Genomic DNA, 576,716 nt, shown 5'->3' with positions numbered 1-576,716 from the left:
TCTAACCTCTCATTTAAATACAGATGCATACAAGGACACTCCAAATTAATCTCTTCTTTACTAAAGGAGGCGCTTTACTTGCACAAGAAGTCAGAGAAAAAAAGCTGACTGTAGGACGTACAGCAAGGACACCAAGAAGGAAGAAAAATTGATTTTTCGTCTTCACGTCTTCTTCTTTACCGGCTACACTGTCCTGTCATCTCTCTCTCTCTCTCTCTCTTTCTGTTTTTCCTTCTTTTAACAGTCAGTATCTGTACATTTTGACATCTAGAAGTGTTTTTAAAAGAGAATAAGACATTGATGCTGAAGACGGTGAGCAAAAGGAAGAAAATAAGATACATTCAAAAGAATCAAGGATGTACACACAGGGTCGAGAGAGCAATTAGCCAATCAAGCGTGCCACCATGATCTCTTCAAAAGGCCTGCAGTGGCCAATCATAAACCAGTATTTTATCCATGCCCAGCCAGCGTTCATCAGGCACTCGATAAAGCGGTTTCCCCAAGAGCATCCACTGTTAACAGGATGGGTTTTCAGCATGAGCAGCCCTCCATGAAATGCACATTACCCATAAGCCCATTGTATCATGCACTGTTCTTAACAACCGGAGACTGAGTTAAAAGAGGAATTCTCAAAAGATATGTCTCGACAAGGCAAAAAGCTATGTAGAATCTGGTGCCAGCAGGAAATGTAAAGTTTTTGTATGCAGGATTTGGCATGACATTACTAAGAAGTGAAAAACTACTCTTCTTTTTTCAATTTTTGAAGACTGTTGCTTACCCATACAAAATTCCCTTTCTATGATGCTAGGTTGCCGGGGCGTTGCTATACAGTTGCTAGGGTATTCTGAATGTTTCTTAGTGTAGTTGCTAAGGTATTTTTTGGAATGCAATTGGAATCCATCCTGAGGTCAATATTATATTTTGGTTCATAAACTTGAGTCAGGTTCCACCTTCAATGAAAGTGTATAGGATCAATCAGCAAACACAACGTATATGTGCAGCCCATTAGAAAATGCTTTGAGTAATCAGATGCTGCAATCTGTGTGGAAGGCCTAAACATACTGTATAGAGACTCTTTGCCATAGTGAATCTTTTTCCTTCTAATTAGAACTTCCACACATACCATGACCTTCTTACATAACTGACCCTCTCCTTATCACAAGCATGCAGCCAATTCCCATTATGCAACAGCCTCTCAAAACACTCTCACTCACTCTACTCTCCAGAAGTCAGATTGTGCTGTTTCAACCTCCCTGCTTTGCCATCATCAGCGAAATCCTTCAAGAGAAGTTCAAGCATAAAACCGGCTTCTCTCAAGCTCTGGAATCTTACAGCATCAGAGATACACACATCCACCCTGATGACCAGTAGCTTCAAAGAATCTTTCCCATAAGGCTCTGCAGTAAAATAAAACTGCACCCCGATGCCAAACAACTTTATAAATGCATCACACATCAAAACTCAAAATTTCTATCAGAACGTATAGATTCAAAGACTCCAACACGCTGTGTTTTAACTAGACATAAAAAAATAACACAATCTGTCACATAGGTAAAAAGTCTATTTGTAGCATTAACTTACGATATTACAGGTCTTGCGTTTACATTTTTTTATGGGATTTGTAAGTTCTACAGTGGAAAAAAGGTTTTACTGACGTCACATGCATTGCACTATCACTGCAAATGTAAGATAAACATTACATTTTGGACCAGTCGTGTACAATGATAAGGAACAAAAAAATGTAGTCCTAAATTCAAACTATTTTATATATTTCTCTTTCACATACAAGAGTCAAACTGTCTTGGTATTAAATAAAAACGCAATTGCAGGTTGTTCTTCACTTCGCTATTTTTTATTTGCATCAGTGGCTGGCTGATTACGCAACAGAATAAGCAACAGAGTTATTGTGGCCGTCTGAGTTGGAAAGGCGGCGATGTCGGCAGTTGCTATCTCTCCCGCTCACCTGGTTCAACTTATCTTCCCCAGTACACGGCACTAGACACTTTCAGGGCCGGATCAAAGACCTGCGCTTCTAAGCACTGAGCTCAGCTGTTATAGCCGAGTGTGGAGGATGGCGTTAGTGGGGCAGGAGATGCTGAAAGTGTTGTCATCTGGGTAGAGTGTGGGAGGAGAAAAACAAGTGCCTAGAAGAGCAGTGGGCGATATACCGGTTGAAATGATAAACTGTTAAGAATTTGTCAGCTGGTATAAATTTGTAAGTATTGTTTCTATCACCAGCGAGCAAACCACTGCTGCATGGTAGGAGGTATAGGAATAAAAAAAAAAAAGCAGCAATAATAATAAAAACAATAAATGTGTAAACAATTTAAAAAAGATATAACAACTTTTTAAAAATAATAAAAAAGATATTATTAAAAAAAATAATATTGTATATATTAATAAATTTAATTTTAATAAATGCATTTTATAATAGCAATGATGTGAATGATTTTTAAAAGAAATAATTATTTTGAATGATTTGATACATATTCTTTATAATATTGAATTTTTTCTTTATAATATTTTTAAAAAGATTTTATCAAATATATATCTTTTAGCTGAAACCAGGTCAAATTTATTTATTTTTAGTTTTTTTATATATATAATATTTTGTATTATTAGGGTTTAGTCCAGCTAATGCTCGAGATTATTGTACTCATTTTTTCAATGAGTAGCTCCTCTTGCTCTCTCAGAACTGAGCAGTAAAAGGATATTTTTAAAGAAAAAACAAACAAACTGCCATAAACTTATTTGTGCACATGCTGCAACCTGCCATGCACCTGTGATATTTTCACTAGTAGTAAGAAGCAGGGACACACACACACACACACACACACACACACACACACACACACACACACACACACACACACACAGTTCTGGCAGCAGCTGGCCCTCAGGACAAGCCAGCTGCATTAGCATGACCCCCTGCTGTGGCACCATCACTCTTATTTCTTCTCAAACCTTTAGTCTTAAAACACAGGAGTCCCTCCACTTTAAAATCATTTCCTCGCTTTCTACTTCAACTGCTTCTTTTTATCATGTTCTTCTAGTCCCTTTACCCACCATTCAGTCTCTGGTAACAGACAAAGTGGCATCACGTTCTACAGGGGCAAAATTGTTTGTCTCCAATAATCTTAGAACATAAAATATTATGAAGGCATGGTCGGTTTCTGTTCCTCACCCTTTCACCAGGGTCATCTAAACAGCGTTTTTGCATCGCCAAACATTTTACCACTTACAGACTGAGAAGGCATTTCGTCATCCTGAAAATTGCATTTGGTACATTAGAGGTCTCGGGGTTGACGTCTGACCGGAGTATTAAGCATACGCTAGGAGAAGAGTGTGTGATGTATGCATTCATTATGGCCATTATGGACTGGATCCATAGCTTCCATTCCACCTGCTCCATTACACACTCGGCTAATCTCTGTGGAATCTTTTTTGGGCTTGGTACAAGAGCAACTCTGCTTTCCATGCCGTTCTCAAAGAGTTCAATCAGGGGTTGTACTGAAAAATTTTGGTCGAGACCCATCACAAGTGAATTATTTTTGTGCAACTGCCGATAATCAAATAATCGAATGGCAGATATTGTAAATCTACACTTATTTGTTTCATTAAAGTTGAAGTGCGTAAATCTAGTCAAAGTTGTTATTTCTGACCAAGTTGGGTTGCTCAAACAAACAAATTATTATGTTTATTAACTTTACAAAAAAAGGTAAAAGATAAAAAAATAAAACAACACTAATAATACAATAAAATAAAACCATAATAATAATGATAATATATTAAATGAAATGAAATGAAAAATCAAATGAAATGAAATTAAAAATTAAATCCTAATCTAGAGCATATAGTTAACTAAAACTAAAAAGATTAATTAAAGGGGACGTATCATGAAAATCTGACTTTTTCCATGTTTAAGTGCTATAATCAGGTCCCTAGTGCATCTACCAACCCAGAAAATGTGAAAAGTAACAACCCAGTAGCTTTGTTTTAGTAAGCCTTTCTGTGCAAGAATGTCAAAAAATAGCTAAGCCGATCTGATTTCGCTGCCCTTCTGACGTAGGAAAAGGATCTTTTTTTTTTTATATTACCAACCCTTAATCTGCACGTTTCCACCCACGGTGATGCCATTTGGTTTTCACAAGCGACAACAGTGTAACCAGTTACACAGACGAGCACAGAACACTATTTGACCAAACATGTCACAGCTGTCAGACCTCAGGGAACTGTGTCAACTTGTGTAAAAGTTAAACATGACGGTACATGCAAGTCGATGAGATGAATCAATGTAACTCCACAACAACTACATAAATGTTTCCACTAACCATTCAGAAACGTTTAAAAGTTGCAACCTCTTCCTGAGTCTCTCCTGCACTTCGTCGCTACTGGTTATTTCTGAGATTTTGAATGAGTGAGATTATTTGCGTGTTTTGTTATTGTAAACTCGTGTAAAGGATCGGTCCTCTTCTGAACTGGAGCGGGGAGCAGCAGCTCATTTGCATTTAAAGTGACACACACAAAAAAGGAGTGTTTTTGCTCACACCAAAAAAGGGGCAAATTTGACAAGCTATAATAAATGATTCTGGGCGATATTTTGAGCTGAAATTTCACAGACACATTCTGGGGACACCATGAGATTTATATTACATATTGTGAAAAGGGGCATAATATATCACCTTTAATAAATATATAAATCTCAATGAATTATAATAATAATTGATATCAGAACAATTAAACCCGCAGCATGAAAAACTGATAACTGCTTATTTCCTTTCAATCTTGGTATTTTTAAAAAGCATATCGTTTGAATAAAAAAAAAAAACTTCACATTATCGGTTTCCAATGACCAACGTGGGTAAATAAAAATCAAACTACTCTAATATTCAGCAATAATTTGGTGAGTTCCTTATTAATAAGCTTCCTCTAATGCAGGGGTGCCCAATCCTGCTCCCGCCGATCGACTGTCCTGCACAGTTCATCTCCAACCCTAATCAAACACGCCTGAAGCAACCAATTAAGGTCTTTAGGATCGCTTGAAAATGAAAGGCAGGTGTGTTTGATGAGGGTTGGAGATGAACTGTGCAGGACAGTCGTTCGGCAGGAGCAGGATTGGGCACACCTGCTCTAATGCATGTACACAGATACAAGCACACAGTAAACGTCTCACAAAAACAACACCCATATATCTCTAATCAGCTTGAAGAATCAGAAAATGCTGTTCTGTGAATGTTATCGGCAGTGTTCTGGTCCAGTTTCCTGATCTTGGGAGTGGGCTCCTGTTACTATTGCAAAAATAATCTAAGCGCCCTTTGTTTGGAGAGAGAAAGGGCCCAGAAATGTACAGTGTTATGAGAGAAAATGCACATTAGGACCATGAAAAACAGCCACACACGCACACACACACACACACACACACACACACACACACACACACACGCGCCATCTTGACTGAAACCTGGTCATGGGGCAACAACACCACCGACAGCGATCGAGATCTAATCTGTTTCTTCAGAGCGCTGTTCTGTAAGCATGAGGAAGAGTGTTATGATTAGTGCTCGAGATAACAAATTCCTGCTCCTTGGCATTCGCACAGTTCACAGGGTAATACAGTCACATGAGGTTACGTAACTGTCGAAGGGAAGAACTTCCAGTGGCCTTTCCATTCCAGACTGTGTGGAAAACGGATCTTCACACAATAGAGTGCAGAGATCCTTTCCTGCAATAAGTCATTCCGCGCTCTTAGGCTAATTGCTAAGTGTATGTTCAAAGAAATGGCGGGATGCGATAAGTCGAGTGACGACTGATGTCACGTCTCCATAAAAGACTACAAATGCTAAACTCTTTTCGTTCAACCCCAAACAGTGGCAGAATTAGGGCTAATAGTCAGGTCTTTGTTTCTCGAAGAACTTGTTATTGGCTGTGAAATTTAACAAGAAGCATTTTGCCTCCACTGTGTTTTGATAGATTTTCTTTCTCTTTAGCCTAGCATTGTGTTAGCATTACAGTATATTGTGTTCTAAGATTAAATATCATTGAAAGATGTCTCTTATGCTCTAAACTGAATGTTCAGTTCAGAAAGTGTAGTTACAGCATCTGCCAGTAGAGGCTAAATGCTGAACATAAGCCAAAACAATGTAATAATTAAAGAGAATATTTTACTATGAGAGTCAGATGGACACTGTTCCTGAATCGATTCCTTCAGGTTTTCAGAACATCCTGTCCTACTTGCTGAATGTTCTCAAAAGTTCTAGATGTTTTTCTTTTAGTCAATTTTTTCCTCCTTGAGGATCTGCAGAGTGACAGCTAAACTACAGACTCTTCGGCTCCCTGCAGCCATTAACATAATGTTCTGTAGCTATAATCAAAGTGCCAAAAAAGTGAGGCTTGATTCATCATCAAGATTTGTATTGGCGTGTAGAGGATGATGATTTGGTTCACTTAATAGTAGATGTGTCTTACTTATGTGAGGTTTTAAACCCTTACTGACCCAAGAACCCCCACCCTGACTCTCAGCTGACTTATGGACACCCAATATATAAAACAAATCTCAGTAAAATTACATAATAACTTGCTTAACAGTTCATTACTGTACCAAAATATATAAATGTAAATAGTTTACATTCAACTAATTTCTCATTTTAAGAAAAGATCAAAGCTACATCCAGCATTCTAATGCTGTGCATCTGGACAAAAACACATACATAAAGTGGATAAAATTCAGCTATAATAAATGCAAAATAATGATTCAATAGGGCAAAAATAATGCTGTGATTATTTATGAAAGTCATCAGACCCAGTACATCAAAACCAAGAAAATTGTGCTGTTATTTTTTTATTCTTTTTTTTTTTTTTTTTTTTAGCAATTCTGGGTGTGCAATAATCAAACCCCATGACGTTTGGCAAAAAGTTTCTCAGGTAGCGATTTTTCTTTATTTCTGGCATGGGACGTTCTTCGACAAAAAAGGTGGCGCCAGTCTTGGCTTTTACTGAATGCTATCGATGTGACAATATTCACATGGCGTGTGAAAGAGTGAGAGAGAGAGAGCAAAAAAGTGAGAAAAGGATCTGTCTGTGGCACCTTTGAGGTATTGACAGAGCAGTGAGACGGGGCGTCAGGAAGAATCCCATAGAGCAAGTGTTGCTCTGTCTCTCTGTCTCCTATTCAGTAAAAAAATCGATGGTACAGAGGAACACATACCCAAAGAGGCAGGTGCAAAGCTATGAGTGGTAAATGAAATGTCACAGAAGCAGACATAGCACCTGTGGAGAAGACTAAGGTCGCAAATGCTTCTAGCTCCATTTCACGCATCATCATGGATTCAACATCAGAATTCGAAGCAACAAGGCTGTTCTCAGCGTGTCTATGGACATTAGTGTAAACTGTTTTCTATGGTCAGTTTGTTATTTCAGTCAAAGACTGTCATGACGGTGCAACCATCTTAAGAGATTACTTTGAGTGACATGACACTTATTTGCAATTTCATGTGCGTTTGTATTCTTTAAATCAAAATAACGTCCGCTCCCTCTTGCAGCAATATTTCTTCTCTTCTCCAATTACATGTTTCTCAACCTGTCACTCATATGAAATCACAGCAATAGCAAACCACAACCATCCGATTAAATCCCCATGGACAAAATCAGGTCCTGCCCCATATATTTTATATTGTCCAAGAAGCCGTTTCACTGATAAATATGCAATTCATACACAGAATGAGTTTTACGGAAGGTTATTTTAGGTTGTAAATATGTCATGTGGTGCAAGGAGATTTTTTTTAAAAGAAAACATTAAGAAGTTTGGCATAATCTTTTATAATTTCTTAGAAACATTCCTCCACTAAACCAAAGTCATAATGTGGTGCGACCAAAAAAATAAAATAAATAATAATAATAATAATAAAAAAATCATGATATATGTAGAAAATGCTTTTTTTACCTTGAAAAATATATTTACTTTTTTTTCAAACCCATAAGTAAGCAAAATGAATTCAAGGAGTACATTTCTAAGAACTTGACACATGATTTCAATTAGATTTTTCTTTTCTTTATACAGTACACTCTAATTTGCCTTTGAATCATTTGCATACAATTTATTTCTGGTAAAGATTTATAACACTTACATTAGTGCAGTGCTCGGAAGGCAGTGTCACTAAAATAGTTTACAGTGTGGCACTGGCAAGCATGTGCTTTTATTATTGTAGGTTTATGCATGTCTTAAACCATTCTGGTAAATGCATTCATGATCAATAAAATCCTTATGGAAATCCTTGTAAAACAGAAACATTCCCATAATGCCTTGGCAAAATTACAAAAGTTAATTTGTGCTGAACAGACATCTTAATTAACTGTGCTGGCTTTGCTTTAGAAGACAAAGGAGGTCACTCTGCCTGTCCTCTCTCAGCTAGCCTCTTGTCTAAGCGTTTGCCTGTGTATTTCACTGAGATGTGGCCCAGCTATTTGCATGTGCTTGCAGATTTGGTAAAAATTGCTTTGGACCTTAAACAAGGATGAGAATATATCTAGCAAAATAATTGAACTTGTGGTCTTATGGCCTATACGACTTGTTACTCCGCAGGGACATAAGCGAATCGTGCTGAAAGAGAGAACAGATAGATAGAATATCCAATAATATTTAAGCTCTGCATCAAAGCTAAACACAGAGAATGGGAAAGAAATAAAAGCAAAGAGAAAATAGACAGTGACGACCACTCAATATAAAAACGTATAAAAACTGAATCTATCCCTCATCTATTTAAATATTTATTCCCTGACAAAATAATTATCCTGACCTCTCGAGAGACAGCACAGCTGAAAGGGATGATAAATCTGATTATTCTGACTTCAAAAATACTGAGGGGCTTCGTTGCATGCTTGTTTTGTTCAAAGGAATTGCAGACCTGGAAAAGGAGATGGAGAAAGTGAGCAAGTGTGAAAGAGGATGTAGGGTGCAAGGGTGTGTGCGAATGTCCAGAGAGAATCGTTCAAATTGTGAGGCGGAAATCCAGACGAGTTTAACTGTCTACTCCTCCATTTCCTCTTACTATTTAGGGCAATAACGTTCCGCCAGGCTACCCTGAGGCCCATGAATATTGCATCAGCCCATGGTTTACTGTAACTCCTCAAACATCTCTGTTTCACCAGACGTCCAATGGGCTCATCAATAGAGACGAAAGTGTCAACCGTTCTGACCCCCGTGGGAATGTGTTATAAGAACCAGTGAGAGGAATGGACACTTTCTCTTAGGATGGTGTTTCACCCTGAGGCATTACCCTTTATGCATCAGAGATATTAAACAAGACTGTTGGGGCTTCTGAACAGGGAACGGTTGACCTTTTGTGATACTTCAACTATGTGTTACCTAAAGTGTAATGAAGTAATGTAGTTGTTTAGGGCAATGAGAAGGTTTGTGTGTGTGGCATTTGTAGTTGGTTTGATCATCGGGGGAACTATCTATCAGGGGTCAGCAACTGTTACTGGACAGTGATGGATTTCCACCAGCTCAGAGTCAAGAGGACTAGAGAAGCTGGACAAAAACATCACCATCACAGCCATCCATCAAGAAATTGGTAGCAAAGAGTCAAAATGAGCTATACATCAAAGTCAGCTGCAGAAGAGCCTATCCAGCACTATAGCTCCTCCCTCCGGAACCAGGTTTTATTAGTGCAACCACAGAGCAAAAATGGCCCCAGGACAAAGACTTGAGGCACGCCAAACTTTTCTGATCTTTCTGTATCGTATCCCACTCTGACCTTTAGTTTAATCCTAAACAACACAGAACCTTGTACTGCCTTCACATGGAGCTGAGAGTCATCCATATTTAGACTGGCATTAGCATTACACAAATAAATGCACTGTGCATGATAATTAAACCACACAATAGGTCTCTCATTAATGACGGCTATGCTAAGCCTTGTTCTTCCCTAAAAAAAAGGCTGTTGCACATGTGCTTCAGTGGGTTAGTAGCTTACAGTAAGACTGAGCTGGCATGCACAATGCGTAGTGAGGCATGAGTAAGAGAACATTTGCTAATAGTACAACAGCTTAACTGACCTTAACTTATCCGACCATATAAGCGGAAAACCTCCAAGTAAATTCATGCCTGGCTGATTAAAAATGAGTGAATATATTGTTATTATCTAAAGATTATGATCTTAATATCGTGCTATTTCAGGATTTATGCATTACAATTTTTTTTAATGTTTTACAGTAATACATCATTAATACGATATGCTTTATGCCACAGTTATTGCTACTACTGTGGATTAATAGCAGTTAGTCTGGGAAATATTTCTCACATTGTTTGATTTTTTTTTTTCCCCTGTATGACAGTAGCAAGTACAATACTAAAAATGGTTCCCATGGTGATTTTCCACATTAATAATTTTGGGTGTAAAACAACGCAGGTGTTTTGTCACAATATTAAAGCTAATTTCATTTGATCATCAGGAGCAGAGGAGGAATTGTGAGCGGTAACTCTCGTCTAGCCTACCACAATGTGCTGTACAAATGAAATCTCCTTGGGACTGATTCAGACTTAACCACACACAAATGTATAATTGGGCTCAGGCATTTGCATTTGAATTGTGCCATGTTTGGAAATGAGGAAAGGAATGAAACTGCAGAGACGGACAGAGAGAGAGAGAGAGTGGGAGAAAGAGTTGTGTGCTCTGATTAAAATGGAGCAATGTGTGGAAGAAAGGCGGGGATGTTGGAGGAAGCAAGCAGAGGTTTAATTGGCTGATGACCTGTCCTACAGTGAAATACCAGAGGGATCTATCTGATCCATCTCTTCCTGTCACTCTCCACAATGTTCTTATATAGCTAAACAGGTTATTTACATTTTTCTTATAGTGTTGATACACCCTTGGGCTTTTCACAATTGATGGTTTTCCTTCTTTAGTGGGACAAAAAAAAAACTGAAATTCTGAAGAATGTTCATGCTGCTCTTTTCCATGTAATTACATTTCCATGCAAATTAATGGAGACTCAAGCTTTCCAGATTGAAAAAGAATGCAATGTCACAGGTGTGCTTTTGTAGTGGAACCCTCTGAGTAAAATGCACACGGATGGCTCAATTTCCCTGGCACCAGTGACAGGAAGTTTCCCAGAATGCCGAGTGGGGCAGCTGTTAAAAGTGTCATCGGAGAGTGCGTCCCGTGGTTGGTCACCTGTCCTGTCACATTCACTCATTCTTTCCATTAATCAAAGCGTACACACCCTGCTGTCTGTGCAATTCCTGTCACTTAGCCCAGGATAATGGTGTCATGAATAACCCACGATTGTTTCCCCCCTGTTTTTCTCCTCCTTCACTCTCACAATCTTTATTCACACTCTCATACTATGTCTCTCTGGCTCCACAGACATTGACAAACTTCCTGTCACCTTTTCCTTTCAGAGGGAAAGAGGGAGGTAATAATATAGAAAGATGGAGTGGGTTTAAGAAGAGGCAAGAGAACAAGATAGCAAGAAAGACAAGTAGAGTGACAATGCCTGTCAGGAGTTGCTACCTCTAGGTCTTTACAATTAGAGGGAAAAAAAGGAGGTCACTACAAAGATGCAACAATTGAATTCTGGATGTTTGTTGGATCACATGACTTTGTTGGTTGGACCACAACTAATTTCTAAGAATTAGTAACTACTAATGATGTCCAGTTCTTGAATGAATGATTCTTTTGAGCTGGTTCTCAGGAAGTTACCGGCCGAGTAGGTTCACTAATCGTACTGAATCAAACTTTAGTTCAGGGTTAATGACGCAAGACGAACAGTCACTTTTCTTTCTATATTCTTTAGACATGTAGAGCATATCTGCGTTTGTGCTTCAATGCCATGTCTGCTGTAGGTGCGAAACTTTTAGAAAACTTATCCAAGATGTAGGCTACTTAAAGGGTTAGTTCACCCAAAAATCACCCAACCCCGTAAGACTTTCGTTCATCTTCAGAACACAAATTAAGATATTTTTGATGAAATCTGAGAGCTGTCTCACTACTCCATAGGCTTCTATGTTATTGAAACTTGCCGGCCCAGAAAAGTTAGTAAAGACAATGTTTAAAATAGTCCAAGTGACTACAGTGGCTCAAACATAAGTTTATCAAGCGACGAGAATACTTTTTGTGTGCAAAAAACAACAAAAATAACGACTTGAAACTATTCATTTTCTTCAATGTGGGCAACAGAAACTATGTTTCTTCTATTCTGGTGAGTTCACATAGTGTAACAGCGCAGCGCTTGTGTTGTACGTCATACGCATCACACACATGACCAGCGTCGGCCAATAGTGAGAAACTGTACTGACGTACAACACAGAAGCGCTGTGCTGTTACACTACGTGGTTGTCAGGTCGTTTATCCATTGTTACATTTTTGTTAGATCTTTATTGTGGGATCATTTGTAGAGGGGTGGATGCCATTTCATTTAAGATTCCATGTTTTATCCTGTGTTTAAATAGAGAGGGAGTAAGGGAAAAGTTTAAGTCTTTGATTTCTCTTTTACTTTTGAAGATAGGTAAGTTATTTTCAAATACCCTCAGGAAGAATGTCTTTTCTTTATTGTTTTGGCCGTTTCCCCTCCTGAAGTCTTATTTCATTATATCCCACTGATTATTTAAATAAAACATGTTATATCTTTTTACTAATCTGGTGTTGCTGTGTTTTATACCTGGAGATGGATATTTTTGTTACCCTCTTTTCCTTCCCCTAGACCTTAGAAAAGGGGTTTGTAACACACTGTATGTATATATATATATACATACTGTACAGTGCTGTGAAAAAGTATTTGCTCCCTTTGTGATTTTTTTGTGTGCATATTTGTCACACTTAAATAATTCAGATCACCAAACAAATTTTAATATTACACATAGATAACCTGAGTAAAATAGTTAAATATAATAGTTAAAATAATGATTTCATTTATTAAGGGAAAAAAGCTGTCCAAACCTGCATGGCCCTATGTGAAAAAGTAATTGTCCCCATGGGATGGCATCCATGGGAGAGTTCCAAGGTGAAAGCCACTGCTGACCAAAAAGAACACAAAGGCTTGTCTCACAATTGCCCAAAAACATATTGATTATCCCCAAGACCTTTAGGCAAATATTCTGTGGACTGATGAGACAAAAGTTGCACTTTTTGGAAGGCATGTGTCCTGTTACATTTGGTGTAAAACTAACACAGCATTTCATTAAAAAAACATCATACCAACAGTCAAACATGGTGATGGTAGTGTCATGACCTGGGGCTGCTTTGCTGGAACCATGAATGCTGCGCTGTACCAGAAAATTCTGAAGGAAAATGTCTGTCCATCAATTCATCACCTCAAGCTCACTTGGGTTATGCAGCAGGACAATGATCCGAAACACACGAGCAAGTAAACCTCTAAATGGCTCAAATAAAACATAATTAATGGTTTGGAGTGGCCTAGTCAAAATCCGTTTGAGCTGCTGTGGCATGACCTTAAACAGGCCGTTCATACTCGAAAACTTTCCAATGTGGCTGAATTAAAACAATTCTGCAAAGAAGGGTGGGCCAAAATTCCTCCACAGCAATGTAAATGTCTCATTGCCAGTTATAGCAAACACTTGACTGCAGTTATTAGGTTTAGGGGGCTATTACTTTTTCACATTGGGCCAGGCAGGTTTAGGCAGCTTTTTTCCCTTAATAAATGAAATCATCATTTAAAAACAGCATTTTGTATTTACTCTGGGTTTTTGTGTAATATTAAAATGAGTTTGATGATCGGAATCATTTAAGTGTGACAAATATGCAAAAAAAAAAAAAAAAAACACATTCAGGAAGGGGGCAAATACTTTTTCACAGGACTGTATGTACTTTACAATAAGACAAAAGCAAAATAAAGGACAAACGATCCAGTTAGTGAAAACATAGATTTAATCAGCACAAGGACATGGGAACACAAGACACTCTGGGAATCCAGGCAAAGGAAGACCCTGCGTTAATAAAACAAGCTCCCCTTAAAAAAAAAAACAATCTTCACCCCTTGCTCACTCGTTCTTCGTCTCAACACCTGAGGGACACTGTCCCTTTGCACCTTCCACACATCTCCAGCTCATTGTAGTCAGAGAGAGCCACTTTAATAGATTTCCAAAACACGTTTCAGATGACAAAGCCCCAGCTGCGGTGAAAGCACAGGTACACAATACACAACCCAGCGATTGATGGAGCCCCATTCAGCGATTTGACAAACTGATTATCTCTCTGGAGCTTAAGCGCAGATCGATTAAACCGATTTTAAAAAGGAGGAAAGAAAGGATGAGTAAGAGAAATGAAAGTGAGAGAGAAACTTTCCATTGCCTTTAGGTCTTGAATCATGTTTAATTTTAGATGAAGAGAACCTTCCTTTAAGGATTAAACATAGTCAGAGTGCTGATTACATAAATCATGTAACTGCACAGAGAGAGCACCACATGAATATAAAGTCATGGTGGGGGCTCAATGTGGAAACATCCTTCTGTCCAAATGTGCTATTTGGATGATCAAAAATGCTGCAAATCCAACACCACTTCCTAAAAATGGCCCAGAGTGAACCATTTTACTCATTCAAATGTAACCAGTGGTACCACAGGTGTTTTATTTGTGAAGGGACTATCTATCAAGTGGGTGGGCTAGAACAGTCCGGAGTCAATTTTACTGAGATGGCCTGGTGCTCAATGCCACTGCCTGCCCGGCAGATGCAGAGAATGGATCTCAGTGGAGGCCAGGCCAGCTTTTTGGGCCCAACTGGGTTTGAAATGGATTCAGGACACATTCTCATCTGGACTAAAAGGTTAAACAGCATACTTTGCCCAAAACAGCTTTTTACCACTTTATCAAAGAGAGTTGGTTCTGAGGAAGATATGTTCTTCAATGCTGACACAAGATGTTGGTTCTTGGGTCAATGAAAAACAAGTGCCCACAATAAAAGTATAAAAATATCATTTAAAAATCTATTTTAAAAATGTCATGTTCTTAGAAATGCACTCTTTGTATTCATGAAGGTTACATTTTAATTTAATGACTTAAAATCACATGTGGTGTAACCATTAAGTAGCAGTTCCCCCTGTGAAATAGTGAAATTTCACAGGAGGAAAAAGTCCACTGTCATTAGTGTAGTGATGCACAAAGCACTGCTCACACAGAAGTTCATTTTGCAAGTTACTGCAAAATTCCCGATCACACAGATTTCTATTGAAATGACTGGATGTCACCTACAAAATTTCAATAAAAGCTTTGCATAATAAGATTTTTTTTGTTGTTGTTGTTGTTGCATTTTTGAGTAAAAAAAAAATATAGATACAGACAAATAAGCATCCTGTCATTGACCCATATACACTCCAAAATGGCACATGAAAACAAAAACTGTAGTTGCTGCTTTAAATACCAGTGGGTGGTTCCTGTCCGGAAATCATGCCGATAGTTGTAACTATGAGAGACTAGGTCACCTGTAAAATATCTGGCCACAAATAAATGACAAAAATAAATAGAGATTTATTGATTTCAATTGAAGGACTGTTTAGAACGTCAATATCTCAAACTTCTTGCTGAGAGCCTCTTATGAAAACGCTCTTATTGACTTTTGTAGCCCAGATGTAGAAAACAGTCCCCTGTGAATGTAGGGTGGAGTAATCACCCTATTTCTCCATTTGCTTTGAGTGACCTTTTATGAAATCAATATTCTTTCCCACATAGACCTATAAATGTCCACTATAACAGGAACACAAAGAAGAGGCCCTCCTGCTGACTTTGGACTACAACTTTTATTTCCTGGCATTAGCTTAATTAATTTCTAAAGCTCTTCACAGATCAAATGGGCTGCAGTTCTAAAATAACAAGCCCAATGTCTCTAGTGTAGATGTGGACCTCGGAGGACTTGACCTCTGCTAGTTCAGGGCCAGTTAAGTCCCATCTAGTGTCTCAGGCGCCGCTTAAATGAGACTGGGGACTCTGCTACCGGCCCCAAGATTCACAATTAAAATCCTGCCATAGAGTGTAGGACAGACAGGCTAAAGAAACTCAATTCAAGAAGTTATGGATGGAGGTCGTTGAAGTAGAAAGAAATGTGATGAAAAACTGACACACTGCAGTTTTTCAGTTTGGGAGTTTTTAGAGATCTCACACACATGCATACATACATAAAAATTAGCTTTAAGGCATGCGCCACCGCATAACGCAGATATAACCATCTTTCACTCAGGAAGCAAAACCTAATAAAAGCTTGCCTGCCGTTCACAGTTTGTTCTTTTTTTATACAGCAGATATCAGACATGCAAACAGCAACAGGAACCAGACAGGAAGAAGAAAATAACATTGCAATTTTGCAGCAACAACATATTGTAAGACTAAATGTATTGTTCAAGACCATTAGTATCAGGAATGAAAAGAGTGTAGGAAAGAAAAACGCAGAGATTCAATGCACAAGGGAGCTCCAATGAAATATGTGAGAAATACAGAAGAGAGAAGAAAAAGTGAGGAAGGAAGAAGTTGAGATGTCACCCCGTTCAAGCTCAGAAACAATTATTCCCCTCTATGCAGTCACAATAACTCTCCCTGGACCTCCACTCAAAGTGTGGGGGAACTGAAGGAGTTGCTTTATGAAATCCACTAGAGACGATCACGAAAATATTCAACTCTGGGCTGCTTCCACAACAAGTCTCCGGAGAGCAGGCATGGGACTTTCTGTAGTCCTTTGGGAGGAGGAGGGGTCTGATAACCTCAGCAAGCAACAATTACGATGGGACTGATCAATGGCACAAGGGTATTAAAGGACAGAACACTGTATAGTCAAACATGATCAGTGGTATTCCAGTGGGAACCTAGAGTGTGTGCATCGCATATACATACAGCATACTGTCAAAGCCAGACAATGGAGAGCTATCAGCTTCATGTATTGTTCTTAAAGTCAACATAAATTCAAAATCTTGATGTGCATGATTCATTGGTGTATATTATTCCAATTAATCGTAATAACTTGCTCCATTTTCCATCTGAAGTCATCAGATGAAATATCTAGTTTCACTCAAAAATGTCATTGCAACTATGAAACTAAAAAACACTTTCAAAGTCCATTTCCACCTCAGCATTTACATAAAAAAGTGATTGTGACTTTGTTTCTCATGAATGCAACATTGTGAGATATGAAGTTATAATTACGAGAAATAAAGTCGCAATTGTGAGATATAAACTGACTCTATCTTGCAACTGCAACTTTATTTTTCATAATTGCAACTTTATATCGCAACAATTGCAGCGTTATTTCTCACAATATGACTTTTTGAATTTTTTTTTTTATCTTTTTATTCATGAGGCAGTAATGCACTTCTATGTATTACAGAAACAAAATGGTTTCCAAATGCTGTTGCACAATAACATTTCAGTGTTTCTCAAAGCATCAAACTCTATAGAGTGCTGCAGTGATGATGTATTTTTGCAGGCCAAAATTCAGAAATTTAGCATTTTAGCAATTCTGATTCCATCGTCCTGAAGTCAATGGATTTTCTTTAAATGCTTGAAATAAGGTCTGTGCTGCTAACACACGCTCAAATTATTTTCACGTTTTATTTTAGAACATAAAAAACATGTTTGTGATTTTTTTAAAAGCTTTTACTTGTCTTGAAAAAGGTGGTTGCAAACAAATGGCTAAATGGGACTTCAGAGGTTGTCTGGGAAATTTAAGCAGCTTTTTTAAACATCCTTTAGAAAAAAAAAACATTACTTGTGTACATCTTGAGACAAAACAATAGCAGTGACATATTTTAAGATAAGTCAGTGCAAGTTTCTTTCAGCTAAAACAGCTCAAACATGCCTTTTAGTCTGGGACTAGTTTTATGCCTTGTCTGTGAAACCAGGGGATAAAGTTTTACTGGACACAGAGCTTGTTTTCTGCAACAATCTAAAAGCCAATGGAAAAATCCTATTGGGTTTTTGTCAAGGGAACCAGGGTGATGCCAACTTCTGGGCGGGCTAACAACAATATGTCACCACTGCAGGGCTCTATGAAGAGAAGTGTTAAGAAACAGCATTACGCAGGTTGAACATTGTAACACAGCACTAAAAGTTCAAACAACCTTAACTTTAATCCCATTTGCCACTGACCTTGATCCCTAAACAATTACCAGAGAATTTGCATTCCATATCAGTGGGAGTAGGAGGTTCCAGAATGAAAATTTAAAAAAAAGAGACTGAGACTGTACATTACGAATGCACACAATCCCCCAGTTTCACAGACAAGGCTTAAATCTAGTCCCAGTCTAAAATGCATATTTGAGCTGTTTTAGCTGAAACCAACTTGCACTGTTTTAAAATGCACACCAATTATATATATATATATATTTTTTTTTTCCTAAGGCACACTTATAAAAGCTACTTAAATATCCTAATTGAACTAAGGCCTAATCCTGGCTTAATCTAAGCCCTTTTTGTGAAACCAGGCCTAGATATTCTATGCAATATAATAAATAGTAAAATCACTCTTCTGTGATTTCATCTGCACGTTTGTCATGTGAAGGTCAAAGTGTTGCATGAAATCCAAATGTGAATCACATCAAAGGGCAATTATACTGGGGTGAAGTGGAATAACACACAGTATGAGATGCACCCAAATGTAAGAAATGAAAGAGAAATGGGATATGGTGTGGGAAGCGGTGGAGGAAGGGGTCACCACAACAGTGTTCCTGGGAGCCAGGAGCTCTTCAGGTGATTTATGGGCCTGCAGGGCTACTGTAGGCTGGGCTGATTTTCCCAAAGGCACATCTACCGGAGCCAAAATTACAGCCTTTTCCACTTTCCATTCCTTCTCCTTCCTTCAGTCAACATATGAACACTGGGGACGGCCAAATTATTCTCCCACTCTCTTGGTTCATTTTCAGCCCCTGTGTCCACTCACTCACAGTCTTGCTCTCTTCAGCTGAACAACGAGGCCAACCCCCCCACCCCCCCCCCCCCCCCCATCTTCATTTTCTCAATCTGTTCTCACTCTCACTCAATCTGAAGTAGTCTTAATAAGACAGTGCTCTTTCCGAGACGAGAGTTACTGACCTTCCCGGCCTTCCCGTTTAATTGAAAGACCTGCATTGCTCCGAGTAGCTGCCATTCACATTGTCTCCCCCCTGAGCCGTAACTCTCCTCCAATACCTGCAGTCCACTTCTGCCTCATAAAGTCACAGATGGTTTCTTTATTTGTCAGGACTTTATTTTTCATTTGTTGAGTCTTATTATTCCCCAGACGGATCGATGAGGCATGAATCTTACTCCAGAGGAGCTAAATATATATATATATATATGTGCCGTAAGGTATAATATCTTCTCACAGATTATAAAGATCCACAATGAAACTAACAATCTGATGAGAAATGCAGCCAAAATCGCTCATGGAGATATTGGTAGGAGCTCCGCAGAGAAATGGCCTTTAAAATCTACTTTCCTCTTCATTCAGTGGTCTATAAACTACATCTGGCCTTGGGCGATATTAATTAGGTTACTGTTATTAAGCAGTTGGAGGAGAAGGAGAGAGTACAAAGACAATATTTCTTGGAGTAATTATATTTTGTATAGTGGACTAGAGAGTGGGTCAGATGATTGAAGTTCACGTGTTCATAAAGTATGTACTTGAGTTCGGATTAGGGAAGAGGAACATACTTCCTAACAAAAGATCAGACCATCTTTATCAGGGTTTTTCCAACTGTTTGGCTACCCATATTCTTCAAAATATCTTCTTTTGTGTTCAGCAGAAGAAGAAAAAAAATTCATACAGATTTGGAACAACTTCAGGGTGAGAAAACGATGACAGAATGTTCATTTTGTGGGTGAATTATCCCTTTTAATTCATATGTTTAGCTCATTTTATAATGCAGTGTGATTCAAACATCTGTGTAAAACATTTTACCATACTTTAATATACCATACCATTACCATACATAATTCCACAGATTTTTCCTCAAAACCAGCGCAAAAACGATTAAAAATAACATAGCAAACCATTCACAGAGAAATGGGAAAATGGACCTCCGCTGGTTGGAGTTTAGCTGGAACTGTCTTCACTCAGAGCAAGTGGTGTTGTAATGCCCTGCAGACCCCATGGTGCCGCCCATGGCGCCTTTGATCCGCATCGCCATCCGTCCACCACCAATTACTGACATTTTTTACATCCCATTTGCATACATTAGCAAATGGTGCGCATATTCACGAGATGCAGATGAACCCTGCTGACGGGCTCCAGGGGCGTTGCCTCCTGTCGAACGTATTGCAATTTAATACTCGTTTACGAGTAGGAGCTGAAGCCACACACAAAGACTGGAGGGTAAAGTGGGGTAGTTGTAATGAAAAAGCCTGCCTTTACAGGAGATTTGGGGAGCAAATGATGCGTCTTTTCTTTCTTGTGTACGAGGGGCTCTTTAACACAGGTAATTAGACCACAGTTAGATTAAGCCACACAATGGAGCAGAAAGAAGAGAAGTGCAATAGGTTTACCCTTGCTGCATTCCACTCCTTTACTATACTGACAGAAATCAATAGACACTCATGTAATGCACTTCACAGCAGATAAAGGGTGGACAATAAAAAAGTGAAAGGAGGAGAAGACAGGGCGGAAAAGGAGAGAGAGAAAACAGGAGAACGAGCTAGAGCCATTTTGAAACCCATTAATCTCTTTGGAGCCATGGTGCAGTGGTGAGCGCAATGAGCTAGAGCTTTGGTGCTCACGTGAGTAATGCAGGTTTGAATCTGAACTGCAATATGACCTAATTTTTATAGGTGACTTTCTGCATATACTCAAACACACTTTGTGGACCCAGCAACAACATTTCTGGATGTCCCTCCCTGACGGTAGAATAGTGTGTGTTGAGGATCAGAAGGGTCCGTGCTGAGTTGAGCGCTGGGAAGAGCTGTTGTCGAGAGCCAGGATCAGGAGCACAATGTGGGATTTACGGTGGAACAGAGAAAGAGCAGCTCGCAGGAGTCATCCTCCACCCCAGGGCTGCTTTACACTTAATGTAACTCACTCTCCATTCACACAACCACACTAATCCTGTTCCCAGCATAAACCTGTTAACACCACATCAACATACACACACGCGTGCACACTCGATCGTTCTCTGAAAGCATCTCGCTGCCTCGAAACAGTCCCAGCTCAAGGATAGAGGCAGAGAGGATGAGATGTGAGAGAAAAATTCAAATTAAATAAAGTCAACAGGTCTTGTTCTCCAAGGCACCATAAAGAGCTGATGCTAAGAGTTGTGTTTCACACTAGTCTTGAAATGCTGCCATCTTCCCAAATGCAAAGTGTAGGACAGGCTAGCTCAGTAGGAAATATAGACCACCCATAGTCCTTTCGCACCAATTTTTTTTTTTTATGAGACAAAGAGCTTTTGATTTTAGAATCACTGCAACAAAATGAACTGTGTTGTCATGTATTTATATCATGATACAGTTAGCAAAAATACACGAACAAGAGTGATGGTTTTCCGAACATCAGCACAACTGCAAATGTGATCGATTTTATACAACAGTTCAACAGAAGTTAATATTGTGAGTTACATTTTAGACTATTATCTGTTATAATATTGTCTGCCTTTGCCCTATTGTTCATCAATGAAAATCGTTCCAAACAAAGCCATAGCAGAACATTGTGTGTCTTTGAGCAACACAAAAAATTTCATTACTGAATTTAAAAAAAAAAAAAGGTGTATTTTTGTCTTTGGCTGTTCACTGTAAAACATATTTTTCAAAGATCATTGGCCGAAATGAAACAAAGATTATGTATTTGTATTTAAAAGATTATGAGTATGTTTTTATTCAATATTACTTTATTTTACAATAAGGTTCATTAGTTAAAGTTACACTGTGTGATATTTTCCCCCATCTAGCGGTGAAATTGTATATGACTACCCAGTGAATATTAGTTTCTGTTCCTTTCAATTTCGAGGGCGTTTAAACTCCTACGGTGGCCGTATTATTCCAAGATTAACATGGCTTCCAGTTCGACTTCGTCCAATTGCGCCTTTAAAACTATCACCTGTGATCTGTCGCAGCACAGATTTATGTTACAAGGTAAACAATACTTTTTCACCATTGACGTGAGAAAAAGTAACGCAAGTTATACTAGAGGTCGTTCTGGCGTTATGCACAACCATGCCATGGTTAGACAAGCAACTATAAAACTTTGAATTTACACAAATAGGCTGAATTACCTGTCGAGAAGAAAGCAGACAACTTCGGCGTCCGTTTTAAAATCTTTGCTCCTCATGAGCTCTTTCCATCTGGGAAAAGTTACTCCAGTATTGACTTTGGTCTTGCTGATTTGCCTGTCGCGCTGACGTTTTAATTCTCTCTTTCGCTTCCTTGGCGACTCTGCTACATGTCCTCGAAAATAGGCGTGATCCTCCATCTTCAGCAATCTTTCAAATCTACCGGCAGTCTCCCCCATTGCATTCGTCTCTGTGTCACTGAGTGTAAAGCGCGAAAGGCGAAGCTTGAATTTACAGGTATGTCCCTCTTTGGCTAATGTAGTTTCAAGATGGAGGGGCAACATGGCGACCGGCATTCGAACCCCTCACCCGTATGGACTTTCAATGGCAGATTATAAACTTACGAGAATACTTTATTACTTGAAAGAAGTAAATATACATTAATGAGCACATATATTTTTGAATGAACTAAGTGTTTTTTGCTAAGAATCAACTAAAAAAATTACACAGTGTAGCTTTAACATTAGTTAACTACCTTAGTTAACATGAACTAAGAATGAACAATACATCTTCAGCATTTATTAATCTTACTTAATATTAATTTCAACATTTACTAATACGTTATTAAAATCAAAGGTTGCATTTGTTAACATTAGTTAATGCACTGTGAACGAACATGAACAAACAATGAACAGCTGTATTTGTATTAACTAACATTAACAAAGATGAATAAATACTGTAACAAATGCATTGCTCATTGTTAGTTCATGCTAGTCAAAACATTAACTAATGTTAAAGCAGAACTCGGCAACTCTAGCGAACTCTAGTCACTTCTTCGCTGATTTTCCCTTTTGTTGTCGCATGTTTTCCCCACGAGCTCCCCCTACAGCTGTGGGGCGTATATTTCACAACACGGTCGTAAAAAACTCACTTGCGGCGGCCTCCTCCCCCTCTCTACCGCTGCTCATGTGCGTTTGTTTTGATCGGAGCAAGCCAACTGTATCGTGTGGAGCTATGTCTACCGAGGTGGGTAATCTGGTAATACATCATACATGCGTGTGTGTTTATGTCGAATTGCCGTAAAGCAATTCGTGTTTCGCGAGACTTCCAATTTCTATCTTGCCGGGACGGTAGTCCCCAAGTTGCAAGGTTGGTTTTCCGCCTGGGAACGCTGGGGGGAGCGGTGAAAGTCACCAATATCACCAGAACAGGTTGTTTAACCATCCAAATGATTTCTAGACAGTTTTATTAAGTTAAAAAAGTTACCAAGTTCTGCTTTAACTAATGAACCTTATTGTAAAGTGTTACCGGTAATGCAAAAAAAACAAACATGCTTTGCTATGGTCAACCCTGCTATATTTTTACGTATTCCAAACCAAGAAATTTGAAAAAACTCCATAATCTGCAAAGTGGACCACACATCATGCCAAAAGTGACCGTCTCTTTTAGAGTTTGTGTTAGCATCCTCAATCCCCATAGTTCTGTGGAAGGAGAGTGCAGTCAGAAAAGAAGTACAGTTATTCTGATAGAACGTCTCTGTCTTGTGCTCAAGTTGAAATAAATGCAGAATAACCAATGCGGAGTGCTCTGATTAGATCATTTATACTTCCAGCTGCTCCATGAGCCGATCAATAGCCTCGGTATTCGGCAAGAGAGATTGAACAATAATTTCCCCTCGGATTTTCAATTATAGACTGCTAAACATCTGCAATAAAGCAGCCGGTTCCGGGCGGGGGAGCGATCCATCACAGGACACTCACAGGAGAGATGGGAAAGAGAGATAATACTGGCACCGAACTCGTCACAGAAAAGCATTGCCCCGCCAGCTGTCTTGCAGCGAAAGCACGTCTCTCTGTCAATTTAAAATATTCATCTGTTTCTGATCACCTCTCCCCTTATCTCGATCACCCCCCCCCCCCTTCTCACTAGATACAGTTCTGCGGTGTCTATCCATCTTCTTTTGTAGTATCGGGCCATCTTGTTTCTTCCGTTCTCAACTGCATTGCTGGCTTCCATATTTCTGCCTCCATGTTACTAATTTCCCTCTCCCTTCCTCATTTTGCCGTTTTTTTAATTCCCAACACTCTTTCCCCGTTTAGTAAACTCCAGAGCTTCACAGCTCGTCTGCAGGGCACATATTAAACACGCTCGGAGCTAATAAGTCTGCAGAATGTGTGTTCTGTGGGAAAAGTAATCAGCCTGCCATCTACACAGGAGGCCTTGGTTGTGTTTTTTGGGAAACTGACAATGTGTGCTTTAGAGTTCTTTTCACTGCCTAAATGTTTCTCACGACCTGGTTTTAATTGCGCTGGCCATTTCGATGAAGTGTTGTGTAATAATGGGGCTACACAACACTGAGCGTTTAATGATCAATGGATGCTGTGCTTGACTATGCACTGTGTGAGAGAGGGATTATCACTAACCTTGTGTTTGACATGGGATTTTTTTTTTTACTTTTGCCAATTTACATTCTTGGTTTTATGTTTGCATTGCAATGTAGAAAATGTATTTGGATAATTGAAAAAAAAAAAAAACTTCTATAGTGTAAATATAATGCAACTTTTACTTTTCAGCCCACAGCTCTCAGTTTTTGGCCTTTTGTAGTAAAATGCTTGGTCCATAGGCTATACTAGTATTTTTAGCATATAATCACAGTACTTTACAATCTCCCCATAAACATAGAAGTACATTATTGTAAATGTCCTATCCACTGCAGTAAAACATCGGGTTTAGAGATGCTGTCCATAGAATTTATCTTATCTTATTATTTGCCACAAATCTGCCACAAAAAAAAGATACTCAAAAGAAATCAAGCGTAGCGTCAGTTCTGGCAGGTCACGTTAGTCAAGCTCGCATCAGCTGACTCTCAGCTAATCCACATCTACCTATAGGAATACGACGCCTATCACTGTATTCATATATAAGCTCCTTCAGTATTATCAGCAGCTATCACGTTTCTCAGGAGCGAATTACCCTCCTCCCTCCCCAGCTTCTCCTCTCGCCCAGTCAGGAATTGCCATTCTGATTCCCCTTGAATCAGAATTAATTCTCGAATTATGTTGTACTTTAAAATCTAGAATTAATGATATCTGCAATACATTCATGCTGGTTCTGTTCTGTTTACCCCAAGGGGGGTTATTGCTGCTCTCCCTGCTCTTATCCATGCTAGGATGCATGGATGCGCAGGGAGATCTCACCCAGAACAAAACCATACTGCCAATCCAAACTGTATGCTAATTGTCAATCGTATTTGACGATAGTGGTCCTGACAGAACAGAGAAATATCTTTAAAAGACAGTAACAATTCAGTCACATGGCCTGTACTAAACTTTGAAAGAATAGACACCTCTTCTGTTACAATACACTGAAAAGAACATAGAGCCACTGAAATGTTAGACAAAGTAAAATCAAAATTGCTTTCTTGTTCTTTGCATTTTTGCTGTTTATGTCTTACTTCGCATGATAAATCAGAGTTATTAGATAGATCGACAGACAGATAGACAGATAGATAGACAGATAGATAGATAGATAGATAGATAGATAGATAGATAGATAGATAGATAGTCCATTACAATGATTCCACAATAAACCACTGTAATCACTAAAGTCCATGTGTTTAAATGGGTCATATCTGACTGGTCCACCAACTGAGCCCTGAAAGGCTGTCCATTTGGTCCTGAGCGTGTCAGTATAGTTTCTAGAAACCGACCAGAGCCTCCATCTGAACCGTAGCCCTCAGGTCGGGCTGAATTTGAGTGTGATCAGGGTGCAGCAAATCCTAATTCCTTCATGGATTTGCCGGGTGAGATTACGCTAATTTGATCCACATGTTCAGTGCTAGTGTGCGCATGAGAGATAATCCCAAATCCGCTGTGCACAAATGGGTCATTAACAGAGCCAAACATCTGCTAAATGAAACTACCTGTGTGCGGCTGTGCGTGTGATAAATGTGTGTGAGAAGCTGCAAAGTGAGTTAGCATTAGCTGAGAAGTGTGTTAGCATTAGCCTAGCATGCTTATGTGCACACGAGAATAAAAATGACTAAATGCTGCCAGAGTAAAAGTGTGTTTATATGTGTGTGGTCTGTGTCCCAAACACATCCACACCCATTTATTTCCAGCTCTGGCGTCTCCCTCGAGTCAGGCCCATCTGAGGCACATTGATTAATTAAAGGTGAGTGATTTCTCATCTTTAAGAGCTTTAATTACACCGGGGAGATCGTGCAAGGACAGGAGGGTCGCAGCCACATTGCTGCAGTTCATCATGCCGCCTTGGGGCCGACGTCAAGCACCCCCTCCACCCTCCGGCCTACACTACGCACATGTACCTCCACACAAACATGCTGTTTATGCTATTCATCAGCAGTTAAAGCATCATCCGTTCCTGCCACTGCACACTCTCGAGAGAGAGATCGGAGAGAGTTTTCCTCTGTGCTAATCTTGACCTACCCTGTGACATCAAAATGAATGTTTTGTGGCTCTAGTCTTTACTGGTCAATTACAGGTAAATTACCATTCATTACCAAAACTTACCGATCATGTGTGAACAGGACTTTTTCAAAAATACAGGTAAATCGGTTCTGGCAATTTACCAGTATAAAGAGAATTAGCAGTAAATTACCGGTATGATGCTGTGTGAACAAAGATGACGATTACCGGTATAATCACGTACGAAGTCCGAACGCACTTACGTAAGAAGTCTGCTTTGGGCCAATAATAAAGTTCTTATGGAGATGACATGATAAATCTGCGCTGTTTACAGTAAGTTCCACTGCTTTTCAATAGTTTTTCTATGTAAATATGCACTATGGTCTCACAGCTGCCTTCTTTTTCATTCATCAGCGCTGCGGCTCTGCAGTTAGATGCTACTATGCACGTCTCATGTTTTTAACTCTTTCCCCGCTGGCGTTTATTTAAAAAGTTGCCAGCCAGCGCCAGCCTTTTTGAACATTTTCACTAAATTTTCATGGCCCCCTCAAATTTTGAACATGCAATATATTAAAAGAAATAACAGACCCTCTGCTTTTAAAAAATAAATAAATAAATGTTTTATTCTAGCTTAATGCATTATTTTTTTATAAACACTTGAATGTGGGTATGTTTCATAAAAAAAGTAACAATTTGAGCAAAAAGCTGAGAAAATCGCATTTTTGTTAAAGACTACATCCAGATGGGATTCAGAACGATGATCAAAATATAGATGGAGTAGATCGAGTCCATCAACACCCCTAATGCTTGCACAGTCCTGTAGTTCGTCCTGGGTCGACATTTCATTAGGCAGTTTTGATTTATATGCTGTTTATTGTTGATGATTGCGTTATTTTACATATGCATCTGCTTACATATTGCTTGATTCTACTTCTTCTTCCCCTGTGTTTTGATCCGGAGATTCTGTACTCTTTCAGAAGATGTGTAATAGCGCCTCCTACCATATAACAGTGAAAACACTGAAAGCCGGAAATTTCCGTTAATGGTGGGGAAAGAGTTAAGAGCAAAAACGTTTTCTGTGTGATCATCCCCTTATGTGATCATGTCCCGCAGAAGTCCCTCAAAAATGTTGTCAAATTGAACAGATAGAAAACGATAGAAAGTGCTTCTTCCCATTACCAATGACTGACATCACAGAATTTACCAGTATTTTGGCGCTGATGTGTGAATGGTCTCTTAAAGGTTGTAGCAGCGATTTCAGACCCAAACATAAATGATCACATTCATCTAATCTTTCCTAACGATCCGCTAGCTGCCCGCCCCAAAAGCAGGCTGTCAAAAAACGCGTCTCTGTAGGCAGCCTAGGCTCTGATCTGCACACAAAAACAATTGGTTTCACCAACCACTCAAAACCAAAATAAATAGTGTTCCAACCAATCACCGACAACCAGTGCAACGCGTGCAGCCAGGAACAACAACCAACAACCAACGCGTGCAGCCATGCACGAGCGCAAAACCTCACAACACCCACCCCCTGTCGGTGAATGGTTGGAACACTATTTATTTTGGTTTTGAGTGGTTGGTGAGCGCAGTTGTTTTTGTGTGCAGATCTCAGAGCCTAGGCTGCCTACAGAGACGCGTTTTTTTTGACGGCCTGCTTATGGGGCGGGCAGCTAGCGGATCGTTAGGAAAGATTAGATGAATGTGATCATTTATGTTTGGGCCTTTTTTGGGCCTGAAATCGCTGATACAACCTTTAACAGTAAAAAGACAGAACACCGTTGCTTGTGTGAAAAGCATATTTGAGAAATTTACCAGAAAGTCATTCTGGTAATTGTACAGTGATTTCCTGGGATTACTGTGTGGAAAGGGCTAATGTCTGTTAGCTTTGGAGCTAACCTACATGTTAGTGTACTCCTAAACATTGGCTAAACTCACTTTTACCAGATGTTACGTATACAACAATCTTTCCTTTCTGCGACAACAGAGCTAAAATATTGACGACTCATCTTGCACTACACATATTTTTGTCCAATCAAATGCTGTCTAGAATGAGCATGTCCCTCCCTCAGTAACACTGGCAACCAACTAGGGAGTAGCAAATCATGGTCCCTAGCTGTGATATAACTAAATCCTAAGAAACTTCCTGTTTCATAGATACTGAGCACCTTAGGAAACATGGTAATGGACAAAAAAATATGCAAAAATTTTGCATGAGCGTATATACTTTAGGAGCAGACACAAATTTTCTCAGGGGAGCGCAAAAGTTTTGCCAGTGAATGCAAAAGTTAACGCAAAAGTTGAATTGAAATATAGTTTTTCCTCCCATCTATATTTTCCCCATCACCATGTCCCTTAAGGGGCTCCATACATAGGAAATACTTCAATGGATGGAAGAAAACTATTGGGTCAAGAAGTTGTTTGTTTATAGCTATTTAATTTTACTGCATGTTTCAAATTACAATTAATTTATTTTACTGCTGTCAAAATGTTTTATAATCTTGAGCTACATTAATAGAATATACAGTAATATAATATAATATAATATAATAGAATAGAATAGAATTTGCTTCTACACACTTAAATCTGATATTACAGATCTAGTTTTCAATATTTCTCATTAATCATGTACAACTCAAAAGTGGCAACAAAGAAAAATGCCAGTGGAATTTGGTTATTGTTTGGAATGTTCCAGAATAAAAGCACTAAAAGAACGAGGCGAAAGAGAGAATGAGAAAGTTATGGTAGTCGTATAAAAATGTCCTGCGACAGTGGGTCGGGGGGAGATTGAGAGAGCTGATAATGAAGTGCTTGTGTTGTGCGGAGGTGAGTGGATTCAGATCTGCTCCAGCTCGGCCCGGGATCCCAGCTGTCAGTTGCCACGGTGACAAGACCACCAGCCCGCTCTCGCTGACAGTGACACCACGGGCCACCGAAGGGCCAGCTGGGCTCGTGTCGATCTGACAGGAGCTCTGCTATCCTGACAGACCCTGACAGCCTGCACTCTCTCTCACTCTGCTTTTCTCTTTCTCTCATCCCTGCTTTCTCTCACTCTTTCGCTCAGCTTGGAGGGATGATACAGCGTTTTTTTTTTTTCCATCTTTCGCACTATGTGCCCACACCTCTATTTTAATGGGCAGTGTAGCGGCTCTCCTCTATATTCCAGGCACTTTTCTCCTCACGCAAACACATGAAATCAGAGTTGTCAAGAGTTGGACGACTCTCCCATGAGACTGCAAAGCCAGACTTCTCCTAATGATTGCTAATGTTTGTTTTCCACAGTTTGCCTACTTAACTCAGGCTGCCAATAAAGCTCATTTGAAAATAAAAGGGTGAATCTCACAAAAAAAACAAGACCAGGTCCTATTTCATGTCAGTTTCAAAGGAGGAAAAAAGAAGAAATTTTGCACAGATGGATGGAGGTGCGTGAAAGCAGTAAATTACCAGCCCGATCAGCAGTAAATTATCAGTCCGAGGAAGGGGGGTATTAACATGCCTAAGACTTTTGCACAGTACTGTATATATATATGTGTGTGTATATTTGACTTATAATAACTTTATTCCATGATTTGGGAAAAAAAGTATATATTACCATTATGTGTAAATGTTTCACAATAAATAATATATGATATAATGATATAATATGTATACACTATAATATGTATGTAATATGTCACTATAGATGAAAACAAAGATTAAACAAATCTATTACATATTGAATTCCTCACCAGTTCATTGAGAAAATTGCGGGGGGAAACACTGTGTCAGAGCACACACGATGCTGCACTACTGTTCAGGGGTGTTTTTTCAAGCTAAAGACAGATTCTCTTCAAAGACGCCTTGAAGGCAGAGAAAATCCAGGCGTCGGACTCCTTTTCATCAATCACCTCCTTCAAAGCCTGGAATAACAACACCTGTCGATACAATATTTAGTTACGTGATCACAAACCTCTAATTTATTTACATCCATAATATATTTACTTTTTCATCCGACGGCGTAATAAATTGCAGGTGGCCGACGCAGTGATTCGATGATTTAGAGCTCAATTCGAGAACCAGAATTGGTTTCCGGCAAGCTAATACATCAGAGGAAGGAATTAAAAGGTGTGGCGGCTGAGCGCTGAACCTGGCTGCCCGTGTACTAGCGTTACCAGCGCAACGGCACATCACTCATGCCAACCGGCCACCCAGGGCACAGATGGATGGAGGTGCGTGAAAGCAGTAAATTACCAGTCCGATCATTAGATGATACTGAAGATGAAGCCGGGAAGCCCGGTAAAGTTCTGAAAGGGCAAATATAATAAATAAATCAACAGAAAGCATGACCTTGGCCTCTTCCCATGAGATATTCTCCTCTATGAGATGTTTTATTAATGCATTTACTATGTGTTTTGGCTGTAAAATTGAACGTAGACTTGTTAGATGAGGCAGTCGTATCGTGCAGTGAACATGAGGCTACGTTCTCCTCTTTGTGTTCTGAGACACACATTCACGGTTGTTGATGTCCGGGCCCGTGTGACTGATGGTTCTCGTGGCTCTCATCATGGCTGTCATTGGCCTCTAGGCAGGGTGATAAATTCTGGCCAGTGGTGGGGCAGCAGAGAGCAGGTCGGACTGATCGTTCGCAATCAGCGGCTCAGCGTGGAGCTCCAGTCAGAACAAATGGCTCTGACGCGCTCTCGACCTCCGGGTCACCCTGTCTAATGAACTTCCCACCGTACACTGAGAGGTCGCAGCCTCAGGTGTGAAGGTCATGATCCATGGATCTTTTCTATGACAGGTGAATGTAACGTTGGACAGACTGTCACACTGCGGCACCCAAAGGGAGCAATCACAACCTTTACTAACGCCAGGACTGGCTGATAGTTGCTGCAACGGTTCAAGATGAACAAAAACTCTTTTATTTCTTGGGTTGGCAACCCATCCTAATCTCTGTTTTGTAATCATTTTTGAGAGAAACATTATTTTGTGAGGAAATACTGGAAATTTGGTTGAGAAAAGTCAAGTAGCAAAATGGTCAAGTATAATTAACTTTAATTTGAAGGGAAAATAGTCAAAAATAAAAGAGTGGACATTAATTTGAGAGACACTAAAAACACTTTATTATAATTGTTCAAATAAATATGATGATTGAAAAAAGTCTATTCATTAGATAGAATGATGAATAGATCATCTTTTTCTTTTTTTAAATAATGTGAAAAATCAAGTGTTGTATTTATCATGAAATATATGATATGTGGTGCTGTGAAATGCTGTAAAATGTCTCAATTTGTTTTTTTGAATCAGCTTCATATGCTTGGAGTTCAAATGGTGTTATTTATGACTACAGATTTAAAATTGGTATTGTTCAACATTTTAAGGCAGTAACATCATGACCTTTACTGGGAACACAAAAGGCAAATCCAGATGGACAAAATAAAGCCCGGTCCTAAATCTGTTCTCATTGAATATCCTATTTCACTCCAACAAATGACACATCATGGAAATAAAATGTTTAGTGATTGTCAATTCACGTTGACTTAAGACTTAGCAGTAATTCTGCGTTTATGTCGTAATTACAGTAATTACCATAGTTACTAGATGACAACCTACTCTGAGCTGTTCACATCCTTGGACTTGGAATTATGCGTTTTCATGGCAACCATAAATGGAAAAATGAAGTAATCTGAGTACAAGTAACAGTCGTTATGCAAAATGTATTATTAATGAACATATACTTTATTTAGCAGGACATTCAATGGTTACTCAACTCAGTACTAGCAGATTTCTGAGAAATGCTGTTGAAAATTGAAATCAACACCCAAACAATTGTGTGACTATTTGCTAGATGTCTGCTCTGTGTATGTGTTGTGCTTGTACATAGTCCAAGCTGTGTAAATAGGAGAAAAAACAATCAGACCAAGCACCAAAACACTCTTGTAGTTCTAGTACACACACTGTATACACTCATGATGGGGGGAGGAGAGAGAGTGAGCAAGCCGGACATTTCTAGAATGACTATAGAAAGAGAGATGCCTGAGATATTACCAAAGGAGGACATGTCAGAGGAATATCACTGGAAAAAGAAGGGTTACGATCAGGCTAGGGATGGCGAAAACTAAAAAATTTCTTGACCGACCACCGAGCCTCATTAGCCGGTTGAAACCGGTTAACCGATTAGTTTAAAATATGCTACGCTATTTGAAATAACAGCCATTTCGAGCCACGCCTGCAATTTCGCAACTCTGTCGCATCTCTCTGCCACTCTGCCTCCCGCTCACGTCACTTTTTTAAAATCCCCTACAGCGCGAAACATGAGTCCCGCAAACGCGGCGCCGAGGAGCTTGTATGTAATCGGAGGACAAATGGCTCCTTAGTTTCGATATGGTTTGGGTACAAGGTGATCGCGTTGAAAATAAAGGCGTTTGTCTAGCGTTAGAAGCTCATTTGAAACATTGGCTCATTTAAGAAAATGACAGCTCCGAAGAGACGCCGCTTTAGTTTGAGGTAGTGCTAACAATAATAAAGAAAGATGATGATCATCATCACCTTACATCATAGATGATGTGCTACTACTGTATTAAAGCACTGTATCACACAAGTTGCAACTTACATCTGTGTCATTCTTTTTGGTGAAATGGTCCCACACACCCAACTTTTCTTTGCACGCTTCATCCTGTCGTCTGCCCTGGCTCTAACCTCGAGTGTTTTAGCCTGTAGCCTTTACTTTTCGCAAATCTTGTGAGCGCACGAACCCAAACGCTGTGACCTCGCGGCAAATGTTTTTATTGGTTTATTAAGTACAAACAGGCGAGTTATGAAAAATTGAGTGTGAGGGATTTGTTCACTTCACACAAAAAGATCTTGGAATGAGATGGCTAACTGTAGTAACGTTTAGTCCACTGTCTATAATAGCCTAATTTAGAGATCACTTTTTTTTTTTTTACCGACTTCCCACAACTTTGATCGGTTAACGTTGATACGGTCAACCATCGGTCAAACGGTCATCGGTTAACATCCCTAGATCAGGCAAGAGCTTTAAGCATTAATATTATAAAAGCTTTCTAGTGATGGAAAGACCTCAGAGAGTGGGAAGGCCTGAAAACGGATGCAATGGTTGCTTTGTTTCTTCTCAATACATGAGTGACATTGCTGTTTCACAGAACCAAGATATGCCATTGTAGTTGAAGCTGATTCATCCATACTTGCCCTGCTCCAAGCAGGACTCTAACCAGCGTCTCTGCCATGGCAGGCAAGCGCTTTAACAAGGACACTAAAGTTGGCAGTCTGTAGCGTTAGTCCCTAGTGTGCCTCTTGAGATCAGGGGAGTGAGGTTTAACAGCATAGCTCTCACTAGCTGGCTTCAGTTAAGATCCCTGCACAATGAGAAATTTTCGTATGCGTTTTTTCGTATTCGTCATTCGGTGGCTCTGAATTGTCAAAACACCTCTCAAAATGCTTGCTACGGATGGAAAAACCGCAGAAAATCAAACCCGATCAGACGAAAGTTTCACAGGCAGTGTGTAAATGTGATTGACACAACGTCGTATTTATTTTTTAACATGCGAAAATATTGGACTCCGTGTGCAAGGACCTTTACACTTGCGCCAGCTGTTAGTCATTGCCTGTGTTGCATAGTGTATTCTTTATTGTGGGGGCGAAGCAATGAAGGGAGGGGTGTGTTTGTTTGGATATCGATTTCAAATATCAAGTGTTTCTCTGAAAAAACTTTGTCTTTCATTTATTTTCAAATTATTCTTTATGAATTCTATTGTGAAATAAATGCTTAACTATGTTTTACTGCTAAGGCACCAACATTTTGAGTGTTTTCACATAGTGTTGCAGCAGTCAAGTCGTACCTCACAGAAAATTATGAGTTTACAAGTTGTAATTATGACAGGGCATAAACGTACCTTATAACTAGTCAGATTGAATTATATGTTGACTTCCTTATATGTTGATATGTTGAAAAATCATCCTTTTTGCCACTTCTTACTCAATGATTTTATAGAAATTATTGGGACAAAAGAGGCATTATCGGATCTCCCACATGAACACCACAGGTCCATATTAGAGCATTTGCACCAACCCTTCTGTGACACACACACACACACAGTTTGGGCATTTTAATTCTTTAAAGAAAGGGTACCGTACATACAATGTAATGCCACTGTGCCTTCAAATCATAATAAAATACAAGGACATTAATGGACTACCTGTCTGAAAGGAGAAGTGAGGTGAAAGGTAGAGTGGAGCTAAAGACAGACCCTGATGTGAGAGGGCAAACAAGCACCGAAGGCTTCTTTGTTGCTGAAATATGTTGCAATTAAAATAATGGAGTGTGGTTCACACGCTCACCCTGTTATTCTCCAAAACTCATTCACTCACACAGACACATGCGAAGAAATCAAGGGCATTGTGCACTGGCGTCGAGCTGTGGTGTTCTCCTTGATGATGGCACTGCTTAGCTCCTCAGTGGAACTATTAAATTCCCTACCTACAAACACACACACACACACATTCATAGAGGAGACTACAGGGCAGCCACACAAGACACAATAATTGCTACCGAAAATAGATTTGAAGAGTTTTATCAGATTCCAGCAGGGATGCGGAAAGGACATTTTATCAGTCATCGTAGAAGCCTTGTGGCCTATTCCGAATGGCGTTCTGACAAAGACATTAAAAACCCTGTTAGCATGAAACGCTACACCGGAGGTTTTCAATTATCTAAAAAAGGCATTATTATTTGTAGTGTTTTCTAAGATAAGCATTATCATTATCACTGCTTATATTTAGGGGTTAAACAATTAAGCAATTGCGCTGAATCATATAAAGGGACCAGAATATTACATTTCAATGTAAATGTATCAAAGTCAACGTGAAATCCTCTTCGAAACTAGTTCTACTATATTTGAATGTGTTTCAGAGTAAATAAAATAAATAAATAATAGTGAGGAAAAAATAAAAATGTATGTATATTTTTAATAACACAAACTGATAAATCTTTCAGATGACAAAGGATAATATACAATCAATTACTGTAAGTAAATCAATTTAGAGGGTAACTTAAAAAAGAAACGTCAAAATCTAGTTTCTACTATTGAAAAATATTTGAGAACTTTTCCACCTTCTTTAACTAATCAATATTAATAGATCAATATTAATAGAAAATAATAGATCAATATTAAAACATGCATTCTTGTAAAAAGTTCTTGTTCTGAAATCTTTGGTAAATCTTTCCCCAGTTGCAGACGAGTAATTACTTGCCAACCTCATTGGATTTTTTAAACAAACAAAGTTTTGTATGAATCAAGCATTTAGATTAATAACGCTCACAAGAAGCTGAGAGAGAGAGAGAGATGGATGGATGGCGGAGAGATGAATGCTGGGTCTTTATCACTCAGGGCCGGCGTCTCTGTTTACTCCGCTGTCTTTTCCTTCCCACGCCACATCCCTCACCCCTGATGTACAACAATACAAGGAAATATTTAGCCGCGAAGATCTCAGCGAAAATTAATTAATATTTCATGCATGATTGAGCCTTTTAATATTTCAAGAGCAATTAATAAAGCCGCATTTCACTCGGCTCCCAGAGAAAATAGCTAGTTGAATGTCAGTCGTAGATGAATTTGCGTGCATTTCTGCAAAATGCTTTAATGTCGCCACTGGCTCTCGTCCTTGCTTGTACAGTATGGATATCTTCTTGTCCTTAAATACTTATCTAACCTCAGCTGCTCGACTTTGTATGTACCTAGAAACTGTCTGCTACATTTTCAAATTGCATTACTCAGAAGAATCGGTCACAAGATTCATGAAAAAAAGGTAGAGCTGAACTGAAGGGTAATGTTTCATTGCAAATGAAAATGACATGAATGTGAATGCAGCCGTTTCTCTATCTCACATCCGGAAAGCCGCTGAAAGAGACCTATATGAGACACAATGTTTGTGGTTTCTCATTTTCTTTACCACTTTTCCAAAACCATTACTTTTTTTACACCAGCATGGTGAGGTGCTAGAGCTGGTGCCAAATCTGGCCCCAATCCACACCTTTCCAGCAAAGTAAAGATGGTCCTGAGCAACAAAAACCTGCCTCCAGTCAGTTGTGTTATCATTTGGCTCTCATGCAAGGTGAAACGCTGGCTGGATCTGAGAGACATTCTGAGAATGTGATGAAAAACAACATTTTGGAAGAAAATAGCTGAACTTTTTGTTATGCTGAGGCTCATTTGACAACTAGCATTTTATGCATTCTAAATACACAGGCTAATATTTTCAAACTTTTTGCATAATCTGACAAAATTCCAGCTTTAAATCACGCATAACAAAAGTAGACTTAGTAGTAGAAGGTTTTCTTCACACATCAAATCTCATATTTAATCTCAAGCTCAATGTCGTTTCCATGGATAAACTTGTTACACTAACATTTAGACAGAAAAAAAAAAGTATTTGGACAAAGGCTTCAGGTTTATGGTGGAAATGATGCTTGAGACTGAGGGTGAGGGACAGTTGTATGAAATTTGAAAAAAAAGTATACATGTTATATCATATAACAGTTTCTATTTTCATATAAATGCTATTTTTAAAGTTCTCAAAGAAGAAGAAGATATTTTGAATCAAATCAATTCCATTTTGGTGAGCAAAACTTCTTTAAAAACATTAAAACAATCTTAATATTGACCCCAAATTTTCTAACATTTGCATATAATTTTAAATGTAAAGCATTTATATTTGTATAAAGAATTTTCATAGTTTAAGATTGAAAATCTGAGTAAAACAATAATCATCTATACAAAAGTAGCAAAATAAATTATTGCAGCATATAAAAGAGGTCCATTTTAATGATCTTTATATAACAAAAAGAAAGATGAAAAAAAAAAATAACCCATAAAATGACTGAAAATTGAAGAAACAACCAGGTACAAGTGTTTCTCCACACACACAAACACACACACACAAACACACACACACACGAGTTAGAATATGTCATGGTGTGGTACATATCCTGTGAGAGAATCAAGTTCTCTATCTATGTGTGTGCGCGCGTGCGTGTGTGTGTGTGTGTGTGTCCAGGAGGGCATGGCAAACAGAAACAAGCTCTTCTCTTATGTGAGTCATTACCTCTCCCAGCCAGAGCTCATTTTCCACATGGCCGTGGTGTCAAATGCCTTCAAGCCATTCACCAAACTGGTTTTATCTCTATCTTTCTCCTCATGCATCTCAAGACAGAAGCACAAGACCTCCATGATTCAGATTCTTCAAATTTCTACAGAAGAAATTTCAATGAAATGAATTAATGCCAATGAAATGAAGAAGGGCAGCAGGGGAGCGCAGCGCACACGACGCAGTCCACTGTCAGTGCTCATGAGAGGACAAGGACGATCGAAAAGTCCTCACGTGTGGCCGCAGTAGCAATTCATCACAGGATTCTGCCGAGAACTCCCAGGAACATTCTTCAAGGGCCATCTCGTGTGGAACCCTGAGCACCCATAATGCCCTGAAGAGATGACTGTACATGCACGGAGCCTGCTGGTGAATAATGGATATGTGCAAATACACACTCACAAACTCCCATGAGTGCTGTTCATCTAAACAACAACAACATGACCTGAGGGATGCAGGGTGGTTTTGTGCTCCATCAGACAATATTCAAAGAGATGCAAACGAATACATAAAAACAGCAGAATAAATAAATAAATAAATATATAAAAATATATGATTTCTGAAGGACCAAGTGATACATGACGACTGAAGCAATGGCTGCTGAAAATTACAGCTTTGCCATCAAATAAATAAGTTACCTTTTAAAATATATTCAGATAGAAAAAAAATGTCATCGTAAAAGTATTTTTGATCAAATAAATGTAGCCTTGGTGATCATAAGACACTTCTTTCATTAAAAAATATGAATTATTCCAAACTTACTGTACATTACTGGACCAGTACTGTACATGTTAACGTTTAAATAACTAATGCAATGTGTCAAAATAGGCCAGGCAAATATGTTGAGTGATTTTATCATGTAATTGAATGTCATACTTATTGTACTCTTACACTCCCAATAATCAATAAATAAATCGCATATTTACAAATAATAGATAGTTTTCTGAACATTCTGGGGGAAAAAAAAGCAAAACAAAAGTTATCAATTTGATATACATATTTGTGGCATCAACACAGAAGCAGCTGCTTCACATTATATAACACTTATCATTTTATATAATGTGATTCATAAATGTTATATGCAATATACATAAAGTCTGAAATAGTGAATCCAGCATTTCTACCTGTTGACACACGCGCCTCACCGTGTGGTAATATCGCATAAACGCTTATGAAAAATTGCCCCTTGTACTCATGCTTTAAATAAACTTTAATCAATTCGAGCTAATCCATTTGCTTGTTTTATAGTAGAGGAGAATATTGCTTGTCCACCCCCACCCGAGACCCGACACACAGCAGCTCAGCGACGAACATGCCGGTCCATTCAGTATTCATTGAGGGACACACACCTCTCCCACAAACACTCGTGAGAGCCGTTTACTCTCATTAAAGTCGACTTCTTAATCCTCAGCTAAAGAGGCGGAGTGCAAGCTTCTGATAAATTCTGTGAACCATCTCGTTCTCTTTCCCTCCCTCTATTTTTAGCTCTTTTTTATCGGTCCTTTTCTTCATCCCGCTCATTCATCTTTGTTTCCGTCTCCGAGTCATTAAACTGCTCCTCAGCTAACAGTATTTAAAGAAATAACTCGCCCACACTAAATACACTTAACACCTTTGTTCCGCTGGCTTGAGCTGGATTCCATTACTTTGGAAGTTCAAACATGTTCTTGAAAGAAGTGAAATTCTGTGATGTGGCATGTTTATTGGTGGGCAGGTTTTGTAGTAATTGCAAGTAGTGATGGGTGCTTTCGAAACATGCTTAGTGAAGCTTCGGAACCTTTGTGAATCATTTGTTTCGAACCAGTGATTCGGAGTGCGTATCACGCTGACAAAGTCATGTGATTTCAGTAAGCGAGGCTTCGTAACATCATAACTGTTTCGAAACGTTTCCAAATTTCAATGGTTCGTCACTAGGGGATGATGATCTCTGTGAACCGCTGTGAACCCATGAACCAGTGTCTATATGTTTTTTACTTGATCTTGGATCAGTTTTATTAAGTTGAAGACATTTTTAATACCATGTTTAAAAATTAAATTGAAGAGTTAATAGTCTCTTGTTGGCCTGAGTAACCAAGCTCCTACAATTCAGTAAAATAATACATATTAAACAGACACTTCATATTTATTGATATTAGATGACTTGTTAATTGCATTTAATAGATTGCACTTTAATAAAACATTTGTTATTGGTTTGTAAAAGGTGCTTTTATGCATGTTTTGGCTGAGCTTTGGTTGCATTTACTCTCCTCTGACCAGCATGCATCACCAATGTGTGACGTTTCGAGCCATTGATTGATAAATCTGAACATAGTGTTTACATGTACACTAAATAAATGATCAGGTTGGTGTGCGCGTTTATATGTCACAAGCTTCAAATCGGATTTAATATTTTCACATGTGCGCAGTTTCCTGATATTGGCACATACTAACCATCCACCTACCATTGCTTCTTTTCTTTGTTTTAAAAAGCAGACTTTCTATTTATCTATTTTAGGTCCTAATTAGGAGACTATGAGCACATGAAGCTTTGTGCCGTGCTAATTATATTTATCAAGCAGTAAAAACACCCTTTCCCGAGTCCAAAACAAGGCGCCGGATGACATCGTCCTGCTGCATTTCACAGACGATAAGTGGAAGGAGAAATTTTAGATTGACATGACAGTCATTTATGACACAATATTCAACAACAGCAGCTCATTCAAGGCGTCACACCTCATTACACCATCTGTACGTTATTGCACATGTGCAGAACTTTCGGTTTTAATTCTGATCAAGTGTTTACATGTCCTATCACACAGATTAGAAATGGTTTAAACTTACCCCTTACAATTGGCCATGTGACTTTTTGGTTCCCCTTTATTTTGATAGTCCACTTTAGACATTCTACTAACTACAAGTAATTGTGCAACTACATGTCAACTAACTCTCATTAGAGTATTAGTAGACTGTAGTAGACTGTAGTAACACGGTTCATGTTAGTAGAATATGTTGACTTATAGTTGCCAAGTTACTTATAGTCAGTAGAATATCTGTTAGGGGACCAACAAAATAAAGTGTTAGCAAATATTAAGTTGACAGTCTATAATGACAGTTAGTTGACATGTAGCTGCAAAGTTACTTATAGTTAGTAGAATGTCTAAAGTGGACAATGAAAATAAAGTGTTACCGACTTTTTTATTCCGACTGTGCTACTAGTCAGATTACAAATGGATTATTAGGGTCCATGTAAACGCAGCTACTAAATCATTTTGATTCAAAGTTAATTCAATCGATTGAAAGTAAAAAAAAAAAAAAAAAGTTTTCTCTCATCAATAATTGCAAGAGAGAATCCCTTGAACTACTGTTCTCGCCGTGAACGAATACAGGAATTACTGATTAAATTTGTTCAATCAAGCCAAGACAAGATTATAAATGGTATAAGACCACATAAACCACAGGAGATGATCGCATGTTTTTTTTTTTTTTTTGGTAAAAACGTGATCATTTGTTTAACTTTGGAGATTTCTTCAAATGAAACTCAAATAGCTTGGCTAATATGACGTCCTCACCAGGCTGAAGTCGTGCATAGGCCACAGGAGATGAGCCTCAGCTCTGTAAATACTACAACATTTCCCCTTCACCGCTCTCCTTTTCTCTCCCTCTCTCGATCCGTCTTTCTGCTCTCTCCTGAATACTAACACAGCCCTGGGTCTGTTTGCCAAGCACTGACAGAAACAGCAACATGTCGGTGTGTTTCACCAGTCAGGTGTGTGCGTGTAGTGAAGGAGGAGGGTTTGATATTTACATTCTGGATATATCAGCCACTCTGCACTTCCAAACACACAGAGCTGGCCTTTAAAACCCAGACGTGGATTCATAACGAAAGACAATGGTGGAAGAGATGGGAGGAAAGGGGGATAGTAAAACAACCAGAACAAACAAATGAGTTGCCAAGCAGTTACACAAATCAGAGAGTGAGTAACAGATTTATCTTTTTTTTTTTTTCAGAATAAGGGAGACATAATGTATGCAAGTATGCATTATGCAAATGCAGATGTGATGTGGGGCCAATGTAGTTATCACTCTTATGTTCCTCTAACAGTAATCCTCCATCCTCAAGGGGGCGATAGAGTTACCTTCAAATGTGTGCATTTAAACCTTAAATAATATAGGGTAATAAAGGTAATAATTTAGAAGATTACATTCTATGTTCTGTTAGCGCAACTTGTGGCAATGCTGAGAACATTTATTTGTGTTTCAAATACAAAAAGTGATATGTTTCAGAACACAAAAGCACGCAAACATTATCTGATGTTTCAGAATGCAAAGATGTTCAAACTTGAGTAGCTAGATGTGTTTCTGTTCACGTATACCGTTCAAAAGTATGGGGTTGTAAAGATTTACATTTTTAAAAAATACGTTACTGAGGCTGCATTTATTTGATCAAAATACAGAAATATTGCGAAATATTATTACAAATAACACTTTTTATAATTTATACTTAATTATAATCCAAACTTTTTTGTTTCAGTATATTTTAAACCTGTGATGGCAAAGCTGAATTTGTATCATCATCAATCCAGGCTTCAGCCACATGATCCTTCAGAAATCATTCTACTATGCTGATTTTTGTGCTCAAGAAACATCATTTTAAATGCTAAAGTACCTCAGTAGAGTATATTTCGCCCTGTGATGAGATTTAAAGCTGACATGGATGATCCAGCATCCCACACGAGCAAACTCTGCTCACAGTTTGACCTGAATGCTTCATCTGAATCGGTCACTTGCCTCCTCCTCCACACACACACATACAGTGCACCTTGGGACGGAGCTTAGATGAAATGTGCCTCTGGGTCAGGGTTCTACAATGGGAGGATAACTCAAACTGCACCATGTCATAATCCATTACAGGACTGTTATTGGCTGTGCCGTAAATTGCACAATAACAGCAGGTCCATCGAGTGACGTGCGGCAGCGTTAGCGCAGGCCTGTGATGGACTCTCCAGTATGCCCTGCCGGCTCATTTTATTAAAGCAGATCTTCTAATGGATCTCATGTTACTCACTGTTGCCATATTCAACAGATCAGCACATTCAAACCAAACCTGGTTATTGATTAATATATAAAACCACATCACCCCTCCAACTCATCTCTCGCTTTCTGTAGCAGTTGCTTTCACTTCTAGAATCCCTTTATAAAAGTATCCCAAAATAAACAGTTACCGAGTAATTTTTAAAACGGGTGCCTTTTCTATTTTTGGAAGTATTTCCTTGCGGTTACGGTTGTATGCATACTTTGTTAATGCCCTTGTGGAAGGATCCTTCTCAAAGAGATTCAGTAGCTCACTTTTGTTTGGAATAACCCTCAGTAGCGTCCTCGTCCCACAGTGCCCTTGATGGGCACAAAACACAATCGAAATTCACCCAGAGAGAAATAAAAGTTATTAGAAAATAAGCCAATGTTAGCAACGTTAGTATAGCATGCAAGACTTGGCACCGTTGAATGAGAGTGAGAAGAAACTCAAAAAATATGATATAAATATAATGACCTTGTTTTGAAAGTTTGAAAGTCATAGCATGTGAAAGACACAGACGAATGAGAGCAAGGAACCAAGTTTTTTTGGTTCCTTTTTAGGGAGAGAGAGAAACAGACAGGAAATATGCTGTGCAAAGGTTAGCATACATAGCAAAGTATGACAGAACGACTACGGTTGAATGGGAGCAAAAAAACTCTTTGTGAGATCTTGTTTCCTGTTGAAGAAAAAAGAGAGAATTAAAGAAAACTGAGTGCGAGGGAGAGTGTTTCTCATTAGCATGCTCAGTCAGGTACGGCTCTGGTCTGGCTAGCTCAGAGCACATCCAGCTGTAGTGGGGTCTGCCAGCTCCCTCTGCCTGCAGACCCACCCATAATTACCCGCTTTAAGAAGAGGGAAAACGAGGGCATTATGAATTCTTCCCTCCGCCTCTCATCAATGCGTCTGTCGTCATCTAATTAGCGGTCTAACTGATGAAAAATACCCCTGTCAAAATAACTCAAAGAATGACAAAAGTTAACACAGCACGCCATTTACTGCGGCACAGTCTCAAAGCACAAAAGCTGTCAGAGAAGAAAGTTCATTGAAAAAAAAAAAGAAAGATCAGACAAACAATGGATTAGGTTTTTGGGAGAGTCTCTATTTACATTTAGTTTACTCGGCACCAGATAGCGGAGAATCAAGAGAGGTAGAGAGATTGGAAGTCAGTTGTAAAATGACAAACAATCCCTTTCTTCTCAATAACAAATCAAATCAATCAGAATTTCTCAGATTTAATTTAATTTATATAAAAATTTAATTCATATAAAAGGTACGAAATTCCTGTAATACGCTCCCTGCGTCTGAATATCCCTACTTTCCAACTGTATGGTAGGAGATAAACAGTATGTGAAAAGAGTAGTGATCTGATGAACGCTTAACTATACCATGAGGACACAGATGAGGAGTTGTTACATGACGATTACAACATGGCAGATGTAGTACATCCGGATTTTATTCATACAACACACATCTACACTCACCTAAAGGATTATTAGGAACACCTGTTCAATTTCTCATTAATGCAATTATCTAATCAACCAATCACATGGCAGTTGCTTCAATGCATTTAGGGGTGTGGTCCTGGTCAAGACAATCTCCTGAACTCCAAACTGAATGTCAGAATGGGAAAGAAAGGTGATTTAAGCAATTTTGAGCGTGGCATGGTTGTTGGTGCCAGACGGGCCGGTCTGAGTATTTCACTATCTGCTCAGTTACTGGGATTTTCACGCACAACCATTTCTAGGGTTTACAAAGAATGGTGTGAAAAGGTAAAAACATCCAGTATGCGGCAGTCCTGTGGGCGAAAATGCCTTGTTGATGCTAGAGGTCAGAGGAGAATGGGCCGACTGATTCAAGCTGATAGAAGAGCAACTTTGACTGAAATAACCACTCGTTACAACCGAGGTATGCAGCAAAGCATTTGTGAAGCCACAACACGCACAACCTTGAGGCGGATGGGCTACAACAGCAGAAGACCCCACCGGGTACCACTCATCTCCACTACAAATAGGAAAAAGATGCTACAATTTGCACGAGCTCACCAAAATTGGACAGTTGAAGACTGGAAAAATGTTGCCTGGTCTGATGAGTCTCGATTTCTGTTGAGACATTCAGATGGTAGAGTCAGAATTTGGCGTAAACAGAATGAGAACATGGATCCATCATGCCTTGTTACCACTGTGCAGGCTGGTGGTGGTGGTGTAATGGTGTGGGGGATGTTTTCTTGGCACACTTTAGGCCCCTTAGTGCCAATTGGGCATTGTTTAAATGCCACGGCCTACCTGAGCATTGTTTCTGACCATGTCCATCCCTTTATGACCACCATGTACCCATCCTCTGATGGCTACTTCCAGCAGGATAATGCACCATGTCACAAAGCTCGAATCATTTCAAATTGGTTTCTTGAACATGACAATGAGTTCACTGTACTAAAATGGCCCCCACAGTCACCAGATCTCAACCCAATAGAGCATCTTTGGGATGTGGTGGAACGGGAGCTTCGTGCCCTGGATGTGCATCCCACAAATCTCCATCAACTGCAAGATGCTATCCTATCAATATGGGCCAACATTTCTAAAGAATGCTTTCAGCACCTTGTTGAATCAATGCCACGTAGAATTAAGGCAGTTCTGAAGGCGAAAGGGGGTCAAACACCGTATTAGTATGGTGTTCCTAATAATCCTTTAGGTGAGTGTATACTATAAAGAACTTGTTTTTTTTTTTTTTTTATGTATGTGAAGTAAGTTCTTATTCTAATCTAGTACAAACCCAGACAGTATGCGTTGTCAGACACAGCTTTTATGCTTTAAAATTGCATTGACACCTATTGACGTTTCCAGTTGACCTATCCTATTTACAGACATATTGGTCCCACATGATTCACATAATTTATTGTGACAAAAATGTACAACAATACGTGTGTATCAAGATGGAAGTGAGTAGTATTCGGCAGGTCATGTGATCTCAACACGGCCCGCCGCATGTACAAAAACTTGACTTTTATCAAAAACACTATTAGTTTCTTTAAAAGTAGCATTTATATTGCGGGAGATAAGTATCACACCTTTAAATGTGAACTATGTAGTACACTTTTAATTATGAGTTTCTTTAATTGTAATATTTTATAGTGGGAGTTACTTGTGTAGTACTCATTTAAATGTGTTACAGTACAAACTGCATACTGCATTCACACATACACCACAGGAAGTACTTTGTCTGTCTGATTAAGTGTAAATAGCAAACATGAGGGTCGACCTGCTGTGCTCTGCACAACATCTGGAGCAGGTCAACATCTGTGTCCAGGTTGCCAACATTGCTAAACAAAAGCTGGCAGCGTTGAGCTCAGAGCTAATAGAGAATGATGGGAAGGGGGTAGATGATGATGATGAAGGCCTGCGGAGAGGTGAACAGAAGATCTGGGAGACTAACAAGATGCACTGTCTGTTAACAAACAATCGTTCAAAATCGTTCGGTCACACGGAAAAATAAGATAATTTGAAGTATAGGCAATTTCAACTGTTTTTGTCCATAATAAAAGTGAAAAACATTGACTTTCATTGTAAATATATATATATATATATATTTTTTTTTTTTTTTGTTCCGTTGAATAATGAAAATCATTTAGGTTCGGAAGGACATGAAGGTGAGTGAATAACAGAATTTTCATTTTTGCAAAAACAGCTACTTTAAGAGAAAATTTACAGCTAGAAATATCTATGCACTTAACTTATGCAAGCAAATCATGAGATGTGAAAGCATTGACCAATTGATGGCCTTTTTAACAATCAGAAGCGGCACAGCAGAGGTACCATATCAAATTCCATCTTCATACCGCCTTCTATAGAGTTTCGTAGCTGTAAGCTGTTCATTCAAAGGTGGCATCTGGGGATGAAATTACCTTATGTGGGTTGTCATGAAAAGAAAGGAGCAGTACATTTTCCGTCCTTTAAATTAAAACCTATTAATGGAAGCACTGCTGATAACACAAAGGCTTTAAAATTAATATCCATCGAATAGACAGAGGTTAGCAAGCAGAGATCATAACACTACTGCAGCCCTGCATTAAACATTTGATAAGTGTCTGTCAAGAACGGTCATACAGAAAATGTATTTTGGGGTCTGGCACACGCTTCCTGGAAGACGATATTGATCTTCTTACAATGTTTTTGATACCATGCTTAGCCAGAGAGCAGCTTCTCCAAGTTCATTAATCATTCAGAGATGCTTGTTTTGTTTACAATCCAAATCTAGCACATTTTTGTGAGAGGCTTTTCAATTTAGATGCCTTAAAGATAATAGTGCTTCACTGCCAACATGCGACTGCTTAAGTGCTTTAAATTACAATGCGTAATGCATCTCGAAACAGAACTTGCATGGTTTTTGGACTGGATTTCAACATCGCTCACCACTGCGCTATTTAAACATCAAATAAATGTAAATCTGCCGGTTTGTGGGTATGTTTAACAGCACATTATTGATGTTGAGATGATTACACAATACTTCACCATGAGAGTGTTTGGCAATGCATAATCAATAAAAGCTTTATAAATGATACAATTTTAAAGAGATATGGTGACTTTCACTGCATTTTTGTCATAGATGCCAGAAAAACAATGACAATCCTTTGCCAAAGCTCCGTCCACAAAGAAACTCCATTGGACCACAATAACAGTGAAGATATGCCTTGAGCTGTTCTGTTAACACCAATTCCACATTGAAATATGCGAAAAACTAAAGATATTTAAGTGTAATCTGCCCGAGCTAAATTTGGCCCAGTGGGCCCTGTAGCCCACAGAAGTCGTGAGACATGTTGTTAGGGCTTTTGTTTGATCAAGCATAATTTCCAGGGCTCTTTAGGGAGCAATAAATAAACTGATAATGGAGCTTGATGCAAAAACGGCAAGGGCTTTGTAACTGGGCAAACCGAGAATGATGAGTAACCGGAGGGTACGAGCACGGCAGCTTTACAAGGCGCGAACAGAGTAAAGCCACTCGACAGGACGACGAGCCGCTCTCAGAGTGAGGATCATCTGCCGAGTTCATTAAATCTGCCTGCAGGACAAAGTCATCTCGGCTCGTCAACAACATTCTGCTCACAAGAAGCGATAGGTGTTCAGCGACCAAAGGAATTCAGGGCAGTACGTGCTTGAAAACATGAACGCACAACCACCAGAAAACATGTGTGGAGATATAAATACATACGGGTGAGTGTAAACATGCACTTTACGATATCTTGCCATGCAATCACAGTTTTTAAGGCTTAACACTCTAGGACCCTTGATGTGCGTAAGAAACCCATGGGCAGATTTGACTCAAGAACACATGCTGACTCTGTCTTGCATTGATTTGCGTTTATAAAAAAATAAAAAAACATTGCCATTAGCAAAACAGGGATTTGTAAGATCGTCTGAACTAGGGATATCAAAAATGCCAGTACTTCTGTACCAAGTCGATATGAGAAAAAAAATTGTGATACTGGTATTATCAAGAATACAGACTCAAGCCAGCACCAATGAATACATTTTGGTATTGTGACAGCCCTGGTCTGAACTAATTTGTGAGTGACATAGAGTGTCTATGATAAAGAATTTCTTTTAAAAAAAAAACTAAACTTTCATATGGTTTTGGGGAAAAGAAACATCTTTAAGAAATGTTTTTTTTTTTGTATACACATAATCATTATTTAAAAAATGTTTTTAAATACATTTACCGTTGTAAAAAGTTATCTTTTTACAAATATTCTGAATTAATAATTTTTAAATATCATTAGGCCTACATCACAAGTCACACCACATGACATTTTAAACTAGCCTTGCATTGTCATTAAAAAGGCAAAATTATCAAACATTTTGAGAGACTTGCCAACCTTGACAGACTCTCTCCCCCCCCAAAAAATATTTTAATTAAGAAATTGAAAACATTCTCATCATAGAAGAGGTGTATTCAAGTCACCATATGTATGAAATTCTTTTTCATTTGTTTTCTGAATAAATCAATTGATAGGAACAAAAAATGAGTGGCATGTCATTGACTCAAATGCCACTGTAGGAGGTTTTCGGTTCTCTTCGGTAATATTTTTAATTGTTGTCTATTTCTGAATTATCTAGTTTCCTCATAATGTGGCATCATGTTCTCTTCTTTTCACCAGGTTACAGATTAAAATTTACTTGCTAATTAGAATGTACTAATTGCCTGTACTTGTGACTATTGCCTGACTAAAAATAGCATGCGCTCTCTCCCTTTCTCCGCACACAGGCTGATGCCAGACAAATCTCACGACACAGCGGGCAAACTACACAGCATCTCTGGGTGATGCCACAGATGCCCCAGTGACCCACCCCATCAAACCCCTGACCGAAGCGCACAGAGCATCTCCTGTCTCTGAACAGCAGGGGTTGATGGGAAAGCTTTTAACATAGTTCATTGTTTAGTTTAACATAGTTTAACCAACAGTTCTGGACTAAGCAAGAAGGGTATATCGTAAGACTCCTGTAACAAAAAAATTCATAGCAATTATGAAAAGTAAATCAATTAAAAAGATAATTAATTAAAAAACTAAAAAAGAACTATTGCTACTATTTTTCAGTAGCACGACCGAAGCTTAGTGTAGCTTTTCCAGTAACAAGCTAATTTTTCCAAGAATTGGTGGTACAGTGCAAGATTCTCACTGTTTTTGTTTTTAAGAAAGTTCCTCTTTTTAAATGGTTGCTTGTAGTGTTGCCAAATATTTTTAGTAACTACATGTAATTACACACGTTTTCAAAAGGGTGGCTTGACTAGTTGAACTACTTTACATCACGAGTAGCTTACAGCTTAGCAAGCTACAGTACTACATTTGCTTCCCTGAGTCCCTGACACTGGCACACAATGCCAACATAGACATCCAAACGTGTGCACTAGAGAATGATGACAAATGTCAGCCTGCAGGAAATATTTAAATGTAAGACTGTATAATTATCACTTGAAATAGATGTATAAAAACACTAAAACATCAAGATCCTTTGACTGAAGGCGTCTTTGATGTGATAATATATGCATACACACACACACACATAGAGGTTGTGACTTCTTACACTACAATCTCAGCTCTTTTCAGTAGAGAACTGAATAGAGTATATAAGCATACACATACCGCCTAATACAAAAAGACTTTACTAGCAACACTACTCTGGCCCTGAAAGCATTGACTATTCACAATGAATTGCTCATCTGAAAGATGCTTCAGCACCTTAGTGGGACGTTAAATGGTGGATGTTAGCAAAAAATACAATAAAGACCACAAGATCACAAAAGTGCAGGTATCCAAGTGTTCATCTGTGCAAGGGGCCACCCGTCACGCTGGCAAACAACAGAAACCCACGGCAGGGAAAAGGGGAAGCATTTAAAATAAAATAAATATCATTGGTTGCCGCGGGCTTGGTGGCACAGTTAAAGATTAATGCTATTCTTCTTCAAATATTGCTCAGAGGGACAACATGAGTCCCTTTCTCAACAGCAAAGCATTCATGAAAGCAAAAGCCAGGGGAGACCCTAAGGCGAGGCCTCTGGGGGTGAGGTGGACAGCTCTGGATGAAAGACCAGCTGTCTATCAGAGGACGTTTATGTGTTTTGGTGGTAACAGAACACAATGACTGTCACAAAAGAGACATTTAAATGTTACTCTTTCAGAAGTGTCTCTGTGTATGAGTGAATGTAGTTTGCTCACCTGAGTAGGCCCAGTAGGACTCTTCGGCCGCTCTGCGGTGCCTGTCACCAATTGGCCGGTCATGATGCTCAGCTTTCTCCCACTCAGCCATTGCTGTAACAGAAAAATAATGAGAAAGTGTTTAGGGTAAGTGCTTTGATAATGTGAGCTGTGTGGCTTTGAATCTATTGGCTGATTAATAGAAGTCTTAACTTTCTGTCAGTTCCAAAATCTCCTAAGAGAAGTTCAATTCTTTTATCTTTAACCATGCGTGCTAAATATTGCGTAAATCTTTTTTATTTCGGTGTATATCTGTATCCCAATAATAATTAAATTGTATTACCCTACACCCCACTCTCTAGTTAACTGTATTGAAATCAGTCATTTGAAAATCCATATCGGTTGACTATAAGAGCCCTAGTGAGAACACAAGCATACACAAATCATGAGGGTCAAACTACAGTTTAAAACCTGAGGCACACAAACAAATCACAAGACTCAACCTCATACACTCACACACACAAAAGCAGTAACACACCAGCCTGCGATCTCTGGCTGAACCAAGTCATTAAATCCTGTATAAACCAATCTGGCTCAAAAAACTCTACTCCATTAGAGAGAAAAACAGCCCCCCCACACAGCGGTATTTACAGCCTGTCTGCTCTGGGATCAGTTTTCCCTCCCTCATTAAACATGTATGAGGGGCTAAATAAATAAACAAGGCCTGATTGGCCGGTGAGTGGAAGGCTAAAGCGCTAAGTACAGAGGCAAAGAGGCTGCGGACAAGGCGCTGGCAGCCAGAGACGGTGAGCTGTTTCACTGCTCCGTCAGAGACACCAAGGCAACTGTGTCCCACAGGTAGGCCGAACTAATCTAGACTCAACCCAACAGGAGTTCTAGACCCCTTCACCTACTTGCTCAGGGCTCTAAGGCTCATATTAGCTGTGAAATTACAACACCAGAGGATTGGGGTGCTTACAGGAATCCAAACCTCTTGGTCATCAAGGATGCCAGAGATATGGCTGTGTTGAATGAGAATTTATTCTGACTGGGTACAGTGGCTGGAGGGGTTAGGAGGCATGGCACACATCCCAGCACCCTGTGGCCTCTGTGTGAGTTTATCAGAGGCGATCTCAACCCCTCGGCTCCTGGCTGTGGGATGTCGGGGATGCACTGGAAGGTGAAGAGACGACGTGAGATCAGCCTCACAGCTGTCGTCCACGTCCAAACTCTAAAAACTCACTATGGCAGGACTTGGGGCTGACTGCCATTTTAAATCTAGACTGACACAAAAAATGAGTTACTAGAAGAGAAGGAAGAGAATAGCTGAAGAAAGCACTAAAATGACTAAGAAAGGACTAAAATCACAGAAAGATGTTAACGAGAAACGGGCCATGGGTTTTTTTGTTTTTTTTTGCAAGCCTGCCGATGTGCTGACCACACTACGGTAACAAGGACACACTGCCTAAAAGCCATCACTCAAAACATAATGCAATTTACAAGGCCCCTCTCTCTCTCTCTCTCCAAGCATGCTGGGTAAGTATATTCTGATATGAACAATGGGTGACTTTTTGTTTCAATGACAAACTGCCTTCTGCTCCTCGCTGCTCTAATTCTTCAGGATAGCAGCTTGGGCATGGCAGTGAATGCCAATGAGAGGGTATGCAATGGCCTCTCTATGAATTACATTATTGATTGCCGATATTCTTTGAACAGAAAATGTAATTATGCAATGCGGCATGCCAGGCTTAGTCGCTATCCTCCCGATATGTCACTCACGCTCCTAGTCTCTTTCCCTCAATCATTCCCTACCTCCCTTTGTCCCTGTCCATTCATCAATGAAGCTCTCCCCCTCTCTCCAGCACTCCAAAACTTACTTCCTGGGAGTAACTCTCTCGGAGAGACTTGGGATGCCCCTTTAGCTGCTCTGAGGAGACTACATCAGTAGCAGAGTCGACCTCTTTGAGACAAGTGCCTTCTTGGTTTATGTCTTTCAGAGATCTCTTCCAAGTGTGTCTACCTTGCCAGTTCTGGCTATTTACTCACTTGGTTCAAGGAGAGCTTTCCCGTCAGCTCTTACATCATTACACAAACACCTGTGACTACACATCGTTGTACCCTAGGGCCTCTTTCTCAACTCCAGATGTCTTCAACAATGGAGCATGAATGCTTTAAACAACCAAATAATTGGGCAAGAGCACCTTGTCCAATTGCGGCTCAAGACTTAAACAAATAGAAGCACAGTGTTCCTACCTAACAGAGCCGCTATGGGAAAAGTTGTCAGGGCTCTGTGACACATAAGGGGCTACCTGGAAACAGATAGCCTAGAGAGACATTCTAGGGAAGCAAAATGGAGAGTTTAAAGAATGGATGGAAAAAGATCATTCAAGTTGGACAAACATTACCCAATATCAAGAACTTAGGGCTAGGTTATCATGTCTCTTCCACCGAACCCAAAGAAGATGTAATGTGTTTCATAATTATTTTCCCTTAGCACAGGCCTGGCTCACCATTGGGCTGACTGGTTACTGTTCTTTTTACGGTTCTGTACTGATTCAGGCTCATGATTGTAACATGGTTACAGTTTATTTTTCTATTGTGGTGCTGCAAAATCAGAATTAGAATGTACATGACCAATTGTGAGTCACAGCAGTTTTAACAGCATGGTTCTCCTGTACTGTAACGATTAGCTAACTGTGCTGAGAATTACATTAATGAGTGGTTTGTAATCATTCTGCACTGAAACTTACTCTAAAGGAAATGCTACTGGTCCTGTTATTCATTCATTAATTCAAAAAAGAATAAATCTATAAAAATAAACGTGATTTTGGTCAAATTTTACAGCAATTTCATCTTGACAGTATGACGTTGAAACACACACACACACACAGATGAAGGCACTTACAAGAAAAGGAAAATGTCTAATGAAGTGCACACAATGACAAGTATTACAGAGCTAGGTCTCACCATTTTGATTGCTTTATTTCCTTGGTATATGGGGCAAGCTAAAAACAAGATTGACACCCTCTGCCACTGCATGGGGTACTGATGCAGAGAAAAGGCCATCTCTTGCCCTTCTTTAAAAGCGTGAGGGGAGAACCGAGGAAAGAGAAACTAACTAAGATTATCAAGAGATACCAAGAATGACCAACCACCCCTGGAACAACTCACAGCCAGATTACCACGTATTTCGACACAAACACACACACACACATGCACTGCACACGCGGACGCGGACGCGGACACACACACACACACACACACACACACACACACACACACACACACACACACACACACACACACACACACACACACACACACACACACACACACACACACACACACACACACACACAGAGATCTACACACAGCATCCCCTATCCTCCAGACCCTGTCGAAATCAATCAGCATCAATTCAGCCCAATATGCACAAAGAGCCTGTATACACATAGACGCAACACACGATCAAGAGAATGCATGAGACTGGGCAAACATCACACACACACACCAAAAGAATGTCATATTGTTCAAAAACAAGCAACATCGGCTTTAAGCACAATCTTTCAAAATCTAGAATCAACTGCGAGTCAATGCCAGTGTACTCTTGCCTTCTGTGATCAAATCTCCGGCGCCAGGGGTTCCATCTAGCCCGGCTCTTCTAAATGAATTCTGACGTAATTGATTTACATCCCTCTATTAGAGCTGCAGAGTTTTATGAGGAAGATATTGGGAGTTGACATTTTTGTCAGGCTGTCTCCACAGAAACAATGATAGAATGAGGAGAGTTATGAGGGCTTCATTTTCAGACACGGATTCCGGAACTCTCAATGAGAGAAGTCTCGGAGGAGCCATGCAATGTCTTCTAACTGCCACTCTGAGATTGCTTTTGTGGAGGATGGGCCAAATCATTGCTTAATGAAAGTATGTGTCAAAAAAAGTTTATTTTGAATGAAACCGAAGGAGGTCTCTATGCTAACTACAATCAGTGCTCAACAAAGATTTGTACAGATTATTATACTATATTGTGAAATTTGGAGAATGAAACGAAAGAAATTGTTACCATTGACATGCTGTTTGTAAATTCATTTAGGCAAGACAGTGTTAGCAGACTGAACGATCACACACACAAATCCTTGGCAAACTGACTAGATCATGAAAAATGTTAATAAATTCCCAGCTTTGTACCAAACCAGTCTTTTTTTAGTAAAAGTCCATCATTCTCACACGCCATGCTAGCATTTAAGCTAATGCTGTCATCCCCTGTGGAACAAAGGCTTCTGACAAAAATTTCTGCTGACCCTGAAATCCACTCAGTATTTTCAGAGATACACAAAAACAGCTGTGCTCTGCCTAATTGGTAAGTGTATACAAGAAAAGAATCAGATATTTATTGGAATATCGTTTCCACTGAGCGTTACAGGAGAGTACATTACAGTACGATTTGGGACAGTAAACCCTGATCTGGCCTGCGTTTCCACTGCCAATAGCACCCTTACTTGGTAGGCGTGGTGTAGCGATCAACGTCATTCTCGCGTGAAGAAGAAAGCGGTCCCAAAAAAGTGGTGCGGTTCAAGATTTTGGTACCATTCACAACTTCTGACAATCGAAACGGAAATAATTGCGTACCGTTCTGTGCTCTACCGCAACGCTCGGTTAAAAAAAAACAAGCTATAAGTTTACACTTACAAGGAGTTTGACTCTGAGAATTTGAAATTCATACTTAAGTGTTGGTTAAGTGGCCAACCAAACTTTCTGGCGCAACTGTGTGTAAAATGAACAATAGGAAAAACATAGAACTGCATAAAGTAGTATGTAGGTATTTAGTGTGCAATATTCTAGATTCAGTAGATTCAGTAGTGCTGTTATTCAGTTATTAATGTTCAGTTATCAATGGTAACTTCAGCCTGAGGGTAAAATCTGTTCTCATGCTTAATTCTTTCAATTAGATAGTTTTGAATTTTAAGTTTGCACTGACTTCATTGAAATGCACATCAGGCATTCACATTCATGCACTTGACCTTGATTTTGCTTTTGTCTTTTTGGACAGGAGGGGTCAGCATGCGTATGTGTGTCCTAATGGACTCATTAATATTCTCCTCCGGTCTCTCCTGAAGGGCATTCACCCTGTGGGCACATCCAGGACATATACCACTGTCCAATGTGACGATGCACATGCTTTTACACACTTGGAGCAACATCTGTCGCCTAAATCTGCTCAGAAATGTGAGAGGGCAGCAAATACAGCGAGAACACACTAGGAGAGATGGAAGAAACAGAGATTAGGGCAAGTTTTGAGTATCAGAAAAACAAAATGGCTTCAATCCCTTTACCTATAAAACCATGCTGCACTTCTCAGGTCAAGCAGAATAAGCCTGTATACAACAAAGTACCTATCATGCCTGTACCATGGTATTTTATTAACGTGACAATGGTGCATGGCTCAATGTTCAAAAAACCATGTACCTGTCAGTAGAACTATCAGAACTGACTCAAAATGATGTACAGTATAGACTTAATATCTCAGTCAATATTAATTCTCTTGTGACTTAATCCAAATATTTGGCTTCATTTTGATGCAAATTACAATGATGAAAAATCGATAATGTGCAACCTCTGGCACAGAGAAATCTCCTTTTAGTAAAATTAATTTAAAAGCACTGTACATTTTGAGTGGAATAAATTCAATATTTGAGACAGGCTCTGAAACAGCTCTCTTTAAAGTAACTTACTTTACTTTCAGTATAGTACCAGCTGACTGCAGGAATCTCTATTACCCCTTTTATCCAAAATGGTTTGACTCTCAAAACACCTCACGGTTTCTCCGGCTTGAGAGCCGTACAATTACGTAACTGACTGTGTCACTCCAAAACTTGACATGTTGTCACACATTTCAGTATGTTCTAGGCCAGTGGTTCTCAACCTGGGGGCCTCAATTTGAGACCATTTTTTTTTTTTTTTTTTTTTTAAATATGATAAAACAACTAGCCTAAAAAACAACTATTTAAGTGTGGGTTTTTTTTTGGGGGGGGGGGGGGGGGCAATGAGTTTGACTCTAATAGTTACTCCCAAGATAAACATACAAGACAAGATGTACAATATAGAGAAAACAAGAGGAAAATACTGTGCAGACCCTTACAAAAATGTGTACAAGGATGGTATCAGATAGCAATACCATGGTAACTTTGATATATAATAGAATACCGAATAGTCGGGGGTGGGAACGAATTGAAGTAAAACATGGTGAGAACCACTGTTTTAGACAGCTTTGTTCATTGTAATGGAAGGGATTCCATGCTGTTACTTCAATCTAGTAAGGGTTGCTGCTAAAACTCAAAGTGTTTGGGACAAAATCTATATGTGGACCACCCTTCCCTGGCCCAATTAGTTCCACAGAGGACCTTACTAAAGACCTGCATCACTGTGTTTGGGACAACCAGCCACTGATGTTAGTGATTCCTGGTTTAGAAAACAAGATATTCAAAGGGCCGGCGCCCTTTTTTCTGTTTTTTTTCTCGGGCCAGATAGGGCTCCAGCACCATCACAATGTCGGTTCAAAAGGAGTGCTATGTGCTTTTATCTCTGTTGAGACAGATGGAGAATAGAAAGGAGGGCAAGAAAGTGAAATGAAGAACAGGTCTTTTTATTTCTCTTCAAGAGAGGCTTGAAGGTCAAGGCACATGAGAAGAAATATCCGTAACAGATGCCACATAGCAAGGCCAACAGCCGACAGCGGACAGCTGCTTCAGCCTGCCGGGGTTCGACTCCCACAGCTGTGAAGAGAGGTGACACGTTTGCATCGAGTGTACAAAACTCTCCTGTGTCTTGTAAGCATTTCAATATCAATGCCTGTAGACTCGGCAAGCGATGGTAAGGGAGTTTGCGTCGCGTCCATGCTGCGATTAAAAACATGCCACACTGTGAATCTAACAGGACAAAGGCTTTGAGGTCTCGAGACATCAGCCTTTGTAGCGTTTGTTATGTCTACATCAGGGTCCTGTGGCTAAGCAGCAATCTTAATGACTTCAAGGACAAGACAGGAGGTCTCTTGTTTATGGAGCACTGAGTCCAAAAGAGCGAGAGAGAAGGAGACTGAGAGAAATGGACTGTTATTAAATCGGAAGGCGCCTAAGCAGCTGACAAGCAGTGTGTGACTGTGTGTGTGTGTGTGTGTGTGTGTGTGTGTGTGTGTGTGTGTGTGTGTGTCAAATAGGGAATGAGAAAGGGGGAGAGACTTTGAGAGGGAGAAAGAAAAATGGTGCTGGCAGCGCCAGGCGACACTGTTAGACATAATAACATAATTTGAAGTAATGATGGTTGCCCTTTAAGACAGTCCACGGGGAGAGAAAGAGAGATGAACTAGACTGTCTTTGGTCTCCAAAAGCAGCATCCAGCTACGTTGAACATTACAAAAGCCATTTATAACAAAAGCAAACGGAGTAATGTCACTTCTTGACCAATTAGGTTAAAAACGTGACATGAATGATTGGTCAACACATTGGAAGCATGCAGTCCCACTGAACATTGATTACTGAGGCATTAAAAAGTAAGCCTATAATACCTGGAGAAAGTCAGCCGTTAGATACATCTCAAATGGAGGTTGACCCTCTCAGGAAGAATCCAACATTTTTGGCAAATCAGAGTCGGGATCTAACTGATGCAATCAGGAACAAGCTATACTCGCTGAAAACAAAGGCCTCTAGCTACATTTTTGCAGAACTCCAAAAACGTACCTATACAACTCACTTAAGTTTTCAGGTAAAATGACCACTAGTGGCAGTAAAACACCAACAACTTTTATACCTTTTCTAATTATGATTACAGGGGCAGGTTATCAATTTTCGCACAGTTCCTTGCACTAATGTTATAACCTCAAAACACTTTTACAATAGAGCATGATTTATAAATGATTTTTGACATGTTGGCAGATGCATCAAATAATCAGCTCCTTACAGTATGTATGTATGGCTTTTCTAACGTAGAAAATGCGCTCAATAGCTCTCCTGATATATCATTGCATTTGCAATGTGGAGTGGTCGGGTAAAAGTCCTGTAAAAACCATGTCATGTTAAAAGCTCAAAAACTTGAGCAAGCTAAAATGCAATGGTTACAGTACTTCAGCAATTATTTTTGAGGATGTTAGAACACATCTCATTTGTTTTCGACCAGTCAAGTCTTCAACATACACAATCCTGATTAAGTTGACTGACTGATCAAAAAAAAAAAAAAAAAAAAACCTGTACCAGAGCACAATTCAGATGTGGACACCTATTGTAATTATTAGGGTATATTTTGTGCCTTATTCCGTGAGTGGCTGTCTTTGTTGTCATAGCTAATCCAACTTAACATCCACACAAATGCATTTTTTTTAAAAACATATGCTAGTTCAAACACTACATCTCATTGCCTCCTATAAATAGAAAACATATGCAAAATAAAAGGCCAGAACCTATTTAATTGATATATGGAGGTCAAGATAAGCATGTGTGTGAATCACAAGTTGTATACAAGCAGGAAAGGAGGTGCTTAATCATTTTTGCACCTGTTTGTGATTAGCAAACCCTCGCACTCATGGTGGGGCGTTAAGAATGCTAAAGATGCCAGAGGAGTGAACTGCAAGAGCCTCGATTAGACAGCAGTCAGTCACCGTGAGGAGAGAGAATGAGAAAACTGCTTCCCGTGGCTGTGACTGGGAGGAGACGCTGGCGCCGCTCCAGTGGACGTGTGTTTGTGTGCGAAGTGTGTGGAAAAGGGGGCGCCTCAGGGCAGGACGTTCGGGCATGGAATTCGGGCCCACAGGAAACAAGAGAGAAAAAGACAAGACCTCGAAATAGCACTCTACTTCCCCTCACTTCTATTTGCATACAAAAGCTAGAACTGGCCATGGAGTTCAGTCCCTTGAGGTTCCTACCGAATGCCAGGAACGCTCTCGGTACCTCTCTCTCTCTCTTTTTCTCTCTCTCTCTCTTTCTCTCTCTTTCGTAGTTTGCCCAGAACTCCTTGGAGTCTATCAGGCACTGCATTATGCTTTCTGCTGGCTTCATTAGTCCTGCATGCTGCACCGGAGAATTTCATTACATACACACGCAGCCAAAGTTCACAAAAAAACAACAGTCCCTGGGCTACATGACTTTCCTTTGTGATCTGATTACCCAGAGAGAGTGAGAAAGATAGTGGTTGGGAATATAAGAATTGTTGTGGGCCAAAAAAAAAAAAAAAAAAACCCCACACCCAATGAGAATTGCATTGTCGGTTGAAACATAAAGCATACCGCGAACAACGCTTTCACAGAAGGGCTGGATCCCGACCAGGCCGCCATGTGTTCTGAGAAACTGCTACTGTTCTTTGCCCTCTGCAATATGCTTCACAGATCTTCCGTATGAATAAATCAGGACAGTAGATACCACACTTCCTGCGTCAAATTCTCATTCATGTCATTTATCTCAGTTGGGATCTTTCTCCATGTCTCATTTACATTTTTTTTTTAAACAATTAGTCATCACCAACCGGTTTGGTTTGACAAAGATGAGTCTAATTCTGCCATAGACATGTCTCCGCTGACAGAGGTGTGATGTTCTTGGGTGCAATTGTGTTTTTAAACGTGTGAATATTTCATATTCGAGTTTAAAGTAGAAATTATTGTGCTAATCTCAAAAAACATTGACAAACACATGTTTTACAGTTCCCGTTTTGTGCGTAGGTGACTGCATGTGTTTCGTAACCTCATCTGGAAAAAGAAAAGGCAATGTGTTTAGCCTCAGCTTGTTGCGATGACACCACACACGCATCCGCCATCCGGCTAATGATTTTGAATCGATACAGAGACCCGTGGTGCTCCTTCATGCAAAAGCGGTCAACTCGCAGGTCACAGCTAATCTATTACTGCTCAAACACCAATACGGCCTTGGACACAGAAAATGTCAGCGCAACCAAATAATGTGTACCAACTCTGCAATATTGCAGAGCAAATCCTGAAGAAGCAAATATTGTCTGGAGTAAGCTGTCCAAAATGAGAATTTCTCAAATCTATCCTTATGTCGTTGTTTATTGGCTAATATACTCCTCCCAACTTTCTACAAGTCACTGTATCAAGAGCTTAGGTTTGGCAAACACACCTAGACACTGGAGACTCAATTTAAGAGCGCAGACGAGATTAATATGGCTACACATCTGAAATTATTGTTTGTAGTGTGGAAGACGAGAGCGAAGACTGTGAATGGGGAGGCTGGTCGACGTCAAGATTTCCACAGTGTAATCTCACCATGGTTGGATGCGGCAAAGTGTTGGACATGAAATTTGTGAACGTGGAAATTCGATTAACACCCACATGAGGTGATGAGACCCCTATTTTATAAACACACACACACACACACACACAGAGCCACACACTGCTCAGCGCTGGCCCAATGCAAACTACGAGCTCTTCCCCCCTGCCAGTGGCTAATGACAGACCCACTGCTTCATGGCAGGAAAACCATCTGGTGGCTGCAAAGCTTTTAAACCGAACAAAACACTGCCAACCAGAACAAACTGTGTGATCGACCATGACTACACACAAATACACAATTGTACACATCATTCGTGTCATCTGGTTGTCATGGATGGGGTGTGTTCACACAACTTTGCTTTAGGCTGCTTTGCGAACTTGCAATTTGTTTTTATAATTTTATGTGCACGTGTGTGTATGCGGACACACATTCAATATAATAAATCCAGGGAATGCGGTATGTGGCACAGAGGCCCTGCGGATTGCAGCCTCAGTAGATTACGCACCTACATTCATCACACACACTTTCTGAATCATGCTTATTTAGCTGTGTGGAACTGCTTCATAATCACTCAATGTGACACTTCCAAATATAACATTCACTACACTTTCACTTTATGCTGAAATTGGCAGAGATGGGAAAGAGAGGAGACATCTTCCTGTGTGTCCTATCACGATAAAGGTAAATACAGGGGAAGACAACAGACATGAACTGTATGACAAGACTTTAGTCTCTTATGCTCACCAAGGCTAAATTTGGGGGGGACAAACAAACAGGAAAAGCGGTAATATTGTGAAATTATTCCAACAATTTTCTATTTTAATATATTTGAATTTTGAAAAATACAATTTATTTCAGTGATGGGACCATAACTCCAGTCTTCAGTGTCACATGGTCCTACAGAAATAATTCTAATATTTCTGCTCAAGAATTTATTATTATTTTTATATATGTTAAAAACAGTTTTTCCACTTTTTTTCAGGTTTCCTTAATGAATAGACAGTTCAAAAGAACAGCATTTTTTTTAAACAAACCTTTTGTAACATTTTAAATTGCTGATCAATTTTGAAGTATTCATTCAAAACACAAAAAAAAAAAAAAAAAAAAATGAAATGACCTCTTGTGTAATGTATCTTGAAATATTTAGTCAACGAGCAACAGTATTCACAACTTTTACTATAAATTTCTCTCAAATAAGTTACAGTACATTATAGGCTATTCCACAAGAAAAAAAAAAAAGAAAGAAAATTATGCAAACAAACAATGTGAACAGATTAATTGTACACAAAAGAGACCATAGATGTGTATGAAGACAGTTATGATTTCATGTTGACATAATATTTTAACAGAATTAAAAACACACTTTGTTCCCTAAAGAGCAAAAAAGCTTTTATCCAACCACATCTGTTTCACAAAGTTTGAGCTTTACACTATCAGCCACCCTGTGGATTATGATTGCGAAGAAAATGAGGCCAATTAGTGAGTCAGATTTCCAGGTTTTCATCAAAATGGTCTTCAGCAGTACCTGCAGTTTCTCATTCTGCAAGTTAAATTGCATCTTGGCTAAAAGGAGTAAAGCTAAAAGGGGACATTCCATGAAATCCCTCAATTTATTTGAAAGTCTATCCATCTATCCAAAAATGGAGAACAACATGCAGATCTCAAAATCCGATGAATTTCAGATGAAGCAAATGTGTATAGGGCAGATTTTAAATTTTGAATTTGCCTAAACACCACAGTGATGAACAAACACACGCCTCGCATATTGTGTAGCTTAGCATAGAATAGCGCAGCTCTAAACGCCGCGACCTGGCTGCAACGCCGGCTCCACGCAGGCAAAAATAAATTCCCTCAATTAGACATTTGTAAGTAAAATGCCTGGTGTTAGTGACTCAAAGCAATTTCCGATAAGACGCTGGTGTGCTGAAGTGAATCCAACTAATAAATGAGGAGAACTGGTGAAACGTATTTTCAGCTGATAAAACATACCTATGAAATGTATTTCTCATTGGACTACCAAATCGAATTATACACCTATGAAATGGGGGTGGAGGCGGCAAAGCTCGGAAAGCATCAGTGGTAAAGCTCTCGATTCGGCATCCCATTAAAAATACACTTAAGCCACTTTGGAAGGAAGGAGAAAGGAGGTGAAAGCAATCCCTGTTCTTAACTCTCTCGCTCTCGGCTAATGAGTATGTTTTCATATGTGGCACTTCATGTTCTTCTGTGCATATGCAATAACAGTGGCATTTGAAGTGACAAATTTGAACTGATTAAAGAGTATAAACATTGCAGAGCTGTAAAGAGGGTGGTGTGTGTTTGAATGCATTTGATTTTGTTTGTGTGTGTGTGTGTGTGTGTGTGTGTGCGTGTGTGTGCGTGCGTGCGCGCATCCGTGTATGTACCTGGTATTCCCTATGTTAAGGGGACCAAATGTCCCCACAAGGATAGTAATGCCAGTACATTTTTACCTTATGGGGACATTTTTTGAACCTCATGAGGAAAGCAGCTTATAAATCATATAAGTGTTCTGAAAATATAGGATATATAGTGTTCTAGAATATACAGTTTGTTCAGTATAAAAAATTATTACGTCTATGGGAAGTCCCCACAAAATATGGAAACCAGTGCGTATGTGTTTGTATGTGTGTGTGTTAGAGGTCTGCAAGCCCATTCGGGCCAGGCTCGGGCCTTTTTTTTTTTTTTTTTACAGATCGGGCTCGGGTTGGACTTGGGCTTATTTAGCTTCTCTCCTTTCATTGTGCCCATAATATACGTGCAGAGCACACGTCACATAGTGTGTATGAAATATTGTTATATTTATTATATTGTAAATATTATACATCGCCTAAGCAACACAAACGCAATACGCATACGCACTTGTCACTCACGTGCATTAACAGGTGACAGTTGACCATGCAGAGGATCAGGGAGAAGTTGGATTTTTTATTTTTATTAATATTATTTAACATTAGCCATTTGGCGAAGAGTTCTTCATTTTTGAATATTTTTTTGAACATTGTTCCTCAGTTACTTAAAAGCAAAGAACTGTGGTTTATTTACTTATTTTTGCGGTTTGATCCCGTAGCGCTATATTCTCTACTGCATGCTTATGCTTCTCTCTAATGGACAGTCTGTTCAATATTTGTGGGAATGATTGGGCATGATGTTTCAGGCCTATAATAAAAGTTTACCTTTTAGTAGCGTTTGACGTGCGTGTGTTTGCGTGTAGCAGAGACAGCGCGCATCAAAGAGCGCGCGTCAGAGAGAGCTTAAAGTGATATTGATGTTGGACTCGGGTCGGGTCGGGTTCGGGCTGAAAAATTACAGCCGTTGTCAGGCTGGGGCCAGGTAGGGCTTGAACACCACGGGCCAGGGCCGGGTTAGGGCTGGAGTTTGTGTGTGTGTGTGTGTGTATGTGTGTGTGTGTGTGTGTGTGTGTGTGTGAGGGTGTGAGTTTATGCAGAGAGGGAGGGAGAAGGACTGACTTTTTTCTCCTCATGCTCTGCTCTCTAAAATTCAATTTGAAATTGTGAGACGACAGCAGAGCTCATGGCAACATGCAAAAACTATGCTTCCCTGAAACATCAAAGACAGGAAGTGATGTATTAAAGAGAGACGGAGAGAACTGGGAGGATGGGTGACAGTTTGGAAATGATGCTACTGTATGTGTGTGCAAAAGCACTGTGGTACAGTGATGATATCAGAATACCATTCTTCTTTGAGATATAGCATGGTACTGATTACACTTATTACCATATTAATTTCCATTAATAAGAAATAAAATTAAAAGAGACAAAGAAAATAAAATTTTTGTACATCAAGCCAAAAAAGATTTGGAAACTAAAGTCATACTTTAAAATACGTTCATGCCTTGTGCATTCATGCATTATATAACAAAAGTGGCAAAACATTTGACAAAAGATACTGCAGTGTTTCCCATTCATGAACTAGACTGTGGCGACCCGCCATGGTCGAATCTGTCCCACCACAGTATCATAATGAACTGAAAATATCTTAAAACATTTTGGCCACCACTGGCCAAATGATACGCAAACTACATTTCTCGGCTGGATAAATTACACCAGCATCTCGCTAATAAAGTTTTGATGGATGAGGATTGCAATCAATGTAAAGACAACTGCAATGACGTACAGAAATCATAGGCTACAATAAGCACGCGTGAGTCCGTTATTACTTTGTATGTGCGCTCTTGACGCACTGATTGCACATTGTTTTTATGCACAGACACGTTGTTTCCACACACATTCAGGATAATGGATCCGTGTACAGTAGTAGGTGTAAGGTCAAGGTAAGGTTTTTTGCATCTCCACGTGGTCTTGTTTGGTATCGCAACTTGACTTGTCTAAAATGTAATAAGCTATTTGCTGTTGCACTATAGCTTTCTGAAAGTTTTTTCTGTAATGCTTTTTTAAGTTTGGTGTGCATACATTTATGAATTATATGGACTCATTACATGAATTTGATATTTTGTCATCTAATGTATTTTAAGGCATCATTAATTGTGATCCAAGTGTTCAAAAGTGTCGAAATAATTTTTTGACCCGTGTTCATCAAACTGTACTTTATTGTTGATGTAGGAAATGGTATACTTGCCGTTGCAATTTCGTTTATTATATGTGATTTTATTTTGCTTACCACTAAGATACATAAACTTATCAACTTATTCTGTTGATTCAGCTTTTCATTTCAAGCCTACATTTTCAGTCTATTCATCTATATTCATTCTTTCATTTTAAGTGGCCCAGCAACGCCCTAAAAATCTTTTGATTTATGTGGGTCCTCCATTTTAGCTCCACTAAATGACAGGGAGAAGTAGAGACATCTCATTTCAATTCAAATAGACTGACGCACAACCATATTTCATTCAAGCTGTACACACATCCTTGAGAAAGCTATTAGACAACGGAAAAAAGAGAGGAATGATGAATTTACTGCCCTGATGGAGGGTGCCCTGTATTCTCTTTCCATCACCGATGACCAAACAGAGTAAAAAGGCCTAATGGACCTTTCCAATAAACCAGCATTCAAATAGCCAGAGCATGCTGACTCTATTTATGGTAAGCAAAGATATTACTTTATAATGGGGTGGGTGCAATCTGAAAGTTAAATTCAAGCTGGAATCGATTGTAAGAAGTTGAATTGGCATTGTGTAAATGATATACTTTACCATGGTGCTTTCATTCAACAGCATCAGAGCAGCAAAAACATTTCAGAGAAATCAATAGAAGGCTAGTCATCACAGATTAAGCTCAGTATAGTTTCATTTCTCCCTGTGGAACAAGAAAAGGCAGCTTACATGTTCCAGTGACCAAGGTGCAACCTCATAAACAAAATATGGATTGCAATCCACAGCTGCGGTCTAATATAAAACAATAAATATCTATTAGAAAGAAAACATCAGATTGAGAAAACCACTAGGCCTAATCTTGACAGAAAACAAGACGATGTGGTTCATTAAAGTCATCTTGGGTGAGTTGTTTCTCTGTTCAAATAAATAATAAGAACAATCTATAGGGAAAACCTTTTAATGTGTTTAATTTCACTGAAAGTACTGTATATTAATCCCTTATATTAATCATTTCTATGTGGTTTCTTGCTATCCCAATTACAAAATTTCACCTAAATTGTCTATGGCTGCATTCACACTGCAGGTAAAAGTGGACCAAATCAGTTTTTGTGTTTATATGTATGTTATTGTTCTATTCCGCATGTGGGTCAATTCAAGACCATAACCACCAGTTCACACTTGAATCTGGGCTTGTAGTGTGAACGTAGCCTAGGATCTTCAGGTCCCTAGGTATAGCTTGAGTGATTCACCAGGTGAAAACATCGAATCCAATTATGTCGCAAAGTAATAGCACAAGTAGCAATAGTAATAGTAACAAGCCACATTACTTGATCATTCATGTCGATGAATGCGATCATTCTTGAGTTATGGGCTAGTTCAAATACTTAAACTCAAATATGTGCACTAATAATTATTTAGAATTGCATTTCCTAAATCAAACTCGAACCTGCATCACCTATATGAGCACCAGGGTTCAATGTCAAGCATTTGCACAGTGTGCAGTGATTTTGCTTATCCTGCCCCCACTGCACCTTCAGTCTTGTTATCTGGGTTCAGTGTAGCTCTAAGGTCATTTGAAGTATTTCCCGCTCCAAGCATCGCTTTCAGGGCGCCCGCTAACTGCACCTACCGAGTCACACGGGACGCCCAATTTATGGCAGCACACGGTGTACGCACATCACCGCGTTCTGTCTGCCTCTAGAACAGAACAGCAATGCATTGGCCTCGGAGTCCCTCAAACCCTCTCTATGTCAATTACCAGAGAGAGCAGGGTTAGATGTGAGGGGGGAGATGTATAAAGGAAAGAAGTGAGAGATGGAGGTGAAGAAGTGCTGGAGGGGTGCTGAACAATCATGAAACCTTTACCAGAAATAACAACAAAGCAAAAGATGCATGAGATGAATGGAGAGGAAAGGAAAATAGAGAGGTGGAGATGAATGAAGGAAGAGGAAGGAGGAAGGGGAAATTAAAAAAAAGTAGTTAAGTGAACGGAGGATAAAGAGGGGAGGGGAAAACAGATGAGAGGAATATTGCTCTAATGAAGTGAACCCCTGCGGTGCTTATTAAGTTTGTTAGCTAAATACAGCATAGGTAAACAAAACATGACTGAAACCTCCATCACTGTGTTCAAGAGAGCTCCAGTTCAAGGTCGCAACACATTTGTAGCAGAAATATTCATTTTTAACCAGAGTCGGCAATTTGAAGGGATGTGCAGTTGGTGATGCAACACATCTGAGCAGAGTTTGCAGGCAACACAATGTGGCGACTTTTAATGAGAGTAAAAACAGTGTTCAGTCTCCCGACACAGTTGGAAACGGCAGTCCAGTAGAAATGCAACCAACACTTTCTTTACCTCTCCTACAGTCTTTTCCTGGCATTCAATCCTCTATCTATTAACCTTGTGTTCATCCGGACCACCAACCTGACAATTTCAACCACCTATCCATTCTCATCCCACAATCCTCTAGTTCTCAAGGCACCCTCTGGTATTTCTTTCTTGATCTCTTCCAATCTGAATTCTCCATCCCTTACATCCACATGCCTCCTACCCAGTCTGATCTCCAGAGAAGCCCAGGGCTCCCGACCCACCTGAGCGCAGTTTTGAAGACACACATGGCGATCTGCGTTCAGAAAGCACAGCTGCAGGCGGTCCTGTTGAGCTCCACCACTGACAACGACTAACAAGTAGAGCAGATCACAAACAGCACAGGGACTTATTACAGCAAACTGGCTGGAGCATCAATGCAAGTCTCTCAGCATGGGACTCTGGGTATTTCTAGCTTTTTTTCCTCTCTCACACTCTCAGCCATATGCATTCCATCTTTATCCACTTATACAGTTACGTAGCGATGTTAGACAAGTCTCTAAATATTCTTTTTCAGCTCTTCACAACAAAGGTCAAACTCTTGTCCTACTTTGCTCAGATAAGCTAAGCATTAGAAGCATCTTTCTAGTCTTAATTCTTAAAGCATTGTTTGAAATTCTAAATTCTAGAAACTATTGTTTGAGCACGTTCACCCAGTTAGCACGCATCACGATGTCCACGTAAATCGCCTGTGGAACATAGCGTTTTATTTAAAGCTTCATATTTGTATTAAACTCGTACGTGAAACACAAGCAGAACATAAGTCTGTGCAAATATGTTGTAACAAAACAATTTTCCGTTTAAAACCAAAGGCCTAGTTGGGTAAATTGGTACATCGATTTGAATTTGAGCAGAACAAAGTTCTGTGTAAATTGTAAAATTATTTTCATATAAAGTGGTGCCTAAACACAAGCAAAATGAATTTGTGTAAACTGTAATGTATGTAAAATGGTTATAAAAATACGATTGTAACATCTAGGTCTATTATTCTTAACACAAAAAAATAAATAAATAAATAAAAACACTTTGTAGTTTCATTGCATATGATTTTTCTGCATGATATAGCCTATGTGATGGTAACACACTCCCTGCGTTTTCCTGTTAGCTGAATGTGTAATGGTCTGAATTATAAAGTATAAAGCTGAATGTGTAATGGTCTAAGCATGAAGTAGTTTTCAATAGCTTTTCAACAGCCACGGTGCATTTGCTGATTCGGCCCACATACAGTATTTCAGAGGAGTATCCAACCATTTATTGGGACACTCTTTTGATGTACTAACAAAGTCCACAAAACATGTTTTTAGACAAGGTACAGTCTTTAAAAGTACTTTGAATGAACTTTTGATAACATGGTAATTTATCAACTTCTGTAGTATCTGCAAGCTTCTTACTTTGACACCATTTCTACATGCAGCTAATATAACACTTAGCCTTTAAAATGAATAAAAACTCAACTGATTTGCCTCTGATTTGCCCTTTATCTCAACAAGCTGGGCATGAAGCCATTATTTTGTCTTGTTTTTCTCAATAGCTGTAATTAAATTAAACACAGATACGCTACCTTGAACAGATATCATTTTGAGTCAGCTTATTGGACCATCAAGGTTTAATAGACACCCGTCTACCTTTCCTTTAGGTTGCTTTCCTTTTTAACTAAACACATATTTTTGTAGCAGAACAGAATGGAGGTTCACGGTGTTTCAAGGGTAAAGGGGAGGTGAGCAAAAGTTGGTGAATGGGCTTTTTTCTGGAGGTCCATGAAAATTGTTCATACATTTTTAAGGCATAATGTCATTTTTGTGTGAGTTTTACAAACTCAAATAGCTCACAACTATTCTCGGCCTTTCACACCATGACACTATGTTTCCACTTAAAGTTGAGTACCTTTAAGTAATTACCTTTCCGTAATTAGAGCAATAAAAGGCAATTTTGCAGCCAAAGTGCTTAATAAAGTCAATGTAGATTTGTAAAGCATTTTAGCTCCTTTATGTGAAACATGATATTCAACAAGAAAAATGCCAACTTGATTCTTCTATCCCTCAGGAATTGACTGGATTGTGTAAAGTTGCCGTTATTTACCAGAATGGAGCAAATCCAATTTCAATTTGCTAAAACAGTGACTAAATGGCTATTTGGTAATTGTTAACATTATCCAAAAGCATGCAAGGCCTAAGTGACATGACAAAAATCTAATGATTTCCACCAATGAATCCTTCAGTTAAAGACAAGGAACGTGCATTAAATGTATTACCTTTCTTCAACTGTTGTTATTTTTACCTCTGAAACAAATGTCAGTCTTGATAGAGAGAGTAGAGTCATGATTTGAATACAAAACAGAAATATTGTCTTCCAAACACCCTGACAGAAACCTGTCGTAATCTAATTTACCTCATTCCAATCCACAGTTTGAGAATTTGGCTTTTTTTTTTCAATTTATACCTTAAACTGCACTGCCACCGAGACAACAGCAATAACAACAACAACAAACAATTTACCACAAGGCTTTGGCAAAGCCTGACTTTTGACCCTGCAGAAAATAAGCTCTATCCATCAAACACAGTCGTCTTTCCTGAGGTAGGTTAATAGAATCTAGTGAATAAAGATATGTTTGCACCTGGTTATAGCAACTGAAAACAGTGCCGCAACCATGACAGATCCCTCTCAACTCCAGGTTAAATGAATAATTTGCATGTTGCTGTTCAATGTCTTGGGGTAGATTAGGGAGCATTTTCTGTATACTTTCTGAAAACCCATTTCAATAAATATTTTATATTGCAAATCTACAGGAAGCTTCCATTAAAAGAATGTTCAAATGAACATTCATCAACACACATCAGATATGGTAAATAGAAGCTCAAGCATGCTTGCATGACGTTTGAGAACCAATGAGGTTCATTCTCGTGTTACGCAGGACGTTTGAGCTTCAGCAAGAACCAGTGAGTTTTGTTCTCGCACATCACGCAAGTACAGTTAAGCTTCTGTTGACCAATTTTTTTGTGTGCATAAAAGCCTAAATTCAATCTGTTCATCATATAAAGTGATTCTGTCTCTTCAAAAAAAATTGAACTAAACCGCTAAATTCATATCGATTAGTATTACGATCTCTTTCTGAACTTTTTGAAGCGTCAAAGTGGAAGTTGCGTAGAATGTCAGTGGAGGGACAGAAATCTCTCAGATTTGATTCAAAATATCTTTGTTTGTGAACCTAATGAAAGTTTTACGGGTTTGGGATGACATAAGGTTAAGTAAATGATGACAGACTTTTCGTTTTTGGGTGAACTATCCCTTTAATACATCATAGGCACACTTTGCAACACGCAAAGGGTGTTCGAAAAGGTAGTTAAGAAGCATAATTCTTTTGAGATACCTTCTTTTGGCCCAAATCTAAGACAGAACTCAACATATCCTCTGAGGCACCCATCCAAGAATGCATTGCTAAGAGCTCGGTGGTACAATTCATCCTTTTCCCCAAATGTTGTTGTTGCATCATTAGATTAGCAACATGCTAACCTCAAACTCTACTGGAATCGACTGCGAACTGCTGCCTATGTAGAGCACTCCAGATCAGTCACTCATGAGGTTCCATTTCAATTAATTTGCTGCCTTAGCAGGATGCTGCCTATGTAGGCAATGTAGAGGCGGTGTACCCCACGTAAACACACACTTCTCAATCAAGACTGAGCCAATTTCAATAACAAGAAGTCTGGAGATTTCAATTATCCCATGAGGTGTTTCAACGAAATTAATTTAATTGAATAAACATTACAGCAGAAGTGCTCTATGTAATCTATTATTCACATTTATATGCAAATCAGCAAAAATAAAGAGGCACCTAGTGACAAATTCTGGCATTGTGCAAACGGTGTGTTCTGAGAGGGCGGAGAGAGACACAAATCCACATGAACAAAAGGCACACTCCTATCAATCCCACAGTGCTGTATTTAACATTTCCGACTGAGATCGGCTAAATGGGAATGCTGTAATAATGGACTAAAATGGAAGCAGAAAGACTGAGCTGATCCCAGAACTGCCAGGCAGGGTTTTTTTGACAGCTGGCGTCTGGTGGAAAGACTTGGAAAAACAAAAGCACACAAACAATGACAAGCAATCAGTTCTCGACACCTTGCCCCTGGCATAAACCTTCATGTATTACAGGGAAGAAGAAAAAACACGACAGCGGCGTAGAAAAAGAGTGATAGTCATTGGATACGTCTAGCTTTGCTTTCTTCCATTTTTCTGTGGGCATGAGACATGTTGGAGGACACTTGACACATCTGCGTCCTTGCGAGAGCAGGTCAGCACAAGGCTACGTACATAAACGTACACGCAGTCTGAAATGACCGACCCTGTGATCCAAGGTGCGAGACTGGCCACAATAAACCAGTGTGTGTTTGTACGTCTGTTTGTCTGTTTCGAAAATAAGCCCATTTATTTTTAGCTGCACTTTAGTTCCATCGGTTCGAAACGCCGCATTCTAACACATCAAATCTCAGATGCAGGGAGTCTTGCAGGGAAAGGATGCAGCTTATTTTTAGATTTTAGCAGTCATCCTAGAAAATGTGCCTGAGGAAATAAACCTAATTTAATACCCACATGCACACGTACTTGTTTGCAGAAACATGTTATGTTCAGGTGATGGAAAAACAAATCATTACATGCTTCACTCTGTGAGAAAAATGTTGTGCTCAATTTTTTTTTTTTTAAATGGCCCGATGTTCCCACATTTCCTTGACTATATTTATCTTTGTTTTATTTTTTTACTTTTATTTTTTTCATTAGGTCAAGTATGTATTCGTTTTGTTATCGCATTACGAGAGGGCAAACTCCCGCCATGTGGCAAGTGCTCTTAAATGAAGACAATTTCATTTAATGACAGACCACCTCTAGAACATCTCACCGACAGCCAATCAGAGCGCGGTAATGAAGGAAGCCTGATGCAACTTGATTTGCATAATGGCAGAGAGGCTTGTGGGTATTGATTACGGTTACATAGCGGCTCCAAAAATCAATTAAATTAATTGAGCAAACAACCGGAGATTATGCAGATTGAATGAAAAGAGGGGAACAGGCAGAAAAAAGAATAAAAAGAGGAAAGCAGCAGCTGTTTTGGTGGAGTAATGGAGCAGAACAAGGAAGGACTGATTAGGAGAGGACGCAAATATCTCTCCTGCAACAGCCCTCCATCTTCCCACCGTTCATTTCCGTCATTTCAGTCCTCCAATTTCAACGTTTTTGGGCATATATACGCAGATTTGTCAATGTAGGGCTGGGCGTATGATGTGTATAACGTGCCACAGTAGATGCGTGTGAGAACCAGTACAGAGTTTACAGATTTAAATAATAGAAATAAAAAATATTTTTTTAATACTATTTAAATGAAAGTATTATGACATTAATTTAAATAAAAGATGTACTGTTATTATACGGTATATTTTATAAAATATAATTCATTAAAAAAATGTATTGTAATTAATAAAAACAACTAAACTTTTAAGGCTTTTGTTTTTAACTCAAGTTGCATGCTTGCATCATATTTTAAATTAATAAAAAGAAGAAATTATTGAGATGAACACTGTACCTTCACTGGATTACCCAAAATAGGCATTACCGCATGAAATGCTTTTTCTTTTTTTTTTTATTTCCAGCAATGATTACAATATTGTGTCATATAATGTTACCGTGATATAAAATGAATCAATAACATGATAAGATTTTGATTGTACTGCCCACCCCTCCTACAACATGAGGTAATTCAAACCCTTATTTTACAGTAATAGCGGGTATACTTCAAGGTGACCTCCAGCTGGCCCGTGACAAAACAAACACTTTGTAAAGATGTGATGGCATGTGATACGGAAGGAGGAAAAGGGAATGAGAGATGGAGAAATCTGTCCTGCGGTGAGACCGGAGGGTGGCAGCTCCTCTTTGACATGTGTTGGGAAACTGGCACAGCGGGAACAAGCCTCAAGTGCACAGAGGAGGGCGAGAGGGCACAGAGGCAAGAGAAAGAGAGAAAGGGAGGTACGCCAGATGGCATCCGAGAACTTTCTCAAACACTTTTTCTTGCCAAGGGGAGTGGGCTTCAGTTGTGAAAGGTGCCACAGGGCACACACCATGTCCGCTGCAACACAGGAGTCACAACCCAAGCCAGGCGTTGCTGGAAGTCCACAGGAGTGTGAGAGTGTGTGTGAGAAACACACCATATGGAAGCGTGCACCTGCAGGTCATTATTACTACAGCCTGGATAACATGCATGATCAAGAGGAGCAGCACACCTGCACTCGGCCACGACCTGAATGTCACACCAGTGCTTCCTACAGAATTTAGTTTTTTTTTTTTTTCCTAACTACAAACATATTTTAAAGCACACTATCATTTAAAAGCTCGGACACAACTCATTTTATTTATTTATATAGCACATTTAATAGCAATGTTGTTGCCCAAAGTGCTTCACAGTTAACCAAAAACAGTAAGACATTCATGTATAAAGGCATATATGAAGGTAAGACCACACACTCTTAGACATACCCCCTCACATAACAGTATAGTGAGGTCAGTGTAGAAAGAATTAAAATTGTGAAAACTAAAAGAGAGTAAATTATATCTACAACGTACAATGCACTTAACTAAAAGCTAGGTTAAAAAGATACGTTTTTAATTGAGACTTAAACATTTCTATTGTCTGGGCTAGCCGGATATGAGAGGGAAGACTGTTCCATCATTTTAGAATAATAGTAGTCTTAAAAAAGACCAAATAACACAAAAAGAAAGGCGGGAGTGGGATGTAGTAGGCTAGGCAAAATCTTCTTTGTTAGCTTCCTCACAGTAGCTACCCTTTGTCTAGATGAAATAAAAAATAAAAATATCCCCCACCCCCACCAAATGCAAACAGGACATTGCATTACAAAATAATACATAAGCTAATCTAATATTATATTGTATTATAGTGTAAGCCGCGTAACATGTTGGTTCTTTCAATAGTATCCATGTGGCAAAAGTGATGCAGAGTGACGAAATAAGTGGGGAGGGTCTCTACGACATCCGGACTACAAGTCATTTTAAAATACCAATGTAAACAAAACTTTGTTGTAAATTAATCTGCACCTTTAACTACATGCCATTTTATAGACATCCATGTAATCCATGTTACACTTACTGTAACACTCACTAACAGTTCAGATAGGTTATGGCAAATTATTTGACTGATTCAAATTAATAACTTATGAGGTTGTACTGTAAATAATTTTTTTACCAATTCATTAAAAGAATTGTGAGTCATCAGTTCATGAATCCAAACCACATCATTGCATTGTCAGCAAAAACAACGTAAGCGAAATATACATTGTCTATTAACTATGCTTCATTCTGGAAACACATGGACCACAAATATCTGTAAATTATCAGAAGTTTCAGGAATGAAACACCTTATATTTGTATTGTGCTGTACATCACTGTTCACCACAGTAAGTTCTTACTGTTTATCTTACGATGTTTTAGAGTGACAGAAAGCCTCTTGTTGAAGAATGTTTGTGTGTGTGTGTGTGAGAGAAAGAGAGCAGGAGATGACAGAAGGCGGGGAAAGACACCGAGCGGAACAGAGGACAACATTAGAGCAATAAAGCGCTGGAGTCATGGTCAGGGTTAAGGGCGGAGAGAGGAACAGAGAGAGTGAAAAAGGAAGAGGTGGTTTAACAAGGCAGCATGTCGCATTAGCGGCTTCATGCAGGACCATAAAACACAAGAGCCAAAGACAATCCTACTGTTTACAACCAAAGATACACTCACAACACACACACACAAACACACAATATACTGTATACACAATGCACTGTCGTGAATATTAACAGCTGTAGGTTCCACATACAATTCTAAAATCTATAATGAGTATGCCAATTAGAAGGGTGAACCAGAAAAATAGTTTGTAGCATAATTTGTGCTAAACAAGCTACATTTATGAAACCACTGTTGTCAAATATCATTGCTGATTTTACATAACACAATCTTGACAGTTTTATCAACTAGCTAAACTGGAATACCTAGAAAATAGAAGAAAACATGAACTCAAAATTGACCATATTTACTTTGTTAGCACACATTAGTCTTGTGGTGAACAATTAATCTGTGTGAATTAATCCACTGAACAAAATGTTGTTTGTCTTTGTAATCTTTACTCAAAATCATGAAATTTGGATTGCCGTTCCTTCAGCGATGACGTCAGTATGACGGCTTGGCCAGAACACCCCCTCCTCTTCAACCACCAGTCTGCTAGGCTACAGTTGAAAGATGGCATGAAGGTGCACTATAATCAAGCCCTGCCGCAGTTTCACTCAGAAATACATCACAATACTGAAGTAAAGCCGGTCGTAACTGAGTCATGCTGACTTAAAGAAGTCAACAAGAAAGAAAGAAAGAAAGAAAGAAAGAAAGAAACCGATAACTAGAACGACAACAACTTAATATTGACGTCAGCATCAAGGAACGATAAAATTTTGTTTATTACTATTACCTATGTCGTCTGCCGCTTTAAATGCTCAAGCTCTTTAAAGTAGGGTGGATTCTAAATGGCTTTTTTGGGGAGATTTGTTTTTATCTTTCATCAGCAGGGAAAAAAAATCACTCTGAAAAAGGTGTGTTATTTACATTAATTGTGTAGTGGACATCCCTATTTTCAAAGTATTAGAATGATTATTAAAACTTTATAGTTATGGTTACCATTATAGTGATCATCCTTGGTGTGAATGGGCCTTTAAAGAGACTACCAATGGCAGCCATCTTGTTCTGAGTGCGTATAACTTGAACGTAGTAAAGGTTAAAAAACAAAACCTAAAGCAAGTTTAATGGTCTAAGTATAAGTTAGCAAGTTTAATGGTCTCCTAGCCTGGTCAATCTGATCTGTTGGCTCTTTTAGAAAGGTTTTGGACAAAGCCCTGGAGGTGTCAAAAGACTTTTGCTGAAATAACCATGAATTTCTCGGTCCAGGTAGCACGGAGAACAAGTAAACATTGTTCATTTTATGGATACAAATTGGTATCGGACGATAATCACCTTATGACTCCATCGTGAGACCCTAAATTTGCCCGATCTCATGAACCGATCGTAATTTGAAGAGGTAAACCCGTAAAAAGTGTAAAAAGTTAGATGAGGCTTTTGCGCAATGTTCTGTTTTGTAGCTTTGCGAAACATTAGTAAACCATCACAATTTTATTTAGAGCAGTCTCCATTTTAAAGTTTAACCATTGGAAAGTGTTTTACATCTGGAGCCCGCTTAGATTGAGAGGTCTTGATTTACCGTGCACCATAGAAGTACACAACTGAAACAGCGCTGGAAGATCACTGAAAAACCAAACTTGATTTTATGACCTGTCATATAATAGTCATCATGTCAAGCATGAGTATTAACACAATGAAAGTGCATGACTTTTTTTCTGGTGTTAATCAAAATCTATTTTCTTCAAAATTTAAGACCATGTACATGTATTTTAGTAGAGTTACTAAAAGTAAGCCATTACTTTTAAGTATGCCACTTGAAATCATGTGAAATCATTTAAAAATGCCCTCAGGGTGTAAGGTTAAAAGTGAGAGCCAACAGAGAGCTTACATATTACTTATAAAGCTTGAATGATCGTGTAGTCGTCGATATTGGCTGCAAGAATCCTAATCGGAGTATCCCTAGTTCATTAACATACATTGTAATGCCACAAAGCTGGTTAAAAATTGGTGAAGTTACACTTAAAGTAAAAAACTCAAACTCACTAAAATACCTCAAAGATATAAACTCATAAACTTCAGAGACTTCCTCCGATTCATTCACTGTAGCAAGCAGAATGATAAGAACCAGTGCACTCCAGAAATTGCATAAAGTCAAATAATCATATTGCAGCTTGCGGTTTTGATCTAACTCTTGCCATAATTGTACACAATTTGCATCAGATTGTCTGTAAACAATATGAGAGCACGTCATCTGAGGCTGAGACCAGGTCTAAACGTTCTAAGTGGGTTTCAACATGCTGATATGGAGAAGAATGGACAGTTTGTCAGTATGATCCCAGTGTTTGATCTGAGGCATCATATAGCCCTCCAAACAGGAAACAAATAGAAATTCACACATCGACATGACAGGTATATATTATTTATATTAATTTGTGTTCTCTCTTCTCATCTTCTATCTATCCACTATCGCCACGTCTGGCTGAACACCTCAAATGAGCTGAACAAACAGCATGGTCAGTTGGTTAACCTTCCCTGAGGAACTGGCAGCTCACACACAGCTTTCCTCGTTCCCCGGCTCCATGAATTCAGGGAGAAAAGGTAGGGTGGATGGAGAAGAGGAAGGCAAGGACGAAAAAATCTATAGTGGTACCTATTTGCTAAGTGATACAATCTTTGCTCACTTCCCCTTGAAATGAGGTGCTTCTGGGAAAGGATCTCATTTTCCCTCAGCCAATCAGTTTGTGAGCATACGGGTAATGCGTGGGATCTCTGCGGGACAGACATACGCCTACAATGAACACACACACACTGGTCTGGATTCACGTCATAAATCTACGAGGACACCTGGCAATATAGGATGTAAGCCCGGAATTAAATGCAATTGGCTTAGGGAAGTTCAGCTTTGGTAGAGCCATTGAGTGACAGCCGCATAACCTTACAGTGTCTGACCGTCGATTCTGGCTAAGGCTGATATGAGATTTGATGGGTTAAAATGAAATATCCTCTCACTCGACCACAGGGGAAGAACTTATGATGGTTTGGTCTAGATCGCTGAGACCTGGAAAAAAAATTGCTGACATGAGCTCTTATACTAGCAAACACATAATTTTGCCATAATAATTAGGTCAACTATGTTGGTGTTAATAAAAAAAAAAAAAAAAAAAATATATATATATAATATATATATATATATATATATATATATATATATATATATATATATATATATATGCTCAGAATTAATCATACCCCTGGTAAATATGATCAAAAATGGCTGTAAAAAATAAATCTGCATCGTTTATCCTTTTGATCTTTCATTCAAAAAATTGGCAAAATCCTAACCTTTCATTGAAGTAAAAGAATTGAAAGTGGGGGGAAATCACATTATGAAATAAATGTTTTTCTCCAAAACACGTTGGCCACAATTATTGATACCCTTTTATTAAATACCTTTTTGCAATCTCCTTTTGCCAAGATAACAGCTCTGAGTCTTCTCCTATAATGCCTGATGAGTTTGGAGAATAACTGACAAGAGATTAGAAACCATTCCTCCATACAGAATCTCTCCAGATCCTTCAGATTCCCAGATCCATGTTGGCTCTTCTTCTCTTCAGTTCACTCCACTCATCAGGTCAGGGAACTGGGACAGTCATGGCAGAAGCTTCATTTTGTGCTCCCTAACACATTTTTGTGTTGATTTTGATGTTTGTTTTGGACCGTTGTCCTGATGGAAGATCCAACCACAGCCCATTATAAGATTTCTAGCAGAAGGCGTCAGGTTTTGATTTTTTATCTGTTGATATTTGATAGAATCCACGATGCCATGTATCTGAATAAGAAGTCCAGGACCTCCAGCAGAAAAATATCCCCACAGCATTAAAGATCCAATGGTATATTAAATTGTACACATGGGGTACTTTTTATCCTTGTGTGCACCAAACCCATCTAGCGTGTTTGCTGCCAAAAAGCTCTTTTTTTAGTCTCATCTGACCACAGAACCCTGTGCCGTCTGAAGTTCCAGTCGTGTCTGACAACTGAATATGCTGGAGTTTGTTTTTGGATGAGCGAGGAGCATTTTTCTTGAAAACCTCCCAAACAACATGTGGTTGTGTAAGGGTTGTTTGATTTTTTTTTAATAGGCTTTCTGACCCCAAGACTCAACTAATCTCTGCAATTCTCCATATGTGATTATTGAAGAGTCTTTGGCCACTCAAACTTTAATCCTCACCGTACATTAAGACAATATAGACACATGTCCTCTTCCTGGCAGATTTGTAACATCTTTAGTTGATTGGAACTTCTTAATTATTGCCCTGATGGTCAAAATGGGGATTTTTCTTATAGCCACTCTCTATTTTGTGATGCTCAACAATCTTTTGATGCACATCAGAACTATATTCTTTGGTTTTACTCATTGTGATGGATGATTAAGGGAATTTGGCCTTTGTGTTTCCTCATATTTAAACTCCTGTGAAACAAGAAGTCATAGCTGGACAATTTCATGTTCCTAGTCACCCTGGTGTACTAAAAAAAGGTAAAAATTAATGGGAATATACTTCAGAGATATTTTATTCATAAAAAATTCTAGGGGTATGAATAATTGTGGCCAACGTGTTTTGGAGAAAAACATTTATTTCATAATGTGATTTCCCCCCCACTTTCAATTCTTTTACTTCAATGAAAGGTTACATTTTTGCAAATTTTTTTGAATTAAAGGATTTAAAAAAAAAAAAAAATTGAACAAAAGGATAAACGATGCAGATTTATTTTTTACAGCCATTTTTGATCATATTTACCAGGGGTATGATTAATTCTGAGCACGACTATATATATATATATATATATATATATATATATATATATATATATATATATATATATATATATATATATATATATATATTTCAATATAGTTTCTAAATTAAGCTTTATTCTAATTACAATAGACTACTGTATAATAGGGAAAGTTTGATTTATATTAATGAATTACTTTCAATGAATTGGTTTGCTTCATCATTCAGACATGTTGACAGAAGTAGCCTACTTATGTACCACTATAATTGTATGTAGTTAATAACTGATTTTTATTACTATGCATTATGATATTTATACTATTTTTGTAATAATTAAAAAAAGATTTCACTCCGTTCATTTGTGAAAAACTTATTTAGCTGATGCAAAACATTTCTGATTGGAATGAAAAACTATTTTAAGTCATTTGAGAGTAAATATATTATACAGATATCTTCTCCATATCAAAAATCTTAACAATAATAATAATATACTGTTGTATAAGATGGTGTGTGTGTGTATATATACAGTAAATATATATATATATATATATATATATATATATATATATATATATATATATAATTTATTTTTCACTACATTGTCCAACCATAGAATAAATTACAATACGAGGAATGATTTTGGATTTTAGCAGATTTTTTTAATAGGTAAATGTGTTCAATAGAGAGGTCACTGATGCTGAGGACTCTCGTAAAAGCCGATGAGAGCAAATCGTTGGCCCGCAGATGTCGATATGCTAAATACAAGCTGCCGCTGGCCTTTGCTCTGAACTGATAACCTGAGCAGAGCCGCTTCAAAGCCCCTTCAAATAACCTTCTTCTCAAAGCAAAGGAACAACCCACTTGTCTTCAGAGCAGTGCAATAAATTCATGTGAAGTGTAACTAACATTCACACACACACACACACACACACACACACACACACACACACACACACACACACACACACACACACACACACACACCCCTCACTCATGTGAAGAAAAGAAAGAATCAGTCCAGCCAGTCAAATTTCACAGTCAAACCTCTGCTCAAATGTCACATTATCTCATCTAGAGGATCAGAACACAGCAGAAAGTTAGAGACAGAGAAAAGTGTGTCAAAAATTCAGGAAAGGAAGAAAGAAAAAATTAGGAAAACAGTGAAAACCTTCGGTGAAAAGAATCAATAATTTACAGTGCAAAATGAAGCTTACATACTGCAAAAATGAGGAAAATCAATGAGAGATTCATAAACACACTCGCACATCTTTGGTGGTGTATTGATATTAATTTCACATGATGAAATACAAAAGAAATGTGAATCAGCAAAGGTAATTTTATAGTCTGAGTTGACATTTTCACACATTCACATATCAGTTTCCATTTAGTTCAGCAGCACAGGTTAAACAGCACTGGGATGACCAGAAAGCTAAAATCCCCCCAGGGACCCTCATCTAACACATCAACTCCCAAATCCCTCTGCAGTCCACTGACAAATACTGTACCAGCACTACACACACACACTTTCTCTCGGTCCCTCGCTAGACTCCGAATCCCTCAGAGATGAACCTGGAATCTGTGTCCTTCAGGGATCCACATCAAGTAGGCCTAGCACAAATTAAAAGTGCTCCGGGGAAAAAGTTCACCTGCCGCCCTGTCAGCCATTACATTAGCCTTGAATAAAGCACCTTATGAATCACATTCCATAGTCTGACCAATAAACAAAAAACTCTCCAGACAAGCTGAATTGGAGACATTTATAAACATAATGTATGGCTTCCAGCTTTCTACCTCCAAAACATGAGACCGCTGGTGAGAATGTCACAGCAGTTGATATGCAGTTCAGTCAGACGCTAGCCTAACTAAAGTCATTAGCACAACCCCCACAAGTTGTTCAGAAGGTCTTTAAAGGTTTTATTTTGTGATTATGACTAGCTACCTGTATATTACCCTGCTTATTACACATCTAACTTATCAAATATTTAAGCAATATCACACGAGCTTGAGTGAAGTTGTTCCCTTCCCATGCCGAATTAACCCTTGTGTTATGTTGGAATTCTGTGCACTCCCCTTATGGTTCGGGTCAAATTGACCCTAATTGGATTCAATACAATTCCTGAAAAATCACACAATGAAAAACAACAAAGATTCAGGTACAAACCGTAAACTTTTAATATCAACATTTGTCAAATATTCCAAAAAATATATATCTGAAGATATGATTTAATGAAAATGTTTTTTTACCATTTTTTAAAACTGTTTTGTTTTGACAAAATTTGAATATACATTATATTTATATATATTTGCATATACATTTTTTTTTAACTTTTTTTTTTTTTTTTTTTTTTTTTTGCTTAGAACATCATAACTGAACAATTAATCAATTAATCTGAGCTCATTTTTCCTGCTGTCTATGTTGAAGTCTCAAGATATTTCAGATATCTTGAATATATAAATGAGAGCTTATTTTACTATCTGTGTCTGTCAAAGATTTTCATTTGTAATTTGCAATTAATTCTGAACACCATGATTTAGCTTTTTCAAGTGTGTTTGGTTTGGGTTAGAGCACTTTTAGATACACTTACACTTTAGAACTGGAGTTGATGCCCTGACATACATAAAATAAATGTTTTTATTTTGTGTCTGTACAGTTGCTTTTTAATAGCTGCCTATGATGTTCAAATTGACCTGCGAACATCACAAACGTAATAGTAATTTTGTTTGTATATGTCAAAAAAAAAAAAAAAAAGCATGTTGAAACTTTGCATGCATGTTCATGATGATAAATGTGAAAAAGTCACAAAATATCAAGAAAAAAAACAGGTTAACCAGTATTTCCAACAACTAGAAAATCTAAACGGGTCAAATTGACCCGCAACATAACACAAGGGTTAACGTTACAGCTGTGTTGATGCAAAGAAAAACAGTACGATTGGAGTTCACTAAAGGAGTTAAAACTGAATAACTTACATTTTAGACAAAACATTGCCAGTTAGTTCGTTTGTTGTTGCTCCGCCAGCAAAATATTTCCAAGCAAAGCAGCAGGAAAACCCTAGTATTAGAATCGTTATTGAATTAAGTTTTTTGAACGAATCGGTTGAAAAAAAACCCGACTCAGTGACTCTCTCACTTAAGACACTTGTCGCCACCTACTGGCGTACCGATGTAACCTGCAGAAAGAGTAATTTATTTTAAGATTTATTTATGTATTTGTATATTTATTTAAATATTATTAATACAATTTCAAATAATTGTTTTCTATTCTAATATACAGTATCTTAAACTTCAATTTATAATATAGTCTTGTGTCACACAATCTTTCTGAAATTATTTTAAAATGCTCTCTCTCTCTCTCTCTCTCTCTCTCTCTCTCTCTCTCTCTCTCTCTCTCTCTCTCTCTCTCTCTCTCTGTGTGTGTGTATACATTATAGCCTACATTTTTTTGTCAGGATTCTGATCAATATAGTTCAAAGAACAGCATTTATTAGATTTTTGTTGTTGTTGTTGTATTAATGTAAGTCGTACTGTCACGTTTGACCGATGTAATGCATTCTTGCTAAATACAAGTAGGCTATTAATTTCTTATTTAAAAAAAAAAAAAAAAAATCGTCCCAAACCTTTTGTGTATGTGAGCAGAAACATACCAATAAACGTGAAAGACATGAAATTAAAAACAGAAAATCAGTTAAACTTGTTTATTGGTCATTGACCTAAAACATCTGTAAGAAAATGTGCCTTGATTGTTCATTCAAAATCAATATAAAATAAATCAGCAGCACACGCAAACTGGATCCACATTAGATGCTATGCAGATTTATTTTACCTTGAGCTTTTCACTCAGTGTACACGTCACACATTTAAACGATTTCACTGCAGTGCAGAGGCGGTATAAACGCATTTATGCTCTGAATTGCAACTCAAATGCAAGAGTTAAATTTTGGGCAAAATGTTGATTCTTGTGCACAGCCGAAAACAAGGATAGCTAACCTATATATAGTGATGACTGTGACAATGCATTTTACTCAGCACTCATTTTGGTACTATAATTAGTTCAGTTACCTGTTAATAATATGTTTTAAGAGCAGTTTACTATTACAGTTTAAACCATAATTGCCCAATAAATGTTTTTAGGATGTATCCAGTCATTTTGTAACATATAGCCTGTAAACACACAGACACAGGTAGGGAGACCGTGAATTGACACCATTGACTGATGTGCTGAGAACATTTAGAAATTCTACTCACATTGTCTGGACTAAGCCAGCATTAGCAACTTTCTCCAGATTCCACAGATGTGAAGGCCGAGGGCGGCTGACTCCTCGACCTCAATCACTGTTGACCCCCTAACCTTGGTCTCCATGACACCAGCATCCCCCCACAGCACCCAGATTTGACTGCAACTGAAGACTAGATGCCGTTTCCTTCACCTCCTAGAACACTAACTCCTCTGTCTCTGTTTTCCTCTTCACATTATTCTAACAGACTCCCTTAAGAGCAATCCAATCAAAGAGCTCATGGCTGTAGATACATCAGCCAACGCGCTCGGTGAGAAAACCACATGCACATTAGCATTAAAACTTAGCGAAGCATGAACAGAAATTCTGAGTCAAAAGACAATGCTGGTAATAAGATAGTCACTATTTTTAAAGCCCCGCTGATTTTTTTTAAACTGAGGTATAACATTTGAAATGATGTTATATTCAAACATTCACTTGGTTTCATTCAAATTTAAATACCTCTGCTAAACATTTCCATAACGTCTTATTGGTTTGTTTTGAAAGCCAAACGTTTTGAAAGTTTTGTTATACAAACCCCAACTGCCGGGTGTGTAATGCAAATGTCTGGGTGGGGTGTGTGTGTGTGGGGGGTGGGGGGGTGGGGGGGTGTCTCGCTTCAATCCGTGGACTAGAAAAGCAACCCGAAGCAACAGTGTAAAAGTAGCCCAATTCCACAGGGAAACTGCGGACTTGGCAACATTGGTCTGAAGGTAACCCTGGTACAACAAGCCTAACACAAAGAAACCAACAACACCATCATGTAGCTATTGCATGATAATTAAGAAGAGTTAATTTTGTATCAGAAATAATGTTCAATTAAAACATTATATTCATATAGGAATTTATTTAATTAAAAAAATATATTTTTAATGGGATATAAAAAAATATTATGAAATAAAATGTGTGTTGGTTGTGGGTGGTTTCCAAGGTGTTTCTATGCAGTTGCTAAGCTGTTTGAGGGGGGTTTTATCATGTTTGTATGTGGTTGCTAGGTTGTTAATAAATAAACTTGACTTGACTTGACTTGTTATGTGGTTGAGTAATTGCTATGCGGTTGCTATGTTAAGGTTGCTAATGTGTTCTGGGTGGTTGCTGTGCAGTTTTTACGGTGTTTTAAGGCGTTTTTAGCTGTTGTAATGTGGTTGATAGGGTGCTCTAAATGGTTTCCATCTTGTTTGTACAGTATGTGGTTGCTAGGGTGTTCTGGGTGGTTGCTATGCGGTTGTTAAGGTGTTAGTACTGTATGTGGTTGCTAGGGTGTTCTGAGTGGTTGCTATGCAGTTGTTGGTTGTTTTGAGGGGTTTTCAGCAGTTAGTATGTGGTAGCTAGGGTGTTCTGAGTGGTTGCTATGCGGTAGTTGGGTGTTTGGAGGGGGTTTCAGCCATAGTATGTTGTTGCTATGGTGTTCTGATTTGATGTCATATATGACTGCAAATGTGTTTGGAGGGATTTTCAGCAACTTGTACAGTATGTGGTTGCTACGGTGTTCCGGATGGTTGCTATATAGTTGCTAAGGCGTTCTGAAGGGTTTTCAGGGTTTTCAAGGGTTTTCGCACAAGTCCTGAAAAGTGAAGCTAAAACATTTCGATCGCCCCCTGGTGGCTGGCTGCAGTATAGGTCATAAACCCGGCCTCTCCATTGAATCGAATGGGATGTGAGCCAAACTAAAAAAAATAAAAAATAGGTAGTTCTTATCACGCATGTCAACTGTTAATTTTCCCAATGGTTTTAGTTAGTTATTTTGATGCTATAAAAACTTGGTGTAACGTCATGATTGACAGCTGTGCTTGTGACTCTAAGAACGACGCAATCGGCAACGACCATTACTGTGATATTTTGGCTTCATTTTTCTACAGTGAAACGAAGCAGAGACGCGCTGTCCATCTTTTTTTTTTTTTTTTCAGTGTATGTTCTGAAACAGCAAGCTCAAATCCAACAGGACTTGCACTTACATTGAGGCTTTTGACAGGATATAAATCCCCCAGTTGCTCAAATTACTGCACAAATGTGGAATAATGAAACCCTCGGTAGAACCTTTTTATTTTTAAAACATTACTGGCGCTGAGCTGAAAACATTGGTTTAACAGCTGGGGTTTTTAAAACAGAACAGCGAGTTGATTATAGGTTAGTTTAACCTTATTTCATAGTTTAACATTTAGGTTGTTTTCAAACAATGCCAGTGCAACACTGAGTCACAGAAAATATTCCAGCTCATTTTGACCCAGTGCCACTCAATATTAATGTCACAACGAGTCACAGTAATACTGTCCCCCTCATTCTCATCTTTTATGTCTTTTTTCCCCCTCTCTCACCATCTCCGTAACCCAAAGCTCGCTCTATCTATTGAGGCCTACCAGCAATGAAGGCGAAAACTCCAGGCCATGGCATTTTGAGGCCATTTAGACAAGCTACTGTGGAATGACTAATTGGTTAAACAAGATTTTCTCTCTGATTTTCTCTCTGGTAGAAGTCTCCCTCTTTTTATCTCTCTCTCTCTCTCTCCCTCTTTTTATCTCTCTCTCTCTCTCTCTCTCTTTTTGTAGAATTGGAACAGAATCTGAGTTGTTTACTTAAGAAGTTTAGTATTTGTACTATCCCAACAGGATTTCATATTTTACTGGTAGCTAAAATTGTGTCAGCTGGCTTAAGTATGTAAATATCCGTTTCCTTGTTCGGAGTGTGTGAAGTCGGGGTCCATCTGTGTTTACTGACTGCCCTTCTGTTCCGTGGCCTTTGCTTCTGTCGGCATGAGGTCACTTCCTCCGGATAGTTCCACACATTTGTCACTTCTAAGATTTTGATGGCCTTTAAAGTAAACATGAAATCAAAACTGACCCTGTTTACTTTCTTAAAGGGATAGTTCACGCAAAAATGAAAAGTATATCATCATTTACTTACTCTCATATCTTTCCAAACCTGTATGTGTTTCTTTCTTCTGTGGAATAAAAAAGCAAGATATTTATATTTTTGAATTTTAGGGTCCAAACTAAACTGGACCTCAATTGATTTCATTGTATGGACAAAAGAGTTTAGAACAATGTGAGGGTGAGTAAATAAAATACTTTTTATTTTTGGGTGACTATACCTTTAAGAACAAGGTAAATTTTGATTTCTGATGATTTTTTTTTTTTTTTTTTTTGGGATGAATATTCTCTTATTCTCAGAATATGTGTCACATTGCTTAAGTTAAACTGGTTGCAAACATTTATCTTAGAATGATTAATAAGAAACATGGAATAATAATCAGTAGCTCTGAAAACAAACAGGGGGATCTAAAGGTCAGGATCTGTGAGTAAATTATGCAAAAAAACCAACAAAACAAAAAAACACACACGCACAAAACCTGATGCTTTCATGCAGGTAGAAAACGTAAACGAACGAAAACTTAAAAAACGTAGAAGAAGTGATCTAGCTACATTCAGAAAGACCTCAAAGCATTGAGCAACCTGTAAACGAGTGGAAAACATGGAGGCTAAAAGGACTAGCGAGTATCAAAAGCTAACATCTAGCAAATGCATTTTCTCAGGAATGTCTATTCTCCTGCCAGTCCTTAACAGCAAACGCCCCTCAACACACACACACACACACTCTTATCGGCTCCGTTGACTCACACTTCATCTCCCTCCTCGCTCCATCCACTTCTAAAGTAGCTTTGAAGTTATTTTGGAATCAATACTTCATGGAAGCCAGTGAACGACTATCAGGATACAGAAGGGAACAGTGAACTAGATTTAAGGAGCCGTTTAGTAAAGAGGGCCAGGCTGACCCTGTCAGAAAGCCAAAGTTACGCTCTCAGGCAGAGGCAGAGACCGACACAGAGCTGGAACAGATGAGATTCCACCAACATGCAGATGCTAGTTTGAACCCAATGACAAACTGCCTTGATTCTGCTTATCAAGGTGTCATTTCTATTACCAACAAACCAGCTAAATTGCTCTAAATATCATATTAAGAACATTCAAAGAGAAATTTTTAAAAGAACTAATTTCTCTTGCCAAAGCCCTTTCATAGTATGTTGTTATTTGTTTCAAACTAACTATGCTAGCTATGCTAACAAACTAACCATGCTATGCAATGAAATGTTCATTATAAATCCATGATGGCTTTTGTCAGCAATTTCTCTCAAAATATCAGAACTCTGCCATAAAAAACACCCAGTTTAGACCAGATTGGACCAGTTTCTATTCCAACATTTCCAAGATAGTCTTAACTGTCTTTAAATGTGCAACATGTAACGTTAAATATGTAATGAAATACACACACATACACACCAGTCACTTTTATTAGGTACACCAGTTCAACTGCTTGTTAACGAAAATATCTAATCAGCCAATCATATGGCAGCAATTCAATGAATTTAGGCATGTAGACATGGTCAAGATGATCTACTGAAGCTCAAACTGAGCATCAGAATGAGGGAGAAAGGTGATTTAAGTGACTCTGAACGTGGCATGGTTGTTGGTGCCAGACGGGCTGAGTGTTTCAGAAACTGTTGATCTACTGGGATTTTCACACAAAACCATCTCTAGGGTTAACAGAGAACGATCCGTGTAACAAAGTTAGTAATTCAGGGTTAGTAATCCTCGCGCCATTCTCTCACGGCTCTCGGCCTTGCCTTGCTTGCTATAGCAGCAGTTCTGTGGGCAAAAAAACCTTGTTGACGCCAGAGGTCAGAGGAGAATGGCCAGACTGGTTCGAACAGATTGAAAGGCAACAGTAAGTCAAATAACCATTTGTTACAACCAAGGTCTGCAGAAGAGCATCTCTGATCACACAAACATCGAACCTTAAAGCAGACAGGCTACAGCAGCAGAAGAAGACCACACAGAGTGCCACTGCTGTCAGCTAAGAACTGAGCCTACAATTCACACAGGCTCACCAAAACCGGACAACAGAAGATTGGAAAAGCGTTGATTGGTCAGATGGGTCTCGATTTCTGCTGTGACATTCAGTTGGTAAAGTCAGAATTTGCTGTAAACAGCATCCATCCTGCCTTATATCAACGGGTCAGGCTTCTGCTGGTTGTGTAATGCTGTGGAGAATATTTTCTTGGCCCTTCAGTCCCAATTGAGCATCGTTAAAACATCACAGCCTACCTGAGTATTGTTGGTGACCATGTCCATCCCTTTATGACCACATCATCTGATGGCTATTTGGGCAATTCCACGCAAAACTGTCACATCCATAACGCCAACTAAATACAATGGCATTGTGCTGGCGTTATGGATGTGACAGTTTTGCGTGGAATTGCCCATTTCCAGCAGAATAACTCACAAAGCTCAAATCATCTCAAACTGGTTTCTTGAACATGGAAATTAGTTTCCATTGTATTCATTACAAAGACAATGTGCACCAATGAATTGACAGTGAATGTCCTTACACACAGTCTTACACCAACTATGCTTTAAAAACCCACATCAGTCTTTTTTTAAAAAATTTTTTAGGTAAAGGTCAAAAAGCAAAAACTAATCGCCACACATAGATTTTCGCTCTTTATGTTAATTTCTGGCTGCTTATTCAATATGCACATTTTATGTTCACGTTTTGAAGCTAAAACCTGAGAAAAACACAGAAAATTTCAACATATTGCATAAACTCAGTTTTCTGGTGTTGACCTTAATATGAGAGTCCCAGTAAAGGATCGATATGGCATCAGGGTTTCATTTAACAACAGGACACAAAGTCTTGCAGCTATTTCTCTGATCAGCTCATTTGCCATAGGAAATCTAAAGGCTTGTCAGTCATCATAGAAGCTGCTCTTGAGAAGATCACACGCTCTCACGGCACTCGTGGATTCTCATGCATGAGTGTGCGTGTGTGAGCACGTGTCTGATGAATGCTAATTTAACAGATTACAACAGTGGTACGAGTGACTCGTGGTGATAAAGGAGGTGACCTACTATTAATGTTCTCCACCCATTCTATTTAATCCAATTGAATGTCTTTCTGCACGCTTCTTTGTTCGGGCTCAACCTGCCACTCAAATGATCATTGTATTCCCGTTCACTTTTTCACTCAACAGTGCCTTACGTAAATCTAGCATGGATGCAGCGGCTATTCAGCGTACCGACAAAGAGCTGTATTGTCTTATTGTGTGTCTCTCAAAGTTTAGCATTTAAAGGCAAATAAACAGATAAACCGATCTTGAAAGTGAGATAAACACCCAATTCCAACCAGCAAGACAGCAACTAAATGAACCTTCTTTTAGCTTCTCTTGGAAGGAAAGCAACACACATTCTTTAAAGAGACAGCCGTGTAATCAAAAATTAGGCCTAAAGGGGTTCATTAGACAACTTGGTATGCATAAATACATGGGTTAGATGTCTGTGAAAGAAAATTTTTTTGTGTATTATCGTTTTATATGTGTGTACTATGAAAGCCTGTTTGTGACTCTGAAAAAGTAAAATAAATTGAAAATAAAAGTCACACTGCAAGATATAAAGCCATATAAAGCCTTCCTGCCAGAAATAGACACAATGTGAGGTGTAAGTCACAATTGCGAGGGGAAGAAAATTGGAAATTGTGAGATATCAAGAAACAAACAAAAAAGTCTCATAATGTGATTTTAAGTCAAATTGTAAAAAATAATGACTTTTTTTGGGGTGGGGGGGTTGTACATTGATACAATCTCTCAATGTAACATGTTCATGCTGATTCCTACTTTTAATATGTGTGATTCCATACTGCATATTTGAGCAATCTCATCCTTTCACTCAATCCCTCCCTTGCTCTTTCCCATCTCATCCATTTATTCAGAAAAAAACCTCATCGCATGGCGGTTCTTAAGCTCCACACCCGCACACAGGAAGTCCACTTCCTTTGCCAACGTACACAGTTGCAAAGCGCTTCTGCCTCTCTCCTCAGATCTAATGAGAGCTTTTTACAGCTGCCAATGGCCAAACATTTTTTATTTGTGCCAACAGGAAACACAAACTCAAGCCGACCAGATGATAAGGTAGCCCCATCCAAACTAAGCCAGTAAGCTGCATTTCATTTCAAAATGTGATCTATACCGTCTTATGCCCAACCTGAGGTAAATCCGCCCAGTGATACACCATTTAACTCCATCTCTCATTTCCTCCAGAGATCTATCTGAGATGAGCAGGCAATGTGGCTTAAGGACTCATATCTGCTCAACTTTCAGCGTCTTCACTGGCCCCGCGAGCGCTTTGTGGTTGACCGTCCCGCTCGACGGCCGGCAGGAAGAGATAATGAAAATCAGAGATAAAGGCGATAAGACTGAAATGGCGGCAGTCGTTTTTGAACGGAGAGCTCAATCCAGCCCAAACAAGCAGATTAGGAATGACATTTGTCTGCTTGGATTGATAACTACATCTATGCCAGTGAGGCTTACAGAAAGGGGCCGGACAGATTATGTCAACATCCAAAGGCATATCATGTCGGTGGAGAAAAGGATCGACAGAGCATGTCTATCCAATAACCCATCCAAAACCAGAATAGAACGTGGAATTGAATTGAAGCGATAGCATTTCGAGAAATCCAGGTGAGTACCTGCATTTCACAGGTGTGTACAGTGGAGCGTGACTCATATCTCAGAGATGCTAAAAATAGACAGCCTATGCATTTACTCTGGCTCAGATGCTGTGACGGCGAATGGGGTTTCATGTCACAACAACATATGTTGTATGTTTTCTTTTCTTCTTTTTTTACAAATGCTATGGTACATGTCCAAAACAGGTATCAGCATGAAATATGTCCAACACCGTTTCAGGGGAACTCGTGGTAATAATTTGTACGTGATTTGTACAATTGTAAGATACTTGTACAACAATTGAGTTGTAGAAAAGTTTTGACTATTTCCTAATTCCTCTTATCATGGTTTTGGGGTTTAAGCTCAGATTTAGGTTAGATTTTTTTTCATATTTCTTATGATTTTGACACTGCATACAAATTATTATGACTTATTATGAGGTGATATGTCCAATAAATGTACTACTTCATAGTACTATTTGGCACCTTGAAAGATTTTTCAGTTTCAGGTGCATCAAAGTGGTAGTTGTGTAGCTGTCAATGGAGGGACAAAAATCTCAGATTTAATAAAAAAATCTTCATTTGTGTTCCGAAGATGAACGAAAGTCTTTGGAACGACATGAGGGTGAGTAAATGATGACAGAATTTTCCTTGAAGCACTTCTTTTTCACAAGGTATGTCAGAATATGTTGAAGCAAAGATAAAGTTTTCTTAGCTTTCACCTTTGCAAATCCATACGTTTTTCCTTTACATACTTGTGAAGCACTATTCCAATTAAAATCACCCCTGTTGGAAAATATAAGCTGGTCCAAGTAGCATGTTCTGACTGGTGATGACCAACCAGTTATAAACCAGATAGCAACACAACAGTTCCACAACACAGATATCAGCTTAAGCTGGATGTACCAGCAGGGAATGGATCCACAGCATTCTCAGACTCAGCGTAAACCATAGTCTAATGCTTTGCATCTATTGAAATATTTAAGGCTTCAAAAAAAAAACGTATTGCTTGGAATTTAAAACTCAGAAAAAAAGGGTTGCTGATCTTGTGACAGCAGACCTGGGGTAAAAATGAAAGGAGTATGTAACATCAATACAAAATGACAACAAAAATAGTCCAACAATGACAACACAACCCCTCTAGCACACTACAGGGGGAAACAACAACAACAACAACAGCAGCGGTACACTATTGAGCAACTCAACCTCTCCTTTAAAGCCCTACTGAGAGTTGCATGCAGTGATCGATGGAAAAACAACAAGAAGAAGAAATCTGGCAGGCCAATATAGCCAGATGATCCTGTATTTCTGATGACCTCAGGATGGACAGCGGCCAGCCCATGTGCCACTGCTAACACAGGCATGAACAGATGAGGTGACTTTTCCAACTCTTCATCCCGGTCACAGAAAGCAATTCGATCCCAGGGGCCCAGCCTGAGTTTTCTCACTTTCATGAGAGCAGGGGTGAGAAATGAACAAAAGATTTATTTCAACACGTTAAGCTGACCCAAGCCTGTGAGTTCGGGATGAAATCACCGCATTTCCTTTTTATTCCTACTATAATCTACTTTTAGATGACACTACAACTTTTTGCCACATAGCGACAGCATTTTTTCATATTTTTGATGTCCACTTCTAGTTAGTTCCAGGATGTGACGGCAATATGACCGCAGAACACGATGATTGCATGCAATATTATTATAGTTATTATTAATCTATATTAATCTAAGATATACTAGGTCAACCGAAAAACTCAAGCAAAACAGAACATACATAGGACTATTATATTATATTAAATTGTTTTATAATTATATACCAATTATTACTAGCATAACAATTTGTAAAACATGGCCACGTGGTCAATGTCATTTTTTATTTGATTAGAGACCTACAATCAGTGCAGATTTTTTTTCCCATTTGTTTGCATTTTATTCGAAATCCCACATTTTTGTTTAGTTACGGATTATGATTATATTCTGACTCCTCAATGTGTAGGAGTCCCGTATGGATCTTATTACATTCTGTTCAGCAGGAAATAATAACAAGCAGCAGAATGTTAAAAACACACTCACATGAAAAATAAATGTGCCGAGATGATTGGAGATGAAGGAAAAGTGCAAGCGCACACACTTGACAAAAATTCCCCCTCACCATATATAATTCTGTTCTCTGCACTCTGTATGTTTTCCCTGTTCCGTATTCCCAGGTAATAGGGTCAGAGAATCTCATTGCGGCTGGAGCTGCAGACTTCTATATTATCATTTGGCTGCCAGCACAGCCTCTGAGCACAAATGTAATGATATTTTGTTACCCACCATCTGCCACACGGGCCAAAACACTTCCTCTGCAATACAATACCCCTCTCGGAGCAAGGCCGCGAGAGCTACGCCACGTACCGTACACGGCCACGTATGACAGGCAATACTCCCACCACTCCCAACACACAACACAGACAGCTGCCTTGATAAGGTCACATAATCTGACAAATAGCTAGCATAACGCTAGCTAAGCTAAACAAATATTCAATTAGTTTTGGTTTATGCTAACAATGTATCTGCACTTCCAGGCAAGAATAGTGAAATGTGCCCATGACTACACAAGAGGAGTGGAAGAGAAAGTGTGTAGACAGTGTGTGAAAGAATGCTTGTGGCAAGGACCAAGCCTGCATGACCACTAAATGCCCAAAATCGGGAGAACTGTCGCTATTGGTTTCCGTTAATTTCTGCTAATAGGCCCCGCAGTCATCCGCTAGCCGGAACTTTGGCCGCGTATAATGTTAATTAGATTTTCTTTTTGGACCGTTCGCAGAGCGCTTGTCAACATCCTGTCACATCCTCGAAAATTCTCATAGTGACACAGCCTAAAAGCCATTTCTTTTATTTTTTTTATTTTTTTTGGCTGGGCACCAAAGCACCGCTAGGCACCAAGCATCTGGCAGATAAAATAATTTAATCTAAAACTAAAGAAGAAACAAAAGGGACGTTCAGTAAGAAATGTCCGACAGGAAAAAAAACTCGTTATTCTGTTGGCCTGATCCAATCAGACAAATGTGAAAAATTCTCCTTGCTTTTTGCTAAAGGCTAGTTTTATTTAGCGATTAGTCATTCCCTGATCACATTCCAGAGCCTATCAATGATTAACAAAATGTTGACGCATAATGAGTGGATTTGCCTTGGGGTCAGAACTTTAAATAATTCAAACCATCAGGGTAAATACATAAACATTACTGATGCATTTATTCATAAAAAAATCCAGGAATAAATGTAAATCAAGTGGTCTCATCCTAAAAAGACAGCGGTGTTTTCTTTAAAAATTGATCTGCAGTCACTCACGAACATTCCTCAAGGAAATGAGAGCTGGTACATTGATTCTGCCCTAGATCGCCTAAGACTCTGAATCAAACACGTTTTGGTGTCCAGAGGCGTTTGTTTTGACAAAAACATATTTCAGCAACTTAAAATAATGTGCAGTCATAAATTCACGCCGTGAAGTATTCAGCCATTTAGATATGAAAAATCTTTTTTTAGTTAATATTATGAGAATAAATTTAATTTATGCAATTTTTTGTACATTCCACTTATGGTAAATGAAATGTATATTGGCATTATATTGGCTAGGGTTGTCAAAATAAGTTTAACAATTTCTGTAGCAAAGTTTTGACCGTAATCAAAACTTATATGCTGTTGAACAGTGCTTTGTTTAAGAAATAATAATAATAATAATAAGTTTTTATTTTAATATAAGTGTATACAGAACTATATACATATGAACAGATTTATATTAATATAATTTCTTCCAATTAATTAGTCAATTTAAAAAACAAAAGTTTATTAATTCAATATAATATAAACACTATAAGCAACAATATAACTGTCATGGAACAGAAGATTGCAGACACAGGTAAGATCCAAACGGAGATTATTGAGACACATGGGATGTGAACAGGTGAGTAACAGGGAAGCAGATCGATGTGGTGATACTGGCAGGGAAATGACTCTTCTTATCTGTTTCAGGTGGAGATGACAGGTGAGTGGAAGACTCGACAGTTCGAGACAGGATTGCAAAGGCTAGTATCCACAGGTTAGGCATCAGGTTAGCATTCAGGGATGAACACCAAGACCAGACAACCCATGTGTGTTTGTTGCTGGCTTTTATGGAGGAACTGATGAGGCTGACAGCAGACAGGTGTGGTGATTGTATAGTGTGCACAGTTTTTAGCCAGAGAGGATTATGGGAAATGTAGCTGAGGTGACTGGTCTAGTGCATGAGGATTGTGACAATAATAGAAGTATTAGAGGAAGAGGAAAACTGTGCTGCTGCTGCCAGATCTCGATCACGAAAGTCACATTGTATTTGATACAAAACTAAATAGACTAAATCAAGTGGAAAAAAGTGATAACTGAAACCATTTTCATAGTAGTTTGTTTTCTCCATAAGGAAATTTATTGTTAACGAAAACTTATAAATGTTAAAGATTGATCTACTGTAAGTAAACCTATCTGAGGCTATTAATCGAAGTCTATGCGTTTGTTAAAGTCATTAGTTTGCATTATTTCAATTTATTTTATTTTTTTATTATAGGCTACTTGCATTGATTCTAATTATATTTTATTTATAATAGGCTTCTCATATTGATTATTTTATGCTTATTTTTAACTCAATAAAAAAACACTTCTGACATACATTTAAATTGACGCCTGCCGTAGTGTTTCTTATTTGCCGTCTCTGATTTAGATGCGTGTCCTCAGCGGATGCCCCGTACCGTTTAAAGGTGAAGTCATTTCTGTGACATTAGTGCAACCTAGCGGAATTACAAAAATACAGTTTATTTTGGAACTTTCGCGCCTCACGCCTCACTCAAATCAAAACTGCTTTTACAGGTGCTTGTGAAGGCATCAACAGGTAAATGTAGGCTACTTTTAATTAAACGTGAAATATATTCATTTATTATATATAAAACTTTAGCTGTGTTGCTATGTGTCATGAGTAAGCAACTAAGCAGCTAACGCGAACGCGAAACCCAACTAACGTATCTGGACCAGGTGCATTTTTGACATAAAGCGCACCCAGCGTACCCGGTTAAAAAAGTCACTGCTCGCCACTGATAGATGATGCTTTCTAGATATTGCATCAGCCATTAAAAACACGGCCATTAAAAACCCAGTTGACTACCATAAAAAAGCCCATGCAAATGACAGTAATGATTGTTTAAGACCTCGATGGAACCTTGAGTCACTGATGGTGATTTAAGACGCTTGTTCCACGTGCCCTAAATGTTGGGGTGTGGGATATTTTAAAGCGAAATGTGTGTGCGTAGATGTGTGTTGAGGTGGTTATCATCTTCTTTATTCTCCTCTCCTATCCTGACTGTCTCCTCATCTTCTCTCTGTCACGCCTGGCCACTCTCCATTCCATTTCCGCAATGGCTCATCCATCGCCACCTCCGGTGAGTGGCGAGCGGAGCCCGGGGTGATTAACGCAAGAAAGATGGCAGGACTGGCAGCGTAAATCCAAAGAGGTTTCAGGAGGAACACCGCCGCTTGTCTCCACATGAGGAATGGAGAACCGACTGGGCCAAAACCCTTCCTGGAAGTGTCCTATCCCGCCCTACTCGGGCGGAATACAGAGAAAGGAATTCATGAAAAAGTACCGAAAATCCACAGCGCTCCCAGGGGCATGAGAGTAGAAGCCCATCTGTCGGACATCTGGTCGGAGGAGCTCTTGTGAAAAAGAAATGTGCTTCATTTTATTGAATGTGTACTTGAAGTGTACTTCAAATCTTAAAAGTATATATATATATATATTTTATTTTTTTATTTTATTTTTTTAAATTGTCCTTGCAGATATTATAATATTAATGAAATAGAAGGCCACTTAAGTGTATTTAAAGAGAGTCCACTAACATGAATACACTTTTAAAATGTGCACTTGCTTTTGTCAAAATTAAGGTACATTTTAAGTGCATTTTAAATCACAAAAGATTATTATAACACTGAAGTACACAAAATTGAGTATTAAGTGTTGTCTGACATTCACATATAATTTTATCTGTAGTGTTAATATATTTTAAAGTATTAAATTGCAACATCATCATACAAATGTGCAATTTCAAATATATTTAAATACATTACGTTTTAAAAGAAATAACATTAAAGTGTTAAAGTTTTAGTTTACCATAAATGCTTCTCGGTACATTCAACAAACCATATTTTGAAAGACAACAGAAGTAATTATGAAATTACACACAGTATAAAGGTGTACTTAAGTCCTTCAAGTGGCAAAAAGTTCAGCTATGTAATTGCATTTAATACAAATTTAAACTATAATACATTTTCATTTAACATGCAATAAAATGTCCAAAAATATTACATATTACAAGTATATTCTTTTAAAGTATGTATTATTTCTGTAATGAGTACTTAAAGGGAGTGAAAACACAAGGGAGTGAAAGACCTTCAGTGTACCTGTCGGTACATTTTAGACCTATAGTTACTGTATTGTTCAACCCCCCAAAAAATCACTTCATCTCCCAAATATTGTTCCCATATGACTTTTTTCTTCTGTAGAACACAAAAGGAGAAATTCTAAAGACTGTTTTCTGTTGAATTACGTTAAATTGAGGACTAAAGCTTTCATGCTTCAAAAAAAGAGGCAAAGCAATGCAGAAGCATCATAAAAGCAGTCCATAAGTCTTACACACTAAATTCCAAGTCTTCTGAAGTCACACAACAGCTCTGAGACAGACTGACACAAGTCAGAAGTCACATAGACTACTTTAATGATATTTTATGGTGCTTTTGTGTCCTTTGAAGCTTGAAAGCTTTGGTCCCTGTTCATTGTAACCACATGGAATAGAGCATGGAAAACAAAATGTCTCCTTTCGTGTTCCACTGAAGAAAAGTCTGGAATGACACGAGAGAGTGTATGTGATGTGGAATATTCCCTAACACACAAGCAACAATGTAGCTTCATTCGCTGAGACCCAGCACATGAGGTTACAAGAGGTCAAAGACAGCCAATCCAATCAGTAGTCACAGCGCTAACCCATCAGCACTAGTCAAGGTAGAGTGAACCATCAAAGACACAACCCAGCCAGAAAAGGCAATCACAGTTGTCAAGCGGCAAAGAAATGAAAAAGTAGCCTATTTCTACTTTTGGGTTTGATTTCATGCTTGTACGTTGCCACTCGGCTGCTGTTTGAGCTTAACGTCAGGCACATTTGCCGTTCTTTGCAATGCTGGTTGTTTTTAATATGGAAAGAAAGAAAAGTGGAAGACAGTGGTGACATTGCCTCTCAGTAGGACGTCAGATGATGACAATTCTCCTTTCTCATCTGAATTTGCATGTTCGTCAAAGCTATCATTGTATGATCATGGTGATTACATTGCTAATTAGCATATTTAAAATAAAGCAGTAAGCCTTCAAAATCCTCTCCAAAGCCATAAACCATTTCCATTTCTTTATGTTTTCAGTTAGCCTTTGGTTAGCAATATATCAGATTAGCATAGTGCTAACTGATTACGAAAATACTTTTTGTTTTGTAGACTACACACAACGTTTCTGACACTGGTGTTCATGGGAATGAATACTCAATGAATAAACTAACAAATATATTTTCATAAAATGTCTGATATTAAATTACCACTGATTTTACACAATGTTTACAATTTAAGTAGGTTGGAATAGCCAAATCGATAATCTCACAATGGCGAAAAAGCCTACTGGCCAATTAAATGGCTTGAGACAGTATAATGTGTAGTCTAAAGCTAAACTGTAAACATATCAACTCTGAATGCTAGAATTTAACTGAAGAATTTTAAAATCAGCTGCTTTACAATGACTGCAAAAAAAAAAAAAAAAATCGTATCCAAAGATATTTCAGAGGTGTAACTGTTTGCTTCATAAAAATATAAAAAGGTTGTTAAAGGTGATTGCCATTTGTGCAATTTACATTTGCGACATTAGCACACCCACTAGTGTGACGTTTGGGCGGGGCTATCTTCTAGGCTGACCAATGACAGATGGGGGTCGTGTTCAGGACACTGGGAATTTAATGACACACTTCACAGATGTGTGATGCACAAAAAGCAACATTAGCATTATCATCCTAGTATCATAGCAAAGAACATACTCAGAAACTTCAGAGACCCACTGATTTGGAATCAGAGTAAGTACAGAAACCTAAAGGTCTGTGTGGCACACTAATGTCAGGATATTCCAAGAGAGTTCCAGGAAGAGAAAGGTCATAAGGGAACATGCGTGTGTATAATGTACTCGTCTAATTCACTATATGCACACTGATTGACTGTTACGAGTGGAATAAATCAGAACGGACAGACACTAATCACAAGCCATTTTCCGAGCACACTCGATACAGGTCTGACTGATGAAAGCACAGATATCTGGAGTGGCAGAAAGACAGCGGGAGACTTGTAATTTGAAAAGAGAGGAGGGAGAGAGTAAAAAAAAAAGCATTGTACTTTAAACAGCTTCCCTAGAAGTAAGACAAATTGGGCAGCGTGGTGCAGTCCGTAGGCTGCGTCTCGCCCGCTCTCTCTCTCTCTCTCTCTCTCTCTCTCTCGGTGGAAGAGGCTAGCGTCCTCCCAAGCATTAAAGTGGAAAAACCAACTACACTGCAAAAATTTAATGAGAAGACTCACAACTCCGGCCTAACACTGGCTCACTGACACAACGCTCCTTGGCATGTGGTTATTTTCCCCTTCTCGTCTTTTCTTTCCTCTTTTCACCATGGAGGCAGAGGAAATATCAAGGGGCTGTAACCGGCCTGGCCCTCTCAGTCGTGGTCTAATGCAACACTAATGCATTGTGTCTGTGAAAATGGCCATTGTGAATACGTGACCATGCTTCCCAGAAACGCCAGGGCATTACCTCATTTATATGTCCACTGAGAGGCCGCACGCGTCCACGCACAAACAAATTATTTGCTGCCGCAATTTCCGAGGCTCTTGTGATATATAGAGGGTGTCTAATAGTTTGCCTCACTCCTTTTCTGCTGTTTTTGTTCCTCTTTTTCAAAGGGGGAGAAATAGTGTGGGGAGAATTAGAAGTACCAAATGGAATGAACTGGCCTACAAAACCATTAGGCTACAATTCTCTGACTGACAAACACCCATAACATGGACAACATCACCCTAAAGGCTGTATCATTACACGCCAGGCCTGAACTGCAGCCCACAACCTCCATATTAAGGTTATTTCTCTATTGCGAGCAGGCCTGTCCATGACAGCCAGCCCATCAAGGGCTCTGGGCAGAGATTGGCCTTTTACACTGATCCACATTGGATTACGCAGCCTAAATCCCAGCCATTACCTTTCAAGAGCGAACCAAAAAACTGATATCAGATTTAAGGGGGACAGTTCTTCATACGGGCCACTTGGGATAAGGTAAAGAATTGGATTTCACCAAAGTGAAGCTAAAGGGATAGTTCATCCAAAAAAATAAAATTTGGTCTTCATGTACTCCCCGTTCAAACATGGAAATTGTGAATAATGTCTATACAATGAAAGTAAATGACATTGACTGTCATTGTATAGAAAGAAGAAGAAAAAGTTTATGTTATGTTCAACAGACAGTCATACAAATTTGGAACAACATGAGAATGGGTAATTGACGACAGCATTTTCATTTCAATGCTTTTAACAAAGAAGTGTCATTGGCGATCATTTTATTGGACAACACATTTTGATGGTCCACTTTAGACATTCTACTAATTATAAGTAACTTTGCAACTACATATCAAGCAACTTTCATTAGAGTATTAGAAGAATGTCTGTAATGCTCACCAACAGACATTCTACTGACTGTAAGTAACTTTGCAAGAACGTCAACTTATTCTACTGACCCGAACCCTAACCTAACAGTCTACTAACACAGGCTACTAATACTCTAATGAGGGTAAGTTGACATGTAGTTGAAAAGTTATAGTTTTAAAGTGGACCATCAAAATAAAGTGTACCCTTTTATTATCTTGACATATTTGATTTCAAGTTATATTGAAAAAAAAAAAAGGCTTCATAGCTTCCTTCAAGAGCAGTTGAAAGGAAAAAAAATAATTTAAGGAGTATTGTGTGGGCCGGTGATACAGTGATAAATTAAGTCTATCACTTAGCACTAGCGCTTAGCACGCCACAAAAGCCTTGATCAATCAGCTTGACAAACTGCAGAATTAATGCTGCGTATAATCAACAGTAAAAGGCTAAGTCCGCATTGCGTAAACTAGCATTTTAAACTAGAAACATAAATAACAGAACTCACGCAAAATACTCCCCCTAGTGGCCAATGCATGAAAGTCTGTGTGAAAACGAATGTTAAGGTGTTGCATCTCGGTTGCACTATAAGATCTGTTTGGCTGTTAATATTGCAGCGCCCGCTGCGGCTCATCAAATTGTAATTAATTTCTCTCTCATTAATCCATCCATCACTTGTTCAATACAAAGAAACATAAACATGCTCCATTGTTTGGTTTCAGACAGATTCATTTAACATCATCTTTGACGACATCCTTGTTGGTCTTTACACATGATCACGTGTTTCAGCCTGGTTGAGAGGAAGAACTGGCATTTAAATTGGAGAGGGCCAGCAGCCGTTATACGTTATTAATGGAGAGACTTTTACGTTTGTTGCTCCATACTCTGCTAATTATGACCTTAGAGAGGGGGACGGGGGTAAGCAGGAGAATAAGGCGCTGGAGGGGGCTGGGTTATGTGGAAGGAGAATTAGCGCTTAAGTCTCCCAGTGGCTCAAAGGTTTCTTTCGTCTGCTGGCAAACTCTTTCAACCCCTGTTACCGTGCCAAATGAAAATCTTTTTCAGAACCTCCAGTCTGGGAGAGAGTCAGAACTAGAGAAAGAGAGAGAAATAAAAGAGTGGCAAAAGCAAACATGAAGAAAATCTGAGAGAAAGTGAAGCCAAAGTACATGGATTTGGTCTCCTGCCTACAACTACTACAACTTTCAATGAGGCGAATCATTATTACTATACCAAATTTGTATCAGGCTAAAGTTTCAAAAAATGGTGCACAACATGAGCAGAGAGTTGGTGCTGTGTATGGCGATGATGTCGCAAACAGTCGGTGCTGCAGATTTCGGGCTTTCCAAAGACCATTTAACAAAGCTGCAAACAACAGAACAAACAACGAACAAAACCAATGCAACCAACATGGCTGTACAAAGTCAATATTTATCTAACGGTACAGGAGCCCAGCAACAACAGCAACAAAAAATGATCACAAATGAACATTTTAGCCAAATTTATCTTTGTTCAACTCCATTCTCTAAGTATTTAAAATACTTGCATGATTTTAGAACGTTTACAAGAAAAACAAGAAGAAAAAAAAAGGAAGAAGGCAAAACTTAAGTGCAGTTTGACATGGTGTAACCAGTCCTACTCAACCCACTCCGAACGGGATTCGAACGTGGGAGGCGGGCGCGCTAACAAGAACGCTAAAGACCACAGTAAAGTAATAAACTAATCAAGTTTGTTTATTTCACTGTTAAAGTTGTCACTGACAGAGGTTCTGAAACGTATTTTAAACATAGGTAAAAATGTCTCGCAGAAAGATCAGAATGTTGAATGCACCGTGTATGTGCACAAGTATAACACTTTTTTTTTTGTCTCCATAGCAATGACATTATCTGATAAAATAGCATTATATGACTTAAATTATTTTCATGCTGGGTTCGTTATCTGCAGTTTTCTGCCTGTAAGACAGGATCTACCAGCATGCTTCATGAATGTCCACTTCATTTAGTGGTTGGCACACACTGTGAGCTGTGGTTGCCAGTGGAGATGAGGAGAAAATGTACCAGCACGAGCAAGGACACACACACGCTCTCTCTCACACACACAAACACGTCTGCCTTCACCAAGACTATTGAGGAAAAATGGAGATGAGTCCTTCACTGAAGAGCACTATACTCCTTGAGAACCATTCATGACATCTAACACAACAAAAAGGAGGGAGAGAAAAAAACAGTGTGAGTTAATGTAAAAAAAGCTTTTTAGAATAACAGTGTCTGTTAAGCGCAAGTAGAAAGGAGAAGCAATTAAACTGGCTTAAACACTTTATAAGAGTAATACAAAAAAAAACAACAAAAAAAAAACACACACACATTAAATGCAAGAAGTCAGGAATAAACACTTACTGTACAAACCAAACCATCCACAACCAAAATGTCATTTAAATGTCAATAAATTGTAATGTATTCCCGTGATGCAAAGCTAAATTTTCAGCATGCATCGCACCAGTCTTCAGCGTCACATGATCCTTCAGAAATCATTCAAATATGCTGATTTAAGACATTTCTTAATATTATCATCAATGTTGAAACCAGTTTTTATATGGTTTTATACTTTTTTTTTTCAGGATTCTGTGATACTACAAATTTCAAAAGAATAGCATTTGTGTGAAATAGAAATCTTTTGAAACATTATAAATGACTTCACTGTAACTTTTAATCAATTTAATGCATCCTTGCTGAATAAAAGTATTAATTTGAACATAAATAAAAAGATAAATAAACAAACTGTTTTTTATGCAAAAGAAACAATGGAATTAGTTAAAAGAAAAACTATCAATTGAAATAAACATTACTATTAAAAGAATGAATCAATTTCCATGTTTTAAATTGGAAATATGTTTGGTGTGAGGCTTATGTTTGAACACAGAGAAAGTTGAGAAAGCGTCCGAGTTAAGAGTTCTTATTCCCTTCCATGTTGCTGGTTCCAACCACAACCTGTGCCTTTGGTACAGATGCGGTGCACATTCAGCACACACGCTAACAAACGCTGGGACAACGACCCTGCGGCAGCCTGACATCACCCCACACGTTAAACCGTCCGCACGGCCCTATCTTTTAATCAATCTATTAGGGGAGCCGGGCGACGATGACAGGCTCCGTGACTGATAAAGTGACCTGGAGAACATTACAGCAGCTTTGGTCACCCAGCCGGACAGATAACGGCCCGAGCGGAGAGAGATGATGATGATGATGATAATGTTGTTACAGGGGGCCGCTGGAGCATCCAGTCCGGCCCAGCTATCTCACTCCCGAGACTCTACCCCCATCTTAAGTGCCCGTCATTTCCAAACGGACATTTAGCAAATTATCCTTTTCTATTAGACAGAGAAATGGCTCCTCGCTCACATAAAAGGAAATCAGAAAGGCAGGAAGTCTGATACCTCTTAAGAGATTTGAATTATCATTGTGCTCTCCAGTGCGTGGCATGCTATTCGTCATGCGACAGAAATAACCGTCTAGAAATCCTCTCCTCACTTTTGCCGGCGGTTTCTACATCTTTTGGGTGAATCCTTTGAATCATTTCCCGCCGTAGATAGGAGGTCGGAAAAGTATCGCCAAAAAACAAAACAAAGATCAATTCTATTGCTTCCCTTTGATTTATACGGCGTAGACTCGGGAATGACAAGTCAAACGATTTTTGCTTGCTAGTTTCCTAGTTGTGCTTTATAGCTTTAAATTATTAGGTGCTAGGATTTTCTCTTCAGTGATAGTCATCCATCGGCTCCGACGGCTAGATCAACCGTCTGTAAAGAGATGAGCGTTGCCTGGGGCCAACAGACGCCCCGTTGAGAAATCCTCTCGCTTCCGCTCTGCTCCGTCAGCAAACTGGCCATTACTGGAGACTCAAGTGTGCAGACACTTGTTTCCCACTGGCATGACAGAAATAAATAAAGTTGCAGCGTTCCCCTTTTTCTAGCACATCGCTGTATGTCACTGTAGCAGCGGCGGCAGATACAGAGCTCGCTTGTCTTTCCGCAGCACTGGTTCAGCTAAAAACAGGTCTATCAGACACAGACATGAACAAATGTCACTGAGGTTAAAAGACCCATGTCTAGAAAAAGCAGAGAGGGCAGGGAAGAATGACGGCAAACAAACGGAACACATTAAAGTGGTCTTTTCTTCTACGGTAACTTCATTTCTACCCCCCTTCCGACTCGAGAATTGGAAGTGTGCACCTTTCTCTCGGTGAAATCAACTCTGATAGACGGAGACAGTAAGATAGACAGAAACACATACTGCGACAGACACACGAGAGAGAGAGAGAGAGAGAGAGAGAGAGAGAGAGAGAGAGAGGCGCAAACAGAAAAACAGACGGAAAAGATTGCCAATAATGTCCACAACCTTGAGTCAGGCATTCGCCCTTTGGTGACAATGTGTTATTCATGGAGCGTTCATCACGGGCCTGATGAAATCTCTCGGCTGTTTGAGATGCAGAAACTTAGACAATTTATCTCACTGTCAGCGCTCAAGTGCTCACCCTTATGTCCACTGAGTCCCTGAGCGCCCGGCTCTTGTAGTTTTGGATCACATAGAAAGTGCGATGAAAACTATGGCGAAAGAAAAGCCTAGAAAAACTGATACCGTATCTGAAGTGCAGTGTCCAGAGAAACCGTAAAAGCTTGCCGTTAATATTAGCTTATTCCTGCGACAGTGATTGACTACCAACAAAGTAACATTTGATTATGTATGTAAAGCAATGGCCATTTGATAACACAAAACCACCAAGCTCCCCAGAAGTAGGTCAGCTATTGTGGAAATTTACGTTTTGATATGTATTAGCATTTTATGTACCAAGATATCAGATTAGATGGAAAGATGAGAGATAAACACAATGTGTTCTGTCTTTTAATGAGATTTCTGAACACATGGTTTGCACGCACGAATACACAAAAATGCAACACACAGCGCAGATGCAATCTGCAAACCATGTTATCTTTCATTCGTATGGAGCTGTAAAGCTCTAAAGATTTCTTGTTTATGAATAAGGCTTTCTCGTCACTTGTTTCACATGTGTTTGCCTGGGTAGAGTTAGGTAAAGGAGCACAGACAGTCCTTGCACTTGGTCTGCTTCCATAAGGTTTCATTCTAAGACCTGAGAATGTCTACTCTCTAGAATTATACATTAGACTTGACGCCTCCAGCGTTACATAAAAACTCATGCAAATATGCAGAGCTTATCAGTCTCCTCCTGGTTACAGATGACTGGTGAATCTCAGACTGGCTGCTGCCCATCATCACAGCAAACCTGAAGAGCCTGAGAGATCCTCATCTATTACTCACACACACTCAACGACCCAGGTCATCTTAAACAAGATGCCATCAAATATATATGTATATATATATATATATTTAAACCCGGACGAGCCCCCGGAAATCATATTCTTATGACGTTTTCCAAGACGCACTGTTAGTTACTGTGGGAATTCATATTTAATGCTTCATCCCTACTTGCCTGATGATTCAGATCATCACATTTGATGTATCAATAAATAGCAACAACAAATAAATAATAACCTTTTTTTTCTAAACTGATCCCAAAATTATGCTGCTTAGCATTACTGAGCGGCATCAGAACAACCAATAATGATACCTGTTTTTGACACAATAATAGTTTAAAAATCATTAGCTTGCAACCAAAGAAACAATGCACATTATGAATAACAAAATATTCACAATTTATAATTGTTTAGGCTATTTATTATATATTCATATATAATATTAAATAGTAAACCTGCTTCATGATCAGAAATGTGTTTGCATTTTTGTTTTGGACAATATTTAACTGAAGTTTAAAATGCTATATGCGTTGCTAAATTGGAAAAGTTAGGAAATGCAAACAATAAATTAAAAAGTAAGTATTTTGTCTGAAAACAATTTAGTTTTTTGCTGAACACTTTGTAGCTGGTTGTTATTCTTAAGAGACCCATTCAATTAGACCCGATTTTAAAAAAACAATAACTGATAAAGTAGAAAAGTGTCAATATCTATAAGAAATATTGGTCAAACCGATAATCGGTCTATTTGTAATATAATATGCACATAAAAAATGCTCTTTTTTTCAAGAGAAAGTGCGTAAATCACGTTAAAAGTCGTCAAGGAATGAAATGCTGCTAAGTTATGCTTAAACTAAAGATGGCTCAAGTGTGCATTATAATTCAAACTGCTTAAATCAAATATGTTATAATACCTGCTGAAAGACATCGGCTAATGTCTTTTCCTAGAACGGATTTGAGTGTACTGTTTAGAGATAACGGGTCCGCGCGCTTATAAATAACAGTAACGGATCATTTGTGGATATTGAAATATCAATAGACGTCATTATGTACGTTACAATGCCGTGTTAGATCGTCCCAATTCCGTGACTTAGGCTACAGCAGAAAAAAAAAATCACAAATACTAAAGCCTCGCGTTCGTTTGGTTTTGTGCTTATGTTTTTTTTTTTCTCCCTCAACCTTACGCAGCCAATGTATTGGTCTTACTCGTATAATAATAAATGGAGCGATTTGAAAACAATTCTCATCCACCTCGAATCCAACTTACCGGGATGAGAATGTGCCCACCGGAGCAGGAGCGAGGAGAAAAGCAGAGGCGGGATCCACCAGCAGCAGCAGCGCGGTCGCAGTAGCCTCCGCATGTCACACTGTATACATGGAGATCTGGAATAAGGCAACTGTTGACAGAGTTATCCTCCTGCTGAACGACAAAACTCCCACAAACAAGCGATGCGAACGCACTGGACACGGTTCAATGTATTTCGGCCGCCTCTTTTTAGTGAGTCCCTTTGGAGAGATTTTTTCTTTTGAAGTTCGACCAAGCCAAAGGAAACAGTTTTTCTTTTCTTTTCTCTTTCTCTCTTTCAGATGGCTGAGCTTGTAGTCCAGAAGAGAAACATGTCAAGGGGACTGTGGATTAAGAGAGAGATGTTAGAGGAGCGGTAGTCCATGCATCACGCTGAAAACAGAGAGAAAAGAGTTGGAGCGGCTCTGGAAGCTTTCCATTCCGCCATCCAGGAAGTAGCGCATGAGCTGAAGTCTGGCAGAGACTTTAAAACAGGCTTGGAAGAGAGAGAGAGAGAGAGAGAGAGAGAGAGAGAGAGAGAGAGAGAGAGAGAGAGAGAGAGAGAGAGAGAGAGAGAGATCCGCCGGATCCTAGCGCCGAGCGCGTAACGGACGCGCTGTCAGACTGTGTGTGATGGACGCACAAAGGCGCTCTCCTTCTCTCTCTCCTTTATCAGGGATAAAACCAAACACTCCAGATAACATCAGTAATAAAATGACTGCATGCAAGCTCTGCATCTGAAATTATCAGCAGAATCTTCTACATGGAGAAGAGTGGATGGTTGTATGATTCAAAATGCATATTTCACAACTATGAAGTAAAAGACGTGGGTACATATTTAAAAATTAGAATCACCATATAAAAATTCCATGACTTTCATGCGCGCGCGCACACACACACTCGGTTTCGCTATCTTTGTGGGGACTCTGCATAATTATTTTATACTGTACAAACTGTATATTCTATCTCCCCACCCTAAACCTACCCATCACAGAAAACGTTCTGCATTTATACCTTTTCAAATAACCATCATTTATTATGTTTATTACATGATCCATTCCCCGCAATGTAGGTGATCTCAGGTTTTAATATCCTTGTGGGGACATTTGGTCCTCACAATGTAGGTTAAACAAAAGATAAATGAATCAGTAATACTGATAGAGGAGGACGTGACATTAAAAGGCTTCTTTTTAAACTGAAGTGTGCTGTCCGTGTAGAACAGAATAGATTTGTATTGGCAAGGAAAGATTGCTCCTCTGAAGAACTCGACTTGGCAGTTCTTGACATTGGACAGACATTATATAAGAACAATAAGAAAGAAGCTCTCAGCCTGCAACTACTTAATTACAAATATATAGATGAGACATTCACTTTGATCATACTCTTTAGATATTCTGTATAAGCACATGGTAAAAATATTATTTTATTTAAAAAATATATTATTGTCTAAACAAAGAGTGAAATAACATAACCATTAAGCAAGGTCTTGTACCACTCAGATGAACAATCAATAAAATAATAAATAAATAAAATAAAATAAAATAAAATAAAATAAAATAAAATAAAATAAAATAAAATAAAAATGACTGGAACAGAGGATTAATGTCCTATTGAAGTCCCTCTGCTATGCTATTTTATAAGTTCCTATTTCTGTTTTAGATATCTCCTACAACAGGTTTACATGCATACGAGTTAAAAAACAAAAAACAAAAAAACATTGCATTGCAGCATCACCGAATTTCTCAAAGGGTCTGAAAGCAGTTAATTCGAAGATTCAGTCACTCTAAACCCCTTGTGAGCCTACTCTGCTCTGATTGGTCAGACGGCTCTGTCTGTTGTGACTGGTCTACTCTGCTCTGATTGGTCAGACGGCTCTGTCTGTTGTAACTTGTCTACTCTGCTCTGATTGGTCAGACGGCTCAGTCTGTTGTGATTGGTCTACTCTGCTCTGATTGGTCAGACGGCTCTGTCTGTTGTAACTTGTCTACTCTGCTCTGATTGGTCAGACGGCTCAGTCTGTTGTAACTTGCCTACTCTGCTCTGATTGGTCAGACGGCTCTGTCTGTTGTGACTGGTCTACTCTGCTCTGATTGGTCAGACGGCTCAGTCTGTTGTGACTGGTCTACTCTGCTCTGATTGGTCAGACGGTTCAGTCTGTTGTGATTGGTCTACTCTGCTCTGATTGGTCAGATGGCTCTGTCTGTTGTAACTTGCCTACTCTGCTCTGATTGGTCAGACGGCTCAGTCTGTTGTGACTGGTCTACTCTGCTCTGATTGGTCAGACGGTTCAGTCTGTTGTGATTGGTATACTCTGCTCTGATTGGTCAGATGGCTCAGTCTGTTGTAACTGGTCTACTCTGCTCTGATTGGTCAGACGGCTCAGTCTGTTGTGATTGGTCTACTCTGCTCTGATTGGTCAGACGGCTCAGTCTGTTGTGATTTGTCTACTCTGCTCTGATTGGTCAGACGGCTAAGTCTGTTGTGACTGGTCTACTCTGCTCTGATTGGTCAGACGGCTCAGTCTGTTGTGACTGGTCTACTCTGCTCTGATTGGTCAGACGGCTCAGTCTGTTGAGACTGGTCTACTCTGCTCTGATTGGTCAGACGGTTCTGTCTGTTGTGATTGGTATACTCTGCTCTGATTGGTCAGACGGCTCAGTCTGTTGTAACTAGTCTACTCTGCTCTGATTGGTCAGACGGCTCAGTCTGTTGTGATTGGTCTACTCTGCTCTGATTGGTCAGATGGCTCAGTCTGTTGTGACTGGTCTACTCTGCTCTGATTGGTCAGATGGCTCAGTCTGTTGTGACTGGTCTACTCTGCTCTGATTGGTCAGATGGCTCAGTCTGTTGTAACTGGTCTACTCTGCTCTGATTGGTCAGACAGATCAGTCTGTTGTGATTGATCTACTCTGCTCTGATTGGTCAGACAGATCAGTCTGTTGTGATTGGTCTACTCTGCTCTGCTTGGTCAGACGGTTCAGTCTGTTGTGACTGGTCTACTCTGCTCTGATTGGTCAGACAGATCAGTCTGTTGTGATTGGTCTACTCTGCTCTGATTGGTCAGATGGCTCTGTCTGTTGTGACTGGTCTACTCTGCTCTGATTGGTCAGACGGCTCAGTCTGTTGTAACTGGTCTACTCTGCTCTGATTGGTCAGACAGATTAGTCTGTTGTGACTGGTCTACTCTACTCTGGTTGGTCAGACGGCTCAGTCTGTTGTGACTGGTCTACTCTGCTCTGATTGGTCAGATGGCTCTGTCTGTTGTAACTGGTCTACTCTGCTCTGATTGGTCAGACAGATCAGTCTGTTATGATTGGTCTACTCTGCTCTGATTGGTCAGACAGATCAGTCTGTTGTGATTGGTCTACTCTGCTCTGCTTGGTCAGACGGTTCAGTCTGTTGTGACTGGTCTACTCTGCTCTGATTGGTCAGACAGATCAGTCTGTTGTGATTGGTCCACTCTGCTCTGCTTGGTCAGATGGCTCTGTCTGTTGTGATTGGTCTACTCTGCTCTGATTGGTCAGACGGCTCAGTCTGTTGTAACTGGTCTACTCTGCTCTGATTGGTCAGACAGATCAGTCTGTTGTGATTGGTCTACTCTGCTCTGATTGGTCAGATGGCTCTGTCTGTTGTAACTGGTCTACTCTGCTCTGATTGGTCAGATGGCTCAGTCTGTTGTAACTGGTCTACTCTGCTCTGATTGGTCAGATGGCTCTGTCTGTTGTGATTGGTCTACTCTGCTCTGATTGGTCAGACGGCTCAGTCTGTTGTAACTGGTCTACTCTGCTCTGATTGGTCAGACAGATCAGTCTGTTGTGATTGGTCTACTCTGCTCTGATTGGTCAGACAGATCAGTCTGTTGTGATTGGTCTACTCTGCTCTGCTTGGTCAGACGGTTCAGTCTGTTGTGACTGGTCTACTCTGCTCTGATTGGTCAGACAGATCAGTCTGTTGTGATGGGTCTACTCTGCTCTGCTTGGTCAGATGGCTCTGTCTGTTGTGATTGGTCTACTCTGCTCTGCTTGGTCAGACGGTTCAGTCTGTTGTAACCAAGGGGCAACATTCTAATCTGAAAAATGAAGCCTACCCGGAAGTGCGAAAAACTGCAATACATCGAAAATCCGCTAGGGGCAGGTCCCAAAAGGGAGCAAATGTCCATAGACCCCATGTTAAAATGTCCGTTTTCACAGCATAAATTCATGTTTTTACAGGTTGGTCCCATGGACTTTTATTGTATTTTTCGATAGGTTCCGAGTGCCTGACAACTGTGAGGGGGGTGAATTTTTTTCTAACTCGTTAGTTTAGATAGTATTTAGATATAAAATGTATGCCAAATAAGGGCGTGGTTAACTTTGATTGACAGCTTGATTGACAGCTGATAACGAGCATAGGCTGCGCCAAGGAGAATGACAACATAAGAAGCGCCATTTTTTAATATACAGTTGAAATATAATACTACTGTTTTTGTATCATGAAATGTAGTTTTAAGAGTTTTTCAGGTGAGAATGTAGTTGTTTAAAGCTCAAATCTGTGGTTTATTTATAAAGATTTATGAAAATTTGATCCAGGTTGTGAGATGCAGGCGATCACCGGGCGCTCGGCGCTCATGTACCCCGCCCGGAACAGCCTTTCCTCGGCTAGTCGTTCTGACGTTTGCCGCTGACTCTGGCGTCTCTGTAGTGGTTAAACATGAGATATAATTCGTCTTGTGTATATCTAACGGGCGATCTTTGGTCTTGTGAATCTATAATTTGTTCCCTGGCCAATCGTTTTGGCTGAGGGCTAAGTGAAGTTTCATAACTTTATAAGCTTAACTTTACCGTTGTATGGTTAGACTAGAGCCCTGTCTTTGTATGTTTGACTGAATTGTTTGCTATATTTGTATAGCTTCTTGTACCTTTTACTTATACTTTTATAATGGCTAATATTGATAAAACTGAAATTTAACAAAAAGAGACTGGGTTGAGTTTTGTCATTTTAAATTTTAATACAACGAAGATGATCTGTAATGTTGTTTACTGCAACATCTGTTGTTTAGTACAAATGCACATATTGCCTGGACCATATTAAAATGTTTAATATTTGTATATTATATTTAAACGAAAAGAGGCAGGGTTGTTTTATATTTCGTTTTGTTATAAATAGGCTAACGTTATATGCAGTGAATATAATCAATACGCGTTGCCTGAACCACATTTGTGTGGCTATAATGTTTAAGATTTCTTTAAATGAAAACAAAAAGAGGCAGTGTGGTGTTTTATAACTTATTTCGTTTTATTGTTGCCTAAAATATACATACAGAGATAACCGGATTAGCAGAGTGAGCTGAGTGACGCGCGCTGTTCTATTTGCAGAATAACCGGACTCGCGTCCTTTACCCATATATGGATTGGCCAGAAGGTGGGCGGGGTTAGGATTTCCCAAGATTTTCCAAGATGGCGCCGTCCATACCCCCCATAAACGGCTTCAAAACCGTTCTTCAGAAAGTCTATGGGTGACGTCACAGACGCCTTGTCCATATTTTTTACAGTCTATGGTTGTTACTGGTCTACTCTGCTCTGATTGGTCAGACGGTTCAGTCTGTTGTGACTGGTCTACTCTGCTCTGATTGGTCAGACGGTTCAGTCTGTTGTGACTGGTCTACTCTGCTCTGATTGGTCAGCTGGCTCAGTCTGTTGTTACTGGTCTACTCTGCTCTGATTGATCAGATGGCTCAGTCTGTTGTGATTTGTCTACTCTGCTCTGCTTGGTCAGACGGTTCAGTCTGTTGTGACTGGTCTACTCTGATCTGATTGGTCAGATGGCTCTATCTGTTGTGATTTGTCTACTCTGCTCTGCTTGGTCAGACGGTTCAGTATATTGTGACTGGTCTACTCTGCACTGATTGGTCAGACGGCTCTGTCTGTTGTGACTTGTCTACTCTGCTTAGGGCTGCATGATTAATCGAAATTAAATCAGTAGTAAATGCTGCTCCATCTGAAAGTCAGAGGGTGCTCTCGAGCAGAAACTCCAAATATTCCCCGCAGAAGTATGATAACGCACGTAGTTCCAGGAAATCCCTATGGGCATCATACTATTGCTGTAGCTGAATAAACAGAAGATTGAATGGCTTTGATTGATTAAACATGACTAATAAACATATGACAATATATGGTTTATCTGAGTTCTTCAAGCCTCTTTGGGTATATTCATGATAATAAAGTATATTTATACTTCAATGCTAATCTTCATAGCCTTTTTCACTGTATAGGATACTATGAAATAGTATGTTGTGTGCCTTATTCTGCGTAAGAAGCCACATCATCTCACAGAAGGATGTTTTTAAGCACTCAACTGACGTTATGAAGTCAGTTTGGAGTAAAAACGTTATTAAATGTATCTTTTTGTAGTTTTTTGGACAAGAGGTTCATAAATGCTTCTCAAGTTTTGAAAGATGTTTGACACGTGTTACTTTTTCAAATGCACATTATAAGCGACTCAAACTGGCAGTGCTTTCAGATGGAGCAGCGTTTACTACTGATAACAGAGCCGTACATCACTGACAAGCTGCGCATATAAAATAATCGCAGCCTTTGTGATTTCATAAATTATGTCAAAATCACTAATATATCACATTATCATGTGAACAGAATGTTTGTATTGAGCATAATTTCCAGTCATGCTGTCAAAGTTCAACAAAGCTGTAATTTTGTCCAATTATATAAAAAGCGTGGAAATATTTCACAAAACAAAGGAAATAAATAAATGACTTTCGTCACCTTTACAAAATTGTACTATAGCACTTCAAACATACTAGTTCGTAACTATTTTACATTTTTGCGCATCGGTGACAAATCATATAATATCATACAATCTTATTTGTATGTTTATCTGCTGACACCCCATGGTTAAGTTTAGGGGGTTGAGCTTCATGCTTATGTTTTTCTTTCTAAACATTGTATGAATTTATATGAAATTAGCACCTCGTAAAATAGTAACATTTTCTTGTGAGACTGGGTTGGCACTTCACATAGGCTACTGTAGGTATTTTGCTTCTTAACTGTTAAAAATGATTATTTACTATTAAATTAGGGATTTTCTTTGCCAAGTCAGAAAATCATTAGATGGATTTATTTCCATATTAAGAAAGAATGTCAGTTCAGCATCTGTTATTATTATCATTTTTATAGCTTGGCTTCCAGGAATCCACATAAACTCTGACATATAAGTTGCTCTCGGAGCCACTTGAATTAATATATTAACGTAAAGAATAAAGCTGCAAGTTAATGGCTGCCGGTGGGAGGGCAGTTTTATGATAAGTCATTCTGTCATATCCAGATGTTGCCCCATTTGTCCAACATCTGCATGACAGCAAATCAATATCCCCCTCGATACAAAGCGAGTAACAGATACACCCTAAATATGCCATTCATGTAATTTTTCACTGTAGTCTGGCTCTTAATGTCATATGCGGTATAACAATAACTCCTTCCTTTGCTTTACTGGAAATTTATTACAAATCTATAAAAGGCCTCATAAACTTTGCAGCTGCCAGCACACTATCTTTGACTCTTTGTAGATTAGTACAAAATGTCTTAGTGGCTAAGTTTAACTAAGTGTTTAATTAATGGTCATATAATGTTCCTATAGGGAGCTGTCCATTCTAATTAAGTTAACTGATCAATTTCTGTACAATAATCAATCGGTTCACTGCAAATGGGACATCTAATGAATTCTAGGATATTAGAAGTAGCCTATAGCCTATAAGTCTAAGCTTTATGCTCTTAGCATCAATACCTTAGACCTAAGTTGTAACACCATCGTTTTTAACCGATCAGAAATGAGATACAGAGTGAATCACTATCATATGAGCACCTAAGTTGACATTAGATTTTTTTTCTTTATAGGTAGGTGAATATATATATATATATATATATATATATATATATATATATATATATATATATATATATATATATATATATATATATAGGATAAAATGGATGATTTGTAATAATGCTTAGGGATGTTAAATTACCTGCCAAAAAAGCTGAGTTACATAGCATTATATGAGTCCTATACCTGCTCATTATGTTTTGATGTGAGATATGGCCATGCATCTGATGATATTTTTATTGTTCCATTCCACTTTATACACAATAATTCGTGAAATATAACAGTTTGATATATATATTTTTTTATATTACAGCAGGACTGAAATTATGTAAAAGAACGTAAAAATAGAACTATAACGCTTTACATGGCACACCGTGAATGTGTATGACAGCATCTACAAATACTGGGAAATGTAGTTTTGTGGCGCTTTTGGACAGCGCGGCCGCGGCTGCTTAAAAACTACGCTTCCCACAATCCCCCACACAGTCAGCGTCTGCATCATCGACACGGAAGGTGAGTACAAGTGTTCGGTGTGGACGCTGTGAGATGTCATTTCGGTGGTGTGATCACGGTCTCTTTAAATTCGTGCTTAATAACACGCATGTTGTGTTTATGTAAATGTATTGTGTTGATAGATGGTTTGTGTCACTCATTATGTCCGCACGTCGGGCGAATGTAAACATATTGCTCTTTATTTTGTGACAGCGTCATGCAAATCAGCCGCATCCGAATGTGATGCTTGGAAAGTAGGCTATGTCCTGCACATTATTAAAATAATCACATACATTCAGACATGTTAAGGCAAGAGTGAAAACCTGGGTCAAATGCTGAAATGTCATAATAAATTATGGCCTTGCTTAAACCTGTAGAAAAGCATAATGTAGAAACACCCCAGCAACTTATTTACTTTTGTGTGTGTGTGTGTGTGTGTGTTTCGTTGGTCCCGTTATTCAAGCAATACCACAACAGCCTATTATGTTAATAATACATATGCTAATACAGTATGTTCCGTATATTAATACAGTAACAAATAAATTACACTTTAGTTTATATGGATATATTTTAAATATATAGATTTACCCTATGTAGTTACCTTGATTTTGCTAATTAGGACATGCTTTTTTCCATTCAACCAAACAGATTTCAAGGTTATTGTGTTTAGTTTTTTCCCACACTTTTTAACCAGTGAATTTCCATGGTCCCCCTAGCCTCCCATCCAGTAATGCGAATTCTGGATGATTAAAATCATTCAAATTCAATCTAATCCACTAATGAATCATTTAGGGGCTGTTTACACAGCACCGTTTTTAACTAAAAACTGAAAATATTTGATGCGTTTTGTTCGTTCATTTACACCACAACAGCGTTTTGGGGGCCTGAAAATGCAAACTTTTAAAAACGTGTTTCAAAGTGCAGGTTTTTGAAAACCATAACGTTATAGTCTCTGTGAAAGTACAAAAACGCAAATTTGTGAAAACGGTGACGTCATGCTCATCCGTATAACGTGTGAGTCTATAGGAACGTAGTGTTTCTTTACAAAGTGACATCGCCAACTACTGGCCTGGCAGCAGAATACAGCGTTTTTAGTTGTTTTCGTGGAACCGTGTGAACGGGGATCGTTTTGACAATGTTATCATCAGTAGCTGAAAAATGCGAAGGGAAAAGCGTTTCCGTTTTTAATACATTGTTAACTTATCCTAAGACTGTGAGTCAAGCAATCACCACAAATGCCTATTATGTTGTATCTAAGATATTTCCAAATGAACATGATCTGATAAACCTGTTGCACTCCTCCAGTCCTTCTGTGTCTGACTACAGTAATCAATTAAGAACGCTTCAGTTTATATTCATATTTTAAATATATAGGTTTATATATACTTGCCTTGATTTCCCCGATGAATCATTTAGCCTGATTTGTGAATAATTTTGACCAATTAATGTACAAGAATAAAAACTTCTCACTCACCAATTAGAGACACTGTTGATTGTCAGCAAGTTTGACTCTGCATGAGGAATAATTAGATGAGATTCATGAGAAAACTGATTAATTGAGGACATTTCCATGAATTTTAAGATTTTATTAATCATTCTCATTCAAATTGCAATAACTTTGCCAGGTTAAAAAAAACATACAGTAATTCCTGACTCATGAATATTATCAGGTTTTAAATCAGGTGATGTAGCATTCATCTGCTAGTCGTTGAGTGTTTATGCGAACGGTTGGCAGATGTTTTGAATCGTGATATATTGTGATGCGTGTTGTGTCATGAGGTAGGCCTAGTTAATGTTACCCAGTCCTACTTTATATGCAAAAAAAATCACCTTATTTTGAGTGTAATTTTCTGGTAAATAGTGGCCAAAAGTTGAGTGTATAAAGGTGTGAGAGTGGGAGCAGAAGGTGGAACCGGGTGTCCAGCTGCATTTTTCATTAGAGTAACTTGATTAAATGTATTTTAATTACCTCTATCTCAGCGGTGCGGTTGAGAGACGTCACATGGCTCTTTCTTTTTAATGTCTGCCATCTGTCTAGATGCCCTGAGAATATAAAGAGAAAAATGAGAAATCTCCCCAAAATCTCTCCCTCTCACCTCATCTAACACTCTCATGCCCATTCGAGTAGTTCCTCCAGAAACCGTTTTTCCAGTGTCAAGTTTTCTTGCCACAATATGAGCGGATCCAATTTATATCTTGACATCGATGGAAAAATCCAGCTATTTTTAATGCTGTGGTATCTGTGGCCTTCTTACTTAATGGCTAAACTGAAACCTTTAGAGATCCTTTTCAGCTGAAGATCAGTCTCCAAGTCTAGCTCATGCCAATGCAAATGAATAGATTAAGTGAATAATGTGGTGAAATGCGGCCTCTGTGCTCTTTGACTCCCTCTCGGAAGCTGTACGTGGAGATTTGCAGACAGATATGTATAATGCAGGAGAGCTGGCATCAATTATGCACCTTTCATTCATGCCACAGCAATACCTAATTGATTTGATTCTGTTTGCTTCATGTATAATTGAATAGGCACAGATCCTGTGTGTGGCTTTCAGCCATTGGATGTTCGTGATGGCAAGGCCATGCGTTATGCAGCATGAGTTGGGACAGATCTCTTGTTCATCATGAATGTATTAGGTCTGTTTAACCCTAGCTGTAAAGTGGTCATTAATGAAGGAATACATTATAATATCGAGATACAATATTTCAATCATGACAACTCTCAGAATAGATTTAAACAGCATTTATTGATAAGAATGGAATGTACATAGGCTTAGACCTACGCTGCTACTGCATGAGTGAAGGCTACTGTCGAGACATGCACATAAATACAGCGAATAGAATGCGAACTGCTGCAAGGAAAGTAGGGAGAAGCCCCTAGCAGATTCTTGAATCAAGCTTAAAACAAAACAAACACTTTTTTCAGAATGTCTGCTATATGTGTGCACACCAAAAGCAAAGCGAATATTCGCATCGCGTTACTCGCTCTAGATTACTCGCGGGATTACTTTTTTCGCTTCACTTGCGTGAATAAAAAACATTGCGCGTTAACGCACATCAACAACAACAACTTTTCTTTCTGCCATTTTTTTCTGATCAACCATGTTGGAGAGAACTGCTATTGCTGTTGTGGCAAGGAACCAAATACAGCATAAAGTCCAACTTCCTCACTTACTTTTCTCCAAGCTATCTCCTTTTTTGTCCGGTCTCTGTATGAATAAGTAGTTTCGGAGTGCTAAATTAATGCTCTCCTCCATTTTCTGATACAACTGGACGTGTCAATAAGCTCTTCACTGATTGGCTTGCGCGATAATGCGCCATGCAAATTTCAACTTGCCTGGAAGACGCGATTGAGGCGAATATTGTGTGTTCGAACTTCGCAGCAATCGCGCTGCCCAATTCGCGTCATTTGCGTCGCCCCCCGCTATTGCGCGTCTGTTCGCGTCTTTGCATTGACTTTGTATGTAATAGGCTACTCGCGCAAATAATTAAATTTGCTTTTAGTGTGCACACACCATTAGTGTTTGTCTGTAAAATTACAATATAGGCTACTGTGTGAAAATGGTGTGATGAAGCCACATTTGAAAAATATATGAATTTCATTGCACTATTATCTAATGTAAACGAATAATGTTAGAGATTTTCTCAGATCTTGCTTCACTTTTCTGTGCCATTATTTACAATTTTTTTATATTTAATAGTGTGTTGGGCTAAAAAAATCTGATACTCCCAGAAATGTAATGATATTTAAGAAGTAATGACATTTGAAATGAAACAACAACAACAAAAACTTAAATATGTAAAAAAAAAAAAAAAAAAATACACATTTAAAAACTCTTGTATTCAAGGTATAAGGAAATATCATTACTTTTAATTTGGTTACACCATATGATATTTTTTAGTCGTTATATATATATATATATATATATATATATATATATATATATATATATATATATATATATATATATATATATAATATAACACCTTTCTTTAAAATGTTTTTCAAAAACATTTGAAACCAACATGAGTACAAATAATACATTTTCTAGGAACTTATGGATTTTCGTGGACTTTCTTGCCATTGTTACTCCCCTAACTTGCTGTTTTTGCCACTGACTGTTCACAGAAGTGCACCAAAACATTTTCTTTCTTCTGTTTGCAGCGTTCCCTAAAGTCGCTGTCTTTCAGCCGCGTGTGCCCTTGATTTCATCTGATAGGGGGTCTTCTATTCCATGACCTTTAAAGGTGAAAGGCCCTGCTCAGTCACTCTTTCCCTCTCGGTGGGAGATGCGAGTGCTTTTAGGAAAGCAAAAAGAAGAGTGTTTATTATCCGATGACAGAACATACACACCCTTGAAGGTCTGATTCTGTCACCGTGTTCTCGTCAGGGTGGCTTGGGGGTCAAGAGCACTAGTCTGGATCAGAATGGCTAAGAGGTCAAAGGTCGGCCTTTCAGAGCAGCAGGGGAGGGCTGCCAGAACACATGCTGGAATATTAACTCGTCTCTGCTTCAAACTTTCCATAGATTTACATGAAGGCGCAGGACTTGGGGCCTATTTCTGCATTCCAGGTTCAGAGAGAGAGAGAGAGAGAGAGTGTGTGTGTGTGTGTGTGTGTGTGTGTGTGTGTGTGTGTGGGGTGGGGTGGGGGGGTTGAGGGGTAGAGGAGGGAGGGGATTGGGGGGGGGGGGGGGGATGGCAGAAGGAAAGATGGTGAATGCAGAACTTCATATTACTAATGAGTTTAGCCTCTTCTCCATAAAGTATCCAGTCATCTGGAACTGTTTTTTTATTCATTAGTTGTGTTTAGTATGGCAAGAATCATTATTAATATTGCTCTTAATTAGGGATTGGGATTTGGGTTAGACATTTGAAGTAGTAACATTACGCACACTATTCATGAAACCACATTTGGAGGTGGTCTGGGAGGGATTTTGACCACATTTAAAGAAAGAATGAATGCAAATGTGCTTTTGTTATCCGCTTTCAACTATGTGTTTAATATTAAACAAGGTTCTGCTGCAAATAGTCATTTATGTCACTTTGACGGTCATTAAAACATTGTGCAGCGAGTTGCTGCTTTTTCTTTTTATTCTGCTCTCGCCATGTTAAAAAGACAATAGATGCCTGGCTCTTGTGATCCGTTGATGTGATTTAATCAGCGATATTTGATTATTTAACATTCCACATATTTATTCATTCCACTGGATTCCACTTTTTCTCTTCATTTGTCTTCCTGAAGAGTGCTTTTTACTTTTTCTCCTCTTTTCCTCACTTTTCCTTATAATCTATTAACCCTGTTTGAGGGGTTTGTAACCAAATAAAACATGGTAACAATTTACAACAATGTTTTAGAACTAACAATAAAAAATATTTATTAATCTTAGTTGATGTTTACCAACCTTTACTAATACTTCATTAATGGACCTAAGACATAACTAAAAATGAACAGTTAACAAATATGAATAAATACTGAAACAAATGTGATGCTCGTTGTTAGTTCATGTTAGTCAATGCATTAACTAACGTTAACTAATGAGACTTGTTGTAAAGTGTTACCGCAAACAGTAGAAATGGAATAAAGCAATGTTGTAAAAAATGTGGTTAATGTCAGAAATGTTTGAGCTTCCTCAACTTTTCGTCTAAAGGGGTCATCAGGTGCAAAATTCACTTTTATATGGTGTTTGCATATAAATGTGTCTTTGCAGTGTGTGGACACAACCACCATACAATGAAAAAAATCCATACACTCAAAAAGTCTAAACACTCTCAATAATCAATTTTCAGAGCAATATGATGTTGTATTGCTCATGCTCCACCCACGACCACTGACGGACTGTCCCGTATTAGCATATTTCTGGCCTCAGCCATTTGTATACTGCCAAAGCAGGACTCTATGGCTGTTTCTCAATTCCAAGAACGCAGAGAACGGACTTGTGTTCTCGTGGAGACCGGTCTTGCCAAGCTTCCTTGGAAGAACGAACTCGGAACCGGCCGCAATGACTTCTGGGACACCAGGCGAGTACTAGCTCAAGTCTGCATTCGATGCATCCTCGGTATCAAGAACACATCCGGGTTCTTTCATGCGTCCTCTGTACTTGCGTTCTTGAGAATTGGGTCTGAACTTCGACGGTTATGATGACGTAAAACGAGAACACAAGGATGCAAGATCGCTGAAGAACGCATATTGAGAAACACCCTATGTGTCTTGTGTCGACACCCCCTCTGGAAGGGGGGGGGGGGGGGGAGCGGTTGCTCATTATCATTTAAAGAGACATGCCCCGAAATGGGTCGCTGTGAACAGAGCTGTTTTTGAGGAGGTAAAAATGGAGTTGTTTTACACAACCATTGAGGAATTTTAACCGAAGTATGTTACAGACTTTACATGAAGACCCTAAAAAATCATACCAACTTGTGGAAAATGGGCATCCGATGACCCCTTTAATATGTAAATGGTAGAGTAACAGGAATTTGGGAAAAAAGAGAATCACAATTTTTTTTTTTGGTCTCCCACGATTTTGAACAGACAACGAAACAAAATAACATAATATACTAGAGGTTCTGACAAAATGTTTATTGTTGCAGTCTCTTTAACATTTTTTTATTAAAGCTACACAAAGTTGATTTTTAGCAAAAAACACTTTGTTCTTTCAAAATTATACATTATCATTAATGTGTAATCACTTCACCAACTAATTAAGTATTCTCGTAAGTGTATAATCTGCAATTTAGAATACATACAAGCGAGTCGCTCGAATGGCGGAAGCCATGTTGCGCCTCCATCTTGAAAATACATTAGACAAAGAGGGAGATACCTGGAAATTCAAGCTTCGCCTTTCGCGTTTTTACTCTCAGTGGCAACGTGACGAATGCGAGGGGGAGATTACTCGTGATTTTAAATAATACGGTCACCGTAGGAGTTAAAACGCCCTCGGAATGGGAGGCGCTAGAAAGTAATATTCAGTTGGTAGTCATATACAATTTTACTGCTAGATGGGAGAAAATCCTACACAGTGTAGCTTTAATTAGAATTATTTTGAACTAAAAATCAGTTTGAATGAATGATTCAATGACTCACTCAAAGACACTACTTTACTGGAAGAATCAGCATTTTTGAACGAATTTCTTGAATGAATGATTAATTCATTTTTTTAGTAGTCACTTGTTGCCACCTACTGGTGTAACGATGTAATTGATACAATTTTTATTTGACATGTCAAGTTTATTTCAATAGGTGACTTACTCTCTTACTCAATCTTCTAACAATTGATTGTGCAGCTCTAGTAAGTGGTGATTTGTAAATGTGACCAAAATGAGGACATTTGCTTATAATGGATAGAAAATATTCAGATGCTGTTGTCTCAGGACACAAAAAGCATGTTATGGACCATAGGTTAGGGGTCTCCCCAGTAACTGTAAAGCAACTTTCTGGCAACATGGTGGCAAGTTGTACAGGGGCAAGCGCCACATTTTCCTTAGTAAAAAGCTTTTTATTTATTAGTGTTTCTTTTTCTTGAACTATTAACTACAAACTTAAAGTGAATCACTCACACTTAACAAACCCTCATTTAATAACCCCTTACAATAATAAACGGTGGAATATTATTAATAATCAGAAATGAATTGCATTTTTTTCCTACCTGACAAAGCATTTGTCTTGTGCTAATTAGTTTCCTGAAGCAAAGGCTGAAATGCCAGTTATCAGAGTGATGCAAATTCGTTGCTTGAAATAAAATGAACTTAAACTGAAAAAAAAAAACAAAAAAAAAAACATTTCTTATTTTCATTTAGTTTAACTTGTACTAAAATAACTAAAACTGAACAAAAAATGAATAAACACTATATTGTAAGGGATCATCTAGATTTGTTTGATTAGGGTGGGGTTGTTACGTACGTATTTTAGTTCTGTGTCCTAGTTTTCAGTTCGTTTCTATGGTTTTTCATTGTTTGATTAATTTGCACACCTGTTATTAGTTTCATTGATTGGTTTGTTCTATTTAAGCTGCATGCTTCTTTCAGTTCATGGTCCGTTCTCATCATTATTGTGTTTGGTTGTTTTGTTCCTGTTTTCCGTGTGTTTTGGTTTGACTTTTATGAATAAATCTACGGTGGCCGAGAGAGCTCAACGCGCTGCTGAAGAAAACACATGCAAATAGAAAAACACCCGCAAATTAAGAAAACACCTTCATCAGTTTCACAACACATGTGTGTTCCAAATACTCACAACACAACACTCCCAATACAAAACCACGCTACAAATAAGACGGACCACAATGGAAATGTTGCCAGTGGACCCCAATAAGTGACAAACCCGGCTGGGACGTGTTTTTTTTTTTTTTTAATGTACGGTATAAAAATGGATATTCATTTTGAGATTTACTAAAGATTAACGGTGTTATTAATGACAGCAAAATCAACCTAAATGAAAAAATAGGCAGAAATAAACATGCACAATTAAATATACAATTTATTCAAACATTTTTTTTACAAGTAATCTTCAACGGTCGATATTGTATAACTTAGCCTATATGGTAGACATATTGTGCATTCCTAGATTTTTTATTTATTTTTTATATATAAAACGTGAGTTTATTAATAAAGTGCACTGACGTGAGCCTAAATACATCAGGAACATGTATGAAGTAAATAGGTCAGATCTGATTTCATGTTGTTTCCTTTAATGTACCATAGTGTGCTGATACTCACTATCTGTCAATAGCTCTTTGTGTTCATTGTTGTGATGCCAATCCCAGCATGAGGCTAAGTGGATGGTGGTGACAGTGGCAAAGCTACAAAGAACCAGCTCCATCTTTGTTGAAGTGTTCCTGTAGATCTCCTTTAATCCAGCTAAATACAAAGAGCTCCCTTTCCAAATCATGTCAACACATGGACAACTCCAGTTTCCTTAAGTCAACAGCAGATATATGTGTTCCTGGGTGTATGTTGAGAGAGAGAGAACAGCAGATGAATAGCATTGTCAATCTGATGGTCATGGTGAAAAGGATTACAGAGTCTTGAGGGACTAGTGGACTACTGGAAAATGATGGAAGTCCACAATCTTTGGTTGTCCTCCTGCCAGAGGACATGGAAGAATCAGCTAATCCTTTAAACCGGACACAACTCCAGTGTATTGTTATACAATGTCTGAAATATTGTTATCTCCAGATGTGAGACAACCGGGTTATATTTCTAGCGCAGTGACTTCCTGACCTCTTCCATTGTATCTCTTCATTGTATCATTTTTGTGTTGTCCCTTGAGTTGAGCCTGATCTTTGGGTTTCATCAGAATTTTTCATTATTGTAGACATGTTATATGACTCTGGGGGCTGGGCAGTTTTGTGCCACATTTATTCATTGGTTAGTCGGCATCCTCGCATAACTATTTTAGTCACTTGAAATGATTGCAGATATGACCTTGGTTAGGGAACATAGATGAGATTTAGATTCTTAATGTTGATGAGTTATGGGCTAATAGGAAAAAAAAAAAGTTGCAGGAAAATATATAAACACATGAATTTCTGCATGACTCAATGTAAAAAAAAACAAAAAAAAAAACAAAAAAAAAACAAATTGGCCCCATGATTAAGGTAGAAATCGTTAACACTTTACAACCAGGTTGTTAGCATTAGTTAACTAGTTAACATGAACTAACAATTAAAAATTGTTTCTTATTTTCTGTTGATTTCATTATCCATCAATCTTCCTAGCATTATTCCTGCTAATTTTCAGGGTCCGCTTCACTCACACATTTGATTTGGCACAGGTTTTATGCCGGATGCCCTTCCTGACACAACCTAGCACTGAGAGTGCTGGGACACATTCACACTCCTACGACAATTTGGCATATCCAATCCACCTAACCTGGTCCCTGGTTCAAGCCCCGGTTCTGAGCCAAAATTCTTTTCTGTGTGGAGTTTGCATATATATATGATGATACACACACACACACACACACACAATGTATATATATATATATATATATATATATATATATATATATATATATATATATATATATATATATATATTTGTGTGTATATATATATATATATATATATATATATATATATATATATATATATATATATCTTCATTATTGGTAATAAATTAGATTAAATTTATATATTTTAATAAAAGTGTAAGTTGCAAGTTGCTGCAATTTGGGGAAGATGCTGTGCTTTTTTTCATACATCATAAATGTCTTGCGCCTCAAAGCATGCAAAAAGCAATAAACGCTGTTACGTTATCTTGGGTTCGGATGGCTGGTGTTTGTGAACGCAACCATGTGAGACAGACCTGAGAAGTAATAATACCAAATAATTCTGATGACTGACTTTGGCTCAGGGATTTCAGAATTACTAAACCAACATTTGAGATGCTATACAATGAAATTGGTCAATGGTTAGTCCATTTATTCAATCACATCCACTGTTGAGACAAATTATTATTTATTTATTTATTTTTGCTCATCAAGCGATTTATTCTGTAAATTGTAGTATCGGATAAAAATTTGTCCGCCTCAATGCATTGGTCAATGTTTGATCTGACCTTCAAACACAGTTTGCTTAAACAAATAACAAACAAACAACAATGCAGTAGCTGTTCTTGTTGAATACAATGTGTAAATTATTCATAGTGCAGGATGGAAAAAGTATGTGAAGTATTTCATTACTGGTTGACCCTCCTTTGGCAGCAATGACTTCCTCAAAGGTTTCCTGTAATAGAGGATCAGATCTGAACATCAGTCAGGAGGGGTTTTGCACCACAAGTTCAGCAATATTTTAGGACTGTCTGGTGTGAACCACCATTGTGAAATCATGCTAAAGTATCTCATTTAGATTGAGGTCAGAACTGGTCACTTCCAGAAGGTGTATTTTCTTCTGGTAAAGCCATTCTGTATGATGTTCTCCTGTGCTTTGGGTCAGTGTTCACCCAACTTCTGTTGAACTTCAGAGATAACGTACTCGGTTACTTATGTAACCTCCGTTCCCTGAGATATGGGAACGAGTACTGCGACGCTAGATGCTGTTGTGGGGAAAACGACTTTTTCTCCGAATTCTGAAACCTTTTTAATCGCGCAGTGAAACTGCACAGCCATTGGTTCATGCAGAGTAATACAACCAATGGCGAGACAGCGGAGCTGCACGAGCCTATGGCAGAGATGGGTGTGGCATCTGGCTATAAAAGCAGGTGATTTGGCATAGGATACTCAGATTAAATTCGACTGAAGCGACGAACTGAGAGTCGTGCAGCAATATAGCACGGCCTGAAACGCAGTACTCGTTCCCGTATTTCTGGGAACCGAGGTTACGTAAGTAACCAAGTACGTTACCTTTCGATACTTTAAGGCCTATTTATACTTCTGCGTCGAACTGCCACCGTAGCTACGTCGTAGGCTGCGTGTAGCGCGCGTACCCTACGGCGTACCCTGACGTGCACCTCTCCAAAAATGTAACAACGCGTCAATTCTACGCGGACTCAAGCGCTGTGATTGGTCTGCCAGAGCCCCTCCCTCGGGGTTTCACATGCTCCCTAGGTGCGTCAACGCGGCCAACGACGCAGAAGTATAAATTAAAACCAACACGTTGCCTACGGCGTATAGGCTCCGGCGTAGGTCCGACGCAGAAGTATAATGAGGCCTTTACTCTTACTGGGTCGCTAGACTCTGTTATGGGGAACCAAAACAATCACGCCGTGTTATGGCTGCAGAACAACTAGAATGATATACTTGGCCTTAAGCCCTAGCAGAGCCTAGAGGAACCAAGACATAATAGGGAATACTCATTTCGTAAGGGGCTCAGACGTACGTAAACCAGGAAGAACTCATAGAGGTAGATCCTGCCTTAGACAATCGTTCCAGGAAATCTGTATGGCCTAGTTACTAGAAGGGCCGAGAGCTGGTTAGGTAAGAGAAGGCAATAGCCTGTTACCAGTGGCCCAGACCGTGATCGGAGCCATGAAGGTATTATAGCAATAGGCAATAGACACAGAGTTACTGTATAGTAGGGGGGAAACTTCATAGTGGTTTGGGCACGGCTGAGGCCAAATCCACTAGACAGAAAGGACTTGTGCCTGCAGAGCAGGGACTTCTAAATTGTAGAACCTGGTAAATGTGGACAGCGAGGACCAGCCGGCCGCTGCACAAATATCACCAATGGAGACACCACTGGACCAGGCCCAGGACGAGGCCATGCCTCTAGTGGAATGAGCTCTTACTCCGATGGGGCATCGTAGGCCCGTCGAGGAGTAGGCTAGTGTAATTGCGTCCACTATCCATCTGGATATCCTCTGCTTCATGACCGGATGCCCTTTGATGCGGCCTCTGAAGCATACAAAAAGCTGTTCCGTGTGTCAAAAAGAGGTGGAATGCTTTATGTATATTCTCAAAGCCCTGACAGGGCAAAGTAAATGCAGCTCTCATTCATCCGCGGAGGGAGGAAGTGCTGAGAGGGAAATAACCTGTGCTCTGAACGGAGTAGAGAGCACCGTATGTATATAACCATGCTTTGGTTTGAGGACGACTTTGCAGTTGTTTGGCCGAAATTCCAAGCATGAGGCACTCACAGAGAGTGCCTGTATGTCACCCACACGCTTGACCGATGCTAGTGCTAGCAGAAGTATGGTCTTTACTGTCAGTGGTCGCAGGTCGACTTACTGGAGTGGCTCAAAGGGAGGGCTCCTGAGAGCCCTTAGCACTGTAGACAAGTCCCATGTAGGGACGGTGAGGGGGCGGGGCGGGTTCAGCCTCCTGGACCCCTTCATGAAACAAACCACAAGGTTGTTTCTGCCCACAGTTTGGCCAGCCACAGGGGCGTGGAATGCTGCTGTGGCTGCCATATAAACCTTGAGCGTGGAGGGAGTGTGTCCCTTATCCAGCATCTCCTGCAGGAAAGAGATAATCAGAGATATGTCGCAAGAGAGGGGGTTTGTGCTCCGGGCTGTGCACCAGGCGGAGAACACAGACCATTTAAGGGCATAGAGGCGTTGTGTAGACGGGGCTCTAGCCTCAGAAATGGTGTTTAACACTAGAACTACCAAGGCAGTAATTTTGACTGTTTTAAAATTTTGCAATGTAATAAGTTTGTTGAAATAAAACCTATGTAACTATAGGACCCTGACTTTTCCTAAATGTGTCTATATTTTATTCTATCATTGTTATTTTATCAAAATTACAAGACACAAAAGAGTTTTGAGTATTTCTACCTTGAATGGCCATAACAGTCACACTGACCGAATGCATTTGCATACGAGCGTATGACCGTATGCATACAATTTTTCATTTGCTCACTAAAACAAATATTGGTTTCTAAATCAGTTAGTTTTCTCGCAGTTTATTATATTTTCATATTCTTTTCCTGTGACGGTCAGAATGACAGTTTTGCCCAGTTTGGGGCATATGCGTTTCATATGTGCCCATAAAGGTTTTACCTATGCATTGAAATGCATATTGGCGATGTTTTTGTAAGTTATTGTATTCTAATATCCAAGGATGAATACATTTGTTTTCATTTTACAAAGAAAATAATAGAAAATGTATCACTTTCGACTTTGTATCTGTACAATAGCTGTTCTGTTGTTGTCGATTAACTAGGGTAAGTGTACCCATTAAGCCCACCAAAATCTAAGTCTAGGTTTTTTTTCATATAATTGACATAGTTTATAAGAAAAATAATTTGTTAAAATGCAAGATTAATCTCTCATTTGAGATTGTATTAATTAGTTGGTGTACATTTTAGAATATAAAATTAAGATAATTTAGGAATAAAGTCAGAAGTCTGGCATGGGCTTAATTGGTACTTTGGCACCATTTAAGCCCGCAAGTGTTCCAAATAAGCCCACATCATCATTGATTCACAAAATATAAAAAATGTATTGATTTTAAAGAAGTAAAACATCAATATATTTATTCAGTGACAGGGAAGTATTAAAAAAAGTAATTTTGCTAATGTTTGATTACAGCCCTGGGTGGGATGGGTAGGTGTTAGTGGCCGGGGGTCTGGAGCCTTAAGTCGGCTTGGCTGGAGTTGTAGCTGGAGTCAAGTTGGAAGTTTGACCGGGTGTATCTGGGGAGCCAAGCCGAGTTGGGGCTCCATTCTCTGGGCTTAGGGGGGCCTCCTAGTGGGCCCCCCACACCGGGAGTCTGGAGCCTTAAGCCGGCTTGGCTCCCGAGTTATGACTGGTCAAAGGTGGAAGTTTAACCGGGTGTATCTGGGGAAGGAAGCTGAGTTGGGGCCAGGGTTTCGGGGGGTCCCCTAGTTGGCCCCCCACACCATGAATATGCAGCCTTAGGTCGGCTTGACTCTGGAGTTATGCCCTGTCAAAGTTCCACAGGAAGTGACCATATCTCGGGAAGAAAGCCGAGTTAGGGCTCAATAACTCAGCATAGGGGGCCCACTGGGTGACCCTTCCATGCCCAGAGTCCGGAGCCCCAACTCGGCTTGGGTCCCGAGTTTAGCCCGGACAAAGTTGGACAGTAAGTGGCGGTATCTCGGAGCCGGACCGTCCCAGGGGCTCAGGACTGTGGGGAATGTAGGGTCCCTCTGGGAGCTCTCCATGTCCAGAATCTCAATTCTTAACTCAGCTTGGCTCCCGAATTATGCCTGGTTATACATAAAGGACTTTAGGACAAAACGGGCTCTATCTCATTTGAATGAATGTGTGTAATTTGTGTGTAAGTAAGGTAAGGTTAAAAGGTTAGTAAGGTAAAAGCACACAAAGACATGTTATCATTAAACATTTCAGAAAATGTATCAAAGTTTGCAAATAGAGGCATTCCTCATTGAAACACATAAGGTGGGCTTAAATGGTTCCACAGTGAGTAATGGTGAAAAAAGACAATGTTTTCCTTTAAAAATGTAAGATATGTTTACAAATACATGCATGGAGCTTAAATATACTGTTGACTAAGTATCATAGTAATTTTCATTGTGCCCACATTGAGAAATGTTAAGTTTTTTTCATTCAAGGTTAGCTTGTGATGGCTATAGTTTGCATGCGTTTTGTGGTGCCGTACCATTTAAGCCCATCTTAAAAAAAAGTTAATTTATAAAAATAATCTTCTCTATAAAACAATTTAGGGTGTAGTTATTTGTAAATTAATGTAAAATGAATCACAAAACATTTATTGTTTGCAGTTCACATGCTTAATTCTTAGGCAGTCTATCTTTCTTTAAGGCTAATGGTTTGACCTAGAAATTAACGCAAGCTAATAAAACTCATCTTTCCATTTAAAGGAAAATTATATAAAATGATAAAATACTATTTGTTTATACACAAAAAACAAAACATTTATCTCTTATTTGACATAATATCAATGTAGTTACCAAAGAAATGGCTGAAAATTCCAGAAATGTGTTGATTTCTGAAGGGTCCCAAAACACCAAAGTTTTGGGGTGGCTTTGTGTGAGGTCCCCTGAGACAGCATGCACATTGGTGGGGCTAACTCAACATTGCCAAATGTGATTGGTATGCAATAAAAAATGCCAGGGAAGTAACAAATCACTGGATTGATTAAAATAATAAGCAGCATAAAATATTATTTTCTCTTTTTTTAATTTGACTTCAGAGTTGAAAGTGGGCTTAAAGTCCAACTGAAATCAATATTGACCCTATTTACTTTGTTAGCGCATATTACTAGTCTTGTGGTGAAAAATGAATCCGTGCAAATTAATACAGTACACAGAAAAAAATTGTTTGCTGTCGTAATCTTTAATCAAAGTCTGAAAAGTTACTTCCGGTCTGGAATGGCATTCCTTCTCTGATGATGTAGGTTTGACGGCTTGGGTTGGGAAATGCTTAACCACTCCCCTCAAACCGTTAGTCTGCTATGAGCAGAGATGGAGAGGAGGAGCGCGAGAGTAAAACCCTGCCCTCTGTTCAATATTCCTTTTCACTGGGAAATATGTCACAACACTGGAGAAAAGTCGTTTGCAACTTCCGGTTCATGGGGACTTTAAAGGGTACATGGGCTTAATGGGTACACTTACCCTAATACATTTTCACATACATTAGAATTAAAATGTAGTGTTCTGATGTTTATTATTACCTATCCTAACATTACAGATCCATTTCTTCTTAGATTTGATATAGCTTATTGAAATTATTTGCAAATGAGTATGAGCTGTCAGAATGACTGCTATGGCCATTATAGTAGTTATAGAATTCCGGTAGTTCTAGTGTTAAGACTCTCTCGGGGAGGTCCATAGGCTCCCATCGAGAGGCCAAAGGTGCAGTGCCCACAACTCGGGTTGGGGGTGCCAAATCGTCCTGTTCGTCTGAGAGAGGAGGTCCCGTCTCAGAGGGATGGGCCACGGGGCTGCTGTGAGCAGCTGCGTCAGTTCTGAGAACCAAGGTTGGTTCCTCCAGAGGGGGGCCACAAAGAGGACTACATGTTTGTATTCCCTGATTCGTCTGATGACCTGAGGGATCAGTGCGATCGGGGGAAAAACGTATAAGAGAAGGCTGGGCCAGTCGTGGGCCAGCGCATCCCTGCTCTTTGAGAAATAAGTTGGGCAGTAAGAGTTGTTTTCTGAGGCGAAGAGGTCGACCTCTGCCCTCCCGAAGATCCACTCCTCTGAGGGGACGTTGCTTCGAGACAGCATGTCTGCTCCTTGGTTCAGTTTGCCCGGCACGTGCACTGCTCTGCTCTGTTTCTGAAACTGTTTCACCAGTTTGAACAGAAGTTTCGAGGTGAGCCTGCCCTGGCGATTTATGTAAGATACCACTGTCATGCTGTCCGATCAGACCAAGACGTCTTTCAGGTCCAGAGAGAAGAACCAGTCCCCTGGGCATATTTACGAGAGGATCTGCTTCAAAGTTATCATCCTGGCTGTCCATTTCATAAGGGCTCGATTCATTAAAATGGGTCTGAGACCGCCATCTTTCTTGGGGACGAGGAAGTAACGGCTGTAAAAGCCTTACTCGCTCAGTGCTGGCGGATACCGTTTTTACGGCTCCTTTCGCCAGTAAATTCATCACCTCGTTGTGGAGGACAAGAGCTTCGTTGCTCTTTACCGAGGTGAGAACCTCACCGCTGAGACGCGGGGTTCTGCGAGCGAATTGTAGAGAGTAACCTCGTTTTATTATCCCCAAAACCCATTCTGACACTCCGGGGATGTTTCTATTAGTTTGAGCGACAGACCGCTGTGAGGCCTGGGGCTCATGGTAAGTTAAAGAGGAAAAGAGCTCTCTTTTTGAGTAGGTTTGTGTTTTATTTTGTTTTCTATAACAGCGATTTTTTGCATGGGAAAGTGAAACTGAATAGGCCCAGAGGCTGCAACAAACACACTGCCTCCTGCACCGAGAACTGAACTGGGTGCTAGGGGGCATAAATGAGGCTTTTTGGAGGGTAACATAGCCTCCTCCTCTTCCTTCCTGGCAGATCAGGATGACTTCTGAGGTGCTGGGTCCAGCGTTATCTTAGGCCGGGGTCCCTGGCGCTTTGGGAAGGGCTGGTGTTTTGCAGAACATGAGCGCTGCCGAGGGCGCAGGCTTTACAGCATGCTGAGTCGGCGCAGTCCTGGGGCGACTCTGAGCATTATGGGAGCTTGAACGCTTGGGCAGGAAGTGTCGCATAGCCTGGGACGACTTCTGTCTTCAACTACCGAGCCCGACCAATCCTCGGCATCAGAGGCCGCCAACATCATGCTGTCGTCATGAAGATCCTCGTCGGATCCTCCGAACGAGACCATACCACTCGCGCTGGCAGAGGGGCGTTGGTCTGGGTGGGAAAACAGCACAGGTGAAAATTCTCTATGTGGAGAGAACGAGGCACGCGGGACGTGAGCAGAGCAGCTCGCGAGCAGTGGGCGGGATCGGCGAAGAGCTGATGCCGGCACGCTGATTCGGCTGGATCCGCTGCTTTGCTGGTCAACGGCGAGAAGGCTTGAATCCTCAGAGTATCAGCGAAGAGAAGTGTCGTCGCTGAAGGAGAATTGATCTGAGTATCCTATGCCAGATCACCTGCTTTTATAGCCAGATGCCACGCCCATATTGGCGCGCTCTGGCGGGCTTCTCTGCCATAGACTCGTGCAGCTCCGCTGCCTCGCCATTGGTTTGTTTTATTACTCTGCACGAACCAATGGCCGTGCAGTTTCACTGCTTGATTAAAAAGGCTTCAGAATTCTGATAAAAAAGGAGTTTTCCCCACAACAGCGTCTAGCGACGCAGTACGAATAAAGTATCGAAAGGGAACCTTACATCCTTACATTGAAGGACATCCTTCAAAATGTCCGATATACTTGGGAATGAATTTTTGTATCGATGATACCTAATTTTCCAGCCCTTAAACCAAACACTGGAACATCCAGGTGCTGACAGATATGTAAGCATGTTCTAGAGTTCTTAGTTGAGACTCCAGGATTCTTCTGTTCATTGAGCATTTTATAATTTGTCTTTTTGTCAATTAATGAAGACTTTGTCTTTGAGATACTTTCGTTACCATTCCAACATTATGAAAGTCATTAATTCTTAGATGTCTAGAGACTTTTTATCGCAGCGTTGTTCATATTAGGCAATGCTTGTAGGCTATTGGAATTAAAATTGAAATGTATTATTATAATAATTATTTTACACACTGTATACTAAATAATACTAGGTTAAAAATATCACATTTTAATTCAATGTTAAAATCTATATTTTCTAGATGAGCCAAATAATGAAAAAGAACCAAATTGCTTACCACAGCTATGCAGACGACACACAGCTCTACTTAGCCCTATCGCCTAACGATTACAGCCCCATTGACTCACTGTGTCAATGCATTGATGAAGTCAACAGTTGGATGTGTCAAATTGTCAAAACTTTCTTCAGTTAAACAAAGACAAAACTGAAGTCATTGCGTTTGGAAACAAAGATGAAGTTCTCAAGGTGAACGCATACCTTCACTCTAGGGGTCGAACAACTAAAAATCAAGTCAGGAATCTTGGTGTGACACTAGAGTCAGAACTTAGTTTCAGTAGTCATGTCAAAGCAATAACTAAATCAGCATACATTCATCTGAAAAACATTGCAATAATTAGATGCTTTGTTTCCAGACAAGACTTAGAGAAACTTGTGCATGCTTTCATCACCAGCAGGGTGGATTATTGTAATGGACTCCTCACTGGCCTTCCCAAAAAGACCATAAGACAGTTGCAGCTCATACAGAACGCTGCCACTAGGATTCTGAGCAGAACCAGAAAATATGAACACATCACACCAGTCCTCAGGTCTTTACACTGGCTCCCAGTTAGATTTAGGATTGATTTTAAAGTATTATTACTGGTATATAAATCATTAAATAGCCTAGGACCTCAATACATTGCAGATATGCTCACTGAATATAAACCCAACAGAACACTCAGATCATTAGGATCATATCAGCTAGAAATACCAAGGGTTCACTCTAAGCATGGCGAGTCCGCTTTTAGCTATTATGCCAGCCGCAGCTGGAACCAGCTTCCAGAGGAGATCAGACGTGCTCCTACAGTAGTCACATTCAAATCCAGACTCAAAACACTTCTGTTTAGCTATGCATTTACTGAATGAGCACTGTGTCACTGTTCGTCCGACTGTTTTTACTGTACTGTACTGTATTTTATTTTATTTTTCTAAACTGTTTTAATTATTCTTATTTCTTTTTATTATTTTAATTTCTTCTATGTAAAGCACTTTGAATTGCCATTGTGTATGAAATGTGCTATATAAATAAACTTGCCTTGCCTTGCCTTGCCTAGATATGTCTATCAGTGCACGCTGTTTCTGAACTCACTGAAATGTCTTGAGTTTTCTTCGGGGAACAAACAAGTCACAATATTCCTCATTTCAATATGTCCTGCCCAAGGCATACGCAAAACAAAGGGCAAAGGCCTGGTTGAGTTGCCTTAGTTCTGTGTAGAATATTGCGGTAATGGTAAGGGGTGTGACCTTTCTGAAACCTGCTCGAAGAGATTGACCAATCACAACACACTGGTCCAGCTGACCAATCAGAGCACATCATGCTTTATGGAGGGAGGGCTTCATAGAGACAGGAACTAAACAGGGGTCTGTTTCTCGAACAATGATGTAACTCGCTGCTTAACTACCATAGTACGATGCATCATTAAAGAAATCAACTAGCTAGTCATGACTGTTTCCTAAAACTGTATTGTCGGAAATTTGTCGTTCAACCAAGTTGGTAATGATGTCACACAGGTGGTGGAGTAATAATTTATTTTAATGAATCTGTTTGAGATTGAATTAATGCTAGATTTTTTGCTATAAATTACGGACATGGCATCTGAGAACTATTTCTCATTTGCCTCAGTTATTTTGTTTTATTTCCAGATTCAATCATAGGCTCATTCTTACGTAATAGAGCTTGTGCACATGCACACTCAAAAACAGTGCTTTAAATCTCTTGATAAACTAAAAAGATATAAATTACATTTGTATATATTCGAAATAAAAGATATAGATTGTACTAAATGTCAGTTTGCTTATTTTGCTCAAGATAAGGATTTATTAAGTCCACATGTCATGTAAACACGAAACTATGCTTCTAACCACAGGTTGAGAGCTGTGGTTCCAACCACACAACTTTGTAATGCTGTTTGCGAATGTTCGTTGGAACGATGGTTTCGGGAAACACAGACTTGTTGAACTATGCTGATAACAACAGAACTTGCGACTTTAGTTGGCTAACGATGCCTTCGGGTAACGCACCCCTGAATGTTACTGGCAGACTTGGGAAGAGAGGTGCTGCAACAAAAATAATGTTTTTTGAACATTCAAGCATGAAAACCTATTCTAGTATACCCCAAAAAACAATATCAAGACTTTGTACAAAGGCATAATATGGACTTTTAATATAGACTTTTACAGTTGCGTGTCTGTTGACATATTGAAATAAGAACTTGTAACGCTATTCCTCCAATCAGAATTTAGATTTGAAGCTGCTATATAATTTTTTTGGAACACTTTAGTTTAGGGTCCGATTATCACTATTAACTAGTTGCTCATTAGCATGCATATTACTAGGATATTGGCTGTTTATTAATACATATTAATTCCATATTAAACTACTCAATAATATTAATAAGCAGTAATTAGGAGTTTGAGGCAAGTCGTAGTTATTAGTGAGAATTGGACCCTAATCTAAAGTGTGACCAATAATTTTTTTTGTACTTAAGCTTTCCATTTCTCTATACAGTTCGTCCATATACAGTACAGAATAGTAGCAGGCTGCTGCATTGTCATATTTGTGCATTATTCCTTGCAGCTGGTTCCAGTTTCATGCCACACTGAGCAATGACAGGAAGTACTGTATCAGCCCCAGTAAATGCCACTTTACTTTATCACATCAAGACTGCGTAACCGCAGGCAATAAATGCAGTGCCTCCGTAATTACATTTCCTTAACATGAATTCATCACTTAATAATGGAAAAACATACTAATTATATTGATGATATATTAATTGAAATGTAATGCAAATATGATCTGACCAAATTAGGACATACGGTTGAGTAAATATGGTTGCTCTTAGCTTTCTGCCTGAGCGATTGAATAACTCTTTTGGAGGGAACGTGGGCAGGGATTATGTTGTGCTGAGTGTTGATGCTGATGGGACGGGACTGCTCTCCCCATTAGAAGACCAATATTCCCCCCGCCCCCAGAGGTGGACAAAGTACACAACTTCCTTACTTGAGTGAAAGTACAGATACTACTGGTCAAATATTACTCTGTTACAAGTAAAAGTTGTAAAGACAGATTTTTACTTAAGTAAAAGTACAGAAGTTCTTATTTTTAAAAGTACTTGAGTATCAAAAGTAAAAAGTAAATGTCAATGCATTGTTTTATTATTGTTGCATTGTTGTATGTAATACTTACAGTACCTTATGCCTCTGAATCTATGCCTGCCTACCCTCATATCAATATCAAATTTATTTCTAGAACACAGTTCCAGTAGTGGGATTGAATGTGAGACTGAATAAATGCACTCAATAATGTCCACAATGGTTTCGGACACCCAAATGGCTGTTCCCTCAAATAGTTCCCTATTTAAAGTTTTTTGGCTTTTAGTATGAATATGATAGCCTTACTGTTTTCTATAAGCTAGTGTGCTCCAAAACAATGACAAAATTGGCATTAAGAAGACCAAACCTTTCTACTCAAGGACCTTGACAGAATTGTAGTGGAGTAAAAATTACGATATTTGTATTTCAGTAAGTTCAAGTAAAAAGTTTCCAGAAAAAATAATACTCAAGTAAAGTACAGATACTCAAAAAGTGTACTTAAGTACAGTACTCAAGTAAATGTACTTTGTTTCTGTCCACCTCTGCCCCATGTGCAGCTCCTGTCAGCTGCTAATATGTGTAGCTGTTTTGAAGTTTAGACAAGTTTGTGGTGCATTTTTATTATTTGACCACACTGTAAAAGATTTTTTATGAAGTTGTAAGTAACAATTTTTTTTAAGTTTAGAGTGTGATTTATATATGCAGACCTAGGATCTGGAAACCAATGTAAAATCTCATGGTACTTAGTCTCTAGGTAGTAAAATTGGAAAAAAAATAAGATGATGGATTTGGATAATTGGGATGGTTCGATAATACTTTTATGTCCGATCCTGATAATAACAATACTGCAATCTTGAGTATCTGCCAATATCATTGTCAATCCGATACAGTAGAGTTTTTTTCTTGATAATTTCAGAATATCTATACTTCACTAACTACACATTACCAAAGTCCCTTTAAGACAAGTCATTTTACTCTGCGGCCATCTTTGAAACGCCTCTCGGGCATGCAAGTGCAGTTCCTATCTCTTTGAATGGGGAAACATCAAATTCTCCTCAACTGTTCGCCAAGCTTACAATTAAATTTCATATTTGAAATCACCAATGAAATCTGACAACTCTAAATGCTTGAATCGTGACAGAAAACAACATTTTTCAGGCTTATCTTATCCCGCCATATAGTTAGTGCTGAACTTTTCCCAATTCAAAACAATACGAGTGACGCATCTTGTGCTATTCTATAGTCTTTGACATTACTTAATTTACTCAGAAACACACACACACACACACACGCACACACGTAGATCCGTGGCCAAAAGTATTGGCAGTGAGATACATTTTGTTTGTGAGAGTATTGCATCTGTCCAACAATTTACTGAGCAATTTACAGAGTTTTAAATTGTAATTACCGTGTGAATGATGAGCTTTATTTAGTTCTCTACTCCAGTGATCTCATTCAATAGCGACAACAAAACCATTCAGAATCACCAATAAACTCCAGCAAAATACAGCCATTATAAACAAAACCCAGACCATTATGTTCAGACTATGCATAATAATAGGAACATTGGAACATCGCGGTTTTACCGTGCTCACTGTCGTAACTGAACGCAACACGCTCTTTGAAAATGAAAAGTGATATCTGACATTTTTTAATTTAACAACTTAATATACTGTCTGTTCCTCAAATAAAGCAATTTAATGGCTTCAGATTCCTTGAAATATAATGCACAAAACCTCCAGTGTTGTTTTTTTTTTTTTTTTTTTTTTGAGCTAACAACCATGGCCATGGTTAATGCACACTATTCGGCTTAGACCGACTGATACCTGATCCGACAAAAAGGTTTGTATCGGACCAATACCAGTACGGAGTATCGGATCAGCGCATCCCTATTGGATAATAGTGTAGAACCTTATATATTTGGTTTCAGTCTATATGGATATTGTCATCTTTTTGATATTTGAAATTGAACTGAGGCATGGTTGTTTTAATAATTAACTTTGCACATTTTAAGACTCCCTTTAGAGTTGCCGTTTTATATCTAGATGGTATTTGGATATTTACTTGGATTGCATTTACGGTTCCACTTTATTTCGATAGTCCACTTTAGACATTCTACGAACTATAAGTAACTTTGCATGTACATGTCAACTTATTCTACTAGCCCCAACACTAACCCTTACAGTCTAATACTCTAATGAGAGTTAGTTGACATGTAGCTGCAAAGTTACTTCTAGTTCGTAGCATGTCTAAAGTGGACAATCAAAATAAAATGTCACCACATTTACTCCTTTATTCCAGTGCTTCTCAGTCTATCAGATGAAGGTCTGATTTCTCTTAACTGTGCAAAATGTATATTTCCATTTATGTATTACATAAGAGGTTGCATAATTCATAATTACATAATTCAACATGCTTTCCAACATTTATTGTCCTTTCTTTATAAACCCCTCAATAAATGATGTTAATAAGGTTTAGAAATGAATAAAATGATTCTTTCAATTGTAATCCACTGGAAAAATAAATGGATAAATAATGGATTTTATTTTAATAAATTGGGCAAACAAATCACAAGAACACAGTGTCTGTTTGCTGTTCACGTTGTGAGATCAAGACTCCACAACACAATGAATGAAAGACTCAGTCCGTCAAAGCGGATTAAAGTATATAGTTGTTAGTTGTTTGCGTAACCTCATTACGTTATGCAGATTATGTAAAACACGTTTACATCAGAATCTGTCTCAGATCACCAGAAAAATGCCAGGCTAATTGTGCCAATTACAAGTTGATTCTCATCTTTGAATGTAGCTATGGTCTTGAATGTTTTTTGGTATTTTGTGCTCTTCCTCTTAGTCTGTTTGTTACTTTGGGTATTAGGAAGATTCTAACCAGACTTCTCGTAAACAGAGTTTTAAAATGACATGAGAGAGATTTAATGACATCCTGGCATCATGGGAAACCTTGTGGAGGAGTTCCCTCGATGTAATGTTATTAATGTTTATTAATTATTTGATAAATATTTATCTACACATGCCATTCTGAGGGTGCTGCAGTTTCCTCTTTATGGCAATCCATTCTTTGAGTTAAAAACTTTCATGGTTTGTTTGGCCATGTTTGGTTCTGTTTGTAGAATATACTGTATAATACAGTACATTACTACCAGTCTGAAAAGTGTAATTTTGACATAATCGAGTGCAGAATCTTTGACCAGGAATCTAGCCCCAGTATGGGCCAAGAAGTAATTTGTAAAAAATCTGTTAATGTACTTTTAATAATAATAATAATAATAATCATTTTTAATAATCATTTTTAATAATAATAAAATATTTTAACAAAAGTGCTTCCTTCACTGCATATTTTTAATATATACACTGTCTTAATAAAAGCACAACAATAATATGGGCCCTTTCATCATTTATAATCTACCGTGAGCCAAAAACAAGCTTATGAAAAATACAACAACCTTTTCATAACGTGTTGCATGCATGGATGTAAGGCTTTTTCTTTTTTAAATCTGTTTTAAAAAAATCTGTTTTATTGTCCAATGCTCGAAAGATGGCATGTAAAGAAACAAAATTGCAATGCTACCATTTGTTTAGCAAATTATAAAGATCAAACAGATACGTTTCATTTGTTTTGTAGCATGCCATGCACTTCGATCTCTGTTAAATCATGTTGAAAGTCTTTTTTAAGGGGAATTCTGTTGTTCTAAACTGGGAATTTAGACTTTCTGATTGAAATGAAATGAAGGCATTACGGAATAGTTCACTTTAGTGTCGTGCCAAAGGGATTTCATTTAAATGCATTTCATTGTGCAGATTAGGTCTTAAGAATAGTTAAATGCTTAACCCATAGTTTTACTAAGAATAATGTTCAAAATCCTTGAACTGAAAAATTCTTTATCTGTCAGATACTCTATCGTCTTTAATAACCGTAGCGGAGGCTGACTGCGTGGTAGCCAAAATCTCCTCACTTCTTTAAGCTCAGAGTTATTCATGAAACCTTTTCTGTCATCCACTAAGTCCTCTCAATAGAACACAACTCATCTTATTCTGGCTGAAGTCTGATCAAGGTCAGTCGTCATCTTGTTGGAATGTTTTTGTTCTAATCCTTTCTTTTTAAGTTAGCCTCAACTGCACTGCTTTTTCACAAGCTTCTGATATGTGTGGTTGTGCCATTTATGAGGTCATCACTTTCTCTGTTCAATTTTATCTCAGTCTCTTATTCTCTGCTCAAATAAGCGACAGCTCTTAGTACATCCGAAAGCTTACGGTAGATAATGTATCTTGAAGCAGTGAAAGTATCAAATCTGAATTATGATTTAACCAACCAGTGGCCTGTGAGATTGCTGTCTTGAGTAAGCTCTTACTTTTTGTGGATATTAAATTTTTTTGTCATTTAAAGGGGACATATCATGCTAAATGCACTTTTTTAGCCCTTAAATGCATTTTGTTGTATATTTGGAGTGTTTAGAAGTACAGAAAATATGAAATTATTCTCTTCAGGTGCTTCGTTGATATCTTTATATTCTGTTTTGGTCATATTTTTCAACCTGTTCCGATTTTTCTGTTATCTATGACGTTTTGTGAACTATCACGTCACAGTATTTGCAGCGGAACTGCCAAATAAGGACATTGACTTCCGGCCCAACACTTCGAGCGATCCGCCATTATTATTTCTCGCTGCAATTTTGTAGTCCAAGCTAAAGGATGCAGAAGTTACGAGAGGGTAAGTTAAAATGATCGGTTGTTGGATGTAGTAACCCACACGCTTCATTACACCGTCTAATGTAGATGAACTGCCGCGCTTGTGGCGCATGTTTAACTGAAAGAACGAGCAGAGAGAGAGAGACCCGGTCTCGCGCGCGCTCGCACTCTCTCTCGGAGCCCGGCGACAGTGTAAACAAGACATCACCGTCTCCAAACTAGACGCTGTCTTGCTCTCTCTCCCTCGCACATATTAATCAAAATAAATCGACACGGTGGTAAAAGGTCGGAAGACCAAAGTTTCATGTATAAATACAGTAACACACCATTGCGATACATCCATATGAAGACGTTGTTCTGCAGGTTCGTCGTCTTCATTTTCATTTCGCTCCAGCTCCAACTCTGGCTCGAACATGTAAGGCTGGCTGGACAAGTCTTCCGTTGTTGACATTTTGTTAATAACGTGTGAATAAAAAGTTTCTGTGCCGCTAGATAATCCTATCTCTGCTATCAGACTACAAAAATGGCCGAACGGGGTGGAGTTGAACCTCTGCAACCTGGGGAGGGGGCGGGGTATGAAGTGTCTCAATTGTATTTAAAGAGACCGCACCAAAACGACTTGATCTCAGAAGCACCTCAGAAAAGGGGTAAAAAAGGGGCCCGTGGAGCTATAATAATGAGGAATTCAGACCCAAGCATTGCAGTTCCGCTTTATATAGACCACAAATGTATGATTTATATGTAAAAAGGAACAATTTAGAAGCATGATATGTCTCCTTTAAAGGGGACTAAGTTTTTATTTTATTTTTCCTTACCCCTTTCCTTTAGTGTGTATTAGCTTATAGCTTTTCATGCATGCTGTAAACAATCTGCAAAGTTACAATGCACAAAGTCCATGTCAAAGGAATATGATCTCTCCAACAGAAAAAAACCTGCCTTAAATGCCTCATTTGTAGTCCTGCCATTGTTTCCGTAACGTGGCTACATCACCATGTAACACATTTGCATAATGCTTCAAACAAAGGTAGTTCTAAAGCCTGGAAGAGTTTATCACTATGTCTAGAAAAAGCTGTTTTTGTTACTCTGAGGGCAAAGCATCATTACATGGTCTTCCAAAGGAAGATTGAAGAATCAATGGCTCAAATTTATATTTAACACTATTCCTCGGCAGGACATATTGTTGCGTTCTCACCTTTTTTTTTTCCTTTTCTCAAATGACTTCTTTCTAAACTGTGGAGAACAGTACAGGTCAGTGTGCTAACTGAGAAACGACACAGTTGACATCACATCTGAAATGTTAGAGAGGTATAAATTATACAATTGTGAAACGTTGTGCTTCACTTCGGGTCGATCTGCTTGGTCTTACTGACTGTGTCTTGACTTGCCAGTTATGGTAAGGGGCATTACATCTCAGACACACGTTTTAAGCGGTTGACCAATCACAATAGACTGGGCCGGCTGACCAATAAGAGTAGATTGGGCTTTTTAGAAGGCTGTTTTTTTTAAAACAAACAAATTTGAACAGTAAGGGCCAGATTTACAAACAGCTTGCGCTGGGTGTATGATAGGGCTCGTGGTGTTCCCAGGCAAAAAAATCTCGTTACGTTATTTTATCACTAAATATTGGATTCAATCTTTTTGTATACTTGTTTTCTTTCAGTTAAGACAGGTTTTGTATTTATTTTTGAGAATAAAGTTAATTTCTGTGAAAAAGAAAGCCTATAATACTCAAAATAGTTTGTTTGTGCACTTGAATGTGTGTGTGTGTGTGTGTGTGTGTGTGTGTATGTGCGCAGATGCACAAGTATGCATGTTTCCACACATGTGCAGGTCCGAAGCCTTTATTTTTGCAAGCCCACATGAACACACTCCTGAACACTATTGTTTCTCTGATTTTCGACTGCCCCTTTAATTTTCAATGGACAGTCATTTTTGACCAATATAAGCTCAGATCAATGAGGCCTACGACCAATCAGTTTAAAAAATAAATACAAAACCTGTCCTAATTTAAAGAAAATAAGTTGACAAAAAGATTGAATCCAATATTTGGTGATAAAATAGATTTTTTTTCATTCTTTCATTTTCATTTTTGACAGGGAACATCACAAATGTGACTGTGCCATTTTGTGCAAAATAAAAGCATTTCAAAACAAATTTCCTGGTTAAACGTTAAAGCACACTAGTGTGATGAAAAATGATTCCCCCCCATATTTTATGGAAAATGTACAAAATTATCCACAAATAATGCTTTTTTTCACTCACAAAAAAGAGGTATGTAAGCTCAGATAAATAAGGCCTACGATCGACAAATCCCCTAAAGAAATATTAAACCTATCCTAATAGATTTCTAAGCAATTTTTTGTAGTCCGGCCATTTTTGACCAGGAACACCTCAAGTGTTACAATGTGTTTTTTTTTTTTTTTAAATAAAAAGTATCAGCTTATTTGGGGAAGTTGTTAAACTCTGGGTGAGTAAAGTCAGTAAATTTTAGTCCAATGCAATTATATCAAATATATGCAAAAATAACATTAACTAGCATTTTCGGGTACTGGAAAATCCTCTCCGGGTCAAAATGACCCGAACACAACATAAGAGCTGTAACCGAATTATAAATTCAAGGATGTTTCAAAATTATTTTAAGTCAAAACTTACTTGAACTCAACTTCTATCAAATCAAGGGAAGACGCTTTCCTCACAGTGTCACATCATATATTGATGATACTTGATGCCATTTTCTTTGCATCCCCAATTAGGCATGTTTTTTTTTTTTTACTTTGTGTTTAATGTACGTACATTTTAAAGCTCTTGGTTTTGGGAACTTTTTGATGCAGTTCAGTGTCCTCAAGCTAAATCAGGGCTAAATTAAAACCTTGTCAGCAAAGGAAAGAAATCAGAGCTGGGTTGTTTTTAGTTTAGTTTCTCCGGCACAGGAGCGGAGGTTACATGCATTTATTTTTTGAAGTTTAATAGCCTGTAGGCTTGGACTCCAAGATTACAAATACTCACAGCAGAATCAATAGTCCTCTACTATAGGGTGTTCGAAATTCTTACACAATAACATGTGTTCTTTTTTAAGAAGTAACCTTCAAAGAGCTCTTCAGCTGTTAGTGAAATCTGAGCACCTTATATTTTTCAGGTTCTTTTAAAGTTCTTTGCTCTTAAAGGAATAGTTTACCTAAAAAAATCTGATGATTTTTCTGTGGAACACATAAGACATTTGTTTGAAGAATTTCTAAGCTGCTCTTTTCTTTTACAATGAAAGTGAATGGTCACCAGGGGCTGTCAAGCTTCAAAAAATGACAAATCATTATTAAAATGGACCATATGACTTGTTTGTTACTTGTTTGTCTTCTGAAGTCATACAATAACATTATACGATAATCTGTCATTTTTGGATGACCATTCATTTCTGGTCACCATTCACTTGTGTTATACGGAAAGAGCAGAGTGAACATCATGCCTTCACTGAAAGTTTTCTAGTCTATGACATTAGTTTTTTTAGAAAGTGAAAACGGTAGTCTCGTCATTTCCACTAATGTGACAGATTTTTTTCCCCGCTTCTACAGAGAGTGAGTTATATATTGAGATTTCCACCACTGCTGTCTCTCCTGAACCTTGTTTTCCTCTCTGCGTGTCCTCTTTCCGTCAGTTTAATCAACGCTTTTAATTACTGACACTTTCAGTCGCCTTGTTCGTTCGGTTGTCACCTTCGGGAGATCCTGCCATGGAGGGAAAAAAAGGAGACCAAAAAAAGGACCGTTTCTTCCCGCGGGTGTTGGAACAGGCTTGGTAATAACCAGCCACTGCCAGTCAGTCAGCTCTGTTGCCAGCTTACGTCTCCGCATGGACCGCTGGGTTTTTCCAACATTGTCTAGATAAATGGATTTTTGCCTTGACTCGAATGTGTCCTCTTAAGATGGGTGGGACGAGGACGCTTGGGCTTACATTCCATCAAGCCTTAGTCACATCATCAGGGTCACACGAACATGTAGCCTAGTTTCTCTCAGGTTTTCTTGCATTGCTATTGTAAGAGGTCTTTATCTATAATTATTTTCAAAACGAAGTAAACAAAAAAAAAACTATATTTCAAGATATTTTTGGCCATTGTTGTTTATGTGAGTGGTCTGAGCTGAATTGATTTCTAAACAGCCTTATCTCTCCACCATCCATCCATCCATCCATCCATCCATCCATCCATCCATCCATCCATCCATCCATCCACTCACTCACTCACTCACTCACTCACTCACTCACTCACTCACTCACTCACTCACTCACTCACTCACTCTTGAGCAGGGGTGTTGCTAGGGTTTCTAGGTCCCTGCACTTTACTATTATACTTATATTTTATTCTTTATACTTCACCTCCCTGTGCCAACAGAAAGATTTTTAACACCTAAAGCAACTGGGAAATACATGTAGCATGATGTGCAAACAGAATTTTAGAGTACGATGCAGGGTTGAAGACAAAAAGGTTGTACAGATCTTTTGGGTTATATACAACTACAGTCATTTATTCTGCACTTTTTTCATTGCTTGATTGATTGATTTGGAATTTTCAGAAACTTCTAAAGATGCACTTGATGATGAATATTTAAATGATCAGGCTGAAAAAGCACACAATGCCTGTTTAAAGTGTTCATTTTTAAATCATGATGAATATTACATCCAGAAATGCATAGATTTTCTGAGATTTACAAACCTATTTGGGTCGGGATGTCAAAAAATGTGAGAATTATTTTCAGGTAAATTACTTGCTGAATGGGACAAGGGCCTTTAAAAAAAATGCAGTAGATGGTAAATATCACTTGTACTCACTTTAACCTTCAGAAATGTATGCTGCTGCTGAGTGCTACAGCTGCCAATGTTTTGCTCCTCATTTGTTTCATAGTGTTCTCCAAGTTGCCTGTGTAATAATACAAGACTCATTATAAGGCACAAGACATGTTTTACTGCCGTCTCTCTATTTGGAATTTTTTTTTCTCTGCACAAGGTCGGCATTTCTCAGTCCTGTCATGTTGCATCTGGATGGCTCTCATGTTGCTTAGAGCGGAGAAAACATTAAGGTAGTCAACTCGTAAATATTTGATTTACCCAGCGCTGGAGATGGATTCAATTTTAATTGTTTAAGAAGCAGTGTTCTGCCCACATTCAAAAATTATAACGTTTAAAAATAACCAATGTTAATGGTCTGGGATGCGTAATTCATGATGATGCTTGAATGGACAATGGGTGTAATTATTGTGCATGGAAAACAAAACAGCTTTAATTTACCAGAATAATCAGACATGCAAAGCTATGAGAAAGTAGCTGCCAAGCATAAAAAGTGATGTGTGATGTTTCGGTATTTGTTAAAGTCTGCAGGTTTACTTGAATCTCTTTTAGAGTTCTACAGTATGTAGAGGTCATAGCCTGTTTCATCTTAAACTGAATATTTTGGATCCGCCATGTACAGAATGACCGATTGGTTTCATTAATAAGCTGTCATGGAGAACTATCTTTAAAAATGAAGGTGGTGGAGGCTAGTGGTTGAAAAAAACTGAATTGGTAACTACAAGGTAGATTTGAGCCCTGCAAAGGACGATGGTGAACTATAAGGTGCAAGATACCAGAATGCTTTGGGGGGGACTTAGATCCTATAAAAACACAAGTGGTGTCTTGTTTCTGAATGAATCAAAGTTGGGTGAATCTGTTGGGTCAATAATGCAATAACTCACTCAATCACTTTTTGCCACCCATTGCCTTCACCATGTAACCTTGCAGAAAGAATTACTCCAGCACTAATGTACAGAGCCACACACATAACGTGGGGATTGATTGGTTCCCTCATTCTATTTTAGTTCAATTGTTCCTACAACTGGGTAATATCTTCCCTTGTTTTAGGTAAATCGTGGACATGTTGTAGTAATTTGTTCCCTCATTTTAATTGAGAGAACAAAATAGTACAATGTGTCCATGATTTACCTAAACCGATACACAATTATAATAAATTCAATAACAAGAATAATTAATTCTTAATTCATGGCCAGAGTATTTTAAAATATTTATCTTTATTTATGTTTTTTTTTTTTTTGTCATGTGCATACTAATGGGTCATACTAATGCGCAGAATAACAAAGCTTAAATCGTGTGAGCAAAACAGAGAAAAATTCCAGGCTTTTGGACTAATTATATGAACTCTATGTTGCTCAACCAATCAAATTTGAGGACTGGAACTAACAAATAAACAAATGCTGTTCAAATGTTTGTCAACTACAATGCTGTCTAGAATGGGAATATCCTGCCGCCAACTAGCAATAACAAGTAGAATTTGTTTTCTGTTTCTTGGATGGAAGTCATGTGACAATAACTAAAGGCTTTTAAAAAAAGGAAAAGTTAAACACTTTTATGTCATCCTTAACATAGCGTGTTTAAGCTAACTGACAAATTAGTAATTAGCAATTACTGGTAGTTAGCATTTTCTAGCTGGTTAACTAATTAATAGGCCTAACTCTCTTATTCCACGGCAGGACCCATTTGACTTTAACTGTGCATAAAATATAGTTCAAACTCTCTTTTATCCAGACACATTTCAAGTAAAGCAACATAACCACCCGTCTGAATTTCCCTGTTGTCTCAATTAGCATCGGCTAACCTGAAGCACGCTAGTTTTTTTTTTTTAGGTTTCTAATGATGCCTTAATAATAAACACAGTTGTCCAGGTTTACCAGTAATGACACAGTGTTGTTTCATGTCTCTCTGTGTGTGTGTGTGTGTGTTTGTTTCAGGCTCTCTTCTCTCATTAATTACATGAGCTGGGCGCTGAGGGAAAGTTCACACGCTGAAGGTAAGTGTATTTATTGCATCGCTTTGACAATGAAATCAGCCAGGTTCATTGATTTTTCGTCTCTCTCGCACCGTTTTTTTTTATTTTATTTGGTGGACTTGTAAACAAGTTGATTACAGATAAAACAAGTAGGAGAACTGCTAGCGCACTTTAAATGAGCCCAGCAGATGTTTCTGGTTGTTGGCAGTGGTTGTAGCGCGCTCTGCTCATTGAGACTATGCTCATGCAATGCAGAAACGTATCAGCTCTTCATAGAGCAGCACATGTGACACCAATCCCAGAAGACTCCAGAGATGAGGTAAAATGATAATGTGCTGCTTCTTTCTGTTGTTCTTTTGTCCTGTCTTTTGGAGTATACAAACACTGGCTGCATTCCATTTTTCTGTCCTTTTTTCTCCCTTAAATAAAAGTACTGTAAAATGGGGCTGCATGTAGGCCCCCTACAGTAAAAGGCCCATTTCCTCCAAATCTCTACATGCTCAGGTTTACTGCCAGTTCTAGTGTTCCTAAAACTCTCCACTACTATGCTAATATGTGGTTGCTAAAGTGGAGCTGAATTTTCAGCATCATATAGTGTTCATTGTCACATGATCCTTCAGAAATCATCCTAATACACCAATTTGGTGTTTAGGAAACTTTTCTTATTATTAGATTTAGCGATGTTGGAAATTGGGCTGCTTAATATTTTTGTGGAAACTGTAAATAGATGCTGTGTCAACAAATTAAGAATTTGTTTTCCAAAACAAATTTTTGTCCATATTTTATTTTGTTCCCATTTTCAATCCAATTTCCATAAAATTGTTCCCACAACTTATCAATTTGTTCCATTGTTTTAGGTAAATCATGGCCACATTGTACTAATTCTCTTGTTTTAATTGAGAAAACTAATTAGTACAACATGGCCACGATTTACCTATTTTATTTGCTTTTGATCGAATTAATGCATCCTTATAGAATACGCACACCCATACATTTTCAGGACTCACAACTGCATTCTCAGAAAACTTGTGCTGCGTGAATGGAAGCGGACTGGGGTGCGTTTTGCAAAACATCATTTGGCTACCCAACTACTCTATGGTCGCAAGTTCCGTTGTATTGTGTTGGTAACAAATGAACTTGCGACCATAGGTGGCTTCGGGAAATGCAGCCCTGGATAGCTAATAAAAGTGTGTCATAAAGTGCAAGAGAGCCGGTATGCGCTGCACAAACGAGTGGCTACTTTAATGGACGTCGCCATCTTTGATATTACGTTGGTCTCTGTTGCTACGATTACAGTGGTAAGAGAATAGTGTCTTGTGACTACTGTTACTTGACTCCCGTTGCATGTTCATATAGACATTTTTTGAGATGCTACTGTAAGTTGCTGTTGGAACGGGACATTTTGAAACTCACACCTGTAAGTAAATGCGCTTGTCAAAACTGACAGAGTGAGCGTAGCCTAAAAGTATACATTTCTTTCAAAAAAAGAAATAAAATAAAGTTCTTACCCCAAACTTTTGAACAGTATATTTTTTCCGTTTTGTTGCCCGCTAAGCAAAAAGCAGAGGTGCGATCGCTTGGCACGCTACACACATTTTTGCTCCGACTCTTGCCATGTTTTCCAGGCAAGGCAAATTGACACAAGTTGCTGCTAGTCAGAGCTAGTCCAGATTTTCTGCATTCAAAGCTGACATACAGTATATTTCATTGAAAATTGTGTAGTGTAGAATGTCAGCAGACCAGATTTTTTAATAAATTCTTAGATCTTAATTCTATCTAGCCGAAGGATATCAATAGTGCTGGGTGGATTACTGTGGCAAGCACTGCTGGGTCGAGAGCCGTGGGAGCTGATAATGCTCATAGTTCAGGGAAGGAGGAGGCAGGGGCCGGCAAACAATAAACATTTAGGCCCCATCCACACTACTGTGTTTTAGTTTAGAAACGGAGAATTAAAACGAATACGATCTCCGTCCACACCAGCGTTTTAGCTGCGTATTAGAATTGATCTCCGTCCACATTAAAACGACTGAAAACGCGGATCACGTGACCATTCACCAACACTGGGCATGCGCGTGCCGGTGTAAACCTAGAGACTTTCAAACATAGACTGTAAAAAAATGCTTTCAAACATCAAAATGTCATTTATTAATATGTATTTGTGTCAAAATGACATATAAACATCTTTTCCTATTCTATTTTGCCTGGAAACGCTTCCAACACGCTTGTGTGTCGCATGAAAAATAGGCGTCGGTTCTATTTTTAGCATGCACGCGTTTTCCACGCGAGCCGCGCATGAGACGCGGCAGTTTCTTACTGTAAGAAACTGTTCCAGCGGGTGGAGTTTACTGGTACTGAATATTACCTGTGTATACTCCATGACTGATGACACCCAATCATAGAGCCGAGCGTGAGCCTCTGCGTCATCGTTTCTAAAGTCCTCGGTTGTGACCCGTCCACACTAAAATGCCCTCTGGAGATTCAAAACACAAAACTGGGTCGGCAGCGTTTCTAAACTTCTCCGTTTTAGGTCTTCGTTTTTGCCGTTTTAGTGTGGACGGGAGGTGCAAACTTAGCAAAAGGTCTCCGTTTCTAAACGAAAACGCAGTAGTGTGGATGGGGCCTTAATGACCAAATAAACAAACAACAAAACGAAAGTAAGGCGGCAGCCCCTCACGGATGACTGCCACATTTAACATAATAAAACACAAAATAAATGTCCCATGCCTGTGTCCTTCACTGTCGTCACTCCTCCTTTTATCCTTCTGGAGCTCCTCCGTGGGACTTGAAGTTGATTTTGAGTATTTTACAGTGTAATATAATCTAATTACAAGTATTTAATTATATATGATAATTATATGATTTATGTTGAATATTTTGAGCCTACTTTAGAAGAACTCTCATAGTGTATGATGCTCCACTGCTGAACGCCTTCGATTATTGCATTAGAAAGTGCCATTTTCTCAGCGTATTTTCTAAAACACACTTAACGTGGCTTAATGTACTAAAACATTTGACCGGGGACAACCAAATTTCTCTCACATTTCTCTTGTCATAAACGCTATCTATCTACTTCCTGGCTCTGTGATCCAACTGGAAAGACAATTTTATGTTATGCATACTTTGCTGACCTTTCCGTTTGTCTCTCTCGTTCTCTCACGCACCTTTAGTGAAACTACATAGACACACGATATATACCGTATTGTAAATAGTTAACAGTACTTATGTAAAAAAATGAATAGTTATGATGCACAAACAGTGTGGAATGACTTAAATACTTGAAATCCTAAAATAGTCCCTAAAAATTCCAACCCCTTAAGTACGTACAGTACTAATAATAGTAATACTAATTAAACTCTGCATTCTCTTTCTATTCACCATGTCTTTGTGACATTTGAAATGAGGTGTTTAGTAGAGCTGTAAACGCATGTCATAACAAATCCACAAATAAAAAAACTCCCACTGCTAGTGCTTTACCAGTCTGACCACCCCACTGCTTATACTTTTCTTAGTTATGACAAGTTAATTTTCTCCCAGTGGGAATACGTGTCCCAGGCAACAAGAACCGCCCCTGTGCTTTTCAGTTTGTATGAATTACTTTAATTTGCTCCTTTTCACAGTGGCCTTGGTCTTGGTATCTACATTTAATTCTAGAGACTGCAGAATCAGTGTTAAATAGAAACGCATTCACAGAAAGCAAGACTAGTGCATGAGATTGCAAAATGCGCTGACTAATTTTGAATGACTGAAATGTGTAAACCCATGAAATTAATAACAAGTATATGGCATGTTAGAACAAGCAAACACTGTCAACTTTGTGATCTGATATCAAGTTTTGATGTTCTGTTGTACCATCTATTAATAGCCTGCTGACTCTGGAGGTTTAGACGAAGAAATTTCACTTGGAAGACAATAAAACTGGTGAAAAAAATTATCTCTTAGACTTACAATGAAGGAGGGACCTGAGCCATTTCTAGAGAGTTTGGGCGTAATATAAACTAATCATAATATATATAATACAATTATAATTACAATATTTTAACGTGTATATCTATGTTTAGTTTCATTGTGTTTTGGTTCTGTTTTCCCTGTTCTGGTTTGTCTGTGTTTCCCTACTTAGTTTCCTTACTTGTTAATTAGTTCTACACACCTGTTTCTGTTCAGTTGATCTCTCATTGTATTTAAGCCCTCTGTTTCCTTTGTTTCAGGGTCCGGTATTGTACATTTATTGTTTATTTATTTAGCGTGGTTATTTCCTGCGATTCCCCTACGTGTTCCTAGTGTAATTTACTATTAAAGACTCCTTTAGTTATCCTTTGTGATTGTGTACTTACTACAGCCTACACAGCACCTGACTATATATGAAGACTTCAGATGCAAAAGCCTCTAATGGTGTGTTCACACCAAACGCGAAGGTTATATTCGCATCGCGTTACTCGCTCTATTACTCGCGGGATGTTTCTTGTTTTTTGCATCACTCGCGTGTATAAAAACACTGCGCGAAAAGGAGTGTCTTCACGCACATCATCAACAACAACAAAATTTCTAAGTGTCATGTGAATTTTCCGCTCCTGTTGAAATTGCGGAAGACACGATTGAGGCGAATATCGAGCATTCGTGGCAAACGCGTCGGCCAATTCGCGTCTATTTGCGTCTTTGCATTGACTTTGTATGTAATCTACTCGTGCAAATAATTAAATTCGCGTTTGGTGTGAACACGCCATAAGTCCGTCTAAAGTTTTTGTTTAATTTTAACATTTTTATCAGGCTCCTATGTTTCTACCCAAGTACCGGGATTTCTGAATGGGCTGAGGCTGGAATTTAGTGAGTTTTTTTAATGTGAAAGTATTTGCTGAACGTATACCATGTGCGGAGAGCATTTACTCAATATTATTATCTCATTTTTGACAGAGGTGACTTTTAGAGGCTTTTGCATCGGAGGTCTTCATATACAGTGTATACTGTATATATATATATACGTATTTTGGTAACACTTTAAATAAGATTCCATTTAGTTAACGTTAGTTAATGCTTTAACTTATATTAACCAACATTGAGCATTCATTTGTTACAGCATTTATTCATCTTTGTTGACCTTATTTAATACAAATAAAACTTTTAGTTAGTTCACTCATCTTAGGTCCATTAAATAATATTAATAGTTATCCACTTATCCATTTATCAACAGTTATCCATACATTTCTACGCACTGATTTGCAATGGGAAAAGGGAGAAGAATGAGGGCACGTTTACACAACAATGATGTATTAAAAACAGAAAAGTTTTTCCTTTTATGTTTTTCGCAGACAGACGACAACGTAGCCAAATGTTTCCCATTTTTAGTTGAAAACTGTGTTAGAAAATAAGCGGATTCAAACTCGGGTCATTCGCGTCAAAAGTAATTTTGTGTGGCTTAATCAGACAATTGGTAGGGGGAGTTAGTGTAAATAGCATCTGGCTCCAGGCGGCTGTTTGCACTTGGTTTTTATCTAGCATTTCCTTTGCATTTTAGGTTGTCAGTAATATCAGTAATTTCACAATTTAAGTTTCACAAACCTTTTTTGGTTTGCATTTTGAAACAGACATCTCTGCAAGTAATGAGAACTTATTGATGTTGATTCAGTATCTACTTTGTCAGGTCAAAACTGTGATTTGTTTTTTGTTTTGAAGGTCATTATTTCAGTCCATTTTAGCATGCACTGATAATTCAGTTTTGAAAAATACTGTAGCTAATTATAGAAAATATTTTGAGATCATAAATGGTGTTGCTTTAGCTCAACTAGTCAGTAGGTTCAACTCAAGTTTCAATAAGGGAACACATACTATACAGTGCTGAATGCACTGCGTAGGCCACTTTGAAATACCATGTGCCAAAATCAAGTGTCAAATAAAATCTGTCTAAAAAACAGGCTTCATGAATCTGAATTCGATTTGACCCATAAAAACAAAAACATATATAAAAGTAAGCCTGATAACCAAATGCTCAAATGCAAATGGCCACTGTGTGCTTATAAACATCTTGAGGCGACAGGAAGCAGAGTGGTTTGTTTGACCAGAACTGTCTGTAGAATGGGGTTATGCTCAATAGTGACTGTGCAGAGTCATGATTGATATGATATGTCATACAGAAAGGACAGACAATAAGAAATGTACCGTTTAATTTATGTCCAACATTATGTGTAATTAGTTATGTGTCATTGATTTGAACTTTTTCCCCCAACAACAATGTGCAGGCCTGTGGAAGGTTTAGGGTTAGGTGTTACGGTTGGTGTTAGAGTATTACAGGGATAGTTCACCCAAAAGGGAACATTCTGTCATGAATTACCCACCCTTACGTCGCTGCAAACCCGTAAGACTTTCATCCATCTTCAAAACACAAATGAAGATCTTTTTGATTAAATCTGAGAGCTTTCTGTTCCTCCATTGACAGCTACGCAACTACCACTTTGATGCTTCAAAAAGTTCATAAAAATATTGTTAAACTAATCCATATGAATTTGGTTTAGTCCAAATATTCTGAAGAGACTATCATTTTATATGATGAACAGATTTAATTTAGGCTTTTAATCACATAAACATTGATCAGCAAACATAAACAGAAGCTCAACCGCTTGACGTCCGAGAACAAACCTCTTGCTGAAGCTCAAATGTGCTGCATGATAAACGAGTGAACCTCATTGGTTCTCATGCTTGAGCTTCAGTTTACTACAACTGATGTGTGCGTTGATGAATGTTTATTATACGTGAATAAAAGTCTAAATTCAATCTGTTCATCTTATGAAGTGATCATCCCTCTTTAGAAAATTTTGGACTAAACCGCTTAATTCATATGGATTAGTTTTACGATCTCTTTATGAACTTTTTGAAGTGTCAAACTTCTGTATGGACAGAAAGCTCTCAGCTTTTCATTTTTGGGTGAACTATCCCCTTAACATTCATCTTCGTTTACCTGAACACTGCACCTGATCGCACAACATAGACATACAAGCGAGATCCAAACTGAACCAATCTGTCAACCCACATTAGGGTCTTCTCTTAAAGTTAAATAATGTTATAAAAGTCATGAACATTTCTATAGACAATATCTTAGCCTGTTCTTTGATGGCAGCGGCCTACAATATGGTTCATGGGGTGTCAGACAAGGTACTTCCTTGAAGAAGATCATATCTTCATATCTCTCAATGTATTTCTGTCTTATTGGAGACATTTGGACATAATTACAGGAAAACTGGAAAATCCATGAACATTTATTTGAAATGTAAACTGTTAGGGTTGGGGTTAGTAGAATAAGTTGACGTACTTGCAAAGTTACTTCTAGTCAGTAGAATGTCTGTTGGGAGCATCAAAATAAAGTGTTAGCAGATATTAAGCAGACAGTCTACTAATACTCTAATGAAAGTTGGTTAATATGTAGTTGCAAAGTTACTTCTAGTAAGTGGAATGTCTAAAGTGGACCATCGAAATAGTGTTACCAAAATTTCTTCAAAATTTCATGAGTTATGTTTTTCTTTGCCATTTCTGCATGTATTAATTGGTCCATGCTGCAGTCAATTCAGATATTCTACACCCACTTTTCACAATCCAATCAGCAACTGATGCATAAAATCAAGTTTCACACTAAAATGCGTCTGAAAATGTCACAATATAGCAGCAAATTTAGTTTCATGGCATCTTTAAAGGAGAACTCCGGTCAATTTTAACATTGAGCTCATTTTTTTGTAAATTTGGAGTGCTGTCAGTACAGAGAACAACGACAAAAATCGGTGTTGCCTACACCGTGTTATCCTCTTTTTAAAATTTGCACCCTGTTGACTTCAATGGGGCAAGTTTTAAACCTGCTTTTAGCCTCTTAACATCCTTGATGTGTCATTACAAGTGCCCAGCCATGTGAGTGATTCCTTCAGAGTGAACATGGTGAATCTGACTGCAGTAGATGTGCAAGATCTGAATAAAAATGATGTTATTTCAGCCAGCGCACATACCTGTATTTACATCCTGTTTGCGGTTGAAGTCCACAGTAATCGATTGTCGAGTTCGGGCGCATGATCATACGTACTAAACCTATGCGCGTGAACTCGACAATTGATTACTGTGGACTTCAACCGAAAACAGGATGTAAATACAGGTATGTGCGCTGGCTGAAATAACATCATTTTTATTCAGATCTTTCACATCTACTGCAGTCAGACTCACTCGTGTTAACTCTAAAGGAATCACTCACATGACCTGTGCACTTGTAAGGACACATCAAGGATGTTAAGAGGCTAAAAGCAGGTTTAAAACTTGCCCCATTGAAGTCAACAGGGTGCAAATTTTAAAAAGAGGATAACACGGTATAGGCAACACCGATTTTTGTCGTTGTTCTCTGTATTGACAGCACTCCAAATTGACAAAAAAATGAGCTCAATGTTAAAATTGACCGGAGTTCTCCTTTAAGATTTTTGCTTTGTGACATGATGGTTTAGAAGTCATGAACATATCCATGACACATTCTTTCTTGAGACGTGAGATTCACCCAAATACCAAGTGTAAATGGTGATGTGTCTCAGTCGACCATGTGATTGTATCACTGAAGACGGAAGTTAATACTAGGTGTAAATAGGGCTTTAGATTGTCCTTCAACCTGCAATTCAAATGTGCAGCAGCCTCAATCAGGTCAATTCACAAATACAAGAAGACATCAGGAGTCCCTGCTAGAACACAATATCGACTCCATTTCAGCTCCATGAAGCGAAAAAGCTTCCTGCACAAAAAGGATTAAAACAGCCCTGGGCTATTTAGCAGACAATTTTACATAATGCCACATACTTTTCCTTTTATTGTTCTCTCTTTGTTGGCTGATTTCCTTCTTTAATTTCCCATCTAATGGGAAAGTTCTGGCTGATTTTAAAGGCGTTTTTCTCTTTTCATGGGCCAAGCATTACGTTTTAAAACCTTGACAGTTTTATGGAAAGTAATTTAACTCCCACTTGTGATTATTTAAGAAAGATCTACACTTCTTTTATCTTTCATTATTCATCCCTGATTCTTAAAAAAACGTAGGCTGGTTCATAGAAAGAGGAGTCATTATGTCAAACTGGTGGATAGCGCTAGATAGGATATTAAAATTTCACTCTTTCGTGCAAGGAGATTATTTTCCATTTTCCTCTCTCGTTTTTAACAATAAAGTTAAACTGTGGATTATATATTTTACCTACAGTTGCGGATGTAGTCGATAGCGCACCTTCATTTCTTACAGAAAAATCGTTCTTCAGGCTTGGTAAAAGACTTTTTGCCCCTTGGAATAATTTAGCAGCTCTACTACAGGGTAAATGAGGTCAAATATAGACTTAAACCCATTTGGTATTTCTGACAGGAACGCATGCTTGGAATAAACATCGCTAATGGGCAAGAAGTAATTGCTCTCCGACCCATTCTGAAGATAACAGCACGACTGTCAGTGAATAGTTCACACAATTATGAGCGAAGATGAACTGCGTGTCCCTAATTACTCTCAGGTAGATGGCCTTCTTGATCTATGAATTTTCTGTCAGCACGCACAGAGGATTTAACTATGATAGTGATGTAACTAAAAGCATCACTGGCCGTTGTTTGTCTGTTTTCGCTTTCTAAAAACTTTTTTCTTTTTTCAATCGAAGAAACATTTGTATGGTGAATAAATGTATTCAGAATGTGAGTATTGTGGAGTCTTTTGGTTTTATCTCCTTCTTCTGTCCATACTCCAGGTGGAGACCGTGTGTGTGTGTGTTTTGAAAGGAAAACCTTGAAGCAACGAGAGCACTGGGGCCTATCAGATTAATATGTTATTGTTGCTGTAAGTAGGCAGTTCATAGGCAGGGCTTGACATTTACTTTTTTGCTCGACATGGGCATGACATTCACATGTTATAGCTACTCAGCATTTTTCACAGCATTTTTTGGCATCGATACAATGGAGAAAAATGGGCATATAGATATTTTTTAATATGATCTCATAATTTGGCTGCTGTCACTTTAAGAGCTGACACACTGATCCATTATACTGTTACACATGCGTTTTCTTTCTCAACTGTTTACATTCACTTAAAACATAACTGACTGTGTTTACGTGAATACTCATCAGAACGGGCATTTTGACATTATTTTGTGTGTAGTTGAATGTTTAATCACTATGAGTAGTGACAAAAAACTCAATTTAGAGAGGCGGCTTTATGTGCGTGCACTTTGGGTGTGAACACAAAATCTGCGGGAATGTATCTGTTCTGTGGAAAATGAGCATTAGAAGCGTTTCAGATATATGGAAGCTTGTTTCCACCACGGAATAAAACAACTTAAAAGATAATTGCGAGTTTATATCTCGCAATTCTTACTTTTTAAATCAGAATTGTGATATAAACTCACAATTGCAAGTTATAAAGTTTATAAAGTTATAAAGTTTACTGGACGATACTGTTTTGTATTGTTCTGCTCCAGCCTTGACAAGTGCTATAGAGGATCTGCAATCTGCCTTTATAATTATTCAGAAGAATCTTCAGAAATTGAGACTTGTACTAAACTCTGATAAAACTAAAATGATGTGCTTTTCTAAATCAAGGAAAACAGAAGATGCTAGTCAAATTGCTACACTAGACGAGAAAGTAATTGAACGAGTATCAGTCTATAAATATCTTGGTTTCCTTTTAGAAGAAAATTTGTCCTTCAAACAGCATATAGAGGGTCTAACAAAAAAAACTAAGAGTAAAGTTGGGTTTATATTATAGAAACAAAGGATGTTTCTCTTTTAGTACAAGAAAAACACTTATACAAACAACATTTATGTCAATTCTGGATTATGGTGATATTTTATATATGCATGTAAACAAAGCTTCTTTGAAAATGCTGGATTCAATATATCATGCAGCACTAAGATTTGTGACTAATTCCAATTTTCGTACTCATCATTGCATCTTGTATGAGAGTGTTGGTTGGCCATCTCTGCACAATCGCAGGCTGGAACACTGGTATATTTTTCTTTTTAAGGCCATACTTGGTAAACTGCCTCCTTACTTATGTTCTCTTCTGACTCCAAAAGTCACTACCAGGAAGTGTAATCTTAGATCATATGGGCAAATCATGTATGATATCCCACGAACGCGAACTGTCTTAGGTGAAAGTGCTTTTAAAGTTTTTGAACCTTTTTCCTGGTATAAATTGCAGAATAAGCTATAATTTGACTATTTACCGACAATGACACAATTTAAAATGAGGATAAAGAACTATTTGTGTACTAAATGCACATGTGCTGTTACTGAGTGCTGCTGGTGAATATGTTGAGATGATGTTTAAATTGCCAAAATGTCTTTTTCTGTTAAATGTTTGTATATGTATTTTTAAAATGGAACTATTATTCTGCCGTCTTGGCCAGGACTCCCTTGAAAAAGAGATTCTGAATCTCAATGGGATTATTTCCTGGTAAAATAAAGGTAAATAAAAATAAATAAATAAAAAGTCCAATTGTGAGGAAAAAAAAGAGACTTTTTAACACGTAATTCTGACTTTATAACTCACCATAAAAGATAAAAGTCAGAATTGACAACACTACATTGCTTTTAGTTTATTATTTCAGATGCCTTTTTAAAAGACTACAATTTAAAAATGCATATATTATATAAAATTCATCCCACTAAAGTGGGTAGTACTAGTGACTGCGTTCATGTCACTGCTGAAATCCACCCGTATTTGGCGGGTGTTAATGTGATAGCCATGCTTTCAATTATCTCTTTAAATCGAATTTGTTATTCAGGTAGCTAGTTATAAAATATGTAATTATTATTTTATCTGATAATAATAATAATAATCATTTTTGGGAATGTGTTTTAGGAATGTCAGATCAGATTTAAAGTAGTTTCATCATTAATGCACAAACTGAATGTAATTATAGTCATTTTGTTGTTTTTCTCACTTAAAAAAAGTCTATATTGTGTTGTTGTTTTTTTTTTTTTTTTTATAAAAGTGCATCAGGTTAAACTAAATTAAAATGACAATGTTGCCTGAGCAACAAGCTGAAATTATAAATTATACATATATATATATATATACATTTCAGTTAATGATTTTTTTTTTTCCAAGCAAGAAAAATGTTTTTTGTTTTTTTTTCTTCACAAAATTGTTTGTTTAATTTTTAGGTTGTTAACTATAATAACTGTGGTTTACACTAATGTTCACTGTATCGTGCCCCTAATAGCAGGTACTTGCATTGTGCACTGAATTACATACAAACACATTTCCAATGTAAAATCAAACAGCTGCATTCTTGTTTGTTTCGAAGCCTCTGGAGTGGTTAATTAGGGAGGGGCCAAAGATTGCTTATTATCATGTCATTTGCATACCGCATATGTAAAATAATTCAGGACAGAAGCCATTAATGCTATTTGAAGCTTTCGTCTCGTAGTATTGGGAGAGAGTTGGGAATATGTGCCCACATTCTCATCAAAAGCTGCGCTGCTGTTATTAATAGCCAAGAACCTCTTGAGCTTCTTAATATATGTTGGGTAAATCTCCCTGGAAGAAAGAAAAAATAATAAAATAATTGTTTCAACAGGACAAAAGCTGGGGAAAAAAAGTCAAGGTGCCCCGTGCTACGCCTAAACGCCTTCGTATGTTGACACACTTTCTACAGCTGTCCGATACTCCTATTCTTGGCGGTAAAAGGCTTCGCTTGTTCTCCAGGTTTGGAGATTGCTGCCATCAGTTAAGCAGTCCCTCCTGCCCTCTGCTCAGATCATTATCGCTGGGGCGCGGGCTGGCGAAACGCTTCTGTTACAGTGATCACGGAGGGTAATGGTCATGATCGTTGCGTTGAAGACACGGGCCTGTTCCGACATGGCTCAGTTTGAAGAAGTCCTCCTGAGTGCAATGCCTCGAAGAGGAAAAGACACTTAGTCATCTCAAAGTGTCTTACATTAAGTACTTTTTCTTGTAGACACGTTCATCCTTCACAGAGAGGCAGAGAGCAAGGGAGCACATCACTGAAAACACACATGCTCAAAAATACATTTGTATTTCGCTTCAAGGAAGAAGAAAAACACCATTCATATTCCTTACATGCATGGTGCATGCATTTTTGATGCTCGCCGGTGTCACGTTAAAATCCTCCCTCGTTACTCATAATCCATAATTGAAGATTACCTGTATAATTCCCTGTGATCTCGGCTTTTGAACCTTTTAATGATGGTTGGAATTCTGCGTTTCGAAAGAAATGAAGGTGGAGGAAATTTTTCTGATGTTTTTTTCTAACAATTTTGGACATTGAGCGGTGAAACCCCCCCGGCATTGGCGTTGTGGTAGCATGCCGGCTTGGAAATCTCAGCTGGTAAGGCAAAGATTGCAGCTTTGATCCCAAAACTGCCCAAAATAGGAAAGAGCCTATTTCCTATACTACAGGGCTATCACAACTGTGCCTTCAAGCATAACACTTAAAGGTGTTATAACGGTTGTGTAAAGCATTGCAAATGATGTATTGCCTACACTGAAGTTGTACGACATAGGTCTTAAAGTGACAGCAGCCAGAAACCTGCTGCCATTTGTGTCATTAATGTTAATCAAACAACATAAGACAAAGAGAAAATCACTTTTGTAACTTTAATAAATATGAATTATTTATACAGTGAAGACTATGCAGTGTTATTTTACATTTGGTTATTCAATTTCTGTATCTGAATATTGTTAGACTTACCTGAAAAACATAAAGCACTGTTCCGTTTCAGTTGTATCTTACCAAAAAAAAATAAGACGGCTTAAATTCAAGATAAAAAATAAAAATAAAAATAAATATATATATATATTAGGGCTGTCAAACGATTAATCGCGATTAATCGCATCCAAAATAAAAGTTTGTGTTTACATAATATATGTGTGTGTATGGAGTATAATTATTTTCTATATATAAATACACACACATGCATATATATTTAAGAAAAATGTGTTATTTATATATAAAATATTTATATATAATATAAATTATATATAATATAAATATATATACACAGTATATACATGCAAATATTTCTTAAATATATACATGCATGTGTGTGTGTATTTATATATAGAAAATAATTATACACCATACACACACATATATTATGAAAAAACAAACTTTTATTTTGGATGCGATTAATCGCGATTAATCGTTTGACCCTAGGATGGATGGACCCTACAACACTTTAATATATATATATATATATATATATATATATATATTAAAGTGTTGTAGGGTCCATCCACTCGTCATAATAAGGAGATATGATAAACAAAACATCTAAAATACATCTTAGGATTTGATGTTGTTTTGATATAATATTAAATGCTTATAACTACCCATTTAAACAGCTCAAACCACAAATATGTTCTGTTTTACATGTGTGTGTAAGCTCTAGCTGGCCTTGATACTTAAATATTGGCTGGATTTGTGTTTATTAGTCCAGTCATTCTGAATGTTGACTGAATTTGAAAATAACCATTCATTTAATATATTTTTGAAGACTTAATATAATATATATTTTTAACTAAGCCCAAGCTAGAACATTAGTTCAACTTAGATATTTTTGCTTTTCCAACATTTCTGTTTTTACTGTATTTTTGAAGAAATAATTGCAGCCTTGGTAAGCATAGAAACTTTTCAAAAACATAAAAATGTAGTGTTTCCAAACTTTTGACAGTTACTGCACTGATATGTATAAGTCATATACATCTATTTATAAAACATCTGCTTCTGTTATACAGATTTTTGAAATTTGCAATTTTGGAGTGTAAAATCTTAGTCTTAAAAGTGAAACCAGTTGAAAATTGATTTGAAAAAAAGGGTACATTTGTAGATCTTTTACTAATGTGATCATGCTTTCTGAAAGCTGATAAGAGTGTCATACCACATTATCACATTAAATATTGCCAATATTTACCATTTCCTTCAAGCATAACCCATAATCCCAGGTTGCTTAAATCAGACAGTCTCTGCAATTAGTGAGCTGCACTGAAAACGCATCTGCTAAATGACAGGTAACACATCCATGCATATTTGAATGCTTAGTTTTGACATCCTCCTCATCTGCCTGCAGTCTGTAAATCTCACATTATTGCTTATATTGTGACACGTCATTAATGCTACGTTAGAGAGATAATGTGAAGTCTCATCACCCGTCTTTTGTGACATGATTTAAATTAGATTTTGGTCTCACTACATTTCCTCTCCAATTCTCAAACGGCCTGTAAAATTGGCCCCTCTATTATCTCTTCCCAACCTGGTTGATTGTGAATGTCATACTTCAGGTAGAAATACTGGATTTTAAAGGACAAGTTCACCACAAACATTTTTTTTTATTACAAACATGTGTAACACAAAAGAAGATATTTGAAGAATGATCCAGCTGTTTTTTTTTTCCAATTAAAAAAGTCACTGGTGTTCAATGGGGACATGATAATGTGTACATAATAACCGAATTTTCATTTTTGTCTGAACTATCCCTTTAAGAGTGAAGGTAGAGTGGTGAATCATCTCATGCTGGGTTTATGCAATAGTTTTGTTCATGATAATCAAAAGTGCTTCGTTCCAGACATCAAACGGTGAAATATACTGTCATTTTCCTCCTCTCTTGTCCTTAAGTGTCTTCTAAGACCGAATACTCATCCTTGTGAGCGTATTGTTTCTACTTTCCTTTTTCCCTGATATATTTTCCAAGCTCATTTCCTCTCTTTTTTCATCCCTCGTGCCTCAGTTGCTTTTTGCAATAATTTTTCTCTTTCTCTTTGTCCTTTTTCCTCTCTCTTTAATTCTCTCATCTCTGTACGACTGAAAACACTGATGCACAGCCGTCTTGGCTGAGAAACAGAAGCAAGTATCCCCTCTTGACTGTGGTTTAAGTTAAATCACTGCCCGCCTTTCATGAGCGGCCATATTGTTTCTTTCTTTGATGTGGGACTGCTTTTGTGGCAGTGTTTTGCTCCCTACCTGGAAAGGCATCCAGATGGAGGGAAAGGAGAGAGGGGTAAGCTTGTGTCCGCTTGCCATCTGTCCTCTATTGGGCAAGATATTCTTCTCATGTAAGAACACACAAACACACACACACACTCTCTAATGCACCGTTGAGCAGCTCAGGGGCAAAGCAATGTTTATTGTGTGGTGTTTTGAGGCCGTTTCATGAACTCTAGTATGGCTGGATTTTGTCGCACTTGGTAAACGTATGGAGTTATTGGAATTTGTTGCTTACTAAAATACTTGAAGCCACAACTTCAGTGTCATCGATCACTCTGGATCTCTATACTGTAAAGAAAAAAAAAGTGTGACATTAACGGTAAATAAACAGTAGTGGTTGCAAGATTTAACTGAACCCTTTCATGCATAGAGGTCACGACAGTGGACAGCCATTCAAAAAGCATTTTATTGAGTATGCATGTGTTTTTATGGCATAGCCTCTACAGTGGACTCTCGTGCATAATCCTATACATTGCTACCAAGTGGCAAGCCGCTGTATGTGGATTATTTTTTTCTCCAAACGGCCAGTCAGAAATGCCAAGTTGCTCTGGAATATCAATCCATTCATTGTATCCTATGAGACTCTTCCAGGTAAAAAAGAAGAAGGAAAAAAAAGTCTCTGGTAGGCAATTCTGTTTAATCATCTGTCCACTATTGGACATCATGCATCAGATATATTTCAGCCATACATACTATTACTGTGGCTGTTGTTCTTGAAAATACTTCATCTGCAGTAACTTTTTTGGCTGTAAATAAATGCATTTGTGTTATTAGAATGTAACATAATGTAAAAAGGTTACATAATTACTTGTAATCAGGGCTTGACATTAACACACGCCAAATGCGTATGTATTTCAGCACTGACGTGGAACGCAGTCACTCCAACTAGCCACTCTGACGGGTTGAATTTTATATATAATATACACAATTCTCAATTGTAGATACACGATACCAGCTGCACTTACACACAAACCCGCCTCTCCTCACTCACTCATTTAATTTGCTTCGGATGAATATTGTTGCTGTTACAGGGCTTGAATTTCGGCGCGGGATTGCGTGTATTGCACATCATTTTACTTATTCCCGCAGATTTTGTGTTCACACCCAAAGTGCACGCACATAAAACTGCCTCAGTACTAAACTGAGTTCTTTTTCACTGCTTATTGAGCTTAAACAGTCAAATCCACACAATATAATGTATAATGTGGCGAGTATTCATGTAAACACAGTCAGTTATGTTTTAAGTGAATGTAAAAAGAAGAGAAAGAAAACGCATGTGTAACAGTATAATGGATCTGTGCATCAGGTCTTAAAGTGACAGCAGCCTAATAAACCTGCTGCCAAATTATGAGATAATATTAAAAATATCTAAAATATCCCCATGATATCAAGGTCAAAATTGTGGCCAGTGAAAATGCTGAGTGGCTATAACTTTGGAAAACCACTAGCAACAGTGGCTGCTGAGCAAAAAAGTTAATGTCAAAAGTTAATGCTTTGTCTGGGCTCTTTAAAACTATGAGATATCTGCTGACTAGCAGCATAACACATGCCTTCATCCTCTTCCCCCTCTCATATTTCCGACACAATTCTGCTAATCCCTACTTTTTCCTGTTCCGGCGCCAAATTGAGCTAAAACTTGTTTTAACCGCTCTAATATTGATTCTCTGCTTTGTTCGGCATATTTTCTATCTGTTGCCTCAATTAGAGAGAAAAGGTAATTATACAGAGCGTAAAGAGAGTGTCCTTCTATTTCGGATGACGAACGCCCGTCCGCTTTAATCAATAACCTTTGTCTGACGATAATGTGTGTATTTAGTAACTTGACTCAGGAAATGGATTAAAAGCTCAGAGGGAACAGGCCAATGAACCACAGTCAATATAATGGGGAGGAAGTCGTAGCTTGATATCTGTAATGGATGTACTTGGAGGGATTCATAACTATGAAACTGTGTTTTTTTTCACAGCCGTGAGTGTCTAAAGGCTTTAGAAGAACTGGGTGATAAAATACAGATTTGATTAAACATGATCAAGTTATCTCAGAGTATATTCATTACAGTATCTGAGAATATAAAACACCTTGGATGAGAGAAAGAAAAAAAACCCATTCCATTCCAGTGCATTTTCTTAAAGAAAATTCTCAACAGAAAATGTGTTTCCACCATAATGAAAATGAATTGACTGGAATGAAGGGCAAATTCAGTTAAAACATTCATTTAGGACCTCTGAACACAGAAATATTCATTCCTGAATAAATCCGTGTTCAATGACACTCTTGTCGTGCATTTCCAGATACATTTCTGACTCTGCTAAGAAAAGCCCTCCGTCCCCTACCTTTTTTTTGTTTTTTTTTAATCTACAGCTTCTAATGAGGAATTCAATACTAAGGCTTTTATTTATTTCCCGTAAGTGACACTGAATATACCCTCTTAGCACTTAATTAGTGAGCAGTCTTTCTTCAAATAACTTATTAGACTTTGACAGGCTTAAAAAAGACAGCATTTTGTTTTGACCATATGCGTCACAGTTGTCATATTTCTGATAGTTACGCACCGCAGTGCCACTTCCACCATTGATTCTTTGAACGTTTCTGGAATAAAATGCCTGCTTTTCTCTTAAGGTTAATTTCATAACTAACATTTCATGAATCCTAAATTCCCACAGTTAATTAATATGTAATAAAATATTTGTATTAATATAATACAAATATTCTGTTAAAAACTAGATTTCTCTTTACTTTTTATCTATTTATTGTATATTAAGCTCTTTGCTGACACTGCAGTCTCATTGTGTAATGTTGGACAATTTGTATAAAAATAAATAGAAATAATTTTCACGGATTTAGTATTGATATAGTTTATGATCATTTAGATCGTCATAGCTTTTAAAATGTATAATTATTGAGATAATGAATGGCTATGTCTGGGACATGGACCAACATAATCTCACAAGCCAGTTTTTAAAGTAGGAAAAGATATATAAATAGGCTAAATATGTGGTGTAAAAGGTTTTAATACTGTAGGAATTAATGACTGACTGAAAGAATGAATGAATGAATCAATGAATGAATTAATAAATGTATAAATTAAAATGAACAAAAAAAAAAAAAAAAAAAACCCGATTGTTTAAAAACAGCCGATGATCAGGGCCGATTATTATGGAGCCCCTAAAGGGACATGGTGGTGGAAGAAATTTGGAATGGGTGAGAATTTTATTTATTTATTTTTTTAAATCTTTTGCATTCTCTCACAAAACTTTTGCATTCCCTCGAGAAACTTTGCGTACCCTCGCAAAACTTTTCCGTTCTCTCACAAAAATATATGCGTTCCCTCGCAAAACTTGTGAGGACGGACAAACTCTTCCTGTTTAATGTCCCGCTGGCAGTGTTTCAGACAGCTCTGTACGTTAACAATGGAGCAGTTCATAGTGTTTGAATATATTCACAGATTTGAATTCCTCGGATCAATAACTCGTGAGCTAAACGTTGTTAAAACACAAATTTACAATCATAGTAATGTAGATAATGAGCTACAACCCAATATTCCTCAAAACGAGCTTTCTAAATTGAAAATAATATAAAATAAATATATTTTATAGGAAAATAAATATATATTTTTAATATTTTCAAAAAAAACAAAAAAAAAACAGCTATTTGTAATAACATTTCATAATATTACTGCATTTTTAATCAAATAACATTCTTTCAAAAACATAAAAAAAAACTTTTGAACAGTAGTGTAGGCTATATTATAGATTTTTAATGTATTATATATTTTGGTAGCCTATATATTATTATTTCTATAACTATTTTTGGTCATTGAATGCCACACAACATTTGAATGAACTGTTATCATTAGCTTCCCAAAGAGCAAAACAAAACAACAACATGTGAATAGAAAATATGAGTGTTGAATAAACACTTTAGAAATTTGGCATTGAAACTTAACGTAGATTATCACTAACTGCAGCGAATCTGCAAACAAGAAGCGTTCAGGTTTTCACTGGAAGTTCAGCAGCTGCCAAACAGAAAGCTAACAGAAAAACTGAAGTAAACAGTCATTGCTATGGAAAATGATACACGGTCGATTCTAGTCGCATTGGTATAAACTGGCAGGTTACTCTGTCTACTACACGTCGCGCCAAAAGCAAATGGAGCCCATTAAAATCAGTGAATCTATCTATCTATCTATCTATCTATCTATCTATCTATCTATCTCTATATATATATATATATATATATATATATATATATATATATATATATATATACCACTTTTCAGCCCGGGAGTTTCAGGCCCAAGACCGGCCCACTTTTTTAGCACTTTAGCACTTTTTCCAAATTGGATAAATGAAGCAACAGTTCAGCTCTTACTATTGTGTACTTTGTATTATGGTTCAACAAATAATGTAAAGGTTAAATAATAATTCGCTTAGACTTTATAAGAAGCAATTGCAACTTTATTTCACGCAATTGCGACTTTATTTCACGCAATTCTGACTTTATATCTCGCAATTCTGAGAAATAAAGTCAGAATTGCGAGATGTAAACTCGCAATTGTAAGATAAATAGTCGTAATTATCTATATATTGAAATGTTTTATTCTGTGGCGGAAACAAGCTTCCATACCTCCTGGCCTCTTCCTCCCATCCATCCTCCCTGACGCGTACCGTTACGGTAGGGCCGGCCCAGCTATCGGTAGGCGGTGCCGCGGTAGCCTACCTGAGAAACGTTTTGGAAAAGACGTGCTATGGACCCAACCAACTCTATAGGAGGCGAGGGGAGAACTCCTTCACATGGTACAACCCTGCGCGCTGAGGTGTCAGAATGCGGAACGTGTGTAGTAGCCTAATGTAACTAACAATTTGTCACAAATGTGAAAAAAAAAAAATTCCTCAACCGGCCCAAAAGTGAAAGCGGCCCACCGGGAATTATCCCGATTCTCCCGATTACCCACCCCGGGCCTGATATATTGGACACGCGCCAAATCGCAGAGAGTAAACAAATGCTACCTTCTCTTTCTGACGCACTGGATCCGCGCGCATCGCGCACAAGACAAAAGCATTTGGAATGTTTGCTTCGTTGTATCGACGGATGCGCCGGTGTAGACAGTGTTAGAATGTTGCAGACCATTTTTTTTTTTTGCATGTAGTCATGAGTTTAAAGCAAGAACACCTCAACGCCCCCCTTACATTTTTTTTGCTTCCAGCGCCCCCGATGTTCTCCAAAGCCGCCATGACGCCAAACCCTCTCATGGAAAAAGAAAGCCGTCGTGTTTACAACTGTGACTGTGCTTCTCAGAATCAACTTCACTCTGGATTTTCAAAAGTATGTGAAGTTCGCCATTGTTGCAGAGCACTTGCACAATGCTCTTGAATGAATAATCTATGTTAGCCGGTCTGTTTTTGGACATCAACATGTTCACAAACGAAGTGTGATCGGCTGCTTTACATGTCGGTCAGACGACCTCCTGGACAAGAAGCGAAAGCCGCACTGGAGTCCAGACATTCTTCCATCAGTTTAAAGGTCTGGCTACTCAAAATCCAGTTGCATCATGGGATCAGAGATCCCTGTATCCATCAGTGAGCAACTCAGAAAGGGTGATTATTCTTCCAGCTTTAGCACCATACTTTGTGTTGTTGTTGTTTTTTGAAGATGAAGCACTTTACTTTAAGAGAAACACTGAAAGCGCTGAACCAGCTCCCAGGTTGAGCTCATTCATAAGTGCCTAATGACAGACACTACAGGTGAAATTCTGGGCAAATGTGTGTAGATGCTATAAAACAGTGAGTGAAGCGGTCTCAAAGATTGCCCGACTTACGGAAGATGTCTTTCCTCCGGTTTGTGCGCTCATACTTTCCGACAGTGGATGCGGAGTGGGTTATTCATGGCCTTTACTGCCGTTGTGGTGAAAATAGGTTGGCTGCATTAAAGGGCCTAGTGTGTGTGTGTGTGTGTGTGTGTGTGTGTGGATGAAGGGTCTAATCAGCCCAGGCAGGTGTCATTTTGAGCTCTCACTCTCTCCCGGAAGGCATCCTGTATTATCACATAAATCACACTCTTAATGTGATGTGAGGAACCAGAATGTTCAAAAAGACACATCACACATGTTTGAATTATTATTTTTTTTACCCTCCCTTTGTCTCTCGGAGCATAAAATGTAATATCACACTTTGGAGATACTGTTAGGCTTGCATGCGTTACCTTGAAAATGTACAATTAGCCTTGGCTGTATGAAATGATTCCACCTTTATAATCATCACTTGTGTAGTTTGCTGTGGTGTCGAATGTTTACAAATGAGCTGCAGCGATGCAGGAAGGATTTCATATTTTTGTCCTGATAGTTGTAGTGGCTTCTTTTAAATATTATGAATATGTTTTACGTATAAGCTGTTATCTGCTACCCACGCTAATTGTTTTGTCGTTTGGTCCAGATAAGTTGTTTTCAAGCTCATTTGCTCTGCTCATGAACACGGCTAATTGCGATGTTTTGGTTGCTGTGCACTTGACTTAATTATACAATTTAGCAAATGTCTATGCTTTGTTAGCTGTACTAAATAAAATAAAAAAATATGATTAGTGTTTTTCTTTGTAATTTATGTATGTATTTATTTATTTATTTATTCTTGTTTTTTTTGTTTTTTTTGTAACAGCATTGTTACTTTTGAGACAATTAGGCATATGTGCTGGTGTCACGTAGTTCAGATGCGAGCCGGTTTATTGTCTCCACTTCATAAGCTCAGATCTGTTCTGTCTTTAAACGTCAGCAGAACTCCAATATACCATATGTTTCACTGGACGTACTGATGCTTGCGATGTTATACTGTATTATCTATCCACTAAACGTTGTTTAATGTCAGCCCTAAAAGTTCCAGCACAACAAGGAAGAGAGCAAGAACAATGCTAGTTGGTGTTATTTATGGTAGTTTTCACTTTAGGGCTTTTGGCAGGGATTCTGGTTCATTTAGTTGGCGTAAAAGCTGTTTCGTTAGAATGATGCATAGGCTATGTATCTGTCTGAAACAGTGGTCTGTTGTATTAAGAAATTAGCTTTATTATTCACAGTATATTCACTATGATTTAATACAACATTCGTACAACTGGTCTGATCATTTAAAGAATGAAAACCATGAGTAGTTTGGTATATTTTATTATTTCTTAAAGGAATTTTTTGACAAAATCCCTTATATATATATATATAATGTATATTATCAAAAAACGTGTGGTGCAACTAACCCCTAAAACAGAACCTCAAGGCATAAGTCCCCAAGAATTATTGTAATTCATATAAATTTTTTTTTTTTTTACTTTTTAACTATAAAATATAAATAACACCCAAACACACAAAATAACATAGGCCTATATGTAAACATGTAAACACACACACACACACACATATATATTACAGTTTACATGTATATATGATATATAAAATCTAAAAATATATGTATGTATGTGTATGTATTCGTTCGTTCATTCATTCGACTGTTGTTTTAAAAGTTTGGGGTCAGTAAGATCATTATTTTAATTTCTTTTTTTTTTAAAGAAAGTAATTTTTCTAATCAGCAAGGATATGTTAAATTAAGGACATGTTTTCAAAAAAGTGAAGACTTTCAACAAATACTGTTATTTGAAACTTTCTATTCATTAGAAGCAACACAAATGTTCTCTTTCTTGATAATAATCATAAATGTTTCTTGAGCAGAACATCATATTAGAATGATTTGTGAAGGATCATGTGACACTGAAGACTGGAGTAATGATGCTGATAATTCGGCTTTGATCACAGGAATAAATTCCATTTGAAAATATATTAAAACAGAGAACAGTGATTTTCAATTCTAATAATTCTTATTTTTTCTGTATTTTTGATCAAATAAATGCAGCCTTGGTGAGCAGAGGAGACTTTTTACTGACCCCAAACTTTTTCAGTGGTGTAGATTTTTAATTTGTTGTGAACATTGTGATTGACCCCAAAATAATTTTTGTATTGTGTGTACATGCCACCAATTTACATCTAAAAATATAAATACTCTTTATACACTGACTTGAGTGAAGAGCAATCCTCTTGTCAAATGCAGCGTTCTGCGGTGCAGTTGAGATTTATTTCTGTGCTCTCTTTTAGCCCTGCGACCTTAGTCGACTCCATCAGTGGCCCTGCTGAGGTTTGAAATAGACCCAGATCGGTGACAGCGGGAGAATGACATATTGTCTCTTTCCACCTCTATTTTTACGATCCTGTTACAGTTTGTTTGACTTTTTTTATCATGACTGTTGGCGAGGCGTCCCACTGCACCGTCCATTTAGAGGTTTTTACACATTTTTACACATTGTGCTTGTTTCAAAATGATGTCAGAACTGGTCACTTAGTTCTCAGGGCATGTTTGTCACTTTTATTCTTGTCTGTTAACCGCTTTGTGTTGTTTATGGTTTTTACGGAGGAGCAAAGTTGTTGTCGCTTTTGAATCAGCTCATCTTGATGGTGTGTTATTGCTTTGACTATCAACGAACTGCAGCAAGGTCACCGTCCCACATAAAGTAAGATTACAGCATGACTACAATCTGCGCGAATGTGGTGTGGAGCGAGTGGGTTAGCGACCTGTTTAACTACCCAATACTGAGATCCATAAAAACAGCAGAGTCACCCCCCCCCCCCCATCCCATCCCAATGAAATTTACCTCTGATCTGAGGTGACTTTCCGTGTTGTCACTAAAAGAAGGGGCATTCTGCTACAAGGTTTATGGTGCTTCTCTTCGCAAATCATTATTTCACTGAATCGGCATGAGAGAAAAATATTAACCTTATTTTTAAGTAGTTTTAATAAAATTCCAAGCAAATTAAATGATATGGGTTCAAAGTTGTTTGTGTAGGGGATTGAGAAAATACAAATAAAAGTGTTATTTTTTTTTCTTCATAATTTTCACAATAATGGTGCTATTTAAATCCTGTTTAGCTGCTTTCCCTTCTAGTGAAAAACATTGTGGGTCGTCGTGTCTCTCGCAGCATCATATAGAAATGAAAGAGTCATTTTCCTGGTGAAACGGCACCCATTATGAAAAATACTACATCAATAATCAAACCTGTAATGATTTTGTTGCTTGTATTTCTGTTTTGTATAATGTGAGAAATATCCCACATATGACGTTCTGACAAAAAAACAAAACAAAAAAAACCCAGATAAAGTTCTGAATATTTTCAACTGAGGTTGTTAGAATACATGACAGATACTTTTTTTTTTTGTGGCAGATTTCTTGTTTTTATTTTTATTTATTTATTTAAATAGCTTGATTTTTTGTTTGTTTTTGCTATCCTGAACTATCCTGAAATTCTAAAACAATAATCTAAAGAAAGAGTGAAGTAAACAAACTTTCAACTTTCAAAACTTTTCAATACTTTTTGTTTGAAAATAATTGTTTATTTATTTACCCCCCCTCCCCCCTTTTTCCCCATTTTGTTGTTTGTTTTGTTTTGTTTTGAAGTTATAACTGTTCCAGTTTAATTTCTAAAAAAAAAAAAAAATTTTTTTTTTTTAAATAAGTTAATTTCTATCTGGTTACAATAGTGTCAATGAAGAGCTTCATTGTGACGAGTGAATAAAAGTACTATTCATATAGTATTATAATATGTATTAATATTTATAATAAGCTTTTATATTTTTTAATTTTAATTTAAGTTTAATTTTTGTTATGTGCTTCTTTATTTTTTCATAATATTTATATATAGATTTTTTTTTATTTTTTTTATTTCAGCTTCATGTCAATTAACAAAAATTGTTGTCATAGTTTTTGTTTTAGTTAACAATACCAAAACTGGTCACTTGTGAGAATATCTTGGCCAAATGTGCCCATGGTTGAAGAAACACTCTTATATAGTTTCTCATTTTAGGATGGAGTGATTTTAGAGCAGAGTTGTGATTGTGAATGCCGTACCCTCAAGTTGTCGTACTGATGTTCTTGCTAATGTTTTAGCTGCTCTGCTTCATTTAATGTATTTGTTTTTCTTGTCGACTTAAATAAAAACTATCTGATGTAATCTAATGATTGTACAAACAACTTAATTGTCTTTCTGTCCACCTCACCTTTATCTCAGAGTATTAAAGAGGACAGAAATGTCTTTACGTTTCTCTCAGACGGGAATGAAGCAGTCTTCTGTTGTTTTGGTTGACTCACTGCAGTGAATGACAAAATGAGTAAATGTATGGAGGAAACAGAGATGATGAAAAGCCAGAAACAAAGTGTGACAGTGAAGTGCATTGTGTGTGTAAAAGCTGTTTAGTGGATGGTGCTGTATAGCAGGCGTGGAAATCTAGACATCACTAATGAGAGAGAGAGTTGGAAAGAGTCACTGTTCTCTTTTTTTTTCTGGTCTTGGCTTCTCATCCCTATTTTTAAAAATATAGATTTTATTTATTTATTTATTTGTAGCATATACCTGTGCTTAAATTTCTAGAGATTAAATGTGTCTCTGTTTGAGGCCTTCAATGTTTTGCTCTCTCAGAATACCTCAGAAAACAGTCAAAATAAGTCCAGAAGTCCCTGATTCTGAAGGTCAGACATTCAACAGAAGCAGGCAGACACACACACACACACACACACACACACACACACACACACACACACACACACACACACACACACACACACACACACACACACACACACACACACACACACACACACACACACACACAGCTCTCATACCGTTCAGGTCCAGCAGAGGGGGGAAGCTGATCTGGGTCAGGATATATCGCCAGACTCGCAGAGAGTTTGGGGTCTGAAACTGTTTGGGTTTTTCTAATGTAATACAACATTTTCTATTGCATATCTATCTATCCCTCTAACCATCATCTATATACTATATATCCATCTGTCTGTCTGCCTGTCTGTCTTATAATTCTCTATCAATATCTATCTATCTATCTATCTATCTATCTATCTATCTATCTATCTATCTATCTATCTATCTATCTATCTATCTATCTATCTATCTATCTATCTATCTATCTATCTATCTATCTATCTATCTATCTATCTATCTATCTATCTATCTATCTATCTATCCTCTTTTGCCTGTCTACCTGTGTCAAAAATGTTTTATTTCCAGGTGTACATTTATTTCTAGGTTTTTTTTATGTGGTCTTTTTAGCTTCTACTGTACACTTGATATAATTTCAGTTCTCTTTAGTCTTCAGATAACATGTTTTCTCTCCCACAGTTTAATTGCAGTCTTTGCTATAATCCGCAGAATTAGAATCAAATGCTTCATCTGAATTAGTCCACCTGTATAATGATGCTTGGCAACCAAGTCATGTCTCACATTAAAATGTTTTGTCAAAACTTAATTTGATCTTGCAGTTATCAAAACACATTTAATATACAGAAAATATATGTAGTCAAATTAGAAAGCACATGCTGTCTATTTGTTCCATCCATCAAATACATCTAGTTTCAGTTTGTTGTTTTTATATATGTGAGTTACTTTAAAAATATATTTTCACTCAAGATCACATATGCAAAAAAGACAAAGTGCCCTATCTTGCACCCAGCGCAATTGACTTTGTACACGACGCATGTATCATTCCTGTTTTGCACCCGACACACAGCGGACTTTTCTCTCCACAGACGCACGTCGGTAAATTAGGGAATGAACTTGCGCTCCCGGGGGCGGTTCAGCGAAAAGAAGAGGCGTGTTCCGGCGCAAACGTTCCCTGGTGCTATTTTGCAGTTTCAGAAACAATTCCGCCACAGACCAGGAAAAACCTAGTCTAAAGTCAGTGGTGCATTATTCAGATGCTATTTTAAGGGCGCATGCTTAGCCATAATATAGCATATGCACAACGCGCATACTCTTTGCTTCTCTTTATCTACATAGACGCGCAGCAGTTGCCATTTTTGCAAACCATACATAATTACAAGGAAAAATATTACCACACGAGGGAAATCATTGTGGTGTCCATGAAGATGTGAAAAAATAGACATAAATCTAGCTTACACATTTACCCAAATTATTATACGCCTGTTTAACCGAAGCTAATTTGGGTGGGTTTCTCCCATCGCCATACAATGTCACTTCTCTGTCTTTTACGGCCCTGACGAGAACGTCGGTCTCCTCGGCTGTGAACCGCTCCTGGCAAATCCGCCGTTATAATAACAATCTGCCATGGAACAAGCGCGCCTGCTTTTAAACAGAATGTGAGATGACGCTCTGATTGGTTTATTTCATGTTACAGCCAAACCACACCTATCAGTAATGTAGCTACTTCAGACCAACCCATTTTAGATTTGCGTCGAGATCCGCCCACAAAGTTACTTGCGTTTCGCATTTGATACTTGCGTTTCAGATCGTTAAAATAGGGCCCATTAGGTGTGTCCCAACTCGCATTCTTATTCACTATTCTATGCCATTTTGTAGTGTAGTTTTGTAGTGCACGTAGTGTGTTCACACTGAAAATTCTAAAAAGAAAAAGTGCACTTTAAATACCCGGATGATGCACTTAATTAACAGAAAAAACAAAGTGTGAAATGTTGGACACTTCATGCACTCAACTGTCACAGGTTTATTTACATAGCGGAGAAGGAGGAGCTATTAGACTCCGATGCTGAATGACAAAATAACCTTACACTACTGATCCGTCTTTCATGAGCGAGTGTTTTGCGAATTATTCGAAAAACCATAATGGGGCACTTTAAATGTAGGCTACAACAGCTAAACAATATTACCCGTAAAATAGCACAGGTGTTTGTTTTTTAATGAAAAGATAATGATACCTAAGGCCAGGGTTGCCAACTTTTGAGTTGAGTTTTTGAGGGGGGGAGGGGGGGAGGGGGGGGGGGGGGTTAAAAAAAAAAAATTTGGGGGCATTTTTATTTAAAGGAATTAATTATAAAAGCGATTTAAGGGAATAAAGAAAAAAAAGCTTATTGTATTAGTGAAATAATTGTAACTATTTGCAAATAATATTTTATTTTTAATTATGCATGCATTCTCTCTAAATGAATCAAAGAAATTATAGCATATTTTCAATTCAAAAAGGCTAAATTTAGTAAATAAATAAAAAAAGTTGAGTAATTCGCGTCACCGGATACTGTCGGTAGTTGAACATTTCTATTGTAAAACAGTCAAATATTAAATGTTTTCCACTTACATTTTGCCAGGCATTCGTTCACTTCTTTAATCATTCTGACATTGAAGAGCTAGACCGCTGAACTTTTAGTCATCCTAACACCAAACAGAGCGGTGCGTAATGGAGCGCATCAGAACAGCATCAAGAATATCAAATACATTGCAGTGAATCTTTTATTTGCATCTTAAGTTTATAGGCAATAATAATGACAGGTTTGCGAAAGTGTAGAACTCGGTGAGCTCGCGCAAAACACATCTTCAGCGACTCATTTAAACGCCTCTGATTGGCCAATGCGTTCAACAGACATGTCAGTGATTGGCTACAATGCTCAACGCTGCCGTACGCCGTGTGTGCGCTACGGTTTAGTCTCTGTCTCGCATGCGTGCTCGCTCTAGATTCCGGGAGATTTTAACTAATTTGCGCCATAAATAGTGGTCCATCCAGTAGTTAAGAGCCTGAATTGTTTATAGTAATTCTGAAATTTAGTGCACACGAGTGAAAAAAAATACAGCACAGAAGAATGTCTAATTTAGCGTGAGATTTCTTTGTTAAGCGTGAGAGCGTGAGATTGAGGCTGAATGCGTGACTGTCACGCCAGATGCGTGAGAGTTGGCAACCCTGCCTAAGGCCCTGTTTACACCTGGAATTAAGATGTGTTTTGGTTGATCAGATCACAAGTGGACAACACTAAATACACTAATAAATGGGGTCTAGAACGTTTTGAGCTTTTTCACTTTCGACTACTTCCAGAGGTAGTCGAAAACGCATTCGACCGGATTGCTTTTGTAGTGTAAACACTCATGTGGTCGAATGTGTTCAAACAGCCACAAAAGACTGTCTACTCTCCACCTACTGACCTAATGCGCAAGCATTATGGGAAGCGCGCTAGCTATATGGGATTTAAACTTGCGGCTGTCAGAGCAGAAACGTGTTCAAATGTAAATTGTGCAAACTTATTTTGTCCATTTGATCGAAAGATCTAAAAAACACTTACCTGCCTATAGACCCTCCCCTCAGATCAGGACAGAAGTGGTTGAAAGTGGACAGAAGAGACGGATTAAACATGTGAACGGAAATGTGTCTCCCTCTTACTTGTGATCCGATCAACCAAAACGCATCTTAATACCAGGTGTAAACAGGCCCTGAGTTGTTGTGAAATTTTCTTTAGTGGCTTCATTGTATCTGAGAGCTGTATGTGGTGCAGCACCCCCTGCTGCCCTGGAGAACATCCTTTGGCAAAAGCACTATATTTCTTTTGTTATACTTTAATTGTAATCCTGTTAGTAATTAGCCTGGGTTTCCCCATGCTGCCTTGCACGCAGCGCGATTTTATTCACGCTGCTAGGCAGCCTGGATACCATGGACCAGATTTTCCCCTCAAAAAGGAACCAATCACAGAACGGGGAGGGAGCAGCAAGACGATGAAGACGTCAATGCGACGCACCGAAGCAGTTTGTTTATATCTATGGATCCAACATGGCATCAGACGCGAAGTTACCTTTCGATGCAACCTTAGATAGTGTTATAAGTAGTTTATAACGCAAGTTTATTTCGTCTTCTTCCTCGTCGAACTTCTGCCGCTCTACATACGTCATCTGGTATAATTGAAACGATTGGCTATGAGCTACGTACAGGCGCATTTGATAGACATTCGTAGCGCCCAATAAACGGCTCTGGGCATTCGTAAACCACGCCTCAAATACGAGAAAATGAACATGTGGTTCCCAGACCACGTCTCAATGAGAAAGAGGTCTGACGTTAGCCAGGCTAGTTAGTAATCCTAATTTCTTCCAAATTCATTGGTAATCTGTTTCAGGTATTGTTGACATAAAACACTATTGGGGAAATGTGTTTGAAATGGTAAAATCCATTCAAAACTATTTAAACACCATTTTCCACTTATGTATTCAGCTTTTATGACATCATATTATGTGAGAGACCACGTGGAATATTAGTACTTAATTTGTCCTACAGAGACATTAAAAATGAACTAGTGAAGTCACAAAATTGATTAAAAGTAAAAAAAAAGTAACTTTTTTTACATTTAGTTAAAAATCTATGACCTGCTACGTAATCCACTTTTTGTGTAATTTTGAGTAATTTGAACCCGAACTACGCCCCAAGCCGCTTGTCTTATATTGTTTTGTTTATTAGCTTAGAAAACAATGGAAGCCAGACTGACAGTGAAGCTGGTATGTCTGCAGCAGAAAGAAGTAGGCGTGCGGGCGAGGGTTTGAATATCAGCAGCTCTTTGTTTTACGAGCGTTTACGAGGCAGATACTGCGGCGACTTTAGCAGCCCTTGATGAGCCATTTAGCATGCTAATCATTTGACATCCTGCTCGTTAAAGAGGGAGAGAGAACGAGAAGAGGTAGAAAGAGTGGGTGAAAGCCAAGAAGAGTCTCTCTCGCTCCCTGTACGTCTGCTTTCCTTTGGGGAGGTTTGATAAAATGAATGCATTATTGCCTTTTCTCAGCCGCCCATAAATTAAAAGATAACAACAACATGTATACGGCATGAAGATTAGTTTTGTCGAAGTGTTTCTAATTATTTTCCACCCAGCAAGCTGCGCCAGACGCTCCAGTGTTGATGAATAACTTTACGACGGCCTTCAACAAGCCGAGGTTGTTTTGGGAAAGGGGGGGTATGCGGTTTATGTGGAGACATGTTTTCTCTAGAGCGGTATTAGTTGCTTGGTTTGGGTGCGAAGCAGAAAAAAAGTTTAATTAGCAAAGCAATAAAGTCAGAAAAAGACCAATGCACAGCCTCGTGAAGAAATTACATCTCCATTCCAATAGATCACCCATAGCTGCACTGCTGCTGGTGTCATTGTCCTCCTCAAATTCAATCCGGACACATTTTTAATTGCTGTAAACTCATGTATATTTATATCAAGTTTTTTATTTTTTTTACGGAAGCCAGGTTGTAGCTCACTTCATTATCAGAACAGTGTGCGCGTGTCGAGCTCCTTTCGGCAAACACACACACTTCATTCCCTCAAGTGCGTCAGCCTCATCTGTTCTAAGTTCATATCAATAAATAATATCGCAACATGTGCCCTCTCAAAATCACGCCGCCAAGCTTATAACACAGATCCACGATCCTCGCAGGATTCCGCGGAATGTTCTGGAATCCTCTGTTACGTAGTGGCTCTCAGCTGTTTATCTTTTAAAATGTATTAAAATAGAAAAATAATATACCTTTTTACAGCTTTTTATTATCAAATAAATGTAGCCTTGGTGAAAAGCATTGGGGAAAGTTTCTTTCAAAAGTAATGCATTTCAATATTGCGTATTGTGTTATTTAGTTACTTTTTACGGAAAGTAATGTTACATTAATCTTTTTTTTTTTTTACTTGGGTTGGGCTTGCCTGTTTTTTAATGCCAAAAAATTAATAAAATAATAATAATAATAATAATAATAATAATAAAAAGAATAAATAAAAAGATATATATATATATATATATATATATATGTATATATATATATTAGTGGTGGGCCGTTATCGGCGTTAACGTGCTGCGTTAACTTGAGACTCTTATCGGGCGATAAAAAAAAATATCGCTGTTAATCTATTCTCAAAGTTGGGTTGGGAGCTGGGTCTATACTACGCAAGCTATGATGACTTTCACCTTGATATTTTAGCGCGGATGTATACGAATTCGGTTCGGTGTTCGGTAGGCATTTTCAAACCGAACGGTTCGTTGGATAATTTTTCCTGCCGACCAAAATTTTGTTATTTCAAATGTAGGCGCGTTGCGCGTGGTAAGCGCGACCACAACATTCTCAACATCAAATGGCAAACGTAATGTAAGCAGAACGAAACTGAGCTAGGCTACTCGTTATTGTGTGGTTGACGGACCGTTGTTTATCAGTTTGGACCAAAGCAGCGAGAGCCGATCTTGATCAAACGACACTGTTACTACACAGCGCTAAGAGATCCAGTAAATAAATCATTTGAATTCGCTACTTAAGTAATAACATTGCTGCGAGATCTAGTGAGAAACATTCACATTTCTCCGTTATTAACGGATCAAACAGTGCGTGGAAGCCAGGAAGAAACATTATGCCATGAATGAACTATCCAGTGTCCACAGATCTGCAACATTTACCATGGATTTACTGTAGTAACACTAACTGCAACCATGGAAGTTTGGCAGGAATAGTAGGCTATAATGCTTTCAAGTAACATTACGTTGGTTTTATTTTGACATTATGAATAAAATTGCTGCCCTCAAATGTTAATCTGAACTAAAAATAGACCTTTGTTTATAACTACTATAATATTAGGCTACATTAATTTTTTTCCAAGGAGCTGTTTTGTTTTATATGCTCATAAGAAGAGTCTATTATAGCTCCATCATTGCTCAAAGTAAAAAAAAAAATAAATAAATAAATAAATAAATTTTACATTATTATGTTATTTTTAATAAAATAAAACAAAATCTCTGGCATTTCTTCACAAGAAACACGTGCCCTTTAGTCATTATTTGGGTAGCACACATATTCTGAATGCCTTCATCAGAATTCAAATGAGCCATTTTAATCTAGATTAATCTAGATTAATTCCAAGATTACAGTGAGATTAATCTAGATTAAAAAAATTAATCTATGCCCACCACTAATATATATATAAATAATTTTTTTGTTTCTTTTTTTTTTTTGGCAAATGTAAAGGTCCTTTCACACAAAGTGAAATTAATAAGCGTCAGGCTGAAGGAAATGCAAATTCACACCTGTACAGTAGAGGGTGCAGCTCAAACAAACCTTTTTGTGCAATTTAACATATTTAATTGCTGCAGGTTTGCATTTCACTGTTTTTATCCTTTTTGAGGAATACTGTTTTGTGCCAATGAGATGAGTAAATGCATTTCTAAAATGAAAATGACTATGTTTACACAGCGCGCACAACACCTTTACACATTAACTTGCGTTACTTATTTAAATAAGAAACTCAGATATTTTGTTGTAAATTTAAAAGTACTAGTTATCTAAAAAAAGTAATCTGATCATGTATATCGTGTTACTTATAATCCGTTACCCCACAATCTGACCAAACCCACAATTTTGAACAGTACACTCTTTGAAATAAAGGCTCTTTAATAGCATCTATGGTTCCACAAAGAACCTTTAACATCCATGGAACCGGTTTTTCAGGTGTTTTTAAAATGTTCTATATGCTAAGAATAAAAGGTTATTTTAAGAACTGTTCACTTTGAGGTCCTTTGGGGAACCAAATATGGTTCTTCTATGCCATCGCTGAGAAAATACCCTTTTAAGAGTGTAGTGTATATTAACTTTAAACGTACCAATAAACATGTTAAACATTTAACAATAAATGCTTTTTTTTAGCATCTGTCCACATTTGCGTTCACTGTATAGAAAAGAGCAGAATGAACATTTGCTTAATTTCCACAAAGTTCCACGAAAGAACTTTACAATTACACAAATTACACAATTGAACTTGTTCACAAAGATCTATGCCTCGCTTTTTCTTTCCGCTTTACTTGGTCCGATCTATGATTTTCCTATTCTATATATACAGTATGATTCCTCTTTTTGTATTGCATCTTGAATCCAAGTAACAGAAACGCATAAGCTAGCATCCGTGCTAAATTCATATCAATAAATAACATCGCAACATGTGCCTTCTCAAAGTCCCCCCTACCAAGCTAATAACACAGATCCACGATCCTCTACAGTATTCTGCGGAATGTTCTGGAATCCTCCATCACGTGGCGGCTCTCAGCTGTTCATTTCGATGTAACCTTTAACGTGAGCCTTTCAAAATCCTTCCCAGATGGCCGACAGAACGGCTTCCGTTTCAAACGTGCCGACGGTGTTCATTTTTGCCCTTGCAGACGCCCTTCAGTCACGACGACCTGCGCTCTCGCGGCTCCATTTGGCTTATTTACCTTTTATTACTGCTCACCCTCGCCTTGACATTTCATCAAACGGGCCACCGTCACTGATCTCGGGGTTTGTGTCAGAACAGGCCGCGCACACACCCGTACACATGCTACCTGACAGGCAAACAATCACACGGCTTGTTTACACAGGCTCAGGCTTGAACCCTTTATATAAAGAAAGTCACACGTGCTTGTCTACACACATGGCCAGCCTGACCCTCTATTTCTACTGGTAATAAACTTAAAGCCTCATCTGTGTTTCTGGTGTTTGTATTGATGGAATGGGTTTAAGTGCCCCTCGAGATGGTATTAAAGGCTTAGTTTAATGCCTCACTCTCCCTCATTTTTACCTAATTTCTGTTGTGGAGTAGAAAATGGAATTTGCACTTTTGCATACTCAGACTTGAACATTAAAACAAAGGGGAACCAATGATAAAATATCTTATATCATATCCTGGCACACCATATTTAACCATGAATTAAGTTTGAGCACCACAGCGGAGACAGTGTTAGCAATGCAATATTTGTCTATTGTTTCATGTGATATTTATTATGTTTTTTAGACATTTTACTCTGACTGAGATTACATTTTTTTTTTTATTATTACTTAAATTCAGCAATGATGCATTTAACTGATCACTGATCACAAGATCTCAATGTTCTTTTGAAGTTTCCATTAATTAAAGGTGCTGTATGTAAGTTTTTGACTGTACTAAAGCATAATACCACTATATGTTTGCAGATATTTAGGAAACATGCTGAGTTCACATACTTGTTTCTCTGAAAAACAATGCTACAGCCAGTTATTTTACTTTGAAATGTGTGTTCCATGTTGGAATCTCTCTTTTTGTTTTGGTCTGTGTGATACCGCACGTTGCCAATTTACCCAATAATATTTCGCCACCACAGGTTGTTAGTTGGCGGAAAACCCAGCAAATTGCAGCCATGGAAGCCAACAAACAAACTGGGTCAGTTATCGCAGATTCTACCCATCCTAAAAAGCCTCCTCACCAATCTAAAAATCTCTATGAACGGGAGCATATTAAAACGCGATATCAATTCATCATAAATCAACTCATCAACTAACAGAGTGTATTTCTCCTCGCCTTCCATTGTCACTTGTGCTCGTTCCTGTCGGCAACTCGAGTGAGCTTCGAGTCTGAGGAGGACGGGGCGGGGAAACAACTCTCTCCAATATTTAGAATTTGGTCTGCAGTACCCATTACAACCACTAGCTGTCAATCTCAAATACTGCACCTATAAAGAAAAAAAAAAAATCACAAAGATATTAAGCAGCACGAATACAAAGGTCTGTCATGAAACTCTAGATGACGCATGCTGATAGGTCCTTAACTCAACCTGCTTGCAATCACATCATTCTCCATAGGGCACAGCTGATTGGTTCCTGCTGTATCAGTAGCCAGTGAGAAATGTTTTCAACATTCAAAATAACAAGAAATGTTTTTTGAGCAGCAAAGCAGCATATTAGAATGATTTCTGAAAGATCATGTGACACTCATTTTTGAGTTTCAACAGCATCTGTCTTCATTTGCATTCACTGTATAAATATCTCCTTACGAGTTCCACAGAAGAAAGAAAGGTTAATGATGAGAGTAGAGTATATAATTTTCCTTCAACTGTAATGTTTACATGTACCATTACACAAGACACAATTCAATTTCACAAGTTCAATTCTTATTTTCATTGCATCTCGAGTCCAGGCAATAGAAACAGATAAGCTAGCATATTGTTTAGCAATTAAAAAAGGCATTTTCAACACCCAACATGTATTTGTCTGTCGCACAATGCCATAAATGTGTTCATTTTTAATAGGTTGACTTATCGTATGACGAGAAAATATTTCGGTTCATCAAGGTTGTGTTTGTCGCGATGGAAAAGGAGCTTCCTTTGTGTCCCTGAGATTAGCCGTGTGTTGGGCCGTATTGTGGAAATGTGGCCTGTGCCCCTTAATTGCCTAAGAGACGCCCAGTCACACACGCTTTGTGCATGAAAACACCTGTCACCGTCATTGTCTCCGATCCCTGAACCTGTTCCAGGCTGCTTGGGAGAGGGTGTGTGTGAGTGTGTGTGAGAGAGAGAGGTTCGAGGGCTGGAAGCATAGCAGGCTACGGAAACAGGGTTTGCCAACAGACAATTACAGAGGAAAGAGAGTGTGGTTGAGAGTTGTAACTACTCTCACACTGGGAAAATATGACGCTGAGCCAAACATCCAACCAGGCTTCCCAGCAGCCCCTTTCCCACTCACTCATCTTAATGCCCAATCAAACGCTGTGAAAATTTACAACAACACTTTAATTATTGATGCTTGTTCGCCTACATTAGATGCCTTGTGTTTACATGATTTGGATCCACAGTTGCCCACTCAATGTGTCCACAGTCAATAAACGAAGATGAATATGAGGTTCGAACCTTTGAAATGGATACATTATCTTTGCGATTGTCCTGCGGTGGGGGGGGGGCAGGGTTTCATTAATATTGCGATGAAATCTGTGAAGTGTGATATATTTCAATTTAGATGCAGAATTAAAGAGATTGAACAATATTAAACTGCATTTTGCTGCCATGAAAATCATTTTATGGATATTTGCGATTTCTGTTTTTCCTTCTCCCAAGGTGTTTGATCTTTATTTGCCACTCTTTTTTTCGTCATCATCATATTGCTGTTTGTAATGAATCTAATTTGATTTAGTCAAGGTTGTTTGCTGTCTCAGTTTACAACAGTTTAATTAAACGGTAAAAGAAAGTCGGAATGCGTGTGTAATTGAAAGCTAAATTAAATTAATGTATTTGCTCAGTCGAGTTGCCTTGTGGGTATGTGGCGGTTTTCATTTTCCACAAGAGACGGATGCTCTGCGTGATGACAACCTGCTGGTGCCCAACCTACAGACGCAAGCACACAAACAATATTAAAAACAATATTAATTTAATCAACTATAACGCAATATGAACATCCTCCAGGCGGAGCGCCGCAACATTTTAGTTATTAATTTGAGAGATTGTAATAACTCGACATGTTGTCTTCACCTGCAAATACATTATTCAAAATTAAATGATTAAAAATGGAACTCAGTACTCCCTGTGATGCATTTAACGGCGTTGCTTTAAACTCTTGAGTCCCACTGCCTTTTTGCACCAGTTTTTACCCTGAAGAGAGAATTTTGATAAACTGAGGTAACAGGTGAAGACAGTAAGTGAACATGACCAAAGGACTCTTCTACACCAGCAACAGAAGCCCAATTTCATGTGTTGTTGTGTTCTGAAATGTGTAAAAATGCCATTCTGAATGCAGTGCAACACGTCGTCTTCCCGACTGAAACAATCTACCAGTGCTGGTCTGGTGGAAGCTGTTCGACCAGCATGGTCCTTATAGTTATGCAGGTTGACCAAGGAAGTCAATGACTAATATTTGATTCATATTTGAATAAACGTTTTTATTGTATTACTTCATTTACAGTTCTTCTATGATTACATTTTAACATTTTTAATTAAAAAGGATTGATTTCTTTCGTGAGTGGGGGCGGGGCATATCTGCATATTCATACACCCTTGCCTCATTTAGTAGAGTTACATTCAAGCTATTTTAAGGCATGACAAAATTTTCAAGGACAAAACATTTAAATATGCCATTTTGTTGATCAAAGGTGAGTTTTAAGGGATAAAATGATTGACTACAGGGGGACTTTAAATTTTTTGCAATGTTTTTTCATCATTTCTTATAAAGAGTTAAATAGTTTTACTTTCTTGTTTTATAAAAAGTAATGGTATAATAACATTATAGATATTACCTTTTTATGACAAGGCAAGATTAGCTTAGGTTGTAAAATTTGTGGTGCGACTGTTCCAAATGCCAAATAAGATTTAGGAATTAGAATTTTGTGATGAATGTAAATCTTGAAAATATGTAGTTCTTCAAACTTCATTGGAAATAATGATTAAAATGTGTACATGCACATGCCTCTAAACCTGATGTTACGAGGTGGTGATTTCATATGAATTCATACAATGTGAATCGTAGGGGTGTGCAGCGGACCCGATATATGTGTCTGTAAAAGTCCCTAAATTATTTGTACCCAGGCCATACAATTAACACTTGCCATGTGCCAAATATGAGTAAAATCTATGTAGGGTGAATATATGAAAGCAAGTCCATCTCCAGTTGGCTGCTAACATTTTTATGAATTGTAACAATACAATTGTGAGAACAAATGACGATTTTGGCGAGTATATTCATAAACATAGTCAGTTATGTTTTAAATGAACTTAAACAGTTAAAAAGAAAATGCATGTGTACAGAATGTATCAGTATAATGGATCTGTGCATTCAGTCTTAAAGTAACAGCAGCCTAATATACACGTGTTTTTAGAGGGGTGGTATAATGCCCTTTTTACAAGATGTAAAATAAGTCTCTGATGTCCCCAGAGTGTGTATGTGAAGTTTTCAAAATACCCCACAGATATTTGTATATAGCATGTTAAAATTGTCACTTTTTGAGTGTGAGCAAAAACACACCATTTTTGTGTCTGTTCCTTTAGATGCAAATGAGCTGCTGCTCCCTGCACAGGGGGCGGAGCTACAACAGCTTGTGTCCTTTTACCTCACACAGACATGCACTGAAAATTTCAAAAACTTTTAGCCTTTTATGTTCGAACCGGAGTCAGACAAAATGAAGTGACAACATGTAGAATGCAACAGGACGTTTCTGAATGGTTAGTTGAATTTATGTAGCTGATGTGTAGTTATCTTCTAGTCATTGATTAGCATATTCTGTCTTGATAATCTATAAAATGTGTTCTCGGGGGCGGGGTTTATGTAAATTTTAGGGTTGGTGATGTCACTAACCCAGGAGGAATGTCGTTGCTGTAGTCCTTAAAAAGCAACTTCTTTAAAAGCAAATATCTCCCTCTGCTTTGAACTTTGAGCGTTGTAACTTTGCAGATGTTGTTTATGCTCAAACAGCAACATTTAACACTAACTAAAATTAGAAAAGTGAAATCATAACCAACCACCCCTTTAATGTTAAAAAACACTCACTGTTCTAGACTGAATAACTTTTGTAACTTTAATAAGGATTAATCTATGTTTAATTTATACAGTGAAAACTATGTGTTATTTTACATTTGATTAGCCTACTGTTAGACCTACCTAAAACCTACCTGAGAAGCACTGTTTAGTTCATTTGTATCATTGTTCTGGTGTATTTATTTGCTATTGCTTGTAATTAGATTTTTTGTTCTTATTTTATAACTAACTGTTTGCTTGTCTTTAATAACATATTAAATGTATATTAGTTAAGCTAGTAGTTTTAGCTGTGGTATTGAAATCGGGAAACAGTTTCATGGTTGGTAAAACATATTAATGGTGTGTACATTTTCTTAAGTCACCAGCCATTGGCAGATGTGGGAGAAAGTTGGCTTTAGGCCCTGTTTGTATTCAGATAAATCCAGAAGTGGGCGGGGCTTTAACCGGAAGTTCGTGAAATGAGAAGCCTGTTCCCTTCAGTTTTCATTTAACAAGTAACGTAGACTAACCATGTTCCATACACTTTTCACCTTTCACCGCACGTCAACGGCCACTCCTCTGTTGCTGAGAGGCAGACATGCTTGTGTGAGTGCTCATTCTCTGGGGAAATTCCTATTGGAGGATATATTCTTTGATTGATGTCTTTTGGACCAATAGTATTTGAGAAAAGTGGGGTAAAGTCCCTCCTCCGCCTGGGTTCGGAATCGGATGCTCACAGACGTTAACGGTGTTCCGTACAGGCTGCCAACGGTGTTCCGTACAGAGCGCATGCCTTGATTTCAACTGCAAAAATTGACTTTAAAATTATAATTTGTGAGCTGTTTATTTATTTTAATTGTCTATTAAAGAATGACTATTTTAAATGTTAAAATATTATGAATATAATCATCACTGCACGCAGTCTCTGCTGCCTGTCTCAGTGCGAGAGTGGCGCCAAGCGGCCATTGTCCGGAATTTACGTTTAAAATTCCCATTGCAAAGCAGTTATTTAACAAAAGGTAATATATTTAATGATTTGTGATAACATAATAATAATTTCATAAAGACTATAGTACTGTGAGAAGCATTAATCCAATTGAAATGTACATTTTCACCGCTGTAATTGTCTCCCCACCTAAAGCTAATATGCCTACCCTCCATTAGCAGGCGCAGTGGGCGCACCTTAGCCTGGTTCAAACCAGACCATTCTCAGTAGTAACTGAGTTATGGTCTGGCAAAGCTCCATAGACAAATCATTTCCAAAAGGGGGTCACCAACGGACGTTGCTCAAATGCCTCTGGGCGCAGTTGGATAGACCTAAAACCATAGACTGTAAAAAATAGCCTAAAACCAATCAGAGTGATCGTCATCGTGTAAAGCCATATGCTGCGTCCCAATTCGCCTAAGTTACACTACGCCATAAAAGTATGTACTCTTTTTGTGAAGAAAAGGTATTTACTTTTGAATGTGTAGCAAAAAAGTAGGCAAGCTTTGGGACATACTACTTCGTCATCTTTATCGGACGGATCTGTCGCGTGCATCCTGTCACGTAAACTGCCCTGTCAATCATCCTGTCACAGTTAAAATCCTCTATTAAATCTAATTTAATTTCCTACCGTTTCGGAGAGAAATGTAGCAGCACGTTCATCTGCCAGTGGGTCTTTTATGGAGACTGTCCTCATGTGTTTGCAATTTGAATATAATAATGCATTTAAAAGTTGAACGGACGTCGCTCAAATGCCTCTGGGCGCAATTGGATAGACCTAAAACCAATCAGAGCTATCGTCATTGTGTAAAGCCCGCCTCAACGTTTCTGATTGGTGCCGCGATTTCTAGGCCATGGAAATGGGCTTGAATGAGCTCTTTGCCAGACTACTTCTCGAGCAAATCTGAATTTGCCGGAAGTTGTCTGGGTTTTCCCAGGCTAGGCGCACCTAGCAAACTTACTGAAATCTCTCTGGAACAAACGGCGGGAGATTCTCTTTCTTGGTCAGGGATAAAAGAGGGAGAAATGATGATAACACACATATATAGTTTATGTATAACCTGTTAGTATTTATTCAGCAATCGGCGGGAAAAGGTCATCTGTACGGAACATCGTTGTGTACGGAACATGGTTAGTCTACGTTATGCCTTGTAACGCAATCATTATTTTTTATTATAATTATAATATGTATTGAACTATCTTCTAATTAAAACAATAATAATGTTTTTTTATTATTATTTTTTTTTTTTCCCAATGGAACTTTGTGTCCAGAGTTACAGTGTCAGGACAATTATCCACAACCTCAAATAAATGGACTCTATATAAAATAGCTGATAAGAGAACATGAAAGTTGAAAGAAAATATTCAGTGGTTGAAAACTGCCAAAACAACGTTTATGCATAGTACAAATGCAATCTCAACAAATTATAAAGAAGACATAAATGCTTGCCGTCTCTGGGAGAGAGTGAGACAGAGATACATAACCTATCGTACAAGGTTTAAAACATTAAATAAACACATCAAGTAGGCCTAGTAGAAAAGGTGTATTATGTTTTAGTTGATATCACTCTTGTCAAAGCTCTGATTTCTGCGAGACTACGACAACTCATTTCATTCATAAAGTTTACTTATCACTGGGGCGTAAGCAAATCAAACGAAAATTTACAAATTCACACTAATTATCCACCATTTTGTCAAAACGTAAAGTAGTTACAAATTGTCATGAGATTGTGTTGGTGTATAAGGAAAATACCATTACTTTTTGCTTGATGGTTACACTACATAACATTTTTAGTTTTTTTTTTTTCTCTGCATAGTGTTTCATAACTATTTTGCATTTTGGTGGATTGGTGGCTAATCACCCAACTAATGGATAGGTTTAGGGGTGAGCCTTCATGCTATTTTTTTATTTTATTTTTTTTTAATAAGAGTACCATATTCATACAAAATCACCTCCTTGTAAAATAGTTTTCTCATAAAATCGGGTAGATTGTTGTCATGGTGAAATAACAGATTTAGAAGTCTTGCTGTGTTAGTTCCGTATTCACCTTCACTTATTCATCTTCATGTCATTCCAAACCTGTATGAATTTTTTTCTTCTGTTGAACACAAAATAATATATTTTGAAAAAAAAAGTTCCCTTAAAATGAAAGGCTTGTTTCCCCCTGCTTTCCCTGACCTCTTCACCTGGTGTTCTAGCCTCATGGAATCTTTCATTTTAGCCACTCCACGAATTCCCTCAGCACTCTTCCTGTGGCTGTAGTCATTATTGTGTTCACCATTTAAGACCCCTCAAATCCCCTTACACTCTGAAGATAGATTCCTCTTCTTTTCCTTCTTTACAATGACAGGGTTTCTGAAACGGGTGGAAAAGTAATCTCAAGAATCTCTGTGGCCCCTGGGGGCCCTCACCTGAAAGCACCGAAAGTACGTTTTGTCCCAAGGTCTTAAAACATACAATTAGCAAAGCTCGCTCTGCAGTGAATTACGAGTTTAAAACACCTGAGAAGTCCCTGAACCATGGAGCCATTTCCACTGTGTTTGGATTGTATTTAAGAGTCCTGAATCAGGCTGTGGTTTTCTGGACTGAATCTTTGAGTTCGCTTTAGGGTTATTGGATAATTGGCACCACTGAAAGACTGCAGCAAGAGCCGGAGCACAATTCTTTTCTCAAAATCAAGTGATATGGTGTTTGCGCAGAGTAAGGCAACGTTCTCAAGCACCAAGGTCACACAGCTCACTTAATTTCCAGCCTAAATTACTACTTCAGTGTTTTAGTGGAGTGTGTTTTCCTCATAATAGCGTTGCTGAGGCTGTTGTGAATTTATGTTTTCCTAGACCTCATTTTCATTGCGTTTTCCCATAACCCTTACACATTCTGTTGATTAAGGTAATTGCTGCTGAAAAATCGGACCCAAAACAAGTTGTGCTGGTGAAGTTCCTCAAAGGCAACATTGATCCCAACACAAGTTGCGTAACAAAAGGTCTGCTGTGTCTGCAGATACACGGATCATCAGCTTCTGGAAGGTCGAGGAAAGGTCGGCTTTACGTTTAAGCAGTTTGCTTGCTTTGAGGTTGCCTTTTCGTCCACATGCCCATCGAACATCACCTACGCAGGTCACGATACAATAGAGAATATTGAAAGTGGAAAAAGAGAAAGAACAATTCAAGATGAACATTGTTTCTCAACACTTACCCACCCTTATTTGAAACACTTACTGTAGATACAAATTGGCATAGTCACACAGTAGTATAGATTTCCTGCACGTTCATCTGTCCACTTCACATACTGTACATTTCAGAGTAATCTATTAATTAAAATTACATTTAAAAGGCAGTTCATAAAGTGTTTATTTCTGTATTAAAATGAATATTTAGTGTAATTTTATATATATATACATGCATATATATATATAATTTTCATTATTTATAATAAAGAAACATGCTTCATTAAAACAATGGCATTTTTAAAAAGAGAGCTTTTTATGTTAATTTCCAACCTGCTTTAGCTTACCTTCATGTGATTTTCAAATGATCCTAAGAGCTTAATTAGCTGGTTCAGGTGTGTTTGATTGGGGTTGGAGCTGAATGCTTTAGAACAGTGGCTGCTTCCGAAAGCTTAAAAAGGCTGAAGTCTGTCCAATTTTTCTTTTTTTTTTTTGTGTGTGTGTGAGGTACCTTTGTGCACAAACGCTTCCTGCGAAGTCGTTGAGTGATAGGGAAGCGAAGCAACAATTCAGCTGCCTAAATGGAGAGTTCATACGCAAATGAAAATTCTGTCACCATCAGCATCATTAACAGAATATATTTTAAAGAGTGTTGGTGATCAAACAATAGATGGGTCCCATTACTTCCATAGTAGTTTTGTTTTCTCTCCATACTATGGAAGTCAATGGGGCCCATCAACTGTTTGGTTACCCATATTCTTCTAAATATTTTCTGTTTAGCAGAACAAAGTAATTCATACAGGTTTGGAACAACTTGAGGGTGAATAAATGATGACAGAATTTTCATTTTTGGGTGAACTATCCCTTAAGCTTTCAGTCACAGCCAGTGTGCCCCCAGGAGCAGGGCTGAAGACCTCTGATGTAGAGGGACCAACAAAGTCATGTGGCCAATCAGCATTCAGAAACATGCAGAAAACATTCTGAGTTCACACCATGTTGTAATTACGTGAATGAAGCTCTGAATGCTTTCGAATCCCTATCACGCTACTTTGATGACGTACACCGATCGGTCTACACAGCTTCAAGTCAAACTCACCTTAAATCTACAGTGGTTAGGTGGTACAGTGGCCATGTGATACACGTCTTAGCTCTTAGTTGTAATTACAAGTTCTACCAGAAAGACTCGGGAGAATTAATACTGTGACGATGAACATTTATTTAAGAGCTCAGCAAACAATCAAGTTCTTTGGCGTAGGCCCCGTCCGTAACTCGCATTCCGAGGGTACGGAATCTGCATATCCTGCCTGAAGACGAAGGCAGGGGCGCAGCTCACCCCCTGCGAAGTAGGAAGGGGGCCATCTGATGGTGGTGGGGTGGAAGGAGGAAGAGGACATCCTGGCGTCTTTAGGATGTAGGGGAGAGCCCGTCTGGAGGGGAGGACCCAACATAGTGGTATTGGGGGGGATGGAGGAAAGGTCCCGTCTTGGTGGTGGTTGGGGAAGGTGGAGGTGGTTGAAGCGACAGCATCTGCGAACTCAGACATGAGTAAGTACCACCCTTTTATACTGGGCTATTAGGATATGATTGGATAGATGAGAAGGTAACAAGTGACGTGAACGATTGAGTCTTCCTGGCAGAACTTGCGCTAGGCTTCATTTCTACAAGCACGTGAAGGCTTTTTAAAGTTCAGAATTGCAGAACGGCAATTACAACATGGCGTGAACGCACCTATAAAACACAGAACAGTGAGAAAGTCAGTTGTATAAAAAAAAAAGGTAGATTGTAGTAATTTGAATCCGGAAAGTAAGTACCCTTTGGTTAACTACTATTTGATCAGACTAGTTCAAAGTCTTATCTCTTTCCCCGCCATTTGCGAAAATTCCGGCTTTCTGTGTTTTCACTGTTATACGGTAGGGGGTGTTATGACACATCTTCTGAAAGAGTACAGAATCTCCGGATCAAAACACAGGGGAAGAAGCAGAAACAAGCGATTGCATATGTAAGCAGATGCATATGTAAAATAACACGATCATCAACATTAAACTGCATATACAGTAAGTCAAATCTGCCTAATGTTACCGAAAGAAACTTCGACCCAGGACGAGCCACAGGACTGGAAGCTTTGGGGGTGTTGATGGACTCGATCTAGAATCCGATCCAGATGTAGTCTTTGACAAAAACACGATTTTCTCAGCTTTTTGCTCAAAATGTAGCTTTTTTTAATTAAACTTACCCACATTAAAGTGTTAATAATAAAATAATGCATTAAGCTAGAATAAAACTAGAACTAAAAAACTCTGTTCTTTCTTTTAACATATTGCATATTCAGATATTCATACAACAAAATATTCTGGGGGCCATGAACATTTTGTGAAAATGATAAAAAAAAATGCTGGTGGTGGCTAGCAACTAAAAAAAAAAAAAAAAAAAAAAAAAAAACGCTGGCGGGGAAAGAGTTAACATAGTGGCTTTGTTTGCTACTGGCCCCAGAATATCAAAGAGAAGACCCCTTCAAGCCTTCATAACTGTGTCGAGGTCATGGTTTTGAGGGTAAGACAATAAGTAACCATCTGAATGACAAACACTCTGGCATCGTGTCAGTGACTTTTGCACTGTTTAGTCTCTTGCAGGAGCTTTATTGTATAGACTATTGTTTTGTTTGATTAATTCCAGTGTTACTTTGTTGTTTTGCTCATTTTCTGCACCCTTTTCTATATTCTCAAAGCCAGACTGAAAAAAAAGGGATCATCTACAAGGACACAGTGTACGGTTAAAACAGCCTTTTGGCCTTGATCTTTATCAGTGTCACAGACATCATGGGAAAGAGCTCTAATGATGATAGAACTGCTAATTTGAAGGCAGTTATTGCTGACACAAACAGTGCTTATACTGATTAGAGATGCAATTTAGAAAGTTCCACCTTCAAGGCAGGATCACAAAAATCATTAATTACTCTCCGAGGAGTTTTCTCTTCCTTCCGAACCAATTTTCGCATTTTCTGCGAGTTGCAATCATCCTTGTAGAACAAGAAAGGTTGGTTTGACCTCACATCGGATGGTTAATTAGTAGAAAACCTCACTTTTTCATCTTTGTGCTTTTTGTGTTTAAATCGTTTTTATTAATTTTTTTTTTTTTTTTTTTTTTTCATAATTTGCAAAGCACGTTCCTTTTTTCACTTTGAAATTAATTTAGCTAAATTGTTTGATAGGAATTAATTGCACACAGCTAATCTCAATTAAATCAGAATGTGTGTGGTATGAGAATCTTTTTCTGTCAAATATGATTCTCCATCTGCTAAGACAGCACTGAAGTTCACTTCATTCTCTATTAGTTGCTCACTTGCTCTCATTTAAGTATGGAAATTAACATTCAGGGTCTGAACAGCATTAATCCAGATGTGGGTCTCCTCAGAGCGGAGAGGATTGAGAACGTTGGGTCAGGCGTTCGGCCCGTGTGAACATCGGCTTGATGGGAAAGTGAGGACTCGCGTGTTCTCATTCTTCACATGCCTTGATGTGAGATGATGAGACAAAGACCTGCATGTTGATGAAGTGGTGGGCTGTGTTTGGTGTAGGAAGGATGAACATGTGCGAACAAGTCTCCAGCACATTATTTCTTCTGTCCTTTGAGAGATTCAAACACTGTAAGCTACACGACACCAATGTGGAGGAGGATACAGCACTCCAATTAGACATCATTTTTTATTTCTTTGCAAACTTTTACACTTACAATTGTATTATATAATTATATTTCTGTCATGAGAAGGGCTGGGAGAAAAAATGGATTCATCTGACTATCGTGATTCATTTGTTTATGATTTTAAAATAAAAAATTGTATTCCTGAATCTTTATTAACACGAATTCAATTGCTTTATTTTTTTGTCCTTGCTTATAGACGAGGTTGACAGAAGTTAGCCACTTTTGTTCCAACAGAGGATGAAATGTGGTTATCTATGAGTGTTTATTGACGTAATATCCCAAGTGGACGGGTGGAAGTGACCTGAGACTGAATGCACTGAAAGGCCCTCGCACTACTCGTATGCTGAGAGAGAGATAAGACTGCATAATAAAGCTGCACGATTCATCTTTAAAAGACTGTGATCTCGAGTCAAACACCCACGCAACCTTTTTCCAATTCGTCTATCTATTAAACCTTTGACAAAATCATATTGCGACATTCAAATCTGTATTGCCGTTGCCGCTGATCCAGAGAATAGTTGTCATGAAACGGCTTCACAAACAGTCTTTTCAAACAGTATCATTATTTCTGTGATACAATAGTTAAAATTATCATAGAAGTACTGGGATGAAAGTATAAAGTTCAAATATACTCACTGATGTCTACGGTAACGATCAAAATAGAGCAAATCAGCTTTTGATAGAAACTTGGCGCTTAAAATAACACATTTATCGATTACATTGTTTTGCCACTAGGTGGCTACAAGTCTGTTAAAAAATGTAGTTGTTATTGAATCATTTATTCAAGAGAATGTAGAACTGTAATATGATGCTTTGAAAATAAAACTGCACAAATAGCATATATCAATTATACATAGCAGATCTATACAGGTGGAGCTGGGGAAGGTGGAGGGTTTTAGAGGAACTCTGAAAGTGCGGTGCAAACTGCTATAGTGAATGGTAACCAGCCATTTAAATGTTGAGCAGCAAGCTCATTGGCTGCAGATGTGACATTAACACTGTAAATATCATCAGTTTGCATTAATGACCCATTTAGAGTTTCATGAAAAACTTGACATTTTAATTTTTTACAGTTATATTTTATTATTGTAAACAACTCAATTTGAAGTTTTAGCAAAGTCCAAAATTGTGTCCAAACAAACAATATGAAATAATGAGAAACAGGGCATTTTGTTGATTAACTTTCGCTTTCTTTCTCTGCAGCTGAGATATGTTATTATATAAAATATCTATATACTGTATATATATTTGTATTACTAGTTTGAAATAGCTTTTATTTTTATATTTTCAGGTTTATTTTAATTTGTTTAATTGTATGTGCTTTTGTAATTAAAATTTTTGTAAATTTGTACATTTTCAAAATTTGTCATTTAAATATTACTATGTAATAGTTATGTTATGTTATTTATTTATTTCAAGTTAGTAATTTAAGTGCTTCAAAGTTTCAAAGTTGATTTAGTTCATATAATCATTTAGTTTGTTTAAGCTTTTTTAATTATCAAAAGTATTTTTTAGTATAGTTTAGTATAGATTTTTAAGCATATATATACTGTATATATGGTAATGGATATATGAATGTATATGCATGCATACATATATACATATATATATATACCAGTGAACCAGGAACACACACACACACACACGTTACACTGTACCTAAATATACAAAACAAACAAAACAAGCTTTTATGACAAAACTGACCAAATACAGTATACAAAACAATGCTGTGCACTTGGCTAACTGTGCTCATTGTGTGTGTGTGTACGTATGATGGTATTTTTACCAGCTGAGAACTCACGAAGAGCTCATAAAATGTGTAAAGGAGTCAAAACAGCGCCAGAAGTTCCTCTGTCACCCTGAATGACATTTTAATACTAACACGATAAGTAACAACATGCCAGTCTATTTGTGCAGTTGTGTGCAAATGGTGAGTTTATTCTAAGTCATTTTATATGTGTGAATAAAGCTCTCCCATCAAAAGTCATTGAATTAAGCTCAGAGGACATGATGACATGAAAATGGCCTCTATTCTTATGCATTCCTGCAGCTGCAATCATTGTTTCTCAGATCATCAATACATATTCCGTTTACACATGTCATCAGAAAGAGCTTATGGGCGATCTCCTGCGGGCTCTCGCTTGTTTACTTCACTTCATATAAAAGCCATCATGGCAGTCTGCTGTATTTGTCAGATGACGGTCTGCTGCTGTGGATGAACAGCTTCCCTGCGGTCCAGAATGTTCTCCTATCACGCGAGGAGATTATGTGTCCTGCATCGGATGCGTGGTGGCATCTATCCAACGTGCGGCTGCGAGGCGATTGTTTAGAGGCCTCTGGGGGAAAATGCCCTGAAATATAGTCGTTTTTTATAAGAAACATCAGAAGAAGAGGACGGGAAAAAAGGAACATTCAAATTGGATGCAGAAAGCCTGGAGAATTTAATCTTTTTATGCCGCGTTACGTTTTGCGTCCTACATTGATTAGACGTGTGTTATCCATTTGTTTGTGCGCGGATTGGAACAGGGCTAATTCTATGTAGAGCAGTGTGTTGCTCGGGCGTCGGGTGTGGAAGGGCAGTAATAATGTTAGGCCGTGGAGCGTTCACCCTCTGGGCGGACTGTGCTTCAGCTTTAATCACATGCCATCAAATAAACATCTCCTCATGGACCCAAACCTGCTCGGTTTACTTTATTCTCACGCAGATTAGACAATCTAGGCAGGGGGTCTCAACCTTTTTTGGTCCATGACCCAATTTTTAGGTTCCAGAATTCTGACCCCCGAACAAATCAAACCACTGTGCCAACACTTTTAGCATGTTTAGTGACACTTCCATTTTTGTGTCCAGGTACATTTCACATAATAAAACAGCTGTACTGTTTAATATTTTTGTTAAAACTGTGATCATTTTTTTTTTTCAGTATGCTTTGATATGACTGTGCTGTACGTCAGCACGTAGGCTCACTATTGGCCGACGCTGGTCATGTGTGTGATGCGTGTGTAACACACAAAAAGTTTGTTTGCACACAAAAAGTATTCTCGTTGCTTTATAAACTTATGGTTGAGCCACTGTAGTCACTTGGACTATTTTAAACATTGCCTTTACTAACTAATCTGGGCCGGCAAGTTTCAATTACAGAGAAGCCTATGGAGGAGTGAGCCAGCTCTCAGATTTAATCAAAAATATCTTAATTTGTGTTCCGAAGATGAACGAAAGTCTTACGGGGTTGGAACAACATGAGGGTGAGTAATTACTGACAGAATTTTCATTTTTGGGTGAACTAACCCTTTTATAGCAGATCTATGCATTTATTAACAATAAGTTGTATTATAGTAGATAAAACTATCACATTAAACATGATGTTTATGATCCCACCCCCCCCCCCCCCCCCCGCACACCTGTCCCACACACACAGAGCAGATTGTATTCACAAACACATTATCACTTGTATTTTGTTTACTCTTTGTGTGTGTGTGTGTATTTAGCTTTGCTACAGTATCTACAGACTGCTCATAAAAAGAAGAGCTGCACATAAATACGTACAACATATAGTGATAAATAAAGAAGACAAGGTCAAATTAAATATCAGCAGTTACATCCCCTAAGATGCTGTTTATTTTGAACATTTTGCATGACAGTTACGTTTTGCTGATAAGTGCGTGGACAGGATAGTGTATCTCCACTGAAGCAAAGATAACACTGCTCACCTCGTGACCCGTCATATATTGTATAAAGACAACTGGTCATATCCGGTGTCAACTGTCCATTATTCAAAAGGCGAACATGCGTTGCTTCAAATGCACATCTGTTGTTAGTATCTCACCCTTGTCTGCATAATCAGAGGCCAGAGGTCATTGGAGATAGTATTTGTGTAGGATGCCCTTGAGGATTGGCCCCGATGTTTACACCAACAAGGTGAATCAGGGCACGCCTGAGGTGTACGCTGAATATTTACGACGAAAAACCTTGTCTGCTCTTGTCTAAAATAATTTAGGCTTTTTAATTCAACCATAAATCTAACATCAAAGTTTGCAGGGGTTTTAAAAGGCCCCATAATTCACATCTAAAAGCTGAGCTGGCGAATATTACCTCCAAAGCATCGTGCGCGGTAATAACAAGGGTAATTTGCTGCAATGTTGTGCTGTAAATGTTTACCGAGGCTGCAAGCAACAACTGGCATTATGTTGACATCCAAGAGGCAGTAAACAATTTACAAACAGTTAAGGTTAACGCAGAGAAAAGACGACGGGACACGGACAGCAGGTCACTGGAGTTTTTATGAAACCCTTTTTGACTGGCGTTCTCAGAATTCAAATGCATCCCATTCCGAAAGAAAGACCTTGACAAAGGAGAGTTGTAGGCCCTCTCAAGTCTCTACGGTTTATGGCCTTATGCTTAACCTGCGTGAAACTTGCTTTTCATTGTCCCATTTTCTTCTACTTTCTACTTGAAAATAGTTTCATTTGTCTGAAAATTGGACAAAACTGTACAAACAAACACATAAACAGACACATCCATGCGTCCTTGACATGACGGATAACCAGAACTCTTTACTTGAAGACGGATTGATTTGCAGCCTAATTCCTGTACTTCCAAAGAAAGACAGGTGGGAATATGTGGACAAATGGGAACTGCCTTTGAAGTGAGTTTTAACTGACACGGTACACCGGATCTATACTCATCCCACGTGTCCGAGCAGCACCTCTTCCCCTCTTGCCATCAACTCTCTCATTAGGGACGGCAGAACTTTCGGAGGATAAACCGTTGAATGCACACAACAGCTTGACATATTCCTTCCACTTTTTTTCTCAGACAAAGGGTGATGCTTCCATAGTCTTCCTCACTGTGAGTTTGTTCTGAAACTTGCACTGAAACGTACCATCTGTTCATCATAGCGTGACGCTCTGACAACCTCTCGCCCATCACTCAAAATAACCTGCCATGCTGGAAGATTCGGAACAGTGTTTTGTTACCTTTACCGGTTTGAAGTCGACTGTTATGGAAATGCGAGCATCTGTGTTTGAGAACACAGCTATCATTTCCTTCTGATTCGATAAACTCCCACGGTTTGCATTTACATGAGTGATTGCTTGACTTCTTGTTGCCTTCTACTTCACATATTGGCACATTTGCATACTATTGTTATTTTTGCATGGTACACCGGTCTTGCCTTATCTTTGAGTTCCCTTGTGGAGACATTGTTTAAATCCAAAGGATCCGTAAGATCCATTCTTAAAGGATTAGTTCACCCAAAAATGACAATTCTGTCATAATTTACTCACCCTCATTTTGTTCCTTTCTTTCTTCCATGGAGAAATTTGCTGGAAGACTTTGCAGGTTCAATGTAATTACAATGGGGACTGGAGCTTTAAAGCTTCAAAAAGGATGCAAAAGCTCTTTAAAAGTGTTCTAAAAGGACTCGTGGGCTGCATTCCAAGCCTTCTGAAGTCTTATTATAGTTTTATGTGACTTCCCAGCTCACTATTTTAGATTCTTACTGTTATACTTACTGTAACTTGGTCCTATCATCATGTAAAGTTGTCATATGACTATGGCACCTTTCTTGAAGATTGAAAGCTCCAGTCTCCATTCTTTGTAAGAACATGTAAAATAGCGATAGACAAAGTCTTGTACTGACACAAGATTAAAAGTGAATAAATGTGAACATTTATATGAATAAATGATTACGGAATTGAAGTCTTACAACTCATACAGTATTTATATCCAGGTATAATGACACAATTGAATACTTGTTTCTTGTGATATTTTTGCTGACGGGAGATGGCTGCAATAGTCTTTTGAGTGATTTTTCTTTATAATTAATTAATTTTATTTATATATATATATATAATTTATATATGTTAATATTACCTGTATTCTGTCCATTACAAGTATTTAAAAAGACCGCAAGGTTATTCCGTTTTTATTCGCAAGGCTGTATTCATTAAACTAATGCTTGCTGCTATTCCCCCAGAGATGGCCAATCTCTGTTTAAAGTATGTTTGTGTTTTCTCATCATTAAATGTTTTGTTTGTATTGAATATAAATGCAAATTAATCATATCTCTACAGGTCATGTTTACGTTATTGTGCAAAATTAGAACAATACAGTTTAATTTCCGTATATAATGTCGGCAACAGCAATATGTGCACAGTTTAGGATTAAAAACTCCCGAAAGTTGTTTTGATGTAATTGAGCTTATATTTGCATTTCAAAAGAGCTATATGGTGTAGTGAATATTTCTGAGACCTATTAATGAAAACAAAGATGCTCTTCAGATGCTTGTTACGACCCCTATTTCTTTTAGCTCTCTACGCAGAAGCAATCAAAACTCAGATTGTAGTCTAGAGGCAAGACCTCTGTATGGAAATGTACATTGTCCTTGAATTATTGTAATTATTTAGAGGACTCTTTACTGAATATGCTTTTGGTTACATAGGAACACACACACACACACACACACACACACACACACACACACACACACACACACACACACACACACACACACACAAATAGCCTTTCGATCTTTTGAGTTCATATTTTTAAAATCTAAATTGACAGGAGTTGAATGCGCATTCAGAAATCTAGCCTTCTAGCTTTAGTGAAACAGGCATGTGGCCTGTTGGGATGAATATGAAAAGATAAATCCCAAGAGTCTTCTGCCTTTGTGTAGTATTTCTCTACTCTCAGGACGTACTATAAAGTCCCCTCTCATCTCTTCACCATGGTAACTGCTGTTTTCTCGTTGTGATTTATGCACCAATGTATTCAGGGGTCGGAATAACTACATATCACCATGAGGCTGTTGATTAAATGGACAGTTGCTCTCTACACTTTCAGCTCGCTAATGTATCATTCTCAAAAAAAAAAAAAAAAAAAAAATCCTCCACATCCTTGTCCACAATTAAATGCCATTATATAGATAATTCCGTGCAGCTGTGCCATTTTTATACGGCTTTTACAGATCAATCAGTGTGCCTTAGGGACTAAATTACGCTTCCATCATTTTTCCAGACGCGGCTTTGGAATCTGACTGTATGTATGTTATATTTATGTGTTTTTACCTTGTGGGAGATGGATTTGAAGTGTTGGAGTTGTTGTTAATGGTGGCCTTGTGTTAATGGTTTGTATCATTTACCATCTGTAACTTCAGACCAACTGTCAGTTTTTAACGAGTTTGACGAGCTCCCGGCTGATTTTTTTAATTCCAAGCTCATATGAGTCCACCCCAAAGCTTAGCCCATTGTGTATGTGTCGAGCGTTTTCACCCGTTTGTTCTACAACATCTATATTCAATGAGAATTTTGTGTCATTTGACAGACAGAGATGTTGAGATCAAGAGGGATTAGTTTGTATTTGAAAAATAGTGGAGAGTGGCAGATAGAAGCTTGGTGTCAACTCATAGAAAGGTTGTTCATCGTTATATGATGGTTCTATTACCATTATCAAGACTTGTACTAAATGATTAGCACTTCTCTGAGGAAAATTCTTGATTACCCTCCCAACCTATTGAAGAATGACTAAACCCTTGTAATTTGTTGATGCAATTATCTAAACCACTCAGATGTTAATATTTATGACATGATGGTACTTGGTACTGTGGCTTGCTGAATGTTTGTTGTTGGGGATCAGTTCATATAGTTAAACAATTAAAGTTTAAATGAATAGTTTATACTCAAGGACTGTTATGCCCCAGGATTTTATGGATTTTTTTATAGGATCATTTTACAAACTGAAAACTATTCTACTTCTTTTTCTATGGTTAAATGTGTAGGCCTAGGTTTTGGCTCCAGTTTGGGGGTCAGGAAGTCAACCCTGTGACCTTTTAAACCCAGACACCTTTGAGCAGAGTTTGTATCTATTTCTAGGAGTTGGAGGAAGAACTGCTTAACAGCGAATTGTTTCTCATCTCTTCCCATCTCAGTAACCAGACTCATTACTGGGCACATTTCCACCCCAGACACCATCTACCCCCCAACCCCCAATCCCCAATCCAAGTGATTCCTGTTTCCATCATAATTACTTACTTGGTTTCACCTTGAGTTCACAGCGTGTGCACCACATTTTTTTTTTCATTCTTTATTTATCCCCTGGTCATTCTTATTCCAGACCCCTAATTATCTGCAGCGGCGTTCCTGTCTGTCACCTCAGGGTCTCACCCCTGCTGTCACACAGACCTTTGGTGAGAATAAACTCCTTAAAATCATAATATGCACTTTCTATGTAACCTTTTAAAGGAAAACTCAGCTTGACTTTTTGTGCAGGGGTTAAGTATGCCTCCCCAGATTAGTAGTTTCCTAATTATTCATGTGGAGCTATAGTGAGTAAACACAGGAAACAAAGTGGAAAATGTTCTGGTCTCAGGGAGAAATAGTCATTTTGAGCTATGGTGATGTTCCTATTATACTTTTAAAATGGTCCATATTTATTTGGTGCATTTACATTTACATGTATACAACACCTTTACATAATATATGTATACATTTACATAATACAATTTATAATGGTGCATACCAAATTTTTTTTTTTGGGGGGGGGGGGGGGTGTCTTGGTTATGAATTCAATTCACATTTATTTGTATAGCGCTTTTCACAATACACATCGTTTCAAAGCAGCTTTGTGGAAAATGCACGAGTCCACAATACAATTTATAGTGATCTGTTATCAGAGGTAACTGTCTAAGTTATGCATTTCAGAAATGTACATATACAAAATCACAGTTAGCTAAAAATTAATTAATTTAAACAATGTAATAATTTAAGGCATCAACAATGATCTCATTGAAGTAATGAATACTTGTATGTAAACAAATTATAATGACATTTAGAAAAATTAAGTGCATGGTTGGTGCATGTTGATTCAGAGTTTGCGTCATCTGAAGTCTTTGCAAGAGTTGACGCCGTCTCTTCACAGGTGTTGGGGAATCTGAAGTCTTCATAATAGGCTGGATCCAAACTGGAGATGACGTACTCTAGTTACCTCAGGATGGGCATCCAGAGATAAAACAGAGAAGCAAATAGAAAATAATTAGCGTAGCTGCTGTTCATAACATTAAGCAAAGATAATCATGTGCATTTGATCTGATACTGTATAACTGTATAATGTTAGGAGATGCATTATGTGAATACTTTGCTAAAGAGATGCATCTTTAATCTAGATTTAAACTGGGAGAGTGAGTCTGAGCTTGAACTTTATCAGGAAGGCTGTTCCAGACTTTAGGAGCCAGAGATGTGAAAACGCTCTCCCTCCTTTAGTGGACTTAGATATCCTAGGTACTACCAGAAGCCCAGAGTTTTGTGATCTTAAAGAGCGTGATGGATTGTAGGCCGATAGAAGATCAGTTAAATACACAGGAGCTATACCGTTTAGGGCCTTATGTCAGTAACAATACTTACTAATTGATTTGGAACTTAATGGGTAACCAGTGTAGAGATGATCAAATTGGTTTTATATGATCATATTTTCTTGACCTAGTAAGAACTCTAGCAGCTGCATTTTGGGCTTATTGTAGCTTGTTTATTGAGGATGCAGGACAACCAGATAGTAATGCATTACAGTAATCTTGTCTAGAAGTCATGAATGCATAAATCAATATTTATGGACAGAATAGTCTAAAAACATGGCAATTGAAATACAGTATATAGTTGTTAATGATTCTAACAATGTTAAAGGCTCAGGGAAGAAGGAAGTGGAAACATTAGAACGTTCAAAGTAACTTTAAACACAAAATAAACAGAACAAAATGAAAGTAAAGCGGCAGTGCCTCACGGATGACTGCCGCATATAAACATAGTTAAACATAACATAAAGTCCAGGCCTGGTCCTCTCTCATCCTTCACTGTCGTCACTCCTCCTTTTATCCTTCTGGAGCTCCTCCGTTGGGACTCGAGACTGTTGTGGCTCATTAGCACTCGCGCCACCAGCCTCGTTCCGATCCCACGGCTCTTGGCCCCGTCCTGCTTCCCACAATGATCTTATAGTTTTTGTTTATAAAACTTTTCGTTTTTTTAAGTAAAGAAAATATAAAATTTCATCTTGGCATTTTTTGTGGATGGCATTTGCAGCGTAAATTTATTCAAGCGTTATTCAAGAGCTCTTTTTTGTGTTTACTTGTCTTTTTTGTTTCTTGGAAGGCATCAAATGTATGGGAAATGCACATGCGCAATAATTCAATAATAAAACAAATATTTTATATTTAGTATTACATGTGTAAAGATATTGTCCTTCACTGGTATAAATATTTAAATTTATATGAATTATGGTGTTGTACTCATTGGTGATATTTACTTGGTTGGAATTTTAATAATAGTTGAATTCACTGTACAAAACGTGTTCAGGTTTTACTGTACTTTACACTGTTAGGGGCAAGTGTATGAACACATTTTTACAAATATGTTTTGCTTTACATGTAATAATGTCAAGAGATTTGTGGGTTAGGTTAGCTCTGGACTTTCCAGGAGTTTTTAGAAGAAATATAGAACAGAAAAATTATAATTATTATCAGTGTCAAATTGAATGAATGGATTAAGGGTGTAAAGAATATTTAAAAATAGCATTAAATATGTACAGTGCTGGTAAGAATTATTTGCCCCCTTGGTAAATATCATCAAAGATGGTTTATCCTATTTTTCAAAAATGCAAAAAAATCTAACCTTTTATTGAAGTAAAAGAATTGAAAGTGGGGGGGAAATCACATTATGAAATAAATGTTTTTCTCCGAAACACATTGGGAACAATTATTTACCCCCTTTTATTAAATACTTTTTGCAACCTCCTTTTGCCAAGATAACAGCTCTGAGTCTTCTCCTATAATGCCTGATGAGTTTGGAGAACACCTGACAAGTGTAGATCCGGATCTGGGAATCTGAAGCATCTGGAGAGATTCTGTATGGATGAATGGTCTCTGATCTCTTGTCAGTTATTCTTCAAACTCATCAGGCATTATAGAAGAAAACTCAGAGCTGTTATCTTGGAAAAAGGAGGTTGCAAAAAATATTTAATATTGTTTTAATAAATCATCAAAAGGCTTAACAATGCAGATTGATTTTTTTTACAGCCATCTTTGATCATATTTACCAAGGGGGCAAATAATTCTGACCAGCACTGTAATTAATCGTAAACTTTGTAACTTTGGCACACAGTTTTCTGAAATTGCTTTTAGAAAACACTCTTTATTCTGTATAAAGCTCAATTATAATTGTGATTTCTTGGGCAGCAGTAATGATATATTTTGGCTTTACATCTTTAAAAAAACATCTAATTATTTGGAACAGTGCCTAACTGCATTATTTCTTAGTCAAGTATCATTATTCTCATGAAAATCGATGCTTCATATTCAACAAACATATATTGCATGATAAATGCGCTTACTACAGTTGTCTTTTTCTCTTAGCCATTGATGCTCTTTTCACGTCTTGTTCATTTCCATCAGCTTCCCAAAAGAATAAGCTTTTCTCTAATGTATTTTTTTATAAGTGGTCTATTTTTTTCTTTATAGTCTTAATTTTTCCTTGCCCTGTTGTGCTCTGGGTAAAACTGTTAGAGGTTTGATACAAGCTTATTATCTGGTATTTTAAGACATTGAATACGCTTGTTTTCCCCAACTCCACTCACAAGGATCTTAAGGCACAATGTGGTTTTATTCAGTCTTCTGTTGTCATTTGGCTTAAGGGACGCTCCAGACTGACGGTTTAGACAGATAGCTTTCTACATGTACCTCTCGAAGAGCTCATGGGTTGAATTATGTGGCTCACTGCTCCACAGACGGGCAGCACTGGATGTTTGCGGACTGACAGACCGGTCTATCCAGTGCCCCCGTGGACTAGTTGAGTCTACTGCTGTAAAACCAACTCTGGGATAAACAGCTCCATTTACAAAGATACTCTTTGACAGCATTGCAGATCCGCTTGGTTAAAATGACCTGGCAACATTCCCAAAAGTTTGTTAAATGTATGTTGGTGTTTCTTCAGCTGTGAGAACTTTTGTGTACTTTTAAAAATGAAATGCCGTAACACAGTTTTCACACATTGACTAGTTTGTCTAAAAGTAAATATCAAAGGAATTTTGTGAAAATAGGATTTAAAAAATGAATGCACTTTGTTTAGATGACCATAGTTAAATAATTTTAGGATCTACAGTATAGAGTGCTGTCAGGGAAGACACATTTTTTGTTGGCCAAAACCCGGAAACAAGTTTGCATTTCAGCACTCCCGGTTCTATCATGCCAAGTTCAATGTTTGTGTTTTTTTAATGGTATTTTGGTTAAAAGCCTGATATAAAGTCTGTGGTGAACACAAGCTCAAGATATTTTCAAGTTTTATTCCATGACATAAAACACACCGATAAAACCCCACTTGTGACTTTTTTAAAAGGCTTTTACGTGTCTTGAAAAGGCGGTTGCTAGCAAGTGGCTAAGGCCCGGTTTACACGAGAACGCTCGCGGGTGAAAACGTAAAAATATTTTATCAGATGTGCCTTTCGTTTAGATGGCGACGGCGTTTTCGGGGCTTAAAAACGCAAAAAAGTGAAACCACCCTCCAGAGTGGAAATCTTAAAAACGCTCCACCGTCGCGTTTCCGTCTAAACGGTAAAAACGCAAAAGTTTGCTAGACAGTGAAGGCACCGATCAGTGCTTCACATTGCCACCTAGCCGCCTGGAGTGCATACTACATTGAATTTCACACACTTTTGCGTCACCGTATGCACGCAGATTTCCCCCCGATAACGCTCGTCTAAACGCAGAATAAAAAGTGATCACTTTTGCGTTTTCTCTTCAGATCGTTTCCGTGTAAACGTAGCCTAAATGAGAATACAGAGGTTGTGGGGGATATTAAATGTCGTCACTGCAAACAGGTCAACTCATCTACTCACTAGTCCGCTTTCACAGCCTCATTGTGTTTATAATCATGCTCTTGCAAACTATTCGAATTCACACTTTCAGGGAAAATGTTTTTTTAATAAAGACTTAAGGAGTTGTCGAAGGATTAGTGATGGTGACGTTCAAGTCGAGCGACCATGGTGTAGTTCGTTTATAGCCTAAGGTTATAGCTTTATTTCTGACGATTGTATTTAGACTTCAAAATTCATCAAAGTTGTATTTGTTTGTGGAAATTATCTTGATGGACGAAACGTTTAAGTATCATAAACTTATGTTGATCTCAGAGCTTATCTTTAGCGATAATTGAAAAGCCTGTGGAAAAATCCTCTTGGGTTTTTGTTGGCCTACAAAAATACATAATCTCTGCACCACTCTATTTTCAATATTCACAGTGTATAGCAAATAAATATATAGATACAACAATTGTAAATACAAAACCGTGTTAATGAATCTTCATATAACAAAGAGAAAATAGTTGAAATCTGTTTGTTTTAATCAAAAATCAACCACGGGGTCATAAAAGTGCCTGTAGCTACAGTAGCACCAAAACATGAATTTATAGTATGTCCATAACTTAGCATAGCCTCCGTGCCCTCTATTAGATATTTGTAGAATATATTAAATCTGTGTGTTAAGATACATTGGTGTTAATGGTACATTTATGGGTTGACAGACATACTTTATTCGTTCCCAAGGGGAGATTCAGACCAAAAGTTTCAAAGCAATACACCACATTATTCATAAGACCAAGACTCTTAAGAATAAAGATAATTCATCAAAAAACATCTGTCCATGTTCTGTCAGAAATAAAAAGATTATCTTTAATAACCCTCATTATGATTTTAATCTTACTGCAAATGACTTGTTCTGTTCTAGTCCTTCGCTGTGCCACAGTTTCCACAGTTATAGCTTTCTCCTATAAGCTCTTTCCTTTTCTTTTCTTTTTTTTCTGGCCAGACAATTCAAAGCTTGGATGTAGACACCATGGAACACTTTTCATTTACTGACTTGACTTCTCTCAATAGTTCAAAAAAAAAAAAAAAAAAAAACACTTGTTAAAAATGTTATTCACTCAAATTCTTCACATTTGCAAGGATGTGGTGGATTAGCCAAATGGAGTTTGTCCACTAATGAAAAGCACACATTTCACACATTCCTTGTGAATCTTAACATTTACACTTCTTTATGTTGTCGGTGTAGGTCACTCTCGTCAGCTTGTTCTCATTTCACAGGCGTTCTTGTGTGTATGAAAGGTTAGCGCAAATGAATTTGAAGATGTTAGATTGTGGAGTGTGATCAAGACTATTTCAGATATGTATGTAATATAATTATGCAATTTAGTCACTGTTTTTTTTCCCACCTTTTTCGACAAAATGAATTGATAAAAAAAAAAAATATGTGTGTGTGTGCGTGTATTTTTAAAATAAACTTAATAAAATTTAATAAACGCAATGAATACATTATAATACATTTTGGAATAATTAAGAATTTTAATGATTTATTTGCTGCTTAATATTATTTAAATGAAATCCATGATATTACTGTAGTTCAAATATGAATAATATATCATTTTTTTTTAGCTAATAGTTTGTAGTCACTATTGTTAATAAACAGGCACATGTATTGGTTTATTTATTTATAATATGGGCATATGGTTTACCTATTTTAACTGTCATGTGACACAAATGTTTATACATATCAATTAGCCAATCATATACATCTGATATATTGGGTGGTAAAATATATATTTTTTTATTTCCAATACATCTTGAGACAACTAGGTATAGTTAATTAATAGCCTCCCCCCCCCCCCCCCCCCCCCCCCCCACAAACAGGACACAACGTCTTCTCACGGTGTGACATGTTGGATCCCTTCAGTATAGCAGTTATTCTACACCTCACAAACCTTTATGTTCAGTTTTAATGTAACCTCAAATTGTGCCATTTAGTTTGTATAATTTAAGGTCTTAGGGGTGGGTGTTGGCCTTGTAGGCTTTGCTTTATGAATCCAATGCTAATCGTGCAATTCAAATCCATAGACGCTGGGAAAATCCAGTGAGAGACGATTCATTTCTCCTGTACACATTTCTCAAAGGGCTGTAATATATAATGGTCCAACTTTGAATGTGTTGGTGGATTTATGATCGGAGGCTTAAGCACTCAATACACCAAATCTTTCCAGTGTGCAGATTCTCATACATTTTTATAATTCATGTATATTGGAATGATAATATTTACTTAAAAGTGTACAGTGTCTCCCTCTCTGTGTTTGTTTTATGAAGGACAGTCACGGAGACAGGCCACGGGTTCATAAAACATGTCTGATTAAAAGGATTTTTTGTCCTCAGGCTCATTTTTCAATTTGGTTTTTCTAAACTAGAGCAAAAACTAGGATGGAAGGAGGCAGTGTTGCATGGCACAGGTGTTTTGCGCTAGTTTTTACATGAGGGTGGCTTTTCCAGGGCACTTTTTTTTTTTTTTTTTGTCTTTTCTATGATATGTTGGCTCTTTGAAAATTTTAATGCATACAATATTTTGCTGACCGCTAAAGCAGTTTTAGGTATTTGAGATGTATGAGGAGGATGGGCCGATGTGGTTTTGGGTAGAGGATGATGAATTTGTCTTTGAGAGCTCTCTGACATTAAGCGAATGCAGAGATGGTCAGGTAAATTCAGTAGATATGATGATTTTTGAAGTGTTGGAATAAGCTACAAAAACGATGTTAAGAGTTGGTAACTTTCTTTGTGCAAATCTGCTCTTTTCAGTGAATTTGATTCAAAATCTCAAATTCAACAATTTGTTTGCATTAGATTTTAATATATGTATGTCACTGTATGTATATATATATATACACGTACTGTATATATTTGTATGTTGATAGATATAGATTTTGTTAAAGCTATATAAGTTAAATATTAAAAGTGAAAATGTTGCTAAAAATATGAGATGGTAATAAAAATAATATTTCAATACTTTTATGTTCGCAAAACTTGTAACGTAAAGCTTCTTGGGGAGCTCAAAACTGTTGTGAGAATTTTGTGTATGTAAAGTATCTCAGGGAACACAGGGAAAAAAATCTTGTATTTTTACATCATCATGTCCCATTATGGATGTACACAACTTGGGAAATTGATATAGAAGATAATGTTTTCTAGTAATGCTCAGCTCTTCCATATTTCCTTATTGCTTGATATTGCTGTTTGTGAGTGTAATGCTCTTACTGATTGTCTCTCTCTCTCTGTCTTCGTCCAGTGATCATAGTGCAGAAAATGTTATATAAAGTCATGAGAATACATTGTTCAAAAGTTGTTGGAGGGTAGACTTTTGCAGCCACAATCAATTATCAAATGAGGTTACAGTGCAGAAGCGCCTTGAATCTTAGAGGCTGCAGGATTTGATTTGGTTTATTGCGGTGAACTGAAAACCGAGACCATTCAGCTATGAATCGGATCCTCATTCAATATTTGCCGAAGTTCAATGATTATGACCTATGAGATTGCAGCGCACTGGTGGGGAAATCATAATCAATTCCCACGTCCCTGATGAAGAATCGCATTCCCCTTAAATCAATTATCCCATGTGTCTGGGACATATGCTACATCTCAAGTGTCGCCTTCCAAACACACACACAGGAGTCTGAAGTCTGCTGTTAATTCATTTGTTTGATGAAGGACTCTGTATCCCTGTTGTCATGGATCTGTTGGCTTTGAATTATGGTCTTCGGGTCACATGTAAGCACTGGATTTTTCACAGTCTTCTGGCTGGGTGTTAGTGCTGCCATTGAAATGTGTGTAGGATCCTACAAACTCTCCATCATATGAAAGGTCAAAGTGACAAAGTCATCAATAGGCCGTTGGGGGCTCCTCTGGGAGCCTTGTAGGCTTGAAAACAGCCGCCCTGCCATTGGTTTAATCCTTTCTGTGCATCTCCTTTAGATGGCCTTTATCCATCTCTGCTTGTTCACCTAATCTCATTTTGGCAACTAATGCCCTGCCTCTGAAAAGTTTGCTGACAGATCACTTGGAGATAATGACTTACATGCACCAACAAATTGGATCTCTTGAGTTCTTTAACCTCGAGGGAAAGACTCATACTGTTATTTACTAGTCTGCACTTAGAATATAGTAACAATTATATTTTGAGTCTGAGTAAGATGTATTAGGCCTGGTGTTTTGGATTCATGAGCTGGCTGGCCTTTTGTTACAGGTGCATCTGAGTACTTCCATGTTTCGCTTTTTGAAATGGCGTTTGTAACCCTATCTACGTTTTAATATGACATTTCAAAGTGTACTTTATTCAACGTGAAAAAAAGTATGGCGGAGAGGATCTTTAGCTATCGGAAATTGAACATTCTGCTTAAAATATGTTAGAAAATGTATGTATTTATAAATAATAGTGCTGTTAAATCGATTAATTGCATCTAGTATAAAAGTTTTCATGTAAAAAATGTGTGTGCATATTATATGCGTGTGTGTGTGTATATAAATATATATATATATATATATATATATATATGTATATATATATATATATATGTGTACAGTATATGTATATGTGTGTGTGTGTATATAATAATTAATGATAATTGCACACCAAATGATCATATTATAATGATTTCCAAAGGATCGTGTGACACTGAAGATGGCTGCTGAAAATTTATCAAAAAATATATTACATTTAAAATATATTAAAACTAACATCAACATTAACATCAATTGTAATTATATTTCACATTATTACTGTTTTTACTGTATTTTGAACTTTGACTTTTATTTTGACTTTTGACTTTGACTTTGAAATGCAGCTTTGATAAGCATATGAGACTTCTTTCAAAAACTTAAAATATTCGTAATAATTCCAAACCATTGAACGCGAGAGTTCAGAGTTTTTTTTCCAGGAGTTAAGGTAAGGTCATTTGAAATATCTTCCTCATGGTCAGTGGTTTCATGGTTTTCTCATCCGTACTCATTGCTGCTTGACATTGAGGGCAGTTAAACATAAATCCACTGCCTTAATTTTTTGAAGCAATTTCTTTGCTTCAAAAAAAAAATTTGGTCATTAAAAAAATCCATGGTTGTTCATGGGTTTTGCTTTAATTTATTAATGGTGAGGTGCATTTTGACATTTTGCCGGGTACAATATCCTGCTTACGCTTTCAGATGTCTACATTTCCAAAATGGATCCTTTGATAATGTGTGTGATTGACAGGTCTACATGTCTTGAATAGAAATATCTAGATCTTAAAGGGTAACTCAACCCCTGGTCAGAGCCTGACTCCACCCACTGGCAATATTTGAAAAATGCTGGAAAAGTGGGCAGAGCCCAGCGGAGATAGAGGGGACGTTCGTGCACTTGAGACCTGCGCGCTCTGTAGGCATGTTCAACTTCACATTAGCAGATGAGTTGCCATGAGAACGACTGACATCTCTATCTTTTCATACAGATTACATAAACAGAGAATATTTGTTTTCATTTGCAGAGACTTAAATGTTTATAAAGATATATTGCTTATGCCTGTGTGACGTAGTATTCTCTGAGTTTTGTTTAAAGGAGAACTCCGGTCAATTTTAACATTGAGCTCATTTTTTTGTCAATTTGGAGTGCTGTCAATACAGAGAACAACGACAAAAATCGGTGTTGCCTACACCGTGTTATCCTCTTTTTAAAATTTGCACCCTGTTGACTTCAATGGGGCAATATTTAAACCTGCTTTTAGCCTCTTAACATCCTTGATGTGTCATTACAAGTGCACAGGTCATGTGAGTGATTCCTTCAGAGTGAACACGAGTGAATCTGACTGCAGTAGATGTGAAAGAAATGGATAAAAATGATGTTATTTAAGTCAGCGCAAATACCTGTATTTACATCCTGTTTTCGGTTGAAGTCCAAAGTAGTCGATTGCCGAGTTCACGCGCGTGATCATAGGTAACTAAACCTATGCGCGTGAACTCGACAATCGACTACTTTGGACTTCAACCGAAAACAGGATGTAAATACAGGTACAGTTCTCCTTTAAGTTTAGAGACGTGCTCCAGAAAAAAAGTTCACGGAGACAGAGAGGCAGAAAGCACACCCTGTTTATTTTTATTTTATTTTACAAAAGCACATTGTTTTGTTTCGATTGTAAGTGGACACATAAAAAAGTAGACATTTTACAGTTTATTTTTTCATATTTCTTAAGTCTGTATGACCATAAATGACTATTTATTTTTTAGTCTGTTTTACTGCTATGTGAAAAAATCCAGCAAAACGGCGCGTTTGTCGAACCCAGAGGGTTGACTTTAGCCAAATAGGAAGGAACATAAATTGTGATTAAAAATATATGCTCACTCACATCAATACGCCACTGCAGTGGTGGAGTCCATGCAGGAGGAGCAGCGTGTTGCACTGCGTCTCTTTTCAGCGCGAGCTGTTTGGAGAAGCCCATTTCCACCTCATTGCGTTGGAGAAGCAATCCCGCGTAAATTGCAGGTTGCACACTCCAGCTCTAGGCGGGAACTCCAGGCCAAGTGTATGCAACCACTGGCGCCTAATTTCCAAGTCTGCTGGAAAGCTATGCAGTCCAGCTGTGCTGTTGCAACCAGCAACACTACACCTACATCCCATCCTAGCCGCTGTACTAAATACAGATAAAGCTAATGCTAAAAATCTATGCTAACTTGAAGCTATCTTAACTGATGCAATACTATGCTACTAACTATCTATGCTTATAACAATACTACACTAACAACTATGCTAATTAACTACCTAGGCTACACGAAATAATCTAAATAACTATATAAATGCTATGCTAACTAAATGCTAATATACACTATCCTTTCAATACTCACAATTCTAACACCTGACTCGCTACAGGGGTTTTGATGGAACAAGATGTTTTTATACCAGGGGCTGAGCCTATGCCAAGGGCGTGGTGAGCTGGAACCTGCTTACGTCACGCAGGGAAACAACTTCCAATAGGAAAATTCAACTGCAGTAGCCACCATTCAACCTGAAGAGGGCAGCACTCATTTTTACACCATATATTGTAGAATTAAAACACTTATACCCAAATGTCAAAGAATTTACTCGAATCAATGAACAGCACTAATAAAGCCCCATTCTTACAGATCATTAACTCAAAAAAAGTTGTTTTAGGGTTTAGTTACCCTTTAAGGAGATGGACAGTAGGACATGATTACACAAAGTGTCCTTATAGATTTGTGTGAAGTGCTTTCGCTTTTAAGTTATTTTCAGCAAAATGCCTCATCAAGATTTTTTTCCCCCACTATTCCTTGGGTGAATCTCAAACAAAAAAGAAAAAAAAAAGAAAAAGAAAAAACTGTCAAGAAAATGCCTGGGTCATTTTTCACCCCAAAATCAAAAGACCAAAATGGGAAAATATATTCAGTTTATTTTAGTACCTTTGTTGTATTGTATCCATTGAGACAATCTTTTTTTTGACCATATTTAACATTAGAGTAAATAAATACAGTTGTGGTCATAAATTTACATACAGTACACCTTGCAGAATCTGCAAAATGTTAGTATTTTTTTTTTTTAGTATGTAGGGATTCTATTTTTTTTATTTAGTACTGTCCTGAATAAGATATTTCACGTCTACATATAGTCCACAAGACAAAATGTATGAAAAATTACCCGTTCAAAAGTTTATACCCTTGATTCTCAATCTGCGTCGTTACCCAGTTGTTGAGTCCCTTGTAGTTAAACTGCCCAATGTTCTTCAGAAAAAAATCCTCCAGGTCCTGCACATTCATTGGTTTTCCAGCATTTTCTGCATATTTAAACCCTTTCCAGCATTGATTGTATGATTTTGTGATCCACCATTTCACACCGAGTACAATTGAGGGACTCGAAAATCGAACATTGTTACAAATAAGTAACTTTTTACATGTCTTCCATTGCTTAGTTTTTTCTGCAAGCTGCATCATTTTTTTCTCCTCGGATTGATATAGCATGTATGAAAAGACATGGCCGTCATCACTCGCCTTTATAAGGTTAAAATTTGTTAAAATAAGGTTAAAATAAGGTCTTATTTGTTTGCACATAAGCTAGTAGCTAATGTTAAAGCTGTGACTGATTCATGATGTGTTACCTCTTTCTACAGTTCGTGAACATTAATGCTTTTGGCCTTTAAGTCAGCAGCCTGGCACTCCTTCATAGAATCCAAGATCAAAATCACCACATGCCACAGATCAGCTGTAAGCGTTATCTTTCAACATGCTACAGGCAAAAAATGTCAAATTCAAATGTGCCGTGTTGAACACTACAGACACGCAGACCAAGTCATCTCAGTGCCGCATTGATTTTGTCGTAAATGCTCCACGCATTTCCACAAAGGCAACACAATTGTTCATTATCTGCCTAGTTACTCACCAGGAGAAGCTTCTGGAAATAAGAATAACAAATAAGATGAGCTTGTGGGGGCGTTCAGAGGCCACAAGACCCACGGCTGTTGATGCCCTGCGCACAAATCCAAGTACATTTCAATCAAAACCATTATGTTCCATTGCTCTTATTAAAGGCAGTGATGTAGACTTAAACCGCATCCTCCACTGTAGGCCTGCACTTTTTTAAAGACGACTATATCTACGTTCCGTCCTTTGATATTTTTCCACGTGATGATTCTTAGGACTGCGGATGAGATGATGGTGTGATAACTTCAGAGCATCCTGACAGTTTTACTGGTAAGCCACTGCTGATCAGAAAATTGGATCTAAATAAGATTTCTATACAGACACTCAGTGCGGTGGTGTTCAAACACAGGTGATATAGGCTACATTGTAAGAGTTTTTCAATTAAAACAGCTTAAATGCGACGTCTCCTTCGTCCAGCAGCATCTGTTAATCAGACGTTTCCTTTTGTTGAGGCAGATTGGATGAGCCGCATCTTAATAACAGAGGTGGATCTGCCGAGGGAATATGGGAACCAAATTGAAAATGTTTGTTTAGAATATTAGAAAAATTTTCCCTGCACATCTGGGACTTACCTATATTGCAACATAGATGCAGTGTTTTGGTTATAATAAAAGAAGAGCATAAGTCAAAAAATGTAATTTTGTAGTATATATATTGTTTATTTAAAGGTGCATAAAGCATCCACTTCAAAATACATCTGAAGAAATTAATAGCATTTTTTTTTTGATAGATATGTTAAAGAAGTGTCATTTCAGGGCCAATAGTGGCATCAAAAAGTGGTCTGTTTTATGTGAGTTGGCTAAGACAAAGGTTTGAATTTCGAGCCGGCTTGTCCAAATAAGCACTCCTTATACCTTTATAAAGTGCACATTTTGAGGGAAAAGCAATTTTATAATGATGTATGAAATCATAGTGGACATTCTTGAGGGCACTCATTCAGTCCCATAATGCACGGCAATAACGAGTGTCCAACCAATGAGCATGCAACGGCTAGTTAATACCCGTCATGCACTGCCAGGCTCACACATCTCGCTAGAAGATGCAGTCCAAAACAGAATCTTAAGGCATTGTCATATTGACCATTGTTCTGTACATTTTTGAGGGTGAAATCCAGTGATTTCAATATGAATCCATGCAATCAGGGATTTCACTAAAGCTTGAAAGATTTTGCCATGTCTAATTGGGTTTATTTGGTCATGTGAATTTGCTGAGTTGACTATGCGACGATATCAGATATAGAGCAAGAAACTTTGTTTTGAATCATTTAAGTAAGTTTGACATAATTATGGTGGTCCTTTGTCACGGTGGCCATCATGTTGAGATCACACGACCAGCTACATTATTGCACTTTTAGTTGGGGAATAAGTTAATCATAGTTATTAAACAGCTCTGAGATATTGCTATAATTTCCACAGTCTATGCCTTTACATAATCAAAATGTGTAGGCCTACTTGTAGTACTGTAAAGGGTTTAGGGTGGTGTTTTGGACAGGACCTCAGTGCACCTTTGTCTAAAAATAACCCATATGGCTTTTCAAATTTACCAGAGGCTCAAGGAATGCGTGGATTTCTTGCTTGTATTTAAAATGGTAAAAATCTTTTGGCAAAGCCACCGAAAGACCTTAACATGAAACTCTACACGTAGATATGCTGCCAAACCACCTGTAAGTGTGGAGCTTTATTCAACCATCTGTGCAAGAGCATTCAGCTGATTTTGAGAAAGGTTGTAAGGTCATTTGCTCATTTTTAAAAAGCACATTCAAGCATTAATTTGTTTTTTATGTAAGTATAAATAATTACCAATACTATAATTAACAAAGCAGCATGTTCCATCCAGATGCCTTGCCTTTTCCTTTGTGTATCGCACAGGTTATTGGTGTGAACACATTTAATTAGTCATTATTATAATAACACATAAACGCAAACGTGCCCACATGCGCACGCATGTACGCACGCCTGTCTGACTCCATTGCTGTCAGTGCACCCGGGAGAGATCGGCAGTCAGCATTAAACCGGTGATGAAATCTTTCATTACTGCCTTACTGATGTAGCTGTACTTGTGGGATCTTATTTGCTACCAAACCTCTCCTGCAAACAAACTTAATGAGACGACGTTTCAACACTTGCTTTTCTTCTGATAGCATTTCAAAACACGAGAACTCCCTCTAGCCCTCTGTCTGGATGCATCTGCTACCTGAATAAACTCTAGTTATCGGCAAGCTAAATTGACAGCTGAAGCCCACTGCTTGCTGTGTATGTTTGGGAGCTGTTTTTCCTCTCGTTCCAGGTAGATGAAACGCAGTGTGCCAAAGGCCATGTTTGGATGGAAAATGGAATCAAACGTGTATGTTTTTCACCTTGAGGTGCTTTCTGTGTGGCAAATCATTGGTTATTCATCATGATTAATTTTATACTGTGCCACACTCCATCAGCAGTCTGCTAGAAGTTCATTCATCACTGTCATAGTCTTGGAACGCAACCAGCCTTGTTATTACAATGCTATTACATTGTAATAAGACATTAATAAGCTTTGTTTCATTGCGAATGCTCTTGTCCTTAACAGAGAGAGAGTTATAAACAAGCTAAATGTGAAAGAGAAGCTGTGATTATGTCTCAAAAAGTGATGTCTTGATGTAAAAGGTATACTGTATATGGGCAGTTGTCTCTGCAATGTTACAGACTTGAACATATCTTAAAACAAATGATTTAAAGCAGTGGTTCCCAACCTTTTTCCTTGGGGCCCCCCCTATGTACATATTTAACAATCCGTGACCCCCCCCCCCCCCCCATATATATATATATATATATATATATATATATTTTTATTTATTTATTTATTTATTTTATTTTTTTAGGGGTGTAACGGTTCACAAAATTCACGGTTCGGTTCGATATGATACACTTGTGTCACGGTTCAGTTCGGTACGTTTTTGATACAGCAAAAAGAAAGAAATGCCAGAGAAATTTCCTTGATTTCATTTTTTTTTATTCTTTTTTTTTAATTAAAACTAACATCATAAAGTATGATTTTTTTTTACTTTGAGCAATTCTAGAGCTATAATTCACTCTTCTTATGAGCATATAAAACAAAACAGCTCCTTGGAAAAAAATAAATGTAATATTGTAGTAGTTATAAACAAAGGTTTATTTTATTTCAGTTTAACATTTGAGGGCAGCAATTGTATTCATAATGTAAAAATAAAACCGATGTAATGTTACCTGAAGGCATTATAGCCTATTCCTGTCAAACTTCCATGGGTGCAGTTAGTGTTACTACAGTAAATCCATGGTGAATGTTGCAGATCTGTGGACACTGTTTCTTCCAGGTTTCCACGTCAGCGCTGTTTGGTCCGTTAATAACGGAGAAATGTGAATGTTTCTCACTAGATCTCGCAGCGATGTTATTACTTCAGTGGCGATTTGAAATGCTTTATTTACTGGATCTCTTATTAGCGCTGTGTAGTAACAGTGTCGCATGATCACGATCGGCTCGCGCTGCTTTGGTCTAAACTGATAAACGGTCCTTCAACCACACATAACGAGCAGTTTCGTTCCGCTTGCATTACGTTTGCCATTTGATGTTGGGCAATGTTGTGGTCTCGCCGGCGTCTCTTACATTATGAGCGCGCTTGCCAATCGCAACGCTCCTATACATTTGAAATAACGAAATTGTAATTGAAATTCACCTCAAAGCATATCCGCTCCCGCGCCCCCCCTGTGAACTCTGGCGCCCCCAGGTTGGGAACCAATGATTTAAAGCACTATTTCATCCAAATAAGGTGTAGCTGTGATACTGACACAGAAGTCACTTTCAAACCAAGCCATTGTGAAATCTGTGTGAGGAAATATTCGCTCTCACGCAACAAATGTTGAATGTGACCACACTTTTGTAATGGACTACAAAGAATGCCACAGATAAGCATTGCACACTAGAATTTGAGACCCAGCCAGAGAGTTAGCGAACATACTAGCTGAGCTACTACACTATGTGCTCGATACACTTCCTGATAAAGGAGAGAGATTGCTCTGTTTGTACACTGAGCCATACAAGATTAATCTTTTGTATCATTAACATCACCCAAGGATAGGAATGCAAAGTGCCAAAAGAAATCTCAGAAAGCCTTTGATTGTTGGGTCTCGATGAGACATTCTTTTCATCTCCAATGAGAAGTATTCAACAGAGTTTATTCAATTTAGGGCTCAATGCTTGGTGGACTGAATCCGATAGTTGTTTATAGTCTGGTAAAAAGAGGGGACAGCTAAGCCTTGGGCGGCATATCGTCGCGTTTGTGTTCCAATTGGAGATGGGTCTCGCATAGATATAGCCTAAGGTCTGCTTTTGATATATGCTTGATGTCATCACACTAAACTCATCTCCTTGAGCTCTGGAAAGATGGGAACATGCTCTTTTGAATTTTATGTATCATACCCATTCCATTTTCCATTATTGTTATCAACTGTATAATTAAGTTTGTAATTGAAGTCCTGTACATTTCAATACAAATAAATGGTTGCTGTAGAGAAAGCACCCAGTGCTTCAACAGCATTCACATTCGTTTTGTGCTTATCAGGCCATAGTGGATTGAAACATCTGCATTAAAGACCTTGTCTCTGTGTTTTGTATTCCGATGGAGGATATAATGTTTCCTGTATGTGTTTCATACTGTCACAGGGATTTCAGTGGCTTTGCAGTTATGAACACCTGAGCTCAATTCCACAGGGGGGAAGTGGTCGATATGTCTTTACAGGCCACTGTGTAAAACAAGGAGGTGTTGAGATGCAGTCAACCTTTTGTTTTAAGGGGTCATGACATGTTGGGGCTGCAAGCAGCGCTCTGACATATAAAAAGCTTTAGGATATTTACAGACAGAAGAAAGGCCGAATTTGTAAGTGATATGTGTACCTATATATTTTGATTAAAACAAAAACAATCGAGATTTGAAATAATGAATGCGATATGATTGTGATGTGATTTAAGACAACACAGGAGCACTTTATTTAATGGAGAATAATGAAAAATTCAATATACTGTATGGAGAAAACAAAATTACAAAAAATAAATGTTTGAGCTGAATTTCATTGGGTGAACCTTACATTGTTGGCTGTGTGTGTGTGTGTTTGAATTAGTTTAGGGATTATTGTGTCTGATGTATCAGTAGCGGCGAGCAGGCTTCTGGATTTCACCGATTACACGCTGGAGCAGCAATCTGTGCAGTCAAGGTTACAGATAAGGATTAAACACGTAACCGGCGCAATAACGCTGCGTGGAATGCAGGCCGAGCGCACGCCCAGCGAATCATGCGTGACCGCCACTGCTGCGAGCAGAGTCACAAGCACGTTTGACGGAAATGTTGATATCAGATCACAGCGGAAGAGCCGCTTCTTGCACACTTCAATCCACGCACATGTGCTTTGCCATACCTGACGTGGAACAAAATGCCAAATGCGTGTTGTTAAGCACACGGGAGATGCACATTAATTAGGTCATTGCAAACTGCGACACGCTAATTGCAGCATTGTGATTCTTAATTGCGGAATTGTTGGAATCTGTTTAGGAGGCTAATGCCCGAGACAGCTGGTATGCACACATTTTCCATTTTCCTGTTTTTTTCTTCTTCATTTTCATCCTTTTTTTGGATTTCGTCCTTTGGGATAGCGTCCAAACGCACAGTATGAGTCCTTTTCTCCATGTTTTCCTTAATTATATGTGTTATGTGAGTGTGTGTGTGTTTAGAGAGAAAGAATATTCGATTTTCTGTGTACGCCTGTGAATAATTCTGCATGCATGCATGTGCGTGTATGTGTGTGGGGTCATTTTGAGTGCACCTATGCGTGTGTGTATCTGTGAGGTTATTTTAACCCCATTTTAATAATTCATGCACACACAAAAACCCAACTCCCTGTGGTTATTACATATAATTACATTTATAAGGAAAATCATGGCAATGAATTATTTTGTGCCATTTTTTTCTCCTTATGTTACAGTAAATGCAGAACTGATTTGACATTTGTTTTGCTTGGTAAAAAAAGGAGACAAATTAGGTGTTTACAAGCAGTTAAAAGCAATAGTTCACCTAAAAATGACAATTCTGTCATCATTCATGGAAGAAAGAAAATTGAATGTGTTTCGGGTGACATGAGGGTGAGTAAATGATTACAGAATTGTCTTTTTTTTCAGTTGAACTGTTCTTTTATTTCTACCTGGGATGGTTAATGCGACTGCACTAATATATTTTTAGCTGATCAATGCGAACTGAAATTCCCTGGAGAAGTTGCCTAAATTTAGCAAGAGGCCGCTGATCTTGGTCGATACTTGTTTGTAATTGTGGGCGTTAAAAAGCCCTCCCAGTGCGACAAGATGCATCTTTTTTTTTTGCTTTATAGATTGTTCTTTGTTTGAACTCTCGCTGTTTCAGATATTCGTTTTATCATTGACATCTCCCATTGAGACTGTTTTAAAATAGCTCGCCATCAATTTGTTTACTTCAAGTCTTGCTATATGAGATGCCTTTCATCTAGACCGAAATGAGTGAAGAAATGTCATAGAATTTCTAATTAATGCAGAATGTTGTCTCAAACAATTAAAAGAGTAGACAAAAACTTTATTTAACATGATGTAGGATTATCATATCAGTTTTCTAGGGTAACCTTAACTATTGGGCTAATGACATTGTTTGAAACTATTAATTCATTAAAAAGAATAAAAATAAATGCAATTTATACAATGACTTGAGATGTTAGGGTGCACTGTAAAATGTACCTTAACATTGTTTCACAAAGTAAAAAACAACAAAAAAAACAACAACAACAAATATTTTTAGAGTACGTTTTAGAGTACGAAATTTACTAGCAAATTGTTTCAAAGTAAATCCCACATCAGATTGTTTTTCAGTGTGATACAAAAATAACAAAAAAGGCATTCAGTTAAACAATGTAAAGAAAAATTTTAATGAGTTTATCGATTTTTATTTATATTTTGTATTAATTTAATTAATGTATATTTATCTGTTATTATATATTACTGTTATTTTATCTAAACTGCTTCACTACTTATTTGGACAAACCTTTAACGCCAAATCAAAGTCATGTGGTGCAACCAACACACAGAAACATTCAGAAAAACAACAACAACATACAACAGGAAATGATATCATAGCGAGGATTCCTGCAGACCCTCATGACTATGTCAAGGTCTTCAATAAAATATCAGATCATTTGACGTTTTTATGACATTTTCAGGTTGTAAAATGGCATTTGGTGCAACCCAAAAACTTAAAGGGTTAGTTCACCCAAAAATGAAAATTCTGTCAGTAATTACTCACCCTCATGTTGTTCCAACCCCATAAGACCTTCGTTCATCTTCGGAACACAAATTAAGATATTTTTGATTGAATCTGAGAGTTGGCTCACTCCTCCATAGGCTTCTAAGGCATTATAACTTGCTGGCCCAGAAAATGCATTAAAGACATCGTTAATATAGTCCAAGTGACTCCAGTGGCTCAATCTTAAGTTTATAAAGCGACGAGAATACTTTTTGTGCGCAAAGAAAACAAAGATAACGACTTTATTCCACTATTCATTTCCTTCTCTCTGGGCCTCGAGTCTTTTCACGTAGTATAACTGTGCAGCGCTTCTGTGTTGTACGTCACACGTAGGCTCACTATTGGCCGACGCTGGTCATGTGTGTGATGCGTGTGACGTACAACACAGACGCGCTACGCAGTTATACTACGTGAAAAAACTCGAGGCCCAGAGAGAAGGAAATGAATAGTGGAATAAAGTTGTTATTTTTGGGTTTTTTTTGCGCACAAAAAGTATTCTCGTCGCTTTATAAACTTAAGATTGAGCCACTGTAGTCACTTGGACTATATTAACGATGTCTTTAATGCATTTTCTGGGCCAGCAAGTTATAATGTCTTAGAAGCCTATGGAGGAGTGATCCAGCTCTCAGATTCAATCAAAAATGAACGAATGTCTTACGGGGTTGGAACAACATGAGGGTGAGTAATTACTGACAGAATTTTCATTTTTGGGTGAACTAACCCTTTAATGAGATTACCTTGGAAAATATATAATTTGTGTTCAAAGTGTAAGTGAAATATTACTATATACTGTAGGCCTACTTGACATTTAACTGGAACTTTTCTTGAAAATTATGGAAAGTTTTTCAAAATCTTATGAAATCAACAGGGTACATTTAAAGAGCCTGCCAAATGTGTTTTAAAATAAATGTTTAAAAATGTTTTTCCTTTTCTTCGTTGTGGACACTTTTGTTTGTCATTGACTGTGTGAATCTCTGTCTTACAGAAATTGCTGATCCGCCATGGCTACGTTACGCTTTGGGCAGCACATCATAAAGTCCTCTGCTGTGTTTTTGAAGACGGAGTTGTCCTTCGCACTTGTCAACCGAAAGCCGGTCGTGCCTGGCCGTATCCTTTTCGGGTTTACCATAGTGACTGGGGTATTACACTGAGGTGAAGCAAGGTAGGATTTTCTGTCTGTCTTTCCCCTGTTGTCTCTGTTTACTGTGGTATATACAGTAGTGTACTCAGAAGAGCAGTTCTGTTTGGTCTGACTTTCGCATTAGGCCATATCAGCAGATGTTTGTGATACAACCTTTCAGAACAGGTCATCTTTGGGAAGAAAGCTTTTGGATTGGCTAAAAGTTTTTCAATTTACTGGTATATTTCGAACTGTAATGAACTTAGGGTCTTTCGCAGTGGGTAGTTCTAAGAACTTAGTTCTAGTAACTAGCCACTAGGGTGGTTCCCCGAGAACTAATGGTTCCCTTAGGAACATTTTCCTGGTTGCATTCGCACCGCTAGTTGGAACTCTGAAGTGACGTAAGTCGCGCTTGTTGTTGGGACTTTTATTTTGACGGTGCTGAGAATGCCAGAGCCTGAGCACACAGCACTCGCATTCTCCATGTTCATTAGTTTACGATGTGTCGAACAGTCCTGTCTAATACGTTATTAGATAGAACTGTTATACGTAGAAAGTAGACAGTAATGAAACGTTATTTGCGTTTGCCATGTGGTTGATGTCCAGTGTTGCTGAGCAGAAATATATAGGCTATAATCTGTGTGTTTACATAGCGTTTTTTAAAAATGGCGGGTGCTTGTGTTTCGCGTGCGTTCGGCCAATCAGCGTACACTAACGTCACTGGTAATTCCTATAGTGCTGGTTTAGACCCTACTCTGAAGTAGGAGCTAAATTAGTTCCTCCAAAAATCGTTCCTAGTTCCTGCAGTGCAAACACGCTAAAATCCGGGTACTTCCGCCAATAGTTCTAGGTTCCTCCGGTGCGAAAGCCCCTTAAGATTAAGCTAAATGCCTGCAGTTTCCAGCACAGGCTCATTGGAAAAACAACGCCAAACGCAAAATACGCACCAATACTTACATATCACTGCAGTTTCTAACAGAAATGAACTCTAGAGGCAGCAAAATAGCAAGCACTTTTAATCGTTTTCACACACAATTACACACAGCTCCATATGTTCGGCTTTTCAAGCTCAGCTGGTACAGAATTGTACTTGTGATGCGGAGAGCTCGGGTACGAATCCCGTGAAAGACGAGTCACGATAAAAGAGCTCGAAGACCAGAGTTCAAAAACAAGCTAAAACGCCGTGGTTACGTTTGTGTTTTTATGTCACATTTGCTTTTGTTAACACTATCGGGTAGGTTTAGGGTATAGTGTACAGTAGTTGTACGTTATTTTAAAACGTAAAGGGACATTAAGCTTTTAGCGGCACATCGGACATTTAAATTCAGAACTGCGGTGATGCATACAAACTCCAGCATAATAAAACGATGCCATATGCACACTCATCTGTACCGTAAAAAACTTAAAGCGCTTTTAGTGCGTGTATAATATATATTTATATTTGCTTACTTTCTTTTACAAAGAAACTGCCAGTCCCCCAAAAAACCCGTATGAGGCAACATTACTGCAAAACGCAAAATACGTTGCGTTGTGCACGTTTCGCGACAATTTCAAAGTTAAATGTCCAGTAAATGGCGCTAAAATATTGTTACGGCAAACTCAGGAGAGAACTATACATATAGTTATAAAATATAATAATATATACACATATTATATATAAAAAAAACTTTTGTTAGATGCGATTAATCGTGATTAATTGATTTGACAGCTCAAATATATTTTTACACACACACGCACACACACACACACACACACACACAGTTATGTAACATAAAAAGTCCAATTAATCATGCCCCTGATAATGTATTTGTATATACTTTCATGCATTTGCATAAAACAAAATGAAGAATATATTGACTTCTAAAGCCACTTTTTGCAATATACATTCAATGATTTAATTTGCAGCAATAATGTAAAGTCTTTGAATTACTACGTTTGGCAGATATTTCTATATGGAACTATAATTGCAGTAAATGAATTGCCATATTATGGAAAACATTTGATGATTTTTTATATATTTTTTTATTTAGTTGAAAGCTTAAATTTATCATTCTGATATTCCAGTTTTGTGCGCCTCTTTAAATCTTGCGGACACAAGTCGTACTCTTTTCAGAAGCTGACTCCGATGCATGCAACATGAAAAGCAAACTGCCTTGAATCATCATCAAATGCTCCCTAATACATTCTCCTCTTTTTTGCTTTGCTTCAAAAAAAAAAAAAAAAAAAGGCGGATACTTTTTTTGTCTATTAATCTTAGTGCTCAACGTGCAAATGCAAACCTTGCATACATTTGCATGATTTCCATTGCTGATTTGTTTGAATAATGCCCTTATTCTCTTTTCGAATAGCAATAAGTCCTTGGCTTTGCGGAAAAAGATCTTCAAGTGCTGCTCTGTCTTATATAAGCCGCTATGTTTAGATTAACTTTTGATGGAAAGCAATTTTTCACAGCATTATAGGCCACTGCAGCACAAACCGAAAACCCAACAAGAAGCAGCAGTGTTTGGAGGGCATAAGCAATGCATTAGCATTATTTAATTGTTACTCTCGCAGTCCAAGCGGCGTGAAACATTATGGCACAGGAAGTAACAATCACATGAGAGCTAAAAGGAAAAGCTGCTGTTGTGTAGAAAAGAGGCATATAGAGTGAAGTTCCCCTAATGTTTAATCAGAATAGCAACAATGGTATGTTTATCAATGGAATTTGTAATGTAGTGCTTCATTATTAATATTCCTGTGTACCCAAATTTAGTGCTACTCTTAATATTTTGTATGTAATGAAGTGACAAGTGTGTTCCAGGTTAAATACAAGTTCAGCTCAATCAACAGCATTTGTGGCATAATGATGATTACCATAAAAATTACGTAAATGTTAATGCATGAAATTCCGGCTTATCCTTCATTAATATAAAATGAATGAATGAATGAATAAATAAATACAAATGGTAAGTAAATGAGGACAATTTTAAGTTAAATCAGATAACAAATATTTACTTTTTTGTAACAGGCTATCTATTTGATGCTTTTTTCATTTAACACAATAATTACTTTTAATGATCTTGTGGGGGTAATTTTTCAGCCAAAGTTGATGTCTGATTAATCTGCACATCCGTTAATTCATTAGATTAAAAAAAGGTTAATCGCTCGACAGCCCTGTATATTATTTTATAATTTTGAGCAAGAATCGAGGGTTCATTGATCTTTTTATGTGTTTTGAACAGTTGTTCTGAAATACAGTGGTGGCCAAAGTTATTAGAACACTTGGCATATTAAAGAGGTTTCATTTGCTATTTTCCAAGAGGACAATGCCCCTAAAACATTCTTCTAACTATTGGTGGAACTACCTGCGACAAAAGGAATTTGCTGAAATATTGAAAATGATGGACTGGCCCTGTCAAAGCCCAGACTTCAACCCCATCGAGAAGATTTGGGGCGAGAAAATAAACTGGACAGATCTATTGTACATTCAAAGGAAAGCCTTTGGCTTCAGCTGCAGAAGGCATGGGATAACATTAGTGTTCTCAGAAGAAATATATAGACACTATGGCAGAGAGATGTGCTGCTGTAATGCTGCAAAAGGGGGACATTCCAAATATTAAAGTTAAAAGTGAATAAAAACAGTACGACTCACTTCATCTGATATCTGTTGTGCTCAGAGCAACCATCTGCATGTTTCATGAACATTATATCATGTATTGGAGGCTCAGGTATGTTCATCCGACCAAATTTCAAACAGGCATTTCACTTCGTCTTTGCTCCGGGTTAATCCTCGATTGATTTTGAGAGGCATTAGCAGAACAAACACTGCTGCTTTTCATGCAACACACGTAATTACTCATCATAGATTGTGATACAGCCTGCTTTCCAACCACAAGCCATCCGCTCCAGAGTTCGTTTTCAAGCGGGCTGAGACCAGCGTTGTTTGAGACCATCTCAAACGTAACTTTTTGGTGCAGATCCGAGTGCAATCGCCATGTTCATAGACCTTATGCACAAGAGAAACAAGCGCGCAGTCATCTTTAGAATTTTCTCTTTGAACTTCTGTTTTTTGCGTTAGCTCTGTTCATTTCTATGGCATCACTGCCAAAGAATAATTATTTGCTGGTGTGGATTTACTTATTGTAGAGTTATCATGATCATTGTTGTGTTTAAAGCGGATGTCATAACAAATGTCAGTAGCCCGGGAAGATTTTTGTCAGAATCCGTAAGATCTTACCTTCATGCTGTGGGAATACAAACTGGAAGGCTACATAAAGTCAATATGCCTAAACAAATCGAACTAAGGGAGAAAACACTGCAGGTTCCAGAACAAACGCTCCAAACGAGCCTATGTGTCCGTTTGAGTGTCATATCATTGTTTGCTAGTTTTCCTCTTAAAAACTGACATCTGTGCTTCCCCATTCTGAAACATCAGCAGCTGACAGTGATTTTATGCTCTATAAATAAACTTTACTTACTTACTGATGCTGATATGATTATTTGCTACACTGTACCATAGGCATATGTTCATGTTCATTTAGCTGATTATACTGTATGTTGACCAGTTCTAAATGATCAATATATATTTATATTATTATAATATATTTTGTTTATTTGTTTGTTTTATTTATTGTTGAACCCTTTGATTCTCTGTTCATTTGTAGATTGATATGATCATTCTTGAGTTATGGTGAATGTGTTGCAGAAGAGAGTCTGTGCTGTTTTCTTGGCTCTTGGCTCTCTACACCTTTTGGTGGGCTTAGCAGGTTTTGTCTCGTATCAAAGCTGTTCACTTTGTACATGTATCAGTTCAGAAGAGCTTGGAGAGGTAGACAGCGCTTGGCAAAGATCTTAAAGCTCCCCGGCAGCTCTTGAACATCAGTATGACACCTGAAACACAGAGTTGTGTGTGTGGAGCGGGTGCCTGGGGCTACGCTGGAAAATCCCTGAGGCTTTAGCTGGTGTGATTTAAGTTAGTCCACATCCCAACACATAACCACATGAAAGGTATAAGCTAGTCTGTCTGGCTCTCCTCCTCCACACACACTTATCTTCTGTTTCAAAACTTCTTTGCAACAATATTTCTGTCTTGTTTTACCACAAGTAGTGTTTGATATGGCGGCGGGGGCATATGATGTTCTTTCTGTAGTCCATTGACAATTTCCACATAGCATTTCATTGACCAAACACAGAAAATCTTTACTGCTCTCAGACGTATCTGCTCGTGAAGTCGGCTACAGCAAACAGAACCGTGATTGAACTACTGATCACTTTACATGTCAATCAGAATTCTAGGCCAGAATATGTCTGGTTGTGCGAGACCACAGCAATGGTTGAGCCAGGGGTTGAAGTCTGACATTTAAAAAATTATTCTTAATTCATTTTTCTATTTTTTTATGTCAGACTTCAACACCTGGCTCAACCAATCTTCCATTAGCTTTGTAATAGTGTTTATTTAAGCTGTTGGCAGATGCTGGAACCTCTGGGTACATTAACATGATAAATAGACACTTATTGTCAATGGAATCAAACTTGACTACAATTTAGAAGCTCCGTTCACGAGCACCAGCATGAATTATGTGTGGAAGGAGGGGTTTAGGGAGACTGTTTGAGAAATGAGGTGATGTGCAATGTATATTATGAGATAATTATAGAGTTTTTGACCTTGGATGCATGTAAATCTATTGTAGGAGACTCCAATACAAAATGAGGAACCTTTAAAATAGCATAATAGGGTCACTTTAAGACTTTGACATCTGCTGGCTATCCTGTTTTTCGTGGATTTTACTGATTTGTTTGTTGTCAAGGTTTAGATCTCACATTGAGATCTTACAGTACACACAGGCAAATCTAGAACTGCACTGATTGAGGCTGGGTGGTAAATCAATCAATCTTCTAATGTGAGATTTCAGCCCGTTCTCATCCCAAGGCGTCATATACTGACGCTTTTGACACTTCGTCTACATCGAACGCACATGGCACCCTTTAGCGTCAATATGAGACGCAGATACTGTAGATATGGGCCAGAAGGCGCCTCCTAGCGGTCTAACCCTAACCCTACCCCAGACCTAAACCTAACCATAACCGAACAAAGCTCTGTGCGTGTCATATTGACGCTAAAGGGTGCCATGTACATTCGATGAAGACGAAATGTCAAAAGCGTCAGTATATGACGCCCTAGGATGAGAATGTGTTGGAGATTTATGACTTTTTAAGTTTCCTACAAAACACGTTATTAGACAAACGTCCATTTCACACATGATCTGTTTGCAGTACTATGCAGGTTTTTTTTTTCCCGTTTTTTTTTTTTTAAGTGCGTTCACACTGCACACGTATGCGGTCTGGCAATGCATTGCAGAAAGCGGTGCAAATGCATCAGTTCCGCAATCCTTTCTGCAGAGTCTATTTTTCTGTGCTGCACTCACTGAACTAAAGTGAAAGCGCATTGTTCGTGATCAAAATAAACATGGGTTGACATGAAAATGTATTACTACAAATGGATCATGTGTGAAACGGCGTAATTTTTCAATCCTTCATTGTTATGTGACTCACGACTAGACTGTTTTTTTTTTTTTTTTTTTTTATATCACATCTGATTTAAATTTACCAGATGTGAATCAGATCAATGAATGATATTTTTGTGGATATAAATATTTTCAAAAATATATATTTAGACAAATATGACTTTTTTTATTATTTTTTTTGAAAACACAGGAAATCTTACTCACCAAACCTGCATTTATTTGATCTAAAAACAGCAAAAAAACTAATATTTTGAAATATTATTGCAATTTCAAGTACCATCTCTGTTTTAATACTGTCTTTTAAAAAAATCTTTTATTTCTGTAATGGCAAAGTAGAATTTTTCAGCATTCAATTTTCTAGTCTAACCCCAGACTTTTGAGTGGCAGTGTATGAATACTGATTTTGATACCTATCATTGTTTGATACTGAGCAATAATTCCAACAAAAGCAGTTAGCTTCATAATTTCATTTCAAACTTAAAAAGATTGCGAAAGCGACTCTAAAACGAATAAACCACTCGCAGTCATCAAATCAATTGCTTAATGAACTATAAGCCAGGCAAGTTGGACTTAATGGGCTTGCTGACACACTGGTGTATTTCACTTTTAATCAAAGGTAAAGATCACTCTCTTGATAATTCGCTGATTGCAGTTTTGTTGATCTTATAAAGCATTTATTTATTTATTTATTTTGACTCATTCCCTGTATTGTCACTCATTATGTTTATATTATGCTAATATTGCCTTGTCCCAGTTGATGTCTCACTGGAAAAGCAGTGCTCTATCCCTCATTATCCAGCACACTCAATCTCGTCACCTGCCAGATAATGCTGCTTTATGTAAATATTTGCTGAACATGTGAGCATAAACACCAACGCAAATTGGATTAGTATGATAATGACAATTTTGCCACCTCAGCTAAAATCCGTTGTCAGCTCTAAGCTGCATGACTGTGTGGGTTTATTGGGGTGATGATATAGTGTAGGTGAGAATGGGGTAAGCTGTGTCACTCCCTTGATCTAGGCTTCTGTACATAATATTTGTCATGTGACACTATATAGAAAGGACACCTCATATATATATAGGCTATGATTGTAGAAGGCATTTGTTTTACACACTTTTTTTTTTTCTCCACACATTTTTTTTTTTTCATATTGCAGACAAATTGAATTTTAATTTTTTTAGAAACCATTTAAAAGCAGGTTGTTAATTATCTATGTTGTTGTTGTTGTTGTTGTTGTTGTTGTTGTTGTTGTTGTTGTTATTATGTTGTAAATATGTATTTTTATACAAATATAAGAAGCATTTTTACAAAAGAAGCAGTTTAGCAAGAGTTTTTTTTATTTATTTTGTATTTTAAAAAAAGCATTTAAATGCAAGTTAACTGCAAAAATATATTTTTCAAGAATTGTTTTTGATGTCACTTTTTTCTTCATATAATTTTGTAAATGCAGATTTACCTAGGCTTATTGTTGTTGTTGTTATTATTGAACAAAAATAAATAAAAAATAAATAAACCTGCAAAATAAAGCCTTTTTACAAGGGTTGCTGTGATACCCTAGCATGCATTTCCAGAGATTTGTTCTGCTGAGAAGTTAGAATGTGATTTACTATAAAACATGATATCTGTTTCAGTACATCTTACCTGTGTCTTTGTAGACCTTCTTGCCTATATCTATTTCATTTTCCTGGAAAGCATACCGGTCCATTAGACAAAGAGCAGCATCTCTTACAAAGAGCGTCTGTACATTGAAAGATGCTATCAGCGCTGATAAAGCGGCCCATCTTCTCAGAGCTGCTGTAAAATATTAATTATTCTAAACAAGAGTTTGCTCACTGGCAGATGTGAAGGTCGAACTCGCATCTAATGGCGTTTCATATCATACATTTCACCGCAGGTTCGCAAACGACATTATTGGAATAAAATGAGCCGGGCTATGAATTCTGAGAAACTTTATGAAGCAGAACACTCACAAGTCACATCAGTTGATTAATCGTCTCTCTACTGAATGAATTAGGCTGCACAATACTCTCAAGATGATGAGATGATGCCAACAGATCCGCTAATCCTATTAAAATTCATAATTAGCAATATTCTTGCTAGTTTCCCAAGGTAGTAAATGAATGAGATAATGAATAAAATAAATAGAAGATTTGAAAGTGATGCTAGAACAATACATGGCATTATCATCAAATCTGCAGTCCCAGCTTCAGACTCCTGCTGAGGGATTACGGCTTCATTGAAATGCTCCTTGGTCTACAGCTGTAGCCTGTAGGGGTCTGGGGACCGTTCGAGTCAATCATGTGCTTTTGTTTCCTTTGTGTTTATAAGAGATCAGCCCCAAACGTGCACTCAGGGCATCAGAGACGAGCGGTAACGTGGTCTTTCTCCCCTCTCGACGACAGTGTGCCGTTGACATGCGGTTAAGATCCTCGCATAAGATTTGATTTCTTTTCTCACCTTCTTGTTCTATTGATGAATATTCCATCTGTTACTCTTCCTGCCTGGCAGGACGCTTTCTTTCAGCTCGGTTAGAAATGCACGCTTCTATCGTGGCTTGTGTTATTTTGCATGTTTTCAACAGCCTTGAGTATTCAGTCAGTGGTGTTGTTTTGACCATCTTTTTTATGGGAACTTTTGTCTTCTGCTGAATTAAAAAAAAAATTGACAACCACAATTGACAACCACACTGTACTGTACTGTACTGTAAACATGGACATACAGTGTAATATTTAGGTGACTATATTTAAGTTTTAAAATGTCAAATATAGTTTAATTATTATACTTTAAAATTGTGTGATTGAATTTCAAAATCCATGAACCATAATTAATACAGAGTATATAGAGATTTATACAATTTACTGCTGAAAACATATGTTATTTTATTTTTAAAATTCTTATTTGTTATTTTTTAATATATTATTTAATTATCATTTAGTAATTTATTATTATTATTATTATTATTATTTACTTTTATTTTAAATTGCATTTAAAGTTATGGTAGCACTTTTACAATAAGGTTTACAATCTGTTAACATTACTGAATTTATTAAATAAATATTGAATTACTAATCATGAACTAATAAAAGTCATGAACGTTAATCATGAACTAACAGTGAGCAACATTTGTATTATTATTTAAGCTTATGTTTATTTATAAATATGTTATTTTTTCATGGTCATCATCATGTATTAACTAATTTTATTTTAGTTTACTGCCATTCAAAACCTTGGGGTCGGTAAACTTTCGGTGTTGTTAGGATTTCGTCTGTAATGCTTTTTGAAAGAAGTCTAATATTAACACGGGTCCTAAAGCTCTTGCCCAGACATAACCCTTTATTTTTCCAGGGATGTCTTCTGAGCTTTTCTCTTTGTATTGTGTCTCGTCTCTATTTCTACAGTCTTTCTTCAGTCCAAATCTCCCTCTTGATCGTTCTCTCTCCTCCACCGTCATACGTCCCCTAATGCTGATTGGCTGACACGTTTGTTATTGTGTCAGACCAACTAACTTCCAAACAGAACATTTCAAAAACTACTGATCCCACCTTTAAAGTTACATTGTGTAGTTTTTTAAGTATTTTATTAGCTAAAATCAATGTCTTTCATAAATATGTCCTAATTGGTGTAAAATTACCTCTGCCAATGATCTGACTTATCCTCGTAAGCGAAGAATTTCTTATCTTAAGTCCAAGGAGGCTTCCATGTCGTTCCGCCATTTTGAAAAACTATAATAGCAGAGAGGGACAAAAAGCACTAGCCTACCTCAACGCATTTTCGTTCAGAGCCAACGTCATGTGACTGAAACCAGCTGAAACGGACAAGGAGATCAGTGAGAGGCGCTTGTCATTGCCCCGGCAAATTTGAAATGCTGCACTGTACGGTACTTCATAATGCAGGATCATACTTTTCGCCAAAAAAAATTATTTAAAAGGAAACGTGACCGGTGAATTCATAAAACGAGGGTAAATATCGGAATAGCTTTTCCCAGGTGGAAAGAGCTAATGAAGGAGAAAGTTGCCTGCTTTCTTCTCGACAGGTAAGTCAATGTTACGGTCTAAATTACAAGCTTTTTTTCATTGCTTGGTTTTGTAATTCATCATATAGGCAGCATAACAGTAGAACATGTATAGTTAAACTCGCTGAAGTGCTATTGGAAGACATGTTGTCATAGCTTCTTGGTACATAACGGCTACCGTAGTTGCAACACACATTTGAAAAAGTGAGGCGCTAGAGAGCACTATTCGTTTGAATGCAAAATACAATTTCACCGCTAAATGGGAAGCCAGGATTTTTTCATAGGGGTGGCCAGGCAAGGGCCAGCAACCAGTCTGGGGTGGCACACAAATCTTAATTATTTTATCATAAAAAATAATTTGACTAATTTAGTTAATTTGTACTTAATTGTAATTGAGATAGTAGTGAATTAGGAATCATGGAATACTGAGTGAAGTTTTTTTTTTTTATTATTATTACCCACCACCTCATATTAAAATGAATTAAATAGTAATAAAAGGGCGCACACTAAAGTTCAACTTGCTCGGTTAGCTTGGTTCTGGTTCTCAAAATCTCCAATAGCTTGTTCTACATTGTTGCATCTTCATGGATGAGATAACATGCAGATAAATACTGTAGTCCAAAGATTATTCAACCTTCAATGCGTTTTATATAATCAATGAACTCTTCAACCAATTCTGAGTTTCTCCAAAAAATGTTTAACTTTCTAATCAGTTGTCAAAATAAATAATTGCAACAGTTCTATCATACCTAAATTAAAAAGGAAAACAAAAGTTCTCTTTTGAATCCCAATGTGCAAGAATGTGAACAAGGCGGAAGTCAGCAGCGCATAATGTAAAATGTTATGTTTTTCATAATGTAATGTTGCCAGAATGTAAAATTAAGTTATTTTATGGATTTTAAAATGATCCATTTTTGTTTGTCCTTTACAAATTAACGCAAAATGAATGCCTATCTTCTAGTACAAATGCACAGTGCTCACATTTATTTGGACATTAAAACATTACATATCAGTTTGTACCTTAATTGTGATCTCACATAGCAGAATATTGTAATCCAGACACATGTGACGCATATATAACAAATACATGTGTGCCGTTTTGACATCTTTAATCGCCTTTTTGGTTCTTACATGAGTTGACGACAGAACTACGGCTACAGCACGCCGCATTTGCGCGTGATGTGCGTATACCGCAAGCACAGTACAACGGCTGTCAGCCGTATGGCAGGAAAATTAGTTAGTTTTACTGACATTTGGCCTGACAACATCTCATCTTACCGAAGATAGCCAACTGAATAAGGACAACGCGCTTTTCTCAGCATCTGACAGAAGTGTCACAAGCTTTCACACACATTTTCTAAAATAAAAGTAGCATCAGAAAAAAAAGAGAATTACGTTTGTTGTTGACTGCACACTATTCGACTTACTCAAAACGGTCTTGCAACCCACCAGTTGAGAAAGATTGACTCTATATTTACTATGTGCATATCACTGTCTGATGTTCTGCTGAAGCTTATTTGGCACTTGCACATTTCCACACTCGTTTGACTTGCGCCTGGCGCTGAGGTGAAGTTGGAGTGTGCGTCTGAAAAGTCTCACGTTTTTTTGTGGTCTTAAAGAGACGGTTCAGCGTCAATAAAAAAAGAGACAGAAACAGCAGTTGTGAGAGGGGTGGCCAAAGGGGTGGCGGGAGAAATCCCTACACAGTGTACCTTTAACCAAGATAAAAAAAATAATTACAAAAAATTAAAAAAAATAATTATATATATATATATATATATATATATATATTTATTTTTTTTTTTTTCTTTTCCCCTTTAGTAGTTATTGCATTAATGTTATTGTATAGGTTTCAAAAATGTTAATTTTTCAATTTTTCTCTGTATGTGGTAAGGTAACATACATTAAAAAAATCTAAATCAAAAAGTAAAACTACTAGTATTTCTTACACTGCTTCAGTGCTGTTGATCAAGTTCTCCTTTTTAAAGTAAGATTTGCTAGAGCATGGTGTGTGTGTGTGTGTGTGTGCGTAACTCCTATGTGTATGTGCACCACCTACATGTACCCCTCCTCCAATCACCTCTGATGGACCGCTGGACTTCTGCTCTGAATAACTCTCCTTCTCACCCTCTTAAGCATCTGTGTGTTGGTGTTGTAGCTTTGCATGCCATACGGGCCCGTGATCAAACTCTCCAGCCGTCCGCTCTGATGATGGGCCGGTATAAGACAGACCCTCGGGCTGGATCCGCTCCACTCGTTTTGCTTCAACCAGATGCTTGTCTGCTGCATGGATCGCTGTGTTTCTGCTCCGGCAACCAGGGAGGGAAACCAGGTCATTGCGTATTCAGAGCCGAGGAATCGACCTTTTCATCTTTTAGTGTTTATGTCCAAGGAAGACTCCACAGCAAGTGGGAGGCCAGTGCTGGTATGAAACCCCGCCGGACCTCGGCACGACCCACTCACAGGATACCGTTGGGGGGGAAGGGCAGTCCTGGTGCTGGAGATGTAGAAAGCAAAGTGAAATGGAGATATTCCAAGCAGATCAGTCCCACAGTGTCAAGGTTGCTTGTCCTTGCGTTTGATTTCATTCCATGTGTGTTATGTTAACCGTCTTTTTCTAACACAGTTATCAGTGGTGTTCACTAAGGCAAGTATTGCTCACACTTACTGCATGCTTGGTTTCCACATTTTTTCCGACGTTTGTTCTACAAACACAAATGAATCCTCAAGCCATGCGGTTCTTTGAGGACAGGTGTGCTACTACATTTCTAAGTGGTCAAACTTGTAATTTTTGGACAATAAAAGTGGACCAAAAAGACTAAATATAGAGAATAAAGGATGGACTCAAGGCGTATGGGAACAGAATATCTAGAAAAAAATTACTTGGGCCAGAAAGCAACCACTTAGTTCAGACTGCAGGCAAATGTGGCCCAAATCTGAAGCCTGGATGCCAGCCGAACTTAGCCCCGCCCACAACATTTGAGGTCGCGAAGTTCGGTCTGGACTTGATCCGTTGTAGAGCAACTATGCTCGAACCAGAGCTGTTCGGACCAATCAAATTGTCAGGGCGGGCTTTATACGATGATGGACAGATGATCAACAGTAACATAATCATCCACGTCACCAAAGAGCGCTTGGGTTGAATTTGTTTACAACAAAGATGACTGCCGCTGGAGAATTGAGATGTCTAGATTCCACCATCGTGTCTGTTATAGAAGATATCGACAGCACATTAATTTTAAAAGAGGAACAGAGAACCGTGATCAAGGCATTTGTCGATCGGAAACATGAATGAAAAACATACGTCACTTACTCCGTTGCTCTGATTGGTTGTAGGTCTATCCAATTGAGTGCAGAGTCATTTTCTTTTCTGGTTCGGTTGAAACACGCCCCTTAATCACAGCCAATGGAGCAGTATCAGACTCATATTCTGACTAGAATCTGAGTGTGACGACGTCAGGCTACCAAATCTGATTGATTTGCTCACATACTGTATGACTCAGATCTGGGTTTCTCATGACAGTGTGCACAGCACAAACCATATGGAATCTGATCTTTTTGATTCTGATTTGGGCCACTTCCATATGTGGTACTAAATCAGATGCGGGTCTGATGTTTTCCAATGCGACCTCAGTCTGAACAGTCATATCGGAATTCATGCGACTTTTACGCCACTCTAGATCGACATTCGTCACAATTCTGTGCTCATGGGAGTCACTTATTTATCATGACAGTTGCGAAAGGTAGTCCGTGAAGGATAGTGATGTGTTAGAACTCTTAAGTATTACAGTGACAGCTCTATATACAAGCAAAACATGAGGGCTATTACAAATGTTCAAAAACTCTGCTCTCTCTTTTTTTTTTTGCAACCTCTTTTTTTTTTGCTAGCAGTCTGAACTTGGCCTTAGACCACCATAGCAACGCCCTAGTAACCACCTAGAACACCTTAGCACCCTCATAGCAAAGCCCTGGAAACCACCCAAAATACCACTAACACTTTCTTCCGAAAAAAAATATTATTATATGATATAATATACACTACCAATCAGATGTTTGTGGTCTTTTTTTTTTTTTTTTAAGTAATTGATACTTTTATTCAGCAAGGATGCAGTAAATGCTGTTTATTTAAACGTTCATCAAAGAATCCTTAAAAAATGTATCCACAAAAATACTAAGCAGCACACCTGTTTTCAACATTGATAATAAGAACATAGACAATACAAAATACAAAAATATTTATTTCTTATTCTTATATAGTATTTTATTTTTTCCTCACTAAAATATATATATATATATTTTGTCTTTATGGTTTTTGCCAATAGATCATGAAACATAGTATAGTTGAGTGCATATATATTTTATTATTCCTTATTTTCGCTTAAATTAATGGATCACACCATTTCAAAAGGACCTCAAAGCTTCAATAATGTCTAAAATAGTGCCTGTGAAAACAAAGGCATTCTCAGCACTTAGAAATCCGTCTCTTTGAATCTAAGTGTGAGCACAAAAGCAGAAAAAGCAGAATAATTTCTCTGATTTATATTCTTTTACTCAGTCTGATTTTTTAAGAAGCAGCACCACGTATCCAATTAAAAGTTTGTATTCATAGTGGTTTTCTTTGTGAGCTTCTTTGAAGATTTTTATATATATATATATATATATATATATACATGTCTGTGTGCGTGTGTGTGTGAAAGTTTCCTCACTAAATAATTCTTTTTGCTGTATTTCTTTATCTTTCATGTATTCTCTCTCAGTAAATGTTTTTGGTGTGTTTTCTTATCTCCTGTTAGGGCCAGAAACTATAGACACTAGGTAGCATCTTCCAGCCAATAACCATCTTTCATCAAGTAAAACATACAATTGTATGGTAATAATTCAATATTTGATAACAATGGGGAGGGGTGCAGTTTTCTGTGCCATTTAAAGTAATATTCCAGGTTCAGCACAGCAATGTATACATATATTGCTATTAAACTCACATTTCTCCCTTTATACATGAAATTATTTACATTAAAAAAGTGAATATTTGTTCATTTATATACAGTATATATATTTTTTTTTTTCTTGTTTTTATTTAGTTATTTATGCATAAGTCTATCTTTACTCTGTTTGAACCTGAAACAATCCTTTAAATTCACTAGTATATGGATTTCATTGAGAGGCCAAATTCTCTATTTTCTAGCTTAAAGTATTGGTTCTTGAATAATATCAAAGAAAGTAACATTTCTCCAAGCCTGAGCTAAGATGGAGGGTTTTGTTTCACAGGATTCTGACCTTGAACGTCTGCTTCAGTGAAGATAGCCACCCAATTTCCCTCTTTTAAGAAAACACCATTAATTGGTTTATTTATTTATTTTTTCATATCTTGCAATCGGATGCCATTTTATGCTTTTTTTTTTTTTTTTTTTAGGTCTAATATATTTGGGTAGAAGAACTTACTCTGGTTTTTAGTTTGCATTATCACTTTTCTTAATTGCCATTGAGTTGAACTGAAGGATATTTGAAAGACAAGTGACGCTTTTCTAGAGGAGAAATAAAGGAGATCAGAACAACATTGTGTTTTTTTCCCCTCCCTGCCTGTTTAGATTTTTCAAAGGACAGTGTGTCTGGGAGGCAGCCAGCAGTCTACACTGACTATAAAATATATGTGTGTGTGCGTTGTTATTGTGTTTGCTTGCCCGCCTTTCTCTCTGGCCATGTTTGTCTTTGTTTACTGCTCTGTTGGACCTTGGAGAGAACAGAAAAACTACAATTCTCTTGTGATTCTAGTGCTGGCCTGGTTTTCTGAGTCAAGCCACTGTTTCATAATTGAAAGTTCTCAACTGTCTGTTCTGTCCAGATGTCCAGCGTGTCTGAGAACTTACCCACAATGCAACTGTAAGAAACCACACAACCTTTGCACCTTAATTAGATCACACTTTTCTGACATTCAGAACCCAAGTGTTACAAAAAATGACAATGCTAAACTCATCTAGTATACCTTCTGTTGTTTTTGTAGTTGTGACACACACTTGCGGTTTTTTGCAAGATTGCTCACTCTAGTAAACCTTTTGATCGCATTGATTGTAGATGTCATGTAGTTCTGCGGATACATTTTTGACTATTGTTGACACTTCACTGTTTTTTTCTGGATGAGATCCCCCCACTTCAGGAAGAGGCTGTGTTTTTTTAGGAGTGTGTAAATTGAATGGTACTATAAAATAGACTGGACTTGGGGAAAAATAAAAAAAATAAAAACAGTTTTCACAAATATTTGAGCAGAAAATATTGGACAATGTGTGATAGGTGTTGTGAACGGATTTTATGTCAAAAGTAATGGGTGTTTTGGCCACTTTGATGCCCAAGGGTTTTTTTCTTCTTCGTCCTAACGTGCGTCCCATGTTAGTGCAGGGTCTGCTTGTTCACACGCCTTTCGCCATTTGGCTCGATCCAGGGCATCATCAGGGGCGATATTAACTCCGCGCATGTCCTCCGCCAGGACCACCGCTTCTAACCCTAACCCTAACCCTCCAATTTCGATTCTGCTTATCGATTCCGATTCTTATTAATTCCTAATTTCGATTCCAATGAGGTAAAAAAAAAACACTAGAACACTTATGCAAGGCCAGTGGTTTAAAAATAGGCTTCCATAGAAAAACAACTAGCCTAACTAATAGAAGTTGCAAGCGATTGAAATTAACAGTGTTTTAAGATTTGTAGCTTTTCGTATACAGAAACTGTAATCAGGGAGTCGCCATCGGTCCGGATGAGCGAACCAAGATATTTGAATTTGGTGACTTTGTTCAGTGGCTGCCCACTAACTCTGATCGTCCCGTCTGTCTGGGGCCCACACTCCATGTACTCAGTCTTTTTGATGTTGAGGCGCAATCCGTGCACGTCCAGCCACTCGTTCCAGTCTTGCACTTGACGCTCGAGCCCACGACGGGCTTCGGCACCTTGGAAAATGTCGTCGGTGAATAGAAGTGATGCCCCAGGGTTTGATTTTATTAAAATGAGATTTCAGCTTCTATCTATTTATAATTCATTTTAGGGAAACATAAAGCTGTCTCCTAAGAAATGTTCACACAGAACACCATTTACAACACCACAGAACACGCTCCTATTGGAGCGTCTCGTGCGTAACACAGCATTCTAAAAACTCTGCACTCAAGTTAAAAGAAGTTCAACTTTTAAAAAACAGGTCTCTAGACCATGGGTGTCCAAACCTACACCTGGAGGCCCACTGTCCTGCAGAGCTTTTCTCCAACTTGCATTAAACCCCCTGCCTGGAAGACTATATTATGTCTAATAAGACCTTGATTAGCTTGTTCGGGTGTGTTTAATTGGGGTTGGAACTAAACTCTGCAGGATAGTGCAGACGCTTTAAGGACAAAACCCTGACAGAAGACTTGAAATAAAAGTGAAAAATGACTTGGGGTGTGGGAACCATAGTATTGTTGAAGAATGTCTGTTGAATCTTTAGAAAAATAATGCTATGAAATTAGCCTTAGCAAGACAAAGAAGTTTTCCATTTTATAAATTAAAAAAAAGCCATAATGCTATTACACACAATCATTCTAGATCTAGTAGAGATTATGCTGTGGTGGGGATTGGCAACATTTGAAGATAGACTTAAATACTGATTATTTAACTTTTTTGGCTTTAAAAAAATACTGTCAGGATTTACTAAAGACACGCAGTGAGAAATTAGCAATGAAAAGGCGTGGACACAGTTATTTTTGTGCAAAATGTATGTGAGGAGAGTAGTTGAATGAATCATGCAACCTGATTTACTAAGGTTTGCACTAGTCAATTTACTGGTATTTGCGCCATTATTTAACAGCCCAAAAAAAAAAAAAATGTCTCCAACCATTTTTTCACTTGACTGGCGCCAAACATATTGTTTGCGAATCCATGTTATTTTTCATTTGCTGCTGTAAATTGGTAAATCACCGCAGAACTTTCCACTCCCGTCAACGGTTTTATGGGATTGCGGTCTCACGTTAATTTGCCCTGGTTTGTAAATCTGGCTCTAAGTGTCCTAAACAAATGAATTATCTTTCAAAGATTTGTTGCCCCAAACCTTTCAATCCAGTGATAACTGTCGTTCGTACTCAGAAGCGCTCATTGCAGCAGGCCAGTATCCCTGTAAACACAAGTTTATGATACAACCATTTGCGGAACCAGCCAGTCATTATGAAATGGACAATTTCATTTTTGTGTACAATAGCTCTGGCCATGCCATCTGAGACTTGATGTCATTGACATTAAAAAGCCAACATTTCATAAGTCTGAAAGATGGCTGATGAAATTATAGACCTCTGAGCCTTTCAGCATACAGTTGCACATTAAACGAACACTGTAACCGCAAACACCTTATTACAGGTCTCTCTAACGCTTTTTTTTTTCTTCTTCAGTTTGAGTTGAGAAATTAACTTAGGTGCCTTTAAGCTGCTTACTTGCAAATATTTGACCTCCGCTGACAGTGAGTGATTACTGATAGCACAGGCATCGGCGGTGTACCAGCACACCATTAGCATGTCATTACGCATAATTACTCCGCGTGGCAGAGGGGAAGTGAACTGAGCTGTGCATTTAAGCAGAAATGAGCTTGTGTAATGACACACAGGCCTGTCAGTTAGGAGAGCTGGTGGTGCCCATGTGTTGGTTATGTACTGTAGGTTGCCTGTTGACTTTGGTCGTGGTATTAGTTTGGTTAGTCGTAGGAGTTGTCATCTCTGTGTGTGTACAACTATCTTTGTGAGGACCGGTTTGAGTTTTAGACCAGAGTAATGAGGACAGAGAGAGTAAAATGAGGACATTTAGGCCAGTCCTCATTTTCTGAGAGCCCTTTAAAGGCCTGTTCGAGGGTCAAAACTTAGTTTTAGGAATAAGGTTATAATTATGTTTAGGGTAAGGGTTCGTGTTTGGCAATTAGTTGTGATGGGTAGGGTTAGGGTGAAGAGCTAGAGATTGCATTGTGTCAGTGAATGTCCTCACAAAGATGGGTGTACAAGTGTGTGTGTGTGTTTGTTTTATCTGTAAATGGCTTCATGGAGGAGTGTCTGTGGTTGAAAGTGGGTGTGTATTTTGCATATTTTTAGTAAACATATTCACTCACTTTTTGTATTGGATTTCAGAGACGGATTAATTAGACGGCTAAAACTCCAACGATATCTGCCTACTGAGTAACAGAAAATAATAGGATTTTTGTACACAGTGTATTTATGAGTAAAGCCTATTCATGTTGCTTATGTTGCCATGGTGTCGATGAAAGATCGAGCTCGAATCACACAATGCGCTTCATGTCAATGTGTACACGAAGACTGCTGTCACTGTAGTTTCCATATGTGTTGGTCAATGCCTATAGATAGCTAGTTGTATTTTTTGGTCAGTGTGACTAATACAGTTGTTTTCCACTATAATTGTTCAGCTTTTTCTTGGTTGCATGACAGCTTGTAGCAGTGAGATCCTGATCTGACAGCTACGTTTGTGACGCTCGGTTTCAAGGATTTTGTACCATCTGTTTTGGAAAGTCTTTGTTTTTTCATTATTATTATTGTTGTTACTGTGACCTATTATTATTAATTTTCTTATTGTGCATTTCGAGGTGATAAGGTAATCATATGTGTGTACCATATACTGCAGGATAACTGGCAATTTCCAACCTCCAATGTTGGAAAGTATAAGCTTTGTAGCAATCCAATGGCAAATTATTGACAAAGTTGGCTTTTTTTTCACATTTCAGTCTATTTACTTGCAGTCATACAAAAACTACAAATATCTGTTTGTGTCATTGAGCAGGTGTAACTTGTGTTGATTAATGCATAAGTTGCCAGCATGCTTTGTTTGTACAGAGAGTTGAATAATGAGCCCTGTTTTGAAAATTATTACATTTTGGAGTGAAAGGACGACTTCACATAACAGAGAGACTATAATCTGCTGATGCCCTTCTCCCATTTCATGGATCATTTCATATTTTAGAATTTATTTAACTCCTCCAACAATATCCATTGTTAATTGGATATGCAAAGACAGTTCTGGTAATGTGCTCTGCCGTTAACTTGGAAACAATGTTAGAAAGCACATATGTGATTAGATTAGTTGGCACATCTAGAACTGCAGCATAATGACTCCTCGTCTGAAATTCCTTGCCGCATACTGAGAGACCCAATGTGCTTCGAATTATTACCCAATTTATCATCAAAATGCACTCTTCATATATTCAAATGTTTTAGTGTGTATGCACAGTATATACCATGTACTATGTGTTAGGCATAGCTTCAATTGAACACATTTGCAGTCAGTGAGTGTGTGTGTATGTGTATATATATATATATATATATATACACATTAGATGTCATACTGTATGTTTCCAGAAAGGCTGTTCATGTGAGGGTTTCATGACATATGGAAGTATGAGCAAAGCTGTATTTATATGGAAGACAGGAGGGTGGAAAGAACATCTTGCTATCTCTCATCGCCTCTCCTTCTCATGTTGAACATCTGGACTCGTCTGTCTTCATTTGAAGTTCTGTCGAAACGTGCCTTTCCATGCACACTGAGTGCTCCAGATGTCAGATTTTTTGGGACTAATGTAAATATCAAGGTTGCTTTTATTTATTATTTAGTTTAGAATCAGCCTTATGCTGTTTACAAATGATGGAATTCTTTACATATTATTAATTTAAAGTATGCATGAGGACAAAAAATAGAGAAAATATTGAGCAAATTCAATTAAATGCTACAAGTATGCTATATTATGTATAGTTTTTTTTAAAATATACATTTCAGCACAAACATGCCTCCTTTCTATTTAAATTTTTCCTATCCCTTTTTCACAAAATCAGCGCTAATTACATACCACAATCTGCATAGCCAACATAGCCATCATGATCATCAAATGATGAATCAATGCTGTGTGGGATAGACTTACCGTCTTTACCGTGGCATGTGCTATATACAGGTTGTGATGTTTTCAAAATTCAACAGTTTGGCCCAATCAGGAGCGAGGCCCACCCTGACCTTACGCCAAATAACGACCGATTGCAAAGTTGATGCGATGTTCAATTCTGCTCCAGATTTTGAGGGAGATCATGTTTTTCGGCTGCTTGGTTTCAAAAATCCGCTTGTGATTTAGAAACTAGAAAGCAGTATTAGAACAAACAATTTTAAAAAAGTGCAAGAAAGAAGCTCAATTCGGCACCCGCATGCTGTTTTGTTCGTGCACATACACGCAAAGCACATACACACACAGCTGCGTCTCAGAACCGAAAACCAAACTAAATTCTCTTTTGCGTCTTATTGCGCTTAAATGGGCGAATACACACAAAATTACGTCAAAATGCCTATTTTGGCGAGTATCCTCATCTTAACTGTGTTAAAATAAAAAGTGTAAATGAATGTAAACAGTTGGGAGAAAATCTGATGTGTGTCAGATCCGTGCATTTGGTCTTAAAGTGACAGTGGCTTAACTCTTTCCTCACCATTGACGCACATTTCCGTCATTTATGAGACGATGCTTCTGATGACTGATGGTCATTTCAATGAAGCTTTCTGTGTTTCCACTGCTATACAGTAGGGGGTGCTATTACGCATATTCTGAAAGAGTAAAATAATGTGATCATCAACATTAAACTGCATATAAATCAAAACGGCCTAACGCAGAGCTGCTTCACCGTGAGACTCACGCAATTAACACTTTTCACACGCTCTCACGCCACACATCCATTTTATCACGCACAGAAAAATCGCGAAGCAAAAGAGGACACGGAGACCGACAGACTACACAGAGCAGGTTACTTATGATATAAAAAAAATCTCAGATTCTGTCAATTTTATTCTAAAATTCAAACAATAAATACCGTTTTGGCGTTTGTAAATGTGACTTGACAGATCCCTAGCGGCACGTGACTCGATCATCTCTACCAGCAATAGGTGAGAAAAATTAACGCCTATCTTGTGTACCTAATATTTATCCAAATTAGTCAATATTAAATCAAATCACAAGAATTCAACTGAATTGAAATCCTGAAATTTGTTTCAAGCAATAATAAAAAAATTTAGCTTACCAGAAATTGTACCTTGTTGTCACTAAGCCTAATAAAATTCAGTTTAGTTACTAAAATGTTTTGACAATCACAATACACTTATTGTGATGCAAGATTATTTTTTTTACATGATACATCATAACCCAGTTATGCTAACGTAACCTACTGAAATGTGGACTTAGGACGAGCTATAGGACTCTGAAGCTTTGGGGGTGTTGATGGACTTGATTTACTCCATCTATGTTTTGATCATCGTTCTGAATCGGATCCAGATGTAATCTTTGACAAAAATGAGTTTTTCTCAGCTTTTTGCTCAAAATGTTGCTTCTTTATGAAACTTACCCACATTCAAGTGTTAATAAAAAAGAATGCATGAAGCAAGAATAAAACATGTTTTTGTGTTTAAAAGCAGAGGGTCCCAAACATAACATTTATTTGATCATTTACTCACCCTATAATTCCAAACCTTTATGACTTTCTCTTTTCACAAAAGTTGACAAATGGATATGATTGGATTAATAGATCTATGGGAATTGAATAATGGAACATGTGAAACCAATCAAAGCTATCATTAGAAACGTTTACACATAAGCCTTTACATCAGATTCATTTTAAGATCATGAGAAAGATTCATTCAGTCAAGTGTGTTCAAGCTTTTAACTGGTAGTGTAGATAAACATACACAGACTGAGCAATTAGTTTTTATGTGACAAATAAACAGAGAACTAATCCAGAATTATAAAGGCATGTTAATTAACATTTTATGCAAATGAGTTAACCACGCAACCAAACTGAAGTTCTTTCAGTTGGACCATGTGTACCTTGAGAAGTTTGGTTGTGTTTTGGCGAGTTTGTGTTTGGCACTGGGCTGATTTCACCACTCCTACACACCACATGCTAGCGCTTCCGTCAGAAACTCACACACAGCCTAATGCAGCCCACTCTGAGCGCCAAAAACGGGCAACTCCTCGCTAGTTGGGTGGAGGGATGGATGGATAGCTTAGCAGTGTTGGGAAAGATACTTTCAAACAGTGTCTCATACAGTAATTTCAAGTGACTCTTTCATAATGTAATTAGCTACACTAAACTTTACCAAGTAGCTAACTACACTGTGTTTCAAATATTTTGAGGTTAGTAACAATTATTATTATTATTATTATTTTCAAAAGCTTTTATTCAACAGGGATGCAGTAAACTGATCAAAAGTGCCAGTAATGATGTTACAAAAGATCCAAATAAATGCCTTTCTTTTGATTTTTCAACATTGATAATATACTGTGTATATATGTATATACATAATCATATAATAAGACATGTTTCTGGAGCAGAAAATCAGCATATTAGAATGATCATGTGACACTGAAGATTGGAGTAATGATGCTGAAAGTTTGAAAATTCAGTTTTGCTACCACAGGAAAAGTAGATTAATAGAAGTTTAAAATATATTGAAATAGAAAAAATATATATATTTTAAATTGTAATATATCACAATATTGCTGTTTTTACTGTATTTTTAATGAAAGAAATAGTCTTGGTGACCATAAGATACATTTTTATTATTTATTTTTAAGATGCTATTTGATTTAAATAGGTTTCATTTTTCATTATTTAATTGATGTTTTTGACCAACAAAGTTTGACCAAAACTGTCAGAGTGCATAACCAGCAAGTCATTCGGGACTTTTTTTCCTTTATGCCGCAGGTTAGTTGTATCAAACCAAACAACTACTTTCATGGATTTTTGAGGCATTCAGTATTCATTACTTCAATGAGCTCATTGTTTCTGCATTCAATTATTACATTGTTTAAATTAGTACATTTTTAGCTAAATGTACACTACTGAAATGCATAACCTAGACAGTTACCGCTGATAACAGATCACTCTAAATTATAATGTGGACTCGTGCATTTTCCACAAAGCTGCTTTGAAACGATGTGTATTGTGAAAAGCGCTATACAAATAATTGTGAATTGAATTGAATTTTCTTTTATTGAAGGCATACATTGCTTTCATAGACTGCTTTTTATCAGATTTTACAAATCAGGGAAAAAATTCTTATTGCAATCCTAAAAACTGGCATTGTTCATGAGTCTCTAATTTTTAAAGTCCAAGTAAAGTCTCAAGTCATTTGCTCACGAGTCAAGTATTAAGTTTTGGCTTTTGACTTAAAGTATGCATACTGAAAATGAATCTTAAAATTGGTTTTAGAATGTCTAAAAAAGGACAATGTCTGACTGCATCAGAAGTGTAAATGAGTGTGGATGCTGTGCCAGGGAGAAAGACACAAAGCAAGAGACCGACAGTGATGGGGCGAGGTGTTGTGGTCCCGTGGCCTGTCTTTTAAAGAGGTCATGTCTGTGGTTAATCAGGAGAAGCTGGTGTAATGTGTGCCCGCTGTGCTGGCCGTCTGTGGGGGGTGAACTCCTCTGATTGCTCCTCTTTCATTAGCCTGTCAGAAAACACACCAGAGGATCACAAACACACGGCTCCACCTCTACCACAGAGGTCAAACGCTCTCACACACTCACGTATCCACACATTCATTCATCTTAACGCACACGCGGGGTCCGACAGCTCCTCTCTCGGGCCGTCGATAGCTGTCCTCAGCTCAAGTTTATTTTGTGTTGAAACTCCCCAACCTGTTTCGAGTCCGTTTGTCCTTCTCAGTTGTTCTCGCAGTATCTGTTGAGACAAATTGATCACTCTCCTACCTCACGGTTGTCACTCAAACGGGCCTTGAGTGACTGTTTTCTAATGCAAGACACTTCTGAACTTCCTCCCTCACTGAGTGAGGAAAAAAAAAAACTCCATTAGGTGAAGACTAAAGACGTCAGTCCTCAGAAACTCAGTGTCCTTTCATCAATAGTGTCAGGCTCGGAAAGAAGTATTATCTTTATTTAACTTACATGTTATCTGTTGTTCATATTTTTTGTAGCAAACCAAATATCAGAGTTTGGATGTCAACTCAAAGCCAATGTGGATTAGCTTTGTTTGAACCCACGTAGGCAGAAATGTTGCCGTTGTCATGAAAATTGCATATATTAAAGCAGTTATTGTCAACAAATTTACATTTTTGTGCAATGTACAGTTTCCTGGTTTCCTGTAGCTTTGCATACCATTCAAGCCTCCTATGCTCACCTTACTTAAGTCTGTAATTTTGTTTTTAAATCAAAAATAGTTTTACAAAAAAATTTTGTAAAAAATGATGATGATATTGTGAAATAGAATTAAAATTCAAAATGACTTTGTCTATTTGAAGATATTTTAAGATGTAATTTGGCAAAGCTGAATTTTCAGCATCATTACTCCAGTCTTCAGTGTCACATGATCCTTCAGAAATCATTCTAATATTTGCTGCTCCAGTAGAAAATATATTTATCACCAGTGCTGAAACTTTTTCAGGATTATTTGATGAATAGGAATTTCAAAAGGACAGAACATTTGCATAAAATAAAACCTGTAGATGTAGTTTGCCTTTTCTTGTCAAATAATTTAGCATAAATACCTTAACCAAGTTCAGTGTTTTGTTCTTCCATAATATTTAAAATATTAAAACAAATATATAAAATACTTTCCTCATTGTGATGGTTTAATCAAACTTGAATTAGATACAAATATCCTTGTCCTTCTGAATAAATATTTTTTTTCTTTAAAAAACAATACCTATCTGTACCTGAAAATGCTATTCTTTTGTTTCCTTGCAAGCACTTGAATTTCTTTCCGTTTCTGTCAGTCCATGAGTATTAAGTACTGGTTAGTTGGCAGATTTAAATTAGTTTGGTTACTACTAAGTGCCTCAAACAAAACGTTCTATGTACTGTATTTTTTATCTAAAATCTAGACAAATCTAGTGTAGAGTTCTTTCTCAAAAGTTCCGGTACCTAAACAGAACTTTGTTTCCAAAAACCTGGCTTTTGGGAATCAGAAGAGTTTCTTGCCAATTTTGTGTGCAATATGCTTGGGAGTTCTGATTAATGAACTCCGTTATCATCAGTAAATTAGCAATTTGTCATGGTGAGTTGAATATCCTGTTAAGTTTTTTTTTTTTTTTTTTACCAGAACGATGGTCATGTCTGTATTTTACCCAAGGACACAGGGACAACTTAAAGGCACTATGAAAATTCATGGCGTAGTCATTTAAATGGCATTTTTAATGAGGCATAACTAACTCCCTAGTGTGATTGGCCCACCCAAATATATGCAGATAGCTTCTTGTTTGGTTTGGTTGTTTATTCTAGATTTCACTAATTGACCCAATGCACCATTTATCATGCAAGGATAATCAACAGGAAATTAAATCCGCAAACAGGGAGGGGGTGAAACTGATAACTTTGCATAAACAACACAATGCATCGCTTCTGTTTACTTGATTTGAAGGTCTGAGGAAGAAATGTTGCAAATTTCCACCCAAAACAACAGTGTGTGCCGCTTTTTTTATACACAGGTCTCACCCTGGCCATTAGGATCATAAAGCGATCCATGGACAGTCAGGTGGCATTATGATTAGTTGCTATAATCAGTAAACTGGCACAGTGTTGGTTGTTTGAATCGGTGTTTGCTGGCAGGCTGGTAATGTAGTGTGTGCTCAGCCGGTGTGTCTCCGACGGCCTTCCAGAAACAGCTTGCTCAATAATTACTGGGTCATTATTGTTCACTTCATGGCTTTGTCTACTGTGCGCTTGATTGCAAACTCTGCTACGCCTGTCCACACTGATCTTCCCTGCAGTCCAGCTGACCTGGTGTTTAGTACATAACTGGCCCTGACACTATAACTGATTTTTAATTGTGTTGTTCTGGGAAGCATTTCACAATTCCTGTACTTGGTCCTGACCTCACACCTCGCTATATCTGTGGCCGTAAGCCCACAACTGAAAAATAACTAAATGTAAGTGCTTGTTATGTGTGTCACAGTTTGGTTGAAATAAATGAGGAGTGAAGGATCTAAGTTCAGCGGTTGGAAGTTTATTTAACTCTTTCCCCACCATTGACTGAATTTTCTCTCTTCCCCGCCATTGACCAAAATCTTATTTGAATTTTATTTCTATGACACATCCTCTGAAAGAGTACTGAATCTCCTGATCAAAAGACATTTAAAGAAGAAGCAGAAACTAGCGATAGCATATGTAAGCAGATGCAAAAATAATGCGATCATCAACATTAAACTGCATATAAATCAAAACTGCCTAATGTTACTGAATGAAATGTCGACTTAGGATGAGCTTTAGGACTGTGAAGCGTTGGGAGTGTTGATGGACTCGATCTACTCCATCTGTGTTTTGATCATCATTCTCAATCCGATCCAGGTGTAATCTTTAACAAAAATGCTATTTTTATGAAACTTACCCACATTCAAATGTTGATAAAAAAAATAATTCATGAAGTTAGATTTTATTTTTTAAAGCAGAGGGTCTGATCTTTTTTTTTTATATATATATTTACTGTATATATTTTTGGATTAAATACACTGAACAAACCAATTAATGAAATGAATAACAGGTAGGGATGCACCGATACCACTTTTTCCAGAACGAGTCCAATACCTTTTATTTTTAGTAGGCTACTTTAGTACCGATACCTGTATTTTCATTGAATTTTTTTTAATTTATTTTTTATATTGGGCAGAAAAACCAAAATAATATGAATCAAATTAGTTGGCTTAGCAAATAGACATTTCCTTCAGTTATTTGCATGCCTAACTATGCCTGTTAAAATGTATTGTAGGAACTGCTGTTACTTTCACTTTATCATATTCTATCTTTAATTTAATAGCACAGTGAATATTTAGAGCTGCTCCAGTAGGGCTCAACCAGTTAAGAACAGTGAGTGATTTTTCGTCTTTTTGAGTCTTTCGTTGTTAGATTAACATTGAGGACAAAGACAGCAGCAGGTTTATTAGGCTGCTGTCACTTTAAGAGCTGCACGTATCCAACATACTGTTACACACGCGTTTTTTTTGTTTTTTTTTCAACTGTTACGTTCACTCAAGACATAACCGACTACGTTTCACAAGTAACTTGCCTACACAGGCATTTTGACATAATTTTGTGTGAATTTGTCCATTCAAGCACAAGAAGACATAAAAGAGAACTCTATTTAATAGGCTTTTCACGCTCTGTCTGAGAGGCAGCTTTCTGTGAGCGCTCTTCAGATGTTTACGCACAGAACATTTGTTGAAAACATCATGTGATTACTGTACCACCTTCCTGTAATAATGTAGGGAACCTCTTGTTATACATAAATCATGTAACATCATGTAATGTGTTAACTTGCACATACGATTTGGTGCTCTCTCTCTCTCTCTCTCTCTCTCTCTCTCTCTCTCTCTCTCTCTCTCTCTCTCTCTCTCTCTCTCTCTCTCTTACCGTCAGTTAACGTTAGTAATGTCCTCCTCATTTTACTTTCTTTGCCATATCCGACTGAACTACAAAGTTTCCAGCAATGTCTGTGAAAAAGGGATGTGCGCTCAACAAGCTCGCTCATCTGTGTCACTGCGTGCTCAATCCACTGTGTGTATCGCTTATCAGCTCACGCACACCAGCTATATACAGTAGGCATTAATATTTAATCTGTTTAACATTCAATTTACTCGATACATTTACTTCATAGACATCCTTCTCTGATATATCCATTCTGCTCTCTGTTTGCTCTGTTGTCAGTGTTTCTTTGTCACATGCACTGTACTGTACACGCTGTGTGGTATCGGGGGAACAAGTACAAGAGCGCAGTATCGGGCCAATACTGATATTGGTATTGGTGTATCTCTAATAACAGGTGTAAACGATAATCAAACAACCAAGGAAATGAACTCAAACGCATGAACTAAACTAGTGGAAACCCAACCAAATCACCAAAGAATCTGAAAAAAAAAAATATTTCCACCAAAATATTTAGTACAACCGTTTTAAACGTTGATATTAATAAGAAACGTTTCTTAAGTAGCAAATCAGGATATTAGAATGATTTCAGAAGGATCATGTGACAGACACTGAAGACTGGAGTAATGATGCTGAAAATTCTGAAATAAAATATATTTTAAAATGTATCAAAATGGTGGTCAGAAAATTGTCTCAAAATGATCAATGGATATTATAACTTGAAATGTTTTAGTGATAAAAACAATATGCTTTTAGTCAAGATGTGCTGTGGGATCATTTTGCTTGGAACACAAAAGACCTGTATCATTGCATTCACCTGACGGGGGGGGTTGGAAAGTCAGTTTGTAGAGATCTGAAGAGAAAAGATGAATATATCTCCCATCTACCATTCCCGCTTTCTTTGGTTCAACAGATGAGGACGAGACGCATTAGATGAGCCATTGAACCATGCACAATATTTGATCAGAAATTGCAGGCATTGGATTTTACTTCTTGGCAGCAGTCTTTATGAGCCTGAATGATCCCTGAAGTAGCATGTGATCAAAGCTAGCGTAGCACGGGCTGAATGGCAGGCTTTTGTGCGGCAGAAGGACGTCGGTGGCGTCCGATAGAGGCCGCGCTGAATAACACTGAATCCCTTGATCAGGCTTCATTTCAGCCTCATCACCACGAGTGCTCTGCAATTCTCCGCTCTGAAACTCGTCTTCTAGTAATGACACCAAATCCACTGCATTTCTATTCAGGACTACACGTGCAGTTGGGTGTCTTTACGCAGTTGTACCTAGCGCTACACCTGAATTTAGATGATTCATCCGGCCACAGTGGAGAAGGGTTGTTTTTTTTATTGATGACTGTAATTGATGTCAAAGTGTTGCTCTGGGTTCACAATGAACTTCCATTTGTAGATGTTTGTCCTTGAGAGAAATGGATTGTTGACAAATCAAACCCTAGTGCAAATAAAAGTAAGAAATGAACAAAGCATGTATCTGAATTGGAATTAGGCTGAGAATTTATCAAAGCCTAAGTTACAAAGCCATGGCGGCTAGCGGTTAGCACATACTGTATGCTGCAGAAACATCGCACCTCTGTTCTCATGTAGGACACGTTTCAAAATCTATTATGCTTCTGTTTCCCTAGTTCCCTATGCCTCCTCTACTGTCAATTAAAAAAAGGAAATCACATGCTAGCTGTTAGCCAATTAGCTCGTCCCAAAACTGCATTCAGGACAATATGTATGCAGGGATGCAAACTTCAGGTGAAAATTTTAATCCAAAAAGGTAATTTGTGAGGACATTTTTTTTTTTTTTTTAGATCAATGTTAACGATATTTTCAGTAATAATTATAATAATAATAAAAAGAAACTCTGAGAAACAAAAACAACAAAAAAATGCGATTTTACAAGAGAAAACAAATTGTAGGGAATTTATTTAAAAAATGTAGGAGAAAATCAGGTTTTTGAATAACATTACAAAATACAAAAAAAAAAAAAAAGAAAAAAAAAAATCCCACATCTGTTTCATTATTTATACATATATACTATAAATGGGCATACAGATTATCTCTATGGCATTCACTTTATGCCACATTAGAGGGCAACAAGTCCCATCTCTCATTAAGAGCTCATCTTAGAGTCATCAAGTCCTGTAATGTCATGGATTTTATTGCATGTTCGAGTTCTCAGTTGGCTTTCATGGCCTCTAGCTCTGTTCTCACTTTATAGCACACATCAATGTAGCCATTGCCTTCTGTAATATGCTTTATGGTATTCCAGAGCGAGAATATGATCCATTTATGATACCTCAGGACACTGAGGAAAAGCTGTTGGAACAAGCGCAGTGTTTTTGGTTGTAAAGCAATGTGAGTGACAGAAATGCAGACAAAACCAGAGCTTGACACAGATAGAGGAGTTAGTCAAGCAAATGATTGGGGCTCATGTCACAGTTCCCTTGAATGATAACGGCCATCTCCTTCAGACGCCTTTCTCATGCTAAAGTCTCTCTCTCCTATCTGCTCTTACCTGTCACATGTACGCCGCTAATTAATATGACCAGTGCAGCGTGTAATTGGTGCTTTCTTGTGAAACCTTGCACTTAGTAATGTTGCTCTGGCTCACCTTGAGGTGAAAGGTAAAGCTATTGTTTATAAAATGCTATTGCCACCTGTACTTCCACTTCCAATGGTTGAACATGTTACTCTGGACAGGAGTGCCTGATTCAATTGACTGTAACTCAACAATCCAAGTGATTCATGACCGCTTTACCAGTGATATTTACATCATTCTAAGTGCTTATTAAGAGAGCATGTCAATATTTGAGACATATCAGGCTTTATCTGGTTATCTTGAGAAGTTAGTTCCTGCTAGTAGATGCCATAACTACAAAACTATAGTGGGGAAAAAAGCACCAAATCCCCCCAAAAAAGAATATATTTGTGTGGGAAACCGAAATTTAAGGTTCAGCTCAATTAAAATGAATTCTGGTGCTATTGCTTCAAACCCTGGTGTGAACGACTGAAATATGAACCCAAAACGGACCAAACACATCTAAATAAACCAAAAACAGGATGTGATGTCAAAAGATGCGACCCTAAAAGGACAAAAAGCTCAAGCATAACTGGTTCTTCTTGTCGCAGCAGCGATGTTGCCCATTACAGTTCGGTACAGAGGTTGGAACTGCGTCTCCTCGCAGCAGATATTCATTTGTGTGTTTTGACTCCTTTACACATTTTCTAAGCTCTTCGTTAGTTCTCAGCTGGTAAAAATACCACCATGTACGCACATACAAAAAGCGCTTTTAGTCCAACACACAGAATTGGTTTGGATGTTCCATAAGTTCCGTTGCAAAATTCCTAAAGTTATTTTTTTTTTTTTTTTTTTTTTTAATCTATAGGTTTGGTCTTAAAGATGACAGAGTGAACACCCTAATAAGCCTTATTCGCTTTTAGCTGTTGACTCAAGAACCATTGCAACTGGATCATTGATTGAGTTAGTTGAACGCAAGAACCAAATTAGTTGATCAAGCAATTCTTTTCATCCAGTTATTTTACAGTTGATGTGGTTCACAAATTATTCCTTAATAATAGATTTATTGAAATGGACTGAATGATATGGAAGCTTGTTTCCACCAAAGAATAATAATAAAAATAAAAAAAATCAGAATTGCTTGATATAAACTCGGAATTTGGTGAAAAAAAGAGAATTGCGAGTTTATATATCACAATTCTGACCATAACTCGTAATTTATATGTCAGAATTGCGAGATAAAAAGTTGCATTTACAGTATCTTTTAAATAGTTTTCTATGGCAGAAACAAGCTTCCATATGAAGAGTTCAGTTCACTAAATCAATGATCTATGGCAGGTTGCATAAACTGTAACTGTAATAAATTAGTCTTGCAAATTAAAGAGTGGTTTATACTCAAGCAAGGTGCGAACGGCAAAAATAGTGTCATTGAGGTGTAGACGGTCATGTGTGTTGTGTGCGCAAGACACAATTTTGCATGGCGGTGAGCACGGCATTTTTTGTAACTTTGTGCGTGACTCCGCTTCTGAAGATGCACGACTTCGATGCGATTCTGGCAAAGCCGGCATCTTACCGGCACCCAGTTTGCGCTTGTCTAAATTAATTGCTTACATTTACGAAATGAGCCTACAACAGCCAAGTTAAGTCACCTTTGTTTATATATAATTAATAAAAAATTAATTTTTTGTTGGCAGCTATCACCCTGTAGCCCAAGACTAGTTGCCCACTGAAGCTAAGCAGGGGGTTGTTGCTGCTCAGTACCTGGATGGGAGTGGGGAAACCAGGTCGCTGCTGGAGGAGGTGTTATTGAGACCAGTAGGGGGCGCTGCTCACCCTGTGGTCTGTGTGAGTCCTAACGCCCCAGTATGATGGGGACACTATACTGTCAAAGAGCACCGTCCTTCGAATGAGATGTTAAACCAAGGTCCTGACTTTCTGTGGTCATGACAAATCCCATGATGTCCTTCAAAAAAGAGTAGGGGTGTAACCCTGGCATCCTGGCTAAATTTGCCCATGGCCCTCCTAATCATCACCATATACTGATAGGCTTCATCACTCAGTCTCCTCTCCACCAATAAACTGGTGTGTGTTGGGCGTTCTGGCCGGTGCATCATGCAGGTAGATGCTGCACATTGGTGGAGGTTGAATATATGTTGTATATTATTTTGTCTTAAGATGTACACTGGTAATGTTTTTTTTTTTTTTCTTTCTAAGGAACATTTATAAAAGCTACTTAAATGCTCTAATTGCTCTACTTAAAAGGCTTAATCCTGACTTAATCTAAGCCCTGAATGTGAAACCTAACCTTCTATCTTTCTATCTCTTGTGTTATGTATGCAGAGCTCCAGGAAACCATAACATTTTGCGGTTTTGTGCTCACTTTTTAGCGAGTAAAGTACATTAAAAAAAGTGTTTTGGACAATACAAGCCCCGGAAATGATCGCAGATGCACAATTCGAGTGTCATCCAAGCATTTTCATAAACTACTGGACACACTAATCTTACATACCATGTCGGACAGAAACTGGGATTCGGGGTCTGATTTTGACTTTGTGGCGACAGAGCAGTAACTTTAATGGCTTTTAGGATTTGGGAATAGATGAGCAAAAAGACGAGGCACTTGTCCGGACATGGTGCGACCGTCGGAACTGCACACATGCTCAGAGTGAGAGAGAGCCAAATAAATCAAAATCAATCTGTGCATCTTTTTCGGATCCAGAAGGCCTGGCCTTTCCTTCCCTCTCCCGAGAGACATTGCCAATTCACTTTTGAGATACTTTACTTTCTCTTGCTGCTTTAATTTAATCTATTGCAAATGTATTCACCTTTCCTTCATGAAAGTGATGGAGGACGTTTTAGATGGATTACAGTTATTTGGCTCATTCCTGCACTTTTGTCAAAAAATATTTTTTATGATAATACTTCTGCCATTTAAAAATGTTATGTCAGTAATACACTACTTAATTCTGCATTGTTGTATACTGGATGCTACTAACAAAGCAATCTATGTGAATTATATTCTTCAGGAAGAAAGCCTTTTTGGCTCAATGTACTTTACACTTGGCCTAAATCGAGTAATTGGATATAAAGGCACATAAGTCTCGTTTTATGGTGAATGGATGATGTTTAAACCATCTTGAAAGTCCTTAATAAAATATTGCATTGCTTCTTGTTTTGTTTTTGTTTTTCAAGAAAGCCCCATGTTGGACATTCAACCATGTAGATCAGGGTTTCCCAAATTGGGGTTTGCGAGTCGGTGAAAGCTAATAATTAATTTAAAGAGATTTAGTTTTTTATGTTTTTATTTTATTATTATTTTGTTTTCGTTTTTCGTCACAAACACCCAGGGGTTTGGAGGTTGGAAAACCCTGGCCTGGGTGAATATTAAAGATCCATTGAATAGTGCAGTGCAACACAAAAAGAGAAACAATTTTGAAAAATACTGTAATAAAGGGCTAGTTCACATAAAAATTAAAATTCTATCAACTACTCATGCTTATGTCAATCCAAACCCATAAGACTTTTGTTCATCTTCAAAACACAAATGAAGATACAATGATAAAAATGATTCTGTGGTGAAGAATAACTACAGAAAAAAAAACCTAAAACAAATGTAATTTCTACCTTAAAGGAGAACTCCGGTCAGTTTTAACATTGAGCTCATTTTTTTTTGTACATTTGGAGTGCTGTCAATACAGAGAACAACGACAAATATCGGTGTTGCCTACACCGTGTTATCCTCTTTTTAAAATTTGCACCCTGTTGACTTCAATGGGGCAAGTTTTAAACCTGCTTTTAGCCTCTTAACATCCTTGATGTGTCATTACAAGTGCACAGGTCATGTGAGTGATTCCTTCGGAGTGAACGCGGGTGAATGTGACTGCAGTATATGTGAAAGATATGAATAAAAATGATGTTTATTCAGCCAGAGCACATACCTGTATTTACATCCTGTTTTCGGTCAAAGTCCACAGTAATCGATTGCCGAGTTCACGCGCGTGATCATAGGTACTAAACCAATGTGCGTGAACTCGACAATCGATTACTGTGGACTTCGACCGAAAACAGGATGTAAATACAGGTATGTGCTCTGGCTGAATAAACATCATTTTTATTCATATCTTTCACATCTATCTGCAAATTTTAAAAAGAGGATAACACCGTGTAGGCAACACCGATTTTTGTCGTTGTTCTCTGTACTGACAGCACTCCAAATTTACAAAAAAATGAGCTCAATGTTAAAATTGACCGGAGTTCTCCTTTAATAAGTTAGTTCAGGACTTCATGCAAGAATTTAAGTAATTTAGAGATTGGTACTCAATTTAAGCTTGTAGAAATTAAAGCATAAATATCAACGTTATAAAATTAAGTAAAACCTACTCAACTTTCTGATGTTCCCAGTTGTGACAGTTGGAGTTCATTTTATTCAAAATGACACATTCATACTCATTCAAACATATTCATAAAAAATATCCAACGAATGTTACCATTATTGTGTATTGTGTTCAGGTGGGTACGATATTACTTCTATTATGTAGATACAGTATGTTGTCTACACAATATTTTCTGTATTACTTGGAAGTTCTAAGTAAAGTATAGACTTTAAAAAAAGTCTTAATTCAGTGTTATATTGTTTAAGTAAAATGTATTACAAAGTAAACTTCAACTTAGTAGAAATTACTCAGCAAACTTTAACTGGCCAATTAAATTGACTCTTTTTTTTTTGTTAATTTTACTCAGATAGTAGATTTTACTTCATTCGGAATGTGAAATTTACTTAAAAATCTGCGTGCAACAATCTTGCTTTTTTACTTTGTTTTCTTTTTTAATGAAAACTGAGAGGTTTGTGTCCCTCTACTGAAAGTGCTTTCCACCAAAACTTTCATGCATTGAAAAGTATAATTACATTGTAAAAGTAATCCATACGACGAATTTAATCAATTAATCTGGTTTAATTTAGGCTTTTATTCACATGTAAATTAAGCACATAGAGCTCAAATATGATAAATGGAACCTCAACTCTACTTGGTTAATGTGTGAAAACAAACTTATTTTATTTATTTTTTTGCGGAAGCTCAAACCTGTTTGCGTGACACTCGAGAACATACCTCATTGGTTCTCGTGCATCAAGCAAACATGTTTGAGCTTCTGTATACATGTGTGCAGATCGATGTTTAGTGAACAAACAACTAAATTATTTTCATCATATAAAGTGATGATACCTCTTCAGAAGATTTGGAATAAACCTTTTTATTCATATGGATTACATTTCCAATGACTTCCTGAAACATCAACATTTTGTTGCAATGGAATTTCAATGGAGGGTTGAAAAATATCGTAGGTTTCATAAAAAAAAAATCTTAATTTGTGTTTCAAAGATGAACAAAAGTCCTTTGAAATGACATGAGGGTGAGTAATCGATGACAGAATATTGATGCGCTTCATCAAGGGCTTTTGCACCAGAGGAATGTTTTAGTTCCTATAACTATTGACGGAAGTACCCGCTTTTTAGCACGTTAACACCACAGGAACTGGGAACGATTTTAGTTATAGGGAACACCTTTTATGGGGACTAAATTAGCTCCTACTTCAGAGTGGGATCTGTCTCAGCACAATAAGAACTACCAGTGATGAAAATGTACGTTGATTGGCCGAACGCATGCCATACGAAACACCGGCACCCGCCATTTTAAAAAAGCCATGCAAACACAAAGTTTACATATATTTATTCCACGAACTAACTCCACAAACATGGAAAACATAGATGGATGGACCGATGCTGAAGTCCAGGCACTTCTCAACCTTTACACTATGGAGTTGATTACATTGTTGAAAGCCGCTCTTAAATTAGGTCGCTGTCATCTGGCTTACGTCACTTCAGAGTTCCTACTGGTGGTGCGAATGCAAGCTCAAGGTAGGGCTGTGCGATTAATCGTAATTGATTTTTTTATTTCGATTTCGGCTTTCAGTGATTATGAAAACAAGATAATCGAGGTAAAACGATGATTATGCCGCTGCCGCATTCCGTCCAGCGCACCTTCCTTTCCTTAACAATTAAGCCAAACTTGACATCCTAATCAGCCGAAGAAGAGAGTGTTGTAAAATGCAGTCTACTGTTGCTTAACTGCAGGACGTGCTCGATATTAAACAGTGTTATTAAAAGCGTTTTAAGCTGCAAAAGAAATACTGTTCCCTATAGGTGGCTTTCTCAACGCACACTCCGAGACTGGGCGGAGCGAGCATAAGCAAAGTATATTGGTGGCTTCAGATACGCGTCTAAATGGTCAAATAGCCTATACACACAAATATGTCAAAATGCCGCTTTAGTAAGTATCCTTGTAAACACAGTCGGATATGTCTAAAGTGAATGTAAACAGTTAAAGAAAACGCGTGTGTAACAGTATATTGGATCAGTGCATTAGCTCTTAAAGTGACAGCAGCCTAATAAGTCTGATGCAGACATTATTGTTAATTAAACAACAAAAAGACAAAGATAAAACCACTCACTGCTCTTGACTGAATAACTTTTGTAGTTTTAATAAGGATTAGACTATTTAATTTATATAGCAGCGTTATTTTATATTTGATTACTTAATTCAGTTTCTATTGTTGGCTATTACTTCTCTGAATACCACTGTTAGTACATGTTCCTGTACAACCTAAAACACTGTTTATTTCATTTGTATTTTTGTTCTGTTGTATTTTTTGTCGGTTTTGTTTGTTATTTAGTTTCTTTGTTCTTATTGTATTGCTGACTGTTTACTTGTCTTCTGTAACTGTTTTGAGGACTTTTACTTACATTAATTAACCTAGTATTCGTTTTTGCTAAAGTGTCAATAATTGTGAAATTTCACTGACATTTAAAATTAGTCATAATATCATGAAATAAGACTTTGATCATATCACCCACCAATAATCGTGTTAATAGTTGTGATTTCAATATGACCAAAATAATCGTGATTATGTTTATATATATATATATATATTAACCAAAATAATGAACGTGGATGTGTTGTTAAATTATTGACTAAAATAAATATTAACTAAAAATCTCAGGGGGTACTTCAAGTAATTATTTTAGGTAAAAGGATTTCGGCTGACAAAAAAGTTTGGGAATCCTTGAGGATCATGGGAAATTGGACAAGAACAAAAACACATTTGAAATTCGCATCCCTTTGAAATATCTTCCTGTGAGCTCGCCCTTTGAAAGTTGATGCAAGTTCCACTGCGAGACCTTTGGGGACGGATGGCGGTAAAGAATGGACCACATGTATGCGGGACCTGCGGGGTGACGTAGACGAGGTGGGTTATCTCACCCGTCTGGAGAACGAATATAAAGCATCCAGAAGGCAGCGGCAGGCAGTCGCAGAGGCGCCGACGCAGATTTCCGTCACACGGGGAGACGTAATGCTTCCGTCGTGCCGAATAAATTCCGGGAGTGTTAAGCCTCCGCTGTGTGTGTATGCCTCTGATAAGCTGATCATAAATGGGGGATTTATGATAGCGTATTAGGCAGCTGCAATTGTTCATTCAACTATTATTTAGGATATGAAGGGAGGGGTGGGCATAGAGCTAGGAAATCGGTTTGAGTTTTTTCGAATGTAAAACTACAGCAGCAGGAGGTAGTGTTTAACAAGACAGGGAATAGAATCGCAATAGTTTATTTGAAGCTCTCTGTGTTTTACATTTAAAATGCTTGAAAGGTAGCAAAGTGGGGGAGAGAAAAGTTTGAGATCTTCCCTTTTCTCTCCTCCACTTTCCGTTTCTGATTTGTTAGCTGACAGACAAATGGCATAATGTAAATCAACATGTAACCCGCCGACTTATTACCACCTCAGGCTCACAGGAAGCATGCAGATTTTTCTTTATTGATTTATTGAGTGCTACGGGGAAGGCGAGACTGGGCTGCTTTAGGTTTTTGTTGTTTTGTGGCATTGACAGTACAGATTAGTGTTGGCCTGCCAGAATGTGAAAGGGGAATTGTGGGTTCTTGGAGTGGAAGCGGAGGTTGCTTTCTTTGCTGAATGCTAAAGTACCTGTTCATTTAAATGGTCTGAGAACATCTGTCCATCTGTACCATCTTATTCTTAAAATAAATAAATAAACATTTACCAATGGGGTGAAAAAAAAAAGAGCTTAATATAGCCAATATAAAGACGTATTTTCTAAAAACCAGTTTCTCAAGTAGATTCATCTGTTTTTTTTAAGAAGTGTTTTTTGGTGGTAATCTAGACTTTTTTTCTTTCAAATTTAAAGTTTATGCATTTAAGTAGCTCACCATTTCAAAATGTCCTCTAACGTTGAAAACGAAAAAGAAATGAATACTGTTATTTAGCTAAATTTTACATTAAACTGATCAGAAGAGACAGTAAAGACTTCTAAAAATATATATTTCAAATTTTTAACTTTCTATATATCAATCAGATATTGAAGACTGGAGTAATGATGCTGAAATCAGATTTGCATCACAGGAATAAATTAAATATTAATTAATATTAAAAATATTACAGTAGAAAATAGTTAAATTGTAACAATATTTCTGTTATTAATGTATTTAAAAAAATGACCTTGAACTTTATTATATATTTATCTGTTATATAATAGTATTTTATTTTATATTATATTATATTATATTACATTATATTATTAATATGTCATTATACTAATCACTATTAGTCTCACAGCGATGCTGTCTATTTTAACACATTTGTAAGCAAGTTCTAGGTTTGTCTGTTAGTGAGAAAAGTGTGTGTTTCTGGATAGAGGTTGGAGGTACAGTGAAAAGGTTTTCAGGACCAAAAGTCCACTTTAACTAGGCCTATACACTTCCGGCAAATCCGCTAAAAGCTTTTAAACATGTGTTGTCAAATGTTATTTTTTTCTTGTTATTACAATTCATCCTCCATTATAAGAAATATGGTTTCTTTTAACGTAAAAGTGTTGATTTTAACAGCTGGAGACAAAAGACCTAGACGTGATGAAAGGAGCAGTGAGTTACTTTCGTAAAACACTTTATGGCAGATGTGACAGTATGCGTGATTGTTATTGCTTCCTGTCTAAGAGTGTTAAAGTGAAAGGTATTAGTTTTTTTTTTTTTTTTTTTTTTTTTTAAATGACAACATCCTTTTACACTTGACAAATGAATACTTCAGATGTCCACATAGATTTCCCGCCTTTAATGAGATCTCATTAAGAGAATTGTCCTAGTGCATTAACGTTTTAAAGAATGTGTCATATTGAAAAGACATTTAAAAAAAAAATAAAAAAATCACACTAACAATGATGTGCAGAAATCCATCGGCGAGAAGATAACTCTAAAGTCTCATTTTTAAAAAGAACGTGCTCTCATAACCAGACAGAAACGCTGTTGCATTAATGTAAATAAGTCAGATAGTCACAGAACTGTAAATAATGCTGATATTCTTGTTTTCCTCTTCAGGAGGAATGATTGAATTTCTCAGTAATAGGCCTTTGTTATTGTTCAGATAGCACAGTATTGTATCCTGACATGTCCCCTTCAGCATTCTCGCCGGCTCTGACAAACGCACAATGCCAGAATTGATCCGCGTTTGCTCGGGTGGGAACCGTAATGAAGGGCCGCGAGTGTCAACACAAATACATCGACAGCGTCACTCTCACACAGAGTCCTATTCAGGCAGGATGCAAAAAGTATCCATGCAGCGACAAGCAATTTTTTAATTTCTACGGGGAAAGTGAAAATGCTGAACATTGCAACAAAATCACAGCCAATCAGAACAGTGTGTAGACAAGTTATTTTGAGTGCTCTCTTGCACTCACAACACTCTACACACACATTAAAAAAAACATGATGTTTAAATAAGCATCCTTTTTATGGTTTTGTGTTGTGGAACTTTGAGAATTGTCAAAATGTGAAGTTCCTCAAGTTCCACAATCAGTCAATCTCTCTTCAGCCATATTGAGGTTTCATATACAGGATTTGAGTAGTTTTTAGTAGTGTCATATGCCACTTACAAGGCCAAACATTGGAATAAAACAAGTGATTTTGAAATCAAATCAAATATAAACATATGATGAAAAACTTAAAGAACTTAAATGAAGAAACCTTAGAAATGTTTAGACATTCTACTAACTCTAAGTAACTTTGCAACTACATGTCAACTAACTCTCATTAGAGCATTCATAGACCATAATCGGCTGTTAGGGTTAGATGATAGGGTTCGGGTTAGTAGAATTAGTTGACGTAGTTGCAAATTTACTTGTAGTCAGTAAATGTCTGTTGGGAGCACCAAAATAAAGTGTTAGCAGATATTAGCAGACAGTCTACTAATACTCTAATGACTGTTAAAAGTTACGTAGAGTTAAGTGGACCATTAACCCTCTGGGGTCGACAAATGCGCCCGCGCGTTTTGCTGGATTTTCTTCACATTGTAGCACAATAAACTTAAATTACTCCGTCATTTATGGTCATACAGAAAAAAGAAATATGAAAAAATAATCTGTGATATTTCTACTTTTGTATGTGTCCACTTACAATCAAATCAAAACATTGTGCTTTTGTAAAATAAAGAAAATAAACAGGTTGAGCGTTCTGCCTCTCCGTCGCGGTGAACTTTTTTTTCTTGAGCACGTCTATAAACTGAAACAAAACTCAGCGAATACTTGTCACACATTTATGAGCCATATACCTTTATAATCATTTAAGTGTGTACTTTTAAATGATCGGACTCAAACTGAAAACAAATATTCTCTGTTTAAGTAATTTGTATAAAACCAACAAGATGTCCAGCTTCTCACACGCTTGCTCATTAATTTTAATTTGACCACGCCCACGCGCGCAAAAGAGATTCACATGCAAATCTCCACATGGAACACGAACGCGCTCATTAGCCTACCTCAAAAACAAAGCACCAAAAAACTTCACAAGTCTCTGCTTTTCGTCGAGTTTGAAAGACGTACACGCCGTGAGCTTACATTGGCTTTACCTCAGAAGAAGAACGCGATTTGAAGACAAGAAAGATGTAAGGTAAGAAATTCTTACTTATTAGTTTATGTTATTGTTGCATAAACATCACATTGCAGTAGAACTGTTGCTAGATATATGGTGAATATTATAATATTTAGACCCGTGTTTAGTGTTACTGTGTTTGTGGATATCTGCTCAAACATAGATATGTATAATATGGTAACCATAATGTTTCATATTTTGAAGCACGTTGTGCGTTTGAATGTATCATATTTTGGATCGCGTTTGAAAAGCAAAACGCACCAAACATTAGGCTTCATGTTTTTACTATTATCTCATTTCATATCATCATAACAAATGAAACATTTGAAGTAACATATGATAATCAATATATTTTTCTCGTAGTTGTTACTGAAATCTTTTGGAAGATTTATAGGCTGCTATAGGTTATTGTTATTATTATTTTATGCAGCACTGCGCATAGCCTATGCCTACAAGGCACAACAAACCTGGTGTTCATTATATTATATATTGTTGGAAACATTTGTGTGTGTGTGTGTGTGTGTGTGTGTGTGTGTGTGTGTGTGTGTGTGTGTGTGTGCGTGCGTGCGTGCGTGCGTGCGTGCGTGCGTGCGTGTGTGTGTTCTGTGAATTTTAAAAAGCAAATTTAACCAGAAAATACTGATATTAGTATGTTCACTTTTTTTTTCAGGGACCAGATGCCACTGAGTCCTGCTGACTTCAACATTCTCATGAGTCTCTGTACATGAACATGGTAAAGTGAAAATCAAACACCTTGGAAATTAAAGGTATGTACAATGTTTTTAGGAATGGCACAAAGGTCTCTGTCTTTGGATTATTGTTTTCAATAATGTGCTTTTTTGGCATTTGTTGTGTATCTTTGGATTATGTTGTGTTGTAAATAAATCCAAACAGTCAAAAAGCCATTCTTTTTTAATCTCCTCATTCTTTGTGCAAGGTTGCTCAGAATGACAGGGCCTGATAGCTCCTAAAATAAGGGAGTGTCTTTGTCTTTCTCAGGTGTGAAATGCTTATATATTAATGAGGTGATCCGCCCCTTCGCATAAAGCTTTCTCACACAAAACACGTCTTACAGTTTTTAAATCAATATATTGTCTTATCTGAATGAGCAGTCAGGGTGATTTTCACATAGTTTTGGAGCAAATATTCTAGGCTACGTGATGCAATTTTCAAAAGTCTTGTGAAGAAATAATCAGTATGGGTTTCATGAGCTTATTTCAGTGACAATTGTTTTTTGTATTTTCACAAACCACGCATAAACGTCATTATCTCAAAACTACAAACTTTTACACACATGCTGCTGATTTATTATTGTAGCAGAGTTTGTGCTAAATACAGTGTAATCAGACTTTAGCCATGAAAATGTCACAAGTAACAGAAATAAGCACAAATGTCAGAGCATGTCAGAACACCTCCAGGCCCATGAAAACACCTCAGACCCCAAGAGGGTTAAAAAAAAAAAGTGTTACCTTTATAAATTACATATATTTACACACCGTATATGCAGTATACAGGTGTTTACCATACATGAGAGGTGGTGTGGAACACCACATACAAAGATGCTAACCTAAAACCACCTACAATGATGCTAACAAGCTAACAAAATTACTAAAAAAAAAACAACAACATTATGATTTCTGGACCGAATTCATTCAGAAGCCTGAACAGATTCATTCTAGTTATACTAGTTATATATAATAACTTATTACAGCCACATATAATGCACTATACAGTATATAGGGAATAGAGAAAGAAACCACTATTATGTAGGAAACGAAACGCAGAAAAATCTAAATGCTATTTAAGTGGTTGTGAATAAAATCTCCTCATGATATGTAGAATCCGGTTTTGTGAATCAGATCTTCAGATTATTTGGCTCAACTGAATGGTTCATTTACGAGACGCTTTCTCATGAAGAGGATGTCAAGGTTTTTGGAGCATAAAGACTCAAATTTTATTCTGCTCGTCACACATAATGCTTTTGAAGAGTTGGAATATGGAGCATAATACAGTACTCTAAAGTATGACTTTAAAACATATGAACAGAATTTTAAATGTTAGGCATCACACATTTGCTGATTTGTAAATGGTAACAGAGGAAAGACTGGACATCATAAACTAAACCACTGGGATCACACTCTACCAGACTTTTAGGTCATTCCGAACACAACAAATTTACACAGAAACGCGCCATTTTGCTACAGTAGGAGATGCATGCCAAATGAAAACAATATATGTTTGCCTCAAAATATATCCTCTGACTGAATGGAATCATAGTCTGAAGCATAAAGTTGGAGTTTGTGCCTATCATTTTTTTGTAAAATCTGTCAACTCAAATCTACCAACTGTTTTTCGGCAGTTTAGCGTTGAATCGTCCAGACTGTATAGCAAAAGTCATCACACAAAAATGAAAATCATTTCATCATTTACTCACCCTCAAGTTGTTACAAACATGTATGAGTTTCTTTCTTCTATTGAACACAAAAGAAGATATTTAAGAATGTTGGTAACCAGACAGTTGACTGTAGCCATTGACTTCCATACTGTTTGATTACCAACATTCTTTAAAATATCTTCTTTTGTGTTCAACAGAAGAAAGAAACTCATACAGAATTTCAACTTTGAACAACTTTGACCAACTTCAAAGTTATCATTTTTGGGTGAACCAACCCTTTAAGTAGCACTTTTCTGATATTTTTCGAATAATTTTTGAACCCAGAGAGCTTCATTCCCCATCAATTGTAGTTGCATTGAAAGGAGTGACCAGTAGATTCTTTGAAAGATCTTCTTCTTTGTTCCACAGTCATACAGGTTTGAAACAGCATGAGGGTGAGCAAATGATGACACAATCTGTCACTTTCTAGCATGGCACCTGCTTAAGAAACAGTGTCATTCACAGTTTTTGGGACAGCATTGAAGATTTTACTCTCGCCGAGATACACTCATACCTCTCGGGTTTCGTAAAGCTCTTTATGTATCTTTCATCGGTTAATATTTGATAATGAGAGCCGCGTGGCTTTGACCTGCGTAATTACCGGCTGAATATTCAAGTGTCCCAAATCTGAATTTCCATCAGCCGGACCAATGGCGCTGACAGCTCTGGTTAGAAGTGTTTTATGGTGGTGGAGACGCACTGGCGCAGATGGCCACTAGGTCGAGGATGAGTCCCCCCATGGGGAATGGGCACGGGGCAGAGGGCCGGTCATTAGGATGGTCAACAGCTGTTGCCGTCTTGGCATGCAGTCAGGTCGGGGCAACCTTTTGACCCCGGCTGTGCAGGGAGCATGCAAATGAGAGCTGTGGCTTCTCGCAGTCTTCCACATTCTGGGTTCTGTTCTCCTCGCCTTCCCTCTGTTTGGAGATGAGGTCAATGTGGCATAATTACTTACATGCGAGCGATAGGCACCCCAACAGTGAGCAACACAGGTCATGAAACACAGATGTTGACTCTTTTCTCATCGGCACCGCCTGATTGCCCCTTCACTGAAGGATATTGTGTGTGAATCAAGGAGTTCATTTCTGGGGTCTGGTAGGCCATTAATTCATATCTGCACTCTAATGAGTGAGTTTCAGTAATGGAGCAGCTCAGCGTGTTATGATGGCACACAACGCAATTATGTCATCATGGATTAGACCGGTGTTCAGCCAATCAATGCCCATGTGCTCGGCCATTTCGGGCTCCCGATAAACAAATAGTCTAGCGCCTGCCACTTCCAATGAACTGCATTAATTCTGAGGCCAGGCCGCCCGTGTGCACGTGTAGAGAGTGTGTGTATCCATATGCTGCTGTATTTTTCAGACTAGGTGTTTTGTTTATCATCTTTGGTCGAGTAAGGGGGTTAATTGGTACCTTTTTTTTTAAGCTGTAAAACCTTCAAATAAAGAAACAACAACAACACCACCACCAACAACAACAACAACAACAACAACAACAACAGCTAAATAAGATAGCACTGCTTAGAGCATTTGTGATTTGTAGAGTTGGAAGTTAATGTTTCTGTGAACCGGATCCAGCTCTGTTTCTAAGAACATGCTGTTTGTTCATTTGCCGCCCAATGCTTTTCAGAGAAATAAGGCTAATAATAAATGGCACGATACAGTTTAGTGGTCTGTTACTAATACTTAGGGTTAGGGGTTATTTGAACAAACAACTTTAATGTGTAACTCTTCCCACCCTGTTTATGACAGACAAATGATACATAAGATCATGCAAGTTCATCAGGAGAGGTGTGGAGAGAAAAATCCAAAAAACACCATAGACAATCATCGGAGGGACCTAGAAGGGAAGGGCATCTATAGACCAGAATATCATAGAGATATGAGGATGGGCTCTCTTAAATGGGTCCATGAAGCACCTAGCAACACTCCAGAGCACCTTAGCAACCACACTGAAAAGTGATAAATACCTTAAAGCAAAATCTTCCTTTTAGAAAAGTCCATTCGGAACTTTTATTAGTCTTGCCTAGTTTAAGCTGGTCTAGCTCCAAGCCTAACCAGTTGACAATTGCCCCCCAAAAAACCTAAAAAACCAGCAGACCTGATCAGGAAGGGAGACCAGCTACATTTGCTCATTTGTAATTGAACGTTTGTGTAGGGAACATCTAAGCTATCAGACTTTAGCCTGGCAAGCTAGACCTACATCAAGATGTTAGGTCTGGCAACTCACCATTGGCACGGCTCAATCCGAGGGCCGGGATAAACGGTTGTCTCTCAAAATCCCTCTGCACGCAATAGGATAGCGCTACAACCAATCAGAGCAACGAAGAAGGCTAGTTGGTATATTAAACTTTTGCCGTATCCAGTTGGCAAAACTCAACCTAAGTGCCGTTCTTTGCTCTTTTCTCAAAGAAAAGCTTAACTCCAAGTCCTCCAGAGTCGCGGCCAAAGCCGATTCGAAAGACCGCTGTTCGCCAGCAGCAGCAGCCATTCTTTGTTTTTCAAGTAGCAGGGAACCGTCACAACTCTGTCGTCATTATGTCGTCACTACTCTATACACGATGTAATTGGCCTGACCTGAGTTTGTTTTTTCCAGCTCGAAAGTCAACGGAGAGTTGCTAGACCACACTAGCCTGGCTCCGCCCTCCTGCGTACTTCCGCTCAATTTTATTTCCCTTCAGTACTACGTCTGGGATTGTGGTGTATTCTTTGGTTTTCTCCGGTCATTTTTTGGCGGTCCAATCAGCGAACAGAGTTGCTGAGTGGCTGAGAGCGATGACGTTGAGGTCGTGCGCTAGTTTGAGTTGTAGGGTTACGTCACGACCAAAGGTTAGTGATTGGTTATGGCAGATCCAGAGTGACTCTGGGCAGATCCAATAGTTTTAAACTTCAACAGAGTACCCGCCTGCAAGGAAGTTAACGCTTGTCAATGGAGAGAGGCCAGACTCTCTGTACAAATGAAATGTACGAGAGTCTGGTAGAACCAGGCTAAGACCACACTGGGTGCAAAATAAATTTTGCTGCCGCTAGGGTGCGTCTAGATTTCTTGGCTAATCAGACTTATCAGTAACCTAATGCTAATGGTGTGTTCAAAATAATCCTGGGAAATTCGTATTTTCAAGAGGGGAATTCGTAATCTTGAAGTCAGGTGCGTTCAAGTCACCTTGGTTGGCTAAAGATGGCAATGTACCTTTTTTTACAAAAAAACACTTTTTAACCACTTCTACAAGATAATAAATAATGCATATCGGTTTTGAAACTCAACTTTGAAACTTACTCAACATATAATGACTGAAATGCACCACAAGCTAGTGCAATGAGCAATTAGCTTGTAACACAAATAAGCTTTGTTTGAATACTATATTACAGTATATGTAAAACAGAATTTAAAAGACAAATGTTTATAAAACAATTCAGACAACATGCATTATAAAACGACTTTGAGTTCATGACACTGGTGAGTTTTGCACAGGCAAGCACCACATTTTCTCCAGAAATGGGCTGCTCTGGCTTCAGTTCTAAGAAATTGTTGTTTTGTTCAGTGAACCCCTTACTTTCAGAGAATCAAAGCTAGGGACAATTGCACTTTTCCGGTTCATTTTGCTTTGCAAAATGTCAAATTCTAGTTTGTGTTACTTAAAAAAAGAAGCAGCAGCAAAACCCTTCACAGAGGGAAAGAAGCACAACACACGAAACACTGCTCTAATTTAGTGTGTGTGTGTGTGAGTTTGACGGCTAGAAGTTAATGATGGTAGTAGATCAGGCTCGCTTTCTATGAAATCATTGTGTGTGTTCGTTGCAGCCTGAACATGTGAACATTTTTTTTTTCAAAATGATGCTTTGTTCTGTGCTCAGAAGAGCACATCTGACTGTTTCAGGGAGTGTGTTTGTATGTGTGCATGTTATGTGAGACAGGTGGTATTGTAAAAACCCGTGGATAATTCGGCGAACACGACACGAAAAACCAGGTGAGCGCATTAGCATACCGCGGCTAACAGTGTGTGTGTGCGGGTGACAACAGCTTGCCACCGCTGACAGTTCACTGTCACGGTGTTGAGTGGTGCGCTGATGTGCCGAAATCTCATCCACGTTCCTGGAAAAGCCAAGAATCATTCTCCATCACCGAACCAAAACTCTCAATTCCCCTCTGCGGGTTTGTCAGGAAAGACGAGGTTGTTGTTTTGTCTTTTTCATTGTATAGTTTGTTTCAACCCAGGGTCACTGGAAATACATGCCTGTGGTGACATTATTTTCAGCAAAATTATATTGTGTTGCATCTTGCACATTTTGTGACAGTTTCAAAGTGAAATGACCAGTAAGTGGCCCTAAAAGCAAATTCAGTTCTATCCAAAACACATACCGTTACGTTTTATTACATTGCTTGTTGTATGTATAACAGCAGTTCAGAAATGTGAGTGTCCAGTGAGTGGCACTAAAATGTTAATGCTCTTTTGAAAATGATGTGTAACCCATACTAAACCAGACCCTAATCTTAACCGATAGTGCTAACCAAAGCAAACGTGAGCTAAAGACACCTTTGCTGTAGCAACCATGCCATTTTAGCTTGCTTAGAAGTCTTTGAGATCGTGATGTGTGTTTCACGGGACTTGTACCTGAGCGCTCCGCATCGGAAGTGCAGTGCTGTACCAGGTGAGCTTCTGAGCAAGTTTACTATGTCCGAAAATTGAGCTTATTATGGAATGCAAATATCAAAATGTAGCCTATTAGTTTAAAAATATTAGGTGCCATGGTTAAAGTGTTTTGAGGGCATAACTAGGAAAGAACTATGGAAAAATGAGTTAAAATAATTCAAATCTGGCATTTATCAAAATTTGTGTGAACATGAATAATAGGTGTTTTACTGCCCTTGTGCTTATTTCAGCTGGAAACTGCAGTGAATTGTATACGTTTTTGGAGTTTTGCAAAAATGTAGGTAGAGCCATGTTTTTCCCAAAATAGCCTAGGTTGATTTGTTTTCATCTCTATGTACTCTTAGTTTTGATCACATTTTTTAAACCAAAATGTTGTACAAAATGTTAATATTTCAGTTAAAATGATTGTTCACCCAAAAATTAGAATTTTGTCATCATTTACTCACCTTCAAGTTGTTCCAAACCTGTAGATTCTTACATCTGTTGAACACAAAAGAAGATATTTAGAAGAATGTTGGTAACCATAGAGCTGACAGTGGCCATTGACTTCCATAGAATGTTTTTGTTTTTTTCCTGCTATGGAAGTCAATAGCTACCGTCAACTGTCTGGTTACCAACATTCGTCAAAATATCTTCTTTTGTGTTCAACAGAAGAAAGAAACTCATACAGGTTTGGAACAACTTGAAGGTCAGTAAATGATGACAAAATTCTAATTTTTGGGTGAACAATCCCTTTAAGTACGTTTTGAAACTTTTTTCTTTCTCCACTTTGCAGGTGTTGTTTAGGCGCATATGTGAGTCATATCAAGAAGTAAACAGCGACGAATGAATTGCTTCAGTTCTTTTGCAGTGGATTGTGGGACTGAACTGTGCTGAGAACAAATTGCAGCGCTTTATCAGTTGTGTATTGTTCGTTTGTGAATGTTGCCGGGGATGATGCTCTGACTGGGGGAGGGGGGGCAAAGCTTCCTTTGTGTGTGTGTTTGAATAGAAACGTGCACCTTTTATAATATGGCCCTGCCAGCCCACCTGTGTGTATGTGTGTGTGTGTGTGTGTGTGTTTGAATGTGGCACAGTGTGTGATGTGATGTTTCTCATGCTAGTTTAGCCAGACGTGGCTTCAGGCCACAAGAACACTCTCTCTCTCACACACACACACACACACACACACACACACACACACACACACACGCGCGCGCGCGTAAACTCACTCACGCAAGGTGGATGTGGGTAAATCTGCGGGAGCGGACTGGCACGATGAAATTGGATTTTTAGCCAGAGCATCAGGCTGCCGAAGCCCCTTCAGCAAACGGCAGGGCTTGAAATCACACACTTGTGGTCTGGGGCCGCTGCTGTGTGTTTGTGTGTACACGTTAGGGATGGCAATCATGAGAAATGTAATATCTGTTTCAGATTGTTATTCTAAATGGATACAGTTCCTTAATGGTTCCATTATTGACTCTTTTAGTACTTAAGGATTTTGGAATTAATGATGTACTTAACAAATAAACATAAAAATATATTTTCATTTCAAAGGAAACATATTTAAAAAATTTTAAATGTACTTGCCATGTTCTTATAAATGTACTCGTTGTATTCATATGGGTCTCTTATGGTTCTGAAAAACTTGTATATCTTTTTTGTATCAATCTTTATCATTACTTTGAAAATAGTTTTTTAAATATATATATTTTTTGAGGTAAAACATATTTTACAATCACAAATTAAAGATTTATCTTTAATACAATCATGAATTAAAGATAATTTGGAAGTTGCACCATGCACATTACATTTTACAACCTGAACTAACCTTGCCATGTCAAAACCGCTTTTTTTAACATGAAATTATTGTTATTATTATTATTATAATTTTTGCCAATTGAAAGAAAAAAACATAAAATACTCTTCTTTATTTTTGTCCTTCTTTTTTTTCATAATGATATTAAGACAGATTTTGAATGTTTGAATTTTGATTTTATGCCCCAAGTTTAATTCAGTAATAAAAAACATGCAGATCATGTATTTAGGTCATTGCATGCATATATTAAATATATATTTTAATATATATAAATAAATAAAAAATGTCATGTCACATTTGTTTTCTCTTGTATTTCTCACTCACCTGGCCATGATAGAGATGAAGAGACCATTTGATGAATGTACAGAGACCAGTCACATATAAACTAGTCATATCAGTCAGCTATTGGCATTTTTGTATGCAATATGAATAAGACGGTGAGTGAACAGATTTTGGATTTAGATGTATCATCTGAGACTAAGACTGTGACATGTGGTTTAGCTCTGACTGATTCAGTGAGTCAGTTAGTGAGTCATTAAGCTGATTCAGCATAATAATCCATACATTTGAAACATAGTTTTTGATTATTTTTTTTTTTTTAAATAGTGTTTTTGACACATATAACAAACAAATTATGACACCAACATTTTAGATACCAGCATAATATTATTCTTATTTCCATGTTTGTAACCACATCAAAAACTACTAGCCTAGATCTGAAACGCAAGTATCAAGCGCAAAACGCAAGTAACTTTGTGGGCGGGTCTTGGGCGCTGTTGCTATTATACCGGCGGGATAAATGACTCTTGCGCCCTGCGCAAATCTAAAATGGGTTGGTCTGAAGTAGCTTCATTATTCATAGGTGTGGTTTGGGCGTAACGTGAAATAAACCAATCAGAGCGTCATCTCACATTCCCTTTAAGAGCAGGTGCGCTTGTTCTAAAGCGGATTCCTATTATAACGGCGGATTTGCCAGGCGCACGCCAGGAGCGGTTCACAGCCGAGGAGACCGACGTTCTCGTCAGGGCCGTTGAGGATGGAGAAACACACCCAAATTAACTTCGGTTAAACAGGCGTATGATAATTTGAGTAAATGTGTAAGCTAGATGTATGCTTTTATAATAAACTATCTATCATCTATCTATCTATCTATCTATCAATCTATCAATCTATCAATCTATCAATCTATCTATCTATCTATAATGTAAGCTATGATTTGCAAAAATGAAACCTGCTGCGTCTGTGTGAGAGAATCAAAGTCTATGCGCGTTGTGCACACGCTACATTGATTATGGCCAAGCATGCGCCCTTAAAATAGCACATGAATAACATGCACAACGCGCCACTGACTTTAAACTGTTTTTTCGGTCAGTGGCGGAATTGTTTTCTAAACCTGTAAAATAGCATGAGGGAACATTTGCGCCGGAACACGCCTCCTCTTTGCGCTGAACCGCCCCGGGGAGCGCAAGTGTATTTCTTAGTTAACCGACGTGCGTCTGTGGAGGGAAAAGTCTGCTGTGCGCGGGTGCAAAATAGGAATGATACATGCGTCGGTGTACAAAGTCAATTGCGCTGGGTACAAGATAGGGCCCATAAAGTTCTTAGTCATTAATTAAACACATAAGCAAATTGCAAGCAATAGCACAAATAAACACAACCGAACAAAGACACAAATGAAATAAACAGTGTTTTTAAAAAAAAATCAGGAACGTCTAATAGATATTTTCAGGTACACAAAATAAATTAACAAATGTAAAATAACACAATATTGTAGCTGTATAAATAAAAAACATACTAACCCTTGTTAAAAAAAAAAAAATCTCCCAAATAATGCTGCAAACTATACAGGGAACCTTCTCATGTGGTACACTATAATATTAGAGGTTACTATTGTAATCGCAATGATAGTTTTTCGAGATATAACTTACAGTGATCTGTCACGTCACGTTTAAGAGCGTCAAAATGCCATTTATTGTTTGAATTTGTGTTAAAATGGGACAAAATGTAAAAGCTGGGACTTTGTTTCTTATCAGAAGTAACAAAGCTCTTTGTGATTATTGGATGGGAGGTGCGCTACAAATAATGTTTGGTGTAGGGAAAAACCTGGACCTGGCAACCCTGGCTTGAACTACGGGTGATTCATAGGGTCAAATTCTAGAAACTTGTGCTCTGCAAGTGAACGTTGTCTCGTGGTGCAATCTCAAAGAGGCACAAAATCTCTTTCTCTGACCTTTACCTGGTCTGTTCCCTGCTGGTGGAATGATCTGCCCAACTCAGCTCGAGCTGCTGAGTCCGTAGGCATTTTCAAGAAACGGCTGAAGACGCATCTTTTTCAGCAACACTTGATCCATTAACACTTTCTCTTCTCTTCTCTATCTATTTTTTGATATATTTTTTTAAATGTACATATACTGCATTAGACTTAACTGGGAAGGGTCATAGCACTTACATATTGTTGTCCTATTGTTAGTTTAACTGCTTCTATTGTTCTCCTCATTTATAAGTCGCTTTGGATAAAATGTAAATGTAAATAGAGCCTGCTTTTATGTAGCTATTTAAATTTTGAACTGTTAATGCATAATAATATTGTCGCCTTAACTTGCCCTAAGTTCAACACAAGAGAGATTTCCTTCACACACAGTCTGACTCGTTTTTCCACTCCTTTTGATTGTCACGATATACAATATCGGCCTATGGCCAATAGTGAAAGTAATAGCTTTTACTGGCCGATACTGATCATTGGCAGATACATCTGTGCATCTCTAGTTAAAATCACTTGACAGTTTAAATTGGCAGACTTTTGTAACAATGCAGCAATTCCATCCAATGGGCAGTCCTTACTGTCGAGCCCTGGATGCATTGAAAATGGACTCATTTGTCTTTTGTTTTGGACCATTATAATTATTTCATTCTCAACATGAAACTGGATCTGAATAAGAACCAGTTCTTGGGTTCACAACTCAAGTGCGTGTGCGTGTGTGTTAACTAGATGTATAGAATGATTCGGCATTTCACAAACATACACACACAATAAGAAAGAATGATGAAAAAAGTGAGGGGTGGAAGAAAATACGGGCGAGTGAGATGGGGATTGCAATAGCAGGACAGCTTGACATGAATTAAATCAAGTGGATACAATGTTGATAGACAACATGTAAGGCAAGGGAAGGATAGACAGACAATTGCGAGTGAAAGAAGAGAAAGAGTCTGGAATCCAGTGAGGAAATGAAATAAGAGTAGAGGAAGAGAGACAGACGTTCGTCCTGAACTGATTTGTCTTTGTCTGTGACTGGACTACCTGTGGCACTGATCAGAGGTTATCTGACATAACTCACATTGATAAGTGAGTATGTATGTGTCAGAGAGGCTGGAAGCGAGAGAAAGGAAGGGGGGAAAACTGATGGAAAAGGGAAGCAGCCAGTCCTCTGGCAGTATAGGGGCAGCATTTAATGCATGAATAGTCAGATGGAGTCTGTCAGTCGCCAAAACTGACGGCAGTTGAATAGCCTCAGACAGGGGAAGCCCACGGACCATTCATATAGTGCATATTACACACAAACATAACTAGAACTTTCTGGAAAGGCAAGTTCCAATCTCATTGGCTGGTTTTGTGCAGTTTATGGAAGTCAGCGTGCAACAGGAAGGTCTAAAATAACTGTAAAGTATATTTGTTATCAGATATACTTTAGCATAAAAACTGAATTTATTGTTTTAGATTAGCGAAACAGTTTTACACATAATGTAACAATGGTTTACATGTAGAAACAAACATTTTAAGGAATGGACTTCATTTCAGCTTTGACATGCACTACTGTTTAAATGCTTTTGAAAGAAGTTTCTTATGCTCACCAAGGCTGTATTCGTTTGATACCGTAAAAACAGTAATATTGTGAAATATTATTACACTTTAAAAGAACTGTTTTTACAGTATGTCAGTATAAAATGGAATGTATTCCTGTCATGGCAAAGCTGAATTTATTACTTTCTTGGTTCTTTAATGAATAGAAAGTTCAACAATACAGCATTTATTTGAAATGGTAGTGTAAACATATTTTCTGTCACTTTTGATCAATTTAATGTGTTTTTACTTTTTTTTTTCCATAACACTGAAATCTTATTGACCCTAAACTTTCAAAACGTAGTGTATATTAAAGAGTTTTGTTTTCCGCTTATTAGCAACCTCGACCTGTTTTGTTCTTAGAGTTTTCCTTGAAATCTGATTTATCCTTCATAAATGTCATGCAAAATGACAAACTGAAGTTATTCGCATTACATATTAGCCAGACAGTCTTATCCTGTGAAAGTGGGTGGTTCTTGGCCAAAATAATTTTGTTATTTGGCAAAGGCCTGGCTGTATAAATAGCAGTTGACAGTTGTGTTTTTAGATTTGGAAACTGGGATCCATGTGTTTTTGTGAAGCTACAACAGTTCTGCAAACCGGTTTCTGGCTCTGTTCAGCTGGCATAGATGAGCTGTGATCACGCCTGCACCTGTGTGTTTGAGCACAGAGAATGAAACTTTGAGTTTTACCCACTCTCTTTTCCGGAGACTGATCATTGTGCAAGCCTGAGTGTGTGTGTGTGTGTGTGTGTGAGGCAGGGCTGAGAGTTCACCTCTCAGATGGGAATGATTTATGTGTCATCATTGTTCAGAACTGTGATCACACCTGCATGAGACCTGGAGAGACACAAGACTGACAGAAAAAAAAAAAAAAAAAGATTGAGTTAGAACATCTCTCTGCTTTTAGTCTTCAAAACTTCGGGGGCCTAAACCCTAGTGGAGGGTTTTATACTTTTAAACATGCATTTCATACTAAGTGTAGTGCAAATCTATTATCATATTTACTGAAATATCGCTTGAGACTTACTGATATAAATATTATAATAAACTTTATTTGGAGTATTTTTTTTTATTTATTTATTTTGCACAATGCATATTTCTTAATATTAAGCCTAAAATGAGTTTTAATATCACTAATAGTAAGGTTAGTATGATTACTGTATAATATCAGTCATTAAATATAATATATTTAAAGTATACCTAAAGTGTACTTGCAATAGTTCAATTTTAGCACAATCAAATATACTTATGTATATCTTTAGTTGGACCTCAGCACTACTTCCAGATAACTAAAGTGCATTACGTGCAAAATTAGTTGTTCTAATTTAGCAGACTTTAAGTATACCAACAGTACAATTGGAGGGTATTTATATTAAGTACATAAATGTGTTAATGAGTTTGTAGTAAACTTATCATACAATAAATGTTTTTCAATGACATTTTGGTATATTTTTCACACGCTCTCTCTATTCACTGCGGAAATCACTTTCGTAATTATTTTGTCTTGTTTTCTATTTAAGATATCTGCATTTATAAAACAAGATTCATTTTCTTATGTACTAATATAAAAAAACACAATTCAATTAATATTTTCTGAAAACAAGTCTCATTATTTAAATACATTTTAAATTATTTAAAATTGTACCTGTCTTAACATGTGACAGTAATAGAATCACTCACTGATTATTTTACAAAAAAAAAGCTTATGCTATTTCCATGATCCATTTTAGTACTAACTACAAGTAACTTTGCAACTACATGTCAACTATCTCTCATTGGAGTAGTAGTAGACAGTTAGTGAACTGTTAGGTTTGGGTTAGTAGAGTAAGTTAACATATTTGCAAAGTTACTTCTAGTCTGTAGAATGTCTGTTGGAGAGCATCAAATTAAAGTTTGAGCAGATATTAAGTCACTAATACTCTAATGACTGCTAGTTGATATGTAGTTGCAAAGTTACTTATAGAATATCTTAATTGGAACAATAAAATTTTGGGGATGGTTGTCTGTGCATTTGCAGCTCATGTCAAGTGGTTCTTTGGCCTGTATCCTCAGATGCTTGGGAAAAGCTTAACCTTGGCCCACTCTCTCTTTTTTTTATACTGATATTCCCTTCTAGTAACATTCTGTGAACGTTTTTGCATTTACGCTGTACCTGCCCTACAGTGTGAGCTCAGGTAATATAACACTTTCCCGCTGTCTTAGAGAGAGAGAGTTTATTTCATTTTGTCTTCCTGAGCTGTAGCAATTCTAGGTGGAATGATCTCAGGGATGCTGATATTTTCAGCACAGTGATTTGAATATGTTCTTTGAACATTTAATAGACAAAACAATTAATGCAAATTTCTTGCGCAGCCAGCAGATCTGCCAAAGAGATCCTGAATTGCTGTGAGCTTATTGTTGTCCAACCCACAATGCACCTCTTCTGTTGTTACCAAAAACAGCAAGACAAAAAACAAGTACTGTAAACTGTTTATGAGACATAAGTGTTGCATTTTTAAGCACATTTATCAGGGAATGTGTTGTAGAGAGAGTGAGGCAGAAAAAAAGAGAGCAAAATAGATTGATTTAAAGGAGCACTGTCTTTAAAAAAAGCAAATTGCAGTAAATATTGTTTTTAAATCATTTTTTTTCTCTCTAAATCTGGTTTATAATCTGTCAAAGGACAGATCATGTAGTTTAAGAGAAACTAAGAGAGTTTGGTCAGAATGCAGTTTTGCCTGTAGAGCAAAGTAGTAGTTCACTCAAAAGTCTATTATTATTTACTCCCCCTCATGTTGTTCCAAAAAAATATGATTTTCTTTCTTTTGTAGAACAGTAAATCAGAGTATTGATGCTGCTCTTTTCCAAGTAATGAAAGTAAATAGAGACCATGCGTCATTGAACTCAAACATGAAGCTTTAATTCTTTAATAGGGCCTTGTCATTTATTTTTGTCATATATTTCATTATTGATTTAGATTTTATGTAAAAAAAATAAATAAAACAAAACAAAATAAAACAGCATAAATTATGTAAAATAATTGAAACGATATTTTAATTTACTACATTAAACTTCATATTTTTTATCGAAGTCAAAGTAAATGAATTAGAAAAATCAAACTTGAAAAAAAAGAAGTACACTTTGTTTTTGTTTTTTTTCACAGAAGAAAGTCACAGGTTTGGGACATGACGGGAATTGATTGTATGGTTGTGGTTTGCTATTGGTGGATCTCATGTGAGTGACAGGTTGCCCCGCCCTTGCGCCAGTAAACACATCATCTGAGAAGAGATGTCGCTGCGAGGAAAGGAAAGTTATGTTGATCTAATATTTAATCAAATATATCAATTATTTAAAATAAATACTGCAATATTTCATAAAAAAGTATTTGATTTGAAAAGGATGTTTTGCATAATGCCCAATCATATATTGATCCATTGGTTTGACAGTATCCAGAAAAGACGGTACGTATTATAAAGAGATTATTTTGATTTTGATTTCATCACGTTGCATCATGTCGCACACACGGTGTAAGCATTCACTTCAAAACCTATTCTTAAAAGTTGCCTATTCTTTGGGCTTTAAGAACCATAAACAGTCAGAATATGTTTCACTTATTTTACATTGTTGCAGCTCCTCGCATCCTAGTCTGCCAGTAACGCTCTGTCTATTTCCTGTGTCTATGAAGCCCCTCCTTCTGAAAGTGCAATGTGCTCTGATTGGTCAGGTGGACCACTCTGTTGTGATAGGCTTTGGGCTTGTTTTGGACATGTCAGGTATCTTACCATAAGAATATCAGGACAATAGGAACAGAAAATATATTTCAAAATAAAAGTCCTTGACCACAAAACACATTAAACATAGGGGAAATTGTGACAGCCATAACCGCGAGTCTCGGCACTATTAATGAAACTCAACCAGGCCTCGCTTCCTTTATTTTTTGGGAATTATTTAAAAGAGGAATACTGTGACATGTACGTCCCGGAAGAAGCCTCAAGAATACCACATTATACGTTATACTACTGATTTTCGGAATAACTCCCTTTTTATTTGGACTTTGTGTTTTGGAACTTTGCAGATATTTTTCATGCTCAAACAGCAACATTACACACTAAAGAAAGTTGAAAATGTAATAATAATAATAATAACAATAGGATAATAGGTCCTCTTAAAAAAGTTCTCTTTCTTTTAAAAAATCTTCTGAAGTTATACGATAGCTTTTTGTGGGTAAAATTCTAAATAATCTAAACTTTTCTTAACTTTTCCTTAAAGATTTTCATACAATTGTCTTTGTTTCTCACCCATATGACTTCGGAAGACTTTGAATACTGTGCACAAGTTGTAGTAACGACCATTTTTATGATTTTTTTCAAAAATCCTTTTTTTTTTTTTCTTGTAGAGATTGGCAGTCTCTGATAACTACAAGCATTATCTTGTTTTGTGTTCTATGCAAAGACTGCAGATATAGAAAGACGGTTCACTCCTATTACTCATGAATAGGAGAAACCGCAACGCACAAAATGGCGGAATACATCCCCTTCTAAAAAAAAAGAAAAGAAAAAAAAAGTAATTGCATCACTGCAGCTGCCGTTAAGCTCCGATTCCCATAGAATCCTGAGGATATTTACGCTATTTGAGCATAAGAAACAACATTTATGTGACAGTTCATGTCAGATTTTGTTGCCGAATTGAAATATGTTGCTTAATTGTGAGTTCGGCAAGTGGAGATTTCAGGATTCCATTCAAATAGATAGGATTTGGTCTTGGATGCCCGAAATAGCTGCCTGGAGGCGTTGCGTTGAACAGGCTTTCCTTGAAAGGGACTTTGGTTCTATAGAAGAAAGAAAATAATATAGGTCTGGAACAACACGAGGGTGAGTGGGTGAAATGGTAACATTTCCAAGCTATTCAACATTAATTGCTCTTATGAAACAGTGATACAACTCACTGCTCTTTACACTCCCTCACCGCTCCGTTCCTTTGTTGAAATTGTTCTTTTAGTTCTTTATCTCGACAACTGAACTCTTCTGTCCCTGAGCTCTCCTCGTGTGCCTTCAGACATGTTTGAAGCTGGTCACGGTCCTCGGCTGTGAGTCAGGCACCGGCTGCTGCCTCAGATGGTTCGAGTTGCTCCCTCTGGCGCTCCTCAACAATCCCAAGATGCCGAGCCTTGTTGTTAGCCGTGTCCTGGTGGTAGGCTGCAGGAGGGCTATGATTCATTCTCACAAACAATAATGCAGCTTTCAGCCATGCCGATGAGTAAATCTGAGAGATGAGCATCTAGAGAGAGTAGTTTGTGAGGGAAAAAGAGTGGGTGGTTGTGTATTGATTAAGTCTAATGTGGAGACAGCGCACAGGTCCACCTGACTGCCGGGAGAGAGAAATGCCTGACTAATTGACTGAGACAATGCAAATTATTTGTGGCTGTTTGGGAACATCAAGATTGATGGCTTCTTTGCTTGTGGATTTAATCGACTTGCTTTTACTGTTCTCTTCTGACATAATAGAGAGAGAGAGAGAGAGAGAGACTCTTAACTCATAGAGGGAAGAAAGTGAAAAAAAAGTGGAATGAATAAAGTGGTAATTAAAGACTAAATAAATAAAAAAAATCCGTTCAGAGACAGACAATCAAGGTTAATGTAAAACAAAGATCAATGTAAAATAATAATAAAATATGAACATAGATTAACTTGTACATAAAACACTGGGTTAAAATCAAAGGCTTAGTAAATATAGGACAGAACACACGTTGGGTTAATTCTACTCAGCAAATTGGGTTGTTTATTTAACCCAGCATAATGGGTTGGTTTAACCTAGCATACTGGGTTGATTCATTTTTACTATAGTACTAGTTTTTTTTTTTTTTTTTTTTTTTTTTTTTTTTACTTCATACATGAATTAATGTTTATGGATAAACTTAAATCCTCTCAATTTAAAAAAAAAAAAAAAAAAAAAAAAAAAAAAAAAAAAAACAATACTCCACACAACCACTGGCTTGCATGATAACTCTGTATAACTTTATTTTTTTATCATATTTCGCAGTATAGCATATTTTATATAGTTTTCAATACATATTGCATACATTTAAGCTCGCTTAACAAATATTAGAAGTACAAATTAAACATTTAGAAGTAATTAAAGTGTAATCGACCAGTCTCTGTTGTCCCGTTTCCACCGTAACGGCACTGGATCTCGTGCCGACACTTATCCTGTTTAGCGGGGAGCTTCTAACTCCAGACCGCCGCCCTGCGTTTCACTCGCAGCCGACTGACTCCATAACCTGTCCATAAACAATCAGTGTACAGTTCTGAGAACATATTTGAACTTTCTAAGTATTTCTATTCTATATCTTTTTTTAATAAAATCATAAAATGTTATGCAAGGCATCAGGCGTTTTAATCACGTGAAAAGACCAACGCAACACTCGTTTAGGTGACTCACATCGAGCCCCTGTATGTTCCTTTGCATATATACAGTGCTATGCATAAGTTTAGACACCCATGCTAAAGTTGACTAAAAAGAGGAATAAAAAATCATCTTTTGGAAATTGAACTTAATGCCTTAATTAAAAAAAATAGGAAAAACCCAACCTTTAAGGACACCAATTTTCTTTGTGAATGAATAATGTATCGTAAATAAATAAATGTTCTTCCTTAAAATACAGGGTGCATAAGTTTGGACACCCCTATGTTAAATTCCCATAGAGGCAGGCAGATTTTTATTTTTAAAGGCCAGTTACTTCATGGATCCAGGATACTATGCATCCTGATAAAGTTCCCTTGGCCTCTGGAATTAAAATAGCCCCACATCATCACATAGCCTTCACCATACCTAGAGATTGGCATGGTTTTATTTTAGTTAGCCTAATAGCTGGTTTGATTTGCATTGAGAGATGATTTTATGGAAAGTACTCCATGCCAATCTCTAGGTATGGTGAAGGCTGTGTGATGATGTGGGGCTATTTTAATTCCAAAGGCCAAGGGAACTTTATCAGGATGCATAGTATCCTGGATCCATGAAGTAACTGGCCTTTAAAAATAAAAATCTGCCTGCCTCTATGGGAATTTAACATAGGGGTGTCCAAACTTATGCACCCTGTATTTTAAGGAAGAACATTTATTTATTTACGATACATTATTCATTCTCAAAGAAAATTGGTGTCCTTAAAGGTTGGATTTTTCCTAATTTTTTTAATTAAGGCATGAAGTTCAATTTCCAAAAGATGATTTTTTTATTAATCTTTTTAGTCAACTTTAGCATGGGTGTCTAAACGTATGCATATCACTGTATATATGAGTGTATAGCTGTATGTTGATATATTTAGAATATATTTTAGACGAAAATTTAATTTACCTACCACTTAGATTTTTTGTATTGTTTTGGTTACATAGCATTTTGATGCTTTAATACATTTATTTATTTTGTTTGTTTGTGAAAATGTTTCCTTAAAGAATCAATGAATTATTGACTTGATAAGGACCATTAACCATTATATTCCTTAATGATTCCCACCCCGTTGAAGCACAAGTACCACAGATCTGACAAAGCTGTATTTTTAAAAACAATTTAGATTCTCAGTTTTTAGGAGTTTGATCCTTTGCCGTTAATAGCATTGAGCATGCAGGATATTTTGATGTAAAATTTTATACACTCTACTCCGACATAACTTTATGTGTGACATTTTGTTTTAATCACATCACATAAGTGCAATATTTCCCTTCTGCTGCATTATACAGTAAGACAATAAAGAGAGCGATATTGTTGCATAATCATATTTCACTGGTGTAGATCGTAACCCCAGCGGAATAAGATTTACATTCATGAATATCGTCAGTGGAGGTCACAGCAGCGTTTGTTTACGAATAGGTCCAACATTTTTAAATATGAGGGAAAAAATACGTACAAATTGGCTCAATATCAATAATAAAATGTCTAGTGCATGTGATGTTTCTGAGAGAATAGTGTTCTTTGATATGAGAAACAAATAAAAAAGAAAGAATAGTCATCTCTCTCCATCTCTCTGTTAGTTCTTATCAGTCTCTTTGTAGTGATAGTGATCTAGTCAGCCCCAAGACACTTTTTAATGTCACCCAGCTCTCTTTTAATCCTGCGTTCTTTCTTTCCCTCTGATCTGTGTGCAGTTTGGGGAGTTGTACTGTATGTGTGTGTTCTGAACTGTTCATATGCAGCTTTTGTGTATCTCCTCTCTGATTTTTTGTGTATCTCCTCACTGATCTTTGTGTATGTGCGTTGTGGCATGTGTGTGGTTTCTCAAAGCTCTTGACAGCCCATTTACAAACCCGAACTTCAGTCAGATAAGATCTTTAATACCAGGTGTCTTCTCTCTCCCATGACATCTCCCCACAGGCCACCGCAACGCAGCGTGCCTCTGAATTATTAATAACTAGGAGATGCCAGGCGGCCTTGATCAGCCCTCTAATAATGTTGATTTTCCAAAAAGTTTTACCACCAATGCGATTATTGAGATGATTAATGTGACAACCACTTGGTGGGAGACGTCATATTAGTTCGAGGAGAACTAACACCGGGGTCTTCTTCTCCCGCTCTATCACCATCTGATCTGAGAGAAGAGTTTGAAGGAAGCTATAATTCCAAAGGATCGAAGACATGACGTTTCTGGTAAATTAGCAGTGAGATCCAACACACACAAACACGTTTCGGTGGACTGACCGTGAACATCTCATTATTGGCACTATGGGTACCAATGGTGGAAGCGTTTGAAAGCAGGCGTCTATCAGTGGATCCCTAAAATATCCACTGATAGACGGATCCGCTGATAGACGCCTGCTTTCAAACGCTCCCGTGTGTATCTGTGTAAGAGCTCGTGAAGACAACGAGTACGAGCTCTAGTACGTAAGAATGAGCCTATGATTGAATCTGGAAATAAAGAAAAATAACTGAGGAAAATGAGAAATGGTTCTCAGATGCCATGTACGTAATTTACAGCAAAACATCTAGCATTAATTCGATCTCAAACAGATTCATTAAAAGAAGTTATTACTCCACCACATGCGTGACATCATTAACCAACGTAGTAAAATTACCAATTTGCGACAGTACGGTTTCGGGAAACAGTCGTGATTAGCTACTTGATTTCTTCCACGATGCATCGTACTATGATAGTGAAGCACCGAGTTACGCTGTTGTACGGGAAATGCACCCGAGAGCCGAGACTGCCTGGTTCAGTCGATCTTGGAGCGATTGCTTTTGTGCAGATCCTAGTGTGATTGTCGTGTTCATACATGCCTAAATTAACCGAACTAAGGGAGAAAACACACCAGGTTCCGGAACAAATGCTCCAACTGATCCAGGTTTGAAAATGCCCTAAAAGATTAATTTAGTATAAACAGTTCTGCATTTGGTTTACACATTCATTTTACATTGATGCATTTGGCAGATGCTTTTATCCTATGTGACTTACATTGCATTTCAACGTACACATTTACATTCTTATCAGTTCTTGCTTTCCCTGGGAATCGAACCCATGACCTTGGTGTTGCAAGTGCCAACGCTCTACTGTTTGAGCTATAGGAAGGTGGCTTGTTTAAAGGGGGGGTGAATCACTCAGTTTCAATCTCATGTTAATCTTGAGTACCTATAGAGTAGTATTGCATCCTTCATATCTCCAAAAAGTCTTTAGTTTTATTATATTTATAAAAGAAAGATAGGCTGTACCGAGTCTTTCCGGAAAAAAACGAGCGGCTGGAGGCGTGCCGTGTGGGCGGAGCTAAAGCTGTGCTTAAGTGCCGATAGCTAACAATACACAGACATTTGAAGCAGTTTTACTCACCGCCTGCGGTTTCAACGCACGACCGTGAACCTTTATCGTTGGGACTGCTCCATCCTTAAGCATTCGACCAGGGTTCACCAATCTTGGTCCTGGAGGGCCGGTGTCCCTGCAGAGTTTAGCTCCAACCAGCTCCAACACACCTGTTTGAAAGTTTCTAGTATGCCTAGTGAGACCTTGATTAGCTGGTTCAGGTGTGTTTAATTGGGGTTGGAGCTAAACTCTGCAGGACAGCGGCCCTCCAGGACCGAGATTGGTGAACCCTGCATTAGACGATCTGCAAATCCGGCGTCGAACTGCGCCTTGTTTATAAAACAATCATCGTCGAAATGCAGGGAACAAACAAGAACACTTGCACAACTCCGTTGATGCTCTGGAAAAACAAACTCCATCCACTGGTCCCTTAACGCTGGGTTCTTTGGGAATCTGTGCAGGGTTGTCTTGCCCTGGCAACCAAAAACCCACTTCTTTGGTGACATTGACTTCCCTAAAGCCGAGCACAGCGCTTTGATGGCCGTACTGCTTTCGCTCTCTCGCTCTGGTCTACGGGTGCGCGCGCGCCCTTCCGGGAGAAGTGCCCTTAGGACCCGTATAAGGGAATTCCGCCCCATCTGACGTCACACAGGCCCATACTCGAAAAAAAACGTTCCGAAACTTGTGACAAACCGGAAGGATTATTTTTGCCACAGAAATACTCCTTCAAACATACAATTTATTTTTTGAAACTTTGTCCATGTATAGCATGGAAATCCAACTCTTTAACAGTGTAAAAAACTCAGTATGCATGAAATAGCATTCTGGATTGCCCCCCCCCCCCCCCCCCCCTTTAATGAACATAATTTCCATTCATCTTTGTGGTCTGTTCTGTGTAAGTCAGGGATGATTATAAATGGTCTGGTGGGTGTGGAGAGGAGCCATGGAAGCACCCCAAGAGTGAACCGCAAATTTATCGTAATTATCTGTAAAATTTGGGAGCCGTGTTTCTGGAGACACAACATCTGAGCAGATGGCTGAGGGGGCTCAGATAATGTATTACAGAGAGACAGGGGAGGCATGGGAAGGAGCCGAGAGAATCTGGGCTGATTTCATGGGAAGAAAAGAGTGAGTGAGAGAGATTTCAGTTGTAGAGGTAGTCTTGAGCAGGCAGTGCAACATCTGTATGGTGGCGTAGTGTGTGGTGATGACTCCTAACATATTTCATCTCCACACACGGCTCTACACGCTTTACAAATCTACTCTTCCTCGATCCCAGGAGACCAAACCCCGACAAGAAACATCTGTAGGTAAGAGCTCCAGCTATGTGCTAAGCTGTAATAGACTTACAGTTGTATTATAAATGTAAGAGTTGGTTGTGTGTCATGAATGAACGATTTCTACCTGCGCACATCCAATAAATGCCTTTTAAGTGAATTCTCAGTGCTGCACTTTTGGTGAAAGTAAAATGTGAATGTGTTGGTACTTGTAAGAGTGCAATGCTACATAGCTAACTTTGCAAACAGCAGGTGCCCAGGTTTAAACTTAGGTCGAAAGAAAAATAAGGCATGATTTGGAATTGGAAAAGAGCTGTTCAGTTGTGTAGTCAGTTTATAGGCCAGCATAACCTGAATGGATAACTCACCTTCAGTTTTCTCAGAAATTTACAATGGGTTGGAAGCAAGTAAACGTACATATTTGTGTGGGTTATAGCCTTTATGTAGCAAATTGCTCGCAATTTACTGTACAAAGCAGCTTTAAAACTCATCTTTGAGACATAATTTATGTTTGTTTAATTTCACATAGATGTGTCATTTATGTTGTAGAACCTTTTGGAAATTCCATAGAGAACCTATGGCTTTAAAATGCTTTTCAAACCGCACGCTCTATTGGCGGGAAAACTACACTGGCGCCAGCGCACATTAGCAATGTAGCACAGCGTGGCAACTTTTTATGAAGTTTGGAGTTGTTAAACACATTGTCTTGAAGCCAGAGCTATTCTGACAGCTTTATCAATATTCCCTCTCATCAGAGCATTCAGCTGGCAAACACCCACCGAAGGGCAACACTGAGATGCCTGACCGGCTCATTAAAAAGTTTGGAGGGTGCGGCCAACCAGTGAAGTCAGGGAAGGGAGGGTGGCCCGCTGCCGCTCCGGAGGAATCTGACCTCTAGGGATGTGAGAGATCAGCTCACTATGAAAAGAAAAAAAAAAAAACATGAACCTGACAGTGGCCTCACGTATTTACAGCCTGTCAGAGAGCTGATGAGGGGAAGGATGGGGGTTTATCATCCTCATCACAACATAGGGGAACAATAATAATTAAATGAGAGCGAATAAGGAGAATTCTAATGAAAGAGAGGGAACACATGTAGAATGTAGTTAGCAGTAGTGGTTGGGAGTAACTGATTAATAGCAGCAACGCTAAACACGTTGTTCAGTTGCATGTAAATGGTTCAGCTATTTCAATATATTGTAACTTTTCCAGCAACAAGAAATATGCCTAATTTTATTTATTATATATATTTTTGTTAATACAAAATGTAGTTACTTTGGTGTATTTAAGTTTAATCCCGTCACCCAAATCGATTCTTATGGAGGCCCCATAAGGAAAGAAATCATACTTTGGTCATAACAAGTCGAAATTACGACATTTATGTGTTGCATGGTCATAATCATGAGATAAAAAGCCATAATTATGACAGAAAATGTAGAAAATATGACATGCTAAGTCATAATCATGACATAAAAAGTCCTATTGAGCTTGTAAGGCAGTAATTTTGTCTCATAATGATTTTTCATCTCATATTTTTTTTTTACTAATCCTTTTATAATTCTGACTCATAAGTCTCATAAGTCATAACTGACTTCAATTTACTTTTTATCTCATAATGTTGGCATGCTATGTCTTTTATGTCATAATTATGATTTTTTTTTTTTTTTGGACAGAAATGGGCTTCAATAGATTCCTATTGATTTTGTGCCAAATAAATACTGCTCTGATTATACATTTATATGCTTTAGCATATAGCAACTATCCGCACACTAAAACCATCTCTAATATCGCAACATTCGTCAACAACACGTTTACTGTTAGACTCCAAAATAAAACACTTTGTACCATTGCATTGCGTTGTTTAGAGACAGTTTACTTGCATATGGATGTATGCACAATTTGTACAAAGAACTGTTACATCCTGTAGCATGCAGCTATTTTTAATTGCAAGAATGTGTCGTATAAACACCCCGTGGAAACGTTTCTGATTATGAATCATCGTAATTTTACAGGGCTACAGACCATTGACTAATTGACTTTCAAAATATGTCAATTAGTATTTTGCATATCCGTAGTCTGGCTGAGAGTTTGTTGTTGTGTAGGTATTACTGAGGCCTGTGGATTGTGGGTAAAATTGTGGGGGTTGAGTGGGCGGTAAGAGAAGGTGGAGGGCAGTGCCTGTTTGCTGAGCGCTCCTAATGCAAAACAATAAAGCAAAAGCAAACAAGATAAAGAAAATTGAATTTTATAGCGGCTGTGAGGGGAAAATGTGTGTGTGTGTGGGGGGAGCCCTTAGACTCGGCACCGCAGCTCTGAGGTACATTACCGAACAAGCCGCAATCATGATGCAGATCTATGTGGCTATTATTCTGTTTTCATAGCCTGAAAGGCTAACGGGGGTTATGTGGCGTCTCCAGTTCCAGCCCTTCAGGAATATCTAGGATCTCTATAGCACAGAACATTTCAGCGAGCTTTGTGAGTTAATGGCAAGCTCTCGGTATCTCTCTTTCTTCCTCCAGCTCCCGTTTTCAGGATAAATGTTAAACAGATGGGCAATGACAGGACATGTTTAATGATGCTTTAACACCGCGGAAAGAAACTTGCTCCACCAGGAGAAGAAACACACACAGGGAGACGTTCCTCATCGTTCAGAACGTCAGAAGACAGCATCATCTATCAGGCATACAGCAGGCGTTATCACTCACGGCTCACCCGTTCTCACCTGAGTCACTTTGAGAAGTCAGGAGGACAAGTAAACAACTTGTTACTGTTCTAAGTACCAAACCTCGAAAGACTGACACATTTCTGTTCCAATACATCTGCTATGACATAGTCGTGCACAGAATAAGTCTTAAAAGATGAAGCGTGTCGTTTCTGCACCTCTAACGGCATAATGCTGTTGTTGAAAGTACGTATTGGCAAAAACCCATGTATTAAACTTTACAGTAAAAAAAACAGTAAAAACTTTGGATTGTTACAAAAGAGTTGCATTTCAAATAATAATCTTTTTTTTTTTTTTTTACTTTTTTTTTTTATTTGCCAAATAACATGAAACTATAACTACTTCACCGTTAGTCCAATTGACTTGAAATATTGGTATGCCGTGTCTTTGTCCGAGCTTCCATGATTGTCTGTGCGTACATTGACGTAGTAAAATATATTTTTACGCATGTGCTTAAAGGCCTTAAACCGCTTGAATCTTGATAATTGCTGCTCACAGCTATATATATATATATATAATTGAAATTATTTAAACAGAGGCATTTAAAAAAAAAAAAAAGGGCACAGTTTAATAAAAAAAAAGTTGAATGAAGCAATTTTGTGTTTAGTTTACTCCCCCCTGCTGTACCAAACCCATGCCAAACCGCCATGGTTGCGTGCCGTTAGTTACACCCATACTTATTACCATATTTAAATCCATTCCATAGTCTGGAGAATGTCTCCCGTGATCAATGCAGAAATTGCACAGGTTCCATGTGGGCGTATATGTGACCAGTCTGCAATAAGCTGCATTAATACTCCGTGTGCATAATAAAGCGATGACGGTTTGAGTAAATAGAATGAGGCACAATTGTCATCTGCTACCAAGATGTCTCACATCTGGCATGTGATGGTCAGAATCATGTCTCTTGTTTATGGTGTGAGCTTTGTTTGGATAGATTTTCCCGAATATGTCAAATGAAAAGCTGTTTTCCTGATTCTGTTTTCTCAATGCTGTTTTTCATCCATGTTTCAAATTAATGAGCGCACTGCATTAAAGCCTGTGTCGGTGACATAGATAATTATAGTGTGTTTCTGAAGCGACAATAAGACCAGTTGTCATGCTAGGTTAAATAGAGTTCACAAGGGGGATTGGAAACAATGACAGGGTCATTTGTGGACTTTTTGTTTATTTATTAACTGTATGTCAATATTTTCTCATTTATATATTTACTCTCTCATTGAGATCTTGCAAAGCATCTTAAAGGGATAGTTCACCCAAAAATCAAAATTCTGTCATCATTTTCTCACCCTCAAGTTCTTCTAAACCTATATGACTTTCTTAGATCTGTTGAACAAAAAAGAAAATATTTTGAAAAAATGTGGCTAACCAAACAGTTGCTGGTCCCCATTGACTTCCACCGTTTTTGTTACCAACATTTTTCAGAATATCTTATTTTCTGTTCAACAGAACTAAGAGAACTAATATTTCAAAATGATCCTATAATAAATAACCCAAACCTCAATTTTGGTCTCTGGATATGGCTCAAGTTCCTTCCACAATGGATTTTGTTTTTTGGCCCGATTTATCACTCGCCAGGAAAGAAAAATAATAGCTCACCTCCCCTCAACAAGTTGCACAATTTGAGATCCTATCATTCATGTCTCTAGCACAAATGGTGTAGGACGAATTACTCACCAAAGCTTAAAACTTATACTCTAAATTAGTGGTTTGTTCAGATCCTTTATTTTTGACCAATAACAATAGTGATGCTTGCCTTAGCAAAGACCTCTATATACACAATTTATCAGCAACATTTATCTAGATTATTAAATCCACACCTTCTCTACTGACATTACTGACAATAATGAAGCTTTGGAATGGTTTTACCACTTCTACCACGTCGGCTCACACCTGTCCTTTTCTACACCATACACAATCCACATGTCCCTCCTGAGATGAAGAGCGCAAGAGGCAATAATCTTCCCAACTCATTAACTCCCAAATTAATTGATAAGTAAGCGGGGCTGGTAGGCATGTAGGTGTCTTATTAAAGTTCTTCAAAGCCTGAGAGATGTGCTTAGGCACTAACTTTGATCAGTAATTGCAGAGTACTTTTGCACAATTAATTGATTACTCTTGGGAGTGCAGGTTTCGCAAGTTCTCCGTAGTTTGAGTTCTTCTATTTTCCTTTCAGCTAGGGAACCTTACATTGGAACTTAACAGCATAACAATCGTGATTGCCTGTTCTTCTTTGTGTCCTTTTTCTTAGTTCAAATCTGGACTTGGCTTCCTCGTTTGCACTCAACCGTTATGGAAATGATGAATGAATGTTGGATTGGCAATTAATAAAATCAGAGTGCATCAGGAATTGGTTGCTTTGCCAAAGGGCCTCTGGTTCCTAACAAAGAATAAGTAAAAACCAAAAGTCAACCTCAATTTCTATAATTTATTGTCACTCTAATTTAAATTAGCATCAAATCCAATGAGAAACCTAAATGGTTCACCTAAAATTAATTTCCTCAGTCATTTATTCCAAACCTGCATGGCTTTAATTTTTGGTGAAACACAGAAGATATTTAGCATAAGGTTTATGCTGCTTATTTTGAAATAAACAGTAAACAATAGACAGGGACCATGCAGGGACTTTCCAGTTCCAAATATCAACATAAAAATAGTTCATATGACTTCTGAAACCATAAATAACTGTGTGAGAAACTAATTGAACCTTAAATGGTTATTCATTGAAAATCTTCTAGTCAAGTTAAGTCAAGACATCTTTATTTATATAGCGCTTTATACAATACAGATTGTTTCAAAGCAGCTTTAAAGTGATAGAAAAATTATGCATTTTGGCTGTTGATCAGCTTAAGTCAGTTCAGTGTTGATTCAGTTCCGTTTTAAAGATCATCAATTATTAAATTAGTTTATTTCACCTGTAAAGCAGTTCTGCAAAAACATTGCAGACATTGTCCAGCTCAGTTCAGGTCTCATACAACAGCGTCAGTACAGTCAGATCAATAATATTGTTGAATATCAAGTGTCCCCAATTAAGCAAGCCAGAGGCGACAGTGGCAAGGAACCCAAACTCCATCAGGTGACAGAATGGAGACACCAGGTTCAGTCTGTGGGTCAGTTCTCCTCTGGCCAACGTGATGTGATTATGATTCAGGCTGCATCACAAGTCAGAATTCATATTGGGATCGTTAGCATTCAAATATTCACCCAGTTCCTTTAACTTGAAGTTCAGATTCATCACTCCAGTATGGAGACGAAGCTGGACATATAGGGTCTGTGTGGAGGACCTGTCTGGTTCTCGTGGTCTTTGCTGAGGATCTGTGCCGATGGCTGTCGTGGCGATAAGGCCTGGAGGATTGTCTAGACACGGTTTCTGCTGACATTCAGGGCTGTGTTGTGGTCGTGCCTAGGTGCAGGTCCACCATCTGATCTGGAAACGGACCAGATCCAGCTGACTACGGTGACCTCAGGATAAGGATGAGACAGACTAAAATTAGTGTAGATGCCATTCTTCTTACGACGTAACAAGCACATTATTGGAAGTGTTGCTGGTTCCAGTTGACCTAATTTATGCAGCCTAACAATCATTTAACTTATTTGAAAAATAGAAATTGAAAGAAAGACTGTTCCAGAGATTGGGAGCTAAATAGGAAAAAGATCTACTACCTGCAGTTGATTTTGATATTCTGGGCATTATCAACTGGCCAGAATTTTGAGATCGTAATATGGTCATACTTCTTGGTTCTAGTTAGAACTCTAGAGCTGCTGCACTTTGGAACAGCTGGAGTTTGTTTATTAAGCATGCAGGGAAACCAACCAGTAGAGCATTACAATAATCTAGCCTTTTGGTCATGAACGCATGAACTAACGTTTTTGCATTCTTCATTGAAGACATATGTCATAATTTAAATATATTTTTAAGATGGACAAAATGTGGTTTTACATATGCTAGAAATGTGGCTTTCAAATGAAAGATTATATCAAAGAGAACACCCAGGTTCCTAACGGACAACAAAGACTTGAGAAAGGAGCCATCAAGTGTTAGATGGTATTTAGGGTATGATGTGTGGAGGTTTTTGGTCCAGTAATTATTATAAGGAATTATTATCCAGGAAATTACTAGTCATCCAATTTTTTATATCAACTATGCATTACATTAATTTTGTGGATTGGTATGTTTCATCAGGTCATGAAAAAATATAGAGCTGAGTATCTTCAGCATAACAGTGAAAACTAATGCCATGCTTCCTAATGATATCTCACAATGGTAGCATGTACAGGGTGAAAAGCAACGGTCCTAGTACTGAGCCTTGCTGTACTCCATACTGAACTTGTGATCGATATAATACCTCTACAATTACTGCTACAAATTGGTAACAGTCAGATAAGTATGATTTGAACCATGCCAATGTAATTCCACTAATGCCAACATAATGTTGTGTTCTACTGTAACTTTTGAATCTCACTCTTGATGGTTTGCTAAAAGAAGCCTACAAACCAATAACTTTAAAATGTATGTCAAACGTAATTCAATACTTTTTAGATATGTACATGTGCAAGTATCATGTGAGATGTATGTTTCTGTAAATTTTTTTACAGAAACTCATATATTTATATACTTAAAGGTACACTATGAAACTTTTGGCCATTGAAAAAAAAAAAAACTGCTTTTGGGACTTTGTGGATTAATATGGTTATCCTACTGCTCATAACACATTCACTACTAGGCTTAAGAGACATGAAATATAACCAGTTAGATTCAAACTGACTAGCTGAAGACGTTACTGTAGCTATACCCATTAATAGACTCTGTACTTAACTGAAAATAAACTCCAATGTAGTGCTACAACAACCCATAATAAAATGACCCTTCACAATAGATAATGCTTTACAATGAATTATGTAAGAGAGCTACATATGGCAAATAAAATACCTTACACAACTGTAAGTAACCATCTCTTTGTCACTTTCAAATCTCTCAGTTCGCACCATCTCTGAAAAGCCAAGCCAATGTTGATTCTCATTTTATTACAAGCTCTGTCACGTTCTGTTTTTGCCAGCAGGCTCACCTCTGTTCAGCCCTTGTTCAAAACGGGTGATTCCCGGAGGTTTGAGATTTAGCTGCTACTCTGTCAGCCTTTCTTGCTCTTTGTGACACCTAACCTATGCCACTCCCACACCATACTTGTGTCAGTAGCCGGAGCAATTTTTCTCTATTTATTGATATGACAAGACACGCACAAACGAATGACACATGTACGCAATTTCCTGTGAAAACCATCCCGCCCTGTTTAAATTATAAACACGTTTAATTGGCTTACTATTGTGTATCAGGGTAACACAAAAAGGATTGATGATGAATTGACTCATTACTCACAATGACCTGCTAAAAGTGATTATGAGCACAAAAGTCTTGGCTTTCAAATTATGCAAATTTATTTCACAAAATTAATTTACATTACATTTATGCATTTGGCAGACACTTTTATCCAAAGCGACTTACATTGCATTTCAAGGTACACATTTTAAATTCTTATCAGTTCTTGCTTTCCCTGGGAATCGAACCCATGACCTTGGCATTGCAAGCGCTAACGCTCTACTGATACAAAAGAAGGAGGAAAACCTTTTTTTTTTTTGGAGAAGAGTATATACTGTAGCTAAAATTATAAATATAATATGCACTGTGTTATAAATACATTATATTTTTATTTAACCTGAAACCTGAAACTGAGCTGAGACTTTCGGTTTCATGCAATTAATAATAATAATAAAAAAGTATCAAAATGATGGAGCAGGTCACATACTTTCTCTGAGTAAATGATGAAAAGAATTTAGATTTTTGGGTGAGCTATGCTATATTTTGGGTTGATAAAACTAAAGATGTCCTCATCACTTTATCTTGTCCTCAGTAATTTCCCTCTAAATGAAAGTTTTTAAGGTCACATGAAAGGCTCATTTACTATCATCACAACTGTTTTGGATGCTGAACTTATGTCCTGTAATGATAACCCAGAAATATCATCTTTTAATGAACTTCCAGACCTCCCTGATTGTGTTCATCATGTTGTGGTGGAGGTAACTAATGGCCCTCATACATTAAGGAAATGAGTTTTGCTCAACTAGTGGAATTACAAAGGCTGAGGTCTAATGAGTTCACATGTGTTTCCTGTGATTTTTGCAGCACAGAGGGAAGTTAATGTGTCATACCTTAATCACTTCAACTATAAACCCTCTAATGTGATTGCTTTATAAGCTACAGGTCATGATACAATAACACATATTCCTTATTCATTTAAAAACAGTTTGAGACCCCATGGAGATGCTTAGCACCTTGTGATTTTAATGGTTTGAGCTAAAATTAATGCAGCCTAAATGCTTTATTACATAATTTAAATGGTTAAAATCATTCCTGTACACATTTAAATTGTCTGTATGGATTATTAATTAAATATTTTTCAATTTCTTTTGCATAATACTAATAATAATTAATGCTATTATTAATGTTATTATTAATAAAATGGAGGAGACCTTAAAAATATTAAAACATAATAACAAAGAATAGATGTATCCAAACTTGTGATGGGTAACATTTTAGAACTAGAGGAAGGATAGGAAAGTCTGGGATCATCTAAGGTTTTGAGCTGAAATATTTTGATGGAAGCTGTCCTTTTCAATGTGTCTCACAAAGCTTTCAGAATACCATACTCACTCTCTCTCTCTCTCTCTCTCTCTTTCTCTTGTTGTTTGCTCTTTCTATTGTTTGACTGCCAAGAGTCCATCTATTGGATGAGAATGTTGCCCATTTAGTGTGGAATGAGCTTTGGTCAGTAGAGGACAGAGGGAGTGTTTCTTTTTCCTCATGCATCAAAGGGCCATGTGAAATGATGTACTGCAGCTGTCACTCAAACTTTGTCAGGTCACTGTCAAACACAAAAAGTCTGTCTCATTTGACATTTCAGAGCCTAAAAATCCAAGTTCTGATAAAAAAACAGCATAGTTTTGTTGTTACCAAAGCTGTTAGCAGTTTGATAATAAAGAGCACAAGTATAGTGTGTCTCAAACTATTTTTTTTTATATATACAAATATGTCAAATCTATGGAGCCCTGAAAGTCACCCGTAGAGATAAAAAGAAAAAGACAAAACAAGACCCACAAGTCTGTGGTCACAGTTTTGCAGTTCGTCCCCTCAGTTTATTAACCGTACTCACAGATTCTTGAATTGTTCCCTCGGTTTAACAAATCGTGCCCACAAATTAAAAAAAATGTACCCAAGAGTTTCCAATCTGTGCACTCAGATGTGTAAACCGTACCTACGGTTTTTCAGTCCGTTCCCACAAAATCATTAACCATGCCCACTCTTTTGGAATCAGTTCCCACAGTTTTGCAAACTGTACACAAGGATTTGTGGCCCATCCCTCATTTTAGAAATTTGTGCCAATTGATTCAACTATAGCTCACCGAAACAAGTTACATACCGACATAACAACAATGTAACAAATTTGCATAATGCCAGCTTATGGTCTTCATTGGCTGCCCGTGACCAACATCTACTTTGACCCCCCATCACACTGTAGTTGTAGCTGAGACTGGAAGAGTTTAGTGTCAAGAGGGCGCTGTTTTCTGCGCTGCGAATCCACTTAGCTGCACTTCAAAAGGACGAGGACTCGAGCTGGAATAGATCCGGAAAAAACTGACGCCATCGTTACTGTTCGTATTACTGTGTATCAAGTGCTGAGGACTAAAAATGTTGATAAGGATAATAGGCGTTATGTTAGACCAATCACAACAGACTGGGCCATCTGACCAATCACAGCCGAGTAGACCAATCACAACAGACTAGGCCATCTGACCAATCAGAGCAGAGTAGACCAATCACAACAGACTAGGCCATCTGACCAATCAGAGCAGAGTAGACCAATCACAACAGACTAGGCCATCTGACCAATCAGAGCAGAGTAGACCAATCACAACAGACTAGGCCATCTGACCAATCAGAGCAGAGTAGACCATTCACAACAGACTAGGCCATCTGACCAATCAGAGCCGAGTAGGCTCATGGAATGAGGGGTTTAGAGTGGCTGAAAGTTCGAACAAACCGTTTTCAGACTCTTTGAGAAATTAGGTGATGTGCAATGTATATAATGAGAAAATTATTATTATTTTAATTTAATTTTTTGACATTTGATGCTTGTAAATGTATTGTAGTAGACTCCAAAACAAAATGAGGAACCTTAAAAATAACATAATGGGGCACACACAGAATCACTGATAGTGCCCTTTATAATCTATATTGTCTGATAAATATGTTATACCGAAGTTATATGTATTATTATATGTATTATATGTATTATTATTATTACATAAAAAAAATCACCCTTCAAAAATATCTTGATTCTTCAATTGATATATATATATATATATGTGTGTGTGTGTGTGTGTGTGTGTGTGTGTGTGTGTGTGTATATGTATGTATATATATATATATATATATATATATATATATATATATATATATATATATATATATATATCAATAGTGCTATCTATATATATCAAGTGCTATATATGTCAAAGTTTACTTCAAGTTTAAAACAAAATAAAAAACACGGTTTACAAGGAGCGAACTCAACCCACAGACATTGTCATTTCACCTAACCTGATTTTACATTCACCTAGACAATTATTCCCACCTTAAACATTATGATTTACACTTCAAGATCAAATCATAAACAGAGTTCTACTGAAATATTTATGTGCTTTAACACAAATCCAAGCATCACATTTCATCTGCAAAACCCTCTGGAAGACTGGCCTGGTTCACATCCGCTGTAGGTGTGTTACTTTATTTATTTTACTGTATATATTTTGTTTTACTTTATGCCACAAAATCTGTCGATAGATTTTAGCTTGTACTGAACCCAGAAGTTTCCCTTGAGAATAACTTTATAATGGTTTATATATAAAGTGGATTATCTAAATAAAGTTGTCAAGAAAGTGTTACCTACGCTTTTCCTGAGCTTTCTCCATAGATGACAGAGGGCAGTGTGGGATGTAGAGAATTCTCCAGGTGTAGTCACTGCTGATGAAGTAGAGCTCAGGGAATGTGGGAAAATGAGCAAATGAGCAGATTGGATGAGATTGAAGCATGTGGGTTGTGTCCATAGAGATGTTTTGTGAGCCACAATCTTGTACCGTGCATGTTTGTGTGTACAGAACAGGGACACACACAAAAGTTCCCTCCCCCTCTTCATCCACCCCCTCACCGGTGGAGCTCTCTGATGGAAATTTCCGCCTGCTTTATGTTCATGTCAGATGTACTTTTGGTTCTAACTGTAGCAGATGCTTCTCACATTACATTTAAATAATCATATGAGCAGATCTAACCCAGCGCTGCCAGATCCATTCACATTCCGCAAGATACTTAAAAGCCAATACGCAGGAAATCAACAGGAAACCTTTTTATTGGTAACAGTTTAGAATACATGTTCCATCATTAAGGAATAACTACACAGGAACAAACCTCCATCCATCCATCCATCCATCCATCAAATCAATCAATCCATTCCATCCATCCATCCATCCATCCATCCATCCATCCATCCATCCATCCATCCATCCATCCATCCATCCATCCATCCATCCATCCATCCATCCATCCATCCATCCATCCATCCATCCATCCATCCATCCATCCATCCATCCATCCATCCATCCATCCAAGATTGTATTAAGATATGTTTTTAAAACAAGTACGAACAATTCATTAATTTACATTTACATTCAGAAATAAAAAATCCTCTTCACAGCCAACATTCCATCAGGAGCGTGGCATTCAGTCTGTAATTCTTAGCGTACACATCTGCGCTATCCTTGACTCTTTCCATTAGCTCATTTACATATATATATTAACCTATTACACATTTACTTGAGATCTCAACAAGGATGAGCTTGATGCAGAAACAGCTTTGTGGTGTTCAAAGCAGATTAAACATAATCAAGCTTGTTTGAAGATGTATTCTGGGCTAATCCTGGTCTCTGTGTGGATTGTCTATATCATTGTATCTGCTTCCACTTGCTGTTGACATTTCAACATCTGTTTTCTTAAACACTACAGCTGCTGTCAGAATGTGCTGAAGTCTTTTTTTTTTTTTTTAAGTCTCTGGGTTTATTCCCCTCTAGCAAACAGACGGTTAAAGTGACGGGTATGACAGTGTAGTTTAGAGGTGTTGTAATGATTTTGAAAGTATCTGCAACGTTGAACCTTCATTTCAACTCTCGGACTTGTCATGTTCTCAACATGGTTTGATTTTAGTAGATGTCGGGAAGCCCTGGGGATTATACAACTTTTTGAGTGTTTCGCTAAGTGTGAGCAAGACCTGCAAGAATTGAGTTTGCCCTGATTCCAGAATTTAGTATAGAATCATTTTCTTCCTGCAATGTCAGAAAGGAAGGCAAAGGGTTGTCAGACTATACCTTATAATTGAAAGCCATATTAACATACTCATGCAAATTCAATTACCTAAACCTTTTCCAAGAGGCAGGTGAACAAATGTTTGGCAAACAAATTTCATTTAATACTATAGCAAATCACAAAACCATAATACATAGAATAGTAGGTCAAACACATTCAGTCTCAGAGGCTGTTTACATGACACCATTTTCGTCTAAAAATGTCAAACTTTTCATGCTTTTTGGCCGTTCATTTACACGACAATGCCGTTCTGGGGGCCTCAAAACGCAAAGTTTGTAAGTTTTTGAAAACGATACCGTTACCGTGTAAACTACAAAAACGCAAATTTATGAAAATGGTGACGTCATGCGCATGCGTGTTATGTGTTCAGTCTATAGGTGCACAGTTTCTTTGCAAAGTGACATCGCCAACTACTGGCCTGGCATGAAAAATACAGCGTTTTTAGTCATTTTCAGTGTGAACGGAGATTGTTTTGACAATGGTGTCTGTACGAAAAAAAGGTTTTAAATAAAACTTAAATAAAGACTTTTGACTTCTGGCCCTATGATATCTGTGATGCAGAAAACATGGATGGAATCATGGAATCCAGGCATAAAAATGGAGTTTACTGTATGACCTGGAATGTCACATAATTGGGCATATTATTGGATGAATAAATCAAAAGTAGGGCTTTACACTTCATTAAATTGCGATCGGACTAGGGTCTGTGAATATTAAAGCTAAAAAAAAACTGCTATTGAAATATAAAAATAAAAGGACTTTTTTTTTTTTTTACATTTTTAAAAGATGATATATTTTTAAACGTTTTATTTGATAATATATTTGTATTAAATCATAAATCCATCTAAATTCTTTTCTTTTCTGAGAAGATACAACTTTTCATATTGCTCTATTTTTGTAAAAAGATTTAATATATTAGTAAATTGTTGAAGTTTTGTGAATTCAACTAATTCGTTTTTTTTATTTTTTTATCATTATTATTATCAATACTGTATTTAATGAAACAATTAATATGAAATCCAGGAAAATTAAAACAGAAATCATGGAATTTTGGAGAAGAAAATAAATTGAATTTATGAGAAATAAGAAAATGTATTTCATAGGGCCCTAAAAAAAAAAATGTTCTTTTGTTAAATGTTTTAATTTAAGTTGATACATTTTCATGATTTCGATTAATTAGGCATGCTCCTTGATTACTGACATTTCATTTATTGGAGTCCAGAGAAATTAAAGCAATTGGGGAAAAAAGACGTAATTTGGATACATTTGGATAAATTTGGATGATTTTATAGGGCCCTAATGAAGTCCAGTCGACTTTGCAGCTTATTGTAATCAAAAACTGCCCACTCAGAAAGGAAGAGACCCTCAGAGATTCTATTATTTAATTCGCTTCCTATCCCCTGCTTATAAGCTCCGTTACATATGTGTCCGTCCATTCAGCCGTATGCGGGTACGGCACTCTGCGCTCCTGCAAAAGTGATGTAGAGTGTGATGAAATAACAGGGAACTGCATTTGAAATGCATGTTAATACCAGGTGAAAACACGGTTGACCACTTGTGTTTGGATTTGAACTATGCCTTTAAGCAGGGAAAGTTTAGGGAAGGGGTAAATGTGAAATCAATGATGCAACAATAATGAATTAGTTCACTTGCTTTTAATTGCCTCTGAATGTCTTTCAAAGATTTGAAGCCATAAACCTCTCAAACTTTAAAGAGTTGAATGGAATTACACTTCATAAGTAGTAGTTCACTTCAAGATTTGTAACTTCGGCTGAAACTACCCTGACAGATGTCCTTGACTGGAGTCATTGTGAATGTAAATGATTGACTGTTTAAAGTCTGCATGGGTTGTGGTCCACTTAACTGCGCTCGCATTGCAGAATTAGAAGGACATACATTTTAATTTGCAGTTTCGCTGTCACTGTTACTGTATGTAGCTTTTGATTAATGGTGTTCTAAGCTCGTTTCAGTAATTCATGAATAATTCGTCGTGAATAAGTTCCAAAATCTCATTCTGCTATATTATACATGTATAATGTATATATGAACTTGAGAAAAGAAAAAGGCAGCAAGCTCTTGCTTCATCCCATTTTTTGTTCAGAAGGCTTTGGTTGTGTTAAAGTCACCATGAAATCACAATTGACAAATCTTTTTTTTTTTTTTTTTTTATGGAATATTGCAGTATTTATTATAAATGTTTTATCCATTCACATCTTTTTTTTATTTTTTTTTATTAATATGCTATCGCAATCTTTAATCAAAATAACTTCCCCTCCCTCTTGCAGCGACAGAGTTTTTACTGGCACAAGGGTGGGACAACCTGTCACTCACAAGAGATCCACCAATAGCAAACAACCATCGTCCAATCAATTCCCAATGGACAAAATAAAGCCCCGCCCTACAGTCTTTCTTGTTCGAGAAGCCGTTTCACACAGATATATGTCACAATAGGAAAGAAACTTCTTTTTCATGCTAACATTAAACTCGAATAGTATCAGGGAATGCTGATTGGTTAGATAAAAGACTGATTGATAGACAAAAATGGCTTGATGAGAGATGAAACTGCACAGTGTCTGAGTTGGGAAATGTAGGCTTAGCTTTGACAGACAAGAAGCAGGTCAGACGGTGAGAGAGATTGACAGCTAGAGCTTGTTTACGATGACATGGCCTTGACTGCGGGATCCCTTGATACGGGGCCACCAGGGAAGGGCCCGACTGTGGCTCTTCGGACCCTGTTGCGTTCTCATCCAGCTGTACAGAGTCTGACCCGGAGGGTACAGGTTGTCTGAGCGACTACATTCACCCGTCTCTCATTCTGGAAACTTCTACAGCCAAAAACAGGAGGACATGCGGGTGGAAGAGTCACTTAGCAGATGGATGAATAAAATATTTAGTGATGCTTCACTAAAATCAGCCGTCTTTCAAGCAGTGAAACGTGGGAGTGGAATGAATCAGTTTCATTGACATCTAAGAGAACACAATAACAAGAAGTGGGATGACGGTTGACAAGGCATTTTAGTGCAATACAGTTGAATGAAGCATTGTGCTCAATAAATATGTATTGAAATATCACCATTGTTATCGAAAGAACAGAATATAGAAGGTCGCCTCATTGTGCAATAACAATAGTTTGAGTTTGTATCATTTAATCAAAACAGCCATACAGCATTACTGTTGTGTTTATAGGGTGAAAAAAACCATAATTAAATGGAAATATTTTGTCATGCATTGTCCTGGCACTAATGCTGAGTTTGTCTTCATTTGCACATTTTCAGTGTCAACGTGAAGTGATAATTGTTGTTTAAACTATGCTCTGATTCAAATATTTACTTTTGTTTGAATATTTGGCTACTGTGGACAAAGCAAACGAGGTGCAACCACTTAAACGATAATGACTGAATCTAATCCAGACACTGTGTTCAGGTATTCAACCAGGATAAATCATATTTAGATATTTTTAATTCTTGGTTTGCATACATATTGAGACATAAAAAGTTTAGTGGTAGCATGATGTCTTTCTAATTGTATGTGTCCCATGCCATGAAAGGCATCTTTTTAAGACATAATGTCAAAATGAAAACAGTTCAACCTTTTTAATTCAGGTAATGATGCACTGATATAAAAAACCTGGATATCCATTGTTGGATTTTGTGAAAAACTACATTTAACAGTGTTTTAAATTATTCATTAACTTTGACGAATTAGATAATGCAAAGGTGTTCTAAATGTAAAAATTATTGTTTGATACGGATAAATTATACAAACTGATACGGAGTCCCACATATGACATGAAGGAAAAAACATGTATACGTATTGTGGCCAGAGTGGTCCTTTTTAATAATAAATAATAATTCGTTACATTTATATAGCGCTTTTTCTGAGACCTCAAAGCGCTTTACATAGATGGGGGAATCTCCTCAACCACCACCAATGTGCAGCATCCACTTGGATGATGCGACGGCAGCCATATTGCGCCAGAACGCCCACCACACACCAGCTTACTGGTGGAGAGGAGACAGTGATGAAGCCAATCAGTATATGGGGATGATTAGGAGGCCATGATGGACAGGGGCCAAGGGGCAAATTTGGCCAGGATGCCAGGGTTACACCCCTACTCTTTTTCGAAGGACATCCTGGGATTTTTAATGACCACAGAGAGTCAGGACCTCGGTTTAACGTCTCATCCGAAGGACGGTGCTCTTTTGGTAGTGTCCCCGTCACTACACTGGGGCATTAGGACCCACACAGACCACAGGGTGAGCACCCCCTGCTGGCCTCACTTTTTGCATTTCGGAGGCCTATTTCAAACAAATAGAGCCCCCATCTAAAAAAAAAACTATGCTATGTGACTGCAATTACTTTATCTATTTTATATTTAACATTTTTAACTATTATTTCACTCTTAATAGTCTATTTATAAACGCATTCCATCCATGCATTACAATCACGACCGAAAACAAAATCAACATTTAATTTTCATCTCTCTCTCAGCCCCTCAGCGAGGACCCTGGACAGCGTAATGACCAGGCCATGAGAGCAATACAAATTGGAGAACATGGATTAGATAAGTGATTTAATAAAATATGAATACGGATAGGCTACATCAAGAGGAAATGGCTACCATGATTTTGATGTTGAGAACTTGGCTTACCAATAACGGAGTGCTGCAAAAGCTCTGACAATTTATCCTTATCCAGCAATCTCATAACGTTTGGGCAAGTGCGGACAGTCTTTCTTGCAGAATGGTGGACAGCGGGTGTGATTTTATCAACCGCAGACGTGAGATATAAATGTAGAAAATGAAACAATGGGAAAAAATGTAGTGAAAATAAAACTGCCAGTAGGGGACATCACCAACCCTACAATTTACATAAACCCCGCCCCCGGAACACGATTTATAGATTATCAAGACAGAATATGCTAATCAATGACTAGAAGATAACTACACATAAGCTACCTAAATTCATCAACTAACCATTCAGAAATGTCCTGTTGCATTCTACATGCTGTCACTACTTCTTGAGTCTCTCCATCTTTGTCTGAATCCGGTTTGAACATTTAAAGGCTAAAAGTTTTTGAAATTTTCAGTGCATGTCTGTGTGAGTGCAAGCTGTTGAAGCTCCGCCCTCTGTGCTGGGAGCAGCAGCTCATTTGCATTTAAAGGAACAGACACAAAACGGTGTGTTTTTGCTCACCCTCAAAAATTTGCAATTTTAACATGCTATATAAAAATATCTGTGGGGTATTTTGAGCTAAAACTTCACATACACACTCTGGGGACATCAAAGACTTATTTTACATCTTGTGAAAAGGGCATTATACCACCCCTTGAATGAGTGAGTCATTCAATCATTCGATTCCTTCAAACGCGGACTCGGAGATGCGCCGTGGCTCCACTGTGGATTTGTTGCGAAATAGAGCAAAAACAGTCAAGGTTCTAAGTCTAAAATGAAAGTCACCTTACATTAACAACTTGTTTATTGAACTGTTGTATAAAATTAATAGACTATCACATTTGCAATTGTGCTAATATTCGGGAAAACAGTATATCCTATTATAAACATTAAAAACAAGAACTCATACAGGGACATTTTTTGCCCCATATATCTTGATTTTAGGGTTAATATCTGTGATGGCGAGGGGCGGGGCTCTTTTCCCAGTAAATATTTGTTTTTGAATTAGTTCAGCATGGCCATGATTTATTAAAACGACGGGAACAAATTAATAAGTCGTGTGAACAAATTCTTAATTCATGGCCACGATTTAACTAAAACAAGAGAAAGAAATCTTAATTTGTGGGAACACATTCTTAATTCGTGGCTACGATATATATTTTATGTCCGCATGTCATGCGTGGGGCTTCGTAATTGGAAGCAATATCCAATATCGAAAGAAAATATTGGTCAATAACCAATATGTTACCACTATTTCATGTATCCCTAAATTTGAAATTTGAGACCCTAATGCTTTTGGACTTCGTTCATTTGTATCGTCATCTTTACATTCTTCAAAATCACAACATTTTAGCTGTCTTAAGCACTTTACATCACAGAAAACAGCAAAGCCTAATGGCTTATGTAATTGAATGTGGATTTGCTCTTGGCACATTTCCATAGTCTCCATTTTTCCTTCCTCAAGGGCAAAACAGACAGGCCAGTAGTTTTTTTTTTATGCGTGAAGTGCAACATCGCAAGCCATATGACACGGGACGTCCCGTCGGCATCCTATATACAATTATAGCTGCAGTAAACCAGATCTAAAATCCATCAAATGCTATATTCTAGTCACACAACACCACCCAAAGGGCTAAAAAAAAAACAATATTTGCAAATGTTTGATCAATGCTTTTTTGTGTGTGAGAGGTAGATTAGACCATATGGTTTGCTCAGTAATAAGCCTCCCATGGTAAATCACAGAAAGGCATGGAGTGTGTTTTAATGCAGCAGCAGATATTGCAGCGTTACACACAGGAATTGGAACCATCTTTGCTTCTGGGTGGCAGGTGGCCATCAGTTATTGTGTACCACTTTTGGGACCGAAAACACAAAAACTTTAAACCCAGAGAGAGCGAGATTTGTGAAATGTTCATGCTTTGAATGCTTACTTGCTTTGTCTGCTTTCTGTATTACAAAAATAGACACATTTAATACAACACTTTCAGAAAGATTTGTGCATGATTCTTTTCTTCAATTTACTGTCCGGCACTTTATCTTGAAGTTACTGTCTGAATTTGTTCGCTACCGCATATTGGGATTTAATGACAAAAGCTCTAGTAATTAACTTCTTGGTAAATACTGGTTCAGAAAAGATAATTCACTCGTTCGCCATTACTTTCGAGTAACGAGGGAGTTTGATGACTTTTTGTCGTCCTCTGTGGAGACAGTGATATAGGCATTGTTTCTTTATCTGAAAATTATGCGCGACCATTAACTGGCTTCCTTCATTATCCTTACTCAGACTGTCAAGCGAATTGTCTTTAACTAATAATGACTTGCTCTCTTTTTCCTGATGGATCTCTTTTGGTTTTCATGAGGTAAACAAACAGCTGCTAAGGAGTTTTCAAACACCATGCACGAACGTTACTTCCATTCGGCTTCCAGAGGAGAAACATCCCAAACTCACCCAACCAATCAACCTTAAGAACCAGCACTCAATTTAGTGTTTTGTTGTGCTTAAAAACATATTTTTCTGTGGTAAGTTGAGTTCTTCTCTTCATTGTGATGTCAAGAACCTCCCGGAAGACATCTGCCTTTCCTATTACACTCTCAAAATAGACAAGGTTGTAAACAAACCTCTGAGCCACGCAGAAACTATTTCAGTTGTTCAATGCAATGCCAATTTGTGGATTGGAAAAAACGGCATCTCTGGGTGAGCGTATCTGGCTTCGTAACATTAGCGCTTCTCAGAAACAGTCGTATCTCTGGAGTATTGCCTATATGGGTAGCGTGACCTCTACATTTGGTAATTGAAGCCAGAAATATTCAATCTGTACTGTACCGTTCCCTCCATTTGACCAAATTGAATAAAGGTACTGAGGGAAATCAAGCCAATCAAAGTGAATCTTCTGAGATGTGTGAAAAAAGAGATGCAAGCTCTCTGATGCGTGATTGGACTCACATATACGATTTGTTGAATGTTACAGGTCTATTTAATAAGCTCAGAGAAAGGCGTTCAGGATGTTCAGACCTTTACATTTAGAGGTGTGAAATCTGGCCTACAGTAGATTGTAGGGATGAGGATGGACCATTTGTTGTCCAGCAAATAATTAATGATTTAATGAGGTCTATTAGTACATTTGCCTACATTTTAGCTTTAATAGTTTCTGGTAAAAGTGTTTGAGTAGCCCATCAGAGGGTTGCTAACAGTACTTTTCCACTGATACAACATTACAACCTTCTCTGAGAAGTTGTAAATTCTGTACATGTATCCCCTTTAATGACACACTGCTACAACCAAGTGAAATTATACAGAGGTTGTTTAAGATTGATTCAACTAGTCATTTAGACAACCCACTGACTAGTCGTGTGTTACCAAACATTTACTACATGGCATAAAGTCTGTTCCAAATTGCAGCATATTTTGGCTAAGAACGGCCTAGTTCTTGATACAAAACTAGGGATCTAATTCTTTCAATGATTTAAGGCCAGATTTACCAAACAGGGCAAATTAGCTTGAGAGCGCAATTCTAAAAAAACGCTGATGTGGAAAGTTCTGCGCGTGATCTATTGAGGACGTGCAAATTAAAGAACACAGACGCAGTCGGATCATTTCCATAATGACCAACGCAATCTACCAAGAGCAGCGCAAATTAGCATCTGGTTTAAGACATGCTTTTTTTGGTCGGTAAATAATAGTGCAAACACCAGTCAATTGACTAGCGCAAACCTTAGTAAACCACCTTGCATGATTCATTTTAATTCTCTCCTCCCATAAATTTTGCATCTGAAAGGGAAACTCCTACAAATGCATATGTAATAAGGTCATCCGCAAAAATAACCCTGTCCTCGCCTTTTCAACGTTAATTTTTCACTGTGTGTCTTTAGTAAATCCTGACAGTAAAGCTCTCCCCAAATCTGAAAAACCTGGCAAATTTTGGCAAATGTAGTAATTGGTTCTAATTAACCTTGTAAAGTGCTCGTTGCATCAACTAAGTAGCTAAATTCTTTGCTACATTACTTTGTTTCCTGGTTGACTAAAAAAAAAAAAAAAAAAAAAAAAAAATATATATATATATATATATATTTTTTTTTTTAGATATATATATATATATATATATATATATATATATATTATTATTTTTATTTTTTCTTAGAAAAGTAAAATAAAGTCATGTGGTGACTAAAAAGAAAAATTAAGTTGTATCATAGAGAGCTCAGTAAATATTTTAAAATATGAGAAAATGTGCACTTTTTTGACAAGGCAAGGCTTGTCTTCAAAAGCCATGTGGTGTCGTGTGGTGAGATTCCTAAAAACTTTATTTCTGAATTAGTTCATAAATTACAAAATACTTTACTTTGAAAAATACAAGTAAAAACATTTTCGAAAATAATGATCAAGATGTCATGTAAATGTATTCAAGTATTCATGAGAAAATATGTATTTTCTTTTACTTGATGGTTATACCACATGACATTTTTTTAAGGATTAAGTTTTTCCAACAATATGAAGCCAAGAGTACATTTCTAAGAGCTTGGCACTTGTTTTCCATTTTCTTTATTATCATGGACACTCTTATATGTCATTGAGAACGCAGTACTAGATAGCCAAACAAAGTCATACACACTGTCTTTCTTGAAGGATTTGAGTCCTCCAAGTTATTAGTCAAACAAAACCAAGTGGCCCTATGCATAAAAATGAGCCCTAACTTCTGCGCAAACCATAATCATTTGATGATGATAACACAGCCGATATCAGTGAGCTGTGCACTTGGCTGCTTCCTTTTATGTGCTACTGGACTGAATGATGATGTGAATTAAGGGACTCAGCATCTGTTGCAGCAGGTTGTGTTTTGAGGAGTGCTTTTAACGATCGTTTCGCTATCGATCAAGGCCCAGCTCTGTTTAATCTATCAGAGTTCTAGCCTGGTGAAAGCCATGGGAGACGCAAGGCCTGGTTCATTTGATTACCTCTGATCAAGAGCAAACGCGTATCTCGGTTGTAAGCCCCCTTTGGTTACTTGTGTTGGTGAGAGCCTTGATCAAATGCATGATGGGATTACACACAGAGATCAAGAATGCAAGGAATGAAGGAAGAAGGGAGAGATACTTTACACCTAATGTTGCACTATTCTCCAAAGCAACAGGTGGCAGTGTGAACAAGTGTTACCAGAAGTGTTTTAAACCGTACTAAGATAAAGGTCTTATACACGAGGTGGACTTTGTGTTTGGTAGACAAACTTATCAAACATACTTTGTCAAAGTCTGAGATTTTCAGTCACAATTTCAAAAAGTACAGTGGAAAACTCAATTGTTTTCTAAGAAATCCAATCCTGTCTGGATAGGTGTGATTAAAGATATTAAAAATAGATTTTTTCACAATGCTTCTTCACATTTATTTTGACCTTTGTTGAATATCATAGGCCTACCTAAAACTAACTTTAATCTTGATGTACAAGACAAGTATTCTGGCTGCAGACTATAGAGATTCGATCTCATCCACATCAGTGCATGAAATAGCAAACATATTTGGTTAAAATAGTGCTTTCTGTCAAAAACTTATTTTTTCATGCACTTAATAAGGATTTAATTTAAAAACATTTTTTAAAGTCAGCATGAAATGAAAATTCACCCTATCTGTTTCCTAAATATCTTATCGTGAACAATTCAACAATGCAAAATTTTTTTTTTTCTCGTAATGTTTAAAGTTGACATGAACCAGAAGCTGCGATAGTCTTTTCTTCGCTATGTCTGACTGAAACAGCTTCTCGAATAAGAAAAACGTAGGGTGGGACTTGATTTTGTGCATGTGAAATTGATTGGGTGGTTGTGGTTTGCCATTGGTGGATCTCATGTAGGTGACAGGTTGCCCCGCCCTCACACGAAAAACGCGTCATCAGAGAAGAGAACAGATATCGCTGCAAGAAAGAGGGGAAGTTGTTCTGATTAAAGAATACACACACATATTAATTTAAAACAAACAAAAAATACTAATGTGCATGGATAAATCATTTATAATAAATCCTGCAATACTCCATAAAAAAAATAAAAATGGTCTATTTTGATTTCATGGTGATTTTGAATCAAAATGTCATAACTGCATATTCGGGGTGAAAACATCTGAAACGAATGCAAGACTTCTCCAATCATTTAGTCTGCCTAAACTCCGCCCCCATCTAATGATCCAATCAACATCTGAGGCTTAGAACCAAGTCCTCACCCTACATTTGTTTTGTTTCTTTTCATAGTAATCTGTTAGGTAACACTTTATTTTAGTGTCCTTGTTACACAATGCATGTAGTAATAAATATACATTACTAACCCTAGGCTAAACCAAACCCTAAACCTATAGTAAGTACGTGTAGTTAATTAATATACTCAGCACTGTACTTCACAACAGAGCCTTCAACTTTAAAAATAATTTTATGCAATCCAGTTGCATTTAAACACATTTAGAACATTGTATATAGTTGTTTTTATGCTGTTTAATTTAAATCAGAGCTCAAGAACCTGCATATTTGAACAAAATCACTAAACTCAAGTGAATTGTTTGTACATTTTTACTTTAACGTACAAAAGGCAGCACAACCACTCATTTACATAAATACCCTTTCTACATAAGAATGAGAGGTGAGCTATAACAGGCAATTTCACAGTCTAGGCAAAAACATGGTGCTTTTAAACTTATATGCATTAGTTCTTCTGGCTCTAAAAGAACCCGGTATACAACTTTTCCTCAGATTTGTCTAATAGGATTGAAATTCCGCACAGAAAATTGTGCATGCTTACAAAAATGTGAATGTGCACAAGCCAAAGGGTTAAGGTTTGGTTGATTAGCATTAGCAGTTAGCCTCTGCTGGTAGAGATGTCTATTCCGTTCTGCAGACAAACAGCCTGTTTTTCTGTTGACAGATTTTCAAAAGTTGCAGTTTATTTTGTGACAGACGAGCACCTGCCATTGAGATGAATGAGAATGCTAACGGATAGCATTAGCCAGGTGTTATAAACAAGGAGTGTCATATTTGATGCGTGATCCCTCGTGTTTAGAAATGTTAAAGTAGATAGATAGATAGATAGATAGATAGATAGATAGATAGATAGATGATAGATAGATAGATAGATAGAATTAAATATTAAATATATATTCTTTTATAAAAATATTTAAATAATTTTCCATATTGTATTTTATAGTATATTATTTATGTATTTGTATTGTATTATTCTATTTATTTAACATTTTTTAAACATATTTAAAAGTATTTCATTTTATTGTTATTTTTTTATATTAAAAATATATATATATATATATTTTATTATTTAGTTTTGCGCTTTAGAGAGCTGAAATATGGATCCCAAAAATGTGATCTGTCACTCTCTTTCTCTGAACATTGTGATGCATGATAAGAATGATGACCAGTGACCTTTGACCGTTTGGAAAGGAGCTTTTCCTGTGTGCTGTCGGAGCCCAAACATGTATATTATTTTAAGGGTGGATGGTTAGGAGCAAACCTCTCCAAGGTTCACTGGTGCGCAGGTAGAGCTCATCATCATGCGACAAGAGAGAAAGCGGTAAGAAGCCAATAGCAAACCGAACCCACAGGGAAGAGGCTGACAGACATTATTCTAAGTGCGCACCCAGTGTTTTAACATCTGTAGCTTTGCTTATGTAAATGAAGAGTAAAGCTTAGTGAATTGGAGATGAACACAGCCTGTTAGGCAGCATGTTTCCTGCGCTCCTCCTCAAAGCTGCGGGTGTGTGCGCCAACCGTACACCGCACAATACGAACACAATTAAAACCTTCTGCGTGCTGTCTGGAATCAACTCTGTTAGCTGCAGATGCCAAAATGCATCACACTGACTGGCAGAAATGAGCACGAGGGCATTGCGTCGTTATGAGTGATTTTAATGAAGTCTTGCAGAAAGGGAATGATTGAAACGCTAATGAAGCGGTATAGACGGAAGACGAGGCTAGCGAAAAACTATGGCGTGGGAGAATCTGTAAATCTTCTCTTGGGATTGGTGGGCGGCCCAGTCTCCCTGGGGAAGTCCCGCTGTGTGACAAATTCAGCCCACAGTTGTTTTCTTTTGAATTGTGCATGCCATTTACAGGTCCGAACTTGCGCGTGGATCATATTTAATGTATTTATTTTTTATATAAGCACCCCCAATGGATTTTGAATGCTGTTGAACCTGAGCCTGCTGAAGAAATACCACAAAAATTGTGTGTTTAGGATCAGGCCATGAGGCCTACCTGCCTTTGACTTGCTTCCTGCTACTGTATTTTCTTCAGCATCTGAGTCTGACATGCAGTCATGTGCTTATTTAGGCCTGTTTCTTGTTAATACAGTCAGTGTCTGAACCATCACGGGCACCTTGACACCACTGACTCTGTTCAGGGGAAGGTGATAATGAACATCCTGCTGAATTAATGAAGCAATTTTTTAGCAATATGGAAAAAGCTGCTTTGTGATGTTTGGTGTCTTAGTGTGTGTTCAATACTGTTCTGAGCTTACAACTGCCACAATGACATCCCTCATACTGTATATGGTATTTACTGTACTGTATGTGATAGACTGGCTCTCTGTATAATATGTTATGAGATGCTCCAATATTAAACATATCTGCCGATACCAATGGCCGTTTATTCAGAATGAGATCAGCCGATACCGATAGTGTGATTTTCTTAAGGAAAGAAATCTCTTCCAACTAATGTTGTTAAAATTAACAACAGAACCCAAACTATATATTCAACTGCTATTTATTTTCAGATATAATAATTAAAAAAACAACGGATTAAATTACAATAGATGTAAATACAAATAATATTTGTTTTTTACTCTCTATAGTCCGCTTCTACTGCTAGTTGGGTTCCATTTTCTCTTTCTAATCTATTTTCTCTTGAATTAGATTCTTATCTGGGACAAGAGTTTGGATCAAGTGAAAAGTTTCCTGATAGCTTAGCACAGTCGTGGTAACAGCTGTGAGCGTTTGGTTATATGTTCATCTAACGTTCTTCGCCCCATCTGGAGCTGAGGCACTGAGGGTACATTCAGCATTTCACAGACTCATTACCCACCGCGTCCGTGGCATCTCTCTGGGTATGAGAGCTTCATTTAAGACGGTTAAGATTTACGACACATTGTTTTGCTCAAACACACTCACTCGCCCAGTTTTACTCTCATGGAGGCCCGTTAGCTTGTTGCACATGGTGTGTAAACACAGCAATAAAGGATATAACATTTAGGAAGAGTGGCTGTGAATTTATATGCATTTAATCTGTTTTCCCATTAGCTCTAAAGTCTAACCCAGGGGATTTCACAATACTGTTGAGTGAATTCAAGTAAATTGGGCCACTTCTGCCATTAAGATTACTGTGATAAAAAAAATATATCTATATAATTATTTTATTTTGCCATTGCTATGGCTGCAAAAAGAGGGCCGGTTTACCTGAATTCATCATCTAACTAATGTTTGTTGTAGTGGACTGTTTATGAATCTTAGAATAAATATAAGTCTTTCTGACTCTTGTATGGTGCATGGTGAGGTCACTCTGTTTTATCAAAGGAAAGTGTGGACTTGAAACCCAATGAGATGAGCTAATTCAGTGCATGCTAATCCAGGTAATGAGTAAGGGAGAGAGTGAGATGAGATGAGATCAGGTCTGGCAGACACACTCATGGCTAATGATTGATCCTCTACTGACCTTGACGGAGCAGGATAGATATATCTTGGAATCGATTTGCTAGATCTGAAAGACCAATATTAAAATATGCTGAAAGTAGCCAAAATCTCTTGTTTGCCTTCAGCTTTCCCATCATCCACCACAGATAACGGCATTCACACCCATATCTTCCTGATATGCTTCTCTCTGATTGGTTGATGGTATCGTGAATTTAGCCGCAGTCTTATCTTATGGCACTGCACTGTAGACTGTGTTTCTACTGACGACTTAGTTGAACTTATGAACTTCTGCCTGTTTCCCTGGATTTCTAACCCCATCTCACAGCAATTCGTAGGTATTTTACGAGGTGGCTAATTCGTACGAATTCATACGACCTCATCTCGTATGAATTTGTAAAATTTTCTATTATTTTTGTGGATCCATAATACAATTCTTTTTAGAATTCTTTGATAAATAGAACGTTCAAAAGAACTACATGTATTTGAAATGGGAAACTTTTGTAACAATATAATTGTCTTTAATGTTGCTTGATCAATAAAAAAAAAAATCTTAGCAGAATGAATGTATTAATTTCTTGAACAAACAAACAGAAAATAACTTATTCTAAATTTTTGAACTGTAGTGTGTATGTGTATGTATATGTCTCTTCACAATCCAGTCAGTTCCTGGTGTAAAAAATCAAGTTCTCCCCTGCATATTTTTCCCCTCTATTTGAATATAGTGTGTTTCCCTCAGAAATACATCACATTATGGTAATAAAATGAGTTATGAATGGCATTTCAAATTGGTTTTAATGTGAGAAAAAGCAAAATCCGTCAGTGCAAATAAAAGAAAGCCCTCTCCACGCTCTGAAGTTGTGGGCCTATTCCTGGGTAGGGCAGCCTCATAATAAAATATAAAATCATATCTGATTCCAAATGCGCTGCACCGCATTCAAGCACGGAAGGACACATCAGTTAACCTTCAGCTTAATAGAATATTTTAGAGGACTTGTAGGAACTATTCATACTTTAAGCAATGAATTGTAGAGCACTACCTGTCAGGCCTGTTTTAGGTCAGCAATTGAGTCTAAGGCTCCATTCACTTTCAACAATATTCTTTTGTATTTAAAAAAGAAGCAGCAAGTATTCTGATATGCAGATTGTAAATTACTCCTCGGCTGTAGCTGGCAGTGAATTTATGAGTCTCCTTCCAGGTCCCTTTAAAGTATTGCAGGGTCACAATGTTTTTGAGAGTGTCCCAATCGATGCAGGAGAACGCCATGAGTGATTTGGATATTTGTCTAGTTCGCCTCCACACATTAATGAGCTGTCTAATTGATTTAATGAAGTTCCTCACTTTCACTCTTCCCCAAATAGGAAGAAAAAAACAGGACATGACATTTTGAAACAAAAGCTGACCCAAAAATCTTAGTGACTAAATAGTAAGAAAACAGACATGGTCACTGTGAACTGAACAGATACGGGTTTGGAACTGGGGTGGATTATGATATGGTCATGCCCTGGGGGTGGGATAAACTTTTTGTTCATTTTCAAAACTAAATCAACAAACATTTTTGCTAATCTTGATTTCTCAGAACTTGTGTCCTTTTTCTGTGTGAGACGGTGTGGAATGAGGTGCTTATCGAGTCTTATGAAGGCGCAATTCGCAAAGACCAACGGCCAAGGTCAGGGTTTTCGTAAAAATAGAATATTACATTTCATACCGTATACTTCCAGAACACGTGGGATATACAACGTGTCGCATGGGATAATTTTGTGATACTTTTGCATCTTTTTTAAAAAGCTTGATTCTGGCCGCTATTCATGGCTATTATATGGACTAGGGCGTGTGGGACATTTCTTAAAAATTCTCCGTTTGTGTTCCATAAAAGAAAGAAGGTCATATGGTATTAGAACAACACCAGGGTGAATAAATGATGACTTTTTATTTTAGGGTGATCCATCCCTTTAAAACATGGTACTTGTGGAAAATCAAGAAAACAAGCGATTCAAACAATAATTTTTAAATAAAATACAATTTAAAATAAATATTATACACCTTTTGAAAAAATGTTGAATGCCAAATCAGTCACGTGGTGCGTCCAGCATGCAGAAACATTACTGATATTTATGAATACATTTTTAGTTATTTGTAAAAAAATATGTATAACAAACTTTACCTTTGAAAAAAAAAATAAAAAAAAATAATAATAACGATTAATATTTGTACACATAATATATAAAGAGAAAAAAGAGAAAGAAGAAGAAGAAAGAAATTGGCCCATGCATTTTAAACTAGACTCTTCAAAGATTTTCCCTTTTCTTTCTTCCTGGACTAATTGTCACAGATCAGCCAGGCTCTCTCACTTCTCTCTCACCAGACTACTAATCACCAGCATCTGTCATCAGTTACACCCTTATCAGCACTACATAAGCACACACCTCAGCCTCAGTCAAATGTCTTAAACAAGGAAAGACTCCTTTACCTGCTCTTTGCATTTCTCCACGTCTGTTCCTGAGGAACTCTTCGTGCTATCCTGAACTTTATCTCCATACTGAGGTGCATCTCCGTTCTCCACCTGCATAGTGAGAAAGGATTAAGACTGTCATTCTTCATGTCTCTTCCCATCTCCTTTTCATTGCCATATTACTCACCTGCCTTTGCCCTGTGTTGCCAAGTAAAGTGTGTCTGGATCCTTAATACCTGTGTTCAGTGTATATATCCTGACACTAATATGATCTGTGTTGTTTTTTCAAAGAAGAGAACGTTCAATCTACTGCGAGTACAATCCTCAAAAGGCCACACATAAAATTAGCAGATATTTGCTAACTTCCTCCTCTGCAGTTGACCTCATCAAAACACTAATTTATGAAGTCTGACCAGAGGGGTTTGATACACCCCACTGCAGAATGCTGGAGGTTTCTTCATTAATGGGTAAATTAATTAGACATTCTTTTATCAACATGTTAATGAGCCGTAACAGGAAGTGGTCATTATTGTTTTTTTGGTTCAGCTTAGCCGTCAGTCTCCTCCTCTCTCACCTGAGGTCTCGTCTCCTTCAGAGACAGAGAATAGACTGAAGTGATGAAATGTCGGCTAAATGATTTGAATGTTTAGTGGCACCGTGCGGCGAGAGGAGTTATTCTAATTGAGCTATATTCATGAGAAGTTTTTTTGCTATTTAGGGACTGCTTCGTCTGGATTTTGTGGTGATATGGTCCAGCAAAGGGTCTCTGAGCCTAACAGATGTCTCTGTTAAGTATTTTGAGGAAAACAGTTCTTAAGAAAGAACTTGCTTGACTTCCGCAAGGTGTAGTAAGCAGCAACATATTCCAGTGGCAGCTTGTGGATTTTAAAATAGAGAAGATACTGTGTAATGTAGCAGTCTTGGGATCTGCTCCAGAAGATTCCTTTTTTTTTTTTTTTTTTTTTTTTAACTGCTTTAAAATGGCTTTTTTGATCACTTTTAGGTCCTGTTTACACCTGGTATTAAGATGCGTTTTGGTGTTTTAATCCGTCTCTTTTGTTCACTTTCAAACACTTCTGTCCTGATTTCTTCGAGGGGAGCGTCTATGGGTGGGTAAATGTATGTTTTTTTTCAGATCTTTCGATCTAATGGACAAAAGAAACTTGTGCAATTTACATATGAACGTGCCCGGAGACAACGGAAAAACATACGGAGACCATCATTTTGTTTCTGCTCTGTCTGCCGCAAGATCACGGCGAACGCTGTGAGTGTGTGTTAGAAATCAGGAATGGTGAGAGAACATTGTGCTTGGTACATTTACATCTTCAAACCAAACCTGGGTCTTCAGCCGACAAAGTTTAAATCCTGTGTGGCTAGCACTCTTCCCGTAATGTTTAGGCATTAGGTCAGTAGGCGGAGTGTTGTCAGTCTTTTGTGGCTGTTTGAACACATTCCACCACATTAGCGGTTACTCTACGAAAGCAATCCGGTCAAATGCGTTTTCGACTACCTCTGAAAGTGGCCAAACTTAAAACGTTTTAGACCCCATTTACACCTGTATTTAGCGTCGTCCACTTGTGATCCGATCAACCAAAACTCATTTTAATACCAGTTGTAAACAGGGCCTTAGACATAAAATGTGAAAAAAGCCTATACAGCAAGAAAATATACACATTATTTCACTCACCTAGCCTATCAGTTAAAGAAAAAAAAATGTCCGTGTTAAAAGAGCATTGCTGTAGCCTATGAGCCAGATTTACTAACAGCTTGTGCCAGCACAAACCCTCTTTTGGCGTTAAAAAATACTAAAGTCACGCAGTGAAAAATATGCAGTGAAAAGGTGTAGACGGTTATTTTTGCGTATGCATTTGTAGGAGTTTCTCTTTCAGACGCACAATTTATGGGAGGAGAGTATTTAAATGAATCATGCAAGGTGATTTACTAGGTTTGCGCTAGTCAATTTACTGGTATTTGCACTATTATTTACAGGCCAAAAAAACATGTCTTAAACCAGACACTAATTTGCGCTGCTCTTGATAGATTGCTTTGGTCATTATGGAAATGATCCGGCTGTGTCTGTGTTCTTTAATTTGCAGTAGATCGAGTGCAGAACTTTCCACTACCCATCTGCGTTTTTTTTTTTTTTTTTGGAATTGCGCTCTTACGCTAATTTACCGTTTAGTAAATCTGGCCCTATATGTCTATCTTTGGCGTGTTTTTTTTTTTTTTTTTAGCTGCTGCTCGAATGGTATGTTAGTAAATGTGTCGGCTGTCAAATAATGAATATCTCTACTCTCCATAATTAAGGTAGTTGCTAGATTATCGGCAGGAGCAGTTCAAACTAATATCACATAATGTACGTCTCTGCGATGATTGGTTGATATACCAAGGGAGGCTGGCCTCCTCTGCGATGTAGTTTTTCCTCAACACACTGAAAGTGAAATACTCGATGGTGATTGGCTAATTCTTTTAGCAATGAAGGCAAAAATCTTCAGCTTTGGATTTGCCCTTGGCTCACCTGACGAGCAGAAAATTGACGAATATGTGGCATTTTTCGGAATTAGCATTAATAATGTTACAGGAATTACTGAATGAGAGGTATTCAGTTCTTTTGTGAAGCAGGTACAAGAATCTCTAGTGTAGAGATTGATTCTCAGTGTATCTCTAACAGACTAACAGCATCCTAAATTATATTTCATTAAATGAAATACTGTATCAGAATGACCTTAAATTTTGGCTAAACCAATGGTGTGATTTTGAGGCAGGGATTTGTTCTGAAAATAGATTTTATCTATTTGTTCGACCAATGGGAAATGGAGGAAGCGCAGCTGGGTAATTCTAATGTCATGAGTTTCCAGCAACACTCATACAGATAAAAATGAACCATTCCTTAAAAGCATCTGCCAAAAGAATAAATGTTAAATGCATTTTCTGTAATGCTGCTTTGAAACGATATGTATTGTGAAAGGGCGCTTTAATTCAATTAAACTGAATTGAATTAACATTCTTTCTGTTACACTTTATTTTAAGATGTCACTGTTACAGTGTAATTATATATTTAAGTACTGTGTAATATTAAGCAACTAAATGTACTTACTATAGGGTTAGGGTTTAGTTGAGAATTAGTTGCATGTAATTATGCATAATTTACTGTTATTACTATTGTAAGTACATGTAACATGTAACAAAGACACTGTAAAATAAAGTGTTACCCTTTACTATACAGAACGTTCACTTATGCATACTTACAGTGTACTTACCTTAAAAAAAATACTTATAAAGTAATATAATGTAACTATGGGTTAAGGTTAGGTTTAGGGGTAGGCTCATATTACCCAGTTATTGTAATTACTATAATAAATACATAGTACTATGCATATGGGAAACAGGAGGGTAAAATAAAGTGCAACCCTTTTTTCAATAAATATAATTATTAATAAATTATTTATGAATTTGATTCTTATTTTGAAAGCTGCAGAATATTTTAAGAAAGAATCATAATGCATATGTGAATAAAACATTTTACCCACCATATAAATGACTAATTCAGAGTGGTTGGAAAGATTTTCATATGAACATGTATGTGCATGAAATGATCAGTGCCAGAAAAAAAAAAAGTATGATCTTTATCACCTCCTGCTCATTCTTAGGAGGGTGGCTGTGGGTTTGTGTGTGTCTGAGTGAAAATAGAATGAACATAGAGATGAAAGCAAGAGGAAAAGTGAAGTTCAAGCTCAAATATTGGGCCTTGACTGCCTGACCCTTCAGAGTCATTCACCCTTGTGGAAGCAAGAATCTCAATTACCGTCACACTTAACATGGAGTGGAGGTCCAGGTTTGAGAGACCGCCTGACCCAACCATGAGGTTAATTTACAGTCCAGGGAGGACAGCCATGCAGTATGAAGCATGGAATTCATGAGGCTCGGTGAGAAGGTCTCGACTCGGCGGGTCACTTTTTATGGCAAGGAGCGCAGTGCAGTGAACTCACTGCAAAACTAGTTTAACTCTTTAAGAGGAAGCTAATCTTGGTGATTGGAGCAAACTGGATGAGCTAGTTACTGAACTAAGGTGTGAGTGGACATATTAATCTGGAATTAAAGTTGTGCTCACAAGTTTACCTACTCATTGCAGGTGCAAGCTCAGATTCAACACAAAAATAATGACCTCTAATATTTTGAAGCAAATAGTGGCAGAAAAATGTATGACTCATTGGTCCATTTTTTACGACCATGTAAAACCATTGAGTAGAGCGATTTCAGGAAGTGAAAAATAATGTTTGTAAATGAATATTTTTTCCTCTGGTGATTCCACAATGGCAGTCACTATTAACACAGCCAAGGACGACAGACATTGAGGTGTCATCCTAGTCGGGTTGAAAAGGTGGGGGGAGACAACTATTTCTGCTGACAGCAGGGAAAAACAGTGTATTGTTATTACTGCACAAATGTGTGAGATTACATTTGTACAACAAATATCTAGGAAATGAAATGTAGAATCTGTAGGACATTAGAAAAGCCTGAAACTGAGGTTCATCCCATGGGGATGGGTTTTGCTTATCTAGCTGGGTCCCTAAAGTGGGTTGAAGGCGATTTAGATTTTATTAGTTCACTAAAATCGAGTTGAACTTCCCTTCCGGACTTCAAAGATATGCACATTTTTATATTATTATTTAGTAAATTTGTCATCAACTATTTTAAGATAGATGATCTTAGATGGCAACTCTGGGGTAGTGTATTGATTTGTGTACGTGTTTAGTTTATTCCCAATGCATGTCTAAAGGCATATTGGGAAAGATTCTGGTTCTCAAGTATAATAGGTTTTTTGTCACACTTTTTTTTAATATTATAAATGTTCCAATAACAGCCTAACTTTTAGATCTGTAGAATATTGCATGGCAGAAGAGACATTTGGCCCTGAGGGCTGAACTTTCCATTTTTAGATTTTTCATGAACCTTGGTTTTCTTTCTCTGAGTCGCTATGAAGACTGCTGCTTTACCCTCCAGCTCATATATTTCCATAGAATGTAATATATTATTGATCATTCCATCAATCCATTTACAAGCTAAGGATATCATTCCAGCACATTTGAAAAAAAGAAAAGGAGTTAGTGTTGAAATTAGTTTGAGATCTTAAAGCATACATTTCAAGAAATGCTTGCATGCACGTCATTTCCATCACCATTCAACAATCACATCCGAAATGCTTTTACAGTGCCACATTACACTGGGGGTCTTTCACAGCTGCTCCAGGCCTAAGGGATGAGGTTTGCTGGGTTTCATTAGCCCTCACTGTGAGTTAACAGTGCTGGCAATGTGTGATGAAAACCACCCGAAGTTAGGGATGCCTTGATCATGTACCAGTGACACGACCCACACTCCGGGAAAGTAAAGACATAGGGGACTGCTGGGCTAGGAAGCAGTGGTTGTCATGCCCATTATTCTTCACCGGCCCTTGAGGTGCTGAGCTGCTCAGAAGAAGCCTTATGGATCAGGAGGGAAGTGCGTGTCTCTGTCCCTACCTTGACCACATCCCTTCTTTGCACCTTTTGCATCTTCAAGATTACCAATCATAGCAAGGACGTACATGGCAAGCATGTAATTTCTGTTACTGGATATACCCTTCTAAAAACTACATTGTATTCATTTCGGAGGCCTCTTAATAAAGACTTTGAAGAGGACTGCTTCCCTCCTTTGCACTCTATCTCGTATATTTCCAAGAACTCTTGGATGCTGGAGCCGTCATGCTCCTTGCTCTCTGTCCCTGAGGATACTGAGTCACAAGAAGCAGCCACCATTCTTTGAGCCCTGGACCCACGAGGGAAGTATGTGACTACTTGACCCTGCACTTACCCTGATCAAGACACTTTTATGCACTCCCTGAACTTTACATTGCTAAAACACAGCAAAAACATTACACCTCCATATCCCCAAGACAATATTTTGGGGGCTCTTATTTTATTTTTGATTTTTTCTGACATCACAGTTCAGAATAGTGAGTTTAACCTGTTAACCTTCACAAGGACACCGACACACTGAATCATTCTTGGTTTAAATTAGTTCAAAGTTACTGTTAGATTTAATGTTATTACCATGACAAACTATACATCATAAAAAAGATCTAAGACTCAAGCTTCAGTATTTGACCTCTATTTTACTCTGAGAAACTTATAGTGACAGTTATGTCTTAATTTGTGTCAGGAGTTATGAAGATGAAAAAAATGAGAATTATTTCTTTAATATGAATTATGAACGTCAGCAACATCCATTGAGGAAAAAAACTACTGTACTGTCATCATGCAAATGCTTGTCAAAACTACATCCCTCAGGATTTTTAGTTCAAAATTATGCAGATTTGGAGGAATATTGATAGATTGTCAGTTGTTTACGTCAGATTTCTATAGAGAGAAATAATATTTATAAAATTGTTACCCAAAATGCGGCGAAATAATCATTATTAGCGCTGGATACTCTGATCCTGATTTTCAATTCATACTGGCAGCCTGAGGGCGCTCTATGCACATTTAGTCCATAAATGGAACTTGTGATGAACAGGCATATCATGTGACATTCCAGGATGTCCCTTACATAAAGCTTTCAGAGGTCGCTATAACATGTAGATAGAGACTTTTTGGATACAATAAACTCACGATTGCGGCGATGTATGGTTTATCTGTGATCTTTGTATATTTATAATGCAATACTAATCGACATAGCCTTTATCATTGTGCAGAACATTATAAAATAATATATTGTCCGATATTTTGATCCGAGGTCATATCAGATAACAGAAGGTTGTTTAAAACACTCAACTTATGTTAAAAAGTAAGTTTGGAGCAAAAACATGGTTTTAATCTCATAAATTGTCATGTATTGATGGTGTGCTAAGCTAACGAGCTAGCTAGCCCTAAGATGCTCCTGCCACCTAACTGAGCAAATATGTTATTTTTATGAATAATTCTGAATAGTAAATCTCACTGAAATGATTCTCTTTTTTTCAAGAAGGGCATTTGATACAGTTTATGAGGGATTAAAACAGTGTGAATAGAAAGTTGTCAGTAATTATAATGAAGACAAAAGAAAATAATAATTAGAGCCATGACCAGGCCGGAGAGGTGTGAATGCATGCAGGAGAGACTGAAACTGAATGGGGCAGTTTGGACCACACTCTCAGAAAAAAAAAAAGGTACAAAAGCTGTCACTGTGTTGGTACCTTTTCAAATTCATATTATTTTTCAGTGCATATTAGTCCCTCAAAGGTACATATTGGTACCAAAAGTGTACATATTAGTACCCTTTTGAAGGGTACTGTCCCAGCGAAAGCTTTTGTACCTTTTTTTCTGAGAGTGCACAAAACAATAGAGACAATACACTGAATGGATGCTTAGAAGATGACAATAAACATCAGTTAGGATTTTATAGTCTTCACAAAATAAAATCACATGACATGATCTTGAAAAACATTTGATACAACTTTTAGACTTACCATCTTCGGATTTGAATTAGAACATGGTCAGGAATGTGACTTTAGCTGCAGTGCATATCTAGATTAAAACAATGCCAACATCAATTTTATTTTCATAAAGATATTTAATAAAAATAAATGTATAATAACTTTACAAAACTTTGAAGCTATTTATAACATTTTTCATTATGACAATACTTATATTGTAACAATTATATTGTAATAATTATTTATCATACTTGTGCTATTAGTGCAAAGGGTTCATGAACTGTATCTGTTTTAGTTTGGGTATCAGGGCCGGATATAGGCATGGGCAAGGAGGGGCAATGCCCCCCCAAATGCCGTGACTGCCCCCCCCCCCCCCCCCCCAAACGTGATGGCATGCAAAGATCCTAATTTTAAAAAATATTTCAAGAAAAATGGTCAGAGTGAGCGCTCTCTGCTCTCTATCCCTCATTCAAAGTAGCTACTGATTGGTAGATGCATAGGGAGGGCGTGGCCAGTCACTTCACCGGCTTGTGGTGAACCTGCTGAGCTTCACGTCTCAGTCAGTCACTGCAGAGCGGAGCACGCAGACACACTGTCGTCAGCTGAGCTCAGCCCCTGTTTTGAGTTTCCTTCGCCGTCAGTCACTGAAATTATTTGGTTACTCTTTCTGTAAGCGTGTTCTCATTCCCTCCATATCTCTCTATCGCTTTCTCTTGTAATTTGCACCGAGTGACGAGTCGAGTATGCGCCAATTTCTGGTTGCTAAAGCTAGCACTGGCAGCAGCAACGAGCATCGACACTTGTAATTTCATTTCCCTTCATTTATTGCCTCACAGCACAACTTTTTCAGATAACTAAAAAAAAAGTTACACATATTACAAACTAAACAAAAAGTGAAGGTTTTCAAGTTTCAAAAGATAATATTGTCAATATGAAATGAATTAGGAACTAACAACAAATTATCAGAATAATTGTTTTTTTTTAAACAAAAAATCAAACAGAATATAGATACATTTTTGTTTAAATCCTTGGTGCAAATTAGAGCAGCTTTCAAAGACAACATAAACTAAATGAAATGCTAAGCTATTAGCAGTGTCAAGCCAGATGTTAATTATTTTGTTTAGAATCAGACCAGAATCAGGTGTGTGTGTGTGGGGGGGGGGGGATTTTTGACTGCTAGGTTATATTCTGTGTGTGAAGTCTTATTTTATTTTAATGTTTAAATCTCTTTGTTTTTTTTCCCTCTTATGGTATAACGCTGGAGTTCTCGGTAAATTTTTCATCAGACGGAACATTAATGTTCTCCGCTGCCCGGTCGGCTCCTGCAGCCCAGACATCCACATGTGTACCGCTTGCTAATTCACAAGTGCTGTAGGTAACAGTGGGAAGTCTGGGAACATGGCTCTGTTCCCACAATGATTGGTTTGGCACAGCGCTACTAAATTCTGATTGGCTATTCTTATGTCTATTTTAAAAAAATTGGACAAATGAGTTCTATGCAATAGTCTCATATTTCTATTGAGAAAATGTTATTTCGCGATAGATATCGTTATCGTTTTATCGCCTAGCCCTAAGATAGATATATGGATAGATGAACTGATATGATGATAGTATAGTTAGTATAGATTTCTATGCATTTTAGGGGTTTGGGGGGATTTGACACCCCAAAAATGACTTGCCCCCCCTGATATTCTACCTGCACCCCCTAGTGGGGCTGGCTGAATCCGGCCCTGTTGGGTATGCCATTTTTTGGGAAAAGCGGGGGTGCTGGCTAACAGGTTAAGACTGCATGTTCTTGTTGGGTATCATCAGCAATCTCAGCATGTCATAATTTAGTGAGGTAATTTTTTACCCGACAGATATTTTTATATAGCATGCTAGTAAAAACACACCGTTTTTGTGTCTGTCCCTTTAAATGCAAAAGAGCTGCTGCTCCCGACACAGTGGGTGGAGCTTCAAGAGCTTTTGTTCTTTTACCTCACACAGACATGCACTGAAAATTTCAAAAACTTTTAGCCTTTTATGTTCAAACCGAAGTCAGACAAAGATGGAGAGACTCAAGAAGTGACAACATGCAGACAACATTTCTGAATGGTTAGCTGATGAATTTATGTTAGCTTATGTGTAGTTATCTTTTAGTCATTGATTAGCAAATTCTGTCATCATAATATATAAATCGCGTTCCCAGGGGTGGGGTTTATGTAAATTTAGGGTTAGTGATGTCACTAACCCAGGAGGAATGTCGTGTAGTCCCAACCAGCCATTTGTTGCTGTCCTTAAAATCGATTTCTTTCAAAGCAAATATCTCCCTTTGCTTTGAACTTTGAGCATTGTAACTTTGCAGATGTTTTTTATGCTCAAACAACAACATAATAATCATAATCAACCACCCCTTTAAGAGTATAAAAGTCACTTTTATGCAGTCACTTTAGCAAAATTTCAGCAAAATTCTGCAGGCCAAAAAAGGTCCATTGTCTGTTGTCAATAGTGTAGTGATGTACGAAGCACTGTTCACACATAAGTCACTTTCAAATAAGTAGCTTTCTGTTGGTCAGTGCGGTGAATTTGGGTGATCAACTTTTTAGCAAAATCTGCAAGGAAAAATATTTCACCATCATGCGAAATTCTCAATCGCATGGATTCATTTTGAAATGACTGGATTTCGTCTGCAAAAAAAATGCAAAACAATGGTAAATGTGACTGTGCCTTAAGACAGCATCTTAGAGATCTTTGAAAACCGATCCACTGTAGAAAAAAGGTGGAGATTCAAAAGACCTCCTAAGAAGCCAACCAACTCCTTCCTAATGATGTTGTACTGTTGTTTAATGAGGACCGCTGTGCAAGGCCACAGGCAAACCTTTTAAGATGAATGCAAAATTAGATTGCCAACACTGTAATTTTCCCATCTAAGAAATGCAAATGTATCTGAAACCTCAAACTAAACTCTTCTGAGTGACCTTGTTATGTATACAAAAACTCAACGACTGGTGACAAGTTCAACATTTGAACAGCACATACCCATACAAACATACAACCTTTCTTCTGATATTAACCAAATCATGCTAAGTGGTGAGTAACATAGAAGAGGATTGACTAGCCCTCTGGCTAAACATGTCTTAATTTCCCCTTCTTAATGAACTTGGTAATTAAATCAAATTAAGGCCCATTAGTCGAGTGATTTTTCAAGCTGATAATGTGCATCCTCTTGCAAAAACTTGGTTTCCTGCAATTAGAGAAGCTTGAACAGGGACAAATTGGAACTATTAATTGTGTACTCATGTCTCGATACTGACAATAAACATTTTTAATGAGGGGGAGGAACCACAGGCCGTGGCTAAAGAAATTGAAAAATTGTGGTCTGTAGCTAAATGCTCTGAGACAAGTGTAAACACTGTCTTAAGGGGTTGTTTGGCCTCTTAATTGAATACAGTTGGAATACACTGAAGAGAGGGCATACATTTAACATGCTGAATATATACAGTAGTGGCTGTAAACTGGTTGTCAAAAAAAGGTCATAGGTCTTGTAGGAAAAGCAATGTTAATAAAATGCCACTAACCATTTAATCATCCATACTTTAGATAGGAAATGCTCCCAATAACCTTTGTTGTTGATGTCAAATGTCCATGCAATATTTTTGACTCAATTTCATCAGTCACTTAGACACTACATGGACAGGTCTCACGACGTAATCCTCAAAAACTGTTATATTAACGAATGATAAATGTTTGGTTTTCAAAACATTTTTGGTCCACAATATTGTCACAGTTCACCCTAGTCACCATCCTCTTCACTACACTTCCCAGCATCCATCCTGGTTCCCACCTGCACGTCATTCCTGATCACACTCACCTGCATCTCATCATCACCCTAATTACCTCCTTGTAACGAGGTATGTTGTTACGGGAAGAAGGAGGCGGGAACCGGCGAACATTTAAAGACTTTTAATGACAAAAATAAAACAAATACAGAATGAAAGTAAAAGCCAGCAGCCCCTCACGGACGACTGCTGGCAACACAGAACATCAAATAAAACACAGGCCTGTTCCTCTCTCGCTCTTCACTGTCGTCGCTCCGTGAGAGATGCGAGACCGGTGCGTCGCGCACGTGTCGCTCATTATCAATCACGCCACCGGCCTCGCGCCGTCCTCCCACGGCCCTCGACCTTGTCGTGCTCGCCACATACCCCCATCGCCCCTCGCAGGCCGGGGGGCACCCACGAGACTGCGCTTACTCCCCCTCCCCCCCTCCCCGGGGGGACCGATCCCGACGGCTGCGGTACCTGGGCTGGGGTATGGATAGACGAGGTGAGGGAAAAGGAGACGGAAGCATGAGGAGCGACAGAGACGAGAGAGGGGAGAGAGGAGAAAAAAAAAAAAAAATTCTTGGTCCGGTTCCCATAACGCGCTGCCATCTGGCCCTACACCAGCTGGGCGATCTTCTCCGCGGTGCCTGGCGGTGGCGCTGGATAGCCCTCGGTGGACGGCTTGACACTCCTCCGACGCCTGGTGGACGGCGACGGCTCCTCAGTGTTCGGGCAGTCGGCAAGAGTCCCCCGTTCCCTGCTCTTCCCCGTCATGGCGAATGGCAGCAGGCTCCGGCCCACGGCAAACGGTGGCGACTCCTCCGCTCCATCACAGACGGCAGCCGCCCCTCCAGCACCCAGACGGCCAGCAGCGAGCTCGACCGTCCCCCCCGGCAACTCCCGCGCACCGCCTCGAGCGTCCATGGCGACGGAAACTGCCCGCCACGATGGCACCGCGGATTCACCACAGCGGCGAGGGCTCTTTGACAGCGCGTTCCTCCTTCCTCCCGGGTTTCGGCACCAGTGTAACGGGGTTCAGATGTTACGGGAAGAAGGAGGCGGGAACCGGCGAACATTCAACATATTTTAATGATAAAAATAAACCAAATACAAAATGAAAGTAAAAGCCAGCAGCCCCTCACGGACGACTGCTGGCCACACAAAACAGAAACAACAGAAACAAAACATCAACTAAAACACAGGCCTGTTCCTCTCTCGCTCTTCACTGTCGTCACTCCTCCTTTATGCTTCCGCTCCTCCGTGAGAGATGCGAGACCGGTGCGTCGCGCACGTGTCGCTCATTATCAATGACGCCACCGGCCTCGCGCCGTCCTCCCACGGCCCTCGACCTCGTCGTGCTCGCCACACTCCTCTATAAAGGCACACTCCTCACCACAGTTCCTTGTCCGACCTTGTTTGTTCGGTTGTTGTATGTGGACTATTCCCCTTTGTCTCCAGCGATCTCCATCGTCTCCACCAAGATCACCCTTTGCACTCTCTCTTACCTGCTCACCTCATTACTGCACCTTTATTCAATAAATATCACTATTCACCATCAATTCTTCCTCTCCTGTGTCTCCATACCGTAACAGAAGGTCGGACCAAAACCGAAGAATGGATCCTGCTGTGCGTCTCCTTTGTATAGACCAGGACCAGCTATCTCTCGAGGGCCACACCGTGCGTTTCTCGATCTGGCGTGCCTTACCTCCTACCCAGACGAACATTGAGTGTTTTCTACCATACAGGCCTCAATGCTGAGATAAAGGCACACCTGCCCGGTGTGGGGCCTCGAGAGTCCCCGTTCACCATCGGCCATCCCAGTGATGGTGAACTCACCACCATTCCAGAGTCTCGTCCCGCCGAGACCACCCTTCCAGAGTCTCGTCCCGCCGAGACCACTGTTCCAGAGCCCTCTGCCAAAAAGGCCTCCACCGCGCCTGAGCCCTCATCCAAGATGGCTGCCGTCGTGCTAGAACCCTCGCCCAAGATGGCCGCCGCGCCAGAATCTCCTGTCTCCGTCCTCAGTCCAGAAATTATTCCATATATCCTCAATGCCGGCTCTGTCCTGGTCGCCCTGGCCGCCTGAAGCGCCTGCTCCACTATGGCCGCCTGAAGGGTCTGCTCCGTCATGGCCGCCTGAACCAGCACCGCCCTGGAGGCTACCTGGTCCATATGGGCCACGCCTTCATCAGTCTCCAGGGTGCCCCTACCCTGCTACTCTGTTCCTTTGATACATACTGTATTTAACACGTGTTAACCACATTCAGCTTTCTGCATCTTATCCTTCATAAAATACCCAGATCATCTCCAGTAACAGATTACACCCCCCCCCCCCCACCTTATTTTCATTTTTTTCTCCTGAACTGATATTCATATTTCACTTTCCCCTGGAATGAATTTCCACTTTCGTTTGCTAATTTTATGGATTTATACAAGATTGAAATGAATCACACTCTGGCTGTAATACTGCTTTAGACAGACCCACAAGAAGGCAAATAAGAAACGAATATTCCTTAATGGTTTATTCATGAAGTTTTTAATTCAACTTTTTTTTTAAAATACGTATGTTAATATAGAAAGCATCTCTTCAGTACATTAGTTACGTTGACAACATCATGTTTATCTTGATTGAAAGTGACGCCCACTGTGCCGATGTCAAGCCAATCTACAAAGTTGCATGAAGCCAATCTCAAAAAGTTTGCAGAGTTGTCAACGCAGGACGGCATTTATAATATCATCATCATCGCACAAACCACACTGCACAAACTTAGTCCTCTACAAATCATTTGACTTTTAAATTTAATCTAGCCCTGTGCTTCAATTTAACAGTGTACACGATTACACGGCAAATTAAAAATCCTGTCCGCATGGGGGTCGTCCTTCATAAATAGCCGAGACTGATTAAGCGGTTATCAGGGGTGGTCCAGCGCTGTGCCTGCGTTCCCCAGGTGAGGGATGTGGCAGATAAGTGTCAGAAGCGGATTTCATTTCCGCCCAACTCTGGGCTTTAGCAAGCCTGCTGAATGATCACACAAATGCACACATTTCTCTGTTCCTCTCCTACTTTACACACATGTAGCCTACAACTGTGTTATTTTATTTACTACTGAAGCTTTTGTTAATATTTTGAATTGGATTTTATTTGTATTTTTTCTGTTTTTGCTTTAAAGGAATAGTTCACCCAAACATGAAAATGATCCCATTAATTTACCGTAGGTGACTTTCTTCTTTCAGCCAAACACAATTATGAGTTATATTTAAAAATATCCAGGCTCTTCCCAGCTTTGTAATGGCATTGAATAGTGTTCAAGTTTTTGAAGCTCCACAAAGCACATCCATCCACCATAAAAGTAATCCATACGGCTCCAGTGGGTTAAAAAAATACCTTCTGAAGTGAAGCGATGGGTTTTTGTTAGAAAAATATCTATAGTTAAAACTTTATAAACTATAATCACTGGCTTCCGGCAACAGCCGTACACTCATTCACGATGTAGGGCGTAACCCCTCTTCTCTTATATCAAAATCCTCTGATATTTTTCTTTAAAACTTCTCGTTTTAGACTTCTAATTCATTCCCCCGTGTTTTGTTTTGCTCTATTCTCTGAGCTTCCGCATTCGTCAGTTCTCACCTAAGCTTACGCTATGCCTACGTCGTACGTCGGGTCAGAGGTCAACCTTCCACCGGAACTCGACTCTCTCGTGACTGAGTGTACGGCCGTAACCAGAAGCCAGTGATTATAGTTTATAGTTTAAAATATGGCTATTTTTCTTACAAAAACTAATTTTTGGGAGAACTATTCTTTAATTTGATTTAAAGTTTTAGTAATTTTGTTGTGTTTTGTAAATTTTGTATTGTTTCTTTATAAAATGTCTAAATAGTATTAATTTCTTAATGATCAATTTTAATTTTAGTTTTATTTGTTTTAGTACTTTAAAATGAGAAATGTTGCATATTTCAAGTAACAAACTTTTTTGTCAATTTTTAGACATACTCATTTTATGAAATGCTTTATTCTATACTTATATATATATATATATATATATATATATATATATATATATATATAGTGTAATTAATAATTCATTATGGCATTTTAATTAACTTTATTCAATTTTACTCTGACTAAAAATCCTCTTTAGTCTGTTGAATATTGAATGACTTTATGAGCACATGGTGAATAAAGGTGGCGTTTTCCTTCCCTTTCGGTGATGTTATTACTTCTTTAATAGAAATGATTATTCAAAGACCTACACGTTCCTAGTTATATTAAACAAATTTTCCAACATACAGAACAATCATTTTGTTCTTTTTCCCCCTTTCCATCTTTTTTTCCCATCCCTTTCAATTTACCAACTTGCGTAGATGAATAAATTTGTAGATGGAACTTGGGTTTGAATAATAGATGAGCTGAAGTGGTTTATTTGAATCAGAGGTTGAGATCCCTTGATGAGAAGAACATTTCTGTAGCGAACGTTAATGGATTTTTACCGTGCATACATATTTCACCCACTTACCCACAAAAAGACATTTATTTCATTCTAAAAGGGAGTCATGGCAACACTGCTGTCTGTTAATTTCACTGATATTCAAAATTTATCAAGCATACATTTAATTATACATCCCATCATGCCAGACTTCATAAGCTTCGCTTTGGCCACACCAGGCAAGCATCAAATTTGTCTGAAGTTTATTATAAAAAATATCATATTGTGATATTCACATAACTAAGATGAGCTTGTCTGGATATGAGATGAGTAATACACGTATTATATAGTCAGCATGAGGTCTGAAACAGTGATACAATGGTTCATTAACCAGTACAATGTGAAATAACTATGATAAAAGCCTATTAAGAAATTTAATCAAATTAATTACATGATAGACACATGACAATATTCCAATTAGGGCTGTGCGATTAATCGTAATTGATTTTTTCCATTTCGATTTAAGCTAAGCAAGTAAAACGATTATGATGCCGCTGCCACATTCCGTCCGGCGCACCTTTCCTTTTAGTAATTTAGTTTCTTTGTTCTTTTTGTATTGCTGACTGTTTACTTGTCTTTTGTAACTGTTTTACGGACTTTTACTTACATTAATTAACCTAGTATTAGTTCTTGCTGAAGTATTGATAATTGTGAAATTTCACTGACATTTAAAATTACTCATATCATGAAGACTTTGATCATATCACCCACCAATAATTGTGTTAAAAATCGTGATTTCAGGATTGAGCAAAATAATCATGATTAAGATTTTTGCCATAACCGAGCAGCCCTAATTCCAATATTCCATCATATCCATATAAATAATTCCCACCCTAGCCATGCGCAAAATAAAAGTGGCCTGGTTGAGTTGCGTTAGTGTGTTGAAACTCGCAGTTATGGTAAGGGGCGTGACATTTCCGAAAAATGCTTGAAACAGTTGACCAATCACAAGACACTGATTCAGCTGACCAATCAAAGCACATTATGCTTTTCAGAAGGAGGGGCCTTCATAGAGACAAGAACTAAACAGAGCATATATACTGTATATATACAGTGTTGGGCAAGCTACTTGGAAAATGTAGTGAGCTAAGCTAGCAGTTACTCTACATTACAGCTACACTGTGTAATTTTTTTTAAGTTGATTCTTAGCAAAAATCACTTTGTTCTTTCAAAATGATATGTGCTCATTAATGTGTAATTACTTCTACCAACTAATCAAGTATTCTCGTAAGCGTAGAATCTGCCATTTAGAATACATACGAACGAGGCGCTCGAATGGCGGAAGCCATGTTGCGTCTCCATCTTGAAAATACATTAGCCAAAGAGGGACATACCTGGAAATTCAAGCTTTGCCTTTCACGTTTTTACACTCAGTGGCACTGTGACAAATGCGAGGGGGAGATTACTCGTGATTGCCGGCAGATTTGAAATAATACGGTCACCGTAGGAGTTAAAACGGCCTCGGAATGGGAGGGGCTAGAAAGTAATATTCAGTTGGTAGTCATATACAATTTCACCGCTGGATGGGAGAAAATCCTACACAGTGTAGCTTTAAATGTAGCTTCACTACACTGAAGCTACCACCCTGGAAAATGTAGCAAGCTAAGCTACAGCAATATGGCAAAAGTTTACTACATCTAAGCTATTTTTTCAAATTAAATTTTTATATTGAACTAACTTCATTCCAGGTCAATGCTATCTCAGTGATCAATAAAACTGTCAGTCAAACAGATAGGCAGGCATAATTTGTCAGTTCAATTGTTTATTCAACAACTGTTCCAAACCAAAATTTGGAAAATTCATTCATTCACAGACACACGCAGAACATGCATGATTCCTTTTTAAATAGTCTTTATGCGGTTTAATATTCACAGACACTAGTCTATATCGCAATTTTATTTAAGTTTACTGACCTACTTTTCATCCAAGATCGACAAATTCCGTGAAATTCCGCTTTATACAGTAAATTTAATTTTTATGCCTGGATTCCGCGATTCCGTCCGTGTTTTCCGCATTGCGGGAATGAAATCATATGGCCCTATGGTTGCCAACCACCGTAAAACACGAAGAAGAAGAAGAAGAAGAAGAAGAAGAAGAAGAAGAAGAAGAAGAAGAAGAAGAAGAAGAAGAAGAAGAAGTCACCATCACTTACTGATCCAGCATCAGTGATACTTAGCAGTTGTATTTCCGATTTTAGCTTGAGCTTTAGAAATGCTTGGGAAAATGTAGCTAGCGTGGACGCTACCGCACTACTTGATCAAAAAAAGAGCTTCGCTACTGAAAAGCTATTTGATTCGGAAAACAGTGATGCTACCACCACTCTACTGAGAAATGTAGTTAAACTACTGCCCAACACTGTATATTCTCAAAACCTCCACAACTATCATTATATCAAGCTCAAGGGAGTTGTGCTTCACCTTTTTATCCAACTTTTGGCTTTCTGCTCTCTTTTGGTCTCTTTTACTCTTTATTATTACACTGTCTTGCTTCAGGATAAACAGGCTTCTATTTCCTGTGTCTACCCATGAGTTTGATGACTCCTGCTCTTAAAGGGAGGAACTTGAAGGGTCGGCTGGGCGTACGTGTGCCTGTGTTTTTGAAATCATTATCTGGTTGAAATATGGATCGCTTGAGGCTCACGAGACTTCACGTCGCATGCTCTTAGATGAGGAAGACAGTGATCCAGAGGGGAGGATGTGATGTTGCACCATTAACGCTGTTTTTTTCCACCTGGGACAACAGGCAGCAGAACATGGCCTGCACCACAGGGACCTTCAGCGGTTTTGATCGCTTGCTGAGCGCTTTGATCAGCACATTTTCCCTAGTGGTTATGTCCTCTTCCTTGCGGCGAAAGAACCTTGTGGCAGGCAAAAAAAATAAAAAAAATAAAAAAAATATATTTCTCAAAAGCAATTCCATTATTTTAGAGTCACTAATTAGGGAACAGTAGTTTCACACTGATGTCACTTCCTTTTAATTGAGGTAGCATAACAACATTACTCTGCAAGTCTCTTGCCACAGTTTGATGTATGGAATGTGTTGGAAGCATACTTTGACATTTGCAACCCAATTTGCTTCTGTAATCATAGGGTTTTCCAGTGAAACAGGATATTCAAAGAGAAAGAAATGTAGGGCAATGCTTTTATTTCACATCGAAAATTAATCGGATGGTGAAAAGCAGGCATTAAATAACAATAAAATTAGTTAAAACAATGCCAGTGATGTCAATGAAAGTCATTTCACAGGAAGAGCAAGTTATATTATTATATTTTGTTTAAAAATTACAAAGTAATTACAAAGTAAGTAAAAAGTAATAACAAAGTAAGTGTTAAAATAAATATCTTTTGTATTTGATTGATTATAGCAGTGTGTGTGTATATATATATTACTATACTGTAAAAATTAGTGACTTAGTTATTTCAAACTATATTTTTATGTAGACAGAACTACATTTTTATTGATTGTCCAGAAAATAAGTAGCCTGGGAAAACCCTGACGAACTTCCGGCAAATTTGAGATTTGCTCTGCAAGTCCGTCTGGCCAAGAGCCCATTCAAGCCCATTTCCAATTTTTCCAAATCGAGGCACCAATCACAAACGTTGAGGCGGGCTTTACACGATGACGATCGCTCTGATTGGTTTTAGGTCTATCCAATTGCACCCAGAGGCATTTGAGTGACGTCCATTGGTGACGCCCCTTTGGAAATGGGCTGTGAAGGAACCTTCCCCAGACCCACTCTCAGTTACAACTAAGAAGGGTCTGGTGTCAACCAGGCTAGGAAACAAGGAAATTTAAGTTTATATGTCCTTAACTACGCTGAAAGTTGAATGAACAAGTATAATTGTTGTTTCAACTCAAAAATGCAGGTTGAAACAACTACACTAGTTAATATTATTTTAATGTGGTATGTACAGTATACATTTTTACAGAGACAGAGTTACAGAGACATTAAAAATGTAAAGGTTGTTTTAAAATAATCAGCAGAGATTCATTAAATTAAACCAAACATGTATCTAACTGCTTCAGTTAATTTGTTCAAATGAATCAGAGGACCGATTTAATCAATGATTTAAAAACTGATTTAATTGGTAATATCTCAGTCAGCACACATACATCTCCAATATATCTATTATAGACTGCTGGAAAGACTTGCATTGTTATTATTCTATTCAAACGTCTAATAATCATCAGTTTCACACAGAAATATAATCATAAACTATCTCATAAAACACTTGGTTAGGGTTAGGGTTAGGTGTCAAGTCTACCTGGGTCTCGTCTACAATCGACGTCCCCGAACGTCTACAGACGACGTTAGTTTCCTAAAATATTTCTAGCGCGTCTACACATCGACGTCGGCTGAGTCCCCTAACTCTAACTTGCTGCGCATCAATAATAACCGACAGACTTCAGACAATGTCTTCGAATATGCTTTAATCACGGCCGGGAGAGTTCTCGAGCATTTCTCAGAGAATCTCACCCAAAAAGAAGAATACATCAGGTTTTATAGGATAAAGACAGACACAATGACTTAACATGTCACCTTCTATCAATATGATTGGTTCAATTTGTAAAAGCAAGCAATTTATGTAGCTTATGTGTAGTTATCTTCTAGTCATTGATTAGCACATTCTGTCTTGATAATCTATAAATCATGTTCAGGGGGTGGGGTTTATGTACATTTTAGGGTTGGTGATGTCACTAACCCTGGAAGAATGTCGTGTAGTCCCTACCAGCCGTTTGTTGTAGTCCTTAAAAAGCAATTTCTTTAAAAGCAAATATCTCCCTGGTTAAACTAATCATGGTTAGTTTAAAAGATAGTTGACTATCTTGTCTATTAAAAATCCATCACATCCCTCAAATACATGTTTGGTATTACATATTCAGACTCTTCAGTATCCATCGATTGCTGTCCTCTCTTTAATAGTCACAACTCTTTATATAGTTGACTGTTTTCGTTTACAAAACTCAACTGAATTGAAGATGTTCATCATTGTTTGTAGAAGGTCACATATTTGCTTCTCATAAAAATGTACAAATCTGTCTTTTATCCCTATGATTGTCAGAGCTTTTTCCCAAGCTGCATAGAGGTGGATCTCAAAGGGACTAAATAATAGTGCACCGCTATACACCGTTCCTTTGTGTCGAAACTGATTGTTGTTTGTCGAAAGCGTTTGTGAAGAATCCATTAAAGAAATGGCAGTTCAATAAAAACACACTGTTGTCATAGGGGATACGAACTCTATAAAAAGTTCTCAGAGAGTACACTCTGTGGCTTTTAAAATAGTGCTTTCAAGATATAGGTGAAATATAGCAGTTTGAAAACATTTCATTGCTGTGATATTCACACTTTGTTCTTGCAAAATGAGACAAATATGGATGCAAACAGATCGTCTTTACTTCTTAGGTTGCAGGTTCAAAGAGACGCTGAGATGATGAAATTGGAAATGAGATGTTGTTGCTTTTTGTATTACATGGAAACTGATAGTCCCAAATTTCTCCGCACGCAGGTGGCCAAAGACACAATACACAAAGAACATTTTGTCATGCCTCTCAACTGTCATCAAAAACAAACACAAACATTGTCCCAGCAGGTTATTACCTTCTAACTTCAAACGGAAAATCGGCGGGGAATGTTTTTTCCGTGAAGTCGGGGGGAGGCAGTGCCCTAATCTAACTGCACTGCTCTGCTTTTCTAACAAAGCTTTTAAGAACAAACAACTTCACTGGCGGTCTCATACCTGGAGGCTTGCCTTCAGGGACTTGCTAAACACAGCTCAAGGTCTCGCCTCACCTCGGCAGCCTAACAGTCTAATAATCTTATCGTCTCGTTCTTCTGTGGCTTTATGTGTACATCGCCCCAGTGCTTATAATTAGTATGGAAAACACAATAGCTCTGTTTCAATCATAGTGATCTCAGCGTCTGCACCACGGGGGGGGGCCCAGGGGCCCCGGCCACCTCGGTCAATGTTCCCTCTCAACTCTGGTCGAATTAAATTCAATTGTAAATTATTAGGTGAGCTAAGCATCATGTTTGTGATTGTTTTTATTTGTCATGAACGATAGATTCTGACGATTAAAAAAAAATCAGGCTTGTGTGTTTATGACATCAATTACTGCTTTATTTGTTCAGAAACAGAAGTAACTTAAAATGTTATTTGTGTATTGGTACTTTGCGTATATATATAATAACTCAACCTCTTAGATATCACCGCTTTATCACATCATGATACAACTTGAGATGAAACTTGAGAAAAAACACGAGCATGAAATTGCATGCATGTATGTATGTATGTATGTATTTATTTATTTATTTAAAGTTTCATGCTTGTGTTTTTTCTCAAGTTTCATCTCAAGTTGTATCACGATGTGATAAAGCAGTGATATCTACAGTAAGTGGTTGAGTTATTCACTTTTTAGTTAGTCTTAAGCCCTATTCGTACTGGATTATACCTAATGACCTGGTGACCTCTAGTAATTTGTAATAATTGCGGAGCCTGTCTGTGATCTTAATCCCGTGCGAATCGGCCATGTTTGTAAAGTAAAAATTCCCCCGCAAATGACCAACCATATTTCGCCGAACACCGAGGTCCTGTGATAATATTAGTCCCGTGCGAATCGGCATCTCTGTGATTTGGCAGGGTCGTTTATAATTTTTTCAAGGTTTTTGTTTCCTGTGCACTTTTTTATCCATCTTTCGCGAAGAATGGAGGCTGCGTTGGAGTTTTTTGATAGTATTGATTTGATACGATACAACTATACAATTTGCAGAAAGAGAAAGCTGAAAACCATTAGAGGAGCAAAAACAAAAAAAAATTATTAGATAGAGATGGATGACTTGTAGCCTATAGCAGCACGTGGTAAGGAACATTCTTCTGTTTATGATATATCATACAGCTAGACATATAATAACGACAAGACATTTCCAAGCAATAGCCTATTGACATCATATCCGGGAGATAAGTCAGTAAATTTGAGTAAAATCACAGGATCCGCTTATCCCGTGCGAATGCGCCACACGAAATTCAGATGTGGGGGGGGGTAATTTCTAAATCACACAAGGTCCCCAGATAATTCTAATCCAGTGCGAACAGGGCTTTAGATAAAAATTTAAAAAACGTCAATTTATTAATTCACACCGATATGCAGATGCGGAACGTGCTTGAAATCGAGAGGTGGGATTTATAGCCTGAACCAATCATATCCAATTACAGTGCGATGGAGGCGTTGCCTCCTCTCACATGACTTTACCTGCTGGCGTCGCAGTTGGACAGCTTTATTTTAGAAAAATGTTTGATTTATACACTTTTAATGTTATACTTCATAATATTTGCTTTGTTTTATTTTTGTACAGTGGAAGTGTCAACAAGCTTGACCCCCCTAAATTTGGAATCGAATTACACCAAACAATTTTCGGAAACTGAGCGCAATGTGTGTGAAGCGTAGTAATGAAAAGAGTCATTTATTGTGCCATAACCTTTTCAAATTTGCAAAGAAGTTGTTACTCACTGAACAACGCAGAGAAGCGAAACCACACGAAGAGGCTGCAGCGCATGAGTAGGCTATGGCCGTTCATGAATGATTCGTCACTCTAACTGCATTCGCTCCAATAGTTGTAAAACATGGATATAATTGTTGCCATGCACTTGATTATAAATAAGCTCTCGTTATACAAGTTGTGTTGTGTGTAACTTTATCCTTAAGCAGCAGTGATATGTCACATCATTGACTTGATTTAATGACTTGAATTTCGTCCAGCAAAACGAAATAATCTTTAAGTCATTTCATTAATTTGACCGGAGTTAAAATGCAATTTTTAAATAGCTAATTTATCCAAACACGTCCACATACGCAATCTTTGATTATATCCCAAATAAGGAAGTCATTATAATGCAGCCAGAGATAAATTATGACCAATGCAATGAACTTAACCGTTCATGAGTGACCCATTACACAGACACAGAGATACCCGGGAAAAGATACAGGTAAAAAATAGTTTAATTTCAATCATGTTCATGTATAGTGAGAAATAATAATAATCTATCCAATTGTCCACTGTCGCTTTTACAGTAGGCTATTAAATGTTTGATTTTAAACAACTTGAAACAATCAAGACTATGCAAACTTAGCAAAGAGTCTGCAATCAGAGAACAGATGTAGACTACAAAATAACATGTAAAATAAATGGTTTAGTTTTGCATATATAAATTGAGCATGCATGATAATATTACAGATAAATTAATTTTCCTAAATTAATTTGTGTTAGGCCCATCTGTAAGATTATACAGCAGAATTTCTGTTTTGTTATCAATTTGTTTTGTGTTATGTGTCAAGTATGCAGATGCAGAAAAGTGCCTAGATATTAAAAGTGTGTTATGTCATCACTGCTCATTATCACACTACAATACAAGATTACTTGTCAAATAAATAAATGAACTTGAAATCATTTTAGTTCACGTGTAGAGTTTGCAGAGTGATACATGTAAAAATGACTTCCAATAATCCTGAAAATAGGTTAAAGTGTTACAGTAGTTCACCCTGTTGTTCCAAACCTGTATGAGTTTCTTTCGTCTGTTGAACATAAAAGAAGATATTTTGAAGAATGTTGGTAACCAAACTGTTTCGGTGCCCTTTGACTTCAATTGAATGGATGAACAAAAGAAAGAAAATAAAAAAGGAGACTTTTCAGGGAATATCCTCTTTTATGTTCAGAAGAAGAAAGTCATATTTGGAACTACATGAGGGTGAGTAAATTATATTTTAAGCAGGTCTGATATCCACTGGCTACCAATTGAAGAAATAGTACAAAGCATTTTACAGTATTTAATCAATTTAGTTTCTGTGTGTACATATTAACATATAAGGCAGCGCCAGGCAAGTGTTTTTTGCTAGTTTCAATCCGACACAGTTATCATTTTCACATCCTGCGCCACATTGTTTAAAAAGCAAATGCATTTGCGCCCATTTGTGCGCCCATGGGCTGCTGGTCTGAAAACAAGGTGTGTTCAGGCGCATTGTTGGCACGTTGCTATTTTGAGGCAACTGAAATAGACTGCGCCATTGACCAACAAAAACACGGTCTAAAGTGAATGGCGCAATATATATTTTTTTGTTATTTAAAGAGCGCATTAGTATTATGAGCATATACACAACGCGTATAGATGGTATGATCTCGCGCTTTAACCTCGCTCACGAGCAGATCCGTTTCCTCTCTGGAGAAAATGCTGTTTCGACAACTGCCATTTATGGGAGAATAGGAGGGAATGGGAGATGAGACTCTGAATGGTTTATTGCACGTTACGCCAAAAACAAACCATTACTCAATTAGGAGAATAGGGACAACCCTTTTGGACCATGCGCCGGGAGCGCCGACCATTTTTCCCGTCGTTAAACTAGCAAAAGTGGATTCTGACATGCCGTAAATGCACTTGAGCTGTGCGCTTTAGACCATGCGCTTAGATCGTTAAAATAGGGTCCATAGGCTATACAATACCCATAATACTGCATTTGTGAAAATGGGTTATGACGTAGCTATAAATGCTGAGAAGACAGCTTTCTAGATTTTTTAACAAAGCTAATATATGCTAGCCTGACGTCGTCATACTCAGATTCTAGTCAGAATGTGAGTCTGATACTGCTCCATTGGCTGTGATTAAGGGGCGTGTTTCAACCGAACCAGGAAAGAAAATGACTCTGCACTCAATTGGATAGACCTACAACCAATCAGAGCAACGGAGTAAGTGACGTATGTTCTTCATTCATCTTTCCGATCGACAAATGCCTTGATCACGGTTCTCTGTTCCTCTTTTAAAATTAATGTGCTGTTGATATCTTCTATAACAGACGCGATGGTGTCCATGGTACCATGTCTACCCTATCAGCATGAGAGGAAGCATATATTTATTCACTCTGTCAACTCACCTAACATTCATTGACAGTTTTCAGCATCCCTCCACTCACTCTCAGCTTGTCCTTCCACAGCCAGGAATACGGGGGGAGTACTTTGGGTTCGGGCCGAATACCGAGCCTGGAGCCCTCTCCTTGGACAGCACGCCAAATATGCATTTATTCTATCTGACTTATTTGTAAGTGTGAACTCGTGAAATCTCAATTCTCCAGCGGCAGTCATCTTTGTTGTAAACGAATTCAACCCAAGCGCTCTTTGGTGACGTGGATGATTACGTTACTGTTTATCGTCTGTCCATCATTGTATAAAGCCGTCCTGACAATTTGATTGGTCCGAACGGCTCTGGTTCGAGCATAATTGCTCCACAACAGATCAAGTCCAGACCGAACTTCCCGACCTAAAAATGTTGTGGGCGGGGCTAAGTTCGGCTAGCATCCAGGCTAAATATATGCAGAATAACCCAACAAAAGTAACAAAGACTGACAGTATTGTGTTTGTTCCTCTGGTTTGCTGTCCATTATGTGTCTGTAGAGCTCTGATGTTTGGAACATGCTAAAATGTTCTGACTTACCCTTTCTGTGAGCCGTGGAGAAAGGCCATCTCAAAGCATTCGTATTAGAGATGTGACAGCCGAGTCTTAATGCTTTGACATCCCTCTGTCTCAATGATCCCTTCTTGTTCGTCCCCTTTTAACCCTGTGATCCATAAACGCTGCCAAGCTCCTCTTGTGGTGAGTGCTGCTATTCAGAGGAGAGAGAGTGAGAGTGCTCTGATTTCATCTCATGGCTACACTCCTTGGAAGCATTTACCGCATTTTATCGATTAAGGCACATGTCAACCCCCACCCCCTTCTTGTTTAATCATATCAGATTTTTAAGATGGTTCTAGATTGATGGTATTGATTGAGTCAGACAAAACTGTCAATTCCTGTCCGTGGGCTTGTTTTTTGAGGCAGAATGTTTTTTTAGCTTTTTTTTTTAATGGAGAGATTGTTGAGCATTTAAATTAAGATGGCAAAATCAATGTGTTTTTGAGAGCTCAAGTGCTAAAGCATTGGTGAATCTTTAATCTGATCTCATGTCATTTCTCAGTTTACACCAGTCGAACATTGTTACTTTTGACCTTAAAGGGATGGTTCACCCTAAAATAAAAATGAAATCATTTACTCACTGGTCCGTGTACCTTCAGATAATTTGTTTTCTTGTTTTTGTCTTCAAAGCGAAAAAAACAAGAAACCATTCATCACATATTCAACCCTCCTCAATAACATAAAAAACGAATCTAATTTTTTTCATATTTTTCGTTTTTCATCACACTTTGTTGTAATTCGCCAAATGGAAACACAATAAAACCAAAATGAATAAACAGCTTGAATATTCGATCTCTACATGGGCGGGAAAGAAATGTCCCTTTCTGCTGATTGGTCAACAAAACGTCAAACCGTGCCATCATCAGTTGTTCCTCAGATTCGAACAGCAGAATAATACTAGCATTCGCTGCTACAGTTTACAGATTATTGAAGCGTTTATTGCAACTCCATTTCATCTCTTTCTCAAAACAACTAGACTAACTAATGGCTTGACACAAACTGTACCGGGGCAGAGCCTAGACAGGGCTTTCTTCTGTGAAGACATAGGTTCACCAACGCACCATGACATATTAGTTTATCTCATAAATATGACTTTACATCGCATATTCACACACAACTACCCCAGCCTACATATTTGGCACACTGCCTGTTTTATATAACTGACCAACTATCGAAGTCCGTGTGATGCACTACGAATATTAACCATGATTTTACTACACTAACTATAGTGTAACCATGGTATCTGTAATAAAACAGGTTTTACAAATTGTAATCAATCCACCAAAAAACATGGTGGCTACTACACTTTTACAATAATAAAACTATAGCCTACATGGCTAATATTTATAAGTGCTGGACAGTGTGGAGCGAATGCATTTAGGCTATATTGATGTGAAGTGCAGACTAGTATCAATTTAAGTGTATATAACACTTTGAACAATAAAGCCAGAGATGAAGAGTATTTTTATATATGCATATACTAGAAATTACATTTCTCATAAGAAGAAATTACCCCCTTCAATTGATTTTCAGGGATATTATTTCCTATGATGTCTATGTCATCTTTAATGTAAGTTCTTAAAGGAGAACTCGGCAACTCTAGCGAACTCTAGTCACTTCTTCGCTGAGTTTTCCTTTTGTTGTCGCATGTTTTCCCCATGAGCTCCCCCTACAGCTGTGGGGGGGTGTATATTTCACAACACGGTCGTAAAAAACTCACTTGCGGCGGCCTCCTCCCCCTCTCTACCGCTGCTCATGTGCGTTTGTTTTGATCGGAGCAAGCCAACTGTATCGTGTGGAGCTATGTCTACCGAGGTGGGTAATCTGGTAATACATCATACATGCGTGTGTGTTTATGTCGAATTGCCGTAAAGCAATTCGTGTTTCGCGCTCGTTCTCGTTCTCGCTTCTCACAAGACTTCCAATTTCTATCTTGCCGGGACGCGATATTTTTTTTCCCAGGATGGTAGGGGAAGACTCATGAATATTCATTAGGGAAGTCATCCCTGATTAGTCTGATGACCTACCCCTAACCCCACCCCTAAACCTACCCGTCACTGGGGGTCTTATGACCTCCATAACCCCGCCCCTAAACCTACCCGTCACTGGGGTTAAGACCAATCAGGGATGACTTCCCTAATGAATATTCATGAGTCTTCCCCTACCATCCTGGGAAAAAAAATATCGCTGCCGGGACGGTAGTCCCCAAGTTGCAAGGTTGGTTTTCCGCCTGGGAACGCTGGGGGGAGCGGTGAAAGTCACCAATATCACCAGAACAGGTTGTTTAACCATCCAAATGAATTCTAGACAGTTTTATTAAGTTAAAAAAGTTGCCAAGTTCTCCTTTAAATTTAGTCAAATTAGAATTATATGATACTACAGTACCAATTAAATTAGTACTATCAACCCATCTTTGCACTGAGGTGGCAAAGAAGCTGCTTCTGAAGTGGCACACACTTTAATGCTGCTAGAGGGGGTCAAATTTACACAGCAATTGCATAAAATATCGCCAGTAGGTGGTGACAAGTCACTGTGTTAATGAACGAGACATTTATTCAACCGATTCGCTTAAATGTGCCCTAGAATGTGAAATTGAATTTATCTTGGCATAGTTAAATAACAAGAGTTCAGTACATGGACATGACATACAGTGAGTCTCAAACACCATAGTTTTCTCTTTCTTATTTAAATCTCGTTTTTGAAAAACACCCCTGAAAAACAGGCGAATCTCCACATAACACCGACTGTGATGCAACAGTCGGGATCATTAATATGTACGCCTCCAAAAATTTGCATATGCCAGCCCATGCTCAGTGCCAGGCGAAAATGCACCGCCGAATCATCGGAAGTTCTGCAGGTGAAGAAACAAGCAGGAGGAGGATCATAGGGAAAATGGCAGATCTATATATAATCTATCTATCTATCTATAATCGGATACCGCTACAGTTTAATTCGAAGTTGTTAAGTTAGTTGCTCTGTCCATTTCATCACGGACTGTTTTTCTAACCTGGAACAATATCAAGCAGCCAGACTTCTCTCGGCGTCTCAAACGGTCGAAGGGGGCAATTTCAACTAACGTTATATTCCCGCAAGCGGTAAGTAATGATTTTATTAACGATAATTTACACTGTTATCTAGATCCAGCGCGATATTGTTTTTTCCTCGAGAGACAACGGGTGTTTGGTGTTTTATGCCCCCAACGGCGCCTTCCAGGCAGCGAGGGGATGGGTAGGTTTAAGGTTGAGGGTAGGGTTAGCTGCCTCTAAGGAGCCATTGGGGGCTTAAAACACCATCGAGCGAGACAACGTGGCTTGCAAACGAGCGAACGAAGCATGGCAGTTGCTCAGTGTTTGGATGTACAAATGAACACAAAAATATTTTTTTAGCTCCTTCATCCGAGCCTCTGAAGAACCAGTGGGTTATGTGAATTTCTGATGTGTAATTGTTCAAGTTCAGACAGATAATCTTTCTCTCAAAGTCGTTCAACACTGTTTATGCATCAGTAAATCGCGTTGCAGTGATAAGATCTTCATTCACGCGATCAACAGGCTGTCATCTGCTCAATGCTCATCACTGCAACCTTTTATGTGATGGGAATAGATCTAAATACTTAAAAAACTTCTCATGATTCGTTAATCCCGATAGCTGTAATAGTAAAAACGTATAATAGCTGTAATAGTAAAAGTTTTCCAGATAGCTCTACATGTAATGCCAGATATTTCATATGCAAGCATGTCAGCCAATCACAGCAGTGGGCAACAACACTGAAGTCTCACAGCAGACACGCCCCTTCAAACAGAGTGTTCAAATCAATGGATGAAATCAGGCTAGGAAATATGCCTTTTATTTCTAAATTATAACAAATTTTGATCTAAAAAACATACTAAAATTATAAGGGCACCCCAGGAAACATTATAAAATAATAAAATAATCCATTCTACGGCACCTTTAAAATGCTGATTCATTCAGGGATAAAAATCGAGTGGCTGTCTATAATAATAATTATTATAATTCAGCAGCCATATCACCCTGTAGCCCAAGACTGGTTGCCCACTGAAGCTAAGCAGGGCTGAGCCTGGTTAGTACCTGGATGGGAGACCTCCTGAGAAAACCAGATTGCTGCTGGAAGAGGTATTAGTGAGGCCAGCAGGGGGCGCTCACCCTGTGGTCTGTGTGGGTCCTAACGCCCCAGTATAGTGACGGGGACACTGTACTGTCAAAGAGCACCGTCCTTCGGATGAGACGTTAAACTGAGGTCCTGACTCTCTCTGGTCATTAAAAATCCTATGATGTCCTCCGAAAAATAGTAGGGGTGTAACCCCGGCATCCTGGCCCAATTTGCCCAGTGGCCTCTGTCCATCATGGCCTCCTAATCATCCCTATATACTGATTGGCTTCATCACTGTCTCCTCTCCACCAATAAGCTGGTGTGTGGTAGGCGTTCTGGCGCAATATGGCTGCCGTCGCATCATCCAGGTGGATGCTGCACATTGGTGGTGGTTGAGGAGATTCCCTCTTCCATGTAAAGCGCTTTGAGGTCTCAGAAAAAGCGCTATATAAATGTAACAAATTATAATTATAATTATTAAAAAACGCTGATTCATTCAGGAATCAAAATCGAGTGGCTGTCTATCTGAATTCTGAACCGCATACTAACATACTGCACTGTAAATTATTTGACTGTATATTCACAGTAAATTACTGGCTACTAGTTGCATTACTTTCGGAGTAAGCTACTGTATCATTTTTACAGTAAATAATTGTAAAATAACAGCTGTGTAACTGTGACCTCACAGTAATCATTTCATCAGTATGTTCCTGTAAAATGACTGTATTTAACTGTGAAGTCACAGTCAATGTCATCAGATTACTGCAATTTAGCAGTATTTACAGTGTAAACTGTAATAGTAATGCATCTCAGTAGCCAGTAACGTGATGTTAATTTACACTTAAAAACTATTGTAAAATACTGTAAATTTGACGATCTGTTAACCCATCAATATAACATCGAAAAGACATGTTAAATTCAAATAAACACAAAAACATGATCAATTTTACACATTTATTTTGCAGTTTAATAAAGTCTGTCTAAACATTCCAGCAAAGAGGTTCAGACGGCCATGCTTCTCTCCATTGAACCAAGAGACACTATAGCTTAACACAGAACCAGTGTTTGGTTTGTCTGTTCTGGCATAGCAACACTGCTTACACGCTACATTGACATCCATTTAAAGGCGATGAGTTTTCTGATGATCAGTGTACAGACTTGCTGGTTGATATGTCCTCTCTGACTCTGAGCCTGTCTCTGGATTGATGCCCAAGAAGCACCTATAAACAAAAAGGCAGAGAGGAAAGCTGTTAGTTTCATTCAAGTGGGATGAAAAAGGTGTCGGTTCCCAGTCACCACCTTCAGTGGGTCACTGCTGTTAGAGTACAGATCAAAACTAAAGTTAGCTTAGTTTGAACAAGGTGACATTACTGTGGTTCAGTTAAACCGCAACCATTTAAATAACAGCAACTAAAAAACATTTCCATCTCAAACACACAGTCAAGAACAGTTGTACTGTTTGCAGAAGATGGAGTAAGATCTCCATCCTTTTAAAAACAGCGTCCTCTCTGTTCTCCAGTACAGACACGAGTCTGCAACACACCACTTGTTTGAGGGGGGTAAACGGGGGGGGGGGGGGGGGTCGTCACCGCTTGGCTGCTGTGGTCCTGCGTGGCTCGCAAAAACACAACACATCCAAACATTCCTTATATAACCCTTTGTAACAGTCCTTCCGAGAACTCTCAGAAGGGCGCATCACAAATAAATTTATAAGGGAGGACTTCATTGACTATTATAGATTTAACCAGACTCAGAAACACACAAACCAAGTACAAATACCAATGTAATTGCAAAAGTGTTTATATCAATTAAGTCACACAAAACCACCAAAACAGTGAATCAACAGTTGAAGATATGCAAGAAACCGAGCTTTTCTGATCATTGTCCATGAGATGTCTTGCCTAGAAAGGTCTTTACGCAAAGTACAGATGAAGATAGAGGTTTGTCGAACAAAGAAAGAGCAAACAGTTCAGTAGTTCATCTCATATCTTAGCTTCAGTCAATCCAAGCTTCAGTTTAGGGAATGTTGCAAAATGATGTCCTTGCAGCACTCAAACCTCCCAGATCTCAGTAAATTCAATTAATCCAATGGTGATATTGGCATGATTAAGTAGAATCCACACCAGAAATATTACAGCATAGGAATGGAGGAATCCTCAAGATAACTTTGCAGTGGTATATATGAAAAGTCCTTTTGGATGAGCTTAAAACCACAGTTTCTCAATCCGGACTACACATAAGGTTAGCAGAAGGAGGCCATGCTTCTCTCCAACCAAACATACCCTACTCTTCTTCTCCCTGTCTTTTATCCAGAGGGAAAGTAGTCTGGAGAGCCCCCTAGAACATGGTAGAGGTACTACTGCTCAAAACCAAAGTAACTGCTCTAAAGGCTGTTACACCTTCAAGTAAAAAACAAGCCCTCAAGTACAATATTAATGTAGACATTACCTAAATTCCAGAGTGCAAGAACGTAGTGCAAGATTCGATGAGAATTGATAAAGGTGGAGCTCAGAGAGTAGAGAATAGAGCAAAACAAAACGCCAGTCATGATTTAGAAGTCTAAAACAAGAAGTTTTAAAAACTAATGTCAGAGGATTTTGATGTAAAAGAAAAGGAGGTACGTCCTACATTATATGCCGGGTCAGAGGTCACCCTTCCGCCAGATCTCGGCGGTCTCGTGAACGCACATACGGCCATTGCCGGAAGCCATATTTTTTTTCTTTATATTGTTAAGAAGGACTCAAAAATAGCTATATATTTGTAAAATGTGCCTATACAAATACTTTTATACATATAAAGAATTTGTAAAGATTTTTGTGATCCTAAAGCTGTGCATACTTAAAGTTTCAAATGATGTCAATACGTCTGCATTGTACATTTCATATAGCCTATATCCAACTGTACAACAACATCATCCAAAATGACTTTCCTTTTCGTTTATTGTTTTTCAGAATCCATTCAGTTAACTGCCATCTTACTTTTTTGTGTTTGTTGGAAATATGTCAAGTTTTATGAAAGTAAAATGTGTTTCAAATGTTTTCATGTAGACATAAATGGACACTACTGAAGTATGCTTTGTGAATTACATCCCACTACCCATTACCGATCTACCAGATGTCTTTGCCGTCTTTGATAAAGTGGATTGTATAAAAGCCTCAGATGTGCATCAAAACCAGTCTTATTGTGCTGGCGTGTTTGTTGATAAGACGCAAACATTATTTCACATGACTCACAACTCTCATGACTTACTGCCCTGTTTCCTTTCAGAGAAGGAACTCTTTTATGGGATTATTAAAGCCCTTACATCCGTACTTTGTATCCTGGAAGCTTACGGTGATCCTTAGGAGAAAGGTTTTGTAAAGGAAAGGTTGTATTCACAATCCCAGCAGGTCTCAGGGCTTTAACTCAGCACCCGCATCCCTCCTCGTTTCAGACATGTAGTGTGAGGCCTTGGATTGGTTTGAATCTCTTCAGGGCTTCTGCTGCTGATCGCTCACGAAAGCTTATGAGGCCCTAATCCTACCTGACAGTTTAATGATAATTGCACGGGAGAAGTTCACCCAAGACACTCACTATCAAATGAACGAAGTGCCCATCATCGAACGGAACTAGAGGCAAACTCTTCATTTAGAGCGTGAGAAATAACCTTCACACTGATTTTCTTAAAGTGTTTTTGTCTGGTTTCCCAATAAAAGCAATAAATAGCAGCCTTAATATGACATTAATTTATTTCAGAAGCAAAAATGTATTTGATAAGAGTTGTTTTCAGAGAACATTATTGTGAATAAAGGTTTTTTTTTTTTTTTTGGTAACACTTTTAAATAACATTAGTAACATGAACTAAGAATAATACTTCTTCAACATTTATTAATCTTAGTTAACTAACATGAAAAAAAAAAACAATGAACGGCTGTATTTTAACTAACATTTACAAAGATTAATAAATTCTGTAACAAATGTATTGCTCATTTTTAGTTCTAGTTAGTTAATACATTAATGTTAACTAATTTTTTATTGATCTTTTTAAACCTAATTCATAAACAGATTTTTTGTTTTTTTAAGCATAAACCTCACAAAATTGTGTAAGATTTATGTGTAGTTGACATTAAACACTTTTGGGAACTTGACATGTCATGCAGTGTGACATGCTGACGGAATGAAATCTTTAAGGATGTTGTGATTCACATAACATTTTAAATGCATTTTAAACATCCATCTTCATCTAAATTTTGACCGAAAGTCTTAATGTTGATTTTAAGTCAATAGTCATGTTAGACGTTTTCTTTAAAATAAATACAATGAAATTTCCTCTGAAAACAAGTCTTAATATTTTATGAAATTTTAAGTAAATACAAAATAATTGTATAAAAAAAACAGTGATTTTATACACTTTTAATTTCATATTTTGTAATATTTCAACTTTTTATTTTTTTGTAATATGGATTATTTTCTCATCCAATTTTTTGGAGGAGGCACTGCCTCCCTTGCCTCCTCTGAGAAAACACCCCATATATATATACAGTGCCCTCCACAATTATTGAACCCCCTGGTAAATATGATCAAAATTGGCTGTAAAAAATAAATCTGCATCGATTATCCTTGTGATCTTTCATTCAAAAAATGTGCAAAATTCTAACCTTTCATTGAAGTAAAAGAATTGAAAGTGGGGGGAAAATCACATTATGAAATAAATGTTTTTCTCCAAAACATGTTGGCCACAATTATTGAAACCCCTAGAATTTTTTACGAGTAAAATATCTCTGAAGTATATTCCCATTAATATTTACCTTTTTTAGTACACCAGGGTGACTAGGAACATGAAACTGTCCAGCTATGACTTCGTGTTTCACAGGAGTTTAAATATGAGGAAACACAAAGGCCAAATCCCCTTAATCATCCATCACAATGAGTAAAACCACAGAATACAGTTCTGATGCGTAGCAAAAGATTGTTGAGCATCACAAACTAGAAAGTGGCTGTAAGACAATAGCTAAAGAATTGAAAATCCCCATTTTGACCATCAGGGCAATAATTAAGAAGTTATAACCAACTAAAGATGTTATGAATCTGCCAGGAAAAGGACGTGTGTCTATACTGTCTTAATGCACGGCGAGTATGAAAGTTTGAGTGGCCAAAGACTCTCCAAGGATCACAGATGGAGAATTGCAGAGATTAGTTGAGTCTTAGGGTCAGAAAGCCTAAAAAAAAAATTATCAAACAACCCCTACATCCCCACATGTTGTTTGGGAGGGTTTAAAAAAAATCCTCCTCGCTCATCCAAAAACAAACTCCAGCAAATTTAATTGTCAGACATGACTGGAACTTAAAATGGCACAGGGTTCTGTGGTCAGATGAGACTAAAACAGAGCTTTTTGGCAGCAAACACACTAGATGGGTTTGGTGAACACAAGGATAAAAAGTACCCCATGTGTACAATTTAATATACCATTGGATCTTTAATGTTGTGGGCATATTTTTCTGCTGGAGGTCCTGGACTTCTTGTTCAGATACATGGCATTGTGGATTCTATCAAATATCAACAGATAAAAAATCAAAACCTGACGCCTTCTGCTAGAAATCTTATAATGGGCCGTGGTTGGATCTTCCATCAGGACAACGATCCAAAACAAACATCAAAATCAAAACAAAAATTTGTTGTGGAGCACAAAATGAAGCTTCTGCCATGACCGTCTCAGTCCCCTGACCTGATGAGTGGGCTGAACTGAAGAGGAGAAGCACCAACATGGATCTGGGAATCTGAAGGATCTGGAGAGATTCTGTGTGGAGGAATGGTCTCTGATCTCTTGTCAGTTATTCTCCAAACTCATCAGGCATTATAGGAGAAGACTCAGAGCAGTTATCTTGGCAAAAGGAGATTGCAAAATGTATTTAATAAAAGGGTTTCAATAATTGTGGCCAACGTGTTTTGGAGAAAAACATTTATTTCATAATGTGATTTTCCCCCCACTTTCAATTCTTTTACTTCAATGAAAGGTTAGAATTTTGCACATTTTTTGAATGAAAGATCACAAGGATAATCGATGCAGATTTATTTTTTACAGCCAATTTTGATCATATTTACCAGGGGGTTCAATAATTGTGGAGGGCACTGTATATATATCAAAACAAAACCTGTTCTGTCAGTGACAAGGCCAAGTGATTAGCACACATGCCACAATATATTTAGCCATGGTGCTATTGTGGGCCAAGTGGGTTTGAATTGAGCTTGCGACACATCCTTTCTCATTTGCCCCCTTTTTAAGTCCTTTTAATCACATTCCTTATAAATAAAAGTAATAAAAAGGCCAAAACTACAAGTGCATTCAGGCAGGACTTCCAGTAAAATCTCAGAGGATAGGTTTACAGCAAAAACATCCAGGACGTGCAACTTGATGAAAGGCTCCTGAGTTGGTCGCTTCACTGGAACGGCAGCTGTAAATCTGAACCGTATTTAAAAAGCTCATGTCAGTTTTATGGCGCAAATATGAAGTCATGCACACATAATTTCAACCATTGGCCGTCTGTTTATTTATCCTTCAGGTGTGCGTTTGGGTGAGTGATATCCTTTGCAATATATCACGGCGTGGAAACATCTCTCTTGAATATTTCATCACAAGGCCCTCATTTTAGGCACCGTTATTGCGGGCTAGCCTTGATTGTTTTAGAAAGACAATAAATCACATCCTAATTGTCTGCTTGTTTTCCACCTTGCATGGAAAATGTGTTGAGTATATGCTCTTTCCAAACACAAATGCAATCATAAGACAAATGCCACCTTGATGGATCATTGTATAAAGCATTTATTTATTTCATTTTTTTAAGTGCTGGCAGAGGGAAATGAGAGCAGTCAGTCAAGAGAGCTGTTCTCTTGGAGAAATAAAAGGACATGGATCTGTGCCCTTGTGCAAAGACGCGCGTCCTCTTTTGAATCTTTCAAATGGAAAGCACATGTTTTTAAATGCCTTACAAACAACTGAATCTGTCAAAATGAGATGCATGATTTTCCCTCGGCCTCGCCGTTCCTTCTGTACATCTCCAGATGATGTATGATCCAGGCTGGATGTTAAAATGGTTTCGACGTTTTGTTCCTGCCACACAGCCGGGATGCTGAAACATGGCTTTGTTCCTCTGAAAGGAGCGTGATGGGTTGCAGAGATCTGTTTTCTGCCCGTCTTCCACATTGTCTTGATGCGACTGTCGGTATATCAGCGCTAACTGGCCCGCTGATGCCAGTCTTCATCACGCCAGCGCCCGCTGTTTCACTGCCACTCAGTGTGCTGATGGGAATTGAGGTTTAGAGCCCACTGTGAAGTCTAAACTGAAGATAGGGTGTTGACAGCAACAAACAAAAAAAGCACATTAAACATCACCGGCAAAAACAGCCTCATACACTTTCCTGTATTTTTTGAAGCTTTGGCACATCATTAGCATTATTAACATGAAGTCTAGCTTACTTAAGATGAGAACTTTCAAACAAAGCTATTTTGGAAGCAATGGCTTCAAGACCCTGGTGATCAATTTAACCACATTTTGGCAAACTGTAAAGCAGAGTAGATTCAAAGGCACAGTATGTAAGATTCGCCACTAGAGGACGCTTGCTCAAAACACCTCCACAGTCGACGGAAAGCAATCCGACAAACTCGGGCAGAAATCGTGTTCATGGATGAGCTAATGTATTAAAGGGGACATATCATGCTAAATCCACTTTTTTAGCCCTTAAATGCATTTTGTTGTATATTTGGAGTGTTTAGAAGTACAGAAAAGTTGAAATTATTCTCTTCAGGTGCTTCGTTGATATCTTTATATTCTGTTTTGGCCTTATTTTTCAACCTGTTTTTCTGTTATCTATGACGTTTTTTGAACTATTACGTCACAGTTTTTGCAGCGGAACTGCCAAATAAGGACATTGACTTCCAGCCCAACACTTCGAGCAATCCGCCATTTTTATTTCTCGCTGCAATTTTGTAGTCCAAGCTAAAAGATGCAGAAGTTACGAGAGGAAAGTTAAAATGTTCGGTTGTTGGATGTAGTAACCCACACGCTTCATTACACCGTCTAATGTAGATGAACTGCCGCGCTTGTGACAGGGCGCATGTTTAACTGAAAGAACGAGCAGAGAGAGAGAGACCCGGTCGCGCGCACGCACTCTCTCTCTCTCTCTCTTCGGAGCCAGGCGAAAGTGTAAACAAGACACCGTCTCCAAACTAGACGCTGTCTTGCTCTCTCTCCCTCGCACATATTAATCAAAATAAATTGACACGGTGGTAAAAGGTCGGAAGACCAAAGTTTCATGTGTAAATACAGTAACACACCATTGCGATACATCCATATGAAGACGTTGTTCTGCAGGTTCGTCGTCTTCATTTTCATCTCGCTCCGGCTCCGACTCTGGCTCGAACATGTAAGGCTAGCTGGACAAGTCTTCCGTTGTTGACATTTTGTTAATAACGTGTGAATAAAAAGTTTCTGTGCCGCTAGATAATCGTATCTCTGCTATCAAACTACAAAAATGGCCGAACGGGGTGGAGTTGAACCTCTGCAACCTGGAGAGGGGGCGGGGTATGAAGTGTCTCAATTGTATTTAAAGAGACCGCACCAAAACGAGTTGCTCTCAGACGCACATCAGAAAAGGGGTAGAAAAGGGGCCTGTGGAGCTATAATAATGAGGAATTCAGACCCAAGCATTGCAGTTCCGCTTTATATAGACTACAAATGTATGATTTATATGTAAAAAGGAACGATTTAAAGTCATGATATGTCTCCTTTAAAAGTTTTATTAGTGTTACTATAGCAGCGTTTCCACCGAAATTACCCAGAACAATTTGTCCTTATGAAGTAGGGCAGGGCCGAGAGCCCGAGACATTTTATGTTGCGGTTTTTATTGGGCTTATGCCGCAGTCGGCCCCTGCGTTTAGTTTAGTTGTTTGTGCATATTTTACGATTAAAGTTACTTTTAAAATGCAAGTGCTGAATTAGTACTCATACAGGTCACTTTATTTGACGAATTAAAATTTCGGGGTAACGTTGTTTTACTTGCTCAAAATAATCATACTAATAATACATTGAAGTGTGTTGAAAGTTATGTTATAATGTTACTCTGTGCTATGAGACACTCGCACACTGCAGTAAGCTAGATCAACATTAAAATATCATATTAATAAACACTTGATGTCTTGTGTTGCTAAATGGCATGCAATTCATTTTAAAACATTGTATGGTGGAGAAAATGCTGACTACGCTATGTTAGCTTGACAAAACATGTTACTCGCGGTAAATCAAGAAAACGAGATTCAAACAATAAGTCTGTAACGCTCAGTTCCCAAATGAAGACAAATAACAAGATGATTTATTCCAAACGTGATAAGCCAACATACGAAACAGTGTGCACTTGACATAAACAATACCGGACACTAAACTGAAGACAGGCAGGAACTAAATACACAGAAGATGACGAGACAAAGACAGACAGGTGTGAAGATCATTAGTGTCCTTGGTGATTGATAACGTGCAGGTGATAGGTAACCGAAGAGGATGATGGGAGATGTAGTGAAGACGGTGATTAACTGTTGACCATGACAAAGACTAACCGTGTTGAACAATTTAACAATGATTAGTTTTCTGTCGATAAAAGTATCCAAACAGTTGCAAATTTATGGGAGGAGAGTATTTAAATGAATCACACAAGGTGATCTACTAAGGTTTGCGCTCATCAATTTACTGGTGTTTGTGCCATTATTTACCGCCCAAAAAAAGCAGGTCTTTAACCAGACGCTACCCGGTAGATTGCGTTGGTCATTTTGGAAATTATCCGGCTGTGTCTGTGTTCTTTTATTTGCGTGCTGTCAGATCAAGCACAGAACTTTCCACTTTCATTGGCGCTGTTTTGAAATTGTGCTCTCCCACTAATTTGCCCTGTTTAGTAAGTTATCTATCCCACAATATATTAAAGCACATTGGTGTTCAATCAAGGATACACTGTAATTGACAGGCGATGCAATGGCTCCGGACTTTACACTGGTTGAAAAAGCTGATTTCTATGGATTTAAACATAGTTGGAAACATTTGGGATAATGTAAGTACACAAGTCAAGTAGTGGTTTTTGGATATTTTAATCCAAAAACCCTACATATTGTGCCTTTAATGAACATTTACACAGAAGTGTTTTTAAACGCTTTTATATTATGTATTAACATTTTGAATTAGCTTTTATTTGTATATTTTTAGTTTTCATTTTTAATTTAAGTTTTAGTAATTTTGTTTTTCTGCATTTGTTTTCTTTCTTTCTTTCTTTTTTTTTCATTTTTTTTTTCGTAATTGTATTACTTCTGCTTCAATTGAATGTACATAATTGTGTGTACATATAACATCTCTTGGAGTGTTTAGCATGGTTATGGATATGACAATGTTAATATGTTTGAGCAAGTAAGACATGTTGCTGCTGTACAATAGCATACATGACTTACCCATAGACGATCTATGCAGGTGGAGCTGAGGAAGGAGGATGGTTTCTGAAAGCGCACTGCTAACTGCTATGCAGACGCTGATCAAGTATTTGAAAGCTGAGCTGCCAGCTCATTGGCTACTGATATAGCAGGAACCAATCAGCTGTGCCTTATAGAGAATGGTGTGATTTCAGCCTGCGCCATCTAGAGTTTCATGACAGAACTTTGTATTTAGATGCCAAGACAACATTTCTAATTTTCAGTTTGTTTTATATCTAATATTTCTATTTTAATATATTTCAGGTACATAGTTACAATAGTTTTAGTATTAGTTAGCAATAACAACACTTTATTCAGTTTATGCAAGGCACAAATGCTATAAGAAACCTGAAATATTAAACCATGCTAAAGTTTTATTAATAAATCAAGTATATAATGATTAAAGTATCATGAGTTCATAGAGATTTAATTATGAGTATATATAAAAATGTATCAATCAGTTGCACGAAATTTCTAACTAACTAATGTTAACTTCTGATCTGTCAATTGCATCATTCCTTTATTGAAGTGACAAACTTCTTTAAATTATTGTTATTCATTAAATATGGCTATGCATTTAAAAATGGCTTATGTTAGATGTAGTAAAATGACAAGCCTAATGAAACTGGATTTATTAATTAAAAATAAAAAAGAATGGCATAAGAATAGCTTATGTTTGTGCTGTTACCATGAAGACAGTAATTCAACAGAGATTTTTTCAATATAGATACTTTCATTTTCAAGTTCAGGGACACAATGTATATTTTAAATCACAAAATATACAATATAAAATATAACAGTGTAAATAATATATACACATTAAAGTGAATCGGTTTTCATAACATAAGTAGCCTATTTTGTTTGTGGTAACCTCGGGTAACATTTTGTTTCATGTCATATTTCTCAAACACACTACTGCTCAAAAAAATAAAACTTTAAGTAACTTTGCAACTACAAGTCAACGACTGTCTAGCTTAATATCTGCTAACACTCTATTTTGATGCTCCTCCAACAGACATTCTACTGACTATCTACTGACTAACTTTGCACGTACATGTCGACTTATTCTATCTACTAACCCTGACCTCAGCGCCGTCACGGTGAATGAATTTCCCTTGCGGTAATATGCGGTATTATCGCCATTTATTTATTTATATTTATTTGTTGTTGTATAAATAAGTGTTACGATGTTGTCAGCATGCAATGCACAGAAACGAGGACATTTTCAGTAACCAGTGTAACCGAAACTAAACAGCGTCTCTGCGCATTGAAAGGCTGCGCGCAGTTACATTGTTACAGCAACGGACTGTCTTTGATTGAGTCATTAAATCGTTCATTCAACGAACACGTTAAAAAAGATATATTCATTAAAAGATAGATGCAATGAAACAAGGTGTTAATTATTTTTAACTTTGAGCTCCACTTTTCAAGGCTCAGCTGACCAGCAATCTGTCGCATGGGTAACGCTGAAGCTGATGCTGATGCTCACTTAATAGAGACCAATGGCATTGATTCAATGCGTGACTCGCTGTTTTTGTTTGTTTTTTTCCCACGGCTTCCTCGCGCTGTGGAATGCTGACCACTGACGCAATTCATGGTAAATACCCTTAAACGTCAAAAGGATGATACGACAAATATTTCACTTTCCTTGGACACGGCAACCTTTTCACGAATATACTGTAAATTACTTGTCTTTTTTTTTTTTTTTTTTCAAAAGGTGGAGCATAACAAAATGTTACAATAAGACATGTCCAGACATTATCCACTTTTCTTGTCATTTTTTTTGTTGTACAAAAAGGTAAAACAAACTCTGAACAAGTAGGGAGAGATAAACAACGTGCACATATCCAACACCAATACAAAAGGGGATATAAAAAAAAAAAGGTTATTTTCTGTGTTCTAACCTCTACAAAATCTGGTCGTAAGTGTCACGAATCCTTCCGCCCGATAGCCACCAGAGGTCGCTTCTTCATCATATTGACTCTCACACCACACAGCACACTGGACTGCATTTCCCATCATCCATTGCACGGACGACACACACAGCTGATTACACTAATCACGCTCCCAGCTGAGAACTATCTCACAATCACTATCACCCAATCACACACTCTTTATAAGCCTTGGACTTTCTCTCTGTGATCGCCGAGTATTTTTTAGCGCATATCCTAGCGATAGCTACTCATGGAGCCCACTCAGTTGTTTTAAGTCTTGCCTTGCCTGTTTTCTTGTGTTTTGATATCTGCCTGTGTTTCCAGGATTAACCCTTTTCCTTGCCCTTCGGACTCTGTTTGCCCCTCATTTGGATCATTGCTTGTGTACCCGCATTATCTCTCTGCCTTGCCCTGTTGGATATTGTTCACCGATCGTAGACCCACGCTTGCCCTAGGATCTCTCTTGTGTCTTGCCCGTACCATACCTGTTTACCGTTGTCTGACCCTTGCCTGTTTACTATGTTTATAAATAAAAGCTTGCACATGGATCCCCACGCCTCACGTTTCAGTAAGGGTTGAATGTATCTGACCCATTTGCTCCATAATTTAACAAAAGTGCTCCTTTCAAGGCGAATTGAAAATGTTATAGATTTCATTACAAAAATCTCATTCACTATGTTTATCCACTCAGACATCGCGGGGGGATTTATCTTCATGTCTATGCATATTGTTAAAATTTCCCCAAAAAATTGTAGAAAACTGGTATGTTGTTAACTTTAAATATACTAATTAAAGCTTTTTGAAATTCAAGCCAAAAGAGTTTAATCTTTGGACATTCCCAAAATATATGCCAATGCCCTGCATCCCGAGCCCCAACCTCCAACAGCAGGCTGTGCCTGTGCCAAAGTGTACCTTTTGCCTTGGTGTTAGGAAAAAGCGCACTAAACATTTCCAGCTAAACTCTCGCCATTTATGGGAATTCGTACATTTCCAAGAGGATTCACATACTTCATACCATTCTTCATTAGTTATTGAAAAATGTCCTTCATTTTCCCATTTTTCTTTTCCTTTATAAAACTTGCCAATAGCACCTTTAACTATAGTGTTTTTAAAAGCCTTCAGAAAAATTGTCAAAATTGGGTCATCTATCTCAGTTTTGGAGATAATATTCTGCTGGAAATAGTTCCGCAATTGGAGATATCTAAAAAAAAATCAAACTTGTTGAGCTTAAAATCACTCTTAAGACTGTCAAAATCTTTCATATTCCCATTATGAGTGAGTGAATAAAAAGTCGTCACACCCTTTGAAATCCAGTATTTGAATGTGCTGTCTATCTGGTTGGGGCTGAACCCAGGGTCAAATGCACACCACTGCAATATCTGTATTTTGTCATCCAAATTATATTCTCCTTTGACTTTACTCCTTATTTTCAATTGTGTTTTAATCCAAGGGTTTTGAATCATTTTTAATATGTTTATCCAAATGTTTATATGAGCTAGGACAGCATAGATTTTTAATCAAAAAATGCATCTTGGTAAGCATTAGAGACTTCTTGGTAACACTATTTTTTTTTTTACAGTGTCCTTGTTACATGTTGTATACTGTATATTTACATGCTTCAGTATTAACAGAAAATTATGCCTAATTACAAGCAACTAACCCTAAACCAATGCCCACTCCTATCCCTAACCCTAAAGTAAGTACATGTTGTTAATTAATATTACGCACTTCTAAATTGTATATTTACACTGTAACAAGGATAAAGGGTTACACTATTATTTTAAGGTGTCTGTGTTACAGTGTAATTATGCATTTAAGGACTGTGTAATAATAATTAACTACATGTACTTACTATAGGGTAAGGGTTAGGATTGAGGTTTGGTTTAGGGTTAGTTGCATGTTATATGCATAGCATAGCCTAATTTAAAGTAATATGTACAGTCACTACATGTGTTAAACTACATTTAAAGTATTTGATATCTACCTCAAATTGAGTATCTGTTATCAATGTTACCAACTGCACTGAAGCGGCGGGTTTCATTATTGTCAGTTATATATTAATATATTCATTTCCCTGTCATTTGTGGCCATTCATTTGGGATCCAGCTGGTGTCATGAACATTTTTGTTTCACTAACCAGTTTGTAAGAATTTGTGGATACTGTTAACTATTCTCTTCAGCCTTCAGCGCTGTTGAGATTAGGCATTTTCTGTCATCACATTGATAACCTTTCCTAATTATTGCTTTCCCGTCATCCTGTGTGTCACAGGAAAACGGGTTGTGTTCATATTAAACTCTCCCTGGGGTTGGTGGCGTCCATTTGAAGGTGTCACATGTGAAGTCTTTCTCCCTTGATACGCTCCCGTTCCTGCCTATTTGCCTTGCTAATCAAGTGTGAAGGATGATCCTGCAGGCCGCAGAGAGACCGTCTGTCACAGCGTAATAGGACAGAGACACGTGAATGAACCTGTGTGTGAATACTGCCATTAACCTGAAGGTGCAGCAAGGTGTGTAGAGCGATGATGAGCAAGTTCATGGATCAGAGCCTCAAAAAATCCACCTTGAATTTTCGGATGCTGTATTTTCAGGCAAGCGGTGATATCCAGCCCGCGGCATTACCTACTCTCTGACGGCTGAACGCTAGTGAGCTTTTGTCACCTTTCCTAATAATCCTGATATATGCAGATGTGTCCCATGTGTGCTCTCACAACTTATAATGTTTTATTAGATAGTAAAAGTTTTCTGTCACCTTGCACACCCCTGTTCCCTTGCGAAGTGGCGTATTGGGAGATCATTTATGACAGAGAATGATAGTTCCTTTTGGATTAGCTATCAGAACGTGAAGGAATTTGTTTTGCGGATTAAGGCAATTTCGCTTATAGTTCCAAAAGCAAGTTTGACTATTAACATAAAGCCTGGTGCATGTTGTAGCTTAAAAACCTTTGATGTTGTGTAGCTATACAATTTAGTGTTCTATTGGCTAATATGCAATGATATCAAGTTTACTTTCTAATTTCTAAATTCAGGTCAGTGAACCTCAAAAATGTAGCAAATCTAGTGACTATGCTGACTTTTTTTTTTAAAGAGAGAAACATCTTAAACCAGTCTGTCTGCTAAAATAATATACCCACAGTAAACCAATTTCAACTCATATCAATATTTAATGTCCATATATTTGTTAAGTAGCTGTATAAAAAGCAGAGTAATGTAAAGTCAGACAGTCATTAATGTGAAATAAATCCTTTAGAGGATTTCTCGTCAGGGTCCTAACCTTGATATATTTTGTGATAATGACCTGCTGACGTAACATTTGTCAAATGTTCTGTTTTTTTTTTTTTTTTAACACATCCTCTCTCCAATACACAGGGAGTAGGTAAACAATTTCCCCCCAATTTCAGGAAAATGTCAAATTGTCAATATTTTAATCAAAACTGTGAAACTAATTCCACCCCCCAAGTTGAAATGCGATCTACGCTCCTGCCAGAACATAAACCGTCTCTCTCTTTTGCCTGGCATGCTGTTTAATTGCCCTGATTCCTTTTTTATAGGTTTAATTGCTGTTTGTGTGCTTGTGTTTGCATCTGTGCAGAGGGTAAACGCGACTGTATGATGCGAACGGCACATAAAATATAATGACCACGCCAGGCTTTTGAATTAGTCAGAGCTTATATTAAAACGTTTAGACGATTGATGTCATAAAAGTTAGCATCTTGTGATTGCAGGGATTCGTACTGCAATTAAAAAGCCATTTGTCTGCAATGACTGTTTTTGCAATGAGGACAACACAAAATCATGAGGGGTTCAATTGGCATATCGAAGAGCCGGTTTGGAAGGTTGATAAATAGCAGAGTGACACTCTGTTCTATCTCGCTGTCTCTTTTTTCTTGGCATCTTTGAAATGCTGAAAAAGATGTTTTGCTAAAAAAAGCCCTTTGCCAGCAGTTCTGTCACTCTAGCGGGCGGCTGGCATGTTTTGGCCGGTTTAGGCGGCCTGTAATAATTCAGACAGGCTGGATTAGTAGCTGTGTGTGAGATCTCTTTGTTCTGACAGACTTGCAGTTAGGGTGTGAAGCGTATGAAGGCAGTTTGATTCATTTTCCCCCCACTGAGTTCATCACAGGCTAAAAGACTGTCTGTATCGCTCAGTTCGTGTCCTGCTTTTGTGTGCGTCCAAAATAGCCCTATTAAGCATCAACCTGAGCTGGAGGGAAAATAGAAAGCAAAAAAGAGAGAGAAAATTGATCTACCTCTTCGCACCTTTTATCTTTAAGCTTTATCTTTATTTTCAGGGGAAGAAAACAATGGCACGAGCAAACTGAAATTTTACACACTTTGCCGTCAGTGAGAGAAAAATACCACATGCAAAGTCCCTCTGTTAATCGACGGGTCACGCTGCTCTGAAATTATGAGGTGGAGACTTCATGTGTTCCATCTTGGTCACATTTAGCACTGTATTGACTTCTTGACCTGCTCTTCACCACACATAACTGGATCCTTAGCTCACAGTCCACACTCTATCAGAGAGGTCACGTTCCCTGTGCTAAGCGCTAATTGTTGCATTAAATTTCACCCTGTTGCCTGCCATGGCTTCTGCCATTTTAATTTTCAGCTAACTGTATAGCTCCCAAATGTGATTCCAAGAGCTAATTGGGGATTTGCAATCCATTGGCGCTTTTAATGGCATCTCCGTTTTTCTACCTTATTTATTGGCATGCCTTCCTCTTTATGTGGTTATACAGTAGTCCAATCACATTACCCAGCTGCTCAGTTTGCCCACCACACGTCTACCGGGGTTAGCAGAGCTGAAGTTCTTTTGTAGATCTGTCAATGTTTCAGTAGAACAATAAGGTTCGAGTGCAGATGTTTGAAAAGAGGCATCAGAAAAGGACTGTAAATGTGCAAAGAGAAAGAGATGAAAGCAATTTTTGTCCCCATCCCCAGTGACACGTGCGTGGAAGTCCATGTTGTGAAGAAAGACACCAGTTAATTCAGTATCTGATTACATTCCAGCAAGCATGGACATGAAAGCCAAAACGTATCTCTTGTGCCTCTTGCGGAGACTCCCGGGATGAATTCAGTTCTGATGTGACCATACTGCTATGAGTGGCCTAATGTACTCATAGCCCTACAAACAGCAAGAGACAGTGTGATCTATTTCTGTCTGGCTGTAAGAATGAATTTAAATTGTAAGAATGTATTTGGGTTTTGTTTTTAGATATACTCTTTTTATGGTTATATAACAGACATCACACTGATATATGAATGTATGGAAAAATGTGTTTGAAGAAGTCCATTTACTGCAGTGTTCATATCAGCAAGTTTTTTTCTTTTAGATTTGAACATGAATTTCAATTGCTTGCAGAGTTTATAAAATTGGGATTGTAAAAATGTCTGACTGTTTGTGGAGAGCTAAATGACTATTGATCTCATGACCAGAGAGAGAGACAGAGAGACGAAATTATTTTTAAAGCGTGGGTCCCACCTGTAACCCTCTGGTTTCCTGCAATATGTATTGAGTTTGCTTACTTTCCCATGCTCTGCTTCAAGAGTTTCTGCATTGTCAGACTTCTTTGAACAATGACCAATGACCAACAATGACCTTTCTGATTTTACAGATTTTGAGCTTTCAGGAATTCACAAAAGCTTAAAGTCACAATGAAATGGAAGTAGCAACAGATTTTTTCTTACGTATAGTGACATGCATGCAAGTTAAGTGTAGGGTGGGGACTTGATTCTATCCATCGGTTGTTGATTGGATGGAGGCAGATCTGAATGTGAGCTTGCAGTCGATTGTAAGAAAGGGGCAGAGTTTAACAGACTAAATGACTGGAGAAGTTCGTCACCAGAGAGAAGTCTGGAAAAAATCCATTCAAGTTGACGATCGAGTTGCATGAAACGATGCGAAGTAAAATGTACTTTTTATTCAAAACCAAAAAGTATAAATAAAAGTTCAAACTAATTGAAAATGAACTTCTTTTTTAATCTGTGTGCCATGGATTTTATGCTCATAAAATTCACAATATAACTAAAGTAGCGACAGATCTTTTCTTCCGTGGCGTATTTAAGTGAAACGGATTTGAAAAAATGTAGGACGGGGACTTGGGTCTGTCCTTCGGTTGTTGATTGGATGGAGGAAGATCTAAATGTGAGCTTTCAGTCGATGTTTTTTTTAAAAAAGGGAAAAAAATATGGGAAAAGTCACCAGAGAGAAGTCTGTCGTTTCACCTGAAGGTCGAGTTATGACACTTTGATTAAAAATTGCAAGGTCAAAAAAAATAATTTACATGGATGAACTGTTCATTATGGGATCAAAACTATGCATTAAAAAAAAAAAAAAAAAAAAAAAAAATATATATATATATATATATATATATATATATATATATATATATATTAATTCATGCCAACTTTAAGCAAAAATAAACTAGGAAGCAACCAACTAAAATGAATGCTACTAACTTATGATCATTTATCGGTAGCGTGATGGTAGTATTAGTGGTGAAATGCAAACAATGGCTTTATTGATGTTAATATAACATTATAAAACAGTTTGGTCCTTTAATCTGGTTGCCTAAGAGTTTCAAGGGCAGATTCTTTGTATTAGCAATATTCAAAAGTCTTATTCTTTGATTGTGAGGTTATTACACATCAGTGATGCATTTGATTTGCTGTGAATTTTTTTTATTTGCTACAAAGGTTGAAGGACAGGAAGAATAGAAACGGAGCATTTGGGAGGAAGAAAACAACAATAAATGATATGAGACGTTATGAATCTTCTTTAATTAGAGCTGTTCGGAGTCAAACAGGACAGTTGTGAAGGAGGACTCCTCTTTCTGAGCTTCCTCTTTTGAGTGTTGATGCCTATCAGAATCATTCATCCATTTCCAATTCAAATTGGGCCTATCTCTCCAACATCAGAACCATTGATATTCCAATAATTTGTCTGGCACGCAGGATCTGCTCTATTTTGCTTGTGTAGAAGGATGTGGGTTTGCGTGTGTGGGGTTTACATCAGTGTGTGTGTGTGTGCTGTAGATCTCACGTTATTAGTATTCAGGGCAGGGACAGAAAAATTCAGGGTCCACAGCTCCTTTCTTCATTTATATGTTCAGCCTGGCCCTGTTTTGTCTTCCAGTGTAGTTATTATAGAGTTTTCTATTCGTCTGGATTAAGTTAGGTGATACTTGCCACTCTGTAATGTTTGTCTTCATTTCTTGTGCGTTTGTTCTTTTAGAATTCTGCAATACCTTTTCATTGTATTACTTTAGAAAACACTTTGTCAGTTAAAGGTGAATCTGTTACAAAGGCTAAAAGGAATGTTTTGCGTTACTGTAAGTACAACTTAACGGAATATTCCGGGTTCAATGCAAGTTAAGCTCAATCAACAGCATTTGTGGCATAATGTTTAATACCATAAAAACAAAACAAAAAAATTGAAGGGAATGGGGCCATTTTAAAAGCTGAAATGTGACACACAAAAACAAATGCTTTTCTTTTCTGTGTATTATTTGATCCAATTTCTCTTTTAATTTTTACAGCCAATTTATGGTTTTTGGCATTACGCTGCAACAAAGGTGCAAAATTGGATATAACTTCATATAGAGAAGTAGAAAGCAACAAAATCATGTTTATCACGCATATTGTTTACATCTTGTCACTATACTTTTGAAACTGTGAATATTATGTTAGTGTTTACGGATTGGCCCTATTCACTTCCATTATAAGTGCTTCACGATAACCCAGATGTTTGCTTTTTTAAAGAAAAGAAGGGACGCGTAGAAACAAATTGTCAAAGTGTTTTTGATTGAGTTTAACTTGTATCAAACTCAGAATATTCCTTTAACAAATAAAAAATATTTAAAGTAATACATTCTCAAGAGAAGTCATTTGGGCGACGCATTCTGCAGGATTAAAAGAAAGACTGAAGGTAGAATCAGAGATGTGAAGCTCATGTCACAGTTGTTTTTCGATAGAACTTGAATTGAACGTAGCCCAGAATATTAATTTAAGTTATTCTCATATCTCATATTTTCGGGAGTTGATGTAGATAATGTGTATTTTTCTCAATTCAAATGTTTTCCCTTGACAAGCTCCTCTTACAGATGTGCTAGTGTGTCCTCTTCGCGTCGTTGAGCGGTTTCGGGATCTTCGTCCTGAAGAGGTGGCAGATCTATTCATGACCACACAGAGAGTAGCCGATGGAATCGAGAAACACTTCCAGGCATCCTCCCTAACCATCGCCATGCAGGTATGATGGGATTCAGCTAATACAAGTCCATTGTTGTACATTTAGCATTTAGGTGATATAGTCTTTCAAAATGTAAATACGTCATTGCATCAAATGCAAAATATCAAACTAAATGGCACCTGCAAATTACCTTCACTTTATGAGACATTTACTAACTGTTGTCAAGGTGTTTTTTTGATGTCAGTTCTCCTCAATTTCACACAGGTGTCCTAGTAAAGTAACCACAGCTGTAGAGAATCACATTAAACATGTTCCACTAACATTGGACAACCTAAAAAGTGTCCAAATATTTTTCATTTCCTTAACTCTATAAGGCCTGCTGTATCATATTTGATATGCACATTTCTAACATGAACAAAAATTTGCTAAAAAAAAAAAAAAAAAAGGTGTCCTACACAATCTACTAAACATTCCTTCTGTGATCTAATAGATAGTAAAAGGCCTTTTAGGATAATTCTTAAAAGTCCAACTTCAGGTCGTGGCAAACATGCTTGCTGTGAAGTCTTTTTTTTTATAGTTAAGTTAAGTTAACATAAGAATAAGTTGAATATTGTTAGTTATATTTCAAGATAAACACTTATTGAACTGAACAAACTTGATTATCCTTACATCATAACTATAAACATAACTATAAATAATAAATCAGCTCCACATTGGATTCCACGTTATCAAGGGCCTAGAGAGATCCATTTAAACACATCGCAAGGGTTCCGGCAGTATGGGCACTCATGCAATGTAAGCAATGACGTACATCTGAGTGAATGAGAAGGGAGGGAAGATGGCAAGGGAAGGGCATAAAAAAATTGGACTTAAACGCAGCCTTGATTTGAGCTACTCCTGCTGGACAGTGGCCCTCCAGGACCCGAGTTTGACATGTGGTTTCATGCATAATGCAGTCGCATTCATACATGTTTAAGTGTTGCCTAAGAATACGAAAACTTTTGGGGTCGCCTTTTCTTATAGGTCTTCAAAAAAAAAAAAAAATCTGATATAATCACTAAGTCCATGACTTAGTGAAAAAAAAGAAAAAAAAAGAATGCAGTGTATTTCCTACTCACTGTGCGACTTTTTAACAGATAGATTTTGAATGCTAATCCCAAACAGTTTCCTATTTCAAGACACAAACCAACAAAAGAAAAGCATTTTGATTATCAGACAAAAGAGAATAATCAATGTCCTGTGCTGCGGGAGTTGACATGAGATTAGATTCTTGCTTTCATAAAATAGTAAAATGCTGTTCTACAGTTAAAGGATTAGTTCATCTCAAAATGAACATTTCCTGATAATTTACTCACCCCAATGCCATCTAAGATGTTCATGTCTTTCTTTCTTCAGTGGAAAAGAAATTAAGTTTTTTGAGGAAAACATTTCAGGATTTTTCTCCACACAAATAGCTTCAACGGCAACCAGAATGTTGAAGTTCAAATCAATGCCGTTTCAAAGGGCTCTGAAGTGCTTCAAAGGGCTCTGCACGATCCCAGCTGAGGAATAGGGTCTTATCTGGTGAAACGATCAGTCATTTCAAAAAAAAAAAAAAAAGATTTATATACTTTTTAACCACAATTGTGGTCTGCAACGCACCACATATTACGTCATAACGTTGGAAAGGTCACCAAAAAAAAGAAGAAAATAATAATAATAAATTAAAACAAAGATGTCGGACGATTTTGAAGTTGGAAGAGAAAATTAGATGGAATTTTTCACCCTTCCCTACCTTTTTGAACCAGAGAGCACGGACAAATAACTTAGAAAGATGACGTGACGCGTGACCTTTCCAACGTGATGACGCAATGCGCGGCGCGGCGCACAAGACGAGCAATTGTGGTTAAAAAGTATGTATTTTTTATTTCTTTTTTTAGAAAATGACCAATCGTTTCACCAGATAAGACCCTATTCCTCAGCTGGGATCGTGCAGAGCCCTTTGAAGCACTTCAGAGCCCTTTGAAACGGCATTGATTTGAACTTCAACATTCTGGTTGCCATTCAACTCCATTGTGTAGAGAAAAATTCTGAAATGTTTTCCTCAAAAAACTTAATTTCTTTTCCACTGAAGAAAGAAAGACATGGACATCTTGGATGGCATTGGGTGAGTAAATTATCAGGAAATTTTCCTTTTGAGGTGAACTAATCCTTTAAATCTCTTTCTCCAAAAAGCTGATGAAACTGAGGTGTTAATTTGCATGTGAAAATGAAAAGTGAGAGAACACTAAATGAATATCTAAACTTTTTACTAAAAAAAAAGAAGCAATGGGAGATATATCACATGTTTTGCCATGTAGAAAATGTTTAAAAGGTGAAATTTTCACTTGCATTTCATATATTGCTAAATTTTAAATCCACTTTAATTCTTAATGTTCAACAATATTATTGATCTGACTGCATTGACGCCATTGTATGAGAACTGAACTGAGCTGGACGATGACATCACTGGTTTCTCCAGAGCGGCTGTATAGATTTTTTTTTTTTTTTTTTTTTTTTTTTAGAAACAGAAATGAATCAACACTGAACTTACATAAGCTGGACAACAACACTATTTCCTTATATCTGCTATCCGAAAAACAACTTAGTTGCATTATTTTGTCGATATCACTGCTTTGAAACGATCTGTATTGCAAAAAGCGCTAAAGAAAAAAAGGTGACTTGACTTTAATTCTACAGTATACATTTATGTATAATGACATAATTATTTAATTATTATTTAAACTAAATTATTTAAAACATATTTTAAGTTTCTCTTAGCTCAAAAGTATTAACAGACCCAAAGAGGTGGAGGAAAAAAAGAAAGAAAAAAAGAAGGAATGAGGCACTTTGACATTCACATGGACACGTGAAAGTGCAGCGATCCATCTGAAATTAAAATGCTGCTGAATTATTGACAGAGGTATTCCTGAATTCCCAACTAATTATCTTCTTCTGTTCCCAATAGGACGGACCTGAGGCAGGACAGACGGTGAAGGTAGGGTCTTAATAAGCGCTCCCTCTAAATTTATCATGAGGCTTCTGTGACACTTATCTTGTATTAAATAATAATTGTATTTCATTTACAGTCCTAAACCCTTTGAGCATGTCAATTATGCATGTGTCTGGCTTAAAATGCTTTGTCCATATCTTGTGGGCATAGTGACACTGACTTGCTTTGAGACGGCTGACTGCATATTCGGAAAGTTCTTTGTTACTCTGACTTTGCCTAAAGCTGTGCTAGCGGCCACAGGTGAAGTGAGGGGATCTCATCTGGATTTCCTTGCTCTTTGCTCTTTCTGGCTATTCCTAAGAAATTGCTGGCTACTGAAAAGAAAGTTGTAGTAATTTTGTTGTGTGTTTATTGCAACCAAGGCTCATTGGGGAAAAAAAAACCCAAATTGACTTTGGCATCATTTATGGAAAATGATCACGGCATTCTCAATTGAAATGTCCGGTGAGTGGCGCTAAAAGGTTAATGCTCTTGAGTATGAAATAACGTACTGCCTATATATATATATATATATATATATATATATATATATATGATTTAATATATTCAAATAAAACTTCAAATAAAATAAATATAAACATTCTACTTACTACTTTCTCAACTTAACCTGTCTCTCTAATTTTTACGTTTTATATTACATATATAAATTCCAACCTCAAATTGACTTTTACGTTCAATATAAAGTTGCAATAAATCAAGTCAATATGTCCTTGACATTTTTTTCTGAGTACAGTATTCAACAATAAAAAATGTAGGATGGCACATTTCTTTTGTTGGGCTGGAAAGGATAGTGATTGCACTTTGATGATCAACCATATTACAAAGACAGATTTTTTAAATGAATAATACGCACTGATGAATCAGAAGACCAGGGATGTTTATTAAGAACAAAACAAATGACAACAACCTTTATCTGTCCCCACACACCCCGAGCAGCTCAGTCTGTGATTTTGAGCGATTTTTGTGGCCTTTCCACATTTGCCTGTACTACTTTGTGCATATTATCTAATTGAATACATCAGTTACATTTTCTTTCATGTGTGAAGTCATATTTAATTGCATGTGGTAAGGCGTATTAATTATGCGTGTATAGCAGCTTCCATGAGAGCAGCTTGCCTGTGGCCTGAGGTGTGGAGCTATATTAAAATGGCAGTAGTGTTAATTATGTTAATTGCGGTGGGATTGGTCTGAATTCCAATGCCTCCTGACAGAATTCCAATGCATATCGTTGGATTCTGGAACATGAGCAACCCATTCTACTTTGGACAGTGGAACATGCTACTTTTAGTCAATTAATTAGCTTAAAAATGACAATCAAAGAAAGAAAAATCACAGTCTCTCCACTGTTATAAACACCTCTTTCAATTTTCTTTTTTCTTTTTCCTTTTTAAAAAATAAATAAATGTGTAGTCACTTTAATCACAACTAAAAATGGCTTTTCATTTGAGTGTTATTATAGAGGTTTGAAGAGGTCTTAAAATAAATAAGTGGCATGTTTTCCTCAGTCGCAGCGCCGGCTCTTCAGAAAATGAAAGAGCTGTTAGAATTTCGCCTACTTAACAAGCACATTTAAGTCAATATCATAGCGTTTCCCTGATAGACATCCATTTAAAAGCGCAGGCTTGTATTTACGCTGATATTCATCAGTATTTGTTATGTCTGAGAGCTCAGTGATGAGAGGTCAAGTTTTGTGGAACGAGAATGTGACTGAAGGCTATTATCACAGCCTCTATAATCTGCTTTCATTACAGACTGAAAGTTAAAGATTTTATTTACATGAGGACAGATATGCAACTGACCCCCAGAAAAGCCTCCTCAGATGCCGCCTGGTGTGGATTTCTTTTGAATTTTGGGAAGGGGGATCACACTGCTTGTGAGTCCTAGCAAATGATTGTAGCCTTAAAGGGGTGGTTGATTATGATTTCACTTTTATAACTTTAGTTAGTGTGTAATATTGCTGTTTGAGCATAAACAACCTCTGCAAAGTTACAATGCTCAAAGTTCAAAGCAAAGGGAGATATTTGCTTTTAAAGAAATTGCTTTTTAAGGACTACAACAAACGGCTGGTAGGGTCTACACGACATTCCTCCCGGGTTAGTGTCATCACCAACCCTAAAATTTACATAAACCCTGCCCCGGAACACGATTCATAGATTATCAAGACAGAATATGCTAATCAATAACTACACATAAGATAACATAAATTCATCAACTAACAATTCAGAAACATCCTGTTGCATTCTACATGTTGTCACTTCTACTTGAGTTTCTCCATCATTGTCTGAATCCGGTTTGAACATAAAAGGCTCTTTAAAAAAAAAAAAAAAATTCTGATATTTTAATTTTCAGATAATTTTCAGAAATGTTCTCTGTGCCGGAAGCAGCAGCTCATTTGCATTTGAAGGAACAGACACAAAACGGTGCGTTTTTGCTCACCCTCAAAAATGAGCTAAAACTTCACATACACACTCTGGGGACATCAAAGACTTATTTAACATCTTGTGAAAATGGCATTATACCACCCCTTTAATCATAGCCTCAAAAAGGTCCATTGTCTGTTGTCAGTAGTGTAGCGATGTATGAAGCACATCTCACACAAGACTTTAAAATCTTTTGTTGATCAACGCGGCGTAATTGCATGACCAACTGAACCTGATGCGAAGTCTGAGTGGGAAGTATCTTGCCCTCGCACGAAATTCCTGATTGGAATTCCTGATGATTCCTATTGAAATTACTGTATTTCACTAGCAAATTACAATTGTAATTGTAATTTACCTCCAAGTCTTTCAAAACCTGTATGACTTTCTTTCTTCTATTAAAAATAAAAAGATGTATTCAGTGTCTGAACTGCTAGTTCTCACACAGTGAAAGTGGCTTATTATGACTCTTGGATAAAAATACCTATTTTTTAAGCAGAAATTTAAGAAAATTGGTAACGCTTTACAATAAGGTTCCAAATAAACGAACAATTAAAAACACATTTTAATTGTTATTTTATTTAAACTTTCATGCATTTAATATTTAAGCTTTTATTATTCTTAGTTAATGTTATTTTCATTTACTGATACATTATTAACATCAAAAGTTGTGTTTGTTAATGTCATTTAATGGACCTGGGCTAAAATGAACTAACAATGAACATTAGCAATGGACATTAACAAAGATGTGACTTGATGCATAAACTTATGTTAACTATTGTTAACCTTATTGTAAAGTGTTACCATATCATCTATTCACTACTGCGTGAAGAAAAATAAACTTAATTTAACATTGTTACTCAACCGAGTGTATGCATATATTCTTTACAATTATTGGATTGTAAGTCATATCTTTTACTTACCCGCCTTGAAGATGTTTTTGGTGTTTCGGGTACAGTCTTAAACTGGTTTAAATCTTATTTTACTGACCATTGCCAGTTCATTTCTGTGGGTGGTCAGAGGTCTGAGATCGGTTCGTACTCACTGGTGTTCCTCAGGGCTCAGTATTAGGCCCTTTTCTCTTTAATATCTTTTTATCACCACTTGAGCATCTTTTGTGATTGCTCGGCCTCCACTTACCCATTTGTTTGCTGTTCCTCAAACCCGCTTAAGATCGATATGTGACAGATATTTTTCTTCCTGTGCTCCTGTCCTTTGGAATTCTCTTCCTCCTGAACTTAGGGAAGCTCAGACTTATGGTATTTTCAAAGCTCAAATTAAGACGCATTATTTTAGATTAGCGTTTGCTTGTTGACTTTTGCTCTTTTATTTTATTACTTGGATTTGTATTGCCTTTTTTCATTTATGCATTGTTTATCTTGAATGCAGCACTTTGAGAAGATGCTTTTTATGTCACTATATAAAATAAAATGTATTCTTATTATCATCTTAATTAGGGTGTTACGTCTTAGTCGATTTTGCTGTGTATTCTGTAAGGAAGTAATTATTAATTAGTTATTTCAGGGAAAAACAAAAATGTTTACGGGAAAAGGAAACAACCTGCTAATTACATTTCCTAGATCTCCTCACTCACCCACATTCATCTGTGGCAAATTGGCATGACTGAAGTCATTATATTAGTTTACTCAAGGTCACATGACTCATCAGGACGGGTTTGTGTAAATAGAATTAGCTACACACTGAGACCCTTGAGACTCAGTAAACATTCCCTCTGAATTAACAGGTTCGAATGAGCATGCAGTTGTCGGTAGTGACTATTAGAGTAAACTATATTTTTTTATTTGATTTTATTGGTAAAACTTTGCATTAAGCATTAGTTAACTACATTAGTTAGCATGAATTAATAAACAACTGCACTTATACAGCATTTATTAATCTTTGTTAATGTTAATTTAAACATTTACTAATACTTTATTCAAATCGTGTTAACATTAGTTAATGCACTGTGAACTAACATGAACAAACAATGAACTGCTTTATTTTTTATGAACTAACATTAACAAATACAGTAACAAATGTATTAATGTAAATGTATTAGTTAATACATTAACTAATGTTAACTAATGAGCCTTATTGTAAAGTGTTGCCATTTTATTTTATACATTTTAAAATCGATTTTCCATCGGAGTTTTGCAATACATTTCTGAATTCCATTGGTTTGGAAAGGCTGTATAAACCCACAAAAAAAAAACAAAAAAAAAAGTGAATAAAAGAGCAAAAACAGGGGGGGAAAAAGATGTTGGGCAGCACCATAAATATTCACTAGTGCTTAATGGATGGGTTTGGAAGCTGTTGGTCGTACTGTCTATTTGTTGGTGTTGTTAATGTTGCTTTTTCCCCTACGTCTCATCTCCCTCATGCTCATTAGCCCCACACAGCACGCTGGGAACATCAATCCTCCCCAGCAGAGAAAAACAGCATCGCTGTCATTCGATTAATGGCAATGCTCGAGTTCCAGCCCGCTGCCAAAGACCCGTTCTAAATCACCACTTCTGCCCACGACGGCATTACAGAATGAAATTCAGGTTCACCCGTTTGGCCGAGGTTTCCAGAGCTCTTGCTTAGTTAAGATTACCTGTAACAGTAGATCTGGGATAAAGGCGGTTAATTCGAAGCAGATAGTCAGGATTTTAATTCAGCGCAGAGGCCAGCTGCCATCGTGCCTGGCCAGTTTCTAAATCATGTATAAAATAAGCACCATGAATTATTGATTGCCCCAAAGTCTGCAGTCAGGACAGTTTACCGAGGGTGATTTGATGTGCTTTGAAAAATGCCCCCAAATAGAGCTTGTGTAAAATGGCGAAAACGATTGCAAGTTGTCCCCATGGAGACTCTTTTAATCTTTATTTTTATTTGCCAATTTAATAGTTCAAGCTATTTTTCAGCCTATATGTGTTCACAATAAGATGGTGTAGATTGTCAATACAGAAGTGGTAAAAAAGAAATGGATTTCAGATTTTCCTTTTTCACACCCCTTTATATATTATAGAGTACATACATCATCACAAATTATACATATACATTACATGTCAACAGTATATAATTATTCATATTTTTGATGTTTTTGATTTAATCAAGATATATTTAATAAGAAATTACAGTAAAAAGAGTAATACTGTAAAATATTACTACAATGACTTTAAAATAATGTAAATCATTCTAATATGCTAATTTATGATTATTAATTATGACTGGTGATCAATTATATATATATATATATATATATATATATATATAATGTGTGTGTGTGTGTGTGTGTGTGTGTGTGTGTGTGTGTGTGTGTGTGTGTGTGTGTGTGTGTGTAAAATATAATTGTCTTTATTAATTTAATTAATTAACAAAAGTTATTTTAAATTGTAATAATATTTCACAATATTACCTGTTAAAAGTGAAAGAGTAGCCTAGTTCCAGTGTAAATAAACACTGCAGGAATAAAGGAAACTGCATACTGTGTCCTATTTTTATTTTATTTTTTTATTTTATTTTTTTGGATTGGATTATGGGCAATATAGTGTTCAGTAAGTTGTACAACAGTTATTCACTATAAATCATCATGCATTATGGGTATAAAACAGTGAACTAGAGGCTATAGTGAATAAAATTGTTAGATAGACACCCTATATAACAGACTATATTGGTAGTAGGAAGTAATTTCGGACGCTGCTAAAGTCAGTTCTTATCAAATGCACACTGTATATCTGTGGTCGCACAAAAGGGACAGAAACCCACAGTATGGCAAAAATGTTTTCAGTGTTCTAAAACCGACTAGTGCGCTTTCCATGATTTATAAACTAATTTCAAACATGGAGTTACTCTAAATTAGAACCCTGCCTAGTTCTTTTATGAATACAGATTATCGCTTGCATATAGCACATCTGCTATGCTAAAGCATTGGGTCCATTTATCACTCACGTTATTGCAATCAGGTGCTCGGTGCCGGGAGTACAAGGAGGACAAAAAAAAAATAGATCTATGATTGAATAAAGGAGCAGCACTCTATAGAAAAGAATACATTTTACTAACCTCTCTGCCTGGAGCTATATGAAGACAGAAGACAGATCTAAGTATTCATATGGTGAAATTGGGTTTCCGTATACTCCATCTAGCAGAAAACTGGGGAGTGACTTAGGAATTCAGTCATTTGTCTTGCTTTGGATGGTTATTTATCTCGCCTGCACTGCGTGATGGTTCGGAGTTAAAAACTCCTGAGCATATTCATCATTACCAGCATAACTGAGTTGTGTTTGGACTCTTCTGAACAGCGGCTTGCCATTTGTGATGGATTTAGAACTTGTTCAATCATCATTTATAAGTGAGGACGTCCATGCTCTGAGGGTTTCAGGTTTAGAAGCTTTATTTGCTCTTCTCTTAGTATAGGTCCATTATGATGTTCCAGACAAACAGACAGTTCCGAGACTATTTTTGACCAACCGTGCTGGTTATGTGCTGAGAGATGATACACGTTGTGTTTCTGTTATCATCATTATCTTGTTGTTCTCCATCCATGAGAAAACATGTCCACAAAATGTATCCCACTGTATGATTGTGGCTCAGTGGTGAACACTCACCTAACCAAAGGTCTTGTTGTTATTGAATTTACACGATCAAATAGCCACTCTCCTACAGCCTTACCAAATGCAGACCTTTTAGCAAATGGTTTCTGAGACATACTGTGCGCTGGCCAGCATGAAAAAAAAAAAAAAAAAAAAAAAAAACTCTTGTAAGAACAGAATGTTGGCTGCTCTTAGGTTGCTCTTTGCATTCACACTGTCTGTGAGTTTAAACAACTTGGATCAATAAAATATATATTTTTATTGATCAGATTAACTAGGCAAGTTCATGTCAGCTTATTCTACTAACCCTAACATCTTATTCTACTAACCCTAACCCTACCACTTGTACTCAACTAATGCTCTGTGAGTTAGTTGGCATGCAGCTGCAACGTTACTTATAGTGCACAGAATGACTATAGGGGACCATCAAAGTATTACCAAACGTTTCCACAAAAGTATTAATCATGAAAGCTGTTTTCAACATTGATAATTATGAGAAATGTTTCTTGAGCACAAAGTCAGCATATTAGAATAAAGACTGAAGTATTGGCTGCTGAAAAATCAGCTTTGCAATGACAGGAATACATTACATTTTAATATGGAGATAGAAAACAGTTATTATAAATTGTAATAATATTTCACAATATTACACAATATTTTGTACTGTATTTTCAATCAAATACGTTGGTGAAAGTACAGTACTGTGCAAAAGTCTTAGGCATGTTAATATCCCCACCCCAAAAATGTCCCCAAAAATGGTTTTAAGTCAGTTATTCATATCTTTCGCTGTAGTGTGTCAGTAGGAACTATCAGTTTACATTTCCAAACATTCTTTTTGCCATTAATTGTAATAATCCAGTGAGATTTGTGTATGCACAAGGAGTCTGACAACAGCCGGTATGATCTGATCTCACCATCATCGAGTCCGTCTGTGATTACATGAAGAAACAGAAAAAACTGAGACAGACTAAATCCAGAAGAACTGCGGGAACGTCTCCGAGATGCTTGAAGAAACCTTCCTGCAAAGCTACCTGAAAAACTATGCGCAAGTGTACCTCGACAAAAGCTGTTTTAAACGCAAAGGGTTGTTACACCAAATATTCATCAGATCAGATCATACCGGCTGTTTTCAGATTCCTTGTGCATACACAAATCTCGCTGGATTATTACAATTAATGGCAAAAATAATGTTTGGAAATGTAAACTGATAGTTCCTACTGACACACTACAGCAAAAGATAGAAATAACTGACTTAAAACCATTTTTGGGGACATTTTTGGGGTGGGGATATTAACATGCCTAAGACTTTTGCACAGTACTGTATATAAAGCAAGTATATGCACTCACTCACTCACAGTACTGTATATAAAGCAAGTATATGCACTCACTCACTCAACTCACTCACCCACCCACCCACTCACTCACCCACCCACTCACTCATCCACCCACTCACTCACCCACCCACTCACCCACCCACCCACTCACTCACCCACTCACCCACCCACTCACCCACCCACTCACTCACTCACTCACTCACTCACTCACTCACTCACTCACTCACTCACTCACTCCTTTATTTTTTGGACTGAGCTCTTTGCAATGCTTTTTTTGAGATTGCCTTACATTTCGGCCAAAAATGAGATATATTAGAATGCATCACAATTTTCAGGACCTATCATTTTGAGGTGATATTTGTGTCAGAAGTAAATAAATAAATACAAATCCTTTCCAGCAAGGCATTCTAAGTTTTGAGCCAATGTAATGCCAGTGGATGACTCAGGGAAAGATGTCTGTTCCTCTAATAGGTAGTTTGGGCTGTGAGCCTCCATTGCTTTTGACCCCCTATGTCTTAATTGGAGGCCAGCTGTTGGTGACAAAATGCATTTGTCTACATGTCTGACTGAATTTAACCTAAACAATATAAATAGCAGTGCGGCCATTTTGCACATTTGTTCATCGTCAAAAGCTAATTAAAAGACATCTGTTTTAATTAGAAGAGCAGGCACTTTACAAACCTTTTACTGCAGTGGATGCAGCTTTAGATATTTGCTTTCTCTCTCATTGTGGAAATCAAGTTTGAAGAAAGGTATTCTAAGCATATAAGGTTGTTTGAAAAGTTGTGAGATGATAAACACTTCAGAAACTGATACTACAGTGTGAAAAACCTGATGATTAAAAATATATGTTTTAGAACCAGTTTGAGTTTATTTGCTCAGCTTTCAACCATCATAATAATTTTACCCTGGACTTCTTATGAATGAAGAATGTTTTTATTTCTCAGCCATGCAGAAGCAATGCAATTTGAGACTGTGCTGTTGTGAACACAAACTGCTAAAGTGTGTTGTTAGCCATTTTCACAGTAGGCTATATATTGGCACGTACAGAAAACAAAAACAGAATGTGTTCTCCGTGAGTGCTGTGGAGGGATATACACATTAGCTAGAAGTTAGCTGTTACTATATTATGTATTTTAGCACAGCTGGATTGCTATATTGACCAATCAGCATCTGAAACTATGCATTTTATAATATAGAATTTTATGGAATTTACAGTCCTGCTGCATTTAAAGGGCATTTTGTTTACTCAAACACATCATTCCAAAACCAAGTTTTTAAGTAAATGATGACAGATTTTAAATTGTTGTCCTTTAATATGTCTTTTATTTGAATGCTTAAACACTTGATATAACTAGTCTAAAAAAATCATGTTCAAGGTAATCCACATTCTTTATCATGTATTGAGTAACAATGAATGTCAGACTCTGACCCCAAACTCCCGTCCGTATTTCTCTGCACATTGTCACGTTGCTCTTAAAATCACCCATTTTATCCTTCCAATTTTCTGCACTATTCAGCTGGCGGCCTTTGCCACTCGCTCTGGTCTACTGAGCTTTCCTTCTCCATGCTAAGCGGCCTCTATAAAGTCTTCTTGATGAAATGGCTTTGTGTGTGCGCGCTGTGTTTCTCCATACTTTCCTCAAGGTAGATGAGTTTAATAATGCAGACATTATGCAAATGCACTCATTAAATAGAAAATGCATTGCAACAAAGCAGATGCCTCCAAACATGTTATCTTGTTTGTAACATTTATAAATACTTATTCGCCAAGCCTGAGCTGTTTATCACAACAGACTAATGAAAAATGAATTAAAAAGCACTGTAATTAGGTTATTACACCCTGGTAGAGTTCAGCACGGTGTGAAAAGCTCTAAAAAGTTGACGGTTTGGACGGCAGATGATAATATTGTTTATTTTGGTTTTGATTTATGTCAGGCTAAGTAGGCTATAGGTTCTTGCTGATACGATAAAACAATCAGACCAGGCTTTGTCGTAAAATCATGTTCGTTTTAAACTTCACATGACTTATTTCAAGGAGACACCAATCACATCTGTACCTCATCGCCTCTGTACCTGCTCTTTTACTTTTCCAGGTTTTTATGTATGCTGTCCACATTATACTGTCATGTCGCTTGTCTTCATGCAGAAAGCTCTGATACATTAATAGCGAATGATCACACATTACAAAACTACTGGGGGAGGATGGTGATGACAGGCCTCCATTTTACTGTCTTGATGTGTGACTTTGATTTTTTATATATATATATATATATACATTTAAATATCTTTTACAGAGAATTTCAAACAACAGTGACAGTTTTACATCTCTTTTTGTATCTCTTTTTTCCCCACCTTTTGTTAAACTTTCAACTAGAAATTCCAAAGAAACTTGAACTGCTCCATTTTTGCTCATCAAATGTAACGTTTAAAAAACAGGTCAAACATATGGATAATTTATATCCATATTATTCACTAGGGTGAAAGTGAAAGAGGTCAGAACATAGTATTTTTCAAGGAACCACACGCAAAAATCTGTATTATTCAATTATTTGCAAAAGTATACAGTAGGTAGGGACACATTCTTCTAATGAACAAGTGGTTTAACTCAAATATATATATTTTTTCTTACATCTACAATACACGAGTAAACACATCTTCATTAATATCACATTTTTGGAGAGTTTCACCAAATCCTTAACTAAGCTTATCTGATAATTTATCCCTTTCCTCGTCAGCATTTTTTATATTTAATAATATAATATAATATACAATGTAATATATATATAATATTTGGGTGTATGAATATCTGAACATGCAATATATCAAAAGAAAGAACCGACCCGCTTCATAAAAAAGGCAACATTTTGCACAAAAAGCTGAGAAAATTGCATTTTTGTCAAAGACTAAATCCTGATCAATTTCAGAATGATGATCAAAACATTAGTTAATAGACTCGTTGACCTTGCCATACAAGATCTGCAGGGGTCCTTTCCTTTCTATAATGTAATTATGATATATGATACTTTCTATGATATAATGACTTGACTTTGTTGGTCATACTAAATGTTGTCTTTGCTAAATAAATAAATAATAATAAAAATAAAATAAAAAATGTGTCATTTCATTGCCCTAGATAATGCACCTAGCCCTCCAAACCAAAATGCTAATGTGCAAAAACAATATGGGATTGAAAAGACTGCAAATATGTTGGGTTGGCACTTTATACCAAATAGCTAATGCTTTGTTCATTAAAACAGAGCGTGTTCTACTGGGACTCAAATTACGTTGCTAATGTGCACCCAAGGAAAGCACAATTCTGCAAACTAACTGTGCAGATGGCCAAGTTTGTGACAGCATATTGCAGAAGGGAATTCACTGAGGACATCTGACAAAGTCAATTTAAGTTTTAAAATCCTAAAAGAAGTAGTCTTAGAGGTTTACGGATGCACGCTTGGTGGAATTTACAGTAACTCTTGCATGATTTAAGAGAAGTTAACAGTGAAAAGCTGCCAGAAGACTGTGTTGTAATGAAGGAAGTGATATGGAGGGTGGTTGAGTGTACCTGTCCTTACTTTCTCTGACAGTGACCTCAGCTTTGCTGAACGAACGAGTTTTTCGATTAACCACCACTCGTTTCGTCTTGTAATTACAGCATGTCCATGTCCACGTGCTTCCGAGGAAGGCTGGAGACTTCGAGAAGAATGACAGCATCTATGATGAGGTGAGGTTTAACTGTCTTACATGTTCCAGTTCATGTATTACATATTGTCACATAAATTCTGTCAGTACATGGAACTTCGTACTGTCTTCATGCAAGTAAAATGTATATCTAATTTAGTTCTTAAGTTCTTGAAGAGATAGCTCACCACAAAATGAAAATGATGTAATTCCAAACCTGTATGCATTTCTTTCTTTCTTTTAACACAAAGTAAGGTATTTTGATGAATATTTCACATTTTTAGCAATGAAAGTCAGTAGGTTTCCATCCAAAGTTGTGAATTTGACTTAGGTGCAAACGTGGAATATTGCATAAAACATTTGTGAATGAAGCGCAGTTTCAATCGCCATGAACAAAGAGAGCAAAATCGTCACTTTCTGGGAAACTGCAATCGGGGAAGCCACTGTGCTTCTTTTTCCTACATCATAAGTGTCTGATGGCTGGTGTTTGGGAACAGAATCGTGTGAGACAGTATTGGGAGGAAATAATACCACGTCATTTTGATTACACACTTTGGCTCAGGCATTTCAGAATGACCAAGTCAACATTTGAGATGCTGTGCATTTCAAAAGTCCAGATATCCTATCACAATCTCTGTTAGGGCAAAGTCACATGAGTTTTTTGTTGCACACTGTGAGGGATTTATTCGGTAAATACGTTTCCATCATAGTTTGTGCAAGTCTTGTTATCGGATAGCATTTTTTTTTTTTTTTTTAACTATGCACATCTTGGCCTTTCCATCCATCATTTTTTTAAGCAACATCAAAAAAATTCGCATACAAATAGTTGAATAGAAACACCTAATAAAGTCCAAAAGAACATTGGACCCATTTCATTATATCAACCATATAATGAAGCCATCCATCCATCCATCCATCCATCCATCCATCCATCCAGGATTAACAAATCCTTTATACTCTGGAAAACAATTTTTGTACTAGTGTTATTTGAAATTGTACATATGTGCATAATTCATGATGAGAATAGTGTGACTTAAATTAGGCTATATAAATATCTATCTGTATTTTTAAAAATAGTGTACAGTCATTTATAGAATGCAATCAATTGTAATCCTTCTGACTGTTGAAGTATGTTCTTACTAATGCTAGCCTGAATATCAGCAGGTTCATATGAATATTCCACTCAACCTATCTATAAGCCTTGTTTTTTTTTAATTCCCAAAAGCACTTGGAGAGAAATGAAGGGCCTCATCAACAGTGGTCGACCGGTGCATGATAAATTAGCTTGTTTTTAATTTGCATGTGGTCATGAGGGTTATTGTAGAGTTTTGCTGTTTATATTTTCGGTGTCCTGCACGGCAAATGAGAGAGCTGTTTTTGTCTTCCTATAAATAATGACTGAGGGCTGTCCCCCCTTACCTTATGCTGTTAAATGTTTTATAAGTTAAACTAGGCGCATTTACTCTCTCATAAAGCCAATTTAAGAGGCGACAGGGCTTTAGCGTCCCACTGCTACTGAAGATTACTGAAGAAATGTTTTTCAAGCAGGTACTTGCCATGTGCTTTATGCTGTAGTAATTGTACCTGGCAGGAGAGTGGGAGTAGTGTCACATATCAAGCCAAAGGTTTTTTGTGGAAATCCTATTTTGCACTGGTGTGTGAAAAAAGTAAATACACGAGCTAATCATCTAGAGCATGACACTTTCTCTGGCCATTTATGGAGGAATCCAGTCAAGAACATGCCCTGGTCAGAATCAGATCTCACGACAAAATCAAAAGAATGAAGACAGTATTTTTTGCTCCCAGACACTTTTTTATTATTTTTTAAAAAAAATTTTTTTTTGCATTGTGACATTGTTTTAAACAACAACAACAACAACAACAACGATATGTATACATTGTAAAGTAATTGTGCTATCATGGTAATGTTGATTTAGGTGCACAGCTTTTATGTCCTGCTGATTTAAATTTAAACACACACACACACACACACACACACACACAGAGAGAGAGAGACAGAGACACAGAGACACACAAACATTATTTTTTATTTTATTTTACTGAAATGAAGAAAATTGTTAATTAGAGTATTGATAATAATGGGAATTACAAAAAAGAAAATAAACAGTAGGCTAAAACATCTGGACATTTCATATAAGAGGGATTTTTTGCAGCTTTCATTATTTTTATGCTAATAGTAATTAATTAATGAATTAGATAGAGAAAAAGAACATGAGGGAAAGATATTAATCTATAGGCTACATCAGTTACATTGTACAAATTTTGTCATGTTATGTTTAAATTTTCATAAAGAAAAGTCTCATAAAAAATGTTAGATAATGCAGGGTCCAAAGTTTTAAAGTTGAGACACTCACACACAGATATACACTCACCTAAAGGATTATTAGGAACACCATACTAATACTGTGTTTGACCCCCTTTCACCTTCAGAACTGCCTTAATTCTACGTGGCTTTGATTCAACAAGGTGCTGAAAGCATTCTTTACAAATGTTGGCCCATATTGATAGGATAGCATCTTGCAGTTGATGGAGATTTGTGGGATGCACATCCAGGGCACGAAGCTCCCGTACCACCACATCCCAAAGATGCTCTATTGGGTTGAGATCTGGTGACTGTGGGGGCCATTTTAGTACAGTGAACTCATTGTCATGTTCAAGAAACCAATTTGAAATGATTCGAGCTTTGTGACATGGTGCATTATCCTGCTGGAAGTAGCCATCAGAGGATGGGTACATGGTGGTCATAAAGGGATGGACATGGTCAGAAACAATGCTCAGGTAGGCCGTGGCATTTAAACGATGCCCAATTGGCACTAAGGGGCCTAAAGTGTGCCAAGAAAACATCCCCCACACCATTACACCACCACCACCAGCCTGCACAGTGGTAACAAAGCATGATGGATCCATGTTCTCATTCTGTTTACGCCAAATTCTGACTCTACCATCTGAATGTCTCAACAGAAATCGAGACTCATCAGACCAGGCAACATTTTTCCAGTCTTCAATTGTCCAATTTTGGTGAGCTCGTGCAAATTGTAGCCTCTTTTTCCTATTTGTAGTGGAGATGAGTGGTACCCGGTGGGGTCTTCTGCTGTTGTAGCCCATCCGCCTCAAGGTTGTGCGTGTTGTGGCTTCACAAATGCTTTGCTGCATACCGCGGTTGTAACGAGTGGTTATTTGAGTCAAAGTTGCTCTTCTATCAGCTTGAATCAGTCGGCCCATTCTCCTCTGACCTCTAGCATCAACAAGGCATTTTCGCCCACAGGACTGCCGCATACTGGATGTTTTTCCCTTTTCACACCATTCTTTGTAAACCCTAGAAATGGTTGTGCTTGAAAATCCCAGTAACTGAGCAGATTGTGAAATACTCAGACCAGCCCGTCTGGCACCAACAACCATGCCACGCTCAAAATTGCTTAAATCACCTTTCTTTCCCATTCTGACATTCAGTTTGGAGTTCAGGAGATTGTCTTGACCAGGACCACACCCCTAAATGCATTGAAGCAACTGCCATGTGATTGGTTGATTAGATAATTGCATTAATGAGAAATTGAACCGGTGTTCCTATAATCCTTTCGGTGAGTGTATAACGCATATTTTAAAAGTTTTTTTCAAAAAAAAAAAAAAGATATATATATATATGCAACCGTTATGTTAACAGCATTAATAAGATATTTCTGTCATAAGAACAGCTATTCAGCTGATGGACACCGTGCTGCGTTGTCATGGAAACATCCCAGGTGAAAATAACAAGGAAATTACATTGTCTTTCGTTGCTCCCTTCATCAAGTGTGTTCCATACGGCTACATAATGGCACACAAGTGCCCTGCTCACTCCAAAGTCCCACTTCAACTACTTATTGGGGTCCCCTGGCAACATTTCCGTTGTGGTCTTTGCCATTTGCAGCGCGTATCTGTATTTGGTTGTGTTGTGAGTATTTGGACCACACATGTGTTGTGAAACTGATGAAGATGTTTTCTTAATTTGTGGGTGTTCTTCTATTTGCATGTGTTTTCTTCAGTTGAGCTCTCTCGGCCACAGTATGAAACAGCTTCTCAAACAAGATCAAATATAGGCCAGGACTTGATTTTCCCAATTCCATTGGGAATTAATTGGATAGTTGGATGGTTGTGGTTTGCTATTAGTTACTAAAGATTATGAGGGCACATGACTTTTCCCCCCCCTTTTTTTATAAGGATGTGCATTGATAAAAAGTAAATATGGACTAAATAATGCAATATATAAAAAAGTGAAGAAGAAAAAAGATGTGATGTAGATATAATGCTATTTTCAACCAATATGCTGAAAAAAGTAGTAAATTTAGTTAACATGACTAAATATGATACATTTTCTGCTAAACTGCTTTTAGCTTACTTTTATTACCATGTAGAATATAAAGTCATACATTATCCAGCATACAAAAACAAATGGGAGGTTTATTGTAACGTTTTAACAAAATATTACAGCTGTAGTAAAGAAAAGAGTTTAGTAGATTTATAGACAATCTCACACAGAATTTGTGAGACTGCTTTTCCATAATATGTATTGAGAAAACAATCAAAATAGTACAAATTAAATGAAACAAACTGAACAGGAAAACACAAAACCCTCATATCCGCAAATGGGATTTACCCCAATTGAACATTTGTTTATTTAGGGCATCAGTGTTCCTTCACTGTAAACAGAGTTTGCTACTATACATATTAATCATATAGTAGACAACAAAGTAGGACCAACATGACTAAATTTTGTCCACAAATGGCAACAGCTTCTGCATAAATATAAAGAGCATTAATCCTCATAATGGCTCATACTGCTGTATGTAATGATCTCTTAAAAATGAATAGCTTGTCTTGCAGTCGCTTTAGGTTAACGTGTCTGCATAAGAAATCAGGGTTTCACTTTATTTTATAGTCCCTTTAACACATTCTGTTGACTATAAGCAACGTTACATGTCTACTAACTCTCATTAGAGCATTAGTAGATTGTAGTAGACTCACAGGGTTAGGGTTAGAATAAGTTGACATGTAGTTGCAAAGATACTTAGGAGGAGCATCACAATAAAGAGTTAGCAGATATTAAGCAGACAGTCTACTAACACTCTAATGTAGCAAAGTTACTTATAGTCAACAGAATGTTACCGAAATCAAACTAGCCATAGTGCCACTAACCATATTGGCAACACAGGCTCATTGGAAAAACATACCTGTGGCAACATTTTTGCAGAAACTTGAAGAAACCTTACTGCAAAGCTGAACAAATATGTGCAAGTGTGCCTGGACAAAAGCTAAAAGGGTGGTCACATCAAATATTGATTTGATTTAGTTAATAGAAGTTAATTGACAATTAAAATCTATTTATGACATTATTTTTAAAAGCATCCTCACTTTACAGCATTTTAATACATGTGCCTTAAACTTTACACAGTACTGTAGCTTTGGAGGTAGGTGAGTGCATAATTACTATGCAAGTCGATTCTCTGATCATATTTCTTTTTCAAGCACATTTTACCAATTCCAAACCATAAATCTTCATAACTACTTTTTGTTTTGTTTGTTTTTTATGTAATCATTTAATCAAGTGATATATAATTGTAAACGAAGGCTGGAAGTGAATAATGCCTCATATTCAGATGTGCATAATTATTAAGGAATTTTCTTACAGGTAAAAATGGCCAAGAAAGAGATTTAACTCAAACTGAAAGTCAAAAATGATTAAATGCCCTTGAGAAAGATGCAATTCTAATGCAATACTAGAAACTCCCTGCCTGACTTGAACTGTTGCTGATATGTGGACAGAGCAATAAACTGCAATGTACGTAATGTAAGATGCCCTGTTAAACAGTGCTACAGGGAGACAAAAGGACAGCTGATCCATGTGTGTAACCATGTGTCCCCCCAGATACAGCATGTCCTTGGTGGAAAAGTGGAGGAACATCGTTTTATTCACTAATAAGAAATGATTTGGAATCATTCGTTTGTGAATCAGACTAAAGTTGTTTTAGACTACAAGAACAACTCAATAGAAATACACTTCGTGCTAATATTCTGTGGAAAAAAATCCAGTCCGGACTGCACAGGACTATATGTTTATCCAACCATTGGAAGACATGGAGATATTCACGAAAAGAGCAATTATTTTTGCAATTCAGTAGAAATTGCACACTTTAACATCCATACTTTGAAGAAACTATACAAGTGCCAGTTGATGAAGATTTTAGTTCAGCCCTTTTATCTTTTAAGTCCTTTTATCTTCCCTCTCCTTCAATTCTGAACAGGCCTCATCCAAAGCACAGGGCCCAGAACTCCAGGCATCACAGTTAGGGTGTTTATCCAGCACGGTTAACAATGGGACTCCAGCGTGGGCTTTTATTTGTCACTTTATTGAGACAATGTGACATGCTACAGTAGACTCCCGCAGCGTGGTCATAAAGAGCCTGACAGCTCCTGTGTGAAAGATTCAGTCTTCAGCACAGCTTTTGTGCTCCTGCTCTGTCTGATGTACCTGATGGCATTTCCACTTCCCTTTGCAGTGTCGCCTTGCCAAAGAAAAGACTATCGCTGCTTATCATACTTGTGTTGTGGCGATTTTTCTTCCCTTCTATTCTTCCCTTTCTCGCTTTAATTTCTTTATCGTCGCCTTTATATTTTTCTTTTTTAATTTTCTTGTCAGTCAGTCGAATGGTGGTAGAAGGTAGTTTATTCTCCTTTATTTACCCCAAACTAAAAGTTCTCTCAATATTTGCTCTCACTCAAATTGTTCCAAACCTGTATGGATTTCTTTCTTTGAAATTCTGAAGAGTTGTGCTGATTGCTCTTTTTCATGCAGTTACGATGAATGAGGACTGAAGCTTTCAAATTTCCAAAAAGACACAAAACACCATTAAACTTTCATAAAAGTAAGTGTGACTCATGCTCTATATTCAAAGTCTTCTATCTCTACATGTGTGAGAAACAATTTAGGGCCAGATTTACTAAACAAGGCAAATTAGCGTGAGAGCGGAATTACAAAATGGCGCAGATGGGAGTGTAAAGTTCTGCGCTTGATCTACTGACGACGTGCACGCAGCCGGATCATTTACATAATGACCAACGCAATCTACCAAGAGCAGCGCAAATTAGTGTCTGGTTTGAGATTTCGCCATTAAATAATGGCACAAATACTATTAAATTGACTAGCGCAAACCATAGTAAATCACCTTGCATGATTCATTTAAATACTCTCCTCCCATAAATTTTGCGTCTGAAAGAGAAACAACTACAAATGCATTTGCAGTGAGGTCAGCCGCAAATGAAAAAGAGGGTTTGCGCTGGCGCAAGCTGTTAGTAAATCTGGCCCTTAATATCTAAGTTGGTACTCTTTCCATTCCATTGAGCCAGTCCAACTGAATTTGACTTCTTGAATGAGGCATCACTGTGTGTCTGTGGATATCACGACTCAAATTTTGGTAATATGGGTTATGATACAAGTCCTCTTTGAAACTTAAAAGCAGTTGCATGTGAAAGAGCGAACAATGCAGTTCTTCTTTCTGTTAAGTTCCGCAGTGTAAATAATGACAGAATTTTCATTTTGGGGTAAACAAATCCTTTAATAATTCAAGATTCGAGTTTGACCAAAACCTGTCATCGCAGCAGAAGCTTTAAATGGGAAGTTTTCTTTGGCGCTGGATGGATTCCAAGAACCAGGACTTTATTTGTTTGCTGTCTCTCATTTCTCATCCCTAATGTATTAAATGGCCATTTGCTAAATGGTGTGTTGAAAGATGCCACCATGCTCGTGGAGGAAAAAAAAAAACAGAAACACAACTATAGAGGTTCTTGGTTTCATGAAGTGCTTTCTAATCTCACCAACTCCATCCTCTCCGTAAAGGTCAGTGATTTTCAGAAATAAGTGTTGTGACCTTTTTTTTAATCATGAGAAGGAAAGCAAAAGCGTTGCACTTTAACAGTTGTAAATTTGAAACAGGACCGTGAGAGTTTAGCCCTAAAATCATGCAACAGATGACAAAATGTTCATTTTTGACTGAACTATTCCTTTAAAAAAGATGTTCATTTCACTGTGTGCTTTGTGATACTGTTCTTTGTAATATTAAAATTGTAATCCAGTTTTGGAAGTAAGATCTAATCTGATCATTCATTAATCTTTCAAATTCATAACATGATATCCTGTCTGCACTGCAATGCCTCTGAAAAGAAAGCTGTTACAAATCCATACAGTAAAAAAAAAACCCAGCTTTCTGCATCTAAAATTTTATTATTATTATACCGCTACTATTATACGTATAACTAACTTTTTGCCACACCTGCCAATGGCCGGTAACTTCAAAAAATGCATCTGCCATATGTTTTTTTTTTTTTTTTTTACTGGCCAATAATAATGGCAATAACACCAAAATTTAAGAAGATTTAAATCTGAAACATTTAAAACATAAACCAAAATGTATACATTTAAACATTTAAGACAAGTAAACAGTTGGTAGTACAAAACAACAACAACAACAACAACAAAATTCAAATTACAAGCAAAATCACATTTAAATACAATATAACAAAGATACAAATGAAATTGGTTTCAGGTTTTTCAGGTAGGACTGAGATTTCAGGTATAAACATTTAATAAAGAAAGCAAATGTAAAATAACACTGCATATCTTCACTCTGTATTAATTAATTAAAATACTTATCAATTAATCAATTAATATACTTATCAAATAGTATCTTATTAATTAATCAATCCTTATTAAAGTTACAAAAGTTATTCAGTCAAGAGCAGTGAATTATTTTTTTCTCTGTCATTTGTTTTTTGATTAACGTTAAAAACAGTTTAGCACTATAATAGCAAATGCACATATCTAATATACTGATACTAATACTGTAACAATGCAGGGTTGAATCAAAGGAGGAAGCAGGATCCATGTGCAGCAGCTTTATTAGATAAACTCAAAACTAGATAGACATAGACTAGGTAACAGGGAACATGATTCAGGAACATCACAAACAACATTACAAAGTCAAGAACCCACAAACACTGAAACAAGACACAGGGTTTAAATACAGAGACTAACAAGCTAAACAAGATAACAAGGGGGCGTGGCTAATCAGAAACACCTGGGGAGACTAATAACCAAGAAAAACTACAAGGGACAACAAAACATGGTACAGGACAGGAAATGACAAAAGTCCACACAAGACAAGGGGAACATAAGACAGGAATCATAACAAATACACATGCGTTTACTTTCTCAACTATTTTCGTTCCTTTAAGACATAATTAACTATGTTTACTAGGATACTCGCTATTTTTTTGACAGCATTTTGTGTGAATGTGTCTGCTCAAGTGCAAGAAGACGTGAAAGAAAGCACGCTTAGTATTTGCACGCTGTCCGAGATGTGGATTTCCGGGTGCGCGCTTCAGATGTTTCGATTCTTCTTGAACATTGCCAAGGTTTAAACATTCGTGATAATGCAGTGTTGGTAAACGGTCCCGAGCGTCGTTCATGTTTGTTCACGTTCATTGCATTGTTAGAATTCATAAAAAAATGTTACCGGCCAACTGACGAGTTTTATATACATATACTCGCCAACGCTGATTTTTACTCTCATTTGGCTTTTGGTGGGTGTTCATTTTAGGCCCTGCCTAAACCTAACCTTAACCCATGTGGTTACATTGTATTACCAGAACTTTCTTGGGTAAGTACACTGTAAGTACACGTACTGTAAAATAAAGTAACTTTATTCTTTTGGCTCGGGATATTTAAAGGGAAGTTTACCCAAAAAAGGAAATTCTGTCATAATTTACTCACCATCATGTCGTTCCAAACCCCAACTTTCATTCATCTTCGGAACACAAATATTTTGTATGAAACCTGAGAGATTTCTGTCCCTACCACTTTGTCGTTTCACAAAGTTCATAAAGAGATCATAAAACTAATCCATATGAATTGAGCGCTTTAGTCTAAATATTCCATAGAGACTCGATCACATTATATATGTTGAACAGACTGAATTTAGGCTTTTATTCACATATAAACAGTCATCAACTCACACATCAATTATGGCTCAAGCATGTTTGCTTGACATACGAGAACCAATGAGGTTCATTCTCGTGTTATGCAGCATGTTTGAGCTTCCACAAGAAGATATTAAAAATATCTTAATTTGTGTTTTGAAGATGAACGGAAGTCTTGCGGATTTGGAAAGACATGAGGGTGAGTAAAGGATGACAGAATTTTCATTTTTGGCTGTACTAACCCTTTAATGAGGAGATATTAAAAAGACAGAGTGAGGATTATTATCATACTCCTGCCAACCTATCAGCAGGGAAACGTTAAAAATGGTTCTAGGTTGAGAGGACAGTCAGATTCTGCCCAGGGATCTAACTTTAGAAATCAACATTTAATCTTTTTTTTTTTTTTTTCAAACTCTAGATGGGGAAAAATGAATCTAATTATGAAAAGCAAGATGAACAGAGGCCTGCCACATACTGTATGCCAAAATGTGAATTGTGTGTTGTGTGCAAAAATCATGTTTTCAAAAAGGTTTCCCATAGATTTATATGGCAAACAGCCAGTCCTATGCCAAAGGAAAGTAAATACGGTTCATATTGATATCAATATGAAAACTTCGCCTTTTAAAGATCCCTTGAGGTTTATTAAAACTAAGAGAAAATGCCACTGATCTGATGTTTGAATAAAATGCAGTTATAAATGCATACCAGTGTTGGGGAAGCTTTGAAACTGAGTGACAAACATGACCAACAGCAGCATACTGTAACTAATCATGATATTGATTTGTAAAATAATTGTAATACATGTTATAATATATTATTATTTTTATTATAAATGGCTGTCTAACGGTTTGTGATGTTTGATCTCCTCGTCAGTGCTTTAAAAAAACAATGTTGAGTGCGGTGCGTTTTAGTTTCTAGAGAGCATTTGATTGGACAGAAAATCTGTTGAAAAGCAGAATGATGTCATCACAATTCTTGATTTTATTAGTGGTTTGTATATTTTGCTAAATACGATTTTTTTTGTTGCTAATAAATGCAACTTTGATTTCATGAGTACTAACATTTACTGAATTTTACATTACTTCTGTTGTATAAATCTTGTCAAAAATCATAAGATTATTTTTATTCTATTTATTCTATTGATCCTTGATCTTTACACCAAGAAACAAACATATTTGCATATAGCTTTGTCAAAATGCAAGAATTGTTTTTATATTTTAGCTTTAATACATTGAAAATGCAAAAGGCAGTTATTTGCTGTATTTTACAAACCACATGTCATTTTTTATAACTCATTCTCTTTTTCCCATTTAGAATGAATAGTATTTTTACATGAAATCATATAGCTGTCTTTATAGGAGCACCTTATCTGGGGGTCCTTAAGATAAAAAAAATAAAAATAAAAGTGAAATGTGTAGTCAAAAGTGTTCATTTAGAGATAATATCATTCCTTTATCCGGTCGAATACGCTCCTCCTCAAAATACTCCATTGAATAAGTCTCGCTTATTTATAGCTCTGATTGTCTTTTATCTCACTGATTTTACCCTTCGTTTCATTATCTACACAATCAATACATCGTCCCCAGACTTCTCTCAATTTCAGAGAAATACACTGAGCCGCTTAGAGGCTTTGAAATCAAGTATCTCATACTTTCTTTCTCTTGTACCCTCTTCTTTTTTTTCTGCCCTGATGTCGTTTGATAGCTTTGTTCATTAGATCGTTATCGATGGCTCCTTCTCACAAGCTATGGCGGAACAGTGAGCGAGCGATCATATTTGGCGTAGCGGTTGGGGGCGGCAGCGTCTCGGCTGTTATTTGGGGCGTGATTTATCGTCAGGCCCTCCTTCCTCCGCGCCAGAGTTTCAGCATAAAAACAAAGACGGGGGAGAGGGCAACGTAATGAGAAATATCAATGTATTCTCATGTTCCTGCTCTCCCTGACAGCACACAATCCATCTCTCTGACACTCACCTAGTTAACATTTTTATCAGAGGGCCAGGACTCGTCATTTTTTACCCCCTTCCTCTAGACGAGAGTATAAGTCTCCACTAATAGTTTAGATAAAGATGAAGAATCAGAAAAATAGCTGCACTGCTCCTCGTGAGAATGATAAACAATGGAGCCAGCAGTTAGTTTCTTATTTTTACCCTCTCATAGCTCTTTTTACAGCAATCGCTGTACCAGCCTTAAGGTTTGTGTTACCAGCATGACCTGCGGCTGTGAGCCGTAGCACTCAGTGGATGCGCTTACCTCAGGGAAATGGAAGGAAATGGCAAAATTATTTGCAGGCTTTTCTGATGACCGGTTGTGCATGTTGAATATGGTAAATGTGACCCTTCTATAATTGAGTGTGCATGATGGCAGTGTCTACTGTGCAGTGAAGCCAATATCTTTATCTGGATCTGTTGCAATGGAAAAATTATTTGTATCCATATATGTATTCAACCCGAGTGGCAACCTTCCGGTCTCTCTCTTGAAGCCAACACGGAAGTGACTTAAAATGCAATTCATCGACTGGCCGCTAGAGACAGGCTCCAAAAGGGAGTCAGTTCCATACAGTATATCCCCCATGTTAAAATGTCCAACTTTACAGCAGAAAAAAAATATGTTTACAGCCTGGTACAAAAATTGGTTTTGGTCTATATAGCTAATTTTGCCCTTCATGACAACTGTGAGGGAGGTGGTTTTTTATATATATAACTCATCCATTTAAAATATATTAAGCCTTAAAGTTCTGCAAAATGAAGGGGTGGCCACTTGAGTGACAGGTGGATTGCTGCTGCTGTCATTACTAGCCGTTTGTCTGCAGGAAACCAGGCACCTCAGCTCCACCCACGTCCCGCCTCTTTGCCCATTTTCTGTTATCCAGGAGGGGCACGCGTTGACGCCCTGCAAGATGGCGACGGCCGGCTCTGCCCACTTTTAAGCTTCAAAAATGCTATTCAGAAACCTACAGGTGACGTCACAGACACTACGTCCATATTTTTTTACAGAATTCAACCAAACCCGAATGTGGGAGGGGCTTAGACTGTACACCGTGTGTACATTAATAGCAGCAAATAACAGCCGAGACTGTACATTGCAGTGTATGATTCAACCAAACCCGAATGTGGGAGGGGCTTAGACTGTACATTTGTCAAAACTATAAGAAAATCCCATTTTAAATGTACTACAATTTTGTTCCCTTCATAATTCATATATAGCAAAAATCCATTGTATAATTTTTGTATACAATTTTTTTTTTTTTTAATCTCTTTTAAAGGTAAGGTAGGCAATTTTCAGAGCAGCTAGCAGTAGCAAGTTAGCTTTGAAAGCATGAGATCTCACATTCCCTTCAGAGCATCTCTAAAGCCACGCCTTCTTCAAAACACAAAATGTGTACAGCAGGGAGCGAACAAAAGCGTAATGAGAGACACCGGTAAACTACCTCATGTCTCAAAGCACATACAATAATAATGAACAACAACTTAAAGAGTGACCTGTATCATCTGGCTGCTGCGGATTCATTCGGCGTCGATAGTGTTGACATTGAAACACATAAATTCAAGTCACAAACCGCTCCAAGTATCGTCACAGGTTTTCACCTCTTTCAGATTACAGTAGTAATGGCGTAAACGCAGCATAAGCCTGTTGTTTTGGTTCAGGAGAAACTGTAAATGGTGGCTGTTGTTTCGGTTGCGCTGCTCAGTGACTGACGTCTGTCTAACTCTGCATAACATGAAACGCGCTGATGACATGTAATGTCTGCGAGCAGGTGCGTGGAGGTTTAGAAATACATGTTGACAGGCAGGTAGGACATCATATTACTGCATTTGGACTGAATGCAATGATTGGACGAACATGTTATGGTCCTACCGCAGATGATATGTGTACATATAAAGATATGTGTACATGTATTTATACATATAAATACAATTAGACCATAAAGCTTAGTGATTGCCTTCCGGATGTGAATAGACTTTCAACCAGCATAGCAAAAAATGTTTCTGGAACTAATCACCTACCCTGCCTTTAATTAAAACAATAATACGAAATGGTAAATAAAATGAAAAAGTTCTTTAGAGGTTTAATTTGTGTGTGGGACAGCTGTGGAAGGTTCCCAACACTTTTTGTCAAATCCCAATTTTGTCCCACCACTTTTTGACAGGAAATGTATGTGGTTGCTGTGACAACTTCACACACTTGGTGTTGCACATCAGAAATGTCAACGCGGTTATTTGATCACACAGCACTTATTTTTATTCATAGAGGATACACTCAGTCACCAAACACTCACTTTTGCATTGTAACTTTAGTTGTGTTAGTGTTATTAAATATTGATCACCTGTTATCCAGCAATAACAAGGAGTGACTGCATCTAACATATATATATATATATATATATATATATATATATATATATATATATATATATATATATATATATATATATATATATTAGAGGTGGGCATAGATTAATTTTTTTAATCTAGATTAATTTTGAAATTAATCTAGATTAATCTAGATTAAAATGGCTCATTTGAATTCTGACGAAGGCATTCAGAATATGTGTGCTACCCAAATAATGACTATAAAAGTAAGTCTTTGAGAACAGGTTTCTCAAGCCAGGTGGCGCATTAGACCAGGGGCTCATCTCCTGTTTCCAAAATGCATCACAAACTGCTTGAGAAAGCTGTTCTACTCATAGACTTTAAAAGGTTACTACTGTACTGTTACCGTCCGTAGGCAACATTAGGTAGGCCTATGTTATTATCAACTACTATAGGCTATCAATTAGGGATGGGCGATATGGCCTAAAATCCATATTGTGATATACATTGCAGCCTCTTGCGATAACGATATATATTATAATAAAACCATTTCAGAACAGGTTACACAGACCCTGCTAAACAACTGCTAAATGTTTTTTGTTTTTTTTAAAGGGTGTATGTAGTTTTGAGAACATATATTGTGCAAAACTGTAAGTATACAACATAATTTTGCAGATAAATAAAATGTAAGTACACTAGCTGCAGAGACTTAAGTAGGTCTAATGTTTATTATGGCTTGGAGCTTATGAAGCCCCAAATTTAAAATTAGAATATTGTCTAACTGATGTCTTTTCAGTTAAAAAGAAACACAACAACGATTCTTAAAATCGGGCGCAGACAGAGATTATGTGCTACACCACTAAGATATATTGGGAATAATACGCGCGCGCTGGTATTCAGTGATATCATGTTTCGTTTTGAATTTGAGGTGGTAGAACGGATTAGTCGTGTGTTAACTTACCGAACTGTTACACCACACAGTCTGTCTATAGTTTGCTGCTGCTCGTCGGACGGCTTAAATCCGAACCAAGTCCAAATAATGGATGTTGCACGGATCTTTTTCACCAGCTTTCACTTTCAGCCGTGTTTACTTAAGATGACGATGAATATGATGCGTTGCAGCCGGGTGTACCTCGCGGCCGTGGGTAGATTGCGTCATCATAGCTTGTGTAGTATAGAGTAGTTCCCAACCCAACTTTGAGAATAGATTAACGGCGATATTTTTTTTATCGCGCGATAAGAGTCTCGCGTTAACGCAGCACGTTAACGCCGATAACGGCCCACCACTAATATATATAAATTCACCTAAAGGATTATTAGGAACACCATACTAATACTGTGTTTGACCCCCTTTCACCTTCAGAACTGCCTTAATTCTACGTGGCATTGATTCAACAAGGTGCTGAAAGCATTCTTTAGAAATGTTGGCCCATATTGATAGGATAGCATCTTGCAGTTGATGGAGATTTGTGGGATGCACATCCAGGGCACGAAGCTCCCGTTCCACCACATCCCAAAGATGCTCTATTGGGTTGAGATCTGGTGACTGTGGGGGCCATTTTAGTACAGTGAACTCACTGTCATGTTCAAGAAACCAATTTGAAATGATTCGAGCTTTGTGACATGGTGCATTATCCTGCTGGAAGTAGCCATCAGAGGATGGGTACATGGTGGTCATAAAGGGATGGACATGGTCAGAAACAATGCTCAGGTAGGCCGTGGCATTTAAACGATGCCCAATTGGCACTAAGGGGCCTAAAGTGTGCCAAGAAAACATCCCCCACACCATTACACCACCACCACCAGCCTGCACAGTGGTAACAAGGCATGATGGATCCATGTTCTCATTCTGTTTACGCCAAATTCTGACTCTACCATCTGAATGTCTCAACAGAAATCAAGACTCATCAGACCAGGCAACATCAGTTGGCCCATTCTCCTCTGACCTCTAGCATCAACAAGGCATTTTCGCCCACAGGACTGCCGCATACTGGATGTTTTTCCCTTTTCACACCATTCTTTGTAAACCCTAGAAATGGTTGTGCGTGAAAATCCCAGTAACTGAGCAGATTGTGAAATACTCAGACCGGCCCGTCTGGCACCAACAACCATGCCACGCTCAAAATTGCTTAAATCACCTTTCTTTCCCATTCTGACATTCAGTTTGGAGTTCAGGAGATTGTCTTGACCAGGACCACACCCCTAAATGCATTGAAGCAACTGCCATATGATTGGTTGATTAGATAATTGCATTAATGAGAAATTGAACAGGTGTTCCTAATAATCCTTTAGGTGAGTGTATATGTATATATATATATATATATATATATATATATATATATATATATATATATATAGATATATATATATATATATATATATATATATATATATATATATATATATAGATATATAGATATTAGTATCAGGTAGTCTCAGGTTCGGTACCCCAGTGCGCACTCGGGTCCGCATGACACTGTTCACATTAGCGAATTTTCATGCAAACCGTGCCCCGTTCCGAACTAAACTGTGAGTGTGAAAGCACCCTAATGTCTAAAAATTAAATCAATGGAGAATGTCATGTGGTTCCATCAAAAAAAAAAAAAAAAAAAAACCGTGTAAAAGTACACACATCTTAATAATTTTTTGAGGGAAAAAAACTACTAAACTAAAATAAAACTAAAAAAATATGTAATATAATATAATATAATATAATATAATATAATATAATATAATATAATATAATATAATATAATATAATATAATATAATATAATAAGTTATATGATAAGTACTACCGGTTTGCAATTTCAAGCAGGAAAACAAGCTGTTTCACACAGCAAAAAAAGGAAGCCTTGCACATTCAAGTTACAAATGGCCATGTCAACTCTTACATTAAATATTAGGTTTATGTACAGTATGAATTGCTTACTATCTATTCCATTGATCCTCAATCCCATACCCCGTCAGTTCCTCATCATTTACTGTCCTTCCTGTAATGTCTTTGTAAACATAAAAAAAGGAGAATGGCTTTATTTTTAAAACATACAAATTGCTGGGAGCTACTTGCTCTGGTAATTGGTACTATACTAAATATGTTTACTTTCTTCTAAGTTGTATTTATAAGAGTCAGTCAAGGATGCTAAAATTATTTTAGAAAAATGTAATAATCCCTTACATATAAGTAAAGGAAACAGGCGTGAAAAAACATTATATCCAGAGGAAGCAATTCAGAGACTCCATTTCTTTTGAGCAGCAAACAGACATTTATAATGCAGGATGAGTTTTATTCATAAGTAATCACACAGATGGCGGCAGCCTTGTTTCCTTAGCGCTGTCTTTCCCAGTGCCAGGTGTTGATCTAAGAGAATAGAGAACTGTGTCTGGCAGAACAGAGGATATTAGTAACAAATATCTGTCTGTCAAATCTGACTTTCCTCTTGGTCGCTACACTGCAAACTTTTACTTTTAAACCCTCCCACCTTGGAAAATGACCTCTTTGGTGTTTGCCCTGACCTAGCCAGATAAATGAAACAAAGATACTGTCAATATCCATAATGGTTTACCTGCTGTAACACTTGACCTTTCGTGTTTTTTGCACCCGTTCCTACAAAAGGAAGAAACAAACAAAAACAAACCATTCTCTAAAATGCTTCTGACCGAGTATCTGTCATTTTGAGCTGTCTAGTGTAAGAGCAAAGTTCTATATATTGATTTTAGCATTTGCGTTTTTTCTTTACCGCTCTCTGCCCTTTTGTCCCGGGTACTTTCCTCTTACTGTCTTTCTTCTTTGAGTCTTCCATCTGTCTCAGTCTGCAGAGGACACAGAGACATTGTGTCTTTTATAAGGGTTTGAGCATGTTTTGATGATGCAGTTAATTATGCCGGAAACTGCAGAATAGATTCAGCTACTGTAAAAGAGTACATGAAAAAGGCCTTTTTGCTTTTATTGCTAAAGTTGCTTTTATGTTTTTTTCTTTTTCTTTTTCTTTTTATAAGTTTCACATTGTAAGTCAGGACTCAGTGTGGAAAACTAGTTAATTGGCCAGTGAGAGGTTTTGCATATGCATATTTATGCATGACTACACGTGTTCACAGTTTTGCAAGTTAAGTGTGTGTGCATTAGCATGTGTTCATCATGTGACCCATGCACTCGCCAGTAGCATGTAACATACTAATTAGCTAAACACTGTTCATTTAAGCTAATTTGCATATTATTTTAATTCTGAATGTGCAGTGCTCACATAGAAACTGATTAGACATATTTTCATGTATGGAAATGCCCAGCTGAAAATAAAAAGCTTTCACAAGTATAGATTTAAAATCAGTAAATCAGTGTTAGTCTCAGTCTCAGACATCACACCTGTGGCACACAAAATGGGAAACACTTCGGAAGTTTCGAAGTCGTCATCTGATTGGTTGAATTCTACAGGATGTCCTGAAGACGTGTGTTGCTAACGTTTCGGCTGGAAACAAGCCGTCATGACGCACAGTTTACAACTGTGACAATGAGTGCATATCAGGATAAACTAAATGCTGGATTTTCAAAAGTATGTGAAGTTTGTGCCGCCATTGTTGCAGTACACTTGCACAACATTCTTGAATAAATCATTTATTAGATGCAAGCTGGTCTGTTGTTGTAGGGACATCAACTTTTTGTCATGACGTGGAACAGAAAGAACTGATTGGTTGCTTGTCCTTGGCCAGTGAAACCTGGAGTCCAAACCTTCTGCTGTCAGTCTGAAAGTCTGGCTACGTGAGATTAAATCGGTATTGACATGCTCAGTAGCGGCTCCTGGCCATACAGTAAATGTAAGTAGGGCAAATTTTGGGTCTTGGTGCTATTTTATTATAAACATTTTGTAAGCTTTAAATTCTAATCGCTGAACACATCAGACACACTTTTGGCAGAATTCTAATGTCCTTGCGTTATTCTGCCTTTAGTACACACGACAAACGCATAGAATGCCATCTTAAAAATGCCTTAATGTAGTATTTATTGCCTCTGCATGTTGTTTTTGAAAATTACAAGTTGTGGAGGAATTCCAGAGAGGAAACCAGTCATGTCAATTCTTAGAACAAACATAAAACAAACACAACAGAACTACTGTATATAAAGGCTATTATGAGCGTGTTTAAACTAAAGGATTTATACTTTCATTAATTTGATACGCAGCTCCACATAAGAAGAACAGACATGCCAACTAGTTACTCACCTGATACAGACTAATACACACATAGCTGAAGCAGACTGATATTGTCTTGGTCTGGAGCGAGGTTTAAGTAACGTGAAAATAAGCGGGGCAGCCTGAAATCTGCCCAATGATTCTCAATTAGAGCGAGCTGCAGTTCCATTTTTCACCACAGATTTACATTGGAAAAGGTAGTCAGTAATACAATAAGAACAAACAATCAAATTACAAATAGCACAAATAAATACAATGGAACAAAGAAATAGCTAAATGAAATAAACAGCTGTTTTGCAGTTTTTCAGGTAGGTCTTAAAGTAGTTTTCAGGTACATCATTTGAATAACGTATAATCAAATGTGAAATAATACTGCATATTCATCACTGTATAAATTAAATATAGATGAATCTTTATAAAGTTACAAAAGTAATTCAATCAATAGCAGTGAGTGATTACTTTGTCTTTTATAGTTCGATTAACAGTAAAAAAAAAAAAAAAAAAACACAGCGGCAGATTTATTAGGCTGCTGTCCCTTTAAGTCTGAATGCATGGATCCAATATAGCCTGCCCTACTCTACATGTTTTTTGTTTTTTTTTTTTGTTTTTTTTGTGTACGTTCATTAAGACATAACCGACCATGTTTACCAGGATACTCGCCAAGACTGACGTTTTACATGACTTTGTGTGAATTTGTCTGTTCAAGCACAAGACGTGAAAGAGAATTCAATCAAATTTGCTGAGGCAGCTTTCAGGGAACTCGCTTAGGATGTTTGCGTTCATGAAACTTCTTGACTTCTTAATAATGTGAAATTGTTAATTCTGAAATTGTGATGTAGAGTTCACTTTGGTTCACTGCAGTTTTAAGGAGAAAATACTCAGCAATGGTGTTGACTTATGAATTTGCACATAGTTTGTCTTAAAGCATATTAAAAACACTACATGGACATATAAACAACATTAAAAGCTTGATTTTCTCCACGGGGTGGTTGACTTTGAATTGTAGAGGGTGAAATAAAGGCTTGGACTGTATAAACTAACATTTAAAAAACAATTTAGATTGCCTGCTTTGATCTATCTCATTTTTTGTTGTTGCTTCTAGCACAGTCTCTCCAAAGCAGACAGAATATGTTCTGTCTTTATTTGCTGTGAATCAGGTTAGCTGGTGTATGGAGAGTGACAGGCGCCAGCAGAGACAGGCAGAGAGGATGATGGCAGCTAACCTTTAACAGAAATCATTTTTCATTTTGCTCAGCTGTGTCCACTGCCCGCAGATCTGCCTAAGAGAGGTGTGTGACGCACCCAGCAGCGGCTGTTCCCTGCGGTGTCGGCCAAGGAGCTGTAATTTGATTCCAGAAAACTCTACGGCCCTGAGACACAAAGTCGCCTGGCTGTTTCTCTTCAAAATCTTTAGGTTTTTTTGATATGAGATGCTGTGACTTTTTGCATGAATGTATAATGAACTGAGCAGGTAGGTTTGTTTACGGAGTCCGGTGGGAACTTCTATGGTCACATACAGTATGAGCATATCCACCTCTTAATTTCTACAGGGAATGGCTGAAATATATGTAGATATATTTTTCCATGGATGCTTGTGTCCCCTTTCATGTTTCACAAGTCTATGCAACACTTTGAGACAAAGATATGTATAGCATTGGAAAATGCAATGTGTCCCCACTGGAATGGAAAATAGTTTTGGGAATAGAAATCACAGAACATGTTAGAATTTTCACAAATATGTTATGTAGCATTTACATAGATCTGTAACTCAACACTGCTCTAGAAATCTATGCTCATGTGGCTCAATTATACAGAGAGCATGCAAATGAAACCTAGTGCCCCTCTTGAAATCACATAACTCAAGTATCGGTAGGAGGGACTGGCTATATTTAAGCAAAAAGCTGATTGAAGAGCCTCTTGCGCTATGTTTTCTGGGTCTATAGAACATTTAGTTCCTGTCCTCAAATCTGATTGGTCACACAACTTTCCAAGAGAGCTGATGTGACAGTAAACAACACTTAGACTTTTCACTTTTTGTATCACTCAGCTTGTCTGTATTGCTGTGTTCCAGGCAGGCGGTAGGTCAGTGAATTAGTGGTGAGCCTTTTCTGTAAGTTTCATGTTTACACCAGTAGGTGGCGACAAGTTTTTTTTTTTTTTTTTTTTTTTTTATGAGTGAGTCATTGGATAATTTTTTCAAAGAGTTAATTTAAAGAAGCCAATTCATTCAAGAACTTATCAAGTGACTGGCTGCATCTGAATATGCGTACGTTCGTACTATATAGTAGATGAAAAACAGTATGTCAAACTGAGTATGTCCGAATTCGTTGTATTCATAAAGTAGCAGGCGAAAACTAGCCTTATGACATATTACTTCCACCAAGTGTGCATCCACTTTACCATCTTATGAGGGTTATTGTGAATGGCAGTGAAGCAACGAAACTAAAAGGTCAGAATAGGAATAGGTCACATGACAAAACCAACATGTTGGATGTAGTACGTCCAGATTTCATTCATACTACACACATTTAATATTGAACATACTGTTTTAACGGTCAACAAGTTATTTTTTCAAATCAAATGTAGTACCTACTTAGTATGTGATTTCTGACGTACATGCTGTCAATGGGCCAGTCGTTGAATTATTCACTCAACCAATTCATTAAAAAGGCTAATTTTTTCAGGAACTAAGCTTTGTGAGTGAGTAATAGAATCATTCTCTCAAATGAAATGAGTAATTCAAAAACACTGATTCCTTATCAGTTATATTTTTTTTACTGTTTTCATTGGTGGAGACAGAACAGACAATGTAACTAGCAGTTAATAACACAATAGTAACTTTTGTTACCTAAAATTTTGTATAAAAGCAATCATGCTAGTTCAAGAACACTGTGCTGAATGAAGTGGATCTTTACCTACAAACAATTGAAACAAACAGCTACTTTTTTGAGAAGTAACTTTAAGAAACTTCAGCTAGTGCTGTGTCGTCTGAATAAAGAGCCAGCTAAAATGTCCCAACCTTTTCTCACAAGAAAACGTAACTGCGTTACAAGGCAATGATTTCATATGAATTTGTACGATGTGAATCATACAAAAACGTATGATTATTAGAAAAAAGTAAGCATGAAGGTCTACACCTAAAGATATAAAAACATATGAATGGTAAATGGACTGCATTTATATAGCGCTTTCACAGACCTATGGCCACCAAAGCGCTGTACATATAGCCTCACATTCACCCATTCACTCTCTCATTCATACACCGACGGCGGTGTCAGCCATGCAAGGCGCCATCCAGCTCGTCGGGAGCAGCTGGGGTTAGGTGTCTTGCTCATGGACACCTCGGCACTTGGTCAGGTGGAACCGGGGATTGAACCACCAACCTTTCGGTTTGTAGACAACCTACATGAACCACTGAGCCACTGCCGCCCATGAATGAGATTGTATGCATTAGTCACCAATTTGCCAAAACATAAACTAGTTACAAATTGCCATGATTTGTGTTGAATGTTCTCCTGGGCGAAAATGCAGTACAGTTTTCTTGGTCAGCCATTTTTCTGTTTATGAAATCCTGCTAACACCCATGTTTGTGTTATATTGTTTAAATAACTTGATTCTATATCGTTTGGCTTGATGAAGAGATTCAGATATAATTCTTTCTCCCTCCTATTTTACTCCACCACCATTTAATCCCAATAGCTAATACTTAAAGGTACACTGTGTAGTTTTTTTTTTAAGTATTTTATTAGCTAAAATCAATGTCTTTATTCATAAATATGTCCTCATTTTGGTGTAAAATTACCTCTGCCAATGATCTGACTTATCCTCGTAAGCGAAGAATTTCTTATCTTTATTTACATTGGACGGGTAAGTCCAAGGAGGCTTCCATGTCGTTCCGCCATTTTGAAAAACTATAATAGCAGAGAGGGACAAAAAGCACTAGCCTACCTCAACGCGTTTCCACAACGCGTTTTCGTTCAGAGCCAGCATCACGTGACTGAAACCAGCTGAAACGGACCAGGAGATCAGCGAGAGGCGCTTGTCATTGCCCCGGCAAATTTGGAATGCTGCACTGCACGGTACTTCATAATGCAGGATCATACTTATGCCGACTTTTCGCCAAAAAAGCAAAAAAAAATTGTTTAAAAGGTGACCGATGAATTAAAAAAACGAGGGTAAATATCGGAATAGCTTTTCCCAGGTGGAAAGAGCTAATGAAGGAGAAAGACTTTGAAAGGGACGCTGAAGTTGCCTGCTTTTTTAGTTACGGTCTAAATTACAAGCTTTTTTTCATTGCTTGGTTTTGTAATTCATCATTTGGGCAGCATAACAGTAGAACATGTATAGTTAAACTCGCTGAAGTGCTATTGGAAGACATGTTGTCATAGCTTCTTGGTACATAACGGCTACCATAGTTGCAACACGCATTTGAAAAAGCGAGGCGCTAGAGAGCACTATTCGTTTGAATGCAAAATACAATTTCACTGCTAAATGGGAGAAATTATTACACAGTGTACCTTTAGGATTAATTGCATTATAAGGACCTTACCCGCAACATAATTGCCTGTTAAATTCATGAATATGTTAATGTGTAAATTCTGAATATGATAAAGGAGAGAAATCGAATGGGTCCACTTTTAAACAGTCTTGGAGCTGATTTCGATTTATTTAAATGAGGCGGAGAATGCTTACAAAAACGAGCAGCATTATCCTCCCCCACAAAAGCACCTGCGGTGGACAGGAGGAAGTATTCTAATCACCTGACTTTTGACATCCCTTCTGCCAAGCGCAGCACTTCTCCGGCTTGGCTTTGTTCTGGGATGATGGCTCAGGCTCAGAGGCATTTATAAACCTGTGGGTCACTTGTGTAAGCGCACAGTAATAGCTTTGAAGATGTGAGACGGAATCCAGAGGAAAACTCTTGCCAAGCATTATTATCAATGAGCAAAAAATACACTTTTTTTCCCCCCTTTATACAAATAAGGAAAATAATGAATCTCCTAGCCTGGACTGTTAGATGTATTACTCCCATACTAATTTTCCTCCTGAAATGGTGTAATTAAAGACTATTAAGTGTTTAAACCTGCGTGGCAGGAGAGCCGAAGGTCTGGCCGCTTAAGGAGAGTTTTAAGTGCTATGCGCAGAGAGGCATGAAGGTGCTGGAGCTGTTATCAGATCGGCTGCCTAATCGCACCGCTCACATGTAGCCAACCTGCAATTAGAGCTTCATAATGGAGAAGGTGTTATCTCTGCCAAAAGTGCTTCATTTAAGGGCACATTTAGATAAAAGTTTTGCAAAGAATGGAGGAGATTTTTGTCAAATCATTCTAGCATCCCGCCTATTGTGCTGCTAAAGTATTGTGGTGGTACCATGGTACATTGGTGCTATCAGATGGTAATGCCATGGTACTTTGACATGTGGGTAACTGTCAGGAAACTGCTACTTTTCTGATATGTGTGTCTTAGTACTATATGAATATAATTGATTGGATACTAAATATAGTTAACAGGCAGTGCAAATGATCTTATTCTTATTATTTATTTATTTTTTTAATAAAAGGCAGTTTGCTTGTCCCCATTTATCAACATCAAATATTTTAATTGGTCACATATAGTAAAAACAAAATTAATTTCTGCCTAAATGTTGTTTGAAATGAAAATATGCTTCAACTAGATAAAATATGTAGTAGATCTTTCATGATGAGTATTTTTTTATGTTTATATTGTCAAGCTCAATTAAACTTAATTATGAACACAAGCAAACATTTTTGCAAAAACATTTTATTTAGCTGTTGTTTGCCTTTTTTACCAAATAATTTTGTCAGATAAATACCTTAACCAAGTGTTATGTTCTTCACTCATATTTAAAATATTTATATTTTTTAAAGTACATATTTTCCTCATATGTTGATGGTTTAATTGAACTTGTAGGGTCCTTAAAAACAAATATCACTTATTTCTTGAATGTTCAGTAATACAGTGCAACAGTCAGGTGCGTGAAGTAAAATCACGTTAAGTTTATCCGTAGGGCAATTGATTTTTAACAATCTGATTGTCATTCACAATGCAACACAGGGTTGTAGTTCTTTCCCTCATTACACAGTCTTATACCCTTGTCTTTTTGTCTTATTTTTTTGTTTTGTTTTTAAAGACAAACACACACACACACACACACACACATACAATGGTTATACATTTATATACTGTACAATTTACATGATACTTCAGTGGTATTACCATAGTATGTGTCCAGACTGCCCCATAAAACAATTGATGATTCTATGATACTTTTTGGAACAATTTCATTTTAGATGTACCTGCCCATTCAGTTTAATGCCAAGTTAGGCAGTCATGCACTGAGACAAATTATATAAATTAAATGTTATATTTTGACGGGAGCACAGAGAACTTGTAATGGGTGCCGGCCACCGTGTCATTCCCCTCCGCCCCCCTTATAGTGTCCTCACCGAAGCTTGATCCCTGCTGAGTGATATCTCTCCCAGCCCTAACCGTTTCCGACACCTGCCCTGACATGCCTTTAGTGCCAGCGTGGTGCCTGTCAGCATCATCCTGCCCACCCTGGCCGCCACCCCAGAGCCAGGCATGTTAATCTGGGCATCGGCTGATGCCAATTAACTCCCCTACCGCCCCCTCTGGTTCTTCTTTAGCAGAAATAGCAGCATCTCTTCCTGCCCAAGGCCAGTCCAGCACAACCCTGGCTGATGATTTCACAGTGGGGATGCGGTGCAAAGCCCGGCCCTCGCCAAAGGCACCGCTGGCTTTTTATTTTGTTCATTCCCTGACTAAAGAGTTCTGCTTTGTTCTGGGCATTCATCCCATGTGTGTATTTCAACCCTGATTCTGTTTTTATTAATTTTCAACACCTGACTTTTTTTCAAAGAAAAAAAAAAAAAGTTTTGTGTGTGTGAGTTGCATATCTTTCTTTTTGTTGTTTTTTGTTTTGTTTTTTACTTTGCCCTTTTAAGATGATCAAAGATGAGCATCATCATTCAATTCACTCCCCAAGCTTTGCTATATGAATAAAAGAGTATTGTTGTTTTGCAGTGTACACTACAATAAGATTCCAAGTGCTCAAATTAAATACATTGTTTAACATGAACTAACAATTAATTTCAACATTTACAAATTAATTATTTAAAAAGAAAGTTGTTTCTGTTAATATCGTTTCATGGACGAGCTAAAATTAATTAACAATGAACAACTAACAGTGAACAAATGTTAACAAAGGTAAATAAATATTTTAACAAATGCATTGCTCTTTGTTAGTTAAAGGTGGAGTAAGTGATTTGGTAGGTAGGTATATGGATGGATGGATGGATGGATGGATAGATAGATGTTACCATTTTCACTTTTTTACTATCCAGCGACTATTTGGAAAGTAAATGCGACGGAAGCCTATTGTTGTAGTAATGAATGCAACTTTAATTATGCAGAAGGGGCTGTTCACACAGAACACATTTTTCCATTCCATAACGCTACTTTTCCATTGTTTTTCAACGACCATTACGCTTGAGTCTTGCATCCATAGTCTTGCAGTGTCTCGTGCATGACGCTGCGTTCTAACACCATGGCGCTCAAGTTAAAATGAGTTCAACTTTTTAAAAAAAACATCTCTTTGACAGTCCTTTCGACCACAAAATCAAGTTATGTGTGAATGACCCCTAACTGATTGACAGATAAACAGCGCATTGTTATTTCAGTGTTTTTTAAGCAGACAGTTTGCCTTGTACAATCAGTTTAACAGCAATGACAGCAAGCCAAAGAGGACAAGGTTTCAACTGAACTATGCATATGCATTTTATATTCTTACAGTGTTCATGCTCTGTCCATGCAATAAATGCACGTTCTTAAATGAGCTAGGTTTTCTAGCAAATTTCAACTGCTCATGGTATGATCCACTTTGGTGGCGGCCAAATAACACTTTAAAATCAATCAGAGCTATAGAAATGTATTAAAGGGAAATGTACTCTTTTCACAAGATGTAAAATAAGTCTCTGATGTCCCCAGAGTATGTATGTGAAGTTTTAGCTCCAAATACCCAACAGATCATTTTTTACAGCATGTTTAAATTGTAATTTTTTGGGGCTCAGAAAAACGCGCTGTTTTAGTGTGTGCCCTTTAAATGCAAATTAACTGCTGCTGCACGGCACAGGGGGCGGAGCCTCACGATCTCGCGCTCAGAGTCAGGACAATCTCATCTGATAATATCAGAACAGAAACTCTCAGTTGCGGTGTTCATTTCGACTCGGAGTCGGACAATAATGCCCACAGAGCCAGAGAATATATGCTGTATGGACATAGAACAGGTATAGTTTAGTTTAATTATGGTTATAACTTATTTATCATCTGCTTTTATCCACTAATACAAGCCTGCTGTAGCAAAACCCGTCCGAATGATGACCAAAATATACTGACGAGTTCAGTGAAGTTTATTGTACATCACACAAAAGATGAGCGTTAGTTTTACTCCAGAGAATCTCTGTAAGAGCTGAATAAACATAGTATAAGAAGTGCGCACTAAAGTCTTATCCATAAACTCTCTCTCTCCCTCTCCCTTTCATTATCAACAACATACACAGCGAAGTACACAAAACACTCGTTACAACTAACAGTAAACAAATATACACACCTTTTCAGTGGGTGCTAAATAAACTGGTAAACCTTATATCTGTAAAATGACTCGAAGAGCTGTCATAAAGAGCGCGCTCGCTCTTTCATTTCTTCCGTGTCCAGTCACGTTAGGCCTGTTGCTCCGGAGAGTGTAAGCTTGATCACAAACAGTACAGATCCATCCTTGAGTAACAACGGGAGTAAATGAAGACTGCTATGTTCATTCTTACATCCATCAACAACACACCTTAATCGCTTAGGAGACATTCTTGTCTACAGCTGCTCAAGCGTCGAACAATGGCGGACTCTGTGTCCAGCTCACTCAGGGCGGGCCTAGGCTCAAACTGAAGTGTCACTCAACAGTCGTGGGAGGGGCCTGCTCAATTCTACATTACATTGCGCCGAATCTGAGAACAGCTCATTCTGAGACAGTGCTTATGATTTATTGAGATTGTAAAAAAACCACTGGGTGGATTTTTTATCATTCTAGGGTGGTTTTGCTCACACACTGCCAACACACATTTATGTTCAAACACCATGTAAAAGTGAATTTTGCATAATAGGTGCCCTTTAATATTTACAAGTAATTTACAACTCCCCGTAATTCGCATCTTTAGCAAAGAAATATTTCTGCCCGTTTTGGCATAAGTGATTGTCAGCCTCTGCTTTTCTGCTACACACTGATGTGTGTGAATCTATAACTCGGCTCACCGTTACATTCGAAAAAGAAAAATAAGCCTACTGCAATTATCTGGTGTTAATCTTTTGATTATTTGGGTATTCTACAGCCCTTCATCAAACTTCTCAACACACAGCCCACCTCAGATTGTTTTTAATCAACGAATAAATAACAAAAGAAAAACAGATTAACACTATCTTTGGCTAAATTCTGATTGGGTGGGTAAGGCAGACATTTGGGTGGGCTCAGCCCATGCCTAAATTCTGCCCTGTGGCTGAGAGATATTACAAAAACAGAAAAGGTCAGAGGAATATCACCGGGGAAAGAAGGGTTATGGTCAGGCAAGAGCTTTAGGAACTACTTTCCAGCGCTGGAGAGACCTACGCGGGAAGACCTGAAAACAGACATTGTTATATTGGTAGCATTGTTTCTACTCCATACACGAGTAAAATTGGTTTTGAGTGCGTAAGCTGCTGGTGACTAAAAACGATTACTTGCTTGTTGTTGATTACTCGTATACTGTAAGCTATTTTTTTTACTTTTTTTGCTCTTCCATGCTGTTTGTTCATCATCTTCACTTTATTTTTCACAAAGCTTTAATTTGCTTCGCTTCTGCAAAGACATCCACTCTTGCACTGCGTGTTTGTGCATTTTGGGGGCAGAGCAATGAAGGGAGGGGTGTGTTTGTTTGGGTTGATTTCAAATATCAACACTGTTTAACAATGATTCTCAGAAATCGCCTACTGCTACTTTAATGTTAACTAATTTTCACTAATGAAACCTTATTGTAAAGTGTTACCTTTATTTATTCACTTTTATTTATATCAGCTAAGACAGAGGTTGAATTGATTCAGCTGAGAGTGCGTCATTTACATGCCATGTATGATTGAAAATGAAGCTTAAAATATACTATTCAGTAGCTTAAAAAATCCAAACAACAAAATGAAATGACTCTGCGCTGTGACGGACACATTGAATTGATTGGTGTGAAAACTGGCTGACAATGTGAGGAGAGGAGAAGTGAAGATGCTGAACTCTCGGCTAGTGTGTCTCTCTGGCAGGTGTATTGAACAGGTGATAGCACCACAAACCAACTCAATCCCTTAGTCAATACAGTCCCATGAATTAGCATGCTAATTAGCTGATATCAGATTGCATGTCGCTATCACAAACTGACAGAATAAATCAGCTATTACAAATTGTATCTAAGGGTGGAGGCAAGGGTGTAGTTTTGGTTTGAACATGGGGTGAAATGTGAACCATTTTATTCTGGTTTTTCTAATATCAGTCATCATAAGAAGTAGAACAGAATACATTTTAGCCATGGGAAGCCCGATTAGTTGGTCAATATTACAACAAGGTCCAGACTTTAAAGCTCTTGATTCTATGTTATACTTGCCTTTATGAAAAAGTACCATAGTTGTCAAATCTGTTTTCTTACACATAAAACCAGTGATGGTTCCTCATTACCATGCTTATGAATATGTTGACTTTTTTTCTTCTTCTTTTTCTTTTTTTTCTTTTTTTTTAATCTATAGCGTTTGTTATGGAAAATAGTAACCTACACATTCAGAAACAATAGCTACAACTTGCCACAGTTGTAATATAAATCTATAGTGAAAAACCTTTTCCCTTTCAGTTCGACGTTATGTCAGAACGACTCACGAATTGGGATATCACCTTTGAGTGTAAACTAAACGAGCCATTAGCGTTCGAGATTTGCATTGCGCACCCTGCCCCGCCAAGCGGGCATAAAGCCGATTGGTTGTTGTTCTTTTCTGCAATCATCAACGAGTGTGCTACGAGTTGAGAGAAGCTCTTAATTCAGTGTTGGTGTGATGGCGCTGCAGTACAAGTAAAAGTGCAGTCTCCTCTATCTCTGGGTCTCAAGAGGGCACGGGTGGCAGTGTGCGACGCTATGCCTTGCCACTCTCATCCCCCTCTTCTACCGCCAACCGGCGGCCCGGTGCTGTTCGAGGAAGCAATGCCTTCAAACACATCCTCTGCCGAACCTTGGAGCTAGGCGAGTATTGCTCTGCGCACTCAGACCCGACTCCAGGATGCTATGCCTTCTGGGTCAAGTCCCTGTGCTCCACTTTGCTGCCCCACTGCGGATACGTCTGTGGTCCCTCTGACCCTGCTTGTACGGTCTCTGGAGTCCTGGCTAGCGCATCCCAGTCCGTCTCGCTGGCTCATTCGGACCATCAGATTCGGCTATGTGATTCAGTTAGCCCTGCGCCCTCCCAAGTTCAGGGACATTCTCTACTGTACTCTACTCTTAAGTACCTCTGTACTGGACCAGGATGCTCCTGTCCTGTGGCCAGAAATCACAGTCCTACTAGTCCCTACTAGAGTCGGTCCCTCCAACTGATATGAAGTCAGGGTCCTACACAGTGTTGGTCAAGTTACTTGGAAAAAGTAATTAGTTACTGATTACTGATTACTTCTCCAAGAAAGTAATCCAGTTACTTTACTGATTGCTTATTTTCAAAAGTAATTAGTTACTTTACTAGTTACGTTACTAATTACTTTTCAAAAACATGATGCACAAAATGAATACGCTATAAAGCAATAGACCTTTCTGCTTAATTCTATTCTTTCTGCATATTCCATCATCTAAAATTGAATCAAATGAAACATTCTTTTTTTAAACTTGTTTTATTAGTTTCAGTATTTTAACTTTATGCACATTGCATCAATGACTCACTCATTAAGATGGCCGCCTGCCGCCTCCTACTGGCGGTTTATAAATATTATTTCTATGCACAAATAATATTTCTTATTTGTATATTCAAAAAATATTTGAAATAATCTCATTACATTATTTAATGCAGTTTATTTGATTGGTAACAGCCCTTTAGCATCTTATTATTCTATTGTAATTTATTGATCAAATTTAAGAATTTTAAATGAAAGATGAAGCAAACGATTAGGGAAAAATGCTCTTTATAAAGGTTAAAATATCATAAATATGCCGATTTATATTTGTTAAAGCTGACTGAACTGATGAGAATACTGATTCGGAATAAATTATATTTACACCACACACACAAAAAAATCTAATTTTTTTCCTGTTCTAACAAATGTTTTTACTCGGACAAGTGAATGACCGACCGAAGGACAAATGAAAAGGCTTAAATGTTGAGCCCTGGTATATATTTTTTATTATTATTCATTTATTTACCCATAAACCTGTCTTTAGGAAGCCATAAGTTACAGTGGCAAGAATAACTTTGTGAAACCTTTGGGGGTGGTGGACAGGGTTTACATTAAGACAGGAGTTTGCCTTAATCTAGTTGATCATGCATTTCTTTTCTTTTATTCCACAGCTGATGTGTGCAGTTTTTTATTGCTTGCATTAAAATAATTTTCTCTTGTTTTGTTTTTTAATTGCAATCTTTTTCTTCTGCCATTCATGCTTATCAGCTCCATGCAATCTTAAGTTTCTCTTGGTTCAGCTGCACACAGTCTGAAAAGGTTTTTTGGCAGTTTGCTAAAATAAAAGACCCATTCTAAGAGCTGTTGACTTTTCTACCTTGGGAAAGAACGTTAAACGAACAACTTAAAAGGGCATGACAAATCATGACATAAGACTGACATCACTCACAACGTACGAATGCATTATCCCTCATGAACAAATATAACGTCTGATGTTTGCACGTGCATACCAGTTTACCATTACGACATCGTTCATGAATAAACATGACGTCTGAACACGGACAAACGGTGCGTGTTGACGCGTCAAAATTCACGCGTTTCGTTTAAAGACTTTTGAACGCGATCGCTTGCCATAGTGTTTACCACTGACTTCGCGGCGCTCATGTCGTCACTCACGAGTCATGGCTAACGTCGGGAGACAGTCTCGCAGTATAACACAGTAACGCAGCCTGCTTACGGGGAAGTAAAAGTAATCTAATTACTGTTTTGCAATTGTAATCCCTTACTTTACTCGTTACTTGAAAAAAGTAATCGGATTACAGTAACGCGTTACTTCTAACGCGTTACTGCCCATCAGTGGTCCTACATCCCCTACTTCATTGTACCCAAGAAAGGTGGTGGGGTTACGACCAATCTTGGATCTGCGTGTTTTGAATTGGGCCCTTCACAAGCTCCCGTTCAAAATACTAACACAGAAATGCATTTTCGAATGCATCCGCCCCTGAGATTAGTTTGCAGCAATGTACCTGAAGAATGCATACTTTGATGTCTCAATTCTCCCTCGACACAGACCGTTCCTACGCTTTGCGTTCAAGGGTTGAGCATATCAGTACAAAGTCCTCCCCTTTTCTCTCTGAGGGAGCATGGCATTCGCATTCTCAACTACCTCGAAGACTGGCTCATCCTGGCCCACTCGCAAAATCAATTGAGCGAACACAGGGACATGGGGCTCAGGCACCTCAGCCATCTGGGGCTTTGGGTCAACTGTACAGCTTGCTCTGGGCTGCTTCAAATTGCTGCTTCAGGGCAAGCATGTACTGGTCTGAACAGAATAATGTTAGACTGGGTGAGGTATTTATGTTTATCTGTTTGGATTTGATGCAGGTTTAACTGCTGTGGATGACCAACACATTTACATGCTATGTATGTTTTGCTGTGTCCGTAGATTCCTGCTTTGTTAGACTGTTAACTAAGCTGCTAAATGGATGAGAATATGTGTTTTGGAGATATAATAACTTCTCACATAAGACCTTGAGATAAGATTGAGCACAATATCAAAGCCTTCATCTCAAGTGGAGATCCAGCAGAGATCCTGCAGCTCAGAGAGAGGCTGAGGTTGGAGGAACGTGATCCACAACCTCCCTCAAGGTTTATTGATACACCTCATTCTCTGTTAAAAAAAAAAAAGTGAGTGACAGAAAACATATAGATTTTTGTGGTAGACGTTTTCTTTGTTGGTTGGTGGGTCATTATTAGTAAAGACTCTTGGTTCTCTACCACTTTCTAACCGAGAATAAATCTGAGAAAAATGTATATGTATTATAAACATTCCCATGGAGATATAACATGTTATTATTTGTATGACTTTTCCAGCTCTACAGAGTGGGAAACCTGATTCACAGCCCGTTCTCATACCCAAGACGTCACTTTCAACCATGCTTCAATATCTGACGCTCAAAGCACCCTTTAGCGTCCATATGAGACGCATAACCCTACCACAGACCTAAACCTACCCAACCGAAGCGTCTCATATTGACGCTAAGGGTGCTTTGTGCGTCGGATATTGACGCTTTCGAAAGCGTCAGTTACATGACGCCTAAACCTACCCATAACCGAAGCGTCACATATGGACGCTAAAGGGTGCTTTGAGCGTCAGATATTGAAGCATGGTTGAAAGTGACAAAAAGTGACGTCTTGGGTATGAGAATGTGTTGCAATTCAATAATAATATTAATATAAAAAATAAAATAAAAAATCATATTTAAGTCAACTTGAGGCTCCCCTTGGAAGTTTTCTTGGCCCTCAGGATAATATTCACTGCTAAAGAGTAGCCTACAGTTTTTTATTTGAATCTGTAATTGTGTTTTAAAGGCAAACAAACAAACATACATACATGCATTCATGCATACATACATACATAACTTTCTTTGTGGGGGTCATTAGAAATACTAAGAAATTCTCAAAAACATTATTTTATTTGTATACAGAGTTCAACAGGTTCTGCATAACAGGAGTGACCTGTGTACTGTGTAGAATATTCTTAAGGTTAAGCTTTAAATGCTCATTACTGCAGGTTAACTAACTTCTGTATTTGAATGACAATTCTGTTTGTGCGGACGATGTTCTGCAGATTGAAGATCGATGTCTGGTCGGTACATTCGTTCTGAAAAGTGACACGCATACAGAGAGCAAGGTCACAACAAATCCTTGAATGGAGATGGAGAGAGACAGAATAAATGAAGTGAATGTAATCCAAATAGCCTGCAGAGTGTGATTGTGACTAGAAAATCAATGACACTTAATGAGTAAACAACATCCCTTAAATGTAGTCATTGACATTCTGACAGCTCAAATTTGAGGCAAGGCCCTCTCTCACACCGTCAGAGACGTTGGATTTGTTTGTGTGCTGAAAAGGGTTTTGCATTTGTGCCCAAACCTTGCTGCCCCGTCTGTCAATGACTTAATGGGCAGCTTATGAAGGTACCCGCTTCAAACTGTTTCCAAAATACCATAACACCATGTAGAACAAATTGTGTGTAGGCTATATATATATATATTTTGTCATGTCTCGGCGAACAAACATTTCCCTACTTTGTTCCCCACCATGAGTCAAAAAGTATGAAAACAGACCTTTATTTCTAGGCCTCTCTGAACTTAAACAACAGAATACGTGTGCATTATTCATGTTCTGCTCGGCACAGACGGCAAAGATTGAATGAGGAATATTAAAACCACCCCCAGAGAGAAATGAGCTTTGAGAACGTAAGTGGCTTATTGAGACTGACACCAACCAACCACCCACATGAGCAGAGAGATGTCACAACACACACACACACACACACACACACCCACACACACACACACACACACACACTGAGAAGCCTGCTGGGACAATTATTCACAATTAACAGTCACGGTAGTGCCCAGAGAGATTGGTCTTTGATTTTTACTGTCTTTTTAGGCTGTTTCAAGTCCGAGCGGATGATCTACAGCTCTCCAGACCTTCATTAATCAAATATTGATTCATTAATTCTGCCTATTAACTGAGAGTCGTTCAGAATTGCTAGAAGCATATCAGCTTTTGAGGGTGTGTTCTGAAAGCGGCAGCTATTGCACATGATAAAATATGTTTGGTGAGAGTGTTCTCTGTTGTTTTGAAGATATTATGTGTGAAAAGAATAAATCAATCCTGCCCATGTACGAGTTTTGCTTATAACGCTGGTGCTGGTTTTAATTTAAAGGGGTCATGAACTGGCTTTTTAAATTTTTTATATTGTTGTCTGAGGTCAACTTCTGACGTTCGCTTGGTTTTTACATTCAAAAACATCAAAATGAATAAGTAATAGGCTATTTCCAACCCTGGTTTTGAGCCTAGCTCCTGAAACGCTCGGTTTTTATGGGCGTGCCGCATTGAAGACTTGGAAGTAAACACCCACTGCTATGATTGGATAACAGTTTTGCATATTATAATGAGTTTCATGTAATGCGCGAATCGGTGGGCGGGGCTAAACAGGCAGTGTTGAAGTGGGTGTTGATCTTCTTCTGCGGAGGCGGTGTTTGATAGCCTTTGACGTCATAGATCCCCACTTTGAAAAACCTGTCGTTAGCTGTGCCTGGTGTCAATGAAAGCTTTTATTGGACTAACAAGGAAGTTTTCAGTTCTGAAACTTACAGGATATTCTTATAGTATGATGACCTCTTATATGTCAAAAACTCAAGGAAAATTTGATTTCTCAGTTCATCACCCCTTTAACCTGTTAAGCTTCACCAGTGCGTGGGCACACTGAAGCGTTTTTTTATTTATATAGTTCAAAGTTACTATCAGATTTAATGTTATACCTTGACAAACTATACATCATTAAAAAGATATAATACTCAAGTTTCAGTATTTGACCACTATTGTATTCTGAGAAACTTATAGTGACAGTTATGTCTTAATTTGTGTCAGGAGTTATGAAATGAAAAAATGAGTCGATACCTTTAATATGAATTATGCGCGTCAGCCGCTTTCATTCATAAAAAAACTCCCGTGCTGTCGTCATGACAGCGATACACAAAACAACGTCCTTCAGGGCTTTTAGCTCAAAAATGTGCAAACTTGGAGAAATATTGATATATTCTCATGGATTCACGTCATATTTCTAAAGACAGGAATAATATTTATTGAATTTATACCCAAATGTGTCGATGTAATCATTGTGAGCGCTTCTTACTGAGATGTGCAGTGTTTTCAATTCATACCAATAGCCTGAGGGCGCTATATGCACAAAAAATAATCCATATATGGAACATGAAGAAGAGCCATAATCATGTGACATTCCAGGACGTCACTGCTACACACAAAGCTACAGAGATCCCGCTGTAATATGCAGATAAAAGATGTTTTGAAGACAATAAACATGTTTGCTATGATATTTGATTTGCCTGTGTTCTTCAAGCCATGCCAGGTATTTTCATAATAATAGATTATATTTATAATGTAATGCTAATCGATATAGACTTTATCATCGTGCATAAAACTATAAATAATGTTTTCTGTCTGATTTTTTTTTTATCTGAAGCCAAATTAGATCACAGAAGATTATTTAAAACACTCGATTGCGTTATGAAGTAAGTTTGGAGCACAAACATGGTTTTAATCTCATAAATGGTCGTGTATTGATGGTGTGCTAAGCTAACATGCTAGCTAGCCCAGGTGCACCTGCCACCAGGGGTTATTCTTTTATGAATTTTGTTCTAAATAAGAATGCTTACTGATATGTTTTAGTGCATTTGACCACTATTTAGTGCACTTCAAATGTGAAGTGAGAACTTTGATAAAAGAAATTAGGGATTGAAACCCTATGAATAGCCTGTGAATAGCCAGTCGTTAGTAACTATAATGCAGACAAAAGAAATGCATATTTCGAGCCATAACCAGTCTGGAGAGGTGTGAATGTGTGCAGGGGGAGACTGAGACTGAATGGGGCTTGTTTGCACCACAAAACAATAGAGACAAAAGACTGAATGGATGCTTAGACGATGACTAAACATCAGTAGCATTTTTAGAGTAGCCTAATCAAAATAAAGTCATAACATGATCTTGAAAAACATTTAACTAAATACAGAGTTTTAGACTTATTATCTTCATATTTTAAATATAACATGGTCAGACATGTGGCTTTAGCTGTAGTGCATTTCTAGATTGCTCCAGTGCCAACTTCAATTTTATTTTCATTAATATGTTTCATAAAAAAAAAAATTCTAATAACTTTACAAAACTTTGAAGCTATTTAAAAAAAAAAAATCATTATGACAATAATTAATTCTACATTTACAATAAACTACCAGGTGTCAGCTTTCAAATGAGATCATACTTGTGCTTTTAGTGCAAAGGGTTCATGAACCGTATCTGTTTCAGTTTGGGTATGTCATTTCTGGGGATTTTTCAAAAGTGAGGTTGCAGCTTAACAGGTTAAACAATAATGGGCCTGATTCATGAGCAGGATGAGTAAAACTAATTTGAGGGTAAATCATCCCGAAATCCATTTGTACATAAATTGTGCCACTAAATTGCATGTGACGATTTCTGCAAGAATAGCTTCATGTACAATTTACACACAAAATTTGTTCTGTTCCCATTTCATGAATGGGCCCAATGCATTTAAATGATTGCTACATACATTTTATATGTTCAAATATGGTAATTAAGTTAATAATAATAATATTAATAATAGCAGCAGTAATAGTAATTTAATATTGATACATTTTATTTTATATTCTGTTCATACTTCATGAATGAGGCCCAGTGGGTCTGTTAGATAAATATGCCTATATTATATGTTCAAATATGATAATAAATTATTATTATTATTATTATTATTATTGTATAGATAGATGAAAGGTATAGAAGATACAAGGTCTCATTAGTTAGCATTAGCATTAAATAATGTATTAACTAACATGAACTAACAATGAGCAATACAGGTTACACTTTATTTGTTAACACTTTATTTTAAGTGTCCTTGTTACATATGTTACATGTACTTACTCTAGTAATAACAATAAATTATGCATAATGGCATGCAACTAACCCTCAACCAAATGTAACAACAATGACACCTTAAAATAAAGGGTTACACTTTATTTTAAGGTGTCATTGTAACAGTGTAATTATATACTTAAGTACTGAGTAATATTAATTAGCAAGATGTACTTACTATAGGGTTAGGGTAGGATTAGGATTAGGATTAGGATTTGGTTGAGGGTTAGTTGCATGTAATTATGCATAATTTACTGTTACTACTATGGTAAGTACATGTAACATATGTAACAAGGACACTGTAAAATAAAGTGTTACCGCAATACATTTGTTACTGTATTAATTAATCTTTGTTAATGTTAGTTAATACAAATGCAGCTGTACATTCGTGTTAGTTCACAGTGCATTAACTAATGTTAACAAATGCAACCTTTGATACTGTGTTAGTAAATGTTGAAATTAACTACGATTAATAAATGCTGTAAACGTATTGTTTATTCTTAGTTCATGTTAACTAAAGTAGTTAACTAATGCTAACCAAAGAAACCTTATTGTTTTCAATATTTCTAACAATAACAAATATTTTTTTAACAAATACATTTTTCTCTTTGTTTATTTGATTCATTGTTTTTTTAGTTTATTTTGATTTGATGATCATAATCATGGAGAGATTTATCTTATTCTTTTGAGTGAATTATCATTTTCTTTTGAAGTCTGTAAAATCAGAGTTCATTGGATCCATAAGTCAATGTCTGTATTGTTTTATCTCCTCATTTCTTTTAAAGTGTGTCATTAATTACTCGATTTGATTCATCTTTCTCTTTGTGTTTTGATGAATATGTTGCCCAGGATGAAAGCTTTATTTTGTTTTTATCTTTTTTTCTTTTTTTTTTTTTACTTGATATTTATCAAAGTCACAAAGTGAAATGTTCTTTTGTATTTCCTGAAACTAGTGATCTCAACAGTCACTCTCATTTGAATGATCAAAACAGAATAACTTCAAAAGTGAGAGAACGCTACCAAAATCCTTGCAGCCCCCCTGCAATTTTTTAAAGGAAGAATTTCAGGTCTCACTTTCGATAGTCCACTTTAGACATTCTACTAACTTTTCAACTACATATCAACTAGCAGTCATTAGAGTATTAGTAGACTGTCTGCTTAATATCTGCTAACACTTTATTTTGATGCTCCCCAACAGACATTCTACTGACTGTAACTTTGCAAGTATTCCACTAACCGTAACCCTAACCTAACAGTTTACTAATACTCTAATGAGAGTTAGGGTTAGGGTTAGTTACTTACAGTTAGTAGAATGTCTAAAGTGTAACTGAAATTTGGGTCACACTCTTTTTAGTGCACTAAATTGGTGCGTGAAATCCAAGTCAAGTAATGAAAAGTTGTTATAACAACTAAATTACTCAAGCAGCAGTGTTCAGACAGTCCCCAATACCGTGTGATTGCACTGTTGACAGATTTCCTCATGATGTTTAATTTAGAAATGTCAGTCTCCTTTATATTTATGAGCTGTAGCCAGTGAGAGCTGTGCAGGTACCGGCTGGTTTATTGCGAGCGCTGCCACATGACCTTTCTGACTCCATCACTCGACACAGCGTTACATGTTTACTGCTGCAAGGCATGATGGGAATCCTGAGTAAGCATTGCGAGCTTAGGGGGTAAGAGGTGCACGTGCATTGTGCATACATCATTTTAACTCTTTCCCCCCCAGCATTTTTTTTCCCTGAAGTTTCTTGAAGCAAGTTTCCTGCTAGTGGCAGCATTTTTAGAAAACTTTTATGGCCCTCAAAATATTTTGTTGTACAAAAGTTTCATAAAAAAGCAACATTTTGAACAAAAAGCTGAGAAAATTGTGTATTTGTCAGATACTACGCCCTGATTGGATTCAGAACGATGATCAAAACATAGATGGAGTAGATCGAGTCCATCAACACCCCCAAAGCTTCACAGTCCGATACCTCGTCATTGGTTCGGTATTTCATTCAGTAAAATTAGGCAGTTTTGATTTATATGCTGTTTAATTTTTGATGATCGCGTTAGTTTACATGTGTGTAAGCAAAGCTTCTATTGCTTGTATCAGCTTCTTCCTCACTTGTTTTGATCTGGAGATTTTTTACTGTTTCAGAAGATTCGTAATAGCGCCCCTACCAGTGAAAACATGGATTATCGGAAAATTCTGTCAATGACATGGAAGCGTTGTCATAAATGACAGAAAATTCCATCAATGGCGGGGAAAGAGTTAACTACTTTATCACCACATGGAAGATCTTTATGCAAACACATCTCCTGAATATCCATGCTGAACAAATATATTTCTGCTTTTTTTTAATTTGTTGCTCCATATTCTTCTCCCTGTAATTATCAGCTCTTGCCAAACGACATCCATGGCCCGTAATAATCTATAATACTGCGCTTTTGCACTTCCCTTGCGTTCCGATACACGTCATGGGAGTCCGATATAATTTGATTTCTCACATGAGTGAGTGCTGAGGGTTTGTTTTCCATGATTTTCTCTCTTATCGACAGCTTTTGAGGCTCTTGAGTCTCTATTCCAGCACTGTGATTAAAGGCCTTCTGTTGCTACTCAAACCCCCCTTAAAGATCTGCTCTCCTCTCCTGTAGCATCAATTAAATCCAAAGTGTTTGTCTCTCTCTCTCTCTCTCTCTCTCTCTCTCTCTCTCTCTCTCTCTCTCTCTCTCTCTCTCTCTCTCTCTCTCTCTCTGTGTGTGTGTGTGTGTGTGTGTGTGTGTGTGTGTGTGGGAGAGCACTTCAATCCATGGATATTCTGTGATCCCTTCCCAAGGTTTCTCATCTGTCCGGACATCTGGTGTTTATCCTGAGGCGTCTATCATAACGGCTATTCAGGCATGTTATTAGAAAATTAACGCCCAACTCAAATGTCACTCCTAATAGTGCTGCTTAGTTTTCCTCATAATCATCGTAATTCATGCCAATCTTGGGATTTCGCTCGATTAGAAACAAATTCTCTGTAATTCAAGTGTAGCTGGCAAGGGCACGACTGTTTGGATTAGCGCTCGAGAACGATGTGTCTGCCAATGGGGGGACTCGTATATGGTCTGTCATTGACGAAACTGTGTCGTCCGATGTCCTTTCGTGGCTTTTAAATGCCGCTGAAAAGGTTAATGGAAGCAGTTTGCTCCCTGACGACACTCCAGTGACGATGGCATAAGATACCTTCATCAACACTGCATTCATTTCATGTTGAAGATGTTGAGTAGAGAGCTTGTCCATTTGCTAAATGATGCTCAGTACCTAACTAATTGTACAGTTTTCAATTGAAATAGGCTATATATATATATATATATATATATATATATATATATATATATATATATATATATATATATATATATATATATATATATACTGTATATGAAAATAGCTATTAAGCTAATATGGTATTTAAGTTTGAGGGGCCTCATTTGCGATCACAAAAGTGAAATAGCAAATAAATAAGCATTGAAATTGTCATTGTATTGTCAATTTATGTTTTATTGCAAAATTGTTTTGGACTAGGCAAATGAAATTCCTCTGTTGTGTACTAGAAAATCATGACTTTCTTTCATTCCAATTGCAAAATAATTCACACTCAGGAATTGTCGATTTATAACTACTAAATATTGCCCAGTCGTGTCATGCAGGCTAAAGAAATCAGCAGTGCTGAATTGACAGTCAAATTGAAGAGAAGAGACAAATGAAACCTGCTGTCATTAAACACTTTTTCCCTCCTTCTGTGAGTCTTTGTCCAGTGGAGGTGTTTGGTGTGTTCTGGGAGAAAGGGAAGATGAGAGAAAGGCAGGAGACATGTTGTCATGCTGAGTAATTAGTCTCCGTTGGGCAAGAAAGCGTCTGGATGTTGTGACACACACCAGATTGTCCTCTAGTCCATTGAGATACCCTGTCATCAGCCTGTGGGCCTGTCCAGGGATGATACACACACACACACACACACACACACACACACACACACACACACACACATACACACATACACACATACACACACACACACTCACACACTTTGTTTTCTTTAAACCTTAGAAGGCTTGGCTGCCATCCAGCGCACAGCAAACACCAAGGTGAAAATCCCTGATTTAAAAGTACAGTACACTCCCAGAAATGAAAAATCTGTTATCATTCAGTCATCCCCTTCTCATTATAATTAGATTTTTACAATGTATTTATTTATTTATTTTGTATTGCACAGAAGGAGAAGTTGGTAACACTTTATTTTGATGGTCAATTTTGACTATAAGTAACTTTGCAACTACATGTCAACTTATTGTAACCCTAACTCTACCAGTCCACTAATACTAATACTAATACCGTACTCTAATGAGAGTTAGTAGACATGTAGGTGCAATGTTACTTATAGTCAACAGAGTGTGTTAAAGGGACCATCAAAATAAAGTGAAACCGAGAATTGTACTTAATGATATGTTCCATGGGGACTGTGGCTTTCAAGCTTCAAAATCCACCCTAAAAGTACCATACAAGTAATGTGTATGACTTATGCATATTCCAGTTTTTCTTAATAACTGAAAGGAATAGCTCACCCAAAAATGATTCCTGATAATTCCTGATTATTTACTTGTATACAACTTACCTGTATTGACTTTCTTTCCTCAGTGAAGAGAAATTAAGCTTTTGGGCTTTTCTCCATCTAATACAAGTGAATGGTGCCCAACGTAGACCATTTTTGATGGTCCAAAATCCATATTTAGACAGCTTCAAAGAGCTCCACATGACCACAGCCGACAAATAAGGGTCATTTTCAGAAAAATAAATTATACTTTTGAACTACAAATGCTTGCCTTTGTCCAGCTCTGTGAGGCACGTTGGCTATTGATGCTTTTGGGAAACACAGCCCTGAATGAGCTCATAACTCGTGAATGAGTCATTCAAAGTTTTGTGAATTGGATCAACCCATTCATAAAAAGTTTGGAATGATACGAACATCAGTATGACAACATTTAAAATGTTCAGTAAATCATTCAGTAATCATTAAAATATGCAGTCTGAGAAATGGCTACATTTCTTTAGCTGTCCATCAGCAGTTGTCAGGAAACACATTTTTAAAAGCGTTCGACTGTTTTGACAAGGAGGATTTCAACCCTTTAATTACAAATATTCTTTTAATTACCTGCTATCGGCAAACAACCAGTGATGCCGATAATGAGATGAGACGTGTTAAGTCTGAAAACCAACACTCGTGGTGAGAAGCAGCCCTGAGGGGCCAAATGAAGTACACTGTCTGTCAGTATAATCCAGTCCCTCTGATAGGTGGCTTTACTGTGAAGGGACATAGCACTTTGAGACAGTGTTGTGAGAAGGAAATCGTTACTGTTACACAAGAAAAGAGGAGAAAGAAAATGAGGGCGAGAGAGAGAGAGCTTCTGAAGGCTAAAGGTTACTCAAGAGAGGAAGAAAGCTAATAAGAAATGAGAAATGGGATGCATGAAAAGGAAGGTCAGTTTTCTGATAAAGGTTCAGCCTCGTCACTTTGTCAGCGCCAAGCCGGTGGATTTCTAATCCAGAAGCTACCTTAATCCGAAACCTTGGCCGCACATGTCAAAGTCATCCTCGCACATTAAAACACCCTTGTTATTTCACGTTAACAGAACAGTTTGATTCTGACATTTGTATGGGGAAGAAAATCATCAAATTTTCCCTCATATTTGCTTATTCTCTAATGTGTTCTGAGTGGTTTCTCAGGTGTTATAGGTGATTGCTAAATTGTTTTGAGTGAACATCTTTCCCAGTATTTGCTAATCTGTTGCTAAGGTGTACTGAGCATTTACTTCGGCATTGCTAGGGTATCCTTGATGTTTGCTAGGGTACTGCTAAGCATTTGTTAAGGTGTTCTGAGGGGTTGCCAGGGTGTTACTAAGTGATATTCTTTGAGAACATATTTCCCAGTATTTGCTAATATATTGCTAAGATGTGCCAAGTGGTTTCTTCGGCATTGCTGCAGTATTCTGGTTGGCTGCTAGGATGTTGTTAAGCAGTTGCTGATGTGTTTGGGTGGTTGCTATGGTGTTACCGGGTGATTGCTGAATTGTTTTGAGTGAACATTTTTCCCAAGATTTGCTATTGTGTTCTGAGTTTTTACTTGGATGTTGCTATGCTGTTCTATATGGTTGCTAGTCAGTTGCTATGATGTTACTAAGATGTTTATTGGTGATTGATAGGTTGTTTTGAGTGAACATCTTTATTAACATATCTTTCTTGGTAAGGTTTTCTGAGTAGTTACTTTGGCATTGCTAGGGTATTCTGGGTGGTTGCTAGAGTGTTGCAAAGCGGTTCCTGAGGTGATCTGAGTTGTTTTCTGGTGTATTACTATCCAAATGCAAAGTAGTTTTGAGTGAACATTATTTCCAGCATTTGCTAATGTGTTTTGAGCAGTTTCTTGGATGTTAGGGTATTCTGGATAGTTGCTAGGCAGTTGCCAAGTAGTTACAAAGATGTTCTGAGGAGTGACTACAGTATTAATAGATGATTGTGAAGTATTTTAGTGGAGTAATTTTGGTGTTCTCATGGTGTTCTTGGTTGTTTCTCAGATGTTGCATTATGGGTGGTTGCTAGGTTGTTGCTAGCTGGCCCAAGTTTACTGTCATGAGCCTTTATGATATTCTCTCTTTATATAACTCAGTTATTCCTTTAACATAAGTAAATTGTATCCCTTTTTTTCCACTTGCTTAGCAGGTGAAAATTAAAAGCCCTGTTGCTTAGCAATAGCATGTGCAACATCAACATTTAGTATGAGCAATTTTATTAGTGATGATTGCCTTAGCAAGTTTAACGGAAGCAAGCTAGTAAAAGCTGTGCATGTAAGCCTCATTACCCTGGCCTCAAGAGGCACACTAGCGACTGATGCTAGAAGCTGCTGTTTTTAGCGTCCTTGTTAGTGTGCCCACCTCCCATGCCAGAGACGCCGATTCGAATCCTGCTCGGAGCGGGTCGAGTAGGACCAGTTACATTTGGTGCCGTGACCCGGATGGGAGTGAGGTTTAGGGGGGGTGAGTGTAATGAAAGAAAGCTGGTAAAAGCACTGTGCATGTAAACCTCACTTCCCTGGCCTCAAGAGGCGCACTAGCGACTGACGCTAGAGACTCGGTCCTTACCGTCCTTGTTAGCGCCCGCCTCCCATGCCGGAGACGCCGGTTCGAATCCTGCTAGGAGCGAGTCGAGTAGGACCGGTTACACAAGCAGCAATAATTAATTAGTTCCTAGATTCTTTCCCCAAGAGATCTTAAAATGGGTTAAGAACAACATAATTACAATATGCAGCAGTTTTCTCCAGACCCCAAATAAATTATTACTCTTTAAAACAAGGGTGACTGGAGATGTGCAGAAAAGCCCTCCAACTCAATGCATTGATTTGCATGTGAGAGAATGTAATTAATCTTGATGGGGCCTTAAGGCTCAGCTCGCTTCAATTCAGGTCAATTACTGCACTGACATATAAGTATTGACTTTGGCACACACTCAAATAAAGCCACACTCATGAAGCATGGATAGACCTTTATACATCACCACGCAACAATCACTTTGTCTGCATGTGGCCCTGCATGGCCCTGAATAATCATATTATTATATTTTGGCCCAAGATACGGAGTTTCTTTTAACCCACATTGTACAGTTGCAAGAATATCACAGTGTCACCGCGAAATGGCTTACGTAACTGAAATGTTGATAATAGTCATCTGTTACTCTGTGTCAAAGGGGCCACGCCACTTTATTTATTCATTCAGTATGGCAAGACGTTTTTAATTCATCAAGATTCTTCCTTTCATCAAAAAGGAGAATCTCGAAACGGATATGAATTGGTAAAGAAGATTTTTGAGATTCTGTTTGATGGCCCTTAATTAAGATTAAAAGTTCAACGTATTTTCCCTCCTATAATCACATGATTTTCGTTACAATCATGGCTGGTATTTGAATGATCTCTTTTATTAAGACACATATACTACATAGTTATTGCTGTATAGATTAGATTAGGTTTTTTCATAAAATAGTCATCTCAACTTTTCAAACATGCACTCCCTGAGATGTGCTATCATAAATTCTCTTTTGTCAGAGATTATTGTCTGCGGCGCTGTCATCATTATTCAGTGTTTACTTTGGAATAACGAAGGAGAAATAATGAGAGAATAAAGGAACGAGGAAAAACAACTGTTGTGAAATGTTAATGATGCATCCTTGGCTGTGTTTGTTTTTTGTTTCCGGTGATGAGCTCTTTAGAGCCTGTTACATTCTCTCAGAACAGAGACTTCCACATACGTGACTCGTGTGTAATTGAAAGTGGCGCTGTCTGCATTTCAAACCTGCCTCGTCAAAGTTAATCTACCTCAAACAGAGGCATTCTCTCACAACTACATTAGAAAATGAATTTAACTCCTTGGTTTTTTTTGAAGATTACTTTGTCTTTTCAAACTGAAGTGATAATAAGTCTCTTACAACTACATCAGAAATCAAAACTTCATCTGATTTTTGAAGGTTATTTCATGTTTTTTTTATCGATAGGCAGACTTTTACACCTACTTTAGAAAATTAAATTGAAAGATTGCCGATTTGACGAATCGCCCATTTCTTGAAGGTTACTTTGCTGATTACTTACTGATATGATGTCCATCCTGACTTTCAAATATTTATTTTATGACTTTTCACACCAAAATGATAGGTAGCCTACCACTCTTATGACAGTTCATAATTTGTATGAGATGGCGAAATCGTATGATATTTTGCGACTTACAAAAAGATACATCTTTTATAGATTAGTTCAATTATGGCTAGGGTTAGAGACTGAGTAAAGAGTAGCGATTTATGGTAGCATTAGGTATGACCCAAATTGTATGATTTTTTTAATGAATTTTCCATTATGTATGAATTACGACTTGTCATGAGACTTTTGAATTGTATGATTTCTGAAGGTTACTTTGTGACTTTAAAGTTAAGTGACACTTAATTGATGGGCAGCTTCATACAGTTTACATTAGAAATTGAAGCTTTATCATTGTAAACGTCTGATTTTTGAAGGTTACTTTGTGACTCTTCAAACTAAAGCAATAGACATCTTCTTACAACTAAATTGCATTTAACTAATTGTAAGAGTTTTGTTGTTGTTGTTGTTGTTATTTTGTGTCCTTAAGTGATAAGCACTTTTAAACCTACTTTAGAAAAATTACTTTCAAAATTACAGGTTTGAAGTATTGTCAGTTTCACAAAATGTATGTTTTGTCTTTTCTTACTCATATGACAATCATGCTCTTAGAACATTCAATTAGAGAAAAAAAAAAAAAAAACCTTTTATAGATTATGGAATTGAGTAAGGGCCTAGACTTTATGGTTGTATTTGGGTTATATGTTTTTGTACAACCCAAATCATACAGGTTCTAATTAATTTATCACATATGAATTGTTATGACTTGTAATGAGAGCAGGTTGGGCAGCTTTTGCTGCTGCATTAGAATACAAAACTTCACAATCATATATTTAAAGAATTGCTTGTTTTTTTTTAAGGTTATTTGTGACTTTACACCAAATTTATTGTCAGAATATAAAGTATTGTATGGGCAAGTTACGCATTGAAGTAAGCGTGTTCCTGATGTAGACTAACTGAATACAGTGTTTTTCTAAGGGGCTATTCAATAAACCCCAAGAGATATGACTAATGCCTCCTTGTAAATGCATACCAGGCATGGTGTCAGAAGTGTAAGGACAAGAGAAGAGCATGATTTCGAAATCGTCCAATGGAGTGGCCAATGTGGCGGCAGATGTTTGCTTGCTTTTCAAATCGTTCACCTTCACGGCTGAGGAAAGTACTGAGGATTATGAGACGGTGCTCGTAAAATTCGATGAGTATTTTCTTGCCGAAAAGGAATGTGATACATGAATGGGCTTGTTTCCACCGGAGAGTGCAGAGACTCGGGTAAAATGCAGAATGCTACATCAAGGCCCTCTACGAACTCGGCGAGATCTGTGAATTTGGTGCAAGTCAAAACTAACATATAAGAGACAGACTTGTTGTCGGTGTCAAGCGTGCCGCACAAGCCGTTAAAAGTGAAGCCAAAACGTCTCGATCGCCCCCCGGTGACTGGTCCTAGTATAGGTCATAAGCCCCGCCTCCCTGTGTTATTCAACGGGACTTGAGACCAACTAAACAATTTAATTACACTTCAAATATCTTTTTTTCCGAAGGTGGCTTCTGTCATTTACGGCAGTTTTTATCACGCTGATGTAAATTCAAGTGTTTGTTTTTAAAATAAGTTTGTTTTTAGTTAGTTATATGATGCTATAAAAATGGTGGTGTGACGTCATGATTGACAGCTGTGATTGATAGGTTCTTTGAGCGAAGTAGTCACTGAAGCACCAACAGACTTTTTTCGGGATCTTCGGAGGACTGAGGAGATTGGAGCTTTAAATTTAATATCTAAATTTCTATAATTAATTATTTCACAATGAGAGTGAGGACGGGGCCTTGATTTCGCAGCTTTACTTCCTGCTCACTACTGCGCAGGTATGGTCCCGAAATCGCTACTGCGCAACTCAAGCCCCAAGATGTCAGCGCCATATCGCGACACTGGCGGCTTCACTTCTCACCAATGGAAGAGAGCGAAGGGGCGTCGTCCAGATTTTTTTACAGTCTATGGTCGGTATTCGGGATAAAGAGTTGTCTAGGAGAATGCAGCTAATGTCAAAGAGAGAGCTTTTTTTCCTGGGCACGGTGAGTAATAAAAATGAGCGTGAAAAAGCTTAATGGACTGTGTCGCTTAAGATAGGTGATACCCCCATTAGTTTTAAAATAGATATGGAGCTGATAGGGAGATAGGGAGCTGATGTAATTGTATTGAACACTGTGACATTAGCCCAGGTGCATGACTAAAATACATCGGACATTTTACTACAGAAGCGGAGCATAAATGTAGAGAGTACGCCCTTACCGTGTATGTGGTAGCGGGATGCTTCAAAGCTGACGGACAGCTGCTGAGATGGTGCCAGCCAAAAGAACAGAGCAGATAAGCAGAGTTTTTGAAGGAAGTGGTACAATGAAAACGAAGGTGAAGAGCCATAAGCAGAACTGTGGAGAATGGAGGAACAAGGTAACATGGAAAGAGTCACACAGCCTACAGATTAGTGTGCACCCATGGTACCTGTCATGAAGCCTAATGGCAGGGTCAGAATTGGTATTGTATTAAATAAACTGAATAAAATAAACAAGATTCTAGCTGAAGCGTCCTTGCATCATTAGACACACATCAGGATTTTGTCAGATTCCGTTATGTGAGAACAACAGCTCGCTGAAGACATACATCACTCCAGTAGGGCATTATTGTTTTAAAAAACTCCTGTTCGGTATCAACATATCCCCGGAAATCTTCCAAAGAAAACTGAATGAGCTTCTAGTGGACATGGAAGGAGTTGCTGTGTACAAGGATTAAGTAGTTGTGTAAAGAAAGGACGGGGCCAAGCATGACAATCACCTGAAAAGAGTGCTGGAAGGGATGGAAAGTGTGGGCCTCATATTAAATGAAGATAAGTGTGTATTCAGGAAAGCAGAGCTGAGTTTCCTGGGACATACTGTAGTGGATGTGCAAGGTATCAGAGCAGACCCTGGAAAGGTACGTGTTATTGGTGATTTGCAAGAGCTGAACAATGTAAATGAGTTGAGGAGGGCCTCATAAACTAGATGAGTAAATACATTCCGGACTTGGCAATAAAAGGGGGTCCTTTGAATGAGCTGCTCAAGAAAGGAAAAGCATGGACATGGGATCCACCACAGAAAAGCACATTCAGCACACTTAAAAGCTCACTCACTAAAACTCCACGCCTGGCACACTATGATCCCGAAAAAGAAACAGTGGTATCTTCAGATTCTAGCAGCTACAGTATTGGTGGCTTTTTATTAAAACCATGATGACAGCTGGAATCCTGTCATGTGCTGTTGTAGAAGACTGACAGATTCTGAACCGAGATACGCCCAGATATAAAAGAAATGCCTTGCAGGCGTATGGGCATGTGCAAGGTTCCAGAAATACTTGGTGGGAATGGACACATTTAAATTAATCACTGATCACAAGCCATTAATAGCACTGATCAAAAGTAGAAACTTGGACAGTGTGCCAGTGAGATGTCAGAGACATCACTGCTGTTTAATGCAAAAGCGGAGTACTGTATGCACCTGGCAAAAGCTTGGTTGTTACAGATACATTGTCGCATAGCCTATTGAGCACTTTGGAGAACTTCATGGTGGTGGCCACAAATTTCTGAGGATCATAGATGAAACATAGAGACATGTATTTTTTTGCGTAGAAAATAAACATGCACAGCGCAAGGGAACCTCCATAATCAAAACCGTTCCCGGAAAGGCCATGGTAGTGAATAGCCACATACTTGTTTCTGCATGAAAGGAAACAATGGTGAAGCCTGGAGAAGCTTTTGTGGTGTGTACGATATTCAGCACATTACAACAAGTCCACACAATCCACAAGGTAATGAGCATGCAGAACGCCAGGTCAGACTGCAAAGCGCAACTGAAACAGGATGACCCGTTGATAGCACTCATGTGTTTTCGAGCTACCCCTACCACTTCTACCACAGTCAGCACAGCGGAATTGCTTATGGGAAGGAAAATCCGCACTACTCTACCCACATTATTAAAAATTAAGTGGTCAAACAAATCAAGTGTAAAAGAGAAAGACAAAGCAGAAAAGCAAGCATACTACTTTAACAAATGACATGGACTTACCTGTTCTTAGACCGGGCAATTTAGGCTTGTTAAAGCTGGATGATGAATCAAAATGGAAAGGATCTTGCTACGTTGCTTGTAGAGATCACTACTCAAAGGTGATATGAGGTTATCAATGAAAAGGAGGGAGAGAAAAGGAGAAATCACAGGCATCTTTAATTGCTGCCTGACGGAGTTCCAGGAATTACTTTAAAGACAGGGACAAGTCCAGAACAGTCACCAAGGAAATTGTCTTGGTTACTGATGTAACCCTTGTTCCCTGAAGGAGGAATCCTCATCCTGCCCGAAGGAAGGTAACATGTGGAGAATACACATATGGACTGGCGGGAGGGGCAGTGTGACATATGGAATGTCACTGGGGTGGCTCCAGCCTAAAAAGGGGGAGGAAACACCAGACAGTGACGGCAGAGCGGACTCTGCCAAGGGAAAGACACAGGCTCACCGCAGGGAGCTGATCGTGGAAGAATACGCATATGGGATCGCCGCAGGGATCACCACATATGGAACCCAGCCTAGCACAAGTTATACAAGAATACGAGCACTAGGCCTGGCGTTGAGCACGACGCTCCGCAACATCCGACTCCCAAAGGAGTGTGGAGGAACTCACAGGCTTCGCCTGAGTGGGGAACTCGACTGGAGCAAAAAGCGCATGTATCTGTTCCAGTGGAAGGGAATGGCGCAGCAAGCCGACACTGGAGCAGGAACTTCGGTGTTACCGGCTGGTTGAAGCGAGCACACAGGAAGAAACCGGCTCAACACGTAGGCTATAAAACCTAGCGAACGTGTTAGGTGTCGCCCAGTCCGCAGCTCTACAGATGTCTGTCAGCAGCGACTACACCCCTAGAGGAGTGGGCTTTCAACCCGGGCGGGCAGGGCGCGCCTTGGGCTTCGTAAGCCAAGGCGATGGCATCCACTATCCAGTGGGCCATCCTCTTCTTGGAAGACAGCCTTTTCCTTCTGCTGGCCTTCGTAACAGACGAAGAGCTGACCTGAGGTCCTAAGGCTTTGCGTTCTGTCCACGTACAGACGCAGAGCACAAACGGGACAGAGAAAAGCCAGGGTTGGGTCTGCCTCCCTCGAAGGCAGTGCTTGCAGGTTCACCACCTGGTCCCGAATGGGAGTGGTAGGAACCTTCGGCACGTATCCGGGCCGGGGTCTCAGGATCACGTGAGAGTTATCCGGGCTGAATCCTAGGCACGATTCGTCGACCGAAAATGCATTCAGGTCCCCTACCTTCTTGATGGAGGCCAATGCAACCAGGAGAACTGTCTTACAGGACAGGATTTTCAACTCAGCTGATTGCGAGGGTGCAAAGGGTGATCTCTGAAGTGCTGAAAGGAGTTTCCAGAGGTCCGGACGTGGGTGCCACAGGGTGCCCCGTCTCTGAGAGAGCAGGTACCGGGGGCCAATGGCGGAACAGAAATAAAAGGAAACAAAAGATTCTCTACGTTGCCCTCCACCGGGGGAAGGAGCGGCGCCTTCGCCACTTCCTGAAGAGCAGTCCGATCCACCTCTGGGTGGCCCGTCTCAGGGTTGTTTGCACCTGCGCTTGCCTCCTGGTTTGGCCAGAACCAGTACGGCCCACCCCGAGAAACCAATCATCCAACCGAGAAGGTTCAGGACATGGTGGAGGGTTCTACTCAAGCCTGACCTTCTCAGCGGCCCAGGAAAGCATAGCTGCCCATTCTGGATCAGACTCGGGCAACGCTACACTCCCCGAAGGGGGTAATGCAGCCGAATCTTCATCTCCAGAAGAGCGAAGCTTCCCCTCTGATGCTGCGATTGACATCTGGTCATCAGGAGGAGCCCCAAAAGACACGGCTGGTTGTTCATGAGAAGGACCAGCAGTTTCTTTTGGAAGCACCAGCGGCGGTCACGTTTGTGAGGCGTGAGTGTCCCACGCAGATTGTCTCGGTGGGGAATCCCTCACGGTGATCCTCAGATCACCCTGGCTAAGCACCGAAGTAGGCCTATTCTGCGGGGCAGAATAGATGCTAGATCGGGGCATAGGCGAGGGGACTGCACCTCCCTTAAGGTAAGCGAGTCTCGATCTTAACACGGTCATAGTCATATTCCCGCAATTGAAACATGAACTATTCACAAAAGCTGCCTCAGCATGCTTAATGCCTAAACATGTGAGGCAACTGTTGTGGCCGTCTGCTGGCGCCAGGGAACGACCACACCCAGAAACACATAAGCGAAATTACATCCTGAAAAGGATGCAGGGTTCGCTTGTGTTGCTCTTTTGTGAAGAAAAAGAAATAAAATAAAAAATATACTCTTTCCAATAATCTCACAGTGCTGAGGCACCCAGGGAATGGCCACAGTGTACAGCAGTGCTGTAAACACTATCAGGGAAACGCCCACCGATACCGACACAGAAATAAGCTTGCTGTTAAAACAGTAGTTGTGTGAGCTTAAGCTCGCGGCCACTCGCTGATCGCGCCATCACACCAACACTGGAACAGAGAGTCTTCAACGCTATTAGAGTCTTCATAGAAAGCTCGGCTCCGAAGTGAAAGACAATGTGTGTGTGCGCCCGCTTCCTGTTTATACCCGCGCTACAGGGCGGGGCGGGGCACATGACGTGATTCACGCACACCAACAGTCATTGGCTCGTTCTGAAAGACACTCGAAGTTGATAGGGCTCCCTGAAGTGATCCCAATTACGTCGTTACGTCGAACGTGAGTGACTGAAAGGGAACTCAACCTCGTATGGACTCTGATCTACCTGTAGAGACTATTGCAAGGAAATAATTGTGAAGAACTGAGAAACTGTAACGTGACAGCAATGAAAAAAATAAAAATAAATCCTGATATGCGAGTTCTAGAGTTAAATACATAGACGTTGTTAGGTAAGGTTACTGGTATTGGGGAAAACATGTACATTATGTTGTAATCGTATAACAGAAATGTAACCTGAAGTATTCGACTAAAAGGGGAAGGTGTCAAGGTATCATGTAATACCTGAGCGTAAGTGTGTTTGTGATGTAGACTAACTGAATACAATGTTGTTCTAAGGGGCTCTTCAATAAACTTCAAGCGACATGACTAATGCCTCCTTGTAAATGCATACCAGAAAGTTCATTTCTTTTAAGCTTTTTTGATGAACACTTGGCTGCTTATTATAGTTTATTTTTGAAAATTAAACTTTATTATTGTAGATTTTAAGGAACTGTTCATATTTTTTGATGTGATATTTGAAAAGCTGCTTTAGCACCATTGATCTCTAGCTATCGAAAGGACTGTTCAGTTAGCTTTCAGCCTGCGATCAGTGCTAAACACAGGCATGTTCTCTACTTCATGGGGTCATGATCTTTCAATGTGGTTTGACACAGAGTCACCAGAGAAGAAAATGGGGTTGCATTGGGTTAATCATGTCCAATTTCTCTCATTGTAAGATATTCTTTCTCTGACCTGACATTAGAAAAGGACTTTCCAATAGATCCTATTTTAATAGTGGGCTGTTAAAATGCTTGTTTTTGATTATAAATATGGGGACAGGTGAGCACAGTGATTTACGTCATTACATTAATGTCACTAACTGACTCTGACTTGCCAGATTTTTGTAGTACATACAGTATAGTGGTTTTTGTGCAGTTGTGAGTGCATTCTTGTTTCTCTTTCACAGCCTACAAAGTGAATCAGCACTCACCCTGATTCTGAATGAATGTTTACACAACACATTCAGGTCGACGGTTTGATTACTTTGTCATTCACTAATCTTTAATGGAAGTATTCTGCATGTTGTTATATACAGATAAATGTTGGTCACTTTATAGAAATGCATTCTTTTAGATATCCTCATCAAAGTAAGCAATACTTCATGACAGTTAATAAGGCATAATCACACCAAATGCCAATATTTCATCAAATTATAATAGTTAATAATAATAAAATCCCCTCACAGGCTCATTTTAATCCACAAAAAAATGCAATATGACGTCTACCCTAAAACCCACGAGTCATAAGAAACCCAATAGGCTATTCCTATTCCCCAAGCTACCACCCCCTGCCTTGAATTTCTAAATGTATTATTGACTGATTGAATTGAGATATTGACTTAATGAAATGCAGTATTGTTTAGTTGGACTCTGACTTAAGTTCGACTTGGTCACTTTTGGACTCAGACTTGACTCGGACTCGAGTGGGTACAGACTCATACTCGACTTGGACTCGACTAAGGTGGACTCAAACCCAACACTAGAGAATAAGCCAGTCAGACTGCTCGGTTTCCTTCTTGTATTTCTCTGGCTTCATCGGTATTGCTGAGAAAACAGATATGCTTTGACAAGTTTTCAGCCAAGGGACATTTTCCTGACAATCTGGGGAATATAATTTCTGCCTGGTAATTACAACACCAGCTGTTGAAAAGTATTTACATGTCATTAAAATAGTTTCTATCGGAAGTTACACAGAATGTGTGGCAGAAGTCTGTATGCTGTCTCTTTCTTACTTCGTATCCCTGTGCGTCTGCTCTGCACAGTCAGAGATGTCAGTGTGCAGTGACCATATGAGAAAGAGCTGGTGTCCAAGGGGCTGTGAAGAGCGTCCAATGTCGCACTCTCTCTGAAAAGAAAGAAGGCACATTTGTGAAGTACCTTCCTGCCTTTTGCTCACTATAACTGTCAATGCTGTCAGCTCTGTTAAGAAAGGTCTGGTAAAAATAGATGGTCTAACTTGTGCTATCTTTGTTTGCCTGTTATGAATTACACACCTGCCAGCTGAACATTTATCTGCTGATTATAGATGGTGAAAAAATATTAACTATATATGCACTTTTCATGCCCTGCACTTTTCTGGTCTCTGAACGCTGATAATTATGACATCAAACATGTAAAATGTTCAGGGGTCCACAATTCATTTCACAAATGACATGCAGATTGTGAAACACTTTTATATCTTTTCAAAGAAAGATTGCATCTTAGGAGAAAACAGCTTCATATCACTTTCATTGAGCCCTTGTAACATGGTTGTCATCTTTTCAACTGTCAATGACTTGAATAACTTTTTTTTCCTTTTTTTCTTTTTTTTTAAACATTTAATAACATTATTCGTTATCCAAAAACTGCAGCCAGCTAGCCTAGAAATCTAGATGCACCCTAGCGGCAGCAAAATGTATTTTGCAGCCAGGGTAGTCTAGCAACTCTCCATTGACTTTTGAGCTGTAAAAACCTAAATTGGGTCAGGCCAATCACGTCGCGTATAGTAGGTGCCGCGGGGCGGGCTTAACATAATGACGACAGAGTTGCGACGGTTCCCTACTACTTGAAAACAAAGAAGAGTTGCTGCTTCTGGCGAACAGTCTTTCAAATCGGTTTTGGCCGCGACTCTGGAGGACTTGGAGTTAAGTTTTTCTTTGAGAAAAGAGCAAAGAACGGCACTTAAGTCATTCTTAAAAAAAGGAAGATGTGTTCGTAGTTTTGCCGGCCAGATTCAAAAGTTGAATCTATCAACTAACGTTTAGCTCCGCTGTTGGGAAAACGCTCTGGTTGGTTGAAGCGCTGTCCTATTGCGTGCCGAGGGAATTTGAAAGACAGCCGTTTATCCCGCCCCTCGGATTGAGTCGTGTCTATGGTGAGTTGCCAGACCTAACATCTTGATGTAGGTCTGGCTTGCCAGGCTAGCAGCCAGCTGCACACAAACATAATCTTGAAAGTTCAAGAAGTACTTTACCCCAAAGTTAAATAAAAAAGTAGGGAATTATATTAAATAAAGAAAATATAATTTTTACAACCAATATGATTGATTGATTGATTGATTGATTGATTGATTGATTGATTGATTGATTGATTGATTGATTGATTGATTGATTGATTGATTGAAAATTGCAGCATTATTTTAATTTTAACTAAGCACCCTCATTGCTAGTTTCCATTACCAACAAATTAAGCATATTATTTATGATATTGATGCAATGTAAATTATACAACTTTAAAAATAAAATGAACTTGAGCACATATCTGAAATTTTACAATGAATGAATGAATACATACATGCATACATAAAATATTTATTCCTAATACTAATATTTGTTTTATTACTCTTAATTAAAAATACACTGTACAAAATTAAAGCATTTGCATACTTTATGGTACTATTTTGGGAAAATATTTCTTAATTGTCATAAAATGTCTGTCATAATGCAAAATAAATAAATAAATAAAAATTTCAATGATCATAAAATTAGGCTTCATTTTCATATATATATATATATATATATATATATATATATATATTTTTTTTTTTTTTCTTCTTTGAAGTTGGACTGAAATATGACCTGCAAATGATTTTTGACACCCTACTACATTTCTTTGTTCATTTTCTTGTCTCGGCATAATATGTTGATAACTTCCCGACTTGCCAAAAATTCCTCAAATGTGCTCAGATAAGCACATTTCGTGTAATCAATTATTCAATTTCCCCCTCTTCCTGAACAGAGAACAAAAGATTGTCCTCTGAATTTCTTTTTGTTCTGTTGTAATTATGCGATGACCTTCTGTGTCACGTTCATAAGCCGCTGAATGCGACTCAAGGTCCCAATGTCAAGAGGCAGCCAGATAGTCGAGATGTTCCCCCTTTATTGCTACGCTGTGTTAAATGTCAAGAAGAGGCCGCAAAACCTATTATGTTCTCCATTCTGCATTAATGTGTGTCTTTTAATGAGCACATAAATTCATACATTAGCATAAGCCTAAGGGAAAGCCTCAACGTGTGCCATATGCTTCCTTCCACTAGGTGGCGAACTTCATGTTTTCGTAGAAAGGCCCCTCCTGCTCCTTAAGTGTAGTTGGATGTGGTCGTGGGGATTTGTCCCCCCGGCTGGAAGCTTTGTTGAGGAGCTTCGCATATGCCTTTAGGGTAAATTGGAAAGATGTTGTTTAGACATCTATACAGCTGTTGGTGTGAAGCCATGCGGATGTAGCTCGTCCCTGCCGAGAGCAAACCGCTATATTCACACAGGCTCAAGAACATGCTGGGTCTGCTGAAGAGCTGAAGGGCCTTACAGGTTTGCCATATGGAGCCGCTTATGGAAAAACAATGTATGCTGGAGGTCTTAAAGAAACAGATGTACAGCATGTCTACATAGAAGACAACAACAACAAAATAAAAGACACTTTATTTGTGGAATATTTCTTTTTTTAACATAATAATTAATATAATCATATTATATATTCTAATTTGATATAATTCATATAAAAAATGTTGCAGCATATAATCAATTTCTTTTCTAATCCTTTTCATTCTTCGAATCTGTGATCAAAAGGTTTTTGAAAATTGGCTAATCTAAGATGAAAGGCATTTCTTATTTGCATGTTCTAGACTGCCATTTACCACATTACTTTCACTAAAAATATTAATATGAATGGCTTTAAAGGTGAAATATGGAATGTTTTCGATGTAAAATAAAACAGTATGATGCCATAAATTTTGAGAGTTGTGCTATTGCGTTTTAAGCGATTGGATTTCCATCTGGCGAACAATAATAAGAGTGACCCACAGGAACTTGCACTGAAGGCCAGATCTAGGGAGCAGAATGCATAGAGACTTAAATGTGTTTGTGTTTTTTATTTTTTTTTATTTTTACTTGGGGCATTAACTAGGAAGGCCTTCGTAAATACCCAGAAAACCCATCAGAACACATTAGCAACTGCATTGAAACACTCTGGCAACCATCTACAGCACCTCAAAGTATTGAGTGAATGTAAACATTTTTGCATCTGTGTTTGGTGCCATAAGCAGTGTCACTTTTAGGGGGGTATTTTTAGGTGAAGCTGCTATGGTGCAATTTCTTATTCCACCATCCCCAGGCAGTCGGTTCGACTCCAGCTCTGATTTCTAAGTATCTCCACGGAGCCCCCGCTTCAAGCTGCATGCCCGGTGAACATTCCTCTTTTGCTAGTCTGATGTAGTGGTGCATGTCATCGAACATTTGAGTGGATGCCTCCAGTGATGGCGGAGTTACAGAGCTGTGTCAGAAAGTAGAGAATCCAGACAGCGGGCCATCCACAGTGCTCATGTGACAAATTAAGATGGCAATCCTGGAATTTGCAGCCTTTTCAATGTCTGTCTCCCTGTGGAGATTGGACATGATGGAATAATTTTCTTTCCGTGTTTCTGGATTTCAGCTGAGGGCTATTATGCCATATTCCAAGACCCCATGAAACGGCTCAAGAGGAAGCTGGAGCAGCACAAATCATATCGTTTTGCACCGATCAGTGTAATGAATTCAATTGTAATGCTTTACAATAAGATTCAATTAGTTAACATTAGTTAATGCATTAGATACTATAAATCAACAACAAACATTTAATACAATATTTATTAATCTAGGTTAATGTTAATATATCATTATACTTTTGTTTATTGTTAATGCATGTTTGCTAATAATACAATGAATCTGAAACCCTCCACCTCCCCAGCTCCACCTGTCCGCTACAGGATTTACATGTCTGTTTATGCAGCAGCAGCATATCTTACATGCTCATAGCAACATGTCTGTGTATCTAATGGCAGTTGCAAGTCCATACTTCTAGTCCTAGTCCGCCAAGACCAAATACATTAACATTGTCATATTCATTAACATGCCAAAAACTACTTTGAGAGCTGTCATGATTGAAATACAGTCTATAACTGAAGTGCAAGATAGGACCAGATCTGGCTCTACAAGTTAGAGCACCTCAAGTACCCGTATGAGCGATCATTATACATAATGTCGCCGGTCATTATTTAGGGAACAACTGACCTCGGAATGTCACAAGTGATTAATCAGAATCAAGCATTTCAGAGAGACATGTAATAAGTATAATTACCATATAACCGAGCTAATTACTATTACAATGTAAAGAATTTAATTTAAATTTAATTTAATTGAATTTGTCAGCCTGGCTAAGACATTTAGTTGGTCGACCAAAACCCCTTTAAAATTAGCATACTACATGTACTGTATATGCATAAGTATGTAAATTAGTTATATTCTAAGGCAGTGGTTTAAAATGTTGCAAAGGATAGCCATTTGCTAAATAAATGCACTTCTAAACAGATCCTAACATGTGTTACATGATCTACTCTGAATTTCCTGCTCACAGCAGCTGTGCTCTTTTCCAGGAACGCTCTTCCCCTCTGTTCTCTGCTCTCGGCAAAAATGTGATACTGACGAGCATCTACTCTTGAAGTGTCGCTCCGAATCACTCAGATCTGAGGAACGGTTTTCCATTTAGTTTTACAAGCTCTGGAAACAAATAGGAAACTACATTCCACCCCCACCCAAAACACTTCTCCACCCCAAAGTTCATCTTATGGATGGATTGAGATGGCCTCAAGGGGAACCGCAGTGCGCTATGATGCCGTCTGATAGAATGAAGGAAAAAAAACAGCTTCTTAGCTCGCACTGTTTGTCTTTAAGATAGAGTACAAATGCAGACAAGCAGAGAGCATCCAGATGATAAGTAACTCTGACACACTCAGCTGCAACACAGTTTTGTTTGTCTTTTCAAACAAGGCCTATGGCAGCTTAACCATATATTACAATGATGGGTTTTTTTTCCACAAAACCGTGAGAATTGTACAAAAAAAGCTGCATTGAGAATTTTTTATTTTTTTTTATTTCAACTGGCATCTAGTTCAAATGTTTTATTGCTGGATAGATTATTGGTAAATGTGATTTTTGTATTAATACCAACATGCTGCAACCTTTAACAGTCAGTGATGACATGTAATATAGTGTGACTATGTGACAGTCAAATTTAATCACTTATTTCTGTAGTGCTGTCACACCAAATATCTGTATGAATCCAACAAGCCCTTTGTCTAAATCGCTTTTCACTGATTTTTTCATACGCATTTCCTTTAAAGCTGAGTTTTAATGTGTGTGTGTGTATAGGGGAGTGCGGGGCACAACCTAACGCGGGGTTAAATGTAACACGGACCTTTTACATAGTTAGTCTGGGCCAAGCAGCTTGTGTTTCCGCTCTTTTTCTCTTGCTGCCAGAAGACGGTCTCCAGCGGATTTGTGGAAAGGTTTGATAAGATTTAGAGAAGATACTGGACAAAGAGTGTTTTGACACCATGCAAGTACATTTTTTCATCATATGTTTTTTTCCGGTTTCTGAGTTGGGTGTGTATGTCACCAAATCTAACTTTATATTACCTTAATCACTGTCTTGTTGGCTAAAACATAGCACCATTTTGAAATATATCAGCAACTGTTAGCTAGGTTTAAACAATTTTTTACACAGCGGGGTTAGTTGTAGCACAGTGTTACAACTAAGCCGCCAAGTGTACAATGATAATGAAATGAAAACAGGGAGCCACACAACTTTTCAGGTTTGAGTATTTATTTATATATTTATTTTGCCACATTTAACCATGGCCTCAGATTTGGAGGTGCTGATTCTCATCCCAGCCGCTTCACACTCAGCTGCAAACCATCCCAGTGCATGCTGAAGGTCCTGGTCTGATGGGGCAAACACGACAACATCATCCGCAAAAAGCAGAGACGAAATCGTGTGGTCCCCAAACCTGACACCCTCCGGCCCCTGGCTGCGCCTACAAATTCTGTCCATAAAAATTATGAACAGAACCGGTGACAAAGGGCAGCCCTGCTGGAGTCCAACATGCACCGGGAACAAGTCTGACTTACTGCCGGCAATGCGAACCAAGCTCCTGCTCCGGTCGTACAGGGACCGGACAGCCCTTAGCAAAGGGGAATAGGGGTTCACAAAGCAGTGTTTTGAAAGCACCAATCACTACTTTCTATGGCTGTATTTAATTGCGTTTTGGTTTTGCAGCTTTTGAGTTAAAAATATTATATATATATATATATATATATTAATAATCCCTCGTCTCTGAGTTCAACCTCGTACGGTAATAATAGCAGTAATATATTACAGTGATTATTTGTTAACTCTTTCCAATTTCCTTTCAACGCTTCCCGGCCATTGACGGAAATTTCCGGCTTTCTATGTTTTCACGGTAGGGGGCCCTAGGACACATCTTCTGGAAGAATACTGAATATCCAGATCAAAAGATACCGTTGTGGTCAGAATTAATGGCACCCCTGGTAAATATGATCAAAAATGTCTGTAAAAAAAAAAAAACTGCATTGTTTATCCTTTTGATCTTTCATTCAAAAAATTCGCAATAATGTAACCTTTCATTGAAGTAAAAGAATTGAAAGTGGGGGTAAATCACATTATGAAATAAATGCTTTTCTCCAAAACACGCTGACCATAATTATTGGCTCCCTGTTATTAAATACTTTTTCTAATCTCCTTTTTCCAAGATAACAGCTCTGAGTTTTCTTCTATAATGTCTGATGAGTTTGGAGAACACCTGACAAGAGATCAGAGACCATTCCTCCATACAGAATCTCTCCAGATCCTTCAGATTCACAAGCTCATGTTGGTGCTTCTTCTCTTCAGTTCACCCCACTCATTTTCTATAGGGTTCAGTTTAGGGGACTGGGATAATCATGGCAGAAGCTTCATTTTGTGCTCAGTGACCCATTTTTGTGTTGATTTTGATGTTTGTTTTGGACCGTTGTCCTGATGGAAGATCCAACCACGGCCCATTATAAGATTTCTAGCAGAGGTAGTCAGGTTTTGATTTTTTTATCTGTTGGTATTTGCTAGAATCCATAATACCATGTATCTGAACAAAATGTCCAGGACCTCCAGAAATAAATAGGCCCACAACATATAAGATCCAGCAGTATATTTAACCATAGACATGGGGTACTTTTTATCCCTGTTTGCACCAAACACATCTGGTGGGCTTGCTGCCAAAAAGCCCTTTTTTTGTTTCATCTGACCATAGAATCCGGTCATGTCTGACAACTGAATATGCTGGAGTTTGTTTTTGGAGGAGCGAGGAGGATTTTTCTTGAAACTCTCCCAAACAACATGTGGTGATGTAGGGGTTGTTTGATTTTTTTTTTTTTTAGGCTTTCTGACCCCCAAGACTCAAGTAATCTCTGCAATCTCCATCTGTGATCCTTGGAGAGTCTTTGGCCACTCAAACTTTCCTCCTCACCGTGTATTAAGACAATATAGACACATGTCCTCTTCCTGGCAGATTCGTAACATCTTAAGTTGATGGGAACTTCTTAATTATTGCCCTGATGGTCAAAATGAGGATTTTCAATTTTTTAGCTATTTTCTTAGAGCCACTTTCTATTTTGTGAAGCTCAACAATCTTTTGATGCACATCAGAACTATATTCTTTGGTTTTACTCATTGTGATGGATGATTAAGGGGATTTGGCCTTTGTGTTTCCTCATATATAAACTCCTGTGAAACAAGAAGTCATAGCTGGACAATTTCATGTTCCTAGTCACCCTGGTGTGCTAAAAAAAGGTAAATATTAATGGGAATATACTTCAGAGATATTTTACTCGTAAACAATTCTAGGGGTGCGAATAATTGTGGCCAGCATGTTTTGGAGAAAAACATGTATTTCATAATGTGATTTCCTCGCCACTTTCAGTTCTTTTACTTCAATGAAAGGTTTGAAAATTTTTCAAACCTTCAATAAAAAATTTTTGAATGAAATATCAATACGTTAATCAATAGGATTTTTTACACCCATTTTTTATCATATTTACCAGGGGTGCCATTAATTCTGACCGCAACTGTATGTGAAGAAGCAGAAACAAGCGATAACATTATGTAAAATAACACGATTATCAACATTAAACTGCAACAAATCAAAACTGCCTAATGTTACAGAATGAAACGTCGACCCAGGACGAGCCACAGGACTGTGAAGCTTTGGGTTGTTGATGGACTCGATCTACTCCATCTGTGTTTTGATCATCGTTCTGAATCTGACCTGGATGTAGTCTTTGACAAAAAAAAATATTTTCTCAGCTTTTTGCTCAAAATGTTTATTTATTTATTTTTTTATTTTATGAAACTCACCTACATTCAAGTTTTGATGATAAAAAAAATAAATAAATGCATGAAGTTAGAATAAAACAATGGGTTTTTTTTAAAGCAGAGGATCTGTTCTTTCTTTTGATAGATATTCAGATATTCATACGACAAAATATTTGTAACTCTTTACAATAAGGTTCATTAGTTAACTACCTTAGTTAACTTGAACTAAGAATGAACAATACTTCTTCAGCATTTAGTAATCTTAGTTAATATTAATTTCAGGATTTACTAATACATTATTCAAATTAAAGGTTGTATTTGTTAGCATTATTTAATGCACTGTGAACTAACATGAACAAACATTTACAAAGATTAATAAATACTGTAACAAATACATATTGCTCATTGTTAGTTCATGTTAGTTAATACATGAACTAATGTTAACTAATGAACCTTATAAAGTGTTACCAAAATATTCTGGGGGCCATGAAACTTTTGTGAAAATGATCAAAAATGCTGGTGACTGGCAACTTTTTTTCAAAATGCTGGCAGGGAAAGAGTTAATAAATGTAAATAAACTAAAGAGAGACAATAAAAATTATAGTATTTCAGTATACAAATAGTATGATGACATATGACTGATGATTAATTGCATCAATGCAAGTCAAAGGGAGATTTTCATATTTTAATCTTATTTCATTTAAAGAAAAAAACAAAACAAAAAAACAAGGCTAAAATTATCTACAAAATATAATTTCAATGGAGATTTGAACATGTTAAACAGTTAGGGCTGCATTGCAGAATGTTAAATACTTGAGGTCAGAAACACTAACCTGAATGTTTGAGGAATATTAATACGGTGCTGCCTGACAAGAACTTTAATAGCTATGGGGGATTGAAATTTGGGGTTCTCACAGGAAGTGCTAATGATTGGTTTTATATTTTCAGCTCCAAAAACATGACCGGGAAAGTGAGGATGTTCCTTCTAAATGGAGATCAGAAGAGGAGATGGCCAGAGAGGCGACAGAACTACACAGCCTCTTCAACTAGCTTTTTTAGGTAATGATGTGTTATGAAGAGGACGGCCAATATTGTATTTTGTAATTACTATTACCAAAGGTGGGAGGGGAAAAAAGACAATGTCTGGTTCTAGGTTGCAGTTTGTTGTGCAACCAAATATCTCAATAATAATACAATAAAATAAAAGATTCAGTGCATAACGTCAGAATTTGACTGTGAACAAGCCCTCGATACAAAAGAGGCAGACTTCTTTTTGTTCTTTTTATATTCATCAGATGGGTTTTTAAAAATAATTATTCACCAGATGTCAGATGAAGCTGAATATGCTTTGTATATGGTGGTCTGATGTGGCATGCTTCCATATACTCATCTTTTCCTTGACATGTGTTCACTTCAATTTAGGACACTTGATTGTCTCATCAAAATAGCATGATATGCATTAAAGTCAGGATTAAATTAAAATGTGAGTGATGACACATTTTGACTCTAAAAACCTCCATTGCTGCCGATGGAAAAACATATATCAACATTTGCTTTTGTCAAAATCCATAATAAAATGTCCTACCCCTTATATGTCATTTTCTCTGTAATTTCTCTTTTTTTTTTTTTTTTTTTTTACAGCCAGAGGTGGAAGACATGCAGATGGAGAATTTCAACAATTTGATATTTGTTCTTATCTATTTTTTTGTGACCCTTTATTCAAATTAAAATTTAAGTTAATTTTCTGAATCGTGTGTCATTTTTTTGAAAACATGTATGAACTTAGTTGTCACAGATTGCTGCACAAAATAATGAACATAATGTTGTGATATTTTTTGGTGTGTGTATCAAAAATATTTTACTGAACATCAAGCACATTCATTATCAGCCATTATAAGTCTTTCTGTAAATGGGCTGAATTAAGATTGTACACAAAGGTCAAGCTGCAATATAGGAATAAAACGCTGTGTGCCATTATATTAAGTCAATTTAAACCAGTTTGGTGCGTGTAAGGATAATGGTTTGGTAAACTAAAAGCATTAAACTGCTCCACTTGCATGAGTTCCGTGCTTTTTCTGATGCCTGAATTGCAGAAACTTGTTTTAATGAAATCTCTTCATGCACATATTGAAAAATGACACTGCAAGCTACAGTAGCCTTAATAGAGAATCTAGAATAATCAAATAAAATAAACAGAGATGTTGCATTTGCGACAAATAAGCCTTTATTATCAGAGTGTAGTTACCTTACCCGCAGTCCCAGTGCTGGAAAGTATTATGAGTTTTATCATTTTATCAATGTGGAAATAAAATGGTCTTGACTGGCCCCTTACTCATCTGGAAAAAGGAAATACAATTCTGACAGGGTAATGTGTACCAGCCCATAGCCCTTTCAGAGTAATCAAGTTGTAAAAAAGGCCCATGAATTTTAAACAATATCATTATCCACAAGGGATTCCTTTAAGAAACAAGTATAACAGTTTGAATGGAGAAGGAATCTGTCACAACTTTCAAAACAGAAATAAAATTCACCTATAGGACAGGCACACATTACCCATGTAGTTTGTTGTCATTATTTCAGTGTAAAAGGCCCAATTTCCTTCTGAAAATGCAGGTTAAGCTGGTCATAACTGGTTTAAGTTGGTCTCTCAGCCTGGTTAAGTTGATATTTGGTTGGCCAGCTGGTTGACAAGTGCCCAATCCCTTCAAAATCAAACCACATCAAAATGACCAGCTAAGACCTGAGCCTCCGAAACATCCCGAAATGTCTCTAAATGTACAGGAAACAAAGTTGTGGCAAACTATAAAGGTGTGTAAAAGATAAGATTGAGATTAAGCTAGCTAACCTAACTAATATATGAATTTGGGTAAATATGAAACATAACATTATGTCCTTATTGGATTATACTAATAGTTGAAAAGGGCAGCATGGACTTCAAATCAAAATTCCAATCTAGATTGCATATAGCTTTCAATAGGTTGTTATTAACTCATTTGTCTTTTTAATTGAGTTAGTAGATCTAAATGTCCAACTGATTATGTCAGAATGTTATGACATTGTGAATCATGCAGAACCTGATTTCACTCCTGAATATCAACATGTTTGTTGATCCTGGAACAACATTTCAATCAACCATCAGATTTGAGGGACATATTTACAGTTTATGTCAAGTTTAGGCTTACAACCAGGGTTAGGTGCTTCTACATCAGTGTTATTTACAAATCATTTCCCTCTGATTTTTGGGATAACTTATGGGTAGGGTTATGTTTAGGGTTAGGGTTATGGTTATGATTAAATTGGTTATGAATGGTTATGATAAACAGGAATGTTTTTCCAGGATCAGCTAAATAGGCTGACCCAGCAACGCGTCTAACTCTGCAAAATCAGCATGTGCGTGAATCATAGTTTGTACCTCTTTAGAGTTTATGGATGCTGTATTGTTATACACAACAATGACCATTTTCCAATATTATTTGTTATGATGCTATTAGTCGATTGTGTTCTATTAGTCGAGTGAAAATATACAGCAATTTTATTTTACTTGTGGTTCAGGTTAAAATTCAGTTGCTTTATGATGCCATTGATAATTAAAGGATGGAAGAATGTTACTGGAAGCATTTCAGCTCAAGTCCTCAGACATGAAAGAGTCTTATCACTTCTCAACAAGAGGCTGCTCTGTGATCCTTTTTACAAGGTTTTGCAGGCCTTTACCCACAGTCCCAAACAGAATGAGAATGAGAACGTTTTCTTCACCAGTTTCCTCCAAAATCTATCCCTTTTGAATCCCCTTCCCATCATCTCAATCGTCCAGCCTCTGAAAGTGTGAAAGAGGGACCGTGCTTGACATGGACAGAGGTTGGGTTTGAAGCTAAAAGGAGGCACGGAGCAGAAGGCTTTTTTTTTTTTGGAGCTGTCCTCTAGTGTTTAGCACACCTTGCTAACCACTAAGCTTGTGAGAGACATGCTGGTTTCATTTCAGTCTGTGTCCGTCTATGATTTCAAGTCCTTTCATTAATATGGTAAAAGATTCCAAAATAAACCAAAAAAGTAGGGCATTTACCAAGGATTTTAGCACTACTAATGCTAATTCTAGCGAGTTAGAAATGCATATCATACTAGCCGAAAGAGGTCTAGGTGGTCAACCAAATGTGTTTTGTAACATGGTCAACAAAGTCAACCTAAAATAGCTGGTTGCTTCAACCAGTCTAAGATGCTATGTTGGTCTTATTTGGTTCAAACAGGCTAGCCAAGCTAGTTTTCAGCTGGTCAGCAAGGAAGTATAAACTGACCAGTCCAAAACTCCTCTAAAATCATTAAACCCACTTGACCAGCTATCTAAGACTAGCAAAACACATTAGGCTAGTTTTTTTTCTTTTTCTTTTTTTAGACCCAGTAACTAGTAATCCAGTGGTTCAACCACCCAGAACAGATTCAGCCAGTTGGAACAGTGTCTGGAACTTGCTCTTAGAGCAATACAGTACATTTGTGAAATATGTATTAAAGAAAAAAAAATTACTCTGTTCAGTGAGGTGTTCTGTACAACTTTCTATAATTAGCCAATTGCAGCTAATTAGCCTAGTTTAGCTTGGCAATTTGGTTATCTGAAAAAAAAAAAAGACTAAGCTAAAATGCGTTTTGAAAATTAGGTGTTTATTTTACATGTTAAATATATCGAGTCAAAATACCTAAACAAGTGCACACTATTAAAAGGCACAGTTTATTGCACAATTAAACCCTGATTTTATTCAACACGCACAATGCAATCATGAAATAACCAAGTTAGCTGTTACGCTGTACTGTGTTATGCCTTTAATGAATAAAAGGCCAAGGATATGGCCTCTTTTTGATATGAAAGGGGGTTAAATTTTGCATGAGTATCACCTGTGATATATCAGCATCACCTAAGGTTCATTTGTGCAATGCTGCATTGAGACAATAAAGCTCATTTTGTGTGTGGTGCAGGAATATATTACCAACATCATTTGCTGCTAATGGACTCTCAGCAGAGCCACTCGCTGGTTTAGGTAAATGGATGGTGTGTGTCGTTATTTGTGCATTGGGAGGAGTGGAGAGGATCAGGGGGTGATGTTCCCTCCTCTGCGCCCCCTGTTTTAATCATTAGCGTCGTCATTTTGCAGATGGGAATGTAATGGGTTGGAGGTGGCGGGTTAGAGGAACGCATACCCATTAATGCCCTTTTCGAACAAGTGGTCGTCTTAGCAAGCTAGTTAAAGTGCTTCATACCATCAGTACGATAATAAAGAAGGTCTTAGGGCAGAGATGCTGTCATTTTACAATGGGAAAATTGTCTGGAAAGCACAGGTTGCTGAACGATCCTTAGTTTTCTTTTTGTCATCATTTAATTTGTTCTTTTCTCTTTGTCAGACATAAGAAGGGACACTTGGAATGTCTTTTTTATTAACGTGGACTCACGTTAGAGGGCATTTAAGGATTCTGTACTTGACTTTGGTGCTAGGGTAGTATCATGTATGTAATAATTAAATAGTATGCTTGGAAATGTTGTGTGGAAAAGAGTGTATTCACACATTTTGATTTCCAAATTCTGACTAGCACGTACACTACCAGCTTGTAGTTTGTTTTTGTTTTTTGAAAGAAAGAAAGAAAGAAATGAATAATTTTTATTCAGCAAGGTCACATTTAATTTAACAAAAGTGACAGTAAACATATTTATAACGTTACAAAAGATTTGTATTAAAAATACTTTCTATTCATCAAAGAATGCAAAAACACAATACAAATAAGCAGAAAAATTGTTGATTGATAATTGAACATTGATAATGATAATAAGAAATTTTTCAGCATATTAGAATGATTTCTGAAGAATTCTAAATGGTTCCTGACAATGCAGGTGTCATTGTTACAGTGTAATTTTATATTTAAGTACTGAATAATAATAATCAACTACATGTACTTACTATAGGGTCAGGGTAGGATTAGGATTTGGTTGAGGGTTAGTTGCATGTAATTATTTTGTTATTACTATGGTAAATACATGTAACATATGTAACAAGGACACTGTAAAATAAAGTTTTTATTTATTATTTATTTAAATCTACTTTCATCCGCCATGGATTCAAATCTCAGATTGAAAGTTTAACAACTGAGCCCAAGCCTCCGTTAATATTTCTAAAATGTCACATTAGAACTAACAACGAAGGAACGTTGAGTCGCCTCATTGAAGCTTATTGTATTATGTAGAGTAGTAGAGTATTATGAGAAAGAGATCGGCTAAGCATTTTGACAGTCAAAAATAGTCGATCTCCGAATGCGAATGAACTGACTCTGAATATTAGTATTGTTTCTTATATGAGCATCCTTTTTCAAATACAAGGTCAATATTGATTTTCACTAACGATTTTCACAACAAATTATCCATGAATTTAAATGGAACTAAGCTTTAGGAGCTTTCCATCTTTACTCTCCTCCCTGTTATGTTGCAAACTCTGTGTACACAAACAATGTTGTCAATGCTGGAGTTCATGCGTAGAGCCCCTGGTGATACTTCCAGCAAAGTTTCATGTTGTGTCGAGCCTTCTTAGTGTTTTAAAAATAGCCATTTTTGACGCTATCATAGTAGTGCCCCAAGCACTCCCATTCAAAAGGCAATTTGACCGAAAACGAAAATACGGTCAAACTTAAAAGTGGCGTTTCCATTCTAATTATGCTTTTAAACTAAAGTTTGCCTCGGGTAGATTAACAAAAAAAATCCCTAGGTTGCATTTTGGCGAGAGTTACCCTTCAATCAGCAGTGTAAAATGACTTAGAAAATTGGGTAACACTTTACATGTTTTTTTTTTCATCCATACAATGAAAGTTAATGGGGTCCAATGTTTTGTTTTTGTTTTCACTTTATTTTTTTTATTTTTTTTTCTAGTAAGAATCCCGTGCACCTGAAAGTTCATTACACTTTAGAGTTCACTTTATGGCGCTTTCCCTGACTCTTACATAAACATATCTCTGTGCTAAAACAGAATGTTGCTACTTGAAGTGCCATTTCATACGATTGCACATAAGATAAAATTACACTCCCATTATATTTTGGATGTGAATGCATTGGATAACTATCAAGCTTACTCCTTCTCTCTCCCTTTGTGTTTATTCTGAACAATAAAAGTTGCAATTTGCAGGCGTCTTGATGATTACGAATTACACTCTCCTGAGAAGCATGGTGCGGTTTGTTGATATCTATAATCTTAGACTGGTTTAAAAGAATATTTCTGAATCCAATTAAAAGCACATTATGCTAACGGAGGTGGGGTGGGCCCAGAGAGGGTTTAGCATGGGCTTAGCTTGTGGCTAATGAAATGAAATGATTATACAAGGCGCTCAGAGAAGCCCAGAGCATATAAACCTCCCTGAGTGGAGGCGCCCGTGAGAAATGATGTCAGTAACATGTCAGCCTTTACGCCCGTGGGTTATACGCTAGGTTAGCATTGTTGAAATATGCAGGGAAAAGCTGTTCGTTTTAAAGTAGACCAGGTTGAGACTGCCGCACAGCAGAGAGAACTGGGGAAAACAGCTAATGCACATTCATGATGAAGACAAACACATGTGCAGTCGACTGGCATTTATTCCCTGTAGCAACTGAAAAATAATTAGCGTGTCATTAGCGTCTTTTTTCTCCTCGTTCAGTAAACAGTGCAACAGGAGCACATGAACACTAGCAGAGTGATTTGCCTCTTTTCACTCAAGATTATGAATTTATAGTGTGAAGTATTTATAGTTATAGTATGAAGATATGTTTCAGGAACAAACTGCAGACCAGAAGTAAATGATCTGAAGAAGTTTCTTGCCCTCACGCTCATTGATTCAAGACAACAAAAGGTCAAAAACAGGTAAGGTGCGGAGATCTGATCAAACCTTTAGAGGTAGATATTTAAAATGGTAATGCTTGTTAAAGGATTGGCTCACCCAGAAATCAGTTATTACCTTTATGTAATTACAATGTGTTTAATAAGAACTCTTACAACAACCTTCCCTACTATCAATGTCCAACAGTGTATGTATAAATCAAAAGTGAATTCTGTCATTCTGAAAGTCCACAAAAGTGTCAGTTTTTAATTAAAATTACATATATCTTTGTCTTGCTAAAGCTTATTTCATAGCTAGCCGAATACACATACACATTTTCCCTCTTGCGGAGTTTGAATAAATAAATTAAAATACAGCTTGGTTTGAAATGGCACATAGTAATATTCTTCCCAAATTATATTTACCTTTTATTTATAATATTTTCCTTCACATCACATTTCATATTTCTTTTGAAATGTTTGCTCATTTGAAAAAGAAGAAAAAACTTTTTGAAGCAGAAATGTTGGTTGTGTTAAAGGAACACACGCACACACACACACACACACACACACACACACACACACACACACACACACACACACAGTTTAGATAATCGTAATTTTTAACCCTGTATAAAATATATAAATAAACAATTTTGAACCTGACTTTTAATTAGCTAACACCTCATTTGCATATTTAAACATAAAATCATCCATCCATCCATCCATCCATCCATCCTGTCCTGGAAGTACCCACATGTTTGTCCAATAAGTCTCACCACCCAATATCACAACCTTTCACCTTTCCTTTCTCTCCTGGTCTTTCTCCCTCCTTCTTTTTAGTCTATATCTGTGTCAATCTATCTATCTCACTGTCATTCGTCCTCGGTTGTGTGACATTTCCTTGCCAATGGCTGCCTGCGGGGCATTTCAAATGTTACTTTGATCTCTGCATTGACTACCTCTGGTGCAAATGGGAGGAAAAAGGAGAAAAAAAAACAAAAAAACATAGTATCACTTATGGATGTGATGTAATGCACAAAGTCTCACAAACACTGTAAATGTGCCTCCTCAGCAGCATGTGGTTTTCATTGTGTGAGGAAGTGCACTGCTTCTCCTACAGGCAGCTTTAGCAGTCGCTTGTCTTCAGCTAATGTATTTTTCCGTGTGCTTCAAAATGTATTTTACATTAAATAATGTGACATTAAATATTTAACATTTTTAGCTTGCATATTCAAAGACAATGCTTTACTTACGTTCTTAGTACATTTATGTGGTGTTATTGTGTACGATTCATCACTGCACAAAACAAAATGTTAATCAAAATGTAATGACTTTCTCCACCTCTGAAATTACTTTTCTGCTGATGTATTCAAGGCCACGTGGGCAGAAAAAAATAAATAAAAATGAAATCTGCCTCAGTCAATTTTTCTTCACTTAAAAGTTTTACACATGCAGAGATGAATATTACTTGTGCCAAAATGAAGTGCACTCAAATGAGATAATGGTTATAAGTCGTTTTTTTGTTAGCTTTTTTTTTTTTTTGTCAACCATCACCAAAATTGTTTGATTATCCAACATGTTCTAGAGAAGAGTGAAATTTATTCAGCTTTGGAATGGCATGAGAGTGAGTAAATGATAACGGAATTTCTTTCTTTTTTTTCTTCTTTTTGTTTGTGGGTAAACTATGCTAAATTGCGTCTCCATTTTTGCCTCATATCAAATAAAGTATTAACACTCTCCACAGCATATACTATGAGTTCAAAGCTCTCACACTCAGACCTTCTACCACATGTGTTAGTTTGAAAATGAGTAAAGGTCACTTGTGGAATAAGCTTCGCCTGTTTTCGAGCAGTAGTCCAGGAGAGAAAAAATTGAGGGATTACTCAATCAGGGTGTGACTCGACTAAAACGCGAGAAGGCCCGGGGCCTCAATGAAGTGGACAAGGCAGGCTGAAAATTGATTCCGCCGGTCGAGCACTGCAGAGCAGGACTCCTCCGCCGTAATTCCCCGCATGCATTCATTCATTTCAGCGGTTGCTGGGATGCGGAGTACGTCAGATGCTTCTCTGCATGAAGTATGAACTGGAGTTCTCGCCGTGGGCTCGGAGATCTCCTGCACCGCGGTGCCACGAGGGCTCAGGCAGTGGAATACACTTACAGTGAAATATCATCTGTGATTTGCCTCGGGAGGCTCTGGAGAAGTGTGTACGCAGACAGCGGGTAATTTCGTGCTTCTATGTATCCGAAGCATGTGGAGACTGAGAATGTGGTCCGGACCTGGCTTATACCACTGATTCATTTATCACTCGAGAGCCTTTGGGTTTCTGCACAGATGGCTGCGCGTTTCCGGTTTGTTCCACTTCGAGCGGCTCTCCATGTGGCTCCTTAAGAGGACTTTGTGAAAATACGTGAGATTTGGCTGGAGGACAGTGTCAAACTCATTTATTTTCCATAAATAGGTGCCGGACACGCGCGCAGGCTGGTTAATATATGCCCCACCTGGCGCAGTCGACTCTGTCGCCGCTGAACCTTAAGCACATTTTTCATTAGTAGGCTTCGGCCAGCCAGCAATTGTGCGCTGAAGGGATAAATTCAGAATCTTTCAAAAAACGTGAAAACTAAAGCAGGTCAGGGGAGAGTTCCAGCCATACATCAAAGAGATTTATCCATCAGTAATGAGTATGGTTCTGGAATATTTTCTTGTGTAGTCATGGGACTGGCCTCTCTAATGCCAAACCACCATCATAATGGAACTACAATTGACTGCAAAGTCAGTCTATAGACGACTGATGTATAATGAATTTATTTATTGATTGATTTTTTCTTTGGGTAGTCTTTTACTTATCCAATGCATTGTAATAAAAATGCAGTTAGTCTACGTATTCAAAAAATGCTCAACACATGTAGTTTAAAAGAGGTTATAGGACTCTGCGGGATTCATTTCTCTGCATTGCTTATGTCATGTATTGATAAACGGAACAAGCTTTGCGAAGTGCAATTTTTGGGCCCTCAATAGAAATGAAAGGGAGGCATAGATCATAGGAGTTCATGCGTGATATATGTTTATATCATGTTCTGTTTGCATTGGATGTGGCAGAGATTCATTTATGCATTCTGCATGATCACTAATTAATGCAGTGAATCTCTATTGATTTGTGTTGTCACACACGGCTATTGAATGTCCATAAGTGAGTGAGTGTGTTATTTATTTATTCATTCATTCATTTATTTGTTGTTGTTTTACACTCACTTGAAAATACAATTTGATCCAAAGGTCTGTGAGCAGTAAAGAAACATGCTTGTTTTCCTTAAATCTCTATTTTTCACATTACAAATTAAATCATCGTCATATACAAATCTGAGTTAAAAATGTAATTATAAGGTAAGGTAACACTTTATTTTAGAGTGTCCTTGATACACGTTACATGTAGTTACTGTAGTAATAACTATAAATTAGGCATAATTGCATGCAACTAACCCTAAACTAAACCCCAATAGTAAGTTAATTATTATTACACAATACTTAAATGCATAATTACACTGTAACACAGAAACCTTCAAATAAAGTGTAACCAAAAGTAATTTAAGCATTTCTTTAGTATTTGGTATGCTCCATTTTATTTATATGCACTTGAGCTGCATGCCCACAAATTTGAGGATTTAAGAAGGATGTGAGAAGGTTTCAAAAACCACCTTGTACTTCAGTGGAGGCTGTAAATCCGACTATTTGCACAAAGGAGTTCACAGTGTCAATGTCAAAAAATATATATTTATTCAATTAGTGTCCCAGGAATAGTGAAATCATTTATTATTATTCCACATCCTGGAATTTGCATTCATCACACTTGCTGTGATTCGGAATTCAGAATTCCATTGTATACAGGCAAAAGAAAGAAAGGAAAAAAAAACCTTTGGAGGAAAGCACTCAAATGAAAACACTAACATTCACATCTCCCTGAGGGTGCCTTTGCAATAAAAGGAGAGGGCTGATTTTCATTCAGATAGAAAGCTAGTGGGGAGCGTTTGCTGCTTGTGTGATGTGGGATGCGGGCTGATCTTCAGATGGTGGCCGGGATTCTGAGCCATTTCCTTCTTTAGTTTGAGACAACACCATGCATTGCATTATTGTGTTATTCTCTTGTTCGTGCTTCTGCGGCTGATTTGGTTTGAAATGAAAGATTGAAAGGGGATTTTCAGATATAGCTTACACACGCCCTACAGCAAAACTACTTCCGACTTTCCTGTTGAATATATGTGCTGAGCATAACGCATTCAGACCTGTTGAATCTGGGATAGGGTTTTGGCCAAATGTCTATGTCTACCAAATATCACCCTTGGTACAAAGGATCATTTCTTAATGGGACATTGCTACAGTGGCTGGTCAAAGCAGCAAGATGTGATGCAAATGTCTTGAACCAAATTTCAAACTCAGCATATAAACAATAAGATTTGCACTTTGATAATTCTCCACTAGAAAGTGACTTATTTGACCTGCCTTATAGATTTCATGCCTAAATCTAGATTTGCTTTCACTAGAGGTGTGAAGTCAGGAGTGATTCTCCAGCAGGAAAAGGTCAAGGACAACAGGCAGGGCATTGGCGAGCTTTAATCTGTTTCACGAGAGTAGAGGTGGCTATACACACCCACAAATCTCAGTGATTTGCAGCAACAAAGTGACCTTTAGTCATTCATCTTCAATAAGAATTGGCAATTTAAGGCAACATAAGCAACAGCAAATGGTGGCTATGTGACTATTGAGCAGTTTAATTTTACGCAAATTAGTGCGGCCACCGATGGGAGTTTAGCCAGTGGAACTCAAATGATTTGACGGCTGATACAGTTAGATACTGCTAGGTGTGCAGAATTTTTTTTTTTTAGCACTATTCAGACGGGGGATTAGTTTTACAAGGGTAGAAGTATTTTGACCACACGATGTCTGTAATAATACTGGCCAATTCACACGGGATAAATCTCAGTAAAACTAGCAGGAGTGGGAGGAGTAACTCGATTTACGCACCACCGTCACCCTCCTGTCGTCATGTGTGTATTACGTTGCTTCCTGATATCATGTGCGCAAACGCATATAACCTACTGTATATTTATAAAATAGTTAGGTCCGGTCGAACGATGTATTAATTCAATTCAGATTAGATTATGTTGGTAATAGGCACTTACCTAACGCTAAAATAAGTTTTGTACCTCTAGCAAGTGCTTTTGACCTTCTTTTTGATCTGAATGGTGTGTGGATCACATTTGGATCACTTGAGTTTTGCCACAGACCTGTCCCATCGTCTAGAACGCAAATTAATTATTTTTCAAGCGCCTACATGCTTGAAAAACCCCGGAAAACTACTTTTAAACAAAATAATTATGGAATATTTTTTAGGTCATTATTCTGGACCTTTTTACAGAAGGTAAAAGTCACTGTAATCTTTACTGACATTGTCCATAATGATTACTGAGATGGCTCTGGTAATAGTTACTTTGCCCCACCTCTCCATGTTCAACTAATCCTGTCCGAACAGGGCTTTAGCAACTAACAGCAGGGCTCGAACTGGAAAAAAAAGTGTTGGTACTCCCGAGGGTTGAAATTGCATTATAATAAAATGCAACATAAATGTTTTGCACTGTCGTCACTCCTCCTTTTATCCTTCAGGAGCTCCTCCGTGGAACTCGAGGCTGGTGTGGCGTGCAGGTGATGCTCATTAACACTCGTTCCCACGGCTCTCAGCCCCGTCCTGCATGGGCATGTGTGGCTCCCCACTCTATTGAAAATTGCAACATGTGAGAAGTGCAAGTACGCAAGATAAAGTGAAGGTTCGCTACAGATTAAAATATAGAAATGCCAGTACTGCGTACTTCGAGCACTGGGTACAACCCCCCCCCCCCCAAGGTTCCTCTCAATCACAGGACAAAAGGTCAAGTTGTCCCCCCTTATCGGTGACCCTGACTAACAGTGTATCAATTTAATCACTGTCAGTGTGAATGCATATTAACGTAAAAGTCTTTTATGAATTGTTGATTGATTTCTAAAGAAGTTGTTCAGCTTCTCTTATAATAGTCACTTTTATTTTTTTGTTCTCTTTGTAAATGTTAAAATCTTTTTTAAAAAGTCCCCCTCTGGTGAAAATCAAGCTTTTAATGTTGTTTATATATTTGGTGTTTTTAATTTGCTTTAAGACAAACAATGTGCAAATTGATAAGTCGACACCATTGCTGAGTATTTTCTCTTTAAAACTGCAGTGAACCAAAGACAGTCTCAAAACCGCTGGTGTTTCTGACAACACAAACTACCTTGTAACCAATCAGATCAACATGTGATTGTCAATGAGTGGATCTCTGAGCTGCTGTGAGTGAGTGGAGGCGGGGCTAATTTGCATATTCATAGAACCGCATATTCTAAATGAGGCAAGGGTGCAGAGTTACATTCAAGCTATTTTAAGGCATGAAAAAATGTTTTAAAGAAAAAAACTTTTAAATATGTCATTTTGGGGATCAAAGATGAGTTTTAACCCTCTATGGTACGCAACATGATATCATTGAGAAAAAAAAATATATATTTGTGGTGTTTTTCCTGCCTAAAATTGGACACTATAACAATATCAATAAACATGTACATTATTTTTTTTATTTATTACATTTTTAAAAGTTTGTTGTCTCAAGGCAACATTGTACCACAACGGACAAATTGAAACATTTGACATTTTCACGTAGAACAAATAAAGATATTTATTGAAAACATCAATTTCTTTAACCAGACATTTGAACAAACACATTTATCCAGTTTTTAATGTATTACAAATTTCCTATTTAATAAAAAAGTAACATTTCACATCCAGCTGTTGCTCTCAGGCAACATTGTACCATAGTGGAACACAAGTATTACCAAACCATCATATCAAGTTATCAGATCCATCTTCATCCTCATCGCATCTTCGCTCTCACCCTCTCTCTCTCCCTGCAGGATTCACTGTCACTATGACCTTATCTTCCTCATCACAGTATGACACCTCATCCTCACCCTCGTTAACTGACAGTTGTGTTTTATTCCTTTTTAGGTACTATAGAAAACGTGCAGATCATAAAATGTGCAGATATAGTATGAAAATTACTATTCTTATAAGTGCATTACAAAATCATGCAAAAATGGAAATATATTTATATAATTCTAACAATTTCCCTTACAAATATCCAACCTAGTATGCCTGGTATGGCCTTGTGCGATTCCATTGTGGTACAGTGTTGCCTTTAGGCAACACACAGTTTTTTGTTATGTCCTCTAAAACATTTGATGATATATGATGTAAAGTTCTTGAAAATACTTCTTTACTTACCAGTGAAGGTGACTCATATTTTCTGTAGGTGATTAACTGGATGCAAATTAATGAAAAATGCACTTTTCATTGGGGACAATATGGAGCCATGTGACCTGTCCACATGTGCTGAAACAAGACACAAAATGGACCCCTGTGAGTCATGTGACCACTTTTTTGCACTTTCATTGATAAGTATTTGAGTTCTTCTCCCCTGAGATAGGTTTGACCAATAAATGGGTGTCTCATTTTATTAAAAATAAACTAAAATAGACTATGTTGCCTGGAGGTAAAACCGTACCATGGAGGGTTAAGGGATAAACTTATTGACTAGGGGGACTTTAAAATTTTCATAAGCAATATTTTTACTTCAACAAACATTTTCATCAGTGAATTGGTTGTATTGGTTTTTTTTTTTTACTTCTAAAGCTGGCAAATTGCTAGAGCTTATTTCTAAAAATTGTCCAGTTCACATTTAACCTGTAAATGGAAAAATGCCATTCTCAGCTAAATTGCAAAAGTGGAAACCTCTGAGTTTCTAGCCCTGAACCTTACCACCAATATCACCAACCATTGCCATCACTCTTTATAACAAAACAAAATTACAAAACCAGGGATGTCCAATCCTGCTCCTGGTTGACCAAGATCCTGCAAAGTTTAGCTCCAACCTACTTGACTAGAAGTTTATAGTACTCTTGAACACATGAATTAGCTGGTTTAGACATGGTTAGATAAGGTTGTATCTAAACTCTGACCTTGACCAAGGATGCCTCAGCTGAATTTAAAGCCAACCTGCCCCTAGTGGCTCTATCTGAATGCTTAGGTAGCTGACTGCCTAGTTAAGTTGATGACTTAGTAGGCAGCGTTTGCACATGGTTCCTCCCAAAACTGATTTCAGACAGGCTTATTAGGCAACAAAAATAGAGAGCGTTTAATTAGTGATGCAAATACAAAATACTAATTTCCTGCTAGAATCTAAATCAAAGTTGAAAAAGTTGCTTTCAGGGGGCAACTTATTTTTTAGTAATGTAATGTAATGTAATGTAATGTAATGTAATGTAATGTAATGTAATGGAGTCGAATGCACGGTTTAGTGAGATACCATAGGCAGTGAGGGATACATCTATGTTGTCTGTAAAAATCGATCAGATGGAAGTATCAGTAGACCGGATCCTAAGATGCAGGATTGTTCAGCATTCAGATGCAGCCAATGATTCCTGAAGACCTTGGTTAACTGTTAAGCAGGGCAGAGGCACTCCAGTAGACCTTGACTATCGATGAGCAGGATTGGACACCTGGGACTTGCTAAACTTCCACTCTGGTGGGATTCTGCACTGTAAAAAAAAAAAGTTGGGTCAACTTAAAAAAAATAAGCCAACTTATCGCAAGCTCTTTTTTGAGTAAACTCCACAAACAGGGACTGAAGTCCACGCAACTCAAAAATTTACGTTAAAATCATAAGTTGCTTCAACATAAATAGTCATGTTTAGCTAATGAATAACAGAACAAAGTATTTTTAGTTGGCTGAACACAAATGGGCCTATAATCTTATTGGCCTATATTGATTTATTATATATTATTTAAATAGTTTAATTAAATAAGAGACAGACCATAACACGAGTCAGATACATTTTTTATTATTATTTAAACAGTTTGTGTCTGATGCACAACAAAGAACAATATTCCCGTCAGTGTGTCGATAATACATACCAGTGACTCTTTAGAAACGCTGGATTGGACACCGCTAGTTAACATCAGCATTGGCAAAAGCACCCACAAGTGTGCGAAATCTGCAGCACTGGTGAATTACATCAGGCCATCAGTTTGGGAAGAGCACAATACATCATATATGACAAATAACATACAGTCGATTATAAAAATGATTAATACATACCAGTGATTCTGCAGAAACGATGAGTTGAAGGCTGCACTCCGCTAGCTGCTACCGACTTCTCACCAGCTGCAGACAGAGACCTAACCGCCGAGTAGCTTAAGTCTCAAACTGCGCATGCGTTCAGGGTTCAAACTGCGCACGCGCGCTAACAAAAAACAAACTTCAATGAAAACTAAAACGATTTAATTTGAACAACAAAACATTGTACGTTTTCATCATTTAAGTAACGAATTTGTTGAATCAACTTAGTATGATGCATGAACACTTCCAATAAATATGTCTCACTTCATTTGACTGTTTTATGTTTATTTGGAGAACTTTCAGTAAGTTGGCTTTTTTATTCCGTGGTCCAACGTTTAGAGGTCAGGGGGCAGTGATCATTTATCCTGCAAGGTTCATACTGTACTTTTAGGTCTGTTTATTCTCGCAGGGCAGCTCATACTGTGATGATCAATTCGATGCCGCATAAAGGTCATTTGATCCTTTTTAAACAAACTGAAGACTCTGATTAATTCATGCATTGATTCCATCTGACCTTTCCATTGTAGACCAGGTCAATTATCTTATGGAGATGGAAAGTGTTCCGAAGGTTCTATTAATGTCCTAATAGTTGCATTTATCATGGTTACCGGCGTGGGGAGAGTGTAACAGTAGCTTGAGGCGAGTTGTGCTAATATTTTACTCTATGTTGACAGCTAACTGTTTACTCTGCCAGCAATGGCATGTAAGGAAGTGCTCAAGGGAGGGATAATTAAAACAGGGAGTCATGATCACCACCACTTTGCCTTTTTGTCCCCTGACAATGACAAGACAGGAAGAGCTGTCGAGAAAGCCATCGGCCGGAACTGCAGAAGATGTTTTACAGCAGTCAAACGGGAAGGAGTTAGAAGGCCAATTTTAAGTTCACATTATAACTATAGAGTGCACTGTGTGAGTGGGGTTTATACTTCCTTTCCTTTCCTTTCCTTTCCTTTCCTTTCCTTTCCTTTCCTTTCCTTTCCTTTCCTTTCCTTTCCTTTCCTTTGTGTTTTCAGTGTCCATCCTTCCTTGATTATGTCTTTCCATCCTTCCTTTATAATGTCTTTCCTTCTTTTCTTAATAATGTCTTTCCTTTCTTTCAATATGCATATCGCATCATTCCAGTGTATTTCCATACATCCTTTATAATTTTGTTTCATTTTGCCATCATTCCTTATATCATTCCTTCCTTTTCAGTATAGGTACTTACTTTCTTACATTCTGTCCTTACTTCCTTTCAATCCCTTCCTCCCTTCCTTCCTTCCTTTCAATGTCCTTTTTCCCATCCTTTCTTTTAATGTCCTTTTCTTTCTTTCTTTCTTTCTTTCTTTCTTTCTTTCTTTCTTTCTTTCTTTCTTTCTTTCTTTCTTTCTTTCTTTCTTTCTTTCCTTTAATGTTTCTCCCATCTTTCAATGTCCATTTTTCCCATCCTTTCTTTCCTTTATAATGTCCTCTTTCTTTCTTTCTTTCTTTCTTTCTTTCTTTCTTTCTTTCTTTCTTTCTTTCTTTCTGATGTCCTTCCTATCTTTCAGTGTCCTTTTTTCTCATCCTTTCTTTTAATGTCCTTTTTCGTTCTTTCATTCCTTCCTTCCCTCTTTTCTTCCTTCCAATGTCCTTTTTTCTCATCCTTTCTGTTAATGTCCTTTTTCCTTCCTTCCTTCCTTCCTTCCTTCCTTCCTTCCTTCCTTCCTTCCTTCTGTCTTTCTAATATACTTTCTTCGGTCCCTACATTCAATGCTCTTCCTTCCTTTCCTACATTCTTCCTTTCATAATTTCTTTCAATGCCCTTCTTTTCTTCCATCCTTCCTTTCAATGTCCCTTCTTGCTTCCATCCTTTCACGGTCTTTTTTTTATAATGTAATTTCTTCCCTCCTTCCGTTAATGCCCGTCCTTCCTTCCTTACTGTCCTCCCTTCCATTCCTCCTTATTTCCTTCCTCCTTTCATTTCTTTCTGGCAAGTTTTTTCCCCCTAATTTGATCCGTTTGTCTCTCTGCAGTCTTCAGAATGATGGCAATAAAATGACTTCATTCTTTCATAATAGAGAGAGATTTTGTAGCACATTGGAGTGAACTCAAAACATTACAACTCTATGTATAAATGGCTTCAGAGCTTTTGGAAAGAACTGGTGTAATAAGGGTGATAAAAAAAAGACTCTTTAAGTGCTAACTGACTTTACATCATATAAAAATGTAAAAATGATGAAGCATTAAGTTTCACACATTTCCATCATCCAGACTAGAACGATTTCTAATATGCGTGCTTGACCTCAGAGCTGAGAGAGTATTGTCTTGCAGTAAATTCTATAGAAAGATGCTGTCATAGACCATGCGTAAACCCAACTCCACCTTCTGAGTATCTCATTGTATTCCCCTCGGCATGACAAGAGGTTCTAATTTGTATCACATCAAACTGGACGAGACAGACCAAGATCCATATGATATCAGTTATTATGAAGCTAAATGCCCTGCATTACAATTTACCACAAAATCAGATATCTTTGTTATGTGCTGAACAACAGAAAATAATCTAAAAGACCATCCTTTACTCTTGGTGGTATCAGAGTACAATCGTGGTATCATATGGTAAAACCATGGTTTCAAATGATCACTATACTGATACGTCATGTTTTTTTACATGGTCGTCAGACTTTTTTTTTTTTTTTTTTTTTTTTTTTTTTTTTTGTGTGTGTGTGTGTGTGTGTGTGAGGACATTCTGCTTAAATTTATTTTAGGTTGAAAAAAACGAAATATTTATTATTTAGTTATAATAAATATAGTTATTTTATTTTTTTAACTTGATTATTTAATAATAGCCTATAATTAAAGAATTAAAAAAAAATATCAGGGATATTTTTGACTGATACACAAAGGATCTTATATTATAACACGATGAATAACTCTAGTATTTTCTTTCACATTAAAGATCAATTAAAGTAATGTTTATATCAGTAAGTGAAACATAAAAATGGCAAAATACTATTTTCTATTCAATAAACACAAATCCACCAACACCATCTCAAGCTGAGTCAGTATTTAAGCGCCGATGTATCCATGCGTAAACACAACTGTACAATAGCGTTGCAGCTGTGATGTGACTGTGTGTGAGTGGATATATAAAATGTGTAAAACGCATTGCAGACTGGAGCAGGTGGCATTTGAAATCAGTGTTTTATAAATGAAGTCCTCACAGAATGTAAGTACCACTTATGCAAAAGAGTCATTTTTGTTGTGTGCTTTCTTTTTCTCAGCCTGTATATCCCACTTTGCTGAAATTGTTGAAACCCAAGTTTTGTGGTGATGCTAGAGTTACTGGTCAGGGCCCTGAAAGCCTCCATCACTGTGCATTGTCAGCAGAATCATTCAGCATTGCTTTTGCTGAGGAAAATATCACATCATTTCCCCCTCAAAGGATGTAAGTAATACAGTTATGTGGACTGCTGATACAGGCCTGGCTGCATTTGTTTTTTATGGGTTATACGATAAATTTCTTCTCACAGGTCAATGAAGAGAGAAAGTGGCAAAGAGAAAGAGAAAAATAAGCACAAAAATCTCTTTCTCTTTTTCAAACACTGCCAAGTGTCTCAACCCCTCTCACTGCATTTTAATTTCTCCTTTCACAAAGAAACTTATGTGCTCCATCTACTGGTAAGGAGTAAACTTACAGTATTGTGAACAGAGGCATAGATGGATAGATCATGGATGAGTGTTATACATGTATGAATCATGTATGAATGACTGTAATTGCTTCATTATTCTTCCTTTTGTATTCTACAGAAGCAAGAAAGGCATGGATGTTTTAAGGTGAGTAAATGATCAAATAATTGATTGTTTTTAGTGTGTGATGCTTTAAGCCCTCATCATAGTTATTCAGAAAACAACTACACAAAAAGTTGCATAAAAGAGACCTTATTAAAATCAAACACTGCCAGTGTTTCATCTTGTGTGTGATGAAATTTTAAAGATGAGCAGACATCACCAAAGCGTGCTTTACATCCCTGCGCAATTAATTTTTCGAGAGCATGATTTCTGAAAACGTCAGAGCTTGCGTGTGCTGGTGAGATAAGGAAGGTAGGTTTTTTATGATAAATAAGAATGTTTTTAAAATGCTCATCTGTTTTCCTCTGCCGTTTGCATTTATTTTTATATTGAAATACATTGAAATTAAAATATTTTGTACACTTTATTTTAAGGTGTCCTTGTTACAGTGTAATTATACAATTAAGTACTGAATGATATAATTAACAACATGTACTTACTATATCATTAGGGTTAGGGTTGTTAGTTGCATGTAACTATGCATAATTTACTGTTATTACGGTAACACTTTACAATAAGGTTCATTAGTGTTCACAGAGTAAACGCAACAACGGATCTGACTTGCAACACACACATTACTCATCACGTGCCATTTCATTCAGCTCGATCAACTCAGACATAAACATCAATCAATAAAGAAACAAACAAACAAACAAAAAAAACACATTATGGCATTTGCGAGTTTAACAAAAAAACATAATGCACATTGAGAGCACACGGTTAACAATTAGTTTACATTAGTTAACTACATTAATGAACTGCATTTATTAATCTTTGTTAATGTTAATTTCAACATTTACTAATACTTTATTAAAATCTTGTTAAAATTAGTTAATGCAATGTGAACTAACATGAACAAACAATGAATGACTATTTTTATTAACTAATGTTAACAAAGATGAACAAATACAGTAACAAATGTGTTGCTCATGGTTAGTTCATGTCAGTTAATACATTAACTAATGTTAACTAATGAACCTTATTATAAAGTGTTACCATTATTACTATAGTAGCTACATGTAAAATGCGTAACATGGACATCGTTACCAAATATTAAATTTTACTGCTGTAAGACACTCAATTTGAATTCATCCAGGTTAAAGTTGATCAGTATATTTTTCATTCGAATCACTCTGTTGACTTTGTAATACGCTTAGACAATCAACAGGCATTTGACACTGATCGAACTTTGCGGCTGCGATTCCAGGTATTTTTCGGCATGTTCATGGAGTGTAAACAGAAAGAGGAAGCACCACCCTCCCATCCCTGTGTGGAAAACAAATTGCCTTCTTTCCGGGGATTCAAGCAGAGTTTTGGAGCACTGAGCATGGATCAGAGCGCATAAAGGATGTGTAATGAGTTCCATGCTTGTGAAATCATAAACAGGATGGAGGCAGCCTGAAGCCCAGGAACGCTCTCAGCCGCTGAACGCCATCTTTTAAAGCTCCACCATTCCCCAGATGGATTGCATGCACGCCACACTAACTCTCTGCTTCGCTTGCCAGAGGTGTTTGTTGTTCAGTCTCTCTAACCCCCTCAACCTTCCACCCTCTACGTGCATACACCCTTCTCTTTTAACATATTGGAGCCAGATAAACATGTTTGATTTTCATCTCTGTCCTCACCTGAGCACTGAAAAAAAAAAAAAAAAAACACATGATGCATTGAGATTTTATACCTTGATATAATTATACATCGATATAATTGCATTTTTTATAAATAATCTAATTATGATCGTATTTCTTATTTCAGACAAAAATGAATATGAGAATATTTTAAAAAGGGAAAGAGCAGTGCACATTAGGTGTTCCAGATGATTAGGTAAGAAAGTTGAATGAATTTTTGATGGTTTTGGGAACAATGTTAAAGAAGCTAATGATTCACTCAATTTTAATTTGTTTTCTTTAAGAAATATTTTTTTGGGCTATTTTTACATTATGGTACACAGTTTCCACATGACATTGGTTCTTTTTTTGTTTAAAAAAACTGGGCCCCGAACTCCAAACTGGCCAACACGATCTCATGAAAGTGGATATCTATAGAACAAATTTTAATTCTCGTGTCATTTATACGCCAAAAATTGTTTTTGCGTGCAAATGATACGCGCTGTAAACCCATAGGATTAGAGGTGTGGAGTGCGTGTGTATGGTATTACACACCATAAAGGGCGTATCATATGCACGTGAAAACTGATTCATATGCACGCAAAAAATATTTTTGGTGTACAAATGGTACGAGAAATAAAATTTGTGCTATAGATACATACTTTCATGAAAGTCTGGCAGAGTGCATCCTCATTTTCACCTAGAGACGGTACCTAGAGTCACTAGGCTGCTATTATAATCTTGGGGGACCTCCCAAGAGCTTTGACTCAATTCGAACACTAAGTTAAACTAAATGTAGCCTACGAAGCTGAAATAACCAATAACAAAAAAATAAGCAACAACAGTAAAATAAGATCACATTAATTATCTGTCAATTAAATGTAAGTAACAGTTGTAGCTCGTTGCTATAGCAACAGTGGGCTCTCGGCACATTTACGGTAGAACGAAAAAAAGAGCATTTTATTTAACATGTTAACCCGTACTCTATTTTATTGTTTTACTGACACTCTTTTTATTCATACTACTTTAATCCCACATTTCTTTGATCAGACCTCTCACTTACCGTTCTTTTCTTTTGCCCCTCTCTCTCAAAAAAAAAAAGATCTTTGTGGACTTACTTTTTAAAATTAGCAATAAAACAATAGCAACAGGGATAGCTATGTTTGCTTAGCATAATGTCAATGTATGAGATTAATATAATGTTTTGCTCCAAAATCACAATATATACACGTCAGTCATGTTTGAAATAACTTTCTTCTGTGGTTCCATATTGCTTCTTAACACAGAGTGAGACGGAAAATATATAATTTGATAAAATTCTATACTCTGAAACAGACTATGTCGATTAGTGTTGCATTATACTGTATAGATGTACATCATTCTTACAAAAATACCTGAGATGGCTTGAAGAACACAGATAAACACAGATTATTGCAAATTGCAATCGTGTTTAATGTCTTCACATGTCCATGTAAGGGATTTCCTAAGGGCGCCCTCTGGCCTCCAGTATGAATGTTCAGTAATGACATGAGAGTGTTAAGCTCTCCATATTTCTAACATCCTCTCATTTTGGATAAAAATAGAAAACTTATACTACTTTGTAACGTAGTCACTTGAATAGTTTTTCAGCATACTAGCCTACTTATTTACTCTTACTTGAGCCATATTGTTTTCCAGTACTTCTACTTGTACTCAAGTAAATTATTTCTTAAGTAGCAATACTTTTACTTAAGGTGCAGTCTGCAAGAATGACAGCTAGTGGTCAAAATAGGTACTGCAGTCCAAATTCAAAATATCGGAGATTGTTGTTTCCCCCGCCCTGTCCTCCTCAGACTCGACGCTCACGCGGGTTGCCAGTTTGAGGACACACAACAGGAATGAGCGCAATTGACAATGAAAGCAGAGGAAACTTACACATCGTAAGTTGATGAGTTGATTTATCCGCGTTTTAATATGCTCCCATTCAAAGACATATCATTAGATGATACCGAGGCTTTTTAGGTTGTGTAGAATCTGCGATCTCTGACCCAGTTTGTTTGCTGGCTGCAATACGCTGTGTTTCATGCCAACTGGCATCCCGGGGTGTCGAAATACTATTGGGTGAACTGGCAGTGGGCGAGATCACACAGACCAAAACAAAAACAGACATTCCAACACGGAAAGCACATTTCAAAGTAAAATAACTGGCTGTAGAAGTGATTTTCAGAGAAACGAGTATGTTTCCTAAATATCTGGAAACATATTATGGTACTTTTATGCTTTAGTAGAGTGAAAAAGTTACATACAGCACCTTTAAGTAAAAGTTTACTACTCTTTCCACCACTGCATACAACACAAAACAAACGGATGACAAAACTAGCAACAACAGCATAAAATAACCCTAACCACATAACTAATTCATGCTGCAACTCATGCTGGGAGCTTGCGTCGCTTAATATGATACTGTTTTTACTCTGTTAGATGAGTTGGGACAACGTTTTGGGGATTTTGAAGTGAAATGAAGATTCTCACTTCTTACTCCCATCTGTTACTCAACAGCTCTATATGCTGCATAACATTTAATTGTTGTTTTATAGCGCAGGTTGACCGCCATCTTAGTTGCTGCATGTCTTTGTGTGTAAGACCAAGGAAAAGAACAGTAAAGAACTCCAGTAGCACTTTTATTTTCATTTCTCCTTGTAGAAGAGGGAAAGAAAAATGAGAGCAACTCAAAAGCCATGGGGAGACATAAAATAATGCAGGGCAATTTGTCATCCAGCAAAGCCAAGGCCAACCTCACTGTGGCTTGGAGAATGATATTAACACGGTAATTAGCAGCAACATGTGTGCAGTGTTTCCTAATAGAGTCTGCCTAATCTTGTTATTAGTCATTCAATTAATGACGAACCAATGATGCAGGTTTTCATGTTGGGGCCCCAGATGTGTTTCTCAGAGGCCTCCGAACGGTACGGTTATAATCACCTCTCTTTCGAGTCTGAGCCGGTTAACTCAAAGATCTTCTCAGCTAGATGCCACAAATAGAAGCTTGTTTATGCAGGGAAGGAAAAATGAAATGAAAACACAACAACCATTCTAGTTGTTTCCCATTTGTACTGTGTTCAGTAAACGTTACTCGTTTCTGAACTGTTGATACCTTGTAAGAGCAAAAACTGAAATAATGCCCCATTAAGACTCTAAAATAAGAAAACCAGTCCCTATGAATTCCCCTCCTGGGATCAGCAGTGGTAAAGTGTTGTGAGCGTTTTACTTGCAACAGTTTCCCATAAAACATTTTTCCATCCATATTGTGTGTATGTAAACACGTCTGATAAAGTGTTTCGGATTCATACATTTGTATTTTAAAATGCACGTGTGTATAGGCAGAAAGAAAGTGTGTATAGCGCTTTGTTTATCACTGATGATCACTAGCTATATGCCCATTATTACTAGTTGTCTTTGTGAGTAAAGTTAACATTAGGAGTTAATACATATATATGCTGTCAATATAATTCTTGCAAGTCATTATTGTGAAATAAATGTAAACATTTATATATATATAAAAAAAAGATTATGCAGTGTCAAGTGTAACAATGTTTTTACCATGTGCCGCTATTGCTTTACAGATGTACTCACTATATTCTTTTTCTTCAGTGAAAATTATGAACAATGAATATAAGAATGACAGTGAGACAAACAGTGACATTCATTAAAAATTCACAATCAAGACTATTTAAAGCATATTATATGCATAAATGTTCACAGTTGGCAAAAGTTTCAACTATGTAATGAGATTAACACGTTTCTATAGTGTCTCCGTTTCAATACTAATATATACAATACAATACTACCTCAAACATAAGAAATAAAGGTAACACTTTACATTAGTTAACTACTTTAATTAAAATGAACTACAGCATTTATTAAGCTTATGTTCATTTCAACATTTACTAATATTATGGAAATCAAAGGTTGTATTTGTTAACATTAGTTAATGCACTGTGAACTAACATGAACAAACAATGAACAGCTGTATTTTTATTAACTAACATCAACAAAGATGAATAAATACTGTAAAAAAATATCTTTGTTATTCATATCTAATGTTAATAAATGAGAATACATAAATATAAATACAGATGATTAATTACCACGACTGGTTTATCCTTGGCATTTAAGGTGTAGGTTTGTTGTCTTTTCATTTGGGATCAGACTCTGACTCTTACATGCATGGATGAATTTCACTGGTTGCCATTTTTCAGCATCGGAAGTTTTCAAAACAATTATAAAACGTGTAATGCTGGGGATGTAGACATTTATTTTAATATGAAAAACCGTAACCCAATCATAGCAGTGGGTGTTGACTAAGGGTGGGAATCTTTTTTTACCTCCCGATTCAGATTGGTTCTTGAGGTCATGATTTTCGATTAAAAATAAATCAAAATTTAGATTCAATATATGCATTTATTTAATTGCAGTTTACTGTTTTTTTTTTTTTTTTAATATATGTTTCTTATTTGAATGCGGTAGACAGTTTAATAGGTCTAGAGGAGAAAATCTCAATTAATTGTAAACCTTGAAATTTATTTTGTTTGTTATTCCCATTTTAGTCAACCCCAATATTATAAAACAAATGTAATTTAAGCTGATTGCAATCATTACACACATGACTGACAGTCTTCTGTAATAAAGCAAGGCAGCCCTGAGACAAACAGAAAAACTACAGAGTACATAAATAAAATTCTTTGATACAAAAATTAAAACTTATAAGTAACTGGTAAATATAACTGGCAAATATAAAACTGATAAATAAAATGAAAATAAATAAACAATTGGACAAATACAATAGAAACAAATATATACAGTGCACATTAAATAAACTAAGTTTGTCAGGTACAGTAGCCTGGTTTTAATTAACATGTCTTAAGAAATAGGAATAATCAAATGTAAAAATAAAACTGTACAGTCTTCACTGAAAAAGTGACACATACAAAAGTGATTCAGTCAAAGCAGTGAGTGATTTTCAGATTTTTTTGTTATTCTTAATTTCTTTATTAACATTAATGAAAAGGATGACAAACGTTTATCAGGCTGCTGTTCCTTTAAGAACAAATGCACAGATCTAATATACTGTTACTCATCCGATTTGCTCCCAACTGTTTATATTCACAAAAGGATATAACAGACTGTGTTCATGTGAGTTCTCCACATGATGTGCATTTTGAAATAATTGTGTGTGTATTTGACCATTCAAGTGCAATAAGATATGAAACAGAACTGAATTTGGGGATCGCATTCACCAGAATCTGTGCTCGCCTGTGAATTGATGCAAATCGGCAGAAGATAGAATAGCAATTCATATGTGAATCGTTTTTTTGTTTTTTTTACCCAAGTTTTTTTTTTACTTCCAAGTCTTGAATGACCATTTGACTGTACATAATCATTCATATTACACTTTAATATATATATATATATATATCATTTTTTTTTTTTTTTTTTTTTTTATGAAATACAGATTTTGGTAAAAAATAAACTGGTCAATTATATAGTGGTGATTGTACAACAATATTTGCTCGCAGAATGCTGTGACCAATCAGAATCATTCCAGAGTGTTGTCATAAATATTTTTAATCTTACATTTTTTATACATTTAAACTGCATAAAAGATAGAACATTATTTATGTGGTCTTGGTCATGTGAACGAGCATCATTAACAATAGTCTCTAGACTATCTATTCACATTTTGTCTGGAAGCTCTTGGTTTGAATAACCGAAAGTATAAATGAGATTTGAGGTGTAATTTTCACTTTTTCAGAACTTAAGTTTCACCCATACTAAACTATAAAATTGCTTTTGAAAATTTTATTTCCGTTTTATAGACTATATGTTTATGTACTTTTCTTGAGGTTTACAACTCCTAGTCATTGTCTGCTTTAGGTGTACAGTAAAGAACAGAACAAACATTCTGCACAAATCTCCTTTTGTGTTCCAGGGAAGAGAAAAAGTTGTACAGATTTGGAGTGACATGAGGGTGACAGAATTTTCATTTGTGGTTGAACTCTTCACCCAAAACAATGACAACTTTATTCACAGCTAGAGCGACAGCTGTCTTATTTCAGTGTTACCTTAACCCCACCTGTCTGGTCCTGTTCTGACAAGAAGCAGACAAAAAGTGACTTTCTTTCTGTCTTTCTCTCTCTAGGGGACATACCTCCAGGGAGAGATTTTTTTTTTTCATTTTTTTTTTTTACTTAATACTTTGATTCTTTCAGTTAAAGCTGATTATTTTGAGAGCAATTAATCAAACTTCAGACAGAATGAAAACATGGGCCAAGAAAAAAACAAAAACAATTTGCTGATTATATTTTAATCATGTTTTAATTATTTCTGTTTTGCCTTAATTGGTCTCATTTAAAGAATTACTCTGCTCTGCTAATGTAAATTGAGTCACATTTATTCCCTCTGCTTATGAAACGTTCCTCAGTTGTCAGTTATGAAGTCCAATCCAGTGTGTTCGCATTAGACACCACTGTTGTGGCAGCACATTCTCACTCCTAACTCGTCACGTACAGTATGGACACACTGGGTCAGGGCCCCTTGCACTGAGGACTCCTTTAGCATTTTTCAGTGTGCAGGGTAGTCCAATAGACTTCTTTTTTTAGGAGTCAAAAACTGAAGCATTGTCAAGCACTTAGCACTTCACTCACTGTAAAACATAACTGAAATTAGTTAAAAGAAATTAGTTAATTTCACTCAAATATTTACGAAAGTTCATTGTAATCGATAGAACAAAAGTTACATGAACTCCGAATAACTGAATAACTGATTGTATTAAGCTGACTAAGTTGCAACTGTAAAAGAGATTTGAGTTAATGTGATGTTTATGCATTCAAGTTGAATGAGTTAGAGTCAATATTTCAATTTATCTGCAATTTACATGTTTGTGGAGCGCAAAAGTTTAAACTTCTGCCATAAAGGCTCATACTGTCAGGGTTCTGTCACTTATGTCTAGTCTATTTCTTGGTTTTGTGTCAGAGCCCTGACACTCCTGTTTTATGTGTGGGGCATTGTGTTTGGATCCCGGCACGTCGGTCTAGTTTGGTTTCGGTTCTGTGTCGGGATTCGGACATTCATGCTCCGCGTGTTTGTATTCTATATTAAAATTTTGATACAATGTGACGTATTTTCTCTGGCTCTTGTTTTAAATTATTTTGTTCCGTTATTATGCTTGTTGTTGTACAAGCAGAATGTGGCGGTTGGTCGGTGTGGGATTTGTCCCGCCCCTCCTCCACTGGGATTGGGCGGTTGGGTAAAAAGTGACAGAGCTGCGTTTTACCCAAAGTTGAACATTCTTCAACTCTCGGCGACCTGTAAAAAACATTGGGCGCTCAGCGCTTCAGCGTGAAAAAAAAGCTCAGCACCTTGTTGCCCTCATGCCGTTTAAAAAACGCGACGCTCCCATTGAAAACAATTGGAAAAATACGCCAGCCGTGTCCTTTGGTGGACAACGCCTTAGGGCGCTAAGAAGACTCTATAACTTAGCTAAAGGTATACCATTTCTAGGCGTGTTCCCCGAAACATACCTTAGGAAGTTGCTTAAGATATACCTTCTTACGTGCGATGTTACCAGGTGCTGTCCGTGGCGATGGTGCTGAATTTGTTGATATCGATGGCTCGAGAATCAATTATTCACTCATGCAGGGGCTGCTTCTCTGCATTATGTTCTTTATAAAATAATCACTTCAGAAAAATATTAATTTATTAGGATTAATGGGATATTAAATAATCCAAAATATAGCCAAGCCTACATATTTTAAAATTATATCATATATTGCTGCCACAATAACGGCCCATTATAAATGTTTACATGCTCTCTTCTTTCTCCTTTTTGTTCGCTGAGGTGGAGCTGTGATGAAATATTGTTCTTGTAAATACTTTCCAGCATTTCAGTAATAAAAGTGTACATCATACGTATGGTGCTCGGCAGTGATCAAAAAGTGATGTCTTAACAATAGCCTAGGTAATTTGATCAGAGATTTTTATGTGGGTGGTGGGAGAAAAACACTGACATTCTGGATTCGGATGGCAATAAAATCACAGAATAACCCCTGTAAATGTTTAAAGGGATAGTTCACCCAAAAATGAAAATGCTGTCATCATTTACTCATTACCCTCATGTTGTTCCAAACCTGTATGATTTCCTTTCTTCTGCTGAACACAAAAGAAGATATTTTAAAGAAGGTTGGTAATTAAACAGTTGCTGGTCCCCATTGACTTCCATGTTTGTTTTTTTTTACTACTATGGAAGTCAATGGGGTCCAGCAGTCATTTGGTTACCGACTTTCTTCAAAATATCTTCTTTTGTGTTCAGCAGAAGAAAGGAAATCATACAGGTTTGGAACAACATGAGGGTGAGTAAATGAGGACAGCATTTTCATTTTTGGGTGAACTATCCCTTTAAAATACCGTACAACCCCATGAGAAACAATTAGCATCCGAATAGGGCTAAACCGACAGCTTTCACTGGCCTTTGAAAGGGCTCCGCGGATGGGGTCGTCTTTCATTTAGCACAACTATTCGCGTTATCGCTGCCATAGTTTGAGCAATCATTCACAATCATTCCCTTTAAATAGACTCCTAAGCCTTTACTGCCTAATGGTTTGCCAGCTGATGTACCTTTGGTTAAAGGAGAACTCCGGTCAATTTTAACATTGAGCTAATTTTTTTGTAAATTTGGAGTGCTGTCAGTACAGAGAACAACGACAAAAATCGGTGTTGCCTACACCTTGTTATCCTCTTTTTAAAATTTGCACCCTGTTGACTTCAATGGGGCAAGTTTTAAACCTGCTTTTAGCCTCTTAACATCCTTGATGTGTCATTACAAGTGCACCAGCCATGTGAGTGATTCCTGCAGAGTGAACACGGGTGAATCTGACTGCAGTAGATGTGAAAGATATTAATAAAAGTGATGTTAATTCAGCCAGCGCACATACCTGTATTTTCTTCCTGTTTTCGGTCGAAGTCTACAGTAATCGATTGTCGAGTGAGGTAATGACACATCAAGGATGTTAAGATGTGTCATTACCTCAACCTAATATCAACCTATCAACCTAAATCTGGGTGTGTCTAATTACCTCTGTTTTCATTTAATGTTACTTTAGATAAGGATACGTGGGAAACCACGGCTTGGCCAATCCAAAGCTATTATAAGAGAAGTAAGTTGGTCAACTCATATCTGTGATAGTGGCCTTACCTCTACTGAAGAAAACATTTAAAATTAAATTCAAGTGTATGCAATTCCATGGGGCTATACAAAAATATCTTTGATTGTGTAAACGTGAATGTGAGCGATCTCAGGTATATAGCAATTACCTCTGTTTGATGAACAAAACTGGTGAGATTGTGTCGTGAGACCCGCGGAAGACGCGAGGACCTCATAAACATAATTTAAGAGTTAAAAAAGAATAATCAAACATTCTCTCACTTTTAATGATGCCCAGATATCATTAAAACCTTTTTTCATTTATGGAGTCAGATGAAATAACGAGTCAATACATATGAGAAAATGTATTTCATTTAATCTAGTTGTGTTGCGTAAAAAGAAAGACAGTAACATGCAGAAACCTTCACCCGTATTATTGGAGACCGCTCATTGGACCTATAGGCAGGCTTACACGGGCTAATATGGTCATATATCCTGGTTCTAGTAAGAACTCTGGGTGCTGCATTTTGGACCAGCTGTAGTTTGTTTATTATGCGTGCAGGGAAACCACCCTCATTACAATAGCATTACAATAATCTAGCCTTGAGGTCATGAACGCATGAACTAACTGTTCCGCATTTTTCACTGAAAGCATATGTCATAATTTATATATATTTTTAAGATGGAAGAATGCAGTTCCCTTTCGTTGTCACTCCGAGTTACGTCGGATGACGACGAATGGGGTTTCGCTTAGAAAGCCTATCATCTTCGAGTATATAAAACGAGCCAATGGCAATGAAATTCCATGGGTCTGCAGAATTTGCATAGCGTATCTCCGCCCCATTCTGGGGGTATATAAGGAAGTACGCCGGCAACATGCAGATATGTTTTCGCTTCGGAGCCAAGTTGATTCTTCACTCCACAGCCAAATTCTGAGTTATCTCTTCACTCTCTTCGAGACGAGCCTCTCTCCAAGTGTTGGTGTGACAGCGAGTTCCAGCGAGTGCACATTCCCTGCTTATCTGTGCAGTGATTTGCCAGAGTGTGTGTGTTCATCTCCCTGGTCGCTTCAGCATTTGTGGAGAAATCTCCTTTCACAAAAGAGCATTGCACGCGGCACGTCTTTTTAAAGATGCCTTGCCCGTGTATTTCTGGTTGCGGTCTATATGTGTCTGACTCTGATGGGCACAATCGCTGTCTTGTGTGTCTGGGTGTCGAGCACGCTAAGGCAGCATTTGTGGATGAGTCATGTTCCCATTGCGGGAACATGCCCATCGCACGGTTGCGGTCGAGACTCAATGACCTTCGTGGTAGAGTCCCCTCACCCGCACCCCGATCTACGATCTCCACGAGAGCTGGTACTTCGGCTGGCGGCCAGGGTGACCTGAGGGTTACGGTGTGGAACAAAGCGCCGACTATTCCACGCTCCACACCGTCCTCTACCGCCGTGCAACCCGCGAGTGTTTCAAATGAGCCTGCAGTACAGTCCACTGACTTGCCGCAGGTCTCGTATGTCGATCGCTGCATCACAAGGTGGGCAGGAGTCCTTGGGAAGTGACGATTCGGCTGTGCTGCCACCCTCGGGTGTCCCAGCATTGCCCGAGTCTGATCCCGAGCTGACGGCCATGCTTTCCCGGGCAGCCCATTGGTCTTGAGTGGTCCCCGCCACCTGGTCCAGTACGCTCGCGGCTGGATGATTGGTTTTTGGGAGCGGCCGCTGACCCTCGTCGCCGCCCAACCCCAATGCCTTTCTTCCCGGATGTGCATGAGGAGGTCACGAGGTCCTGGAAGGCACCATTGTCTTCCCGTGATCGCTCGGCGACCTCCTCCGCCTTGCCTCCTCTCGATCAGGCGGCTGCCAAAGGGTACACTGGGGTTCCTCCTCACTGCATGCCATGGCGACACTGCAGGTCTACCAGGCCCAGTTGTTGCGTGACATGCACGAGGGGAGGACTGACCCAGCACTCTTCGATGAGTTGCGTGCCGCCACCGACCTCGCTCTCCGGGCGACGAAGGTGACCGCACGCTCGCTGGGTCAGGTGATGTCCACTTGTGCGGTCCAGGAACGACACCTGTGGCTTAACCTGGCTGATATGCGGGAGGCCGAGCGGACCCGGTTCCTCGACACCCCCATATCCCAGGCTGGCCTCTTCGGCGGTGCAGTCGAGGACTTTACCCAGCAGTTCTCGACTGTCCAGAAGCAGACTGAGGCTTTAAAACATGTCCTGCCCCGGCGGCCCGCTGCTTCGGCAGCGCAGTCGTTGGCACAGGTGCCTCAGCCTGCTCGCCGCCGAGGGCGCCCTCCTGTGGTTCCCGCCCCTCCCGATCGGTCTCAGCAATCATCTGCCTCCGGCCCGCGTCGTGGAGGAAGCCGCAGGAAGGCGCAACAGCCCTCTCCCACCCCGCGCCCCGCTAAACGCCAGGCCAAGCGGCGCTCCTGAGACGGGCTGCTCAGAGATGGCACTGAGTTCTTTTCAGGAGACGGTAGCAGGGCCGCTCCTTCCCCCGGTGGAGGGCCGGGGGAGAATCCTTGGTTGTCCCATTCCCGCTGCTCGTCCCACGACGGGCAGCACCCTAATGTGGTTAAAGAAAGAACTCACTCTCCCATCTCTGAGCACACAGAGTTCTCGGATGACAGTGCACACCGCTCACGAGCCTCGCCACTCTCGTCCCCCTCTATCGCCATACCCCTGCCAGAGCACGCCCCCGTGGGACGCTGGTCCTCCCCTGGCCTCCTCTGGCAGGACGCGGCTAATGACCGTGCCCCCGCACCGGGCCACTATGCCACCCACGCCTGGGCCGGTCATTCCGCCTCGCTGCACCACCGAGGGTACGTCTGTGGTCCGTATGACCCCGCTGGTTCAGTTTCTGGGAGCCTGGTTAGAGCTTCCCGGCCTGTCCCGCTGGGTCGCGAGGACCATCAGGCTCGGCTACGCGATTCAGTTTGCGCGGTCTCCTCCCCGCTTCAGGGGAGTCCGCTTCACTATGGTCGGTGGCAATGCCCCTGTCATGAGAGCGGAGGTCGCCACCCTACTGGTGAAGGGTGCGATCGAGACTGTCCCTCCAGCCGAAATGAAGTCCGGCTTCTACAGCCCTTACTTCATTGTACCGAAGAAATCCGGTGGATTACGACCTATCCTGGATCTGTGCGTCCTGAACCGCTCCCTTCACAGGCTGCCGTTCAAGATGCTCACGGCCAAACGCCTTTTCGAATGCGTACGGCCACAGGATTGGTTTGCAGCGATCGACCTGAAGGACGCTTACTTCCATGTCTCCATTCTTCCTCGACACAGACCGTTTCTTCGGTTTGCTTTCGAGGGGCAGGCATACCAGTATACGGTTCTCCCTTTCGGGCTAGCCCTGTCTCCTCGCGTCTTCACGAAGGTCGTCGAGGCAGCCCTTGTTCCCCTACGAGAACACGGGGTTCGCATCCTGAACTATCTCGACGACTGGCTGATTCTAGCTCACTCTCGAGACCAGGTTTGCGAACACAGGGACCTTGTGCTCCGGCACCTAGCTCGTCTGGGCCTTCGGGTCAACTGGGAGAAGAGCAAATTCTGCCCAGTGCAGAGGATCTCTTTTCTCGGTATGGAAATCGACTCGGTCGCCGAGTGCGCGCAGTCACTGCTGACTTGTCTTCGTCAGTTCGAGGGCAAGAGTGCGGTCCCACTGAAACTTTTTCAGAGGCTCCTGGGGCATATGGCATCCGCAGCCGCAGTAACACCGCTCGGTTTGCTTCATATGAGACCGCTTCAGCTTTGGCTTCGCGATCGAGTCCCGAGGTGGGCATGGCAACACGGCACGCTCCGAGTCCCAGTGACTTCGACCTGCCGCCAGACCTTCTCCCCGTGGTCGAACCTCAATTTTCTACGGGCCGGAGTTCCCTTAGAACGAGCTTCCAGGCATGTTGTTGTATCAACAGATGCCTCTGCCACGGGTTGGGGTGCCATGTGCAATGGACATGCTGCCGCGGGCTCCTGGACAGGACCCCAGCGCCTTTGGCATGTCAATTGCCTCGAGTTGCTGGCTGTACGCCTTGCCCTGCACCGCTTTCGTGCGTTGCTCAGGGGTCAACACATACTAGTCCGATCAGACAATACCGCCACAGTAGCGTACATCAACCGTCAAGGTGGTCTACGCTCCCGCCGTATGTCGCAACTCGCCCGCCACCTCCTCATATGGAGTCAGAAGCATCTGAGGTCGCTTCGAGCCATTTATATCCTGGGAGACCTGAACCAGGCGGCCGACGAGCTGTCTCGGCTTCGGCCTCTCGCTGGAGAATGGAGACTCCATCCCCAGACGGTTCAGCTGATTTGGGATCAGTTCGGGGACGCACAGGTAGATCTGTTTGCCTCCCACGACTCGTCCCATTGCGACCTGTTTTATTCCCTGACCGAGGGCACGCTCGGCACGGATGCACTGGCGCACAGTTGGCCGCGGGGCCTTCGCAAGTATGCATTTCCCCCAGTGAGCCTTCTTGCGCAGACCTTGCGCAAGATCAGGGAGGACGAGGAGCAGGTAATATTGGTTGCCCCGTATTGGCACAACCGCACTTGGTTCCCAGAACTAGTTCTCCTCGCGACAGCTCCTCCCTGGCCAATCCCTCTGAGGAAGGACCTACTTTCTCAGGGACGGGGCACCTTATGGCACCCTCGTCCCGATCTTTGGAACCTCCACGTATGGCTCCTGGACGGGACGAGGTAGGTTTGAGTACCCTACCACCAGCGGTGGTGGCTACCATCACTTCCGCTAGAGCATCGTCCACGAGACATGCCTATGCGTTGAAGTGGAACCTCTTCGTCAACTGGTGTTCTTCTAAACATCTAGAACCCACGAAATGCCCCATCAGTGTCGTGCTTTCCTTCCTGCAAGAAGGGTTGGAGCGAAGGCTGTCTCCCTCCACCCTGAAAGTGTATGTTGCCGCCATTGCCGCACATCACGACGCAGTTGATGGTAAGTCCTTGGGAAAGCACGACCTGATCGTCAGGTTCCTGAGGGGAGCCAGGAGACTGAATCCTCCTCGTCCTCCCCTCGTACCCTCTTGGAACCTCTCAGTGGTTTTAACTGCCCTGCAGAGTGCTCCCTTTGAGCCTCTGCAATCAGTGGAGCTTAAGTTCCTGTCAATGAAGACAGCGCTCCTGGTTGCATTGGCCTCCATCAAGAGGGTAGGGGACCTGCAGGCATTTTCGGTTGACGAAGCGTGCCGGAGCGTGGCATCCTCTTGGGCTCTAGCACATGGCGCCTCGCTAACAGACATCTGCAGAGCTGCAGGCTGGGCGACACCTAACACATTCGCGAGATTCTACAATCTCCGAGTAGAGCCAGTTTCTTCTCATGTACTCGCTTCAACTAGCCTGTGCTAGATTCTGCTCAGGTGTCTTCTCTTGCTCGCCATTCCTCTCCATGGACGGGATACGTGCGATATTCCTCAGGTGAGCGTCATAAGCCCTGAGTCTCCTCCAGAACTGTTGACGTCAACGCCAGAGTTATGCCACTGCCAGCTTTCGCGCTTGGCTAGGTGCCTCCATGTGCATGGTTCCCCTCCGGTTGACCCCCACATGTGTATTCCACTGTAAGCCTCTTTGAGCATGTGTCTTCCCTTGGCAAGCCACCTTGCCACCCCTGGGGTTGAAATATTCCACCTGCGGCTGGACACCCCAGTGATTCTCCATATGCAGCCCTTAGCAGGTCATATGTGTATTCCAAGTCCCCCCCTTCGGGTTGGGCATAATTGCATATTTCCACTAAGATATGCTTCCCAGTGTACCTTGGTATTCCTGTGTTAAGTAGGAGTCCTTTGTCCGTGCCAGTCTAACGACAGGGAGCTCAGACTTACGCAGGGCACTGGAAGACAGTCGAGAGGTGGCGTGATTACACTGGGAACCCCATTCGTCGTCATCCGACATAACTCGGAGTGACAACGAAAGGCAACGTCTCGGTTACGTATGTAACCCTCGTTCCCTGAGTAGGGAACGGAGACGTTACGTCTCCCTGCCACTTCCGCTGTACCGCTGGAACGCCTGAGTTCAGTCTCGGCTCCTCAGCGAAGAAACATATCTGCATGTTGCCGGCGTACTTCCTTATACACCCCCAGAATGGGGCGGAGATACGCTATGCAAATTCCGCAGACCCATGGCATTTCATTGCCATTGGCTCGTTTTATATACTCAAAGATGATAGGCTTTCTAAGCGAAACCCCATTCGTCGTCATCCGACGTAACGTCTCCGTTCCCTACTCAGGGAACGAGGGTTACATACGTAACCGAGACGTTTTACAGATGCTAGAAATGTGGCTTTCAAATGAAAGATTGGTATCAAAGAGCAAACCCAGGTTCTTAACCAATGACGAAGACTTGAGAGAACAGCCATCAATTGTTAGACAGTATTATAGGTTAGTACGTGCAGAGGTTTTTGGTCCAATCATTAGAAACTCTGTTTTTTCAGAATGAAGTAATTGGAAATTACTTGTCATCCAAATTTGTATATCAGCTATGCATTCCAATTAATTTCTTGAATTGGCAAGTTTCGTCGGGGCACGAAGAGATATAGAGCTGAGTATAATTGGCATAACAGTGAAAACTAATACTATGCTTCCTAATGATATCTCCCAAGGGTAGCAGAGTGAACAGCAATGGTCCTAGTACTGAGCCTTGTGATCGATAAGACATCTCTTCATTTACTGCTACAAACTGATAACGGTCAGATAAGTATGATTTAAACCATGCTAATGCAATTCCACTAATGCCAACATCATTTTTGAGTCTATTTAAAAGAATGTTGTGGTCAATGGTATCAAATGCAGCACTAAGATCGAGTAACACTAATAGAGAGAGCAAATCATTTGTAACTCTAATGAGAGCAGTCTCAGTACTATGGTACGGTCTAAATCCTGACTGGACATTCTCGCAGATTCCATTTCTTTCTAAAAAGGAACATAGTTGTGAGAATACTGCCTTTTCTAGTATCATTGACAAAAAGGGTAGATTTGAGATCGGCCTGTAATTGACTAATTCTCTAGGATCAAGTTGCGTTTTTTTAATAAAAGGTTTAATAATAGCCAGCTTAAAAGTTTTCGGTTCATATTCTAGTGACAAAGATGAATTAGTGATATTAAGAAGAGGATCTATGGCCTCTGGAAGCATTTCTTTCAGTAGCTTAGTCGGTATAGGGTCTAACATACATGTTGTTGATTTAGATGATTTAACGAGTTTAGACAATTCTTCCTCTCCTATTGCAACGAATGAATGGAATTTTTCCTTAGGGACACTACAATGCACTGCCTGATGCGATACTATAGTAGACAGTTGCATAGTTATAATTTTCTTTCTAATATTATCAATCTTGTAAGTAAAGAAGTTCATAAAGTCGTTACTACTATGCTCTTTAGAAACTTCAGAAGTAGAAGCTTTATTTCTTGTTAATTTAGCCACTGTATCAAATAAATACCTAGGGTTGTGTTTGTTTTCTTCTAAGAGAGTCGAAAAATAAGCAGATCTAGCAGCTTTTAAGGCCTTTCTGTACGCAATCGTGCTCTCTCTCCACAAAATTCAAAAAACGTCTAGTTTTGTTTTCTTCCCATTGCTCTCCATTTTTCTGGCTGCTCTCTTAAGGGCCCGAGTGTGTCATTGTACCACTTCTTTAAGCGCAAAGGAGCAACTGTGTCTAAAGTGCTGGAAAAGAGAGAGTCAAAAGTTTCTGTTGCAATATCAAGTTCTTCTAAGCTATCTGGGATGCTGAGGAGATTAAACTGGACAGGAAAATTATTAATAAAGCAATCTTTAGTGGCAGAAGTGATAGTTCTAACATATTTGTAACACAGAGTCGGCTTAGCAATCTTGGCTAAATGGAGTATACACAAGAATAGATAATGATCTGAGATGTCATCGCTCTGCTGCAGAATTTTAACGACATTAACATTGATTCCATGTGACAATATTAGATCTAAAGTATGATTATGACAATGAGTGGGTCCTGACATGTGTTGTCTAACTCCAATAGATTTCAGAATGTCTAATAGATTTCTGCCAATCCCAATGTTTTTCGTTATCTACATGTATATTAAAATCACCAACAATTAGGACTATATCTGTAGCCAGTACTAACTCCAAAAAAAAAAAAAAATCAGCAAATTCTTTGATAAAGTCTTTAAAGCCTGTATACAGTAGCTAGCACAAATGTCAAGTGTAATTTATCATTTACACTAGATAGTGTTACATTAAGCAACAACACTTCAAAATAATTATATTTGAAATGTCTCGGTTACATATGGTAACCCTCGTTCCCTGAAGGAGGGAACGGAGATGCCACGTCGGGGACCGATGAATAGGAATCTTGCTAGAGAGGCCAATTTACTTTGAGTGAAACTAAACAAGCCAATGCACATCAGGGTGCAATCATTTGCAACAGCTGCTCTGCCATGCAGTGTGGGTATATAATGAGCAGCAGGTGCGATCGCACTTCAGTTTTTTGCTGAGGAGCCAATGAGCTGGTTGCCCCGACGGGCTGCAGCAGATGTGGCGACGGGAAATGCGAGGCGTGTTCTGACTCAAATGTTCCCTGGTGCTATTTTGCAGTTCCAGAAAACAATTCCGCCATAGACCAGGAAAAACCTAGTCTAAGTCAGTTGCGCGTTCAGATGCTATTTTAAGGGTGCATGCTTGGCCATAATGTAGAGTGTGCACAATGCGCATACACTTTGCTTCTCTCATCTACACACGGACGCAGAAGTTCACATTTTTGCAAACCATACATAATTACAAGGAAAAATATTCCACATGAGGGAAATCATTGTGGTGAAAAAATAGGCATACATCTAGCTTACACATTTACCAAAATTATTATACGCCTGTTTAACCGAAGCTTATTTGGGTGGGTTTCTCCCATCGCCATACAATGTCACTTCTCTGTCTTTTACGGCCCTGACGAGAACGTCAGTCTCCTCGGCTGTGAACCACTCCTGGCGTGCGCCTGGCAAATCCGCCGTTATAATAGCAATCCGCCATGGAACAAGCACGCCTGCTCTTAAAGGGAATGTGAGATGATGCTGTGATTGGTTTATTTCACGTTACGCCCAAACCACACCTAGTAATGTAGTAATGTAGCTACTTCAGACCAACCCATTTTAGATTTGCGTCGGGCGCAAGAGTCATTTATCCCGCCGGTATAATAGCAACAGCGCCCGAGATTCGCCCACAAAGTTACTTGCGTTTCAATTGACATTTGATACTTGCGTTTCAGATCGTTAAAATAGGGCCCTATATCTGTCGTTCTGGGATAACCCATACACTGAGATTTTTGGATAACACTGGCAAAGCGTGCCCTTTCTGTTAGGAAGGAGAACGCTGCGGAATCCACATTCTTATCCGAAGGAGTTATGTGGAGATATACATATGGACCAGTGATGCGCGGGTCAATGTATAAACAACCCGCACCCGACCGACGTTTTCAACTAACCTGCCCGCAACTCGGACCGCAAAAAAAAAAGAAGAAAATATTGTACCCGACCCGCTTCCTGACCCGCATTTTTTAAAAGTAGTAAATGCATAGCAAGAAGTACACATAACAAAGCCAGCACTTTGGTCATCATCTTTCATTATTTCGGCAAATGTCTCCCACACTTTGTGTGTATTTGCGGAGCTTCCACTCCCCAGTCTTCACCTTTTCTCTTGCCGCCTCCATCTCTACCTGCAGACTGAGCTCGTGCGTCATCTTCGCGCCAGTTATTCAGCCAATAAAGTGTAGGTATGTATTTCATAGAAAATTGTGGAGCATGTGAGCGGAGTGGAGAGGGAGCGAGCGGGGAGCCCGAGCGGGCGGATCTTGGACAGAGCGCAGAGCGGCATTTTTAAAAGGCCGGAGCGTCGCCTTATTTCCCCCTCCAATTTCGCTCCGCACACACCACGATTCTGAAGCATGCTCAGTCTAGCCTGACTCAGTCTACTGTTGATGACTGCAAGATGGATTCTATTTTCAGTCAAAACTCGGCTCAATAATGGAGTTCAAAAAGTAGCCTACTTCAAAAAGGAAAATAAGAAGTCATACAGGTGTACTATAATATAAAACTAACTAATGTGGTAGAAGAAAACGAATGTGGAGAAATCGTTTCAGTCAGTAAAGATTCATTTTGGAATCTAAAAAGACACATCTCTCGAAAACATGCAGTGTGCTATGTGAACACGCTGGGAAGAAAGCAAAAGGTTAGCAAATTGAGTACGGTAACATGTAACAAAGTGTAAATTAAATATAGCGTAATATTCAAACAATTGATACAAGCCCATTTTTAAATTGTAATCCTGCACGCTGCGCAAAAATTCAGTTATAAGAATGTTGGCCTAATAGTTAATTTAGTCTACTTTTAAAACGTTTACGTATATTTTTTATATATATATTTTGTTTATATAAATTTTATTTATATTATTAGGCCCATTTATTCGTTTTATTTTACAGCAGTTTGTGTGTAGGCCTACAATGGATATAGGATAAGCCCATTTAAATTTTAATCGTGCGCGTTGCGCAAAAGTTCACTTATCAAAATTCTGGCCTAATAGTAAATTTACTTTTCAAATTTTTATGTAAGCTATATTTTTGTTTATATAATTGTTATTTATATTATGAGGCCCATTTATTCGTTTAATTTTACAGGACTTTGTAGGCTATTCCTTCTTACATAGGCCTAATTTGAAATAAAACATTTCTATTTGAAAAATGTTGTTGTTGCTCATTAGTTCTTTAGGAGGTAAGGCTGTGGTCTAAGCTAAAAGTGATATACATGTAGATTTTTTTTCCTTTTTTGGAGCGAGCGGGGTCGATTTGAGTGGAGCGCGGAGCAAACTGCGTTGAGCGCTGAGCGATATGAGCGGAGCGGCCTGATGTAGCTTTGAGTGGGGGAGCGGAGGGGTGAACAGTTCCGTGAGTGATGAGCGGAGATTCTCACCGCTCCACTCCGCTCATATGCTCTCTAGTACTATATAAATTACAAAGGTTTAATTGGCATCTTTATTTCAAACGACCCGACCGACCGCAACCCGAATATAATTAAAAATATTTTTGGATGACTCGTAACCGTGGGTGACCGCGGGTGACCGCAGGCACCCGCTCATTTCGGATCAACCCGCGCATCACTGATATGGACTAACCCGAAGGTTGTATTGCATATGAAATACTGGGTGACTTAGTATTACTGGGTAGTCAAGTCAAGTCAGGTCATCTTCATTTATATAGCGCTTTTAACAATGTAGATTGTTTCAAAGCAGCTTTACAGAGATAAGCGTATAAGGTAACAGAGATTGTTTCGGCTTTACAGCAGAGTTAAGTTATTTCCATCTAAAGTTAGTTTTGATTGATTTGCTTCCGTCGCAATGATCATTTGTTATTAAATTAGGGGCCGCTAAGACGACACCATTCCCTCTACACAGACTTTAAACGCGAACCTGTGAGAAACACTGATGGCGTTCACATGAGCATTTAGAATGGGTTCTATAGTTATGTGCGTTTGAATATATGCAGGTTTGGAATTCCCTACAAGCCAAGCCTAAACAAAGTACTTGTCTTTCCCTATAAATTTTGATAAAGAATTTTATTTTATTTTGTTGCTTTGGGGTAGGAACGCGAAACGGATTTTCCCGACAACGCCTTATCTGTAGAGTGGTAGTGGGATCCTCTATAGGGAGAGACTAGTTGGCACTTCAGCACTGCGTTGTCATCGGTCCAGGCGAAGGTCCTTCGTCAGATCTGGATACGGCCTGGATCCGGCAGGCTGCAGGAAAACCTCGGGATAAACACAGACACTAAAATTAGCGTAGATGCCATTCTTCTCATGATGTAACGAGTACATCAGGATTTTTGGGAAGTGTTCCCGGTTCCGGCTGACCTAATCTATGCAGCCTAACATTAAATTATAGAACTCTATAATGTATTATGTGAAAGCTAGGTCAAAGAGATGTGTCTTTAATCTGGCTTTGAACTGACAGAGTGTGTCTGCTTCCCGGACAATGGTAGGAAGACTGTTCCAGAGTTTTGGTGCTAAATAGGAAAATTCGGGCCGGGTGACAACCATGGTAATAATAAGGATGCACAGTAGGGTGCACAGTAGGGTGCAGCAAGCTGACAGAGCCCGGCCTCTCAGTGCTTCTACCCATTTAGGGTGAGAACACGGGAGGAGACCGGCTCTACACATAGGCTATAATATCTAGTGAACATGTTAGGTGTCTCCCAGCCCGCAGCTCTACAGATATTTGTTAGCAAGAAGCCATGTGCCAGCGCCCAGGGGGATGCAACACCTCTCGTGGAATGAGCATGCATCCTGAGCTGGCAAGGCATGCCTTGTGCTTGGTAAGCCAAGGCGATGGCATCCACTATCCAGTGGGCCATCATCTACTTGGAGACAGCCTTTCCCTTCTGCTGGCCTCCGTAACAGACAAAGAGCTGGTCTGAGGTCCTGAGGCTTTGAGTTCTGTCCGCGTACAGTTGCAGAGCGCGGACGGGACAGAGCAAAGCCAGGGCTGGGTCTGCCTCCTCCAGGGGCAGCGCTTGCAGGTTCACCACCTGGTCCCTGAAGGGAGTGGTAGGAACCTTGGGCACATAGCCAGGCCGGGGTCTCAGTACAACATGGTTGTCACCCGGCCCGAACTCTAGGCACGATTCGTAGACCGAAAATGTCTGCAGGTCCCCTACCTTCTTGATAGAGGCCAGTGCAGCTAGCAGCAAAGTCTTTATGGAGAGAAGCTTTAAGTCTGCTGATTGCAAAGGCTCAAATGGAGCATCCTGGAGTGCTCGAAACACCAGGGAAAGGTCTCAAGAGAGTATGGAGGGGGGTCAATGAGGATTTAACCGTCTCGCCCCCTTAATGAACCTGACGACCAGGTCGTGCTTGCCTACTGTTGTGCCATCTATGTTGTCGTGATATGCTGAAATAGCGGCAGCATGTACTTTGAGGGTGGAGGGAGACAGCCCTCGCTCCAACCCTTGCTGCAAGAAGGAGAGCACGCATATTTGTGAGGGCCCCGAGGCCAGCTGCGTGCCAGTGCACCCGCGCCGAATGTTCCCTCGGACAGTGAATAAAACAGCTGGCAGTGAGAGGTCTCTGAGGAGGCAAACAGGTCTACCTGAGCCTCCCCGAACTCTCTCCAGATCAGCTGAACCGCCTGGGGGTGGAGTCGCCATTCTCCCGGGAGCACAGCTTGTGACAGCTTGTCGGCCACACGGTTGCCGGGGACATACATGACCCGAAGCAAACTCAGATGCTTCTGACTCCAGAGGAGGATTTTTGACATGTTAAAGTCTAGACCTTGAATATAAAAAGAAAAAGCATTGTCTTATATTTGGAACGATATGGTACTTTTGATGTTGCTGAGTGTAACACCAGTTCATATGTTTTGGTGGTGTTTGTCTATTTTGCACTCTTGATATTTTAAAGTGTCACCCCTTCACTGCTGTGTGTTTTTTTCTGCTCCACATAGCAACTGCCACAAAAATCCCAGAATATCATTCCATTCATTAAGTAGCGTTTAAAAAAAAAACAAAAAAAAAGGAAAACAAATTCGGTCTTAAATGACCGAACAACACCAGAGGGTTAAAACAGTATAGTCTCTGATTGGCTGTCAATGTTTTTATTGTTCATCAGCTGGAAAAATTGTTCTGAAAGTGATGCCAACGATATCGTTCCTCTCTGCCATTATCGTTATACTTGTGGTGTAGACTCTGCTGTTCTTTTATTTTTCTAAGGATTTTCTTGGTGTGAAAGGTTCTTTAATCTTTTCATTTGTTAAAGGTGCAGTCTGTAGTTTTTCCTCTTTGTCGCCATCTCTGTTCAAAATCTGCAATTGCAGTTATTCCCGGAATTAGCAACTTTACGTGGGTTGTGCCTCGGCATGGCACAGCGCGGATGAATCCAATGTTTTGAGGAGAATGTGTGGCTGTCAGTCACCACGCCGGTGTGGATACTGTCATTCGGGGATCACAGATTTTACTTTTTGGAAGTATGACCAACATAAGAATTTTCATAAATCGCGCTGATTAAATCTAACGATTGCTTATCATATCGCTTCAAACTGTGCAAATTATACTTTGTTCTCAAATTGTTAATGTTAACAACATCAGCATTGCGTGACTACATTTAATGCCCTTCTGATATTTATCCTTGTTTGCGCTTGGGCCCGGTTGCAGTCTCTTTTTTTCTGTAGCCACTCCGAAGAACTTTTGCATTTTACAATGGGTGAATCTCCAGTTGTCACTGGTTATTGTCGTTTGAACCTTTCTGGATCCGCCATCAAATTGATAAGTTTAATTATATCGAGTGCTGTGAGAAAAGGCTATAAATCTCCACCTCCAACATCCTCACATGCAACATAGCCTACTAGCCGAGACAACTTCTTTATGTGTACAGATGTGACGTAATGACGCAAAGACACTCGAATTTCCTGGGGAAATCCACCAGTACCACTAGAATTAAAAACATTATTACAAGCTTACCGTTTTGCATCGAGCTTGTCATGCTGAGGCAAGGATGAAGCAGAGAGAGAATCCATATGCAAGCATACATTTAATAAAACAAACAGGTAATCCAGGCGGAACACGGAACACGGAACTCAGGACAAGAACAGGTAACAGCTACATTAAACAACGACCGACAACCAACAACTGAAGCACAGAGGTTTAAATACACAGGCAAACAAGCTAAACAAGATAACAAGGGGGTGTGGCTAATTAGAAACACCTGGGAGAACTAATAAGCAAGAAAAACTACAAAAGACTACAAAACATGACACAGAACAGGAAATAACTAAAGTCCACACAAGACGAGGGAAACACAAGACAGGAAACATTACATAGCCCCCCACTTAAGGAGTGGATTCCAGACACTCCTCAGAAAACAAAAGTCCAGGAGGGTGGTGGGTCGGAGGCGGATCCGGGGGCGGGGATGGAGGGCCAGGCCCATGGAACGGCAGAGGGCCTGGAGACTGTGACAGGACGAGAGGCCAGGGTGGAGACGACCCTTCAGGCGGCCAGGGAGGAGACGACCCTTCAGGCGGCCAGGGCGGAGACGACCCTTCGGGCGGCCAGGGCGGAGACGACCCTTCGGGCGGCCACGACGGAGACGACCCTTCGGGCGGCCAGGGCGGAGACGACCCTTCGGGCGGCCATGGCGGAGACGAACCTTCAGGCGGCCAGGGCAGAGACGACCATTCGGGCGGCCAGGGCGGAGACGACCATTCGGGCGGCCAGGGCGGAGACGAACCTTCGGACGGCCACGGCGGAGACGACCCTTCGGGCGGCCAGGGCGGAGACGACCCTTCGGGCGGCCAGGGCGGAGACGACCCCTCGGGCGGCCAGGGCGGAGACGACCCCTCGGGCGGCCAGGGCGGAGACGACCCCTCGGGCGGCCAGGGCGGAGACGACCCCTCGGGCGGCCAGGGCGGAGACGACCCCTCGGGCGGCCAGGGCGGAGACGACCCCTCGGGCGGCCAGGGCGGAGCTGAAGAACCATCGGGCGGCCAGGACGGAGCTGAAGAACCCTCGGGCGGCCAGGGCGGAGCTGAAGAACCCTCGGGCGTCCAAGGCGGAGATGATGGACCCTCGGACATCCAGGACGGAACCGGAGACCACCCCTCTGGCGGTCCTGGCGGGTCGGGCTGGTCCGGAGGTGTATTGCCCCCCCCCAAAATTTTCTTGGGGAGGCTCCCCGGTAAAGAGTCCTGGACCAGCGATGAAGAGGGTCTTGAGCTGGGCAGGACCAGCGGCGAAGAGGGCTTTGAGCTGGGCAGGACCAGAAGCAAAGATGGCTTTGAGCTGGGCAGAACCAGCGGTAAAGAAGGCTTTGAGCTGGGCAGCGATGAGAGCTCTGTGCTGGGCAGCGATGAAGGCTCTGAGCTGGATGGGACCAGCGGCGAAGGAGACTCTGAACTGGGCGGGACCAGCGGTGAAAGAGACTCTGAGCTGGGCGGGACCAGCGGTGAAGAGGACTCTGAGCTGGATGGGACCAGCGGCGAAGGAGACTCTGAGCTGGACGGGACCAGCGGTGAAGGAGACTCTGAGCTGGGCGGGACCAGCGGTGAAGGAGACTCTGAGCTGGGCGGGACCAGCGGTGAAGGAGACTCTGAGCTGGCGTGAATTGCAGGCTCGGCTGGACTGGCTTGAAGCTCTGGATCGGCAGAAGTGACGTGAACAGTCTCTGGATCAGCAGAAGTGACGTGAACAGTCTCTGGATCACTAGAAGTGACGTGAACAGTCTCTGGATCAGCAGAAGTGACGTGAACAGTCTCTGGATCGGCAGAAGCGACGTGAACAGTCTCTGGATCGGCAGAAGCGACGTGAACAGTCTCTGTGGTGGCCATCTTGTTCGAAGACACAGGCCCGGCAGACGTGACGTGAACAGTCTCTGTGGCGGCCATCTTGTTCGAAGACACAGGCCCGGCAGACGTGATGGATCGCTGGGGTGACTCAGGCAGTGCGAGCAGCTCGGGCGGGGCCGGCAGAGCAGGACGCCTTGGCGCCGCGGGCAGAGCAAGACGCCTGGGCGGGAGCGGGCAGAGCAAGACGCCTGGGCGGCGCGGGCAGAGCAAGACGCCTGGGTGGCGCGGGCAGAGCAAGACGCCTGGGCGGCACGTCAGGGACGGCAGTCACCTCCGGGATGGTCTCCGTGTTAGGAGCCACCGGACTCGGGATCACCGGACTCGGGACCACCGGAACTGGGACCACTGAAACTGTGACCACCGGAACTGGGACCACCGGAACTGTCATGGAGGAAGTCTTCCTTCTCCTCCTCCGTTTCGGGGCCACCGGAACAGGCTCTGAACTGGATGGAACCAGCGGTGAAGAGGGTTCTGAACTGGACAGGACCAGCGATGAAGAGGGCTTTGAGCTGGGCAGAACCAGCGGTGAAGGTTCGGCAGAACTGGACGGGACGTGAAGATCAGGTGTTGACCTTGCGTGCCACGGGAGGAAGCTCTCTAGACATCTGGAGAGTGCCTCTCTCCAATCCAGACCGGAGAGATCGGGGAGCTCCCTCGGGTCAACCTCCCTAGCCCCCCGCCGGTAACACACCTTAATTGCCTCGTCACCCAGAGAGCAAGAGGCAGCGAGAGGAACAAATCCCCAGGTGTACTGGAACAGATCGAGGCTATCCAGGGCCAAGGCCGCGATCTGTCCAGCAAACTCCCGGGTCAGGCTGTGAAAATCAGGCATGACGCGAAGAGACTCAGGCTTTGCAGGCATGACGCGAAGAGACTCAGGCTTTGCAGGCATGACGCGAAGAGACTCAGGCTTTGCAGGCATGACGCGAAGAGACTCAGTCGTTCTGTCACGCTGAGGCAAGGATGAAGTAGAGAGAGAATCCATATGCAAGCATACATTTAATAAAACAAACAGGTAATCCAGGCGGAACACGGAACTCAGGACAAGAACAGGTAACAGCTACATTAAACAACGACCGACAACCAACAACTGAAGCACAGAGGTTTAAATACACAGGCAAACAAGCTAAACAAGATAGCAAGGGGGTGTGGCTAATTAGAAACACCTGGGAGAACTAATAAGCAAGAAAAACTACAAAGGACTACAAAACATGACACAGAACAGGAAATAACTAAAGTCCACACAAGACGAGGGAAACACAAGACAGGAAACATTACAGAGCTAAGGCAAGCAGATAGTTTTGAACACTGGCTGGTTATGTACTTGCTCAAAAATGTATTTTGTATAATTTTAGGGCCCTATAATTTCCGCGATCACGGAATCGCGGACGGAATCGCGGAATTGGCAAATTAACGCGGAATCTAGTGTCAACGCGGAATTTCGCGGAATTTTACATATCTGGAATAAAATTCTGGTTTTGTGTGGGAGAAAAACGTATGTCTGAGGAAAATCGCATATTACTGAAAGAACGAGCAGAGAGAGAGGCCCGGTCGCGCGCGCGTCTTCAAACTGTCTTGCTCTCTCTCACTCCCTCGCGCTTATTAATCTAAATCAATTGAGAATTGACACAATGGTAAAAGATCGGAAGAACGAAGTTTCACGTGGAGCATTCGGATATTTTTTTTTCCTGAATTACCGCTGGGTGTGAATTGTGCAAAAAAAACACTTTTTTACCTTGCCTTCTTCTCTGAAAAGCGTTCCGCCCATTCAGCTGACATAAAAACACTTTCAATAAACTAAACAAAACCTATCCAATGATGAAATGTTTTCTGTGTTGACAAATCTTGTGCGATGTCCTAAATGCCGGGATAATCACACAACGCGTACAAGTCTGTAAAAAGTAGGTACAAGTCTGCTAATGACACGTCCGATTCGCGAACTAATGACTCCTTTGAACCGATTCACTTTAATGAATGGTTAAAACAACTGATCTGTCCAACACTGAATCGGTTCGGTGTATAACAAAATCGGTAACACTTTACAATAAGGTTCCATTTATTAAACTCTAGTTAACTAGATCAGTTAACATTAACTATTAATAAACTGCACTTCTACAGTATTTATTAATCTTTATTAATGTTAATTTCACCATTTAGTAGCCTACATTATTTAAATGAAAAGTTGTATTTGTTAACATTAGTTAGCTTAATGCACTGTGTGAAGAAACATAATAAAAATACAGGGTTAGGGTTAACTAAGATTAACAAAGATTAATAAATACAGTAACAAATGTATTGCTCGTGGTTCATGTTAGTTAGCCTAATACATTCACTAATGTAAACAAACCAAACCACATTTAACACCTCTTAAAATGAGAATTTTGTTTGTTACCTCAATAAATTTAGGGTCATTCCTATTTTATTTGTGTACATTTTAATCATTAACATTAAAAACACTCTTTTTACGACTAAAATAATGGTAAAGGGTAAAAAAAAAAACCTGAATTCCCAAAAATTAAAACGGAAAAAACGGAATTTGCAAAAATTAAAACGGAAAAAACGGAATTTGGGAAAAAATAAAACGGAATTTGGGAAAAAATAAAACGGATTTTATAGGGCCCTATAATTTTTAACCCAAAAAAGTTATAGACTGCAGCTTTAACTTTATATATATAAATATAAATATATATATATATATATATATAATGTTGTTTTCTTGGTAAGTCTCAAGTCATGCTTTTGCTTCAAGTTGTTTCATGTTTTCGATTATTGTGTTTCACCCCTGCATTTACAACAAATCTTTTCTATCCAAGACTTTGATCGTTACCACTGTTAGCCCTAAACAGATATTCCACACATCACTTCTTGCATGCAGCCCACAAAGCTTCAGGCCCCAAACTCAAACAGTGCAAGCTGAGTTTTCACAGCCAGCCAAAAACATGCTCAAAAAAACATCCTAGAACACACACAGTCACCCAGAGCAAGTTATAAAAGCTACTTTTCATCGGCATTTTTCTGCCTGTTGTGTTCTTCCAACATGATGTATATCCTATTACACACCCTGGCATTTACCACATTTCTTTCTGCGTTTTTTGAAAGAATATGTACTGTGCTCTGTGAATAGAAGACTTTGGGTAGTAGGGGGCTTTTTTTCAAGCTGACAATGAAATCGAAATAGTGGAAGTCAACTCAAAAGAAAATTCCTGGCTTCAGGAAAACTGTCAGTGCTGCAGTGTTGCACTTTTACCTGCAGGCACCGTATTTTCCTGTCTTTTCCTCTCAAAGTGATTCATGGTCTAAAGATGGCACTTTAGAGGCTGTTGGGATTTTGGAGGTTTATAACGACCTCTGTAGGAAGTAGGAAATCAGCAGGACTCTGCGCTGTGTGCCTAAAGTCGCTGTAAGGCAGGTCCGCTCACTCTGTGGCCATCTTGGTAATGCCTCCGGGCAGCTATTTTCTATGTAGGTAATACAGCTCCCATCTACTTGAATGGGGAAAGGCTTGACATTTTGCTTGTCGAGATCAGGGGTGATTCTTTTGGGGTTTTAGCCCACTACTTGAGCAAGAGTTGCTTTAAGTGCAATGGTTGCAAGTTTGAATCTTGTTTAAGTGACATTTAGAGCTCTATCATACACCGGCACAGTGCAGCACCAGGCGTCGCACAAGTGTTTTTTTGCTCGTTTCAGCCCGACATCATTTCCACGTCCTGCACCACGTTGTTTAAATAGCAAATGCAAATGCTGGTCTGAAAAGGAGGTGTGTTCAGGTGCATTATTGGCGCGTTGCTATTTTGAGGCAACTGAAATAGACTGCGGCATTGACCAACTGAAACCGTGTCTAAAGTCAATGGCGCAATCTTTTTTTTGGGGGGTTATTTAAAGGGCGCATTAGTATTATACGCCTATAGGTGGGTCCACACCGTGCGTACACTGCTTATTACACACACAGGGATGCGCAGCAGCACACAACTAGCCTAATATTTAAAATAAAAGGATTACAATGTAAAAGATTATTATTGTGTACATAAAGATATGGTGGAATCTGGCTTGTCCTCTAGATGGTCCGATCGCACAATTTAACCTCGAGCACGAGCAGATCCGTTTCCTTGCTAGAGAAGCATTCAGTTTTTCCGCTTGCAAATTCCGTCATGTAAATAGCAAAAGTGGATTTGGACACGCCCTAAGTGCGCTTGCACCATGCGCTTTAGACCATGTGCTTAGATCAGTAAAATAGGGCTCTTAATGAATCAGGGGAGGATACATAATAAGCTCAGAGAGCGTAATGATGCAGCTGCTTTCAGCAAATGTGAAAACAAATGGGTGAGTGAATGAAGCTCATTGTTTTGTCTGATCTATATATCCATTCGAAAATACATAAAAAATAAAATTTATTTTCAAATAAATTTTGATATACAGAATGTTGTAATATTGTTTGTACAGTATAATATGAATGAACTGTCCTGAAGAGTTGCCCATAATAATAATAACAATAATAATCTTTACCACCTTACTAGTTATTTCTTCAAAAATATGTCTTGACCAACAAAGTCATGTGGTACAGAAAATAATAATAATAATATTTTTATCATTATTTCCTAAAATTATAATAATATTCATAATTTGATGCTTGTTAATTGTTAAAAAAAGTAATGTGGTGCGACCAACAAGTCATGCAGTACAGGACATATCATAGACAGGCCAATATGTCTCACTTAGTTTAGTATTTGTAAAACTAGACAAAGGTATTTTGGGTTGTAAAATGTCATGTGGTGCAACTAACACCACAGTTGTGGTAATGCCTCTATGACTTGCTGTTTCTGCCCTTCGGATGAGACATTAAACCGAGGTCCTGACTCTCTGTGGTCATTAAAAATCCCAGGATGTCTTTCGGAAAGAGTGGGGGTTTAACCCCGGCATTCTGGACAAATTTGCCCATTTGCCTCTGTCCATCATGGCCTCCTAATCATACCCCATATATATAAACTGATTGGCTTCATCATCAGTCTCCTCTCCTCCAATAAGCTGGTGTGTGGTAGGCGTTCTGGTGCAATATGGCTGCTGTCGCATCATCCAGGTGGATGCTGCACATTGGTGGTGGTTGAGGAGATTCCCCCTTCCATATGTATAGCATTTTGAGTGCCTAGAAAAGCACTATATAAATGTAGCAAATTATTATTATTTATTATTTTTAAGTGAATTGGGGAATTTTAATGCTTGCTTCCTCCTTATTAAGCATTAAAATTTCTATTTAATTGTACAATTCCATTTTTCTAAGAGTTGTCAATCTCCTCCCCCTTTCTGTCTCTGATACACCATTCAGCTACAGATTTTTTTTCTGTATTTGTTAAAAAGAGGGATGGAATGTGTGGTCTAAATTAAACATTTCATGTGCTCGCTTCAGAGAGTTATCCGAATCTAAATCACAAATGCATGCAAGAAATTAAAGCAATTGGATTCTTTTGATGAAGTCCAATTTGTATTTCTTTAAATGCTGGTGGTCCGGATTGCACTGAATCAAAGGCTGAATGCGTTTAGCTCCTAGCAATGGAACGTCAGGGAAAACTTAATTTCCCTTGTAATTTTCTTAGCAGGGAATAGTTACACTGACATGCTCAAACAGTAGGTAGCTGGTGTTTTCCAACTGTCTGTGAAAGCAAGAGATTAAAAAAAAAAGAAAACTTGCTACGGATCCCTCCACTCTGCATGTGGGTGTAGGGATGTAGTTCTTGAGACTCATTGCTTAACACTACCTGACAACTTGGTTGACATCTCAAAGAGTTCCTTAATATATTCTTAAACCTTTTGGCATCTCTTTCCTGCCCCAAATCTCATGAATAAAGCATGGAGCCCAGTCAGCAAGTGAGCAGTAGGAGAAGCAGCCAGCCTCCATCCATCACTGTCTCCCTGCCTGGCTGGCAAGCCGGCCACATCAGCTCCCCCAATAACCACCCCCTCCTTTTCCCTGTCAGTAAACAGGTAGGAGAACTGCAAGAGCAGGTGGAGGAAAGAGGGAGGTTGCAGGCATTTAGCAAGCCATGAATCTTCAGAAGTCAGTCCTGCCTGACCTGGCAAGGCTTGCTGTTGGTACTGTATGTGTAAAGTAGCTCTTTACTTAAAAAATCTGAAAGCGCTACTGTAACTGTCTTTTGACAGCACAATCTGACCTTTTTTACTTTACAGAGACATGCAAGGATTTATATTGCTGTTTTAACTAATTCATTTACTCTGGCATGCAATATAGTTTATCTAGCCAAAACCCAAACAGTTGGAAAGGAAAAAGCCTTTTGATCATGATGTAAAATGACTAGTATTTAGTCAGTGATGCCATAATAATATACCAGTGTCCCAAATTATAACACATAAATACCCCACACTGTCAGTGGCGGTTGCAACAATAAAGGAAAAGAATGGATATATTAGCAGCAGTTTACACACACATATATATATATATATATATATATATATATATATATATATATATAATGCATTACAAACATATTTTCCCTTATAATGCACCTTATAATGCATTTTATGGTCTCATGAATAATTGTAACCTCAGTAATAATACATATATATCTAATATATCTATTCATTGAACACACCTTTAGAAAGTATAATGCATTATGCAATGCAAATGCAATAATTTATGGAAAAGATATGACGCATTATAATGTACATTATGAATACCTGTATAATGCATTATACATAAAGGCTTTAAGTAAAGGCTTTAAGAAAAGCAATGTTTGTCAAAACAAACTTTGATGGCCGACAAAAAAAATAAAGCCTTAAAGTTTGAATGTGTGTTGAATTTATTTCAATTAAATCAGTAAATTCCACTTTTCATTCAAAATGCCATTTCATCTTCCTGGGGTGTGAGAAGTTCAATTCAAATTCACACTCATGAATTGAAAATGAGCCAATTCTGACTTTTATACTAACCTGAATGAAATAGTAAAGTAAAAGTAGACTACTGCTTTACAAATTTTATGACAATATGTGTGTATTTATTCGATTTTTGTTTTATTGTTATTTCTTTATTTCAAACCAAACTCTTAAATGTATTTAAAATTTAGAGACTTGTTCTTCTTCTGAATCATTCCTTGTAGATGCCTGCAGGTCACCTAATCCAAAACCTTTTTTTTTTCCTGGAAGATTGACAACTTGTGTAGCAGTCAGTCAATCAGAAATGACTGACTAGAGAAAACATAGAAAAAGTTGCCTGTTGTCTTTTTGCAAGATAGGTAGGTAAAATTCAACAACCATAATGCACTGGTCATGTTGCCATCCAAGGACACTCCCACCAGTCTGCTATGAATACACTTGACAAGAGTCAAATACCACCTTGCTTTAGTAGGAAATACTTCCTAGCAAACTTTTAGTCAAAATGGTGTTGACCTGTATTGTTCCCATGTGCAAGAATTCAAAGTGTAATCATTTAGCGAGAGTGAGTAACTTTCGGTTTCCACTTTCCAGTGATGGGTCCAGCGCATTTTATGAAGTGGCTAAAGGCTGCAAAGAATTGTAAATATGGAGAGAAACCCATTCAAAAACCCAATTGACTTCACAACGATGAAACTGGAAGTGCTAATATGCTAACTCGTTTCTATGATTTGGCCTACAAAAATGTGCCATCCCTGCAGCACTCAGAAAAATTCTTTTTCTGTGTGCCATTTCTTCTGATTTCTTAGATTGTGATTCGAACTGTGAATGAAGAAAGAAATATCCATCCTGCTTATTATTTCAATATGTTGATGGTTTCAAACCACATTAGCAAATAAATGTCTACATTAATTGCTGCCTTATTCACTAAGGTCCTGTTGCAATGCTACAACTTCATTCTAATCATTTTGCAGTGCAGGCCAGCAGATGTGGCACAGGCTCGAATGGCAGCAGCACATTACTGAGGGATCAGAGACCAATGCTCGGTGACTGAAGTAATACAGAGAGATGTCATGTCACATTTTCACCTTCTCACCTCCACGTCACCCAACAACCCAGGCTGTTTAATGGTAACATCAGGGGGCCAGTGCCTCTGGCTGGCAGAGAAACCGGCATTAGCCTCTAGCAATATCCGTGTCAGGGCTGAGATGCACAACCTCTTGCTCGGTTGAGACAGAGGGAGAGATGAGGGAAGAATGTCTCAGCAAGAGGTGAGACTTCAATACCGAAGATTCCATTAACCTGCTGCTAAAAGACGTGTGTGTGGGTGTGGGACACTAAAGAGCTGGATTTAGGGCCCTATCTTGCACCCAGCTCAATTGACTTTGTACACCGACGCATGTATCATTCCTATTTTGCACCCGCGCAAAGTGGACTTTTCCCTCCACAGACGCACGTCGGTTAACTAAGAAATACACTTGCGCTCCCCGGGGCGGTTCAGCGCAAAGAGGAGGCGTGTTCCGGCGCAAACGTTCCATCATGCTGTTTTACAGGTTTAGAAAACAATTCCGCCACTGACCGAAAAAAAAAACAGTTTAAGGTCAGTGGCGTGTTGTGCATGTTATTCATATGCTATTTTAAGGGCGCATGTTTGGCCTTAATCAATGTAGCGTGTGCACAACGCGCATACACTTTGATTCTCTCACACAGACGCAGCAGGTTTCATTTTTGCAAATCATACATTATTACGATAGATAGATAGATAGATAGATAGATAGATAGATAGATAGATAGATAGATAGATAGATAGATAGATAGATAGTTTATTATAAAAGCATACATCTAGCTTACACATTTACTAAAATTATCATACGCCTGTTTAACCGAAGTTAATTTGGGTGTGTTTCTCCATCCTCAACGTCCCTGACGAGAACGTCGGTCTCCTCGGCTGTGAACCGCTCCTCGTGTGCGCCTGGCAAATCCGCCGTTATAATAGGAATCCGCTATAGAACAAGCGCGCCTGCTCTTAAAGGGAATGTGAGATGATGCTCTGATTGGTTTATTTCACGTTACGCCCAAACCACACCTATGAATAATGAAGCTACTTCAGACCAACCCATTTTAGATTTGCGCCGGGCGCAAGAGTCATTTAAAATAGCAACAGTGCCCAAGACCCGCCCACAAAGTTACTTGCGCTTTACGCTTGACACTTGCGTTTCAGATCGTTAAAATAGGGCCCTTAGTGTTGTGAAGGTTTGTAGTTTGCTAGTCAATATGAAACACCAGAACCAACGGTTTTATTTTGGCAACTGATATGTTTCCAAGTGAAACGGGATATTCAACTTGGATTTTTTAATCAGGAAGAAATGTCTTTATATCACAGGTGGTTTTTAGGGAAAAGTTGCAAAATAAGAGGGCTTGGTGAAAAGAAAATCATTATATTTTGATGAAAGATTACAAATACAGAGTGTTTTTTGTATTTGGTTGCGTTGTGGCAGCACATGTGTTGTCAAACTGATGAAGATGATGAAGAAAAAAAACTGTATTTGTTTGCATTGTGAGTATTTTCAGCGTGTTTCTGTATTTGGTTATGTTCTGAGTTTTTGCAAATTTCCAGCTTTCTGTGTTTTCTAAGCGATAGCATATGTAAGCAGATGGATATGTAAAATAATGCCATCATCAACATTAAACAGCATATAAATCAAAACTGCCTAATGTTACCAAATGAAATGTTGACCCAGGAAAGAGTATAGGACTGTGCAAGCATGTGGGGAGTTGAAGGACTCGATCTACTCCATTTATGTTTTGACCATCATCGATCATCAAAATGTTGCTTTTTTTAATTTTTTTATTAAACTTACCTACATTCAAGTATTGATAAAAATAGCACTAAGCTAGAAAAATATATAATAATCATGTTCTGATATTCCAACCTGATCTCACGGGAAATCGTACATATTTTATGAATTGCCCAATTCGTATGAATTCATAAGAATAACCTACCCCTGACCCCGCCCCTAAACCTACCCATCACGTGGGTTTAGACAAATCGTACAAATTCGTACGAGTGAGGTCGTACGAATTCGTACGAATAGCCACCTTTTTATCATTCGTGCAAATTCGTACGAATTGGTCGTGAGATAGTGTTGGATATTCCAATGCAATCTCACGACCAATTCGTACATATTTTACGAGGTGACAAATTCGTACGACCTCACTCATACGAATTCGTACGGTTTGTCTAAACCCCAGTGACGGGTAGGTTTAGGGGCGGGGTCAGGGGTAGGTCCCTCGTACGAATTCATACGAATAGGGCAACTCGTAAAATATGTATAATTTAGCAAAAATCGTACAAATTTGTATATGAGGTCGTACAAATTAGCCATCTCTTAAAATTGCTGTGAGATCAGGTTGGATATTATTACAACAAAATATTGTGGGGGCCACAAAAATTCTGGCGGTGGCTGGCAACGTTTAAAAAAAAAAATGCTGTTGGGCAAAGAGTTAATTGCTTCAATTCACACTTGGAGACACTGAAAACACTGGGTCATCTAAAATAGTACAGTGCTTCACTTTAAAACGCAGTTAAACGCACTAAGCCATATTGCGATTTTGGATTTATTTTGATCAATCATGCAGCATTAACTTTAGGTGACAATTTTTTTTTTTTAAATAATATATATATATATATATATATATACATATAATAAGCAACTTAGCAACTAGCAGTCATTAGAGTATTAGTATAATGTTAAAGATCTGCTAACACTTTATTTTAATGCTCCCCAACAGAATTTTTTCTGACTATAAGAAACTTTGCAAGTATGTCAACCTATACAGTCTTACACTACTAATACTCTAATAGTAGTTGTAGTTGCAAATAACTTATAGTTAGTAGAATGTCTAAATTGGACCATCGGAATAAAATGTAACCAATTTCAGTACTTATTGCAACAACATCAGCAAATTGAATATCCAATAAAATATCCATTCTAATCTAGGATGGTTTCATATTTGCCTCGTTTTGAAATGCTGATTAACCAAATATGTCCATTTAAATGTTGGATGAATTTAAATGCATCACAATGTCAGCCAGCGAATTAAAACAACTCTTTTAAAATCGAATATATATATATACAGTAGTCAACATTTGAAGTGGATCAAAACTTTTCATCAAAGTTATACATGACTTTTTTTTGATCCACTTCAAATGTTGACTACTGTGTGTGTGTGTATATATATATATATATATATATATATATATATATATATATATAATAAGAATATATATAAGAAACAATCTAGATCTCATTAATCGACTAGTTGATTGATTGTTGAACAACTACTCATTTAGCTGTCTAATGTGATCAATCCTTATTCCATAAATAGTCTCTTTTGTACTAAATTCAGCATAGTCACTTCAAACCCACATTCAGATTACTGTCAAAAAGAGTACATGGGTGAAATCCTTTATCTTGATTTCAAGGCAAGACTGCAATTCATCATTCCTACCATTATAGAGTTGTCCAGGGGTGGTGTTCGGGCACCACTGTGCTCTGCTAGAAATGAGCCTCGCTGAAAATCACAGATGTCATTAGCTATCAGTGCTCTGTGTGGGAGGTTAATGTTGCTTAATGGATGTGTGAATATCTAGAGGATGCCCCCATAGAAAGTTTTTCATCAATAGGAATATTCTGAAAAACATCAGCGCTATGCCTCTGGAATCACCTGAAATGTTGTGTCATGCCGCGTTTGAGACTCTCACCATTTCTTTTTTACACTTCCCATCTCTTTTTATTTTCTTTTTTTTCCCATCTCATCTGAACTGCCTCAGCCAAACATGGTCGGGAGTTTCTCAAGACATGAGTAATGATCAGAGGTTGCCTGTATGTGGCTGATTCATATTGAATGAGAAAACATTATGATCTGGCCTCAGGGCAGCATCTAATGCTCGCCATTTACAAATCATCATGATAAAACACTCTAATGGAACGTATTCATACTCACAGACCTCCCATAGTTTGAGAGGTCTCTACATGCATATATGTAGGATATGTTGAAATGGTGGTATGGGAGTTTACAATTGGTGTGAATATGTAATCCGGCCTAACTTGTGGAAGTGAACTGCTGTTGCTGAAATTAATTAGCTAATTATAAGATAATGCCTCTCTCATCTCTGCTTGTCTCAGCTGGAACTGCGATTGGTGAGCAGCACACGCTCTTCTCTTCTTCTGCAGCGCATCCGTGGCAGACAGACACCTGCTAATTATGTGCGTGTCAAGTTTTGGTTGTTAAACCAAACGGAGGAAAACAGCGAATCTGACATCATCTCCTATTGCAGGGATTCAATTAAAGAAGGTTCCATCTGTAAGTTTCCTTCCCAGCAAAGGTATGAACATTCAAAGGTTCCAAAATAACCTGCACTCTTTCAGGAGTTAGTATGTTATTCAGCTGTGAAATAAAATTGCATTTTAACTTTTTTTTTTTTTTTTTTCATAATGGAAGCCATACTTTAAAAGTAAAAAAAAAAATATACATCCAACTTTTCTCAAATACAAATAATTCCATAGCAAAGTTTTGGGGGGCAAGCCAAAGGTGATTAATCTGTAAAAAAAAAAAAAAAAAAAAAAAAACTCCTTAGAAATGCTATATTAACCAACATATATATATGATGTCTAGTCATGATGTCTAGTCATGATATGATGTCTAGTCATGATAAAATTTCATATTTTATTAATATTATTATAATACAGTGCCCTCTACTAATATTGGCACCCTTGGTAAATGTGAGCAAAGGCTGCTGTGAAAATAAATCTGCATTGTTTATCCTTTTGATCTTTCATTGAAAAAAAAAAAAAAAAAAAATTCTAACCTTTCATTGAAGTAAAACTATTTAAAGTGGGGGAAACTCTATGAAACACTATGAAATAAATATTGGCCACAATTATTGGTACTCCTAGAAATTTGCATGAAATTGTCCAGCCATGACTTCTTGTTCCACAGGAGTATAAATATGAGGAAGCACAAAGTCCAAATTCCCAATAGTAAAACCAAAGAATAGTTATGATTTGAAGCAAAAGTTTGTTGAGCTTCACAAAATAGAAAGCATTGAAAATCCACATTTCCACCGTCAGGGCAATAATTAAGAAGTTCCAATCAACTAAAGATGTTATGAATCTGCCTGGAACAAGACATGTGACGATATTGTCCTAATGCATGGTGAGAAGGAAAGTTAGAGTGGCCAAAGACTCTCCAAGGATCACAGATGGAGAATTGCAGAGATTACTTGAGTCCTGGGGTCAGAAAGTAACAAAAAAAAAAAAAAAAAAAAAAAAAAAAACCTACATCACCCCAAGTTGCTTGAGAGGGTTTCAAGAAAATCCTCTTTGATCATCCAAAAACAAACTTCAGCATTTTCAGTTGTCAGACACGACTGGATCTTCAAAAGGGACCTGGTTCTGAGGTCAGGTGAAACTAAAAAAATAGCTTTTTGGCAGCAAACCCACCAGATGGGTTTGGTGCAAACAGGGATAAAAAGTACCCCATGCCTACGGTTAAATATACTGCTGGATCTTATATGTTGTGGGCCTATTTTTTTTTTTTTTTTGCTGGAGGTCCTGGACATCTTGTTCAGATACATGGTATCATATAGCAAATACCAACAGATGCCTCTGCAATAAATCGTATAGTCTTATTATAATAGTGGTTGGATCTTCCATCAGGACAATGATCCCAAACAAACATCAAAAATCAACACAAAAAATGTGTCACTGAGCACAAAATGAAGCTTCTGCCATGACCATCCCATGCAGTCATCTGACCTAAATCCTATAGAAAATGATTGGGCTGAACTGCAGAGAAGAAGCACCAACATGGAGCTGGAGAGATTCTGTATGACGGAATTGTCTCTGGTCTCTTGTAGGGTGTTCTCCAAACACATCCGGCATTATAGAAGAAAACTCAGACCTAATTGTGGCCAACGTGAACTAGAGATAAACATTTATTTTACAATGTGAGCTTTTCCCCACTTTCAATTGTTTCATTTCAATAAAAGGTTAGAATTATGTGATTTTTTTTTTTTTTTAATGAAAGAGTGCCAAGGGTGCCAATATGGCACTGTACTTCAATATCATAATTTTATGATTCATTTGAATGAGTAATTTATCGTCCAAGACTTTTTACACAACAATTCACATTAAAAAAAAGCTCACAGTTTTTTTATTTTTTATTTTATTTTTTTATTTATTTCTGCGTCATGAGCTACTGAGGAGCCAAATTGGTGATCTATAGTAAGCTCATTGCTGTTAATAATTCAAGGAAAAGTTGGTTCCATGACCCGGACAACCACAATAGTTAATTTTGATTATGAATTTTTTTTTTTTTTGAATTTATTTTATTTGATCAGGGACAATGCACAAACAACATTAGTCTAAAAAAGAAGAGATGTCATGTGCCAGGTTATAGCAAAAAATGCTAATTTCCACCTGCAGTCCCTGGACAGGTTGATATTATACTTACAAAAATTCATAAAATATATACAGAATAATACATAGAAGCATTACTTCACTCACATCATAAAAACACTATGCACTTAAGAAATCTATCACTCATTCACTCACAATTTACATCATTCATATCACAGTCATTTAGTGCGTACAGGTTTGCTTTGATAATAACCATTGTTTGGTCAGGCGTGTAAAAGTACTATAATTTGTGCATGAAATAATTTCATTTGGAAGAGTGTTCCAAAGGCTCACTGCTTTATAAGAGAACGATTGTTGACCATATGTGGTTCTACGTCTTGGAACGCTGCACTCTCCTCTGGCTGTCGACCGTGTGGCTCTAGAAATTTTCTCCGAATTTAGTGTGACAAATTTTCTCAAAGGAGGAGCAGCGATATTATGGATAATTTTAAATAGAGCAGAAATTTGATTATATTTAATGAGGTTTTCAAAACTCAATATATTATATTTACTTTGTACTTTACAATGATGGTACTGGCGAGGCTTTTTATCATGAATTTTTATGGCCCTTTTATATAACGATTCAAGTAATTTTAACGATGTTTTACACGCCTGAGACCAACTAGACATGCAATACAGAAGATGTGGGACAATCATAGTATTAAGGTATATATTTGAGGCTTCCCTAGTTAATGAATTTCTGATATGTTTATAGTTCATCAAATTAAATTTCAATCTATTACCAAGTTTTTTTATGTGACTTTTAAAACCAAGGTTCGAATCAAGTATTAGACCTAAATATTTTGTTTCATTTACATTTTTAATTTTTTGTCCATTAACTTGAATTTCTTGAGTTAGTTGTAATTTACGTTTATTTGAAAAAAACATTGAGACCGTTTTATCTACGTTTAAAGTCAGACAGGACGTCTGCAACCATTCTGCCACTTTTTGCATCTCTTTTGATAATTTGTCAGCAACCTCCAGCTCGTTTTCCCCAGAAGTGAAGATCACCGTATCATCAGCGTACATGATTACGTCAACGTCCGAACACACTCTAGGGAGGTCATTTATATAGATGCTAAAAAGCAAGGGTCCCAAAATAGACCCTTGTGGCACTCCCATCGAGGTGGCTCTAAACGCAGATTGGATGTTATTCACTTGTACACACTGATGTCGGTCGCTCAAATAAGATCTTATCCAGTTCTGGGTGTGCTCAGAGAGACTATATTGATTTAATTTACTGTAGAGTATCTGGTGATTGACAGTATCAAAAGCTTTACGCAGATCAAGGAAGACTGCTCCCACCACCCTTCCCTGATCCACATATGCCCTGATAGTTTCCAGGAAATAGCAACAGGCAGAGTCTGTCGAGTATTTCCGTCTGAAACCAAATTGCATTGGATTTAAAAGAGCTTGTGAGTCAAAATGGGTGGTAAGTTGCTCCGCCACCGTCTTCTCGAGCACTTTTGACGCAACTGGGAGGATGCTTATTGGACGATAATTGTTCATGTCATGTTTGTTTCCAGACTTAAATATAGGGGTGACAATCGCCGGTTTTAGGACTGCTGGAAAAATACCCTCACTAATCGATTGATTGATCATTATTGTCAACGGATCAGAGAAGATGTCCTTATATTGTTTCAGAAAAGAAGTATCAAGTCCATAAATATCTTTTGCTTTGCTGCTGTTTAGGTCAGTAATTATTTTTTCAACTTTAGTTTTAGTTATTGAGCTAAGATTAAAATCAGATTCGTCACTGATTATGAGAGGGGGATGAACAATTCGAAAATTGTGAGCCAGTTTTTGGACAATGTTTAAAAAATATTCATTAAAATTCGTTGCTATTGCCAAAGAATCATCAATAATTTTTCCATTAATATTGAGACGAATATTTTCACATTTTGACTTTTCTTTTCCAATCAATTTATCAATAGTTTTCCATATCATTCTACTATTACCTTGTGCATTTCTAATGATTTCAAGAAAAAAACTGGCTTTGGCCTTTCTAAGCTCAGCTGTAACTTTATTTCTTTGACTTGTAAAGGCAAATCGATCCGTTGTTAGTCCTGATTTTATAAATGTTTTTAGCGCCACATCTCGCTTTTTCATCATATCCCAAATAATTTTGTTGAACCATGGCAGATTTCGTTTTGCATGTCGCTTTCTTTGCTTATTTTTTGTATATTTGCTTATGATGTTATTTACAGCAAACATAAGATCACGACAGCCCTGTTCACAAGATTTTTTCTCCAGGATGTCTGCCCACTTTGTTTGTTTTAAATCTTTTTCAACCAGTTGTAAATCTTTCTTTGGAATGAATGCGATACACATTTTACTATTCATTGGATTTTCGTTCTTACACCTTGTTTTTATCAATTTTCTAGCTACTAGGATTAAATTGTGATCAGACATGCCTGTGATTAGATTATAAGTTTTAATTATTCTCTCGGGTTTATTTGTCAGTATTAAATCTATTAAGGTTTGAGAAGATCTTGTTATACGAGTTGGTTTACTTAATAGTTGTGTCATTTGAAAAGATTTTGTTATTTCTTTAAGTTTGTTTCTACATGATTTCTCAAACCAATTTAAATTAAAGTCACCTAAAAGAATGACTTCTTTTCCATCACATTGTTTAAGTAAGTTACCAAGAGACATAAAGAAATCATTAGTAGCTTTAGGAGGTCGATAAATTGCTAATACACAGAAAGTCATTTGAGGAGATAAAGTAATAGTAGTCCCCACACACTCCAAGTTACAATCACTGATGTCCAGTTGTTTACTTTGGATGTGATCTTTTACGTAAATCAGCACACCGCCGCCTTTACCCTTGTTTCTGTCGCGTCTATACAAGGTGTATCCCGACACTTTCACTATAGAAGAGGGGATAGTAGGAGTCAACCAAGTTTCCGTTAAGCAAAGATAGTCAAGATTTGAGTCCGTTAACAAATGTTCAATCTGCTCAGTCTTTGAAACAATGCTGCGGATGTTTAAATGTCCTCCGAAAATGCCCTTCGGCTTTATTTTCAGGTTCCATAGCACGCTCGCGTGATTCACAGTCTGAAACAGTTTCATTTGCTGCTGTTTAAGTAAGGCGGCAGTATTTGCAATTGCTGCTGGCTTAGCGTGGATCACTGATGTTAATATTTTCTCAGGAATGAACTTAGGAGCAGAGTTTGTCAGGGGGTTACCTCGTTTTCCCACGCTGAAGCCTTGAATATGGGTCAACGGCGCTTCCACCCCATGAATGGGAACAGCTGATTGTAGAGCGTCCACACGATCTTGATAATCCACAGGCCCGGGGTTTAGATGAATATCCCCACATAGAAGCAAAACCGTGCAGAGAAAGACAGAATATCCTCGAGTCCGACTTGCTGGTACCGTCCCTCTGGAGCAGCGCCGCTCGCGCAGCGCGCTACGGGTGCATGCTCGCCCGTCATTTAAAACGTTTGAGTATATGGTGTATTGGCACCATGAAGCAAATGGCATTGGCACGACTATATTTGCTAGTGCCGTGGCCTGCAGCAAAGTATGGCGTTCGCGTTCACGAGTTCCCCACAATTGTGTCAGTAGGAGAAACAACACATACAGAGTTACCCGGAGATGTAATGAGTTCTCTGTTTTAGTGCGTGAATTCCAAGATGCAGAAATTCCATTTTCAAAAACATTATCTGGCGGTCTCCCAGTTTGTTTTAGGAAAGGTGCAGCAGCACCTGCCGAGCGACTGCTTGCCTCCGCCATTTTTTTTTCAAATCCCGCGAAAGGTAAACCATAAAAGACAGTAAAAGACAGAGAAGTGACATTGTATGGTGATGGGAGAAACCCACCCAAATTAGCTTCGGTTAAACAGGCGTATAATAAGTCAATTATATATACATGTTCAGCTCGCCCTGATTACGCACCTTGGGCCCTATCTTGCACCCAGCGCAATTGACTTACACCGACGCATGTATCATTCCTATTTTGCACCCGACGCACAGCAGACTTTTCCCTCCACAGACGCACGTTGGTAAATTAGGGAATGAACTTGCGCTCGGCGGTTCAGCGAAAAGAAGAGGCGTGTTCCAGCACAAACGTTCCCTGGTGCTATTTTGCAGTTTCAGAAAACAATTCCATGATAGACCAGGAAAAACCTAGTCTAAAGTCAGTGGCGCGTTATTCAGATGCTATTTTAAGGGCGCATGCTAGGCCATAATGTAGCGTATATGCACAACGCACATACACTTTGCTTCTCTCATCTACACATGAGGCAGCAGTTCCCATTTTTGCAAACCATACATAATTACAAGGAAAAATATTACCACACGAGGGAAATCATTGTGGTGTCCATGAAGATTTGAAAAAATAAGCATAAATCTAGCTTACACATTTACCCAAATTATTATACGCCTGTTTAACCGAAGCTAATTTGGGTGGGTTTCTCCCATCACCATACAATGTCACTTCTCTGTCTTTTACGGCCCTGATGAGAACGTCGGTCTCCTCGGCTGTGAACCGCTCCTGGTGTGCGCCTGGCAAATCCGTCGTTATAATAACAATCTGCCATGGAACAAGCGCGCCTGCTTTTAAAGGGAATGTGAGATGACGCTCTGATTGGTTTATTTCACGTTATGCCCACACCACACCTACGAGTAATGTAGCTACTTGAGATCAACCTATTTTAGATTTGCGTCGGGTCATTTATCCCGCCGGTATAATAGCAACAGCGCCCGAGATCTGCCCACAAAGTTACTTGCGTTTCACGTTTGATACTAGCGTTCAGATCGTTAAAATAGGGCCCCTTGTCTTATAAATAAAATATTGCTTTCAGATTTTTCTGTCATCATTTATTTATTGTTTGCTGGATGAGTTTGCAGTGTCAATCATAAATCAAACATCACTCTTGCTGCACTGCTGTTGGTTCAATTTGCCACAAAGGTAAAGTTACCGCATCTGTGTTATTTTTGTATGACTATCATACCAAATCAAACTCAAATACTCTTTTGTTGCTGATAGTCGTTATTTGAGCTTTCCGACCAATGGCATGAGTTTGGGGGTGGGACTATCTGTTTGTCAACCAGTGCAGATGGAGAGAGTGTTTTGAAGTTTGCAATGGTATACAAATTACACACTGTGGGCCCTATCTTGCACCCAGCGCAATTGACTTTGTACAATTGACTTACACCGACGCATGTATCATTCCTATTTTGCGCCCGCGCACATCGGACTTTTCCCTCCACAGACGCACGTCGGTTAACTAAGAAATACACTTGCGCTCCCCGGGGCGGTTCAGCGCAAAGAGGAGGCATGTTCCAGCGCAAACCTTCCCTCATGCTATTTTGCAGGTTTAGAAAACAATTCCGCCACTGACCGAAAAAACAGTTTAAAGTCAGTGGCGCGATGCGCATGTTATTCATATGCTATTTTAAGGGCGCATGCTTGGCCATAATCAATGTAGCGTGTGCACAACGCGCATACACTTTGATTATCTCACACAGACGCAGCAGGTTTCATTTTTGCAAATCATAGCCTACATTATTACGACAGATAGATAGATAGATAGATAGATAGATAGATAGATAGATAGATAGATAGATAGATAGATAAACAATTTATTATAAAAGCATACATCTCGCTTACACATTTACCTAAATTATCATACGCCTGTTTAACCAAAGTTAATTTGGGTGTGTTTCTCCATCCTCAACGTCCCTGACGAGAACGTCGGTCTCCTCGGCTGTGAACCGCTCCTGGCGCGCGCCTGGCAAATCCGCCGTTATAATAGGAATCCGCTATAGAACAAGCGCACCTGCTCTTAAAGGGAATGTGAGATGTCGCTTGGTTTGGTTTATTGATTGGTTTATTTCACGTTACGTCCAAACCACACCTATGAATAATGAAGCAACTTCAGACCAACCCATTTTAGATTTGCGTCGGGCGCAAGAGTCATTTATCCCGCCGGTATAATAGCAACAGCGCCCAAGACCCGCCCACAAAGTTACTTGCGTTTTGCGCTTGATACTTGCGTTTCAGATCGTTAAAATAGGGCCCTTTGCCTTTTAAGGTCACCACGGACAAGCACTAATGTAGAGGTAGTTATTCCTTCTTTTTTATGCAAATATATGCCTGGTCTCCAGAATATCTATCAACACCTCTCCCATCCTGTGACCCAACAAAAATGACTGTCAGTTCTCCCGACAGTTCTGTGTTATTGATTCCCCTCCTGTTTCCAAGACAACAAGGTGGCAGTTAAATTGACACATTTGTCTCTGGGCTGCATAATCCCTTCAAGAGGATTTACACTTGCTAATCAAACACCTTCTGAGATTGAGCGAAACAATTTCACTCAAGTCTAATTCAAGCCAAAAGTGAATCTTATAAATATAGTGCATTCAAATACGAATTGATGGAAAGGGGGTAAATCTTCAGCCATGCACAGAAAGAAGAAGAATGTTTGTTGTAGTTGGCTGCAATTTTTCGCTAGATTCCTTGGCTTCTCCCATATGCAGATTGCATTTCTGTATTGTGTATAACCTTGCAGACCAAAAATTATTTTTATTCAAATATCCCCTAACTTTTTTCCTAAAAAATGACTAGAGGTATAATCCATAGCCACATGCTTAGTTAGCCAAACAAGAAGTGCAAGCCACGGGAAATAAGTAAAATTAATTTTGAGACCACGGATGTCTTCTTAATCCCACGGTTAATAACTTCAGCTGTAAGTACAGAATATCATTAACACCTTGAAAAGCAAAGCTGCCTTGGAGGCAGGCATTTTTTGTCATTATGTTTCAGCTCAGTGAAAATCCAAAGGCAGAAAGTGAAATTGAATGCCGTCTGTCTGTTTTTTCCTCTGAGAGATTGCTTTCTGTACTGAAATGTAATGTGCATTGTAAATTTGGTTCAGAAAACACTTATTTTTGTTTGCATGATAGTAATCACAATGCACCGTGGTTAACTTAAATATTCTATACACTTCCCCCTGGTTTCACAGACAGGGCTTAAGACTAGTCCTAGACTAAAATGTAAGTCTGAGCTGTTTCCACTGAAATAAACTTGCACTGACTGATCTTAAAAATATATCAGTGCCTTTTTAGTTTTAAGATGCACATCGGTAATGTTTTTTTCTAAGCATGTTTATAAAAATTACTTAAATGTCCTAATTGATCTATGGTCTAATCCTGGCTTAGTCTAAGCCCTGTCTGTGAAACCGGGCCTTCATGTATTAGCTTGTGTTGCTTGAAGATGACTTTTTGATGAATTGTGAATTGATGAATTTTCCAAATGTAAAAATGTAAATTTCGAATTGCAGATGACTCGTAATAATCTTTGTGTCCTAGAAACCCCAATGATACATATATGTTCCTCTGGCATAATCATAATGCAGCACACAGATATCATTGGTTCTCCAGCCGTCTGTTAAATCACAAAATAGAAAAATAATTTTCAAAAATGCTATCCGAATCATAAACGCTTCTGCTTGAGGTCAGTTTGACCTCGGTAAAAAAAAAAAAATAGACAAATAAAAGAATGTCAGCATGTAAAAATTCATTAATGTTATACACCTGGTGTCTCAAAAGTAATGACGCATTTTTCATAGTCAAAATAAGCTCTTACAAGATAAAAACAAATCATGAAATACCAACCTGTTTATTTTTCTTTTATTTTTTTTCTATATTACAAAGACATTTTTAACAGAACATGAAGGTTAAACAGACAACAAAACAACTTGATCAATGAAAACATGTTCCCACACAATGAACAATGTCTTGGAACAATGCATTTGATGTTGAATCATTAAGGCCCTTCTTCTCTCTTCCGCCTGGCGTGCGTTTGTTTCCTCATGAGCGTATGCAAACAGCCATGCTCAGCAAAATGCAAGTTAAATGCAGTCTGATCAATACTAATGAAGTCTGATCAGTGAACACCCTGCGGCTAACACATCACAGACAAAGCCTCTAAATTGCTTATTTGTGTTTTCTAGTCTACGTTATATTCAATAACAAGATCCGTGTGTTGAAAAAACATGATTGTGAATGCACTGCAATAATTATTCAAAGAGGACGGTTTTCCTGCAGCTTCTACCAAGGTTAGAAATTAACCAAGGCTCAGGGATAAAAGGCCAGCAAAAAATTATACTGGCAGTTACAACGGCAACGACAATGGCAGTTATTCAAAAGGTTTTGGACAAAAATGTGACCAAACAAATCCCATTCAAATTCAGTATTTGATCTTGATTATAAATTAAACCATGTAGGTGGAATTTTTGTGTTATCTTAACATCAGTAAATTATAGAAATCTGTTGAAACAAATTGGAGAAAATAGTGGCCAATACAATTTGAAAATCACAATTCACAGTGGCAGTTGAGTAGCTGTCAATGGAAGGACAGAAAGCTTTCAGATTTCATCAAAAAGATCTTCAGAACTAGGGGTTTAGAACGACATGAGGGTGGGTAATTAATGACAGAATTTTTATTTTTGGGTGAACTCACCCTCTACAAAGTTCATAAGGTGCTTTTTATGTAGAACCTTTTAAGGGTTTCCATTGTGGGATCTTTTTATGGATTTAGTTTGAATTCATTTTGTTTAAACTCATTTATATTATTTTGATTATATTTTCTTTATTAAACAGCTGGTAAAAATCAGAAAAAAAGATCCGCACGCGAATATAGGCCAAAAACCAGGATTTTATTGTCGAGAGGCCACAAATAAAGTGAAAAAGTGCAAAAAAGTGCAAGGTGCACAAAACGTTTTCGGGTTCAACCCTTCATCAGTGCCATGTGTTACCAAGCATACACCTGCGGTAATTTACACACTTATTACCGTAATCCATGTAACATACCGGAATTTGGTCAACATACCATTTTAGGTCAAAAATCCATTTACATTCCCTCTGCAAAAGTCTCCGCTCCAAATTACCACCCCTACGCTACGCGACTGTGTTCTATAACTAAAAACATTTTTTCCGAGATCGAATGGGACATCTCATTAAAATGACGCGCAACTGGAGATTTTTGGTCTTTTCTTCTAATAGCACTCATATGTTTGGAAACACATGGCTCTGATGAAGGGTTGAACCCGAAAACGTTTTGCTCACCTTGCACTTTTTCACTTTATTTGTGGCCTCTGGACAATAAAATCATGCGAGCTTTTTGGCCTATATTCGTGTGCAGATCTTTTTTCTGATCTTTGAGTTTCTTTTGGATCTATGCACCACAAGAAGTTATTACTCATTACTCATGGGACTAATGTTTGGTGCTGCACAAAATTGTGAAACACTTTACAATAAGATTCATAGTGAACATTAGTTACAGTGCTATGCATAAGTTTAGACACCAATACTAAAGTTGACTAAAAAGAGGAATAAAAAATCATCTTTTGGAAACTGAACTTAATGCCTTAATTAAAAAAAATAGGAAAAATCCAACCTTTAAGGACACCAATTTTCTTTGTGAATGAATAATGTATCGTAAATAAATAAATGTTCTTCCTTAAAATACAGGGTGCATAAGTTTGGACACCCCTATGTTAAATTCCCATAGAGGCAGGCAGATTTTTATTTTTAAAGGCCAGTTACTTCATGGATCCAGGATACTATGCATCCTGATAAAGTTCCCTTGGCCTCTGGAATTAAAATAGCCCCACATCATCACATAGCCTTCACCATACCTAGAGATTGGCATGGTTTTATTTCAGTTAGCCTAAAAGCTAGTTTGATTTGCATTGAGAGATGATCTTATGGAAAGTACTCCATGCCAATCTCTAGGTATGGTGAAGGCTATGAGATGATGTGGGGCTATTTTAATTCCAAAGGCCAAGGGAACTTTATCAGGATGCATAGTATCCTGGATCCATGAAGTAACTGGCCTTTAAAAATAAAAATCTGCCTGCCTCTATGGGAATTTAACATAGGGGTGTCCAAACTTATGCACCCTGTATTTTAAGGAAGAACATTTATTTATTTACGATACATTATTCATTCACAAAGAAAATTGGTGTCCTTAAATGTTGGATTTTTCCTAATTTTTTAAATGAAGGCATTAAGTTCAGTTTCCAAAAGATGATTTTTTATTCCTCTTTTTAGTCAACTTTAGCATGGGTGTCTAAACTTATGCATAGCACTGTAACTGCATTAGTTAACAAACTAATAATGAACTGCACTTCTACGGCATTTATTAATCTTTGTTAATGTTAATTTCAGCAATTACTAATACATTATTAAAATCAAAAGTTGTGTTATTTAACATTAGTTAATGTGAACTAACATAAACAAACAATGAACAGCTGTATTTTTACTAACTAACATTAACAAAGTTACAGTAACAAATGTATTGTTCATGGTTAGTTTATGTTAATTAATACATTAACTAGTGCAAACTAATAAACCTTATTGTAAAGTGTTTCCAAAAAACCCATTAAACAGGAGAGTGTTGTGGAATCATTTAAGACATTTATTCTTATATAGAACCTTTTTGGCATAAAGGGTTCTTTAAAATGGATTCAATAACCCCCCAAAAAGTGCAATTTTGTGTGTTCAGTTGTTGAGGACGCAGCAAAATCTGTCTAACTTTTTTCTGGTAATGTGCATCACTGAGATCCAGACTTATAAATCTGCTTTTAAAAATGCTAAAGGTGTGATACATTTCCAGTTATAATGCTCTTCTCCTTTATTTGATGAAGTACTGCTGCCATGATCGGCAAAAAAACAGTTTTGGTTAAACTGGATTGCAGGTGCAGAATGGTCATGACCCCAACAAGCTTCTCTGTATAAAAGACAATTAAGTATCTCAGTACTTCATTAGAACTGAACACAATTGTGTATGTTAGATCAATTATCTGGTAGACTTATCTGTTCTATCTTCCCAGCCTCAGCATAATTTAGTTAAAATATCAATTCTACTGTACATTATATTATTTTTTTCTGCAGCCCATTAATTTCTGGTACAACATTGCTCACTGAGCAGGTTCAATACATCCATCTGTGCAATATGTAAAAGAACATAAAGGGAAAGCCAAATGATGCAAATATAGGCTCTGTTTGTATATTTAATAACAAATACATAACCGTATCGATTGAGAAAGGAAGAGAAGCACTGAGAGAGAAAATTGAATTCTTGAAGAAGAAAAAAAGAGATTACTGGTGATGGATCTTCTTGTGAGGCTGAATGTGTGTGTTTTGAATCTACAGCGGCAGCAAGGATACAACCAGCAAGAGAGCACTTATCATACAGTACAATAGAGCTGCTATTTCCTTAAGATATCAGACGGAGACTGGGCAGAATTTAATTACTGTGAGACTGTTGCCGTTTCAAGGACTTTTTTTCCCCCCCACAGCTGAAAATGAGATTAGAGCTAACGCCTCAGTCATATGAGAGAATGGTGATTAATTTCTCAAAGGAATTTGCCTCTAAATCAGTAAACTTTCTCTATTAGCAATTTAGATCAGACCTGCATTTTGCAGCAGTGAATATTCACCTGACAAGCATCATCACACTTTATTAACAGCTCAGTCAGTGCTGCATTTCGGGGCCCTCATTTCCAACTGACACACGCACGCATCGTAGACTGACAACTGTTATGAATCCATTGACAAATCCACAATGTGTTTTGCCACCGCATACAGTGCAAACAGGCAGACCACTCTGGTTTCACTCCACTGTAATACATAATAATGTCTTCCAATCTCTTCTCCACAGCTAAAAAATATGGAAGTATTTTTACAGCTATGTGTTTTTCTTTCCTTAAAGGAATGGTTGATCCAAAAAACAGAACTCTTTCATCGTTTAATTACTCTGATGTCATTTCAAACCTGTATGAATTTCTTTCTAGCATCTTCCGCTGCTCTCTTCTATACAATGAAAGTCAGTGGCGATCAGGAGTTTATTACTGTAGCTTCAAAAAGGCATTGAAAAATAGTCTATATGACTTTAATATAGACTATATTATTGTTCACTATATTAAAAGTCTTCTCAAGACACAATATAGCTTGTCAGAAACAGATCAGTATTTTAATATACTGTATATCCACAAAGAATTGTGACTTGAAAATCATTCACTTTCAATATATACAGAGTATCTCTTTTTCCACAAAATATAGTGTTTGGAACAACATATGAATTAATAAATGTTCTCCTTTTAATACATATGAATTTACAAATCAATAGCTATTCAGTTTTCAGCAGGTTGGCCCACTCTGATGAACAATGACACATGAAAACCAGCTAATAATAACCGAGTTTATTTACATAAAATGCTTGCTAATTGGGTCAGAGAGAGGACAAATATGCTTATGTAAAACTGAAGAGCTTTGACTAACAAAAAAATAAATAATGATAATATAAACACCTAGGGAATACATTAGAATTTAGAGCAAGACTCACTACAACATCAGCTTTAACCAACCATTGAAATGATTTACTATTCATCCCTATGTTCTTTTGCGATACTAATATGAATTCCATCTCAAACTCGATTTCGCTGCATATTAGCTATGGTGAATACAAAGGCCCTGTGTATAAGTTGTGAAAACCTTATATAACACTTTTCTCGTCACATCAGAAATCTGCACTGTTGAATCAGCGTTTTGAGTCTCAGCTGCAACGGTGGCAGCACTCTACTTACGGGCCGTGAGGGGGAAGCGCCCAGGATGACAAAAGCTAAAATCTAGATTAATGACAGGAATCAAGCTGTGGTGTCATCCGCGAGAGGGCACATCAATCTCAAATCAGATTACTCAAGATTAATGACGCCAAAGAAAAACATCTTGATAATGAACTTTATAATGATGGATGGTGCCCCGAGTTAATGTTAGAAAGCCTGAAGTGCAGTTTCCTGGCCCAGGCACAGAGACAGGCTAATCAAAGTGGAAGAGATGTTCAGAAATTGCATCATAATCAAAGATCGTCATACTTCTAAGTCTGAAAGCAAGTGTGTGACTCACTGTCTCCAGGGACACTGATCAAAGCCATGAAAGTCAACTGATACACTGTAGTTCAGTTCAGAGGAGTAGGACTAGCTCTTATGATGCATAATCACTGACAGTCAGTCAGTTTTGCGCTCTGCATTGTCAGCATGGCAGTGTATTTGACATTCATATGAAGTTTAAAAGTTTCAGCGAGGTGTGATCTTTGTTACCAGGCTTGAACATTAAAGGAGTAGTACTGCATCCACTTCATGTCGTTCCAAGCCCCAATTATTTACATGCTTCTGTGGAACATAAAAAGTACACATTTTAAAGCATGTATTGGTCACACTTTTGCACCTTCAGTGAATGTGGACTGGAGCTTTCAGGTTTCAAAAGGAGTGCAAGAATGACATAAACTTATCAAAAGTGACTTAACAAAGTGATCCAATTCTCCAATTCTTTTACATAAGAACAGACTCAGATATGTTTACATTTAATGTGCTTGGCTTTAGCTGTCAGTCACTTCCAGTTACTTGCTGTGCAAAAGCATTCCGTTATGCTGGTTCATATTGCAAACTAATTATTGTAATCATAAGCACTGGTTTGTAGTGAATAACTCTACAGTTTACTGCACTTTGTTTTTCTTCTAGTTTGTATAGCAGCTAATGAATCGGAAGTCTCATACATTCACAAGAAATAGCTTGCTATTTACAAGAGTGACAATCACGTATTGTATAACCAATCTCACACCCGTAAATTCAGCACTCACAACCGCATTTTCTGTGAATCCCTGCTGTGTAAATGAAATCGCACTTAAGGTGTGGTTACTTTAGCAAATAGGTCCATTGTTTGTTATCAATAGTGTGCATGAAGCACTTCTCACGCAGAAGTCACTTTCAAACCAAGTCAGTTGTCAATCTTGGTTACTCTGATTCCTGTTGAACCGCTGATTAGTGCTGGTAGTAACAAAGCTTTTTGAAGCTCTGAATCAGCTGAACCAATTGTTTCACAAAACGACTGGGAAATGACTGGGAAAAAGTGTCCCAATCAAACTGAATTCACCCCTATGTGACAAAAGAAGTGTGTCTGAATTCACAGTACCCATAAAAGAGAAGGCAAAAAGAGACTGTAAAAAAAGCTATATATATATTGAGCATAAACTCACATTTTGAGCACAAGCCTTTGTGTCAAACATCCCAAGTCATTTTCTCAAGTAAAATATCTTGATTTAAGAATGTTTAGATATTTGTATTGGAAAAAAATGACAAAAACACTAACTAAAAAATAAAACACTAAATTGTGCAGTGTTTTAACTCTATAAGCTGTTTTAGACTTAAAATGTACTTGGGTAGTGCTCTTAAAGACAGTAATTTAGCCACTACTTTAAGCTGCTATGTGAACAGGACATTTCGAGACTCCAAGGTTGTGTTCACACTTGACAGATGTTGTTCGATTAAAGCGAACTCTGGTGCGATTACTCTGTTAGTGCTGTTCATTTAAATAACTGTGAATGCTTCCATCCGAACCCTGGTCTGCACCAAACAAGTGAGAACCCTGAAAAGATGGATTTCGGTCCTCTTCCAAATGATGAAATTTGACTGAAATTTGAACGCAACACAGACCAAATACATCTAAACGAACCAAAAACAGGACGTGATGTCACAAGATGCGACCCTAAAAGTCTGAATGCTTAAGCATAGACCAGGTTTTTCTCATTATAGGAGATACTTTCCCCATTATAGTTCAGTACAGGCATTGGAAACACCGTCTCCTTGCAGCAGATCTTCGTTTGTGTGCAACAGTGTGCAACATGGTGCTGTTTTGACTCCTTTACACATTTTATAAGCTCTTTATGAGTTCTCAGCTGGCAAAAATGCCATCATATGCATACAAAGAGCGTATTTAGCCAAGCGGACAGGATTGTTTTGGATGTTCGGTAGGTTCTTTCACAAAATATACATCATAAAAGCCCTTTTTTTTGTATCTTTCGATTCTGTCTTTAAAATGACAATATGAATGCTAAGCGAACCATGATTCAATTTTGGATTAATCATTTTTGGTCTGTACAATTTGTAAAGACTTAAACTTTTTCTGAATTTGGAACCGCATACTAAGATACTACTTTTACTTTTTCTGTAAAAGTATAATAAAAGTAAATTGAATAGAATTTAGAATTCAGTATTTATCAACTATTTTATTGACAATTTTTCACTCAAATGAATGATTCATTCACAAACATTTTTCATGAATGGACCAAGAAAAGCTAGGGTTCTCAGATTATTAGTGAATAACTCATAATGGTGCTGTCACCATTCATTGTAACTAGAAATAGAGTGATTATTAGTTTCTGCAAAAATGGGTTAAGAGTGAGTAAATAAAAGAGAAAATAATTAACTAATCAAAAGAACTTGAAAATAAATTGATGATAGTATGTCTATAGCATGTTTGCTATTAATATTAATAATAATTGTGGCAACGTGAGTAAATTCAGCAATAAGCTGCTACAGAAAAATCTTTTTTTTTTTTTTTTTCATCTCTCATATTTCAATTTTAGCACCTGCTGAGAGTAGTTGTAGTTATTCTTGCTATCAGAATCATAACCACTGGCTGTATTTCCCTGGTGACTGATAGTGCTAATGCAATATGGCATAATGTATTTCATGTCTAGATGGGGAAAAGGTCATATAAATGATATTAGTATGTCTTAAATTACATAATGTGATCTTTTCTACCCCTTTTAACTGTATTTGCCTCTAGGGGTGTTTAAATGAAGAATAGCAGGCAGATGTTTCTTGAGTTTTTGTAATAGCAAGAGGTCCATCTCATTTAACGTCCCTGCATTCTGTTTCCATCAACCTTTTCCCAAAGCGGAATAAGGGTCAGAGATACATGTTAAATTCCACATTTAATTTATAAATAGGTAAGAGAATAAATTGCTTTTTGATATTTTCAATTTCCAAGCCAGCCAAAGTTGTTATTTCCATTTACACTTTGCTATTGTCTCTGAAAAAAAAAAAAAAAAAAAAAAAATATATATATATATATATATATATTTTTTTTTTTTTTTTTTTTTTTTTTTTTTTGCATAAGTGCCCAAGTGCATTTGGCATCATGCATGAAAGTCTAGTTCCCTTTCAGTCGGTCACGTTCTACGTTACGTCGACGTGCCGGCGTAATTGTGATCGCCTTGATAGACCAAATTACTTGAGTCCTCACATTAGACTTGCACTCTATCGTCCTGTTTGTGTAGCCGTGGCCATCCCTGGGTGCTTCAGCACTAGAGAGAGCAGTTTTTCCTGAAAGAGCAAACACGGTTTGACACTGCATCTTTTTCAAGACATCATTCAAACTGTGTGTTTCTGGATGCGGTCGTTTCCTATCCTCATATGACGGCCATGATCACTGTTTCACATGCCTGGGCTTAAGCGTGCTGAAACTGCGCTCGTGAGTGGTTTATGTTCTCTCTTGAGAGCATGACCACGTCAGCACATTGTTCGTCTTGCCTTTCTCATTAAGATTTAAGCGATCTGTATGCCGTGTGCCGTTGAGCAACCCAGCGTGTGTCGTTCAGCATTCTAGATGCACAGTCGAGACTCAAGTGCCTCAAACAAGGTGGATTCCCCTCGCCTATGCCCCGATAGTTCTTCTTCTGGTGCTCCAGAAAAGGGCTACTTCTGCGTATATCCAGCGTGACCGGAAAATTATAGTGAGGGCCTCCCCGCCCGGTAACCAATCCGTGTGGGCCCCTCACTCCTCTATCGCATCGCAAACATGTTGAGACTGTGTTTGTGCGTGGTTATATTCTCTTATGAGAACATGACCACGTCAGCACGTTGTTTGTCTTGCCGTGTGCTGTCGAGTTGATGGCCACATTCACTGTCTCACATGCCTGGCAGCTTCTAGATGGGTTTGCTGGTCATTCTCATGATGGACCTAGCATTTCATTCGGGGCTCCAGGGGAGGATTAGATGCCGATCGCTGCATCAAAGAGATGGCTGTTATGCTTTGGAAATGAAGATGATGCTGAGCTCCCACTATATGATGTGCGTGCTCATGCTGAATCAGATTCAGACTTGACAGTCATGCTTACTGGGCTTACGCTGGGGGTGCAGTGCAACGCATAATTGCCTTGCCCCACCCCTGTGCCTTCCCGGATGTGTGTGTAGAACTTTTTGCAGTATGGAAGCATTTTGGCGCCAATATGGCAAGCCATACAAACCAAAAGCTGCAGAAAAAAGTTTTTCCTCTCTCACTACCCTCAATGGTGGGGCGGCAGTGCTACTGCAGACCGCCTCTTCCCTGCATGTGACAGCCACCCTGCAAAAAAAAAAAAAAAAAAGCTGTGGAAGGCCAAACAGTCATAATGCATGAGGGTAGTTCTGAGTCAGGGTTGAGCTGCGCGTGGTGACTGACCGTGTTTAAAGTCACAGCGCTGGCCCTCGGCTAAACCTTGCAGAGGTGCGAGACATCACCAAAGTTCACTTTCTCAATGCTCCCATCTAACGAGGTGGCCTTGTTGGCGACACTGTTGGAGACTGTGCCCAGCGGTTCTCCGCAGTTCAGAAGCAGGCTGAGGTAGCCAAAAGCTTGCCCCGATGTGCTCCCTGAGTCACTGGTGGGCTTCCCCTCAGTCTGTTCGTTGCCAAGGGTGTCAGTCCCCTGCAAAAAAAAAAAAAAAAAACTCCGCCACAGCCAGCTCTACTGTGACGTTGAGCTTTCGCAGGAAGATGGCACCACCCGTCTCAGCAGCCCTGAGACGGGCGACCCAGAGTTGGATAGCTGATAACTTTAGTTGAATCATTCTGTTTTGCCATTGGCATCTCAGCCAGCGGTACCAAATACTCAGCAAAAGCAGCTTCTCTATCTCTGGGTCCCAAGAGAGTGAGGTTGGCAGTGTGCGACGCTATGCCTTGCCACCCTCAGCCCCCTTTTGCTTCGCCAGCGGCAACCTGACGCGTTCGAGGCCACGTCTATGCCATCTCACTCATCCCCTGCCGATCGGTGGAGTCAGGTTAGTGTTGCACCACACCATTTCTGCGCTTGCGTTCGAGGGACAGCATATCAGTACAAGGTCTTACCCTTCAGGCTGGCCCTGTCGCCATGTCTTTACGAAAGTTGCGGAGGCAGCCATTGCTCCCATGAGCAAGCGTGGTGTTCGTATCCTCAACTACCTCGACGACTGGCTCATCCTGGCCCAGTCGAGAGAGCAGTTGTGCGAACACAGGGACATAGTGCTCAGAACCTCAGCTGCTTAGGGCTTCGGGTCAACTGGAGAAATAGCAAACTCACCCCCGGGCAGAGGATCGGCTTTTATCGGTATTCCTCTGAGGAAGGAGCTTTCTCAGAGACGGGGCACCCTATGGCACCCGCGTCCAGACCTCTGGAAACACCATGTCTGGTCCCTGGACGGGACGCAGAGGTTCTAGGTGACCTACCTCAAGTGGTGGTAGACACCATCACTTCCACTAGAGCCCCCTCTATGAGGTGCCTCTATGCGTTGAAGTGGAACCTGTTCGTTTAGTGGTATTCTTCTCACCAGGAGAACCCCCGAACTTACTCGATCAGGACAGTGCTTTCCTTCCTGCAAGCTGGGTTAGAGCAAAGGCCCCAGTCAGTTGGGGGTCTGAGAGTCTTGTGTAGGGTGCTGGATGTGGCAGCAACCGTGGTGTTTTCCATAGGGATCCCAATTACGTCGGCACATCGACGTAACGTTGAATGTGACAGACTGAAAGGGAATGTCTTGGTTATGTATGTAACCCTCGTTCCCTGAAAGAGGGAAAGGGAGACGTTACGTCCTGTGTGTGACGTACCTGCTGCTCATTATATGCTCGCACTGCAAGCAGAGCAGCTGATGCAATTATTGCATGCCAATGTGCATTGGCTCGTTTTAATACTCTCGAAGTAGATTGATCTCTCAAGGTGATCCCAATTACGTCAGCACGTCAGCACGTCAACGTAACGTCTCCCGTTCCCTCCTTCAGGGAACGAGGGTTACATACGTAACCGAGACGTTTTGTGATCATTGTTAAAAACTGACGTGTATTTATTTTACTGCATTTGTATGCTATAGAATTGACCTGTGGAAGGAATTTGTTTAATTTGGTTTATGTCCCTGCTTAAAAACTGTATACACGTATATATATATATGGTGAAAACTGACAAACAATTACATCTTTCTATCATGCTGGCTAATCAGCTAATGGCAGGCACATTAACTGTGAGGATGGGGGCTTGTTATTAACAGACAGCTCATGCTGAGCTATGGTTAATTGAAGAAGGCTAGTAAAAATAGGAAAAAATGGACCTTCGCAATTATGATATACCATATTGCTGACACACTGAGCTCATGACAGCCGCTAATGGGGAATGATTCCTGCTGTTTTAATGCCAGGCCATTTCTAAGAAGATCTGTGACACCTCTTATAAATAAAGGTAAGTGTATGTTTGTGCAGTACCTTGCATCAACACCCTTTTTTCCTGTATGGGAGTTCTTGAATTGACTAGTTTTGAATTGAATAGTTCTTCAGAGAAAATAATAATAATAATAATAATAATAATAATAATAATAATAATAATAAGATTTTAAAAAGTATTTTTTTTTTTCCAAGTCAGTGTATATCATGCTTCTTTGAAGAACCAGTATGCATAGGTTTTCTGAAAAAGCAGAGAATAAAAAGTTGTTTACTTTTAAAAGATTATTATTTGACATCAGCCTGTAGGCCTATAGTTCAGTCATTAAACTCTATAGAGGGTGCAGGCTGATAGATCCTTTACATGTCTTCATATGAAGTCTTCATAAAGTATGTTATTTAATATATTATCTCAAATAGTTGTTTGCAATGAGGTGACTCATTCCATGTAAATGTTTTTTTGTTACGCTACTGATATAACTGGAGATGTCATCTTTTCATGTGTATTTTTTCAATGATGAGAAATTTACTGTGTGTACCTTTTAACATAATTTTGGTTTTAAAATGCCAGCAAATATTTTAATAAAATGAGTTTTTTGTATTGAATAGCAGTCTTTGTTTAATAGTTATTTTAACATTCAATTTATTCAGTGCCATTTATGCCCCCTCTTAAAACTGCATATGAACTTGGAACACAGAATGCTAACATCTCTCTCACCGCTGTGTTTATACAGACAAAAACAAAGGCCAAAACAGACGTGAGTGCACTTCTTGTGCTTTATAAAGAATGCTTGTTAAGAACCTACTCTGCCCTTTCGCGGTTTCACTCATGAATTTCCTCACGTTTCATGCATAGATTTTCTGTCGTAAAGAGCTATGGGAGCCAGAAAAGTTGTGTTTGAAACGGCGTTCCTCTCTGCCTTGCCTCTCCCTGGCAGAATCAATCACAACTCAGTCTGTGCATCAGTCATGTTTCATAGATTTGCCAATAGTTTTGCCAGCTCCTCAGGAGAAGCGAGGGAAAGTGCAGAAACCTGCCAGCTGTCTTTAAACTGTTAGCTGTCGTTTGCATTGGCGGCAGTACCACCAGGAGGCTGATAAATCTGATTCACTGGGCCACACAGGTGGCATTTATATTAATAAGAACAGGTCTTTTGAGATGTGTGGGAGATTCATTATCCATTATCTGAGGAGAAGGGTGTACACAGGGGATAAACAAGGTGTTGTACAGTGTTAATTCTTTAACAACATTATTATCATAAAGGAGATGTTGTAGTTCCTCTCATCCTGCAGCACCAAAATGTTGCTCTTATGAAATTCTCATCTTAGTTTGAAGGGTTCCTTCATTGACTTTCATATTAACCCTAAACACTTATTTTAAAAATTGAGCAACTTACAATACACATTTTTCATATACAAACAGAAATTAGAACAACATTTTCAACAATTATAACTGTGGTGGACATTTATACAGTAGCAGTTTCAGTTTCATAAGTCACCTTTATTTTTATAGCGCTTTATTCAATACAGATAGTTTCAAAGCAGCTATGAACAGGAAAATAATGATTCAATGATGCAAACATAGTTTAATTCAGCTGTAAAGCAGCTCTAAAAAAAAAAAAAAAAAAGTGTCATTGTGCAGTTGAAGTCAATTAAGTGTTGACTCAGCTCTATTATAAAGATCATCAATTATTAAATATCAGCTAAAAAGCAACTCTGCAGAAAACAGTGATGTCATCGTCCAGCTCAGTTCAGTTTTCATCAAATAGTGTCAGCACAGTCAGATCAATAATATTGTTGAATTTGAAGTGTCCTCAACTAAGCAAGCCAGAGGCGACAGTGGCAAGGAACCCAAACTCCATCAGGTGACAGAATGGAGGAAAAAGCTCTTGGGAGAAACCAGGCTCGGTCTGTGGACAGTTCTCCTCTGGCTAAAGAAAAAACATGGTTTGATTATGATTCAGGCTGCATCAAAAGTCAGAAGCTGGATTGTGGTTTGGGCTCATTTAAAATATTTCATTCAGTTCCTTCTGCTTGAAGATCGATTCGTCACGCCGATATGGATCCAAAGCTGGCGACCGGGTCTGTGTGGAGGACCTGTCTCGTGGTCTTTGCTGAGGATCTGTGCTGATGGCTGTCGTGTCGATAAGGCCTTTACAGAGGATTGTCTAGTAGACACGGTCTTTGCTGACATTCAGCTGTGTTGTGGTCGTGTCTAGGTGCAGGTCCACCATAGATATGACCTGGATCCGGCTGACTATCTTGGGATAAGGATGTGACAGACAGACCAATATTAGTGTAGATGTCATTCTTCTTACGATGTAACAAGTACATCGGATGTTGTGGGAAGTGTCCCTGGTTCCGGTTGACCTGATTTATGCAGCCTAAGAATCATTTAACTGATTTGAATTCTAGAAATGATAATATGTTATGTGTATGCCTATAGAGATGTGTTTTTAGTCTAGATTAAAACTGGCATATGCCCGGTTTCACAGACAAGGCTTAAACTATAGTCCCAGACCAAAATGCATGTTAAATGAGTGCAACTTGCACTGACAAAACTTAAAATATGTCAGTGCCATTGTTTTGTCTCAAGATGCACAGCAGTAATGTTTTGTTTAAGGCACATTTAAAAAAAACTACTTGAACTAAGGCCTAATCCTGGCTTAATCTAAGCACTGTTTGTGGAACCAGGCCATTGTGTGTCAGTTTCAAATGAAACTATACCAGTTAGTTTTTTTCAAAAAATATTAAAATAAATTGAAAAAAAAAAATGTTATTGCTCTTCTATTACACATCTTACTCAATTTCTTCTACTGCTTTTTCCTTAATTCCTTTATTTATTAATTTATTTACCTTTACTATAGTGTTTGAGCACAGTTCATTTGTTTGGGGAATTATAGCTCTCAAACTATTGTTGAACGCAACACTCCTTTTCCTGATTTGTATGTCCTGTGAGTTTAATTAGCTGTTTTGCATGACAACACCAATTCAGACTATCACCTCGCATCAATGACAAATGATTTTTTTGCAATCGGAAACCGGTGCGGGATGCTAGCCAAGGGAGTAAAACATGGCATAGAAACTCATTTCAAGTTGCTATGTGTCATTTTGTTAATGACAACGCCTCTCTTCCCAACTGAAACTATCATTACAGAGGGGAATTCATATTTCAGTCATCTGACAATTCAATTGACAGCTCATCTGGAGAGATCTGAAAGAAAACTCAGGCTTATTGCTTCCGTAGCATGTACCGGCACACTGGCATAGAGGAACATTTGGAGGTTTGTGAGCGATATGGACACGTTGAGCATGCCTGGGACCATGGTGTGACGGATATATATGAAGGCAGCGTAGAGGGCTGAGCGTGTTTAAGGTAGCGAGTGTGGAGGCTTAGCCAGCATGCAGGGCCAATGACACAGTTATCATGAAGATGAATGCTGGCCTGCACCTTAGTTCCAAGCTAGGCTTCTCCTTAGAGAAGCGTGAAAACTATAGATCTGGATGCAGCACGCAAGAGCACGCAGCATCATGCGCTTGCATACAAAGCAGATTCGCTGGATAATGCTCTCAAAATCAGTGAAAATGATCTTCTTCCTTTAGTTTTAGCTGGTTGTTATTTAGCTAAATTTCTACACTGTAAATGCCTGAATAAGCACACTAGAATAACATTATGTTCCTGATGAAGAGGTGCTACACAAAAGCACATATTGCCTGGTAATGGGAGGGAAGGTTAGCAGGTGTCTTGCTGCGCTGAGTGAAGCAAAAGTGATTTGTACAGGTTGCTGCTTTGTGCTGACCACCCACCAAGGTCCAGTCCCAATCAAACCCTCTACCAGCAGCAAACCAGGCTCCTTATTGACTTGACTGAATTGATCTAGAATGTCAGTCTCGTCAGGAGGTCAGCATTTAAATTAACGCTAAGATGCTTTTTTTTGATTTGCTAATTTTCAATCAAGTAAAATAATCTTCTGTCTGAAGGCACTAGGACTATTAGGTCTATGCTAGTATTAGAAAGAACAAAAGGTAACACTTTATTTTGATGGTTCCTATTGAGCAGTATGCTGACTACAAGTAACTTTTCAACTACTTGTCAACTAACTCTCATTAGAGTGTTAGTAGACTGTCTGCTTAATATCTGCTAACTCATCATTGTGATGGTTCCCCAAGAGACATTCTACTGACTTTACAAGTAGTAAAGTAACTTTACAAATAGTAAAGTAGTAAAGTAACTTTACAAATACATGTCAACTAACCCTAACCCTACCAATAGGGTTACGACTAATACTCTACTAACACTCTAATGAGAGTTAGTAGACATGTAGGTGCAACGTTTCTTATAGTCAACACCATCAGAATAAAGTGAAACCGAAAGGAAAAATAATAATTCATTAGTTAACATTAGTTAATGTATTAACTAGCATGAACTAACCATGAGCAATCCATTTGTTACTGTATTTGTTCATCTTTGTTACCGTTAGTTAATAAAAATACATGTTCATTGTTAGTTCATGTTATGGTGCATTCTATTATTTATCAGTGTCGGAGTTCCGACTAGGAAGGCAGACGTTGCCTAGCAACATGCACCAACGCGCCCCCTTTCCTCGGATTTCCCAGCTCGGAAGTCAGACAACCGTGAGGACACCGAGCAAGATTTCCGTTACGGAATCCAAGATGGCTGCGCCCTGTGTGACTTGTAAGTATGAATTGTTTTCATTGTTTTTGGACCGCTTTGGTTGTTTAAATGACGATTTTAATCACTCGTATTACTGCAATACCTTACTGTGTCCGTATCACTGCCTGTGGGTATGGGAATCGGTCTTGTTGTGAGTGCAATATTGAATGAAGCCTTGTTTCAAATGGGTGTTACTAACGTGGCTAGCGTTGCTAACAGAAGATAAACTAAAACATAGCAGATACTTTTGGAGCGCCTGGTACCAGTGCTACCATAGGAACAGCTTTCCGGGTGACATCCATGTTTTTTCTCTGACTCGGACGCGTAAAACATACCAGAACGCTTGAAGTGTGGAAGTGACGTCATATCCGAGGACCGAGTCGGTTCGTTGACAATAATAGAACACACCATTAGTTCACAGTGCATTAAGACATAATTTCCGCATTTCTGCAGAAGAAGATCAACGCCTACTTTTTTATCGCAACTTTGGCCCCACCCACTGGCGTGTTAGTGAGATGACGAGGAGAGAAGAGAGATACGATCATCGGACTACAAATAACATTACCTTCCAAAGGATCCTAATGCTAGGAATGTGGTTATTTATTTTCAACAATGTGAATATCTCAGTTGAGCATTATTTATTTGTATTCAGTACATTTCACTGTGGATTCTTTGGTAAAACAGTCGCAATTTCGGTGCAGGCTTTGCAAACAGACTTTTACGATATGGCCTTGACATTGGTGCAGCAACATGTAACTGTGTTCATTCTAATGCCTGATCTGTGATCAGTGATTTCTGATATATAATGATTCATGTACAGTCAGATGTTTTTGTCTATATGTCAGTAAATCAAACCAGTGACTAAACAGTCAACTTCGCATTGTTTTTTCTTAGTAGGATGAAAATAATCTGTTATTTAAACTGTGATTAAAATATATATGTATAGAAAGCGATCGAAGAAGCTCCCTTTACAATCGATGGAGCTGTCAATCATACAACGCAAGTTTATCAGCGACTGAGTTGTGGACTCTCGCCAAAACTCCCGTTATAACAAAGTCTCTTTTATCTATAGTCTTTGGTTATAATCAACTAATTTCTTATTTACATTGTGTTTGCATTGTTAGTTATGATGAAAGCATTCGTTAGTGTGCAGAAATCGAGTTGCAATGACGAGATCACTGCATGCTTAAATTTTCACGATTAGTTAACCTTGAGAGCTGTAATAGTAAAAATGTGCTTTAATTTTTTTTCGAGACAGAGTTCCACATGTAATACTTAGCTATTTCATATGCAAAGATGTTAGCCAATCACAGCAGTGGGCTTTAACACTGAAGTCTCTCAGCAGACACGCCCCTTCAAACAGAGCGTTCAAATCAGAGGGCTAAAATCAATGTAGGAAAAATGCCTTTTAATTCTAAATTATGAAAAATTTTGATTTAAAAATCATACTAACATTATAAGTGCAGTTAAAATTTGAGTTAAAGACATGGAATCATTTGAAATACAGCACCAGAAATCACAGAACAGAACTTGTAACAGAACTGGTACAAAGTGATCTTATATATATGTATTTTTAAATGTGTTGATCTATGTGTGCTAAAACCACACTATGCGAGAATACATAGCCTACTGATGAGATCACACTGGTCTTAACACGTGCTAACCAGGCCATGGCATCACGATTCACAAGTCAAAATAACTTTCATCTGTTTGAAGGCATTAAGTTCATAATGTAATGAGGTGTTCAAGTACATTGAAGAAGTAATTTCTTGGTATGATAATGCTGGAAAAAAAGCATTTTTAATTCTGATTTAAAAGTGAAGAAAACTGGAAAATGCCAAAGAGAAGGACTGGCAGCAACTGATCTACTATGTATAAATGTATTAATTGGTTACATATTGTGCACCAAGGCAGTTGAGAGCTGTAAAACATATGATTCATATTTTGAATTCAAGTGGTGAGAGGTCGTTAGCCAATTCCCCATGTCTATAAAAAAACATAATTTAGAGTGTTATCCCAATTATAACTCTGTGGAATTCATAATTTAAAACGTGTTACAAATTAAACTTGATGGAAAGGAATGTGGAGTGTTGCTTTAATTTGATTTGATTTGATTAACATCACAGTAGGTACTATGTGCATATTTAGATGCTTTTCATGAGTGTACATTTATTGATTGGACTCAGATCGTCTTAGAAGTTTACCTCCCAGGCTCTCGGCGGGTGAACTTTCCTTTGAATTATTCATTTATTTATCTGTGTTTCCGCTAGTGTTCCACAGAACAAAGAACATGCATGAACACGTACCTCAGATTTGCCTCCGGTTTGTCATGCTTGTCCTCAGCCGCTCACCACCTCTCTGCAGCCAACGGGACATCGGTGGCAACCATCAAATAGGAGCATTGACAAAAAGATAACAGAGCTGAGAGGCCCAGCTAGCAGGTTGGGGATAAGACGGGTGATGATCTGTCTAAAATATTGTTCCAGCGAACATCGGACTATTCCACCAATGGTGCGTGTCAATAGCTTTTGGTCTCGCCGCTGTCAGATCGGCAACCGTGGCGACCTGTGTCTGATTCCTGCTCGCTGCAATCAGGAAAACAACAGGTGGCTTTGTCTCACAGGTGAACCCACAACCTGTCAGAGGAACAGATGGAAATTCATAAACAATACACTTGACTCAAAGCCATCCTGAGGGGAATTCTTCCTAAAGAAAATCTGCAATCCCTTGTTTCACCTATCACAAAAAAACGTATACAAATGCAAAGAGGTGTTTTCTGTAATCAGGGTCGTGAGAGACCCCAGAGGAAAAGTGTATTGCTAAGAGATTGATCTTTCTTTGCTCAGCATATTTTATGGATTTGTCATTTGTCAAGTTTGTCATTTCTGTGCGACTAGCATCACTGCAAAGAATAATTACTACTTTCAAACAGGTTTTCAAATCAAAATACTCCCCCTGAATGTTCACATACATTCGGCAATCCTTCAGCCTGGACTAGTGAACCACCCTTACAGTATAAAAAAAATGAGGTCATTTTTTGCCCCAGCACTGATGAAAGGCTAAAATTTAAATATATATAGCTTACACATAAGCTGAACTCATTTGAATAAAAGGCCACTATTCACTAGGGGTGTAACGATACCCTCACGTCAAGATTCGATACATATGACGATATTGAACTCATGATACAATATTATTGTGATAGTCTAAGACATATGCTAAAAGGTTTACAAAAAATGTACTGTTGATTAAAATGTTAAATTTAGTTGTTACATTCAAATTATTATTGAATGGGTTTGGATTTGGTGCTGGTAACCCAATGCACAGGACAATGGTGACACCAGAATAAAAATATTCATGATTCTAAAGCTGAAAATACATAATTATTTTAGACGAATATGCTTGCACTCCGTCACTGACTAGATATATTTAAAATAATGTAGGCCACTTTTTACTGGTAACATGAGACATTTGGCATTATCTGGACCCACAAATATTCCCCCATTGCATTATACATTATATTCAACATTATATATAGTAGTTTAATGTAGTACTGACGACTGTCAACTAGATTTTTTTCTCACAGTAATTTTCATTTTGGGTGAACTATGCACAATACAGATTTTCACTATCCACGATACATATTGTTGTATTTTTGTATTGCAATTGTGACACGATAATTGTTACACCCCTGCTATTCACCATAATATTCACTATATTTCATTATGTCCCATATATCAATGACCGAATGCAACATACATTTGTATACAGGCATCTACAAGAGCAATCCAAAACAGAGTAGAACAAATAGTAGCCTGTAGCCTAGAAATCTAGACGCACCCTAGCGGCAGCAAAATGTATTTTACAGCCAGGGTAGTCTAGCAACTCTCCATTGACTTTCCAGCTGCAAAAACCTAAATTGGGTCAGGCCAATCACGTCGTGTATAGAGTAGGCGGGGCGGGCTTAACATAATGACGACAGAGTTGCGACGGTTCCCTGCTACTTGAAAACAAAGAATGGCAACTTGGAGTTAAGTTTTTCTTTGAGAAAAGAGCAAAGAACGGCACTTAAGTCATTCTTAAGAAAGGAAGATGTGTTCGTAGTTTTGCCGGCCAGACATGGACTATCAACTAGCTCCGCTGTTGGGAAAACGCTCTGGTTGGTTGAAGCGCTGTCCTATTGCGTGCAGAGGGAATTTGAAAGACAGCCGTTTATCCCGCCCCTCGGATTGAGCCGTGTCTATGGTGAGTTGCCAGACCTAACATCTTGATGTAGGTCTGGCTTGCCAGGCTAAGTAGCCTGTACATTTCTGTAAATACCCTTGTAATATATCCAGATCTCATAGGTAATATGCCTTGTCAGTTTTATTTTGTTTGAGCAAATAACTCTGACCATGAACGCAGCAAGGCATTCACGCAAATCATCCATGTGTTTACTGAGAGGTGAGTTAATTTGTTCTTTCTAAACATCACCTCATCTCGTGTGCTGTTTCCGCTCTCTAGGGTCCTCAGTATGGGAACATTTTTACCACGTTTTCCTGCCGTGTGGAGCGATGTACAAATGTAAGTACGGCCCGATGTAGAAACAGGGGTAAATAGTTTTTAATTGGCAAGTGCGAACAGTGTCTCTGGGGCTTGCCGAATGACAGATAAATCGTCTGTCTCTCACTTTTAGCTTAAAACGGTCCCTCTGCGATTAGACCATCTGCTTTAGGTTACGCTACAAGTCGCTTAAACACTCTTTATAAAATGATTTAAAGACGCAGCTGAAACGTTGAGCGGAAGGAGCGAAACCACAGAAGAACTCAGCTTCTGAGCTATAATGAACAATGGCCAGCTGTTAAATGCATTGATGTAGAGTCGCAATTGCCAAAGAGTGTTGGGGACAACATGACGATTCTGAAAATAATGATCATTCAGGCAAATGATTACAGCAGTAAACCATGAGGCTCACTGAACCTTTAAAGAAACAGTTCACCCAAAAATAAAAACTGTCATTATTTACTGTACACACACTCATGTTGTTCCAAAACCTGCTGTTATTTTCTCTGTGGAAGACCAAAGTAGATGTTTTTTAACAATTGTTTGGCAGCTATTATAATATGATATGGTTAAAAAACAACTCAGTGACCACCACACTGACTAATGTGAAGCTCCAAAAAGGATGAAAATAAATGTCTTAAGCCCTATTCGGACGGGTAAACAACTTTTCAGTTACAATTCTTTTCATGATTCCATGTACCAATTTGGAAAGGACTAATATAACTGTGTTTATTACAGAGATGGGAGTTTGTGTTTTCTAGATGTGGGTGTTACAGATCTGCTGTGCTTGCATGAATCATGTATGACATGTATGAAATCTTGACAAATGTCTTACTTGACACTGATATTAAAATGGCCAGTCTTCGCAATTTCCGCGATTTGGCTCGGTTTATTCATTTTATAATGTTATTTCTCTGTCGGATTTCAATACGTATTGAAATGAAAGTATGCTTAAGATTGGTGCCTAAACGGTAGCTCAGGTAGGTCAAAAAACACATGAGGGGAAGCTTTAGTAAAATACAACATCAGCAATCACAGACATTTGCATTCAGACGGGATTAGATTTCTTAGAGGACGGTTGAGTTTGCCGAAAAACAGTAGGTCATTTGCTCTGGAATTTTTACTGAGGTTGTGTGAGAAAATTGCAGACATGATTAAAGACTCAAATCACACACTGAATCAAACCATCAGAGAGAGAAAACAATTTAGGAATACGGGTCAATAGCTTTTATTCAGATCTTTGAATTTATTTAAAAAATGCAATTCATACATACACGATTGTACACAGGGGTATATATATATATATATATATATATATATATATATATATAAATTATGGTAAATTATCAATATAGAATATTCAGTTTTGAGTGAACTATCCCTTTAACGGTACTTAGCACTTGTTGTTTACAGTTCTCAATAGATAGACCTTGAAATGTTAAATGACAAACCATTCACCGTGGAATACTGTGCCCTATAGTGGTGTTCTTGTCTAAAAATATTCTTTGCCTGTGGTAGCACATAGCCCCGTCTCCAAAAAAAAAAAAAAAACAGTGGTTCCTGTCGCTGGGCTCCATGGCTGTCCATCTGGGAGGCAGCCTGCATACACTTCTAAATGAGAAAGTTGGGTCTGATCGTCCAGCCATGACAAAAATAGATTACTCTGGGGAAAAAGAGAGGGGAGAGACCAACAGAATGAGTGTGTGTATGTGTTTGTGTGCGTGTGCGTGTGTGTGTGTGTGTGTGTGTGTGCGTGCGTGTGTGTGTGTGTGTGTGTGTGTTATTGGATCGATTGACATAAGGTAGACAGTCGACTTGTAGAATGTGAATGTGTCTTGTTTGAAGAGCTGCAAAAAAGGTAAAACAAACATCAACATACAGTAAGTGTGCAGCTATAAAAATTCTCAACAAATCAGATTTTGAGCTGCGGGTTTGAGAAACATTCATCAAGAAATATCAAGCTCCTCACTAGAAAAAATAAATAAATAAAAAAAAACCTTTAAAATGTCAATTGTCCCACAGCATTGGTATTAAATTAGAGAGCAAAACATTATTTTGGTTTTATAACTTTCTCCTAAAATACAAGTGATCTATAGAATATAATAATACAGTTTTTCTCAGTCGCTTTGGTGCATTTCTCACATCACTATTTACACAACATTTAGTCATTTGTGCACATCATAGTAGCAGTTTCTCATTCCTTCCAACAAATTGCAAATGCTTTTGGACATGCATCAATTGCTTTCATACAACTCTCTGCTGTTTTATAACATTATCATTTGCTTATGTCATGTCAGTCAAAATTAACTATACTTGTGAATGCTGAATAGTCATTCCATTGCTTGAGTCATTACATACAAAAATGTTGAACTAGTTGTCAAAATCTGTCAAGCAAATTTTACACATTTTTTAAAAATAACATTTTCTTGAAAATGTCTCCTAAGTTGAACAATTTCTCTCCGGTGAATCTCAGCTTTCACTGATGAGGAACGTTTGGATATGCATGAATGATTACAGTACTATGTATGTTGTATGTTCAGTTCCAATATGTACTGCAATATTGTTTACAGTTGTGCACAGCTCTACCCAAAGGGAGTTTATGTTTGTTGTAAATAAGGGTGTATTTTTTCTTTTGCACAATGCTGTGAACAAATTAGAATTGCAAAGAGCATATGCAGTAAAAATGTGAAACATACATATTCAGTGTCTTGTACTCAGTTACCTCACTAAATACAGTAATGTGTAACTTTACTGTATTTTTCAAATGGCTGTGCAAATAGTATATAGTTCTGTCTTGAGCATTTTCAGGTAGTGTCACCAAGATCTGACTTTTTTTGCATTGGAAAACATTTACAGAGTAAACTGTCATAATGAAAACATGACAAAGCCATTTGACTATCTTGTTCATAAACAATGGTGTCAGGACTTTTCATCTTGATGACACTGACACTTTCATTGACATGAATACTTGCTTTTGAGGAATGAGCTATCCATTTTGAGCAAGTGACACGCTTTTGCAGGTTATCAACTAGGTTTTGCAGTTTGTACTAATTGTTTTGAGAACTGCACTAACTGTTGTGCAAATGTAAATAGTGATGTGAGAAATGCACCAAAGCGACTGAGAAAAACTGTAATAAAAAACTGTATTACCAGAGCAACCTCTGAGAAAAATGATTTTTAATCTGACCAACTTTTCTGACTCAGCCCCTTCTTTTTCTTGAGAGAGTTAAAGTGCACAAACAGAGATCAGGGCAAGCAGTAAAAATAAATACTTGTTTTTTCTCTTTTTCTTTTTTTACAGTGGAGTTTGCTGCATTAACTTTTAAAACCATTAACTATTTTGGCCTCATGGCATTAAAATGGAAAGCAACAGAGAGTACAAGACCAAATGGTTGGTCAATAGCACTTAGGTTTGAAATCAGGTAAAGGTGTAAATGTCAGAATCTTAAAAACCCACTTCATGTTTTACTCACCAGGAGCTTGTGTGATAACGCTGATGTACGTCAGAGACGTGGCCAGCTAAAAAACACAAGGTATACAGAATTCCATTTACAAGGACCAGCGACACAGTCTCGCATGCATCTTTTCGCATGCTACTCGCAAACATTGCTTTTAATAAATGTGCCAGGGTTACTATGGAAACAAAAGCTGTCCATTAAAGAAAGAGCCCATTGTGTCTGGGGGGGAAAATATAGCTGTTTTTGCTGCTTAAACATCTAGGACACACAACAGTTGAAAATAACCCGGGCATTATGCAATTTCCCTGGAAAACTTATGAAAGGCATCTGATTATATACTTCCTGATATCAAAATACCGTGCCTAACCACATTTTTAAATTTCCTGGCAACGAGTCTGTACTGCAATTGAGTAAGGTGTTGTGGATGACACCCAGGGTGTTACTATGCCCTGGCCACAATGCTAGCATGTTGCTACATGTTTGCTTACTGGCCCTGGCCCAAATCTTTGTATGATGTGAATGGAGTATTGGTTTGGGTCCTTCTTTCAGTATAAATGTGCAGTCATATTCATTGTTTGGCAAACTTTCACATGCAAAATCCAGTCATTTTGACGGATCTGCATTGACCAGCAGAAAGCTGCATGGTTTGAAAGTGATTACATGAAATTTGGCTACTGTGACCACACCTGTTTTTTTGTTTGTTTTTTTCCGTCTATACAGTGAAAATATGAAGTCCAATCACTTAGAAAAGAAAAAGCTCATCTCCTCTCTAGGGATGTGTCCTATGTTGACCTTAAGGGCAATAATGACTTAAAAACAATATCAATGACAATACTAATTTGATTTCTGCATAAAGATCATTTTTTTGTACCTGGTACCAATTATAAAGGGATATATTATGAATCTATCTAAAATTACACAATGGTTAGTGTGTGAAGCTAATGACTAAAGTGTGAAGTTCATGAATGAAAATACACATGTTGTGCTTTCAAGTTAAATTGTATGGTCACTTTGTAAGTATACTATGCATACTATGAAATTAATGATGCCTAGTACCAATTTCATTTCACATTTATTTGTATAGTGCTTTTCACAATACATATCGTTTCAAAGTAGCTTCACGGAAAATGCATGAGTCCACAATACAATTTAAAGTGATCTGTTATGAGAGGTGTGTATTTCAGAAATGTACATAAAAAATCATGCAATGTAATAATTTAAACAATGTATTCATTTAAGGCAGAAACAGTAAGGTCATTGAAGTAAATAATACATATTGTTAACAATATGATAACAATCTCTCTTGATAACGTGAGTAATACCGTTGTACCACTAAATTAATGGGTTTAATAACTTTTTTCAAAGTAAAGCGAATTACTTGTAAAGTTTCACTTTCTTCCGCCTGTCTTTTACCAAACAAGTTATATATGCATATCTAACTAACTAGTTGATAAATCACACCTCTCAAAGAGTTTCACAGGTTTTGCGTAGTGACATAGCGTGTTCATTACTCATCTTTAAATTGACTGCTTTGAGGCATTCAGTAATAAGGAAATATGATCGTTTCCTCCTTCCATTCCCTGAATATCATCTCTAATTACATTTCTGCTCCATGTCTGTGTTAAATGAATGCTCTCTACCATTGCCTCTTCATTTCTGTTAGCATTCCAGAAAGTTCGAACACACGGGGATAGAGGCTCAGATTACTGCTTTTAGGTGTATGTATAAACAACCACGAAGATTGGTATTCATTTCACTTTGCCGGTGTTTGCAGAGGAAACAAGCTTTTCTTCCAAATGGCTGCTTTCGAGTACTCTATTGATCACCTCTGAAGATGACTGCTGCATGACAATGTCACAGATTCACAAAAAGTGAGACGAGGAGAGAAAATTAGGCCATTTTGAGCAGTTAGTGTATTTTTTTATATATATATATATATATATTTGTGATGAAAATGCCGCTCTGCAACGTGGATGAAATCATGTGAAGTACTCTGATTTTGGGTTTTGATAAACAAAAGTTGAATAGATTTCGTTGAGAAACAAATATGTAAATGTTGCCATGAATCAAAAGAGTTTATGAATTTTCAGTCGCTCCTATTGGCACCTGTCTTTTCATCGCAATTTCAGTTTGGGTCATAACAGAGATCAAAGAAAGGACGTAAATGAAGATCTGAGGAGGGATGCTGTTAGATTAGCATCTTCGGTACCAACCTCCTTTGCACAGGTGAAATGCAGTTAATTAAAAATCAGTCTATCTTGGCTCCATTCACAGTGCTTCTGACATCTTCATCTTAAAAAAAAGAGGATGGAAATGTGACTGCTATACATAAACCCATCCTTGCATGTGTTTAAACCACAGAATATAAACAATAAATGCTATACAAAAAGTAAGAGAAAATGAAATATAATCTCTACAATGTACAATAAATAATTAACAGTTTACCAAATAACTGGCAGTATTTTCAGTTTACACTAATGCCTGCTATAGCGCACCTTTTGGCAATGTTGAGAATTCAACGTGCTTTCACTGTTTTATCATTTATTTATGGAAGGAAAACTCAGCAACATGAGAGAGCAGGATCCAAATGCATATGTTTAATAAACTATACAATAACAAGAGTAACAGAAACATGGAAAACATGGCAAACAGAACCCTCAAGTAAGCTCACTTACAAAACATAAATAGACAAGACCATGGGAGGAACATGGGAAACACATGCGCTGCATCTGAATATGCCTACTTGCATATTATATAGTATGCACGGTATGCCAAAAGAGTAATGTGTCCAAATTCGTTTTATTCGAAAAAAAGATAGATGGTCATGTATTCATGGAGAGGAGTTGTAAATGGCAATGATGCTATGCAACTGATGCTGATGGGACACATGGCAGTGACAACATGACAGGTGTAGTACATCCGAATTTCATTCATACTACCCATATTCATATATAAAAAACAGTGCGATGTAAGTTTCAAACCAAATAAAATGTAATTTAAAACTTTAAAAAACTTTTTACATTAGATAAATACATTAGATAACATGAACTAACAATGAACAATACTTCTAGCATTATTAATATCAGTCAATGTTAATTCACTAATATATGTTTTAGCAAATGCATTTATTAATGTTAACAATTGTTATAATAACATATTTCGTCCGTAAAGTTATCTACGGTGCTGCTGTATTTTTTACAGGAATTCTCTGGTAACCACAGCTGCCAGAGTTTTCCCGTAAAAACAACAGTTTTTTTTTTACAGTGAAATAAAACCTTATTGTAAAAAGTGTTACCGAAATATCTAGTTCAGTCATGAAACTCTAGATCAGGTGTCAGCATCTATGACACGCTGAGGGATAATCACAGAAGTGCACACAGTGTGTGACTATGAGGAAAGATTTACTCAAAATGTATGCAAGTTCGAGAGACTTAAGTTAAATACATATACCTCTTTAGCTATTGTCACGTGCCAGTTATTATCCCTCCATAGGTTGCCAACCGCTGGTCTAGGATGCAGGCTGATAGGTCCTTTACATGTAATCTGCTAGCAATCACATCATTTACATGGAACAAGCTGATTGGCCTCCTCTGAGATTGTTTCAGTGTCTGCTGTAAGCTGGTCCTTCCTCTTGCTTTCAGAGTTCCTCTGAAACCCTCCACCTCCCTCAGCTCCACCTGCCTAGATATTCAACAGGATTTATGTATGTATAATCATACAGCAGCAGCATCACATCAGTGACTCTGTGTATCTATTGGCAATAGCAAATCTATACTTTTAGTCAATACGAATAGGCTACATTAACAGTGTCTATTAACATGCTAAAGTTAATCCCGAGAGTTGTCGTGATTAATATAAATTAGCTGATGTAAAAAATTACTAAAACTAAAATTATATATATATTAAACATGTACTTACTATAGTAATAAAGATAAAGTTAACACTTTAGTTTAGGGTCCATATTACTAGGGTATTGACTGTTTATTACTACTTATAAAGCACATTACATGACTTATTATGCATGGCCATATTCTACACTCCTTAATTCTACCCGATACCAAAACTTAACAATTACCTTATTAACTATTAATAAACAGTAATTAGGAGTTCATTGAGGCAAAGTTGTAGTTAATAGTTAGTTAATACAGAGAATTGGACCCTAATCTAAAGTGTGACCACAATAAATTATGCATATTAAATGTAACTAACCCTAAACCAAACCGTAAGCCTAGTTCCATCGTAAGTACATGTTAATTAATATTACTCAGTATGTAATTGTATAATTACACTGTAACATAAAATAAAGTGTAACTAAAATAACTTATAAAAATGGCAGAAGCGCATAATAAAATGGCCAAACCCTAAACTAAAATTAAAAATTATATTTTTATATATATAAAATACGCCTTACACTCATTCTTTTATCCCTAAAATGAGTGAGTTAAAAGCTTAGAATAAGTAGCAGAAAGACAGATAAATAGAGGAAGGACAGCAGAATAGGTATTGATGAGCATAAATTAGATTTAGGGAGGTTTGAGGCTAGTTACAGTTTTTTCCAATTGCTAACACACAATTTTGCAAAGTAGGCTGGTTTTATCAAAATACTTAACACAATTCACAAAACCACACACCCAAACTGCAAAATACCTAATATATTCTGTAAAATGAAGCAGTGCAACCAAAACTACATATAGCATTATCAAAATCAAACTTTTGCACGAAATGGCACGCACTTCATTCATATTACCCGATTTTTGTCTAACCAACACACTGTTGGGCATAATGAAAAGCATTCAAATTGTTCAATAAAAATAGTTCAAATTGCAGAAAATTCTTCAGATTGTTCACATGCACAGAAATATTTGCAGATACACACACATGCTGTTGAAACATATATATATATATATATATATATATATATAATTTTTTTTTTTTTTTTTTTTTTTTCACCAAACAAGTCAGTGCAACATATGCACAGCAGATACATTTACATTGGACTGAACAAAAATATGCTCACAAAAAAACAGTAAACTGAAAAAGATTGAAGAGTTAACAATTAACCATTGAGGTGTTTGGCCAGGTGGCACATATTGGCCAATTAGCTCATGTAGTGTCATTTTGAATGGCAGTGTTTTGAAATGGCAAACATGTGACTTTATGACAGATTGTTGTGTCTTATGCAGAGAACCGTGTTCAGTGTATTTAAAAAGTGCCATTTTGAATTGCAAAATGTGTTTAAAGCAGAAAATGTGTTTAGACTTTTAGAGACTTGAGAAGAGGTTTTGCTCTCTGTGTGTCAGTTTAAATAATTGTCATGTCATTTTAGTGTGCTAGCAATTGGCAAAAACTGTAAAAACCAAAATAAGGCTTTTGAAATTGTGTTACCTTAAAGCAGGGTTCACCAATCTCGGTCCTGGAGGGCCGCTGTCCTGCAGAGTTTAGCTCCAACCAGCTCCAACACACCTGTTTGAAAGTTTCTAGTATGCCTAATGAGACCTTGATTAGCTGGTTCAGGTGTGTTTAATTGGGGTTGGAGCTAAACTCTGCAGGACAGCGGCCCTCCAGGACCGAGATTGGTGAACCCTGCCTTAAAGTATAATTTTTATTTTATAGATTCATTTTGGGCTTATAAAAATTTGACTGTTTACATTTTGCCTATTTAACGGTTCCTCTAGTGACAACCTACCACACATAGTGTGACAACATGTCCCGCTAAAGGTCAAGGTGTGTTCAATGAACTGTATCTCTTTTTTTCTTTTTTCTTTTTCTTTTACTGACAGTGGAAATGTTCAGTAGCTTCATCTAGCCACATTCTCTCCAATACTTATCTTGTCTCATCTTGTCTCTCCTGCGCCAGGTTTGATTTTACAGTCAAAACATCTGTCAGGTGATCCACAACCACACTTCGCCACATGTCCACCCCCACTCTAAAGCAAATGCTCTGGCAGGTCCTTCCTATGAACGCGACCCAGCATCCATTATACGACAGGATTCATCACAGCCCTCCCAAACAACATTGACACTGACACACAGAGTATGAAATGCAATAACAGCAGCCAGGTGTATCTCTCTCTCTCTCTCTCTCTCTCTCTCTCTCTGTGTGTGTGTGTGTGTGTGTGTGTGTGTGTGTGTGTGTGTGTGTGTGTGTGTGTGTGTGTGTGTGTGTAGAGAAAAAGGAATGTGACATTCATCCAAAACCCTACTTAGAAACCCTACTTTACATATTCACTTTACACATGCACATCATTTCCACAGCACTACGCATATATTCCTCGCATCCTCTCTATAACAGACGCCAATATGTAATTTCGTAACCCCCCGTCTTTTTTTTTTTTTTTGACGGCTGTAAGTTGTACCACCAGCAGCTGTAGTAATATGTTAAGCAAATGCTTCTTTCTTCAAAATGGTGGTTTGTGGCAGACAGCTCCATTTGGCTGATAGTTTCTCCCAGCTTGGGTCCTGGTCCGCGTTTATCATTCATCCTCGCTCTCAGCGCGTAAACGACACCACGTCAGTTCTCGTTCCCTCATATCTTTTACACCCCACGCAATCAATATGAGTTAAATCTCTAATTTAATATTTTCGTCCCCCCAACGTGATCTGTGTTGTTCTTTAAATAACGTCCCTTTTGTATGTGATCTGATTAGAGATGACAACCCTTCTCGGATTGTTTGTTGTTGACATTAAATTTTGTGTCAAACTGCATGATATTTTGACATAAAATTATGACCTTTGTTAGATGTCTGTCAGTATAAGATTGTCTACATTAAAGAAAAGGAAAAGTATTTTAAAAATCTCTCTCACACACACTCACACGTTCAAAATTGTACGATTTTTTTTGTATAACTTTTTACTTGATGTTATATATTTATATACAGTATCTCACAAAAGTGAGTAAACTTTTAATGGCTGTATGGCTGTACGTTGAGTTATTTTCAGAGGACAGTAAATATATACTGCTATACAAGTAGCACATTGACTACTCTAAAATATATCCAAGTTTAACTTCCATAGTATTGTCCCTTGAGAAGATATACTAAAATGTTTGCTGAAATGTGAGGGGTGTACTCAATTTTGTGAGATACTGTATATATTTCATACTTTTATTTAGATAATGAGGGATCCCCCAATAAAGAGTGTTTAGATATATCAGGGTTCACCAATCTCGGTCCTGGAGGGCCGCTGTCCTGCAGAGTTTAGCTCCAACCCCAATTAAACACACCTGAACCAGCTCATCAAGGTCTCACTAGGCATACTAGAAACTTCCAAACAGGTGTGTTGGAGCTGGTTGGAGCTAAACTCTGCAGGACAGCGGCCCTCCAGGACCGAGATTGGTGAACCCTGAGATATATGTTTGAAGGTGAGAAACATTTTACAAATACCATGAATTATTAATTCATAGTTATCAATATGTTTTGGAAAGTTGCACCAGATGAGATTTGGGACGTCTTCCTTTACACTCACCTAAAGTTTTATTAGGAACACCATACTAATACTGTGTTTGACCCCCTTTCGCCTTCAGAACTGCCTTAATTCTACGTGGCATTGATTCAACAAGGTGCTGAAAGCATTCTTTAGAAATGTTGGCCCATATTGATTAGGATAGCATCTTGCAGTTGATGGAGATTTGTGGGATGCACATCCAGGGCACGAAGCTCCCGTTCCACCACATCCCAAAGATGCTCTATTGGGTTGAGATCTGGTGACTGTGGGGGCCATTTTAGTACAGTGAACTCATTGTCATGTTCAAGAAACCAATTTGAAATGATTTGAGCTTTGTGACATGGTGCATTATCCTGCTGGAAGTAGCCATCAGAGGATGGGTACATGGTGGTCATAAAGGGATGGACATGGTCAGAAACAATGCTCAGGTAGGCCGTGGCATTTAAACGATGCCCAATTGGCACTAAGGGGCCTAAAGTGTGCCAAGAAAACATCCCCCACACCATTATACCACCACCACCAGCCTGCACAGTGGTAACAAGGCATGATGGATCCATGTTCTCATTCTGTTTACGCCAAATTCTGACTCTACCATCTGAATGTCTCAACAGAAATCGAGACTCATCAGACCAGGCAACATTTTTCCAGTCTTCAACTGTCCAATTTTGGTGAGCTCGTGCAAATTGTAGCCTCTTTTTCCTATTTGGAGTGGAGATGAGTGGTACCCGGTGGGGTCTTCTGCTGTTGTAGCCCATCCGCCTCAAGGTTGTGCGTGTTGTGGCTTCACAAATGCTTTGCTGCATACCTCGGTTGTAACGAGTGGTTATTTCAGTCAAAGTTGCTCTTCTATCAGCTTGAATCAGTCGGCCCATTCTCCTCTGACCTCTAGCATCAACAAGGCATTTTCACCCACAGGACTGCCGCATACTGGATGTTTTTCCCTTTTCACACCATTCTTTGTAAACCCTAGAAATGGTTGTGCGTGAAAATCCCAGTAACTGAGCAGATTGTGAAATACTCAGATTGTGAAATACCTGTCTGGCACCAACAACCATGCCACGCTCAAAATTGCTTAAATCACCTTTCTTTCCCATTCTGATATTCAGTTTGGAGTTCAGGAGATTGTCTTGACCAGGACCACACCCCTAAATGCATTGAAGCAACTGCCATGTGATTGGTTGATTAGATAATTGGATTAATGAGAAATTGAACAGGTGTTCCTAATAATCCTTTAGGTGAGTGTACATCCACATAAACTTTAATGATATCCCATTCTTAATCTGTAGGGTTTAATATGGAGTTGACCCACTCTTTGCAGCTATAACAGCTTCAACTCTTCTGGGAAGGCTTTACAAAAGGTTTAGAGTTTAGTGTGTTTATGGGAATTTTTTCACTATTCTTCTAGAAGCGCATTTGTGAGGTCAGACACTAATGTTGGAAGAGAAGGCCTGGATTCCGCAGTCTCGGCTCTAATTCATCCCAAAGGTGTTCTATCGGGTTAAGATCAGGACTCTGTGCAGGCCAATCAAGTTCCTCCACACCAAACTTGCTCATCCATGTCTTTTTGGCTGAAATTGTTCAAAATATCTTGCTATGCTGAAGCATTAAGAGTTCCTTTCACTGGAACTAAGGGGCCAAGCCAAACCTCTGAAAAACAACATGTAACGCAGTTAGATGTTATGGGAAGAAGGAGGTGGGAACCGGCGAACATTTAAAGACTTTAACCCATTTGTGGCCAAATTTTTCTGAATGGTTTCATGCATATAATCCTGTTAATGTTGTCCTATGTGAACATGTTCTGCATTTATTTTCCACAGGTTTTTTTTTTTTTTTTTCTTTCTTGAAAATCATATTTGAATGTGCGGCAACTATAGTTGCCGGTGGGCAAATATGTTGTATGCACCCCCTCAATGCAAAATATAAATAGGAGGAGAACATTTGGCATTTATCTCAAAATAACTGCTTTCAACAGATCAATCTTTATTCATAAACAAATTTATTATGTATAAAAACTGCATCTAGCTTATAATCTCTTGAATATGAAAACACAACAAACAACAAATCCATTTGCCTTAACCATTGTGCGCTGTTCAGGGTCTTTTTGACCCACATTTCTAACTTTCATTCATGGGGATAACATGGATAATCTGACATGGTTTAGTGTAAGATTTGTGCCCATCTTTTGGAAAATACTGTTTTAAAAGTAACAAATTATCACTTTAACCAGTAGATGGCTGCAGAGCACCACTATTTGCTATTTGCTTTTTGACTAACTGAAAGACATCTTTTCACAAGTTTTTCCAGTTGTATTCATATCTACATATTATGAAATCACAATTATAATAATAAAAGTTACTTTTTGTCAAAGTTTAGGCACTTTTTGTACTAAAAAAAAAATCTGTTTTTCAGTAATGTTATATTATGATTAGAATCAAATGAATTTGATCAATGGACAAAATTCATCCTCAAAATCAGAAACAACACAGAACACACATAGACAGAAATAAAGTGGCACACTTTAAATTTGTAGAATTATATGAAAAACAGATGTTTGAAATAAATGATAAATTCTAAAATCTCCAACTTTTCTCTTTGTAACATCCTGATCAGGTTTGATTCTAATCATAATGTAACATTATTGAAAAACTGATTTTTTTCAGTACAAAAACTGCTAAACTTTGACAAAAAGTAACTTTTATTGTTATAATTGTGATTTCATTATATGTAGATATGAATCTAACTGGAAAAACTTGTGAAAAGATGTCTTTTAGTTTGAAACTTTTAGTACTTTTAGAGCTCTGCAGCCATCTACTGGTTAAAGTGATTTTTTTTTTTTTTTTTTTTTTTTTTTTACTTTTAAAACTGCATTTTCCAAAATTTGGGCAAAAATCTTACACTAAACCATGTCAAATTATCCATGTTATCCCCATGAATGAAAGTTAGAAATGTGGGTATTTTATAAGGCACATTTTTTATTCATTTGTTTTTTCTTTTTGGAGAATTTTTCTATTCTTTTTTTTTAAACATTTTGTGGAGTAAAAATGTCCAAATGTAGAGTAAAAACATTAATAAACTGAGTAAAATTACATTTGTTTAAAATATATATATATTGTTACAAAATTACATTTTGTTGCCCGGAGTCTCTCAGACCCCAAACAGCCTGACTGTAGACTGTAAACTGCAAACGAATAGCGCACAAGGGTTAAAGTTGTGGAACATAGTGCAAAACAAAGTGCAGCCATAACAGGGCATTGTGTATCAAAAAGCTAAACAAAAATAAAGAAATACAAATAAATAGAATGAAGAAAAAAATCTATAGATCTCTTGTAAGATTTGTTTTGTTTGGATGATTATGTAGATATATATACAGTATGTCAACAAAAAATACTTATTAGTAACATGAAAATGACCTTTCTTTGGGAGGGTTTGCCTTCGCCATGCTTCCTGGAAGTAGGGGTAGGAAGTTGACAGCCTCATGTGACAGGGAGGAAGTGAATACCTTTTTTTTTTTTTTTTGAAATCCTTTATTTGGTTGTTTGCTTGCATGTCATTGAGAAATAAAACATGGACAACATCTAGAAAAATACTTACAAAAAGAAAATGAAAACTATCCACTGCGGCAACTATAGTTGCCGGTGATTAATAACAAAATAAAACAAATACAAAACGAAAGTAAAGACAGCAGCCCCTCACGGACGAATGCTGTCACATATAATAAAACACAACATCAAATAAAACAGTCCAGGCCTAGTCCTCTCTCAGTCTTCACTGTTGTCGCTCCTTTATGCTTCCTTCTGTGAGAGATACGAGACCGGTGCTTCGCACAGGTGTCGCTCATTATCAATCACGCCACCGACCTCACACCGTTCTCCCACGGCCCTCGGCCTCGTCCTGCTCGCCACACAAACCCACACCATAATCTGCCCTCCACCAAACTTTACATTTGGCACAATGGAGTCAGGCAAGTACCGTTCTCCTGGCAACTGTTCTCCAGAGAACACACTGCTCTAGAGTCCAGTGGCGGCTTGCTTTACACCCCTGCATGGAGATGTAAAGCTTGGATGCAGCTGCTTGGCCATGGAACCCCATTCCATGAAGCTCTCTACGCACTGTTCTTCAGCTAATCTGAAGGCCACATGAAGTTTGGAGGTCTGTAGATATTGACTCTGCAGAAAGTTGGCGACTTCTGCGCACTGTGAGCCTCAGCATGCGCTGACCACCCTTTGTGATGTTATGTGGCCTACCACTTCTCACTTCACAACAACTGAGTTGCTGTTGTTCCCAATTGCTTCCACTTTGTTATAATACCAATAACAGTCGACCGTGGAATATTTAGTAGTGAGGAAATTTCATGAATGGACTTATTGCACAGGTGGCAAACCTATCACGATACCACACTTGAATTCACTGAGCTCCTGAGAGCGACCCATTCTTTCACAAATGTTTGTAGAAGCAGTCTGCATGCCTAGGTTCTTGATTTTATACAACTGTGGCCATAGAAGTGATTGGAACACCTGAATTCAATGATTTGGAGGGGTGTTCCTTTTTATGTTGTATTTTATATAAATTAATAGGACAAAAAAACAAGAGTGTCATGCCATTGAGCCAGATGCCATCATGGTCAGGTTGTGTAACAGGAAAAATAAGCAATATGATGCATTATAATATTTCATCGTTCACCACATAAACAGCACTGTGTGTCTTGTCAATCCTCATTCCCTCACATCTGTTCTCTACCACCCCATGCAATCAATACAACTTAAAGCTCGAATTTCCTAAGCCTAGTTTACGTTTTCTCACGGCCGACATGATCTGTTATCCATAATATAACGTTCCTTTGAGTAAGCGTTACACCAAATATACCGGACCCGCTGGAATCGATGCATTTGTGTTGGGGGCGTATGGTAACCGTACATAAGGACTCCTAGAGGACTGTGCATTGTCCGTGAAATGTATTCATTAAGGGCTGTTACAGAACTCCCCCACCCCTCGCCCACAGATCAGTCCTTTCTGGCCCGCAGCGAGCCACTAAGATTTAAAAATGACCTTTTGGGATTATAAACAGTGCATGTGGAATCACTTTATTTCTACACTCCACTAATGAGAACAAAGCGGTTGTCAGTGTTTGATTAATGATTTTTTTTTTTTTTTTTTTCATAACCTGGCAGAGTAGGAGATCATAAAGAAGTCAGTTTCCAACTTCCTCTCTGTCTGTTCAACATTTGCGTGAATCCCATCAGATTAAAGGTCCATATCCCGACAGCTAAAAGTCACATGGCATAAGAATAGAAGGTCATTCTATTTTGTGGTGGAGAGAGCTAACATCCACCGTAACCTGTGATTAAGATACAGAAGTGAATTGTGGAGAGACTGTAGGCTGTGATGGAGCTCTAGGTTATTATTCTTTGGATGAATGAGGTCCCTCTCTGAGTGTGGAGTGGATGATGTAAGAATGAGCAGTGAGAAAAGAAAGTGAAGGCCATGGTCCCATGAGTTTGATGCATGGAGGAGATGGTACCGATGCCAGACAAAGAACAACAGAATCTGAAACTTGAGCTAAGAATGAGTGCAAAATCACCAAACAATGACCTTGCAGCACAACAATTTTAGCATATGGAGTTCTTACAGTGACAATATCTGTTGGTAAGATTTGTTTTTATGTTTTTAAGAGAAGTCTCTTATGCTCAGCAAAGCTTCATTTATTTTTATCAAAAATACAGTAATTTTGTAAAATATTTTAAAATAAATATTTAAAAAAGATATTTTCCCCAAACATTTGAACAATCTCTAATGCATTAAAACGTTAAATATAAATCAATGAAAGGTTTATATATATATATATATATATATATATATATATATATATATATATATATATATATATATATATATATATATATGAAGAAGTGTTTTTTAAAGAAAATGTGATTTGGAACTTTTAATCCCTTGAGGGTGAAGGCTGAAAAGGTTCAGCGCATGTTAATGTTTAATTAAACGGAGGTGGATCAGGGTGATGGGGACATGGAAATCTTTGCATATATTTTTCCCCCCTTTTGTAATTGCATTATTTTTAAAATGCCATTGGAGTTAATATAAACAACACAATTCATTCCTGAGGATCCAGGGAGCAGAGAAGATACATTTTAAATCAGTCTTGACATAACATTCAAGTAAAACAGACCGAGCATGCTGAACAGTCATGTATGCAAAACTCCCTGGTTTGAAAAGACTGGTAAAAGATACATCATGAGAAATTATTATAGTTAGTGAGAGAGAGAGAGAGAGAGAGAGAGAGAGAGAGAGAGAGAGAGAGAGAGAGAGAGAGAGAGTGACCGGTGCAACCGAGGCAGAGCATAGTTCTTTATTTCATTTTTAATGCATGTTCTGTAAAGCCATAAATAATCTGAAAAACAAGTAAATAAATGCAATTTATAAAAGTAATTTTTAACAGTAATATCCCAAAACAATATTTTATTATTTAGTTTTGTTTCTGATTTTATTGTTTTTTGTTGGTATGAATATTTTCAATATTTAAATAACTTCAAATCCAACATTAATTGTTATACAGAGGGTGCCAATGTTGCTGTCGCATGAGCCTCAACAAATGGGTAGTTGCACCCCTGAGAGCGAGTAATGGTTGAACATTAGCATTCGAGATACATTTCACCCAGTTAGCTTCTGGATGGAAATGTTTTTATACTGAGCTGTGCATCATGATATTATTCATGGCTGTCAAACACTTTCCAGAGGCAACTCATCCCAAAATATGTTTATTCTCTTTGCTCCTGCACACACACAGCAAAAAGGACATCACTCTCAGAGAAAATGTTTCTGAAATCCATTACGGTGACAGGTTTTTCACTCACTGGTTTGATGTCTCGGAAGAAACAGGACTTGAGCCTTAACTTCACAAGTTACCTGTCTGTCTTTACCCCAGGAGTTAAAGGGGAGCTAACAGAGGAGGGGGGGGGGGGGGGGGGGGGGGGGTGCAAAATTAAGCACCAGGCAGAGGAAAAGATGGAAATGAAAATGCATGACTTGCGATAATTGCTGTGAAAGAAAGTGACAGCTGGACTCTCTCTTTTCAATTTGAGGATGTGACACGGTCAAACATTCTTCTTTTCTAATGGACTGCTTAGGTGGCAGCCACCATCATCCAACCCTGTGTAAAACAGATTACAGCCCCTCGCGATGTGTTTTTTTGATGGAACACTGAATAAATGTGTTGACATTATGAGACAGATAAATGATAATGACTTGCAGATATAAATGGCGTGTGCATAAGGAACCAGGCTGCTTGACGTCAGGGCGGAGAAAAACATTGCTCTTCCTCATCTGGGAATCTTACCTCTCTGGGAGACAGAGTGAATTTGTCATGTTTTTGCTATCAGCACACGCAGTAGTGGATTGATGCTAACATTAGCAGCGCTAGTTGATGTTTTGCCTCTAGTTTGTTAATGCGTAAATGAAGGACCACCATATAAGTGGACTTACTTCATTAAAATTAAACTTTCAAACAGCCAAACTAAGTCTAAAAACTGCATATAAATGTGAATGGTACTAGTGCTTACTTGATTTTTTCAAACCCCACTACAGGGGCTGATTTCATTGGTCAAATACTGTACATCACGCAGTTGCCTGTCAAGAAAAGTTCAGACTTCATGAATTCAGTTTAGAGTTCAGAAATATCATCGATGGATCCAGTCGCGACAAAATAAATGTATGGTTACATTAGCAAAATTCTAACATTATTGAATGCGCAAAAACAGGTCCATTGTCCATTATTATAGATTATTACATGGCTGGGCTGAATTCCAATGTAGAATGCGGTCTGTTATTTCTTGATAACAGACCGCTGCGAAGTATAACAGACCGTTGCCATGAAAAACAGCGCGTTGCTATGGACGCGGAACGGACTATTTTCTTTGGCGGAAGCAATACAATCGTTTTTAAATCAATAAACTCCTTTTTAAATCAATATTTCGTGGCAAATTATTTATTTATTTTGTAGGTAGCCATGTAATAAGCGGGATAATGTATAGAGAGGCGGTCGTTATAGCGAATAACAAGCCCTTCAGGCTGTCAAGACCCCTCCGCTTCGCGTCGGGGTCTCGTTCAGCCTGTCGGGCTTGTTATTCGCTATAACGACCGCCTCTCTATACATTATCCCTTACTTAGTATATAGAGTATATAGTAACACTTTAGAATACTGTTCCTTCATTAATGAATAATTACACAGGAACAAACGAGTAACGAATTATTAACATTCTAGTAACTACTATGAACAAGAAACTCTGATTAACAAATTAGTAAGTAATAGCGCTCAGATGAATGTAGTAGTTCACTATTAGCTAATCAAGAACTACTATTTTTTTTCATACCTCCCAGAGAACTACTATCTACAGGTTCATAATTAACATGAATAATGCATAATTTATAATAAAAGGTAATGGTAACCCACTAGTAATGACTCAAGTATTACTACATCATTCTAAAGGAACTACTAATTATTTGGATCAGTATTCTAAAGTGAAAAACATGATAACTACCTAATATTGACTGAAGTCATTGTAAGCTTTTGAGATTTTTGTAAGATTTTGAATAGCAATTCCTTCCAATGGATTTGGTAACACTTTAGTCATTACTAGTGTGTTCCCATGATCTTCACTTTAGAATACTGATCCAAATAATTAGTAGTTCCTTTAGAAAGATGTAGTAACACTTGATTCATTACTATCCAAAACCTTACAAAAGCCTTAAAAGCTTACAATGACTTCAGTCAATATTAGGTTGTTATCATGTTTTTCACTTTAGAATACTGATCCAAATTATTAGTAGTTCCTTTAGAATGATGTAGTAACACTTGATTCATTACTAATGGGCTACCATTACCTTATATTAAACATTGTGCATTATAAATATTTATGAACCTGTATATAGTAGTTCTTATAGTCTTCAGTGAGGTATGAAAAATAGTAGTTATTGATTAGCTAATAGTGAACTACCACATCCGACTGAGCGCTATTACTTACTAATTTGTTAATCAGAGTTTCTTGTTAGTTAACAGTAGTTACTAGAGTGTTACTAATGCATTACTCATTTGTTCCTGTGTAGTTATTCATTAATGAAGGAACAGTATTCTAAAGTGTTACTGAGTATATAGTTACTTTCCAACCAAGCAGCTTTCTGCGAATTTGCGTGACCAAATTGAACACAAGCTAAATCTGCATGGGGAACTTTTCTGCCCTCACGCGAAACTCATTGATGCGACGTCATTTTAAAGCAATATATTAAATAAAGTGCTACATAATGCAGAGCAAGTGCAAACATTTCCACATCCTTATGATCAGATGCTTTCTAAATGGCTGATTTCTCACTGATGTAATTTTTGTTGTGTGGTTATTTTGTTATTGATAGAAAAGCGCGCAAATTCATCTTAACGCCGCTCTCAGCAGAATGGGGGTGTCGGGATGTTCGCTAACAGTATACCACTGCAAAGGTTTCTAACTTCTTTTTACCTCTAAGCAAAGAACGAAAAATAACTTCTGAGTATATTGGGCCCTTAACTGTTTTATGACCCTTAAACTGGAAGCGAACTGAGACCTGTATGGGTATATACATTTGCAGTAAATCTGATTTCTCAGTGTATCATGAAGTGTAAATGAGCCCTCACCTTTAATGACAGAAAGAAGAAACATCTGGCAAATTGCCTTCATTAAGGCAGCCAAAAAACTCACAGACCTGAAGGGGGTTTTCAAATTGAACTCCTCAAACGCTGCCAAAATAAAGTTTACTGTGGAGTCAAAGGGTTTTGTTGACAGCTCCTCCAGCGAATGACAAAGTGTGAAGACATATTGAGCTGTCACTTCAAAATTTGTTTGGAGTGTAGATAATCAGTTTGAAATTAGGATCTGAATGTGACGTTGAGCCCGCATACTGTTCTCTATCACTGTAGATCAGCATTGGGTGCAATGCATTACATATTAAATGTGTATAGCCAACTACTTTTTACAGTAAAATGTTACCTGCTACATTTACACCAGATTGTGCAGATGTTATTGATGTGTTCCTAATTTAAGGTTAAGAACACTCATGCAAAGTTCCTGTATCTCCTTTCAAAACATCCACTTGCCATCACAGGAGAGATACCTGTATATCTACTCTATATTAATTTTCTCCTTTTTGCTTGTCCTTTCTATCCCATATTAGACAGCAATAAGAGTCAGACCACTAACTTACTTTTAAAGAATAGATTTTGATAGATAGAGTTGCGTTTGTTGCGCTTTAGATGTAAGTCGAATCCGTATGTTCGTTTGGCCGGAAGCTAGTTATTTTACTTTATAAAGTTTTAAATATGGATATTTTTCTTACTCAAACACATCACTTCACTTCAGAAGGCCTTTATTAACCCCCCAATGCCATGTGGAGTACTTTTATGATGGATAGATGCACTTTTATGGACTTCAAAACAGAAACAGCCATTCACTGCCATTATAAAGCTTGGAAGAGCCAGGACATTTTTTAATATAAGTCTGATTGTATTCGTCTGAAAGAAGAATGTCATATGCACCTAGGATGACTTGAGGGAGAGTAAATCATGGGCTAATTTTCATTTTTGGGTGAACTATCCCTTTAAGGTCTATTAAATAGAGTTTTGCTGAATAGCTTGGCATTTCCTTCCTCATGTGTGTCACTGAAGCTGTCTTCACTTAAAGTATCTAACTGCTGCCAGTGTAATGGATGCATCTCTCAATACAAGGGACAAGTGTCATATTATCAGTCATATCAGTGTCCATAACTGCTGAGATGTGTCTCATTGCATGTCAAAACCTACTAGTACCTTGTTGAGATAAAGCCAGTCGAGACAGATTTAGGTCAGGGTGTCAGATGGGCGATATTTCGGGGGTCACCAAAGCCTCACCCCACGACTGCAAGCAGCTGGGAAAAGAGGAGGAGCGCAGCTGCACCTTCCTCATCACGTTTGACACCTCTCCATCCATCTGCTGTCCCCTTCAGCTGTTTCCTCCATCCTCCGGTTCTCTCAGTCATTAGCGTTCCCTTCTCTTTTGATGTCTGTCTGCCGTTGATGGGAAGTGAGAGAGGGAAATCTGAGAGAAAGGGATGAGTGCAAATGATTGATGTCTTTAAATGATACAAGAATGCAGAGACGAGGACAGAATTCGCAGATATCTGTTCAAACAATAATTTAGGAGCATCAAATCAAAACAGTGTGGAGAGTTTTGGGGAAAAGTTCTGACTTATTGCATTTTTTACATTCCAACTTTTCATGCAGAAGAAAAACCTGTATCTTATTTATTAATCACTTCCATTTAACCAAGCACTAAATGAGCCGAAATAGTACTGCCATTTATTTCAATAAAGTCATCAATGGCCAAGTTTCCATCCACCTATTTTTATGCAAATTTAGGGATATCACATTTTTTTTAAAAAAGACAAACTACGATAGAAACACAATTACCGAATAAATCCCTCAATGCGCAAACTCTCGTGAATTTTCCTCAACAGAGAATGCGATTAAATAACTGGACTAACCAGCAGATCAGTTTCATTGCACAGCCTCTCAAATGTTGTTTTAGTCATTCTGAAATGCCTGAGACAAAGTCTGTCATTAAAATTATTTTGTATAATAACCTCAGAACTGTCTCACATGACTGTGTTCCCAAACACCAACCGTCCGAACGCATGACAGCGTTTATTGCGTTTCATCTAAGGCACAAGTCATTTATGATATAGGAAAAAAAGAACTACAGTGGCTTCCCCGATGTTATGAAGCAGAGGCAGGAAGCAGGAAGCAGGATCCAAATGCAGCAGTGTTTTATTAAATAAACTTGAATTATGACAAAGACTAAGAATAAACTTGAATTAAGACTAAGACAAAGACTAAGACTCCGGGACAGAACAGGCAACATAACAACATCAAGAATTCACAAAGACTGAACTTAACAGGGCTTAAATACAAAGGCAAACAAGCTAAACAAGATAACAAGGGGGCGTGGCTAATCAGAGACACCTGGGAAGACTAATCAACATAACGGGAGACAGCTAAACATGAAAAGACAGGGGAACACATGACAGACAAGAACAAGACACAAACCCAAACCGTGACACCCGATTGAAGCAACTTCCATTTTTATTACAGATATTTTGTGCCAGTTTCCGTGGAAGTAACGTTGTAAGTGTTTTATGCGATTTTCTAATTTTTCACGTTAAATTTGCAACTTTGGATGGAAACATAGCTATTGAATTACAATTCAGTTAAATTCATCTTTCTTTCTTTCCAATTAAATTTTCTGTGGATGTGACCAATTTGATTCAAATTCCAACACACTCATAATGGATGCCAAATCATACTAGTCTGCTGTATCCTTTTTAACCTAGCATTCAGACTCGCCAGATTATTTTGTCATAGATTTTTGTGATCCCGAAAAAGATGCTAAAACAGGAACAAAACAGTGTGCGAAAATCAAGCTGTGGGGGATTATTTCTACATTTCAGATTCCTTGTTTATTTATTTGCTTGTGAATTCATTGCCACTATAATCAATTGAATTCAGCAAGTATGCTTTTCACAGATGCTTGAAAAAAATATGCCTCCATCACAAAAAAAAAAAAAAAGAGAGAGGGAATATTTGAGGTTACAAGCCTCGATTGACTCCCCATCGGTGTGACTGACAGATCCAGCTGTTATGCCTGAGGCTAACATGGAGGCGAATCAGTGTGTCCCATTCATTACTGCCTAATAATGCAAAAACTCATTATCATGGTCATGGTCCTTCTGTCACCATGCAGAGCAAAAGGCCCCTGTTTTCTCAAATTCTCTAATTACTTTATCATACTAAAAAAAGGAGAGGTGACAGTCTGTTCTGGCTTACATTCAGAGGGGGCAATGTTTGGCTATTTAGCGTCAGCCACTTAGCCCCTGCTGGTAGATGCCGTAACTACACCATTATTATGGCAAAAAAAAAAAAATTCACCATTGGCGGCCTTTCAAAAGTAGCCTATATTGGGGGAACAACAAATAGCAAATGTTTCATTATTGTATTGCAGACACATTATCAGTGGCAAGTTTGAGAGAGAGAGCATGAGCATTAGCAAAATTTTGTGAGCAAAAAACGTCCATTGTCCACTTAGTGTTTAGCGAAGCATGACGCACCATTCATACAGAAGGCACTTTCAAAACTAAGCAGCTTTCTGTTTACATGACAAATCTGAGTGACCAACTTGAACACAAGCGAAATCTGCATGGCGAACTTTTTGTCCTTACACGAGACTCTACACAAATCATCTTTTTCCATTGACAGCCTTTTTCAAAAGTAGCCATACTGTATATTCTAACAAAACAAAAAAAGTTTGGCGAACAACATATTGCAAACATTTCATTTATTGTATTAGATGCTATTATCAGTGCTATTTTTGAACATTAGTGGAATTTCGGCAAAATTCCATAGACAAAAAAAACAAACATCCATTGTCCATTAGTGTTGTGATGCATGATGCACCATTCACACAAAAGGCACTTTCAAACTAAGCAGATTTCTGTTTGTCGATGCAATGAATCCGAGTGACCAACTTAAACACAAGCAAAATCTGTGTGGGGACCTTTTCACCCTCAATCGGCCAGATTCCTATTAAAATGACTGGATTTCAAACCTTTATAAATGTGACATATTTTTTTCCATCTCTTTGACATCACAGCTAAGAATAGTTGCTTGCATTACGTACATACATACTGTACATACTAACAAAAGCTATTTCTGAATTTCTAATTAAGCAACAAGCCAATATAACTATTTATTTTAATTTAAAATGTTGGTGGCAGCTGCAGGTACTCATTACCTTCCCAAAAATGTTCAAAACTGTCCATTTTTGGTTTGGTTTTCATGTTCCATTGGCTCAGCTGGACGTGATGGATCATCCCCAATTCTCACTCTACAGAACACAAAGCCGGTCCATCTCTTCCCGTCTGTTAGAGATGCTGGATGACCACGACCCTGTCCAAGTTTCCCCATTTGTTATGAATAGCCCCTACATCCTGGCTCATACATCCGCTTTCAGCCACTCGCTGGGTCTTAATCAAGGTTGGCATGGGGAACGTAACAGGTGAGCTCCGCTAATGATGGTGATTACAAAAGGGCTTGCAATGGAGAGATGGGCTTGAGGCGCAACCAATAGCTGGACACTCATTCTGATGGGGATTTTGCCCTTCTGAATACCAGACGTGTTTGGTTTGGCTCTTATCTTCACAGCGTCAGGGATTTTTCTGACAGCCATGTGGTTCTAATGCACCAGTCTATGCCTTGACAGCTGGGAAAGCAGATTTTAGCTTGGGGAATTTGAGCTTTTAGGAGTTTTAGCTGTTAGGAGTGAATGGTTAGGAGATAACACCTACAAGACATCATAATAGCTTCATTCTGATTTCTGTATTGCCGACTGAACTGCAATAAGAAAGTGAACATCAAACAGAAATACCACTGTGGGTTAGTTTGGCAGAATAGTTAAAGCTCAGGGCTAGTAATCGAAAGACTGCTGGCACAATACCATTAAAAAAACAACAAAAAAAAAACAACATTTTTGTGCCCTTGAGCAAGGCACTTAAAGTCAACATGGTATGGCATTCTGAACCCATTTTACTTCTGTAATGTGATGTTTTTCCAAATTAAATAGGATGTTCTACAAGAAAAAATAAAGGGTCATCCAAAAGGGAATTGATTGAATCTTGAAAAGTGGGCATTTAGTGGTTCTGAGTCAGATATCTAGGAAAGTGGTGATGGTTTTCTGGACCCCCGCGATTTTTTTCAGGCACTGATGAATCGGGAGATGAGAAATGTGTATTATGAGTGCAGATAGGGTCAGTTTTTGATTTCATGTTGACTTTAACCCCATAGGATTCTCCAGGAGGGCGTCTTTTAGTTCTAAAAAAATAGCTTATCTAAACGAATTTTGAACATTTAAATTTGGTTTCTCAGAAAAGCTTGTGTTAAGACGTAGGCATAAAAATTCATGGCAGCCTGGGCCAAATGCTCATCTGTGCCTGGTGGTGATACCAGGTTGCTGTATCACTATCTGTCAGAGTGGTAATCCAGGCCTTTAGTCGGCTCAGAGTCCTTATAAGCATTCAGCTCTAGTGCGCGTAACCAGTCGCTCTAAACGGCTTTGCCAGGTTTTGATAGAGATTAGTTTCCTGCGCCTTAATGACCCCTCAAATTAGTACCCAGAATTAGACTAATTAGAAGTGTGTGCTTTCCTTTAATTAAGAGCTGAAATGCATCGTTGACTTTAGTGAGTTTTCGAAAGTTCATCTGGGGCTCGCAGAGCAGGGCTCTCGGCAGCTCTCCAGAACACTGCGTCACCCCGGACTTCCAAATGACATTATTCACAGTTGACTTGGCTGTGCTCACGGTGAAATCGCTACAGCATCCGCGCCAGGTCTCCCCTCGCCCCCCTGCCAGCGCCCCCTCGTGCACCAGGCCCCTTTCAAACACACTATTTCAAAGCCCTCCGTCCCCCCACGTTCCAGTGAGATTTGAAATTGCATGAATGTTGCCCTTCAGAGTAAAGTGTTTGGGCACCCTTGGTTTTAAACCAATCTAATCCTTGTAATCACGGATTGTGCTCAAACCTCCATGCTCCCGCGAAAAAGAAAAAAAAATGAGTTTGGAGGGGTTGAACAGAATCCCTGCCGGCGTCGAGCCATGACCCGAATAGCAGCCAATATAGCGCCTTATTTCTCTATACTTTAAGAGATATGTGCTAGCAAAGCGAAAGTGACAGATAGTGTTTTGTGGCCGGCTGGGAGATACGTGTGTCCCCTATATGAAATGACAAGTGCATTTTCCAAAAAGAAAGACTATAATGTTTTTCTATTTAGCAGTTGACAGTTTGCCTTCGTCATAACATGAGCTTAAGGGCTTCGGAACAAGCATGATTATTTTAGGCCCCTGGCGTCTCTCTCTCCACAAATTGAAATCTTTTATGGGGAAGGCACCGTTAAGGCCCCGTGGCGGGGGAGCCACCTAAATCAGCATGCAAAGTGAATCTGCTATATTCACTTCCATTGACCTCCATCTTTGCACTGAGCGCAACAGCAATAAAAAGAAAAAATGTGCCTCTTTTCCAGCAGTGTCCCAAGAGTCTATTGCATTTTTTCCTGGGATGGAGTTTCATGAATTTGCAAAGCGCTGGAGCATTATGCCCATTAAGCTGGACTGCAGTCGTCTATTTGATGCTCTTGGAATCAAAATGGCAGCTGACACAGGGAGATTATTATACTTTTTGCACATACATTGAAGGCCTCTCGAAACCAAACCACCTGGTGCCATGGCTCCATATAAATTGGACCCCTTTCTATAAGTGGGAGCATCTGAGGAGTGGGGATATCAATTTGTAACATTGCTAATCTATTTTTTGGGAGGGTGTCTTACAGACAAATATTTGCTACACTTTATTTCGATAGTACACTTAGACATTCTGTTAACTACAGTATAAGTAAGTTTGCAACTACATGTCAACTAACTCTCATTAGAATATTAGTAGTCTGTTAGGGTTAGAGTCACACCAGATCGTCACATGGAGCATCAAAATAAAGTGATATTTAGCAGACAGTCTACTGATACTCTAATGACTGCTAGTTGACTTGCAGATGCAAAGTTGTTTAGTTAGTAAAAAGTCTAAAGTGGACTATCGAAATAAAGTGTTACCCAAATATTTGCTTATAAAGGAATACGTAAATTTACAAAGTAAAAAAATTACACTTATTATTAAATTTACAAGGCTTTTAATAGTTTAGCACATATAGGCTACGATCAGACTGTCAGTTCAAATCCAATTTTTGTGCATATCCGACTGAAATCCAATCAGATTTGGCAGGTGTGAACGGCAAAAGATCCCTTAAAATCCCTTTTTACAAATCCATTTCAAGCTACATTCATATGTGGTTTGAAATCCAATTCAAATTTAATTTCCAGAAATCCGATTCAGTCTGACCGCTGTGATTGGATTTGCATAACTTTTTAGCCTATGTCACGTTCTCTCACGCCATGTACAACATCATCACGCCCGACACTGTTGCTGAAACTTGTTGTGGATGTGCTGTTCGTGCAAAAAACAAAATTATAATAATAATTATTATATATATATATATATATATATTGTATATATACACTGAACAAAATTATAAATTCAACACTTTTGTTTTTGCCCCTATTTTTCATGAGCTGAAATCAAAGATCTAACACTTTTTCTATGTACACAAAAGGCCTATTTCTCTCAAATATTGTTCACAAATCTGTCTAAATCTGTGTTAGTGAGCACTTCTCCTTTGCAGAGATAATCCATCCACCTCACTGGTGTGGCATATCAAGATGCTGATTAGACAGCATGATTATTGCACGGGCGTGCCTTAGGCTGGCCACAATAAAAGGCCACTCTAAAATGTGCAGTTTTATCACACAGCACAATGCCACAGATTTCGTAAGTTTTGAGGGAGCGTGCAATTGGCATGCTGACTGCAGGAATGTCCACCAGAGCTGTTACCTGTAAATTGAATGTTCATTTCTCTATCATAAGCCGTCTCCAAAGGCGTTTCAGAGAATTTGGCTGTACATCCAACCGGCCTCACAAACGCAGACCATGTGTAACCACACCAGCCCAGGACCTCCACATCCAGCATCTTCACCTCCAAGATCATCTGAGACCAGCCACCCGGACAGCTGCTGCAACAATCGGTTTGCATAACCGAATTTCTGCACAAATTGTCAGAAACCATCTCAGGGAAGATCATCTGCATGCTCGTCGTCCTCATTGGGGTCTCGACTTGACTGCAGTTCGTCGTCGTAACTGACTTGAGTGGGCAAATGGTCACATTCGATGGCGTCTGGCACTTTGGAGAGGTGTTCTCTTCACGGATGAATCCCGGTTTTCACTGTACAGGGCAGATGGCAGACAGCGTGTATGGCGTCATGTGGGTGAGCGGTTTGCTGATGTCAACGTTGTGGATCGAGTGGCCCATGGTGGCGGTGGAGTTATGGTATGGGCAGGCGTATGTTATGGACAACAAACACAGGTGCATTTTATTGATGGCATTTTGAATGCATCCATGACGAGATACCATGACGAGATCCTGAGGCCCATTGTTGTGCCATTCATCCACGACCATCACCTCATGTAGAAGCATGATAATGCACAGCCCCATGTTGCAAGGATCTGTACACAATTCCTGGAAGTTGAAAACATTCCAGTTCTTGCATGGCCAGCATACTCAAAGGACATATCACCCATTGAGCATGTTTGGGATGCTCTGGATCGGCGTATACAACAGCGTCTTCCAGGTCCTGTCAATATCCAGCAACTTCGCACAGCCGTTGAAGAGGAGTGGACCAACATTCCACAGGCCACAATCAACAACCTGATCATCTCTATGCGAAGGAGATGTGTTGCACTGCGTGAGGCAAATGGTGGTCACACCAGATACTGACTGGTTTGGTCTACCGGTCTTGGCTTCAGTGCCAAAGGAAAATTAAAAACCTTAAAAACAAATGCAGAGAAATAAAAGATGCAAATAACAGAAGTGGGGCAGGGATAAATACTTTCAATTCTGTACTGCGCACATTATTATGGAACTTTTTTTTCTTATGTCTTTCTGACATAATATCCTAAATAAAAACAAAAATAAAACTATTTAAAAAAGTACTTTTGGCAAAACTGCACCACTCATTCCTGAAAATGATTAGTGTAATATACACTTGTATGTATCTATGTATGTATGTGTCATTACTATTCAATGTGTTACAGCTATTCAAATGTTTATTCTTTTGCAAGTGGACAGTTAATTTAAATTAACAACATGCAAATAATATGTATGTGATGTATCCAGTTTCCAGTGATGTATTCCAAGATTGTAATAAACATTTAATGGGCATAAACAATTAAAACATTTCATTATTTGTCACGGTGTGGTGCAGGCAGAAGAAGACAAAGAAGAGTCAAAAGTTCCAATGCAAACTTTTACTCACAATATAAATCAAACTGGTACATAGAAGACGGGCAGAGGGTTCTCACACACACATAATACAACGTATATCAGACAATGAACAAGGTAACACACAGGGCACAGATCAGGGAAACGAGCTGACAAGACTAATGAGGAAACAGGTGTGACAGATGAACTAATGAAGGTTACCATGGAAACCAAGGAGTGGCGGGAAAAGTTCTCGGTTACTGGTGTAACCCTCGTTCCCTGAGGGAGGGAACGGGAGACGTAACGTTCGACGTGACGACGTAATTGGGATCGCCTTGAGAGACCAATCTACTTCGAGTGTATTAAAACGAGCCAATGCATATTGGCATGCGATAATTGCATCAGCTGCTCTGCTTAAAGCGTGAGCATATAACGAGCAGAAGGTGCGTCGCATATTGTTTTACGCTGAGGAGCCAAGACGTGTTCGGCCAAACAGCGATGGTCAGCAACGGTGGTGACTGGATGTTACGTCTCCCGTTCCCTCCCTCAGGGAACGAGGGTTACACCATTAACCGAGACGTTCCCTTTCAGTCGCTCACGTTCGACGTAACGACGTTATTGGGATCCCTTGGAAAATGCCACGGCTGCTGCCACATCCAGCGCCCTACGCAAGACTCTCAGACCCCCAATTGGCTGGGGCGGAAGATCTGCGTAGAGGGAGTTCAACTGCTGTTCCATTATACCCCACACAGAGGAACTCTTTGGATAACACTGGGAAAGCGTGCCTTTCCGGGAGAAAGGACGCTGCGGAGCCACATCCTGCCCGAAGGGAGGTAACATGTGGAGAATACACATATGGAATGGCCAAAGGGGCAGTGCAACATATGGAATGTCACTGGGGTGGCTCCAGCCCAAAGGGGAAGGCTACACCGGACAGTGACGGCAGAGCAGACTCTGCCGAGGGAAAGACACGGGCTCACTGCAGGGAGCTGGTCGTGGAAGAATACACATATGGGATCGCCGCAGGGATCACCACATATGGAACCCAGCCTAGCACAAGTTACACAAGCATACGAGCACTAGGCCTGGCGTCGGACGCGCCGCAACGTCCGACTGCCAAAGGGGTGCGGAGGAACTCACAGGGTTCACCTAAGTGGGGAACTCGACTGGAGCAAAAAACGCACGTATCCGTTCCAATGGAAGGGAGTGGCGCAGCAAGCCGACACTAGAGTGGGAACTTCGATGTTACCGGCTGGTTGAAGCGAGCACACAGGAAGAAACCGACTCAACACGTAGGCTATAAACCTAGTGAACATGTTAGGTGTCGCCCAGCCCGCAGCTCTACAGATGTCTGTCAGCGAAGCGCCGTGTGCCAGCGCCCAGGAAGAAGCGACTCCCCTAGTGGAGTGGGCTCTCAACCTGGGCGGGCAGGGCACGCCTTGGGCTTCTTAAGCCAAGGCGATGGCATCCACTATCTAGTGGGCCATCCTCTGCTTGAAGACAGCCTTTCCCTTCTGCTGGCCTCCGTAACAGACGAAGAGCTGATCAGAGGTCCTGAGGCTTTGTGTTCTGTCCACGTACAGACGCAGAGCGCGAACGGGACAGAGAAAGCCAGGGCTGGGTCTGCCTCCTCCGAAGGCAGCGCTTGCAGGTTCACTACCTGGTCCCGGAAGGGAGTGGTAGGAACCTTAGGCAAGTATCCGGGCCGGGGTCTCAGGATCATGTGAGAGTTATCCGGGTCCCCTACCCTCTTGATAGATGCCAATGCAACCAGGAGTACTATCTTACAGGACAGGATTTTTAACTCAGCTGATTGCAGAGGCTCAAAGGGTGGTCTCTGAAGTGCCGAAAGGACCAGAGACAAATCCCAAGAGGGTATAGAGAGTGGGCGAGGAGGATTCAGTCTCCTTGCTCCCTACAGGAACCTGACGATCAGGTCGTGCTTCCCCAAAGACTTACCATCAACAGCATCGTGATGTGTGGCGATAGCGGCAACATACAATTTAGGGGTGGAGGGAGACAGCCTTCGCTCAAGCCCTTCTTGCAGATGCCATATGCCCCAGGAGCCTCTGAAAAAG

General features: G+C 38.2%; 2 protein-coding genes across 11 annotated transcripts in view; one reads left to right on the top strand and one right to left on the bottom strand.

Moving 5' to 3' along the window:
• Positions 1 to 108,844, bottom strand: part of ptprga (protein tyrosine phosphatase receptor type Ga) — a 256,101-nt gene extending 147,257 nt beyond the window's left edge. The window contains exons 1-2 of one of the 2 annotated variants that reach the window (XM_079857645.1): positions 108,334 to 108,844; positions 50,499 to 50,591 (exon numbers count right to left, since the gene is read on the bottom strand). In XM_079857645.1, coding sequence (XP_079713771.1) covers positions 50,499 to 50,591; positions 108,334 to 108,427 — 187 coding nt within the window. In that variant the 5' untranslated portion in view covers positions 108,428 to 108,844. Of the gene's footprint in view, positions 1 to 50,498; positions 50,592 to 83,174; positions 83,252 to 108,333 lie in introns of those variants that run through there. The other variant, XM_079857646.1, reaches the window with a different exon arrangement.
• A 7,833-nt stretch (positions 108,845 to 116,677) lies between these two features.
• Positions 116,678 to 455,673, top strand: fhit (fragile histidine triad diadenosine triphosphatase). 9 transcript variants are annotated; one of them, XM_079857658.1, is made up of 10 exons: positions 116,718 to 116,739; positions 142,505 to 142,542; positions 149,944 to 150,002; positions 150,237 to 150,300; positions 227,466 to 227,587; positions 374,627 to 374,772; positions 377,699 to 377,728; positions 389,724 to 389,792; positions 454,875 to 454,985; positions 455,568 to 455,641. In XM_079857658.1, the coding sequence occupies exons 5-9, from the start codon at positions 227,482 to 227,484 to the stop codon at positions 454,974 to 454,976; spliced, it is 453 nt and encodes a 150-aa protein (XP_079713784.1). In that variant the 5' UTR covers positions 116,718 to 116,739; positions 142,505 to 142,542; positions 149,944 to 150,002; positions 150,237 to 150,300; positions 227,466 to 227,481; the 3' UTR covers positions 454,977 to 454,985; positions 455,568 to 455,641. The 9 variants fall into 9 exon arrangements, with proteins under 9 accessions (XP_079713785.1, XP_079713780.1, XP_079713786.1 ...); XM_079857659.1 differs by lacking the exon at positions 142,505 to 142,542 and having other exon boundaries at positions 116,678 to 116,739; XM_079857655.1 differs by lacking the exon at positions 150,237 to 150,300.
• The last annotated feature ends 121,043 nt before the right edge of the window (positions 455,674 to 576,716 follow it).

Source organism: Squalius cephalus, assembly GCF_949319135.1.
Source record: "Squalius cephalus genome assembly, chromosome: 22".
Lineage (NCBI taxonomy): Eukaryota > Metazoa > Chordata > Actinopteri > Cypriniformes > Leuciscidae > Squalius > Squalius cephalus.
Note: the sequence above shows the minus strand (reverse complement) of the source record. Positions and strands in the feature narration are given on the sequence as shown.

Coding starts and splice junctions, on each gene's coding strand:
- fhit (XM_079857653.1), top strand. CDS start 293,725: ATGACTCCTAACATATTTCATCTCCACACACGGCTCTACACGCTTTAC. Junction 374,773..377,698: donor CCCTAACCATCGCCATGCAG/GTATGATGGGAT, acceptor TGTTCCCAATAG/GACGGACCTGAGGCAGGACA. Junction 389,793..454,874: donor ATGACAGCATCTATGATGAG/GTGAGGTTTAAC, acceptor TTATATTTTCAG/CTCCAAAAACATGACCGGGA.